General features: G+C 39.3%; 3 protein-coding genes across 17 annotated transcripts; 2 read left to right on the top strand and 1 right to left on the bottom strand.

Moving 5' to 3' along the window:
* Nucleotides 1-83209: 83209 nt before the first annotated feature.
* On the top strand, nt 83210-459724 carry CACNB2 (calcium voltage-gated channel auxiliary subunit beta 2). 11 transcript variants are annotated; one of them, XM_026015848.2, is made up of 14 exons: nt 83210-83396; nt 92686-92778; nt 337540-337659; nt 417112-417234; nt 419416-419552; nt 423543-423619; nt 429719-429780; nt 433069-433149; nt 433626-433684; nt 442527-442636; nt 452323-452474; nt 454100-454195; nt 455271-455456; nt 456340-459724. In XM_026015848.2, exons 1-14 carry the CDS (start codon nt 83274-83276, stop codon nt 456826-456828), a joined length of 1908 nt encoding a protein of 635 aa, XP_025871633.1. In that variant the 5' UTR covers nt 83210-83273; the 3' UTR covers nt 456829-459724. The 11 variants fall into 11 exon arrangements, with proteins under 11 accessions (XP_025871633.1, XP_025871611.1, XP_025871607.1 ...); XM_026015826.2 differs by lacking the exon at nt 429719-429780 and adding an exon at nt 429237-429256; XM_026015822.2 differs by lacking the exon at nt 429719-429780 and adding an exon at nt 428958-429091.
* Nucleotides 459725-462114: 2390 nt separating this feature from the next.
* On the bottom strand, nt 462115-511011 carry NSUN6 (NOP2/Sun RNA methyltransferase 6). 5 transcript variants are annotated; one of them, XM_072749421.1, is made up of 12 exons: nt 510406-510950; nt 507720-507929; nt 507006-507161; nt 503680-503759; nt 492272-492381; nt 490336-490489; nt 483051-483132; nt 479232-479351; nt 473490-473634; nt 467323-467471; nt 464210-464335; nt 462115-462730 (listed from the first exon to the last, which is right to left on the bottom strand). In XM_072749421.1, the coding sequence occupies exons 6-12, from the start codon at nt 490485-490487 to the stop codon at nt 462518-462520; spliced, it is 987 nt and encodes a 328-aa protein (XP_072605522.1). In that variant the 5' UTR covers nt 490488-490489; nt 492272-492381; nt 503680-503759; nt 507006-507161; nt 507720-507929; nt 510406-510950; the 3' UTR covers nt 462115-462517. The 5 variants fall into 5 exon arrangements, with proteins under 5 accessions (XP_072605522.1, XP_025871584.1, XP_072605523.1 ...); XM_026015799.2 differs by lacking the exon at nt 507720-507929 and having other exon boundaries at nt 510406-511011; XM_072749422.1 differs by lacking the exon at nt 507720-507929 and having other exon boundaries at nt 510771-510964.
* Nucleotides 511012-516893: 5882 nt separating this feature from the next.
* ARL5B (ARF like GTPase 5B) lies at nt 516894-546948 on the top strand. The gene is made up of 6 exons (XM_026015787.2): nt 516894-517280; nt 531856-531916; nt 533703-533850; nt 537005-537088; nt 538871-539022; nt 540499-546948. Exons 1-6 carry the CDS (start codon nt 517232-517234, stop codon nt 540545-540547), a joined length of 543 nt encoding a protein of 180 aa, XP_025871572.1. The 5' UTR covers nt 516894-517231; the 3' UTR covers nt 540548-546948.
* Nucleotides 546949-554927: the final 7979 nt, after the last annotated feature.

The raw sequence follows: 554927 nt of genomic DNA, 5'->3' as shown, positions 1-554927 counted from the left end.
CCTCTTTCTTACCAGTAGGCAGATACTCTTTGGCATGTCCCACCCAAGCACAGTCTTTTTCAACCACCTTTATTTGATTTCAAAATGAGGCTGGTTTCTTCTTCAGTTGTCTTTAGAGCTTGATTTAATAAGGGGGCCTCATGACACAGTGCAGTTGTTCACAGATGTTGGCAAACATTAGGCTCAACTAGAGGATTTATTCAAACACAGAATGTTCACCTCCATCTTGGGAGTTTCTGATTCTGTAAGTCTGGGTAGGCTTTGAGACTTTGGTTTTGGACGACCTCCAGGTGGTACCGATGCTGCTGGTTGGGCCCCCCGCTTTGAGCTACACTCGTGTGGTGGAATCCAGGCACACAAAGCTGTTGCCCAAGAGCTGGTGATTCTGATTAAACTGATTAACACGGCAAAGCTCAAACCAGACCAGTGCTCCTGGGTTGAAACTCATTCCCCTTTATGTCCTTGCCTGGGAGCACTGACCAATCAGAGGAGTCACTGGAGGAGGAGTCCACAGAGAGGCACTTTTCTTTATGTTTGCCTTAAAGGTAAGCAGACCTGACACATTGAGTTTTGCCCTTCTTCTGTTAAAGAATATAGTAATTTGTAGTTGAACAAAAAAATGCCTTTGTATGGGTCAACACAGCACAGAGGTTGCATATAAGAAGCACCTGGCATCCACTGTGTTTTGATTTCTATGACCAAGTTCTGATTTTGACATTAAGCCTTAATTTATGCCAATTTAATTAGAAAAGCTCTGATAGATGACTTTATTCCAAGGTCAAGTTTAGAGTGGTTTGGGGCCAACTAAATTAAAATGTTTGATGTGAGCTACTCCATAACCTTCAAGTTAGAGTGAGTGTCACCTGACCTCTAGGATGAGGATGTGGGCATTGGTGTTTGCAGGGAGTCATGTGTTGGAATGATTGGAGGGACATCCTCCATGAGCATTTTGCAAGCCTACAACTAAGGCCTTGATTGTAAGCAGAGTCCCAGCCATCATAGGCCACCTGTAGAGGTAACCCTAAGAATAGCATGATGTAATGGCTTCTGAGGGCACCTTTCTAGGCTCACGACTACTTCCTTCTTCTACCTTAGCTGGCTGTTTGCTAATCCACTGAGTAACCCAATAGTCTGAGATGGAGCTCCAGCCACAATCTTAGAATTGCTAGAAATTCTCTTGTTCCTCAAAATTGAGCGATAATGATAAACCTATTAGACCAACTATTTGCCTTCTAAATATGCACAGAGCCTAAATTTGGGATGGCTGAATTTTGTCATCCCGGTAAGTCATTTAAATTATGTGTTACTCACTGAGATTTGGCGTAATTGGTGTGTTCCTTGAAGCCAGATTTCTCAATAATGTTAGAGTATTTCTGTTTGCCAGGCCTAAATTTAGGATTCCAGTGTATTTCTACTTGGTGATTGATTTGTTTTGTAGTCACTGAGCTAGAAATGGTCCACAAAAAAAATCAAGGGGCAAATCACACAGAAATCCTACTTGAACATCTGTCACCCACTGACAGCCATGTTTAGGGGAAGGGGAATTGGCTTCACGTCACTGTGATGCTAAGTGCAGGGCCTGGGAAGATGGTTTTAGTGCTGTAAGCTTACCAGTATGAGACTGTTATATGTATGCACTTAGAAATTGTGGCCAATACCACTCCTCCCAGAACTCATATTTTGGAGGTGAGACTGTGCCTCTTTCTAAGACGCCTGTCAGGATACTGCACACTTACCTGTTCCTTTCTCTTCAAAGCTGGAGGGTTTGAGGCTGCTACTCACCAGGTAGACTGGAATGCTACTCACCAGGTAGACTGGACTACTCAGTTTGGGGCTCTTGTGTGATCGTTAAAAAAAAAAAAAAATCAGGTTTTAAACTGGAATCTTGGTTCAAATCCCAGTGCTGCCATTTAGTGGCCTTAAAATTTCTTTGTACAACTATGTCTTCTCATGTAAAATAAAACTAACAATGGAACCTAACTCATAGGATTGTGGTGAGGTCCATATGAGATACCTACTGCTCACAAAGCACTTAGCACAGTACCTGGAAAATAGAAATGGCTCCAGAAAGATGAAATTACCCATTGTCATCAGTTTCACAGTTTACTTCTCAGAGCTATATTTTGGGTCAAGGAAATGTCTTGTCTTGTTGGAGAAAGGAGATCAAGGCTTTTTAATGTAATGTCTGAGATCCTCTGGTGATGCCTACAAGCCAGCCCCCTGAGCTGTGCGCAGGTACTTTCACCTTTACTCACTTCCAGATCCAGAGAGATGGGGCCCCCTTGGGCTGACCCTCCTCCGCCCATCTCCCTGAGAAGCCTTCATCCACATGTCATAAGGCTTGCACTCAGTGTGAGCCCCTCTCTCCTTCCCTTTCTCTCTCATAATAGATGAAAACCTGTTATGTTCTACTCCACTCATACTTCTAAGGATGTAGAGGTCGAATCATGGAGCCCTGAGGTTATGGTTACTGTTATGATTCAATCTCAACTCCGGGAGAGCAAAAAGTAGCTCAGTAGATTGCCCATGTTGCCAGAGCACCTGCTGTCTAAACAGTGAGGCCTGGCCTATCTAAACAGCCTGACCTGCCCCCTGGCTGGCAGCACACATAGCCTCCACTGGACCCCAAGGACACCATGGACAGTGGTGCTCATCTCCCCCTGATGCTGTGCACACCCCAAGTGCCATAGCTCTCTTCAATGTTGGGGGACAAGCCCCACATTCTCATACTTTACTTATATAGGCACCTCTCAAAACCCAACTGAAACTGTAGGGAGCTTGAGAGGCTAAAGAGACATTACCAAATCCAAAGGGATACCCCGCCCCATTGCTCCTTGAAGGGCCTACCTATGGAATGTATTTGTACAACCTGACTGTACCCACGCACCCACCCACCCTGCCCTGCCTCCGCCACAATATCCACATCTCAGAGCAGGATGTTTGTCATATAGATCTTCCCCTGCACACTCCTCCATGCCCCACACCCAGTTTTGCAAAGTCTCTTGCATCTCAGAAGCTTCTCTTATATAACTCCCTCCACGTCCCTAATCATACTTAACAACATCAAAAAATTTCCCTCTTCCCCTGCTCACAGAGAGGGATGCTTTACCTGTGCTCCCACCAATTCCCATCAGTACCCTTGGCTTCACTCAAAATTTTGGAAAATATCTAGGATTTCTGTTTTCGAGGTATGTTGTCTCATGGTCTCAGCATTCCCTTAAACATCAAGCAAGGCCGAGTGCCCATTGACAGCCTACTGGATCACATAATGCTGGTGCGGGAACCGAAGTCAACCATTTAATTCAACTCTTTGATTTTATAGTCGTGTCATTACAGCAAACGTATTTATAGCACTCTGTGCCAGACACTATTAAAAGTGCTTTATGAGAGTCATTAAATTCTCTTAAGAACCCTGAGAATGTAGGCCTTATACCATTTTCACGCTCCCTTTTACAAATAAACAAACTGAGGCCCAGAGAGGTCAGTTAACTTGCCCAAGTTACAGAGCCAAGGCAGGCTGGCTCCAGAATCTGCGATCTTAATCCGTATATCACATGGCCTCTATAGAGGGGAAACTGAGGTTCAGAGAGTCTAAATGATTTCCTAAGCTCTTATCCCTGGAAAGGAATTGACATAGGACTTCATTCAGATCTCTGGCTCTAGTCTAGCCATCTTAACAGTCTCCAGGCCTTGCTGGTCTTGCCCAGTCAAACTCTTCACCTGCAAGATCTTGGTCATTTGAGGTTACTTTTAAAAAAAAAAAATTATTTATTTATTTATTTATTTATTTATTTAGAGGTTGCTTTTACTACCCAATTCATGTTAATTTCTCCCCATGAGGATGTAGAGTCTAAGCAGCAAGATTTTTTTTAAATTGAAATATAACTGACATATAACATATTTCAGATATACAATAAGATGGTATTTGTATGTCATGAAATGTTTACCACAGTAAGTCTATCTGGTTACAATCTATCACCGCACATAGTTACAAATTTCTTTTCTTGTGTCGAGAAGTTTTAAGATCTACTCTCAGCAGCTTTCAAATGTACAACACAGTATATCAACTATAGTCACCATTCCATGTTACATCTCATGACTTATTGATTTTATAAATAGAAGTATATATCTTTTGACCACCATCATGCGTGTCTCCCACCCCCATATCTCTGCTTCTGGCAACAACCAATCTGTTCTCTAAACCTCTATGTTTCCTTGGGGGTGTTTTTTGTTTTAAGATGCCACTTATCAGTGAGATCATACAGTATTTATTTGTCTCTGTCTCACTTATTTCATTTAATGTACTCAAGATCTATCCGTGTTGTCAAAAATGGCAGGATTTTCTTCTATTTGTGGCTGTATAATATTCCATTGTGTTGAGTTTATATAATGAAATACTAATATATATGTAGAATATATATTATATATGTAAAGGAATATTGATATATATGTGTGTGGTGATATATACAACTCATCACCACATAATATTTGTATGCCATCATACATATATATGTGGATATATATCCACATACATATATGGATATGTGGATATATATATCCAAATATATATCACCATATATATGTATAAATATAAATCTCAAATTTTCTTTATCCATTCATCCATTGATGGACACAGGTTTCCATATCTGGGCTATTATAAATAATGCTGCAACAAAAATAGGGGTGCAGGTTTCCTTTTGAGTTGTTTTCATGTCCTTCAGATAAATACCCAGAAGTGGAATTGCTGATCATAAGGTAATTCTATTTTAACTTTTTGAGGAATCTCCATACTACTTTCCCTAGTGGCCTCCCCAATTACATTCCCACCAGCAGGACACAAGGATTCCTTTTTCTCTGAAGGGTTTTCTTTCTCTGAAGAAAGGAAGGTTGGTTTCTCACCAACACTTGTTATTTCTTGTCTTTTTCATATTAGCCATTCTGACATATATGAGGTGATAGTTCATTGCAGTTTTGATTTGTATTTCCTTGATGATTAGAGATTTTGAGCATTTTTCATATACCTATTGGCCATTTGGAAGTCCTACTTGGAAAAATGTCTATTCAGGTGCTCTGCCCATTACTTAATTGGATTTTTTACGGGTGTTTGTTTCACTTTTTTTAAAGATTTTATTTATTTATTCATGAAAGAGAGAGAGAGAGAGAGAGGCAGAGACACAGGCAGAGGGAGAAGCAGGCTCCATGCAGGGAGCCCAATGTGGGACCCGATCCTGGGTCTCCAGGTTTAGGCCCTGGGCCGAGGCAGACCCTAAACTGCTGAGCCACCCAGGGATTCCCTGTTTGTTTCACTTTTGAGTTGTAAGAGTTCATCTACTTTGGATATTAACCTCTTAACAGACATCTGATTTGCACATATTTTTCCCATTTGGTAGGCTCCTTTTCATTTTGCTGATGGTTTCCTTTACTGTCCAGAGCTTCTTAGTTTTATAAAGTCCCACTTGTTCATTTTTTGCTATTTTTATTTGGGCTTTTGGTGTCAAATCTAAAAAGCCATTACCAAGATTGATGTCAGGGAGCTTACCACCTATGTTTTCATCTAAGAGTTTTAACATTTCAGATCTTATAATCAAGTTTTTAGTCCATTTCAAGTTGGTTTTTGTATATAGTATGAGGCAGTGGTCCAGGTTCATTCTTCTGCATGTAGCTGTCCAGTTTTCTCAACACTTTATTTAAGAGATCTATCTTTTTCCCATTGCGTATTCTTGCCTCCTTTGTCATAAATTAATTGGCCATATGTGCATGGGTATATTTCTGGCCTTCTATTCTATTGATCTATTGATCTGTTTTCATGCCAGTACTAATCTGTTTTGATTATTCTACCGTTATAAAAGGGTTTGAAATCAGGGAGCATAATGCTTCCAGCTTGGTTCTTCTTAAGGATGGCTTTGGCTATTTGGGTTCTTTGTGGTTTCATACAAATTTTAGGACTATTCTATTCTTGTGAAAAATGCCATTGGATTTTGCATGGGGAAATCATTGAGTCTGTAGGTTGCTCTGAGTTTTATGGACATTTAACAATATTACTTCTTCTAATCCATGAACATGGAATATCTTTCAACTTATTTGTGTCTTCAATTTCTTTCATCAATGTCCTGATAGTTTTCAGTCTACAGGCATTTTGCCTCTTTGGTGAAATTCATTCCTAAGTGTTTTATTATTTTTGATGTAATAGAAATGGATTGTTTTCTTAGTTTATCTTTCTGGTAGTTCATTACTAGTATAGAAATGCAACAGATTTCTGTATATTGTATTGCTGTGTATTTCTCTGTTTAGGGCTGTTAATATTTGGTTTATATATTTATGTGCTGCTATGTTGAGTGGCTAAATATTTGCAAATGTTATGTGCTCTTATTGGACTGATCCCTTTTTCATTCTCTAATGGTCTTCTTTGTCTCTTGTTACCATTTTTGTCTTGAAGTCTGTTTTGTCTGTTGCAGGTACAGCAATCTTAGTTTTCTTTTGGTTTCCATCTGCATGGAATATCTTTTTCCATCACTTTACTTTCAGTTTGTGTATGTCCTTCCTTCGTAAGTGAGCCTCTTGTAGGCAACATATGAATGGGAATTTTTTTTTTTACCCATTCAGCCATCCTATGTCTACTGATTGGAACATTTAGTCTATTTACATTTAAAATAATTACTGATAGGTACACACTAACTGCCATTTTGTTAATTGTTTTCTGGCTGTTTTGTAATTCTTTTTTGCTTTCTTCTCTTGTTCTCTTTCTTGATGATTTTATGGCTTTCTGTAGGGATCTTAGATTACTTTCTCTTGCTCTTATTTGTATCTAACATAGATTTTTGCTTTCTGTTAGCATGATGCTTACATTAAAAAAAAAAACAAAACCTTACATTTATAACAATCTATTTTAAGTTAGTAACAAGTGAAGTCTGAATGTATCCAAATCTCTACATTTTTATAATCCCTCTCAGTATTTTATTTTTATATCACAATTTACATCTTTTTATCTCATATATCCATTAACAAATTATTGTAGTTTTAGTAATTTTTACTACATTTGTTTTTGACTTTCCATGTGAAAGTGATTAATCCATCACCTTTACATTAGATTATTCTAATTTTACCATTCATTTACCTTTACCAGTGAAAATTATACTTCCACATATTTCCCCTTCACTAATTAGCAGCATTTTGTTTCAGCCTAAAGGAGTCCCTTGAATATTTCTTGTAACGTCTGTCAGGTGATAATAAGCTTCTTCAGTTTTTATTTGTCTAGAACTCTTTATCTGTCTTCCAATTCTGAAAGAAAATTTTGCCAGGTAGAATATTTTTAGTTGGTAGTTTTTTTCTTTCAGCACTTTGAATATATCATGCCACTTTCTTCTGACCTGCAAAATTTCTGCTGAAAAATCTGCTCATATTAAATGGGGATTCCCTGTACTTAATAACTTATTTTTCTCTTGCAGCTTTGAAAATTTTCTCCTTGTCTTTGAATTTGACACTTTAATTAAAATGTGTCTCAATATAGGTTTCTTTTGGTTTCTCTTCTTTGGATCTCTCTGGGATTCCTGAATCTGTATGTATGTGTCATTCCCCAGATTAGGTAAGTTTTTAGCCATGATTTCTTCAAATAAATCTTCTGACCATTTTATTTTCTCTTCTCCTTGGAACCCTATAATGCAAATGTTGGTTTGCTTGATGGTGTCCCATAAGTCCATTAAGCTATATTCATTATTTTTCCTTTTTGATTTTTTAAAAAGATTTATTTATTTATTTATTTGAGAGAGAGAGATCATGAGCATGAACGTGAGCAGGGCGAGGAGGCCAAGGGAGAGGGAGATGCAAACTCCTTGCTGAATAGAGAACCCCATGTGGGGCTTGATCCCAGGATCTTGAGATCATGACCTGAACCAAAAGCAGACACTTAAGTGACTAAGCCACTCAGGTGCCCTCTTTTTTCTTTTTGATGTTTTAAGTGAGTTGGTTCCACTGTCCTATAGTTGAGTTCACAGATCCTTTCTTCTGCTTCACCTAATCTTCATCTGAAGAGGATTATGGTCAACCCTTATGTGTGTGTTTAATTGGAAACCTGTCCCTCAGGCCACAGCTATGAAGACAAGTTGATGGGTTTCTTGAACAGAAAGACTGGTTACCTCAGTCTGTTGCCTCTCTGCTATGCTTTGTGGATTGGATGGTTAAGAACTCTTTCTCTCTTTGCTACAGTTTTTTGGGATGCACTAGCAGAAGCCTCACTGGCCACCAGAGCCAGGCAATCTAGAGATTTGTCTTGGGCAGCAGCTGTAAAAATCAGGGTGCCAGATAAATATAGAAGATCCTTTTTGGGAGAAACTGGCACTGAAATGAGGCAGAGGGAGAGCACTAATATGGTGCCTGCCAGCCTCTGTCTTTGAAGAGTATTTCACTAGGCCTTTAGCTGTGTGTTAAATTGGATGCCTGCCTCTCAGGCTGATGCTTTAGAATAAGCAAATAAGTCTCTTTCACAAAAAGTTTGGGCACTTTTCATTCAACTTCCTCTGCCCTGGCATGGGCTCTGTGTAAGCTATTTAAGAACTGTTTCTTAGCTCACCGTAGGTTTGTGTGCCTAGTGGGGGCAAGCCTCACTAAACTGAAAAAAGTTTTGGGGGCTCATCTCTCAGGTAGAGCTCTTAGAGTTGGGATGCCAGATATTTGAGTCAAACCTTTCATTCCTCAGGAAAAAGGTCGGGATTGAGTTCTCTCTCAACTTGTTATCATGCTAGGGGTAAGGTTTATGGTAAAATTGTGTCTCAGCCTCTCCACCCCACCTCAATATGGGTTTTTTTTTTTTTCTGATTTGCCCCATATGGAGGAGTCACTCAGCTAGTTTTGGGACTTTCTTTTCAGAAGAAATTATTCCTTATGCAGTTGTAGATTTGTCTGTGGGAAGAGGTGAGTTCAGGATTCTTTTACATCCACATCTTGAATGAGAAGCTATTTATTTATCTTGTGATTTGGAGCAATATAGTAAGCAATTACAAAATGTTAGGTGTGTAAGGTCACATAATGTGTTTATTATGGCTTAAAAAACTGGTCTCTGAGTGACTCAGTTGGTTAAGCGCCTGCCTTTGGCTCAAATCATAATCTCAGGGTCCTGGGATCGAGCCCCAGATTGGGGTCCTTAATAAGCGTGGAGTCTGCTTTTCTCTCTTCCCCTGCCCCTCCACCCTGCTTGTGCTCTCTTACTTGCTCACTCTCTCTCAAATAAGTTTTAAAAATCTTTTTTAAAAAAATCCTCTAAATCTCATTTAGAGTTTTCAATGCATTGCCCTTAAAAAAAATGCAGAGAGAAATACCTGGCTATCAGGCCAACCTGGAAAAGATAGATGACCCTGCGGATACTAAGTTACCCAGATCATCAGTCACAATAAAAGAATAGATAGGAATAGATGACAAAAATTGTGTAAATATTTTTTTCTGCTCGAGAGTTTCCTGTGATAGTGTTATGTGTGATGAACCCAAGTAATTAATAAGTGCAATGCTGAGACCAACATTTAGAGAGAGTTCATGGAGATAAGTTTTGCTTTATTTTTTAATGAAGTAAGAGCAGAGGGTATATCCAGAATTATACTTTAATAATAATTGTAATGGCTATTACTCATTGAACTTCTTTATACAAGGCATGGCTTATTACTTTACCTATACTATTTCTCTTGTCATTTAAGTCCCATATTAAGCCATTTTGGAGATGAGGGGCTTGAGTCAAAAAGCTTAAGTAACTTACTAAAGGTTACACAGCTCATAAATGGCAGAGCTACTGTGTTTCCATGGTCTTGGGTCTTTCCACTGCCTCAAACAAGGAACTCAAAAGGCAGCACTAGAAGAGGTCCTTCTGAAGTGCTGTGTGGGAATCCCCTTTCTTACACACCAACTTCCAACAATGGAGCAAGATGCCTTGGAATGAGGGGGTTCCCCAGTTGGGAAAGGCTTTTAATAAGGAGATGTGGAGCTAGATGACCTCTAAGCACCCTCAACCACCATCACCTCCACCACCACCACCAAGCTAGATGCCGACAGTCATACAAAGGCATTTTGTTGGAGGGAATGGAAATTGACAACACATTTGTGTTCTAAAGACTCAAACTTCATACTACATACAATTTAGGGGAGAGAAACACTTTCCCATCCATTTTTGGAGCTATTTTAGGTTTGCCAACTATATCTGAGGGTTCTTTTTTCAAATATCCAGGTTGCTATCATAGCACTCACTGAAAACTTTGAAGTTAACTCTTTCCTTGTCTGTGTTTTCCATTACACTTTTAGTTCTTCCAGGGTAAAATGATCTCTCTTATTCACATTTATACTCTTAGAACCTAGCATATCACCCACAAGGTGCTAAATAAAAATTTGTTAAAATGAACTGTCTAAAAACAAGTCAGAGCATGTCATTCCCTTAATCAAAATATTTTGTTTCTCCCTGTTGCCTTCAGGAAGAAGTCCAAGTTACTTAACATGGAATATCTTCACAAATCCATGATTTGTCCTCTTTCTACTTCTCCTGTGGGATTTTCATTCCTTCTTTGTGTTTTATGTTACAATAAAATTAGAATGCTTGTGTATTTTCTTTGAGGTATTGTTGTTTCTCATAGCCATGTGTTTGCAAAGTGGTTTCCTTTCTCTGGCATGCCTTGGGTATGACTTCCTCTAGAAGTTCTCTTCATTCTTCCTCCTAGATCTTACAAAACCCAGTGGGATTCTATCACCATCTTTTCTCCTTCCATTAACTCTCTATCATGGTACCCATGGTTCTGGCATATCACTGTTTAGACAGCACTTTTTCCCACCAGAAGGCAATCTTCTTGAGAACAGATGCTACATTTTGTTTATCCTGATATTTACAGAATCATGATCTTTACCTGGCCCACTGATGGCATTCAGTAACTATCTGATGAATAACTGAATGAATCAATTAAAGTGCTTTGGCAATTGAATTGGAAATAAAACCAATATTTAAGTTTCTAAGATATTTTCAAAGTCTATTTGAAAACAAACAGAAAACCTCATAGAGATGCCAAATTGCTTTTTCTTCACAGATAAAAAGCAGATCTAATTTACTTAAATGGCGGGGATCCCTGGGTGGCGCAGCAGTTTAGCGCCTGCCTTTGGCCTAGGGCGCAATCCGGGAGACCCGGGGTGGAGTCCCACGTTGGGCTCCCGGTGCATGAAGCCTGCTTCTCCCTCTGCCTATCTCTGCCTCTCTCTCTCTCTCTCTCTCTCTCACTGTGTGCCTATCATGAATAAATAAAATAAAATAAAATAAAATAAAATAAAATAAAATAAAATAAAATAATAATTTACCTAAATGGCACTGTTAATCCCTGGTGGAGTTGTGCAAATCTTTAGGCTACAAAGAATTACTTATGAGGTTGTTGTTGTTTTTTTTAAATAATGGTATACAATTCTTTTTTCAGTGTTGTTTTAATGCAAGTATTTGAGGAGGCTTTGAATATCAAGAGATTACAATTATCTATTAAATTCTTCTCCTGGAATGAAGATTATAAACCACTCTCCATATCTGAAACCCATTGAGTACAAAAGATGAGAGCAATCTAATGAAATTCCAGCCTAATCTTTTGGATTGGGATCACAAGTAGGATATTCAAAGTATTTACCTGTAGTTGTGCAAGTATTAGTCTGATGTTTTTATAAATCATTATTATTTTTAAAGATTTATTTACGAGAGAGAGAGAGCGAGAGAGAGAGAGAGAGAGAGAGAGAGAGAGAGAGAGAAAGAATATGAGTGGAAGGGGCAGAGGGAGACAGAATTCCAAGCAGACTCTGCACTAAGCATGGAACCTGATGTGGGGTTTGGCCTCATGACTGTGATCATGACCTGAGCCAAAACCAAGACTTAGATACTTGACCAATTGCACTACCCAGGTGCCTCCTTTTTTGTTTTGTTTTTGTAAATCATTTTTAAAAAATCTTTTAGTTATTATTCCAATAGTGTCATGAGGTGGATAAAACAGCCTTGTGCTATTGACCAAATTTTGTTTGTATATCCCCAAAATTCATTTGTTGAAATTCTAACTCCCAAGGAGAATTTTTGTAGATGTGGCCATTGGGAGTTGATTAGGTCGTGAGAGTGGAGCACTCATGAATGGGATTAGTGTCCCTATAAAATGGAGTCCATTTTATAAGGACACTTAGAAGAAAGCCTACCTCACCCTCACCATGTCAGTACACAATAAGAAAACAGCCTCTATTAACCCGAAAACATGCCTTCACCAGACACTAAATCTGTCCAGGACTTGATTTAGGATTTCACAGCCTCCAGAACTGTGAGAAATAAAATTCTTGTATGTATAAGCTACCCAGTTTACAGTATTTTGTTATAGCAGCCCAAACTGACTAAGACACTTTGGTTTTCAGGAAAGGTGATGCTAGTGAGTCACCAATAGATTCTTTTGTCAAACTCAGAGGCTACAGCTAGCTCTGGAACTCAAGAGTTGGTGTACCATTGTTCAGAAGTTTCCTTTCTGACCAACATGAAAAAAGATAGGTAAAACATGCGACAGGATCTCTGTTTAGATACCTTTTTTTAGAAGATAGTGATTTTAGAGATGAGAGGGGAGCATTCCACATCTTCATCATATGACATAATGACAATAACCCTCACACCACTGCCAGTGCCACGACCACTGGATAAGCACTGACTATATACCAGGCACTGTTCCAGGTGCTGTAAGTATCATCTCCATTAACCTTAGTACAATTTTAAGATAGTTATTCTTTTTTTTTTTTGAGATAGTTATTCTTACATGAGTATACTGATGTTTGTAAGAAATTGGTGCCAGTTAACATCTATCTTCTAGGATTAGTATAAGAAGTACAGGAGAAAGTGCATTTGAGAGTATTTGCAAACAGTAAATACCTAAACGAATAGTAGATTATTTTATTCTGCACAATTTATTTAAAGAGGAGACACTCAGATTGAAGCGCATGTAATAATATTTGTCTGGTTGTCCAATTATGTTCTGCATCAAGACTATTGTTGATCTGATAAGTCAGTACATTAAAAGTTAAACAGAATTCTTCTCTGAAATAGATATATGATATGATTATATCCAACTTCATGTATAGAATCGGAGAATGCTTGGTCTGGAAGGAAACTTTGAAAATTTCCAGCTCAATCCTTTATTTTACAAAGGTGGAACTTAAAATACTAGAAGGCTAGTACAATGCAGTGTGATCAGAAGTATGTTGGGGAAATATAGGTTCAGGATGACAAAATGTTAGCAGCAAGGGAAAGAGAACTACAGAAAGAGGTTTGGAGAAACTGATTTGGCATTGGAGACAAGGAGTTGGGAGTGGGAGAGAAAGCTGCCCAGACACAATATTGGAAGGGGTGCCATAGCCTCAATCCTAAATCCAGAAGCCTTCTTTCCATTTAGAATCAAAGAATCCAGACAGCAGTCAGATGGGCTGGGGTTTGAGGCTCTGACCAGGATGATGGATGAGTCACTGCATCTCAGGATTTAGACGGGTGTCTCTGAATTTCAACACCACCTCCAAGTCTCACTCTACTACTATTGGCTCATCAGAGGATTCGGGAATCCAGGAAATGGAGGTTGGGGAGTCACACTGACCTTGGCCAAGGTGTTGCAGTTGGTGAGTTGCAGAGCTGAGCCCAGAACCCAGCTCCCCTGACTCATCCTCTGTCTTCCACACTGTCTGTTTTGAGTCTACGTTCTGCTATGGTCTTCTTTCTGGAACTTCCATCATCTCTTTCTTCAACAAGAACTTTTCTTGCAAAAGGATTAGCGATATTACTTATCTAACCCTGTAACTGAAAGAATGAGAGGTTTGAGGGATCATTCTACATCTACATCATATCACATCATGGGAATAGCTGCCCCCTCATACCACTGCCAACCCTAGGGCCACTACCTTCATTTGTGAAGCACCAATGTGTACTGGGCACTATGAGAGTATCTACTACTTGGAGGTACTTATTTTTACATGAGTTCACTGATGTTTAGAGAACATACATAGCCACATATGGGTATCATTCAACAGTTCAAATGAATTTACTTCTTTCTGTGGTCTGTTCAGGGATCATGAAATTTGTTTATTAGTTCTGGCTTCCATAGCCTGGCATATTAAAAGAGCATGGGCTATGAAGCCTGCCTCTGATACTTATTTGTTGTGTTAACTTAAACAAATTCCTTAACCATTCTGAATCTCAGTTCCCATCTGAGGCCAGTGTAATACTTTCTGCCTTTCAGGGCAACATAACATAGTTCCTAGCATATAACAAGCAGTCCATAAATGATAGCTATAATGTCACTTCTGTTAATAATATTTTGATCAGCCCAGGTATAAGAAAATGAGTAAAGATTAAATTGAGTTCAAAAGCAATAGTAATACTAACATTAGCAACATTTGCCAAGCATTTTCTATATTCTGGGCACTGTTTTATAAATAATTACCTGTATCATCTTATTTAATCCTCACAGCGACCTTTACTACCTAAAGTTCATTATGAGAATCAAGGAGTAAATACTTGTAAATAGCTAGCATAGCAACTGGCATATAATAAGCTGTGTGTTTATTAATACAAAAAATAGAAATACTATTATTTTCCTCATTTATCAGGGATATTGACTCACAAGAGTATGTGACTTGGCCAAAGTCACACAGCTAGCAAGAGGTGAAGCTAAGACCCAAATCCTGGTAAGCCAAATCCTACATTCCTCACATGGAAGTGTCACAGCAAATAGTCCTGGTAATTCCCACAGAGTAGAAGGTTGTGTACCCTGTGTTGGAGATGAGGGTTATCTTCCATGAACTGGTTGACTTGTCTTCCATGTTACCTCTTTCTCTCATTTCCTTAGATAATGATTTCTTCCAATCCCCTAATATCTAGTTCTTTCTCTCTCTCCATCTGCTTGAGTGGTCCTTTGTCTCTCAGAAAACAACTCAACCATACAGATCCCTTTACTCTTTCTGCTCACATGGAGACCATGAAAAGTTACCACTCCCTCAAGAGATTTATAGCTTTAAAACAGCACCTTTTCATCCATACCACACCCTGCAGGTCAACCCAGATCAGAAATCTATGTGCCTTTTGGTCCCCTTCTCTGAATCTTTCCAGAGTGTTCCTAAGTCCCCTTTGGGCCAAATCTCTATATCCTTTGCCCAAGGTCTTAGGTAACACATTCCTAAAAACGTGCATTTGTGTTACAGGAGAAGTGTGGAGACATGTTACCGCCTAGCTGCCTGGGTGCAGAATGTCTGCTCATTGTTAGTACAATCCTTTCTAACTCTTCTGCTGTGTAACCTATATTGCATATGTTTGCACAGAAAGCCTCGTTTGTATTCCAAGTCTGTTATTTTGATCTGCACGATAAGACAATCACTGTCATTTGAATCCATAGCTTGCGGGGCCTCCTCTGCTTTTCAAGTACGATAAGTTCTTAAACACAAGTGAGATGAAAAACATATTGCGCTTCCCTCAGGGACTATTTAAAATGTAAAATATAAATATTTCTCCTTTGAATGTACTTAACTTAGCAAGCCTGTATCTGGTTTGTGTCCTTTCAGTCATCACACTGACACTGTGTTTGCTATTCCTTCATTTAGCTGAGTCGAAATGAGCTGGAGAAGCGAAAATCAGCACTTCAGCCCTTTCTGCGGAGCAGAGCGCAGGAAAGCTTGCCAAATCTTCCTTGATCACATAATGCCTTTCAGATAAGGTTAACTCTGCAGTAGGCCCTGCCTCGTGTTAGTGTTTTATGGTGACAGATCTGCTGGCTTAGGGTCTCCTGTTGCAATGAATCCAGTGTGAGGAAAAGCTAGCAAGACAGTTGGCCATTGGGAGGGCCATGCTCATCTCACTGGGCTCTCTGTACCCCGGGGCTTGTGGTCTTTGTGGGGTGGGGGCCACCTCACAACCACCGCCTCCCTTCCACGCCTGCCCCAACCAGGGCGTCCTGGAGAATTACTGAACATGGAGAAACTAACAGAGTGGCAACCTCTTCCTTCCAGCACCCTTGTACTTTGCCAACCCAGCTGCTGTCATTCAGGTCAGAGGGAGGACAGTGCTTTTGTGCCACCCAGTTTTTAGAAATCTAGCGCCGGCTCAGGACAGGTAAGGAGACTGGGAAATGGAGTGTGGGCTCTCTCAATTCCATTCTGCAGGTAGAGTATGAGATTTTGATGCCTATGGCTCCCAGCAGATGAGATTTTCTATATATTCTCTTCACAGGCCTTTCTTTTGTTATAAGAAAAATAATGAAAGAAACTTTATCAGGTGAAGGAATAAAATGTCTTTGTTAAGAGAGGGGACACTTAGCACTCCAGGGGCAGCACCCAGGGCGGGGAGCGACTTCTCAGTCTCCCAGCCCCTGAATTGTTTCCTCAAACATGATCTCATGAGTAAGCCCCCATGAGGATGAGAATCTGGGGGGAAAGAGGCATGAAATATATTTAATGTAAAATTTACCACTTTAACCATTTTTAGGCATACAATGCAGAGGCATAATGTCATTCACAGTATGTGCTACTGTCATCACTTACATGTCACACTCCTTCTACCACCAGAAACTCTGTGGTCATCAGGCAATGACTCCCCATACCTGCCACTGCCTGAGTAAACTCCAGCATATGTTTCCAAGGTTCATCCAAGTTATAGCAGGTGTAAGAACCTCCGTCCTTTTTTTGAAAAATGGAAATATAATTAACATGCAATGTGATATTAGTTTCATGTGTACAATATAATGATTCCATGACTATGCATATCTCAGTGCTCATCATGGTAAGTGTACTCTTAACTGCCTTTTCTCTCTTGTCTCATCTATTTCTTTTTATGATTAAATAATATTCCAGTGTATGGATATACCATACTTTGTTTATCTGCTCACCTGCTGATGGACCCTTGGCTTGCTTCCACATTTTACCTATTATATGAAATGCCACAATCATACAAGCATCTGTTGGTGTCCCTACTTTCTTTCGTTTGGGGTATACACCTAGGAGTGGAATTGCTGGGTCATTTGGGCATTCTGTGTTTACCTTTCTTGAAGAACCACTAAACTGTTTTCCACAGCAGTTTACATTCCCAACAGCAATGGGAGGGTTTGGGTTTCTCCACATCTTTGGTAAGTGGCCAACATTTACCATTTTCCATTTGATTATCATTATCATCATCATCATTATTATTATTGCCATCCTAGAGGGTATAAATCTCATCGTGATTTTCATTCACCTTAATGACTAAGGATGCTGAGCATCTTTTCATGCACTCGTTGGTTATTTGTGTATCTTCTTTGTAGAAATTTCTATTCAAGTCTTTCGCCTTTTCAAAATTGCGTTATGTTTTTGTTGTTGAGGTTTAGGATCTCTTTATGTATTCTGGAAATATAATCAGGTATATACCAGATATATATACTTTGCAGGGTTTTTCTCCCATTCTGTAGGTTGATGCACAAAAGTTTTTAATTTTGCTGAAGTCCAATTAATCTACTCCATCTTTAGCTGCTTGGGTTTTCGGTGTCATATCTCAGTATCCATGGCCAAATCCATGATTATGAAGATTTACTCCATGTTGTCTTGAACTATGTTTAAAGACATTACTTCTCAGGCATGTCTCATATATAATCTTATTAATCTTTGTAGCAAACCTATATGGTATTATTGTGTCTTTTTGATTAATGAAGACATTTAAGCTTAAAATAATAATTTGTCCAAGAATGTGCAACTAGTAAAATGATAGAGCAGGAATTTGAACAGTGCTTCCAAATTCCTAATAGATATTAATTTGGGGGTTCAGGAATGACATATCGTAATTTACAAGATTTCTTAGGAATTCCCCCAAATTATAAGTAATTCTTAAAATACTTCCAGCATTTTTTATGCACTTCACTCATTATTATTGGAAAAAGCCAGCAAACAGCATTGGCTAGTATTCAAATAAGGTAATATTTACATCTTCCAGCAAGATTAAAGAAATGCAAATATTCTTGTATAGAAATTGCCAATTTAAGGATTCATTTGCCTCTAAGACTTGTTATTTCTTAAAACATCATCCACAGGATTTAAATGAAGCATGCAATGTGTATAAACTTATTAATATTTCTTTTATGTGCCAAAATGACTCGCTATTAGCAGCAGGTAGAGCCAGAAGCACACCATTATAGCAACATCTACAAGACTGACTGATTAGATCATAAATATTCCCTTTCTATATTGATTGCTAAGCTTTCATTTTTGCTAGAGAATTATATTTTCCCCTTTCCCCAGTTTCTCAACTGACTTTTCTCAGGATGTAGAAAAACATATAAATTTTCTGAGAAATGACCAAAAAAAAAAAAGAATTCTTAAACACTAATTAGAACCAGATCTGGATTTTCCCCTCAAAACCCCATATTTTCCCTGTGGCTATCTCTGGCAGCCTCCCAAGAGAGGCTAAGAAGGAAGGGGCAAAGGAAAAGACCACTGGGTATTATGACCATGAGTTCTTCCATATAACATGTCGAGAGTGTTTATTGCATATATTTGTTTTCAATTATTGTTGCTGCAAGTTACCACAAACGTAGTGCCTTAAATCAAGGCAAACTTATTTCCTTACATTTCTGGAGGTCAGAACTCCAGAATCCATCACTGGGTTCAGTCAAGGTGTCAGCAGGCTGGTTCCCTCCGAAGGCTCTGATGATTTCTTGCATTTTTCAGCTTCTAGAAGCCACTTATATTCCTTGGCTTGTGGCCCTTTCCTGATCATCAAGGCATATCACTCCAGTCTGTTTTCATGTGAGGTCACCTTCTCTTCCTACTCTAACTCCTTCATCATTGCTCTTTAAGGACTGTTATGATTATATTGGGCCCTTTGGGTAATCCGGAATAATCTCCCTTTTCTAAAGATCTTTAAATTAGTCACCTCTGCAAAGTCCCTTTTTCTGTATGAGGCAACATTCATAGGTCTCAGGAAGAAGGTGGAGGACTCAGCTCAGGGACCACTATTCAGCCTCCTGTAATGGGCATTGTGGTCTATTCTTCAAGTCAGAATACAAGGAAGATAGGGATGGCCAGGACCTGACAAGAGGTGAGCTACCTACCGCAGGGTACCAAATGTGCCCAGGTGCCAGTAGGGCTTCATTGTACCAGCGCAAATTCAAGGTCTAACAAGTACTCAACAAGCTGCTATCCTGATCAAAGTCAAGAGCTCATGAGAGGTCTTAGCTGAATTACAAAGGGTTATCATGCAAAGAATGGATCCAGGAATCCAGATGGCTGATGCTCTGAAGTTTAAGTGAACGGCCATCGACGGGAATCTCAAGAGAACCAGAGCTCCTGTTTAGGCTCAGATTTACAGGATCTAGTCTCTTGGAAGGAAAACAGAAGAATCAAGTCTGTCTGCAGGATTTACAGGGTAACCAGGAGAGCCAGTTTATGCCTGTACCGGGAATTCAGAATGTGGAAAAATGCAAAAGCATAGTTCTTTTGGCCTGAGTGTGTTAAGAGAGTGTAGGTGTTAGAAATCGCATTATCTCAGCCTGGCATGGTAAGTTTTGTGTGGGGTAGGTGAGCTGGGACTCAAGATAAATACGAGGTTCTCTATGATTATAGCTAGGAATAGGCTCAGGCAAATCAGATTTGTAGAAACAAAGCTTTTTTTCATTCTTAAGGCTACTGAACATTTATATGTGGCATGAGTGTGTGTGTGCACACACAGGGGTATACGAACTTTAGAAAGTATATATATTTTATTTATCCGCTCTCCCAAATGATACATAGCAAGATTCCCTGTAACTTCCTGATACCAAAACCAATATTGCAATAATTATCCTCAAATCCTTCTGCTTATGGACCCAGGCAAGGATTTCTTTGATAGTATACCTGGAACAAGATTCCTGATTATAGGGTAGGTATATATGCTACCTCCAGAATGACAGCACCAGCTTACACTTCCCCCGGCAGTGCATGAGGATTCAGATATCCCCACACATCCCTGCCAACATTTGTCATTTCCCAGCTATCTAATTTTGCCAATTTATTGTGTGATATGTCCTGTCTCCGATCATTATCACATCATTGTTTCTTATGCTTTAGAGTCATGTGACTTCCCTCTGTTATAAATTGCCTCGGTGTATCCTTTGTTGACTTTCCTATTAGAATTGTTACCTTTTTCTTTGTTGATACGAAAGTGTCTCTTGTATTCTCAGATATTAATCTTCTGTTGATTTTAGCCATTACAGATCATTTTTCCATTCTGCGAGTCTATTAATTTGTCCACAATGTTCTTCACTGCACAGCCATTTTTCAGTTTGATGTAATCGAACTCATCAAGTTTGAGCTTTATTGTTTGAAGTTTCATTTAAGAACTTACCCCATTAAGAGTCGCAAAAATACTCCTCTACATTTTCTAATAACTTTAGGTCTTTAATCCATTTGTAGTCCATCTGGCTGGTGCTAGCTAGCAATTCAGGTTTACTTGCTTCCGATAGTAATACAGTTTCCTAAACTAGCTACTAAATAATCTATTCTTTCTCCACAGGTTTGTGGTGCCAATGGACTATTAAATTCCCTGATACACATGGATCTGTCTCTAACCTCTGTTTTCTGTTTTATTGGTCATACTTTGATGCCAGACAGCACTATTTTTATTACTGTGATTATGGTAAGTCTTAATAATTGATACATGTCCTGCTCATAGATTTTCTTTTAAGAGTAACTTAACTCTCAAAGACTTTCATTCTTTTTTTTTAATTGAGATATAATTCACCTATGGTAAAATGTACCCTCTTAAGGTGTATAATCCAGTGGTTTTAGTGTGTTTGTAATCATCACTATACTCTAATAAGAACGTTTTTTCTCACCCTGAAAAGAAACTTTGTACCCACTAGCATTGACTCCCCATACCCCCTTCCCCAAGCCCCTGGCAATTTCTAACCTATTTTCCATCTCTATGGATTTACCTATTATGAACATTTTACTTAAATGGAATCATACAATACGTGACCTTTTGTGACTAGCTTCTCTCACTTTGTATAGCATTTTCAAGGTTCATCCAGGTAGTATGTATTAGTAGTATTGAGTATTTTTATTGCTGAGTAATATTCCACTGTATGGATATACCACACTTTGCTTATCCATTCATCAGCTGATGGATATTTGAGTTGTTTCTGCTTTTTTACTATCATACATTATGTTGCTATGAACATTCATGTACATATTTTTGAGTGAACATAGTTTTCAACTCCTTGGCTGTATACCAAAGGGGTTCTATTGCGGTCATATGGCAACTCTGTATGTAACTTTTTGAGGAACTCCCAAACTTTTCCAAAGTGGCTGCACAATTTTCCATTCCCACCAACAATGTATGGGGGTTCTATTTCTTCACATCCTTGATTACTGTCAATCTTTTTTATTGTAGCCATTCTACTGAGTATGAAATGTTACCTCATTTTGTTTTGATTTCATGTTTCTAATCCCTCATGATGTTGAGCATCTTTCCATGCACTTATTGGCCATTTGTGTAACTTCTCTGAAAAATGTCTATTCAAATACTTTGCCCATTTTTTAACTGTGTTACTTGTCTTTTTATTGATGAATTATAAGAGTTCTTTATATATTCTGGGTATTACACCATTATTAGATCTAAGTTGTGAATATTCTTTTCCACTCCATGTTTTGTGTTTTTACTTTCTTCATGGGTCCTTTGAAATTTTCCCATGTCTGTCAGAGGCTACTATATGCTTTCATTGTTCAGTCCAAAAAATTTAGCATCATTCTTGCCTCTTCTCCTGCTCTTTTAACCTACATCCAATCTTTCAGGAAGTCCTATTGCTCTGCCTTTGACGTGTGAACAGACTCTGACCCCCTCTTCACCTCATCCGCTCTTACCTCCAGCAGCATTCCTGTATTTATCTGGATCATTTGGTAGGGTCCTAGCTCCTTTTCCTGCTTCTGCACCAACTTTCAAATTTTGTCTTCTCAGTACAGTACTAGAATGATACAGTTACAGTCTAACTCAGATTATATCACTCCTGTGATCAAATTCTCAAATTACTAAAAGTCAAACTCCTTGCAGTGCCTTAGGACACCTGCAAGTCCTGCCACAGCCCATGCACACTTTCCCTGCCATTCACCCCTCACCCCTCACTCAACTCTGCCCTGGCCACACTGACTCCTTGTGGTCTCTCACCTCTGGGCCTTTCCACTTGCTGCTCCTCTTACCTCAATACAGTTCCACAGATGACCCCAAGATTCTGATTTTTCAGATGTTTGCTTAAATGCCATCCTTCAGTGAGGACATCCCTGTTCACTTTATTTAAAAATCACAACTTATCCTCATCATCCATGCCATGGCTCTTCCTTTCTTGTTTCTGGTTAAGTTTTCTCCATAGTGCTCTTCTCCTTCTAATCACTGTATGTGGGGCTTGTTTTTTTTTTTTTAATAATAAATTTATTTTTTATTGGTGTTCAATTTGCCAACATACAGAATAACACCCAGTGCTCATCCCGTCAAGTGCCCCCCTCAGTGCCCACCACCCAGTCACCCCCACCCCCCTCTCGCCTCTCCTTCCACCACCCCTAGTTCGTGTCCCAGAGTTAGGAGTCTTCCATGTTCTGTCTCCCTTTCTGATATTTCCTACCCACTTCTTCTCCCTTCCCTTCTATTCCCTTTCACTACTATTTATATTCCCCAAATGAATGAGAACATATAATGTTTGTCCTTCTCCTATTGACTTACTTCACTCAGCATAATACCCTCCAGCTCCATCCACGTTGAAGCAAATGGTGGGTATTTGTCGTTTCTAATGGCTGAGGAATATTCCATTGTATACATAAACCACATCTTCTTTATCCATTCATCTTTCGATGGACACCGAGGCTCCTTCCACAGTTTGGCTATTGTGGACATTGCTGCTATAAACATCAGGGTGCAGGTGTCCCAGCGTTTCATTGCATCCGTATCTTTGGGGTAAATCCCCAACAGTGCAATTGCTAGGTCGTAGGGCAGGTCTATTTTTAACTCTTTGAGGAACCTCCACACAGTTTTCCAGAGTGGCTGCACCATTTCACATTCCCACCAACAGTGTAAGAGGGTTCCCTTTTCTCCGCATCCTCTCCAACATTTGTGGTTTCCTGCTTTGTTAATATTCCCCATTCTCACTGGTGGGAGGTGGTATCTCATTGTGGTTTTGATTTGTATTTCCCTGATGGCAAGTGATGCAGAGCATTTTCTCATGTGCTTGTTGGCCATGTCTATGTCTTCCTCTGTGAGATTTCTGTTCATGTCTTTTGCCCATTTCATGATTGGATTGTTTGTTTCTTTGGTGTTGAGTTTAAGAAGTTCTTTATAGATCTTGGAAACTAGCCCTTTATCTGATATGTCATTTGCAAATATCTTCTCCCATTCTGTAGGTTGTCTTTTAATTTTGTTGACTGTATCCTTTGCTGTGCAAAACCTTCTTATCTTGATGAAGTCTGTGGGGCTTGTTTTTGTTTTGTTTTTGTTGGTCTCTTGCTGCCCCCTTCACCCCCGCCCCCTTTAGAAAGTAAGTTCCAGGAAGGCAGGGATTCAAAAGACATTAAGGTGCACAAGAACTCCTCCAGGACTTTTTGGAGCTTTTCTGTTAGGAAATCAATATGGCAGCAGTTCAAAGTGTTCGTCTTTCCTGCTTAGCATGGATTTGAGTGTGGTCCTTCCCGTTCTTCCGTGCAGGGCTGCTTCCAGCCCAGCACTGTGACTGCCACAAGGGTGAGTGCATGGTTAATTTGTTTTTGTTTGTTTGCTTTTTAAAATAAAAAAGTGAGTATGTATTTTGAATAAGAAATGGAGTCATTGAGTCCTTAGAAATCAGTTCCTTCTCTCCTTTTTCTTTGTAGGCTATTTTTAAGAAATATTTTATTTATGGGATCCCTGGGTGGCGCAGCGGTTTGGCGCCTGCCTTTGGCCCAGGGCGCGATCCTGGAGACCCGGGATCGAATCCCACGTCAGGCTCCCGGTGCATGGAGCCTGCTTCTCCCTCTGCCTGTGTCTCTGCCTCTCTCTCTCTCTCTCTCTGTGACTATCATAAATAAATAAAAATTTAAAAAAAATATTTTATTTATTTATTCATAAAAGACATAGAGAGGCAGAGACATAGGCAGAGGGAGAAGCAGACTCCCTGCATGGAGCCGGTTCAGGACTCGATTCCAGGACCCAGGATCCTGATCTGAGGTCAAGGTAGGCGCTCAACCACTTAGCCACCCAGGCATCCCTTCTACAGGCAATTTCTGATGAAGTCTGTCCTCCCTTCCCCATTTAGAAGGCTCAGCTGCTCCTTAGCAGTTCTCACACTCATTGGAACCTACAGTGAGGGGCTCTAGAGCATTAGCTTCAGGATAAATTGCCTTCTGCTACCCCGCAATTCTGCTTCCTGTATCAAGACCTTTCCTTCACACTCACTCTCTGTAATTAGTATCTTTTAAATTTTATTAGTGTAGCATACATACTGAAAGCACACAAATCGTCAGTGAATGCATCAGCCAGCACTCAAATCAAGAAATCAGACACTACCCAGAAGACCCTGATGGATTTTTGCAGTTTTAGCTGATGAAAGAGACCAGGACAAGAAAACAAACAAAGAAACCATTGAATAGCACATTTTGTAGCTTTAAAACAAGACCATACCTTTTCAAAAATGAGCTCCCACTGAATGTGCCTGATATTACTGAATTTCTGAAATAAGCACATTTGATCTCCATGCATGTTTTTGGTATACAATTTATACTAGCATTTTAGCTTTTCTCTCATTTTAAAAATAAACTGAATGTTTTATTTAGGGGGAGCTAATTTTGAATGTATGTGGTCAGCTTGTCTTTTGATATTGCAAGTGGATGGCTCCCAGGACAAGAAGTGCAGCAAGGCGCCGTCCCACTTTACTCTAAGATAACAACACTCCCAAAACCTTGTCACCCTAGTCCTCAAGCTTTGCCTGGGATTCAGACTCTCTCTACAGTAAGCAAAGTAGACAAGTATCAATGCCCCAGAAGTGCTAAGACAGCCTCAAGCTCAAAATATCTCACTGAGTCATTGAATTCAGCTTCCCTTAGCTTTAGGTTCATTATCTACAACCTAGTACCAGAGTCTTGAGGCTCTGTAAAATGGAAATAATCATAGTAATAATGCAGTGGAAATTAAATAATATGTTTGTAGTAGGCAGAATAATGCCCACGCCCCCCACCACCACCACAAAGATGCCCACACCCTGATCCCAGGAATCTGTGAATATGTTGCCTTTTAGGTCAGGAGGGAATTTGTTGTTGATTATAGTTAAGGACCTTGGGATGGGACAGTGGCAATGGGGAATTAAGGTTCCAGGTGAAATTAAGGGTATAAGTCAGCTGACTTAAAATAGGGATATTATCCTGAATTATCTGTGTGGATCCAAGTGTTGTCATAAGGACACTTAAAAGTAGGAGAGGGAGGGGGCGCTCCTCCATGGCTCAATGGTTGACCGTCTGCCTTTGGCTCAGGCCATGATCCCGGAGTCCTGGGATCACGTCCCAGGAGAGACTTTCTTCTCCCTCTGCCTATGTCTCTGCCTCTCTATCTCTGAGTCTCTCATGAATACATAAATAAAATCTTTAAAAAAGAAAAAAAAGGAAGGAAGGAAGGAAGAAAAGGAGAAGCCTTTGATAAAAAAAAGATACTAAACCCATTCTTGGGCTCAAACAATGTCAAATGGATGCACTCTATGTTATTGGTTACTAGGATACAAGTGCAGACCCATTACCTGTCACACTGATGGTTTTGACAGCCTACCAACAAGTATTCTGAACATCGGTGGCTATTGCCTTCCAATCTGCTTCCATGTATCTTTATGGAGATTCTTAAAAATAAAGATCTGGTCATGTCATCTCTGGTGTATTTAGTGACTTCCCATAAGTTTTACCAAAGTCCTAAGCTCATCAATGATTTTCAAAGGACTTTACAATCTGTTTCCATCCCCTTGCCTTTCTAGAAAACTTTAGCTCTCACAGCTTGCCCACTTGAGCTTTGTGCTCTGGCCTGCTAAGATAACTAAACATGAACTGCACCTTCTTACCTCATTACTTTTGTCATACTGTTCCCTCTCCTGCAAATATCATTCTCTACTATTTTGGCAAGTGTAACTTTTATCCAACATTATCTAAAGCCTTGGCAGTTGAGCCCATCTACAAGTAGCCTCCCCTCTGAATTCACAGAGTATGTCATAGTGCTCTCCTGTTGCCTTCTAAAACAGTGATTTTCATACTGCCTTAACTTCTCTAGAACATATAAAACTTGTAGGGAAAAAGCATGGGAGTTGGGGGTACAGTAACTTACATACTGATAAATTTCACAAAGTAGCCAGAATTATGTCTTCCTCTCCAGTACCCAGGGCCACATATGGCCATTCAGATTTAAATTAGTCATATTTAACAAATTAAAGTTTCATAGTCATCCTAGCCACATTGCAACTGTTCAATAGCCATGTGTGGTTAGTGGCTACCATACTGGAGAGTATGGATAGACAACCTTTCCATTATCAGAGAGTGTTCTAATGGCCAGTGATGACCTAGAACACAGTAAATGATCATGAAATACCCAAGGAGAAAGAAGGAAAGAAATAATAATGAGAAAGAAGAAGGGAGAGAGGTAGGGAAGATAAATAAGATTCCAAAAGGAAGTCAGGAGAAGTGGTCCAAACTTAAAGGTGGGAAAAAGCTTACCAAGCATCCTTTCAGCAAAGGACTGGCAAGTCCTTTGGAGATTTTCTGATTCTGCAGCACTGTGTACTTCTGATTGACTTTTTATTATCTAGGCACTTCTACATCTCTGCAAGAGAAGAATTTAGCTTTCTGAAAATTAATAGCAACACAAATGATTCTTGCCCACAATGATGCAAAAAAATATGTTGTCATACTTAGAAACAACTCACTTCCTCCTGGTATAAAAGATCATATCAAGCATTATATCTGATTGCCCCATAAGATATGAACACATTTTACTTCTATTAACAGCTTTATTTCAGCATTGGTAACTGATTATGTACCGCTCTGTTCTTCAGTCTCTTGAAATAGCCTTAGTATCTTACTGGTTTCTTCATTAATTGTGGAGTTGGTTAAAATCTTGAACATGTTCTTTTTTTAAGATTTTATTTTAAAAAAATGTTTTTTATCTCAACACCCATTGTGGGGCTCAAACTCACAACCCTGAGATCACAAATCATATCCTTCACAGATGGAGCCAGCCAGGCATCCCATGTTCATTTTTGATACATGCATGAGATATATGTTTTCAACATTTAAAAAAAACTGTATCTTAAGAATTTTGGAGGCTGCAGTGCCATGCCTTAGTGGGCTCCAAATAGAAGCCTGGTAAAATGAACCACTTGAGAAGCCCCTTAAGAGCTGTGTAAGCCCAGCCTTGTCTTTTCTTGGCTCCCAGAGTGAATAGCACAAAAGCAGGAGCCCTTTAACTTTGCAGACTCTCTGTTCTTTAGGTTCTTTCATCCTCTCTGATGCTTTTGGTTTTTGGAATGTGTCTATGTTGTTCTTGATCCTAGTTCATGTGCGGCCACTATGTCATTTCCCATTGGTTGCAGCAATGATGAGGGATTTACTTTTATGGGCTATTTGATGATTCTTACCAGATGGATGATGAAGAGGAATGAGAGCCTCATTCATCTTCAAAATGAGAGTTTTGAAATTTTTGAAAATTATACTCTAGCAGGGCAAAGTGAGTGACAAGTAAAGAGAAGCTCCTTTGCTAGAGGTCCTTTTTGAGATACTGGTCCCCATACATGTTATTCAAGATCAGAGGTGGCTCAGGTGGTTAAGTGTCTGACTCTTGATTTCAGCTCAGGTCATGATCTCAGGGTCGTGAGACTGAGCCCTGTGTCAGGCTCTGTGCTAAACAGGGAGCCTGCTGGAGATTCTCTGTCCCTCTCCTCTCTCTCCTTCTCTCTCCTTCCCTCTCCACCCCTCCCCCTCCTCATGTGTACTCACACACACTCTCTCTCTCAAATAAATAAATTTACATAAAAAAAAAAAGAAGAAGAAGAAATAAAGAAAATCAGAACCTAGTAGCAAAGTGGGAAAAGAGATTTTATTCAAGAATGATTGCAATAGGACTGGGCTCAGTTCTGAAGACAGTATGCGCAAGTGGAGATTTATAGCCCAGGAACATGGTGAGGGTCAGTGGATGGAACATTACTAAGGAATCATTGGGATAAAGGGGGTTCTGGCTAACTCAAGTTGACAGAATTTTGCTGAAGACAGGATGTGTAGTTAGACATCACTTGGGGGGAGTTGGGAGACCAAGAATTTGATCAGACATTAAAGTGATCTGTTATCGAGAGTGCGCGAATTCTTCTACCCTGACTTAGCAGGGGTTTTGCTAAAATTAGATAGGCAATGCACAGATGGATGCAGAATTCCAAAGGTTGAGGCCTAATTGAGAAGAGGGTCCAGAGCAGCCTGGTTCAAGTTTGTTCAAGGAGAGAGTTTTCATAACCTGAACAAAGATGAGAGTTTGGGGTGGCTAAAGGCAGGGGCTAAAAAGTGGAAACCTTTTGAGTTTATTTTTTGGTTTGAGATGTTAACAGGAAGGAAGAGCCTTTCAAAAGAACCCCATGTGGTCAAGATAGAAGTTTGCTATTTTTATTGTATTTTTTTGTTACTTTTCTATTTTGAAATGTTATAAGAGGCGAGAAGCGATAAGAAATAAAGGGAATATAGCCAGAACAGAGATTTCTTTGATGGGTTTAAAGAGAAATAGGAATAAATACAGTGGTGTCAGGGAGGAAAGTCTAACCCCTTCTGCCTTACATTGAGACCCAGGGATGCTGCCTATTAGACTAAGAAAAAAACAGATTTGCAAGAGACAAGGTGCACAATTTTTATTAATATTTAATGCATGGGAGTTCACAAAAAGAAGTAAAACTCCAAGAAGTGGTTAGACTCAGGGGTTATATACACTTTTAACAAAAAGCAGGAAAGACTGGGCTTCAAGATATGAGACGTATTGGGGAAGTAACTAGGAAATATGTAGGAGAACAAATGGAAGAGAAAGTTATTTTAGTAAGATCTGTTTATGCAAATTAATCTTGATGTTGACTCCCCTGTCTCTGTGATCTAAGATGTTGCTCTTCTCTTTCTGGGCTGGGTAGGGAAGAGAAAGGGGAGAGGGAGGGGAATCTTCACCAAGGGAAACGTATGCCCTGCTTTTAGGCAGAGAAGTGGGGGCAGAGAACTCTTCCTGCATCTGTTGATTCTTCAGCTCAAAATAATCCTTATGCCAAAGTGGCATATTTCGGGATGACATATTCTGATTCCCTTCGATGGCTTTCTAAATCTATTAGGTTTAGATGTGTGAAGTTTAATACAAATTGAAGAAAACAATTATCCATTCATTTATTCATCCAGGGCAACTGCTGTGCCAAGCACTTGGCCAGGAGCTAAAAATAGAAGGATGCTATTCTTTGCTCTTTAAGGCTTTCACACAAGCAGGGGACAGATAGGGAAGAAAATTAAGTGAACAACACTGACATACATGCTGCAATATAGGGACATGATAGAAAAGGAATACAATAGGATAAGTGGTCTATTTTGGTCTGAGGAAAGCATGTAAAACAATACAGGAAAATCTGAATATTGCAGTTATTTTCCATAGTTTTTGACAAGCCCTGAGTGCAATCTGAAATCAGTCACTCTGTGACTCACTAATGACTACTGTCAAGCGGCAGACTTAGCTAGCAAATTAGAACTCACCGGAAGCCATGTTCAATAAACAATTCATTTTGTGATGTTACTTTGGTTGAAAACGCGTGTCTTTGAAAGGTTTACTAGTTGCTTCTTTTCTTCAAAGGGAAGTGAACCAACAAAATGGTAGTTAGTTATATTCATATACAGTCATATAGTCCCATAAAAATATATAAAACTGGGGGCTTTGGGGATCCAGTGGCATCTCCAAAGTCCACTTCAGACTGTCTGTTCCACCAGTGTCTATACTGAATACCTGTATCTGACTTCTAGCCCAGTCTGGGAGAACTTTGGATAAAATGCTTTGGATTGAATTTTATGTAGCGACATCTGTTCCCTGTGTGAAAATGCATTAGCCAGATCTGTTTACGTATTTCTATGCCTCCAGTTAATCTTTTTCTTAGAAGTTACCAATAGCTCACATGCAAATTCTCTCAAGAACTCAAACTTCCATAATAGGCTCTTCTCTCAGCTGGCTAAACTTCTCTGAAATCTGTTGTTTTCTTAACTGCTTGCTATCTCCCCGCATACCTATTATAACCCATTCTCAAATCTATTACAAGTAAACTTTACCTTTTTTCAGCTGTCAATCCACAGACAGGATCTCTTTGAATTAAATCAGTTGCCCTGAGCAACCCTGAAGTGCTACATATTTCGAGGAAATCTGCGTGACTCTTTGAAGTAAAAAGGGATAATTTTCCATTCTTTTTGCTGGTACAAAAAGCAAGCCTCGGTGTGACAATAATATCAAATGTGTTGATCTTCAATCATAATCCAACTCAACGGCTACTCAAGCCAGCAGAAAGGTTCTTTTGTATGAAAATTCTGTGTCTTTGACCATACTGGTGTTGGGGGGTGTGGGGCAGTCCAGGAGGCCATGTAGGAGGCCCTATTAGGAGATGACAGCTGTAAATGGCCACTTTTTTAGAAAGCCAAGCTGCTCACTCCTGTTTGCAGAGAATGCAGCAAGTATTTGAAATTACTTCTCAAAATCTTATCTCTGACTTCAGGTTTTTCTCTTTGAAAGGCTAAGTTCATTGTAGCCTGTAGAATTTACAAAAGGGTTTCCAGAATTAATTTTTGTCTGACACCATTTTCTCTCAGTGGGTGTTTGTGTCAGGCTGCTCTATGATTCTTTTCGAGCATGGTGTCCTCTCTCTCCCACACCCGCCATTTTACAGACCAGGAAACAAATCCTGGGGATTTCAAGTTTCCAGAATTGGCAGACTTGAGAAGAGGGCCCAGGGGTTCTAATTACAAATCCCACTCGAAGTGGGCCTAAATATCTCTTCTAGAGAGTTCTGTTTAATCAGCTGCACTCCGAAACTTGTTACCACATTACACAGCTCTAAAGAGGATCCCTGAAGCCTAAATATATATGTGGGTTTGACACTTAGGAACACCTTTCCCTTCTCTCTCAAGCCTCCACCTCCAGTGAGCTATGAGGAGACAGTGAACCTTCCTTCCTTCCTCAAAATCCTCCCATCCCTTCCCTTGACTTCCTTCAGCCTGTGCACCTTCCTCCTGAGCTGTTGGAATGGCCAGTGAGGTAGAGCTGCCTTGTTTTCCCCCTCACCCAACCAGGTCACCCTACTCAGAGCCAACCAAGACATAGCCTAGCTATATTCACTCTTGGGCTCCCCATCCCTGACACTGGTCTCCGTGGTCTTGGGGGCGTTTGGTGACACCTCCTCAGGGATCCCTTACTTTCTCAACATTGAATAATGTGTCATTATGCTGATAAGATCAAAAATTGAAATAAGTATTGAATCATCTGGGCGCCTCTAACCTAGGGTTGACAATTATACCATGTTTGTCTCTGTGTTTATTTGTCCCTTACAGGGCTGGCCAATAAAAAATTAGTGTAATTTTTCTTAAACTTGGGGTTAGAACTGTAAGGGACTTTAGGCCAAATGAATTTAAAAAGCAGGATTTTTAGAAAGTCCATTTAGACATGAAATGGACACAATTTTCAAAACTCGGTACATTTTACCAATTTTTCAAGGATTGAATACAATCCTGCTCAGTAGTAAATGATTCTTTTGAAATTGTCTCCACCATTAAAAGCATCAGTCGGATGGGCCTTTGTCCTATTTGCCCTTCATAGTACAACATGGATCTAATGTGCTTTCTCCCATTAGTTGGTTTTCTGGCTTTCTGGCTGCAGAGGCTGCGAGTTTCAGGGCTTTGTGCTCAGCGCCTCAGGGCTGCAGAATTTTATGATATGTTTCCCCACTGCTGAGCCTCAGCCCAGCCTCCCACACTATTGTCTGTTCTTAGAGTCTGGTGACTACGTTTTTTGAACCGTCAGGTGCACTTTTCAGTAGAGCAATCACTTATTTGCTGGCTTCTCATGGCTGGTCCAGCTCCAGATCACTGTGTTTCTTCTCTCACTTCTTTCTGGTTTCAGGATACCTGATGCTTTTGTGTCTTCCTTCCTGGGAGCTCTGCAAAGTTTGGCTTGATGGAGAGGGCAGGGGCAGGGAGCATGTTTGGTTCTTTGGGGAGGAATTATTTTCTGTAGTTGGAAAAGTCTTCTCCTTTGTGATTTCTCATAATCTTCCGTCTTGCCTTTGCCTACCTTCTAATACCTCCTCTCCTGTCTCTGTCACATGCATGTGTGTGTTTGTAGCGTCTGATAAATCATGTAAATTACTTTTGACTTCTAATTCCTCTCCTACATAACAACACCTTGGAAAAAATTAAAGCAATTGTTACAGCATGTGAACTGGGTCAAGTCCTCTGCTATTAACTTTCATACACTATGTCTGTGACACTTTTAAGAAATCCAACCCTGCCATCCAGGGAAAAGAGGGGGTATCTTGGCTCCTATCTATACACCAGCTCCATTTCTCTCAAAAAAATATCCCTTTTGCATTTTATAGCCCAGGGTTTCAGCCGTGGGAGGGAGACTAACCATACTCATTCTTCTCATTGTTTTTTTTTTTTTTTCATTTAAATTCAATTTGCCAGCATATAGTATAACACCCAGTGCTCATCTCATCATGAGCCCTTTTTAATGCCATCACTCAGTCACCCCATCCTTCTGCGTCCCCTCCCTTCTACAACTCTTTATTTCCCAGAGTTACAAGTCTCTCCTGGTTTGTCTTCCTCTCTAATTTTTCCCCACTCAGTTTTCCTCTTGTCCTGATGGTCCCTTTCACTGTTTCTTATATTCCACATATGAGTGAGGCCATATGATAATTGTCTTTCTCCAACTGACTTATTTCACTCAGCATAATACCCTCCAGTTCCATCCATGTCGAAGTAAATGGTAGGTATCATCCTTTCTGATAGCTGAGTAATATTCCATCGTGTATATAGACCACATCTCCTTTATCTATTTATCTGTCAGAGGGCATCGTGGCTCCTTCCACAGTTTGGCCATCATGGGCATTGCTACTGTGAACATTGCAACCATACTCATTCTGATTGGAGTGCAAAATGAGATAGCAGGTTGGCTTCACCTGGCCAGGTGCCCACCCTGGAACCAATCCACTGGATCCCAAGACAGGCATGTTTTTTTAATGTGGCAGCTCCTGTATGGCCTCAGGGTAGGACATGCAGGGGGAGAAAGGAAGGAGGGGCTACTAAGCAAATCATCGTAGGGATCCATTTCATATATGGCAGAGTATATCAAAATCTCAGTGATCACAAGAAATCAGTATTGATATTCCTGTTTTACAAATCATGAAAGGTCCTTGGAGAAGTTAAGCCACATAGGTGATAAATGGTTGGTCAGACTGACTTCTGCATCAAAATTTATCCCATTTCTGCTATTCTGTGACACACAATAATATTTCGTTGGAGATGAACATGGAATTGCTTTGTAAATTAAAGGAATTCTTAACCAATTGTTATCCAGTATCACTCACTGAAATTCACTAAAAGTCAGCATTTTCTTAGTTGCCAGTTACTTTTATGAATCTAAATAATATGACATTAGAGCCACAAGAGACCATGATCCTCTCTGCTGAAAACACTGCTGGAATTCCCACTGCCGTCAAACTCCATGTAAGCACCCTTACTTCCTGTGCTCCCATCGCCCAGTTCTTGGGCCCCCTGAGCTCCAGTAACCTCCTCCTTCTCTCACTCTCCACTCTCCTCATCAGACTCCAGATATTATACCCCACAAACTGGCTCCTTTGTAAAATCTTAAATCCAAACCTTGCACTCTATCTTCCCCTCATTCTAGCCCTCTCAGGCATTCCCACTACACCAGCCAGTGTCTCAATGAGGTATCCAATCTACCCCCAATTTCCCTACAGTCTTTATCTCCTCCTGCCTCCCCTTACCTTCCCATCCAGCCAGAACAAATGTTTCTTCATGTCAACTAGTCTTTACCAATCTCCTCTAGACATGGTCACATCTTGCTGTGGACCCATTCCCCAAACAACTCCACCCATTTGTACTCTTCAGAAATAAAATCACCAAAAGCACAGAATGGCACCACTAAGAACTAATCCCTGGACACCACTGTCCCATTCTCCACAGTGGCTATTTCAAGACTCCATTGCTTTTCTCAATTCTTCTACCCTATAGCACCCTCCTTGTGTTTAGCAGGTGACCTCAACTGCTGCTTCAGAGGGGAAATTGAAGCCTTTTTAATGATAATTCTCTCACCTTCCAACCTGGGAATATTCCAATATTCTCTAGTAAATGTTTTATCATAAAGTAAAACCTGACCCTCTCTTTCTCTCTGACCTCTGGGGGCCGGCTCCCCTTCTTCTCAGACAGCAGTTTATAGATTTTCTTCCTGCTTTCCTAAATCTTCAATATCTTTCTATCTATAGCTCATTTTCCTCAGAAATAAAAAACACTTAGACCCATCAAAACAAAACAAAAAATATAACTTCCTTCTTTAGACTGTTGCTGGTGTCTTACCAGTAGGATACAAGCTCCTTGAAAAGAAAGAGGATCTTTCCTAAGCATAGTCCCTGCTCTTATTAGAAATATTTATTAATATGGGGCACTGGTTGGTTAAGCATCTGATTTTGGCTCAGGTCATGATCTAGGGGTCTTGGGATCAAGCCCAGAGTCAAGCTCCTTGCTCAGCAGGGAGTCTGCTTGTCTCTCTGTCCCTCCCCATGCTCATGTTCTCTCTCTCTCTCTCTCTTTCTCTCTCTGTCTCTCAAATAAATAAATAATATCTTAAAAAAGAAATATTTATTAGTAAATGTTAGATAAAATTAATAAATGGGTGTACTAGTTCAAATGCTCAATTGATAGATAAAGAAACTGAGGTCAGATTATTGCCCAGGCGTATATAATGCCCAACTAGGTTTTATGAGATCTTTGTAAATGATAGGTATTCAGTATCTCCAACACTTCGGCCGATTGACATAAGAATAGATATTCAAGTACAATATATAACATGATTTATACTAGTCTGGAATGCTTTTGAGATACTCATTCTGGAGCTGCTGAAGAATGACATCATAATGTATATAGTAAGCTGATTTTGGATTCACTAGGGTAAAGCAACTGCTTACAAGCAGTAGTTATTAAGGAAAGACTACTGTCAACATGGCAGCCAGAACTTTTAAAAATCTATTTCAGATTATGACCTTCCTCTGCTTAAAACCCTCTATCACTTCCCACCTCACTCAGAATAAAAACCCAGGGGCACCTAGGTGGTTCAAGGGTTGAATGTCTACCTTTGGCTCAGGTCATGATCCCAGGGTCCTGGGATAGAGGCCCACATGGGGCTCCCTGCAGGGAGCCTGTTTCTCCCTCTGCCTCTCTCTATGTGTCTTTCATGAATAAATAAATAAAATCTTAAAAACAAACAAACAAAAAAAACAGAACAACCGAGCCCTGACCACCCCCTCCAGGGCTCTCCAAGATCTGACCTTTCTTCTCCAGCCCTATCTCTTCATTCCTCACCCCCTCGGAACCTGCTGGGCTTGCTCCCTCCAGAACCTCTACCTTCCTTCCTTTGCTTGAAAAGCCCTTACCCAAGGGATCCACAGAGTCCCTCCTTCACCTTGCTTTGCTCAAAAGTTGCCTTCTCAATGCCTTTAGGGGGCTCTGTATAAGTCAACAAAATTTAAAGAATGAAGTTTTCTGCTTAGAGAAAACCATCTGGGAGGACATCTTGCTGTGTTATGGGAGAAGATGACAGCTACCAGGGGCTGAGGAAAATTTGAGACAGGCCTCCTAGAATGGCTAATTTCCCTTTTGCCTCTGAATGCGCCCCCTTATCTCCCTTCCCAGGAGAAAGGAAGCCGGTGTGCTGATGCTTCCCTTGGACTCCTCAAACCCTCAGCACTCCCTCCCAGACATTCTATTTCCCCAAGAGCCTTTCCATTTTGCTCTTTCCTGCCCCCACCCTCCCATCAAAACCTCCTTTTCCTCAGAGCAACTGAATTTGTGGAATGTTCTAAATCTGTGGATGTTATAGGTAAAAAGTTTGTTATGTTTATTTCCCACACAGGTTATTTGCATCTTAAAAGCTGAGCTTATTAATTCAAACAAATAGTGAATGAGTAGATGATATAAGGAAGCTATTTTGGACTAGGAACAATCCTGTGGGGACCTGGGCCTCCTTTGGGATACAGTCCAACACTGTAACAAAATAGCAGCAGTGAGTGGATGCCTCACTTTCTGGAGTTGATCAAACGCTGATATGAGAGGAATTGTTTTTAAAGGTTCCTAAAGAAGTAAGTAATTGATAAACTGAGATTTTATTAGCAAGATGCCCTAACTAATATTATTCAATTTGGCATTTCACATATATATTTTTTCCAAGTTGTCTTCTTTTTCTTTTTCATTTTTTTTTGGGGGGGGGGGGAGGAGGTAAAGCCAATACTACAGCATTTGAGCAGGGACCCCAGTCCTGCATTATTTTTGGCTGAAACTGCTCATTAATTTCACAGAGAAGTACTTGGTGATCATGACCTTAAGGATGTGTTCTGTTTTTAAAGGAAATGTTTGACCATGGAACAGGACAACTTATCACAGGCACTTAATTTAACATGGAAACCCAGCTGTTACTTTCTCTGGAAGTCTTAGTAACTATTAAGGAAGGTAAAGTGGGAGAATTGGAACCTGAGCTCTGGTTCATGGGCCAAAACTATTTTCAGAAGAAAGGCCTCCAATTGGCCAAAAAGAGAGCTCAACACACGGCGGACACCCCCAGAATGAGAAGCCAGAATTTTCAGAGCACTTCAGAGGAACACAGCCCAGCCTCCTCGAGCTGGCTCTAGCGGGCAAGGAGCCAAAAGAAGATATGCGAAACTCCTGGGAAGCGCGCCCAACACAGAGTTCAAAGCTCCCTTTTTGAACAGATTCCGAGTACCAGTAGATAAAAGGCTGTCATCATTTTAGAAAAGACTAGGGTGCTTTGCTTTGTGGCCTGGTCTCCAAGTATTTCAGAATGTGCTGGGTCTCCCTGTACCTAGTACTCCTATTTGCCTTTAATCAGCAGCTTTACCCAGGCTGTATTTTGGGGGTAGGTTTAACAAAATATCATAGCTTTAGAAATTACAGAGTACTTAGAACAAAGGCTTTATGTAGAAAGGAGCAGTTGTATATAAATTCCCATAATGTAATTTCCCCCCAAATGATAGGATTCCAACTTGCGGCAGATGCAGATTTCGGATTGGATTACGGGGTTTGATGTGTTGGGAGGGGGCCGACTAGAATGCCTTCCCTCAAATTTTAAGCTTGATAGCTTCAGAGATTCCCTTACCTTGCCATCATTCTTTAAAGATAAACACAATATACTAATTGTCTATTACCACTAAGTGTTTGGCTTTAAATATATGAGCTCCTTTGGGGTAATAGTTGAGGGGATCTGAATGATTCTTTGTATATCAATGAGATTTAAGGACAATAATAAGACGATTGAAAAATATGTCCTTCAAAGATATTGTGTTAGCTCCTTGAGGGAAATTGCTATGTCTTATTGAATGGTTTCCCCAGAGCCTAGCACAGTGCCTGACAGGTTGCAGGTGCTCAGTGAGTGTGTGTTGAATGAATGAATGAATGAATGAACAAATGGATGAATTAATGAATAGGAATATTTTAAGAAAGTCTTGGAAAGTCTATATGTTGAGAAAGTTCGGCTAAGTTACTTATGGAGAATCTGGTAAACCTCTGAGCAGTTAGATCGTTGGCTGTGCATCGCGGAGAGATGGAACACAATATAGCTGAATCAAAGCCCACTTAGTTCACCCAAGAAATGGATGTTGGATAGATTTGGGACCAGTCATGTGGGATCTTCTGACAGTTGGGAAAATATTGGGAGTTCCTAAGTAAAGGCAACTGGGACATAGTTTTACCAACTGCCCCTGCCAAACACGCATGGAAATGTGCACAAGGGACTAGGTCAACACTTTTTTGAGTTTCAAGGTCCTGGCTAAGGGTTCCCCTTGAAAGCCTGGGAAATAAGCCCAGGCAGGTTTGCAATTTGCCTCCTCTCCTGCTCTTTTCAAATGCTGACTGTCTGAACTGGCAACATCACCTCTTTGAGCTCTTCTAGGAAGATCTTAAAACCCAGGTGGCCTAGGAAGGGTCTCCACCCAGTAGGTGCTTGAGTGCTGTCCAAATATCCCATCTGCCACTTTGGGCGAGTCTCTACTGGAATCAGTGACAAACAAGCTCTGCTCTACACACTTCATTTATCATCTGTTGTTTACTGTAAGTGTGACTGACTCAGCCCCATCATCAGGCAGGCTTAGTGAATTGGTGGCTCCTGGGGTTTACTGAGCTCTGCCATCAGAGGGAAGATAACGGACCTGATAAGGTATGCATTGCCAGGCCCTACCCAGCCCTTGGGAGAGGGAAATGTGAGGAGGACAGTGGGGCTGGGAGGGTGCAGAGGAACTCCAAAGAGCCTCTGAGTAACTCTTGTGAGAAGCAGTATCATAAAGGGGAAGATGTTTATGACTGAGATGTTTTATTCTGATGTCCTTGAGATGCGGTCTGAGACTCCCAAATCATTTTCATATATTGTTCATCTCAGATACTGTTGCATTTGACCAACACTGGCAGCACCCTTTAAATTTCTTTTCCTCCCATGTATCCCTCACACAAGGCACTTATTTCCTTTTCAGAGCCTTTTGGTCATCTGTTACAATTCTGACATTAATGAATGAGCTCATCGGCCTGTAGTGGTTTCCTGCTGTGAGGTCAGCACTGCACTGGCTCCTGTGCAGACCCTGCTACATGGCCAGCCTTGAGCCTCATTCACTTCAAAGAGATTATCACCTGAGTGAAGAAATAGAACTAACATAGCAGAACCCAAAGCACACAGGAAATCAGGGAAGAGGGGCATCTGTGAGGGCTGGGCCAGCCCGAGGAGGCTTCATGGGGAGCTGGAGCTTGGGCCCTGGGAGAATGAGGAGTTGGAATGGGAGCAAAAACAGCACCTTGGGAAGGATAGCCCAGTGATTGGAGGCCAGTGGTGTGTGCCTGTTGGTGGGGCATGAAGGCTTGAGCCATGTTGGTGGAGTCACAGAGTCCAGGGACAAGTTGCTATACCAATTCAGGCATGTGGTTATGAGGACTTGGGCCAGGGTGTTAACAATGAGAATGGAGGGTAGCTCGTGTCATTGAAATACATGAAAGGAAACTAAATAGGAAATCCTTTATATTGACTAAATGTAAGAACTGCTCATTATTTCTTGTTTTTCCTTCTCCCTACAATTTTATGCTCCAAATATTCTTAAACATAATGTTTTCTGAATTCCTGAGTACATTGAAGATTACATCCTACTTAACCAACCTTCTAGCTGCAACATGTAATAGAAAATAGAATGAGGGTATAACAGTGTTGAATCACAGGAGCCTATCTATGTTCCAGGCTGGGCTCTGAGTGTGACCTTGGGCAAGCTAGTGAACTTTTCAGCATCTCCAAATTGAGGATAAGAATGTTCTCTGAGACAGTTGTGAGGATTAAAGGTAGGTGAGGATTCCTAGCATATAGGATCCCTTTCCTTTAGAAAGCTCATGAAAATCTGGAGAACACCTGGCATGTTTGGTCCCAAGTTGTAGACCATGGATTTGCCAAATACCGGGCATAGACTTCACAGGACACACTTGCCCTTCACCTTGCGATGCCATCACCCCAGTGCTTACACAGTATCCTCTCTGGAGCCCCGCTTTACACAATTTTTTTTGCCTTTCCCTCTACCACAATAGATACTAGAGCTTGCAACTTAAAAAAGTGAAAAATGAAGGCACACAGTTTTGTAACCTAGAAGCAAATATCATCTTTGCCTCCCAGAGGGTCTTCTTACCGGGCCTTGGTTTGGCCTTCCCTATCAAGAATATCTCTGTATTTTCTGCAACTATCTTGTAAATGAACTCATCTTTCCCTAAGTGGGTGCCTTTTTTTAAAATACAAAAATAGAAAGCATAACTTCTGCAATAACAGAGTTGAGTGTTAAGCTTATTACATTCTGGAAATACACCAAATAGCAATGATGTAAAGAACAAGAAGCAAACATTGCATTTGAATCATTTTTTTAGCCTTCTGATTATTTCAAATTATCAGCCGGGTTTCATGTGTAACCCTTACCCACCCACAGGCTAGGTGGGGCAGACAGGCTGCTGAAAGGGTATTTGAGATGTGAGGAGATATGTTTTCTTACAATCATCAAGAGTAAGTTCTCCTCGCTAAGAATAATGTACCCTCTATAAAACTTTGAGTCACGAGCCAGATCAGATTTTGTTGGGCAAAGCTGAATATCATGAGCTTTCTGAGGAAGGTTTCTGAGTTCAGTGTCAATTCTTTGAATTCAGTTTGCCCCTAAATTGTAAAAGAACAGGCTTTTATTGCAGACTCACTGTGTGCTAAGTGTTGAAAATTCCAGGGATGTTCCCGAAGAGCCTAAGTGGTTGTGTAAGCAGAAGAAAAAATGCGCTTATTGTCAAAGCTGGCAGAGTTTTGGACAGACTGCCCTAGAAGGACAGAGCAAGGCTTAAGGGAAAGATGGTCTTTATATGGGAAAACACCTAACAGGCTATTAGATTCCTCAAATAAATTTCAGAGCTAGTCCAAATGAGAGAAGGGGAGAGGCTGGCCTCCTAATAGGTAAGACAGGAAAGATACTTGGATAGAGAGAAGAGCGGAGGTTGGTGGGGATGCCCTTTCTCTGAGGAGGAGGATGGCCCCCAAGAACGTCTCTCTGCTACAAATGACATGAGGAGTAACAGTGACACCCAGTCTTCAATTCCAAGCTATCCTCTGCTTTTCTGTGTTGTGTTGCTGTCCAGGACTGGCCCAGTTTTTACTAATCCTAAAATACAATAAATAGATGTTTAAAATAACTTTCTTTTGGGGCACCTGGGGGGCTCAGTGGTTGAGCATCTGCCTTCGGCTCAGGATCCATGGGGTCCTGGGATCGAGTCCTGCATCGGGCTCCCCAGAGGGAGAAACAGGCTCCGTCTGCCTCTCTCTGTGTGTCTCTTGTGAATAAATATATAAATAAAATCTTAAAAGAAAAAAGAAGATAGGGGCCACACTATGAGAAAGTCTGTATAGACTGTGTACAATAGAGAAACGTAAATAAGCAAGGATTGAGAAAATATGAGAAGATGCCTGGCTTGCTCAGTTGAATCACAGGAGCCTATGTGACTTTTGATCTCAAGGTTGTGAGTTCAACTCCCACTTTGGGTGCAGAGATTACTAAAAAAGTAAGTAAAAAAGAAAAAATTGTTTTAAAAAAAGAATATAGCAGGAGTTAGAATTCATAAGAAAAGACCACAAAATAACCGTCTTTCATGCAGAGGTTCCATAGAATTCTTGAGAGTATATGTTAGAATTTTCACAAAGGGCTGTGCCTTAAGATAGTTATTTGAATATTAGAATAGGATAAAGCATAATCCCAGAAAGGTAGAAGACCTGGATGCTACCATAAAACACAGGTAAACGGGTAATTATAACACAGTCTGATAATTGTCAAATTGGAAGCATTTATAAATTTCATGAAATCATAGCAAGGACCCCTAAATCTGCCGATTATGTCATTCAAGTTTTTATTTAGAGTTCTGCTAGTGTTTGAAAGTAATCAAATTTTCAGAAAAAAAATATTAATAATTATTTACATCTTTCTATTCATTTACCTGTATATCCATCCATCCATCCATCTATACATCTTCCAATTTTTCTTTGGGGACTCTTCTTATCAGAATAAGTCCCACCATAGATAGATGGACAGACCACTAATTGCTTTTGAGGAAGAATTCAACATTGTCAGAGTAACTGAGAATCCTTCACTTGTCTGATATGAAAAGTGCCTCTTTAAAAAGATTTATTTATTCATTTGAGAGAGAGAATGTGTGTGTGTGTGAGCAGGAAGTGAGGCAGAGGGAGAGGGAGAGGAAATCCCAGACTCCATGTTGAGCCAGAAGCCTGACCTGGGGCTCCATCCCATGACCCTGAGATCATGACCTGAGCCAAAACTGAGAGTTGGATGCCCAACCAACTGAGCCACCAAGACACCCTTGAAGTTTCTTTTTGAAATCAATTAACAATGTCATGCCTCTGGGAGGAAAGGGAGGAAAGATGTCCAGAAAGGAGGGCTAGGGTGGTGTGGTTCTCCAAGGAGCCGCAGTGTTCTAAGGAGTCTCAGTGAGGACGGGGCTAGAGGAGTAGAGGTTAGGATGTTGTTCTGCACAGAAAAACCTCCGGGTTTTGTCTGAGACTCTTCAGTACCCTTTCTTTTTCTTTGTGCAGCCCTCACTCCAGCCTCCCTGGGAATTATCACCTCAAATTGGCTTTGCCCTAAGGGTAAATATATAAAGCCCTTATGAGAAGAATCTCAGCCATGAATATCAAAATCAGAGGTGCCCTTGTAACCAGATAAAAATAATAAACACAAGGTCACATGGACTGGACTTTTCATCCTAGCTCAGTGTTCCCCAAAACGTAGTAAATTCTTAACCTCCCTCGAGATTCCTCATATATGAAATGCTGAGATAACAATGCTAAACTTAGAGGTTATCGATTGGTAGATAGGCAGGTAAACAAAGATAATTCCTAGAACTTGGCATATGGTGGGTGTTCAGTGTGATTTTCTCTTTCCCTTATACAGCCAGCTCCGGAGAATGCACTAGATCTGAGAGGCTACAAAAAGATTTCAGAAAAAGGAAAGATGAGATTTCCAAACAATTTTTTTTTTTTTGGAGACATAATGAAGATTTGTGGCTTGGGTTTTTCCGTCTTTCTTTAACTAGGTTTGTACCTGTCCACGGACAGATGAGTGGTCAGTTCTCAGGGGCATTCGATTTGGTTCCTTGGTTCTCTAACCTCTTTTGGCCTTATTGCAGTGATAAAAGAATCCTGACCCAGGGCAGGCCAGGTGGCTCAGTGGTTTAGTGCTGCCTTCAGCCCAGGGCCTGATCCTGGAGTCTCGGGATCAAGTCCCACATCGGGCTCCCTATATGGAACCTGCTTCTCCCTCTGCCTGTGTCTCTGCCTCTTTCTCTCTCTCTCTCTCTCTCTCTCTCTCTCTCTCTCTCTAGAATAAATAAATAAAATCTTTGAAAAAAAAATTCTGATCCATCAGTAGTCTGTCCTCCATTGGCTATTGACCAGCGCTCTGGCAAATATACTGGGCTGCTGGAATTGTAACCTTTCAACATGCATGTGAAAGAATCACAAGTGAAGGACGAGCAAGTGCTGTCTTTTGTACTCATTCTTCAATGCCAGTACATTCTAGATTTGTTTGTGGCAGGTAGACTCAGCCCCAAGACTCTTATCACCCCCACAACTAGTCATCTGGTTGACTCCTACCCACAAAACTGCCTCTAGCTGGGAATAATGCCTCCTCCTAATCAGTGAGGATGACTCAGTCTGAGCTTTTTGTCTCCGATGATTTTCCTGTAATTTTGACTTATATAGTATAATGCCATGGCCCTGGTAACATTCCTTTTATCTTCACAGTACTATCTGTAAACACATTGCTATTTCAGAGAGTGGCATCAAAGCCAAGGCGAGGAAAAGAATTTCCAGAATGTTCAATCAGAAGGTCACATTTTAAAAGGATTTTCAGGCCTGGCCAAGAGCACTCAGTATTTCAGTTCCATTCATCCTTCACTTCAACACTTCTTGCAAGGTCACTCTAATTCCTGATTTGGGAGGTTATAAAGCAACTCAGCCTGCTGGAGCTGTGAGGACTCTGATCGTTGATACTTCGAACACTGTGAAATAGTGATATTATTGGACTCTGTGTAGGGTTCATTCATCTAAGGATAAATGAGTGATTTGTGGTCTTGGGAATATGCTGAATAGGGTTGTCTTAAAAAGAAGAAAGAAAAGGGAATGTTGAGTAAGGTTTTTGTGAGAGGAGTCACAAGGTAAGTCAAAGCCCAAGACTGAGTGCTTTCTGGCTATGGAAGGCAGGTGACAAAAGATACTCTGGCCCTGTTTAAAGAGCTGGCCAGCTTTTGTCCATGCCCTGCTGATAACATTTCATATTGCTCAGATTTAAAGTTTCTCTAGGCAACATATTTCTTAAATTATTAAACTCTGGAGGGAGGTAAAGATTGCAGAAAATCACATCATTGCTCTCCTTTGCAAAATAGGAATACTGTCCTCATATCTGCTTTAAAGAAATGTTAAAAGCTTTTTTGTAGAATACTTTGAGTTCTGCAGAAAGAGAAGCTCTGGATGTAAATTGTAATTTAACATGTTAGTAAAATATTCTTTCTATTAAACAGTACTTGCACATGTGGATTTTCTCAGATTTTCAGGCCTTATTCTCTTGGTTCTGATCAATTCCCTTGAAGTGAATTTTCACAAATTAGTTTGTGAAAATCAAAACCAAGCCACAAATAAGATTACTCTTATACTACAAGTAACAAATGAAAACAGATACGGTCCTTGTATCCACTAGAACATGTTCCATGAACTCAGGTAAGTCCCCTGTATTTCTCACAGGTTTCTTAGTTCAGTTCTTAGAGGCCTAGGGAACCACACCTTCTTTCTTGAATCAATAGCATTTCTGTTATAATAACTAAGCAAATCCCCAGAGCGCAAAGCACATTCAAACATACTCTTTTGCCTCATCCTTTATGTTCTACCAAAATTCTATTTGAAAGTGCTCAGGGTCCTTTAGAGAAGAGAATATGAACAGGATCTCACACTTCATGGATCGTCAGAAGTATGAAGATTAACCATTGTGTGCTTCTTTCAGAAGCAATTAAGTTTGCTTAGTTTTATCCCCACATATTTACATGGGTTCAATAGGAATATTTCCTCCGCCAGATAGGGAATCCCTGTTATTTTTCTTGATACTTAGTTGTCAAAACTTCTAGGTACTCTTGTGATAAATCATTATAATTGTATATTACAATAATAGTAATAATATTAGTAACTACTGTATTGAGAAGTTGGCAGCACCACGAGAAAGACTTCACATGGTATTATTTCCTTTAACCCTGACAATCACCTGTGATGCAAGTATTATTTCCATTTTACAGCTTAGAGAGAGAAAATAACTTGCCCAGGACACACATCCAGAAAGTGGCAGACAGCTTTTGCAGACAGTTTTCATGCAAATAATTAGGGGTTGGTAGGGTATTTTGTTTTTCTTTTTGTTTTTTCCGTTTTTAGTGATCCCATAGAGTAAAATGTCTGCAGGTTTTCTGTACATGGTGCCTCTGATCAGCCAGGGGACCACAAATTAAGTCAAGAATGTCACCAAGCGTTTGTCTTCTGTTACCCTGTTCCATTGATACACAAAGGTCTAATGGACCTGGTGATACATCCATTAGTTGATTCAACAATTGTTTCTAGTATGAGTCTTCTGATTTTATTTATCCTCAAGCTCCTGCTCCAATCTTCCTCCTCCACAAAGCCTTCCTCAGTTTACCTTTATTGGTTCTTATATCCACTTGTTTATTATCTCTTTATTCCTAAAATGTGATATGTGGACCGCTGAGGAGATCTGAGATGGTTCTAAGTGATGTACAGACAAAATTTTTAAGTTTTCATTTTATGTTGCTTATTAGAGAAAATCTAACTAGCACATTAAATCTGTTATTTCACAGATATTACCATTTATGACAAAGCAAAATTTCTTTGTCAACTAAAGACACTAAATAAAGGACAGTAGCATTGGAAAAATAGCATGTGACTTCTGATGTTAAGGAGATGTTGGAGAATACAATATACAATGACAGGTTATTATATTTTATAATGTCTAGTTTTCACTATATTTAAGTTCTATTTTGTAAGCATGACTGTTATCTTCATTAATACTTCTGAATACTTGCTACATGTCCATTCCTGCACTAAACACATGGATATATTACTTCAATTCTTTCTTATGATGACACTGTAAGGTATGTAGTCTTATAAACCCATATTATAAAAGAGGAAACCGAGGGTCATAGACATGAAGAAATCTGCTCAAGTGCACACAATAAACAATAGAGTTAAGATCCAGTTCTATCTAATGCCAGGACTTATCACCACCTATATGGCCTCCTTTATGTTTACATATTCCTCAAGTTCAGAAATTGTTGGTGAGTATTCTAGTGTCTGAAATTATTGCTAAAGTACTTTGACTTTTCAAGAAAAGTTTAGAAAGCTACAACACCTCAGAAAAAGGGATACAATTTTTTTAAATAATAAAGATTTTTCTCTTTTAGAAGAACATAAAATATCCTTTCCAGTAATAAGCAGAGTGAGCATAAGTGCTAAGATAATTCTGTGTCTTTAGTGATTCTTTAGAGACACTGCTGATTGAAAAGGAAAAGAAAAGCCTAATACCTTTGCTTCAATATATACACACTCATATACTCACATGCACACACTACACAGATGCGCACACACACACAAGTACACACACAATCCTTTCTTAAATGTCAAGCCAAATTTCTGTTTGAAGCAACCTGATGTGGGGCATAGAACTGACTTGGGAGTTGGGGCATAGTCACTCTGGGAACATAAGCAAATTTTGTGGAATACATTCACTCTGTCCATTTTCCTATTCCATTGCTTGAACTAGGATTACCAATCCTCTCTATACTAAACAGAAGGTAAGAACATCAACCGGTTAAAATCTGTGTTGGTCTAAAAACCAGAATGAAACAAAACTGCTAAAGCCAGATTGACTTCCTTTCAAATCCTTTTAGTGGTTAATAGAGAAAAATCTCCTTTATGTTTTATTGATGAACCCTGGAGATAGATTTGGGTTTTTGGTACATGGCATTCTCAATTATTAAAATAGGTTCATTATGGTGCTTATGAGAAGAAAACTTCATCCTATTTTCCCCAAGTCATTACCTTGATCAATTTTCATCTGACATTGGAATGCTTAGTTCCTTAGGTAGGTAGAAAATGGGCTGATCCCTCCAGTCTTGGCCTAGGTATATGTATTAATCAGGATCCTCCAGAGAAACAGAACCAATAGCCTGTATGTATATTTGCATGCATAGAGAGACACGGTATTTATCATAAAGAATTGGCTGATGTGATTATGGAGACGGTAAGTCCCAAGATCTATCTGCAAAGTGAGTTAGCAAGCTGGAAACCTAGAAAAGTCAGTAGTGTAATTCTAGTTCAAAAGTCAGCAAGGTTAAGACTCAGCGCTCACATTTCAGTGTAAACCCAAAGACAGGGGAAAAAATGATATCCTAGCTGAAAGGCAGTCAGGCAGGAGAAGTTCCCTTTTATGTAGGGGAGAGTCAGCCTTTTTGTTCTATTCAAGCCTTCAACTGATTTGACAAGGCCCACCCACATTAGGGAGGGCAATCTTCTTTACTCAGTCCACAGATTCAAACGTTAATCTCCTTCAGAAACAGTTTCACAGACACACCTAGAATAACATTTGACCAAATCCACATGACCCAGTCGAGTTGACATATAAAATTCACTGTTACTGTTTACTCACCACACTACGTGGAACGTCTCTAGGCAGTACTTCTAATTCTAAGCCCCCAACTTTGCAGAATTTCCCTAAGCCTGGACAAGTTCCAAGCTGCTTCTATGAGCTTCCCAATGTTAGACCTTTAGTAAGGAATCAGTAAATATTGCTGAAATTGTTTTTTTTTTTTTTTAAGTGTCAGGGATGATCAAAGCTTGAGAGAGGGAGAAGGTGACAATGGACTCCATCAGCTAAACTTCTCTTTGCTGTACACTCAATCTAGGTATTAGGAAAATAGAATTCCTTGAAGACAGTAACAAATGAAACTAGCTGAGTGCGTCACACACTGTAGATAAGAAATAAATGTTTATGGTATTGAGGGTGTTAAGGAGCGTTCTGAAAGGTACATTGTCTCCAACAAACCATATTTTTAACATTTGCATAATTATTAAAATGAGATTTCAGAATTATTAAAATGTTGCTTTCAGAATGACCTGTGGTACTTAGTTCCAAAAAGAATGGTCAAAATACTTCCACACGTTCTAGAAAATGAATGAGCATGCAGAGTTTGAGGATGAACTATGACAATGATTTGCATTTTCTTCCTCATTGCCAAAAATAATGTTAGTGCCTCCTGGTGTTCGCGGCAGGCAAAATAAATGCCCTTTGTCTTTCCCCTTGTCAGAAACACACTAAATCATTCAGGATTGTTTGAAGTAACTTCTTCTATTTTTGGTCCTGTTTTCACGAGCGTGAAATCTCCCTTTAGAATCTGGGGAATGCTTTCTGTTAAAATGCCATATTACAATATGTTGATCCATGATGGCTATTTGACTGTGCATCCCATGGTCTTGAGGGAACCAAGTCACTTTGGGAAAGTGATGCCCTCCGCTTGACTTGGGCATTCAGCCAGAAACCAGGGGTTCGTTTGTTCCTTTCCTGAACATCTACCGGTCACACAAAAGCTTAATAGCACCCGGTGTCAAACTAGCTTTAAAGAAAAATGAGGGATGATAGCATTCTGCACCAGACAAATGACAGAAACTTGAAGGTTTCAGACACCAACAACCTCTTCTCTCAGGGTCTTTGATCCTCACATCCTCCATGAATCTAGTCCCATCGTTTGTCACACTGCCCTCTGCTGGCCTGGTCTCTACTTGCTGATACAGAAAATCAAAATCAAGATTTTTAGAAGGGAATCTGCCAAAACCTTCTCTGGCTCTAAGTGCTGATTCTAGCTCTCCCAATGTAATCCATAAGCCCATCCGAAAAATGCTATTGATAGAAGACTCAAGGATCGCCTACTCTTTGCCAGGCAATACAAACACTGAGAATATAACAATGAACAAATTGCAGACCCTGCTCTAAAGATTAAACTAGTAATTATGACAAGAGGTGAAAATGTCCCCATGTGGGTCATGATGGTGTTGGTGGTCTTCCTGATTGTGACTATCGATCATATTCATTCTGTTGGGATAAGAAGACCATATCCTGGTCTTGATGTACTTACCACAAATATTTGACATTGTAGATTTGCGACACTCCATATTGCCTTTGGATGTGGGCCTGTTCATTGTGTTTCTGGAATATTAATACTTAACGATGCCTGTCCAGCAATTTGGACATTTAGATAAAATGCGGGGAATAGCCAGGCCCAATGTTGTAGTTCAGTGACAGAGACATTCTAAATCATTGAGCTGCATCTAGAACAGCAATCCAATTTCTAATACATGTGGTGTTCTGTACCTTCTGACCAATATTCCTCAGCGAACAAACCACACAAGAAATACAATTTGATTGGTTAAAGTTTAGAGAACAACAAACTAGTCATTTGCAATTATATCAAAAGTATGACCATAACTTAGTTCAGAGGTTTTTGGGTTAAATCGAAGGATACAGGTGATTAATGTGAGGTTGGAACAAGAGTTGTGACTATAAAAGTAAACAAAGACCTTAGATGGTGACTGAGAGAGGAGCCTTCATCTTTATTATGCTTTGCAGGTCTGGAGCTGCAAGATCATTATCCCAGGGGGCTGGTTATTTCACCTTTCTGAAGTTACAGTAACCACTATTTGGATCTTGGTCCAAAGGCATCCAAGTCAAAGAAATTCCACAATTTTCCACTCAACTGGACATGTTCCATGATAGTAGAATTCAATTAAAAAATATTTTCCAGGGCACCAGAGTGGCTGTGTTGGTTGAGTGCCCAACTCTTGATTTTGGTTCAGGTCGTGATCTCAGGGTCTTAGGATTGAGCCCTGCATTGGGCTCCACGCTCAGCAGGGAATCTGCTTGTCTCCCTCTCCTTTTCCCCCTGCTATCTTAAAGAAATAAATCTTTAAAAAATTTTTTTCAATTAATAAACTATTTCTAAAACGATTTAAGGCAAGCCTGAAAGAATGTAGTTGCTTAGGTATCTTTTCTCACTAATAACCAGCTTGCGGGGATCCCTGGGTGGCTCAGCAGTTTAGCACCTACCTTTGGCCCAGGGCGTGATCCTGGAGTCCCGGGATCAAGTCCTGCGTTGGGCTCCCTGCATGGAACCTGCTTCTTCCTCTGCCTCTCTCTGTGTCTCTGTGTCTATCATGAATGAATAAATAAATAAAATATTTTTTTAAAAAATAACCAGCTTGCATTAACCATGGCTTAGTTCAACCTAGTTTTCTTTTATACTTGAGTGGAATACGCCCACCTAACTCACCCTGGTCTTTTGTTTTTGTTCAGTCTGTTTTAGCATGTCCATGGCTTCAAGAACTCTATAGCTATCTCTTCATAAGCATTTTACATTGGAATTTTTCCTCTTGTTCTGGATTTTACTTAAGTTAAAAACCCAATAGCTCCCAACTTAATGAGAGAAGCTACTAATGTGCCTACTTAACACTCATAATTAGTCCTCCAAGTTCTAAAATTTTCTGTCATGTTCTTGTGACATCCACTTTCGTCCTCCCTACTCTAGAAAATAAGTAATGGAAACTATCAGGGAAAGCATGAATTGTAGAAAAAAATACACTTGGGGTAAACTAAAGGATTCATTTTATTATTTAGTTTTCTTATTAGAGAAAGGTTTCCACTGGGATATAGTAGCACTCCTTTTGCTGTTTCTCAGCAGTCGAGCTTAGATACTGGGGGGAATCTACCATTGCAGGGGAGGCTGAGATAAGGCTTGATCTGTGTGGAGAAATTGTGCTTGGGTAGAGGTCTACCAGCAACCAACTCAAACTTATAACTGACGTCTAGCAATGTACTTAGGGTACAGCGAGTGAATGAATGTTTGTCGAAGGAATGATGAAATGAATGAAATCTCTTTCTGGGCCTTGTTTAATTAAGGGCTATTCCTAGTCCAAGGTCATACAACGACTTATGGAACAAGCCCAGAAACGAAGCCCAATTTCTTGGCTTCCAGCAAATGTGCCCCCTATTCCACTACCCCCTGCATTGACAAGGACCAGATGTCACTTCACTCAGCCCTCCTCTTATCTGCTTTCATAGTCAGAGTTGACTGATCGAGTGCAAGGGTGGAGGAGTGGCATCTTCTCCATCCTTTCTTTGGATTTTTCAAAGTGAATCTTTCAAAGTTGTTATCTTCTATGGTTTTGTAAGACAGTAAAGAGTGGAAAAGGTAGAAGTTCAGAGACTCAGACATTGAAAATTAGCCAACCTAAATCTATTTCTTAGATAGGTTTATATTTGACAAGAAACTGAAATATTATCATACCATATTTTCTACACCATAAAAAGTCGAGCCGTTTTTAGACATCTTGTGATCTGGAAAATAGAGGATTTTATAATTACTGGTCTTCCCACCACTCACAGTGTTTCACCCCATCAGGATGGTGATATTCAGTAACAAATTTAGTGTATTTAAGGATACCCATAAATCCACAATTCAATTTAGTCTTGAAAGGTAAAACCTTATAAATAGAGTGCAGGTTGGGTCCTGAAAAAAAAAAATCTCAGAATCTTTAATAACAAATGAAGTTAAATTGCTCTTAATTTATTTAAGCTGAAAAATGTTCTTCTAAAAACAGACTTAGATCATGGGACCCGTAAAGAGCGTATCTGAAGATTCCGCGATCAGAAATAGCCAGCATAACACAGGAAATGTGATCCTTTTTTGGGCATGTAGTGAAGGCGTAAGTGCAGGTACTTTGACATTCTCTGATAAAGTAAAATGACTAAACATTTATCTGGATTAGGAGTTTAACAAGGGGAAGAGTGGAAGCCGTGCGGTCAGAAATGATCTACGGGATAGGAATGAAGACCAGCTTTCTTTTGTGAGTGCTTTTCAAATGTTTGTATTTCTATGTCTCTAATAAAATAAATAAATATTCCCCAACACTTGGGATTATTTATATCACTATGACCCCTTCCTAATCTGCCCATGTTTTAAAATCTTTTTCATTATACTCAGGTTTCTACTTAATTGCCGGCATTGCCTTCTTCTACCACTGTGGATTTCAAAATTTCGTTTTAGTTCTTTTAGCTTTCTTACAAAAAATAATAATAATAATTCAGTGCAACTCTTCATTGTTTTCATCTACTGGAATACTCAAAATGTAGCAACTCACTGAGGTGGAATGCAAAACAGGGACCTCATATGTTCTGTTCAGATTTAAGTCCCAGCTTGGCCACTTGCTCAGATCTTTGATCTTTGGACATGATTTAAGTATTTGTGCCAACACTTTTGCATATTTAACAGAAATTTTAAAGCTCACATGGAGTTGTCATGAGGATTAGGGGAGATAATCTATGGCAAATCTTAGTTCAGTAATAGGTCCTTAACAAAGGTTGGCTTTTATTGTTATTATTTCCTTGTTCCTGCTAAGGATCTAGTACTCTGGAGTTAGCTAAAATGTTAAGAAGGCATTGTGTGAGGAGGTGAAAGTGGGCAGTGCTTCCTCTCAGCCGTTCACAGCTTAGACTCTGGACCTCTTTTGATCATAAAAGGAGGGGAGGGTGAGTGTGTGTGTGTGTGTGTGTGTGTGTGTGTGTGTGTTTAAGAGGCAGAGACAGAAATAATCTTGAAACTTCTCTTTTGTTTCCATGGCACTATTTCTGGGTATCCTTTAGTTTTTACACTGCTCTTTTTTCTTGCTCCATTTTTTTCTGCCCACCCCTTTCAATCAATTCTTGGATCTCTTGTTTCTCTCTCCACACTGTCCCTAGATGACCACATCGATGCTCATGGTTTCAAGTCTCTCATGTCTGGTGAGGGAACCAAACTCTCTACTTCCAGCTCTCCTGAGTGTTAGATTTGCATTCCAATGGCTCACTGGGCATCTCCCTCAAATACCCCTTAGCATTTTCAAACTCAACATCTTTAAGTGTTGTCACATTATTTTAAGCCCCTCTCTCAGCTGCCAACATACTCCTTTTGAGTTCTCTTCTTATCCAGTAGTGTCATCATCTACCCAAACTTTCTTGCTTAATAACCTCAGAATTGTTCTGAACTTCATCTTCTAAGTCAGCTCAGCTGCCAAGTCTACCTCCAAATCAACTATTGTTTCTTCATAAGAATGCTTAGGAATGTTTTAATGAAAACCAACACAAATTAACTCCAAAAAGCATGGGTGCCATGTTGTTCTTTACTGAAATTTTCTGGTGAAGAAAGGAAACACTGCACAACTCAGAGAAATATTTCCTTTCTAAAGTTCCAGTCTTCATGGCAGCTGCTCAAAGTTTCACCAGCTCCTCCCTCTTCCTCTTTTTGGCTCTATCTCTACCATCACCTCCAGCCTCATCCACCTTCCTGGATCATTCCCTCTGGGTGACTTCCTGGTCTTCTATAGTAAATTTTGGCCTCTCTATACTTCTTCAATTAAGGAATTATAGTTTTAAACAGTCAATACATTAGAGTTCAATGTTTAAGCAGAAAAAAACACACAAAAACAAAGAAAATGATAGTGGGGGAAGTAAAAGTAATAAATAAAGATAACAGAAGCTATACATTCTTTAGCTTCATTTTCTGGCCTCTCTCATACCAATATACCTTATAAATTCATGCGTGCTGAATTCTCTACTTTAAGTGCTCTTCCCTTTCTCTGGGCTTCCAGTCCAACTTTTCAGCTTTACCTATTCGTACCTTGAGATTTAGCTCAAAGACACTTTTTGCATTTTTCTGAAGTGCTCACCAACCCCCCCCCCACACACACACACGCACACAACTTACACAGTAAATGACTCTTTTTTCTGGATTCTCAAGTAACTGAACACACTTAATTGCGCCTGTACATTCTCTCCCACTAGCACATAAGCTCCTCACAAATGGGAATCTCAAATTCAGCGAATGATGATTGAGCTTCTCTACATGCCAGGCTGTGTTCAAAGTGCTTTGGAGCCATCAGTGATTAAAATAGAAAGTTCTACCCATTAGGGAGCTTGGATCCTGGGTAAAATACAAACAATAAGCAATAACATTCTAAATGAGTAAATCAGACTATGTAAGAAGGTTGTGATTTACAGAAAACTGGAGATGTAGAGGGATCTAGAGTATTCGGAGGTGCAGATTGCAATTTTAGTTTGCGTAAACAAGACTGAGAGGGTGAGAATCAAGGAAAAATGGAAAGAGATGTAGGAGACAACCCTAGATAGACCTAGGAGAAGAGCATACAGAAAGATGACACTATTACATAGTGGTAAAGGCCCCAAGGCTGTACCTCCCTAGAATTTTGGAAGGAGAACAAGAAGGTTGGTTTGGCTAAAGAGCAGAAAGTAAGGGAGGAGTAAGTAGCCAGAGAGAAAGTTGCAGAAGTTATGGGAACCATATCACATAGTGTCTGGAAGTCAACGAGGTTTTGGCTCTTACTCACATGAAATGTGAAGCAACTTCAGCACCAGACTGACACCATCTGACTTACATTTTGGAAGGATTGCTCAGGCTGCTCTGTGGAGCATTGACTGTAAGGGTACAAAGATAAGGATCAGGGAAGCCTCTTAGGAGGCTATTATGGTAATTGAGATGGAATGAATGATGGCTGCAAGGACCAAATAGTAGGATTTCATAATTGAGGGAATTCAAAGTAAGCAGGAATTTGAGAAAGGACTGTTAGGATTTTGGTCTGACCAACCAGAAGGGCAAACTTTCTATGAACTGATATAAGGAATAATTTGGATGGAGTAAATGTGAGTTTATTAGTATCTCAGTTTGGGACACTCAACTTGTCTACAACAAGTAGACATTTGGACATTTGAATCAGTATGGGAGAAAAGTCTAAGTTGGAAAAAAATCGGGCATCTTTAGTACTTAGATGAGACAGCCATGTAACTGGAGTGGGTATAAAGAGGGTAAAGGAGAGGACCTGAAACCACCTCCATTAATTGGTCCAAACACAAGGACAAATGAGCAGGGGATACTGATGAGCCACCAGCAAGGTATGGAGAAACCTAAGAGAGCATCCTGGAAGTCAAGTGAAGTGATTAACTGCATTAGAAACTGATCATAAGATGAAGACTGACTCACAAGAGTAATTTCTGTAGAACGGAGGGAGAAGAGGCTTGATTGAAATGGACTGAAGAGAGAGTGGAAGGAGAGGAATTGACAACAATGAATGTCAACAGACCTTTGAGGAAAGTTTACTAAAGGGAGCAGAGAAATTGGAAGCTGGTATTGGAGGAAGTAGGTTGAGAGGAATTTGTTGGTTTTGTTTGTGTCTTTGTTTTAAGATGAAAGGATATTCGTATGCTGATGGGAATGCTCAAAAGGAAGGCTGGAGGTGGATGAAACAGGAGAGAAATGGGAAGATTCCTGAATAGCCATCTTTGAGAAGGGGAGAGGATATAGACTCTAACATGTACACACCAGCTTTATTAGTTCATCCATATTAACAGGATTGAAATTGAGCTTTGTTTTCCTGAACTAGTGCCATGTTTTACCCATAGTCAATATCTAATGAATATGTATATAATTGTTCACAAATGTAGCGAAGGAAAAAACTGCACACTGTCTTATATCTTCTTCCCTCTTCTATCTATACTGTATTATATATATTACACTATATATATTACGGTCCATCCCATTAGTTCATCCAACATTTTCATAAGGAAAGAAGAGAGATAGCAGTGGTGGTGGGTAGGAAAGGGTAGCGGCAAGTGGGGCAGGCAAGGAGGGACAGAGACAGAGACCTGTGGAACTTTGTGGAATATTATTCTTCAGTTACCTGACAAATGAAAGCCAAGCAGTGAAGGGAACGCTATGTTGCCCATCCCTGCCTTACATGTAGCAGAGTAGTTTTTAGGGTAACCTCGTTGTGAATCAACCCAAGTCCTCTGTCTGGTGGCTCTGTTGCTAATGGAGGGGGCTGTTTTCCAGCCTACTTCTTCTCCCTCTCTTCTGATGCTGCAGTGTTTTCCTCTCTTTGGCTCTGTCCCTACATTCCCAACTGTCTTTCCACCCCCACACACACAGGGACTGATTTCCTCTGTGGGACAAACTTTTTATTTTCCTTATAAAACTCGAATGTACTTTGTGTTGCTAAATTAGTTCCCTTTCTGTTCCATGTCTAACAAGCCTGTTCTAAACACTGGTGAGAACTAACTTTGTGTAGAGAGGCACTCTCAACTACTCTCCTAACATTTTCTAGTAATTAAGTATCTTCATGATCAAAATTTAAAAAAAAAATCAATCTCTGACAATAAGGCAAATCATATCATCACTAAACTACCATAAGAATAATTTAGTAATAACTGGTATGTCTCACCTGTTATCAATATGTTTGATGACTCTGGGCTCAGTAATAAATGGCACGCACTGTAAATCTGACTATTCTGGGAAAAGCCGTCATTCCTCCTGGTCCCTCCATTTCAGGAATACAGGATTAGCCATGGATTTTGCAGAAGAGTTGATCCAGAGCTATTTTAAGATTTCCCTAATTCAGAGATTCTGAGGCCAGCAATTGACTCAGAGAATACAAGCTAATGCCAAATGTCTATGGATCTGGTATTTTCTCTTACAGATTTATAAGTAATGGATTCTTGCCATACCTTTACCTAATGTATGCAATGAGGCTTGCAGGGGCTGTATTTCAGTCCCTGAACTTTCACCCAGAAGCTGAGGTTCTCTTTTGAATTAACTTTTTTCTTTTTTGGACACTATGTATATATTAGAAATGGCAGACAGAGAACCTGTTGAAGAAGTAGGCAGTAGTGTTGTGCCCTGAGGCACCCTGCTAAATCTGGCGTAGAGATCTTACACAGGACAGTCATTTCATATGTTGATCAGTGATTTATAATGGGGTCTGGTACAAAAGGACAAGATGAGCCAATCCCTATCCTACTGGGAAAACTAATTAGGCAGTTAGTTTTACTAGCTACTAATGTGAGAAAAATCTGAAGTCATGATGAAGGCAAGAATGGTCAGAGAAGCCATCATGGGCATGAGAGCTGAGTTCATGAGGAAGCGTGAGTAATGCTTCACAAACCCTGGGTAATCGGAGGATACTAGCTGGTAGAAAGAAGACTTTTAACCCACAAAAGAGAAACATTGCTGCCTAGGAGATAAAAGGGTTAAATGGCAACTGGAGGCAGATCTAGGTATTCAGGGCCTGCTGTTTACACAATTCTAATTGTCTGATATAAGTAAAGGGATATGCAATTACAAAGATAAAAACACTAGCTACTCTCCCAGATTTGTGGTGAAGATCCAAGCTAGTCAAAGGTCCTGAAGAAAATGACTTGAATATGCAGTTTTTAAAAGAGAATATACAAATGTCCAAAAACTATGAAAAAGGTGTTCATCTTCATTATCAGTGAAGCATACGTCAAAACCATAATGCACTACCACTGCCCCTGAAAATAATTCTCCATTAGTCTCCCATGTGTATGCATGTCTTGCAAGCAGAGGTAAGTAACACTTTTCCTTGAGAGTCTGTATTTTGTTCCAGACTACCTTTTCAAAGACGTCTGCATAGTGTACAGACTGGGAAGATGGAAATAGTGTTTGTCTTTGGAGCAATACTGGACTGCTTACTGCCCATTATAAAAGATTTAGGTTCCTTAACACAGGATGCCTCTCCTGTAATGCAACTCACACCTCAGGTGGGTGCCATCTGGCTTTCTTTGCATTGTTCTGCAGGATCTGGGGCTCAGAGAATCCATGCAGAAATGTGGATATTCTGGTTACTATAATTGCTGTGAAATAAACTGTCCTTCATCTCTGACCCAGGAATATTGAGTCTCTTTCCAAGGTTCATGAAGGTGGAGTAAACGAACTACTTTGAGTATAGGATAAAAATCTCAGATGTTTACAGTCCTTGACACTTGACACTGTACACATCCTCTAGAATGGTTAAAAATAAAAAAGATTAACGATGGAAAGGATGTGAAGCAGTTAGAACTTTCCCTGTTGTTGAGAATATAAATTGGCACTCCACTTCGGAAAACTGTTTGACAGTATCTACTAAAGCTGAATGTCATATCCTATGACTCAGTAAATTCATCTTCTAGGTATATACCCAATAGAAATATGTCCACGTGTTTACAAAAGACGTGCAAAGAACATTCGTAGACACACTCCTTAAAATTACCTCAAAACAAAACAACCCAAAAGTCCATCAATGATAGAAAGGACGGATAAATTGTTGTATATTCATACAATTAAATGCTATACAGAAATGAAAATGAACAGACTACAAATACAGCAACCTAGAGGAAGCTTTCAAGTGTAACATCAAGTGAAGGAAGGAAGATACAAAAAAGACATATCATGTTATATTCAGAAAGAAGAAAACCAATATAGAGTGTCAAGAATCATGAGAGGGTTTTGTTTTGTTTTGTTTTTAATGGTGGTTTCCAAAAAGTCACGAATGATTCTGGGATTCTTCTAAGGTGCTAATAGTGTTTTCTTGATCTGAGTAGTGATTATGCAAATGTGTTCATTATGTGAAAATGCATGGAGCTATATATACTCATGATTTGTGCACTATCCTCTATGTATGCTGTATTTCAGTAAAAAGACTAAGAAAATCACAGCTCTAAGGTCTTTTACTTAGCCTCCCATGTTACCTCAAGGTAATAATTCTAGCTAATGATAATCTCATTGAAGATTAAACTAAGCATAATTTAGAGTTCAGTGGGGTTAAAAGGCATGGTTCAAAACTCCATCAAGAAAACAATCATAGTAGGGCACCTGGGTGGCTCAGTCCATTGAGCATCTGACTCATGATCTCAGTTCAGGTCTTGATCTTAGGGTTGTAAGTTCAAGCCCCACATTGGGCTCCATGCAGGGCATGGAGCTTACTTTAAAAAAAGAAAAGAAAAGAAAACAATCACAGCACTAAAATTACTTTAAAATGCAGTGCGTTGATGTTTGTATGTCTTCTGACATGCTCTATAATTTTTATTTTTTGAAATGTTGCCATTCGTTATAGAATTATACTGATTCAGATTATGTTCATTAAGATAAAAAATGAGAAATTTGCTTAATTTCAGATTGTCTAGAACTAAACTTCACAAACCCTGGGATACCTTTAATAATAATAAAATCATAGTAATAATAACTAACTTTTACTGATGGCTCATTGTGTCCAAAGCAATCTTAGTTCTTGATGGATGTGGTTCTATGGAATCTTCTCAACACCATGTTGAGAAAAATTTATAGTCCTTGAACCCTGCATATGGCCCCTACCCCAGTGTTGCATGTGGGTCATTTCCTTACTTTAAAGAGCATTACAGATTACTTTATCAACCATCAATCCGCCAAAATAAACATAGTAAATGTAATTTGCAAGGTGACAACAAACTACGTTAAGAAGAAGGTAGGGAATAATTTTTAAGTAAAAAAAAAAAGTTATTGAAAATAACCACCATTCTCCCAAAACCTGCTCTGCAAAACTTAAAAAAAGATTGATTACTCATACTACTTGCCCACTTGTGTTCTGACTCACTTGCCATTTAATATTACATTAAGTAAAGGTAAAAATGCAGAAAACTAACCCGGAACCTTGTCAAAGTACATCGTACAGAATTGTCTATAACAAATTTTAAAGAAGCTCATATTAATGGACTCTGTTTAAAAATCCTTATTTGTTGAGGCTAAAATTCATCACTATATTACATAATACCAAAGAAACAGAAAGATTTATATCTTATAACACCGTTTTGATGTGCTGCTTTAAAGTTCTCTGCTATGGGCCTTTGGTGGAAGCCGAGGAGGGAGATTTTTCATACATGGTTCTAATTCTCTCTTTTTTTTTTAAAGAGTTAGAGAGAATTTTAAGATAAAAATTAAATATTTTTCCATTTAAATGTGCAAATTCTTATGTAAAAAGGGTAGTCTTGGGATAATTTTTACTAGGCTACATATTAAATCAAGAGATGGATAATTTATGAGAGGTAATAAAAACAATTTTTTTTAAAGTTCGCTTTGGAATTGATATGAGATGCCCAGAATAGGCCTATCCAGCATTACGTAATCTTTAAAAATTGTCCTTGAAAAACCAGTGTTCCACATACTATACAAATGCAAGCAATCTGTGTTAAGGACTTTTTTTTTTTTTTAAGATTTTATTTATTTATTAGAGCAGAGCACAAGCAGGGAGGAGGGTCAGAGGCAGAGGGAGAAGCAGACTCCCCGCTGAGCAGGGAGCTCGACACAGGGCTCAGTCTCAGGACCCCGGGGATCATGACCTGAGCCGAAGGCAGATGCTTAACTGACTGAGCCACTCAGGCACCTCTGTGCTAAGTACTTTAATCATGAATCAGATCTGCCATGGTAGGAACAGACAAATTTCTGAGGTCTCTGAGACCCCATCCCATGTCCTTCATAGGGTTCAATTTGTTCTTGAGAAAGTTTGATGGACTTACTTATTTTGGTTTACTTGTCTCAGGGATTGATTATCAATAATAACAGATACTTCTAAAGTATATAGAAGTAACTATATAAGTAACACATTTAAATTCTATGCATCTACTTTCGTAATTCCCTGGAAAATAGAACATCATTTTCTAGGGTGACAAAATCATGTACCTCTCCCAAACCTTTGTAAGTCATCGTATTATTGCCCTCCAAATTCACACTTAAGAAGTAAAACCATGGACCCATGAATATATGGGAGTTGACTGTGTGTGGGGTTTGCTTTCACGTCCTGAGAATGAGGTCGAAGACTTTTTCTCTTTCAATTCGGATGGTCTGAACGATGGGCTAATTTGTTGGTTCATGCACCCATCCATATGTGTGACTCTAGATGGTGGATATAAAGTTGGACACAAATAAGCAGAAAGGAGGGTGTGAGCAGAGTAAAGGTTCCAAGGCTGGGGGGCAGAAGAGTGTGGGGAGAAAGAGAAGAGGGGAGCCAAGAGCCTCTACTGGGACCGGCAGGGTCTGACACAGCAGCAGGGCCTTAGCCCAGAGAACTGGGTAGAAAGTTTTCTGCATACCAGAGATGCTTGTCACAGGCAGTGTTTTGCTTTTTAAATGAATCTGCTGGCAGTGTTTAGACGTGAATGGAGAGAGCGAGGCTTCTGGACCACCGCGCTGCAGCGGTTTCCAGATGTCAAGTGAGAAATTGAGATTTGGTATTGCTGACTGGGATGATGACAGCAGAAGAGAAAGACATTTGTAAGGGAGGAATTAATGTAATGTCCTATCTGATTGGAGGGAGAGACAAAGAAGAAAGATACCACGGAAGGTTCCAGCCAAGGCAATCAGGAGAACAGAATTTCTATTGTAGAAGAGGAAATTGAGAGATTTGGTAACAAGATCTTTTAGATATGTTCGGGTTTTTTTTTTTTTTTTTGCTTTGTTTTGTTTTTATTACACAAATGTCAGAGCTGCAGTTGTTCATCAGCAAGAAGATTTTGAAATGTGATATTTTATGTTCTGCATCTCTAGCGCCTGTGAAAATATTTTAATTCAAATGAATGTTATCGTTTCATGAGTATTTGGTGGTTGGTTTAGGATCATAGCTGTGAGGCCCATAAAAAAAAGCTGAAGAGTATCGGTCCCCTATGTTTTAGGAATCCCCTTTTTCCCTTGTTTTCTCATTCCTCAGGATTGAGTGTGAGTGGTGAGTGTGTGGTATATGGGAATGTGTGCATGTGTGTGTGAGAGAGAGAGGGAGAGACAGAGGGCTAGAGAGATGCAGAGAGCCGTGGGTCACCACATTCATCACTTGGCACACAGGAAGGGGCAGTGAGTGCCCTGACCCTACAGACACCTGCAGATAGGCCTCAGAATCACTCTATAAAGAACCCAGCATTTGAAGGATTCCCAGCAACCAGCTAATGCTTTCTGAGAAGATGCTAAGGGAAGTAATCACAACAGAATTAGCAGCATGAGCTTCTCAGTTATGAGATTCTTTTCCATCCACTGCCTCTTTACTGTCGCCATATATAAGTGGAAGTTAACCAAGCCCAGAGGAATCACTCAACTCTTTCTCTTCCAATAGAAAAAAGAAGGATTAATATTTATGGACTGGTGACCATTCGTTAAACCTCCTTATGCTTATTACTACATTTTTACTACATTTAGTAGCCACAACTTTGAGAATATGGATCAGAAGCCTTCTCCCTAGAGGTAGAAGAATTTCTCCAAGGCCCCACAGAGCAGGATGGTATTTGAGGGTATTTGGACCGAGCCCCTGTGGCATGAAGCCATTTTGCACACTGTTGTTTGATTCAGATGAGAGGACCCGGACTCCCTGGCCTATTCCAAGCCAGACTTGATGATGAAGTTCATTATATAACAGACTTGATCCAAAAAGATTTCAGCAGATTATTCTCTCTCCTTTCCCCCTTCCTTCCTTCCTTCCTTCCTTCCTTCCTTCCTTCCTTTCTTCCTTCTGCCCTCCTTTCCTCTTTCTTTCCTTTTAGAACATTACCTTTATTTCATGGATTAAAATACAAGTACAATGAAGGACGGTGACAAAATTTCACTATAAAATGGACAAAATTATCCATTTTATAATTAGATGATTCCAAGACAGATCTCTAATACCAATAGTAGAATGATTATATTCCAATCAATATATATACATATATGTAATACATCTATACCTATACACATACATGTATGTACATATAAAATCAATTATATGATTGAGGCCTGCTCAGGCGAGATTTTTCTCCTTGCTAAGCATCTTTTTCCTCTTTATAAAGTGGAGATCATAATGGGACCTATCTCACAGAATTGTTGGGAGGATTAATGTGGGAAGCACTTGTATAGCACCTGGTACATATTAAACACATAGTATATGTAAAAAATTCAAATTGTGCATACATCTCATTGAAATATCACACTTCTGTTGCTTAGGGTTTAACTTACCTACTCATTTTTGTTAACTATGATGTCTTAGCATCCCAGGCCCATTTTTACCTGCTTATTGAGGAATGTGTTACTGCAGTCAAGCAAGCAATACGTCCAAATTGTTATCCTGTTGATGTGTGGGATCAAAGGCACACTTCTGATCTCTTTACATGGGGCTGTGCTTAAGTGTACTCATTTACCCTTACAAAACCCTTTGAGGTCTTTTAGGATGAAAGAAAGGTGCTTTTTATCCTACCATTACCATAAGGCATTTTGTATCTGTTTTATGTCTATGGTTTATGTGACAACAGTATGACATACTCCCTAAGTCTTCCACAGACAGTATAGAATCTATTTGCCAAAATATCGTGAGGCTTCATTAATTTATAAAGTGCTTTGGGACGCTTGAATTTAGTGTACTGTAATTGGTAGAAAATACCATTATTAGTACTTTATTTATAAAGCCCTTTTAGATGCCTCTTCATGTATGATTGGGACATTTTCCGTAAATACATGATTCAGAGAGCTAGGAATTCTGGTATCAAGATGGCTTATTAGAAGAGCATAAAATACTAATAAATGTGCTGAGGTTCACTCATTATGTAGTAAGAGAAATTAGGCTCAAGAAAATGTTACATTCTCAGGTCCATCAGTATGTACTTCGTTACTGAATGTGGCAATGCAGGTTTTAGATTCTCTTCACTACTTTATTTGGAATACCATATAAAGAGATATTGAATCATCTGGAATCTTTTTGAGAAATTCCATGTTTCCTTTGGAGGAGTTATCTCCAAACCAGACAAAAAGTAGAAGAGAGGTAACTATGAGACAGTAATTCACTTGCTTTCAATTTGTCTTCCTCAAATCTTAGGATTTCAGAGCTGAGAAGAATCTCGAAAAGTAATAAAAATGTACTCTAACTTCCCTTTTTAAATGAAGGAAATTAAAGTTAGGCAGCAGAGGTCATTAGTATTTATATCTGGAACTTGTTCTTACATTATTTGAACCACAATATCAATACTATTGTGTTAAAAATACTCTCCAGGTTACCATGGGAAGCTGCCTGTCACACGTTATGATTTAGACATCTCATTTTTCAGCCTCCAGGACCTAGACATTTCAGCTAACTGGAAATAGTTTCCCACATGTTTAGGAAAAGGCAGAAAAGAGTGGGAAGTGAGAGAATCAATTCAGTACATTTATTTAAAATAACAAAAATACAGGGGCACTAGGGTGACACAGTCGGTTAAGTGTCCGACTCTTGGTTTTGGCTATGTCGTGATCCCAGGGTCCTGAGATCAAGCCCTGCACCGGGCTCCATGCTCAGGGGGGAGTCTGCTTAGGACTCTCTCTCTCTCTCTCTTTCTCTGCCCCTCCACCCTGCACGCACATACTGTCTCTCAAATAAATACATCTTTAAACACATTTTTTTAAATAACATAAATACAGAAAATTATCTAGATTTAGCCTGGATTTACTGTGATAATTGTTCATGCTGATACTCTCTAAGACTTCATGGTCATAAAATATTTGCCTAAATTAAAATATTTTGAAAGATTCTTCAATAAGTCTCCTCAGTTTTTCTCTGAATTCAATAAGCCAGAATATAATTTACCCTAAAATGTCTGGGTTACTAGAGGTTTTTGATAATGACATTTTAAATTTTTTAAAAATTTCACATCTTAATTTTGAAAAAAAATATATTTATTTTTATAAATATATAAAAATAAATAAAAAATAATTTTTTTATTTTTTTGCAAGGTGCAAAACACCTTGCAGTGTTGCCCACTGAAGACTGTTCAACAATCCTAACTCAACTATTTTCACTTTTCTTAAATGATTGTAAATAATTTCACCTTTCTGTGAAATTATAAACATAGGCCACATAAACACAGGCCACATCACCACAGGCCACATCAATCTGGCAATAGATTCTTAGATGTGACACCAAAAGCATAAACAAGCATAAAATAGGTAAATTGAACATCATCAAAAATTAAAAATGTGTGTGCATCCAAGGACGCTATCAGGAGTGTGAAAAGACAACCCACAGAATGGGAAAAAATATTTATATCCAAAATATATAAAGAACTCTCACAAATCAACAAAAAGACAAAAAGCTCAAATAAAAATGAGCATATGACTTAAAGAGACATTTCCCCCAAGAAGATCTATAAATAGCCAGCATACAGGTCGCAAATGTTAAGCATCACTAGTCATGAGAGAAACGCAAATGAAAACCACAGTGAGATACCACCTCACAGCTACAGGGCAGCTATCATCAAAACAATAGAATATAGCACATGTTGGTAGGGATGTGGAGAAATTGGGGTCCTTATACATTGCTGTTGGGTAAGGAAAATAATGCAGCTACTGTGGAAAACATTTGGGTAATTCTGCAGAAAGTGAAATAGAACTACCATAGGACCCAGCAATCCACCCCAAGTAAAGAATTGAAAAGAATTCTCTACCCTCAAGAGTTTAAAATAATTATTCAAAATAAAATAAAATAAAGTAATTATTCAAAAAAATAAAAATAAATAAAAATAAATAAAAAATAAAATGATTATTCAGACAAAAACTGAATGTTCACAGAAGCACTAATCATACTAGTCATAAAGTAGAAACAATTCAAATGTCCATAATGGATGGATAGATAAACAACATGTGATATATACATGCAATGGATAAACATAAAAATGAATGAAGTTCTGGGGCACCTTGGTGGCTCAGTCAGTTAAGGGTGTGCCTTTGTCTCAGTCATGATCTCAGGGTCTTGGGATCGAGCCCCCTGTGTCGTGTTCCCTGCTCAGTGAGGAGTCTGCTTCTCCCTCTTGTTGTGCTCCCCCACCCCCAGCTTGGGCTCTCTCTCTCTTTCTCTGAAATGAATAAATGAAATCTTTTTTTAAAAAAAGAAATGAAGTTCTGACCTGTGATACGATATGATTGAACTGGGAAGCATCATACTAAGTGAAATAAGTCAGATAAAAAAGGATGAATAGTGTATGATTCCACTTATATCAAAATATCTAAAATAAGCAAATTCATAGAGATAGAAAGTAGATTAGTGGCTAACAGGGGCCAAAGGGCAGGAGAGATGGCAAGTTACCATGCACTGGTGCAGAGTTTCCATTTCAAATATTGAAAATGTTTCAGAACTAAAGGATGTGAATGTACTATCTGCCACTGAATTGTACCCTTTAAAACACTTACTTTTGTGTTACATGGATTTTATCTTAATGTAAAAGAGGAAATGAAAATATCAAATTATGTGCTAGCTTGAAATAAAAAAGGGAGGTTTCACAACATGTCACAAAATACTGTAGGGATTTCTGGAAAACTTTCATTCTAACTATGCGTTAGAGATTTAGAATTTAGAAAATTCTAAAGTAAGAGTGTGGTCTCACATCCTTTGATAAAGATGAAGCTTTAGGTAAGTGAAGACTAATCAAGTGAAAGTACTAGAACAGCAGTAATTGAAAGTACAAACATAACAGAAAAACGCAGACTGTTACTCTGACAGCTGGAGTGGCATTTTACTGCGTATCTGCTTGCCAACGGAAATGTGGGAACAGTTAAAAATAGAGCCAATGAAGGAATCAGAGCAAATGCTAGGGGCACGTCTCTAATAAGATTGAGGTTGAATCATAAAGATAAATTCTTTTCATTGTTCACAATAGTGTTTATTCCAGCCCCATTGAAGCAGGGATTCATATTTTGCTTAATTTTACATGAATAACATTTCCTGGTTATTCACAAAGAATTGGAGACAATGTGTATTGGCTGAGTGATGAATCTGAGCTTGTGGAGGGCTCAGATCCTGCATCACTTAAGTTCTCTGAGCCTCAGTTTTCTCAGCTGTAAGATGAAGATGAGAGTGCCCTCCTCTCAGCGTGTGGGGAGTGTAAGGAGACCATTTATTTAAAGTAGACAGCTTGGCACAGAGAAAGCAATTATTAAACATTAGTTCCCCCATTTCAAGGAAAACCTTCCATATCTAAAGCTGTTTCAGTGAGGCTTTTGTTTAATATTTGGACAATTTCAGGTTTTTTTTAAGGGAGGGGTGAGAGGAGAACTTGCTAAATTTTTTTAAATAAAAATCTTTTTTTTTTTAAAGATGTTATTTGTTTATTGTGGAGAGAGGGCAAAGGGAGAGAATCTGAAGGGGATTCTTCAGGCTTCAAGCACAGAGCTGGAGGTGGGGCTCAATCCCACAACTTGGAGACCATGACCTGAGCTGAAAGTAAGAGTCAAAAGCTTAACCAACTGAATCCCTCACCCCTAAATGAGTCTTTTAACTAAGAATGCTATAGAGCTTTCAAGCTCAACCTGAAGCTTTTCTATGCTTTAAGAAGTGGGCTACTCCATATAAAATTCTTTATCCAGTTTAAGATGATCATAAAGGGTCAACTCTGAATAAGCACATTTCTATTGCTATTCCTCATAGATATTATTTTCTTACTATGCAATCATCTAAGATTATCCGGTACTGAAGCTGGGAATACAAGACTTGAACCCTTACCTTATATCATAAACAAAATTAACTCAAAGTGAATCAAAGACCTAAAGGTAAGACCTAAGAGTACAAAACTCTTAGAAGAAAACAGGGGAAGTACATCACAGCTTTAGCTTTGGAAACAGGCATTAAAAGAAAAAATAATCTGGACTCCCTCAAAATTAAAACTTTGGTGCATCAAAGGAAACCAGCCACAGAGTGAAAAAACAACCCATGGAATTAGAGAAAATATTTACAAATCATCTACCTGGTAAGGGATTAATATACCAAATACATAAAGAATTCCCATAACTCATGACAACAAAAAGCAACTCAATTAAAAAATGGACAAAATAAAAAAATGGGCAAAAGTCTTGAATAGACATTTCTCTAAGAGGCTGGACAGATAATCTCTGAGCACATGAAAAGATCATCAACATCACTAATTATTAGAGAATTACAAATGAAATCACAATAAGACAGCATTTCAAATTCATTAGGGTGGTACTAAAAACAAAATAAAACATAAAGTAACAAATGTTTCTGAGAATGTGGAGAAATTAAAGCCTTCACACACTGTTGGTAAGAATGTATAATGGTTACAGCCACTATGGTAAACAGTATGACAGTTTCCCCAAATAATTAAAAATAGAATTACCATGTGATCCAGCCACTTCAATTCTGGATATATATAAACCTAAGCATTGAAAGCAAGGACTCATACAGTTTGTTTGCAGCAGCATTTATTCACAGTAGCGACAAGGCGAAAGCAGTCTAAGTGTTCATCAATGGATACATGGATAAATACAATGTGGTATGTAAACACAATAGAGTTTTATTCAGCATTAAAAAAGAAAGGTAATTCAGACACATGCTATGACATGGATGAGCCTTGAAGACATTATCCTAAGTGAAATAAGCCAGTCACAAAAGGACAAATACTGTGTGACTCCCCTTACACAAGTTGCCTGGGGTAGTCAACACTCTTTCTTCATAAAGACAGAAGGTAGAATGGTGGTTGCCAAGCAGTAGGGAGAAATGGTGAGTTAGTGTTTAATGAGTATGGAGTTTCAGTTTGGGAGGATGAAAAGAGTTCTGAAGATAGATGGTGGTAAGGATTGCACAAGTGTGAATTACTTCATGCCACTGAACTGTACTTCAAAATAGTTAAAATGGTAAACTTTATGGTATGGATATTTCGGCATATTTTTTTAAAGCAATGAATCTATACATTAACAGATTCATCACAATGTCAAAAAACAACAGCAATAGACTATGAGTTAGAGTTCAAATATATTTGCTTTTGTTAGGGGATCCAAGCAGGCAATCCATGATCCTCTTGAACAGCACTGTCCCACAGACATATAGTACAAGCCACATATGTAATGATGTAAGTGATTTAAAAATTTTTAGTAGCCATGTCTTAAAAGTAAAAAACAGGTGAAATCAATTTTAATAATTTGAATCATTTAAATAGCATTTTATTTGACCCCACGTATTCAAAATATATAATTTCAACATGTAGTCAATGTACATTATTAATTTTTTAGTATGTTGCTTTGGTTTAAAAATGCTTAAATGTGGTAATAGTTACCTTTCAAGTACTCAGTAGGCTAGTGGCTACTGAGTTGGGTACCAGAGCTCTATTGTGTTTGTTTTTCCCCCAGAGCCATTAATCTGCTGAACCACAGGGCAGACACAATTTAAACTCTTCTAGTTCATCACTGTGGAAAAACTTCCTTTGAATGACCTTCCTCCGTTTGATGGTATCACAAACTAGTGATGTTAAAACTGGCTACTAAGTGCAGAGATCCAGAGAGTACCTGTTTATGGGCCAAAAGGGAAACTAGAGAAAAAGTCTGGTTTGCTTTTTGAGATGTTTTATTTCTGGCTGGGGAGGCATAGAGTGATCAAGGAGAAGGTGGAGAGAGAAGAGAAATATCACAGTAGCAGGGGAGGCAGGGAAGGTAGTGGTGAGAGAGAAATTGACAAAGAGGCATCTGTGTTTGGAAGAAAAAGATGATTTTATCTTGGAACTTTTTTCATAATTCTTTAAAAGATTTTATTTATTTATTCATGAGAGACATACATACACACAGAGAGACAGAGACACAGGAAGAGGAAGAAGCAGGTTCCCTGCAAGGAGCCCAATGTGGGACTCGATCCTGGACCCCAGGATCATGCCCTGAGCCAAAGGCAATGCTCAACCCTGAGCCACCCAGGCATCCCTGTCTTGGATGGGGGCATCCCTGTCTTTTTTTTTAAAAAAGGTTTTATTGGGGATCCCTGGGTGGCGCAGCGGTTTAGCGCCTGCCTTTGGCCCAGGGCGCGATCCTGGAGACCTGGGATTGAATCCCACGTCGGGCTCCCAGTGCATGGAGCCTGCTTCTCCCTCTGCCTATGTCTCTGCCTCTCTCTCTCTCTCACTGTGTGCCTATCATAAATAAATAAATAAATAAATAAATAAATAAATAAATAAATAAATAAACTATCTCACTGCAACTTTTCAAAAAAAAAAGGTTTTATTTATTTGAGAGAGAGAGGGAGCAAGCAGGAGAGACAGAGGGAGAGAGAGAGAGAATCTCAAGCAGACTAGGCCCTGAGCACAGAGCCCAACATGGGGAGGAGGGGCTCGATCTCACAACCCTGAGATCATGACCTGGGCTGAAATCAAGAATTGGGTGCTTAAACAACTGAACTACCCAGATACCGCTTTCTTGGAACTTTTTATCTTTACATCACCATATCCTAAGGCTGGATGATTTTCTTTTCCTCAGCAAGGATATCAGAAGTTGAACATTATATATACCAAGGGCAAAAGGGCTGTCTATATAGTCCTTCTAATTAGCCTAAGGGATTACTATCCAGAATATATAAACAACTCCACTGTTGAGCACAGTACCCTAAAGATTAAATCATATGCTCTATGTAAATAAAGCAAAGAATTAAAATCAAATACTGACTTCATTTATAGTGTGGTACTATAATAGTAAAAAGGTGGATCAGTCTGAAATGATGACTGTTTGTAGTTGCTTCTAAACAGTTATATTCACAAAAATTTGCTTTAGTTTAGTAAACCCTTGGTGAGTGTGGCACAGGGTAGCTGGGAGTATTAAAATGAACAGAAGAGGTGCCCTGCCTAGCAGCTTAGTGCAGAAGAGAGAAGATTGTCATTTTCATTCCAGTTTATAGTTGCAAAAAATAATATAAATAGCAAAAAAAAAAAAAAAAAAAGGCGGCACGCCATCCTATACTCAGGTGGTGAGGATAAGCTTCCTGGGACAGAGTGTGAAAACAAATTGGAAGTAGCCAAATGAAGAAAGGCATGCCCTCCAGAAAGAGGACAGAATGACCAAGCATGAAACAGGAGAAGTAACTCTCCATCTGTGAACAAGAACTTAGAAGATCTGCCTTGTTAATTGAGAAGCACCATCTGCTTACTACCTGATTGATTTTTAGGAGATTATTTCTCTGAGCCTTAGTTTACTCTTTCATCAAATGGGTACAGTAGTAGTAACAACTCAGAATTGTTATGTGAAATAAATAAAACCTTTTATGTGAAGTGCTTAGTATAGTGCTTGGTACAGATTAAGCATTTGATAAAAGGCAGCTTCTATTAACAAACTTGGGTAAATATGCGTTGTTTAAAGATTCATCTTTTTTTAATTGAGAGAGAGAGAGAACATGTACACAGTGGGGGGAGAGGCAGAGGGAGAGAATCCTCAAGCAGACTGCCCGCTGAACACACAGCCCGATGCAAGGCTCAATCCCATGACCCTTGAGATCATGACCTGAGACAAGACCAAGTCAGACACTCAACCAACTGAGCCACCCAAGCACCTCTAAATATGTGTTCTAAATGCAGAACTGAGGGGATCCCTGGGTGGCGCAGTGGATTAGCGCCTGCCTTTGGCCCGGGGCGCGATCCTGGAGACCCGGGATCGAGTCCCACATCAGGCTCCCGGTGCGTGGAGCCTGCTTCTCCCTCTGCCTATGTCTCTGCCCCTCTCTCTCTCTGTGTGTGACTATCATAAATAAATAAAAAATAAAAAAAATGTATAAATGCAGAACTGATGCTATCATGTTCATACAGGATTTCAAAAATTGAATATATTATATTCTTCTAGGAGTAAAGAAAAGGGAAACAAATACATCAACCTGTATATGAAGTTCTATTTCTCAGCCCAATTTGCTAGATGCACTACACAAAACTTTATGAAAATTACACAGTAAGATTATAACACAAAGATAACTATGATATCATTAGGTTGGGGAAGGATCTTTTTTCTGGTCCCATTTCTCAATTTCCATGATGGCTCCTGAGAAAATATCAGGCTGCTCCCAAATATGAGAATAAAAATAGTCTTCCTGAAGTCTTACTTGATTGGAGTTTTTTTGGATTAGTTATTGCAGATCATCATAAAGGTAAACATCAAGGAAACATGCATATGCCTGCTTGTCCGCAAAATATATGAGAGTTAAATGATGAAAATTACCATTTTAAAAAAATAAAAGTTCACTTCAAATAGAATACTTCAATCTCTTACTAAATGATTGTGCCCCCATTTTATGAAGTTCTTGGGAGTCTAATTGCACTCTTTGTTGCTTTGCTGATTCTCATTGTGGCTTATTTTCTGGTGTGTTTTTAATTTTGGAATTTGAATTCATGCTTATCAAGGCTTTATGACAGAAGTTTCATATGCTTCTGCTAGTGTCCATGGTAATATAGCCACAGGACTACCAGAGCCACTTTATACTTGGAGGTGAGAACACCCTGCCCATGGGATTCTGCACCCAGCCCTGGCACAGCACAATCTGAAACATCTAGTCTCATGACTAACACCATTCACATCTCCCCAAAAGACTTAACCCCCCATCTTATGTTCTATATCTTTCAAATAAGAAATATTAAGCCCAATGCCACTACTAATGCTGGAGATGGGCACCACTTCAAAGGGTATGTGGGATTTGAGTAGTGAAAGCAAATTCATGAAGAAATCGAAATGAAAAAAATCTGAGTAGACCTAGAACTAGTTAGGAGATTGAGTAAGGAATCAAAAATCTCCCAGCGATAAAAAATCCTGGATCTGGTGATGGCTTCACTGGCCAATTCTACCAATCATTTAAAGAAGGGTTAACACCAATCCTTTTCATTTTTTTTTAAATTGAAGAAGAGGGAATATTTCCAAACTCATTCTATGAACTCAGCATTATACTAATATCAAAGCCAGATAAAGGTACTACAAGAAAATAACAGACTAATACCCTTACTAAACATTGATGCAAAAATACTCAACAGAATACGAGCCCACTGAATTCAACAGCATATTAAAAGGATCAAATAGGACTTATTTCTGAAATGCAAGGATATTTCAACATATGAAAATTAATCAATGTAATGTACACATTAACAGACTAAGGAAAAAAACTTATCTGATCATCTCAATGCAGAAAAAACATTTGATGAAATTAGCACCTTTCATGATGAAAAAACATTCAATAAATTATATTAATATAATAAATCCATATATGAAAAACCAACAGCAAACATCACATCCAATGGTAAAGGACAGAAAGTTTTTCCTCTAAGACAAGGAACAAAGTAATGATGCTTGCCTTCACCACTTTTATTTACCATAGGACTGGAAGTCTTAGGGCAATTAGACAAGAAAAAAAAGCATACAAATTGGAAAGGAAGAAGTAAAATTATCCCTATTCTCAGATGTTATCATCTTAAATGTAGAAAACCCTAAAGATTCCATAGGAAGACATTAGAAAAAAATAAATAAATTCAGTAAGGAATCAGGATAAAAAGCCAACACAGAAAACAATTACATTTATATACACTAACAGCAAACATTCTGGAGAGGAAATTAAGAAAACAACCCCATTTATACCAGCATCAAAAAAATAAAATACTTAAGAATTAACCTTATACATAAGTCATCTTAACTTAATAAGGACCTGAAGAGGAAATTTGTAGGTTTCCTCTTAAATTCCTTCCAGTAGCACTCACAGAACTGAAAACTTAAAAGCCACTTCTTGATGGTCTTCTACACATCCCAAACTCCTGAGGACCATAAAAAAAAAAAAAATACTGACTCCTAAACTACTGTACCCTGTGAGATCCAGGGGAAATTTTTCTTAGCTTGGGCGTTCCATGGAGAGTCAATATTAAATATATATGTATATATATATTAAGAGTTTATTTATTTATTCATGAGAGACACAGAAAGAGGCAGAGACGTAGACAGAGGGAGAAGCAGTCTCTTTGCAGGAAGCCCGATGAGGGACTTGATCCCAGGACCCCGGGATTATGCCCTGAGATGCTCAACCACTGAGCCTCCCAGGTATCCCCAATATTCTCTATTTTAAGATGTACCTAGAAGTGAAATGGATTTACTTCTCAGGATATTTTTGTTTCATAATTATGGATATAAAAAATAGAGTTCAGAAAATGAATGAAATAGGATTGAAAGGAGAAGCCTTGATAAGGAAAACAGAGTTAAAGTAATGAAAGACTTATACAATGAAGACTATAAAACATTATTATAAGAAATTAAAGAAAACACAAAAAAAGCAAAAGTATCCCATGTTCATGGAATGAAAGACTAATATTGTTTAAATGAAAATATTACCCAAAGTGATTTATTAATTCAATGAAATCCCTATCAAAATCTCAATGATGTTTTTTCAGGAATAGAAAAATCTATCCTAAAATTTATATAGAATCTCAAGTGACCCCCAAGTATCTAAAACAATCTTGAAAAAGAACAGAGGTGAAAGACTCAGACTTCCTGACTTCAAGACTTACTCTAAAATTACAGTAATCAGAACAGTATGAGACTAGCATAAACATAGACATAGACTAATAGAATAAAATAGAAAGCTCAGAAATGAACCATTGCATATATTCAAATGATTTTCAACAAGGCACCAAGACCATCTAATGGAGAAAGGGTGGTTTTTTCAACAAATGGTGCCAGGAAAACTGGATAGTCACATGGAAAAGAAGGAAATTATATCCTTACCTAATACCATATGTGAAAATCAACTCAAAGTGGATCAAAGACCTAAACATAACATTGGATTTGGCTCTAATTTATTGGCTATGACACCAAAGACATAGGCAACAAAAGAAAAATAGGCAAACTAGAATTTATGAAAATTAAATATTTCTATGGATCAAAGGACATTATCAACAGAGTGAAAAGGCAACTTACAGAATTTGAGAAAATAGTTTCATATAGTTGACAGCTCTCTTCTGGGTAGCAGACTGCCAACTTCTTGCTGTATTCTCACATGGCAGAGGAGCAAGCAAGCCCTCTTTCACAATAGCACAAATCCACTCATGAGAGCTCTGCCCTGATGACCTAAGGCCCTGCCTCCTAATACCATTACATTGGTCATTAGGATTTCAACGTACAGATTTTGAGGAGGCACATTCAGACCATAGCAATTACCCCTCAAAATTGAAAGCAGGGTCCTGAATTTGTATATCCATGTTCATGCAGCATTATTCACAATAGCTAAAATATGGAAACAACCCCATAATCCACTGACAGACGGATGAACAAAATATAGTAGATATATACTATGGAATACTATTCAGCTTTAAAAGGAAAGGAAATCCTGACATATGATACAATGTGGATGAACCCTGAAGGCATTATGTTAAGTGAAATAAGTCAACAACAAAAAGACAAATCCTGCATGACTTCACATCTGTGGAAGCACCTAGAGTAGTCAATTCATAGGGACAAAGGTAGAAGAGTGGTTGCTGGGGGAGGGGTATGGGGGAGAATGAGGAGTGATTGTTTCATGGACATAGGATTTTAATTTGGGAAGATGAAGAAAGTTCTGAAGATGGATGGTGGTGATGGTTGTATAACAGTGTGAATACACCTAATGTCACTGAACTGTACACTTAAAACTGGTTAGGATGGTAAATTTCATAATATATATTTCATCACAATAAAAAATTGAAAAGGAAAAAAACCTAAAAAATCCCAAATTATATTTATAGACTCTACCACTCCTTTCTCATTAACTGATAGAATAAGTAGACCAAGAAAATAAAATTAGTACACATATTGAAGACTTGAAAAACACTACAAGCAACTTAATCTATAGTTATCTAACATTCCACCCAACAACAGCAGAATACAAATTATTTTCGAGTAGGCACAAAAAATTCAAGGTAGATGATTTCCTGAACCATAAACATAAAGCAAATCCCATCAAATTTTAAATGATTGGAAGTATACAAAGTATATTCTCTGATTACAATGGAATCAAACTAAAAATCAAAAGCATAAAAATATCTGGAAAACGTCCCATGTACTTGGAACTTCAAGAACTCCCTTTTATATAACCTTAGGGTGAAATAGGAAATCACAAAGAAAATTAGCAAATATTTTGGATTACATGAAAAGAAAATCAAGCCAGAATCTGTGGATGCAGCTAACTAGGTACTTAAAGGAAAATGTATAAATCAAATGTTTATACTACATATGTATATATGTATAAATGTTAAATGAAAAAATCTAAACTTTCACCTTAAGAGGCCAGGAAAAAAAAAAAAAAGAGAGAGAAAACAACCCCGAAGCAAGAAGAAGAAACTACATACAAGGTGCCTGGGTGGTACAGTCAGTTAAACATCCAACTCTTGGTTTTGCTCAGTTTGTGATCTCAAGGTCATAGGCTCGAGCCCCATATCCAGCTTCACGCTCAGTGGGGAGTCTGCTTGAGAGTCTCTCTCTCTGCCTCTCCTACTTGTGTGCTCTCACTCTCAAATAATAATTTTTTTTTAAAAAAAGGAGAAAATAGGGAACCCTGGGTGGCGCAGCGGTTTGGCGCCTGCCTTTGGCCCAGGGCGCGATCCTGGAGACCCGGGATCAGATCCCACGTCGGGCTCCCGGTGCATGGAGCCTGCTTCTCCCTCTGCCTGTGTCTCTGCCTCTCTCTCTGTCTCTCTCTCTGTGTGACTATCATAAATAAATAAATAAATAAATAAATAAAAATAAAAAAGGAAGAAAATAATAAACATAGGAGCAGAAACTTAAAAAATAGAAAAAAAGAAAATCAATAAAACATAAAGCTTACTTGAGAAGATTGATAAAATTGACAAGCCCTTAGCCAGTTTAATGAAGAGGAAAGGAGAGAATGCAAATTATTAATATTGGGTACAAAAAGGGAAATGTCATTGTAGAAACTATAGACATTCAAAAGATAATAAGAAAGTATTTATAACATCTTTATGCCAATAAAGCTGACAAAATAAGATGAAATGGATGAATTTTTTGAAAAATGTGAACTGTCAAGGATCAAGAAGAAATAGATAACCTGAATAGCTCAGTAAATGAAATGAATTAATATTAAAAACACGGAAAACTCCAGATCCCCTAGTAAATTCATTCAAATATGTATAAAAGCAGTATCCCTAATCTAGATAAATTCTTCCAGAATATAGAATAGGAAGAAATATTTCCCAACACTGGCCCTCACTTTAGGAGGCCGGCATTCCCCCAATATATAAACCAAGATAAGGTAAATTGTACCATAAGAAAGTTAATTTTAAAAGAAAAAAAAATGTTTTGTGTAATGAAAGGATCACTAGGCTTGTTAGGTTCAGTATGATTTATCGGAAGACCTAAACAGAAGTTTAAGCAATCTAAATGCTTATTTCTGCCTCACTTACAAGAAGTCTGAAAGTAAGCAATTCGGAGCTGGTATTGTGGCTTTGTGGTGCCATCAAGGACCCAAGCACCTTTTCTTCCTCCTGCTCATTGAACTTCAGCGTGTGGCTTTTATGTGGTTTCATTGTCTGAAATGTCCACTCGTAGCTTAGCTAGTACATCCACAATCTGGTCAGCTAGAAGGAAGAAGAGGAATAAAAGCCTTTCTCTCCCTTTTATGGATACTTCTCAGAAGTACTTCACCACACTTTGCTTACGGGCTGCAGAATATAGCCACAGAGCTGCATCTAGAGACAACAGAGACCGGGAAATATAGAGACTTTTATTCTAGCTACCAGTGTGCCCTGCTCAAAACACAGGTTCCACAAAAAAAAAGAGGCATAGGCAGCTAGGAATCTCAGCTACGAATAAACTGGCTGCTTTGAATATGGAAATTCAGATGTGTTTTTTGATAATACAGGTCTCATTAATCCATGGTCCTTTGACACATGAGTGTACATGTATGTGCATGTGAATCTCCCATAAAAGAGTTACAATGACTTGGAAAGAAGAAGTATGAAGGCCCAAAGGCTTGGCCTATAAATGGGACATTCCTAGCAAAAGAATGAGCCCATAGGAGAGAAAACAGTGCAGTAAGTTGGTATTTTTCATTATTAATTGTCTGCCCACCCCATCACCCTCCAACTGTACCTTCTAGCTGTACCGACTTTCTTCATATCCTCATATTCCATCCTCGTATTTTTGTTTGTTTTGCCTGGGATATTTTCCCCTGACCTTTTTTTTTTTTAAATATATATTTTTTTAATTTTTATTTATTTATGATAGAGAGAGAGAGAGGCAGAGACACAGGCAGATGGAGAAGCAGGCTCCATGCACCGGGAGCCCGACGTGGGACTCGATCCCGGGTCTCCAGAATCGCGCCCCGGGCCAAAGGCAGGCGCCAAACCGCTGCGCCACCCAGGGATCCCTCCCCTGACCTTTTAAATTCCCTCCCATAATATTTCTCACTCAGACTCATCATATTTTATCTGTGTCTTGCCCACTCCACTACAGTCCAGAAGTACAGGAGCTTTATCTTGTTCAATGCTATTACCCCTATTGCTCTGGATTATAGCAAGTGCTTGTGTACACACACACACACACACACACACACACACACACCTGGAGTGATAACACTTTTGCTATTCATAGCTATTGGTGAAATCAAGTTTACTTCTAGTAAGTACGCTGTTAGAGTTATCATAATGTACAAGCAAAAGAAATGCATAAATCTGTTTCTCTAACCAAAAATCCAGTCTTAACCTGTGTGGTAAAGCTCTTTGAAGTACACCAGACAACTGTGTTGAGCTACAACTAAGTCTCGGAGTTGGGGGTTCAGAGTCTCGTGGTGAAGTCTTGCTACTCATGAACTATTTCCGCTAGCTGGTACTCAAGATCCTTTCTCCCTTTCTTCCAAAGCCAACACCACTGGACTGTGTTTCTCAACTTGTCTTATAGATTTTTCATATGACAAGAGTTCTGGCCAATAACATATAAATGGAAGAGAGGTAGGACACCTTTGAGGTTGGCCAGTAAAAACTTGTGAGCTCCACTACATATCCTCCACCGTCAGTTTTCTTCTTTCTGACCCCACTCAACAACTACAGTGACATTGGAAGCCACATTTTGAATATGATGGATAGTCACTCAAGACTTGGTTTCTAAATGTCAGCATGAAGCAGAACTCCCTCTGATGGTGAACGACCATCCTGGTATCAAAGGAATACATGTCCTGTTCTCTAAATATTTAAGATGTACTTGTTATAGCAATTGGACTTATTCTAGTGAACACAGGGAACAGTAATACCTTAATTCACAGATGAGGTATATAAATCCTTAGCACAAAGCCTAGCACCTTGTATGTAAGCAAAAGTACCAGTTGTTATAACAGGGTTTGGTGAGAAATAAATAACAAATGAATGTGCTTTATAAACTAAAGTAGTGCTATAGGATATTAGATACTCCAGAGTTCTGTCTCCTAGGTACTTTTAAGAACTCATGAAACTTTATTCTATGAAGCCTTTTCTTTGGAAATGCAATTAAGACTTCCCTGACCTCTTGCACATTTCAGTTGTAACCTTTCACTACACACACACACACACACACACACACACTCGATTTGCTTGCATCTTTATATGCTTTTAAATAACAATCTGTAATTCATGACATTCATTTTATAGTGTAGGTTTACAAAAAGCAATGTTAACTTAGTGCAATGTATCATACCAAGTTAGGTCAGTGGCTGATACAGGTATGTTCTTGTGAAAATGCTATTAATAAAATGGAAAAAAAAAGAGAAAGATAATACTGTTAATAATGACAGTGCAGACTGTAATGAGATAAAAAATGATTTACTAAGTAAAATGAGAAAATCACACAGGTTGCATATCTGCCCCAGGGAGCTCTTATTGCAAGGCCTTTTTTTTTTTTTAAGATTTATTTATTCATAAGAGACACAGAGATTTTAAGATTTTATTTATTTATTCATGAGAGACACATAAGAGACACAGAGACATAGGAAGAGGGAGAAGCAGGCTCCATGCAGGGAGCCCAATGCAGGACTTGATCCTGGGACTCTGGGATCACCCCCTGAGCAGAAGGCAGATGCTCAACCGCTGAGCCACCCAGGCATCCCTTGCTCCAAGGTCTTAAACATAGTCACAAATCTGCAAGCGAGGGAGAAGTAATTCTAATCATTGTTTTTCCCACTTGGAGAAGAAAAAAAACCCAACTCTTTTCAACTTCTGGCTTTCTTGGCCAATGTTTCTTAGACCCGTTCTCATTTCAGAGTATTAGTAATGCCCATAATATGCCTGCCCATTACAAGGACTAATGAGCACGCTGAAGTTTACATACAGCTTGAACAAATTAGTCATCTGCATTTGAATGCCTCCACAGACAACTGCACATCCATTATTGCTAGAGTGCATCTGCATAACTTTTAACACTGAAAAGAACTAGGTTTTACTTATTAAATTTTAGCATTTTTCTATCTGTATTTATTCTAACACTGTTTCCTTTTTAAGGTAAGGGTAACATTGCCTTAACATTTTATTTGAAACCTTTAAAAAGTAGACAAGAGTCAGAGTGGGTACATTGTATTGTGTTACTGTTCAATACACTAATTAAATTTAAATTAAATTAGCATAGGTTATAAAGAAAGGATATAATGCTTTCATAGGAATCATGATTTGTCTTATGTCAGAACTTGCCAAGCTGTATGCTATGTCTTAAGACATATGAAGACAGATCATTCATTTATGCAACTTGTGTTTTCAGGCTCCATCTAAGTTCCAGACATCATGCTCAATGCTGGGGACACTAAAATGAGTAAGACACAACTGGTCGTTCTCAAGAAACTATGTAGTGGGGGAGAGAAACCTAAAAACAGAGTTCGGTATGATAAATTATACATTGGTTCACACATGAACATTTAATTCAAACTTTACTTGCCCTTTGGCTATAAGTATTATTTAAAATTATTTTCAAGATTGTTTTGCTGTTTGTGATCTCTTAAAAAATGTGATGGAAGATAAAATTCTGTTTCCCAGATGGTCATAATTGAAAGTGAATGCACAGATAATTAAGTATACTATAAGTAATCACACAGATGTCTTGGGAAAACACTAAGCTTCATCAAACTGGGTGTTTTTAAACACCATTTTAGAATCCTTCCTTCCTTCCCTCTTTCCTTCCTTCCTTCCTTCCTTCCTTCCTTCCTTCCTTCCTTCCTCCCTCCCCACCTCCTTACTTCCTTTCTCCCCCTCCTCCTCCCTCCCTTCCTACCCTCTTCCCTTCCCTCCTCCCTCCTTTCCTTCCTTCCTTCCTTCCTTCCTTCCTTCCTTCCTCCCTCCCTCCTTTCCCTCCTCCCTTCCTCCTTTTCTCCTTCCTTCCTTCCTTCCTTCCTTCCTTCCTTCCCTCCTTCCTTTCCTCCCTCCCTCCCTCCCTTCCTTTCACCACAATATGTATTGATTGGTTTCTAAGCGCTTACTAACTAGACTTTAAGCCCCAATAGACCTGGTTTCTGTTGTCTGTATTCTCCCAGTGGCACACAGTAGAGTCACACTTCATGGGCTGACTATTGAGAGAACATAGGGCAACTTGCCAGATGCTAAAGGTACCTTGATGAATATGAGTGGCTCCTACCCACACACAGCTTCCAGTCTAACAGAAAACTAGACTTCACGTTATCCCTGAACTTTGAACACTCTCTCAAGATAACTGAACAGTTTTGTTAAATGAGTAGACCTAGGAGGGTGGATACCTTACCAGATGATGAAGCTACAATGGACAGACAGCAAGTCCAAAACTTTGCATACAATTTCTTTTGTATTACCTTTTGCATATACATGCCTGCATATACACATGAGCACATATAAAAACGCTGCTGCAGGGATCCCTGGGTGGCGCAGCGGTTTGGCGCCTGCCTTTGGCCCGGGGCGCGATCCTGGAGACCCGGGATCGAATCCCACATCGGGCTCCCGGTGCATGGGGCCTGCTTCTCCCTCTGCCTGTGTCTCTGCCTCTCTCTCTCTCTGTGACTATCATAAATAAATAAAAAAGGAAAAAAAAAATTAAAAAAAAACGCTGCTGCATTCTCCCCCTCCAAATCTTAGCCGGGGTTTGGGGAAGGCTTCCAGCCACGGCTGCAAAACAGAGGGTGCCCTCTCCTTCCACTCAACCAAATCCTAACCAACAGCCTCCCTGCTTCCCAGTCTGTCCTTTTTCAAAACGTCACATTATTATTATTTACCAATATTTCAGTGCTTCTGACATTCACTAGCAATTTAAATAAAAGTGACCATTTGAACAACAACGATTTAGAAAATCAGTGACACTGTGGATCTGCCTAAAATTTTTTAACGTACCCCAACCTGTTCTTTCAGCCTAAAATCAGTGTATGACGGGGATAGGCTTACACTATGTCCATCTTTGAGAGGAGCGAGTACAGTGTCCCACAATAATTTAATATACCAAGTCAAAGGCAGCCCCAGTGGCTTGGCGGCTTAGCGCCGCCTTCAGCCCAGGGCCTGATCCTGGAGATCCGGGATCGAGTCCCACGTCGGGCTCCCTGCATGGAGCCTGCTTCTCCCTCTGCCTGTGACTCTGCCTCTCTCTCTCTCTCTCTCCTCTCTGTGTTTCTCATGAATAAATAAATAAAATCTTAAAAAAAAAAACTATATACCATGGCAAAATAGAAAAGGGAGGTGAGACCTAGAGGAGTAAACTTGTGTATGCACATTTCAGCACCCAACCCCGCAGAGGCTGTACTGTTACAGAACAATACCGACGCCTGGAAGGCTCGCGCATCCTCCCTCGGCCGGCAACGAGCCTCGCCGGAGTATCCACGCGGAGTGCTGTCCCGGCGACGAGTTGTTGCTACATGCACTACACCCTCTTTACCAGGAATTCAAGGGGGTAAAGAGGTGCTTATTTGGTCCCAAACGTGATAGCAAGACTCGTCTACTTTGCAGGGAAAAAAAAAAAAAAAAGTAGAGGGAAGCAGGGCTGCTTGGCAGAGAGGAAGACACACGGGGGTCGGGAAGGGAACCTCGGGGCTGGGGCTGGCGGTGGAGGCGGCTGCGGGCTCGGGCGGGACCGCGCCCCCCGGGTCGCCGGGGTCGCCGGGGCCGCCGGGGTCGCCGGGGCCGGGTGTGCGGGGCCGCCCGCCGCCGCCCGAGGCCTCCGCCGCAGCCCGGGAGCCTGCGCCATCCGCGCTCGGGGCCGCGAGGTGGCCGGGGCAGCAGGGAGGCGGCTTCCCGGGCGCAAGGCCTCGCTCTCGCGGCTTTGAAAAGTTTCCAGCGCGCGTGCCACGGCGACGGGCGGCGGCTGGGCCGGAGCCCACGCGGCCCGCGCCCCCCGCCCCCCGCCCCCGCGGGGAACTTCGCGGCGCTCGGCCGCCCTGTCACTCTCGCTTTCCGACGCGCCTCCCCCCGGGCTCGCGCGCCCCGAGCTCCCGCCCCCGCCCCCCGCCCCCGCCCCTCCCGCGGGGGCCTTCCCGGGCGCCCGCCGCTCGCGTCCCCGCCGCCCCGCGCTCCGCCCGCCCCGCCCCCCGGCCCCCGCGCCCGCCCCGCGCCCGCGCCCGCGCCCGCGCCCCGCGCCCCGCGCCTCGCCTCCCAAGCCCGCCCGGCGGCGTCCCGCGCCCTGAGAGCGGCCCCCGGAGCGGGCGGCGGGGCGCGGGGGGGGAGCGGAGCGGAGGAGGGGACCCGCCGCCAGGGGCCGGCTGCTAGCTTCCAGCCGACTTTTCGCCAATGGTCCAGAGCGACATGTCCAAGTCGCCTCCCACAGCGGCGGCGGCGGCGGCGGCGCAGGAGATCCCGATGGAGCTGCTGGAGAGCGCGGCGCCCGCGGGGGCGCTCGGAGCGGCCGCACAGGTAGCCGGGGCCGCGCCTGCTCCTTCTTTGTGAGCCGCGGGGGCGCCGACCCCCGCCCCTCCCCTCCCCGCCCCTCCCCCTCCCCCTCCCCCTCCCCTCGCCCTCCGCCGCGATCCCTCGCCTCGCCTCGCCTCGCCTCGCCGGGGTCCCCCCGACCCCGCCTCGCCCGCGGCCGCCCACTCTCCTCTCCCCGCGCCGGGGACCCTGCCCCTCGTCGCCGGTCCCCCGCTCTCCTGCGGCTTCCATCTTTCTCCGCTTCCGAAAAGCCAGTGGGAAGGGGCGGGGGAGACCCGCCGGGGCTCAGAGGCGGCCCCCGGGAGGGCGCCCGCTCAGCCCCCCCCCCCCCCCCGCCCCTTCCCGGGAGAGGCACATGGAGAGACATGAACCAGGCGAGCGGACTGGACCTGCTCAGGATCGTGAGTCGGGGCGGGCGGGAGGGGCTCGGCTCGGACGCCCACCCCGGGGGCGAGCTGGGAGCCGCGCTGGGCGGGGGGCGCCACCCTGCGCCGCGGCCCGCACCCGCGCCCTCCGCCCCGCGCGCCCCGCCGCCTGGACGCCGCGCCGCCCTCGCCCCGCGCCGCCCTCGCCCCGCGCTGCCCGCGCCCCGCGCCCCTCGCCCCTCGCCCTGCAGCCCGCGAGCCGGGGGCGCCAAAGTTTTTCCGTGGCCCCCCCCCCCCCCCCCGGAGCGCTGGCCAGGTCCAGACCGCCCGGGACCACCTTGCCCGGCGACGGGTGCTAGCGGGTTCGCGGCTCCTTGTGAAACAGGAGATGCCGGGCTAGGCGTTGGGCGACGATAAGGTGGCGGCTTTTACGTAAGGCTTTGGCAGGTACAGTTTGGATTACAGACGCCTGCAGGGCTCCGCCGTGAGGAGCCTCTCAACTTTTATCCTGGCAGGGCAGGGACTCCAGGCTCCCGGCTGCGGGGCTGCGGGGCTGCGGGGCTGCGGGGCCGCGGGGCTGCGGGGCTGCGGGGCGACGGCTGGGAAGAAAGAGGTTAGGGCTCTATTGCAAGCATCATTTTGGAAAAAAAAAACCAAAACTCTCTCCTTTGCGATATGGGCTTGTTGATTTCAAGCCTGCATTTGCTGGATAGTAAATGGGGGTGGTTACGTATTTCTGTATTTACCAAAAAAAAAAAAAAAAAAAAAAAAAAACAAAAAACAACCCAAAAAACTTATAAATGTGTTATTTTATATTCATATATGCTCAACAGATAGCGGAGTATTTGCTGTAGCAATGGGTGCGGGAGTAGGATTCCCTAATGAAGGTTGCCCGTATTTTGTTGCCTTTCTTGTTTTGGTAGGGGATGGAAATGGACTGCTCCAGATATTTTGATACTGTTAATAATAATGGTCATTCCAGCGGCATAATCATGGAGCTTTAGTGAGTTTTTATTTTTTTTTTTTTGACCACTGGGAAATAACCTTGCTAACTTAAAATACATAATTCGCTTTGATTTGAGATGGAGGAAAAATGTAGAAACCAACAAGTTGTGTAATCAGAAACCCATTTCTTTCATAGGGGTAGGACAGTTAGATTTTAGTCGGCCTTGGGCTGTTTGGCTGCTGAGACAGAGGGAGGACATGTAACTAACCACCTACATTTCCATCTAGTTTCTGCCAGGGGACCTGAATTCTTACCAGCACATGTCACGTTTGTTCTAGACTCCTGATTTTATCTAGACACTTAATCAGGTTAGATGAGAGGAGAAATGTACTTAGAGAACTCAGTTATTTCAGGATGAAGGTCTTGACTTTTGATAGAAGAAAAGACGTTTAGACCCTATTTTCCCCCCTTTGATCTTCCTTCCTTTGGAGATTTTTTTGTTTTTTTTTTTAATTTTTATTCTTCTGATAAAAACAGTTCCTGAATTCCTGGTGATCAAAGTTAAGCTGACAGAAAGTGTGACTGCAATTAGATAAGAAATACTTCATTCACGTAGTGATTTATGTCATTAAATGCAAACCAACAAATATTTGTTGTTAACTGCAGTGTGGAAATGATTCAGATGTGAGGAGACAGCACTGCTGCCTTCAAAGAACTGATATTCCGGTGGCTACAAGTGTGACAGACAAATGACAGTTGTGTGGTAGAGGACTATAGGGGAAGTACTGGTTTCTGGGGAGTAAAGATCACAGGCATTCTATACGGAGTAATCTCTAAGGGCTTCGTGGAAGAGGGGGCTTTCGAGAAAAGATTCCAGGGATGGGTGAGATTTGATCCGAGATTGTCAGAATGATGGTGGAAGCCATATAGGAAGCAAAGTCATGGAAGTTGTAAGTCTTCTATTTATCACGTGTAGCTTGAAGAGGGTGTGGAAAGGTACCGATAGGGCATAGTTAGATGTAAGACCGACAAGGCAATTTGAGGCCACATCTTGGAGGCGTTGGAACCTGCGGTGTAATGAATGATCGGGAACCACGAAAGGGGTTCAACCAAAGAGTTATGTAACAGCTCATTCAGAAGATTCACCTGGGAATGTTCTGGAAGGTATTTTAGAGTTTCAGGAGTGCAGAGGTGGAGCTGCCAGACGGGAGACTGGTATAGCAGTTTGGACAAGAGATAACAAGGCCTAAACTAAAGGGAGAGGCAAGATAATGGATATGACAGGCCCGTGCATGGGACACTTCAAAGACTCAATGGACGGGAACTGGCAAGTGAGTGCATAAATACACGAGAGACAGGAAAAGGGGAGGAAAGGCTATTATAAGCAGGTTAGAGGTATAAATATTCAGCTGCACCCGCATCCATCTCCTTGCTTGCTCTACCTTCCAAAAATGAAAGCAGTTTTCCTTGAATTGTGTTTATATCACTTTGATTATTTGAGGGGAACGTTGCTGTGTTTATTTTATATCTAATAAATCATGGCATCATAGGGCTGTGAGAGCTTGGCAAAGGCATCTATTCCATCTCTCTGGGCAGGACAGGATAGCAGTGACAGGACAGCAGTAAAACCGCCTGAAAAGTGGGGCCGTCTCAGGAAAACCGCCTGAAAAGTGGGGCCGTCTCAGGAACATCCCCCCCCCTTTTTTTGTGATACTGAGTAATAGTAAATCTACTTAGAAATGACATTTTTCCCTTGCAAATGCTGTCTCTGAGCAATCGTTGGTTTTAAGAATCTGCTCTGTTTTACCTCTGGATTTGATTACTAGTTCTGTTTGAACAAAGCAAACGATGTAGAGTCACAGACGGCTCATTTTCCTTTTTGAGGTTACTAATCCTGCCTAGAGATAGGGCACCCTCCTACATTTCAGCGCCTTCCCTCCAGCACATGGTCATAAACAACATGAATATATTTCCTACGTGAGAGGCGAGTTGGCAACCTAACCACAGATTCTTGTAAGTTCTGATTTAAGCAGATTACATTGCTTTTTAGGTAACCTGCTGATCAGCTTCAGGGCAAACTTGGACACAGTCTCCCGCCAAAGTCAGGCCGCTAGTTTAATATTCCACCTCCAAAGCTTCAAATCTGCATCGTCCACTAGTATAGCCACTAGCCACATGTCGCCTGAACGGAGATGTGCTGTGTGTGTAAAAAACACACCGAATTTCGAAGATTCGATGTGAAATAATGAGAATACACGACATGCCTTTGATGATTCTTATACTGAGGACAGGTTGCCGTGATAACATTTTGGACACGTTGGTTTAAATCCAATATAGGCTTGCGATTAGTTTCACTTGTTGCTGTTTCCCTCTGTAATGTGGCTAAGAGAACATTTCAGGGACATGTGGCCTGCATTATATTTCTGTTGGACTCGTTAGTCTGAATTATGGCCCTGGGAAATCTCTGGGGAGCCGAATTGACGGTGATCAGAGGCCGGGTGGATGGGAGGCAGGTGGAAGGGATGGAGAATAAGGATGGAGATGCAGGAGGAGATGGGCAAGACACAACAGCAGTATCTCAGCACGTTAGGCCTCCAAGAGATTGTAACCAGCACCTCTAACCACACCTGAAAATGAACAGACAGTAACCAGAGGTCCTGTTTGTTTTGCTCCTAGCAACAGAACCCAGCTGGTTCCACCCCAGCTGAATTTGCCAGATGCTTTTCAAGCATGTCGTAGTAATACAGCCTGGTAATGGCAGCAACATCCTGAATCCCTGTAGCAAAGGAGCTTTATCTAAAAAGAGCAGCAGCGGTTCTCCTGTGACTACTGAGCCACATCAGTACGGTTTTCCAGAAACACTTGTAGGTCAGAGGGCCAGCTCAGTCGTTTGCAGTCTCCAGCTATGCTCATCATAGGTCTTGTGTTTTGTTCAAACCTTCACCCCACCACCTTGCTCTTGAACGGTATTTTTGTTCTGGTGTCGCATGGGAGAATTCTGAAAGCATGCCAGTCAGAATTTCCGAGTGGGTTTTCAAATGCGAAGTGTACTATCTGATTGAGTGATGTGAGGTTTGGTTGGTCTTGTAGGCTTGATGTCTCTTTTCTTTTTGTCTTTTCCTATAGCATCAAGATCTAGCCTACCTGTTTGCTGGATTTAATTCCATTGAATTATACAGCTATGTAGCTGTGGTCCTTTCAAGAAAAGCTGAGCAAAATGCATTAACCCTGGAGGGGGTGGTGGCACTCTTTAATTTGTGATTGCGGCCCATATCCATATGGTGCAGATAATACATAGCAGACACTTACTTGCAGTTACGAGGAGTTAGAATTAGTTACGACACCACCACAAGTAACTAAGTCTGTCTTAGAGTTCTTTCCAGGCCTGTCTGGAGGTAGCTTATGAAGAAGGCAAGGTTGGTCCTTCCTTCTCTACCCCTAGGCCTGCACAAGAGTTCTATTTATGCTACCTCTGGATTCCTTTCTGCTTTTGTGTAAACTGATCCATATTGAAAAGAACTCATGTCCTACCCCCCTTTTCCTGGGGAGGTACTCTCAATTACTTCACTCCAAGTAACGGATTTGACAACCCCCCATTCAGACTGAGCTATCAGTAAATGAGATTTAATGTCTGATTTCTCTATGGGTCATTCTGGCTTCGTTTGTCTGGAATTCAAAGGGATAAATATCAATGAATGCTAATCGAGAGGGATGGAAACTAATTTCAAGTATCAGCATTATGCTCACCGAGAGCAGTTTGTAGGGAGAACTGTCGCCCTATCTATCAACCACAGAAGTGGCATCGTTCTTGAAGCTGTCCCCAGGGTCTGCCAAGCCAACTCTGTGTGCAGGGCTGGGCTCAAATCTCCAGTTGACTGACAACTTCTAAAATTAATTACTGTTGTCAATTTCAATCATATAGAAATTAGATTTCAATTACCTGTGAAATCTGAACACTTGTTTGCTGATTTGAAAACTACAGTCCAATTTCAAGTTACTCAGTATCAAGGAAGACATTCATTTACACGAAGCTGATATTTAACATCACAAGGCAAGTTGGATATCATTTTAATAAGTCACTTGTGTATCTGTGGAAATTTCTTAAAAATTTTTTTCTAGCTTCTGAAACCTGACTTAGCTTTGTCGATGTTTTAGGAGAGGTAAAAGACTTTCGGTTTACAGTTTTCTTTTTCTCGTTTTTGCTACAGTGGCATAATTTGTTTTCATGAAGCTTTATATAACTAATAGGAAATAAATAGAAATTAGTGGCTTTTCAGACTGTGCTCCAAGGGCTTAGGGGTCTGCATGTATCCAGCAGAGTATCATGGGTTATGCTTTGCACTCTGGCCAAACCCAAACTCTCTTTCTCCTCTGCCTTTTACTAACTTGAAATCTGGATGACTCTGATTGTGAACCGTTTCATATATTGGGTGTTCATATAATTAGTGTTGCTAAAAGAAATAGAAAAACCACTGGTCCCAAAAGAAGCTGCATTTGAAGTAGCCCCTGAACTAAGAAAACTATATTTCGTTTCCAAATTGAGTCAAGTAAATATTTGAATAATTAATCTTTCCTGTCTTTTTCCATTTTGGGGAAGATTTGACCTTTATTTTTTCTTTCTTTCTTTCTTTCTTTCTTTCTTTCTTTCTTTCATTTCTTCCTTTCTTCCTTTCTTTTAAATTCCTGCAGATGAAACACTCTAGTTCTCATTTTCAAGGATTTAGAATAACTAAAGAACAGTAATTCCAGCAAGATGGACTTAATTTTAAATATGCATTGGATCAAAGGAAACTTTGTTTTGTAATGGTAGTATAAATTTTCACTAACATTTTTTAAAGTACATTGAAGTGGACTGTATTAGCTTTCCAAAAGATGCTTTAGTTTTTTCCCCTTGATCTTGCATATCATTATAAAAAACATTAAAAATTTAAAAAGGAGACTATAGAAGAGGAATGACTGCTGAAATGAATAAGAAAACAGAATAGAGGTGTAATTAAGCCTATCTATTTATTTTAGCTTTTAATAAATAATGAATAAGGATTTGCTACAACACTATTAAGACATGAACAAGTTAATACTTTGAGTAAAGCATTCCCCATAAATTTAAGTGATTAAAGGAGAGTATATTTTTTTCCAAAATTATCACCAGTTGGCATGGGATTCAGCCATAGTTTTTTTTCTTTTATTTTTCAGCGTGCAAACTGTACCTTAATATAGTTGAAAACTGTGATAATCTAACATATTATATATGTTATATAGTATATACCTATATATGTAGGTGTATGTTGCACAGGTAGCTAAGTGCACCTGAAGTAATGTTTATGAATAGTATTCCTAAGGGCCTGGAAAAATTAACATATATTTAAAACTAAACACTTTTAAATGTGTCTAATTTCTTGCCGAGAACAGTCTCCTCCTCTGGGACTGAATGTCTTAAATATTGTGTGGTTTACACAGTGCCTATTGTGCGTTTGTGAGCAGCCATGAGAAAACTTACACACCAAAGCAACTGAATAGTAAAACATTTTTTGTCATGAAAAATCTGAAGCAAATGACAAGGATAGAATTTCAGAGTATATTTCCACTCATTTTGAAATGGTACTAGGAGGACACATCATGATGGAGTAAGATTATATTTTGTCTTTGTTCTCAAAGATAATTTATGCTCTAATTTATGAAGAAAAATGGTATTTTTTTTAAAGAAAAATAGTGTGTTTAACAAAGGTTTGCCCCCCCCTTCCCTAAGAAACATGTTAGGCCTTAAAAAATGCTTTCAAGCGTAATAAGTCTTTATCCGTGTGCAGTAATATAAACAATGTTTTTAATTTTAAAGAACTTATCATGCTTTATTTTCGTGTTCTTAGGCTTTGGAAGACACTTCTGTCCAAACCTTTATATAATAATTGGAAAAGGAAGAACGCTCTTGAAAGAATGTTATTTTTCAACAGTTTACTGAATAATGTTTACATAAGTAAGAAGAATAAGCTGCTAAGTGAGGAGAACCTTGTATAATACACTGTGAAAGCCCAGCCTAGGTTGTCTTTCCTTTTATGAAGTTGAGAGTTAATTAAATGCCATGGAAACACATTTGTATTCTATAAATCCCGTAGATACTTGAAAGAGAACAAACATGGTCAAGAAAAATTTTTGCTTTAAGATTATACCAGCCTCTCACTGATTGCAAAGTCATCTAAGTTACTCATAACACAAATGTTTGTAATAGATCTTCGTTTGCCTAAGTGCTACATATACTATGGTTTATAAGATATTTCTTTTTTTGAAATGAAAACCATATGTGTATATCAATATAACAAAGTAGTATTTTCAAAACCTGAACAGAGTGATTTAAAAAAAGCAAACTTTCATAAATGCTGATAATCGAATGAAATCCCTTTGAGCTTAATCATTCTAAATGTGTTACATACTTCACCCCAATTTGCCCCACTCTTCCAATCTCCCCACTCTTCCAACGTGGATATTACTTTAAAAAATATTATTCTGAGCCCTTATCATATGCTAGGTCTTATACCGAAGGCTATAAATCTGTTATTTCATTTAATCCTTAACCCTGTGAGGTAAGCAGTAATATCCCCATTTTAAGGATGAGAAGACTAGTGTTTGGAACCGTTAAAGCATTTGCCCGTGGTCTGCTGTAGCAGGGTTCCAACCCGTGGACATTGAACTGTAAAGCTCAGTGTCGAGCTATTTTTCAATCATATGTTAATGTTAAATATTTGCAACAACTCTGTCTATGCCTGGAATTAAACAGAGATTGATGCGTTGTTTGTTCATTGTGCTCTGAATGTAAACCGTAGATATAATAGAAAAAGCAAGTTCATTTGCATATATGTTCATGCTTGGCTCAGTCCTGTTATTGAAGCAGATTGTCTTACTTTAAACATCTTTTCTTGAATGCTTGTCTCAATTATTGTTATTATTCTATCAGATTTATTTTTCTTGCATTCTAAGCAAAATCACTAAGTGGTTAAAAAGCCAGATTCTCATATCACGTTCAAACAGTACAACAGTGGGCCAGAGATTTTTACGAGGTGTTGTAATTTCATTGCATTCACTGCTACTTACATAGCTCTTTCACCACTTCTGAGAGCAATCTCTAGATTCATGCGATCATATGAGGAATTGGCACGCTTCATACATGTTCCATCTAGACCTATGTATACATGTATATATACATATACCTAGGTCTATGTATACAAATATATATATATATTTCAAGGTAATCAGAATTCATACTATACAATGTTCTTCAGCTACCATATGCAGTTCTTACAAGTACCTATGGGATTACAAATTAGAACATGAAAAAAAAAGCAGTGTGCCCTGGTGGCTCAGTTGGTTAAGCATCTGCCTTTAACTCAGGTCATGATCCCCAGGGTCCTGAGATCGAGCCCTGAATTGGGCTCCCTGCTCAGCGAGGAGTCTGCTTCTCCCTCTCCCTCTCCTCCCCTCTGCTCATGTTCCCTCTTTCACTCAAATAAATAAAATATTTGAAAACAACGACGGCATGGAAATAAAAAAAGCAAATACGAAGGCCCGGCGGCACTGGGAACAGCATTTCATTACACACGAATCTGTTGCATTCATGCTATCCAAGAAGCTTTGACACATTACCTTTTCTCTCACCTTACCACTGCAGCTCTGGTCTCTCCTGCACTGAAATGCTTGCTTTTAAATGTTTTATCTTTAGTGGCTTTGCCTCTTGATGACCGATAGGCTAACAGATAGCAGAAGTTGTTTTAATTCATGAGTTATTAACTCCTTTGTTTAGAAACCTTTTCTCCCCTATAAACTCGCTATTCTGACATAAATATTTGTGATTCCAGTAATAATAATTTTCATACAACGTCCCTAAGATGGCAATTTATGTTTTGGTTTTTGACCAAAACTCCTTCTAGAAGTGGGCCTAGATTTCTCATTTGTCTTTTTTCTTTCTTTTTTGTAGTCATATGGAAAAGGAGCCAGAAGGAAAAACAGATTTAAAGGATCTGATGGGAGCACTTCCTCTGACACTACCTCAAATAGTTTTGTTCGTCAGGTAAGAAAGAGAGCTTTTCAATTTCTGGTTTGGAGAAGTATATTCAAATGATTTTAGTTTTCTTTTTTTTTTTTAAGGTGATTTTATACCATTATCCTGCAGATTCATGTGGCATTATTGTACCTACTTGTAGTTGAAGTGAATAGTGTGCAGTTTCATGGGATAATTAAAATATTTGAATCTTAAGTAAGACCGTGTAATAATTGCACCCTTTTCTGGCAAGTGGGGACTGCCAGGAGAAAGGATTTCTTTATAACAGAATGAGTGAGCTCCAGCAAAAATGATTACAGATTTGGGGTTTTTTTCTGGCTGGGAGAGAGGGCTTCTCAATGGGTATCCATATCTCCAGCTATGAAGTTGAAATACTGGTGTTCTTCTCACTTGAGCTTTCTTCTTCTCTCTTGGGGTGTGGATTGCAAAAGAGGAAATCGCTCTGGGTCTTGGAATGACTGAGGCTACTCAGGTTAAATAAAGCACGTGATATCTTTGAGGAATAATTTAAACTGCCTTTGGGGACGTAGCCTTTATTCCGGGTAGTATGTGGTGTGTTCCTATCCGGCAGTTTGCACCTGTCCCCCAAACAGTCAGCGTGAGCATCTTCAACATATAAACACTTGAAGGGATTTGGTCAGAGCAAGAACACAGGCAACTGATTCCTGAAGACAGTAGGTTATGTGTCTAAAGTCTTGTCAAGGATAGGGGTGTATCTTCATCTAACCCTTCTCAGTGGAGGAGATACTGGGCAGGACAGTGGTAGACAGAACCTACTTCCACGGCTGAGGGACTCCCAGTTTCTGACTCCTAGGCCCAGAAGTAGGGTGTTGGTGGCAGTTCCTTCCCCCAAGCAATGGTGGTCAACCAGAAAAGCTGCTCCATTTCTCTTAGTTGCCACTTCCATTGTTCCTTGCATCCCTGCCTCCACACCTTACCTCACCGCAGTTCCTTAGTAGCAGTTGAGCTTGAATTTGTTCACCTGCTCTGCCAGGGGGGCTTCTGGTCTTTGCTGGTTGCTGCCTCCTTACACTTTCCTGACACCAACAAAGGATGATCCCTCTCTAGCTGCCAGCAATCACCTTGCAATGTCAAGTATGCCAAAGGTATGTCTGAGTAACATAAGGCAACTGGAAAAATGTTGCCTCTGGTCTGTGCCAATTAAAGAATTGTTTCAGTCGCAGGAAGTTAGGAAAGGAGTCGGTGAAGAAAGAATGGAACTATTTTACTAAGAACCATTTAGAAAGAGAAAAGAAGATGGAGCCAAGCAAGGCCCAGCCCTAGAGCTGTGTTTTTGTGGTGTCAGAAGGAGCTGGGAAGGGTAGAAGAGGAGCCAAAGGTGTGTGCGTTGGCCTGATGTCATCGTGGGCAGAATTTGGACGTCATGGTCCTGAGAATGAATGGTCTTGAGAAATAGTCCCTTAGCCTCAGTGAGTCAGTTAAAGGAAAGTTACCCAGAGCCTTTTCCATCTCAAGCATCCGTATTTATTCTGCCTCTGGGATGAGGAGATTGAACCAGAGGAGTGAGAATCCACAACCGTGAGTCACCATCCCAGTGCTGCATAGTGGAGGACCTGAAGCAGAAAAGAGTAAGCTTCTTAGGACGTGTAGTAGTTGCAGCAAAACCACACGAAATGACAGGCAGCTTGTGGAGATTACATGGAAAAAAAAACTGATGTTTCAAGTGAGCAAGGTATTGTGAATAGAAGTTAGTAGTACAAAGCCCATTATTGCCCATTTTTCGCTCTGTAAAAATGTCATTTCAAGACAATCGCTGGACTTCATTTTCCAGTTGTCTCAGGCTTGTGAATCCCCCTTTCACAGTGTCTTGGGAACTTAATTCATTAAATTCATTCATTATGGAGTGATTGCTGCACTGCATATACCTTCCCTGGAATTTGCTTTTGGTCATGATCACTTCCTTTTGACTCTGTTCCTGGTGATGTGTGTGAGATTCTGTGCTTGAAACACAATTATAAATGATAAAGAGAGGGGCGCCTCGGTGGCTCAGTTGGTTAAGCATCTGCCTTTGGCTCAGGTCCTGATCCTGGGGTCTTGGGATGGAGCCCCACGTCATCTTCAGCCTCCCTGCTCAGAGGGGAGTCTGCTTCTCCCTCTCCCTCTGCCCTTCCCCTCTGCTCATGCTCTCTCACTCTCTCTCAAATGAATAAATTTTTAAAAATCTTTAATAAAAAAATAATAAAGAGAACTGTTAAACTACTTAATGTAAATTTAGATATATATTGCCAAAACATATGTGAACATTTCAGAAGCCAAAAAGAATCTATCCTAAAGGTCCATCTCCTTGGAATAAAGCCCATCTTCTTTGAATCTTGGCAGAATGGGGCGCCCGCTAAGGCATGGATTTGGAATAACGATTACACAGGCATCAAGAACCCTCAAGTGCCAGCTTCCTTCTATCACAGAAGGAAAACCAGAGTCTTCGGCAAGAATGCTGAGTTCAAAACTATAGTTTTCCTTTGAGAATTTAATCTGTTTTGTTTAAAGCAGCATTCCTATTTTGCTGCTATTTGAAAATAAGCAAAAGCTACCTTGACATAGTTCGACATTAAATAGAAATGGTATCATCAGAGTGTTTTAAGAAATGCATGGTGGATAGTAGCAATAAGCATATGTTAGATTTTTAAATAATCTGGAAGAACATGTTTTAAGTATTTTCTTTTTATCATAAGTAGACGTTTTGTTAAACAAGTGACTTGTGTCAGTATATGTTACTTACTTGCCTGGGGCATATGTAAAGTTGGTATTGGAAAAATAGTCACTGTGAGTGGGATCTATTTAAAAATATCTTATAGTTAGATTATATTCCTGCCCTTGAATTAAAAATTCCATATAACTTTGAAACCTTAGAATTTTATTTTTACAAATATATTATTTGTAAAGACTTTTTGAAAAAGAGTTTATTTATTTATTCATGAGAGACACAGAGAGAGAAAGGCAGAGACACAGGCAGAGGGAGAAGCAGGCTCCATCCAGGGAGCAGACTTGATCCTGGGACCCCGGGATCCCAACCTGAGCCAAAGGCAGACATTCAACCACTGAGCTACCCAGGCATCCTTATTTGTAAAGACCGTTAAAACTATTTGGGAACTACTAGATACTTTAGAAAGCTTCTGAGATTGAAAATGTGAAAATTTCATGTAAAAAAAGTAATTAAGAATTTCAAAAATAAATAACAGAATATCATAAGAATTTCTTATGAACGAGTTGTATCTCCCACAAATTCCTGTGTTGATTGTATTTGGAGGGTCTACATGGAGGAAACAAGGTTAAATGAGCCCCTATAAGGACTGGTATCCTTTTAAGAGAGAGGTTTGAAGACTGTGCATGTACAATAAAATAGCCATGCGAGGACATAGTGAGAAAGATAACTATCTGCAAGCCAAGGAGAGAGGGTTCACCAGAAACCAACCCTGCTAGCGCTATGATCATGAACTTCCAGCCTCCAGAGCTGTGAGAAAATAAATTTCTGTTGGGTAAGCCACCCAATCTGTGGTGATATTATGGCAGCTGTAATAGACTAATACAAGTGTATATATAATTGGACTTGGAAAATAGACATTTCTTTCTTTCTTTATTTATAAAGTAAACATTCTTATTGATATGTAACATATATGCCTCAAAATACACAAGTCATAAGTGTTCAGTCTGGTAAGATTTCACAAAGTAAGCACCCATGTTACTACCATTCAGATCAAGAAATCAGTATCACCAGCAGACTGAACTCCCCCTTTTGACTCTTCTCAACCATTTTTTCTTCTCATACCATAAATTCATTTGGCCTGTATTTGGGGTTTTAAAAAAATGGAATCATTTTGTGCCAGAATTCTTTCATTCTACCTTATGATCATTTTATTCATGCATGTTGATGTTGTATGTTGTAATAGTTGGTAAATCTTTGCTGTACAGCATTCTATGGTATGAATACACCACAACCGTTTATCTACTTTACTGTTGCTAAACATTGGGTTATTTCCAGTTGAGGTTATTCAGAGTAATGCTGCCTGCATATTCCTGCATCTTCCTTTGGTATGTATTTTTGGTATGGTTTTATGCATTTTTGTTCTGTGAATAGAGTGGAATGCTGGGCCCTATGTATGCATATGTTTAACTTAACTAAACATTGCAGGCCAGTTTTTCAGAGTGGTTGAACCAGTATGCACTCTCACAAGTAGTGGGAACAGTCATATCATATTCACATTCATATCATATTCATATCTTTGCCATCACTTGGCATTGTTAATGTTTTTCATTTCAGTCATTCTTGTGACGTGTAGTAGTAGTTCATTGTGGTATTAATATCCATTTCCCTGGTAACTAAGTCACAATTTATCTGTTCTGGATTTTAGACCTATGGCTAGTTGATGAAAATTATAACCATTTGTTGGAAAATGTTGAAACATACTGGAATACATAGCTGGAGCTATGTGAAGACAATAAAGTAAAAGGGTGAGAGGCATTTTTTTCCCATGGTTTTGTTTTTTTCCAAACTTTCTGTGGTATATTTATTTTAGCCATCATTTGTCTGTGTTCTAACTGAAGTTATTTTGTAAGAAGAATCATTAGTCTTAAGGAAACATTGCTTATAGATATGCTTCTGCTTTAAGTCCTGAAGCAGGATAACAGATGCCATGAAAGAATTTTTAGAGTCATAGATCAAGATTCCATTTTATTAGTTGATCAGTTCACCCTAAGTTAACCAAGTGAACAATCTTCTGGTCCTTCATGTCATTAACCTATTTGATGTCATGATATTTCAAAGTGGAGTTTGGAGAGAAAGAATGAATACTTACCATATACATTGATGTGGATGGAACTGGCAGGTTTTATCCTGAGCAAAATAAGTCAATGAGAGAAAGATAATTATTGTATGGTCTCACTCATATGTAATATAAGAAACAGCACAGAGGATCACAGGGGAAGGGAGGGAAAACTGAATGGGAAGTCATCAGAGAGGGAGACAAAGCATAAGAGACTCTTGACTATAGAAAACAAACTAAGGGTTGCTGGAGGGGAGGGGGTAGGGGGAATGGAGCAACTGGGTGATGTGCATCAAGGAGGGCATGTGACCTCTGAGTTTTATATGCAACTGATGAATTATTGAACTCTACAGCTGAAACTAATGGTTGTACTACATATTGGGTAATTGAATTTAAATTAAAAAAGTAGGGATTGGAGGATGTCTTCCCACCTGAGTGTGGTTAATTTCCCACAGGACATCACTTTTATGCTGGGGCTCAGGAGAGGACCAGAGCCCTGGTCAGAGGTCTCCCATCCACAGGGGTTGTTGGCTATGTGTGACATATTATTGGTGCAGCTTTCCAGGGGCTGTGGGAAACGAGGTTCTTGTGGCTTCTACCCTAAAGGAGCTTGTTGTCAAGGGATGACCTAGCTCACCTTATGTATCAAGCATTTCAATGAAGAACTTGTCCTTCCTAATGTTTCCTAAAACCATTAATTGGAGGGAAAGTTAAATGTGGCATTTTTAAAAAGTCTTATTGCTTTGTGTTGCAGTTGAAATGTTAACCTATATGCAATACATGTTTTCAACAAACTGAACCTAAAATTTCCGTAGTTCTCTTTTGTGTGAATTATGATGTTGGGAGACTTATTTAAAATGGTTTCTTTTCAAGAAGGAGGTTAGTGGTTAGGGCTCATGCTTATGGGACTAGACTCTGAGGCAGATCTGAATTCTGGCTCTGCTACTGACTAGTTAGCCTTTGGATAAGTAGCTTAATCTTTCTATACCCCAGTGTTTTTCTTTGGGAACTAGTGCCTACCTCTGAAGTTAGTTGAAAGGATTACGTGAGTTCAAACTTGTAAATTGCTTAGAACTGTACCTGGCATCTAGGAAGCACTATTGAAGAGTTTATTATTATTACTTATAAATGTTATTACCCATTAAGAACATTGGTTAAAACCCAAATAAGGGGCATCTGGGTGACTCAGTCAGTTAAGTGTCCAACTCTTGATTTTTGGCTCAGGTCATGATCTCAGAGTCATGAGATTGAGTCCCATGTTGGGCCCAGCACTCAGCAAGAAATCTGCTTGAGATTCTCTTTCTCCCTCTCCCTCTGCCCTTCCCTCTCCCCTTCTCTCTCTCTCTCAAAAACAAAACAAAACAAAACCTGAATAAGAGATAGACAACAGTGGAGGAAATAATAATATTAAAATAAAATATTAAAATATAATATATAATATAATATAATATAATAATATAATAATATAATATAATATATATAATATAATAATATAATAAAATAATAAAAATATTGAGTGTTTATTACTGTATATTCTCTGCATCTCCATTTTACAGATAAGAAAAATTGAGGCACAGAGACGTCAAGTAACTTGTTCACAGTCACATTGTAAGTAGGGTTGGAGTTATAATTTGAATCCAGGTGGCTGACCCCAGATTCTCACTTTTATTGGATATGCTACATCTCCTTGTAACAAAAGCTGCAAACATGGAACATCAACAAGTGTTTTATTCTTTCAGCTAACATGTAGAAAGATTTCTACTAGTGTTTTTAGGATGAACGCATACAAAGTCAATATTCTTTTAACTTCCTTCCCCATTGGAAGGCGAGGATATCTTCAGCATTGTAAACATACCCCAGGCACCATGATTTAAAAAACAAAAACACAAACCAGTATTATTCCCTTACTTCTTTCATCAAAGGTCACTCCAGGTCTAGTTTGTGCTATCATTCCGCACACTCCACCTCCCATATCAGCAGCGACAAGTAGAGAAGGAGCAATGCAAAAGTTTCTTTTCCCCTTCCTCCCACTGAAGTCACAGGAGCACACACTTAGAATCCTGGAAGTCCCCTTTTTCTTTTTAATAAACTTGGACATGGACTCAAGTCCAAATCACCTGCAATGTCACACTGGTCCTTTTTGAGGCCTAGCAGAGGCTCACTCAGAGGCTGGCCCGTGAATCATTCTTGTTGTGAATCTGGGTAACACTAGGTGTGTACACAGCACCTGGTTTACAGTAGGCCCGTTAGAAATGCTTTTTTAGTTCTTCGGGGCTGTTGCTTTATAAATAGGCATTTCAGTTTTAATTTAGTAAGAGGCAGAAAGTGTTAAACGTGACTTCTCAGCACCCTCGTTAGAATTAATGAAGATTATTGTTCAAATTGTTTATGTACCAAACAGTATTTAGTACATAAAGTTGTCCTGGATTTATTAAGATAATTAAGATACCGAGGTTGTCTTCAACTCAGGGAAAAACTCTTTGTACTCTGGCTCTGTGTCGTGAACAGATACATCGATAAAAGAACTTCATTTATCATCATCCTAATGCTGGAAAACCTACCATTCTTAAAATATTTTGCATGTAGTGCCTTGTCTATAGTCTATTACCATAATTAAGTTTTCAGATAATGTAGCTCTTGCCTCCCAACTTCATCACCAAAAAAAAAAAAAAAGAAAGAAAGAAAGAAAGAAAGTAAGAAAGATTGATCCCAGAGGTCTGTTGTGGAAGGAGGAGAAAAGGAGAAGAATGGTAGTTTATCTGAGCACCAGAACCTAAGCGAGGAAATTAATTTACTGGAAGAAAAATAGGTGGAAAGGATTAACAAGGCCTGCCTGGCATAGAAGGCTAGAATATTTGTGCTGTTCTTTTCAAGAGATTGTGCAAGAACTGCTAACTGTATAAATTCCTTGATCCTGCCAAGGTCGGGAGAAGCTATGTACGTCTGCAAGGGAGCGCTGGTCTTCAAAGTTAGAGCAGCTCATGGGGGGTGGAGAGGGCAGTGTTAGTAACCACTTCTTAGCCCACTCAGCTCTCTTCTGTTCTCTCTCTCTCTCTCTCTTTTAAATTTCTTCATTTTCTCAAAGACATGTGTCCTCCCTGGCTACATTTATGTACCTGGCAGGATTCCTGAGATGAACACCAAATGCTAAGCGGATGCCTGCCAGTTTGCTTTATTTGGGCGACTCCACAGCATGGCAACTTTCATTGAGACTCCACCGTCGTCGGAGCCCTGCTACATGCTCTGCTGTCCATGGCCAGCCTCGCACACTGTTGCCACTGACAGTTTTCACAGGTCACCTTGTCGTGCCAACTGGTGTCTTTTCGGCAGAGACTTCCACCTTAGAAATCAGCGACTCTTTTTGGGAATTTCCAAGTGCCATTATTCTTTGGGGGCTCACAGAGAGAACTCTGCAACTGATCCGGGATTGTGCTTGCCAACATATGTTGTGGTTGTAACGAAATAATCCTGTAGCTTCTAAGAGCTTCCAGAATACAAATCAGGATGACAAAATGGAATGAACCAAATATTTAACAGAAGGTTGCATGACACTTTCAGAACATGGTATTCCAAACAAATTCCATCCTCTACCAGTCCCATGTTCTCGGTGCTGCTTTTTGGATCTTTTATTAGTTCAGATTGGCTTTAAATATGAACGATTAATCACAGAGACACACAGTCTATTTTTTAGTTTTGTTTTGCAAAGACAGATTAAATTGTGATAATGATTACAGACTCCAGGCCTGCATAGACTGATATGTTTAAGGTTGGATAAATCTTTCAGCCCTTAAATACTGGCTTGTTGCCTTGTTATGCTGTATTCGTCACAAACACAACTATAAATAATAATGCGGTAGATTTATTGCCACTGTGACTTCCTGTAAATGGCCTTCTGTCCTGTTAGACATTCACCTGGGTTTTGTGAATGGCAGGACCTGTTCGGAGACCGCTTAAGAACTCTTCTTAAATACCTCAACAGAAAAATATTGAGCTTTTCAGTAAAGAATTCCCTTGTTCTTTCTGTAGTGTAAATCTCTGTGCTGCCATGAATGTTTTATTTCTTCTTTCAGGAGACATATATATTTTAGAAAGTATTAAAACTTAAGTTAAATATTTGTACTTGGTGTAATTAGCTTTAAAATGGCCTTTTTAACATAGTTTTTTGTGGGAGAACGGGTATGACGAGATATGAAATCTGCCTCATTCTCAGTCTGTCTTCGTGTATTTGGAACGCCTCCTCTGTGAACGAGGTTCAATTAAGATCTCTCGTTATTTTGTGGATTGAGGCAGTTTTGTCTTTGCATGTCTGTTTTCCCTTCTTGATATAAATATGTAATTTGGAAACCCAGAATTATTTCTGCAGGTGTTTTCAGTTTCTTTGACTCCCAGATGTTTCAAATTACAATATACTTTCCACTTACACCCCATTTTTGGCTATTATTATTCATCTTCTGCTTGGCCAGTCTATGCATACTTAGAAGTCATAGACCAAAGTTGCCTCGCGAGATTGAGAATTTACAAGTGATCTTATAGGGAGTAGCTGGTATAACTAAGCAAATGGAGTTTCATTAAATACTGAATATACCAAAAGTACATGTTTCCGTGGACCCCCAAACTTTGAGACGTACCACCGAAGATCACTTATTAGTTTAAAGTTAATTATTCATGAGTCTTAGGTCTTCACAGGCATCATACCCAAAATAGTAGTCTGGTCCAAACAAGGAATCGTCTTTTATAGATGGAAATATTGTCAGCTTCTCTCCTTATTGATTTGTTTCTGGAAATCTTCATGTCTGATGACTATCAGATGCTAAGGAAGTTCTTTCTGAGATTTTGGCTTATGTCTCAAAAATATTTGCTATGGTCCAGTTCAACAAGCAAGTATTCCAATTCTATCTCATTATTATTCCACATTCGTGACCAGGCGTGTGTGTTTCTTACAAAGACCTGAGGTGGAGAAAGTAACCCAGCCCCCCTGCCCCTACCTCATGTCTTACCATGCTTCCTTTCATCATCTGTTTGTTTTAGAGTTTGACCATATAGAAGGGGGGGAAAAACAGAAGAATGGTCACGGGAGGAGGGGAGAACCTTTCTTGAGGCTTCCATGGATGCATAATTAGGAAAATGTAGCTGAAGCCCCACAGGAAGTCCCTGTCCCCTACCACCATCTCACTTTCTGTGTCGTCCCTCCAAAACTGTCAAGTTTTAAAGAATTATCTTGGCTCAGGGCCTCACATCTCCCTTTGAGATTTCCTTATGTGGTTGGTGTCTGTAGGGAAGTTCTAACACCCATTCCTTCTGCTGTATTCCTGGAGACCTGTAGCCCGGGGGACAGCGTGATTGTTCAGGCTTCTGATGAAGATATTTCGCCTTAACTCTGCTTTCTTTCGTTATTTTGTGGATTGAGGCAGTTTTGTCTTTGCATGTCTGTTTTCCCTTCTTGATATAAATATGTAATTTGGAAACCCAGAATTATTTCTGCAGGTGTAGAAAAGCTTTCTCTTCTACATCCTGTCTGAGAGTCTGGGTATTGTGACCCTACCTAGAGCCCTGCATTGGGCTCCCTGCTCAGCTGAGTCTGCTTCTCCCTCTCCTTCTCCCCTCCCCCAATCTTGTGTGTGCATGCTCTCTCTCTCTCAAATAAATAAATAAAATCTTTAAAAAAACATAAAAAGTAAAAACAGAGCTATATTTTAAAATGTAATCATATAGCCTAAATTAGTATCCCTCATATGTATCAAGGTTTGAGCTACTGAAAAATAATTTTTATACATACATTTCTCACAGTGAATGATTAACTCTGTTGAGTTTTTGCAGTTATGACTTCTAGCTTATAGACATTTAATACCAAGAAGAATGAGGAATTAAGTTCCTCACTTAATCTTTCTCTCAGACAATTCCAAGGAGAGCTGTAGCAATGAGAAAAACCACATGGTGGGTCAGAATGCCCTGTCATGTATTAGCTACTTATGAGGAAAAAAATCAAAGATCTGATGTCTTCTCTTGCTGATTTATTTGATGATACTTACTGGTTCACCAAGGTGAGGAACATGCTAAAGAACATTATTTACTCTTCAAGGTCTTATTTCAAGTAATTTTCCTTCACTAAGCAGAATGTGTTTAAGAAGCCCAGTCTAGAAATCTCTATTAAAGATTTCATGATCAAGTATGTTGTTTGCATCAGAGCACTAGGTATGTGCATTTTGGAAACAATTCCCAAGGGATTCTAATGCTTGCTCATGATTAAGCACTATTACCTGGAAGGGATCAAGGGATGAGAAAGGGTCAGAAAGAAAAAAATTAGGTAGGCAGCAGCCACCAGGAAAGAAGCAAACCGATGCATGACTTACTGACACAGATATAGCCATTTGTGAACTTCGAGGATGTGTGCATTAGAGTAGAGGAGCAAAAGAGGGTCCTGCCATGAGCCCTGAGGAAATATGTTATTCTGAATAGTAAGAATAAAAAGTATTTGAGCATTTATGCCAAGAATAATTTATATTCAAATTTTTAATTACAATTTAAAATTTAATTTGAAATAAAAAAACAAATTAATTTTTAAAATTAAATTAAGAATAATTTAAAATGTTAAGCACACAGTGTATTTGGGGGATGTAAGTACTCATATTTGCGAAATCTGGATGAATGGAGAGATGAATGGGGAACGAGCTGGGGGGGATGTCGGAGGCACCAGATCACAGGGCTTCTGTGCCAGGAGTTATGCTGCAACGTCTGGGGTAAGAGAAGGTTTAAAAGAACGCACTGATGGGTCAGCTCATTGGAAACTAATCCCGTCAAAGAACTTATTTGAATGAAGACGATAGTAATAGCTAACTTTTATTGAATACTGATGGTGTGCCAGCCACTCTGGTAAATGCTCTATTTAATCATTAACACAACTCACTGAGGCGGGTGCTATCAGCATTCCCGTTTAACAGGTGATGAATCGAGGCCTTAAGTTAATTAATTTGCCCAAGTTCATACACTTACAAGTACATAGTAATTATTAAATCAAATTAATATACTCTTGGGGATGTTTAGATGTTTGCTTGGGCAATGAGAGACTTTAGGTCATACTGATGCTGAAAATCTGGAAGAAAGTCTGGGTCATCAGGCCAGAGCCAGCAATTATGTGACCATGTGTGGAAGGCTAGAGGTCCAGCCACATGAGCCACGTCACGGCTCTGCCAAGAGCAGGTCATCCTCTTGGGTCCTAAGAGCTGAGCTGGCCCCAAGAGCTCCAGCTCCATCCAGGAATTAGGAGGGTCCACCTCTTAAGTATTGAATATATATGAAAGAAGAGAGCTGTTAAAAGGTAGTGAGTCTAAGCAGAGGCTACATTAACTGTACCATGCCTTTAATTTTTTTTTTTATGGTTTTGTACAATTTCAAAATAGTTGAGGGCAGGGGAAGCAGTGGGATAGGAGGGAGAGGGCGGAGTGCTGAGTGGGCTAAAGGCAGAAGCTCTGTGAGAGCCCAGGACCCCAGGGCAGGGATGACAAAGCTGTGTCTGCTGAACCAAAGCCCACAGAGGAGTGATTTCCCTCTCAGAGATTCCCTCCACAGCGTCCTGCCTGCCTGCCTCTTCAGAAGATGTTTCTGGGGTCAAAGTGCCTAATAAAAGCAGAGCTGGGAGGCAAAGGTTGATGTTTTCAACTGGTAATTTTATTCTAGAATTTGGCATTAAAAAACTCTCTTAAGACTCTCTATTTTTTAAGGCTTTTCCAACAGATAAAACCATGTACAACTACAATACAAATAGGTTTTCCTCACAGATGTCAAGTTGACAAAGGCTAGAGCGTTTATAGTCCTGAGCAGCTGCTTCTCTTAATATTACCTTGTGGCTCTTTCAGTGAATTTGGGCAAACCCCTTTGAGCCAGGGTGCTGACGAACAGCCATTCTCCCCTGAGGGGGAGTAGTCATTAGTGGTCATATAAGTTGAAAATCAGCCATTCTCTTTCTGCCTCAGGCCATTTGTTTGTGGGAGAGCAGTTGTTTGAGAAAATTAGATTATTCGGTTACCAAGAGACACTGCCCTTTACCCTCTCTAATTACCCTCTTTTGGAAGAAGAATTGCTTAGTATTTGTTAGACAGCCCTGCGTGCTAATGGTCTTTGGGGAGATGTTTACAGTCTTCCTATAAAACAGATCAAAACAGTTTTACTGTCGTTTTCCATGGTTTCCCTCTAGTGCAGTTCATATAAGAGGCATCAGCATCCTGAAGACGTGATAAGTACTACGAATGTAATACACTGTGTTTTAGTGGTTTACAAAAAAAGAAAAAGATTGCATGCAGCCTGATTTTCAAACACAGTTGTTTAAGACGGGACCAGACATAAGTGTTTAGTCCTATTTTTTCAAAGCAGAAAAGTGACTCTGGGTTCAGCATTTGAAGGTGTCTGTACTTTCTTGTGAAACGGTGTCTCTGAGCTTTTGTTCGTGTCAGTGTAAAACGTACACTGGAAACAGGCCGGGTGTGCATGTACTTTCTGACTCTGCTCGGCTTTATTTGTACTACTTTCTCTTTACCCGTCCTCACTTACTTGTGTACGTATTTGAAGACAAATTCACTGAATTCACTTGAACTTCCACCCTGTTCAAGCAGAGCTCCAGCTCCATCCAGGAATTAGGAGGGTCCACCTCTTAAGTATTGAATATACAGGAAGAAAGAGAGGTGTTCAAAGGTAGTGAATCTAAGCAGAGGCTACATTAACTGTACCATGCTTTTACATTTTTTTTATGGTTTTGTATAATTTCAAAATAGTTCAGGGCAGGAAGAAGCAGTGGGATTTGCTTATTCACAACCCATGTGGAGGGTCTTTGCCAAGCACTGGGCCAGATAGAAACTAAAATAACTAAGTTCTTTCCAAATAATAAATAAATGAGTCCTGGGGATGTACCATACTACACAGTGACCACAATAATACTGTATTGTATGTTTGAAAGTTGCTGAAAGAGTAAACATCCTCCTCACAAGGGGGTGGGGGGAGCCAGCGAAGTGATGGATGTTAATTAACTCAGTTTATTGTGGTGATCTTTGATACGTATATCAAATCATGATGTTGTACACCTAAAACAAATACAGTATTATATGTCCATTATATCTCAATAGAAATAGCAAGGATTCTAGATGAAAACATTAAAGTATTAAATGTATGAGAGCTTTAATGTCCATTGTTATAAATTCTGTAATAGAAGTGAGTTCAAAATGTGGCAGGTAACACAGGGAAGGGACTGATCAATTCTCCCAGGGGGAAATGAAGAGAATGTCACAGAGGAGGTCACAGAGGACGTCACAGAGGAGGCTGGATATTGAAGGATGAGGCCAATTGTCCTTGGAGAGGAAACTGGGAAGGGACGTGGCAGGCTGAGAGAGCTCATCCTGTGCCAAGGCAGAAAGAGAGGGAGAAGATGGCATATTCCATCTGCCATGGCTGGGGGCTGAGTGGGTGGGAGATGAGGCCAAGTGAGTATAGGTGTCTGCGACAAGGAGAATGCCATCACTGCACCTGTGTCCCCCATGTAGTGCACCTGTGGTATCCCCTGGCTTTTCTCGTCAGGACCACTTCTACAGCAGGGGAGATGTTTACATATCTTTCCAATGCCTTACTCACATACATCGGTCAGAATAAACTGCTCAGGACCGACTGTCTGAACAAACACCATACTCAGAGCTGTCTGTTAGTATGGGGCATTTTATTTTATTTTATTTTTTAAAGATTTTTTATTTATTCATGAGAGACATAGAGAGAGAGAGAGAGGCAGAGAAGCAGCCTCCATGCAGGGAGCCCAACGTGGGACTCGATCCTGGGTCTCCAGGATCATGCCCCGGGCTGAAGGTGGCGCTAAACCACTGAGCCACCTGGGCTGCCCAGCGTGGGGCATTTTAAAGGGTAGTATATTTAATAACAAAAGCTATATACTTTCTTATTTCCCTTCAAACTGACATTAGATTGACCATAGAGGGGATCCCTGGATGGCTCAGCGGTTTAGTGCCTGCCTTTGGCCCAGGGCATGATCCTGGAGTCCGGGGATCGAGTCCCACATCAGGCCCCCTGCATGGAGCCTGCTTCTCCCTCTGCCTGTGTCTCTGCCTCTCTCTCTCTCTCTCCCTCTCTCTCTCTCTCTCTCTCCCTCCTTCTCTCTGTCTCATGAATAAATAAATAAAATCTTTTAAAAAAAAAAAAAAAGATTGACCGTAGATGTTTATATTTCTGTGGTTCATGGAATTGTAGGTTTCTGGGTCAGAAATGTTGTGCTTTATTGTAGATTTTAGGCCGAAAGGGGTCTATTGAAAAACATATAATTTAAAAAGCAAGCTTTAAATAGCAAGCTTTAAATACAAATTGATCCTATACCCACAATAGGTATGACTATGTACAAATGTAGGTACATTTCTTTTGACAGGTGATTTTAGATCATTAATCATGATTGCATGATTAATGTCACCTACTGGTATTATTAAGGTTATAAGTATTTCCATTATAAATGAACATGACAAATCTTAAAAATCGAGGCAGTTCAAATCTGAATTAATTGATACCACACGTATTTAGGAGTTCCTTGGTTTGTTTGTTTATTTATTTATTTATTTATTTATTTATTTATTTTTAAATTATTTTTGGAGAGAGAGAGCATCCACACAAGTGAGGAGGGAGAGCAGAGAGAGAGAGAGGGAGAGAGAGAATCTTAAGCAGGCTCCATGCTCAGCATGGAGCCCAGCTCGGGGGCTCTGTCTCATGACCCTGAGATCATGACCTGAGCCAAAATCAAGAGTCTGATGCTTAGGCGATTAAACCCCCCAGGTGCCCCAGAAGTTCCTTTATTTTATGTCCAAACTTATAAATCTTCCTGGATATATGTTTGAGAGATTATAAACACTTTTATTATTTGGGGGCTAGTTTATTTGTGCACTAATTCTTTTGGTTTATGAAGTGTAGTTCAGGCTGACGATAAGGGGAAAAAGGTGTATTGTGGGTCCTCAGATCTCTCCAGAGTAGGGGAGAGAAAAGAAATGAGCAGAGCTTGGGAAGTACTTTGAGGTCTCTAAAACTTATAGATCCCAACTCCTCCTGTTTTCCTTCGCGGTTATTGAGAATGAACCTGGGAAGTCTCTAGAGCCTGTGGCCACCACTCCACCCTCCCCGCACTCCACCCCCCACCTCCCCAGCCAGGTCACTTCCACCCTGTTCATAAAGGTCAAGCTGTTTAGAATAGTTCTCAGCTTCTTAAGGGAATATTGGTGCAGATTAGGTGGGGGTGTTGGGGTGTCTGAGGGGGAAGCACACCCATCATTTTCCTTCTTATTAGGTCATTCAGCCCTGCAGCTCATCTCAGAAATGCTTGAGCTGCCTATGGAAAAGAGTTTACTTTATTTGAGGCTCTGCTACCCAGTACCTGTGTGACCTGATAGTTACCTGAGCCCTCAGCTCCTCTGGAAAGTAAGGATAATAATACAGAATGGCACAGAGGGATGGACAACTGCTGAGGGGAGCACTCCAGCTTGTGCATAATCTCCATCATCATCACAATCTCCAATCCAAGGGAGAACAGCCCATTCTCTAGGTGAGTGCAGCTTTAAGACAAGCGTCATATCAAACAGATGTATGACACGAGTGAAAGCTACGTGCGTACCCAACAAATGCATCTTCTCGGCAAGGTTCCCCAGGCCACCTGCCACCCCCATTCTGGCACTTTACCTCTAGAATTGGCCTCTAAACCCCTTTGGGTTGGAAATGCTGGAGGAACTATTGTGGTATTTCCACATCTAAAAATAACCATGCAGACGTTTCATGCAGGTGGATTGTCGTTGTTGTTGTTTATTTAGATTTGTTTTTACTTCTTTTGCAAAGGAAATCTGGGGAGGTGATCGAGGCTGAAAGGTACTGCTGCTGAATAATTGAACTGTGAGAAGAATCTTTAATCGACAGATGATTAACTAGTTTTTTCCCCTAGAAATTGATTTTGAGCAGTGTCTTCCACGAAAGGACCTTCATTCAGTAAAAATGTGATTTCTTGATATCTTAGTCTAGATTTGAGTCCTTCCCACCCACCTGTTTTTTTGTTTATTTCCTGAAGTTATATTTTGGATACATCAATCACTTTATACTGCTCTTTTTTTTTTCTTTTTCTGACCTCAGGAGCTAAAAGATCCATTTTGTCTATTCAGCTTTCCAACCTCACTCAAATATTTGAATACAACCTCCAGGTTCTTTTTTATCAGTATGCTTCTGGTGCTATGTGACAGTGTAAGATGACCTAGGTGATTTAGTGGGCAATACTGTAGAAATCCATTTTGAAAAGCAAACGTGTATTATTTTCCCCAGATAGAAACTCGTGGTGAATGATTTACATAGACCAATGATGTTAATTGTGTTTCTCTGCAAAGACCTTATGAAACATGCTTGATCTGGAGACCCCTTTCTTTTCTGCAGTCTATTCACAGCTAACAAATTGGAAATACAACTATTTTCTTCTGTTCATTCATAATTCCCATCTTAACTATACATAATAAATGGTGACTAGGTACCCAAACTAGCCTAAGTAACACGATTATACCAATCGTACCTACAATAGCCTTTGAATAGAAATTCAAAGAAAATCAGTAGGGATAATACTGTTGCCTTTGTGGTAATTTAAAAGAAACTGATTCTTCCTGTTTGATGTATCCAACATGGATTAGAAAAAGAAATAAGTTTGATTTTTTAAAAGATTTTATTTATTTATTCATGAGACACACACAGAGAGAGAGAGAGGCAGAGACACAGGCATAGGGAGGAGCAGGCTCTATCCAGTCAGCCCGATGCAGGACTCGATCCTCAGACCCTGGGATCACAACCTGAGCCAAAGGCAGAGGCTCAACCACTGAGCCACCCAGGTGTTCCAAAGTAAGTTTGATTTAAAGATGGTCTGGAGTAGATCGTGTGAATGGTGGATTGGTCCAGCTAGAAAAATCTTATATGCAATGAGTAGTTCTTATGTACAGGAGGACATCTGATGTTTACTGGGTAGTTCCACTTAAAATATCTACTACTTTTATCCCTGTTTGATGCTTAAGTAGGGTTTTTTTCTGATCATAAAATTAATATATGCTCACTTAAAGATTATTCATGAAAAAAAAGATTATTCATGATTCCTCTACTCACATCTATTTACATTTTGAAGTACAATGTAAAGAATTAGGATAAAAGCATAATTGTATAGTAAAAATACTATCTTCTGAATAAAATTCTCTAATTGAGTTCAACGTCAGAGTATTTTGCTCAATCTTGGGTTTTTGTCCAAATGTTTATGTAACATAAGGTGGATATTTTATACTAGGAAGTACAGATTAACTTTTTTATAGGAAAATTCTACTTGAGTGATGGTATGTGCCTCCTTGCCGATCACATATTTTTGGCACCATTGTTTTTTTACTTGTTCATATCCTTCCTCCAATTTTCTAGGGGTGATCTGAAAAACCACCATGACAAGAGGGTGCGTCAGTTAGGATTGTCCATTTCAGGATGCTGTAAAAATGACGAAGGATGGCTTAGCAAAAAGGAAATTCAGGGGCCCACTTAACTGTGAAGCCCAGGTGTCAGTGACTAGAGTGGCTCCTGTGTCATTAGGCACTTGATTTCTTTCCATCTCTTGTCTTTACTTTCTCCCATGTTTGCTTCATTCTCTGCTCTAGGTGGTGGCAAGATGGTTCCTAATGGCTTTGGGTCTACATCCTTCCAAGTTGAGTAGTATCTCATTGACTCTGATTGAATGTGCAGCCATGAGCTCATCACTCAAGTGGCCCATGGTCTCCTGATGGCCCAGACCTAAGCTATGTGCTCTCTCTGAAGGTGGGAGGGGAGTCAACTTGACAAGGCCCACCGACTAAGAGAGAGAAAAGTGGTGACTTTCTAGGAGAAATATCAGAAGGCTGTTTGTTACCGGGTGGAAGATGGTGGAAAAGAGAATGAGATCCTCTTTAAGGGGTGAATGAAGCCTGTTGACCTGGGAATGTGTATGTAAATATATTCATATAGGAATATGTGTTGATGGCCATATGTGCTGCCTGTATGTTTTTAAATGATCAAATCATAGTCTTTATGTGAAGCCACCACAGGTTGCCAGTATAAAACTAGAATGTTTCAGTGTTGTCCGTGTGTTATATGTGTTTTCTGAAAAAAGCCTTGTGGGGACAAGAAGACTAGCTAAATCTAACTATTACGGCCTTCCTAACATTTGAGCAGCACCAAAGTGCTAGAGGCAGAGCAGAGTTACACCAATTTTAGAAACTGGTAACTTGTATTCTTTTTTTCCCAATGAGTTAAGCATACAGTGATTTTTATAAACAGTAAGTCATGTCCTTGATTATTTTTGGCTTGAATGTAGTAGTGTCAGGTTTTACCACAACACTAGAAACCTTCAGGGAACTTAATGAGCTGTTTGAGAATCTTACTAATTGGGGGAAATTAACATATTAAGATTTAGGTTGCATTTTTCAAGTAATAATGATAACTTTTGCTTGGAATCTGAATTCAACGGGAAGATTCATTTGCCATTTGTGAGATGTCCGACATTGCATATGTTATATTCAGTCACACTGGCTTTGTCATTGAAAGTAGGCTTGGCACACATCCCAACAAAATTGTTGTTCTTGTTTTCAGACCGTTGTAGCAGTAACTGCCCTTTATGCTTAACAGCACAGGGGATTTTGCAAGTGGAATTGGCTAGACCTGTTAAGGACATATAGTCTTATCTTCTGCTGAGGATTTGGGTTTCGTCTGGTGTATGCTTCACTCAGTTTCTCCAGGAAATGTAAGAGCTGATTTAGAAAGGGAATTGTGACAAGTTAGGATTTTTTTGGTTGTGAGAGTCAGAATCCCAACTCAAACTTGCATAAACAAAAGAGGATTTGTTGCCACCCATAAATATAAAAGGCGTGGATATTATTGGAGATGACAAGATGCTGGTAGGACTGTGTCTTCCTGCATCGGTGTTGGATTCTCTTTTGCCAGACAAGATTTCCTCACGTAGGCAGAGACATGGCAACTGGAAGTTTCAGGCTCCCTTCTTGCCAACCCTGATAACAGAGGAATAAAAGGCTGCTTCTTTCTTTTCACTCTTTCTAATTCCAGTTCAGTGAACCCTAGAATTCCAGTTCAGTGAGCCTCGGAACCTCAGAACTTGACTTGGTTGGGTCATGTTCCATCTTTTGGGCCATTCTCTGTGGACAAGGATGAAGGACTATGAAGAATCAGCTTGGTCAAATGTGTGTGAGCCAGGGCATGCAGATGGCATGGGCATGGTCAGAGCCAGGGACATGCGAGTCAGCTAAAGCAGGTGGGTGGCGGATGTTATCAGATGAAGTTGAAAAGGATGCTGGGCAAGTCAGCTATCAGTGGAAATCCTTGACTTCCATTGTTGTGATGCTTATACAAGTGTCTCTTTGTCCCCTACACAATGCACAGAAGGAAGAAGATACTTCATAGACATCTTATATCCTTTATCATACCCTCTGTTTTTCCCATGAAGTGATGGGTCCTCTAAGAGACCCTCAAGAAAGATACAGCAAGATGGGAAGGTAAAAGAATTACAAGTAACATCTTTTCTTAAAAAAAAAAAAAAGGAGAAGAAGAAAAGAAAAAAGAGTGACATCTTTCAAGATGTGAAGACCAAGCATGTCCCTCTGAGTGGTTGAGCAAAAATACTTTTATCTTGATTTTTCACTGTTCCCCTTAGACTTCATTTGCACCATGTTTTCTAGTTTTTCATGCGTTTTTTCCCATACATCATTTCTTTCCAATGACACAGTATCTTCTGAGGGAATGGAGACAGAAATTCACAGAAATTAGGCCCAAGGTTCCGCAGCTAGGAGAGAGCAGATACAGGATTTTAACCCCGGTATCTTGTGCCTACTACACCACACGGGGCCGTCTTTGTTATCGCAGTTTTTTATCTTACTATTAGTGTCATCAGTGTTCACTGCTAAAAGCCTACAAATATTTATTTTACCTTCAATGTATGTCTTATGTAGTTGGCAAGTATGAGACTGGCATGTCGATGTTGGTCACTAGTGGCATAGATGCTGCAAGCCCGGACTCTGCAGTCAGACTGCCTGAGTTTGCCTCTGTGCTCCCCAACCCCCCACCCTCACCCTAGTTATCTGATTTTGGGCAAGTTACTTAACCCTTCTGAGTTCTAGTTTATCTTCAAATGAGGGAAAACAATAGGGCCTTTCTTTTAAAGCTATTTTAAGAAATGAAAAAAAAAAAAAGCATGTAGTGAAGGAAAGGTATTTCATCAAATCCTATGGTTTACATTAGCACCCTGCCTGGTGCTTGGTAAACTCTGTAAGTATTGGCTCAAAGGGTGTTAATAAAACATTCAGGACAGTGGCTGATTTTAGGACAATGTGTTTATCCCTACAGGAGACCCACAGGTAAGAGACGTATTCATGATTGCAAGATTCTGGAACATGTTAAGGAAGAAGTGCCTACAAGCTGCAGGCCATAGGAACCTTGAGTTTGGTTTTAACTTAACTTTTTTGGGTGGGTTGAGGGTTCCTTACAATATCAAGTTTATTGTTTAATGTTTTCTCTTTGCAATTAGCATTATATAATGAGTAATTAGGGCTTTGAATATGGGGAAGCATACTTTTTGACTTGAATATCACGTGTTTTCTTGACTGGGAAAGCAAGGACATTGTATGTTTTGTTGATGCTTAGAAGTTTGTATCCAGTGGTGAGGCTGTGTCTTGTTATATTTTTGTAGGTTTTGAAAATGCTTGGCAATTCACTGAGACTTTTAAATGTTTAGATTTTACATTTCTATAAAAGTACCACAAATATACTTGCAAATTAGTAAGCTCAGGGGAAGTGGTGGTAGCAGAAGTAGTTTGCCAAAAGAAAGCTGTAGTTGGTGAGTCTCAAATGGCCTTTATTAAATGAGCACTTTTATTAGTAAAAATCTAGTAATAGAAACTTCTGGAGAGTAAAAAAGAGACTCTAGTCTATAATAGTAACTGAACAGAAACTCTGTTCTATAAGTTTACCTTTCTTTTTTTTTACAAAAAAGTTTTATTTATTTATTTGAGAGAGAGAGAGAGAAAATGAGCTGGGGGAGGGGCAGAGGGAAAAGCACACCCCCCACTGAGCTGAGCAGGGAGCCCAACCTAACCTGGGGCTTGATCCCAGGTCCCTGGGATCAGTGACCTGAGCTGAGGGCAGATGCTTAACCAACTGAACTACCGAGGGGCCCCTCTCACAGTTTACCTTTTGAATACTTTGAAAATTTGTTTAATCTTACTGCTCAAGACAAGTAAAGACTGAATATCTTTGAAGGTGGGAATTTGAGATACCTTCAGTTCTGACTTCAGGTTTGCTTTATCGCTTTTCATGATTCAGTCTAGTACTATGGAGGAGTAGTAAGTACACCAGCTATCTGTTCTTTCTAAAATTGGTTCATATTTAAATAACAATTTAGATTTGTTGAATATGACCTTTAAGCTTTTCCTTTAACTAATACAAATGTTTTAAAAAGCAAATTCATTTTAAAGAATTGAGACTTTTTATTTTGGTTTCAAGACTTAAAAAAATAAAGATCTAAATTAAGACACAGATCAAAGTGAAGAGTGTTACAGCATCAGTGAAATAACAATTATTTACAAATAAAATATTAACATATATAAATGAAATTACTTTTAAACCTGTTGTATTAACTACCTTCAACTAGAGATTGGTAACATCATTTCCTCTGCTTGATGTGACTTTAGGTCATTCTAGGGCCTTATTTTTAAATCCTTTTAAATAAATCTATAGAATATTACATTTTCTGAGTTTCTTAATATTAAATACAATGTAATTATGTTGGTCAATGTCAAAATTTATGGAGTATTATTTGAAGTACAGATAGTCACTGTTGGTATTAAGTTCACATTGACCTTAGTTTGATACTAGAGCATCTCCTTTGACTCATGGCCTCAAAGTAGCAGCAATTTGAAAGTTCTGGGCTCTCAAACATATAGTTGATTACCTTTACTCTATCGGTTTACTTTGTTGCGTATTAGATAAATAAGATGGATACAAGTCAAATGATGTGCAGGTAGGGTCAGAATTAGACTGTTGTGTGTGTATGGAGGAAAGGTTAGAATTATTGAAATATTAAATCAACATTAGGAACAAAATGTTTTATGAGAAGCATTCATTCTATTAAAGTTAACAGGTTTCTTACTCATTATGTCTTCAGAAATCTCTTCCTCCACACACATGTGCACACTCAGACACACTCCCAGAGGCACTACCAGGAGACAGGGGGGCTCCAGCATTCCCTTTTTAAAAGCAAAATTACCATCCCCTTCACTGGGTGGTTATGATGTCCAGTAGGAAAAAAAAGCACCCTGTATGCTTTTAGAGTAGAAACCTGCATGGGGGCGGGGTGGGGGAAGGGGTCGGTTCTTGCTGCCACACTTACAGCAGACACTGTCAGAAATTTGAGACTGCACCGAATGCTGAGTTCAGCATATTGTAGATGAGAACACCTTTTACGTCTTTATCAGTCATTTTTAGTATGCCAAGGAAAATTGTGCACTCCAGTCGTGATCACGTAGTGTTTACTAAACAATCATATGAGCGTATGTGTATTTGCCTTACAGACAGGGTAAGGAAGGAAAAAGCATCAATTATTGTTGCACGGGGACGAGGTTACTGACAATAAATGCACACTGATACACATCCCAGGTTCTCCCTCTCCTTTTATTGGTGGTTGTCACTGAGGACGTTGGAGTTGAATTTGGGGGATGTAGAGATGTTGTTACTGTACTGTATTTGTTATCTCTTTTAAATAGTAAGTCTGTAGGGACTGAGGACTTCACCTTCATAATTCCAGTGCGTGTGGTCCTTGGTGGGTGTATGTGTGATATTTATTGTCAGTGATCTTCATAGTGGGTTTTAAATCATTTGAAATGGTACTTTAAGCATTACCTATACCTTACTAGTCTTTGTTAGAGTTCAGAGAGTAAGGAAACTTCTCAGATTCATTCTTATTCAGGAAACATTTATTAAATATCTGATTTGTGCATCTCTGTCATCATTCAAACACATGACAGATGCTGGAAGTCATAGAGATCAATCAGACAGGGGTCACGTCTTCAAGGATCTGACTGCCCAACACAATCTCTTCTTTTTTGACTCATTTTATTCTTCTTTATTTCTTCGGGGTAGTATAAGGTCACCAGAAAAGTGGGTGTTTTGGTAGGAGTTCTTTTTCCTTTTTCTTGTTTCATTTAGCGTGGATGATAGAAACAGCTTTGGCTGGAAGTAAGAATGTTGGGTGTGTGAGGATGCATATACACTTGAGATGTAAGTGCTAGTGAACATTCAGTGAAATCTGAATCACCCTTTCTGCTTCTGCTGCATTCTGCTCTGAAGTTTGTAAGGTCTGGCCTTGGTGTTGCCATGGGGATAGGGACCTAGATGGAGCTACCATTAGGCAGGCTGTTTGAAACCGAGACCCATTGAGCCCCAGGGAAATGGCCCTGGAATAAGCTTGGTCCTGGAGCCCTAGGAGAATCCTTGGATATTTCAGCCACCAAACCCTGCAGGGATGAGAGTGGGGGAATGGCCAAAATAGAGAGCAGCAGGGAGCTCTTCAACTCTGTCATTTTAAAAAGAGAGAACAGAGAGAAAGAGACAGACTGAGAGACCTGGCAACACAGTGTTCCAGTTGACACATGCACATAACCAAAGCATGGCTTTCTAGGCTTTATTGTAGAATGGGTTTTTGTTGTTGTTTGTTTTGCTTTTGGTTTTGTTTTTGGTTTTTGACCAGTTGGGGAGCTACAAACATTTCCATCGCAATGTAAACAATACTATGAAATAAATATCAGTAACTCTTTCCACTTCCTTTCAGGAGAATATTTGAAAATATGATGATCATATTGTGAGTTTGGAGAGAGACGTTCTGAGCGTGTATGTAGCTGCACCAGCGGCCCTTACTATCTTGTGAATTGTTATAGAGAGTTGATACTTATCCCATGATTATTAATAAGGGTTCTCCATGCCCCTGGATAAAAGGGAGGGTGACCAAATTAGCTCATCAACAGTTGAACTGGTGGCACTGGTCTTCCTTCCAACCCTGCACCCCCCACCCGACCCCCCACCCCACAGCACCTTCTTTCCACTTAATCTATAACATACTTGGTCATTGTTGTTAAATAAAACTTGGATATGGATGGTAGATACAGGTTTTTGTCATCTAGTTACTCTGTGCTGTAGTAAGATATGCATACTTACCTCTTTTAAAAAAAATTTAAGGATCTTTGGGTAAAGATAAGCTCAACTCAGATTTGAAAGCTAGAACTCAAGGCTTTTTTCAAAATATTTTAGTTTATCAGCTTGGGTTTTAGTTTGGTATTAAAATTTTTGTGTATGCCTTATTGAATACTGGTTGTTTTCTCTTGCTTATTAGTAAACACAGGCATGCGTGTGTTTACTATGTACTTCACCATGAAAAAATGACATTAAAATTCTCTTAGCTCAGATAAGTCACCCAAACCCAGTTTTTCCCTAAGGAGTCTCACTTGTGAATTTTACCTTTCTCTGACTTGCATAATTTCGTGAAAGACTTTCAACTCATTGTTGACAAAGATGTTGTTTCTTGATGGAATTCTCCTTGTGTATAGATAGATGAGACTTTAAGATTCCTGAAGAATCCATTCTTATGCTTATATGTACAAGTTGGCATGACTACCGGATCCGCTTCCTCTGCTGGCTGGAACCGGGGCTATTTATAGTTTCTTTTCTTGGCTTCCGAGTTAGCGTATCAGCGTGTATTTATGCGAGGAAGAACTCTGAGGCCATATAAGACTGTAGTTTAGAAACCTAGTAGCCTCATTTGCCTTTTGCTTTCTGGAAGGAGAAGAATGATATTGTATTTTGCCAACATAGAAATGTAACAGGATGGAGTGACAAGACACATCATTCTGGCTTCTCTGCAACCACAGGGGACACAGGCAAGGCTTTAGAAAGCTGCACATGGAGAAGAGTTGTCCCAAGAATGAGTGACAGGGGCATCTTCCTGGATGAGGGAGCTGCTGCCCGTTGCACTAGATTAAATCTTCACTTCCTTTCACATAGGGGGGCAATACCTCAGATTTCCTCTGATTGCCAGAGGCATTGATATTTTTCACTGAAGTCAGTGATTCCCGATTACAGTGCCAGGGCAGGAAGGGTTATGAAATGCCAAGGACTTGGGCGACAGAAGACCAAGTTTTCATCTTGGGTCCTGCAATCAGTCACATACAAGTTGGGTGATGTTATGAAGGTCAGCCTCCCTAGTCTCCAAGCTCCTCATCTGTGAGATGGGAAAATCATATCCTTCCTTCAGAGGGCACTTTTGAGGAGTAGGGATAATGTAAACCACAAGTAAACATCTGGGCCGTGAGCAGGTGCCAATCAAATCCTGAAACCTCAGGGAAAGAAATAAAAGTAAATGGAGCATGGGCCATCTTTCCCTCAAGGATCCGCATTAAGACTTTTAGCCCAGATGGGGAAAAAAAAAGAGAGAGAGAGAGAGAGATCAGACATATCTTTGGGATCCATTTCTCATTTCTGCTTTCTCTGCTCTTGGCATCCATTGACTCAGGGTCATGATGCCCTCCAGAACTCTCCATCTGAGTAAATGCCTGGACCCAAATGACCTCACCTGAGTCCCTTCCTTTCTCCCGTAGAACTTCCCTCCTGGCAAAAGCAAAGCTGAGAATTTGAGACATTCTTACAATCAGTAAACTTAATCTTACAGTGAGTACAGGTGAGCCACAGCTTTGGTTAAACCTCTTCCCCTTTTTGGCACTTGGTAACCTTTGCATAAGCAAAGAGCACTCTGCAGGGGTTTAGCCTTCAGAGAAAATAGCCTATTTGTAGCACTCTTTGAACTTTTAAAATTTATTTTATTTTATTTTTTTAAGGTTTTATTTATTTATTCATGAGAGACAGAGGCAGAGAGGCAGAGGGAGAAGCAGGCTTCCTACAGGGAGCCCAGTGCAGGACTTGATCCCAGGACCCCATGGTCCTGGGATCATGGTCCAGGATCATACCCTGAGCTGAATGTAGACGCTCAACTGAGCCACCCAGGTGCCCCTCTTATGACGTTTTTTTTTTTTAAAGATTGTATTCATTTATGAGAGAGAGAAAGAAAAAGCACCCAAGCAGGGCAGAGGGAGAAGCAGACTCCCCCTGAGCAGGAAGCCCAAACTGCGGCTGGATCCCAGGACCCCAGGACCATGACCTGAGCTGAAGGCAGACACTTAACTGACTGAGCCACCCAGGCACCTCTCTCTTGCCTTTTTTTTTAATGGCTGGTAGTCAGAGTTTTGAAATTTGAGGTTGACTTTAAACAGCAGCCAGATGAATCCTAAGACTCTTAAGAACCCAGTGACACCTGTGGCCATGCTCAAAGCCCTCTGCTGCTGCGTTGGGCTGGCTGATTTTAGTATCAAAGAGCAGCTATGTGGGAAATTGGCAAAAGGCATAAAATTGATAGGGGTCCCCTGGGTGATGAGGAGGAACAGCCTCCCCTTCGGCCTGCTTTACCATTTTTGAAAAGTAGGTGGAAGAGGTAAAAGTATTGAAAAGTAAAAAAATCAGATAACGTTTTACGGCAACAGAATTTTTTTTTTTAATTTTTTTTTTTTTTTTACGGCAACAGAATTTAAACTTGCAGTGAGTTCAGTCATGATTTGCTATGCTGCTTTTCCCTAAACATAAAGGGTACACGTGCTTGTAAGAGAAAATGTGGAAAAGGTTGAAACAAATTTTAAGGGGAAGATAAAGATCACTCATAATTCCCTCCACCCAAAGTGGTAACCATTATTAATATCCTGGGGTCTTTCTGCCCAAATCCTTTCAGCTCATCTCTCACACTCACATTTATGTAATCACCACACATATTTGTATTAGTTGAAAAAACGGTATCCAGATTGAATTTTAATGACCTTGTATTGTTTTCATTAGTAAGAGACAGAGGAGCAGGGGCACCTGGGTGGCTCAGTGGTTGAGCATCTGCCTTTGGCTCACGTCGTGATCCTGGGGTCCTGGGATCGAGTCTTGCATCAGGATCCCCTCAGGGAGCCTGCTTCTCCCTCTGCCTGTGCCTCTGCCTCTCTCTCATGAATAAATAAATAAAATCTTAAAAAAGAGGAGCAGTGTGGTTAAGAGATCGTGCATTTGGGTAGCCTTTGTTCAAGTCCTGGCTTTGCAAAAGGATTTGATGGTGGAAGTAACTTGAGGTGCCCCTTTCCTCCACTGTGAGATGCAGATAGGAGATGTATCATGAGATGATGGCATGTTTCATCCCATACACCGTGGAGCTGTGAGGAATCAGGAATATCGTATCTGTAAAGTGAGTAGGGTGATGCCAGCATTGGGTCCCCCGTTCGCCAACCTGTACCCAAGCCAACAGCTGTATAAGCAGGCTCTCCTGCACCTGTAGCATCGTCTGTCCTCTCCCTGGACCCATCCTTCTACCCCTTTTTAAAAATCCTACAGACCATCTAGGTACAACTCTAATGTTGCCCCATCTGTGCAGACTTCCCATCTGTGCAAACTCCCCATCTGTGCAAATTCCACTGAACTCCCCAGGTCAAGGCCGGCTCTGTCATTCACTAGCTCAGCATTCGTGGGAGAGTTATTTCATTCCTCTAGAGCATCAAGTGCTCCTCTGTGGAAAAGCATGAGGACAGCACTTACCTCATAGGGCTGTCCATAGGGTGGGAAGGGTTATCTCATGACAAATGCTGAAAATAGTTTTCAGCACAGAGTATCTGCATTGGGGTTAGTGGCTTAGGTGTTGCATTTTTCATATTAGGAAAACATGGATTTTATCTTACCCATCTTTAGGTTCACTGTAAACCTACCACACTGCAGGCCTAGAGCAGGTGTTCAGTTTATACTTCTTCAGCATAATTGCATTGGTTTGACTTCCTAAGATGATGGCACACCTAAGATTTTATTGCTGAAGCTTCTGGGCTATTGGGAGTAGTAAGCACTTAAGTTTAAAAGACTAGAGGAGGGACACCTGGGTGGCTCAGTGGTTGAGTGTCTGCCTTTGGATCAGGGCATGGTCCCGGAGTCCCGGGATCGAGTCACACATGGGGCTCCCTGCGTGGAGCCTGGTTCTCCCTCTGCCTGTGTCTCTGCCTCTCTCACTGTGTCTCTCATGAATAAATAAATAAAAATTTTAAAAAAGATTAGAGGGAACTAAAATTTTCTTCTTTATTAACTTTGAATTTTAAGACAGTTTTCAAGGTACATAATTACTGCAAGTCAGGTCCAGAGAGTTCCCATGTGGCCAACACTACTTCACTGGTTTGTTAGTACGGTATACTGGTTACAAGTAATGAGCCAATACCAACTGTGTCCCTACTTCATTCAGATTTTCTCTGTTTTTCCTTAATGTTCTTCGTCTGTACCAGCATCCCGTCCAGGGTACCTTATTGTATTAGTCCTTATATTGCCTTGGGCTCATCTTGGTTCTGATAGTTTCTTAGACTTTCCTTGTTTCTGATTACCTTGACAGTTTTGAGGAACACTGATCATGTACTTTGTAGAACGTTCCTCAAGTGGGATTTTTAATTAAGATATCATTCACATACCACAAAATTCACCCTTTTAAAAATGTGTACAGCAAACTAAATTTAAAATCATTCTTTGGTAGCTTGGTTTCGCTAAACCAAGATTTATTAATAAAACCAGATTTCTTAAATTGTATATAAAGTGCCTCCAGATAGGAAGTGTGTTATTTAAATTCCATTTATAGGGTGAGCTCAGCTGCTTCTGGTGAGCATTGATTTGAGCAGGGTTATAATGCATTTTGGCAAAAGGGAACCAAAAGGTCATCTTGGGTTCGCTGTTGCCCTGGAAATGTTGAAAGGAATGAATTTGTTCTGGCATCTTGGACTGTTTTGGACACAGTTTCTAGCAGGGTACTTGTTTTTATATACTAACTGAAATAGTACTGATGTCAGAGTAGCTTGCATTTGGAAAACAGAAAGGAAAATGGAAATACAGCTTTTACCTTGACAAGAAGCTAGCAACAGATGGGCAGAGATTATCAGAAAGTAGAAATTAGGGTGTGGGAGTGGGATTCCTGTTTGTGCATCTTACCCTGCATACCCCAGCCCCTTCATTCATTTATTCATTCATTCAACAAATCTTTATGTAGTCCCTATCATGTGCACTTGAGATACAGCAAAGAACAAAGCAGACAAAGCCATGCTCTCATGGAGCTTTCATACTGGCAATGTAGACAGACAGTAAACAGACAAATGTATGTCAGGGAGGTGATAAGTAGTTTGAAAAGGCATATTCAGGTGATACAGAATGGTAGATGGGAGCTTCCAGAAAGACCTCTTTGAGTGGACATTTAAGCAGAGACACAGATACATATTTGATTAAAAGTGTGTCTGCAATATGGAAATTCTCTTTGGGATGAAGTTCATTCAATCAAAATCACACACACAAAAAAATAATGAAGTAGCTTTCTACCCACTGTTGCCATGCTATGTTCCGATTGAATGATCGGTAAATACCTGGTCCCTGCTTCCAAGAAACTCCCTGCCTTGAGTGGGAACAGGGTTAATCAATTAAAAATAAGTCCTTAGTGACAAGGCTTTTTGCTGTAAGAAGTACCAGGAAGGAAGGCACAGGAGGCTGTGAGCCGTGAGAGGGAGGAGAGGGAGCCAGTCTCATCTGGGTGGTCAGAGAAGGCTTCCTTGAAGAAGGACACTTGACCTGAAAGCCAACAGAGGAGGTGGAATGAACAGAAGTGATTAGGACTCGGGAGGAAGGCCAGAGAGCTTGGGCACCAGGAGCCAGGGGGAATTGTGGGTAAAACGTGATGGGGCCAGTACCTAGAACGTCAGTCACGAACTGTGGAGAGGAAGTTCTCGATCATTTGGTGCCATCACTTTCTCGAAAATGGATATTCTTATTATCATTGTAAGTATCTGGTAAATGGTACTAAATGAGAATAAGTTGATCTGAAAAAGGCCATCCAGTTGACTTGCTTTGACATTTTTTGGAATTTATTTATTTATTTATCTTTAAAAGGATTGTGTTTTTTTTTTATTTGAGAGAGCAAGCACGAACGGGGGAGGAGCAGAGGGAGAGACGGACTCCCCACTGAGCAGGGAGCCAACTTGAGACTGGGGCATGATCCTAGGACCAGAGCTTGATCCCAGAACCCTGGGAAATGGACCCGAGCCAAAGGCAAATGCTTAACGCACTGAGCCACCCAGGTGCCCTGACATTTTTGGAATGTAGAGTGTACCTCAGATGTTGCAAAATCAGCTAGAATGTGCTATGATGCATCACCTTTCTGCTCCTTTGTTCGAAGAGCCAAAAATTAGAAGAAATAGGTTGCATGACAGTGTTTTCAAAATGATTGTGTTAATAAGAAAAAAGAACAGATCCTTTTCAGGAAGACCATTTTTAAATTCAAGATGTTGAGGCTCCTAATATTTTTCTTGTTGTTTCTTTTAAAATATCATTAAGTGATATTTTAGAGACAGTTAATTGTATTATGCGGTAAGTGTGGTTCTTAGAGGCAAAACAGCCCTCGGGGAAGGTTTTTTAATCTAAGAAAATGAATTATCTTTGTTTAAAGCTTTTCCTCTAGTACATTCAGTTACTTAATGCTGTGCATCATCTTTTAAGAGTGTTTTGATATGACATGCCCGGAGCCCAATGACTTTATAAAGACTGAACAATGCTTTTGCTAAGGATGCAAAAATGCCTAATCTCTGGCTTTTAAAAATGTTTCTGCCTTTTTAGGAAAATCAAGATGTGCATGTGGAGTAGTATGAAATGAAGGGCTTACTACAGTGGTGGTGGTGAATGATGCTGGCATGATGGTGGTGGTGTAGGTGTCCTGGTCTGTTGCAATTATGTTTGGATTTTGACCCTTCCAGACAGCAGATCCTGTTTGTTGACAACTGCATCCCAGATTTTGAATTTCTGTTAGTCAAAGGCAGGAATAAACAGCACCCCAAACTCCAATGGTCATTTAAATTATTTCCACAGCTTCAAAATTTTGATCAAACTTTGAAACTTGGGACCAATTTGTTTGTGTATTTCTAATGTTTTTTTTTTAATTATTATTATGAAAGTAGTGTAGGCTTTATTTGGAAAATTTGGGAAATACAGCAAAGTAGGAGACATTTAATCTCATCACTAATCATCTCTTTATAACATATGAAAGTGATATTTTAAAAACAAGTAGTTTTTTATGATTATAGAAATAATATATACATGCTTTAGAAAGGAAGACAATATGGAATAAGATAACCATATATATATATATATATACACATAATGATATATATATATATATAAAATGAGATATATATAATGAGATATATATGTTTAATGAGATAACTCTTGGGATTTGGGCTATTTCTGCTGCGTGTATGTATTAAGTGTGTGTGTGTGTGTTGTGTGTTTCATATTCTAAAACTTGAATTCAGATTAGTTTCAGAAAGGGTTAAGAGAGGTACCTTAAAAGATTATCTGTTAGAAAAATTTCTTTAGAGTAGCTTCTTCTTGAAAATCTTGGGCTTTCACATTTTGATATTATTCTGACATTTTGAAATATTTTTCAGTATTTTCAAATATTCAGATATTATCAGCCATATTTTCTGATGGCTAATTTCATAATTTCAATTGTAACTTTGAGGGCCTTATTTTGACTGTGAACTTAAATGTTTATGAATTGGCCATTAAAAATAGTCATTTAGCCAATAATTCATATTAATTGGATAAGGATGCAAAAATAAATATAGCAAAAATGGGAGGTTAACATTTATTAAATAACTTCCTAGATATTGTACTTCTGTATCCTTCCATTCTTTTTTGGGTGTGCACAGATCTGCATGTGTGTATGTGTGTTTACACAAAATTATTTCATATCATTTGCATTATTCTGTGGCTTATTCTCATTACGTTGAATAATATGAACATTTTTCTATTTTACTAAACAGAATTTTCTATTAGTATTTTCAGTGGCTGTATAGTATGTGATTTTTATAAGTAGTATCATAGTTGAAACAGTTTTTTATTATAAATCATTTGGGTTGTCTCCATTTTTTTTCCATTGTTAAAACAGCACAATTGTGAACAGTGGTATTAAAGTATCACCTAAAGATGGATTTTGAGAAGTAGAATTTTTCAGTGTTGATAATATGACTTTTTAAAAGTTTTACTATATATTGCCAGCTTATCTTTCTGGACCACCATATTTTTTTTCATATCTTTATCAACAATGAATACTCATTCTTTTAAATTCTTGCCTACCTACTAAGTGAAGAAAAGTATCTAGGCATTACTTTCCCTATATCCTGGTCTCCTCCATATCATATTTTTTAGACAATTCAGTTCACAGTGTTCATAGAAAACTTGTAGGCATATTCTGTTAAACATCAGCACTCAGATGCTGACCTCAAGCACTTGTGGCAAACAAGATGGCAGTTGAGTTCAGATTTTGGTACTAGACAATGGGAAAAGAAGTTTTGGAAATTCAGAACTTCATTGGAATTCATATTTACTTCCATATCATGATTGGTATATATGCCCCTCAATTGGAAATTGATTCTTTGTGAGAATGTGTTCCCATCACACACAACAAACAAACAAACGATTCAGTTTCTAAACTTATATTCCATATAGATTGAGTAGTGATTACCTGACTATTGAGAGATTCTATGATTTGCCCAAAACAATTCAAGTTTAGTATTTTGTAAATTTTTTCAATTTCCAAAATTTAATTTCTGCTAATATTTAAGAAACATGGGATCCTCTAACTAGAGGAGCTTTAGGATATCTTGTCCGTATTCACATATTTGGAATCTAAGACACAAAAAGGTAAAATGACTTGCTTGAAGTGTGTGTGAACCCCAGGAGAGGTGTGTCTAGTGCCTTGTCTTTACCTCTTGTAGCTGAACATGTAAACCCGCAAAGAAGGATGTCCATTCCTCCCCTACACGATACAAATGTGCCCAAGACATGCACAATCTTTAGGTCAATACAGTTGAACAAGCTGAAAAAAAATTCTTAGGTGAATATGGAGTTAGGGTTGGGGAGTGGGGTGTGAAGAAGACCCTTATGAAAATATTCTTTATTGATACCATCACATTTTAAATATAGTTTGCTCTTCTTAGGGTTTTCCTCCTCACTTTTTCCCCTAGGAATTACATTTTTATATGTGCATAATTCTTAGAAGTCAGAGACTACATTCATTTTTTCCCCTCCCTGCCTCTTTGTGTGTGGAAGTAATAGCCCTGACCTAGTACCTGTTAGACATGTGTGTCTCCCTGTGGGAGGAGATGGTTGGAGAAGAGCCGACCTTCTGTGAATGGGGTTTCCATTTCTGTTCCTTGAATAAGGCTTTTATTTATGTGAAATTAATGATTCACATGGGTTCTGAATCTTTGGCTTTCTAGTACTGGGTAGGGTTCTCTTCCCAGATAAGCTGATGAGATGATGAAATGGGGTCATTTTAGTGTCGTAGATTGGGTTCTTTGGGAGGTAGATTCTGAAGCAGGTAGCAGCCAGGAATCCTTATGATTTAAGGGTGTAGGTATAGGAAAGGAAGTGGGCTATGTAGAGAGAGAAGTGGGGATGGAATGCAGGACACAGGGAACTCTAGAGCTAAAATGACTAGTCAGATGTGTCTCAGGTTGGGCTGAAATGACTGGATTTTATTTTATTTTTTATTCTTTCTTTGTTTCTGTACCTTGGATTTTATTTTTATTTACTTTTTAAAATTTTAATTTATACTCCAGTTAACATACAGTGTAATATTAGTTCCAGGTGTTCAATAGAGTAGGTCAACACTTCCGTCCAACACCTGGTGCACATCACAATAAGTGCTCTCCTTAATCCCCATCACTGGTTTCACCCCCACCCACCTCTCTTCTGGTACTCATCTAAAAGTCTGTTTCTTGATTTGTATCTATCTCTCTTTTTTCCCCCTTTGCTCATTTGTTTTGTTTATTAAATGCACATATGAGATAAATCATATGGTATTTGTCTTTCTCTGACTTATTTCACTTAGCATAATAGCCTCTAGCTCAATCCATGTTGTTGCAGATGACAGGATTTCATTCTTTCTTATGACTGAGTAATATTCCATTGTGTGTGTGTGTGTGTGTGTGTGTGTGTGTGTGTGTGTGTGTATACATTTATTCATTCATCAGTCGATGGACACTTGGGCTGTTTCCATGATTTGGCTATTATAGATGCTGCTGCTCTAAACATTGGGTTGCATGTATCCCTTTGAATTAGTATTTTTGTGTTCTTTGGCTGAATACCCAGTAGTGCAATTGCTGATAATCGGGTAGTTCTATTTTTAATTTTTTGAGGAACCTCTATACTGTTTTCCAGAGTGGCTGCATCAGTTTGCATTCTCACCCTTGCAAGAGGGTTCCCCTTTCTCCACATTCTCACCAACACTTGTTGTTCCTTGTGTTGTTGATTTGAGCTATTCTGACAGGTGTGAGATGATATCTCATTGTAGTTTTGATTTGCATTTCCCTGATGATCAGTGATGTTGAGCATCTTTTCATGTTGCCTTACCCTTATAGATAAGTCATCAGGTGGGGGGGACCACCCAAGAAGGGCTGAATCTTGGTAGAGGCACTTTCCATCAATGGGGAAGCAAGCGACCACATATTCTAGGGCCCACTGTAGTTAGCATCAGTCATCTTTGGATAAGTACTCCCATGACCTGTGTAAATGAAGTAAAGACCATTGACCCTAGATATGGAGATAATGAGTTTTATCTCATTGCTTAAACCCCAAGAATTGACATTTGTTGAGCAGAGGCAGAATACATCCCTAATGTAAAATACAAAACAAATAAAAAAAAGACAGAAGGAGTTGCAGGTTTAACATTGAGCCTATGTCTCCAGCGATTAGAAGTCTCTAAAGGGAGGTGGTTTCTTACAGGTATTTAAAACACTTCATCCCTTGGGGGTGATGAGGTCTGACTCTTCCCTCTACTGTGGGTTGAAAATCTTGAGCACCATATATTATCTCTCTTCATCTGGGATTTGGGGTCGGTGGCCATAGGTGAAAAAAGGACGGGGGTCAGACGGGCCCGATGAGGCTTGTCTACTGCACATGGGTGTGCTGTTGGTGAGAGCTGGATCTTACAAGGCACCTGCAAAGGTCCTACAAGTGGGACTTGAAATTTGGCCTGTGCCTCATCTGGCTGGAGTTTAGAAGAAGGGTTGCCTTTACTAATTAGTCCATTTAGAGGCAGTCAACTTTGTTCATTTTCAGAAAGCCTTTGTATATGCTGACCATACACCTGTTGAGAAACCCTTGTTAAAGAGGATTTTAAGTGTGTGTGGTGTGTGTGTGTATGTATATTGAGAGTGCTTTTATGTGCCTATGAATATGTGTATGTAGGTGTGCACACCTCCATGTAAGGCTCTCAGAAAGGTCAGGCCAATGGGAGGATGTGGTAACTCACACACGGAGAAGCTCTGGGCCAAGTTCCTTACCATCTAAGTCCCTTAATTGTTGGAGCTCCTTGGGGATCCAACCTGTTTCACTCATATTTGTATCCTTTGCATTCCTTAGAGTTGTAGCCTCTCAACAAACAGTTCTTGGAAAGGGACATTCACACTGATTTGTACACATGGCCCCAGAGCAGGAAGATCCATGTGATAGTATAGACATACTCATATAGCCTTTCTCCAATACAGAGGGTCCAAGAATATGATGGTGTGGAACTATCCCTCAAGAATATTCCCTCAGGCTATCCTTGCAATAAGAGAGAATGCAGTCACCTACCTGCCATGTTTTTCCTAACTGCCCCTGAGATCTAACCCATCCCAGTGATCCTCCCAAGTAGTAAGGATACTTAATCCAATCTTGAGGGGTGTTATGGAAGACTCCCTAGAAGAAGCAATGTTTTATTGAAATCTTATGATAGAATTTGCTAGAACTTACCCAGGAAAAGCGTTTAAGGAAGTTGTAGTAGTGGGAATGGAGGGAATCTGAGGGAAGTTGAGAAATGGGGAAACTATTTCAGGCACCATGGTGTGTTTGAGAAACTAAAAATAAGGTGTTAATGACAGAAGAGCAGGAAGGATCAGATGGGGTTGTCTCCAAACAGGTCTTGAAGCCATGTTAAGGAGTTTGCTCTGAGGGTGGTGGGGTGCTCTTGCAGGGTTTCAGGCAGGGAGGTGGACTTATTAGATTTGGTTTTGAGAGATCATGTGCTAGCAGAATAGAGAATGCATGGGAGGAGTGCAAACTGGGAGTAGCCATAGCCTTCCTCAGCTGGTGAGGGCAAACCAGGTGCAGGATGATGATGATAACATCCTGAAGTGAGTTAGGGGAAGGGAACAGGCAAAGGAATCTACAGATTTGCAGAATAGGAGGAGGGAGGATGACAGGTGTTTGCAAAGGACTAACATTCCTTTTTCTCACTTGATAGTTGAAATAATGCAGTAGATAAAGATAAGTAGGATTATGAGAATTCTTAGCTTTTTCTCGTGAATGAAGAAACGGAGGTTCTGAGAAGTTAACAGAATCATCCAATGACACAGAGCTGGTAAAGGAACCTGAGCTGGAGACCCGATGTGCCACTGAATGGCTTCTTCTATGATCTTATGCTTGTTCCAGTGGTAGAGGAAGGTCAGGGGAAATTAAATACCTCCAAATCTAGTTTTCTTGATCTCCACTGCAATGCAAAGGAGTAAAGTATTCTCTGATAGAAATCCAAGGTACAAGGGAAATAGAGTGTTGAGGCTTAAGTCTAGGATGAACACCTGAATGCTGGGCAGCCACCTCTGCCATCCACAGATCACTTCCTCTGACCTCCACTGAGTACACACAGAGGTGAAGTCAGCAAGGCCAAAGGCACACTATATTACTTAGTTGGCTTTGAACCCAAACCTCAGTGGTTTGACAACTCGAACTTTTAAGGATTCTTTGTCTACACCTAGTAGACACAAGTGGCTTCTTTTAAAATTTTTTTTGCTTAAAATAGTAAGTCTTTGACGTGAAATTCACATAACATAAAATTAACCATTTAGAGGGAGCAACTCAGTAGCATCTATCACATTCACGGTGTTGTACAACCACCGTGGTTAGTTCCAACATGTTTCTGTCACTCCAAAGTGAAGAAACTACTTCTGTCTTGAGTTGTTTCTCCCTGTCTGTCCTCTCCTCCCCCCTTGCCCCTGGCAACCACCACCAGTCTGATGGTTCTGTCTGGCATTCTGTCTCTCGAGGTGTATCTGTTCTGCGCAGTTCATGTGAATGGAATGATACAGTGTGTAACCTTTTGTGTCTGGCTTCTTTCATTTGGCATCATGTTTTCCAGGGCCCTCCAGGCTGTAGGGTATATTGGTACCTCATTCTTTTTCATGGTTGAATGATATATTCCAGTGTGTGAGTGGTATCACAATTTGTGTATCCATTCATCTGTTGATGGACATTTAGACTATTGTTTCCACCTTTTGGCTGTTATGGGTAGTGTTGCTAAGAACATGCAAGCACCTGTACTTTTTCAGGTACCTGTTTTCAATTCTTTTGGGTATATACCTAGAAATAAAATTTTGGGGTCAGATAGTGACTTTATGTGCAACTTTTGAGGAACTATCAAGTTATTTTTTCAGGTTGAGGAACCGTTACACATTTCTACCAGCAAGTACAAGTATACAAGGGTGTCATTTTCTTCCCATCCATGCCAAAACTTAAAGTTTTCTGTTTTATTTTTTATTATAGCTATCCTAGTGGATGTGAAGCATGAATGACTTCTTTTTATTAGACCATTCCTGGTTTCCACTAGAGGAAAAAGTCGCTTTAAAGTAGAAGGGAAACAGACCAACCTTATTGGTTGTCTGTCTGTGTTAGATGGCCAACCTTATTGGCCATCTATCATGGAAGGAAAGGAAATCTCCAAGGAGATGATTCCCAGAAGGGCCCCTCAAGAGGGGATGTCCCTCTGGAACTCAAGTCTTTAATCCCTTGACCTGGCTCTGTGATCTTCCCACTCTAGCATTGAGGATTGATAGATACTTTACCTTGGAGGGAGGGACTCATTCCTGTCCTCCTTTTTGAAGGTGGGATGAGCCAACAAGCTACGGAGGAGGGTTTGTGGGAAGGAAGCCAAAGCTTTTTGGACAGATAAAATCGTAGATTCATTCATATATTGAGTAAATATTTATGAGGTATCTTTTATGTGCTGGGCACTCTTCTGGATGCCCGTGATATGTCAGTAACTGAAACAGATAAAGTCTTTGCTTTCATGAGCTTTCACTCTGATGGGGGCAGATAGAAATTGAACAACAAACATCACAAATAAATTATACAGTATGTTGGAAAGGTGGCAAGTGCTATGCATGATAGGAAGGTTCTGGGGTGCTGGGATGGGACCGTGTGAAGTATTACATGGGATAATGGGTGGATATTTTGGGAAAGCTGGGAATTGAGCTCAGCCTCAGAAGACTTGGGCATAGAGGGATTCTCTGAATCAAAAAGCTTTACCCAGACAACCCAAGATCCCAAGGCAATGCTGACGTCACAACTGTGGTTCGCATCCTGTCCTCCTAGTCCTCACTTCAGGTGTTCATTTTCTTGATTGTCTTTGATATTTATCTGTCTACTTCACTTTGCTCAGTACACAAGCAGGCCTTTCCAGTTATGACTGGCTGGTGAGTGACAGTGAAAATGAGGTGCCTTCAGGCCTTGGGCAAGTCTGGGCCCCCCGGGACACAGAAGCCAGATGCGAATGACCTAAATCTCCCCCAATGTAGCTGAGGTAGAGACTCAAGATTGTAGAGACTTGGAGGCCTAGTTAGGTGTGCTAGGGTTCTGTTTCTTTATTTTTAGTCTCACCTTTAGAAGGAACTCCTAGAAGATTTGGGACATCCTTATAGGTTAGAGTTCAGAAAATGTGTCATTCTCAGATACCCCCTGCGCTTCCGGTGTTTTGTCCTAAGGGCACCCAAGAAAGGCTCTGAGCTGGCCAGGTTCCTCCTGCAATTTCCTCCTTACAAGAGACCAAAGCAAGGCGTGGGCAAGTGTGAGGGAGCTAGACTTGTTTAGTGTCTCCATCAGGAGGCTTGCATTTGGAGGAGGAGAGTCAGAATCACTTGGACTCTGAGACCATGTTTATATTCGATCTTGTTTTCACAGACCTTTCACTGTTCTGTGCTGATATTTCTGTTTTATGAAGCGAACATACCTATAATCATGCTCTCAGCAGACCCAGTCATGTAAAGTAGGAGAATACACTGTAGACAGCATGATGTGTGTTCACTTTATAGTGACTGCTGGTTTTGAGTTTCTCAGGAGATGATTTGTTTCAGAAATAAAATTTGCTACCGATTTTAAACTAGAATTTGAGCTCTAGATTCAACATTTAGAGAACCATACATAGACTAGTTATTAGTAAATTTAGAGTCTCTTGAATTTTATTTTTTTTTCTTTGAATTTACAAATATGTGACGAAGTGTAGTTAAGATAAGACGTTGCTTTAAATATCCAGGTATTGCAGAGGAGAGTTCAGGATCTCTGGAATACTTTTCCAAAATGAAATGGGGTTTGCTTTTTTTCACTTCAGTTATTTTAGGCAGTCATTAAACAGTTGTTCACCAGTTTAGTAAGTTTATATAAAACTGCATATTTTGAGGCTTTAAATGCCACAGAAGTTCCAGTGTAAACAGAGGAGAACAGAATTAGTGCTTTACACGGAAGCGCCCAGCACTCTACCTCATTCCAATTGAGGAAATGCTTACAAGTAGAAGGCCAGACACAGGTTGACTCACCCCAGCAGTTAAAGAAGTTCTGGGGTATCAATCTCTCCCAGTTAGCGAGATGGGACCCAGAGGCCAGATCCCAGGGCTAGCTCCATGTGAGTCAGTACTCACTTTGTATTGCAGTTACCTATTGTGTCTCAGACCCTGATAAATGTCTCATAAATGCATTCCATTCTTCAAGAGCATGTGGATTATGAGCTGCTGGCTCTTTGCCAGAGGGATGCTCAGCCACCCTCCAACAGGCACACCAAGAATGTTCTCCATTTGGACTGTCAGTGCCGAGTGTGGCAAAGACACCTCTTGCTCAGAGTGGCACCTGCCTGTGTTGGTAAGCTTTGGCACTCACGGCTACATATGGTGACTGGCTCTGATGCCGGCCAGTTGCTGTTGAGAAAGGGAAAATGGAGTAGAAGCTGCTGTTGAATTCCAGGTAACATCTTTGAACTTGAATTTATCATGAGAGTTGGTCCTTTGGTACAGAGCATCTTATTCACTGTTTCATTAATCAAAATGCAGGGATGCCTGGATGGCTCTATGGGTGAGCGTCTGCCTTCGGCTCAGGGCATGGTCCTGGAGTCCCAGGATCGAGTCCCACATCGGGCTCCGTGCAGGGAGCCTGCTTCTCCCACTGCCTGTGTATCTGCCTCTCTGCCTTTGTCTCTCATGAATAAAAAATAAAATCTTTTAAAAAAATCAAAATGCATTTGTACTCTTAAGAAGCTTTAATCTGGGCATCTGCAATGCCTTTTAAAAATTTCCAATTTCTAGCTCCTCTCATTTACAGTGTATCAGTAGCAGTGGTGATGGTAGTTACAGCTAACAGCCCTTACTGTGTGTTCCAGGTTTTGTTTTGCACATTTTACATATACTAACTCACTTCATCTTCAAAGTAACCCTATCAAAAGGAAGCTATTCTTAGGATGGCTGTACCTGAACCCCTTATATGAAGCTGTTTAACACAGCAAAAGCAAAACAACACATTTTTGAGTGTGCCCTATGGGTCAATCATTTATTAAACAAGTCTTTACTTTTATTATGTCATTTAACCTCATTGGTGTCTAAAACAAACTCCTTTCTAACAGAGAGATACCTTATCTTTTTTTTTTAAATGCCAACACCATGGATGAAATGCCTTTGTATGTGTGTCTCACTTGATTCTAAAAATAATCTAGGAAGACTTTGAAACCATTGTCTTCCAGGCAACAAAGCTTACATGTTCAATTTCTTTATTTTCCTGATTTCTCTAGTATAGTGTCTTTAGATTCCATCTAATCCTGAGCTTTTCTTGCTATTCCCAAATTTAGGATGCTCTTATGCTTCTCTTTAGCCCCTCTGCCCTCCCTCCCTTCCTCCCTCTCGCTCTGTTTCTCTCTGTCTCTCTGTCTCTGTCTCTCTTCATTCTCTATAGGACACTCCATTATGCCTCTTAGCTATGCGGGCATTGCTTAGTTATAATGATCATGACTTCAGCCAACAATTTCACAGCTCTTTGATTGCAGGAACTGTGCCTTATTCATCTTCTTGTTCTTCTAACACCTAGCACTGGGGCCTGGCACATAGGGAGCACTCAGTAAATGTTTACTGAATGAGCAAATCTCTTCCTTCCCATTCCTTCTTTTCTTCTGCCAATAACCTACTCCAGACACTCATTATTATTTCATGCCTAAGGTATATCAGAATGTTTTTGCCTGCACGTAACAGCAAAGACAACTCAACCTGGCTTAAGCCATAAGGAATTTTACTGGCTGACAGAACTGGAAGTCCAGAGATAAAGCAGGCCTCAAGATGGACTTAATCCAAGCACTCCAGTGTTTCTTTGTGATTCTCTTGGCCCTGTCCTCTTTTGGCTAACAGTGTGGTGGTTACAGGAGTTCAGATCCTCAGATTTGGCCACAGTGACATCTAACCTGTACCTTAAGAGTGCACTTGTCCTGGAAATTTCTAGGAGATATCACTTTGTATTTCACTGGCTTGATTTGGGTCACATATCTGTTCTTGAACCAGTTCTTATAGCCTGAGGATTGTCATATTCTGATTAGCTTACAGCTGGATTTGTGAAGTAGGCTGTGACATGAAAGAAGGAATTACTTTGAAATAAAAATAGAATTGGGTCAACTTCTTCAAGCATATGGCCTCTTATGGAGGGTGGGCTGAAAGCTGACTAAAATTTAAGATACTGTTGGGAAGGGTAGCTGGACTAGGTGGATGCTTCTTCCTTCCATATACAGAGCTCCTCTTTGAAACATGATGTTTGTGATACAACACTAATGAAAAAATGTTAACCGACTCTTTGTTGCCTATTGAAAAATAGTCTGACATTCAAGCTGCTATTTAAGAGAGTCCCATTTTATTCTTGCAGATTCACCTTCTAGTTCTCTTCCATACTGAAATTGGTATTATTGACTGAAAGTTTGTCTGACACACAAATTCATATGTTGAAATCCTAACTGCCAATGTGACGGGATTAGGAGGTGGGGGCTTTGGGAGATGATTAGGCCATGAGGGTGGAGCCCTTGTGAATGGGATTAGTGCCATTATAAAAGGGACCCCAGAGAGATCTTTAGTCTTTTTCCTGCCATGTGACAATACAAAGAAAAGGTGCCCATCTGTTTTCTGCAAGTAGGTCCTCACCAGTTCCCAACCAACTGATCTCAGGCTTTCATCCTCCAGAAGTATGAGAAATAAATCTCTATTATTTGTAGGCTACTCAGTCTATGACAGTTTGTTACAGCAGCCTGAATGGATCAAGATAGCTGGGCTTTGGCCAAATTGACTTACTAATCATTCTCTGATAATGTAGGTTTATACCTTTGCTTTGTGTGTTTTCATTTCCTCCACCTAGAACAACTGCTTTCCTTCTCTGTCAATAACAAAGTCCTAACCTTGATTTCAAGATCCACCAAGAGAGAAAGAGAAAGGAAGAGAAAGTATATTTAAAGCAATATGACTGAAAACTTCCCAAACCTGGAGAGAGATAGACATTTAGATCTCTGAGGCCCAGAGGATCCCAAATAGATTGAACTTGAATAGGGATACACTGAGACACATTCTAATTGAATTGTCAGAAATCAAAGACAAAGAATTTTAAGAACAGCAAGTGAAAAGAGAGAAGTCACATACAAGGGACCTCCTATAAGACTATCTGTCAGTTTCTCAACAGAAATGTTTCAGGCCAGGAGAAAATGAGATGACATATTCAACACATTGAAAGAAAACTTTCTTTCTCTTTTTTTTAGATTTTATTTATTTACTCATGAGACACACACACACACACACACACAGAGGCAGAGACACAGGCAGAGGGAGAAGCAGACTCCATGCAGGGACCCCGACGTGGGACTTGATCCAGGGTCTCTAAGATCATGCCCTGGGCCGAAGGTGGCGCTAAACTGCTGACCCACCAGGGCTGCCCCAACCAATCATTCTATACCCAGCAAGGCTGACCTTCAGAAACAAAGGAGGGAAAGACTTTTTTAAACAAACAGAAGCTAAAGGAGTTCACTACTAACAGATCTGCCTTATAAGAAGTGCTAAAGGAAGTTATTGAAATGGAAATCAAAGAACACTAATTACCATCATAAAAGCACAAAGAAATAGGGTAAATCTCATTGATAATAGTGAGTATATAGTCACAGAGTATACAATATGGTAATAGTAATGCATAATTCACTTACAACTTTAGTTTAAAAGTTGGGGAAAAAATGAATGTAAAAATAACCATAGCTAAAATATCTGTTATTAGTTCCACAATATAAAAAACAAACAAACATGTAAATTATAATAGCAGTAATCTAAGACATGAGGGGGAAGAGAAGTTAAAATGTAAAGTTTATCATTTTTTATTGAAGTTAAGTCATTATCAGTTTAAATTGGGTGCTATAAGTTTAAGATATTTTATGTAAGCCTCATGATAACTACAGGGAATAATCTTGTAGTAATTACACACAGGAACATGACAAAGAAGTCAAAGCATACCAAAACAAGTCAAAACAAGAAAAGACAGCAGTATAAGAAACAAGGAACAATGAATCTATAAAACAACCAGAAAACAACACAAATGGCAATAGTAAGTCTTTACCTATCAATGATTACTTTAAACATAAATGTATTAAATTCTTCAGTGAAAAGACAGAATGAATGAATTTTAAAAACTAAAAACAAGCACAAGATACAACCATATGTGGTCTATAAGGGACTCATGTTAGTCTTAAAGACACACAGAGACTGAGACTGAAGGGATGGAAAAAGACATTTCAAGCAAATGGTAAGCACAGAAAAGCAGAGGTAGCTATACTTACATCACACAAAATAGACTTTAAACTAAAAATGGTAAAAAGAAACAAAGAATGTAATTATATAATGATAAAGGGATCATATATCAAGAAGATAGAACAACTGTAAATATTTAGGTGGCCCATTATTGAGGCACCTAAATATTAAAAAAAAAACTAACAGAGCTAAAAGGGGAAGTGAATTGTAACACAGTATTAGTTGGGGACTTTAATACTCCACTCTCAACAATAGATAAATCACCCAGACAGAGAATCAGTAAGGAAATAGCAGATTTGAACAACATCACAGGCCAAATGGACATTTACAGAACATTCTATCCAGTAACAGCAGAATATAGTTTTCTCAACTGCATGTGGGACATTTTCTAGGACAGACCATATGTTAGGCCACAACACAAGCTTTAGCAATATCAAGAAAATTGAAACCATACTAAGTATCCTCTCTGACCACAATGGCTTAAAACTGGAAATCAATACCCAGAGGAAAACTAGAAAATTCAAAAACCTATCAAAATAAACAACACTGTCCTGAGAAGCCAGTGGATCAAAAAAGAAATTAAAAGGGGAATTGAAAAGTTTCCTGGAAAATGAACATAGAACATACCAGAACTTGTGGGATGTAGTAAGAGTAGTTCTAAGAGGGAAGTTCATAGCAATAAACACCTACATTAAAAAATAAGAAATATCCTAAATAAACAACTTAACTCTGCCTTAAGGAATTAGGGGAAAAAGTAACAAATTGAGCCCAAATTTAGCAGAGGAAAAGGAAATTGTAAAGATTAGAGCAGAAATAAATGAAAAAGCAGAAAAAAGACAATAGAAAAGATTAAACAAATTCAGAGTTGGTTCTCTGAAAAGATAAAACTCACCAGCTAGAATGGCTAAAATTAACAAGTCAGGGAAACAACAAATGTTGACAAGGATACAGGTAAAGGGAAACCCTCTTAACTGCTGGTGGGAATGCAAGCTGGTACAGCTACTCTGAAAAATAGTATGGAGTTTCCTCAAAAAGTTAAAAATAGAGCTACCCAGTGACCCAGCATTGTACTACTAGGTATTTACCCAAAGAATACAAACATTGTGATCTGAAAGGGCACTGGCACCCCAATGTTTATAGCAGCAAGGTCCACAGTAGGAGTATAGAAAGAGTCCAGATGTCTATCAACAGATAAATGGATAAAGAAGATGTGATACACACACACGCACACACAAGAATATTACTCAGTTATCAAAAAAATGAAATCTTACCATTTACAGTGATGTGGCAGATACTAGAGGGTATTATGCTAAGCGAAATAAGTTAATCAGAGAAAGAAAATTATATGATTTCCCTCATGTGAAATTTAAGAAACAACATAGAGGATCATAGGGGAGGGGAGAGAAAAATAAAGTAAGATGAAATCAGAAAGAGAGACAAACCGTAAGATACTCTTAACTATAGGAAATAAACTGAGGGCTGCTGGAGGGAGAGTTAGGGTAACTGGGTGGTGGCCGTTAAGGAGGGCATGTGATGCAATGAGTATTGGGTGTTTTATGCAACTGACGAATCACTAAACTCTGTCTCTGAAACTAATAATACACTATGTATTAGTTGAGTTAAAATAAAATTTTAAAAAGGAAAAGATAAAACAGATAAACCCTCACCTCAACTAACCAAGGAAAAAGGATCCAAATCAACAAACTTGTAAATGAAAAAAGAGGCATCAAAATGGATATCACATGTAAAAGAATGAAACTGGACCCATAGCTTATATGCCACTCACAAAAATTAATTAAAAATGGATCAAAGGCTTAAATATAAGACCTGAAACCAGTAAACTCATAGAAGCAAACATAGGAGCAAAGCTCCTTGACATGAGCCTCAGTCATGATTTTTTGGATCTGACACCTGACACACAAGCAACAAAATAAAAAATGAACAGTGGAATGACATTTAACTTAAAAATTTCTGCAAAGGAGCACCTGGGTGGCTCAATTGGTAAGCATCTAACTTCAGCTCAGGTCATGAGCCAGAGGTCCTGGGATCGAGCCCCACATCAGGCTCTCTGTTTCTCCCTTTCCATCTGCCCCTCCTCCCCACTTATATTCTCCCTCTCTCTCTCAAATAAATAAATGAAATCTTTATTTTAAAAAAGCACAGCTAAAGAAACCACCAACACAGTGTAAAGAAAACCTACAGAATGGGAAAAATATTTGCAAACTGTATGTCTGATAAAGAGTTAATATCCAAAACATATAAAGAACCCATATGACTTAATAGCAGAAACACAAATAACCCAGTTAGATGATGGGCAAAGGACCTGAATAGGCATTTCTCCAAAGAAAATCTGTGAAAAGCCAAGTGGTACATGAAAAGATGCAAATTAAAACCACAGTGAGGAATCACCCCACAGCTGATGGAATGGCTGCCATCAAAAAGGCAAGAGATAACAAATGCTGTTGTGGATGTGGAGAAAGGGGAACATTGATTCAAAGTAGAGTCAGAATGTGCACTGTTGGTGGAATTGTAAATGGATACATTTACATCCATTTGGATGTAATGAAAATGTCCTTATGGAAAACAGTGTGGAGGATCTTCAAAAAATTAGAATTAGAACTACTATATGACCCATCCACTTCTGGAAATATATCCCGAAGAAACAAAAACACTAACTCAAAAAGATATATGCACCCCCATGTTTATGGCAGCATTATGTGCCATAGCAAGACATGGAAACAACCTAAATATCCATCCATGAAGATATAGAATAGAATATTGTTCAGCCATAAACAGCAAAGGAACCCTGCCCTACTTGGCAATGTGGGCGGACCTTGTAGGCATCAGCTGAGTGAAGCGAGTCAGACCAAGAAGGATAAATACTGTATGATCTCACTTATATGTGGAATCTAAACAAACAGACTCCTAGAAAAAGAGGTCAGAGGTGGTTACAAGAAGTGGAGGGTGGGGGGAGGCGAATTAGATGAAGGTGGTAAAAGTGTGCAAACTTCCAGTTATGAGATATATGAGTACTAGGGGTACAGTCTACATCATGATGATTATAGCTAACACCACTATATGATATATAGGCAAGTTGTTAAGAGAGTAAGTCCTGAGAGTTCTCATTCCAAGGAAAACCTTTTTTATTTTTCTTTTTTCCTCTTTTCTTCTCTTTTTACTGAATCTATATGAGAAGATGGACGTTAGCTGAACCTATCATGGTAATCATTTCATGGTATGTGTAAACCAAATCATCACGGTGTGTAACCTTACGCTTACACAGTGATGTGTGTCAGTCAATCCTCAATAAAACCTGTGTAAAAAGGTTGTTCTCTCTGAAGCATTTCATTCTGACTCTACTTTGAATCAATGTCCCTCTAAATTCTATAGCATTTATTAAAATAGCATGGCTCAACATATGTTGCTTTACAATCATGTTGGATAATTTTTCATTTAACTTAAATTTATCTTTTTCTTGTCTCCCTAGCGGTAAAATTAAAGATGTATATGCATTCGTGATTCTCCTCATATCTAAGTTACTTTCCTGTAGTGGGTAGATGCTCAGTACATAGCTTAGTATGCCCACTGAGAGTGGTAGCAAAGAAATATAGTTGAAGCACTGAAAATGGGAAGGTTCGACCCAGCTTTTTGAAAATTAGTGGTACAAATACTTGCTGATAACCTACTATCAGGCACCATTCAAGGTTCTGGAACTCACAGCAACGAATAATCAAATCCCTTCCCTCAGGTTATATTTCTGGTAGAGAGATACACAAGCAAATTAGTATGTGGTAAAATGTCAGATAAGGCCAACTGCTAAAGACAGGAAAATAAGAGTATATTGTGAAGGTAAACAGGAAAGGCTTCTGACTAAGGTCCTGAATGGAGCACCAAGATATGATATGGGACAGAGGGAACCCCCTGGGCACAAGCTTTGAGGAGAAAGCCTGCTTGGCATACTTGAGAGCAGGTGAGAAGGCTGATGGAGCAGGAGTGATGGGGGGCCAGGAAGGTCAAGGGAGCCAGGGTTTGCATAATGTGCAATAGTGTAGACTATACCAGAAGTTCGATTTTAAGTGACCCAGAATACCTTCGAAGGACTTTGATCAGGATAGTGGCGTGTCCTGATACACATTTTGAGAAAATTACTTTGTCTCCTGTGTGGAGAAGAGATATTTGAAGAAGATGACAGAAGGTGTTGTGGAAGTAGAGGTGAAGAATGATGTGGCCGGGTCTGGAATGTCGGTGATAGAGTTGGGGCAAAGTGGTTGGAGTCTCTCTGTCGTTGAAGATGGGAGCAGCGGGATTTGCTGATGGAATGGCTATGTGATGTGTTTGTGTGTGATTATAAACAAAGTGGGTAAAACTTAAAAAATTAAGTAGTGAAAAAAATTAAGTAGTGTAATAGTGGCTTTCAAATAGAATATTTAATCTAGTTTGCATTTTAAAAAAATCGCAGAGGTATCTTTCAACAGTGGACATTTAAAACTATTGCTCCTAAGAAGTGCTAAAGAGTTCCAAGATTATTTAAAAGTACTAAATAAATGACAAAATAATAAGATCAAAAGGCGCTTGGAGTGATCACTTGCATTTATGACATTACCATTCTATGTTTAAAACATACATCTTGGATCCCTGGGTGGCGCAGCGGTTTGGCGCCTGCCTTTGGCCCAGGGCGCGATCCTGGAGACCCAGGATCGAATCCCACATCGGGCTCCCGGTGCATGGAGCCTGCTTCTCCCTCTGCCTGTGTCTCTGCCTCTCTCTCTCTCTCTCTGTGTGACTATCATAAATAAATAAAAATTAAAAAAAAAATAAAACATACATCTTTTTGTAGACATGGCATTAATTATATTTTAAAATTTTTGCTGTCTTGAAAAACTTTGTTGTGGGAGACATGATTCACTTGAGAATATTTTGATTTCTGTAACCTGTATCTTGTACTCACTTTTAAAATAGACCCAGTTTGGTATAATCTTTGGTATCTCTTGTGACTTGCCTGAAATTTGAATACATCTCCTTTCTGATAAAAGGAAAGGGAATTTGCTAAAATAAGTGTGTAAGAACTAGCATTAATACTTAAATAATAAAATTTAAAATAATTAAAATAATACTTTGTTTTAAAAACTATTAGGCATGTTTCCTGTAGTAGTTGGTTATTCATTGTTTTATCTTTTTTAGTGAATTGGTTGATTTTTTTCCTTGATGCAATACTGCTTACAAATGGCATTTAGTATATCTTATACCATATTTTTCTGAGAAACTCAGAACTTCATCAAATACATTAATTTTTACAATAATTTTTATAATTGTGAGGTGGTAATTATTTGTCCCCATTTCTTAAAGTCGAGACAATTTAAGAGATAGGAAAATGAGTATCTGCCTCTAGAAATTGTTTTCTAATGCCTCCATGACTGAAGTAACCTCTATGTAGAACACTTTGCTTCGGGATCCCTGGGTGGCGCAGCGGTTTGGCGCCTGCCTTTGGCCCAGGGCGCGATCCTGGAGACCCGGGATCGAATCCCACGTCAGGCTCCCGGTGTATGGAGCCTGCTTCTCCCTCTGCCTGTGTCTCTGCCTCTCTCTCTCTCTCTCTCTCTCTCTCTCTCTCTGTATGACTATCATAAATAAATAATAATAAAAAAAAAATTCAATAAAAAAAAAAAAAAAAAGAACACTTTGCTTCTAGAAACAGCAGGTTTTTGACTCTTTATGTTTTTTTGTTCTGAAATTCACCTCCCTGACATTCATACTGACTCCACAACAGGGTAAGAGTTTGATTTTGGTAGGGTTATAGGGCCGATGTTGGCATGGATGGATGTTATGGTCAAACTAAATTTGTTGGATGATAATTTTTTAATGACCCTCAAGGAAAGTTATTATTTGTTTATTACTTAATAATGTGCTATTTGGAGCAATTTGTGTATGAATTTCTATTTTATTCATTCTTTCAGTAGGAATATATTGAGCGCTATTTTTTTCTAGTCATTGTGGTTGTTTACTCACTAGAAATTTCAAAACAAATCTTGTTAGATTTTGTACCTACTCTCTTATAAGAGGGTGCAGTATAATTTTTAAACCTCTTATACAGGCAGAGGGCCAAGTACAACGAAACAGATAGAATTTATTGCTTCCCTCCTCTGTATCTTCTTATCTGCTTTGTCGGATATTCTTTAATTACATAACAAAACTTTTCATTGTATAGCTAAATAGAAAATGATGATTTTTTTTTTTTTTAAGAGAGAGCACGTGCACACGTGAGTGGGAGGAAAGAGCAGAGGGAGAGGAAGAGAGTGAATCTCAAACAGGCTTCATGCTAGGATGTTGGGTTCAATCTCGTGTCCCTGAGATCATGACCTTGAGCTGAAATCACAAGTCGGACGCTTAAGCATCCCAGAAATGAGCCACCCAGATGCCCCAAAAATGATTGAAATACTGATTTTGATCACAAGGCTCTTTGACCAAAATTTTACCAGTGCAGTGCTCATAGACAGTTCCCTATTTTAGTTAGATCAGGGAAGGGACAGCACATGCTTTAGACTCCTGAAACAGAAGGTGAAATTGACTTTGTTAGGTGAAGGATCAGTGAAAAAGTTACCTGACAAGACAAGGTAGTAGCGTTGCCTGGGATAACCCTTTGATTCCTTTGGGTAAGGTGAAACAGAACCCGTGAGGAAGGTCATCCTGCATGATTTGGAAGACAAGTGTTTACAAGACAGGTTTTTTTTCCCCCTGGCTCTGATTGAATACATATAACTATCTTCTCTGGGCCTCAGTTTTTCTAGTTCTCAAATGAAGCATCAGATATGGTCCAGAGACATCTCCATAAAATTCTTATGTTGAAATCCTCTTCCCCAAAAGTGATGGCATTAGTAAGTGGGCCTTTATGAGGTGATTGGGTCATGAGGGTAAGAGCCCTCATCAGTAGAATAAGTGCTCTTATAAAGTACACCCAACAGAGTTCCCTTGCCCCTTTCACTCTGTGAGGACACAGTGATAAGATGTGTCTAGGAACCAGAAAGAGGGCCCTCACCCGGCCATACTGGCACCCTGATCTTGGACTTCCCAACCTCCAGAACCATGAGAAATAAATGTCTGCTGTTTATATGCCACTCAGCCTGGTATTTTGTGACAGCCTGAACACACTAAGACAGCACCAAACTTTATTTTATTTATTTTAGCACCAAACTTTATAATGTTGAGAGTCTCTTTCGAATCTGAGAGACGTGGGTTCCAAAAATCAGCTCTGCCATTGACTTTACATTATTTCTTAACTCCTCTTAGTCTTCATCTCATCTGTACAGTGATGATAATGATACACAATCTCTAAGGACTTGGGAAAATTTGAGATAAGAGATTCAGGATTTAGCATAGTGCCTGCTCCAATAATGGCAGCCAAATAGAATGAATTGGGAAGGTTGCAACAAGGTCCATGTTTCCAGAATCACTCTCAGGTGCTATTTTGGGCTTGTTTATCCATTCTGTGTTGTGCCTGTGGGGTAACCTCCATCTGAAATGTTGTAGCTCTTAGAAACAGCAAATTCTTTGCTCTTGTTCTCTTTGTCTCAGGAAGAATTCACTTTGTAATCTGATGTTTTTACATTGGAGCTTGCTTTCTCAACATATATACTAACACTGTGGAATTAGGTTGGTTTCCTATTGTCTCTGTTACTAAATTGGACTAAATTGTTATTGTTTAGTAAACTCTTGTTAACAGGGTCCTCAGTAACTGAGCCCTCAGTGAACATTGCCTTGACTGATGCTTTAAGCTTCTGACCCTCCTCCTTTGAAAATGCCAGACTGTTTAGCTCTGGAGCAAGTAATATCCTGTGGTGTAAAGGAGGCACAAGAGAATGAGTGTATGTTCTCCTGCCACAGCATCCAGATCCAATCCTCAGTGAAAACTTGCTTCCTTCTGTGTTCTACTCAACCACACAGAAGCAGGACATCATCAGGCTGGCACCAGGGAGAGAAGGATCCTAATACAGTGGCACCCCAGAGTTGAACAGTGGGCAAGCTGTGGCAGAGGGGCGGTATCTTCACAAGCCAGGCCAACTGGTGTGGATGGTATGAATTGTGAACCCCTGACAGTAAAAGGGGCTTGCACCGAGGCTGGTAATTTGCCAGGTTTCCTTTCTAGAGATGAGTGGACATATAGCACTGTGTGAGTCTAAAGTGTACAGCCTATTGATTTGATACATTTATTTTGCAGTATGATTGCCATTAAAGCCCTAGCTGACACGTCTTTTGCATCACGTAGCTGTCATTTCTTCTGGTGTTAGGAACAAGTAAGATTTAGTCTCTTAGCATGTTTAATGTGCATAATACAATTTTGTTGTCTATAATTGCTGTGTATTAAATCTACTAGTTGCAAGTATATACCCTTAAAGGGCATCTCCCCAGGCCCCCTACCTCCCCAGCCCCTGGTAACTACCATTCCACTCAATAGTTTTTCAAGTTTGCTTCTTTTAGAGTCCCTCTATGACGTATCATACAGTATTTGTCTTTCTCTGACTTATCTCACTTAGCGTAATGTTCTCAAGGTCCATCCATGTTCACAATAGCTATTTTTCCTTGTTTGACATCTATGACTTTTTTTTTCCTGCATGTATCCTTTAGGTGAAACAGTTTGACTTCATGCAGGAAAGCTTTTATCATAAAGGTAGTGATTTTATTCAAAATTAAAATGTTTTGTTATTTTTGTATATTCCATATATTTCATTTCCTGTATTCCTCAACTAGTACCTTTAAAAAAAGATGATTTAATGAAGGAGAAAGTTTAGATAAATAAACCAACACCCACTCATGTATGCATCTACATAATGCATGTGTACATATGGATATGTATATATAAAGACAGAAATTTAAGAGTTACATGTGAATGTTGATTATATAGAAGGGGCTGGAGAGTGAGCAACACAATTACACGTATGGTAATGAAGGAAGAACAATGACTGTGCTGTAATTTCCCTACTCTGCTTATTTTGCTGCTGGCAGCTATTATGAAAAGCAGGTTGTTGGAATACAAAACACTAAATAAACAAAGAACTGTCATTTTATAAGAGCATTTTATAGAATATGTCTTTTGAAATACAATAAAAATGTTCACAATCCATGTTTCTCTGCTTATGCCAATTACCCATTGTGTTTACACTTATTCATTTATGCATGGAAGTTTCAGTAGGAAAATACAGTCATTTTTGTAAATGTTAGATTTATAAGCCTCTGTAAAAACAGGCTCATTCAAACAAAAAAAAAGCAATCAGATTGCAAAATGGCAAATAAAAGGGGAGCCTATCCTTATAGAAGAAAATATTAAATTTTAACATTATGTTGAAATAGACAAAGGGACCTACTGCAGACTTTTCAAGTGCTCATTTTGCTTCCACCACTATGGTTCGGCTTACAGATGGTCCATGCGATAGTTGCCATAGAAACCAAACCTTTTTCATCAATCTCTCTCCGTTGCTATGGTTTGTTTGGGGTTGCTGCATGTAAACTTTTGTATTAAGTGTCATTTATGTTTTTCATGACTGACCTTATAATGAAGCATATCGATTACGCATTAACCAACAAAGTATAGCATAAACTGATGCATTACTGCTAACCATCAGTTACTAAGTAGAATGGACAGACCTGAGATTATTTGTAGACATGTTCTGTGCATTTGTTAACCAGGCTATTTGAAGCATTAATGTGATAGATAAATTAAAAAAAAAAAACTTGTTTGAATCGACAGAAGTAGAACCTTTTTTTCTTGAAAGTGATCCTTTTTCTTGTAAGATTGGAGATCTCCTCAGAGTTAATCTGTAACAGGATTTAGAAATCCTGTGTTGTGATTTTTGCTCTGACATTTGATGTGTGGCTTTAGGCAAATCATCAACCTCTGGAATTAACCTCTGAATTCATTATCATGAGACAATGAAACAGTGGCATGATAGAGTTATGGTAAGCCCCTTGAGTATTGATTGGTACACACATGTTTTGTTCACTCTTATGTATTCAGAGCCTGGTTTCAGTGCCTAGAAAAGGAGCCTGGAACGTAGGAAACATTCAGTGGTACTTGCTGATTGAATGAATGCACATGTTGTTTATGATCACGCAAGCATCTCATATTTTAGTTTCTGTGGTAAGTCAGTTTCAAGAGTAGGCTTCATTTCATTTTAATTCAACACATTTTCATAGAATTCCTAGTAGTGGTAAAATGCTTCACTTCTTGTTTGATTCCTTACATTTTACCAAAAAAATTGGCTTTCATTCTTGGGATCCTCTATTCTGAATTCTCTAATTTTTACTAATCTGTGGATCTCAAGTGTTTTGTTGTCATTGTTGTTGTTCACAGCTTAAGATATGCATCCTTGAATATAAATTTTCTGATCATTCCTTTCAAGGTACATTATTAACAAGGCACTTGTCTATCCAGTGCTTAGAAGCACGAGCCTTTGATGCAGGCCGACTGAACAATAAACAGACTACCTCTGCCCCATTGAGAAAGCTACGTCCCATGCTTCATATCTAATCTGCATGACCTCCAAGCCAGACTCCTGAGTCTTGCAATTGAATGGGGCCTGGTATGTTCATCAGTCCTTCCTTCTACTGCAGCAACTTGGACTTGGAGGTAGGCAGGGGATGGTTTTGACTCTTCCCCACTCCTCATCAAACCTAACTCGTCTGGTGCTGCAGCTCAGATGAGAACTGATGGCAGCAAGGATTCCATACAACCTGTCAGAGATGGCAATATGTCTTTGTTCTTGCTCTGGTTCCCTCTGTTGCTGTCTGTGGGTGGGTCCCGGAGAGAGGGTACACCTGTTTATAGTTTCCGCAGCTCCCTCTCCCCCAAGAGAAATCTCCAAAAGGATAACCATCTTTCCTTGGACTCTTGACATCATCCTCTCCCTAACTTCCTTCCTACATGGAACATCTCCTTTCTTGGGCTACTGTGGGGGCACCCCCAGCAGCCATTGCCTTGGAGCCACAGATACCGTGACTCCCTGCAGCCCCATTCTTCTGTTCCCCTACCCCCATGCTATGCCCTATGCCAGTCTTCCCTCTTCCCTGTCGGCTACTGTGGCTCCAGCAAGCCTTCTTCCTCCTTTTGGAAGGATTTACTTAAGGAAATGTAGATACAAGGCACAGCTGTATTCATGCACTTCCCCCAGACTCCTGGAGGCATCCAGACTCTCCCAGGCACCCCCCAGCATGCTCTGACCTTCTCCAAAGGGAGTGCTCAGTGAGGCAGAGGTGTTTCCTGCTGGTGCTAAGAAAGGACAAGCAAAGGCCAGATGGAGATGCCATCTCGTTGGTAGGTAAAGTAGGATATCCTCACATATACAGATACATCAAATTTTTAAATACTCTAGGGAGCATGGACTGCTTTATCTTAGATCCTAGAGCATTATCTCATATGTAGTTATCATTTACCAAAAATTAAAGTTTATACCATATATAGAAGCCATATGGTACTTACATCTGTAAGTAAGCACCTGTATACCGAGTTTATTTTTTTTATTTTTTAAAGATTTATTTATTTATTTATTTATTTATTTATTTATTTATTTATTTATTTATGATAGACACACACACACACACACACACAGAGAGAGAGAGAGAGAGAAAGAGAGAGATACAGGCAGAGGGAGAAGCAGGCTCCATGCTGGGAGCCCGAAGCGGGACTCGATCCCAGGACTCCAGGATCGCGCTCTGGGCCAAAGGCAGGTGCCAAACCACTGAGCCACCCAGGGATCCCCTACCCTAAAGTTTAAACAATCATTTGCACACATTCATTTACTGTTTGATCCTTCATTGTTCTCTCTTTTCAAATATATCTGGCATGTATATTCTAATAAATATGGGGTATTATGTTGAGTGTCATACAAAAGGAACTTCCTTTGCTACTCAAAAACAGTTACTCTGAAACATATTTGTCATTGTACCAGCAGGACTGAAAAGAAAATCTAGTAGAGTGTTGATGTGGAATTCTGCATTGTACAGGTTGACACATGCATATTTTGTTTGTACAGCCTTTTTTTTTTTTTTTTTAGTCTCAGGGTTCTTTTTTAAATCCCTGAATTTTAAAAAAGATATAGATATGATGTGCATCTTTCTAGTCAGAAGGACTGTAAAATAATAGTGAAACACAAATACTTGAGAGCCAAGCGTATAAACACATCCCTGGGCTGACCAGCCCTTTTCTTAACCACTATGACAAGCTCCAAAAAGGCATGATCACCTTATCTGTTAAATTTACATTAGCAGTCTGGCACTCAGCCTGAAGGATGTCTGAAGTCCTTCCCTACAGTCAGCTCACCTACTGGAAAGGCAGCTCTTAAACTTAATATTTTATTTATTTATGTAAAAGATCTAAAAATAATAATAAAAATAAAAGATCCTATTTATTTGTTAGAGAGAGAGAGCACTGGTTGTGGGGCAGGAGAGGAGGGAGAAGCAGACTCCTCACCGAGCAGGGAGTCCGATGTGGGTCATGATGGCCAGGAAGATGCAGGACTCGATCCCAGGACCCTGGCATCATGACCTGAGCTGAAGGCAGACGCTTAACCAACAGAGCCACCCATGTGCCCCTTAAACTTAATATTTTAGAGAAGCTCTAAGCCACAGAAAATACCATGTTTAGAGAAAGAAAACTCTCAAGCAAAAATGAATTCTAAAGAATCCTAAGTAAATGCTCAACCAACATCTGTATAATAACGCAGGGTGAGACTGAGCTTCTCCTGTGGGATTCCGTGTTGTGTGGCACTCCCTTGCTTGATGGTGGTGAGAACACTGAATCTTAGCTTGGAGAATGCTCATATGTAAATGAAAACTAAATCTAATCAACACAAAAAAAATATAATCTTTTCCAGATTAGCTGCCATTCCATATTACCTGTCTTCCTCTGCTGTGGGTCATGGGTTTGAGTACGCGTGAAAAATCATGTAAATAGAATGCCTTATTAGTGCTTGGAGGAAGATCTGCCTTCAAAATAACTTTTCATCACACACACAAAAATGTGGCTTTTTTTTTTTTTTTTCAAATCATGTGCCTTAGGCAAGAAACAGTTTAATGGCAAGATCAACCTCACGGAGCACTAAAAATTTTCTTTGCTAGATGGATGTGTTTCTCCAGGGGCTTTCTGCTTTAACTTACAAATGGTTATTACATTTTCAAGGAAAGTCTTCTTGTAACTCTCAATGTCAACCTATTTTTGACTTTTACAGCAGGAAACTGAAGTGAGGATGTGCTTTTCCAGATGTTTCCATCTTGCTTTTCATTATTAACTGAGTGGTTTTATAAGTCGTTACCTAATTTTGATCTATATGGGTACTCACAGATCTATTTGCAAAGGTGTAAAAACGTTGCAGTCTTTTTACTTATATATGCTTTATTGAGCTGGGAGGAATTGCTATATATTCACTGTTGACATATATTTATATATAGCATATCAAACTTGATGTTTTGAACATTTTATCATTATAATTAGTGCCAACAACTTTGTTTTAAGGGAAACATGTCTCTTTTGAATTTAGGAATTAGTATTTCCAAAATTATTGATTTTCTTGAGGTATAGACAAGAGTCCTGCCTTGAGATCCACACTGGGTATAGAGCCTGCCAAAGATTCTCTCCCTCTCTCTCTGTTCCTCCCCATGTGACCCCTCCCCCACACTTGTGCATGCACGGTCTCTCTCTAAAAATAAAAATAAAAAATGGATAGAAGCAAAAAAAAAGGAAAAGAATGTTTTTCTTCATACCATCAGACACTTGAAGCGAATTTCTCAGAGAAGCTTTGCCGAAGTTGAGAAAAGATCCCTTGTAGGTTTATGGAAGGAGAGAATGTTCTATTCCTCAGTTCAAAAGTGAACTGTTCTCACTATGGCCATGTTTCTGGTGATTCCATTTGGGAGCATGACAGAGTTGGGATCCACCAGGCAAATGCTCAGACTTTTAGACTGTATTGAAATGTATTCAAGTTGGTGAGTGTAGTCAATTTTAAGCCAGTGTAAATATGTCAAAGGGATAATGCAGCCATAGAATAGAAAGAGAGATAAGCACACACATATGCAATCCTTATAGAATCCTCTTTGATAAAAGGTGATAATTTGTTTCCCCATAGACCTTGAGAGTTGGCAGGGTTTGGGAGTGACTCTGTAGAGCCAATAAATGGAAGTCATCGCCATTAAGAACCTGGGCTTTTGGATTCTAGAGAAGACCTGGGTTTGAGTGTTTGTCGTGCTGCTCGCCAACTCTGTAAGTCTGGGTTATGCTTACTTACCCTTTCTAATCTCCATGCCCTTGTCTGAAAATTGATTATTATAAAGAATTCTCCCTTCTAGAGTTGTTCGCATCAAATGTAACATTAATGTATTGTTGTTACAGATCCAAAATTTAACCTAAGTTTTTCCCTCAGCCTACCTAGCTCATCCTAATTGAAGAACTTAAATTATTTTAAAGTAAAATAGAAAATATTTGTGATTTTTGCATGCCTATTATGGAACGTGGAATAACAGAGTTGATAGTAGTATGGCATTTAGACTCAGCATGTGGGTTGGGATCAGGGGTCCTCTATCTTCCTTCTGTGTCCATGGACATGTTTCTCAGCCTTCTTAAATTCCTCTTTCCCCACCTGTAAAGAGGCATCATTGTAGTCACTGCTTTGCAGAATGGGTGTGAAGATTCAATGAGATAGCATCTGAAGCACTGAGCATGGAACCTGGCTTATGGTAAGGCTTCCATAAATGTGAGCTATTCTTACCATTGGGGATGTTTTCAAGAGATTGGGAGAAGTGTCTAGTAAATTAATTTGAAGCTGAGAGATAGGATAGGAGAACCAGAAGAGCAGAGAAAGAGGAAGATAGAAAACAAGGCTGCAGACAGATTGGGACTGGCAGGCAGGGGACTGAATTGATTTTGAATGGATGAGTAGACATCCATTTGACTTTCTACTTAGATGTTCCTACCATCTCTGAAACTCTTGCCTTTGGAATGCATAATTCTCTATTCTTTATATAAACATTTATTAGCTAATAATTTGGCTGGTTCTATTTTTAAAAATGTGTCATGCAACTTGAGGGGTGCCTGAATGACTCAGTAGGTTTAGCATCGGACTCTTGGTTTCAGCTCAGGTTATGATCTCAGGGTCATGAGATTGAGCCCCACAATGGGCTCTGTGCTCAGCATGTAGCCTGCTTAAGATTCTCTCCCACCCCCTCTGCCCCTCCCCCTGCTGTAATTCTCCCACTCTCTCTCTCTAAAAAAAAAAAAAAAAAATATATATATATATATATATATACACACACATATACACACACACACACACACACACATCAAAATATATAACTTGAAAGAGATACAAAAAGGGACAAAGAATAATAAAATAAAATATTGGGGATCCCTGGGTGGCTCAGAAGTTTAGCGCCTGCCTTTGGCCCAGGGCATGATCCTGGAGTCCAGGGATCAAGTCCCACATCAGGCTCCAGTCCCACATCAGGCTCCCTGCATGGAGCCTGCTTCTCCCTCTACAGGGAGAAGAGAGTCTCTGACTCTCTCTCTCTGTGTCTCTCATGAATAAATAAAATAAAATCTTAAATAAAATAAAATATTAACTGGGTTAATTTTTATAGCCAAACACTTGTTGCCCTTTATGTAGCACTCCCTTGTTCTCCCACTGGCAGAAACCATCACCTCAATCCTTAAATCAGCTCCATGAATTTTTCATATTTTCATTATGTATGAATATGTCTTTAAGCAGTGTACTGAATATTCTTATGTGCCTTCCTGTAAGTTGTATTTACGTGTTTCAGCTTCATATTAAGAACAGAATACTAGAGTATGCTCCTAACACTTTTTGTCTGCTAAACATATGGTTGTAATTCATCCATAATGTTACACATAAGGATGGTTCACTCATTTTCATGCAGCAAAATACTCTATTGTGTGAATGTAGTACAGTTCATTTACTGCTTTCTGTTAGTGCATATTTAGTTTAGGTAATTTCCTTTTTTGGCAGGGGAGGGACTAGGGCCTACAATGATGCTTTGGATACTCAGGTGCATGAGTCCTGCTACAAATGTGCAGGAGTTTTTCTGAGCAATGCTTTTGTGATCCTTTCTGAGTTATAGTGCATATAGAAATTAGTACTTTTGCAGGCTATTCACAGCTGTAGCAACTGGGTACCTTCACCCCCCCACACACACCTCTCTCCAGGCCTCAGCTGCTCCTAAAGCTGAGTGGATTGATACCTCAGCCACTATTGGAACTCATTTGCTTCAGTGACCTGGTTGAGAAGCTCGTCCTAAGGTATACCTTGGAATGGAATACCCCAGGTGTCGACTGTGCATATTTTTGCCTTTATTATTGTCAAATTGTTATCCAAAATAGCTGTGTCATTTCTACATCCCCAGCATCAGGATATAAGAGTTCTTATTCTTCCACAGCTTTATCAACCCTTGGAAATATTGAACTTTTTCACATTTTTGTCTGTCTGACCCTCTTTTGCTTTTATACCTTGCCCTTATATCTTTTGCCATGTATCTGTTGTGCTGCTACCTTTTTATACTGGGCTGTATAAGACATTTATATATTCTCTATAGCAACTCTTTGTCAGTTACAAGTGTTGCAAGTATCTACTCCCAGTCTATAAATTGTTTTCCCACTTGCTTTTGGTTTTTTGATGAGTATTAGTTCTAAATTAGAAGTTGCTGCTGTCAACTTCAACAATTTTTTTTTTATGTTTTACATTCCTTATCTTGTAAGAAATCCTGCCCTGGTAACCAGGGCATAAAAATTATTTTTTATGTTTACTTCTAAATTTTCTAAATTCTTGATTATTTCTTTGTATGATATAAGGTAGGGATCTAATTTTATTTTTTTGTTTGGATAATAAATTGTTCCAGGGCCACTTATTAAATGGCCTTTCCCCCTAACACACAGATTGGAAGGGACAGCCTTGTCAAAATACCAGGTGCCTGTTCTGATTTTAAGTTTGATGTGTTTTTATTTTGAGAATACAACTTTAGGAATAAACTATACTTCATCCTTTTGAAATTAAAATTGCTAGATTGGAAATAAGATTTGGGTTCTGATTCAGATAGCAAAAGCCCCAGGACTAGGGCATTGCTGGGTGGCTCAGCGGTTTAGCGCCTGCCTTCAGCCCAGGGTGTGATCCTGGAGTCCCGGAATCAAGTCCCACCTGGAGCTCCCTGCATGGAGCCTGCTTCTCCCTCTGCATGTGTCTCTGCCTCTCTCTCTGTGTCTCTCATGAATGAATAAATAAAAATCTTTTTTTTTTAAATAAAAATCTTTAAAAAAAAATTTTTAAAAGCCCCAGTACTAGCCAATAAGATAAACAGTATATATGATCCGAGTTGAAATTATTAGAGTTTTTTGGTTTTGAATACAAGTTCAAGTTCTCCTACTTTGGAAGTTTGTGGTAAAGCACATGAGGAAGAAAGGGAATAAAAGACCCTACCTCTGTAAATGATTACCCCATGCAGCTAGAATATCAGTTGTGGGAGCAACGTGGTCAAACCTCATTCCGAGTTTGTTCACCCATGGCCCTCCATAGCTGGTCACATGACTGACAGCCTGGGTATAGAGGGAACCCGCTGGGGCTACTTTCCTCATAAGAGGAGGTAGCTTGTGGTGGACCCTTCGGGGTAGCAGGGACTGAGCTCAGTAAAGTGAGCCCTTAACCTCTTTGATCTTGGCTTTCCCACCTATCTTTTTTTAAATTTTTTTTTATTTATTTATGATAGTCATCACACACACACAGAGAGAGAGAGAGAGAGAGAGAGGCAGAGACACAGGCAGAGGGAGAAGCAGGCTCCATGCACTGGGAGCCCGACGTGGGATTTGATCCCGGATCTCCAGGATCGTGCCCTGGACCAAAGACAGGCGCCAAACTGCTGCGCCACCCAGGGATCCTGGTTTTCCCACCTATTAAACAAGGAATATGGAGCAGGTGATTTCTCATGCTTTCAGTTTTTGGCAGTATGTGGTATGTAACCATGCATAACTATAAAACAGTCACTGTAGAACTAAAGAGCTGGCCAGTGGCTTTCAGAATCAGTTAGATGGCCTTATCTTTGTTCCTTCAAAGATGCATGATGTTTCATTTTATAATGCCGGAATATCATATTTGAAATAAATACCAACTTAATTTTGGAAAGTGCAGAAATACTGTTTTTTTAAATAATTTCCTCACTTCATTCCATAACATAAATTATCCTACAAATAAAAGTACTTTATTAAAATTCTCCACTGGAATGTCAATTTTATTGATGTGTTTTCAGTGACATACATCAAATTTTGAGAGCCCCTTTATGTGTGAAATTGCTATAGACTCCATATGGGGTAGGAAATTATTCTTTGATCTCCAGCACTGTGGTCATACACACCAAAAAGTACCTCTTTTAGGCTGCTTGCAAAGAAATATAATATAAGGGCTAAGAGAACCATCTCTAGAGTTAGATCGGAGTTCCAGTGGTCAAGATTTAGGAAGATGACCCTGAAGACATTAATCAGCTTCTCTAAGCCTTGAATTATTTTTTCTCCTGTGAAATGCAGAGAGTAGGAGTAATTAATTCACATGACCTTGAATTTTTAATGAGATAATGCATGCCACATGCTGTTAGTTCACATAGCTGAAGAATGTGCACTACCTACTAATATTAGTATTGATGTCTTTCTAAATTTTTAAAATTTTATTTATGAAAAATCATTGTACAGCTCCAACTTAGGCTGAATTCTTTACCCTCTAACTATAGACTTTTCCCAATTTGGTTCCCAAAACTTTAAATTTCTGTACACAGAGTTGACATTATTTGCCTAATGCACTTCTATGATCTGGATCAGACTTTGTACTTAAATAGTGATTCATCTTTTTATCATTTACATGTCGTGAAAAACTGGAAAGATAAAAAAGTTTAGAAAAATCGTTTTCTACTATTTATCTACTTTTGTGTGTAATATAATCCAAAAATAGTTTTGGAAGGTCAGTGTCCAAAAGACAGATTTTTAACTTTTGTGCTATAAAGGAAGTTCCATGTCTTATCTTACAGAGAAAAAAAATGTTATAGAATCCTTTGTTATGCTTCTCACAGCCCTGACTCCTCTGTTCCAGGTAACAGGGTCAACAGGTAAGAATCTTCACAGGCATCTGGGAAAGGCTCTGGTGACCATATAGGAAAAGAAGGTAGCTCTCTCTTTTTTTTTTAAGATGTTATTTATTTATTCATGAGAGACACACACACACACACAGAGAGAGAGAGAGAGAGAGAGAGAGAGAGAGAGAGAGAGGCAGAGACACAGGCAGAGGGAGAAGCAGGCTGCATGCAGGGAGTCCGAAGCATGACTTGATCCTGGGTCTCCAGGATCATGACCTGGGCTGAAGATGGCACTAAACCGCTGAACCACCTGGGCTGCCCAAGAAGATAGCTCTTAAATTCAGCTTATGCAGCCCCAATAAAACAAAACAAAAAGCCAAGAAAAAAAAATCTATTACATGATATTTCTTGATTTTCAGCCTACATTAGTAGAATGACTGCCATGTAGGTCAACTCCAAGTCATTTGCATATGCAAACAATCTTAGCAGTTAAATATTTCATACTTTACAAAACAGTAAATTTTGTATTAGATTTATCTGGCAAGTGAATATAAATTATTTGCCGTGAAAGTTGCATCATTTTTCCCATGCACTCATCCTTATGCTAAATTCTTTTTTAAATTACATTTTTATAAGGAATTCCTCCCAGTACTATGCCCCAAAACACATAAAAATAGCCGACTAAATATTTGTAGATAAAAGGTTAATTCCTGATCGTTTCCTCAGGGTATCATAAATGTTCTTTTCTGAACAAGAAATATTCTCTGAATTTCTATGAATCACAATATAATTCCCACACATGCGGTAGAACCTATGCTCTTCCATTATTCATATAATATCCTTCTTCGATTGGAGGCTGGCAAGCTGGGAACACATACAAGACTTAATGAATGATGAAGTGGGTTACTTTCCCAGCTCCACATTGAACTTGAAGATACATGTGAAATATCATGAAATATCATTGGTACTTTTTATTTTTCCTGGTATGTATTTGTACTTGCATTGCAATTTGCCCCCCTTCCTTTTATTCCAAGTGTGTAGGGATAAGTTCAAATTGGAAATTATTCATTCTGTTTTCAGAAAAATGAAGTAAAATTGTATGTACGTATAAATGCCCTTATAGATATTTGGCTGCCTACATCTTTTGATGCTTAAAACTTTAAAATGGGTGAACCACCGAAATCAGTGACTTATAGGACTGGACCCAGCTGAGAGATTGTCTCTCTACCCTTCTTAGTTAAACATCTGCCTTTGGCTCAGGTCATGATCCCGGGGTCCTGGGATTTAGCCCCACATCTGGCTCCCTGCTCAGCAGGAAGTTTGCTCCTCTCTCTCCCTCTGCCTCTGCCCCCCACTCATCCTCACTTGCTCGCTCTGTCTCTTTCAAATAAATAAAATCTTTTTAAAAAATTGCAGAGGATCCTGGAACTGACTTGAAAACAAGTGTTTCTGCCTGGATTTGCCTAAAACCAGAGGACCTCTGCTTTTGCATCCATGTTACCTTCCACAGGGATGATATAAAAATATTTAACTCTAAAAAATATATATTTAACAACTGTAAAGAGCAGCAGTAGCCTGTCTGGGAGATCACCCACCATAATCTTGCAGAGACGGCTTGTAAACCTTGTGACTGTTAGATCCTGGGGAAGTTTGGGACAGTGATGGGCTTTTGCGGGCTTGGAGCAGTGACTATGGACCATTAAGCAAGTGTTCCAGGATTGCAACAACTGGTATGGCTGTGCTTGTGTATGTCAACTCAGTGTCTCCCTTGTCATTCACTCCAGTGTTCTTTGCCCAGACTGTGATAGGAGTCTGATACTTATGATCACAATTAAAGGAATACTTATTGCTTAAAAAGCTTGAGTTTTTAGAGAAAAAAATTGGTGAAAAATTTTTGGCCTTATTGACTGTGAAATGCTAACTTTACAGTGCCAAAATTATGACAACGGAAGTCAAAAATATATTGAGTGTTCCTTCACTTTACTTTCCAGCTCCCAGGATGGCATTTCATGGGAGCAGTGACATCTAGTGTTCCCTCCCAAGACAGCAGTGACTCTGAGCTAAGTAATTGTGTTTACTTCAGAAGTAGCCTACAAACTTGATTACTTCTTCCAGGGCCCGACTTTCACCATTTTTGAAGCATGTCACATTAATCTAAGTCAAGGCCTGGTTTGTTCCAGATTTTCATAAGCACTCAGGCAGGTCTGACTGGGAGGCCAGACATTTTCTTGCATTCTGGCTCAGCTCCACACAGTGCTCAGCTCATGGGCCTCCTGGGAATAAGGCATTTCTGGGACCAATCTGTGGCTTTGCAACAAATTTTAAGTGAGTATAAAACTTCTTTTAATAAAAAGAGGGCACAAACGCAAACATAGCCTTTTCTCCTAATGCATTTTGACCAAAATGGTCATTTTGAATTAGATGTTATTGGGAAGGTCTTGAGAAATAAAAATGGAAACTCACCAAAATCTTTTAGGGTTATACATTTTCTCACTTTTGCTGTTCTCTCTCTCTCTTTAATGCTTAGGATTTCATGAATATATATTTATACTTCTTGATGAACACAGCAGTAAGGAATTGAGTTTGAGAAAGGAAAAAAAAAATCATTAACCTTGCATTGCCCACTGAGGGCACCAGGTTGATATTTAAGAGCAGCCTGTGGTTTCTGGTTTGTTTGTTTGTCTAATGGTAGTAAGTAGGTGCTTTTATTGTTTCTTATTTAAATCAATTCTCAGTCCTTTTCTTGCTAGACTGCAAACAGTTAGGCTTGTGGTGATGTGTACCTTTGAAATTTCCAGTTATTACCGTTCTATAATTCTCCTTTTATTTTAGTATAAAATGAGTTTTTGTCTTTCTTGAAATTCTTGAGTATGAACCTCTTCTCTAGAGTCTATTAGAAGACCGTTTTCATAGGCCCCTCCAGCCCTTTCAATTTTAAGCAAAAACAAAAAAATACATGGTTCTTTTTATTACTAGTAGGCGTGTCCTAGGATTACAACTTTGTGCGCCACTATTAGCACCTGACTTGGTGAGTGATGTCCATAAGTCAGTGCTAGACTGTTCCTATCTCAGTGGTTTAAGAGCATTCAGTTATTGTAGAGTAGACAAATTTTTTTTTTTTTTTTTTTTTTTAACTGAAGCCTTTTGCAGATTAACACAAATGCTACCCTTGCTGGGAACGGGGAAGAAAGCTGAAGCGCCATCTGCTGGTACCTTCCCTTTTCTCACCAAGTGCAAAGTACTTGTGCTTCAAGACAATCTAGTAGGGGAAACTTGGCCATTCCTTAATCTCTCCACATTCCCAAACCAAGGTCTCATGAAAAGTGTCTTAAAAGCAAGCATAAATAAATGCATTGGGTTATAGGTTGCTGCTGGACAATGGGCCAGTGAAAATACAGATGTACCACCTGGTCAGGATAGAGGTACTCTAAATGCATTTTTTTAACCAGTCCATTTTTTGGGGCCATGCTAACCAGATAACCCAGATATCCTTCCTGGACCATAAATGGAAGCTTCATATTCATTCATCTCTTTATATGTTTATTGAACAAATATTTACTTAGTCTGTACTATGAGCCAGGCATGTGGGATGTATCAATGAACAAATATTTCTTATTATCTTATATCCACTCCAGGACATTCCTGCCTACATGGGTTTACATTTTATGGGGCAAATGCCTAAAAGACACCTACTAGATAAGCCTATTGTTTAGTATGACAGAAGCTTATAAATATTATAGGAAAAAAAAGAAACTGGAAATCAGGATAAGGGAGGATGGAAGTGTGTGTTTCCACCTTCCATAGAGAGGTCAGGACAGTCCTCACTGATAGGGTGTCATTTGAGCAAAACTAGATGGAAGAGATAGGTTACATGGATATCTAGGAGGAGAACATTCCAGACAGAGGGAAGTGCAACGGCAGCTGCCTCGGGAGGAAGTATGTCCAGTATGTTCAGAAACACCCGGGACACCAGAGTGATTGGGGCAGAGAGAAGGAGGGGAGATGGCGTGCAGGACAGGAAGGGAAAGGGAGAACCAGGCCAGCACATATGCCAAAACATGTCTTGCTACCTTATGTGCTCCCTAGGAAATGCCTGCCTCTGCATCACCTTTTTTTTTTAAGATTTTATTTATTTATTCATGATAGACATAGAGAAGCAGAGACATAGGCACAGGGAGAAGCAGGCTCTATGCTGGGAGCCCGACATGGGACTTGATCCCAGGACCCCAGGATCATGCCCTGAAGGCAGGCACTGAACCACTGAGCCACCCAGGGATCCCCTGCATCACCTTTAATAGTCTTTCCTCCCTGGAGAGAGATGTGTGTATTCCAGCTTTTTGGTCAGAATCTCACATGATTACCAAGAGCCCCTTGTATCTCTGGTATCATTCTACATCATGATTGATGTGCCATTTTATCCTTGTATTACATTTTGGAGGACGTTCTAAAGGTTTGAGGGAGAACTGAATTCTCACACCCTGCATACTGGGGCTGTGATGGGAAAGGTAGGAGGTTGCCTTCTTTTGTCTAATATGGCATCACCATTTTAACAGAAATATTTCCTGTTGGACTAATCCGTAACAAATGGAAATCCATGGTTAAAGTTTGTCTTACTAACCTCTGAAGTTATTTTTGCCATTAATGGGATGATAATATGCCATTTTGACTAATCAGTTCAACTAAACAACCCATCGATGGAGTCACAGAGACAATTTGATTTGCATTGCCATTGCATTAATCCCTCTTGACTCTAATTCAGTTCAATGAATTTGAAATGATAAAAGTATAGATTCTTTAAATTTTAGATCCCAAGGAACAATAAATATTCTCTTGTGTCACTTTTTCATCCCCTAGGTGAGAAAATAGAGGGCCAGAGAAATTTTCCTGAGGTGCAGCACAGCTCTTCCATCAGCTGTATGTCTCAAATTTATCTCTTTTTGAAAATCCCTCTACTTCCAGAGTTCAGAGTGGTATTTTTCCGCTCTTGTTCTTACAAGAAGACAAGTAAATTTCAGAGATTTGCTGATTATAACTTGCTCCTTTTTTTTTTTTTTTTTTTTTGCCTCAAATATAAAATGACTCAGTGGTCATTGTTCTCTGAGGGTGGAGAAATACATGATTTGAGCTGGTGGTGAAAAATAGGAGATCATGTGACATGATAATTCATTTTCCAGGTGCTGTCGGCAGAGACATTTGACCTTCTCAGAAAGGCCTGCCTCTGAGCACTAGACATGGTTAACTTTAAATATAGTTACTAGAGAATGCTTTCCCTAATCCTTTTGCCTTGTCTTCTTAATGTATACAGCCCTAAAATAAATTGTCAAGGACAAGTGGACTAGAACAGAAGACTTATTAGAAATTCTGGCTGGCTCTATAAGTCACTTATGGATTAAATAGCCAGTTGGGGCATCCTTTGGCCTATGAAAACTTGAGGAAATTCACTTTTTACATTTCCATTTCCCTAAAGCTTAGTAGCTTCTATGATTCATCTTATCTCTGACAAATTTTACTTTGAATCTTAGCCCGTCTTCTTAATTAACTACTTATTGGATACCATTATCTGTATTTCAATAGTCTAGAAGACCCTAAGGGATGAAGTTTGCATTGCCCCTTTATAGGAAAATACAGTCTCCTTTGTGATGCAGAGAAATTAATCTGGAGGAGGATGAAACAGTTTTGCCTGACTGGCTGCTTTGTTCTAGTGAGAGAGGTGCTCAGCTGAGGAGTATCGGAGGGGAGAGAGAGAGAGAAAGAAAAAGAGAGAAAGAGGGAGACAGAGACAGAGAGAGGAGGGGACACCAGGCAACTTTCTAGAGGTCTTAGTCTTTTATCCTCAAGTCTCAAGAATGTTCAGAACTTGATGCCTGCTTATATTCCAGGGCAAGTACATAAACTCATTCTAAGGCCAAGCAGCAATAATATTGATTATGTCATGGAGCCATATGGAAATTTAGAACGTACTATTTCTTATGCCATATGCACATCTGCTAATGCCTGGAACTATTGCTTATTTCCATCAGAATTCATTAGATATCTCATAGGGTTCAGTTAAAGAAGAGTATTTGCTGTGAACAAATACAGCCATTTAAAAAGACTTTCATATACCCATTAAAGAGAAGTAACATATTTGAAAAGAATATCTCTTTGTCACCTAGTACAATTTTCCTTTCAGTCATTGAAGCAAGCCAACCCAGAATCTCAGAATGCGTTTTGTATTGTATCTTCATCAAAAACTGCAATGATTACTTTTTAAAGGTAGGATGGACTAAATTATTATTGAGGCAGAGTTTCTTTTTATAGAAGCATTCCAGCTAATAAATGAAGGACGTGAGCAGCCCCGGTGGCTCAGCGGTTTAGTGCCGCCTTCAGCCCAGGGCGTGATCCTGGAGACCCGGGATCGAGTCCCACATTGGGCTCCCTGCATGGAGCCTGCTTCTCCCTCTGCCTGTGTCTCTGCCTCTCTCTCTCTCTCTCTCTCATGAATATATGAATAAAATATTTTTAAAAAATAAATAAATGAAGAAGGACTCCAAATATTATAGTTTCGCCATTCTGCAATCTTTATGAACCATTGCCTGTAGGCAGTGATATCATAGTTGCTAATTCCATAAAGAAGAACCTGGCATATGCTCCTCCTAGGGGGAGTAACAATACACCTATAAAGTGTCCTTGCCACACTCAGATAGAAATCTGATCATACCTCTAGATTTAACTAGCAATCTACACTGGAACATGTTCAATGACAATACAGGAATTCAAAATCCAGACTGTGCAAAATGTCTACCAGACAAGTGACCAGTTTTCTTTGACAACCCAATTGCAAAGGGAACAGTGGAAAGGGGTGATGGAGGACCCTCTGCAGATTAATGAAAGTTGAGACCCAACCACCAGTTGCAATGTATAGTCCTTACTTAGATCCTGATTTAAGCAAAAGGTAAAAAAAAAACAAAACAAAACAAAACAAAAAAAAACTCTAGGACAATAGGGGAACTGTTAAATAGACTAGATATTTACTAATGTTACAGAATTACTGTTAATTTGGTAGTTCACAATCATTTCTTATTAGGTTCTTTTAAAATAGTACTAATCTTTTAGCGATACATGCTATAGCATTCAAGGATGAAATGAAAAAAATAGTATTGAAATTAAAAAACACATCGATAAATGTCACATCGATAAACTTGTCACAAAATTATGCTTTCATTCCCCTGTTAACTTACTTTTTATTGTTCTCTGCGTTACATAAATGACCCATAAATCCCTTCTGACACAACCTGAGAACACTTGATGTTTGCTCTCATTCACATACATTTGTTACAGGCATGACACACAGAAAAATGACACCATTTACATAGGATTTTGAGAATTACTAATTTTGCTTTAGAAAGAATTCTTTGATTTTGATAGTTTTTGCTTAACCCTTACATATATGGTCTTCAAATATGAACTGTGGTTTAAATCATATACCCAAACCTTTTACTTCTGATGCCAACTATTGATTATTGATGTAAATCATCACAACTCCACAGCATTGTACAATATTATATCATTTAAAATGCTAGCCAGAGGGCACCTGGGTGGTTCAGCTGGTTAAGCCTCTGCCTTCAGCTCAGGTTATGATCCCAGTGTCCTGGGATGGAGCCCCGTCTTGGACTCCCTGGTCAGCTAGGAGCCTGCTTCTCCTTCTCCTTCTGCCTGCCACTCTACCTGCTTTTGCACGAGCTCTCTCTCTCTCTGTCAAATAAGTAAATAAAATCTTTTTAAAAAATAAAATAAAAAGTTAGCCAGCAACAGGTGTGCAGCCAATATTTGTTGAATGAATAAGTGAAATTTCATTTCATATGTTAGTTTCTTTGCAAAAAGAAAAGAATCTTATACCCTTAATTCATTCCTCTTGTTCAGTAATTACTGTCAATATATTTTACAAGGCTTTAAGGGTAATCATTTTAATAAAACTACACTAATTTTTATACTCATGCAGAAAAGCACATAAAACAGAAATACTCCCATATTTCTTTCTTTTTTTTTTCTTTTTTCTTTTCTTTTCTTTCTTTCTTTTTTTTTTTTTTTTTTTTTTTTTGCTTTAAGGAACTTCCTTTTATTTTCAAAAGAATTTTTTCTTTATAAATTGTTACATAATCACTAATGAAAACTTTGGAAGTACAAAAGAAGTTTTTATTTCACCACCAGACACAACCACTGTGAACATTTTTATTTCTATTTAGTCTTTTTAAAAATAAAGCTATAATCATATTAAGAAATATTCTTGCCTTTGGTTTTAGAGGCAGAATTGCACTGCATAAATGTTTTCCTTCACATTTCCTCTTGGTATTATTATTTTCTTTAATAAAACAGGAACTTCTCAGCTTTTTAGAAAATGGGAACTCTTCTATCCAGTGCCATATGTAGAAAAATAGAAAATAAGCACAGTCAACACTTTCCAGTAACATATCACTACATCTTAAAAGGGGGGGGGTATTTTAAAATTTTTAAATCTTTATATTTATTTATTTGCCCTGAGAACAACAGGCCTACTTTAATTTCTAGAAATAGTGAGGTTTCATTTGGTGACTACTGTTTTTAGATGGACCTGGAGATTAGTAACAAAACAAATTATACCAAAATACAAAATAAAGAAATAAAATATTGCAGCTTTGCAATACTTTCCTTCCCTCACTGCTCTGATCAATGCCACTGTTGTATTTTGTCTCTGCAAGGTGGACAAGTAATAATCTATCTTTTACTTTAAACACAGCTAAACTTTTGAACTCTATATCCTGTTGGCCTGAAGCATGGTGAAGACCTACTTTCTTTATGCCCTTTTCCTTTTTTCTTCCCTCCTTCTACCAATTTCTCCTTTCAAAAGAAATCTCTAGTTCCTTTCTAGGCTCACAGCTCTGCAAATGAGTAGGAATCAGGTTTGCACAACTAAGAGAAGACACCAATTGTGAGAAGTGAGTTGTCTTTAAATTAAAGACATTCCATTCCATTTGATAAGATTGCTTGACCCCTTGCAGTCCCTCATCTTGGAGCTGCTTTACATTTTCCAAAGGCTTTCTTCCTCTAACCTATGGGGAATGGAGCAGATGTTAATCTTATTTTAGTGAGACCTAGGGAGTTGGCACGAGAGAGATCAGCCTAAAGAGCCTGTGTTGGCCAGAGCTGGAAAGAGCCAGGCCGTGACCCACAGTTTTCTTGCATCATAGAGTTGGAGGTTATGCCTGGGGACTGGAGGCATATGTCCCACAACCATGACCGACTGCTGTTTCTTGGAGTTCATTGTTGGCTCACTGTTGGCTCACTCTTCCAAGGTATAAACTTCATAACAGCCTTCTATGGTCTACAGAGCCAAATTGAAGTCAAGCCAAGTCCCTGATTATAGGAGCAGAAATCAGTTAAATGGCTTGACCTTGGCCATCTGCATCTTGACCCGAATGTTTATCTATACCCCAGCCTCTCATTGCCTTTATCCAGATTGGCTTAGCATGGGCACCAAAAACGTTTGCACATTTCTCTCGTCTTCTCTGAGGTAATTGTTCTTCTGTCAGCTAGGCCTTCTTTTTGTTCAAGGTCAAGGGCACTTGATTACTTAACAGACATTTCATTTCCTTCGTTATAAATGACTACTGCTCCTCAGTTTTTGGCTTTCTATAAAAAACTTCTAAGACATGTAATCCATTGTATTCTTCCGTGTTGGGAGGAGTCAGTGGGACCTTTTAGTACTGGATATTATAAATTCCCCTCCAGGGTGAGGGTAAAGAAAGTAGAGACATGGCTAAGTAGCTTCACAACACTTCCATTGTGTTAAATCTCTCACTGCAAACATGTATATGTCATCTCAAAATATTACAGTAGTCTCTCACAATAAATATGTCCCTCATTTTACAGAACAGGAAACCAGGGTTCTAAGAAATATGACTGGAGTCAGGATGGAACATGGATTTGTGGACACGATAAGCAGGCTATCCTCTGATTGTCATTCAAATAATGTTCAAATATGCCTAGCATTTTCTTAGTGGGGGAGCGGGCTGGCAGTGGTGCTGAGGGATGCTTTTTATATTTCTATTCACTGGTATTGGCCACTTTAGCAGGAGTTGGGCCCATTTTGTCAACTTTGTAAGAATTACCAAGAGATCTGATATCTTTTCCCGGAGCATTCTAGCAATGTTTTAGTGCCCCTTATAGACCAGTTGACTCTCTGCTTTCCACTCCTTAATTTGCTGTGGTGCCAGCCTACATGGCCAGTGTGGGGTAGAGAAGGGGTTTCAAATCTCATCTTTCAGGCAGCCCGGTGGCTCAGCAGTTTAGTGCTGCCTTCAGTCCAGAGCGTGATCCTGGAGACCAGGGCTCGAGTCCCATGTCAGGCTCCCCGCGTGGAGCCTGCTTCTCCCTCTGCCTGTGTCTCTGTGTGTGTGTGTGTGTATGTGTGTGTGTGTGTCTCATGAGTAAATAAAATATTTTAAAAAGTAAATAAATAAAATCTTATCTTTCTGTGTCCTTTGCTCTACTTTCTGCACCTGAGATTCATGAGTATGTTGCAGCAAATGATCATTAATGAATTACTGTAACTTTGATTGAGTGGCTATTCTATGTCTTACATTCTGTGCATGGCTTTACAGTCTACCAAAGGTTTTTTACAGCTATTATCTCATTTAAATCTTACCCAGAAACTGATGAAAGAGGTAGGTCAGGGGACATCATAACTAAGCTACTTCACATGCACAACAGGGCCTTAATAGGCCAGATGCTCTGTCTTTTAACTCCAAGTTTTATGAATTCTGTGTAGCTCTCGTGTTACTGGTCTTATTATTTTTCATTTCATGGGTTTTCATTTGCTGCTGCTCTTCAGCCTGGAAATAAGAAAAAAGGAGGGTAGGAAGAAAGGATTACTTAGTAGCTGCAATTTTGAAGCAAGAAGAATGGCCACTTAAATGAAGCTTCTCCGGTAGCTTCTAAGGATGGCATTAGCCCAGGTTAGCAGCTGTAAAGGAAACCTTCCGTATGAAAAGACTATAGTGATAATGCATTTCCTGGCATTAGAGTGTAAGAATTTTATTTTAAATCACATAATGGGATCATTGAGGCCTCATGGAGGTGAGGCCATTGGAAATGGGTCTTGGTGAGTGAGTCAGAATTCATCCAAAGCCAAAGGCAAGACTTTCCTTACTGAGAGAAAGAAGAGGAACACATACCCAGAGGTAGGACAGAGAATGGAAGGTTCAGGAATGGTGAGTCCTGGCTGGGCTGGAAGGAAGCACACGATGTAAACTGGGAAGTGGCTGAAGCCCATGGGAAGTTCCCTGCCAGAGATTATAGAATCAAAGAGGTGTCTGAGAATAAGGACCCTGTTGGGAGGGTGAGCTAGTCAAGGAGGAACCCCAGAGATGAGATGCTAACATTCTTTCAATTCAGTACTTATCTCCATCACAGCAAATGTGTTTATTGAAAGAGTGAGAAGGAACAAGTGGGACCTTCAGTATATCGTCGGAAAAGAGAAAAAGTAACAGTTACCATTTTTATATTCTTTTGACAGAAAGACACCCCTACACTGAGTATAATTTTGTATACCAATGAAAACCTCACAATCAAAACGTTTGATTATTGGGTGACTTGTTTAAAAAATAATGCACTGTTTTCAGGCAGAGATGGAAAACATCTCCTTCATCCTGCAACACAACATAGAGCAGTAGAGATGGGTGTGGACCCTAAAGACACAAACCCTGCTCTCCGTGTCCTTGATGTGTGATCTTGGGTCCATTACACAGGGTGGGCACAACACTTGGAAGAGGGTATGGGGACAGAGATTGGTCTGTGAATGTAGTTAAATCCTATGCCAGCTGTGCCTTAAGTCGAGTGCCAACCTTTCATCCTTTTTCCTGCCTTCTTTCTTCACTTAGTGGATTTCTTTGCAGTTTTAAAAAGCATTTTTACAGTGAATATACGTATAGAAGATAAAATATCTCAATTGTGGTTCTGATGGTGTCATGTAAGGAATGTGAGTGTAATCAGCATGGGCAATTAGTATTGCTAATATCATTTGTATGGGTAATATTGGCATGTTAACAAAGAAAAGAAGACCAGTGGGTTGCCAGTCTGAAGACTAGATCCACAATTTCAGTTACATGATTTTATTTATTTATTCTTAGAAAACAAGAATGATTATTCCCATATTCAGGGGTTGAGGCAGAAGTTCAAAACTTGAGTTGTATTTCTGCTTGGGAAAATAGCAGAGATCTAAAATTAGTCTTATAAGACCACAGATATGTACCCAGCCAAATTTAATGTGGGATTTTAAAGTTCATGGAGTTAAATAGTTGAAAGTAGCACTGTACAAAGCAAATAGAAAATGTATTTTCAAACATTTTTTCAGTTTTATTTGGTAAGATACCAAAATCATTTAAGGAATGTATTTATATTTTTATGGTGATGATACTTAAAATATTTGGCATCATGAAAAATATATTAAATATTAAAATATTAACAAAATGAGAGTTTTTCTTTAAAGGGATTTCTTTAGTAGGTATCATATCTGTTACATCAACAGAGGTAGAAGTTTCTATTCTTAGCAGTACGTCTCATCATTTGTAATTTAGTTTGTACTTACCTGTGGCAACGACTAACAGCAAAACTAACAATATTAGAGCACTTTTTGAAAGGATGTTTAGAATTGAGTTCTTTCATTCTTATGTAGTTGAATAAATTTGAATTAAGGCTTGGTAAAATCAAATTAGATATAGTATTTGTCCTACCATTTAGAAAAGTGAATTATGGCATGTAGTTTGTATTAAAACCAGGGACCCACTTTCAAAGCCAAAACAAACAAACCAGCAATAATAGCAACAAAAATGAAACAACAACAACAACAAGGAAAAAAAAAAACGAGAGAAAAAGAAGAATCTTGAGATTGACTCCTCTGTCATTCAGCCTCGCATCTTCCTGGACTATGTGAATTCAGGCGACAGCAGTTATTTTAATATGAACCACTCAGTGACCAATGTTTAGTTCTCTGGTCATGTTCCAGGAATATTCATTGTGATACCTAGAACAGGAAATTACTGGCATGATACTTTACACAGCAGGTTCAAAGGGGCTAACTTCTTATTAGAGGGTAGACAGGAGAGAGACACAGCATCCCCAACTCCTTCATTCCCTGACACAGTACCCTCAAAAATGGAATGGTTAGGGGAAAAATAATTGAGCTGTCAAAAACATCTCAAATCAACAATATAGGTTGCAATTTGTGTAAATTGCCATTAGAGAATAAAAGCAAAAGGAATGAGCTCCATCTTGTGGAGGGACCATCCTTTGTCACACTGACTTGTTGCCCCCATCTTGGTTTTCACGTGACTATTCAACAAACAAATGAACATAATATGCAGAAAGTTTATCAACTATGGTATGATAGCAACTATTCCCAATAGATAGAGAAACCCAATAATATTAGTGCCTACTATATGGTTTCATAGGCTAGTTTCTTGAGATACAGAAACATTTCTCACATGGGGCACCTGGGTGGCTAAGTTGGTTGAGCATCTGACTCTTGGTTTTGGCTCAGGTCATGATCTCAGGGTCGTGAGATCAAGCCCTGTGTTAGGTTCCACACTCATCAGGGAGTCTGCTTGTGATTCTCTCTCTCCCTCTCCCTCTGCCCCTCCCTCTGACTCTCCCCCTACTCACGCAAGAGCTCTCTTTCTCTCTCTCAAAGAAACACATCTTTAAAAAAAATTTTTACCTGAAACTAATGTAACATTGTGTGTCAGCTGTACTCAAAATTTTAAAAATGTAAAATTAAATTAAATAAGTAAATAATGTTTAAAAAAACTGTCAAGATGTATAGAGTGCTAAACAGTGATTAGAGACAGAGAATGCAATGGGGGGAAAACTGGTTTTGTCTTAGAAAAATCTACAGAAGATGTCTGAAGCAAAACCTGTCATTCTTAAAGAATCACCAACATTTTGGGGCACCTGGAAGGTTCAGTTGGTTCAATGTCTGCCTTCAGCTCAGGTCACAATCCTGTGGTCCTGGGATCTAGCCCTATATCGGGCTCCCTGCTCAGCAGACTCCCCTTACTCTCTGTCTCTCAAATAAATAAATAAGATCTTTTAAGAAAAAAATCACTGACATTCGGAAGGAGCCTTGAAGATTTTTTAGTCAAACCTCTTAATCTTACCAGATGAGGAAATACCTTTTATTTCCTTAATTAAAACAATAAATTCTTTCAAGGCCCATGTGAACTGGAATTGAACCTTAGGAAGGGGGTCCAGGGTTGGGACAAGTTGCATTATATTTTTGTAACTTTGAGTCAACCATTCTGTACACAAAAGGGATTAGAATGAACCATAAATTCTTTAAGAAAAAAATGAGATTATCCAATGGTAGTACACATAGTCTGCAGCCTGGGGCGATAAGGGAAGGAGAAGGGAGAAGGTTAGCATGGTGAAATAAAAGGATACTTCTCAGAACTTCAGTTTTTGTTTATTTTAGCAGCATTTATGGAAGTAGCTCTGACTAGGAGTGGTCTAAATGCAAACTAAATGAAAAAAATACTGCCCCAAATCCTAGGTGTTTGGTTGCCATAATGCATGACTCATAGTGTATGCAATCATACAACAATTTTGTTTTGTGTATCCCTTGTGTATTTGAATTCTCTCCTCAACTAGACTGCCATCGTTTTAAGAGCACATGCCACATACTGTAGTCTGTGATTCGTCCACCTTACTGGTGCCTTTTGTGACACTTCACAAAAACTTGATGGTACATTTAGCTGCTGATTGATAACTGTACCTTTAAAATAGAAACTTTATGTGTGTGTTGGCCATGTCTATGTCTTCCTCTGTGAGATTTCTGTTCATGTCTTTTGCCCATTTCATGATTGGATTGTTTGTTTCTTTGGTGTTGAGTTGAATAAGTTCTTTATAGATCTCGGAAACTAGCCCTTTATCTGATACGTCATTTGCAAATATCTTCTCCCATTCTGTGGGTTGTCTTTGAGTTTTGTTGACTGTATCCTTTGCTGTGCAAAAGCTTCTTATCTTGATGAAGTCCCCATAGTTCATTTTTGCTTTTGTTTCTTTTGCCTTCGTGGATGTATCTTGCAAGAAGTTACTGTGGCCAAGTTCAAAAAGGGTGTTGCCTGTGTTCTCCTCTAGGATTTTGATGGACTCTTGTCTCACATTTAGATCTCTCATCCATTTTGAGTTTATCTTTGTGTATGGTGAAAGAGAGTGGTCTAGTTTCATTCTTCTGCATGTGGATGTCCAATTTTCCCAGCACCATTTATTGAAGAGACTGTCTTTCTTCCAGTGGATAGTCTTTCCTCCTTGATCGAATATTAGTTGACCATAAAGTTGAGGGTCCACTTCTGGGTTCTCTATTCTGTTCCATTGATCTATGTGTCTGTTTTTGTGCCAGTACCACACTGTCTTGATGACCACAGCTTTGTAGTACAACCTGAAATCTGGCATTGTGATGCCCCCAGCTATGGTTTTCTTTTTTAAAATTCCCCTGGCTATTCGGGGTCTTTTCTGATTCCACACAAATCTTAAAATAATCTGTTCTAACTTTCTGAAGAAAGTCCATGGTATTTTGATAGGGATTGCATTAAACGTGTAAATTGCCCTGGGTAACATTGACATTTTCACAATATTAATTCTGCCAATCCATGAGCATGGAATGTTTTTCCATCTCTTTGTGTCTTCCTCAATTTCTTTCAGAAGGGTTCTGTAGTTTTGAGGGTATAGATCCTTTACCTCTTTGGTTAGGTTTATTCCTAGGTATCTTATGCTTTTGGGTGCAATTGTAAATGGGATTGACTCCTTAATTTCTCTTTCTTCAGTCTCATTGTCAGTGTATAGAAATGCCACTGACTTCTGGGCTTTGATTTTGTATCTTCCCACGCTACCAAATTGCTGTATGAGTTCTAGCAATCTTGGGGTGGACGCCATCAGGGAAATACAAATCAAAACCACAATGAGATACCACCTCACACCAGTGAGAATGGGGAAAATTAACAAGGCAGGAAACCACAAATGTTGGAGAGGATGCAGAGAAAAGGGAACCCTCTTACACTGTTGGTGGGAATGTGAACTGGTGCAGCCACTCTGGAAAACTGTGTGGAGGTTCCTCAAAGAGTTAAAAATAGACCTGCCCTAGGACCCAGCAATTGCACTGTTGGGGATTTACCCCAAAGATACAGATGCAATGAAACGCCGGGACACCTGCACCCTGATGTTTATAGCAGCAATGTCCATTATAGCCAATGTCCAATAGCTGTGGAAGGAGCCTCGGTGTCCATCGAAAGATGAATGGATAAAGAAGATGTGGTCTATGTATACAATGGAATATTCCTCAGCCATTAGAAATGACAAATACCCACCATTTGCTTCAACGTGGATGGAACTGGAGGGTATTATGCTGAGTGAAATAAGTCAATCGGAGAAGGACGAGCATTATATGTTCTCATTCATTTGGGGAATATAAATAATAGTGAAAGGGAATAGAAGGGAAGGGAGAAGAAGTGGGTAGGAAATATCAGAAAGGGAGACAGAACATAAAGACTCCTAACTCTGGGAAACGAACTAGGGGTGGTGGAAGGGGAGGAGGGCGGGGGGTGGGGGTGAATGGGTGACGGGCACTGAGGGGGGCACTTGACGGGATGAGCACTGGGTGTTATTCTGTATGTTGGCAAACTGAACACCAATAAAAAATAAATTTATTATTAAAAATAAATAAATAAATAAATAAATAAATAAATAAATAAATAGAAACTTTATGTTTCTTTATCTACAGGAATTCAAATGCTAAGAATGATAAAGAAACATACCTTTCAAAATCAAATACTCTCCTTCTTTTTTCTCCATATTCTCTCTGAGAGTTCTGATAACTTTCTATGTCTTTTATTCAAGATTTAAACTTGGAGTACAGCCCTCCATGGTTCCCTAGCCTAAGCTTCCTTGTAAGCAACAAGATATATTTCTTTTCTTTTGTACAAGTCTTAGCAAAAATAGTGATAATATCTGCATAAATACATATTTGGAATGGACCAAACCCCCATATAAAATATTCTAATGTCTTATTTTGGAAGTTTTCCTCTACTGGTTTTATTTTATTTTCCTTCTCCAAGAACATAAAAAAGACCACAAAGGTATTTATACAAAACATTTGGAGCTTTCTTTTGAAGATAACAATATGTGATGATTTTATTTTCTTTTGGATTTAATAATAAAAGCCTAGCGAGAAGAATTTGCCTCCAGAGAAGATAGAATGCTATCACTACCCATGGCACTTTATATGTCATCACTCCTTGAATTCTGATGACCAGTCCATGTATCTGATTATATCATCACCTTTCTCATTTTGTAGAGACTTTGGAAAAGAAAGATCTCGAGTAACCTCTCCGTGGTTACTCAGCATAGATCTGAGCCCATACCTGCCTCTACATCACTACCTGCTTAACCACGTACTACAGGGCAGCCTCTTGCATGTAGGAAAAATAAAAGGACAAGTATAGTTGAAATCTCTGGGGCACCTGGGTGGCTCAGTACTTGAGTGTCTGTCTTCAGCTCAGGTCATGATCCCAGGGTCCTGGGATCGAGTCCTGCATCAAGCTCCCCATAGGGAGCCTGCTTCTCCGTCTGCCTATGTCTCCACCTCTCTCTCTGTGTCTCTCCTGAATAAATAAATAAAATCTTAAAAAAAAAAAAAAAAAAGGATAGTTGAAATGTCAGATTCATGGTGTGTCATGTTTTTGTTTTAGTGAGGAAGAGCAGTTTATGGAATTATCTGTGAATCTTTCAGAGTATCCTTTTTGGGGGTCAGAATTATACTCACTTGTTGTTGGCCTCATAGTTATTTTGTGTCTTCAGATGGCAAGGCTGAGCCTTGTTGTCAGCTTTGTCTATTTGCACTGCTCTCCCTCTGTAGAGCTATTGCAATTTTTGGAAACTTAAAAAAAAATTTCTTTTGTGGACTCATTAAAAGCATAAGGCTAAGTTTCCCAGTATCTTAAATAGTTTGTAGAGCTTGGGAAAACACAAAGATATGTTCCTCACACGTGCTTTTGACATGAGATTGGCAAGAGTCTGGCCTGGAAGCTATGCGTGGGCATCATACTAGCATGGACTCTCAAGTTCCAAAAATGACCATCATTCCAGAGAACACTGAAGTAGCCCAAGCAACTTCCTGTAATGCAGTTTACGCTGGGGGACAGAGCACTTGGGCCATCTCTCAATTTATTAGTGATGCTGCTACTTTTATGTGTTTAATGACCTTAGCTTGTCATTTTTGTGTGTTGCTTCAGAAACTTGTAAGTCCTTGAGTCTTGGGAGCTACTCTCTAGTGGAAACATCTGTTTGTTTCTATTACTACGACTAGCTAGGTTTCTTGTTTTTAGGTTAAAAAAAGGGATGATGTCCCAAAAAAGAAGGAAAGAAGGCAGTGCACTGGGAGTTGAGGATTGAGGTTTGATCTCAGGCTCTGCCAAAACAGTGACTCTGAGGAAGGAAAGGCAGCTCTCTGGGTGTCATTGTTAAAGGAGCCAACCAGTTGTTGAGCACTAATTGTTGAGAGCTAAGTTCTTGTACGTATTGTCCTTCAACAGCAGGCATCTTTTGAGTTCCCTCTATTTATGAAAGAAGTACTACCCTAGATTCTCTGGGGGCTCAGAAATAAAAGGAGGCCCCTCTTCCAAGAGCTTATGCATGAATACATGGGGCCACCTGTAATATCTTATTTGAAAGTTCATCTTACTAATAACTTTGATTAATTGTGTCCCCTCCCCTGTCTCCACCCCTGTGTGATACATAGCAAGCAAGCAGGGGCACCTGGGTGGCTCAGTAGGTTAAGCATCTGACTCTTGATTTCAGCTCAGGTCATCATCTCCAAGTCCTAAGCTAGAGCCCGTGTTGTACTCCTCACTCAGCACAGAGTCTGCTTGTCCCTCTGCCTCTGCCCCTCCCCCTGCTGTTCTCTCTCTCTCTCAAATAAATAAATAAATAAATAAATAAATAAATAAATAAATCTTAAAAAAAAATCCAACCCAAAGCAAAAACAAAGCAAGCAAGTGCCTTGTTGGTGGCTGAGCTTAGCAGAATCAGCCAGTGTCTGTGTCCTTTGAGAGGACTGCTGTCATGAGTGCTCACTGATCAGGAGCAGACTGGCTGAAATCCCCCAAATCCCCCAAAACAAATGTGTTCCTGCTCAGAGCTTAGGAGGCCCCTGCTAATGTGAGTGTAAGACCACAGTGCACAAGGAGAGAATGGTAATTCCTGTTTGCCGGTGCTAGATCACATCAAGGACCCGAGGCAGAACGTGGCCGTGGTGCTTAGGCTGCAATGTCCAATCCTGCCCTCAGAGGCCAGTTCAGGACCAAGACCCATTATCTAAGAGACACACATGCTCTTCCACGGTTGGAGTCTTGGGTTCAGATATGCTTTGCACTGAATGGAGGTGTCTGGGTCACTTCTTTTCTTCAGTGTATCTTAAAATGAGGATAAAGAATGCAGCCTCGATGAGATTGTAAGATGGTGCAGTCACTGTGGAAAACAGCATGGAGGTTCCTCAAAACATTAAACCATATTAAACCATATGACCCAACAATGCCACCTCCGATATACTCACAAAAGTATGCAAGTGTGGGCTTGAAGAAAGATTCACAGCCATGTTCGCAGCACCAGCGTTCTCAGTAGCCAAAGCATGAAAGCAAGCCAAGAGTCCATCAATGGATGAATGTGGAAACAAATTGTGGTGGGTCTGTACCTAAGGCCTTAAAGGAAAGAAATTCTCACAACTGCTACAACATGGATGAACCCTGTGAACATTCTGCTGAGTGAAATAAGTCACTCACAAAAGGACAAATACTGTGTGCTTCCACTTATGTGAGGTACCTACAGCCACCAAACTCAAGGAGAAAGGAAATCAAATGGTAGACGGCCAGGGACTGAAGAGAGATGAGAGGAGGGAGCTAGTGTTTACCGAGTACAGAATTTCCAGCTGGGGTAGTTAGAAATGTTCTGGAGAAGGATGGTGGTGCACACAACAACCTGAATGGACTTGATACCACAAAATTGTACCCTTAAACATGGTCAACATGGTAAATATTATTTTGCGTATATTGTACCACAATATTTTTTTAAATGCAGACTCCTCTTCCAGAAGGAAGGAGGTATCTATCTGATGAAACTAGAAGGACATAATAATACAAAACAGTTGACATGGGACTTCTGTTCACGTGAAGGGATTGCTGCTTCTGGATGTGTGGACAAGTTGAAGGCAAGTCAGCTGCAGCAGGTGGTCCTGCTCGGCTCTGACCTGGAGCTGCCCCAGGCCTCCGGTTGTCCTGCTGTGATTCAGACAGGCAAGAGGGGTGACGAGATTTTGGCTGGTTAGATAAGAGTCTGCTGGGGTTTCTGATCCTGTGGTTCCAGATTGGCCACAGCCTGAACTCAGGACTCTAAGCCTGTGTCATGCCATCCAAGCCTGGTTCCAAGTTGGGTTGCTGAAGCACCCCCAAGTCTCTGAAATGGGGGGAGAGAGTATGACCATGAGTCATAGACACTTTTGTATCACGAATCTGTGAGGAAGAGATGAGGCACAAAGAAGGAGAAGGTGGGCTCTGCAGGTGCATCAGAGCTGCCCACGTCACTCCTTGGACAGTCTTTCCTCCTATCTCTACTTCCAGAACCATCTCACCAGGTATCCCCAAGAGCAAGGGGCCACCTTCTGCAGAAGCTTGTAGGGCAAGCATCCATGTCAGTCAAAGTGGATGAAAAGAATGAAATGTACTAGCTCTGGATCAAGCTGTTACAGAAAACCATATTCTCTGGGGAGACCTGCATTTGTGTCATAAAATAACAACTGGGACCCCCAGAGCAGCAGGTTCGGTTCCCAGCCTACCCACGCTCCACCTCTCCCTGCTACTCTTTTTTTTTTTTAAGATTTTATTTATTTATTCATGAGAGACACAGAGAGTGAGAAAGGCAGAAACACAAGCAGAGGGAGAAGCAGGCTCCATGCAGGGAGCCTGACGTGGGACTCGATCCCGGGTCTCCAGGATCACGCCACGGGCCGAAGGCAGGTGCCAAACCACTGAGCCACCCAGGGATCCCCTCCCTGCTACTCTTTAAAGCCGTCAGCACCCTTGGAAATAATGTCTTTAGTGATCCAGAGGTTTGAGCCCCTCCCCCACTCTGTTCTTGTGCCCGAGCCTCCCTTCAGCCAGGCCCTCCTCTGGGAGATTGTTTCCATCTGACTTTGTTAGCTTATCTATAGGGAAAGTGCCAGCGAGCTGGGTAGAGTCCAGAGCCAAATTGCAGAGAATTATACTCATTCACGGGCCCAGAATACTATGCTCCAGGCAAAGGGCCAAGCAAGGCAGACACAGAGATGGACAAATGGAAAGGAAGGAGGCCCTCACTCACCTGAGGTCCGACAGGCTGACAAGTGCGTGCAAAGCACCTGCATCCAGGGTGGTTAGTGCTGTTACAGAGCCACAAATAAAGGCTAAAGGCAAAGAGGTAGCAACTAACTCTTGGGGAGAGGAGGTGGGGGGAGCAGGAAGGGGGCGGGTCAACTGTGTGCCCCAAAAAAGTATGCCGGAGTCTTAAGCCCCAGTATCTGGGATTGTAACACTATTTGGAAATAGCATCTTTGCTAGATGTAATCAAGATAAGGTCCTACTCAACTAGGGGGAGCCTAATCCAACACGACTGTGTCCTTAAAAGAAGAGAAACTGAGGTACAGACGCACACACACACAGATGACCACGTGAAGATGCAGGCAGGAAATAGATTGAGGCACGTACAGGCCAAGGAATGCCAGGGACTGCTGGTAATGCCAGAAGCTCAGAGAAAGGCATGGAACAGATCCTTCCCTACAGCCTTTGGAAGGCATAGTTCTGCGAGTGGAGAAGCAAAAACAAGAAGTGATGGCGCAGAAGAAAAACAAGGCCATTCAGTAAGGGGGCCCCCCCGGGATACTGGGATGCTAGGGCACGCTGGTGCACCCCAGTATAGCAAACCAGAGTAGGGTTGTGACAGGGACCGATGGCAGAAAGACGGGGGTCAGCCCAGACAGGGCACTTCTGCTATGCTAAGGAGTCTAGACTGTTCTCTGAGGATTCGTGGCTGATGGATTGTAAAAAGGCACTTGCAGCCTCATGCACTCTACTCTCTCTAGCGGAGAGCATATCCTAGTTTGGACCTGATCTTGGGCCAGATGTAGACGGACTTTAGGACTGGAAATATGGAGACTGTTTTTATGAAATATCTTTCCTCGTTGAGTTTGGTTTTATATAGCTCCCCATATCCCTCCCAGACACAACGTTATGATTGGCATATAGTGTGCGTGGATCCAAACCACGATTAAAGTCTGTTTTGTTTTTCAGATTCTTGGCACCATTTCATGAAACTCTTCCAATTCGAGTCTGGTCCTCTCTTAACAAAACCAAAACTTTTGATAGCTAGTATTCCAAGATTGCCCCCCACATATGTGCTCTTATTCTGCACTGTTGAAAGCCAGAGTTTTCGTCTACCTTGGTTGAGATTTTCAGTTCCTATTTTCTTATCACAGACCCACTTCAGTCTTCTCATTTTTCTCATTATCAGATAAATGATATTTCTAAGCCTTCTGACTAATATGTTTTCTACCTAAGGGGAACAGGTAAAATCTGAATTAAACATAAAAAACTACTTGCTGTACTTTCTTAAAAGACCTTTTTAGATCCTTTGCATGCATTTCTGAGTTGCTTTACATAGTGTAGCATGAGTGAATTGGCTGCCGAAGGGTATGGGATTGTAGTGATTCAAAATTTCCCCGTGGTCTTCTCTAAGAATGACTTCATACTCGCCAGAATAGCTTCATTCAGATGATAGTAACTGTTGCAGTGCTCTAATTCTAAAAACAGAGTGGAAAAGTACTTAAAGGAAGGTGCCAGACGCCTGAGTTTGAGTCCCATTCCCGCCATTAACCAATGCAACAGAAAACTTCAATTATTTTTGGCCCCAGAGTTACAGACAATGAAAAGGGACCCAGTTAGATTGCTTCTAAAGTCCACAGTTGTGTGATCGCTAGTTTCTTCTTTAACTACAGAAGCAACGTGAACTTTGAGGAAGTATTTTAACATTTAATGGCAGCTATCGCCCAAATACTTTTGATACTCGAATCTCCTAGAAAGCTTTTCAGTGAAGGCAGTATTCTTTAGCAAAGTTTGCCACCTAGTGGCCACAACGACTGAAACAGTGTTTTGCTTTAAGCAGTAGAACAAAAGCTCCTTGATGAAGTTTTCATTGGCGTCTGAATGCAATTATTGTACTAAGTTTTTAAAAATCAAGTCCACCTTAAAAGTAGGAAATTGTTCTGAATACCAGTTAGTCTGGGGTCTGAATTGTTTCAGATTTTGTTTTGTTTCTAGACCCTCCAGCACCCACCCCCCCCTTTCCCCTAAATCTTATATAAAGCACTTAAATGCTTTTATTTGTCTCAAAAAAGAGCCCTAAATCTTACATCAGTGACATTGTCTTAGCTTTGTGGATTCCTCTGGAGTCTTATGTACACAGCCGCCTTATCAGCTGCAGCAACTTCACATGACCTTTGAATAACCTTATATTTTAAAAAAATATTTGAAAATCTTAAGCGTGAGAGGTTAAGTATTATCTTCATAAAAATATTGAATGACTGGAATGATAGAAATAGGTCATGCTCTGAACTAGCAAAACAAAAACTGTGAGTATTCTATTGACATTAGACAAATGCCTAAAAACATATTCTACTTGACATTTTGCTTGGTTCCACTTGGACCTTCTCTTGGATAGTATTAATCTACAGTCCAAAAAAACATGTTGCAAAAGATTTGCTGTGCCTGGGATAACTCAACATCTTTGCTAGCCTTTGTAAAACTTAACCAAAAATTTGATTAAGGTCTTTACTCAAAAGGAGTACCACACTGCTGCATTTTGGTAGTTTGCCCACAGTGAGATAATGAGATAGTGGAGGGTATAACCAGGTAATTCATTATTAATCTTTTATCTGGGGAACAAATCCAGCTGCTTTTTTGACATATCCTCATAGTCTTTTCAAAGGCACCTCATACTCAGTGTGTCCAAAACTGAACTTGTGATCTTGCCCACCTCCTCACCATGCTCCCCAGACATGACTCATTTCCAGTCTTGTTTCCCTCTCCTTGGGACCTAGTAACCAGTCTATCACGAATTCCTTTTTAAAAAATTGATGTATAGTTGATACACACTGTTATATTAGTTTCAGGTACACAACATAGTGATTCAACAACTCTCTATGTTATGCTATGATCACCACGAGTGTAGCATCTTTACCATATGACACTATTACAATACCCTTGACTATATTCCCTATGTTGTGCCTTCCCTACCTGTGACTTGTTTCCATAACTTGGAAGCCTGTACTTCCTACTGCCCTTCATCCATTTTGCCCATCCCTTTACCTTCTCTCTCCTCTACCAGTTTGTTCTCTGTATTTATAGGTCTTATAGGTTTCTGCTTTTTGTTGTTTAGTTTTATTTTGTTAGATACCATATAAGTGAAATCACCTGGTATTTGTCTTTGTCTGACTTAATTCATTTAGCACAATACCCTCTAGCTCAATTTTTGTTGTTGCAAGTGGAAAGGTTTCTTTTTTATAGCTGAGTAATATTCCAAGTGTATCTGTACCACATCTTCTTTATCTATTCATCTATCGATGAATGCTTAGGTTGCACCCATATTTTGCTATTCTAAATAATTCTGCAGTAAACATAGCATATATCTTTTTCAAATTAGTATTTTTGTTTTCTTTGGATAAATACTCAGTAGTGGAATTAGTGGATCATATGATAATTCTATTTCTAATTTTTGAGGGAATCTCCCTACTGTTTTCCACAATGGCTGCATTAATTTATATTCCCACCAACCATACACGAAGGTTCTTCACATCCTCGCCAACACTTGTTATTTCTTGTCTTTTTGATACTAACAATTTTGACAGGTGTCCAGTGATATGTCACTGTAGTTTTGCCTTGCATTTCTCTGACAATGAGTGATGTTGAGCATCTTTTCAAGTATCTGTTGACCATCTGCATGTTTTTGGAAAATTTCTATTCAGGTCCTCTGCCTATTTGCAAATTGGATTATTTGTTTTTTTGGTGTTAACTTGTATAAGTTCTTTATGTATTTTGGATATTACCCTGTTCTCAGATATATCATTTGCAAGTATCTTCCCATTAGTATATTGTCTTTTTGTTTTGTTGATTTTTTTCCGGTGTGCAAAATCCCTTTATTTCAGTGTAGTTCTAATTGTTTATTTTGCTGTTGTTTCCTTTGCCTGAGGAGATATATCTAGAAAAATGCTGATAAAGCCAATGCCAATTGATCTATTTTTGTGCCAGTATCATACTCTTTTGATTATTATAGTTTTTAGTATATCTTAAAATCTGGGTTACCTCCAACTTTATTCTTCCTCAGGACTGCTTTGGATATTTGGGGTCTTTTGCAGTCCTATATAATTTTTAGAAGTATTTGTTCTAGTTCTGTGAAAAAAAAAACTCTTGGTATTTTGATAGGAATTGCATTGAATCTATAAATTGCTTTGGGTAGTATGGGCATTTCAACAATATTCATTCTTCCAATTCATGAGCATGGTATGTATTTCTATATGTGTTGTCTTTAATTTCTTTCACCGATGTTTTATAGTTTCCAGAGTACAGTTCTTTCACCTCCTTGGTTAAGTTTATTCCTAGGTGCTTTACTCGTGTGATGCAATTGTAAATGGATTATTTGCTTAACTTCCGTTTCTGCTATTTCTATGTCTATTATTAATCTAATATTAATGCTATTGTGATGTCTATTATTAATGTATAGACACACAACAGATTTCTATAAATTAATTTCGTATCCTGCAACTTTACTGAATTGAGTTATTACTTCTAATATCACCAATTCTTTTGGTTTCACCATGCAAGTATCCTGAACAAATCCTTTCATCTCCTCCCCCTCCTCTGCCAAACTTAGTCTCTACATCTTCTACCTGGACCACTGCAGTGGTCAGCTGACCTCCACATTGTCCTCCCTCCAGCTCATTTCCCGTGCTGCATGTCACCTAGCCAATGGGATCTTTTCTAAGTGAAAGTCAACTCACATATCCCTCTTGATAAAACACCTCATTGACTTCCCATCATTTTTATGACAAATAAAAAACCCCTAAAACTACCTGCAGGCCTTGCATAGCCTGACATGGCTTTGCTGTCCAGCCTCAGGAGAACTATATTCCCCTTTGCTGTCTCCACACTGGCAGTGCTTCCTCCTACAGGACCCTCTCCCTGGTTGCTATTGCTTTCTCCCTTTCACCTACTGAACATTATCATCTTTCAGATCTCAGATTTTGCCTCATTTTCTCAGGGAAATCTTGGACTAGATGAAATAGGAACTCTGTAGTCAGCTCTTACAGCACCTAATTTTTTTCTTTGAGCCATTTGCTGTAGTTGTGATTTTACAGTAAGCATATTGATGATGAACTCTGTCTGCATCTACTCCCCAGTGAATCTCCAGCTCCTTGTTTCATGCCAGGCTCATACTGAATGCTCCAGAGACTCATGAAGCAGATAAATGTGTAAGAACGTCCTCTTACCACAGTTTGCTAAACTCAAAATGTTAATATAATCCTAACCAAATAGAAATTTGCAAAACTCTTGAAAAAGTCCTAATTTGCTTGAGGAACATTTTACTGTTGGACTATTTTGACCAACAGTTGGATACATTTTGTCTGTAGCAAACATCAGCAGAGCAGATACACTGGGCACACTCCCATAATGATGCTAACCAGTGTGTAGGTTGAATAAAATGTTGGGATAGTTCCCCTATAGCTACAAATCTGTTGCCCCTCTCTCACAAATTCACTATAGAATTATACATTTGGAATATTCTGGTTTAGAAAACATTTTGAACAAAAACAGAACATATCAGAATTCATGGTGCAAATTAAAGTAGAACGCTGAAGTTTCTAAGGAATGAGATTAATACAGGTATTACATTGTGTTTTAGCAAGTGTGAAAGTTCATCCTTATGACAGGTGTTGAGCCACTTTATTCTGACCTATAATCTTAATGAGTTAAAAGTAGTGATTTTTTTTTACATTTCTACTGGAAATGGATTAATCATCCTTATATTTAATATTAACTTTAAAATTCATGACAATAGAACAAAACACAAATTATAAATAAAAATCAATACTGAAAAGAAATGAATGATCCAGCCTTAAAAAAAAAAAAGAAATGAATGATCCAGTCATAGAAAACTAAATAAAAAAAAAACACACACACATCAAGTAAAAGGCATTTAGAATAAAACATATTTCAACAAAGGTAGATATAAGAAATAATACATAAGATACCGCTGTAATGGTGTTTTATTTTTTTAAGATTTTATTTATTTATTCATGATAGACACAGAGAGTCGAAGCATAGGCAGAGGGAGAAGCAGGCTCCCTGTGGGGAGCCTGATGTAGGACTCCATCCCAGGACCCCAGGATCATGCCCTGAGCAGAAGGCAGATGCTCAACCACTGAGCCACCCAGGAGTCCCTGTAATGGAGTTTTAAAATTGCATAGAAGAGACTACTTTTAGTGTAATAACAGAAAATGTATACTTTTTTAATGTGTTCTCTACTTTGTTCCATTAAATATACAAGTGGCCTGTAAAATAGGTATCTGGAAAACAAATTAAAAATTACTTAACAGGGGCGCCTGGGTGGCTCAGTGGTTGAGCATCTGCCTTCGGCTCGGTTTGTGATCCTGGGGTCCTGGGATCGAGTCCCACATCAGGCTCCTTGTGGGGAGCCTGCTTCTCACTCTGCCTATGTCTATGTCTCTGCTTCTCTCTGTGTCTCTCAAGAATAAATAAATAAAATCTTAAAACAAAATAACTTAACAATAGGCATAAAAATGAGGCAAGGGAAAAATAAAGGTAAAAAATCAAGATGTACTTGAAATTCCCAAGGATAAACCTAAAGAGAAATATGTATAATGTATTTAAGCTAGAAGATAAGCATGAAGTCCACCTCTCCAGGATAGATGAATATAAGGCTTTGAGGGAGAAAGGGAACATATATATTACAGGTAAGATTGACTGAATCGAACTCATTGGACACAAAAGTGTTGACTGTAATACATGGCTTGCCCTAGAATAAACAAAGGTGCCTTTTCAGCTGCTGTTTATGTAAGGAAAATGAATAGACTCTAATGGGAACTAAGATGGTGAATAATTAAAACTGCATCACCAAAGATCACTTGCCTAATGCCTAGAGAAACAAGCAAATGGTCATTAAAAAGGCAAACAATTTTTTATCTACAGCATCCAAATAAAGAAAGGGGCATTATCTAAAGGAATCATTTCCAAAAGCTGGCATCTAAGGAAACAGAAGATTGTGGGGTAGAGGCATGTCCCACAGTTCAATTCTAATGAGTTAGCAATCTTGAGAATTCCTACACATACCTTTATACTTTTCTTCTAAAAGTAAGGAGTCATGGAAACTAGTAAAAATGATGAAACATAAAGTTTATTTTTTTTAATATTTTTAAATTTTCTTATTTATTTATTTATTTATTTATTTATTTATTTTTTTATTTTTTTTTTATTTATTTATGATAGTCACAGAGAGAGAGAGAGGCAGAGACACAGACAGAGGGAGAAGCAGGCTCCATGCACCAGGAGCCCGACATGGGATTCGATCCCAGGTCTCCAGGATCGCACCCTGGGCCAAAGGCAGGCGCCACACTGCTGCGCCACCCAGGGATCCCTGAAACGTAAAGTTTAAACAGCAGGACCAACACTTTGTGCTGAAATGAAAACTTCATTGAAACTAATGGAAGAGATTTTCCAAAGGAAAAGGGTCACTGCATCATTTGACAATTAACAAAATCTCAGAAGAGAGAATAGAGCCCAGGTATTGTAACAGAGACTTCCTGCTACTTAGCGGAATCCTTTGTTCTCACACCTCGATCCCACCATACACAGATATACACACTCACATGCTCACATTTCATACAAATAGATAGAATATGAGAAATGTACCCCTTGAACTGTAACTCAGAGATGGAAACAAATTGATCTGGAAAATCATGGAAAAAAATCTACTCACCCTATAACAATCAAAATGACAGGGCAGAGCTGCCGAAGCATGAACCAAGACCAAAAACAAAAGACCAAATAAAATGCTACATCATAATCCACTTAAGAAGGAGCATCAATGCAAAAAAACAAAACCAAAACAAAACAAAACAAAAAACAAAAAACCCACACCCAAAGAAACACCAAGGTGCAGAAAGAAATTTCTCATAATTGCTATATACATGGTATGATTGATAAGAACATGGATTTAATAAAATAACACTCATGGAAAACATGGACAAAAAAATCACAGGAGAATTTAAAGAGGGAGAGAGCAGTTATAAGGAAATAGAGGCTCAAAACAGAATCATTTCCAAACTACTGTATCAATCAGAAACAGCAAGAAAAAGGTTATAAACCATAAATAGCTGAAATACTGACCCCGAGGAGAGGCTTGGGCTAATCATAATTACTACAAATAAAAAAGGCTAATATTAAAAGCAATTAGAAAAAAAACTAATAGATATAGAAAGCAGACAAAGATGAGCCAACATAAGGATAATTAATATTTAGCAGGGAAGGAGGAGAAACTCAGTAAGATAAAAGAGGTATTCTTTGAAATGAAGAAAAAATAAGGAGATTGCTAGAACTCACCACATTCCATAAAAATACTATACAAAACAGCTATCAAACCGGAAGGATTTTTTTTTAAAAAAAAGAATTATTCAGATAAGGGAGAAATCAAATTTCTTCCACTTTCTCCATATACCTCTTAATTCTGGAGAACAATGAAATATTTTCTACAAAGTTCTCAGGGACAGAGTGTGTGATCTAAGGATATTGTTCTCATCTGAAATATCCATTGAATATAATGGCAAACATGAGAAACCTTAAAGAATATTTAATCCATGAGCCTGTTTTGAGAACCCTCCTTTCCAACAAAATCCAGCCCTTGAATGCTCAGATCAAAAGAGAGAAAGAGCTCAAGGAAAAAGGTACTATAGGAAAGATCTATAACTGAATCCATTTTAATATAGAACTGATACTGAATAGAAGTATATTACATAACAGAAAGCATGTTTCTGAACATTAGGATATAAAAATAATAATATAAAAAAACAAGAAATGAAGAATGGAAAATGAAGAATGGGAAACTGGGAGTATGGGAATGCTAATAGGCACAAGTGGTATGGCAAGGAGATTGTCTCTGCACTTTGCAAGTGAGACCTATAGTTACCAAAAAGAACCAAAAGCAATAGTAATAACTCAAATGTCTGACTTTTCTCCTATTCCCCATCTCTCTCTTTTTTAAATTAATTTATTCATGAGAGACACAAAGAGAGGCAGAGACATAGGCAGAAGGAGAAGCAGGCTCCCTGCAGGAGCCCAATGTGGGACTCAATCTCAGGACCTGGGATCACGCCCTGAGCCAAAGGCAATGCTCAACCACTGAGCCACCCAGGTGCCCCCTCGTTTTTTAAAAATCGATTTTTTTTTAAATTTTGAGAGAGGGAGGCACCAAGGGAGGGGGAGACAGAATCTTAAGCAGACTCCGCATCAAGCATGAGCCCAAGTTGAAGCTCCATCTCACTATCTTGAGATCATGACCTGAGCCAAAACCAAGAGTCATTCACTTAGCCGACTGAGCCACCCAGGTGCCCCTCTCTTATTCCCCTTCTTAACTCTAGAGGCATCATTTAGAAAATACTGCCTGTTGTGTAAAACAATCGTTATTTGAGGTTCAACAGCTTGTTTGTTGATACTTCTTTTTTTCTCAATATACAGAAACAAGTAAAATTTAATTTAAAATTTTATATTAAAATAGTTTTGAAAGGTTTATTCTATTTTTATTCAAGCATTTTTATCAATATAGTTGTAAGAAAAGTTTCTAAAATGATTGTTATAGTCATTTATGGGTGCTGTTGTTTAGAGTGGTTTTAAAAATCTCATCTTTGGAGCACCTGGGTGGCTCAGTTGTTTGAGCAGTCAGCTCTTCTTTCAACTCAGGTCATGATGTCAGGGTTGTGGGATCAAGCTCCATGTTGGGCTCCACACTCAGACCGGAGTCTACTTGAGGATTCTTTCTCTCTGTCCCTCTGCCCCTTTCCCCACTCACATGCTCTCTCTCTCTCTCTAAAATAAATAAATAAATAAATATATATTTAAGATTTTATTTATTTATTCATGAGAGACACAGAGAGAGAGGCAGAAGGAGAAGCAGGCTCCCTGAAGGGAGCCTGATATGGGACTCAATCCCAGGACCCCGGGATCACACCCTGAGCCGAAGGCACACGCTTAACCACTGAGCCACCCAGGTGCCCCTAAAATAAATAAATCTTAAAAAATAAATAAAAATCCATCATCTTTATGCTTGTCTGTACTTTAAAATTGTTATTTAACGTCGATATCACTTTTACTAAAACAACAGAGTTAATTCTACTTTTTAAAAAAAGATTGGAAGTAGATATGCCAAGGTGTTATCAGATGCTTAAGTGGGTAATGGAATTATGGACAATTGCTACCTGATTCTTTTTATTTAATTATAAAAGTAAAATACTTTTAAGTGTATTGCAATACTTACATGTAGTCTTAGATAAATTGAGAAATATTATATTATAAGAACCTAGATGACACTACTAAAGACACCATATTTCATCCAAGTAGAATCATAGATTTAGATTTTTATCTATGATAGGTTTCTCCCCACCAAAATCACAAAAGTATTCATAAAGTAAAAAAAGTAATCTTTAAACATTAAAATGTTTAAGCAGAATGAGAATTTAAATGGGATGGAGTAGGAAATGACTCATATATGCTTTCTAATTTGTTTAATCACTTAATTAGTAGGCAAAATTTTCCTCGCCATGGTACATAAGCCTCTCTGGTCTTGAGCCGTGGAGCTCTGTGAAGTTAGACAGGCAGTACAGGTTTTGCAACATAACAGCACATGAATTAGAGGAATGTTCCAAGTATTTGGCAGTGGAGATCCTTTTCTCTAGCTAAAACACAAAGGGTAATGTGTCCCACATGCTACCTGGTACATTTCTGTAGCAAACTAGATTTTGCAGTTAACCTGAGCAATTTAAGTGATGTCTTGTTTCTATCTGTAGCAACTTTTACTGAATTTAAACTTTAATGTTTTACTGAAAAGTCAAAGAAATGATTTTTGAAATGTTTATTTTTTTTTAAAAATGTTTTTTAAGATTTTATTTATTTATTCATGAGAGACGTAGAGAGAGAGAGGCAGAGACACAGGCAGAGGGAGGAGAAGCAGGCTCCATGCAAGGAGCCCAACATGGGACTTGATCCCAGGATTTGGGATCAGGCCCTGAGATCCCAGGATTTGGGATCAGGCCCTGAGCCAAAGGCAGACACTCAACCGCTGAGCCACCCAGGCGTCCCTGAAATGTTTATATGAATAGTGATTATCACTATAATAAGCTTCAGTATTTGTAATATTTTGAAAGAGGAAAGTGGTGAGCAAGCAGATTAATTTTTTTGTTATCATAGTATATTCAAGAAACAATCAACAAAAAAAGAGATGCATTCAAAAAATAATATGCCAACAGAGCATTCAAGAAAACTCCCAGCTGCCCTTCAATTTATGCAATATATATTTAAAAACCACAGCAAAATAATAAAGTAAGAATATGTAACGAATGATATTAAAAACTGTATTGGGATAAGTAGTTAGCTACTTTAAAAAATTAGAAGCACACCTTACTGTCAAAACCAGTTAAGGAGTTAAATAGAACATGTCCTTGAGTAAAGAGTTTAATATAAAACAAATCACAGAATAAAAGATTGTTGCTTTAACAGGACAAGGAGTAAGTAAAAAAAAAAAAAGTATTGGTTTTGATGTGATAGAAAAAAGCTTACAAAGAACAATGTACTGTTATTTTAAAATATTAAAATGCATAACAAGAAAACAAATAAAATGAAAGGCAAGCCAGGAAAATATTTGAAGCAAAGTACCGCATAGTTCTACAAGTTGCTAAGGCTGCAGCAATAAGGAAATTAAGTTTAAAAGTATCTGTTTCATTAATGCAATTAAGTAAAAATAGCTAAATTTTTAAAGAAATTATGCAAACCCCCCCTCAAATTCACACATTGAGATAAAAACTAATCACTTTCCAACTGCCAGTATTGTTATGCTTTCAATTAAATTAGAACAAATGCATCAACATTCCAGTAGAAAGGAAACTATTTCAGAACTCCCAGGACCCCCTAAGACAAAAATCTCTCATTTCAACAGTAATCTTGACTCAACTGTTGTATTAAATATGACAAAAAATGAGCAGAAAGTTCCTATTAAGACATTTATTGAAGTTAAGAAACAAATGGTGATTCAGAAGATTCCTGCATAGCTGGGTGGGAAAATTTTTGTTTAAGGGTAGGATCATTCCTGGGATCATCCTGGACCATGTTGGGAACAGGAAGAAAGTTGAAAGAGACAGGCTGGCAAAGTTGGAAGCACAGGGGTTTTGGGGGCTAAGGCTTTGAACTGGAATCCCTGCTCTAGCATTCACCAGCATGTGTCCCTGGCTGTCATCCTGGGAACCCTGTTTCCTCAGTTGTGAAACTGAGCTACTACTCACTGACACTCCATTTCTGGGGAGAGTTACACGATGTTGTGAATACAAGGGAGAAGGTGCTGGCTCTTGTCATGGACTTTTGAAAAGCACTCACTTAGCAGGAGCCAACTGGCCTCTCCCTAGTACAGTGTCCTTGCTGTCTGCTGCAATGACCTTGGCTGCAAGACTATTACCTCATCAAAACCCCATTACAAAAGAGTCTGTTTGGAACCACAGATGTCTGGTTTCTTTGCCGAGATCCATATAGAATAAGATCACTGAGCTCAGCAATGAATTTCTGACATCAAAATTTAACCTTTGAACTAAAACCATTTAAAAACGAAAAGTAGGATGATTCAACCATTTCCCAACCCCCATATACCTATGATGATGGAGGTCCCTGTAGAGTATGACGTTTTCTAATGTGCAAGCTGATCTCTCTTTTTTTTTTAAATTGCTAATGCATATCAGGTGAAACATAACACCGATTCTTGCCCACAGCAGAGACATCTGTTAAGTGCACCTTGGAAATTGTGCCTGGGAGTTTGAATTTCAGTTGTGAATTTCAAATTTCTAAACAGTCTTCCGGATTCTTTTGTTGACCTTATGGAGGAGGACTAGAGGCATGTTGGGGTTCTATGGTGAAGCATCCTTGGAGGATCCTGGGTGTGTGCTCCCTACGCAGCACGCACAGGCATGGGGGCTGACAAATGATCCCCCCAAAAGAATTGTGTCCTAAACCCTGGAACCCATGAATATATAACCTGACATGGTGAAAGAGACTTTGCAGATGTGATTTCATTAAGGATCTTGAGCTGGGAAGATTATCCTGGATTATCCCAGTAGGCCCAGTGTAATCGCCAGGGTCCTTACAAGAGAAGGAGACAAGAGAATCAGCATCGGAGGAGGAGATGGTGACCACAGAAGCAGAGGTCAGAGGGATGTGACTGCTGGCTTTGAAGATGGAAAAGGGACCAGGAGCCAAGGAACATGGCAACTTATAGAAGCTGAAAAGGGCAAGGAAACAGGCTCTCCCCTCAAGTCCCCCAAAGGAACTTAGCCCTGCCGCCACCTTTTTCTCCCTGTGACACTCATTTTGGAACCTCTGACCTCCAGAACTGTAAGATAATAAATCTGGATTGTTTGAAGCCACTGCATTTGTGTTAATTCGTGACAGTGGCCATGGGACCCAAACATAATAAGCACATGGTATGTAAAATTGCCCCCAGAGTGCCTGCGGTGGTGGTTGAGGTAAAGTGGGGAGGAACTGCAATGCTGTCACCTGTGCTCATTTTTATTTTTGCCAAAACAATGCAGAATATGTTTCATCTTATGGGTTAGCCGTGTGATTACCTGTGGTCCACCAAGAAGTGAGAGGGTCAACTGCTGCTAGGCATTATCTTCTCCAGCGGGGTGCCTTCTAAAGCAGAGCAGAGAATTTTCATTTTAAGAGAAAGAGAAAATCCTGGGGAGGTGAAGGTATGGGGTTGGAGGTGTTCCTGCTTTCCTTTATACAGCAGGAACTTTCATTTATTTTTATTCTGACCTTGCTTTCAGCTATACGTAGTTCTCATGTTAATCAGGAGCTGGGAAGCGGTCCCTGGGCATCATGGGGTCGGTGCTGGGGAGGAGATGTAAGGAGCGAACATAGACTCTGGCGCTAGGAGGAAATGTTCAGAAGGCACCCTCTGTTGGCTATTCCATTCCGAGAGTCCAGAGAGCAGCTCTAGGTCAGAAACCACAGTGCCTCCCTGAGTCCCTGGGGGACAAAAGCTTTAGTGGAAAGGCTGGATGCTCTAGTGGTCAAACACCACCTCCTCCGTCCTCTTTCTGACCCCCTAGAACTGAAGCTCTGTGAGTTTTTAAGCCAGGGAGGTAACCTCTCTATGCTCAGTTTTCCCATGTAAATGGGTACAAAAATATTAGCTTAAAAAAACCGATGTGAAAATTAAAAGAAAAAATATAAAGAGCTTAGCACAGAAGAAGCGCTCCATAAATGTTAAGCTATCGTTATATTTACTATAACCTTAGGGAACATCAGAATTTTTAAAGGGGGAATCAAAAGACCAAATTAATCTCTTTCTTTAATTTTTTATTTTTTTTAACAATATTATGCCTGCCTCTCTGTTACATAAATGAGCCAAAGGTGGCCTCTGTGTAGTGGCCTATGGGTTATTTATTTCTCCAGAGGGCTGAAACCTGTGAGCTCAAGAGCCAGCTGGGGCCAAATGCAAATTCTGACATATCCAATTGTTTTAAACACAGCCCCAAAGCAGATTTTTAGTCTTTTAGAGCCTGCCTGCTTTGCTCAACCCCCAAATTTTACCTACGCGTACTACCCAAAAAGCCCCAACCTGCTCTAGACCTTTGGAGATCTCTGACCCAGAGGCTCCCAACCATGCTGTGGAGTGACATCACTTAAGCCCCTCTTGCATTCCCCTGGCTCCCTTGTCCTCCTCCCCTTCTGAGTAGCACCTCCTGAGTGCCATAGCCTCCGGACAGACTCCTACCCTGAGGAACCACCCCCAACCCCAATACAAATCTGTCAGTCACTCAATAAAACTTCTGTGTCATTGCCACCTCAGAGTCTTATCTTTTTCCTTGATCATCCCCCAGATCCCTCAGACCCCCACATTCTCTTTTCCAACTAACACCAACTCCCAGTAAAGGAACATTCCAGCACATCTTTGCTTCTCCCCCTCATAATAAGCTAAATAGAATCAAGGGACAGAAATGTAAATGTCTTAATTTTCCATACAGTTGCCCAATTTGGGACATGAAGCGTTGGATAGAGGAAGATTGTCAGGAATGCCAAATATCTCAAATTCTTACATTCTTTCCATCACACCTTAAAAAAAAAAAATCACACTAAGATTTTAGGCACATCTGTTGGTACTTTCCAAAATAAATCTACCAAACGAGAAAAATGAAATTCAAATATATAAACCTAAGCTTAGAAATTCAGTAGGACAGCCTCACTTCGCCAGAGCCAATTAAGTTGAGTTAGGACCCAAATGAACTGTTCCTTGTGAAGGAGGAAAAATGTTTATATCAAGTATAATAAGTTGGATCTTTCAAAAAGGGAAAATTCATAGTTCAATTATTTCCCTTGGAATCTATCTGGTTCACAAGTGAGAATATTAAAATACTTCTGTGGTCTGTAATTTAAAAAATGGGCATACTATTTTTGAGATGTTGTTTATCCCTATACCAGATGACTCTCCCCATGTTCCACTCTTTTGGTCTTCCCTTTGAGAAGATGTTTTTTTCTGTTGCATCTATCATTCTTGTAGCATTTTCAACGAATTAAACCAAATGGAAAGAAAAATTGAGATTATCTTGTCTATTTCTTTGCTTCATTTTCCTCCACTGCTAGTGCAATATTATAAGGAGGTGAACTTCTTTTGAAGACACCTTAGGAAACAATACAATGTCTGTGATCTCATTTGACATTGTCTGATACTACCCTCCGAAAGCTCTTCTTGTTATTCTATAATTTTGTATCTTTGTAGCCCACATCTTTTTTTTAAAGATCTTATTTATTAAAGAGAGAGAGTGGGAGCTAGGGAAGGGGCAGAAGGAGAAAGAGAATCTGTGCTGAGCATGGAGACCTACTTGAGGCTTCATCTCAGGACCCTGAGATCATGACATGAGCTGAAATCAAGAGTAGGATGCTCAACTGAGCCATCTCGGTGCCCCAGTAGCCAACATCTTTTCATAGTCCATGGTACCACCTTCCCTGTATCCTCATTTTCCTCTCTAAGGTTCCATGATCTGTGTATACATTCTCATCTCTGCTTCCTTCTCCCTCTGTCCGGTACTCTTGGGAAATCCCAAGCCATGCAAACCCCAACTCTCACTGACTCTGCTGTTGAATTTGAGCACGTAGACATGGCAAGGAAGAACCACGACTGTTTTTCTTTGAGTTCATGACCACAACTGTCAATCTGTCCTCAGTACTGCCTATTAGTCCTATTTGCTTGATCATGCCACTCAACCACTTCTGAGATAATTCTTTCACTCCTTCTTCCTTGCCCTCACTCTGCAGCATTTCTCCCCTTCTTACTCTCAGTCAGTGACCTTTCTTCTTATTTCTTCTGAGAGAATAGCAACTGTCCACAAAGACCCTTGTTCTACTACCTCCATTAAATCTATCCACTGGTCCTCAAATCCTCTACCCTCCTCTCTGTTACAGCAGGTGGACCAACTGAGAGTCCACCTCAGCTCTGCTTGTGCATGGGGTCCCATCTCTTTGGGGAAACCAAGGATTTGGCTCCTACAATTATCCAGGGTTGCTCTTGAAACTCCTTTCCCCCCACTCCTTACCTTTAACACCTTCCTTTCAAGGAGAAACTTGCCTTATTCCCATATCCTATCTCAGCTGTGTTTTCACTTTCCTACTCTTTGCTACAGAAAAACCTCCTTGAAAAAGTTTTCTCTATTCACTGTATCAAATTGTTTGTCTCCCTCTCTTGATGAAATTTCTTTCTTTTTTTTTTTTTAAAGATTTTATTTATTTATTCATGAGAGAGACAGAGAGAGAGAGACAGGTTCCATGCAGGGAGCCTGATGTGGGACTTGATCCCTGGACTCCAGGATCACACCCTGGGCTGAAGACGGCTAAACTGCTGAGCCACCCGGGCTGCCCTGAAATTTATTTCATTCAGACTTTCGACCCAGTCCCTCCATTGAATTCACTCTAGTCACAATCATCAGTGGCCTCCATCTCATCACATCTGATGATCCCTTCTCTGTCTGCATCTGGCTTGGCCTTGCCCTGGCATTGGACCAGTTGAATCCCTTCCTCTGTCGTGTGGAATGCCACACTCTCAGTTTCCTCACAGAGTCACTCCTCTACTTCCCACCTCTACATGGTGCAAGCCCGAGGAATCCATTTCCAAACCTTGTTTCTGTCCGTATATCTCTAGGGAATTTCGCTAAAACTCATGGTTCTAAAGATCATCTCTTTCTATATATGCTGAGTTACAAGTTAATATCTCAACCCAGTCTTCTCTGAACTTTGGAATCATATGCTAGATTGCCTAATGACATCTCTACATCCATGGCCTATAAGCATCTCAAAATTAATATCCCCTCAAAAGTACTTTTTGCTTTCTCCTCCAAACCTGCCTCTCCTTACGTTTTCCTCTTTTCAGTAACTGGCTTGACCATTCACACAAATCTCAGCCCTTGTCTGCCCCTCTTCCCAAATTGAACTCTCTCCTGGATCTTTTTTCTTTCTTTTTTTTCAACACAACATCTATCAATTTTGTCACCTCTACCTTTAAAACATACCCAAAATTGAAACACTTCTCAAGATTTTCTCCCACTAGTGCCTTAGAGCAAGATCTTTTCTCTTAAAAGGACTGTTGCAGTAGTCTCAAAAATAATTTCTCAAAAAAAAAAAATAATAATAATTTCTCTGCACCCACACTAACTCCTTGCATTTTCCACACAGCAGACAGTGCCACTTTGAACATGTAAATCAAATTGTCCTTTACAAAATACTCCAGTGACCTCCCTTTACAATTAGAATAGACCTAAAGACCCTAAACGATCAAGCCCCTGGCTACTCGCTATGCTCCAACACAGGTGGCTTCTTCCCCTTCTTACCCTGAGCTGAATGTGTTCCCTCTCTCTTCATTTGCCTGGATTTTTCTTCCCCCAGATGGTCACTGGTTTCCCCCCACCCTTTATTCTGCCTAGAGTTCATCTTTCTAAGAGGCTGACCAATTTATATGTAACAGAAACTTATTTCTAACTTGATGGGATGAGCACTGGGAATTATACTATATGTTGGCAAATTGAATTTAAATAAAAAAAAGTACCAAAAATTTTTTTTAAGAATCTAAAAAAAAAATGGAAAGAGAAAGAAACTTACCTCTATATTCACTCCTACCTCCCCCACCACCACTTCACTCAATGCAGAAAAATTGCATGTTGATACTTTTAAGATTTGTTTCCATTTCCATTGTTAATTAATATTTTATAATAAATGTGTATTCTTATATTTATACATTTTAATGTTAATTTATATACATTTTACTCAGAATTAGACAAATATTTAACAAATATCTTAGTGGATATGGCTTTTCCTTTTTTTTTTCTTTACTGACATATCAATTTTTTTAAAAAAATTCTCATTACCAAGTCATTTCTGCCCATTCTCTATTTTTAAATGTAAACACTATTCTTTCCTTTTCTTCTTCATCTTTTTTGCATTTTTTTTTCTCTGGGATTCTTATCTCACTGTATTTGTTTTGTATATTATTCTTGATGCTTAGACTTTGGCCTGCTGTTTTCAATGTCAAGGGAGATTTAAGGGTATTTATTAAATACCAAAACTGCCAACATTGAAACCTTATTATGTAAAATAATTTTTATGTAAAAAATTATTATGTAAAAAATTATTATGTAAAAAATTATTATTATGTAAAAAAATTATTATGTAAAAAAATTATTATGTAAAAAAGCAGTAGTAAAAACATCAGTTTGTTTTCAGACTTGAGCTTAGTGGGTAACAGAAAGTTTGATGATCTAGGAGGATATTTCCATGAAAGTCTCAACAGATACTTAACAGAATTTACACATTTGGCTCAAGTGATATTTTCTTACTTTCTAACTGGGAAATTTTAGGTTTGGTGGAAATTTCTAAAGTCTTCTTTCAAGAATATACACAGAGTCTTTGCTCTCCTGTTGGCCACTTTCATCTCCTCTTGGCTGACATCCATTACAGTGCCCCATCCATAGGAGGTACCCACTAATCGTCTTGAATTGAACAGGGCCTACCAGAGCACTCCTTTCATCTTCTGAGGTAATTAAGTTAATCTGGAAACACTCAGCTTCATATTAGGATAGAAAACACTGTGTGCTTTCCTTTGAGGATAGGATAAAACTAAAAAAGCTCATTAAAACTATAAAATCTAAAATGAACACAAGGTGATATCAATACCTAATCTAGTCTATTTTTAGAGAGTTTGCAAAGTGATTTTGAGCATCTCTTCTAATACAGAGATTGAGTCATTTTTGATGTAAGTCCATTTCTCCTGAAATGCATAGATGCTTTGCTGTCCCTTTGGCCACTTCTGCTCCTAATCCTCCCCAAAGCAAGATGAAAATGAGCAATTCAGTGCGTGCCCCAAGGAAGTTAGTGTTTGACTATTTTGAGAGTCTTTTCTAATGAGTTCTTGTGCGGTGTCCTCATTGGAGGAGGGAGTATACCAAATGTGGGTGTTCCCATTGGGGAGGGGAAGCCGGCAGGGGGCAGGAGTGGGGGGGCGGTGACCAGTGGAAGAATTCACCCCAGGTAGAACAAAAGAAATGAAAGTGTATCTGACACACCACAGGGGATCAATGGGCAGAACAGCACAGGAGAGACTCTGCTGGGAGGAGGTGGTGAGGGGCCACAGTTACAGGGCAGAGGGTGGGAGTCTGCAAATGCCTAGAATTTTCCCTTTTTGGTAATCTTAGGAACTCCGCCTGGTCATCCCTGTTCAGTGGTTGTTTCAAGGTGGCTTGCTAGCAGCTCAATTGATGAGCCTGGTGACATTGCCTGTTTGCAATCACCTGGGTGGTGGCCCCTGTGGGCCCTTTCACCTTTTCAGGTTTCCACTGGCCAAGCTTGTCACCTAAAAGGGCCTCTACGGTGCATCAGGCTAGTGGGCCTCCCCTATGGTGATCTCCTTTTTTTTTTTTTTTTTTTTGGAAGTTGTCCATTCTAAAATATGAAGGCTCTTCAGCAAGCCACGATGAAGTAAGAAAGTTTTTTTTTTTTTACTTCTGGACAAATTTCAGATTTAAGGTTTAAGATCTGCAGATATTCATCATGACCCCCGGACAATCACACTGTAGTATAGGGTAGAACAAAACAAAAACAGAAACAACCCAAATTGCTTTTGAGCTGGACACCCTTTATCTTTGGCTTCCTCTGTGAACACCTGCCTACCTCTGCTGGCTGGAAACCCAGTACCATTCAGCCTTCAGCCTCAGTGCCTCCCAGGTCTGCCCTTGGCTATTCACGTGAGCTCTCTACCTCCTCTTCCTGTTCTCTGCTATGTCTCCATGCTAGTGAGGTATTGGCAAGAAAAGCCATCTTCTGTGCTACAAGATGAGGGGAGGGGGCTGTCCTATTCTCTCCTCTCATTGTACTTCCAGCCTGATGACTGGATCTGGGTTGAAGTGGCCACACCAAAAAAAAAAAAAAAAAATCAGTCTTAAGGTCACAATCATCTAAATATTTATCAGAAGCGCATCAATGAGAAACAATGTTCCAGTGGAATTATCTGAAGGACACAGAGTCCATCACTATGTAAAGCTCTGCAGTTTTAGTGGTTGGGAGCAGGAGCTTTGGAGTTCAACAGATCTAGGTTCAAATCCTGTTATGGCTGCTTACACATTGTGTGTGCACCCTGCACCCAGTTGGCAAAGTCTGAAGTCTGTTGCCTCATTGGTCACCCAGGGATAATCAGAGCTGGTATGAGGATTTATTTATCTTTATTTTTAATTTTTTTAAGATTTTATTTATTCATGAGAGACACAGAGAGAGGCAGAGACACAGGCAGAGGGAGAAGCAGGTTCCCTCCGGGGAACCTGATGCGGGACTTGATCCCAGGACCCCAGTATCACGACCTGAGCCAAAGGCAGATGCTCAACCACTGAGTCATTCGAGTGACCCTGGTAGGAGGATTTCATAAGGAATAGTGTTTACTCAGTGTTTGTGCCAGTAAGCATTAGGTCTTTGTCACTGCCACTGTCCCTATTACTCTGTGTCAGGCCATGTCCGTGGGGAGTCTGGTGTGTTGTCTCGTCGCCTGCACTGTGTTACTGAACGTGCTATGGCTGGAGACTTGCACTTGCCAGTGAAGGTCAGGCTGAGGGTGCAGCTCTTTAAAACCCACTGTGGCCATTTACCATAAGGATGCTGTCAAGAGTGCTGTTTATCACCTTACACAATGTTCCTTTTTATGGGGACCTCCAGGAGAATTCCGTGTCCGGCATTAGTGCCAGGCAGAGTTGTTCTTCTGAGCATTGGGTTATTTTTAAGCTTATGGACAGTAAATTATATAACTGACCAAGTTTCCCTTCTTGAGTTGGCTGCTAGAAAGCTTAGAGCCAAATGTATGCCTCATTTGTAGGAAGTGCATTGATTATAATGGGGTGCATTTCTGCTTCCCGTTTTCTGTTCTCATTTTTTAAAAATTTTATTTACATATTCATGAGAGACCCAGAGAGAGGCAGAGAGTGAGAGGCAGAGACAGAAGAAGCAGGCTTCATGCAAGGTGCCCGATGTGGGACTCGATCCCGGGACTCCAGGATTATGCCCTGAGCTGAAGGCAGATGCTCAACCGCTGAGCCACCCAGGTGTCCCATGTGCTCATTTTATGATTCTTTTTTTCCTTTTATTTCATGATACCTAAATGTTATTTGAAAATGTATTTTAGTAAATTAACTTAAATTATTTTTGAAGCAAGATTTGTGATAGATAGGTAAAATAGTTTTAAATAAATTAACCCAGGTGAATGACTTACAAGTTTAATATCTAAGAGAAGTTTAATCTTTATAAGGAGATACTTGTTATGGAAGATGAATTTTCCAATTAGTAAAATTCCAGACATTGCAAGAATGAGAAAGGAATAGGTTCAAGGGTGCGGCTGTCTTGCGGAAAAATAAGGATGATTTGGAAAACCAGTAGAAGGGGACCATTGCACTCAAAAAGTGTCTGTTGTGTGATTGATTTAATTAATTGAATCATTGTGTTCTACCACTGGGTCAGCTTATAAAAATAATTTTGGCCTTTGATAGAGAGCAGAGGAAGACTAAAGGGCTCAGGGGTCAGAATCCCTTGATAGAAACCCTGGTTCTAAAAAATAAAAAAAAGGAACCCTGGTTCTGTCATTTTCTTGGGTAATTTATTTAACTCCATTGTGCCTCCATTTCTTTGTTTGTAAAGTGACTATAAAACAGTACTTCCCACATAGGGTTCACAGGAGAATCAGAGGGTAATCTGTGTGAGGGTTTAAAACAGGGACTGGCACTTAGTAGAAGTCAGTGCCTCTCCTGTTCCTCTTTACCTTTTGCACTTGAGCCCATGAACTTTGAAAAATATGCCAATGGTCAGTTTTGTAATGAATTGCTTCATAGGGTTAGTCACACAGTAGCTGGGCTGGATGCTGGTGCAATCTTCATGACAAGTAAGGATTCTAATTTTTTTAAAAAAGTGGTTTATATGTACATCACAGAATTATTTTTAGGAAAAAAAATGTGTATTTCTTTTTCTTGGTCTTTCCAAATCAAAATAGCTGCTGTGAATTATCTTATCCTATTATCATCATGAAATGATGATATGTTACACTATGAATGTTCTCATGAAATGTTACACTATGATTAGTGCACTTTGCCTTTTATCACCAAAGTGTCAGTGTTTTCTTTCTTATATACGTGTTGCGTTTCCTTGTAGCTATAATGAATGAAATGAACTGATCAAATCTTTTCTTTGGAAAAATTAGTGTCTCATGGAAAAATTTTAAACACATAAATGCCCTTGGCTTTTCCCCCTCCTTCTTCGCTTTCTTTGCCCACCGTGATAAATGCCTATTTATTTTTTCTTCTTCCATCAGCTCTTCTTCTGTGCTCCCTCCTTGTGATACAAGACCTAATGTCTGGGTAGAGAGAGAGAGAGAGAGTGCTGGGGGTGTAGAACAGAAGGGGTAGGGTTTCTGTTTGCTAGCTCTCTTTGTTCAGAATCTGAGTAATGGGCAACGTGGGGAAAATTAAAGAAAATTTAAAAACAACAGAAATTATTTTTATTTTTTTTAAGATTTTATTTATTTATTCATAAGAGACACAGAGAGAGGCAGAGACATAGGGAGAGGGAGAAGCAAGCTCCCCCACAGGGAGCCTGATACAGGATTTGATTCGGGACGCCAGGATTACGCCCTGAGCTGAAGGCAGACACTCAACCACTGAGCCATCCAGGTGTCCCAAAAAACAACAGAAATTAAGCAAATGTACCAAATATAAGGCTGAAGGTGTATATTGATGGAGAGAATATCAGGAGACTGAATGCCTGGGAGAGGAGTTTCTTAATGTTTTTGTTTGTGTTGAAAGGTGAGGACGGCCTTACAAGTGGCTTTCAGGTTAGAGAGAATTAGGAAGAGGGGTGCTTGGGTGGCTCAGTCTGTTGAGCATCCAACTCTTGATTGTTGCTCAGGTCATGATCTCAGGGTCATGAGATCGAGCCCCACGTTGGGCTCCATGCTCAGTGCAGGGTCTGCTTGAGGTTCTTTCTTGCTCCCTCTCCTCCTGCTCCTCCCTCTGCTCATGTTCTTTCTCTAAATAAATAAATAAAATCTGTTTCTTTTAAAAGAGAGAATTAGGGAGAAAAGGAAATTTGGGGGAAGTGTTGCTGTGAGTTGGAGGATTCTTTGTTGTGTTCTTTGAGCTATACGTAATTAAAAGATTTTGTTGTGGGATTGCATTTTTTTCAACTAGGCCGTGGGGATTTACTGGAGTTGCACGGTTTTCTCGTGATTTTGAATGTAACCTGTATTCATTTTTTTAAGATTATTTATTCGGTGAGAGACACGGAGAGAGAGGCAGAGACATAGACAGAGAAAGAAGCAGGCTCTGTATGGGGAGCCTGATGTGGGACTCGATCCCAGGACCCCAGGATCACAACCTGAGCCAAAGGCAGACACTCAACCACTGAGCCACTCAGGCGCCCCTGAATGTAACTTGTATTCTAACTCTAGAACACCAGATATGTCCTAGACTTAGTGAAGTCTAGTACACATTTCCTGGTTATTATTCATTTGCAAGTATGACTTCTTCCCCCCAATCACATTGCATGGAACTGTTTTGTTTACTTCTGCTGCTCTCTGTATGTAAGTGGAAGATAAACAAGTGATGCCACTCGCATCACTGAGAAGAAATGCCTGGTTGTTGGTCTGAAAAACAAAACAACCAGTGGATAAAAAAAGAATCTGGACAACCTGATGAGGGAGAAAAAAAAAAAAAAAACAGAGAAAGAGAGAAGATGTTCAAAAGCTGGAATAGAATAGAGTGGTGCTTTTGGGGGACTAGATAAGTAGAGCTGAATGGAAGAGACAGAGAGCCAACAAGAGATCCTGATCAGGATTCTAAGAGAAATGAGGATATTGACCAAGCATAGAAGTAAAGTGGAACTAATATGAAAATAAAGATTTATCATGGGATGTGCTACTGGAGACCGAGCTTCACTAGTGGATCGAAATATCTAGAACTGAGAGAATTTGGGAACATGTATCTTTTACATTGGATTTCTTTTTCTGTTTTCTGTACTTGTGCTTATCCACTTTTATATCCTAAATACCTCATGGATTTATCCATGTCTCTTCCCTCCACCTTCTTAGCATAAGAAGCCATCGCAGCAGCTTCTGAGCTGGTCTCACTGCCTCCTCTCTGGCCATCTCCCACTCTGCTTCAGCTCCACTACCAACATGTGTTTTAGATGATACAAATTTGATCACGCCTCTTAACTGTATGAATGGAATCCCACTGCTGTCAGTGTAAAGATGAAAGTCCCCAGCATGGTCCTTGTGATCTGGAAGTTATCTACTTTTCTATCCTATTCTTGTACCACTCTTCCTCTTCCTTTATCCTTCAACTGCTTCCACTCAGCATCCTCTTTTCTACCACAGAGACCTTTGTAAATAATGTTCCTCCATCCGGAATATGGCTACCATAGTCCCTCTCCCCACCTCCTCTTCCTTACATTTGGTTAACTCCTCACCTCAATGGCACTGCCTCAGGGGAGCCTTTTCTGACACCCCTAATTCTAGAAGTTGTCTACTGCTACATACGGTCTCAATAGTCTATACTTCCCTTTGAAGAACCAGGCAGTTTGCAATGATATGTTTATGTGATTGATTTTCCTTGTCTTATCCCCTGGGTTTTAGTCTCTCTGCAGTCAAGGACCTTGGTTATTGAACTTATTCTTTTATCCCTAGTGTGTAGCAGGTATGCATACATAGGAGGTAGCACTCAATTGATATTGTTGATGGATGATCTTGTTTACAAATATAGGCATTTGGTCCTTTTGCTTTGTTTTGTTTTTACTGAAATCAGTGAAGAACTTTTTGGTGCATTTAAGAACACAAGGCTCTGAACAATTGCCTTTACAACATACTGTGAAAGAAGACTTCAGTTGGATATATGGGCTTTAGTGTCTGCAAGGGGAGGGAAACCATAGCCACAAAAAAAGCCATAAACACTCAAGCCAGAGTCAGCCTTGACAAGGAGCCTTCAGCTCCCCTACAGAAGGCTTCTCTAGATCTGGTTTTATCAAAGAGTCTTCTCAAAACAAGCATTTAATCTGCGTTTTACATCCACTGCGTACTTTATTCCTCCTAAGTAATAGTAATGTAGAAAGGGAATAGTAAATAAACATGAATTCTCAAATTTTATAAAGACTCCCAGATATAAGTCTCTTGGGCTGTTAAAAAAAAACACCTGGCCACGACATCATTTATCCGCAATTATTTTTAACTCGTTGCTTTTGTCATTCTGCCTCTCATCGTCACCTTTTAATATTTTACTTGAATACATCTAGCATGATAAAAAATAGCTAATCTTGTAATTCATTACATTTGTGATTTAGCTACGTGATCCAAACAGCTAGTTTTAGTAACAGCTAGTTTTATTGATCTGATTTGATTTTTTAGTAGATAGACATTTATTGTAGATAACCACACAAGTTCAAAAGCTTCAGATTTCTTATTTATCTTGAACTATTGACTAGTTTTTTTTTTTAAATTTTTTATTTATTTATGATAGTCACAGAGAGAGAGAGAGAGAGGCAGAAACACAGGCGGAGGGAGAAGCAGGCTCCATGCACCGGGAGCCTGATGTGGGATTCGATCCCGGGTCTCCAGGATCGCGCCCTGGGCCAAAGGCAGGCGCCAAACCGCTGCGCCACCCAGGGATCCCTATTGACTAGTTTTTAAAACAAAACAGTCTGGAGATTTTCCCCCCTAATTTTTTTTTTTAATTTTTTTTTTTTATTTGTTTCTGATAGTCAGAGAGAGCGAGAGAGAGGCAGAGACACAGGCAGAGGGAGAAGCAGGCTCCATGCACCAGGACCCCGACGTGGGATTCGATCCCGGGTCTCCAGGATCGCGCCCTGGGCCAAAGGCAGGCGCGAAACCACTGCGCCACCCAGGGATCCTTCCCCCCTAATTTTTAAATAAAACAACAGATACCTTCACATACAAAGACTTCACTAATTCATAAAGTCTAAAATCTTTGCTGTGGTGTTCAAAGCACTTCACAGTCTAGTCTTATCCTGCTCTCCAGACCCTCCCCTACTCCCTTCCTCCTCCTCAGTCCTAGATTCTGTGAATTCATCATTCATTCCAGAAACATTTTGGGGTACTTTAAAAATACACAGTTGGTGGCCTGCCTGGGTTAGCTAAGCCTCTGACTCTTGATTTCTGTGCAAGTCATGAACTCATGGTCGTGGGATGGAGCACTGTGCTGGGCGTGAAGCCTGTTTAAGACTCTCTCTCGCCCTCTGCCCCCACCCCTGCTCCTGCACACACCCTCTCTTTCTCTCTCTCTCAAACAAACAAAACAAAACAAAACAAAACAAAACAAAACAAAAAATCCACCCTCAGCTTTTATAACTGAGATCGAATTAAAAGTGACCTCAGTAACATAGGAGTGTCTCTTTCATGTTATAGTGTGAATGTAAGCAACAGAGGGACTGAGAAGCTTTCTGTCTTGTTGCTCTGTTCTCCCAAACATTCAGCTTCCTCCTCAACTTAAATGGCTTTTCGATGGTTCTAGCTGTCAGCACCATGTCTACAGTCAGGACAGCAAGAAAGGGAAAAGAGAACAGGAAAGGTATGCTCCATTCCCTCTAAGGGCAGGACTAAGACATTGGCACCTGTCATTTCCTCCTTTCCTGTGGAACAGAATCTGGTCACGTGACCTTTCCAGGTAGCAAGGGAGGCCGAGATATCTCCTTGCCCAGCAGCCACATGTCCATTTCCATCACTCTTAATGAGGCAAAGGGAACTCACAAAGAGAGTCTTTGTCACACTTGCTATGTGTCCATCACTGCACTAAATGATACAGAAATGAGTGAGGCCTGGATTTAGGGGAGAACCCAGGTTAGTTTGAGGGACTTTGGGTATATCCCTGTTCTCTGAGTATATCACAAATATTTAATCTATTTACATTTTCTTCACATTCAATATAAACCAAATTTATTTTGTATATATATTTATATATTTGGCATATAATTTTCTGTGCTTTTGCCTCTATTGTCACATTGCCTGGAATGCTTTCGAACCTCATTTTTACACTGGGTGCAATTCTACATACTCATTCTGCAAAGAGCAACCCATATTCCCAAGTTAGTAGTCCTTCTAGGGATAGGTAGGAGCTGTATCAGTGGTATTCCCAGAGCACTCAAATTCTGTGTTCTCTTTCCTTTGTTTTGCATTCCTTTTTTTTTTAATTTTTTTTTTATTTTTATTTACTTATGATAGTCACAGAGAGAGAGAGAGAGGCAGAGACACAGGCAGAGGGAGAAGCAGGCTCCGTGCACCGGGAGCCCGTTGAGGGATTCAATCCCGGGTCTCCAGGATCACGCCCTGTGCCAAAGGCAGGCGCCAAACTGCTGTGCCACCCAGGGATCCCTTTCCTTTGTTTTGTTTTAGGTCCCTAGAGACAGGTAGGGACTATATTTTATTCATTTCCTATTTCGAGCGCCCAACACAGTGGTGAGCAAATAGAAGGTGCTCGATAAATGCTTGCTGAATCAAATTGGTGCTTGGCATCCTTTCATAGATTCTTGAATGGCAAGGTGGGTGGAATCTCTAATGAACTGTGGATGTCTCTCATTTTGTGTTTAATAATATCAGCGTTAATAAAAAGTTATTAACTGATTCTGTTAATAATCAGTTAACAGCTGATTGTTAATAATCAGTCTGATTTTTGAGAATCAGAATCAGAGAATCAAAAACAGAATCATGGAAGAAATCATATCTCCAACATTTTCCTCTTATTCTAACTTAGAGTTAATGTTAATTCTTTATTTTTATTCAGTTATTCTAGTAAATGTGTTCTAGATGAGACAGATGAAGGGTCTTCAAGAAAAGGTCTAAATTTGAATTATATTCTCAATCTATCACTAACTATGTTTCTCACTAAAGTTTCTTCAAGAAATCAAATTGATTTCTTACCTACTGGGAATGTATCCTGGATGGTCCAGGAGGTATTGAGATTTTGTTCGTTTGCTTTTCCCAATGCCTCTTTTACAAGCACATTTGCAATGTAGTTCAGAAATTTTATTTTATTCTAGGCTTCTGATATAATCCCAAAGGTAACCTAATTGTCTATCTATAGTTTATTCATTATTTCCCTTTTGAACCTTCCAATACATGGAGGATTAATTAGTCTATGAGAATTTTCACAGACTAGATAAATTACCAGGCATAGTAATACTTTTGCTTACGTTACTCATAGACAAAACACTTGACCATGTGGGGCCTTAGTTACTTTATTAGTGAAATGAGAACATTGAAATGAGGCAGGGGTTTTGTTTTGTTTTGTTTTGTTTTTAATCTCTAACAGGCTCCTGGACTATTAATAATAATAAAGATTTGTTACTATAAATCATAGGTTTTAAGGAAATATTGGCGAAGTGTTGGCCTCCTCGTAGGCTGGCACTGTCTAAGGCCCTAATGAACATAACATGATGGTGAGTGATCTTCATCCATGACTTGAAATAGTTAACCTGCCTCCTCAAGTGGCACCAGTATCTAAAGGGACCTGGGCATGGGGGCACGTGTGCATCCATAGCCGTGGCACACTAACGGGCCATATGAATCATTGCTAATTAGAACGGTTGATATCATTACAAATCAGTAGTTTTATCCCCCAGATGCCTGTTAATAATTCATCTCTTCAGGTGTGACACGCACAAAGGCCTTTTAGGAAGAACGATAGGATCAGCTCAGCCCCTGCAAACCGTGTCTTTAGAGAAGGACGTAAATTATAGCTTGCGAGGACCATTCATTTGTAAGAACTGGTGCTTTACAGGCAGCCTTATTCAGCTCCTCGTATCTAAATCATAGGTGAGATATCATCTAATTAATTATATTATCTGACTCCTTACGTCTGACTCTGATCGGATCTGCTTACCGGGGTTGTGTGTAGTGAGTGTGCCTTCATGTAGGAAGTGAGTCCTTGGCCGTGAGCGAAAAGAGAAAAAGGAACCTGTTTGGCTGCAGTGGCTGAGTGATGGGGTCCTGAGGCCACTTCCTCCGGTTGGTGGGGAACACGTACTGCAGGACAAAGCGTCTGACAGTGTGGAGGGTGGCTCTGTAGTCCTAGGCATCCGGAGTGAATTAGAGTCTGGACTCTGTGATTTTTCAGGAGACAGGGAGGAGGGAGGAGCTGCAGATCAGATATGCCCGGAGCGTTCGCGGGGTGACCGCGAAGCAGGGACGCTGCTGCCACTCCGAGCTCTGGGAAGGAGGCGGTGATGGCAGCGCAGCCGCGGGGGCAGCGGCGCGGGGGGCAGGAGCAGGAGCGGCATCAGGGGTAGGCCTCCCCTCGCAGCCCGCGGGGGGCTGCGGCCTTGCAAGGGGCCAGAGGCTCCCCGATGCTGGCCAGTGCCCCGAGCTGAGAATGGCTACAGTGACCATGTGGCCCAGAAACTCTCCTGATCCGGACGGTCGCACGCGTGTGCCCGTAAGAGTTATTTCAGGAAAATAAATTCTCCTCTGGGTAGATGTCTGGTGGGTAGACAACTCCCTGCAGAAGATCCCAGATTCCCCGAGAAAGGGAAAACAAAGTTTTGGCATGCGTGCCGGACCGGCGGGTGTTTTTAGGAGCTACCTGGGAGGCAGAAGCTGAGTGCCCATCGGCCCCGTGCCTCTTACCTGGGAGGACAAGGGGGGAAGCAATGGACAGTGGCTCTGATGAGCCCAGAAGGCACAGCGCAGCTCGGTGAAGCCACACGCTGACTGCGTTCGGCACCGCTCTTCATGCAGTGCTGTGGGCTGGTGCATCGGCGGCGAGTCCGGGTGTCCTATGTAAGTTGCTGTTGCTGTGCAATTGCAGCCGGGGCTGCAGATCCGATTCGTGTCTGTCTGGTGCATGTTGCCTCTTTCCGATGCCTTGAATCCCTGTGCTCAGGATCGGCCAGAGAATCAATCATTTGTACTACGAGTTTCCGAGGCACCTGAGGTCTAGGAGATTCTGAGATGCCCCCCCCCCCCCGAGATTTTTTTTTTTTTTTTAATAGATCTCCGGTGCCGTGTTACTTTGCTAAGATGGGCAATAACTTGCGCGGGGGACCGTGTGGCCAGTCCATTGTCTCCAAGCTCTGTGTCCGTGCAGACCAGTTGATAGCCTCTTTTACCTAAAGGAGTCCTGTTCTCATCTTTGAATGACGGCAGGAGGAGAATCTCTTTTAGAGAGAAATGCTATGGAGTTGGTGAAATTAAAGATAGCCACAGAGGCTACTATTAAATCCCATTCGGAACGGCTGCAGGGAAACAGTAGATGATAATCACTTGACGGATGACACAGCTGTTGCAGCAACGCCGGCGTTTGCAGCAGCTTTATCGTTCTGTGACTGTTTCACTGAAATAGCCCTTATTTCACGGACCTGCTGTGTTTTGCAAAATGGCTGTCTGAGTATTAAATCCTACAAGGCAGGCTTGCACACACACTCAAGTATCACTACTTAATAGTGATGGGATGCTAATTGAAATGTGCCGTGCAGCACGCTAGCCGCCAAGCTCGCAGGAGGCGCTGGCTTTATTTGCTACTCCTCGTGCATGTGGCTGCTTCATTTTCAGGGACTGATGTGAAAGAGGATGAGAGGTTTACGCAGGCTGGCCAAACTGCAGTGCTGAAACGCCTGACACTGGTTTGAGATTCCTGGCTGCAGAACACGTGGAAATTCCACAAAGGCAGCTAATCACTCCTTCCGGGTGTAACGTAAAGAAACCTGTGACCTTGGAAAATTGGCCCCTGGAAAAGACCTGTGTGATGCTGCCAGGACTAACAAGGTCAAAATCTGATAGGATCTAAATAATAAAGTTGAGGACTGGGAGTTGGAGGGAGAGGGAGGGAGAGCTCTATTCCCATCAGGTGGTAAGAGGTAATGTTCAGCTTCGTTAAATAGGGAGAAGCGTATGTAAGAAGCCCCCCCGTAATTTTAAAGAGTTTTTTAATTGTTATGTATTTGGTGCTGTTTGTCTTTTGAATGCAACAGTTGACACGTAAGGAGTAGATGTAGTACTGAGATAGCCGGCAAGGATTTTTAAAGACGACATCTGCAGAGATTGATGTGGGTTCTTTTCCCAATAGAAAAATTAATGGCTTTTTAATAGGATTTGCGGGAGTTGGGGGGTGGGAAAGTGTTAGAAAGTTTTTAAAGTGTTAAAATTATCCACATAAAGAAAATCTGATAAGTAATTTGAGATTAAAACCCCTTATTTTTATGGAATAACGAAGGCTGACAGTTCCCTAGCTTTATGTATTTGTTTACCCTTATATACTGAATTAGAAGGAATCTGTGGTTATATGGCCTCTTGAATAGAGGAAGTTTGAAATAAGGCCTCAAACAAAGTTATCCTCTTGGCCCTACTTATTTTTGTCCTTTTCCTGACATTGAACATGTAAATAAATGGAAGAGACAGCTTGATGGGTATGTTTTTGGACTATTAACTTTAAGTTTAGGAGATTTGAATCATTGCTCTCTCTCAAACTTTTTCCCCCCAGCATTTTGGTTAAGGGATGATGAAACACACAGCACAACAATATTTTAAAGATAAAAGAAATATACACTTTGGTGGCTAGAAATGAATTTTCCTTTCTTTTAGAACATGTATCTCTTGGGAACCCTAACCTGTAACCCACCTGCTGCTGCTTTAGCCTCTTAGCGTTGGCTGTTTAGAGAGAGCCCGCCTGAAGCTAGAGGCATGTAAAATCTGAAACATATTTCATTTCCTTGGAGGAAGGAGCAGAACCCTCTACGAATATATCTGCCTGTGAGCTCTCATTTGCCTATAAAGCAGATGTCATGTGGAGTCTGGAAGCTGCCCACTGAATGGTCAGGGGCATAACGGGGCAGAGGGCAGGCCAAACCTGGATATAGTAGCAGTGGCTGGGGCCTTGTCCATTAAATGTCCTTTAGGTGGACTGTCCTGGTGTCCTTTCTCCAGTCATTGTCCATTTCAGAGGATGATGGCTTAGACCGGGCCAGTACTGAATTCTACCTGAAACTTGGGAATTTAAAGTGTGTATGAATAAAAAATATATTTATTAGCTGTAACATACAAATTGATGTGTTTTGTGTGTGTGTGTGTGTGTGAGTCCTCCACTAGTTCTTACCGTCCTTTTTTTTTTTTTTTTTTTTTTGAGGATGACAGCTTTCTTAAGAATGCCTCCTACTCTAACGTTGTCTCAGGAAGAGTATGAAAGTTACGTGGGTTTTGAATAAAGTTATGTACATATGCCATAGTTCCTCATTTCTAGGTTTTTATCTTCCACGGCTGTCCCCTTTATTAGAGCCTCTCCCCTGATTTGCATCACGCTGCCTCTATACTCAAAAATATTCTGTGAGTGGCACCTGCCCTGCAGGCTGTGGCCCCTTTCTTTCTCTATGAGACTCAACGCATAAGCCTCTCCTTGGCATTCGCCTGTGAATTCAAGATCTAGTCTTCGTTATTTGGTTTACACCGAATGATCATTCTTTTTGAACCCCGCTTCATTTGTCAGGAAAAATTCCTATTTTTATCTGAACTGTCTTGCTATTTTTTATCATATTGAATGACATGAAAACCTGTCAGCTGAATAAATAGCTTAAAAGGATGTATAAGCATAGTAAGCCCTGTGTGCACCCCTGTGAAACACTTCTAAAATACTGACATTTGCATGCATTGGGAGCAGAGATTGATACTCTTTTCGCTAAACTTGCTATTGAAGTACAGCTTCTCCACAGAGGAGGGCAAAAATCTTAAGCATCGATCTTTTTTTTAAAATTTTTTTTAAGATTTATTTATTATTTTGAGAGAGAGCGTGAGAGACAGAGGGAGAGAAACTCAAATAGACTCTCCACTGAGTCCTATTCATGGCTTGATCTCACCTTGAGCCACCCTGAGGTCAAGACAAGCAAAAATCAAGAGTCAGATGCTTGGGGCACCCGGGTGGCTCAGTGGTTGAGCATCTGCCTTTGGCTCAGGTCATGACTCCAGGGTCCTGGGATCAAGTCCCACATCAGGCTCCCTGCAGAAAGCCTGCTTCTCCCTCTGTCTGTGTCTCTGCCTCTCTTTGTGTGTCTCATGAATAAATAAATAAAATCTTAAAAAAAAACAAAAAAGTCAGACATGTAACTGACCAAGCCACCCAGGTGTGCCCCATAAGTGTCGATCTTGACCAAAGCTCACAGGGTGACCAAGCCCGTGTAACCAGCACTAAAACCAAGAAACCAAACGATATCAAGACCCTCATCCTCCCTTCTACTCCAACTGACCACCTCCCCCCACCCTGGGTATCTACGAATCTGGCTTCTAACATCATGGATTAGTTGTTCCTATTTCTGAATTATATACAAATGGACTTACACAATATATACTGTTTTTGTTCAGTTTGTGCTGTTCATTATTATATTTATGAGATTAGTCCATGTGGCCACCAGCCCATTCATTCTCATTGCTGTATAGTATTCCATCACATAGCTATACCATAATTTAATTATCCATCTGACTGTTGATAGGCATTAGGTTGTTTCCAGTTTAGGGCTTTTATAAATACTGTTTATTTTAAAGATTTTTTAATTTTTTATTTATTCATGATAGACAGAGAGAGAGAGAGAGGGAGAGGGAGGGAGGGAGAGATACAGGCAGAGGGAGAAGCAGGCTCCATGCTGGGAGCCCGATGTGGGACTCATTCCTGGACCCTGGGATCACGACCTGAACTGATGGCAGATGCTCAACTGATGAGCCACCCAGGGATCCCCCAAATACTGTTTCTATAAACATTTGTGACATGCCATTTTGTGGATATTTACGTATTATGTATGCATTTCTATTGAATATGAAACTAGTGATGAAATTGCCAAGTTGTGGAGTGAATACACACACACACACACACACACACACACACATATTCAGCCTAAGGTGATACTGGTAAACCACTTCCCAGAGTAGTTCAATCAATTTGCACTCCTGCTAAGAGTGCCTCACCAAAACTTGGTGCCATCTCTCACATTTTAGCCAGCCTGCCTGGTGAATGTGTACAAGCACGCCATTATGGTGTTACTTGGCAATTCTCTGATGACTAATGAAATCAAGCACCTTCTTATATATTTATTGACCATTTGGACATTCTCTTTCGTGAGGTATTTGTTCAAGTCTTTACCTCTTTTTCTACGAGAGTATTAGTTTTTTGAGGCTTTTTTTGTTCAGAAAAGAACAGCAGAGCAGCTGGCTGGCTCAGTGAGTGGAGTGTGCAACTCTTGATCTTGGAGTTAGTTGTGGGTTTGAGCCCCACACTGGGTGCAGAGATTACTTTTTAAAATGATCTTAAAAAAAAAACAGGAGGAAGAAAAGCAACTGGTGATTAGAATAACAAAATGATTAGAGGCAAAGTGGTATATATAGACACCATTAGAATGTGGATTCAGGCTAACCTGAGTGTGAGTCTTGATATTGTCATTTATTTACTTTGTGATAGTTGGAGATTCTTTTCTTTCTGACCCCCACTTTACCCATCTATATAATTGGGAAAATAGAAAAAGTTTGTAGGGTTATTTTGGGAGTTGAAATTTTTGTCAGCACCTGGTATATTGCCTGATAAATAGTTATTTTTTCCAAAACTGAAGCCACTGTGAAATGAGATCATGAGGCAGTGGTGGTAGGGGATGGTAGGGAAAACATGGTGGGCAACTGCTCTTAACTGGCTGCTTACTGCCTGGGTTAGTTACTAAAGGTCTTGAAAAGCTTTGACAAATGGGTTAGGTGGTGGAGAATGACTTAGTCTATTACCAATCTCTTCTAAGAGCACTCTGTCCTTGGTATATGATCACTTCTGAACTTTAAGAGCACGTCAGTGGGGTGACATCACCAAATGATGTTACTTTTGTATAAATATTTGACCCTTGAGTGACACAGGTTTGATCTGAGTGGGTCCACTTTCAATAAATACAGATTTTTTCAATGAATACAGTATTGTGAATATGTTTTCTGTTGACTTTCTCATAACGTTTTCTTTTCTCTAGCTTACTTTATTGTTAATATGCAATATATAATACCTATAGCATACAAAATATGTGTTAATCGACTGCTTAAATTATCAGTAAGGCTTCCAGTCAACAGAAGGCTATTAGTAGTTAGGTTTGGGGGGAATCAGAAGTTATACATGGATTTTCAACAACCTTGTGGGAGGGAGCGTGGTTCAGTATCCCAACCCCCATATTGTTCAGGGATTAGTGGTATTACATAACTTATGAGCAACTCAGTACTCCAGATAAATTCTGATTGTTACTATTACCTGATGCATAATCATATAGTCTTTTATGGAGTTTACAAAATACTTTTATGGCCATCATTTCATTTGATGTTAAATCAACCTTCAAGGCAAGCCAAGTGACAATCTCACTATCCTTTAGATCAAGAAACTTCAAATGAGAGGAATAAACTATTGCCACCAGAATCCAGTAGGGACCAACCTGAGATTTAAAGTAAAATGTATTCTTATCCATATACTACTGTGTTTTTTGTGTCTTGTTTGGGATATATTTCTAAGTTTAAATAATGGGATTAAAATCAAATTTATTTAATGCTAACATTTTGTAGTGCTTTGGAGTATAAAAATCAATTATTGAACTTAAGAAATGCTGAAGTACCTATTAATGAGATTTCTTGCTACTAGCATTGTAGGTGATATACGTTTTGACTTAGAGTTTTCTGTCACAGTGTATACTTGATCTACTGATCAGAATTATCTTCACTAGTTAAAGTAAGTTCAAAGTATGCATTTATTATAATATGCCTTGGAAAAATATGTTTTTCATGGAAAATAACATTTTAAAGAGTTTTTGGTGGCATCAATTCTGTCCTTTCACACATAAAAGAATAAGATTCATATGTATAGTATATATATGTATATATGTATGTTTGTGTATGTGTATATATATATATTTACATGCCTTAAATCACTTGGAGCTTTTCCAACTATGTCTTAAGATGTTCCTTTTTTTAAGATTTATTTACTTATTTGAGAGAGAGAGCATGGTGGGAAGAGGAGCAGAGGAAGAGAGTCTTAAACAGACTCGACACTTAGCGGGGAGCCTGACACAGGATTCAGTCTCACAACCCTGAGTTCATGACCAGAGCCAAAGCCAGAGCCAGATGCTTAACTGTCTGTGCCACCTAGGTTTCCTTGTCATATTTAAGATGTTCTTGAAGAATAATATTTGGTGCTTAACACCTGTGTGTCTTCTAAAGTCAAATTTATATATATTTTCCCTAGCCTATTCTTAAAGGTATTTTCTCAAGAGATTGCTGACTTTTCGGGTTTGGGACTGCATGTTTTTAATAGCTTTTAGTTTCATCCATTTTATTTTTATTTTTATTTTTTTTAAAATATATATATTTTTTTAATTTTTATTTATGATAGTCACACAGAGAGAGAGAGAGAGGCAGAGACATAGGCAGAGGGAGAAGCAGGCTCCATGCACCAGGAGCCCGACGTGGGATTCGATCCCGGGTCTCCAGGATCGCGCCCTGGGCCAAAGGCAGGCGCCAAACCGCTGCGCCACCCAGGGATCCCAGTTTCATCCATTTTAAAATCCTTAATTTGACCCTTCAAATTTTTTAAGGTGCCATTAAACCTAAAAAAAAAAAAAATTTAAACTAACGTTCATCTCTCTGGGATGTGAAAATACCCTTCAGTAGATATATATTTGCATCAGAGCAGTAGACCCCAGCTTCAGAAATGGCAACCACAAATGTTTGAAGTGTTTCACAATAAAAAATACTACTGGATGATTTAATTTTTTAGAGCTTTAAGTTTTGCCTTATTTATAAGCTTCAGTACATCAGGACTTTTTTTTTTTAAAGATCTTATTTATTTTAGTGAGCGCATGTGTGCACGGGAGCAGGGGGAGGGGCAGAGAGAGTGAGAGAATCTCAAGCAGACTCCGTGTGGAGTGGGGAGCCCTACTAGATCTCACAACCCCGAGATCATGATTTGAGCCGAAACCAAGAGCCAAGTGCTTAACTGACTGAGCCACCCAGGTGCCCGAGGACATCTTATTAATAGAAAACGAGATAGAAGAACATACTTATGAATGTGAAGGAGCACAGGGGAGAAGATGAAATTAAGTTAGCAGTTTGTATCCTCCAGGTAGGTATAGGGAATGAGCTTGTTGATGAAATGTCAGAGGCACAGGGCCTCCAGTTGCTTTAAAGCCTTCTTAGCACATTTCTGGTTTTGTCGCTCACTGTTTTCCCTTCCTATTGGAGAGGCAATTTGTTTTCGTTTGTTTATTTTTAGGAAGATCATATTTTTTTCAGCTCTATTGAGGTATAATTGACAAAATTGTAAGATATTTAAAGTGTACGTCATGATGATTTGACCTATGTATACAACATTGTGAAAAGGTTTCTCCCATCTAGTTCATTAACACGTCCATCACCTTACATATATATCGCATGTGTGTGAGAGAGAGCATTTAAATTCCATCGTCTTAACAGATTTCAATTATACAATACAGTGTTATTGGCTGTAGTCACCATGTCCTACATTAGGTCCTCAGACCTTATTTATCTTATTGCTGAAAGTTTGTATCCTATGATCAACCTCTTTCTATTTTCCCTACTCCCCAGCTCCTGCCAACCACTTTTCTACTTTATTTTTCTATGGCTTTCTTTTTCTTTCTTTCTTTCTTTCTTTCTTTCTTTCTTTCTTTCTTTCTTCTTTCTTTTTCTTTCTTTTTTTAGTTTCCACATATAAGTGATACCACGTATCTGTCTTTGTCAGGCTTTGATCACTTAGCATAATGTTTTCAAATTCCATCTATGTTGTCACAAGTGGCAGGACTTCTTTTTTTCATAGCTGAGTGATATTCCATTGTATGTGTGTATCTCACATCTTTATTCCATTGTGTAAGTGTATATGTGTGTGTGTGTGCATGTGTGTCACATCTTTATCCCGTCCTCTGATGAGGGATGATTACGTAGTTCTAATATCCTGGCCACTGCAAATAATGACATAATGAACATGGAGTGTGGAAAAGCAATTTATTTTTCTTATTATTGTTATTCCTTTTTTTTTTTTTAGAGAGGGAGAGAGAGAGGGATAGGTGAAAGGGGGAGAGAGAGATAATCTTAAGCAGACTCCATGCCCAGTGCAGAGCCCTACATGGGGCTCCATCTGACCACTCTGAGGTCATGACATGAGCTGAAATCAAGAGTCAGACACTTAACCAACTGAACTACCTTGGGGCCCCAAGAGACAATTTAATATGTGAATGACAGACTCTGGAGCAGAGGCCTAAAATTTGTGCACTGTAAATCCTTGGGCAAGCCAGTCCATCACTCTGCACCTCAATTTCCCTTTCTGTTAAGTGAAGAATAATGATGGAAGCTTTCTGGTAGGTTTGCTGTGAACATTACATGTGTTCAACTCTGAAAATAATTGGCACATAGCAAGTACTCAATTAAGTCTGAACTGTCTTAGTTAATGTAATCTCTACCTTCCTTTGCATCTGAGCACCACTTCTCCTGTGATAAGAAAGTTGCTGAGAAAGGGCTGTCACTTTCAGAAGAATGAATTCACTGTTTTAAAGAAAGGTTTTGTAAAGTTTAGTTATGGAGAGCTGCAGCAGTTGTCATCCACCTGTTCATTCATGAAGGGATTACTCAGCACCTGCTCCTTGCCCACAGCTATCCTGAAAGCTCAAAGTACGGAGAGGAAGTGAACCCTTTCATCCCTGCCTTTAGGAGGGCCTGACTTACTGGTGGATGATACTCTTTTGGAACATTAAAATGTTTGAGCTAACTGGAATATCCAACAATAGGAGAAAACAAATGGTCCACCACCTATAGCAGAGAATACCAAACAAGCATTAAAGAGAAGAAATTGGGCTTGTACAGAACTGACATGGAAGGAGGTCTATGTTCCGAAAGTATGTTACACACAAAAAAAGTCAGAGAGCAATGTATATGTATGTGAGTATGGTCACATTTACTCTGCATGCATTTATATCTATATTAGCGTCTGCATAAGAAGAGGTCTACAAGGCTATACCAATGTGTGCCAAGTCGCCGAAGTAGGATTATAGAGAGACAGGTGGGATTTTACTTTTTGTATCATGTGACATTTTGCAATGAGCACACTTAATTTTTGTAATAGATAATAAGATAAATATTTTTTTAAAGATCTCATTTGTTTATTTCGGAGAGAGAGAGAGCACAAGCAGGGGGAGGGGCAGAGGGAGAAGGAGAAGCAGACTCCCCACTGAGCAGAGAGCTTGACTCCGGGTTCCATTCCAGGACCCTGAAGATCATGACCTAAGAGGAAGGCAGATGCTTAACCCTCTGAGCCACAGGTGCCCCAAGATAAATACCTTTAAATTAATTGACCCTTCACCTTCTTCCAGAAAGGCTTATAAAATATAAATTAATGTATGTAATACATATTTTAGCTCTTCAGAAAACACTCCACTTGAAATGCATCGAGTGAAAACAATCCAGAAATTGAGAAATCTGTTCACCAAGAAATTGTCATAGGTACTCACAGAATTATTTTGAAATAAGAATGGGATGGGATGTGTAGATGTGCTCAGTTGTGACCAGGGTCGAGTCTTTCCCATTGCATGCTGAGAACCTGTTACACAAGGGTAGTCAAATCTTATTAAATTTATTTGCACTCTGACATGTCTTTATTGTTGGCACATTCCCTAAACCAATAAGATCAGAAGGAAGGCACATATGAGATCTAAGCAGAGGAACGTAGATCACTTAAGAGCTATTTTCATTGGTTGATGCTGGCCTAGTGAGTCTTCCTCACTAAGGCAGCACACCAGTCAGGATGGTCAGATAGTTTGAGCATTGGCCATGGTTCTGTCCCACTGTTCCAAAACACCTTCGCTCTCATGAGACCTCATGCACCTGTTCCCGTTCTTCTCTTCCCGTGCCTCTCACACGCCTGCTATATCTTTCTTTCCTCATTTATATTGGTATTCCTTCAGGCAGTCATACATCTGTATTCAATTCTCAGAGAAGCTGATGAATACCAATATGCATTTGGAAAAGGCTTAAAAGAAGGAAAACCTAAAAAAAAAAAAAATTAAAAATAGACTGATGAAGAAATGGCCAAAACAATGGAAGGAAAACTCTTCTTTGTATATGCTGATGGTGACTAAATCTCTAGGCCCCACTGAGATCCTCCCCCCGCCCCTCAAATTTCACCTCCTTATAAACATCCAACAGCCTCCAGACATCTGTATTTGGGAACTCCACAGGCGCTGCAAACACAGCCTGTGCAAAAGTGACCCTATGGTCTCCACCCTGCTCCTACTCACTGCTGAGCCTCCTTCCACTCTTCCGCCAACACCTGCATCTCCTTGCACCTCATGAGTCAGATTGGAAGACACTGGGATCCTTTCCGTTTGTCCAAGCTAGAAGTGAACCATTTTCCCTTCACTATCTGACCCAATCAGCCATCACATACAATCACTTCTACCTCAAGGGCTCTAGAATCTTCTCTCCTCTGTCCCATCTCTCTCAACCCTAGTACACCCCTCCCAGATTACTGCAGCAACCTACGGACTGGTCTTCCTGTCTTAGTTGTAATTCTTGAACAACCTTTCCAGCACATTGTAATAGCCATTGTGATTCTTCTCAAATGCAATCATGTTATTTCCTTGCCCAAAACCCCCAGTGAATTCCTATTCTCTGAAAATGTAAGAATAGTCGGGTTTTTTTTTTTTAAGATTTTTATTTATTTATTTGAGAGAGAGAGAGAGAGCACAAACAGGGGGAGCAGCAGAGGAAGAGGGAGAAGCAGACTCCCCACTGAGCAGGCTCCTGGATGTAGGGCGCAATCCCAGGACCCCAGGATCATGACCTGAGCCAAAGGCAGACGCTTAACCAACTAAGCCACCCAGGCAACCCTGAATATGTAAGTATAGTCTGATCAGCATTTATTATTATTATCAGCAGTCTTATCAGGCCTTTCCTGATAAGGCTGTGTTTGCCCCGAGGGCCCTAGCCCTATACACTGTCCCACTCCAGTCGCAGTGGCATTGAATGCCTGTCATTGTTCCCAGTGCCCAGTGTTCTGTGTTGCCTCTGCTCCTCAGTAGACTCTGTTCCCAAATGTGGGGTAGGTGTCCTTGCTCTTTCCTGCAACAGCACTTACTATACCATATCATAATTACTCCTCTAATTGTGCCTCTTTGAACTTAAGTTCCCTTTTCATGATTGTATCCTGATTTTCCAGCAAGAATATCTTGCCTGTGGCAGATGATCAAGACCTATTTGTTGAATGAGTAAATAGTGCTGGGCAAATATGATTAAATTTTTATTTTGGGTTCCTATTGGTCATTATAACATGCAATTTTTTTATATTTATATAAATTCATTATGTACATGGGTATATGTGTGTGCAAACACACACAGCTTTGTGATGATACACAGTTAAATTCCTTGGTCTTTTCAGTATTTATAAAGTAGAAGATAAATTTTGTTGCTAGACTTTGAAACTATGTAATTATTTACACTTTAGGCCTCTTTTCCTTGTTTAGATTATATTCTGTTCATTTCTTTTAGGGATCTGTAAACAAGAACCAGCTATTTACCCATGGCAAGGACCTGCTCTGAGTGCAGAGCTTGATTTAAATAATGAAATTAACCAAAATCCATAAACTAATTTAATTTTAAAACAGTGGTTACAAAATAGGTAAATGTTTTTTTAAAGTATCTTTAATCGCAGCCATTTAAAAATGAAAACACCACCGGATTAGTCTTTTGAGGTCTTGAAATAAAGGCTTTAACAGCCATGTGTATTAAAAGCTGCCCCATCTTTCCCATATTAAACGAGCGGCTCCTATTTTAGATGTGTCATTCCTCCCCACTTCCCCCCATCGGAGCTCAGGCAGGTAGCACTGCTCTGACGCAGCCTTTTGTGTTGTTGGCTTAGAGGCCTTCTATTGCCAGATGACCTTTCTGCTGAATAGATCTGCTTCCCATTGAGCCAGACTACTCTGTTTGTTCTCTTTCTTGGTATTACATTGAGATAACAGCCAATTCTCTTCTGTTTGAATCATCAGAAGTGGCTCCATTTATTGTTTACTGGGCTTTCTTTTCCCCTTGCACTTTTGTGATGAGCATATTACTGTTCTCCTCCCCATCACCAAAGGAATAAATAATTTATATAACCCACTCTGATTTCCAAACAGCAACACAGAAGAAAGGGAGTTGGGGGCAAAGTGGCTTCTCTCAGCGCGGTGACTAAGGCACTGGGTGTGTTGGAGTTTATGTATTTCTTGTCTCACCATTTTGGGGGGTTTAGGGGGCTGTGAAGCTTCCCGACAGGAGTCATTGAGTTCTCTTTGGTCATTTCATTATTGGGAAAATCAGCTTGCTCCTTGGGGTAGATATTAGACTATGAAACATCATTGCATATGTTTCATTGCATATGTTGCAACCTTTTTTTCAACATAAATTGTTGGGACACACTCAATTTCCAGGGCATGTAGCTGAAGGAGAACAGAACAGGGTGGAGGGCAAGGGGAAGTTAAAAAAAATCCACTTGAAAGATCTGAAATCTCTGTTACCCTCTCTCCCCAAGGTACATACCTCTCTATCAGTCATCACTGCAAAGATTTATAAAGGGTGGATAAAATAATTTGGGAGTACACAGTAGAAATCCCCTCTTTCTAATTTAACACATGGAATTCATGGGTTGTTTATGGCAGTGTTTCTCAATGTGTTCATTGGGTCACTAGCATGAGAATTTTTAGGAGTGTTTGTGAAAAGAAGTGCCCATCCCTGGGAACAATGCCAGATCCATAGAATCTGCATCTCAGGGATGGATCTTCATCATTTAATTTTCCATAACCTCTCCGTGATTTTTTGTGCACACTGTTGCTTGGAGAGATCTCAGAGAATCAAAGGAAATATGAAAGTCAGGCTGGGAGTGTCAGGAATTGTGAGAATCTGGGTGGCAGGAATTGTGGCCAGGCTCCTCATTGTCCTTCTAAGGCGAGGCAGCTCACCTCAAGTCAACTTGTGTCAGGTTAGTCAAGGTTCGAATTCTTCAGAGAAAGGATCTGAGTGGACCAGCCTGATCTTCTTCAGGCCAGGAGAGGGGAGGACTACTTGACTGACAATGAAGGAGAAGAATTTCCCAAAGGAAACACCAAGCGTTGTTTCTAGAAAAAAAAAAAAAAGTAATAGGTCCTGCACAGCAGAAATTACAGATGATCTTTGCACAGACATAGAACATAATGATAGGAATTTTTAAATGAGCCATGCTCTCGCATGGTTAAAGCTTGGGAAATGAAGCATTAGCATCTTTAAGCTTAGCAGGGCTGAGGTTCCTTGGTTACATAAATGCGGATTATGGAAGATGAAGTTTGTAGGAAAAATCCAGAATTGCCTTTCCAGTAGAATTATGCCTGGTAAAAACTTGATGAGAACAAAGACTTAATTTTTGAGTCGATTTGAGTAATTAATAATGACAGTAAAGGTTTTATTCAGATGTTCTGTAACTATTGGCAACCTGCTGAATTATAATATTGAATTGTAACTGAAGTCTATAAAATCAGCTAAGGAACACTACGAAGAGTCTATCAAGAAAAGCTCAAGTAAAATATCATATATCTTTTACTCCTTGCAAGGTACGACTTTTGTTACCAGATCTAATTCATGTCATTTATTTCTCTTTGAGCAACACTGACCTTCTGGGAACCATGGGATGGAGCAGACACAGTCCTGATAAATGTCTAACATGAAAGATGCACTGTGGATTTCATATTTCTAGAAAGTTCTACTCCTTGGCAGTCTTAACTAACCTCTAACCGTTAAATCATTGTGGATGCCACGGAAAGAAATAGTATATCCCATGTGTGATGGCATGTGATAGGCCACACTGGTAAAATCTATTGGCAGCTTTCCTTACAGCAAGATTAATTTGGCGGAAATAAATTGACTTGTCTCCTTATTTTAATGAACTAAATTTCAGTTCCAGAAAAATAGCAAAGGGAAAGAAGGCACCTAAAGTAGAAAGGATAAAGAAGAGATTTTACAAACTTGTTTCAAAATATCATCACTCAGGCAGCCCCGGTGGTCCAGCGGTTTAGCGTTGCCTTCAGCCCAGGGCGTGATCCTGGAGACCCGGGATCGAGTCCCACGTCGGGCTCCATGCATGGAGCCTGCTTCTCCCTCTGCCTGTGTCTCTGCCTCTCTCTCTTTCTCTCTGTGCCTCTCATGAAAAAATAAATAAAATCTTAAATATATATATATCAGCACCTCAGTACCTTTTTTTTTCCCCTAAGAGCACTGAAAATGCCTTTAAAAGTGATTTAATTAGGGGCACCTGGGTGGCTCAGCGGTTGAACATCTGCCTCCGCTCAGGTCATGATCCCAGGGTCCTGGGATCGAGTCCCACATCAGGCTTCCGGTAGGGAGCCTGCTTCTCCCTCTGCCTGTGTCTCTGCTGCTCTCTGTGTCTCTCGTGAATAAATAAGTAAGATCCTTTTTTTTAAAAAAAGTGATTTTTAATTACTTCAGAAAGTTTCTTCAACCAGCTCCCAAATGCGAATCCCTCAAATTTGAGTAAAGCAATACAGACCCTAGAACTTGTAATCTTATATTTAAGGGCTCTTGGCAGGGTTTGACTGTTCATTTTTGTCTGATGGGAAGGGAGGAGACATCAGAGCTTCTGCTCATCCCATCTTCTCTTCCTTTGGGGTCACAAATACTTTAAAAGAGAAATCTGTGTATTTTTTTTTTTCATGCAGTTGCAGACCTCTACTTTAGTTAAATTCTTCTGGTTTTAAAAATTTATTCATTTTCAAAACTTGCTCAACCCCTCTTGAAACAATCAATTTCATAGATTTTCATTTCTGAACCATAATTATAGTGTGCTCATTACTGTTTAAAATAATAGAATTCTTATTTCTACAGACCAAAGAGCACTTTAAGTTTTGAAATGAATCCCGACTTCAAAGGGAAAAGCCATCACTGCTAGAAAGTACTTTTCTGATTTTTCATTTTTTCCCTATATGAGTCCTTATTGCACTGTTTCTTTCATTGAGCTTGACTCTTGAACTATGATTGACAGTACAATCAGGTTAAAGAATACTTTTAAAAGACACTGATTTGTGTTCTTTTCACTCTACAGCTCCATGAAAAATGAGATGACAATCTGACTTTTTTTCTGTTGATTGGATGTTCCTTGTTTACCTTCTTAAACCTTTGATGAGACATGCACTTCTCTATGGCATTTTTTAAAGTTGTTAAGGCAGTGAGGATTTCTCTCTGACAACTCTGCTCCATTACTCTCTGGAGAAAATGGCAATCACTTGGAGCTTTACAGTTTCATCTATGATTAGATTTCAGACTGTAGGCTTTAGTTAACTGCTAGATCTCCAGTGGGTCTGATATAAGTACTGATATGCTGTCCTTAGTACGAGCTATCAGAATTCATTTCCCCAATATTATCTTGTTAATGCTAGTACTTCTTCATACAGGGGAAAGCTTAGCCTCCTAATAAAAAGATGCAAGAGACTGCAGACACATGTATTTTTTTTTAAAGATTTATTTATTTATTTCAGAGAAAGAGAGAGAGCACTCGTGGCATAGGGGGTAGAGAGGAGAAGAAGCAGAGTGAGAAGCAGATTTTCTACTGAGCTTGATCTCAAGACCTGAGATCATGATCTGAGTCAAAATCCAGAGTCAGAGGCTTAACCAACTGAACCGCCCCGGTGCCCCTAGACAGCTTCTAGGATCTGATGGAAGGGTATACACCCAGAATTATTCTCATTTTAAATGAATTGGCACATGAAGAAAATAAAGTCCATTCTTATTCTTCATGCAAGAAGAATGGTTTTTAAGGGACACCTGGGTGGCTCAGTGGTTGAGTGCCTTCAGCTCAGGACGTGATACCAGGGTCCTGGGATCGAGTCCCACATTGGGCTCCTTGTAGGGAGCCTACTTCTGCCTATGTCTCTGTCTCTGTCTCTCTCTGTGTGTGTCTCATGAATAAATAAATAAAATCTTTAAAAAAAAAGAATGGTTTTTAAAGTTTATTTTAAATAATGGTTCTGCTTTTTGTAAAGCACACACTAATACACTAAATGTTTTTACTGTATGACTTCTAAATTACCATGTAGTCTAACTAAGCTCAAGATTTGAATTTCAGAGTAAATCTTCACCTTCAGTTTTTATTAGTAATGTGAACCTATTTCTCTGGTTTCAAACTCTGTGACTTCATTGCAACCAGAATGCTGAAACTTTGTTTAGATTAAATAAGAACTCATGATCCAACTTTTCTTCATTCTTTCCCAGCCTTTCATAAGTTGCCATGAAAGTATTAAAATATACCTTATAGGGATCCCTGGGTGGCGCAGCAGTTTAGCGCCTGCCTTTGGCCCAGGGCGCGATCCTGGAGACCCGGGATCAAATCCCACGTCAGGTTCCCGGTGCATGGAGCCTGCTTCTCCCTCTGCCTGTGTCTCTGCCTCTCTCTCTCTGTGTGTGTGACTATCATAAATAAATAAAAATTTAAAAAAAATATATACCTTATAGCGGTTTTAAATAATAACTAATCAATCCACTCAGAATATCAGTGTACCATGCGTTGTTTTCAGCTTCAATAGTCTAAGAGATTAGAACTGCTGCAAACTTTGGTTGAAAAGCAAAGTGATCTCAGTTTCATGATAAATTAACTTTAGAAAAAAAGAGTGAAATTGATAGAAGCAGTAATAAAAAGAAATGAATAATTATGCCAACCTTATTAGAAATGCCAGTCATGTCCTTGCCAGCCTGTAGCCTTGTGTTACGTGAAATTGCTGAACGCATCCTACTGCAAAGGGCAGCCCTACGTGGGTTACACAGACTGCACTGCCCTGCATCCCTCCAGGCAGCCAAAATGTGTTCGATCAGGGGAAGCGCTTTGACTCAGGAATTTAAATGAGGGATTCACAGAATCATTTAGCTCCGGAAGCAGGAGCCAAAAACTGGTCATGGATGAGGGGTCGAGTCAGAGGGAGTCACAGGAGGCCCAAAATTTGAGTGAAAATATGTAAGGAAGCAGAAGCTGTGTATATGTCAGAAAAGGTGAGACTCACCCAAGTGGCTGGGGGTGCAGGAAATAGCATGGCCCCTGAAGACAGTGCTCAGGAGGGCAGGTTCTGTTGATGGCACAGCAGGAGAGTGGAGATCTAAAACGGGTCCTGGCCTTTCTGAAGTCCGATTATTCACTTTTTCTGAGGTCCTGCAAATGCGTATCTTTAAAATAAGGCCCTGCCACTTGTGGGAATTATTTATTTGTTATTTATTTATTTATTTATTTATTTATTTATTTATTTATTTATTCATGATAGACAGAGAGAGAGAGAGAGGCAGAGACACAGGCAGAGGGAGAAGCAGGCTCCATGCAGGGAGCCCGACGCGGGACTCGATCCCAGGACCTCAGGATTGCGCCGTGGGCCAAAGGCAGGCACTAAATTGCTGAGCCATCCAGGGATCCCCGATCTCTGTCCTTTTGAACCAAGTGGTCCAGACTCCAATAAAGAAAGGAAAAATCACATTCACCGGAGGAGACGAATGAATACCAAGTGTGAGCATAGACTCAAATAATATATATACAGGACACATCAGTGTAAGGTAGAGGTGAAGGGTAGACACACAGCTTCATAAAACAAGAATGACTTCTCATACTCTTTAAAGGGAAACATATTTGATTCTTAGCTTGATGTTTAGGTTTATTCATTAATTCAATAAGTATTTGGTGCCTGGCACATTTTAGATACTCTCTTATTCTAGAGGGACATAACGATGAGTCAAATAGTCCCTTCCCTCCAGGAACTTATAGTATGTGCCTAGACTAAAACAATATCTTTCATTTTTAAAACAGCAGACTGCTTTTGAATTCTCAAACTGTTATCCTCACTTAGGCAGATTAATCTATGGGAGCTTGTCTGGGAACCAGTTCCCTGCAACCAGTTATACCAGTTACCACATCAGTTATAATGTGGCTATTTGCTTGTAAATCTCAGGTCAGATCTTAGATTTAAATGAGTAGCCTTCATACCATCCAGAAATGGATCTTTTATCAATGACATAAAATTTTGTGTACCAGTATATCTCATTAGAAGGAAATGACTACTACTTTGTTTTTATTTATTTTTATTTTTTTAAGATTTTATTTTTTTATTTGAGAGAGAGAGAGCCAGCACCAACAGGGGGGAGAGGGAGAAGCAGACTCCCCGCTGAGCAGGGAGCCCAACTCAATCCCGGGACCTTGGGATCCTGGGATCCTGACCTGAACTGAAGGCAGACACTTATCAACTGAGCCACACAAGCACCCTACTCCTTTGTTTTTAAAGATTTATTTATTTGTTTGTTTATTTATTTATTTATTTATTTATTTATTTATTTAAGGGATAGAGAGAGAAAGAACCAGTGCCTGTGAGCCAGGGAATGGGCAGAGGAAGAGGGAGAAGCAGGCTCCCTACTGAGCATGGAGCCCCACCCAATCTTCTGACCCTGAGATCATGACCTGAACCAAAATCAAGAGTCAGACCTTTAACTGAGCCACCCAGCACCCCAGGAAATGACTACTCCTAGTAGTATTGTTACTATATAGTTGGAATTTAAGGCTAATCACACAAAGGCTATACATGCATTACAACCAAAGAAGTACAGGATTTGTATTGAGATTTGATGTGGTGAGAAATAAGAAGCCAGCATATTTGTGATCATAAATCTACATGGATGTGAGTAGGGACATGGAAGGAAGACCCTTGGCATCTTAGGCAGTTGGACACCAATGAAGAAGCTCAGGGACCACACTGTCCTGTATTCTCCAGATGAGGTGATAAAAGGATGAGAATCTCAGCGATGGGGGCCATTGAGAGACAGAAAAGACAATGGAATATAAATATGGTGATTCTAATTTTTCCTATTTTTATTCATAAAATATTATTTATTTAGACCAAAATTGTATTTATCCCAAGAGTGTTAGAGCTAGAAAATGGCTAAGATGACCAAAGATAGTCATTCTGCTTTTCCTAACATATTTTGGGTCAGTCACTCCCCCCCCACCAAAATAGTTGTCTGTTTTTTAATCTCTAGTAAGTTTTGGTTAAAATTCAGGATACTTGCAAATCTTCACCCTTTTCTTATCAAGGACATTTTCATTTAGCTGGTTGGCCAAATTAATGAAATCTGAATGTCTTTGGCTGTGTTTTTGAAAGCTGTCCCAGAACTGGTAAAACACACACACACACACACACAAATCTTTCTATTCTTTCTGGAAGAAGTTCAGATAGTCCCCTCCCTCCCTGCTGCCATGACCTCCCTCATTTCCCTCTCTCCTCTCCTCTCCCCATGTTCAGTAAGAAAGAACCAGAGAATGGCTTTGTGACTATTATTCAGTAACAAGTCATTGTCAATGACTCCCTCCAAGGGACAGGATGCTGTGGTTAGACCCTTGCTTAAGAAGTCATTGTTTTATGACTTTTTCCATGTCCTTGTCCTCTCTGGGTTAGATTACTGCAGCGTGCTCTACTGGGATGTATCTTTGAAGTTCACTTGGCAAACACTTATATTATCACTTCAGCCAACATTTTTTTGTGTATAATATGTCATAGTAGTATATATTAAAATGATGAATGTGGTTCTTGCCCTTGAAGAATTGTTAATCCAACAAGGATCAGCATTTAGTTGATAGCCTATCGTAAGATGATAAATTGTCATAGGAAGTATCGTGACTTATTGACAGAATTTTGGGAAATCTGTTAGAAATATTTGTGTTGGAAAGGCATAGTCCCTGGCACAAAAATATGCTTAATATATGCTGGGCGAATAAATAAATAATTCTGGGTGGATTTTGTTTTTTTCCCAAGTGATGTTGTCCTGATATCCGCAATATGAATGCTATTGAGATTCTTGTGTAATAGTTAGGTATTTATTTGAAAGTGACAGACCTCAATTTAAAGAAGAGAGTAAAAAATGGAAGAAAAAATATTCGGATTGATCTAAACTAAGTACAGAGCTCTTCAAAGTCACAGCTTCTAATAGTGCTGGCTTGAGCTAAACAATTTCCTGTTCAAGAGAACAAATTCTGACAGCCATTTCAAATCATCAGAGCTAAGTTTTTATTAACTGTATTTTTCAGTAGGCCATCAATTTATCCATTATATTCATCAAAAATTAAGAAAAACAAATTTATACATTGCTAATTGGCCTCCCTCATTTGAAAGCATGTGTACACACAGTTTAGTTTTGAACAGACCTAAATTCTATTTTGAATGATTAATACTGCATGTCATTTCTCCACAATTGGCACGTCTTCATCTGGATTATGAGTTACATTTAGAGAATAAGAATAATAATCATTAACAATGAGCATTTATTGAGTCCATACTATGTGCTCGGCACTCTTCTAATTGCTTTGTAAGGCTCATTGAAACCTTATAAACTAGGAACTCTATAAAATCCTTTTCTTTTTAGAGGAACAAATTGAGACACAGAGGGACTGTGGCCAGAATTGGACAGCTAGTAAATGCCAGAACCAGGATTTGAATCGGAGTCTACTCTTTTATTCATTACATTTTAGGTCTGTGCTAGTCATCATGGCCATTCTGTGCATATTAGAAAAAAGACTGTCTTTGAGTGGACAAATTAGAAAAATGCCACCCCTGTTGGGCAGATATAGCCTCTGTTGATTTCACTCCTAACTTGGCCTTTGGCCAGGGCATTTGTGCAGTGCACAGAACGTACAACACTGCATGGCAGCCTCATCTTCACTTCTTCCACTACCTATCAGTACTTTTGCAAATCTCAAGTAACTTTCATGCATGATTTATTTGATTTTGGCTCTGGCCATATTACATAAACATAAAAGTTAATTATCCTTCCTTTACAAAAGAGAAATTGGAGACTCACACAGGCTCATACATTGATCACACAATAAGCACCTCATGAAGACCAAGCAGGAATCCAGGAGCAGGGAGATCCCAGGTACTGAGCCACTACATGCTTTACAATCTACATGCTATATACATGATTTCATACAATGTTCACAAAAGCTCTTGTGGGCTAGTTGTCACTGGAGTCTTTATGTGGATGAGGAAACAGGCCCAACAAAGCTAATTCCCTTGCCCTAGTTTCCATATTTTGTACATGGAGGCATCAGAGTTCAATTTTGGTCCATTTGACTCCAAATCTGTGCCCTTTCTGCCGTGCCTACTCCATCTCTACTAGAGTGTATCTGATCAGTAGGTGTAGATGTATACACACACACACACACACACACACACACACACACACACACACACACAAGATTCATTGGTGTTGAGTACTTGGAGTTTAGGATAAAGCATTGCTTAGACAAAATAGCCTACAGAGGATACACCAGGGAAGCTACTGCTTGCAATTTTAATAGGTTAGGGCCTAAAGATGTAATACTTTCAAGAGGGAGAACCACTTACTTCATCAGGATGCACTAATTGAGCACCTGTTAAATACCAGGCAGCTATTTAGTTGTAATGTGAGCTATAAGGCTGAAAATGGAAGCACTTATCCTCCAGGGGATCACAGTCTAGTTAGTGAGATAACTAAAGTGCCTAGATGTGAAAACTCTAGCTACTCAAAAATCCCCAAAGCCCTCTTTCAGTAGGGGCTCACTTAGTGGATTCACAAAAGAAACACTCACAGATTTGGAACCTCATGGACTTGCAACTCCATTCTCTCCACTGAACAGAGTGGATGCATCTAATAATAGTAGACATTTTTTCCCAAAAGCAGAGCCTGAGACAAGGACTCAGTGTAGGGAGTTTATTGGGCTGGTGATGTCTGGGGGACAGAGATTGAAAAAGCCAATATAAAAGAATGTTATCAAGGTTGTGGGCAAGGGGGCTAGAGTGGACCAGGTTTCCTGAGAAGTGTACCAAAACCTCCCAGAATTGTCCACTCTGAGGATAGCAGGCAGGAGCATTTGTGTCCTATTCTGTCTCCTATTCATTGGGAGTCAATGCTAGGGACAGAGACTCCCCCACTCTTCTGGGTTTGCTGCTAGACTGAGTGGATGTTTACAGGATCTAAGGCTCTGTGGCAGAGTGGAATGTTGCATGGCATGGCTTAAAGACCCAGAGTAAACTGTTGCTGTGGCTGAGATTGGGGGTGGTTCAGAAGATGGGAACCTGTTCTAGTCTTTTCCATGAGTGGCAGCACTGGTCAGCTGTTCTTATTATAACTGGAAAGATAGACCAACCAAGAGGGCAGATGTAGGCATCAGACTCTAGGGAGTCAAAGCTGCATGTTGCCCTGGGCACTTAAAGCTCTCTGGGTCTCTTCAGTTGCCCCTAACTCCTCATCATGAGCTGCATGCCTAGTGCTCATGCATTTAGATAGTATTCATTCCCTCTGAATCTGGGCTGGTCCTCTGGTGCTATTAGTCACTTTTGACAAGTAGAGCATGGTGGAAGTAATGGTGTGTGATTTTCAAGGTTAGGTAAGAATCTTTGCAGCTCCCCATAGGGTTTCTTGGACTGCTTGCTCTTGGAATACTGTCTCTCAGAATGTAGGTGGCATACTGAGAGGGGCTCCAACCACATGGAGAGGTCATGTGTTGTGCTGTGGTCACCAGGCCCAGCTGACCTCCCAGCTGACCTCCCAGCTGACAGCCTGTATAACTGCCAGCCATGTGAGTGGCATCTTGGGTGTCCAATGTAGGCAGGCCTCCAGATGACTCAGCCCCAGCATCTATATGACCATAACCACATCAGGGTCCTCAAATGGAAACTACCCAGCTGAGCCCAGGGAACCCACAGAGCCATGAGATGTAATAAATTATGGTTTTAAGCCATTAAGCTTTGGGACAATTTGTTGCAGATCAGTAGTTAAGCGGCATAGGATATAAATCAGTTATTTCTTAAATATCAGCAAGGTTTTACTTTGGTACCCAGTTGCTATATGACATTTTAAAGACTCAATTTTTTTACTTTTTACTTACCATAAAGTCGAGCCTTTGAAATAGTTTTGTGGAATAATATTGCTGCTTATCAGTTTTCTCATGATAGCTTTATAGATGAAATTCTTAGATTTATTGTGCCATGAATCCTTTTGTAGTCTGGTAAAGCCCGAAGGAGTTTTTCTTGGAACAATATTTTTGAGTGCATAATATGAAATTTGTAGAATTAGAGAGGAAACTGATCATATGATGACATAGTTTTCAAAATATGTTAGAAGCCAAATCTGTGATATAATACACTTTTTATTAGTGTGGTAAATAACAATACTAACAATCTTGAGACTTAGAACACCCAACTCATCCCTAGATTTTTCCCATTAACATTTGATACACTTTCTTTTTTTTAATATACTGTGTCACATCTGTCCATCTAAACATCTATCCATCCATCTATGCATCATCAAACCATCCTAATGTCTTTATGCATGTCAATGTAAATTGCAAAGCAAATTGCAGGTTTCCTCTAAATAATTCAGCATGTATATCATAAACTAGAAGATGGACATATTTCAAGATACCTGAAACAATTATTATCTGATGAACATATGTGTGATTTCTATTGCTGACATCTGTAACTGAGAGAAATGCTAAATTTCAATCAGAAGTTATCGAAAATAAGATGCAGTCTTTTTCCATTCAAGTTCATGAACTCCCTAGATTTTATTCATAGGCTCCTTGGATTCCAAGAGTCCCACATTAAGAGGTCTAATATGTGAAATGTGCAGTGAGTCCATGAATTAATTTAAAATTTAAGTCAAATGTATACAATAATCTAGGCATATTTTATTTTTTTAAATGACTTAATGTGTGGTTTTATTTCATATTACACACTTATTAACTAAACAGTAATCAGATGCCATAGGCATATTTTAAAACTCAAGTTTTTAAAATAAATTCTGATGCTTCTACCTTTTGGGTGCTGTAGTGAAACTAAGGAAAGAAGTTTAGAATCCTCCAAAGAGTCATTGAAAAGAAAAAGAAAGGAAGAATTATTGAATTGACATTGGTATGAGTTTGGTAGGCCTGCTGTAAGTACCCTAACCTGAGTGGCTTAAAGCTACAGAAATATATTGCCTTATAGTCTGGATGCTGGAGCCCAAAATTGATATATTATTAGCAGGGCCATGCTCACTTTGATAGCTCTAGGAGAGAATCCTTTTTTGCCTCTTCTAGCTTCCAGTGGTCACTGGCAATCCTTGGCTTTTTTTCCTTGGCTGACAGATGCAGCCTTCCGGTCACATGGCCATCTTCTTGGGTATGTCCACACATCTTCTTCCTTCTGTGCATGTCTGTCTCTAGGTTCACAATTTCCCCTTGTAAGGACACCAGTCATACTGGATTCCGGCCCAACCTAATGATCTCCTTTTAACTCGATTACCTCTGTAAAGACCTTGTTTCCAAATAAAGTCACATTTCCAAATAAAGTACTACTGGGGGTTAAAAGTTAAACATAGCTTTTGTGGGGGGACATAATTAAAGTGATGAAAACAGCAGACCATTATTATGCAAAAGAACAAAGGTTTAGTCGTACTCTGAAACCAAATATTTCTAGAAGGATCTGAGATTAAATATGACTTGGACTTACATGGTCTGGTCTTCTTTTTATACAACTCTCTTCTAGAGCTTTAAACTTATGCTGGATATCTCTTCATGATTTTTAGAAAACTTGAAGTATAAAAATACAAATCGAAGTGATCGCTGGGATTCATGTGTTAGTCAAAATGTCAGGTTCCAAATTACTTCATCTATTTTTCAACAGTATTACACTGCAGCAAATTTTAACAGAAAATTATGTTCAAAGCACCATTTTAAAATTCATAATGGAACTGTACCTGGTTAGTCAACAATGGTTATTGAGCAACCGTGACTACAGTATTCCCAGAAGAGAAAAAAAATATGCTAGACGAGGGCCATGTCCTTAAGGGGTTTATAGCATAATGAGGCATATGAGATTTACTCATACACAGACTCAAAGGATACTCAAAGGATTTTTTTTTATTTTAAAAATCCCTTTTTATCTCTACTTTCATGTGTATCTAAAAAATTTTCTGATTTTTGAATTGGTTGAAAATTCAGGTCACATTTGTAATTTTAAATGTAGTATTGGGTTTTTCTTTTCTTAAATTCAATATTGGAGGCACGTGAGTGGCTCAGTAGTTGAGCACCTGCCTTTGGCTCAGATCATGATCCGGGGGTCCTGGGATCAAGTCCTGTATAGGGCTTCCCGCAGGGAGCCTGCTTCTCCCTCTGCCTGTGTCTCTGCCTCTTTCTCTGTGTCTCTCATGAATAAATAAATAAAATCTTTTTTAAAAAATTCAATATTGATTAATACTGCCTATACAAAAATCATCCAAAATCATTAGAGATCAATTTCACTAATTGTTGTTGCTTTAAGTAAGATAAAAATGGGAAATATTTACCACATAGAACATTTTAATAAATGTTGGCTATTATTATGAACTGTATCTGTTGAGTGGATAGCACAAAGTCATCAGTCATTTAGGCCCCTTGTCTATAGCACTGGTATTTATGTGGCTAACTGTTGTCCCATCTTAGCTGCTTTATACTTCACAAAAATGCAATTCAAAATACAGTTGACCTTTGAACAACATGAGGGTTAGGGGAGCCAACCATCCATACAGTCGGAAATCCACATGTAACTTTTGACTCCCCCAAAACTTAAATGCTAATCATGTACAGGCTTTCGAAGTAACATAATCAGCTAGCATGTATTTTGTATGTTCAATATATTAGAGACTGTATTAATAATTATAATATTATAATAAGTTATAATAAAACAAGTGAGAGAAAAATATTAAGAAAATCATAAGGAAGAGAAATGGCATTTATAGGACTGTACCGTGTTTACTAAAATAAATCCACATATATTAGGGTGTCTGGGTGGCTCAATCAGTTAAGTGTCTGCCTTCAGCTCGGGTCATGATCCTGGAGTCCTGGGATGGAGCCCTGCATCTGGCTCCCTGCTCTAAGCCGGGAGCCTGCTTCTCCCTCTCCTTCTGGCCCTTCTCCTGCTTGTGCTCTCTCATGCTCTCAAATAGACAAAAATTTTTAAAAATCCATCTGTAAGTGAACTTCATCAGTTTAAAACCATGTTGTTCAAGGGACAACTGTATTTCTTCTGAGGAGCTGTGGAACATTATTATTTTCAAAATAAGTAGGAACCATAATTTCACAGAATTATTAGACACTTAAGGGAAACATCTGGTCTTTTATATATATATTTATAAATATATATATATACATATAAATATATATATATATGTATATATATGTATTCTTTGAGATTGGAAACAACCCAAGGAAAAAAAGCCAGATGTCATATGATTTCAGAGAGAGAGGAGTCTAGAAAGCATGGCTTTGGCTCAGTAAGTCTTCATTGAAAGGTATTGAATATCTCTAAATCTTAATTCTTCATCTTTAAGGTGTTGATATTAATACCTACTTCCAGGATTGCTTGGACCTGAGTATATGTAAATTCCCTTACGTCATGCTGGGCGTGTAGTAAATGCTCAGGAAAAGTGGCTTCCGATTCCCAACCCCTTTTGTAGTCTCCCATGACCTCAGTCTCTTGGTCAACGTGGTCACCCAGCCAGGGAAAAAAATTTTTGATGCAATGGAAAAATGCTATGCATTTCTTTTCTAGGGATCTAACTTTCAATCTGAGAGAGCATTAGAATTTGAAAGAAATGGTTTGCTCCCCCTCTATTTGTATCTGTGCTGGATTCCCCTTGCTAGCAGATTCCCTCCTGCAGAACCTTCCAGAAGGCTTCCGTCTGATGACAAGAAGGACAACAGCATGGAGTTGTTCCAATCGCGTGGTGTTGGTTGCTGAGGGGGAAGGCAGAGGTCCGCCTGTATAATCCGATTTCATCAACTCACACTAATCACTACTGATAGTAGCAAAATTTAGCCTGGATCTGCTTAGTTAATCTAGATTGACAGGAGGTAAAAGAAAAGGGACACAAGGACACAGAAACAAAGGGAGGAGAGCCAACACTGATTTCCAGCCTTGCTCTTCCATCTGGGCCTCCTAAATTGCTCCCCTCTGGGGCTTCTATTTTTCTTACCTTATAAACAAATGTCCCTGGTTGTTAGGAGACCAGCCTTTTCACGGAGCAGTCTCATCAACAACAGGTGCACTGTGAGTCTGGGAGACCGCAGAGAGAGCACACCTACGTGAGGCTGCGCAGAAGGTACTTACAGGTACACATTGTACCTGAGACTATGTATTATTTATTGAAACTGAGCTCTGCTTTCTCTTGATCCTCTGGGCAGCCCTGGAGCCAGGCGCCTCCTAAAATGGTTGCCACCAGCTGCTAACCTGCAAGGTCTCCTCAGTGCTTTGCTTTCACCATTCCTCTTCCTAAGTGATTGTGAGCTCCCGCCAGCGAGCTTTTCATTAAAGCTTGGGGAGCAACTGGGACTTGCACTTTAGTAGCCGAGGGAGGAATTCCCCTGGGATTTTGGACATGTTTGCACATGGATTCAAGTTTTCTTTTTGAAGGGAAGACTCCACTCTGGATTCTGCGGATCTAGAGAAGAGAAGACACACATGTTGCAGCTTCTGCCTCCATAGACGGAGTGGTTGAAGTAGTGATCTGTTATGTGTGTGTTCACATGCTCAGTGCTGAGAAGAAAAATGGGTTATCTGAAGGTGATCTTCATTGTTACTTATGACAGCTGTGTCTGGCAAACCAGGGCACTTTTTGCATTTGGGTAACAAAGACATTTGGAATATACTCCAGTGGATTTTCCATGTTGGTGAAACTGTTGTTGGCCACCGCAGTACTGCTGGTTGCCATGCTAAAAACACCTAAGGGTAAAAATGTCTCCTGGGTAAGTAGATAATGATTTTATACCTCTTAAAAAAATTTTTTTTCAAGAAGAAACACATAATTGGAGAGCTTAAAGACATCTAGTGGTTTCATGATAGAAGTGTTGGGGAGACTTGCAGAAAGGATTTGCCTGAGAAAAGCATAGAAATGTCTGTATTAGTAGTGTTAGAGATTCTTTGGCAAAAGCCTGGTGGTGTGCTTGCTAAAATATGAGCTATAAGACATATGAATTCTAGGCTTCTGTTGCCGCTTTGAAGTGGCTTCCCTTTTTACATCTCATTTAACATGTTTCAAAATGAAAATCAAGGTTTTGATTTTAAGGTGTTTTTAATTGTTTGTGTTCAGCAAAGATAGTGTCGATTTCCTTGGGGAGTATTAAGTCAGATTTGACCAGTACGATGTGCAGAGTTTTCATGATTTGGGTATCTCGTTCCCCCCGTTTTGTTTTTCTTAGAAGCAAGATAGCAATAGGTATTTTTCGATTTTACCCATCTAATTAAATTCTGTCAATCAATAATAGACATGCACAGTGGAAGTTACACATTCCAGGAACAACAAGGACATGTTAATCCTAATTAAGTTTCACTCATTTATGTTTTAAGTTAGTTTACTACCAAAAATACAAAATATACTAGATTGAGCTCAAAATAATGGGAACAATCTGTAAACCCTTAAAGGAACAGGTGGCTTTAGTTCCCTGCTATCATGTTTGGGACATTAAAATTAATAGGCAAATGGATTCCCTTCTCCTCTCCATATAAAGTTGGGTCTTAGACACCAATGTGTTCAGCCAACACCAGCACATACAACCCAACCATACTCGATGCAGAATTTATTAGATTTATGATTGTGGTCTTCTTAATATAACTCAGGAGAAAGAAAGGATTCTATTTTCTACTACCTTAGTTCGAAATTTACTAATTAGGTTATTCTTTGTATGAAATAGCACAATACATATTTGAAATGGCGACTGATCTTTTTCTGTTATTGATGGTTGTTCTTCATAAAAAGAGATGTATCTTAGTTTAAACACAATTCCCAATTCCCAGAATTATTTCAAGCAACTGACAAAATTTTCTTTCAAGTTATTCATCGTCAAAACTTACATCGATTTCTTTGGTCATGACATTATTATTGTTACTGTTGATTTTTTCGCCTCGTCCCAGTATAACCAAGGGGTATGATCCACAGACCTCTGGCCTATCCAGTGAATTTCATTCTCTCTCGGTACGGGTGGCTCCAGCAGCTAATTGTGATTCCCAGTTGGGTCTCTGCCACTTTCTCCCAGTATATAAACACCAAAGAAAAGAGTAGTTCTGAAAGTATATCCCCTCCTTCATCCGATTAATCCCTTCTAAAAGATTAATTCTCCCAAAGCAGTGTCTGCCTAATGGAGTGTTTCTGCCATGAGGGCAAAACTTGAAACATTTTATAAGCTCAGACCACCACTGGGTTTGGTTTACTTCAGACTCAGTTGTGCCAATATTTTTGTAAAAGTTCAAGTTGTTGGCTAAAAATTTAGGAACGGTTATTTTAATAGAGTCAGAATGCTTGTATTTTCTTAGGTTATAATTTTCACTGTATATTCCACTGTATAAATCTATAAATGTCTCTGTACCAGGGCTTGTCAAAAGCAAAGTTTATAAGTTTAATTACTATTACATCATAGAGAAGATAGTAATTTTGTTGGTGTGCGCTGATTGTGCAACAAACCAATAGTGACTATTCGTTAGTATTAGAAAATGTCTTATTTTGAAATACACGGCACAGACAGGCACTTTCAAATGTTGACCAATGCTTCGAATTTAATCAGTTGTGGTCGTTTTATTCATTGAATGACATTTGCCTGAGTTTTTTGGCTATGTGGGCTGAAATGTATCTGGTAGTCCTGCCTTTGCCGTTGGCCAGTTTCCATTTGAGCATTTATGTAAACTTGAATTTAAAGGGAGAATAAAATGATTCATCTCATCTCAGACCACACAGCGAGTCTCTCAGTGGAGAGAGGGGGTCTTCTATCTCTCTATCCCTGGTTCATCTCGAGTGTTCCTTAGATATGCTTTGCCCATATGATAAACACAAACGTGTTGCTGAATATCACAATCCAGGGTGAAACGCCACTTTCTTTTTGTGATGCACACTCTGTGGCAGCGTGGTGTCTGGACTCCTGTTTATATCACGCCTGAGAGTTTCTCAGGCTGGAAAATGAATGAGTATAGCAATTACCTGCTTCTCTGAGATGTGAGGATTAGCAAGTCATCTCAATGGTAAGGGTTCAACCATCATTCAACAAATGCTTATTAAATGCCTTTTCTATGATAGTCCCAGCCCTGAGGAAACAGCAGTGAATAAGATATTTGAAAATCCCCAACTGCATCGAGCTCACATTTTAGTGAAAGGAGACAGACAAAAAGCAAACACATAAGTAGTGTGTAATATGCTGAATGAAATAAAGCAGGGGATGGGTTAGAAGGTGTCAGGAATTGGGAGGGAGTGTTGCAAATTGGTTGATCCAACTATTTGAGCAAATACTTCAAGAAGACAACAGAACCAGCCATGTGGAAATGTAGGAGTCAAGCATTGCCAGCAAAGGAATGTTGAGGTGCAAAGGTCCTGAGGCAGGAGCGTGCTGAGGTACATGAGACTAGCGTGGCTGGACCACAGGGACATTCTTAAAATGTCTTTGTGTCTCCTGAATGCACTTGCACATCTTTGGTAATTATTTCATTAGGGATTCCAAGGCAGATCTAAAGGTCTCTATTCAAATCTCTGAGACTGTGGTGCATAGGGGCTCCTAGGACAGTGCACACCACACTTGTCAGATAAGGGTTACAGATGGCACAAAGGAAGGGGAGAGAACTGATTATCATGACACATTCATGCTTTATAGAAAGTGTTATGGCCCTTCAGAGTTGAGAAGTTTGTGTATTTTGACGATGTCTCAATGTTGTTGAGTCATTGTTACAAATAAGCATAATGATGTTTTTGGAGTAACCGAAATTAGAATAAATTTTAAAGTAACGTTAAAGATGGTATTGGGAAAGAATACTTAGGGATAAAAATCCAGATATATGAAACACAACTTTCCCAATAGCAGTTTTTACTTTTTGTTAGGATGTGGCTATGTACATAACGCAGACTTTATTATGGCATCTCCACATATTCTTTGACTATAAAATCTCTTCCAGAAGTCTGTGTTTTGAGACATAGTCATATGGAAATTGTTCATTAAAGCTGTATGGACCCCTTAAGGCTATAGATCTGACTTTATGCCAGACTGACCTACTTTGTGGAAAAGTCACTCCACCCTGAGGAATACAGAAATAAAAGATCCCACTTAAGATCCCGTTGCTGAGCAAACTGCTGTGCTGTTCTTTTAATTCTCAAGAGCTGATATGAATCAGACTGAAGTTTCTGGATATTCCAAACCTGTGGTCCTCTTTAAAATTATTATTTCTGTATGGTACATAGCATATTTCATTAGCTGCTTTCTTGGTACCATAAAAAGCTAATAAAATTTATATAAGAAAATGAAGGCAGGCTATAAAGGACATAAATGAATTACATTCTCCTAACAGAGTGCTCGTGATTAAGAACTCAGAAGTTTGGAATCTACCTTCTATTTCTTGTTTTTGTTTTTGTTTTTGTTTTTGTTTTTTAGGATTTTTACCTTCTTTTTCTTAATAGAGATGCTCCTAGCAAATGCATTAAGTAGGCACATGTTATTGTATTATAAAATACATGTTACTAGAAATTAGCTAAAAGACTAACATGAAAATAGAACACACTAGGTACAGGATGGGGCATTAATAGGTTTCTGGAGTGGAAAAGCTCTACTCCAGTGAAAGACTCTATCACTTCTCCTTGGTCACCGTCTGTTTCATCTTATTTCCATATAAATGTCTTACTCAGATTGTCAAGTATTCACTCATCTCCTGAGGTCTTGTTTTTTTAACTTCTCTGATAGATATTTGTGTCTGTCTTGATGAATTTAAAGCCGAATGGTTTTAAGTTATCACTTTGTCAGAGATTTGCCTTTTGTTGGCTTTGTTTCATGAGGTAATGTAAGTTTCACAGCAGTATCGAGATTACTGGTCTTTCCGTCAATAACAGTCTCTGAAAATATCCAGTTTTATATTTCTCTTTTTTATGCTCTGAACATATGCTACTGTCATCAGAAATATGTCCCTATTGGTGCCTGGCTGGCTCTGTTGGTTAAGCGTGGGCTCTTGATTTCAGCTCAGGTCATGATCTCAGGGTCGTGGGATTGAGCCCTGCATCGGGTTCCACCCTGAGTGCAGAGTTCACTTGAGGTTCTCTCTCTCCTTCTCCCTCTGCCCCTCCTAACCCTGCTCACTGAAAAAAAAAAAAATATATATATATATATGTGTGTGTGTGTGTGTGTGTGTATGTGTATGTATTTTTTGTATTTATTTATTTTGTATATTAATAATACATATATTTATGTATTATTTTGAGATATATATATATATATATATATATATATACACACACACACATATATCCCTATTGTTCTTCTTTTCTCCCTCTTGTTTCCTGTTGGATATATTAAGTTTATTATACTTATTTCAAACACCTGTGCAGGTTTTCCTTTTTTCAGTTTCACTCGATTGACAGGCTATCAAAGTGTGCCTCATGATACAGATAAATAGGTAAATTATTTATTTTTGCTCACAGCTTCTAAGATTCTTTCAAAAACTCACACATGGAGATCATTTTTTTCCTTCTTCCAACATTTTTAAAAAAATTTTTTACTTTTTCAGTAAATAGTAAATTTAGTAAATAGCTTATTTAGATAAGCTCCATAACTAGCCTTGGAAATCTGAGAGAGTATACCAGGTGGCTTTAGTCAATATGCAGTTATATAGCTTTTTATAGCCTGCCATAAAGCATTAAGAAATATGTACATGTATGAAGGCAGCTTTATTAATTATGTTTTTATTTTTTTTTTATTTTTTTATTTTTTTTTTTAATTATGTTTTTAAATATTAAAACGTGCACCTTTTAAAAAAATCATAGTTCTAACTTACAGGGTAGTTATATATTTAAAGGGGAGTGAATCATCATGTCCCATCTCCAAACGAATGCTTTTCCCCTGCTTTCCTGTTTCCTATTTCTCTCGCTGGTGACATTATCCTCTCTTTTACTCAAACCCAAAGCATCATTGACAGTGCTTTGAAATGGGGAATATATGGACTATAATGGGGGATATATGAACTTTAGAAGCAAATTCTGAGTTTAAAGCTTGGTTCTTCCACCAGGTGTAGGACCTTGACATTACTAACCTTTGAGGTTTAGTTTATTTATCTGTATAATGGGGATAATAAAACTTTTCCTGTAGAAATACTTTTTTAAATGATGTATATGGATTGCTTATCAGAGTGCTAGCACTCAGAAGCAGTTTGTTACATTCCAGTGTGTTCCTTTTGTCTTTTCCTTTCCAATGCCATGGCCATAGCACTGATTCGGGGATCTCTTGTTTTGTAGCTACTGGACTCTGTAGCAGCCTCTGTACTGAGTGCTAATTCCAAACTGTGGAGTGGAAAACTTCATTCCAAATATTTCTACTCTTCAGTAAATTCCTTTAAACCCAGATCTTCATCAGTTCTCCAGTAGACTAAATCCTTTAACAGGTTCCTCATCATCCATAGATAAATGTTCTTGAACCCAACTGTTTATCTTCACAGAGAAAGTCTAGAATTGGAGGTAGGCTGAGAGCCAAAGGCCCTCTGTTCTCCCCTCCAGCTTCTTTCTCTTGGGTTTGAGCCATAGTCTTAGACCACGGAGCTTCCAGTTAGTGGAATTTCTCTTCCAGGGGTTCTTACTGAGCACAGGTCTGAGAGAGAGAGAGTCAACTCCTCTGCATGCAGATGCTCCCCATAGGCTTCCCCTTGGGGCTAGCTTTCTGCCTGAATGATCTTGAGATGGAAGATCATGGCCTGCAGACCAATGGAATGTGGGTAAGGAAGGAGAGGGAAGATCTAAAATTATCCCCAAATCACTTACTGGTCTGCTGAACTAACTTTCTTTCTTTCTTTCTTTCTTTCTTTCTTTCTTTTTTTTTTTTTTTTTTTTTTTTTGTATTTGGAGAAGGTTTAAAAAAAGAGACACTTCAAACAGGTACATGAAAGATATCATTTAAAATCTACACTTAAGGGCGCCTGTTGGCTCAGTTGGTTAAGCATCTGCTTTCAGCTCAGGTCATGATCCCAGGGTCTTGGGATCCAGCCCAGCTTCGGTCTCCCTGCTCAGTGGGGAGTGTGCTTTGACCTCTGCCCCTCCCCTCAGTTCATGCTCTTAATCTTTCTGTCACATGCACAAAAATATATAAATAAAATCTTTAAAAAATATCTAAATCCAGACTAAATAAAAAATGTGACATTTCTAAGAGAAGGTATTGACCTATGTCACAGTTCATCTTACCACATCTGAGGCATTTAGAGCCTCATTGGTCCACATCGTTGGAGCAATTATGACTTGTTCCCTAAAATCAAGAGGTGATCCCATTTGCAGTGGTTTACCAAATCATGATGTGTTCAGAGGAATCTGAATCTGTGCCCAGTTGAGGATTTTGTTCCTACCGTGTTAAGTGACAGCCCCAGCAGACATTAGCTGCCTTGATCAGCAGGGTCAACAAATCTTTCCGGGAAAACACACCTCAGCCCTGCAATTCCACTGCTTGGTGAGCAGGGCAGGTGTGACAGCCTTCCTTATATAGAGACAGAAGGTAAAGCAGAAGTAAAATAAGGATGAGTTGGTTACTTCCAACCTGAGAAAACCACTGTGTAGTCTGTATGGGGTGGGGGGTGTCCCCCTTTCAGTAATTAAATGGTGATGTATTCAAGGATGCTGGCTTTGGGGAGAAGGTTGGAGAGTTTCCCCCGTGAACAATCTCAAATTAAGTTACTAGATGCATGTTAACCGTGTTTCAGGGATTCAGCCAAACGAGGGTGACCAGAAGTCCCATACTGTGCCTGTTGCCCCCAACAATTATTGATAGTGGCTGTCAGTCTCAAAGGTGTTCTGGTTTGGATGGTAAATCCCGTGGTCACTCTCGATGTGCAATAGAGTATGAATGAATGATGAAAGTGGAGAGCAGTGGGGAGAAGGACTGGGAAAGTCTGAGCTATCCCCAGAAAAGGCTCTACTCTGAGGACTCTGACACTCAAGGAGAAAGGGAGGGTGCACACATCCGTGGCACTGGCAAGGAGGCATCAGCTTTGTGATTTTGGGAATGTTAATTGATCTCCTCAAGGATCCCTTTCTTTACCTGGAAAATGGGGATCATTATACCCACCTTTATATGGTGGTTGTGTGGATTAAGCGTAAGTATCCAAGAAACATAGGTCTTGGAGACAAGATATGTCATAAGAACAGTGAGACAAGCCATGCTATTGAAAATGGCCTCTGAGAAATCTGGATTTCTCAGCCCGACCTGAAAGAGTGTCAACATCTAGCCTCAGTCAAGGTTCTGGCCTGGTTCCCTACCATTTCCACAGTTAGAACCTCTGCTCTCTGAGGGGCACCTGGGTGGCTCAGTTGCTTAAGCGTCTGCATTAGGCTCAGGTCATGATCTTGGAGTGCCAGGATCCAGCCCTTGCATTGGGCTCTCTGATTAGTGGGGAGTCTGCTTCTCCCTCTCTCTCTCTTCCCCTCACCCTGCTCCTGCCCTCTCTCTCTCTCTCATGTTCACTCTTTCTCTCAAATAAATAAATAAAATCTTAAAAAAAAAAAAACTCTCTACCTCTCTGAACACATGCTCATCCGTGCCCCTGTGCTTCTGTTCCCATTGCATGGCTAACGAGTTGACACCCACACCCCTGAAATTTAATTGCTGCTACTTCTGAGCCAAGTTCAAAGCTAAGTCTTATTAGCAAAGGTCATATGAAAGAAAAGAGATCATTAGAATTACCCTCACCACATATACCTGTAGGCCTGGTGCAAAAATAAGTTTGCATTTATGTTATTAAAACTAAAGCACATACTGCAATAAATGTCAAAGTTCTAGGTGTTTAGTATGTCTTTGATAACTAATACGTTGAAAATGCAACCAAGGGGCACTTGGGTGGCTCAGTCGCTTGAGCATCTGCATTCAGTTCAGGTCATGATCTCAGGGTCCTAGGATCGAGCCCCACATCTGGCTCCCTGCTCCACAGAGAGTCTGCTTCTCCCTCTTCTTTTACCCCTCCTCCTCCCCCACTCATGCTCTGTCTTGGGAGCTCTCTCCCCCTCAAATAAATAAATAAATAAAATCTTTAAAAATAAATAGAATGAGTCAAAATATGTTAGTTTTTATCATCAAAATGACACACTGACTTCTGGGAGGAAAACTCAGGATATTCAGTATACTTGGCAGAGGAAAGAAAGACAGGGTTTTTCTCCTAAGGACTAATGCTAACCCAAGCAAATAAGACAATATAAGTCAGGAAAGAGCGCTATTTTAATTTGCACTCTACCAAAAAATGATGGTGAGAGGGAAACTGTCAAAATGTGAAGGAAGCCTCCACTACTTTCAAAAACAGAGACTCACATGCAGGAGTGCAAGCATATCAGTATTCCGCTCACCATGGAGGTTTGATATTTTTATCTTGGCACAGTTTGCTAGTTCTTAGGTCTTGAATTTATGATCTTATTAACTTCCCAAGTCAAACCAGGAGAGTGAAATGAGCTGACTTAGCTGTCTTTGGTAGCATGAAGGAAAGCACCCGGCGGTGGTTTGTCCATCTATCCCACCTGGTTGAACAAACTTCACAGGGCAAATTCACTGTGCCTTCTCCTAATGTATAAGAAGGATGTGAAAACCTCCCACATCCTGGAGCCCCCCCCAAAAAAAACCCAAGTTAAGCATTCTATTTAAATTAGCCTACCCCTAAGAAAGGCTGGGAGTGAAAATGATATCAACCTATCAAAACAGAAGGAAGAAATAGTATTGCCATAGGTTTCTCGAAAGTGCCATCATCAGGCATCCTGGCAGCCGTCTGAGGAGCTGGGTAGGGCTGCAGCCATCTCAGCTGCTGGCACCTGGGAACAGCAGCAGTGACAGCACATATTTTAAAATGTGAGTGACAGGCAGGTGGGGGGTGGACTCTTCTAGACTTGCAGGCAGACTGCAGCCTTGTGCAGTCTGGGCTCAGCATGTTCTTTGTAGAGCTCTCTTCCAGAATCATACCTGTAAGCAGGTGTCCTCTAAACTTGGAAGTTTTGTGGGGTCTCTTTGGGGTCATTAGTCCCAAAAGGGAATTCACAGTGAAGGGATTCGGCTTAGAGCCTTGTTGGCTACCGGTGTTGCCTCCGGAAATAAAGGATTGGAGAGAGTTTATTTTTGTTTTTGTTGTGTCGTGAAGTCTGGGCAGGGGCACAGCCAGAAAAGCAGGGATGTGAGAAATGTTTGAGGGAGGGAGAAGAAAAAGAAGAAATACATCTCCGTGCCACGTGTCTCCGATGACACACTTGCTCCTTTGCAGAAGTCAACACTGAAGTCTTAGATGCCATGACAACTCACATGACTGTCTTCTTTCTGCCACTTTCTCAATAATCTTGCAGAAACCCTGCACAGATGTCAGAGTACCAGCTGTCGAGGCCGGCTCTCCATGTAGGGCGCATCCCAACTCTGCCCTGGACCAGCTCTGGCACTAGTCCCTTGTCTTCGTGAAGACAGTTTTTGCACATGACCAAGGGGGAGAGTTGTATCTGGCCTCACCCCCAACAGTAGAGAGCAAAATGATCTCTGTGAGTCTTCCACTGTAAAACATTACACACGTGTGATTTTTTTTTAAATGAGATTGAAATTCATTCGATTTCTAGAAAAACTATCAGCATTCTAAAACCAGAATTGCAAGTCATGGTAACAGTGGACCAGTGCGTTTCTCAGTACGCAACGGGCAGGTGCTGTCCCTCCAACCAGGACATGAAAAACTCCCACTTCCATCTAAGAGAGTGGAGCATAACAAAGGGTTCAATACATTTGTTTCAAATACGGAGTTGAAAAGATTGCTTGTTTCCCCCAATTTCCAGGTGAAGGATAAATCTGTGCTCATTTTCGCTGCACTTTTTTTCCCCCATGTAACCTAAACCTGTTAATATCTATATTCAGCAAAGCTGACATGGTTGCCTGGCAACCTGGCTTAGTGAGCTAGCAAGACACCAAAGCAAGAAATGAAATGCGGCTAACAAAACCGTGGTTTATGCTGCCGTTGCACAGAAATTCATTCCCCATGTGTTGTGTATGGATTTTTATTTTCAAAATATAAATAAATCTTTCCAAATGTTACCTCAAGGCGATTTGGAGTTTAAAAATTATGGTATATTAGGTACCATTTCAAGGAAGTTGAATAAGTGTGGAGGAGAAATCTCTCTCTGCTCTTTAATTTAAACAGGGGGTACTCATTTTCCCCCCATAAGTCATCATCTCCTCTTCACTCTCGCTTTTCATTTACTCTGCAGGAAGATGTATACATTATTCCTGGGATAGGATGTCATGGAAACTCAAGTGTTGACACCAGGACATAGAAGTTTAGGATTAATTATGGCCAAACACATATTTTTGCATCATGTATAAAGGAGTACAGAGAAAAATGAATTAAATTGACTCTACTTATGTAGCTTTCTCTACCTTTCCACCTTTATATGCTTTCTTTTCTTATATTCTTCCCCATGGAAACTTTATCACCTCTAAAATTGAGAACAGGGAAAGCCTTTGGATTAAAGAAAATAAATATCATCCACTTCATACGCAATGTAGAAGATGTAACTGCAGGCAAAATTTGGAAGCTACAGTTTCCATTGTCTGTTGTTTTATTATCTCACTTGTTTCAGAGTTCAGGTTTTATTAAGTAAGTTTGATAGTCAAAGGAAAGTAAATGAACAGACTCTGAATCAAATCCTTTTTGAAATAAGGTTGGAGAATAATGTAGGATAAAACATATAACTGAGATTCGAAAGTTGAAGATGTGGGTAAGTCTGACAAGAGTGAGAACAGAAGACTGAGCTTAGTAATATCTGTGGTTATCAGCATGAATTCTCAAAATCTGCCTGAAAATATCCCCTGATATTTCCTACATGATGGAGGAAGCCAGTCTTTTATTATTACTTTGCCATCAAGTAGTCAATTACATCAATCTGATGTTCTTCTTTCTCTTATCCTTCTGTAGATGGTATGAATTATGCATTTTCAAGACAAACTGGCAGTCCAGATCTTATGTAAAATCTCCTAATTTTTAAGTGTTGACTTCAGTAAAAACAAACAATCTCGATACCTTGTAGGCCAGACTGAACATACCGGAAACCAGAATATGCTTGCGGTTGCCATTTGTGACTCTGGATGCAGGGGGAGGGGGATGAGGGTTGGTGGGAGAATCCTAAGGAATTCTCACCTGTGCAGATGCTGCAAATAAAAGTGAGAATTATCAGGGTGTAAGACAAGAGATGGGATCCTGCTTGACACCATAGTAACTAGAGATGCAGAGGAAGGATTTCAGGAGGAAGAGAAGGGGTATCCACTGGTCAAAAGTGACTTTAGCGAAAGGGCCTTTTTTTTATCTCAGAAGAGGAATTTTCAAGGGGTTGGTGACAGTCAAGCAAATGCAGTGAGTTACAAGGAGTGTGTGGGTGATGAAAGTAAAAACCAGCAAAATATAGCCTACATTGTCCAGAAGGTGGAAGTATGCCACAGTCACTTGGAAGAAGCAAGTTGAGAGAAGATGTGCACAGATTTGTAGACAGAGCACAAATTTCTGGAACAAGTGGCAGAAGATAAGACCAAATACAGAGGTCTAGAGTTAACTTCTGAGAGAATTAAGAATTTATAAAGGGAACAACACAAAGACGAATATGTGAAGGTTTTGTGAGTGTGGATCATGACATAAATTCTGAATTGACATTTCAGTTGACATGTCTTGTTTAGTTGACAGTAGAGGGGAGGCGCTTAGAGAATGAGAAAGGCAGAGTGAGATAGGAGGGAAAAGGCAAAAGGTCTGTTATGAAATCATTGTAAGCGGCGTTGAGAGTCATGATGAAATTGGGTAAAGTGATATGTGTTGAGAACCTCCAGCAATTTGCAGTAACCCTGGAGAAAATGACTAAAATTCTCTTTCTAGTGAAGAAGTAGAAACGGAAGATGGTTAGGGAGGGAGGACTCATGGGTTGCTAAAGACTGTACTGTTGCAGCCCTCAAGCCTGACATTGGACCTTGGGAAGTGGGTCAGGGAGAAAAGCAAACAATTCCTGGAGGAAATTAGTAGCCCAAAGATAGGGACGCTTGGGTGGCTCAGTGGTTGAGCATCTGCTTTCAGCTCAGGGCGTAATCCTCCATCCAGGGATCAAGTCCTACATCGGGCTCCCTGCATGGAGCCTGCTTCTCCCTCTGCCTATGTCGCTGCCTCTCGCTCTCTCATGAATAAATAAATAAAACCTTTTTAAAATAAAAGTAACCCAAAGATACTGCAGAGGTATTAAAGGACCCAAGGTCATGGGAAAGGCTAATTTCAGGTTTATTGTAAGAGAAGGAGTGGATGAGGTAAAAATAATATTGTGATCAGAGAAAAGTTTCATGATTTGAAGCCCCTTAGTTAAAACAATTCAGGGGTCCCCAGTTGGCTCAGTCAGTAGAGCCTGCGGCTCTTGATCTCAGGGTGGTGAATTCGAGCCCCACGTTGGGTGTAGAGATGACATAATTAAAACACACACACACACACACAACATACACACAATTAGAAGTAGAGACCAGAAGAGGTAAGAGTTATGTGTGTGGGTTCCTAGGGAGAAAACTAAAGTGCTTCTGGTTAAGGAGACCCAGAGACCTAAGGGGAAGGACAGAATTTGACATGTGATATCACAGATGATGGCAAAGGCTATAGTAGAGAGAAAAATCAAACCAGGTGAAAAAGTGTTTCAGATACCCGGGGTAAACCTCAAAAGTCGGTAAATAGACACACTTACTTTTATATTACAACCTTTATCATAATTTACAATTAGATACCCATTATTCTTGATACCTTACTTCCCTTCCTACTAAGTTAAAGACAAAGATCATATTTTAACTATTTTTTTTGCCACTGAATATAATACCTAGTTCCCAGCACAGTGATGGCCCAGAGCCAGCATAGTCAATAAATATGTCACATAAATTAAAAGATAGCAAGGGGGGGTGGGAAGGGGTCCTGGAATTTGACTTCATAGATTTAAAAAACCTTGAGACCCCTGACTGAAAGGAGAGGGAAATATTTTGGATGTGGCAGGAAGAAGTTGTCTCTTGATACAATCTAAAAGTTAATCACTTCCAAATTGTAACAAGAGAGAAGTCATTCAAACATTTGTTATCCTGCAGGAGACAAAGAAGGTGGATTACTCCTTGAGTCAGAAGTGTTGTACGTTTTTACCCCGTGCAGTTGTATAAAACCAAAATTAGATGTGTTTAAGACTAAAGAATCTACACCAAAATTTTATGCCTTTGTTTTTCTTGAAAGATCATTATAAAGCAGCAAATGTATTTTAAATTTGTAACCCCATAGAAGCATTCACAGTGATTTCCCAGTTACCATTCAGTTTTCCCACAAGGTCACTTTCCGTAGTTCACGCGATCTGGCTTTTGGGGTCATGATGAATAGTAAGTTGGATATGCATCTGCCTGCCAAAAACAACCCTGAGAGTGCCAAGAATGGGAGCCAGCAAAGTTACGGAAGGCATAAGGTATGCCTGACACCTTGGGCTCCTGGCAAAATGAGTCAAGCGTATGACTTGACAACTTTTTTGGGTGAACAAGTTGTCCCTTTTGTATAAAATGTCATCAACTCATTGATGTGTATTTGCTGATGTCAGCCAGAAAATGAGGCTCTTTCAAAAATGTAATTTTAAAACAGAGTAATATTTGAATATAAACTTACTCTGGTTCTCATTTTTGTATGGAAGCATTACAGAATAGTGTTTTGTTTTGTTTTGTTTTGTTTTTAAATGGGTGGCTCAGTCGGTTAAGCATCCAACTCTTGATTTCAGCTCAGTTCTCCATCTCAGGGTCTTGAGTTCAAGCCTCACTTTGGGCTCCATGCTGTGTGTGGAGCCTACATTAAAAACAAAAATCATGCCCTCCAAGTGACAGGATTGTATTTTTTCCCTCATTGTCACTACTTTTTTTTTTTCTGCAAAAACTAACATTTTCAGTATTGAAATAAGGTAAAACTGTTGTCTGCCACATTCCCCAAATTTTAAAAAAATCAGATGATAACTTTCTGGACTAAATCTGTTATTTATGCTTCAAGTTGTGTAAAAGGGAGAAGTAAGATTTACTCTTGGATTTTGTGAAATGGGGAAAAACAGGGGAATATCCAGAAGGAGAGAAGACAGAGTCAGAACATCTCCAGCAGTTATATTAATACCAGGCTGTGAAGAATCTCTATATTGAAACCAGAACTTGACTAGGAAATAAGTGTTCTCCCCCAAGATCGGGAAGACAGGGCTTCTGGGTCAGAGCCACATTGGTGCTATCTTCATCCATCCATTCATTCCAAGACTATGAGTATAGTAGATCCTTAAGAAGATGTTGATTATATTTGATCCATGAATTGCTATTGTTTCAGAATGAATGTCCGAATAAGTAGTTCAGTGAGAATGAGGCAGGCATGTATTTTTAAGCATGCATATAATAAATGGCTTATTGATTGACAATTAGAATCAAGATAGGAAAAAAAACTAACAATCAACATTAGATTTTCCAGTTTTAAAAAATTAAAACGTGAAGATATCTTTGAGACCAGTTATTACATGAAGAAATATTATAGGATCATTTATTTTATCCATTCAACTAGTAACTATTGAGTATCTACTATCTGTACTGAGGAATCAATGATAAAGTCCTGGCGTTCTATGAATTTACCTTCTAGCCAGGAGGTGGGGAAGGCACAAAATCAACCAACAAATAAATATACAATATGGCAGGTGTGGAAAAAAAAAATTGAAGCCGGGAAAGAAGAAAAATGACAGGTCAGGGCATGGGATGCATTTCTCTGAAGGGTAGTCAGAGAGGCCACTCTTGTTAAGGTGATGCTCATTCCAAGAAACTAGAATTTGATGCATCATTTCATACTATTCCAGAATGATGGCAGTGCTACCAATTCCAAACCTATTTTTATGTATTTGGTTATACAGTTTCTCATATTTGCTTTATTTTCAAATAGTTTATTCCCAAATTTGAGTAGTACAGCTTTTCCTTTTTCTTTTCTGTTGTCTTTTCAGAAATGTTTTAAAGCTCCGTCTTTGAAATTCTAGAATTTGCCAATTATGTTTGGATTGTGTGGTTCTTAAACAATGTTTTTTTATCCTCTCTAAAGTCTACTTTGATGGCAATAATTAGGTTTCCTGTAATTGTAAACCAGGAAAAGCTTGCACTAGAAAAAAATAATTTTTTAAAAGATTTTATTTATTTTTTGAGAAAGACTAAAAGAATGCAGGAGCAGGGAGAGGGGTAAAATGAGAGGGAGAGAGAGAATCCCTCCCAAGGCGACCTCATGCCAAGTGCAGAGCCTGACTTGGGGCTCGATCCCATAACCCCGAGAACATGACTTAAGCCAAAACCTAGAATCGGTAGCCTAACTGACTGAGCCACCCAGGCGCCTCTGTACTATGATTTTAAAAATTGGAAATAAGCAACATTTGCAATATCATGATTATGAAAATGTCATTTTCATATTGGATCCACAGAGAAGGAAATGAGCTCTAATACAATAAAAAGTTGCCGGTCAGGGGTGACTCTCCATTCTCTGCCAGCCAGTAGACTCTTCTGTTTTTTTGTTTTTTGTTTTGTTTTGTTTTGTTTTTTAAGTTTCCATCTGCTGCTTTTCAGTTTTATTCAACTGATATTGTACTGATATCCCAGGAAGAGCTTGTTCTTGGGTTATTTTTTGTTTTGTTAGAAAATCTTTAGTAATTAAATATATGTGTGTGTGTAATATACATGTTTAAAAATCTCTTGGTTGTGTTTCTTCAATCTTGCAAGATTGCTGATGAGAAACCAACTATTAACATGATTCTTTTGTTTTGCAAATAATTTGTTTTCCTCTCTAGAGCTTTTCATATTTTCTCTTTATCCCTGCATTTCAAGTCTTCATCATGACACATCTAGGTGTGAGTCTTTTTCTCCATCATTCTGTTTAGCTTTGGGTCAAACTGTCAATCTGCATACATCTATGTTTCTTACGTTTTCTCCATTCTCATCAGACCAATGTTGAAACACTAAGGATCTATTTGAATTTCTTAAGCTCTTATATTTGCTATCATTTTTCCCCTTTGTTTTTATAGACCTCCACTTTGGTCTTCAAATGTGTCTATTTTATTAATCTTACTGGCCATTGAATTTTTGGGGGGCTGGCAAGTGTATTTTAATTTCAAAGAGCATCCTCATTGCCCCATTACTGCTCTTTCATAGCTTCTTGTTCTTGTTTTATAACAGCAATAATCTCTTAACTCTCTGAAGATACTAATTTGGATTTTTTTTTAATTTGCTTATATTCTTTACTTTGTTTCTGTTTCCTTGGGGAAATGTTGGATCTTCTCTTTTATATTGCTCTAATATAGAGCAATTTGTTTGAAATTGCTTGTTTTTCAAATGTATGGTTTTCCTTATTTACTCATTCATAGTTGGGCATGAATGACTACATTGGTTCCTATAGATTGGAGGCATGGCGTCCTCAAAGGTTTTAGTACTGTTTCCCCCATAGACCCGTCGTACCTGAGTGGGAGGGAGAGCTGCAGTTGTGTAGCTGAGTAGGACAGATGGTAGTTAGCCTTCCCTGTGGGGTGTGTCATCAGGGAACCTCCAAGCAGGAACCCCACAATCACCTTGTTTAGGGAAGCCTTAACCTTAGGGGTGGAATACTACAGTTCACTGCTGGGAAAACCTACTTTTCCTTCTCCTGCAAGAACGCCTTCCATGATTTTGAGGTATTTTTAACCTCAAAGTTTTTTTTTCTTTCAGTCCCAAAACCTTTTAAAGTGCATTTATATGTTTAGTACTCCTTCTCTTTTTTTTAAGTTCTCTGACAAAAACAAAAAAACAAAACAAAACAAAAACCTCTCCAAGTCAATAAACCTTAGGGAATAAATTAAAATTATTAGTATGGTCAAATTTAAAGTCTTCTAAATATTCAATATAGTACATAAACTTAGTGAGTTTTCAACTGAAAATCCCAAGTCTAAACCAATTACTCAGTTATATATTTTAAGTTGGAATTAAAAAGCCCATCTGTTTCTACGGGGCCAAATTCTCTTAAATGTTAAAAATACATAAAATACAAAGTATGCAAGAGTCCTTTGCATAAAAATTCAAGTTTATTTTATTTGTTTAATCATTTGAGACATTGCTGTTGTAATTCTAAATTTTTCTAGGCATACCCTCCAAGGAAATAATTTGTGTGATCCTATCTCTGCCAGTTAAGATTATATAATGACCAGAAATGTTGGCCTAGACTCTGAATGAATCCTTGTCAACACCAGAAGACGTGCCTGGCACTTTATCAATGTCCTTTAAACGTATTTATTTAGGGAGATGAGGCTGTGGGAGGGGGCGGGTCATCCAAAGCCCTCCTCTGCTCCTTGGTCTACCTCCTCCTGGCTTGTATACTTTGCCTTTCTTCAGTTTTTAAGATTTGTATATGCCTTTTCTGCCTAACTGTAAAAGTAACTGATAAACCTAGCCTCCTTTTTATGTATTTTCAAACACTTAGGACGACACAGCTCTCTTGGAGGGTATTCAAAGGATATCCAACTGAGTTCTAGAGAACACTGTTGACTGACTTTTTTGTCACAGTGTTCAAGGTCACACCACTGACATTTACTGACTGAGAGACAGAGCAAGTGACTGCTGACCTCTAGAGGATGCTTGATGCTATAAATGATAATTTTTCTGTACTAACAACAGCACTTCCATCAAATGGTTGTAATGAATTTGGATTGGGATAATTCAAATATAGCGCATAGCCCAGGGCCTGACACATAGGAAGAGCTCAGTATCTATTATCTTTTATTATGGCTACATCTGGTAAATAACTATCAATAAAAAATAATAATCTTATTATTAAAAAATAATAATCTTATTATGAGAAACTTCTAAGCATGTATTAAGCTGATTGGTGTTGTGCATCCGCCCTACCTTCCCTTTGTTTTGAGCAATATTTTATTGACCTAGTATTAACAATAACAAGTTAGCTTTAGAGCAGAGTTTCTCTACCTTGGCACAGTTGACATTTTAAGCTGGATAATTCTTTGTCGTGGAAAGTTGTCCTGTGCACTGTAGGAGGTTTAGCAGCATCCCTGATCCCTACCCACGAAGCATGAGTAGCAACCTCTCTGCAGTTGTGACAACCAAAAATGTCTCCAGACTTTGGCACATGTCTTCTGGAGAAGGCAAAATCATCCCTAGTGGGAACCACTGTTTTATAGTGATGTCAATTTGCACATTTTTTAAAAATTATTTTTGTCTTTGCTTCTCTGAACTCTGTTCCTATCTTTGGAGCTTTCTATCTTTCGCCCTAACAGCCACATAGACTATGTCATCACCTCCTTTTTCTCCCAAGCTCAGGATCTAAAGATGGGGACATAATTGAGATTAAATTCAAAGCTTTATTGAAATTAATAATCAACCTGTTAGGGGAAAGAATGTTTCCCATAACCCATAAGATAGCACATCTTGTGAGCCTGACTTTTGCTGGTTAAGAGAATTACAGATGTATTCCATTGAGAAAAGTGGTATGTTCCCACAGTAGTGCACAACATTGTATTCTTCTAGTTAATAAGTTTCAAAAGAGCTGTTTCTATTTGTGGTTCCTACAAAAATAATGGCTTGCAAGTCATCTATTTATGATAAAGTTAATTCCTCTCCATTAAAATATTATAGGCTTTTGATGAAAGTAATCCATTTACTAGAGGCTTCTGGACAATCAATAAATATTTTAACCTGAATTGTAAAATACCAAATGATTACATAGTAACCATAGAGTGTTATTAGCTTTATACATTCAGTAAATATTGATTATTGAGTGGATGATTGAGCATAACATACACTGAATTTTATCACATGGAAACTCTATATAATTATCATACTACCAGTATTGAAATTAATAGTTTTCTAGAAGAGAGAGTTGTTATAAAAACATCATGTACCACTATTAAGAGTTGGAATTTGGAGGTAAGAAAAAAATTTTAATTGACCAACCTATCAAAAAAATAATCCTGGGTGGTTCAGTCTATTAAGCGGCCAACTCTTGGTTTCAGCTCACATCATGATCTCAGGGCTGTGGGATCCAACCCTGCATCAGGCTCTGCACTCAGTGGGGAGTCTGCTTTGGAGTCTTGCTTCCTCTCTTTCTGCCCCTCCCCACTCGTGCTCTTTCTCTCTAAAATGAATACATAAAATTAAAAAAAAATCCTAAGGAATATTTCTCTTGTTAGTGAATTTGAATATTAATTACATTTTCCATTTTGGATAAGAATACTATACAAAGATGCTCCACTACGTTATTCAATAAATTGTTATAGCAGTAAAAATCATAGGGTCTTTTTTCCCTCTGTTTTTCCTTTTTGTGTAAGTCTGAAAAATTACTTGCAGAGAGGTGAAACCATATTTAGACAATTGCAGTTCCACAACCCATCTTCTCACATTCGTGGAAAAAAAGTTAGCCTCTAAACATTTAACCACAATAACTGAACCAATCTATTACCATTGCCCTCAGTTACTTCTCAAGTAGAGCAAAACATCTCTCAATGCACATCAACCCTGCAGTGGCATGCTGCAACAAACACAACAAACTTCTATATCATAGAAAGCTTTCCAACTTCCAATGGAAAATATATTTGTTTAATACAGTAAGTAATAATTCTAGTGCAACAAAAGAATTTGACTTCATCTTAGAAACTTCTTAAAATTTGTACCCAAAGATTAAAAACCATACAGTAAAACCTTATTATCTCAGAACAACTCATGGGAAAGACTACTAAAATTCTAGTGATCTTTGTTTTGGAAGAAACTCACATATTGACTCTAACCCAATAAGTTAAAGACATGCATAAAGCAACTTCTGATTCATAGATAGGAACAGTGGTATGTTGGAACAGTGGTATGTTGGTAAATGTTTAATATAAAGCACTTTATATTAATCTTTTTTATCCAGAAAGAAGGAAAGGAAGAAAGAAAGAAACCTTCTGATTTGTAGCATTTGCCAATTTCCATGGTTGAAAATTCTTCCCATTATGGCCAATTTCAAGCTTCAATGTGACATCACTGAATTGGTTCTGGAAAGAGATGCTCACCAGTACACCATTACATAATGTTTGCATTGTACAGGTATAACAGATTAAATGACCCCAAGAGTATAGCTAGTAGTGAAGTACAGTAAAATAATAAGGAAATTGAGTTTTCAGTACTTATTACCTTTGGTTTTAAGCATAATTTGTTTAGTTGTAAGTTTTATCATTTAACTTTTAGTAATGGTTGTATCTGAGAACTGGCTCTCAAACTTCTTGAAATTTTAACAGTCAGCTGGCCAGTTCCAAGAGCACAGCACTAGTATTTTTTCATTTATATGTAAATTTTCTAGAAGATAAATAGGTACTCGCAACATCTGTTTCCCAAGTGTTTTCAAAGTAATTTCCTTGCAGTATTAATGTATATTTATTTGCTTATAGATCTAGTGCCTAAAACAGAGGCTGACATGTACTGAGTTCTCAATAAATGTTGGGTACCTGGTGATCTTAAAAACATGAAACAAGCCTGGTAAACCAAAGGGAAGATCAGTTAGCGCCTGTTGTTATTACTTCAAATTACCTCTGAATTAAATATCGATATGAATAAATAGAAAATGGCTTCAATTTGCATACAGATCCTAAGAGAATAAATGAAAGGCTCCTCTGCAGATTATAGTCCTCTTCCTTACTGGGATCATGCAAAGTCTGAGGGTACCCTTGGCCCCAGCCGACCTTTCCAGCATCATCTTTCTGTGTCATTGTTTAAAATAATTTTCACTAACTTTCACTAAGGTGTCATTAGGAGAGTGAAGAAGAGCAAAGGTCAGAAGGAGCTGATGTTCCTTTACACTTTTACCACCTGCTTCATCTGGTTTGAGTGGAAGGAAAGTGGAAGTGGAAGGAAACACATCGCTACCTCCCCTGTGCTCTTAACCCCACAGCACTTTGCTTTTTATTCCCATCCACATGACAACCCACTTCACTAAAACTGCCCTCTCAGAGGTCTTCAAGGACCTTCTCCTGACTTATTGCAGTGCCCTCTTTGCACCCCTCATCCTACCAAACTTCTTTCTAGTGTTTGACTTCAATGGACACTCATTATTTCCTGGAAACTTCCTACTTTTACTCATCCATTCAGTAAATACTTATTGAGTTCTCAGACTGAGGCCAAATGAGTTCTCATTTTGGGCATTGGGAAATCAGTCATGAATAAGATGGTTGAGATCTTTGTCTCTGAAACGTTCTGTTTTAACTGTGAAAGGCAGCAGATAGATAAAACAAAACAACAAATTATGGAGAATGGTGGGTGTTTGTGATGGAGTGAAGTCTTTTCTAAGGAGGTGACCTTTGAGCAGAGACCAAAAAGACAAGGAAAAGCTACTCTGTGATCCAAGGTGTAGAGCATTTCAGGCAGAGGGAGGTGCAAAGGCCCTGAGAAGTGAGTCATATATTATTCAGGAACAGACAGGCCAGCATAGCTGGAGTAGAAGGCCAATGGTGGAGATGGCAGCGCATAACGTCAGACAGATCGCCAGGGGCAGGTTCATTGTTGTGTTCTTATAGTCCCGCTCTTCTTCCAAGGGTACTTTCCACTAATACATTCTCTTTGGTCAGCCCTTGATCCTTCTCTTTATACTCTCCCACCTCCAGAACCTATTAGTTCCTCCATCAATTGGTTACTCCTCAGTGAGAATTAATTTCTTCCTCTCTGATCCTTCTACAAAACTCTTGCCCTTTTTATATCCAGCCCATATTCTCCTCCATTTTTCTATCAAACAGAAGCTTCATAGCATAAGGAGCTTATCTTACTTACCTTCAGCAAGGGCAAAGGCTTTCTTACTGCTTTTGTTTCATTTGGTTTGGGTTTTGGTTCTTGACACATATGTACAAGATAAATGTTTTTGTTTTATTGAATAGGTGAATACCTAGTGTTTCCAATATAGCTTGTAAAATCAAAGACATGATCATCAGTGGTAGTAATATGGAATGTTTGAGAACATGAAGTCTGGATCTAGACTTCTGGAACAGAATCCCAGCCCAACTAGGTACTAACTGTGACCTTGCACAAGTTAATCTATCATGCTTTTGTTTTCTCATCTGTAAATGGGGATAGTTGTTTGTATCCCATAGGGTTATTTTTTAGGTTGAATGAATTAAGGCATGTGAAACACTAGAAAATAGCAGTCAGAACTCCATGACTATTGTCTACTCTTCATGTATCTGTTGGCTGAAAATCTTTGTAGGAGATATTATAGTTGATTGTTATAGTGTTATAACATGTTATAGTTGGGATCCCTGGGTGGCGCAGCGGTTTGGCGCCTGCCTTTGGCCCAGGGCGCGATCCTGGAGACCCGGGATCGAATCCCACATCGGGCTCCCGGTGCATGGAGCCTGCTTCTCCCTCTGCCTGTGTCTCTGCCTCTCTGTCTCTCTCTGTGTGACTATCATGAATAAATAAATAAAATCTTAAAAAAAATTTTTTTTTTAAAATAACATGTTATAGTTGATTTTCACTTAGGTGTTGAGTAACTCTTATTTGATTTTTCACAAATTTTGGAATACCTGCAAAAGTAATTTCATTACAAGTAGAATAACCATAGCCAAGAAACAAGGATTTTTTTTTTTTTAAGATTTAATTTATTTATTCATGGGAGACACAGAACGGGAGGCAGAAACATAGGCATAGGGAGAAGCAGGCTCCTTACGGAGAGCCTGATGCAGGATACCATCCCAAGATCCTGGGATCATAACCTGAGCCAAAGGCAGGCGGTCAACCACTGAGCCACCCAGGTGTCCCAAAACCAAGGATTTGACTAAAAGAATGATTGCCATACTTAATTTACTTGATTTCTAGCTAGAATTACTGTTGACAACACTGAAGGAGATCAAAGAGCCCACATTTTTCCTTCTTAGGAGACTATTAGTAAGCTCTTTGCTCCACATACTGTGAACTGCAGTATTCCTAAAGAGCAAACCAGTAGAAAAATATGTCTCTTAGACACAGAGGGAATTGGGAAAGCAAGAATAGTCCTTCATAGATAAAGCTCAGGAGCTCTGATGCATCCAGAAGCTTTGGGACGTTTTTTCAGCTAAGTGAGAAGTTGATTCTGAGCCTCTACACACTGGGAAACCCTCCCTACCCAACCATAACCAATCACATTCATTGATTAGATCAAGTTGCAATATAAATATGACAGTATAACTAGACTTTGAGAGATTGCTTTAGCATCTGTTTTAGTTCTTTGCATGCTTTCAGGAATACCACTGTACCTTGAGGATTTAATCAACTTCTTCCATAAGCTACCAGGAGAATATGGCAAATTAGTGCTTAGAAGACAGTTGTTTTTGTGTGTGTGTTTTAATAGCCTCAGTAGTCCAATAGTTGACATCCACAGGAGGCACTTCATATGTGTTGTGGCCTGCAGAATGAAGCCATCTTTTGCTCTCTGCCCATGTTTGTAAATTTGGGGAGGAGCTGGGGTTGTCAATAATGAGGAATCTCCCAGGATGCTTAAGTCCCTTGGGTACACTAAACACTGATTCCCAAGAGAGTATAGCTAATGGCAGGAATCATTAAAATGAACTAAATGACACCCAAAAAGAATGCAACTCATCTTTCAGGGATGAAACCTCATGACTATAATAAGCAGGCAGTGAGCAGATTATTTGTGGTTAGTATTCATTGATTGTTAAAGATCTTTGCTGTTCTGACTCAGTGTTTTGTTGTTTGTTTTATTTGTAAATTTTGTCCAGTTTCTTTGTTCAATGTAAACAACCTATGTTTCTATAATTTTACAAAATGATCTTGGATGAAATGAAATAAGATTAGAAATAATGATTTGAGGGCTATGAAATATCTCTAACTACATGATTTCATTTCTTCTAAAGAAATTGGGGGCACCTGGGTAGCTCAGTGGTTGAGCATCTGCCTTTGGCTCAGGGTGTGATCTCAGGGTCCTAGGATCAAGTCCCACATCACCTTCCCTGCAGGGAGCCTGCTTCTCCCTCTGCCTCTTTCTGTGTCTCTCATGAATAAATAAAATCTTAAAAAAGAAAAGAAAATGAAAATGAAATGGTGGGGGCACCTGGGTGGCTCAGTTGGTTAAGTGTCCAACTCTTGATTTCAGCTCAGGTCATGATCTCAGGGTCACCAGATGGAGCCCTGCATTGGCTCTGTGCTGAGCGTCGGGTGGAGCCTGCTTAAATCTCTCTCTCTCTCCCTCTCCCTCCATGCCTTCCTCTTCTTTATTTATGTGCATGTGTACTCTCTCTCTCTAAACAAATAAAAATATAATAAAGAAAATAGAGTGGTATTTTATGTTATATTAATTTTTTATTTCAAAATGAATGAATGTAAAAGAGACAATAACTGTATTTGTGAGCCTAAAGCCCCAAGTAGATAATAAATTGCCAAAACAACATTAAAGGAATAAAACGTCTTCATTTTGGATTAGAGATCAAAGCTTGCTAAGTCACTTTGGATTAATAGACTTTTAATGTTTTTATATGCACAGCAATCAGAAATACATCAAATATAAAAATTGTACTTTCTGCCTGAAAATATCTAGGACTTTTTTTTAAGATAAAAAAAAAAGTTTAGAAACTAAATGCATATAAAAAAAATGCAACCAAAACCCACCACCTTATCTATAAGCAAATGACAGCAAGCAAATGCCCATATAACCCCTCCAAAAAATGTCTATAAAATAGAACATTTCCCAACATCTCCCAGAAACATCCCTCTGCCTCCTTATCCTTTCTACTCACCACTTTTGCCTAAAGGTAACCACTGTCCTGCCTTCTTGACTTTTATGGTGATAAACTCCTTGGTTTTCTTTATAATTTTATCTTTCTCACTCCTGTACATTTCCCTGAGCTCTGTAGAGTTGTTTTGCCTAATTTTGCATTATGAAACCCTACTCTTTGTATATATGCTTTGGAGGCTTGCTTTTTTTTTCCCTCACTAAATACAGCATTTCTAACATTGTTCTATAATGTTTATGTAATCTATTAGAGACTATATCATAATTTACATGTCCACTCTACTGTCGATGAACATTTTTGGGCTGTTTCTAGTTTTTGAAGACTAATAGAACTATAGTGCAGTGATTATGGACCTGAATCATCAAGAAAAGGTACACTGGGATTCCATACATTCGATGATAAAATACATGGAATAAGAGATGATTTATATCAGAATGCACCTAAATGTGTTATATTTGCACACTTAAGGAAATGAGTTTTATTTATTTATTTATTTGAAGATTTTATTTATTTATTCATGATAGACACAAAGAGGCAGAGACATAGAGGGAGAAGCAGCTCCCTGTGGGGAGCCCAATGCAGCACTTGATCCCAGGACCCTGGGATCACGACCTGAGCCAAAGGCAGACACTCAACCACTGAGCCACCCAGGTGCCCTGGAAATGAGTTTTATTACCAGAAAACTCACTCACTTGGAATGTCCTCATGGAAAAACAGAATCACGTTCAGTATTTATTAGACACCTTCCGTGTGTTTGATCACAGTGATGCTAAGACAAGCACACACAATTTTTTGCTTGTGAGATGCTACAGACTTAGGGGAAGAGAGAGATATTAGGTGACTATTTGCATATACAGAGTGATTGCGCTACATTATAGCAGAAATTTTGCTGTCGTTGCCATCACATATAATAAATGGATGGTCATGATACAGAAATTATTCAAAGAGAAATAAACCAGTTGGGAAGTGAGTAATGTGGAGTACAGAGCGAGGGAAAGAATACTTTAAAAATAGTTAACCTTTATTGGGAACTTACATGTGCCAGACGCTAGGCTTCACCTTTTGCATATGTTATCTCCTGTGTTCCTCATACTGACCCTTCGAAAATATACAGATAGTGTTTCCAGGCATGACGACGTGTGACACAGTCATAGTGATATAGTGACCTGTACTTGGAAGGGCCCTAACTTTGGGTTAATGCTTTGCCAGTGCCATCTTGAAATTCTTAATAATTTTGGACAAAGGGCACTCCATTTCCACCTTGCACTACACCCTACAAATTATGTGGCTAGAGTGTCTGCACTGTTAGTTCCAAAAACTGGGGTCTATGGAGGAGAGTCACTTGCCCTAGGTCACATAGCTCTTAAGAGGAAGAGTCAAGACCCCAGCCTAATTCTTTGGGATGCTGATTCCTCCTGTCCTAACTCCTGTGCTGGTCTCTTTACCTTCTATTTTCAAGATAAATAACAGATAAATAGAAACTACAATTTACCTGAGTTAGTATACTGAAATGGAAAAGAAGTCAGGAGAGGAAAAGAAAAAATGGATCGGATGGTTGGTTTAGAATTTAATGAAACATGATCTTATCATCATGGCCACCTTGAGTTAAATGGGGGAATCCAAAATAAATAATTAGTAATGGAAAGCCCTTCCCCAAAGTAAGCAGAGCTTTGAATTTGAAATCATGTTCCCAGGCACCTGGGTGACTCAGTGGTTGAGCATCTGCCTTCAGCTCAGGTTGTGATCTTGGGGTCTAGGGATCGAGTCCCACATCGGGCTCCCCACAGGGAGACTGCTTCTCCCTCTGCCTATGTCTCTGCCTCTCTCTGTGTGTCTGTCATGAATAAATAAATAAAATCTTTTTTTTAGTCATATTCTAAGGTGACTGCTGAGTCTTGGTTATCCAAAGTGCAATTTGATGTTGACCCAACCATGTTCTTTCTTGGTAGTTTATGCAAGAAAAGCCAAGAGCAGAACATTTGTGGTGTTAAAGTTCAGCAAAAGAAGCAGATGGAGGAAAACATGCAACTCCTCCTTCCTCAGACTCCATCAGTAGGGCTATGCCCTCTGACTGCATTAGATTAAAGATTGAAAATAAACAAGATCCATTTGATCTTAATAAGCATAGTTAACTTAGGGGACCTTCTACTTTAAGATAGCCTCACTTTTCTTTGGAATATGGCAGTTTACTCCTCCAACTATGTAGGATATGCATCCAATTTTTATTAATGCTTCCCATTAATTCAGTAAGTAGAAAGTAATGATTTTTAAAAGCACTTCCTTGGACAACCCTTCCTTGAAGACTAATTAAGTCCAACTTCCATGAAATTCCAAAACAACATTCTAGAACATTTGTGCTTTGTTCATTTGGTTTTGGATAAAGCCTTGAAATATGTTCTTATCTTATTCCGAAGCACCTGTGGATTTCAGGGTTCAAGACAAGTCAACCACAAAAGAACATGCCTATGATATGAAGAACATGTTTTTTTTGTAAATGTATTCATTACGCGTTCATAATAAAAAAACAACATAATTCTCTTTTGATTCATTTCTTCAGCCTCCAAAAATATCAGATGTACTTAAATGCTATCTTGTGGAAATATGCACATCTGGAAATACTAAATTGTGCCAGCAGTGTTTTTAATGACCACAATCATGCCCATACTCTGCAAAGGGCAGAAGTTTAAGACTGTATCTGACTAACTTCCTCTCCTGAATGGACAGAGCTCAGCACGCTGGGGGTTCTGGAGCCGGAGCTGAGTGGGGCACAGGGCTGATTTCAGACTCTGGGGCAAAGGGAGCTGGTGTTAAAGGCAAATTCTAATTGAAGACAGGTCAGAAGTGTCAAATGCTGGAAGCAGATTGAAAGTTAGGAGTGGATATGAGAAAAAACTGCCCGTGAAGTAGGTAGACTCTGCCGCCAGTTCTGGAAGGATCCAAGATTCTGGGAGACACAGGGTGTATCATGGCAACATCAAGGACTCGGTTTCAGGGGATGCATTCAAGAGCTGCGAGAATTCAAGGCTCAAAGACTCAGCAGGGAACAGTGATGAAACCTGCTGAGAAAAGAGGAGAATCAGCCATGGCCCTAACACGATAGTTTTCTATCTTGGCTGCACATTAGAATCACCTGGGGAGCTTTTAAAACTCCACATGCCCAAGCCTCGTCCCAGACCAATTAAGTCAGAATCTCAGGGGGTAGGATTCAGGCATTGGAAGAACTTAAAGCTCCCCAGTGATTCCACTTTGCAGCAAGGCTGAGAACCCCCAGTTTCAAGCAAGTGATGGTGTTTACCTGATTTATGTATCGTATATATCATAATTCACAGATTAACCACATTATACCTAAATATCCTTATACCGAAGGCGAACTTATTTATTTTTTCAAAGATTATTTATTTGTTCATTTGAGAGAGAGAGAGAGAGAGAGAGAGAGAGAGAGAGAATGAGCAGGGAGGAAGAGAGAGGAGAGTAGACTCCCCACTGAGCAGGGAGCCAGTCAAAGGGCTTGATCCCCAGACCCTGAGATCATGACTTGAGCTGAAAACAGAAGTTTAACCAACTGAGCCACCCAGAGCCCTGTAAGGTGCACGTGTATAGTCGATCTACACATACACTTATGCAGTTCTGCTTACCAGATGGTAGTGCTCATCATCAAAGACGCTCGTCCTCTGTCATCCTCAAAGACCAGTGTGGAATATATTGCAAGACATTTATCCTGAAGAACCTACTTACAGTGATTGACATTTGGGACTCAATGACATGAATCACAATCGGGGATGAAACGAGCCTCAGGGCTCATTTGGAGATTTGTAGTATACGATTTCATTGGATAGAGAATAAAGACACAGTTTTAAAATGTCACATTTATTTTTGGGATATCTCCAGTTTTTCATCTGATACTCAGAGAATTAGTTTTGACCTCGAAGATCTTCTGAAATGGTCTCTGGGTCCTCAGACCACACCTTGAGAACCACCAACCTAAGGAATGCACACAGTAAAAGTAGTTCGGATTGCAAATCCACAGATGTATTTCCCACGTTCTCTTGGGCTAGAACTACCCACTCTGTCCTTCACTTGTGAGAATTTTATTTTTATGTCTGTTTCCCTAATCCTTTCTTCACTTATCTGTGGTACACAAATCATTCAGCTTGTGCATGTTCTGGGCCAGGTAGGAATAAACATTCTTGATGTGGATTCACAACCATACTGCAAAAAAAAAAAGAATAATAAACCCTCAGAAAGTTTCCCCTAAATAAAATGCTAAGCAGGTTTTAATCTCATTTGAAAACATGAATAAGGGTTCCACTTGTCATATATTCCAAAATTCCTCAAAAAAATTATTCTCATAAAAGCAAATGATGAAACATGCCTCCATTGTTTTAAAAAATATGGTTTTGAATATATGGTTTTCTTAGGATTGGTACTCCTCAATCATTCCATAATAAAAATAGGGGCATGGGGGAGATATATGCTTTAAAAATGGGTCCGTGTTGGGATCCCTGGGTGGCCCAGTGGTTTAATGCCTGCCTTCGGCCCGGGGTGTGGTCCTGGAGTCCCAGGATCGAATCCAATGTCAGGCTCCCTGCGTGGAGCCTACTTCTCCCTCTGCCTGTGTCTCTGCCTCTCTCTCTCTCTCTCTCTCTCTCTCTCTCTCTCTCTCTTTCTTCTTTCATGAATAAATAAAATCGTTTAAAAAATAAATAAAAAAGTAAAATAAAAATGGGTCCGTGTTTGTAGTAAAAATCAAGGAGTAAACATTTACATCTTTGAGATTTAGACTAAATTTACATCTAGAAAAATCGATTCATTTCGCTGCTTCATCAGAGGAATTAGTAAAACTAAATCACATAGTAAGAGCCATTACATTTGAGCTCATGATCTTATTTTTAGCAGTCCTGTATGCTTTTCTGTATCCCTAATTCAGTTTCCCTCCTATTATTAATCTATTTTTTATCTACTTAAGTTTATTCTATTGTACTGATTTATAAATTCATGTTTTTAAAACTGAGACATTCATTGTAGGTTAGGAAAATGGTTGCTAGGGCTAGATGGTGGGGGAAAATGGGGGAACATGGTAAAAGGGTACAGAGTTAGCTATAGGATAAGTAAGCTCCTGGTGACTACAGCTGACAACATGAGGTGTTCCCACACACACTACAAGGTAGCACGTGAGATGATGAATGTGTTAATTAACCAACTAGATGGCAGGGATCCTTTCACTATGTACATGTATATATCAAACCACCACAATGTATGCTTTAGATACCTTACAATTTTATATGTCAGTTATATCTGACTAAAGCTGGAATCTTAAAAAGAAGACGAATAAGTCCTAAAAATCATACTCATTATTTAATACTTAGAATGTCTGGCAGAAAAAAAAAAAAGGAAAAAAAAAGAATGTCTGGCAGACTTTATTTAGGTATATATTATATGTGAGCAATTTGCAAATGCATCAAGATATCAGATATAGTCCTAGGACTCACTATATCAACAAGCTTTAGTTTGACGAAGAATGGGGTGAAAATTTGATTAACCAAGCAAGTGCCAATTATTTTGATCAATTTTTTTTAACCTAAATCAGTTGTGAATCTCCTAGAGATGGTAAGTGGAAGCTCTAACTGGTTGAGACTATTGTATAAAGTCCCTTCCTCCAGCATGTCTAATGGAATAGCAATCTTAGAACTGTTAGTGGGAGGTCTAGACTAAGTCCTTAGCCTCTCTTTAGAGTAACAGTTGAACAACCTCTCTTCACTTTGGAAGCTTCGGAGGCTTCAGGCAAATCCAGTAACTCAGCCAGTTAGTTAATGGCAGCAGAGTTGGAACTAACTCAGTTCTACTGTCTCTGGGTCTAGTGTACTTTCCACTTTATTGAATGTACTTCCAGGTTTTACTAGATCGTGGACCAGACCGTATTCCTCCAAAAGCAATAAGAGAGCCATGTTCATGGCAGTCACATTACAGCTGAAACTAGCTTGGTGGACAAGCCACAGGTCCTGTGCTCATTCTAATGGCAAGGCAAATATGATCTAGAAATCGATACACTGGGTGTATCTTCAACTATTGCTATAAGCTGTAGAGAAAATCCAACCAGGTCATGTGACAGAGAGTAGTTCCACCTTGGTCCTAGAGCTCAGGGCTTCTTTGAGGAGATGAGTTTACTAAATAATGTCAGAAGGTGGCAGCCCTGTATGTGTCCACGGAGAAAGCATTCCAACTGGATAGAAGAGCAGATGCAGATCCCTGACACCAGAATGTGTGCGGTGCAGTCTGGGGACATCAGGAAGGCCACTGTGGCTTCAGCTGTGGCGCCGATGGGCAGAGTGAGGGGAGATGAGGTTGGAAACATGGCCAGGAGCCAGTTCTCACCAGCCCTGCACATGGCTTATTTCAGCTGCAGTGAGAAACAATTAGAAGATTTTAAGCAGTGGAACGATTGAAATGAATTCATCCTTTAAAAAAGACTACTTTGGGTGTGCCTGGGTGGCTTAGTTGGTTAAGCATCCAACTCTTGGTTTTGGCTCAGGTCATGATCTCAGGGTTGTGGCATCAAGCCCCACGGCAGACTCCATGCTCAGTGCAGAGTCTGCTTGTCCCTCTCCCTCTGCTCCTCCCCACCGCTCGTGAGCTCTTGCACTCTCTCTTGCTCTCTCTCTCTCTCTCTCAAATAAATAAATGAATAAAATCTTTAAAAAGAAAAGAAAACTTTGGCTGTCTATGGAGATGGGACAGCAGCCATGACAACTAGAAGCTATTGCTGGGCCCGGGTGGCTCAGTGGTTTAGCACTGCCTTCAGCCCAGGGTGTGGTCCTGGAGACCCGGGATCGAGTCCCACATCGGGCTCCCATGTGGAGCCTGCTTCTCCCTCTGCCTGTGTCTCTGCGTCTCTCTATGTGTCTCTCATGAATAAGTAAAATATTTTTTCTCTTTTTAAAGTGTTAATTTTTATTTATTTATTTATGATAGTCACACACACACAGAGAGAGAGAGAGAGAGAGAGGCAGAGACACAGGCAGAGGGAGAAGCAGGCTCCATGCATCGGGAGCCCGATGTGGGATTCGATCCCGGGTCTCCAGGATCGTGCCCTGGGCCAAAGACAGGCGCTAAACCGCTGCGCCACCCAGGAATCCCAGTAAAATATTTTTTTAAAAAATAGAGGCTATTGCTAAGCAGGTCATAAGGGAGGTGACAAAGGTTGGCTCGAGTGGACAGGACCTGCCAAAGAGTATTTGGTCTGGTCACAGGAGGACAGTGGTGCTATGCGCTACAGTGTATAAGACTGGGCTGGGGGGCAGGCCGGAGAATCAATAGTTCCTTTGGAAGCAGATACGTTTGAGAATCTTATTGGAAGTTCATGGGGAGGTGTCAAGTTGGAGTTACATGCAAGAGCCTAGAACCCAAAGACCTGGGATATTTAAGACCACCTCACAGAAACCTCAACACAGGTGAGAAGTGAAAATTTCAGGAGGAAAACCCTGAAGATGGCAGATAGAGCAGGGCTGGGAGAAGAGGATTAAGAAATGGGGTGTGTGTGTCAGAGGCGAGAGTATCTCAAAAACACAATGCAAACCCAGCACTTGATGTACCCCCCTTAATCCTCAGCACACACCTCATATTGCATAATTCAGTGGCAGCTGTTTTAAAGGGAAATATTGAACCATTAAAGAGGGCACATTGAGTTACACAGGTTCCTTCAATTACTGTAGAAAGTAATCAGCAATTTTTCTTATAGATTGCTCTGGAAAGACATTTAATGATAAGGAAAGAGAGGTTTATTATGTTAAATGCAGGTTGCAAGTACCAAAAAATTATAAACTATGGCTCTTGGGGTCAGGGTTACAATAGAACAGATCCATGGGGGAACAAAGAGGCCACAGGAGCCCCACAAAGCAACCTCTTCTCCTTTTATTTCTCCTAGAATAGTCTGAAGTAGCAGCTTTGAGGTAGGTTAAATTTACCGTGACTCTTTATTAATAACAATACTCAAGGATATTTTCAAGTATATCTTAGCCAATAATGTGGAAAAGCAAGCAGTGGGGAAGAGAGTCCCTTTCGGTTCTTGTAGTTGGTCAGTTGTGATATGTTTGGAAATTAGGACATTGTCTCCAAAAGGAAGTTGTTTGACCAATGTAAGTCTCTAACTAATGGTAAAGTGCATAATATGTTGTGTTTTTTTTTTTTAAGATTTTATTCATTTACTCATGAGAGAGACAGAGACACAGGCAGAGGGAGAAGCAGGCTCCATGCAGGAAGCCCGACGCAGGACTAGATCCAGGGACTCCAGGATCATGCCCTGAGCCAAAGGCAGCTGCTTAACCGCTGAGCCACCCAGGCATCCCTGTTGTGTGTTTTTTTTTTTTTTAAGGACAGTTTTTATCAAGGAGGGAAGAAGGGCAAAAAGCTAGCTGAGTTCCATCCACTGCTAAATTTTTCATGAAATAAAAAGAAGGGAGCTTCCTTTATTTGAGTGGCTCTGATTTAAATGAAGATCCTCCCCTCATCTGTAGCTGGATGAATTAGGGCCAGAGTTGATAACAGACTCTTTATGGGAATAAAACGTGAGGAAAGAGATTTAACAGTATAACCATTTGGGTCAAATAGTACATATGCAGGAAAAAATTGCTTTGTTTTTTTTCTCATATTCTTCTGAATCAATAATCAGTAGAAATTTGTTGGAATTTGTTGTCACATGAAATTTTTAAAAAATGAATTCAGGGATCCCTGGGTGGCACGGCGGTTTGGCGCCTGCCTTTGGCCCAGGGCGCGATCCTGGAGACCCAGGATCGAATCCCACATCGGGCTCCCGGTGCATGGAGCCTGCTTCTCCCTCTGCCTATGTCTCTGCCTCTCTCTCTCTCTCTCTCTGTGACTATCATAAATAAATTTAAAAAATTTAAAAAAAATATTTAAAAAAATGAATTCATTAGTGAAAACAATATTAGGTGGAAAGAAAATACAATTATAAATGTGACTATTTTCATTATGTGTTTTGTTTTTTCTATGACATTTGGAATTGTTTGCTATTTTTATTTCTTGAGAAAAACAATGTGTTTGGCTGTTATTTACCAAAAACACATGTGAGGCTTAGAGTGTACACACACGTTAGAGTTTTGTTTTGTTATCATGATTCACTGTCTGGCTAATGCACGCCATAATTATCCATATTTGTACACATATCGTGGCCTTTTATAATCAAAGACGACACTATTGATGACACGAGCTCTAAATTGGGGTGTGATCAAGGGAGTTTTTTTCACAATCCTTGCCCATTAGATAAACAGTCTGGCCTTTGAAGTCTGGAGTGGCCACTCAAAATATGTGATCTCCAAAATTTTGCCTTTTTTTTTTTTTGGTCTCCTGGCAACACAACATTATTTATACTTTGGCCACCACCATCCAGAAAGGTCTGCTGCTGTTTTAAAGTTTAAAACAACAAATGGAAACGTTGTCTCAGATTGAGGATTCAGTACTGCCGAAGCTGTCTTCCCTGCCTTCTGTTTATGTAGACAGATAATAACAATTCTGAATACAAATATAGCAAAATAAAGAGAACCCTTCTCTCGGCAGATTGGTGAGCATGCTTCTTTAGTTATAAAAATAGCACTCGAGGAGTTCTCTGGTTCTAATGGCAATTTCATTAAGCGTTTTTCACAGTTTAGCAAAGACAACTTGGGGGATGGTAAGGGGTGTGTAGATGGGAATTGGGAACAAGCTAAAGCAAAAGTTTAGTGGTGTGAATGCCAGTAGGGACTGCAGAAACCTCTGGTCCTTCCATCCGAAATCTGATGCCAAGCTAGGTCGTGGTCTCTCTGGGCTTCTCCTATAGAAAATCACAGAATAACCAGGCACTTGGCTGAGCTCCCAGGGGCTGCCTCTGAGCCGTTCCCAATTCACAGCAGGTTGGCTTCTCCTGTCCCTGCGCTTTGCCTCTTCAACCCTCTATCCCACTTTGAGGCAACCTAGAGTAGATCTAGATGTGGTTTGAATTTCACAGGCAGTCATCTTGGTTTATAATTTAAAGTACTTCACATTGATAGCACCGCTATAAAGGGCACCTTCAGGTTTCTCAACCTCAGCACTATGGACATATTGAGCTGGAAAATTCTTTCTGGTGGGAGATGGGGGCTGTGCATTATAGGATATTTAGCAGCGTCCTTGGCTTCTACCCACAGGATGCCAGTAAACCACCCATCCATCCCAATGTGGCAATCAAAAATGTCCCTAGACGTTGCTAAATGTCCCCTCAGGGTGAAATCATTCCCAGCTGAGAACCACCCAGTTATAGCAAAGAAAATTAACATTTATTTGTCATCTCTGATGTGCCAGATGTGTGCTAGATGTTTCATGCAATCCTGACAATTCTCTTGAAGTCATCTCCCCTTTTCACAGATTAGGAACCTGAGGGATAGCAAAGATAAGTGTTGCTATTTGTTTTGTTTTGTTCTAGTTTTTTTTTTTCCAATGCTTAATAATGAAAATACATTATAAAGCCAGGGAAATTATATTATATGTAGAAAAAAACAGAAAATGTCATTTTTAACATTTTTATTCTAGACTATGAGTGTATTTTAGACATGCTCTAAATTATAAACACTTGGCTTGAAAATTTGCCAAATGTATGAAAAACCAAAAATTCACTACTGGAGGGGCTCTTGGGTGGCTCATTTGGTTAAGCATCCTGCTCTTGGTTTCAGCTCAGGATCATGGGATTGAGCCCCACGTAGTACTGTGCACTCAGCGAGGAGTCTGCTTGAATATTCTGTCCCTCAGCTTCTCCCCCACTTGCTCTCTCTGTTTCTCTCAAATAAATAAGTTTTTTAAAAAGAATCATGGCACACCTGGGTGGCTCAGTTTGTTGGACTCTTCGTTTTGCCTTAGGTCATGATCTTGGGGTCGTGGGATCAAGCCCTGTGTTGAGCTCCACACTCATTGTAGAGTCTGCTTGAGATTCTCTCTCGCGCGCTCTGCTGCTACCACCACACTCATTCATGCTCTCTCTCTTTCTCTGTAGAATAAACAAATAAAATCTTTGGGGGGAAAAAATTATCACTACTGGATACTGACTTACCCACCTGAGTTAAGATTGCCTTCCCTTTTCTACCTTTTAACACTGGAAAGTGACCAAGTTGTCTTGGATTTGTTATTTCTTGTGGTTTCTGGCATGATACACTGATCTAAAATCCTGCATGGATTTCTGTTATCACCTTCCTTGCTTATACTCTCAATAGTCTATTTGTCTGTGATACCTACACCTCTTATATCTTCTCTCTTTTTCTCTTTGTCTTCCCAGAGTCATCAGGAAAATATTCCTCAGTCCCATTTGAAGGGAAGAAAAAAATCCTATTTAATGTGTGAAAAAAATGCTATCCCAGGAACATACTGTTGTTTAGTGTTAAAGAATATATAGGACCTTGGAAAGGCACTGAAATTGCCTTATAGAATTTCCGTTCTCCTCCTCCTCCTTTTCAAACCCTAGTTGATTTTTTCCTTACCTGAAACCAGCATTAATTTCTGACATTTTTCTATTGTAAGTATATTTTAGTGGCATCATATATTAATATGAGCTAGACTTGGAAAGCTCACAATCATATATGTCATTGTCAGAAACCTTGAAAACTGATGGTCAAGTATAATTTTTCAAAAATTTCAGAACATTTATCTTAAATGTACAATGAATATGTGTCAAAGATTTTTTTCTAATTCATCAAGAAAACTAGCAAGATGGTAAAACTAGTTTAAAAGATTAAGGAAGGGATGCATGGGTGGCTCAGTGGTTGAGCATCTGCCTTTGGCTCAAGTTGTGATCCCAGGGTTCTGAGATCAAGTCTTGCAGCCAGCTCCCCATGGGGAGCCTGCTTCTCCCTCTACCTATGTCTCTGCCTCTTTCTCTGTATCTCTCATGAATAAATAAATAAAATCTAAAAAAAAAAGATTATGGAAGAGGAGTGCCTGGGTGGTTCGATTGGTTAAGCATCTGCTTTTGGCTTGGGTCATGATCCCAGGGTCCTGGGATCAAGCCCAGCATCAGGCTCCCTGCTCAGTGGGAGCCTGCTTCTCCTTCTCTCTCTGCCTGCTTCTTCTCCCCCTGCTTGTGCTCTCTCTCTCTCTCTATGTCAAATGAAAAAATAAAATCTTTAAAGAAAAAGATTACAGGAGAGATGTATTTATTTATAGTCATTGAAAGGAAGATACCGGGCTAAGATTTCTTACAAACATACAGAACTGGTTACTGTTGTACAGGACAATAAAACAGTCATTTGGGGGTTATCTTTTATACAGATGGAAATCATTAGCATTTTTACTGGATGAATTTGTTTCTACTGGTCAAATTCACTGGCATTTCTATCAACTTTCTACAAGTTAGTATTTACTCTCAAAATATATAAAATATCCTAATCCAAAGTAAATAGTGAGTTAAACGAAGGTTTCTAATTTCCCTAGAAAATTAGATAATCCTTGGTTGTCAGTTAGACATTTAAAACTTTTGGGGGGTTGAAAAAATAATATAAACCTACCATAAAAAGTTTGAAAATACTAATCTTTTTATGTTTTGTTTTCTTAAGAGAGAGAGAGAGAGAGAGCACAAGCTAGGGGAGGGGCAGAGAAAGAAAGAGAAAATCTTAAGCGGAGCCTGATGTGGGACTTGATCTGAGGACCCAAAGATCATAACCTGAACCAAAATTAAAAGTCAGATGCTCAACTGAGTGAGCCATCCAGGCACTCCAAAATACTGAATTTTTTAAAAGAACAAAAAAAACCCTACCCTTAACCCACTACCCAAATGCAACCATGATAATTAGAATTCATGTTTCCTTACAAGTTTTTAACCGTGGAGTCATTATTATGAAAAGAAAAAAAATTGATAGGCTATTCTTTTTCTTTGACTTACTCTCATATATGATATGTATTTTGTTATATAATGAAAGTGTCCTATAAACATTTTAGTGTCTATACAGTGATTTGGCATTTTTGTATTCCATTTTCCACTATTTTTTCTAATTCTAAAATTATTTCTTTTATGAATAAATAATGCACTTATATGAAGTTTTCAGAGTTACAGAAAATACATAAAAAATAATATAGTGGCCAATGGTGGAGGTGCAGCTGAGTTTAAGAAATAAAATATCACTAACAGAGTTACCCCACCCTCCATTAATTCTTCCAGATGTATTCCTATCCAGATGTAACCACTCTCCTGCATTTAGTACTTTTTCATATTTATTTGTATTCTTTTACTACCTACAGGAAGTGTATAGCATTTTTGCCTATTTTCAAACTTCATACAAATCATATTATAGGTTCTTAAGGTATAAAGGTTTTACAACTTGCTTTTTTCTATGGACATATTTGTGGGGATTTAATCCATGTAGTTACTTAGAGACCATTCACTCTCCTTGCTGTAGTGTCTCAAACCTTGTTGAGCCACTCTCCTGTTGATACACATTGAATTTGTTACCAGGCTTTTACTAAAATCCCCAGTGTTGCTAGGGACATTCTGTGCATACGCCTCCCTGTGTGCTTGTGTGAGGGATGATGGCAATCCGAGAGCATGGTCATTAACAACTTCACTGCCTTCGCCTTTTGCAAAATCTCTAACTTGGCTGTACCAATTTACACTCCCACTAACAACGTCTGAAAGTCTGGCCGCTTTCCATCAGGGGTTGGCAAACCTTTTCTGTAAAAGACCAGATCAGAAATATTTAAGCCTTGCTAAGCGACGTGATCTATCTCATAACTACTCAACCCTGTGACTTTAATGCAAAAACAGCCATAACCCATATGTATATGAATGAACGTGACTGTGTTTGCTTAAACCTTTGCTTGGGGACACTGAAATTTGAATTTCATCTAATTTTCAGTGTCACAAGATACAGTCTTCTTGATTTTTTTTCCAGTCATTTTAAAATGTACCATTCTTAGCTTGCAGGTGATGGGTAATGGGTAGCTGGTTAGTTTTGGCCTTCAGCCAGAGTGTGCCAACCCTTGCTTGACATCCTCACCAAAATCTGGTATTTCAAATACATTAAAATATTTTGACCCTAATGGCTGTGAAATGGTAAACTGTGATTTTCATTTGTATTCCTGACCAGTAGTGAAGTCAAGTATTTTTCATGTGTCTTGGCTGCTAGCATTTTCTCTTCTGTGGTTTTATTTATTCATTTTTATTTGCCATATTCTTTTATGTTGTGGGACTTTTATTTATTGGCTTTTGGGAGTCCTTTCTGTCTTCGGGATAGTAATCCTTTGTTACATGCTTTGCAAACATGTTCTTAGAGTATCGTGGGTTTTGCTCCATTTTTTAAAATTGTCTTTTGATGAAAAGACGTTTTCAGTTGAAATGAAATTGAATTTCTCCAAGCGATATTTATGTGGCTGTGTGGAGAAAAAAAAAATGTATTTCTCATGCACTTGGAGAATGTGAAAGGTGACCACAAAAGAAAGATATCACTTTCTTGTATGCGAAGGAGGAAATATTTCTTCATCGGATGTGAGCGAAAGAATGTTCTCACTTTTGTTCCAGGCTTTTTTTTCTTTTTCCCCCAGTCTGATCGTTTTCTTGAACCCCTGACAGCTTGGCCAGTTGTGCAATCTGTGGTCCTATAGTAGAGAGAGTATCCTTAGCGCGGCCGCAGCCAGTGCCGCCTGGAAGGCCTGCATCTGACATTGATGAAATGTTGCTGGGCTTTCACAAGTGTGCGGGCTTTGCTCCTGCAAAGCCAGCTGACGTAACTGGCAGTAGAAAAAGCCCCTCCCACTTGTGTTTGTTAATTGACTTTGATGAGCTTGTCTGCGAGGCCTAAGTGGTTCCAGAACCGTTATAATCGGAAGAACTTTGAGAAAGTCACACTGGCTGGCTAAGACTGCACACCTCGAGCCAGCCAAGGACGAGGAAGGCAGTTGCTATGCTGGTCAGCAAAGCAAGACTTGGCTGCCTTGAGCTGTTTTATTGAGTTCTTGCCCCCGTGAAGCACATTCCTGCTCTCTGGAGAGCTGGGTCCACTTGGAATTGGGCTGGCATGCTGGACAGACGCCTCATGTCTCCTCAGACTAAGTGCATCATTCCTGGGGTAAGCGCGCGGGCAGGGAGGCAGGCCAGATGCACCGGTGTGGTCTCCAGAAGACGGGCATGTCCTTTATTGTGAGTGAGCTCAAGCGAAATCGCGTCAGTTGCTTCTCTTCTTCTTCTTCTTCTTCTTCTTCTTCTTCTTCTTCTTCTTTTTTTGCAAGTTTTCCTTATCTTGCCAGAAATGTCATTTGCAGTGTTATGATGTCAGTGCTCAGGTGGTTTGAGCAGGGAAAGCTCTAACTCTGGTTTGAAACTGGTATGTGATTGAGAACAGTTTAGTAGCTTGGGGGGGAGGGGGGGAGAGACTGGGAGACACTGGAGAGTGGAAATGCTTTTTCCAGCTGTAGACAGTCACTTGTTGCATTTGCACATCGTACTGACAGCCTAGCCACTGAGCTGCTTTATTCCAACCCCCCAGGCCTTTCTATGTAAATCAAGATGATTTGACTTCCTGCACGGCTGCAAATCCAGATTTCATTGCTTGTTTGTCACCTCAAAAATTTGTGAGTTTAATGAAATACAGGAATGAAAGGCTAATGTTTAAAATACTTGATCAACAGTGCTCTACCTCACAAAGATGGGATGTTTGGGTCTTTAGATAGCGAATGGAACTTTGAAAGTAGAGATCCCCTCATTATTGGTGCCCTCCTAGGGAAGGCTTCAGAACAAATAATTGTTCTAGAACTCATAGATGAAACTAAATAAAAATAAAATCTAAAAAAAAAAAAGCCTAAAGTAAAAATCCTAAGGTTACAAATATCTGTGCTAATAGGACACGAAAATACCTTTTTAAAATCAGTAAAATACAGCTTGCCTAGAAATGTTTTCCAAGGTACCTCTTCTGTTTCCAGTTCCAAGCCTCACTAAGTTCATCTAATGAACAAGGAAAAAATAATTCTTGCTGAGAAATACCTGCGTGTGGTAATCATCTATTCCGTGTTTTATGCGACAAAACTGTGAGATGTGTCTCTTAATCTATGTGATCCTTCATGATCTGTTGTTGTATCTCATCTAAAATTTTCTAAGCACACCCTTTCCCTTGCTCACCTTTGTCTGCTTTAAAGTTTATATTTCTATTTCTATAGGCTCTGATGTGGCTGGCAATATGCAAACTAATTCTAAATGATTTCTAGGTAGTTGATAGTTCACGCAAGTATCTGAGCTTTTCAGATGCCACTCACATTTAATTTCGAAATTATTCAATACCTGTTTGTTCTGAGGGATATCTGGAATCATCCTTTCCTGTAAACCTGCCTGCTTTCTAAGAATGTAATCACACACAAAATAGCTGTTATGGTTGTTTCTGCAGAGGAATTCTTTCGTGAATTAGGAAAATGTATAATCCTGAACCCAAATTGCTAAATATCCCAAACTGCCAGATACATTCCAGTGGTCATTTTAAATTTTTCAGCAGTGAAATTGGGCTGAAAAATGTCCCAGTTATTTAATGGGGATGTCTATCTAGATGACTTCAAAATGGTTGAATGATTATAGTACAGTTAATTTCAGTTCTACGAAAGATTATGGGGAATCTGCATGGGGACATTTTATCCTTTTAAACTACTTCCTCTCCTCCGATCCTAGATTTTTGTTTCCTGTGACCTAATCACTTCTCATTTGAACTTATACCAGTGTTTGAATTAGGCTGATAAATACATGGATTTTTGGCCTTAAGAGTTAAAGTTTAAAATAAGTATTTATAAAGACAATTCTCTTTCCATTTAACACCATCCAGTCATCCTCAAAATTCCCCAATGATGGCAGAAACTATTATTTCAATTTGGACAATAATATAAATGGAGATAATTTTTTAAATCCATATATGTGTAGATAATTTTAAAAATACATGAGTATGTGTATGTATATGTGTTATGGAGTAACTTTTTAGGATACTGAATAAGCTATATGACCCTGATTTTTGTCCTAATCAAGTATGATTTCAGCTCTTACAGCAGTTATACTTTATTTTTTTTTGTGTGTGTGTGTTAATATACTTTAAAGTCACTGCAGATCCCCAATGTGTAAAAACCCATGTAGAAACCATACATTTGTTTCCTGTCCTGAATTAAAATGAAATTAATAAACCAGTAAAATCTGATATTGATAATTACTTTTTCACTGGCAAGGTCAAAAAAATGTCTCTGACTAGTGTTAAGTGCATTAGTTTTCTTTTTATGAATTTTGCTGTTGCATTGTTAAGCTTCTTGAATATTCTTTATGACTGAAACTACGTGCTATAATTCTTAGACCAAGGTAGGGACTCCCTCTATGTCCTTGCCTCCCTTCCTTACAACAAAAATGATCTCTCAGACTTGTGCAGGCTTTTCTGTTTCTTTAGCACATTACCCACAATTTCAGTGTTTTCTTTTTTTTTTTTTTTAAGATTATATTTATTTATTCATAGAGACAGAGAAAGGCAGAGAGAGAAGCAGGCATCATACAGAGAGCCCAACATGGGATTCGATCCAGGGCCTCCAGGATCACGCCCTGGGCTGCAGGCGGCGCTAAACCGCTTTGCCACCGGGGCTGCCCAATTTCAGTATTTTCTGACTGTGGTTTAGAGCAAGCATTTGGATATAGTCACACTTAACTTTGAATATTAGCCCATTCCCTTCATGATAGCTGTGTGATTGGCAGATTTGGATCATCTCTGAATTGTAACGTTAAGAAGAGTAATATCTGCATTTCAAGTGTTTGTGAGAATTTTTCTTAACAATCCCAGTGCATATAGACTGCTTAGTGCAGACCCTTTGGTTATTAAGGGAATGCACATTCCTGTCTACAGTTTCTGCAGTGGCTAATAATGCAAGAACTTGGCTCTGGGACCCCAAACCGTGATATCTAGGAGAGACAGCAAGGGGAATTTATGAGCTGTTTATGATTTGCATACTGGAAGAAAGAGAGATTAAAATAAATAACAGTCCTGTGAAGTGGGACTCCTAATTGGATATCTGTGGACCCAGGATCAGAGGGCTGGGAGAAGGCAAGTGGAAACCCTCTGGAAATGATATGCAAATATTTGAGTCTGTATACAGTCTCATTTTCTAGCTTTAGTATATTCTCACTGTGGCCCTCAACTCCCAAATGGCGAAGCACCAGAGCTCCTGAATGACAATAAGCCCGAAAGAACAAAAAAGTTGGAGGTTAAATATTCTAAGAAATTTAATGATCTTTGAAGTATTATTTTCTTTCTCTTCACCTTTATGTTGCTAAAGCAGTTTAGAAAGGGAAAAACAAGAGAAGTTGATATGTGTCTGTGTGTTCTGTAGGGGAGGAGAACTTTCCCTTTCTTCCCTTCTGGGTTCTTTGGCTGGTCTCATAATTAAATTGACATGAAACAGATGAACAGGAAAGAAAAAAAACAAATTTAATTTTGTACATACGGGAACCCATAAAAATATGAGACTCAAAGAAATGACCAAAGCAGGCAGCCTTTATGCCTTTTAGAAAAAGAAACAATACAGTTGTGAGGAATTGACAAAACAGGGGTTTGGGATTAAAGTAGCAAATTAGTGAAGAAGTAACAAGGTTTTGTTCATACAGCATTTTTGGCTTTGAATCCCCCCCTCTGGTGGTGAGGATGCTTTCTACCCTCCTGGCGCAAGGAGGGTGTCTTCAGATGGGAGATTTATTTCCTGCTCTCAGGGGAAAAAGGAGGTTCAGAGTGTCCTTCTTGTACCAGCTGTTTCTTGAGTAACTTTAATTCAAAATAATTAATATGCCAAAGTGGCATATTTTGGGGTGGGGTGTTTTTTCTGCTCTACAGGCCCACCTTTAAAATCTCCAGGAAGGGATCCCTGGGTGGCGCAGCGGTTTAGTGCCTGCCTTTGGCCCAGGGCGCGATCCTGGAGATCCAGGATCAAATCCCACATCGGGCTCCCGGTGCATGGAGCCTGCTTCTCCCTCTGCCTGTGTCTCTGCCTCTCTCTCTCTCTCTCTCTCTCTCTCTCTCTCTCTCTCTCTGTGTGTGTGTGTGACTACCATAGATAAATAAAATAAAAATTTAAAAAAATTTTTAAAAAATAAATAAATAAAATAAAATCTCCAGGAAGTTTCACAATTCAGAAGTTGCATTGGTAGATTGCTCCAGTATCTTACTGAATTAGTCTTACTCTTGAAAATAAATCAGTTAAAAAAATTTTAATGCAAGTATAGATGACATACAATATTATGTTAGTTTTAAGAATTCAATATCGTGGTTTGACATCTATATACACTGTGAAATGTTCACCATAGTAAGTCTAGTTACCCCTGTCACCATACGAAGTTGTTATAATGTTATTGACCATACTCCCAATGCTATACTTCACATCTCCATGACTTCTTTATTTTACAACTGGAATTTTGATTCTCTTAATCCTCATCATCTATTTTGACCGTCGTCCCACCCCTCTCCTCTGGCAACCACCAGTTTGTTCTCTGTATCAATGAGTCTATCTCTGGTTTTGTTTGTTTATTTATTTTGTTTTTTAGAATCCACATATAAGTGAAATCTTATGGTATTTGTCTTTCTCTATTTGACTTATTTCACTTAGCATAATACTCCATTCATCTATTGATAGGCATTTAGATTACCATATCTTGGCTATTGTAAATAAGACTGCATGAACATAGGGGCAGATATATCCTTTTGAATTAGTGTTTTCATTTTCCTTGGATAAATATTACCCAGAAATAGAATTGCTGGATTGTATGGTATTTCTATTTTCCATTTTTTGAGGACCTCCACACTGTTTTCCATAGTGAATGTACCAATTTACATTCCTACCAGCAGTGCACAAGGTTTCTATTTTCCCCACATCCTTGCCAATACTTGTTATTTCTTGTCTTTTTAATACTAGCCATATTGACCAGTATGTGAGGTGATATCTCATTGTAGTTTTCATTTGCATTTACCTGATAGGAGTGATGTTGAGCATCTTTTCATGTATCTATTGTCTGTCTGCATGTCTACTCTGAAAAATATCTATTCAGGTCCTCTGTCCATTTTTGAATGAGATTGTTTTATGGTGTTGAGTTGTATGATTTAAAAAATATATATTTTGGTTACTAACCCCTTATCAGATATATCATTTGCAAGTATCTTCCTATTCAGTAAGTGACCCTTTCATTTTGTTGATGATTTCACAATTAGGTAGTTGATAGGAGGCATTTCTAATGGAAACAAAATAAAAATAAGGGTTAATGATTAGAGCAAATTATAAATCCAGTCTAAATTCTGCAGGCCATTGGTCAGGATCTCTAGATTGAACTCAAAGCATTTTCAGATAAAATGAGGGCAAGTAGTAGCAATCTAACAGATTTCTTGGCTTGCAGTATGAATGTCTCTGGTGATCTTCGTGAGTAGCCTCACAGCAATGGGCACAAAGATTGTTGACACATGAGCTGTGGTGGTGATTTCCCTGAAGTGCATATCAAGTTGTCTAACATTAGTTTGCATGGCTTTGGAAAAAGAGTTTTCATTCTTAGTGATTTCAAGTCAGACAGTGGGAGAAAATTGGAAATTTTGGAAAATTGAAAATTGCTTATTTTGGAACATTAGAACAAATATTAAAGAAAATTGGAATAATTCAGCTCCAGTTAGTTTACAGGTAGAAAACATAAGATTCAAAAGCAATTAACAGGACTGGAATCTAGTAATCCCAAAGGGTTTATTTATAGTTTTCCAATGAAACAAAATTTTTTTCTGAGACTAATTTGTTTGCAAAATAAGTCTAGTCCCATTAAACTTGTCCTGATTATTTATATAAGTGCAACAAGAGTAGTAATTGACCACATGGACTTTTCAAAGTTTGTTTGCTGAAACATTTTATTTATTTGTTTGTTTATTTATTTGAGGGAGAGCATGAGCAGGGGGAGGGGCAGAAGGGATAGGAAGAGAGAATCCACAGGGAGATCAGGTAGGGAGAAAGAGTAATTGTTTCATATTTGTTAATAGGTAGACTTTACCAAATTGCTCTAGGTCATAGGTGGGGGGGGAGGGGAGGGGGGAGCTTTAAAGTCTTAAAGCTTGAGAAATAAAACATCAAAGAACCAGCAGTATTTCAAACAAAAAGTCATGAAAATTGTAATCATCTTCATCAGTTCATTTAGTCCCATGTAATTAATTCTTGTTCTGCTTGAATTCAGTTTTTCCGTTAGTTCTAGAAATTCTTACCTAGTTCAGTGATATGATCTTAAAGTTATCAGAAACCTCTGTTCTAGGGTATTTGTCAGAGTCCTTTCCCTGAATCTCTCTGAAGATGAAACATATTTGCAAAACCATCAGAGTTAAGTAATAACTTGTGTAAATGACAAAAGACTTAAAAATGATGATGGTTAAAGATCTGATGAGAGTTCATTATAATGCAATTGACAAGGGAATTTGGTTTTTTCTGTAACATATATTTTAAAATAATTACTAGAATTATGACTGATAGCATTATACCAGGACACATCAGATTTTTAGGAATTTCATAGAATTTCTAGAAAACTTATATTAATAATTTCAACATATATATTTCCTAAATAAAGTTTAGCATCACTTCTTATTTGACAATTTAACATATCAAATAAGCTTAATTAGTATAATATCTTTTTATAAGGGGTGGGGAATCAATCTTCTGAGATATTCTAGGGAACCTCTAGAAAATCCCAAATTTAGTTTGAGGTCAAAAAGACTTCATTTAGAATTTGATTTGGGAAGCTTGTTCAAAAATGTCAAAAGGTGGACAGCCTGGGTGGCTCAGCTGTTCAGCGCCACCTTCAGCCCAGGTCGTGATCCTAGAGTCCTGGGATCGAGTCCCATGTCAGGCTCCCTGATGGAGCCTGCTTCTCCCTCTGCCTGTGTCTCTGCCTCTCTGTCTCTCTCTGCATCTCTCATGAATAAATAGATAAAATCTTTTAAAAAATGTCAAAAGGTTTTGGGCACTTAACTAATTAGGGTTATGGAACATTACAAAATTTAAGACTTAATTAGCTATTGACAATAAAAGATTATAAAACAAATACAGAAGGTTACACAGTTGTGAGCAACACTTAGCTTATTTAATATTGAGAAGATTCAGTGTTCTTAAGTAATCAAAAACCTGATTAAAACAAAATGGAGATCAGGAAATTATTTTGTAAGACACAAAATCTTTGCTTTCTAAGAAGATTACTTAAAAGGGTAAAGAAAAATCTTTCACAGTCTCTTATAATAAGCAGCAGACCAGTCGTCCAACAAAACTTTGTCCCTTTTGCAAATGAAAGAAAATTAAGGTTTAGTTTTACATAAGCACCCTATTAAAGCTTATTTTTAAAACCTCTGTTAAGAAATAAATAAATAAAATCTCTATATTAATAATTCAACTTTAGCCACTTGATTACACAAACTAAAATTCTTTCTCTCTCTCCTTCTTTCTCTTTCCAGCTGCCTATTTCCATTTAGTTTCTTCTTTGTTTCCCTTTTTCTCATTCTGAAATAACCAATCGTATTTTAGGACAAAATTGTTGTCTTCCCTCTTAACAAAAATGCATGTGTATACTTGATACTTTTTCTTGCCCCAAGGTATTTTGCACTTTTCTTGCATAAAGATTTGTTTTCTTTATTATTTCTACTCTATTTACTCTATTTCTATTTTAATTATACTTATTAGAATTCATTCTTAACTCTTGGAAACCATAATTTCTAAAAAAAAAAAACTAAGAAATAAGCAATTGCTAACTGTATGTCATATCAGCTTACTTTAGATTGACAAACTAATGAATACATTTTATAATTCCTAGAGATATAGGCTTCCTCATATTTTAATTTTTCATTGTGGTACAAGACATGTTTACTAATAGACTCAAATATCTTTAGTTCTTTATCTAAATATCTTTAAGCCAAAATTAGGTAAAACTTAGGTTTGGGTAATTAATGTTTCAGTGTTCTGTCTTATTTAGAAATAATCTTGCAAATACAGTAAGTCAATTGTTTAGGATGAGAGCTCACTAAAAGCAATTCTTTTCCCCAAATATAGACATTTTTCCAAATCAGAGATCCTTCATGTGGCCATTGATCAGTAGGATCTTATATTAATCTCAATAGTGACACAAACCAATAAGCCATAAGGCTTAACCACGGATACAGGGGGTGTCCCAACAGAGAATGCAAAAGGTACAGCCCTTAAAGACCCAGAAAATTCACGCCCAGTGTTAGCCTAAGAAAGCAGAGACCCTCGTTATCATAGGCGGTAACAATGATGTAGTGAATACGGTGCCTCTACTTTTCCCTGTCCCCAGTCAGAGACGTGCTCATCTGTGTCACCAGGCAGGTGCTACTGGGATGGGACTTTTCTAGCACTAACAAGTCCATGAAGGTAGTAATGACAAAGCCCCTTTAAGGACTGGGACCCTTAATGACAAATTCCCCTGAGAGCTTGCATGGAAGACAAAGAGAATGGTGCTTGTGATGACTTCACATCTCAGAATCCCATTCTGTTTGACTGGCACCCAAGGTGCACGTTGGTACATGTACCTTGTGGCTGATGGGGACCAGAGAGGATATCCTCAGTGGTTATAGCCCAAGCTCTCAGGCCCTAGAACAAGACAAAAGGAAAACCTCATCCAGTTTTTACCTAGGGGACCCATAGCAAAGTTGGCCTAGACAGACGCTGGTCTGGTGAGAACCATGAGCTTACCAGTTGGTAACGCCAGCTCAAACAACAGGCTTATAAGATCTAGGCCTGCCTTCTCCCCTCTGCTTTTCTTCCTTATTACAGATGCCATAAAAGACAGAGACAAAAGAAAATCATGACCATTTCTGGGAGGAATCCATAGAAAATAAGGATACTTATAATAAACCTTTCCAGAAAGGAACTAGGGACCTTTCATTTTCTCCTGCTAATCTAAACTTAGAAAAAGAAAAGGACTCTCACTACTTTTGTTCCCAAGAGACCCGGTAGGCCGTGACCTGGGAGAGTGACATGGTTAGAGTTCTTACCTTCCACTGGCTCTTGCAGGGGTTCTAGGGTCTGGCCGCTGCAGAAACCCTGGAGCGAGCAGTGTCCAGCCAGGGGATAACCCCCACTTTGGACCCCAAAACGATATTGGAGAAGAATTTCCATTATTGCCTTCTAGGTTCTTCGGCTGGTCTAATAAATAAATTGAACTAAGATAGATGAACAAGAGAAAAGCAAATTCAATTTCCTACGTATGGGAGCCCATAAAAATAGGAGACTCATCATGACCAAAGCAGACAGGTTTTATGCCTTTTATGCCAAGAAGCAATAAATTTGTGAAAAAATTGGCAAAACAGTGCATCCTGGGTTGCTCAGCGGTTTAGCGCCACCTTCAGCCCAGGGCCTGATCCTAGAGACCAGGGATCGAGTCCCACATCGGGCTCCCTGCATGGAGCCTGCCTCTCCCTCTGCCTGTGTCTCTGCATCTGTGTGTGTGTGTGTGTGTGTGTGTGTGTGTGTGTGTGTGTGTTGTGAGTAAATAAAATAAAATCTTTAAAAAAATTTTAAAAAGAATTGGCAAAACAAAGAAGTTTGGGCAAATCAGTGAAGAAGTAGCAAGGCCTCCAATTCCCTACCTCTGGCCATAAGGATGCCTTCTACCCTCCTGGTAAACTGAGAGCGTCTTCATGTGGGAGACTTATTACCTGCCTTCTGGGAGACAGAGGAGCATCAGAGTGTCCTTCCTGCACAAGCTATTCCTTAAGTAACTTCAATTCAAAATAAGCATTATTCTGAAGTGCCATACTTTGGGGTGGCATATTCTGCTCTCCTTCAATTCCTATATATCATAAAACAAATAATGGTCTAAAGCTACAGGTGCTGCTGCATCATTTTTCAGGTATAACTCGTACTTAAATGGAATTCTAATGTTAAAAAGCCCGGGTGGCTAATATGCGTATTTTAAAGGGGGTTCTTTAAAGGATGATCACAGGGATGCTGGCTTTATCCCCAGGACATGTCAGAATGTTTGATTTCACCTTGCCCCATAAAACAGTCGGTTCATAAAAAAGACAATTTTGCACAACCCAACAAGAGTTGCCAAAATATTTTTATTGTTAAAATGGAAAAAACTCGAAAGAGAGCTTTACACATCAAGTAATTAATGAAAAGTGATTAGCATTAACTATATAAAAAATATAACAATATAAATTATAAATATATATAAATATTATAACAATATATTATGATGCTCCTGGGTGACTCGGTTGGGCATCCTACTCTTGATTTTGGCTCAGGTTGTAATCTCGGGGTCCTGAGATCAAGCCCTAGGTGGGGCTCCATGCTCAGCGGGGAGTCAGCTCAAGATTCTCTCTCTCCCTCTCCCTACCTCACACTCTCTCCCTAAAATAAATAAAAATATAAGAAATATTAAAGGAAATGTGTGTATAGGAACACCACTGCCTCATCTCTTTGGGTCAAATATTTTTGTTCTGGCAAATTATATCCCAGTCCTTTTCTGTAAGCTTACATGGTCTTATGGCTGCAACTATCACATACAGACTATTCTGGAGTCTGTCTTTTTCTTTCAGCTGTATTTTGAGATCACTTTGAAATCATAGCATGATATAGTATTGTGCAGATTTCCCATAGTTTGTCTAAATAAGATGGTCATTTATTTGTTGGAATTTTCATGCATTTTATAATTTTGTTTTTATAGATAAATCTGTAATAACACTTTTGAGCATATGGTTTTGGCTCTGTTAAATAACATCCTTGAGATAAAATCTCAGATGTGGAATTATTTGCACAGTGAGTGGGTTTGAATGTTCTTACGTCTCTGGCTTTGCTTTCCATACGTCTTTTCAAAATGATTATACCAGTTGCCACTGCCAACATAAGATGAATACCATACTAATTTCATAACAATGCACCCCACATTAGGTATTAATAATTTCTTTAAAATGTAAAAAATTACACAATAATGCTTTAATTTCTATTCAGTAGACTATTAGCAAAGGTGAGTTTTAACTGAATGTTTTTTATATTGTTTGGATCTCTGTGTAAATATGTTAATAGGTTTCCCAGGGATTAGATTCTTTTTTTTGGTTTTAAATATTTTTATTTATTTATTTAACAGAGAGATAGAGAGATCCAGAGACCACAAGCAGGAGGAGCATCAGACAGAGAGAGAGAGAGAAAGAGAAGCAGGCTTCCTGCCAAGTAGGGAGCCTGATGCAGGGCATAATTAATCCCGGGACCCTGGGAACATGACCTGAGCCAGAGGCAGATGCTTAACTGACTGAGCCACCCAGGTGCCCCCAGGGATTAGATTCTAGTGTTATTTTTATTTGTTAGATATTAACAGAATTACAAAATAAACTATTGGATAGTGTTTTCCCTTGTCCAGTCCCAGCCATCAAAATATTTCCTTTTAAATTTAGATTGTAGCACCCTGCTGATTTCACTAAAGGGTAGTCTAGTGTGAGACAATAGCACATTGGGTTTGATTAAAATCAACACTAAACTAGTCAAAAGATTAAGTCTTAATTTTGGAAAGTAAAACAAAAAGCTTCGACTTTGTTTAGATATCTAACTTACTGTGTGCAGAGAGCTAATGGCTCTCCACAAAATAAGAAAAAGACCACATCTGACTCAAGCTGTAGTTAATACGAGCAGCATATGGTCTCACCTTTAGATTCATAGATTTTGCACTGCTGAAGACAGCACAAGCCACTAAGTCATCAGGTTGTTGATTCCGGGCTGTCAGAGCTCAGAAAGGACTTCCCATGGGGCTTCCCATTCAGTGGTTGTTCGGGGTTAGGGGGGGACTTGTCTGCCTAATTCTTCCCATAGAGTTGGAGAAGTAGAACTTCCTATACTCTTTCTTGGCAAAGGACCTGCTATAATTTTGACTTTAACATTTGGTAACTTTACAAACAATACTTACTTGTCTTTCAACCTTGGTCCAATGATACAACCAATTATTTTGGTGAGTGGCATTGTAGGTGTCAGAAAAGAGAAAAATCTGACCCCTATATCATACCTGAGATCCTTGTCTGTGCTGCCAACACATAAACTAGATCTACTACAATCCTGAAGGTTCCACAGCCTCTGCCACAGACGCCTTTTATACAAAGTCTGGTTTATACCGTCCTGGGCCTCCTTGTCTTCTTAGTCACAGACAACAGAAAATGGCCTTGATTGGAGAATATGATAGGATTTGAGAACATGGTAAGACGGACAGAGCTCACTGAACTGAAAGAAGAACGAGATTTTTTTTCTTGGTTCTACCTCTTGCGTCTTCATTTGGAAGCAAATCAGTTAACATCTTTAGGTTTGTTTTATCACCTATAAAATGAAAGTAATAATTCTTATCTCTGCATTCCTCCATGTGGGAGGCTGTAAAGGCCCAGGGGGGTGATGCAAAGTACTTAAAGCATCTCAGAATAGCTGTTTCTAGTTTTGTCTTCCTTTTGAAGCCCTAATAATTGCTTGAAGAATGTACCTTCAATATGAGTGTGTATAAAAGCAAGTAATCTCACCTCACATCATTTTCCCCTATTTTTTCTTCTTTTCCTTTTTCTTTCTTTTCTCTTTTGAGTCTCTCTTGGCTTGGCCTCAGCACATATATTATTGTTGCATGAAACCTGATGAGCCTGTGGTCCTCCCCCTGCTGGGTCCAGGTTTATGACCATTTTCATGACTTTGTTTAATAAGGTTTAGTGTTCAATAAAAACACATGCTTGGAAATCTTTCAAGGCCAAGTGCCACATCAGCGGGTTTTGTGAATCATTCACAGCTCTGCTTCCAAAGCTTTTACAGTGGGCTTTCATGGTAGACTGTGAATAATTAATGCTAATTGATGTTTGGGTGGTTTTTTTTTTTTTTTTTAAAAAAAGCCTCTGTACATGCACTCAAATAGAACCATATGAAAAAGAAGTCACGCTATTGCCAAAATATTAATCACCTACATATGACATGTATTGAGTGCTACCCAGGGGAAATTAAATGAGACATCTATTGTTGAGGATATTACCATTGATTCAGATAACGTTAACAAGATAAAAAATATGTGTATGCACCTGTGCAAATACTGTAACATAAAGAGCCACGAATCTCTCTGTTATAGACAAAATAAATATTTAGAGAATTCTCAGGGTAAAAGATCTGTTGAAAGTGCGGAAGTTGTGAAATTGAATCAAATTTCACAAATTACAAATTTGATCCAATTTCACAACAGGCAAAGGATGAGTTTCTGAACAGTCTCCTTAATATGATTGAGTCAGTGTACCTATGTTTTCTCCTGTGGAGATCCGAGATAGTTATGGGGCTGAATTGGAGCTCAGTAAATGTTTATATTTTAAAGAGCTTGCCAACCTGTCTTCTCTTCTTTCTGTTTCGCATGGAAGATAGGAGTTCAAAGCCTATTGTAGAAGTTGTGATAGGACATGGGGTTCCCATGAGAACTGGCACGTGAATGCTTCGGTCTAACCCTAGAGAGATGTGATGTTGCAGCGAGGGCAGCTAATTGGTGGAGATGTTGAAAGTTGTTTAAAGAGAGTCCAAAAAACAGTTATTCCTGAGCTCCAGACTAATAAAACTACTTTAGTTAATAAGAGATAGTTTGTGTGAATAATAAAGGGTCCCCACTGCTGATGTAGTATCTGTTTTGGGGTTGAAAATATACGTATTTGTCTAATTTCTACAGCTGAGTGAGACCACCTGCCTTCTCTGGGACTGTGTTTCCTTCTCACGGTGCAAACCTAGCATTCGTCTTGGCATTAAAACCAAAGGCATTAGGCTAAGTGAAATGAGCCAGCCAGGAGATGGCAAATGCTGTATGTTTTACTTATATGAGATACCTGGAGCAGGTAAACTCATAGAGCCAGAAGGTAAAACTATGGTTGCTGGGAGCTGAGGGGAGTGGAGGGAAAAAGGGGGGCATGCTTAATGGGGCAGGGTTGTAGTCTGAGAGGATGGAAAGTTCTGGAGATAGAAAAAGGTGATGGTTGCACAACAATGTGAAGATAATTAATGCCATTGAACTGGCCACTTCAAAATGGCTAAAATGGTAAATTTTATGCTGTATTCATTTTACCACAATTTTTAAAATGCAAGTAAAAGGGCGCCTGGGTGGCCCAGTCAGTTGGGTTTCTGCCTAGGTCATAATCTCAGGGTCAGGAGATCAAGCCCCACCTCTGGCTCCCCGCTTGTATGGCAGAGTCTGCTTGGGAATACTTTCTCTCTCTTCCTCTGCCCCTCCCCCTGCTCAAGTGCTCACTTGCTCTCTCTCTCTCTCTCTCTCTCTCTCTGTCTCTAAAACAATAAATTAAAGTAAAATAAAATAAAGAAAATAAAATGGGGGCACCTGGGTGGCTCAGTGGTTGAGCATCTGTCTTCGGCTCAGGTCATGATCCTGGGGTCCTGGGATCGAGTCCCGCATCAGGATCAGTCCCACATCAGTTCTGCAAGGGGCCTGCTTCTCCCTCTGCCTGTGTCTCTGCCTCTCTCTCTCTCTGTGTCTCTCATGAATAAACAGATAAAATGTTTTAAAAATAAATTAAAATAAATGCAGTTTTGTTTGTTTTTTAAAAGCTTATGGTAAGCCTACATATTGAACGAGGCCCAGTGCTTTGTATTGTCTTACTTAGTCCTTCCAGCAACCCAGTGAAGTGGACACAGGATCATCTCTACAGATGAGGCATCTGGGCACATTCGTCTCAAGTCAAGGGCTACGCAGGTGCCAGTGGCAGAGGCAGGGAGTGCAGGTCAGGGAGCAGCTTCTCACGGGCCAACGCAAACCTACCTGCACACAGCTTCCTTTTTCTTTTTTTTCCTTTTGTTTACTGTGGTCTTACTGGCCTGGCCACTACTGCTATTGAATCTCCTTAAGGAATGGGGACCTGAGTTCAGGAGGCTCCTCCTGGACCCCTGAGTCCTGGATGTGTAACAGCAGCAGGTGAGGCCACCTCCAGGAGCCAACCCTGCTCTCCTCTCTTAGAGTTCATGAAAATCACCCGGCAGGCCTGCAACCTCATGCTCTGAAAATCTTCTTAATCCTCTCTAAATGAACCACTTTCATTCACATTTTTTTTTAAATCTTCCAGAACGGTCCATTAGAAATAAAAAACGAGCTGTTTTTCCTTTATTATGTCCCAGCTACTTCTCAGAAAAACAAGAGCAGACTCATTCCCACAGGGAATGTATGTAAAAGCCAAATAAAGATATTTTCATAAAGACTGTGTTTATACCATTTTTTTTCTTTTACTCTTTCTTCTTGCTGAAATCTGTGTTTATAATCAGATTTCGCTAAGATTTTTATTGTTGTTTGTTTAAGGTTTGTTATTTTGTTTAGTTTTCATGTTTGTTTCGTACTTATAGGCTTTGGACCCAGTATATTCTATATTCCATCATCCTGGTGAATTGCAGATTAGAAGACAATTCTGGGATAACTTATTTTATAAAACAAGGAAGAAGGTGTTTTGGGAACTGGGCTAAGACTTCTTTTTCTGATTCTGGTGATCATTGCCTCTTTCCATCCTTTTACCTCTGTTTTCAACTGGGTGAAATGATGAACCTAAAGATACTTACTACATTCAAAAATTTCAGTATCCTTCAAAATCTTGTTGGGAACACATGCTATTCCAATGTTCCCGGTTTCTACCTTTTTCTTTTTACCATGGGAAACCAGCTGGTCTGTACCAACTGAGAGAAATTATTTCCACCCCAGGACATTTGCATAACTTCCTCCCTGCCCTTAATCTGGAACAAAGGAAACAAAATAAGAGGCCAACACAATGAATTAAATCAAGTTCTTAATTATGGAATTAGGAAACTTTGCAACATAATTTAAGATCCCATGCTTGTGTTTCTTTTCAAAGTTGTGGAGTCTATTCAGAGCTTTCTCCTGATTAGTTCATCAGTTCAGTAAGTCGAAATGCTGGCGGTTTTTGCAAAGCTAAGAAAAATAATTATGACACTTAAAATACAAATATAGACGTGCAGAATTTCAAATCCTCCATCGTCTTGCTGCTTTCTCCAGGCCACTTCAGTTTTTCCTAATAAGGACGTTTGACTAGCTTGCAGGGCTCCTGACAGATGATGTTTCTACAGGACTTTTTTCTGTGCATCACTGCAGTGCCTGCGCGGAGCAAGCTAGGTGGGCCTTATTCACCAAAGGCCTGTTCCACCTAAGAGTACATTTTCGCACCCAAGTCAGCCTCATTATAGTTCACTCTTACCCTTCAGAAAGATAATGTCTCCTTATTTGGTATTCAAGTTTTCTTTCACATTGCATGAATTGAGATGACTTTTACATATCATGTCTCATTACCAGGCTCCTCTGTGAAGCAGGGGGAAAACATGGCATCTGGTGCTGTTAATTCTTACAACACCAGAGAACATAATTGCTTTATCGTGAGGGGCTACGCAGATAGCACATGTCACCACTCTATGAATGTCCTTAGGCTATGGAATTTGGTCAGTGACTCACGTTATCATGCGAATGTACTGAAGCAGAGAGCAGTAGGATTGATAACTTGTGAAAGAGAAAAGTAGCCAGAAGAGTAGACCGATAAGCTAGGACATTGCCTAAAAGCATTCCAAGAGTTCCAGTTATAAGAACTCCTATTCACTTTGTTTTACTATCTGCTTGTTGCTTTGGAAGAGCTTCTCTCAATTAGACTTGTCATTTTTTAATAATATATACTTAATTGTTATATGAACGACAAGAGGATATGTGGGTTTAGCTGCAGAACTGCGTTTGAAGTGATTCTGAAAAGAGCCATTCCTTCATAGCATTTCATAGTTGTTTCTAGGGGAGAATGTTTTACATAGAATATTCAGGACAATGTGAAACTATTAGTCTATTGGATGCTCACATCTTCTGAGCAAATGTAATGAATATATACATTTATATCAATAGAATCTATGAATAGTCTATAGGGGCATATTTTGGATCTCAAACACACAGTATCTGTAGTAAAATTATAAATTGTAGTCATATTTTAGTAAGGGTATTTTTCTGCTTCATGAAATGTTGTATTTGGGAGCAGGGAAATGTGATTTGTTCCATAGAAGGATAATAAAAGATAAAAATCTTATCATTTTTCTAAGAGATGGGGTTCTTAAAAATAGGGCTTAAATTTTAGTTCTAGATGATCTTAAGTTTTCAAAATAGAATTGGAATTTTTAAATGTACGATTCAGGGCACCTGGGTGGCTCAGTGGTTGAGCATCTGCCTTTGGCTCAGGGCATAATCCTGGGGTCCCGGGATCGAGTCTCACGTTGGGCTCGCTGTGGGGAGCCTGATTCTCCCTCTGCCCATGTCTCTGACTATCCCTGTGTGTCTCTCATAAATACATACATACATACATACATACATACATGCATACATAAATAAAATCTTTAAAAAAATAATGTATGATTCTGTATGAAATCTATTATTTTATGTCCTTGGAAAAATCTTTGTTAAGGGCATGACTCTTCTCAACTGCTTTTAGCTCAGTAATTTGGTGATATAAACTAAGTGTGTAAGAATTTTCTTTACAATGGACTGATCTGTGTTGATTTAGTGTAAGGTACACATCAAAGTAAAATGACCTGCGAAGACATCTGAAACTAATTGAAGGGGAAAAGAAAGAATGTAATGCTTCAGGGATTATGAACTATTGACGTTTCTTATTTATTGGCATCTAGTTTGAGAGTATGAATTTAGATTTCCAGCTTTATTTTTCTTGAAAAAAAATCCATATGCTGCTCTCTGGCAGTTGAGATATTTGTATTAATCATATTTATCCTAAAATATCTGTTTAGTCTATTAACTCTGACAATATCCATTATCTATGTCTTTGCCCAAAGACATTATAATGAAATATTATGAACAAAGTCTTATTTCTAGTACAAACAATAAATCTTTCTAGACATTGGTCAGACTCTAAGTATTCTGGTTCATGTTTTGAAAACTCTTGGTATTTATCAATACCAGCAAGTGGCTGACAGCCTGATGAGAACTTGATGAGCATTAAGATGGAATTGATGTTTCTTTAAAAAGCTCGACTAGGCTTTAATTAGAGGAGTGACATAGAACACATCATCCAGTATCTCTGAGAGTCCATTTCCTTATTTTTACAATTGAATAATAGTGATATGAGCCCTATAGACCTCGAGGATCAAATATAATATGTATGTAAATCTTGAAAATAGTAAAGCACTATATGAAAATAAGGGATTAATTGTTTGACAAGCATTTGTTAAGGACTGACATGTCTTTTTCATCCTGATTTCAGCCCCTTAAACCACTTGCCTGGCCTCCCACCACTCTTGGGAACAGTCTCCCTGGTAGGATCCCATGAGAACTTTTCATTCAGCCTGGTCCCAACCTCCAATGCCCCTTCCATCCCTTCTACTCCTTCACGACCTTGATTTGCCCTTGAAAAGCTTCAGAGGCTGCCAGAAGAGTCCTGGGGAGAGACAACTGGAAGCCCAGGCCTAAACAGTGGTGGCAGTGCTGGTCGGCAGGGGAGCTGAGTGACCTAACAGAGTGATCAGTTGTGTCAGGGGCAGCTGAGGATAAAGACTGAAAAGAAAGCCAGAGTTACTGTGTTTATTTCTATCTTGTTGTTTTTGCTTATGGTTTGTTTTGCAAAATGTGTCTCAAGACACAGGGCAGCCAAAGGTCTAATAGCAGAGGAATGGGGGACTTAGGAGAAGCAAGAGAAAACAGGAAGAGATAGCTTTTCTGAATCCATTTCATTATCTCCTTATCCTACATGTGGGATTGGCAGGATCTAGAGAATTAAAATACAACACACCTGCTGGAACACCACGTGGTTTCTTTCTTGAGGAGTCCCTTCTGATTTGAAGATGTGCTTTAATACTGCTGACACCTCTTTGTTGTTTGAGCTTTCTAGATTTTCAGATTCTAGATAAAGAACCTATCTTTTGTAGATCTCACCTGTAGCTGTTCCTTTCTAGGTATGAACCTATGTTAGAAAAGCTGTATTTAAAAAAAAAAAGTTGTTAAAAACTGGGGTTACCATCCATAACTAGTCATTTGGTGTTGGTTTTACCCATGATTTATTCTCAAGCTAATTAACAATACCACACAAATGGTTAGAACTCTTGAATGTATCTAGCCTTTATTTGATTTCTTTTTATGCTACAGCAGAGCTCCTGCTAAAGCCGAGAGCTCCACTTAACAGTCAAAGAAGTATCTGGGAGGAGCCCAGCTGCTTAGACTCCCTGTGTCTGACCTCACACTTTCTTTTAGTATCTGAAGGAACTAGCTCACAGGTAAAATATGAAAAACAACAACAACAACAACAACAACGCCTCTCTAGAAGGTTTGCACAGGTATGCTCCTGGTGCACCAGGGCTGTAGATCCTAGGAGGTCAGATCTCTCAGTCCATGCAAGCCTCTGGTGCTTCTTACACATCTCCTCCACTTCATAGGCCAGAGCTCCGGGAACCCCATTGGTGCCACCATAGCCTGGCCCTCTACCCAGCTTTTCCCCACCACACTGACACCTGATTCATCCATATAACCCAGCCAGTCCACATCTGCTCTGCATCCTGCTCGTTTCCGCCACCACCACCAAGCCCATCATCACCCGCAGTATCATGTCCCTTTGACTTGCTGTACTTCATCATCATTGATTTTTTTTTTGTCCAATTTCTCCAACAAGCCAAGTCCTTTCCAACCTCACAGCCTCTGTGCTTGCTGTCCTCTTTCTTGGAAATGTTCTTTCTGTCCCTTCCTCTTATTTGTAAGTGTTCAGTTAAACCATAATTCTTCAGAAAGGTTTTCAACAACTGCCCTCTCTCAGGCGGTTCCTCCCATTTGTCTCTGTCACAGAACTGAGTTTATTTGCTTCCTACCAATGCGATTATTTGACCTCCTTGTTGTCTGGGACGGCAGGTCACGTTTCTAGCAGACTCAGTTTCTTTTACAAATACTTCAGCGTGTCTCCTTTATGATCTGGAAATCAAAGTCCTGCTTAAATGTGAACAACTAATGCAGAATGTAAAAAACCTCACTAAGTCATTTGTGTATTCTTCGGTCACGTGTATTTCACTGTGTGACGGCGCAGGAATGACCACACTGGGAGGTGCAGTGGTCATGAAGTAGTCACCTCTCTGCCCTGTCTGTCGGTCGTGTGGACGGGGCAGCTGTAAACAGGTTGACAGGTGCGTGGCTCAGGAGGGTTGCTACTGGAGACTGTACTCAAAGATTCTTGGTAAAGTGCAAAGTACGGTCTTCGATTGATTGATACACTACTTTCATTTGTAGAGAATTCAGTACATTTGACATCCATACAAAAGTGCTTTGCTCTTGTATGCATAAGAGGGTTAGATTCTGGGTTTGGATCATTTTATAAACAGATTTTTCACCTGCGTGAGTTTCAGCAGGACCAAGAGCATGGGGGGTGCACACCCATTTTATTGTTACGTGAGACTGTTGCACACGATGCAGGACATTTATATCCCTGGCCTCTGCCCACAGACAGCCTGTAATGTCCCTCAGTTGTTGAGACAACCAGAAATGCTACAACAGATTTCTGGAACACCTTTTTGGAACAACCAGTCTAGGCTACAGCTCCAACTGAGTATAGGACCCATGTTTGCCTTATCTACCCTGGAAGCCTTGATGTCTAGCAAATTATCTCTATTCTAGCAGTGCACAAATATTTAAGGTATGAATGAATGAATGAATGAATGGGAATACATGGAAACAAGGAAACGTGTTTATCCATTCAGCTACAAAATGTGTACTGAGCTACTACCATAGGTGCCAGGTGCTGTAGGACCCAGGAACACAGCAGTTAATGAGACAAATAGTTCGTTCTAATTTTTTTTAATTTATTTGAGAGAGAAAGAGTGAAAGAGAGAGAGAAGGAGCAGGGGGAGAGGGAGAAACAGACTCCCTACTCAGCAGGGAGCCCAACATGGGGCTCAGTCCTAGGACTGAGATCATGACCTGAGCCAAAGTCAGACACTTAATCAACAGAGCCATCCAGGTGCCCTTTTTGGGGATCTTAATAGCCACTGAAACACTGGCTGCCATTTCCTTGTTTTCAATTCCAAATTATTTTTCAGGCACAGCCTTAAACTATAACTGCCAGTGCCCTCTGAGATGCCTGCCCCCCTGCTGAAAAAGTAGATGGAGGTTCAAACAATGTTTGTAATTTACAAGTGATGTTCTTCTAAATCTGGCATGTTTTTGGCCACAACTCTTGAATTCTAAATGTTATTCTTTGAATTTTTCTGATGTTAAGGTTGACTTTTATGCTTTCTACTGTGGTGAGTGATACTGAAAACCCCTGGGTTGTAAATTGGAGTCTTGAGCACAAACTGCAAACTGTTCTGTATCCAACATATGCCATAAATATAGGACCACGGTCTTATATGGGTGTGTGTGGGGGAGCCTTGACGGGTTCCAAAGTAATGCAGAGTTAGGCACTCAGGAAAGATCTATTACGTTAATAAATTGATGGTGAGTCAACATTGTAAGAATAGGGGAATGAAAATTGGAGTTCCTTTGACATCAGTTACTCAACCGCAGAAATAAATGGTAATTTTTTTCTCTACTATAGAGAAGGGAACTAAAGCTCAAAGTATTTGAGTTTTGAACTAAAATTTACTTTGTGTTTATAATAACTCGTTATCTCTCATGGAAGTCATGGGAAATAGGTTGGTATTTCCATTTTATAGGTAAGGACACTGAGATGCAGAACTTTTAAGTGAAGGCTTTGAAACGGGGCTAAGTTATTGTGGTGACAGGGCACAAGACTCTAGGAAGCTGGACCCCTGAAACAAGGGGCTCTTGCTGTGGATTAGGGACCTGCCGAATACACAGCAGGCAGGTCACAGAGCAAATTTGTCTGATTTCAAAGCCTGTGTCCTTTTCACCATCCTCTGCCACAAACCCAGTGAATTCCTTAATGGAAGAAGGGAACATGATTTCAGCCTTCCTCTCCATCAAAGCCAAGAACTGTCCACAATCCTAATGCCTTTTGACTTTTTTTTTTTTGTACATTTCTCATCCCTCCTTCATCACATTCTGTTTGTCCTTTCCTCCTCCTTCTCTGAGCACAACGTCTCAGTCTTGGCTGATTGTATTTCCTCCCCATTTACTAAATGTGTGTTCCCCAGGGTTTGGTTTGGTTTGGTTTTCTGAAACTCTCTTTTCTATTACTACTGTGAGAACCTGGCTTTTGAAGTTCTCATCTACTCCCTAAACTCAGCCATCACCTGTACGTCACGTAGCCATCCCTAAGTAGATCTGAGAAGAAAAAGCCAGGTAGACAGATACAGTTGCTTGTTATGCTTTTGTCCGTGCTTGCTTGACCGCTGTTACCATGCCTAAGGTGAGATTTTTAACTGCACTTCTAACTTCTGTGTTACTACTACTACATATTTCCCCAAATCTAGGTCTGTTTGACAGCTAACTATGGGTTCATCTCATGGTGATTCACCTAATGCTTTAAGCCTCATTTACATCTTGTTCCCGTATACGTCCATGTGTCTTGTTCTTTTTAGTCATCTTTCTGACTTTTAAGGACTTGTTAAACATGCTTCTTAAAACACATTTTCAACTTAATTTGTGTTTCAGAAAACTAATTTATCAAATTAGCACTCTGGATATATTTCTTTATGTTATAACTACTTAAGAGACATTTATCTAAAGACTTTCTTCTGAATGTTTTATTAGTAGCAGTTTACCAGTTTTATCTAATTTTTTTTCATTGTGTGATTACTACATCCTCTTTGTTTCATTTTGCTTTTGCTAAGCGTTAATATGAGTATTATAGGTAGTCATTTTAGAGATTTAACACAGAAGTAGCCTTAGGTGAATTGATTTAAAATTATTTTTAAAAAAATTGTGGGGCAGCCCAGGTGGCTGAGCGGTTTAGCGCCACCTTTGGCCCAGGGCCTGATCCTGGAGACCCGGAATCAAGTCCCACTGTCGGGCTCCTTGCATGGAGCCTGCTTCTCCCTCTGCCTGTGTCTCTGCCTCTCTCTCTCTCTCTCTCTCTCTCTGTCTCATGAATAAATAAATAAAATCTTAAAAAATAAATAAAAATAAATTTTAAAAATTGTGATATAATTGACATGTAACATTATATTAGTGTCAGGTGTACAAGTGAATAATCTATAGTACAAAATGATTATAGTAAGTCTAGTTAATATCCATCACCACACATAGTTACATTTTTTTTTCTTATGATGAGAAACTTTAAGATCTACTCTCTCTTAAATAGGTGAAGAAATGGATGAAGAGGGGTCAAAGGGTACAAACTTCTAGTTACAAAATAAATAAGTCCTGGGATTTAATATACAACATAGTGACTATAGTTAATAATACTATATTATAGGGGCACCCTGGTGGCTCAGTTGGTTGAATGTTGGGCTCTTGACTTCAGCTTGGGTTATGGTCTCGGGATTGTGAGCTCAAGACCCAAGTGGGGTGTCAGGCTCTGTACTCAGCAGAGTCTGCTGGAGATTTTCTCCCTCTTCCTCTGCCCCCTACGCTTACTCCCCCCTAAAATAAATAAATAAATCTTTAAAAAAATAATATTGTTATGTATTCAAAAGTTTCCAGAAGGAAAGAACTTAAAGTTCTTCAAAATTTTATGTATGTATGTATGTAATCGCTGCACCCAACATGCGGCTTGAACTCATGACCTCAAGATGAAGAGTCACACACTCTTCAAACTGAGCCAGCTATGCACCCGTAAAGTTCTTTAAATTAAAAAACCCATAAAACTAAAAGTAATAGAAGTCATTGATTATAAAGTCCATCAAAATAAGATCCATTAGGGAATACTGCTGTAGGAAATGGGACTAGAATCTGAAACAAACTCTTCATTAAGCGAGTTCATAAACTATGTGCTAATTGGTTTTGCCAGTGAGAAAGGCTGCTTGCCTGCGTTGGCTTCCTTTGATCCACCTTCTCCTGTGTTCTTCATATTCACATAGTTCTCTCTGCCACCTCCCCTCTGCTTCATAGGCCATTCTTCCTAGAAAAGCAGACTAGATTTCCTAAGTAGAGGTGTTAACATCTCACCCCCCCTGTTTTATGATCTTCGGTGCTCCTTACTATTTATAGGATAAATTTCAAACTCAACCTGGCATTAGGGCTCTCACCCAGATGGGTAGCTCAGGAGTGTCTTTTCAGACATAATACCGGTACAAACTTCAATCGATCAATTGATTGATTGGTTACTGTCTGTCCTCGCTTGAGAATGTCTTGGACTTAGTCACGTCACCTTTCTTTTCAGGCCTGTTCAAATCCTATTCCTTTCGAGGGGTCTTCTGTGTTGCCATGGAGGCCCATCCTCTGATTGTGTATGCTCTGAAGGCTAGGAATGAGCTTATGAGTTTCTCATTTTCCCTTCTGTCCCTGGTCTAGTAGGTTACTAATCATATAGTGTTTAATAGCATCCTTTTTTTTTTTTTAAGGATATGACTGGACAGGCAGTGTGATATGGTTGAGAAAAGAGAGCGTTTGAACTAGAGGGTCTGAATTCACATCCTTGTCTTTTGCATGCCTTTGATCCACCTTCTTTGGCCACAGTACCTAACATTGGTACCTAACCACAGTACCTAACACCCACCTGACTTTGGCCACAGTACCTAACATTTCTGAATATAAATTTTGTTTTCTTGTAAAATAGTAAGGGTAATAATACCAATCAAATAGGTTTGATTTAAGAAGAAACTAATTTGCAGGAAGTACATTCTATGTCATAAACTACTATATGAGTGTTAGTATGGCAGTTATTTTTGTGAATGCCTTTTAAAAGAATGTGGCCTTCCATGCAGTTCATTCTTCTGGTCTACCCTTGTCTTTTTTTTTTTTTTTTTCAACATCTTCAAGGCTGTTCTTTCTTCCCTTACCTTTTCTCATACTGTTACCTAGGACCTGCATCTTTCTCCCATGTGTCTCTACATAATTTGCTCTACTTGCTCTGTATCTCATCTTCCTATTTCCCTCTCTGTGCCAAAGCTCCATTTCCCATGCAATATTGCTTTTTTCATGATTCTTTAACTTTCTTTCTCCTTGGTGTGTATAATAGGGCTCAACACTGACAGGAGACTGAGAAGTTCTCATAAAATCCAGAAGTCTTTACAAATTTCTTTGTCTTTTTTTTTTTTTTTAATGGTAGCATTTTAGGTAAAGGCTGTCTTACTTGTATGCACAGTTTTGGAAAGGTAGAGGTAAAAAGTAAAGGTGGAAATTCATCTAATCCAGTCCACTTTGTTTAAGGATGAAAGCAAATGTCCAGAGGACTTAAGTGACTTGCCCTGGATCTCAAGGTTAATTACTGACGGAGTTGATAATTAAGATTGTTTCCGGAGTTCAGCCCACTCTTGTTTCTTTGTACTTTTGCTGTCCACTGTATTGTGTGTCCTGTCCTAGAGTTTAGCTGAGGACATTATCTAGAGGTTAGTTTGTTCCCAGCAGGCAATCTAGCTGATTGACGTTGGGTAAGTTATTTAACCTCTCTGGCCTTGAGATTCTCATCAGAATAGGAGAGGACCAGCTACTCTGCAAGGCATCTGTACAGTACTCCATCTTCCTTCATTTGACAAACTCTTTGATGACCAACTATTTACAAGTATGAGGTGAGTTGGATTCTCGCCCATGGTTTGCCTTTGTGGTTCGTTTGTTTGTTTTTCCCCAAACGACACTCAGGGTTGAGTTTCTTCTGCCTCATTACTGTATTTTGATCTACACAACCAATTAAGCATGTCCAGTATTTGGTTAAATTATTTCTAATTAAAACATCACGGCTTCCTTGGCAGAAATCCTGTCCTTGTACTACAAGGATGTTTGGCAAGATTTTTGTTATCATTTTTTAAAAGACTGGGAAAATGAAACATTTTGTTGAAATATTTTCTTTGAATCATAATGTGACATTCCTTTATACGCCACCTGAAAGTTGACAAAGGAGACACATTGGGATCCCTGGGTGGCTCAGTGGTTTAGTGCCTGCCTTCAGCTCAGGGCATGATCCTGGAGACCCGAGATCGAGTCCCACGTCAGGCTCCCTGCATGGAGCCTGCTTCTCCCTCTGCCTGTGTCTCTGCCTCTCTCTCTCTCTCTCTCTCTCTCTCTCTCTGTATGTCTCTCATGAATAAATAAATAAAATCTTTAAAAAAAAGAGAGAGACATTATTTTTCATTTAAGGACCAGCATAGTATTAATCATTCATGGCTTTCTTTGTATACCTTCTTACACAAATTATTCACAATTTGAAACAAATGCACACCAAGGAAGAAATGTATACAAGTGTCTTGTTGAAAGACTAGGTTAGCTCATTTGGCTTGTGGATGATTCAAAATCGAGTAAATTACAAAGTCTTTTAATTTTACACAAACTAACACTCAAATTCCCTTTAAATTCCTAGAAAATCTTTCTACTTACTTAAATAAATGGAAATTAATCACAAGCAGTATGTTTTTTCCCTGCCTAAAGGGTTCCTCTAATGGTTGCTAGCCCTCCATTGAAAATTAGGAACCTGGGATTTCCGGGTGGCTCCGCGGTTAAGCGCCTGCCTTTGGCCTGGGGTGTGATCCTAGAGTTCCAGGATCAAGTCCCACATCAGGCTCCCTGCATGGAGCCTGCCTCTCTCTCTCTCTCTCTCTCTCTCTGTGTGTGTGTGTGTGTGTGTGTGTGTGTGTCTCATAAATAAATAAAAATCTTTAAAAAAAAGAAAAAGAAAACTAGGAACCTTTCCGTGTCTAGGTGTAGGTCATGTGATAAAGCCACTTACCACAAGAGTGAATGAATATCCCCTGGCCCAACACTTTCTTGGGTCTGTTTTGCTTTTAGTAATTAATTAATAATATTACATCAAAAACTTATTTTGTTTGGTTGTGGAATTTTCATTCAGTCTGCCAGATCATCATTTCCTGAATCACTTGCAAATAGTCTTTTTTTTTTTTTTTTTTTTTTTGTCTTTTGGTGTCTGAGAGCCTATTTTAAGAGCATTGCCAAGCGTGGGAAACTAATAGTTACTATATCCCAGCTGTGGAAACACTATCACTATGATAATGCACTTTAGCTTCCTGCAAAAGGACTTCTTGATGGCCACACTGACAATCTAGTTTGAGGCATCGAAGGAACATGTACGATGATGGCAGTGAACATTCTGAAGTGGTAAGAAACTCTTTTTAGTCATTGGTGTCTAGCATTCTTAATCAGTTTTTTAAGCCATTTCAGTTTGTTTTTAAACTTTCCTCTCAAGTCCCTGGCATCACTAACAGAGATGTAAAACAAATAGCTCATTTCTGAAGGACTGGCACAAATGCTGAAATACTTCAGAACAAAATTTGAAATCAAACATGTTTTGTAATTTTATTATGTGTTGTATTTGAGATTTTTTTTGTGCTTGAACTTGGATTTGAAATGGTTATCAGTATCTTATAACATCCTTATAAATGTAACAATGGCAATTAAGGTTCTTTACCAAAAAAACTCTTGATTTACCAGTGAAAGCATATCTGTTAAATGTAATTGAAAGTAATTGAACTGAGAATTTTTATGTCATAAAACAATCTTCAGATCATTTGTAAGTAGTAAACCATTAGTAAAATCTCAGTCTTTCCTTCCACATTAAGTGCATTTCTTAAACATTAAAAAAATATTCAAATTAAGAGTATATAAAGAGTACCATCTTGTTTTCCATCCATAAATTATGTAAAAATTCACATTAATCCATACATTGTGCATTATGAACAAGTTAGTGTTTCTTATATGCAAATAAAAAATTAAGTTAAACTTCAAGAATTATAGACACAGATTTGAAAGTGTCAAAAGGTATTTTAAACCATATGTTCCTTTGAAATACTGTAGTTAGATTCAAATTCAGTAATTACGTGTCTGATTCCTTCTTATCTGGATGAATTAAGATGATAATTTGATCTGATTTTAGGAAGATTTATAAACTCTATGTTCAGTAAATAACAAGTTTAACTGTTAAGAAATAAACCTGCATTAAATAATGAATTTGAGTTTTCTGGTCATATTCCACTAAAAACCAAATTCCCTTTTTAGGTGTGTGTAGGCACCATAGAATGAGATGATTTCATTTCTTGTAATACAGCCAGAAGGAAAGAATTTTCCCGAAAAGCAACTGAAATTTCTACTTTAAACATAGCAAGTTAAAATCACACAGTTTTCTATTTAATTTGATTTGTTTATTCCAGCCATTGGCATAAGATCACTATGATAGATACAATTCCAGAATGAGAGTTGAAGGTTTTTGTCATAAATTTCAAAATGATCTTCTCTAATATAATCAATGTTTTTTATGACCTACTTTATGTATTAATCTGTCACTGTCAAGTTAAGAAAAAAACATTTTAAAGAACAGGAAAGGATTACATTCAGATGTTCCTAGGAATTTCAAGTTGCAAAATTGGTTTTCAGAATAAGACACTTAAAACTCCTACTGAGTAAATAGAGTGGAAATGCATGCAACATTTAAGTCTTACTGTCCCTTGTTACAGTCTGCATTGCATGCGGCTCATACAGAATTTTCAAACTATTTAAGAGTTGAACTCAAGTGTAAGCTGTCAAAGAGGAAAAAGTATTTTGAGGAATGATATTAACATTTTAAGAAAGCATTCCTGAAAATGATTTTCAGGTTCCTGTTACTTTTTAATAAAGAGTGTAAGTGAACACAAATTATTTCTTAGAATACACCCCAAAGAGTATTTTAGGAATACAAGCACTCATTAATTAGCTCTCGTGTGTTTAAAATACACACCTGTTGGATATGGTTATGCACAGAAGCCAGTTTTTTCATGAATAATTTCTATCATTTTTTGCATAATTTAAGGAACCATATGTTCTATAATGAGAAAATATTTAAAGTCTGCAATCATGTTAAACAGTTACAGTATGAGTCACTATATATAATATGTATATTATATACTCTTTTAAAGTTGCTGCCCTAAGTGTGACAGCAGGAACTTAAAGGTTTTGAAGGATGCTAGTAATTTAAAATCACTATAAATTTATTAATTTAGGCCATTTTGGTTATTGAGACCAAATTTGGAAACTTTTTGTATTTAAGTATTAAAATGATTTTTTTTTAAATCCAAGGGGTGCCTGAGTGGCTCAGTCAGTTAAGCATCCAACTCTTTTTTTGGGGGGGGGGGGGTTAAGATTTTATTTATTTATGAGAGGCATGGGGAGAGGCAGAGACAAAGGGAGAACCAGGTTCCCTGTGGGAAGCCTGATATGGGACTTGATCCCAGGATACCAGGATCACAACCTGAGCTAAAGACAGATGTTCAACCACTGGGCCACCCAGGCATCCCTTAAGCATTCAACTCTTGATTTTGCTCAGGTTGTGATCTCATGGTATGAAATGGAGCCCCGAGTCAGCCTCCACGCTGACCATGGAGCCTGCTTAAGATTCTCTCTTTCCCTCTCCCTCTCCCTTTCTCTCTCCCCTGCTCTAAAACAAAAAGAGAAAAAGAGAAAAGTCTGAAAACTAGATTGAAATACTTTTTGAAAACTTAGATTTGTATTTTTTTAATAAAAGGAAGTCTGCATAACTTTAAAAAAACTGACTTTGGTAATTCTTCTAGGTCTTATAACTAGCCAGACTAGTTAATTTTCCTGATATCATAAAACAGTTATATGCACTTAAAAAAATAATTTTCCATTTATTTTAGCTCCAAAGCCCCTTTTCTGTTTTTATCCCTGTGAGTCAAATATTCTATTTGCATTACTAGTATTTTTTGTAGCTTTGTCATTATTATTGAATATTTGAAATGTCATTTACTTTGCTATAGTATAGGTAGCAGTAGTCTAAATTTGGTATTTCTAATACGTCCATATCCAAATTTTAATTTTTGTAGGAAGGTAAGAATCATCATTGATGTGGTCTTATTTTTAATAAGAAACATATGTCAATAAGAAACATATAAAAGCATGCTACATTTGAGAGGACTACCTTACTTAAGGTGTATTTCCTTATCGTGTCTTGTTAGGAGTGTGGAATGGAGGCAGTAGTAGAAGTTGTAAGAAGGAAGAATGTATGTGTCTTTTCAGTTTAGGCATTAATAAGTGAACTCACTAGGCAATGGGCCACCAACCATCTAGTCTTAGAAGTAGCTCTCCTGCTTTTGGCACACTCTAGCCAGAAGAACTTTTTCTGATGACTGAAATACTCTGTATCTATGTTGTCCAATATCAATATGGTAGCCACTGGTGGCTACTGAGCACTTGAAATGTGGCAACCAAAGAATTGAATTTGTAATTAAATTTAAATAGTCGTATGGTAGCTTCTGCAGGACTCCTTTCTACCTAAAAGACCAGCAGTTCCAGGATCACCTCGGAGCTTGTTAGGAATGCAGAAATTGCAGGCCCCACATCACACCTGGTGAAAGAGAACCCATGTTTTGGCAAGCTCTCCAGGTGGATCACGTGTTCGTCATTTAGCAGAGCTGGGCTAATAGGCATTCTTACACAGACTAGATGGTTGGATGAGAGGAGTGAGCCTATAATTGTTTTATTTTGGAGAAATTAATTATTTAAGATTCATAAAGAGGTAAGGGGCATCCACTTTGAGGTAAGTTGACAGGTAGAAATGGAGCTTTGCCGTGTATTGGCGGTGAGCTAGTTTGGGCCTAGTGTTGTACCTACGGCGCAGGACCCCCTCTGTAAGGGAGGGATATGAATGAAATAGGTCCTATCCCAGTGTTGTGAAGTTGAACTGACATAACATAAGCAAAGTGTTTACACACACAGTAAACCCTCGAGAGGATTGGTTTAACTCATTTTACAGAATAATGTGCCTCTCAAATGAGACAGACTACACTTAGCAGACTATGTCTTTCTTCTAAATCTCAATGGGCTTTGCAACGTCTCAAATGATGGTTGCTTGTCTTAAAGAGGGTCTGAGTCCAATGGTATGATTTTTGTCATGTGTTATTTATTTATTTAAACAGTGATTTATTTATTGTTTTTTAAAGATTTTATTTATTTATTTGATATATATATTGAAAGAGAGAGAGCGCACAAGCTGGGGGAGCAGCAGGCAGGGGGAGAGGGAGAAGCAGGCTCCCCGCTGAGCAGAGAGCTCAACATGGGACTCCATTCCAGGACCCTGGAATCATGACCTCAGCTGAAGGCAGTTGCTTAACGGATTGAGCCACCCAGACGCCCCACATTTTTAGGACGGAGGACTAAAATGAGAAGCAGGGGAAGCCCGGGTGGCTCAGCAGTTTAACACGGCCTTTGACCCAGGGCCTGATCCTGGGTCCTGGATCAAGTCCCAGGTCAGACTCCCTGCACAGAGCCCACTTCTCTCTCTACCTGTGTCTCTGCCTCTCTCTCTCTCTCTCTCTCTCTCTCTCTCTCTCTGTGTGTGTGTGTGTCTCATGAATAAATAAATACAATCTTTAAAAAAAAAAAAAAAGGGGGGGAAGCAGTGACCCAGCCTCTAAACCGTGGAAGAGTCCTTAAATTGCAGAACTGAGAGCATAGCTATAGCTTCTTGCTGCTTTTACTTTTAAGTTCTCATTTCCCTTCCTCTCCCAGATCCTGTAAAATATCTTGAAAATTCTGCCTCTCTCTGTATCCTAGTTGGGGCCACAGCAAAGTGAAGTTCGGCCCTCCTGATTACAAGATGTGGAGAAATGTGTTGGTAGGCCTTCTTTGGAATACATCCAGAATTTCCTTTTCAGCAAATCCTATGTTTTAAAAAGAATGAACCTTGGGTGAGCTCAAACTATTAGTCACAAGTTTTCCTCTTTATTAATGGTGCTTCATCAGGAAACTAATCCAAGTGGGGGGGGGGAGCCGTCTCCTAGTTAAAAATAAAAGCACACAGTCACTTAAAATTCCCATCATTCTTTTGACACTAAAAAAGTAATACATGCTTACAGAATATAATTTTCTTTTTTTAAAAAAATATTTTATTTTTTTATTCATGAGAGACACGGAGAGAGAGAGAGAGAGACATCGGCAGAGGGAGAAGCAGGCTCCCCACGGGGACCCCAGGATCACAACCTGAGCCAAAGGCAGACGCTCAACCACTGAGCCACCCAGGCATCCCCTGAATATAATTTTCTTTTTTTTTTTTCCCTGAATATAATTTTCAAAGTACTTCTTATAATTTAGCCATTCTTCCATTGTTGGATATTTAGATTGCTTATACATCTACATGTGTATATATACACACTTACATATATTATGTATGTGTATGTGTGTATCATCCCATGTGAACATTCTTGTACATATTTCTTTGCATCTTTATTTCCCTTCACATAGATTCTGGAAAAGAGAATTCCTGAATATATACTTTTAAGAGAGTAATATGCCTTTCCAAGTTGCTTTTCAGAGGAGTTGTATTAATTTAGATATCAGCAGTGTTTGAATTCATCTCACTGTGATATTGACTTTATTTTTTAAATGGTTAATTTGATGGGATGGACTATTATTCAGCCATAGAAGGGAAGTCCTGCCATTTGCAAACAACATGGATGGACCTAGAGAGTATTATGCTAAGTGAAATAAGTCTGACAGAGAAAGACAAATACTCAGTAATCTTACTTATATGTGGGAGGTGGGCGAAATGGATGCAGTTGGTCAAAAGCTACTAACTTCCAATCATAAGATAAATAAGTCCTGGGGATGGAATGTATGGCATGGTGGTTGTCGTTAGCAATACTCTATTGTATATTTTAAAGTTTCTAACAGAGTGGATCTTAAAAGTTCTCATCACAAGAAAAAAAAAATCTAACCATGTGTGGTGATGGATGTGAACTAGATTTATTGTGATGACCATTTGATATGTGCAGTGCATGTGTATATCAAACCATTACTTACATACCTAAAACTAATAATACATTGTTATATGCCAATTATATCTCAATTTAAAAAATAAATAAAAATAGAACATTTAAAAATCATTCAATAGGCAAAAATATCTTATTTTTAAACATTTGCATATTTTTTATTATAGTGAGGTTACCTTTTTTTTTTTTCATATTTTTTAGCTATAGCTGTTTCTTCCTTACTCATGTGTCCTTGAATCAGTTACTCAACTCTGTACCTTGTTTTGTTTTGTTTTTCTAATCTCAAGTCACTTTGTAAAGTCAGTGCTAAGACCACATTCATATGTTTCATGTACCTGGAATAGTAGGTGTGGTATAAATGTTGGTTATTAGTCCGTGGTGAATGTTTGATGCATTTTGTACATTTTTTTTTTTTCTGTTGAGATCCCAGGATATAGAGCTTTATGGGGCATTGACTTTTCTCACTTCTTTGCATGAAGTGGGACAGGTGGAACTTTCCGATGGATCTGATAACTGTTATTTCTGAGGATGCTAGGAGCAAAGTGATGGAATGCTCCTCAGTATTAAAGTTGAATCCTCACCATATGTTTGTAGTCTGATGTTATTATCACCCTTTTATAGATTAAAAAAAAAAAACCACACACACAAAGGTTTTGGAAGTTTTAGTAGCTTGTCCAGAGTATGACCTACTTCTCATCCCCTGCTGCCTACTTGCTGCTGGGGACTGTGGTCACTCACCCCTCTGAATTGTACGTTAGGTTGATACCTTGCTATAAGGTAGCAAGGATGGTGGTTGACTCTGGAGCCACATGGCCCGAGTGCAGACCCTGGCTCTGTCAGTAGCTGTGCCATGTTGCAGGCACACTCACTTCATCTGTAAAATAGGGATGGTAGCAGGGTTTCCCTTATGGATTATTGTGAGGAGTAAGGTAGGTAGTTAATCTATCACCTAGAACAGTACTTTTGTACACGACAGGTGTTACATGCCAGCAGTAGTGATCACAGTCCCCATCTTCCGGGGCATGAAAAGGCCTCCCTGACTTTTAAGGACCTTTTTATTGACAGCACACCACTTTGGGGACAAAGTTGAGGGGCTCTTAGTGGACTGAGCACTTATGCTTTTGCTCACCCTATGTCACAAGGAACCAAAAAGGAATTCTGTTCAGTGAAAACTATACCAATTCTGATTTGATTTTGTGCAATTGGCAGATCAGAAATCCAGAGCCCTTGCTATAATTCCTGAGTGGAGGAGCTCACCAGTAAGGCCACCTTCACCCTCTTCTGTTACTTTGGGGGGCAGGGGGTTGGGGGAAGAGCTCTGAATGCCTTCACAAGGCCAAAGGTGGCTGAACATCAACTCATTGGGGTGGCTCCTGTCCACACATGTGCACCTCTCCCTGGAGATTTTCACTGTTGGTAGTGCAGGAAGCTCCCTAGATCCAGTGGTTTCAGGGGGAATAAAAGAGAACAAAATTTTGCTATGAAGCAAAACTGCATTTTCCCCACTGACTGGCCAGCCTCACCGCAGCCTGGACTGCGGGGGGATCATAAAGAATCCTCTTTGCAAAGGTTCTCATGGTCTGTGATGGAGGCAAGACCTTGCTCCCTCCCCATTTGTTCATTCAGCAGGCATTTACTGAAGCCTTACTATGCTTCCTGCCACCCTAAGCCTAGGTTGATTTGCATCTGATTCTACTTTTGTATCCTAATCTCTATTTCTCTTTCTCCCAAACAAGCTGGATTGGCTTCCTTAAAGGATAGTGGCCAGCTGTGCAAGGCTGATGAGGTGGAAGAGGATGAAGATAATAGCTATTATTTATTGGAGACTTATGTTGGGCACTAGATCAAATGATTTATATATAGTAATTACTCAAAATACTTTTTTTTACCACCCACAATTTATAGATAAGGAAACTGAGATTCAGGGAGTTTTGATTTTTTAATTTTTTAAAACGATGATACTTACTTTAGAGAGAGAGAGAGAAAAAAGCAGGAAGGAGCAGAGGAAGAGGAAGAAGAAGACTCCTCACTGAGCAGGGAGCCCATTGCAGGTCTCAATCCCAGGACCCTGGAATCATGACCTGAGCTAAAGGGAGACTCCTAACCAACTGAGCCACCCAGGGGCCTGGAAATTCAGGGAGTTTTTAAAATGTGCCCAAGATCACAGAACTAATAAGAAATCGAAGCAGGATTTCAGCTTTGGCTAACCCAGCTGCAGAATCCAAGCCTTTCATTGGCCTGTGTGGCTCCTCTCATGAGGTCAGCCTCATGGTCAGCCTCCATTTGCTTTCTTGAGCCTGTGGGCTAACGTGTATGTTCCTTCAGATTTTTCATCACAGTGCTTTGTTTTGTTTTTGTTTAGTGAATAAGGCGTTAGAATTGTCAACCCAATCAGTATGGGATTTGCTTTTGGGAAAGTATGTATCCAGTAGATGTCTCCGGAAGTCCATGTGTCATTGGGACACATTTGTACTGGTTCTCCCTCCAAGATGATGCCGGTGTGCAGCCTTGAGAGGATCACATTTCCAAACTAAAGTTAAGATATAGAGACAAAGAACAAAGTATGAGAGAAAATCCTGAAGACTTGTGTAGAAAATAGAAGTGAAGGTAAGAATAAACTAACTTAGGACGCCTGGATGGTTCAGCGGTTGAGCATCTGCCTTTGGCCCAGGGCGTGATCCCAGTTCCGGGATCAAGTCCCACATCTGGCTCCCTGTGAGAGCTTGCTTCTCCCTCTGCCTGTGCCTCTCCCTCTCTCTCTGTGTGTGTCTCTCATGAATAAATAAATAAAATCTTAAAAAAAACAAAAGAATAAACTAGCTTCCTTTCCCACCCTCATTTGCATTGTAGTGACTGTACTGATGTAGAGAAAAATGAGTAATTACAGGCAAATCAGGGTGAGATAGTGACCAAAGGTAGACAGAATGTCAGGGGAAAATGCAATTGTAGAGATTCATGACATACAGTGATGTTTGGCTGAGGTTGGGACGACTGCTGAGGTCACCAGAGGGAGCAGGATGTAGGTGAGTGAGATGAGGCATTCCCTCAGGTTTCCAGGAAGGTAGAGGGGGCTGGGGGAGGGGGGTCACAGTGGCTGGAGGGGCGCCAGGTAGAACTGGCAGGATGGGGAATAGAATTGCAAGATCGCGTTGAGGGGTTAATCCTGAACTAGTAAGAAAGGAAATGTGTCCTCGGGTTTATAGTAAAGGCGAACAGGTGCCTTCAGAATGAAGCAGAGGCAAGATAAAATTAGTCAAAGTTCATGAGTTGCTGAATAATTTGTTGATGTCCTTTGTCACCGAGGTAGGTTTTCTTTATAAAGCATTTAGCGTCCTAAATGATTTATTTAGCCTTTCGTATCCTGTGCACCAGCAGAACCACAAAGTCACAATAAATGGTGCTTTCCCACGCACTTTCACAGCTTTGCAAGAATCACTCATATCACAACAGCTTTATGCACCAGGTGCTATCTCCTTCCCATTTTCCAGATAAACTCAGCCTTTGTGATGTTCTATAACTTGTCCAAGGTCATCCAACTAAGAAGTGTCAGATTTGGTATTTGTTACTCTGCCTCCCAGAGAAAGAGTCCTTTAAGTCAAAGCAAAAGGCTGGGCCAAGACGTAGCCCCAGGAGCGATTCCTGTTTTCTCTGGTGTTACAGATTGAAAGTGAGCATGAGCTGAGTGCTTTGACGTGTCCTGTTCTCCTTTATTTTGTCCTGTGATTTCACCCTCCCTATCCTGTATCCATGCCATAAGGAAGGAAGTACATGTATCTTTATTAAGATAAAGGTAATCTCAATGTGCAAATAGGGATGAAGTCCATTATTAAGTTAATCATTTTGTAAGTCCTCTGAGAGGTAGTATTTATTTTTTGAATCGAGCTTTCGGAGCTATGCATTGGAGAAAAGTGGAGGCAATCTAAACTAGGAAAAGCAACTTGGAATTGATGAAGACCTTTAATTTATTTTCCCAAACTCATCTAGTTCCTTGAAATGGGGAAATGTAAGGCAGTATTTGTCACAAAATAAGACTAGCAAACAAGTGAAAATTCAGGTCTCCTTGACCGTTCCTGGGAAGGGTGCAGGACCAGGCTCCAAGCAATGAACTTGGTGTTTGTAAGACTGAGCACAACTATCAGTAGATGTGAAGGCCAGATAGTAAACAGCTGAATAAGCCCAGGTTTGAAAGATAGTTTAATTTTCCTGGTTTGTTGATATGCTGAAAATCACCATGAAAGTGCCTCTAAATGCCAGCCACACAGATTTGGAGGAGAAAAAGATTTTCCCATCAGATGAGGTTAAAAGCCAACTGTACTAAGATATCACCTAAATATAAATAATTTCAGTTAGCTTATCATTAGGAGAGGAAATACCTTTCTTTAGAAGATTTTATTTATTTATTTATTTGTCTGTTTATTTGTTTATTTATTTATATGAGAGAGAATGAGCACACGAGCAGAGAGGGAGGGAGAAGCAGACTCCCCACTGAGCATGGAGCCCAATGCGGGGCTCAACCCCAGGACCCCAAGATCATGACCTGAGCTGAAGAACAGATGCTTAACTGACTGAGCCACCCAGCCACCCCAGGAGAGGAATTATCTTGTGCTACATAGATAAGTTCCAAAATAAAATCCATCAATTGCTTTTATAAAAAAGAGGAATTGGAGTAAGGAATAATTGGACTAATTAGTAATCAATATTATGCAAGCGATGTGATTTAAACCTGAGAATAGAGGAATTGACAAAGTTTTTCTGTAAGAGCCAGATAGTAAATGGTTTTGACTTTGAGGCCGTACATTGTCTGTCACCATCACTGAGATCTGTTGTAATCCCAAAGTAGCCAGTTGCTCAAGAGACACAAAAAGAGACAGCAGGCTGGCATCCCCCACTCCCCCCGCCCCACCCCCGCGTGCGCGCGCGCACACACACACACACACACAGAGCAGTGGTGGGCCAGTCCCTGCTATCACCCGTGTGGTTAGAGCCCTGAAGGTATTTTTATACTAGCAAGAGCCTGTAGAAAATCTGAGAATGCACTATAGATGCCCCTCCATAGAAAGCTATTTTATTTGAGGTTTTTGAAAATTATCCTCAGCCAACTCAAACATTAACCTCTGCTCCTTCATTCAGGTGTTCTATTCAGATTTCTTCCCAGACCTGGGAACTGACTGAAAATAATTATTATGAAAGACATGGGGCCCTTGAGCCTTTTCCTGTGGCTGTTTTGAAGGGTCATTGTCTTTTTGCTAATTAGGATCCAGACACATCACGCATCAGTGGCTTATGGGAGGTATGATCCTTAGAGGAATGGTCTAGGCAGGAGTTTGTACGGGGGTGCAGGGACCAGCGACAGAGAAAACCCAGCCAGTAATTAGAGTAAGTTGCTGAATACAAATTCTCAAATGTGTCACTTTTCACATTTGAATCCCAGTGCATTATACTCAACCAACGACAGCATGCTTGGTGATATGTCAACATTTTAATTCTGAATGAGTGTTAATTGGATATTTTAGTGCTGAAATTATTTGTTACCTAAAACACTGACACAACCTGAAGTTCTCTGATTTTTATAATTATATAGCACATACAGAATTTCTTTCTCTAGCTTTGATTGCTTTTACAAAATGTATTTAAGGCACCCGCTTTAGATCAATTAATAATTCAGAACTGTAATTATTAGACTCCATGGTGACTTGGTGGTAAGTCTTTCTGAATCAGCTCGTTCACAAATCGGGGCTGGTTAGAATTGTGAACTTCAACTGGAAAAAAAAAAAAAAGGAAAACACTTCCCCTCGATGCAATAACGTACACCATGAATGTAGATAATACTGCTGGATGGTACATTTGGAAGTTGTTAAGCAAGTAAATCCTGACAGTTCACATCTCCAGGAAGAAAAAAACTTAAAAAAAATTTTTTTTTTTGGTATCTATATGAGATGATGGTTGTCAACCAAACTATCTGTGGGGGAATCATTTTGTAATACATGTAAGTCAGGTCATTATGCTGCTTACCTTAGACGTACACAGTGCTAAATGGCAACCATAACTCATTGATGCTGGGGAAATGATCAGTACCTCTCTGTCCTCCCTTTCCTACCCCACTGCCTAGAACAAACATGTTGAGTGACTGCCCAGGCCAGCACAGTGCTAGGAGCTTGGGCACAGTAGAAACCAATGAGCCAGCAGCTTTCTTTCTTTCTTTTTTTTTTTTTTAAGATTTATTTATTCATTTATGAAAGAGAGGCAGAGACATAGGTAGAGAGAGAAGCAGGCTCCTCACAGGGGAGCCTGATGTGGGACTCGATCCCCAGACACGGGATCATGCCCTGAGCCAAAGGCAGATCCTCAACCGCTTTTGCTTTCTTGAGGCTATTTCCTAGAATGTGTTTGTTTGCCTAATAGAATTTCCTGCTCGCTCGCTCGCTCTCTCTCTCTCTGTCATTTCTTTTTTTCTTTTTCCTCTTTTGTTTTTTGACTTTGGAAGCTAATTCTGATTTCTCTAGCAGAAACCATGTGGGTTTTTTTTTTTAATGTTTATGGTGGTAAAATATCCATAACAATATTTGCCGTTTTAACTGTTTTTAAGTGTACAGATCTGTTTGTTTTGTTGGTTGGTTGGTTGGTTGGTTAGTCTTTTTGAGAGAGAGAAAAAGACAAAGTGAGTGAATGGAGGGGGTTGGAGGAGGGGCAGAGGGAGAGAGAATCTTAGGTAGGCTCCATGTCCACTGTGGAGCCCCAGTGCAGGACTCCATGTGGGGCTTGATCTCATGACCATGAGACCATGACCAAAATCAAGAGTTGATCGCCCAATTAACTGAGCCACTTAGGTGCCCCTAAGTGCACGTTTTAAATTAATTCCCTGTCCCCTCTGCCCACCCTGTCCCGTGGCAACCACCATTCTTTCTGTCTCTAAGGATATGACTACTCAGTGGAATGATACAGTATTTTTCTTGTTTTGATTTGCTTATTTCACTCAACACAGTATCTTAAAGGTTCATAAGAAACTGTAATTTTTTTAAATGTTTAATTTTCTTCAACTTAAATTTTTAATGTTAATTCTATCAAGTTAAAGTTTTTTTTAATCTCAAGAACAACAGTGTTCTTAATTGCTTTGACAAAATATTGTTTTTAATGTTGACTGATGCACCAAGCAATATTTTCATTTTGTTTTTGCTTTAGTCAAAAATAAAAAATGTGATTGGTTGAAAACCCTTGAGTATCGCAGTCTAACTGTGAGAACCACAGTGCACTCTTTGTGTGGGAGTAAGGAACTATTTTGAGGACAGTCCTGCTTTAAAATACTTTCTAAAATAAATGTGAAATTATTAATTAGGAGAACTCATTTTGTAGGTTATTTTTAGAGAAAGATGCAGCAGAGTTTTAACTATTTTGAAAAGAAAATGTGAATAGGAAAACAAATACATACTGTCCCAACCGGGGAATCCTACTTTTTCGAAAATGTGTACACTTTTCTCCATGGAATCCCAATTTTATATTAATTAGCACATTTCCCCCTGTGTAAGGAAAACTGTAATGCCCTCCTTTTCACCATGGGCTGCCTTGCTGGTAAGTACCCCCCAGGAGCCACTGGGAAGAATGTGAGCAGGAGTGTTTTCTGAAAGTAGAAAGAAGTGAGATCAACAGAGTTGTTAATCCTACTGCTGAGACCGAGGCTTCAGACACAGTGCCAGCTGGGGAAATTATACTCCTGGCTGCCATCCTTTGATTCTATTGTCAGAAATAACAGGTAGGAGCCCCCACCTCTCCTACCTAATAGAAGGTTCATTTCACTGTGATTTAATTACCGAGAGAGATTGGAATGTGGAGGGCTGGAATTGTATTAGTGAGCCCTGCATTCATGAAATACATCCTTCACACGGACCAAATAGGGTCCTGAAAAATACCAGTTCCTAATGATGTATATTCATGGTCTCCCCAGAGCTCTGAAATCCTGCCATAGCCTGATAGGGTCCACCCATTCCAGGCACCTTCTGGACTCTATCTACATGGAAATATTCTTTTAATTAATTCTTTATGGAAATCACAAAAGGATACCTTGAAAAGGATTGAACATCCATTATGCAATGAGCCTTTCATATGTTTTTACCATATGAGCCTAATTTCAAGAAAATTAGTATAATTATAAATGATATACATTGGGATTCTGGTATTGTGTTTTTCAACTTACTGAAGTAGACTAAAACTCTTGAGTATAGCAAAAAAAAAAAAAAAAAGAGAAAGAGAGAGAGAAAAGAAAAGAAAAAGACTATGGTATCCATCTCTTGTCGTCTACCCTTGTCCAGATTTTGCCTGGCTTTTCAGTCTCTTCTGATAAGCTTTTTTTGCAAATGCTTATCACCCCCAGGCACGGTTTTTCTATTTACCACTGTTTTATCTTTCTCTGTCCTGAAGCTTCTCCTTGTTGAGTTTGCTTGGAGTCTTTCCTCTGCGTTTCTGAGATGAAGGGATGATGCAGGTGCTGTTTTATTCATGCTCAGATGCCCCACTGGTAGGAAATAGAGATGCTATATTATTTGCTAAACAATCCACGGAATACTCTGAGGCTACTGAAGTTGTCTTTTTACCTCCTTAACACCAAAGATCACCCCAAGTTTGATATGATAGATATATTTTTTTTCACTTACCCCAAAATTCTTACTGGGCAACTACTATGCAGTAGGGTGGGTGCCATGTAATCAGCGAGGAGCAAAAGATCTGATATTAACAAGATAAAGCTCCTGACATGATGGAAAACCCCCTTCTTGGTTTGAGGGCAAGAGGACCAAAGGAGGACCAAATAATACATGCCTTTATGATTGTGAAGACCAGTTTGAATTTACAGTTATCTTGGGAAGTGCTGCCTGGAAATCTAGCTGTGGAGAGACAGCCAGCATACAAACCTGTCCCATTAAAGGTCCTTGAGGGGCCTTTGCATGTGAGTGGAGTACCTCATACTCTCAAGCTCCTGCTCACCACTGCCTACCTGTCTCATCATACAACTGCCCTTAGCCACAACTAGGTCTAGAAATGTGCACACTGGTAGGGAAGTGTATCCTGAGAAGTATGAACTTGGGAAGACAGCCCAAGCAGGCCTAATTAGGCTCATGGCCATTTGATCAGCAAATTCTAGGGTCTCCGGTACCCAGACCATCTAGAGCTGCCCTGTATAATAGGGCAGCCCTTGCCAGGTAGGGCTATTAAGATGCCAATTAATTAAAATTAAATAAAATTTTAATATTAACTCCTTAGTTGCACTAGCTATATTTCAAGCCACATGCTGTCTAGATGTTATCATATAGGAGAGCTAGGATATAAAGCAAATATATATATTACATATGTAGCTACAGGACAAATATAGATGTTACTGCAGAAAGTTCTGTTGAACAGTGCCGAGTTAGAAGGAAAGGCTTGGGCAGCAAGTGTATACAGGGACCACTTCCCCAAATCTAAGAGCTGTGCTGTGCTTTCAGAGCTTGCATTCTAATTGGGGGATGAGGAGAGTGGGGCAGACAGTTAAAGAGTAAACAATGATTCAGGGCCTGGGGTGGCTCAGTTGGTTAAGCCTCAGACTCTTGATTTCAGCTCAGGTCATGATCTCAGGGTCCTGAGATCCAGCCCTGTATTGGTCTCCACTTAATTTCAGCTTAGGATTCTCTCTCTCTCTCTCCCTTTCTCCTTGACCCCTACCTCCCTCTCTCTCTCTCTCTCCATCTCTCTCTCTCCCCATCTCTAAAGAAAAAAAAAAAGTAAACGATGCCTAAACAATTCTTTCCATAATCTGAGAGAATCTGCAAAGAAGGTAAGCTGGGTGATGCGATAGGGAACTGTAGCAAGAGAGAAAGAAGAGCTGCAAGCAGTTGGAGGAACAGAAATAGAAGTTCAAAATCAAAAATAGTTTGGTTTCTACAAAAACAAAAAACACAAAAACCCCAAAAGTGATGCTTATGGCTGGAAGGAAGGTGGTGAAGGAAAAGCAGCGCAAGATGTGTTTGAGATGCAGGTAAAGGGCAAAGTGTACAGGCAAGAAGTGGATTTTATTTTAAGTGGAATGAGAAGAAACAACTTTTTTCAACAGTGGAGCAGTTGTGATCTGTGCGTGTTTGAAGATTCATCAGATCTTATGTGTGGAAAGGCTGGGGGCGAGGTGGAAGCAGAGACTTGGCAGAAAGCTCCGGTTGGGGGTCAGCACCGGGTGGGGGGTACAGTGGAAAGAGGTGGATGATGACATTTGCATGGAGCTGAACAACAGAGCAGCTGAACATGATGGTAGACCCACTTCTTCTGGGTCTGAGGGCAAGAGGACCAAAGGAGGCCCAAATAATGCTTGCCTTTATGACTTTGAACCCGAACAACAGAGCAGCTTCACTTGCAGCCAGCAAATGTTTATTGAGGTGCCTTCTGTGTACCAGGCTCTGTGCTAGATACTGGGGACTCGACAGTGAACAGAAGTGCCACAAACCTCTGCTTTCGTGGAGCTTAGGTGTTAGTACAGAGTAGAACCGTGAATACATATGCAAGTCCCCATATTCCAGAAGGTGGGAAGAGACAGAAACAAAGCAGAGAATGGGGAATCGTAAGTAGCTGATGGATTGCCATTTTAAATGCTAGTTATTTTTGTCAAATGTGTGACCTTTGACTTTGGAGATTTACAAAGACGTTTTGCTAAAAAAAGAACAAAGTGTGTCCAAAAGTAGAGTTAACAGGGCCAAAGAGGCATGAGGGTCACCAGGGGTCCTGTACTCCTCCATGGAGTCACCCCCCACATACAGAAAATTAATAGGCTCAGCTTCCTGCCTCTGGGTCATATTGCCCACATAAGTGGTCACATTTTTTGTTTTTGGTTGTTTTTGTTTTTTTTTTTTTAATTCCAGTGTAGTTAACATACAGTGTTATGTTAGTTTCAGGTGTACAATGTAGTGATTCAACAGTTCTGTATACTATTCAGTGCTCATCACAATAAATGTACTCTTTGTCCCCATCACCTACTTCACCCATCCCCCACCTACCTCCCCTCTGGGAACCATCTGTTTCTCTACAGTTAAAGAGTCTGTTTTTTGGTTTGTCTCTCTTTTTCTTTGTTTGTTTTGTTTCCTAAATTCCACATATGAGTGGAATCATATGGTATTTGTTTTTGTCTGACTAATTTCACTTCATTATACCTTGTAGATCTATCCATGTTGTTGCAAGTGGCAAGATTTCAGTCTTTTTTTATGGCTGAGTAATATTCTGTTGTAGACATATATCATGTCTTCCTTGTCCATTCATCTGTTGATGGACACTTGGATTGTTTCCATAATTTGGCTATAGCAAATAATGTTGCAGTAAACATAAGGGTACATATACCTTTTCAAATTAGTGTTTTCATATTCTTTGGGTAAATACCCAGCAGTGGAATTACTGGATCATATGGTAATTGTGTTTTTAGTTTTTTGAGGAACCTCCATATTGTTTTCAAAAGTGGGTGCATCAGTTTACATTCCGACCAACAGTGCATGAGGGTTCTTTTCCTTTCACTCCACATCCATGCCAATACTTATTTCTTGTGTTTTTGGTTTTAGCCATTGTGATAGGTACAAGACAATATCTCATCGTGGTTCTGATTTACATTTCCCTGAAGATGAGTGATATTGAGCATCTTTTCATGTGTCTGTTTGCCATCTGTATATCTTCTTTGAAAAAATGTCTATTCGTGTCTTCTGCCCATTTTTAATCGAATTATTCTTTTGCATGTAGCTGTCCAGTTTTCCAAAAACTGTTTGTTGAAGAGACTTTTTCCCATTTGTGTATTTTGCCTCTTTTATCAAAAATTAATTGACCGTATAATTGTGGGTTTGAATCTGGGCCTTCTGTTCTGTTCCAGTCATCTATGTGTCTATTTTTGTGCCAGTACTATACTGTTTTGATGACTACAGCTTTCTAATATAACTAGAAATCTCCAGTTTTGTTTTTCTTTTTCAAGATTGCTTTGACTATTTGGGGTCCTCTGTGCTTCCTCTTCTCCTTCTTCTGCTTCTTCTTTTTAGATTTTTTTTTAATGTATTTATTTAGAGAGACAGAGAGAGTGAACCAGAGCATGATCAGGTGGGGTGGGGCAGAAGGAGCTGGAGAAGCAGACTCCTTGTTGAGTGGAGAGCCCATGCCAGGGCTTGATCCCAGAACCTTTAGATCATAGACCTGAGCTGAAGGCAGCCCCTAAACTGACTGAGCACCCCCCAGTGCCTCTTCTTTTCTGATTCTATACAAAGTCTTATATTACTAATTCTAGTTCTATGAAAAATGTTGTTGGTATTTTGATAGATATTGCGTTAAATCTGTAGATTGAAAAAAAATCTGTAGATTGCTTTGGGTAGAATGGAAATTTTAACAATATTTATTCTTCCAATAAATGGAATACTATGGATTATCTTTTGATTTGTCTTTGTTGTCTTCAATTTCTTTCATCAGTGTTTTATAGTTTTCAGGGTATAGTTTTCACCTCCTTGGTTAAGTTTATTCCTAGCTATTTTATTATTTTTGGTGTAATTGTAAGTGGGATTGTTTTCTTAATTTTTCTTTTGGCTGCTTTATTATTAGTATACAGAAATACAGCAGATTTCTTTGTATTTATTTTATATCCATGACTTTACCAAATTCATTTATCAATTCTAGTAACTTTTTGATGGAGTCATTAGGATTTTCTGTATATAGTATCATGTCATCTGCAAATCGTAGAAGTTTTACTTCTTACTAGTGGTCACATTTTGAATGTAACTTCAGTATGTCTCATCATAAAAATAAAATCTACCTTTTTATCACTGAAAACAAAATTCTAAGTCATGGCCGTTTATATGAAATATTTACCACAAAAAATGAGAAAAGGGGAAGCAATTATAAATATCTGATACAATAGGATCTAGGAATTTTGTTTTTAAATGTCTCTTGTTAAGGTATTATGATCATGGTTTTAAAAAAAAATAGGAGTTCCTGGGTGGCTCAGTTGGTTAAACATCCCACTTGGCTCAGATCATGGTCTCAGGGTTCTGGGATGGAGCCCCATGTCAGGCTCCTCATTTAGCAGAGAGTCTGCTTGAGGATTCTCTCCCTCTCCCTCTGCCCTCCTCCATCATCACTCTCTAAAATAAATAAATACAACTTTAAAATATAAAATATTTTTAACAATACAATTTCAATTTCAAGCATTATAGAAGGTTTCACAGTGAAAAGTAAGTCCCTGCCATCCCAGCCCTGGATGCCTCAGATTTCTTCCTTGGAGGCCATCACTGTTGGGTGTCCTGGAATAGAGGTCTCGGCTCTCAGTGGACAACAGAACCACATGCAGAGCTTTAAAATAACACTGATGCCTGGTCCTGTCTCTCAAAGTTTCTGGTTGAATTTGTCAGGGATACAGCCCAAGTATAGGGATTTTTAATATCCTCTCCAGATTACTTCATGTGCAGCCACTTAAATGTTCTAGAATATAGCCTAAATACTAAGATATGTATCCATTCTTTTAAAAAATGTATGCAGATAATAGCAAAAGAGTATCCACTATTTTTCCTTTTTCTTTTTTAATCTTTTTTACCTGTAACATATATCTTGGAAATTGTTCCATGTTAATATATATAGCTGTGTATACCTTATTATTTTTAATGTCTCAATACTATGCCATCATATGGATGCATCATAATTTATTTAACCAGTCTCCTAGTGATGGACAGTTATGGTACTTAAACTATTAACACAAATAATGTCATAATGAAAATTCTTGTATATACATCCATTGTATATAATTGTATATACTTCTGAGACTAAAATCCTAGAATCAGGACATAGGGTAAGTGAATTTTCAATCTTGATAAATGCAACCAGATTTTATCCTTCGGGGACAAAGATGAGAGTAGCACACTTTTCATCTTTTTATACTTTTCTGTGAATATCTTCCTTTTTTTTTTTTTTGCCCAATTTTCCACAGTAGGGGATCCCTGGGTGGCTCAGCAGTTTGGCACCTGCCTTTGGCCCAGGGCGCGATCCTGGAGTCCCGGGATCGAGACCTGCGTTGGGGTCCTGGCATGTAGGCTCCTGTGTCTCTGCTTCTCTCTCGCTCTCTATCATAAATAAATAAATAAATCTTAAAAAAAATTTTTTTCCACAGTTGTATTGGTCTTTTTCTTACTAATTTCCATGCTCTATTAATATATGAAAGAAATGAACCTTTTGCCATTGGTAGATTTTTTCCTAATGTTATTACTGGGTTTTTTACTTATAATTTTTATATTTTATGTAATCAAATGTATAATTTTTATGTTTTGAAATTTTAAAATATTAATTGGTAATTGATCCAGGTCCTATAAGCTCCTTGAGGGCAGGGAATGTATCTTATCTATTCTTGTCTCAATGTCTGGCACATGGTGGGGACTTGTTGAAAGAATGGTTGGATATAATCATGATGATGATGAAGGATCATTCGAGCTGATTGCATCTATCAATCTCGGAGAAGTTAAGGAACTAATGGTATTACCATAATTTAGTTCCCTTGGTAATTGAATGTATCAACTTACACCTGAAGTACTAAGTGTCAAAAGGCATATCCAAATGAGTTCTCTCAAAAGGTTTTCTCTTGCTGTCTTGCTCATTAAGCTCCAGCCTCTTAAACATGATGACAGAATTCTCCTCTTCAAATTGGTGCTACTGCCTTGGAACATTTTTCCCTTATGTCTTTCTATAACTTGTTGCCTTTCTACTTCAAACCCAGCCTAAATATGCTTTTCCTTCTAGAACCTTCTACTTTGTCTCCTTTCTACATTCCCTCATAGTGTCTGTGCCTCTGCTTTATAGCAATTACCAAAGCTGTCATAAAAAAATGTTTAGGTTATTACCTCTGTAATGTCTGTTTCCTTCACTAGACAGTAAACCCCAACCATATCTTCTTCCCAGGTGTACATTCTCCCGAGGGATACAGAGATGAAAAAAGCACCAATTTTCTGCCATCATCATGGACAGGAAAATAGAATTGTACATTCTAATATATGTATACATTGGGGAGAGATAATAACAAATTTAGTTGTACACAATATTAAATGATTGTTATTTAAATGAAATGAAGACCTAGTAGGGTTATCTTTGGCTTGGAGTGCTCAAGTTTGGCATTTGTTTTAACAGTAGAAGCATCTGGCATATAATATGTGCGTGCTCTGGCCGATTATGAAGCAGGAGTCACCAGGCCATAGTGCAAGAGTCAACAGGCATAGTCAGCCGCCAGGTCTTTTCTAATCTTTACCAAACTGTCTTCTTATCAAACTGTCAAGCCATCTTTGCCTTGCTTGGTTGAAGTTTTACCAACATTGAAGTTCATTATACTTTTAAACTTAGAGCATATATTTCTATGTCTTACTCCATTTGAATTATTATTATAAAAGGTAATACCATATTTATTTCTCACAGTTTGGGAAGCTGGGAAGTCCAGGATCAAGGCACTGACAGATTCAATGTCTAGTGAGAACCTGCTTCCTGGTTCAAGGACCTCTCTTTTTGCTATGACCTCACGTGGTCAAAGGAACAGGGGGTCTCTTTTACAAGGGCGTTAATCTCATTTGTGAGGGCTCCACTGTGATGACATAATCACAGTAGGAGTCCCAAACCCCCACCTCCTAACACCATCACCTTAGAGATTAGGTTTCAACATATGAATCTTGGCGGGGACACAAGCATTTGGTCAATGGGCCCATGTATTGAATATTTGCAATAAAAATGCTTTCTTATTTGTGAGACAGGAAATATCATATGAATTGCTTTTTACTAACTGTGTCTAGTGTTTTTTTTTCTTTTTTTTAATAAATTAATTTTTATTGGTGTTCAATTTACCAACATTGTGTCTAGTGTTTTATTAAATGTTCTTAATATAGTCTAGATTTTCTACCATTAATAACATTAGCAATATTAAATAACCAACGACACATCTCCAGCTACACAATCTAAAATTTGCAGCATATTTCTAAACATAGATTTGTTTAAACCAGATCGTCTCTGGTTCTTAAATCACCTCCTGAAGGTAGGTTAGCTGCTTAATGGATGCATTAACTATTTTAGGTCAGTAGGGTACTTTGCAGCGCTTTATTACTAAATGCTCCATACCACTGGCACTTTTCCAGCCAAATCCCCGATCGTGTAGCCTATTTTTAATATTAAATCTCTCTGAACCAAAGTCATATCTTTCTGGAAGGTTAGACTTTCAGAGCAGTATATTAATAATCTACTACCAAATTACTGAGTCATTTGGCCTGCTTAAGTATCTAACCCAGTAGCAAAAAATTATTTAAGCAGTCATATGAGAAAATCCCAATGTTTCAGTGGAAACTTAACATAATCATTTTAACACATTTTCTACAGAGAAATGTAATGTGTAATACTTTAAAATGTTAACATTTCAGGTTCTAGTACTTTTCTTTTAATTCTTATTTCTTACCTGATGTAATTCGTGCATCAACATCTACTTGCTTGCTTTTTTTTTAATGTGCATAAAAGTCTTTCAAAAGACCCAGAGCTTGCCTCCTTCTCCACATGCCAAAAAGCTATCAAGGTTAAATCAACAAATTAGGGAAAATATGCATCTGCAAATCCTCTTTTTGCTACACCAAAAATATTTTCAGGATATTTTGTTAGATATTTCAGTTGCATTAATAGCTTCTTACTTTTACTCAAAAACGGTAACAATACAGAAAAAAAATTTAACTCCTTGAATTAAAAACAGTCAATCCAACCTTATATCTTCTGTTCATTTTGTGTCCTCCCAGTATTTTTACATACGTGAATATATGTATTTATAGAAATGATAAAAGTTTTTTAGATTTTATCTTTTTAAACAAATATAATCATTAACATTTGCCGATAGTGCTCTATAGGCTTTGTAACTATTATTAAGGTTAATCTAAGTGTCGTATGGAACATAATTTTAGAATTTTCTTAAGACAAGTCCCACAAGTGATACCATTAGTCTAAATATGTGTTAGTCTGGATATGTATCTAGATACAAACAGAAAGAACATTGCTTTCCCAGAGGGTTTAATGAAAGTCAAAAAACTATCAACAAGATGTGGAAGCATCAGTTTTAACGTATCCTCACAACATTGTGAACTGGTACTTTGCAAAGAGAGCTCATTTAACGAGGAAATGGTACTGTGTTTAATTTTGCAGGCTGAACACTTTCTCCAGATGCTTGCGATGAGTTGATTTTTTTGTTAATTTGTATTCCTAACCTTTGTCTACATATATCTACTCATCTCTTACTGTTTTCTTGTCACTATAACTTCTATATATGCAAAGAACATTTTATTTTTTTAAAGATTTTATTTATTTATTCATGAGAGACATGGAGAGAGAGGCAGAGATATAGGCAGAGAGAGAAGCAGGTTCCCTGTGGGGAGCCTGATGTGGGACTCGATCCCCAGACCCTGGGATCACAACGTGAGCCAAAGGCAGACACTCAACGTGAGCCAAAGGCAGACACTCAACCACTGAGTCACCCAGGTGCCCCTGCAAAGAACATTTTAGAAAGTAAAATCTTTGAGGACTGGAGCCATATCCCTCTTGACAGCTGTGTGCTTCCCTGGAGGACACATATGATGACTCTCCTATAATGTCTAGGGATTGATTGTTCATTGCCACCTAGGAGCGTTCACCCCAGAAGGCAGGAGCCAAGATTTATTTTTGGATTGTTCAGCCACTCAAGGGAAAGCTCGCCACTGGACATGTCATCATTTGATGTGACCTTTATTTAGTAGTGGAGAGCCCAGTAAGTAAGATGTTCCAAAGTTTTATATGTGTCCAGTTAGTCAATTGCATTCCTTTTAAATATATTACCCAGAATCGCTTGAAGAAATATCTTCCTTCTGTGCTGGCTTGATTTTTTTAAACACTCCATCTTGCTAGACATGATATGTATTGTCACGTTTTCTGCTGTGAATTTAAACTCTATCCCTATAGGAATGGCAGGGCTAGTGCATGAGAAGGAGTAGTCAGTAAACAGTCATACAGCATGTCATGTTTACAGTGTTTTTTTCCAACCATCTGTAAGAAAATTTTTAAGAATATCCTTTCTAGTAGCACTGTTTAGTTTTTTGTTTTTGTTTTTGTTTTTAGACTCGTTTTGAGAGGGTGCAATTAGTGTGAGGGAATATTTACGTGACCTGCCTATGGCTACATAATGGGTCGTTAGCAATTTTAGGATTGGGACTTTAAATCCCTGGAAAGAAGAAGTACAATTAATGAGAAAAGGATCTCCATAGAAAATAAGCTTTAATCATATTTTCAAAATATAAACTCTTTCCTACATTTGCTGGAAGAAGGTTGCAATATAAATTTTAACTATAATGACTTATTTTAAGTGGCTTCTCTGCTATGGAACATGTTTATTTAATCTACTGATCATAGTTGACATTTACACTAGTTAATGAAGTTGGTATTTATGGTGGGTCATGATAAAACACCAAGTATATCTTCGGGCTGAAGTCTTAGTTTTATTCTCTTACTCACTATAGCAAGTATTTATTAGTCATTCACAGCCTGGGTCAGAATTCTGAGTTTTTTGTTGTTGTTGTTTGTTTGTTTGTTTGTTTTTGTTTTTGTTTTTTGTAAGGAGGAGACATAGCAATGTTTAGGGATATTTAGAAATGTTTAAGAATGCTGAGGAGGACCCTGTAATGGAAGAGCTTCAAGATATGGGATGTGAGGGGGATCCCTGGGTGGCTCAGAGGTTTAGCTCCTGCCTTCGGCCCAGGGCATGATCCTAGAATCCCAGGATCAAGTCCCACATCAGGCTCCTTGCATGGAGCCTGCTTCTCCCTCTGCCTGTGTCTCTGCCTCTGCCTCTGTGTGTGTGTGTGTGTGTGTGTGTCTGTGTGTGTGTGTTTCTCATAAATAAATAAATAAAAGCTTAAAAAAAGATATGAGATGTGAGGGAGAACAAGCTCTGTCTGGTAACCCTTATTCATTCATCCATTCATATTTAGAGAGCATGTATGCTGTGCCAGGTACTATTCTGGGCACTCGGGGGTAAATGAGTGAATGAAACAGAAACAAAAAAAATCTCTGCCCTCATGGTTGTTATATTCTATTGGAGGGAGCTAGACCTTGAATGATAAACATAATAAGTAAATTACATTGTATGTTTGAAGGTAAAAGCACCATTTAAAAAATTAGTAGAGTTGGGTAAGTGGAACTAGAGATACTGGAGGGCCCTAGGGATTACGGTTTTTTTTTGTTTTTTAGGATTTTATTTATTTATTCATGAGAGACACAGAGAGAGAGGCAGAGACACAGACAGAGGGAGAAAGAGATTTCTCTCAAGGACCCCAGTGTGGGACTCGATCCCCAAACCAGGGATCACGCCCTGAGTGTGAAGGTAGACACTCAACCGCTGAGCCACCCAGGTGTCCCTGGGGATTACAGTTTTAACTAGGAGGGTGATGGAGCAGAAAGAGGGAGGCTGTGTGTGGGAAGGAGGCTGCAGCAGATGGGTGGAAGAGCACATAACCAGCAAATGAGACTTAGAAGGAGCAGCCAATAGGTAAGAGAAAAGACCAAGAGAGAGTGGTTTCTGGAAACCATGTTGAGAAAGTGAATAAAGGATGGGGAGTGATACTGAACAACCAGGCTAAATGCTCCTGATAGGTTAAGAAGGAATCACACCAAGAACTGCCCTTTGAACTTAGCCATGTATTCACTGATGACCCCTAATCAGCAGTGATGGTGGCCTGCAGGGAGAGAGTAGGTTTCAGAGAAAACGAGAAGAGAATGGAAGGGAGTATAGGCAACGTCTTTGGGGCATTTTTTTCTACAGAGGGGAGCAAAGAAATGGAATGGGAGCTGGCAGAGAAAAAATGGAATCGAAGGAAGGTTTTCTTAGGCAGAGAGGAGTGAGAGCATGTGTGTGTGCTGATTAGAATGACTCAGTGGGAAGACTGAAGGTAGTGAGGTCCACGCAGAGTTTCTGACAGTATCTATACTCACCATGAGTTCCCATGCCAAAAATGTCCTACATCTGATTCATTCACTCCTTTTCCCTCATTTAATTTAAAAATTTTCAGCAATATTTTAAGAAAAGTTAACTCTCCCAGGCTGCAGTTTTTCTGCTTCTTGCCTACTCACTTCCATTTTCATGGCTGAAAGGTAAAGTTTTAGGTAAGAAATTATATAGCATGAAACATATTTGTCATCTATCACCGTTAGTAAGTAGATATGAAAGGCCTAAAAACCTCCCTCAGCACACACCCACCCCACAATGTCGTAATTATGAAGGGGAATTATTTATCCTGTGCCTAAAATCCCAAACTCAAATAACATTTAAATTGGCCATTTAATTTTAACTTTTTCAAAATGCAAATTTTGTACAGGGGTTCTTCTACAAAAAATAAACAGCCATCATGCCCTTCCTTTAAGGAATAATTTGGTGGTTAACAGTGTTTTAATACATTACTCTTCTTTTTGAAAAATACCACTCTTAAAGATAGGTAAGTTAGTCATGGCTCTGATTTATACTTTTTAATAACTTCAGCTTCAGTGCTCAACACTAGCAACTGTTCCTATCGAACACACACTCAGAAGATGCTTGAATTCCAGCCAGCTTCAGGCAAGATTAGCTGCCAAAATGGCTACTGAAGGCCAGCTTGCCAAAGTTATGTTCATTTTCAGGGAAAAGAGAGAAATTTAAATAGCCGGTTTCTTGACTCCCATTGTTTTCCTCTCCTACTTATCTACTTTCAATTGTAGATAAGTAATGAAAAGAAGGCTTTACGATTTTGCAATACTCTGAAGGAAGGAAATTTTCAGGGTAGCAGCTAACTCTGAATCCTTCTTTGCACAAAACAGCATTACGCTAATGAATGAGAAATTAGCTATTTCATTGGACTTTCATTGTGTCTTTTGGGAAGATAAAATTTGAGGTTCTGTAAAGGGTGTGTGTGTGTGTGTGTGTGTGTGTGTGTGTGTGTGTGTGTGTATGAATGAGAGAGAGATAATGTGTGCACACATGGTTAGGTTTTGCAAAGACAGCAAAGAGACTGGAAGTCATCTTGGCATTTTATAACCATCAGAAATAGCTATAGGTGTGCCTGGCAGGCAGAAAAAGATGTTTTCAGTCAACAGAGACATTAGTTGCAGGTAGGGGTTTGTTCTGGCTTTTATTTTCATGAACTGATGCATGCCTAGAACTTGAATTCAGATTTGAATTCAATTCAAAAGCCGCCTCCCACCTCTGTTGATTATTAGCTTGGTCACCTCCATGCTGTCACTGAACTTCTCTGTCCCTCAGTTATTTCATCAATGACAATGGAGGTAAAGATTAAATATTACGTTATGTAGCATTGGTGAATCTGCCCAGTGCCTAGCACAGTGTTAGAGCATTCATGAAAAATTAGCAATTATTATTATCATCAATCATATACATAGCCTGATCTTAATAAATTGATTGCTCTATTAATGTAATATACCACAATCTCAAAAACAGACTACCTTTAGCTTTTATGAGATAGTGCTGGATTTAGAAGGAAGAAAATCCGAGAACTCTGTTTAAATCTCAGAAGACATGATTTCCCCCATAATGCAGAATTTACTGACAACTTAAATGCCACTTCTACTTAAGAAACTCAAACTGAGATAAGGAGTTTTTCCTGTGAGGTGATGCCACAAAAATGAGAAGGATTCACAAAATCCTGTATTGCAGGTTTGCTTGAGTGTGTATCTACCCACAGGGCGAGAAAGAGGAGAGAATAAAGAAGGAGAGGCTGAAATAAATACTCTGGAAAAAAAGGAGCATGTTAGCTACACTAATCTTTTTCACTTCCTCAAACTGTTGAGTATTCCTTGTCCTCAGGCCGTAGCAGATGCTATTCCCTCTTCTTTAACATTTTTCTCAACACATCCCAAAGCTAACTTGTTTTTTCTTTCTCTTGTGGGGGATATTTTAGCTTAAATAGTGTCTCAGAGTGTTGTCTCATCACCCTAACTAAAATAGCTTCTGCTCACCATTATTTTATTTCTCAGTGTGTTTTGTGTTTTCTCATTGTGATTATTTTTCTGATTATTTTTTTAAAAACTGGTCTCCTTTTCAACTAGATTATCAGGTTCCATGATGGTGATTTAGCTTTCATCTTTATCACTATCCTATTTCCCAGCATTTAACTTACAGTCAGAGCACATACTCTTTTGCAAAGTCGTTAATTAAGTACTCAGTAAATGCATGTGGTTGGGTTTTTGTTTTGCTTTTGGTGACATTTAGTCTTTTCCTCAGTACATAGGGTAGTTAACAAAGTTTCTAAATTTCCCTGTGCTCTTGAGAAAATTGAAGCTAATATTTTAGCTTTTACATAATCATCAGAGTTACCACACAGAGATGAATTTGCATGGATTTATTACCATCACCTTGGTTAACATTTTCACATTAAGCCAAATGGCAGGCCAATCACATTTGAGAATTTCATTAACTGAATGGGTATGAATGATAATTGCATGACATTTGCAAACTACAGTATACAGTATTCATGTAAATGTGCTTCATCTCAATAGTCTCTCATTTTTTTGAATTTTTTGAGTCAGGGATTGTCATTGTTAGTAAACAGTGTATGGTTTTGTTGTAACCTCAACAATGTAGGGGTTAGTAATTCATTTTCTTAGAGATTCAGACCTCTTCACATTATTATTATTATTTTTTAAGATTTTATTTATTTATGAGAGACATACAGAGAGAGAGAGGCAGAGACACAGGCAGAGGGAGAAGCAGGCTCCATGCAGGGAGCCCGATGTGGGACTCGATCCCAGGTCTCCAGGATCAGGCCTTGGGCTGAAGGTGGCGCTAAACCGCTGAGCCACCCAAGGCTGCCCAGACCTCTTCACCTTAAAAAAAAAAAAAAAAAAAAAATCATGTTTCTGAACTGTGAAAAAAGGTGACAATATGAGAAATGAAAGAATTATCTCTACCCACTAATGCAAGCAGACAGTACAAGGTAAAACTCTTTTCCATTGGTCCTTGGCCTCAGAAGTCTGGGCCATTTTGTTTTTTTCTAAAAGTGCAGGCCTGGGGAGTATGGCAGCGGGATGTCTGTCTATCCCATGGCAGGTCAGGAGGAAACCACTGAAATCAAACTTGCCATTGGCTTAGCATACATGAGGAGGGTCATTTGAAGTCTTGAGGGTTTTATATGGAACATAGATTTATCTAGAAACAGGGTAGCCTTGGGATACTATGAGAAACTGATTTTGCCCAAGAGTATTGGGGTAGTCTTCATATGAAGATTTCCTACAGAAATAGATGACCACTTTGGGATCTAAGATGCCACTCCTGAATAAGCTTATGACTCTTACCCTTTTGGCTTTAAAAGAGAAAATACAAGAACAAGAACACTCAAGAAAAATGATGCTGGAAATATATATGATTGAAATGGTAGAGTACAGTATCAAAAAAGCAAACTTTATAAATATAAACAAATGTGTTCTAGAAAAAGGGTGAAATTTTTATGCAAATATTTGGCATAAATTGGAAAAAGACAAAAACTGAAGAGTAGATAAAGAGCATGAGTTAGGGCGGCTGGGTGGCTCAGTCCAATTCTTGATTTGATTTGATTTGATTTTTAGGATTTTATTTATTCATGAGAGACACATACAGAGAGAGAGAGGCAGAGACACAGGCAGAAGGAGAAGCAGGCTCCCTGCAAGGAGCCCAATGCAGGACTCGATCCCGGATTCCGGGATCACGCCCTGAGCCAAAGGTAGACACAAAACGGTTGAGCCACCCAGGCATCCCTGGATTCTTGATTTTAGCTCAGATCATGATCTCATGGTTTTGAGATCGAGCCCTGCATTGTGCTCCATGCTGGGCATTGAGTCTGATCAAGATTTTCTCTCTCTTGGGAGACCGGATGGCTCAGTGGTTGAGCATCTGCCTTCAGTTTAGGGTATGATCCCAGGGTCCTGGGATCGAGTTCCGCTTTGGGCTCCCTGCAGGGAGCCTGCTTCTCCCTCTGCCTGTGTCTCTGCCTCTCTGTGTGTGTCTCTCAAGAATAAATGAATAAAATCTTAAAAAAAAAAAAAAAAAGATTATTTGCCCCTTCCCACCATCCTCTCTTGTTCTCTGTCCGTCTCTTAAAAAAATAATAATAAAATTTTTTTAAAAGCACGAGTTAATCCAATTGACTTATTTTCCTATAAGCAAAGCACAGATGTTTGGAATAAGAGTTCTGAGTAAAAAAAGTGAATGATCCTGGATGAGTTTTGGTAGACATCAGATTGCAAGTTACATTGTGGAACTGTACAATGAGGAATGAGATATATTATGATGCAGAAAAGGAAATATTTGTAGCTGAACCTGTGAAGTACCCACAAGGACAAAACTACAAAAGACTAGCTAATCACATGGTAGCAACCCAAGAGATCAAGGGTACATCTTGTAATGAACCTATTCTGGAGTTATGGATCTGACTGCCAGCTGTTCCTGAGTGAAGGCTACTTGAGGCAGAATGACCCAGAAAGTCCATATGGTACCAAAGGCAAAGGCTTAATTAGATACATTACTTCTAACTGCATAAATCCACACACTCCCAGAAGGAAGCAGATTAATTGTAATGCACATGTTGGGAGGGTGACTTTCAAAAATGCAGGAATTATGGAGGTCGAAACATGCTGCTTTTTAATAGTGGTTATCTTTCGGGTGGGAAAATTTAAAGTGATGGTTAGTTATTTGTATGTCTCTGTGCAATGGGTTCATGTAAGTTCCCTAAGGAAAATATTTTGCCATTTTACTATTATTAATACAGATACAAAGAATGTTGAAAGTAAGTGGCGCCTACTATAAGCAACATTTAACCTCAGTTGGGAGTCATATCTCATATTGTAAAAAAAAGCCAGAAATTAATATGTTGTTGCAAATATTAAGAGGATCTTTGCCAAAAGTCACTGTAGAGTTTGGGTTTTTTTTTTTAATGCTTTATTATTTAAACCTAGAAAGAGGTCTCAACACGACTGTGCAATTAAAAGCTACATCTGATTATTAACAAAGGGTTTTTTTATGGTTTTTTTTTAAGGATTTTATTTATTTATTCATGAGAGGCATAGGCAGAGGGAGAAGCAGGCTCCCTATGGGGAGCCTGATGTGGGACTCTATCCCAGGACCCCAGGATCACCACCCAGCCAAAGGCAGATGCTCAACCACTGAGCCACCCAGGTGCCCCAGCAAAGGACTTTTTAAATCTTATTTTGTTCAAAAACAAAAGGGGATAGCGCACAATTATGTGTATGTTAGGCTCTTCTCCTTATGGGAGGGAGGGGTTCTTAAAGGATATATATATATTTTTTTTAAATTTTATTTATTTATTTATGAGAGAGAGAGGCAGAGGGAGAAGCAGGCTCCATGCAGGGACTCGATCCCAGGTTTCCAGGATCACATCCTGGGCCAAATCAGGCACTAAACCACTGAGCAACCCAGGGATTCCCAGGGGCAGAGGGGTTCTTAATGACAGAAACTCTGTATCCTCACTGAAATGTGAACTGAACCTTTTGCCAGATGATTGGGTTTAAAATGCCTACACTTGTGACACTAGGGCCTGAGGCCCTTTGTGGAATAAAGTTGTTCTTCCGGGTAATTCTCTACTGTGCTACTCTCGCTATGAGAAACCCCACTGGGAAGAAATTAGGAATCCCCTAGCATGTGTGTTGATGGAGAAGAATGCCAGTGTCCCTTGTGAATTTTATTGGAATAAAAAATTGCAATGCACTTTCTATCTCCCATGCATTATACATTCACGTCCTAAGAATATAACTTGTTTATTGATTTATGATACCACAATTAAGGTGCATTCAATCAGTAACTGTTATTCTAAAGCCCCTATTCTACTGTATTTTCTAACATTTACATAATGAAGATTGGTCTTAGTCCCCAGATGAAAGGAATTGGGGGAGGAAGGAGGAATGAAGGGAGAAGTAATTACAAAGATTTTCTTAAAAACCTCTTTCGTTTGCATGAGACTTGACAAAATAACCCCCCCCCCCGCCCCCCGCCACGCAAACAAAGCTGTAGTTAGGAATGCGGTGATGGAATTTCATGTTTACTGTAAGAAATCTAGGAGTGTGCATTTCTTCAGAAAACTTTAAAAACGTAAGCCCATTAGTAGCAAAAATGAATAAGTATCATCCCAAGTTTCAGTCACTTTATTTACTTGGACTAAATTATTCTGTAAACTCTTAACTCGAGCTAATAATAAATCAACCAAGCTTTGCAATCTCTTCATAATTGTGGTCCTGACCATTCACACTGTTATTTATTCTAAGGACTTTCTTTCAAACGGTGGTTTCTCAGTTGGAGAAGCAGTTCAAAGTCATTTTGAGCTCGGTTAAACTCGTGGCTTAGAGCTGTGATTACTTTCGTGTCCTAATTAAATGGGCAGCTCTGTCTCCTGCATCTTGTTAAGGGAAGTCACAAGCAGTCAAGAGCAGGTTGATGCTACGACTGATGAGCATCACTCACTCATGGATTCCTACCGTCCAATGCTGTGTGCATAATATTGCTTATCTTTGAATTGCCTCCTGGCATAGGATACGCTCCCTGCAGCAGGACTAATGGAAAGGGATCATTAAATGAAAAGACTTCATGCTTTGTCTTTGAGAGACTGTTTCGACCGAAACCGAAACATGACAAACCTACCATGCGCCTGTTACTATATAACCGAAAAGCCCTTTCCAGCTGTTTACACTTCGGATGCAAAATGGCAATTTGACATAGATTAACAGTGTGATGTAGGCATCTGCGTAAAAAGGCTACAGAGGGAGCATGCCCAGTGCAGTGAGTGCGTCCTCCGCCCTCCCCCTCCAGATCTCCGAAGATAAGGCTTGAACTTTGCACTTGCAAATGTCACTGCATACGTTTTGCACTAGGTTTTTTTTAAAAACAGGGTCTCTTACAACTAATTTCCTGTCACAATCCAAGCGCAGAGAGGAGACTCTTCGGAGTAATAAGATGCATCAAGTTTAGAACGACTTGCTGCCTGTCTTTGGATGCACTTGAAGTGTTCCTTATTTTTAAAGCAATATAGAAGGCATCCGAGTGTCTGTTTTCCACTCCCCCCTCCCTGGGATGGGAAACTAAGAACCTCCGTGGATTGGAAGTCCTCCGGGGTAGGGAGTGAAAGCCCCGGAGGCAGGAAGGGACCGAGACGAGGGGCTTGCCCGGAGCATGGATAGGAAAGGAGCCGGGGCGCTCCAGGGCTCAGCGCGCACTGAGGATCTGTGCCCGGGGCTGCAGCTGCGGATGAGAAAGGCGCGGTCTGGCTAATGAAGGCCACCTGGATCCGGCTTCTGAAAAGAGCCAAGGGAGGAAGGCTGAAGAATTCGGATATCTGTGTAAGCTCAGGGGCTTTGGTCCAGGGGAGACTCTGTACTGTCGTTGCTCCTGCTCCTCGTTGCAGTGAGTGCTGCCAAGGGGCTCCTGTGATTTAGTAATAGGATCCTGATTGCGAGAGAGGGGGAGCTGGGGAGAGTCCTAGGATTTTCCGAGCTCCTTTTCCTATGTTGTGATTTATCGCCAGACACGCTATCCTGGGCAGGTGTTTTCTTGAGACAGCTCTGATGAAACGGCTGCCGAAAGCCATTGACAAAAATGTGTGGCTTAAGGATGGAGGGACGCTGGCTGCTGTTCCCTTCCAGTCTTGTCGGTGAAGGAAGCAGGTGAATGGCAAGGTACCGAAGGATGCTGAGGGTTAAAACGGGAGTCGTGGTGGAGGATTCAAGTTGAGAACTCGTTAGATGTTCTTTTCTGGGTTTAATTAATTAATTGATTGATTTTTTTTTATTAGACGTATCTTCTCTGCAGTTGTAAATACGGACCATGGCAGGTAGTCTGTTCTTGAAGTCATCCTTGAAACCCCCCTGTGCCCTTCAAGCCGGGCACTGCACCACCGAGCTGCTCCAATGCCAGGGGAACTTGTTCTGGCTTCCAGAAAGGATGGTAATCCGAACCTAAGACTGAGGAAGGAATGGTAACTCGGTAGGCACCACTATGCTAGGGAAGGGTCTGCAAACGAGAGCAGGGTTTTTCTAGATGGCCTGCCACAAAATGGATTATTTTCTCCTCTTTTCAGGAATTTATAGCATAATCCAGGAAGCTAACTGCGGTGTCAATGAGACTTTTCCAAGGCAAACCTCATAGATGGAATCTGTTTTAAAATGCAAATTTTTCTCTCCAGGGTTCGGCAGACTCCTACACCAGCCGTCCATCCGATTCAGATGTTTCTTTGGAGGAAGATCGGGAGGCAGTGCGCAGAGAAGCAGAGCGACAGGCCCAGGCCCAGTTGGAAAAGGCAAAGGTAAAACCATTTCTCCCCTGCCAAGCTCTTTCATTGCCAATTCTGCTGGGTCTGTGATGGGCCACCTGTGGAAGTTTCTTTTAAAGCCTATGTTTGGTCTCTTACAGTATTTCATTGTCTGATTTTTAAAGAACTACAAGAAATGGAGTGCATTTGATTTCCTTGATAGAAAAAGGAAGTGTGATATATTAGAGTGGTCTTGGCTCTTAGGTTGTTTTATAATCCAACCAGCTCGTTTCTGTGGGTGGACAGTGTAGACACCCAAAAAAGGATCCCCAAATATACAAAGAGGAAGAACCTGCTTCCAGTAAACCATTTCTCTGTTTAGAAAAACAACTTTCTTCAAGGTAATGTGTGTTTTCTTAGGCTTGAGCAATCATTCCCCCAAATTTTACTCCATAGGTGTTGTGTAGTAATATTTTCTTCTGTTAAAAAAAAAAAAAAAAAAGGATTGCGTTATGCTCTTCAAAAATTAAGCAGTAAAGGATTTTATTAGTTAAAAATGTTCCTCCCTGGGGATCCCTGGGTGGCTCAGTGGTTTGGCATCTGCCTTTGGCCCAGGGCATGATCCCGGAGACCGGGGATCAAATCCCACATTGGACTCCCTGCATAAAGCCTGCTTCTCCCTCTGCCTGTGTCTCTGCCCCTGCCCCCGCCCCCCATGTCTATCATGAATAGATAAATAAAATCTTAAAAAAGGTTTCTTCCCTTGGAACATGTTCTTTTCCATCCTATAATAAAGTGTGTATATATGGAAAGGGGACTGGAAATCAGATATAAAATCTCTAAGTACAATATTTAGCCAAGACGGTGGTTCATTTCACTGATTGTGAAGGTTCAAATTCTTTTTCCCATGCAGCCATTCAGGTGGCAGCTATTTCTAAAAGCATAGATTGTTGGTCAGGGTTACAGTACCTTGGTTTGTGTGATACTGGGTAACTTTGAAATGAACATTTCACACAGTCGTTGGTTTTCTTTTGAACAAATTATTGCTTTGGAAAAAGAATAAGTACTGTGTTGATCTTGCTAAAAAAAAAAAAAAATCGGGTGGCATTAGGCACTTTTGCTGGCTGCTTCATCTCTGAGATGAGTAAAATCTCTGTGTGTTGCTATGGGAATTGTGGCTTGGAGATTCTGGCTTGAATGCATGGACAGCCCTTATGTAATATTCATGGCCTCTAGCACAGCTGCCATAGTAGTTTACAGAGGAACTGCCAGGAGGCCTTGACTTTTAAAAAGCAGTCTTTCCATACATCAAAACAGTGTTCTCACCTCAGCTGGCAGGGAAATCATTTCCAGATCTGACACAGTCTTGACTGCAAGACAAGTCATAAACAGCGGGAACAGGGTGCTGATAAAGCAAGGTGTGGCCTGATTGCCATCAACTAATCTGCTTTACCAGCTTCGCCATTTAAAACATTATGATGAGACACTATGGAGGAAGCTGGAGGACATTGTGCTAAGTGAAATAAGCCAACCAGAGAGGGATGAATCCCGTGTGATTCCACTTATATGAGGCATCGGAAGCAGTCAAACTCCTAGAAGCAGAGAGGAATGGTGGTTGCCAGGGGCTGGGAGGAGGAGGAAATGGGGAGTTGCTAATCAACAGATATAAAGTTGCAGTTATGCAAGATGAATACATTCTAGAAATCTGTCCTGTGACATCATGGCCTAGAGTTAATAGTACTGTACTTTGGACTTAATATGTTAAAAGGGTAGATCTCTTGGTAAATGTTCTTACACAATAAAATATATATATATAAAATTAAGTAATGGAGGAGATTGAACAAAGGATGTATGACTAGTAGAGTTCATTGCCACGAGTTTGCAGCGTAGCTAATATATGTTGAGATCGAGAATCTGAATTCTTCTATATTTTGCACTGGGGTGCAAAGAAGAGTCTGGAAAAAAAGAAATAACAGTCTGTGTTCCAGAAATAAGAGTGTTTTATTTGCACTCATTTATTCATGTGATTTTTTTCACATGCCAAAATTAACCAGTTTCTCAGATTCATATCACATCGTCATACAAACCCACTGCCTTATAGGTTTGGTTTTCAGAATCTTTAGTTATCCAACGGGAGGATTTTGTCCATAACTCAGTGTTGTAAGTCCTCAGAAGTGACATAGCTGCATAGAAATTTTGAATATCTTTTAACCAGCATGGACCAAAATGTTGATCCCAAATCAAGCCAGGTTCATGTTCCTTTCACACAGACTGAAAAGTTTATCATTACAAATAACCTAGAAGAGAAGAGAAAAATGAAGAGAATTTAAAACAGTCAAAGAACTGTTTCCTCTGTTTAATGAAAATGTTTTTTATATCCATTTTTCCCCTTAAAATTAGGTTGATATCTTTTTTTGTTTTAAAGATTTATTTATTTATATGAGAAACAGAGCACAAGCAGGAGAGGTGGAGGGTGAGGGAGAGAGAGAATCTCAAGCCGACTCCACGCTCAGAGAGGAGCCCGACATAGGGTTCCATCTCATGACCCTGAGATCACAACCTAGGCTGAAACCAGGAGTCAGATGCTTAACCAACTACACCACCCAGGTGCCCATTAGGTCCGTATCTTAAACCCTGGATGTATTCAAATGAGTTACACTAGGATAAGTGAGAATTTGAATATATTCTGAAAGACCATGGAAGGACTAGGATTTAAGTGTACTTTATGTGAAAATCATGGCTTGGTAGGTCTGGTTTATTAATTCCAGGACTCCCGGAGAAGGAATGCAAAAGGAGATTTAGAGATGTCTTATTTTTTTAAAAAGATTTTATTCTTGAATAAACCCCAGCTTGGGGCTTGAACTCATGACCCTAAGATCAAGAGTCAGCATGCTCTTCCAACTGAGCCAGCCAGGTGCCCCTCATTAGCTTATTTTATCTCTTCCCCATCCACCATGGCTTTATGTCAGTATGACTTTGTCGGCCCTATTTTAAAATGAAGCTTTTAAAGTTTAAAAATATACGAATTCATCGTTTAATTTTAGATAGTTTAAAACATTTAGCACGTCCATTTTGGAAGAATCAAAAGTTTTCCACATTTCTGTTGTAACCATCATAGATAGCATCCCTCCAACAGGAAGGCTTTCTCAGTGGGTGCTGTATCTCACTGCCCCCACAGATCACATGCAGTAAAATCACTGTGCGAATGCCTGGAATAAACCTCAGCAGTACTTTCAGATCCTGGCCCTCTTTACATATGAACTACATTACCCATTAATTGCCCTTAAGAATAGGTTCGTGAAATAAAGTGATTGGCAAGTAGTGAAACTAGAGACGCTGCCTTTTTAAATTAAGTGACCTACAAAAGGTTCTATATCCAGGCACTCTGTGCTTCTAGTAAAAGCCAGTACTTTTCATTTGCACTTTGTTATGGTTTTTCTTAAACTAGTAAACTCTGCAGTGAGCAAATTATGTATTAATTTTCAGGCAAAGAAAAATCCGCTGACATGACCCCCTTTTTTTTTTCCTTTTGACTTGGTGTTTTCATCCTAAATGCATGTTTTGTTCCTTTTCAGTTTAGCCATGCTTTGCAAATCTTGCCTTACTTAAGGCAATGCTCTTTGAATTTATTTATTTTTTTTGCCTTCAAGATAAGTAATACATGGATTTAATTTTTTCCCATATTGATCTTTTTTAAAAGACAGCTTTATTGAGGTATAATTCACTCATTGAAAGTATATTATGTGGTGGTGTTGGGCATATTCACAAAGGTGCGCAACCGTCGTTGCTATCGATTTTAGAATATTTTCATTGCCCCTTAAAGAAATCCCATGTTCCAAGTTAGCACTCACTCCTCTTTCTTCCCAAACTCCCTCAGTCCTAGGCAACCACTCTCCAACCTTCTGTCTGTAGATCTATCTGCTCCTGGTATTGCATATAAATGGAATCATGCAGGAGGTGGTCTGTTGCAACTGGCTACCTTCACTCAGTGATGAGTGTTCATCTCGTCGTGCTGCAGCATATGCCAGTATCGTTTTTATTGCCCAATAATATTCCATTGTATGTATATATCGCATTTTATTTATCCATTATCATTCGGTGGACATCTGGGTGGTTTCCACTTTTAGCACTGTGAATAATGCTGTTAGGAACATTCGAGTACAAGTTTTTGCATGAACATATGTTTTCATTTCTCGTACGTATATATCTAGGAGTGAAATTGCTGGGTCATCTGACCATTCTTTTTTTAATTGAAAGAATAACTTTTTTCCTCTTTGCTCTTCTTCTCCAGAACTGATCCCTTCTGCTCAGTATGCAGAGAGACTGAGTTAGAAAGTCCGGATGAGGAAGGGATTTGGAACAGACATGAAGTAGGCTCAATGCAGTATTCTTAGTAGAATGGATTGATGTGAAATTTTAAATTGACTGTTCTCTCCTCAGTGAATGTCTGCTTATTAAAGAAAATGTATCAGGCACAGTTGGTGAGTACATGGGCTATAAGACCAGAGCCATAAAGAAGAAATAGGCAGCCTGCAGAAAGCGTCTATTGTTAGTTTTGGGAGAAAAGTCTTGGCCTTAAATCATGATGATAGGTAGAGCAGAAGTACCATATGGGACTCAGGAGCATCAGGGTGGGAAGACTGCACCCTGCTGGTAGGAACAGAAAGTCCTTACAGAATGGAGGTGGAGTTTAGCCTATAAATGGAAAGTGGCAAGAGGCCTAATAAGTAATGTAAGCTAATGCCAACATAAGGAAATGCTTGGCAGTAAGAAAACATGGAACCTTCCGAGGAAGTTACTTTTTTGAGATCTTACCAACTTGAAAATATCTTTATTCTAGCTTCACATTTAATTAATAGTTTGGCTAGGTATAATATTCAGGTATGATGAAGATTCTTCTTTGAAATTTTAAAGATATTATTTTGTTGTTTTTGCAATCCAGCACTGTTGATATGCTCACCAGTGTCATTTGGGTTTTGTTTTTTTTAATTTTCTGCAATATATCAAGGACTGCTCTGCATTTGGTATTTGGAAATTTTGCCTTGGCGAGGCTCTCATTTATTGTGCCCAGCTTCTCATATGAACATTATTATGAAGGGCCAGTCATTTCTGTTCTAGAAAATGACTGATTTTTATTTTGATAATTTTCCCCACTGTGTATTCCTCTTTCTGGGTCTCTAGTTTGTCAGATATTTGATTAGAGCTTCCGATTTCTTTCTGAGAAGAAAGAAATCTTTCTTTGTTTAACTGAGTCTTTTCCACTTCCGTCCAAACTCTTCTATTGAAATTTTTATATTTGAAAATCTCTGCCTCCCAAGAGCTTTCTTTTCATCTCTACTTTTATAGTTTCCTGTTATTCCATGGCTGTAATATTTTCACTTACATCTAAGCCATGAGCTATTCATTTTAATTTGTCCGTACTGTCACTCTTGAAACTTCTAAAATTTGGAATTATTTTTGCATCCTGGAGACTTTCTTCAAAGATGTGCTTTTTGACTGTCTGTATATAATTAAGAGCAAGACATTGTAAAGCCCACTGGAAGCTCTAAGTGCAATGGCAAAGCTTCTTGGCCTCTGGTCTTTTATAGATGGACGGCAGGGGTACAAAGCATGTCTTTCCTTTTGTTTGGTCTGTGTACCCAGACAGGAATCTCCAGACTCTTGGTACTTTATATTCTCACTTTCTACTCTGTTAAGTGCCACTGTCATCTTCTGTCATCTACATTTTTGTCAACTCTCCTCTCATTTCCTGTTCTTTTTATCTGTGGGTTTATACTTTCTCAAAAAAAATGTATTTTTAGGAAGAAGCATATGTTCAGTTGACCATGTTTTATTCCCCCATATTCATCAGTAAACATATTGTATAAAAGAAAAAAAAAAAGTTCTCCTATTGTCTTAGCCATGAAAGCTGTAGACTTTGGAAGAATCTGACCAAATTAGAGATAGTCCCTGAACCAGCCTTTTCAGAAGAAAGAAGAAACAGGAGGATGTGTATTCACCTTCAATCTGAAGATGACCTTTTAATTCCAAAAATGTTAAACATGTTTTTAAAAATGTGTCTGATTGAGTAAATTCTGTGGGAGATAGGAGTGAAGTATATGTATATGCCTATATTGCATACTTTCTTAAACCTACAAGATAGATTATTGGAGAGAATCCAGAAAACATGCGACAGGTATTAAACTAGAAAGCTATTCATAGGAAAAAACTGTGTTTTATCGGTGAAAATCCAGCAAGAGAGCTCATCATAGAAAACACAAATATGGTAGACATTCTTAGGACAATATTTCAGGATAAAATTAATTTCCCATCATTGATCTCAAGGCTGTCTTTTAATTTTTTGCATTGAAAAATTGTCAACTCTCCTTTGCTTATAGCAATTACCTTCCAAATAGAGCTAGAAAACTGGCTAAGTATGTCTAATCTCCGGCAGCCTGGGTTAATTTAAATACACATTAGCTTCGATTGCCTTTTTTCCTACCTGTAAGAAATGAAAAAGTGTGTGCAAGCCCCCTGAAACTGTTAGGCTTCCATGTTAACTCGAGGGTGTGACTGGGTATGTAGGTACAGCCGTGTATATTTGTGCTGTAATCCTGCTCATCTCAAGGGGTAAGTGACAATAATAACAATAATGACAACATTTATTGCGGGATCATAGCTCATGATAGGCACTTGGAAAGGTAGAAAAGGAAAATGCAAAGCTAGATGTCTTCAGAGCCTTCTGAAATACTTTTGAGCATTTATGACTCTGAAGTACCCACAGCATTGGATTGGTTCCTGGACTGCCTTTAATGTCAGAAAAATCTTCCTTTGTTCTCAGTTAGCTTTTGCCATGGAACAAACTGCTCTCGTCAGCCTAAAGTCCCCACCATTTTCCTGTAGGTCCCAAATCTCTTCTGTGCATCACTGGCCAGTTGGCAAGTTGCCTGGTGACCAGGTGATCTAGGATAGCCACCTGCAGGTGTGCGGGTTAGCAGCTGTCAGCTTGGGTGGGGGGCTCCCTCTCCTCTTCTAGGTGGTCTTTCATCCCTCAGCAGGCTGGTTGGCTCATTGTCATGCTGGTCTCAGGACTACAAGCCCACTGGGAGAGAATGAGCCTCAGTGGAGGATCTCTTTGTGTCATGTTTGCCAAGACCCCCTTGGTGACAGCAGGCCATGTGGCTAAGCCTGGAGTCAGTCTGTGTGAGAGGGGACTACCCAGGACCTGGACTCACCTGGAGAATGGCTGCAGCCTTTTTCTGCAGAGTCGACCATCTTTTTTCTCCCTTCCCTTTTTGGAAAAAGAAATGCCTCCTTGCCTTTTAAAACGAACACCTGTCTGCCCTCCTATCCCATCTTTCTCTTCCTGTAAATCCCAACCTGGATCACACCAGGTTTCATGCCCCTGCTTCCATTTCTTCCCTACCTCTCTGAAACTCCTGTCTCTGTCTCTACTGATCGTTATGGAAACTCAATCCCAGGGCCCCAGGATCACGCCCTGAGCCAAAGGCAGATGGTCAACCACTAAGCTATCCAGGTGCCCTATTTTTATTTTTTAAGATTTCTTTATTTATTTTAAAGAGAGAGTGTGTACGTGGGGGAAGGGAGAGAATCCTGAAGCAGACTCCCTGCTGACCACAGAGCCCCACTCAGGGCTCGATCCCAGGACCCCGAGATCACAACCTGAGCCGAATTCAAGAGTCAGCTGCTTTACCCCCTGGCCCCCCAGGTGCCCCTCCACGACAATTTTTAAACCACAGCTATCTTGCCCCTCTCTGTCTTTCATTCACCAGGACTTCCACTTTCCATCTGCGGCTCTGCCCTAGCCTCGTTCCCTAGTGTCCAGAATGTCACGTCTCCTCTTTGTCATCCCCAGTGAGTAGTGCCTACCCCCCCACCCCCATTTAAAATTGAACTCCCCATTTTTTCTTTCAAATCCTCTCTCTTCTGCATTTTCCAACTTCTGCCAATGTTGACTTCATCCTCCTGAGTTTGAGCCTTAGTCCAAGGGTTGAAAAGTTTTTTGTTTTTTTTTGGGGGGGGGGTCAAGGGTCAGATAGGGATATATTTTAGGTGCTGTGGGTCTTTGTGGTCTCTGTCACAGCCTCCCAGCTCAGGGAAACCTGGATTGGGAGCCTGGCCCTGCCGTGGGCTGGCTGCCTGACCTTTTGGTAAGTTATGTGCGAAGCTTAAGTGGAGTTCCAGGGCTAATTGCATGGACCGTACATGTCCGGCCCAGGGTTCCCAGTTGGGACTGGGATGGGCACAGGTAACTGGACACCTGGCTCCTGCCATCAAGCTCAGTGGCCAGTGGGGAGTCTGTATTAGAAGTTATAAAACCATTCTTTGCATCTCTCTTTAGTTGTGCATGGTGACTGTCATGTTCAAGTTACTCGGTTACTCATTTCTAACTGGGTGGTGAGTGCTGTGTGGCCGATCTGCAGGCCCAGCGGCTATGGGAGCCCTGAATGGGGAGTGATGGGCATTTCCTCCATCACTTGATCTTTACAGCAGCTCACTGCATCAGGCCACATGGTGTCCCATCCATCCCCATGACTGACGCCCACATCCTATCTCCTGAACTAGACTTTGAGCCCCTTGAGACTGAAGGTGTTGTTTGTGGGTCATCTCACTGGTACAGATCCCTGCCTTCATTATCAAGAGCGGGTTAACATGCCTTCTTGCTCTTTTCATGTCTTCTCTTCTGAGTGACACCTGTTTTAGGAATAAAATTACATATTGGTCTGTATTTCTTTATGGTTATATTTATCTTGGCGATCTCCCTATGGGTATGGGTAAGAGTTACACATTTTAAAGAGAGCCTGAGGGCAGCCCCGGTGGCTCAGCAGTTTAGCGCCACCTTCAGCCCAGGGCCTGATCCTGGAAACCCGGGATCAAGTCCCACATCCGGCCCCCTGCACGGAGCCTGCTTCTCCCTCTGCCTGTGTCTCTGCCTCTCTCTCTCTCTCCTTCTCTATCTGTGTCTCTCATGAGTGGATAAATAAAATCTTTAAAAAAAAAAAAATCCAGAGAGCCTGATACTCTAATTCAGCACTCTCACAGTGGATTTATGGGTTTTTTTCATGGAAGTTCTAGAGGGCTGAAGTTTGCCCATGTTTAAAATTGCACTCTTGTGCAAGAACCCTTATAAGGACTGTGAACATAATACAGATACAGACTTCTGGCTATTTCAAAGCCATAAATGGATTGGGAAGGATTATTATAAACTTTGCAGCTCAAGCTTTTTTTTTTTTTTTCTTAGAGAGCTGTAACTGAACATCTTTGTTGTATCATTATAAACACAGCTATAAATACATGATTCTTCTCCTTTTTCTTTATCCGATTTGAATGCAGAACAATGCAAAGACCTTTATGCACTGCTTAAAGTTGTCCTCTCTTTCTCGAGTTTTGCTCCAACAGCAAAATGAAAGATGATAGAAACTGTGAAACAATGTTTTCAGTTAGTGAACATTTGATAAGTGATTATGCTATTGAGTTAGGAGCTAGAAGGGAAATCAGAGATGTGTTAGATATGGTTTTTCCCCTCAAGAAACCCATGGTCTGGGGCACCTTGTTTGCTCAGTGGTTGAGCATCTGCCTTGGCTCAGGTCATGATCCTGGGATCGAGTCCCTATAGGGAGCCTACGTCTCCCTCTGCCTGTGTCTCTGCCTCTCTCTTTCTCTCATAAATAAATAAATAAATAAATAAAAGCTTAAATAAACCCATGGTCTAATGATGATACCAGACATGTGTCACTGCCTGCCCTGTGTTATATGGTTATATGTTAAACTAACAGCAGTGTGAGTCAGGTGCTGTGAGGGTGATGAGCAGGTGAATTTTAGTGGTGGAAGACCCAGAGGAGGGCATTTGGGATGATAGATACTCCATTATGTGGATGTGTCTTTGGGGACAGAGCCTTGGTTAACCTGCAGCATGCATTTCTAAGGTTAGCAAGATTGATTGCTAATGGAGGAATCTAACAAAAGCTGTTATTTTGGTTTAATTTTGTTTACATCCTACTTAATTCCAATTTACCTTGAACTAACCACACTAAAGTATCTTTTTTAAACTTCTTAACCATTTTGAAGTGTTCAGTAGCATTAGCTATGTTCACATTGTTGCATAACAGATCTCTAGAACTTTTTCATTTTGCAAAACACTTCTGTACCTCGCGGACAACAGTTCCTTATTCTCCCTCCCCCCAGCCCTTGACAACCACCATTTTACTCTGTTTCCATGACTTGGACTACTCTAGGTACATCATATAAATGGAATCCTACAATAGTTGTCCTTTTGTGACTGGCTTATTTTGAGGATTCAGCATGATGTCCTCAAGGTTCATCCATGTGGTAGCATATGAGAGAATTTCCTTTTTTTTTTTTTTTTTTTTAAGACTGGATGGCATCCCATTGTATAGATATGCCATATTTTCTTTATCCATTCATCTGTCAATAGACATTTGGGCTGCTTCTGTCTCTTGGCTATTGTGAATAGTGCTGTGTGTTTGTTTGTTTGTTTGTTTTTTAATCTTGTTAAGCTATTCTATCAGCAAGTAGTAATTAAAGCTCATTGTAAACTGTCTCGGTGTGGAGCTTTCCAGTATATTTTACTTTGCTTGGTCCTTTGCCACTACTGAGTGTGGAAGCGAAGGCAGATAGAGTTACCCATTTTATGAATGAGGAAATCGATGTGGATATAGAAAGCTCTTGCCCAAGGTCATTGAACTCTTAAGTGGCAGAATGAGGACAAGGACCTAGGCTTTTGGTAGGATTCTCTTACTTTCTTTCACCTAATCAGTGAGAAAGATGTAAACCTGAGAGTGCACTAATGTTGCCTCTTTGTTTGATGTTCTAGAGGGATTAAAGGATTAACACATTTTTTTCTTTAATAATAGAACCCCCACCAAAAAAAACTATTACAACAACTATGACAACAATTTTAAAAGTAAAAACACCACCTCTGCTTTTTTTTTTTTTTTTGCTGTTGAGTTAGCACAATTGGAGTTCACAAAGAAAATACTCATCTTCATTCCCACCTTTTAAGTTTTTGCTTATGGTCCTTATGTCACTGATTTGGAATGAGTACAATTTTACATTTGAACATCATGTAAACAAAAATCTTGAGTTAAAATTTCTCAAATCTACTCAGTTGAGAAGGGAGGAGCTCTCGGGATGTATGCTTGTACTCTATTCTTCGATGGAATATGCTTGAAAATATTTAAATAGGATCTTCCTATAGAGAAACAGAAAAATAATCAAATATCTAGGAAATATGTTGTAAAGAGAATGTTGAGGAAATAGTTTAAATAGGCTAGGGGAGAAAAGACTGGACTTACAATGAAACTATTTGAAAAAAGATTTTGAAAGTGTCGTCTATCCCTACCAAGAAAAAGAAAAAGAAAAAGAAAAAGAAAAAGAAAAAGAAAGAAAGAAAGAAAGAAAGAAAGAAAAAACAGTCTAAAAATCATAGCAGCCAAAAATGTAAAGTTAAATGTTATAATTGCCTAGAGAGAGTTGAGAATATGTTGTCAATAAAGACTAGGAAACTGCCTTAGTGATGGTCTAAAAGAAATTTTTGTGACTTAAAAGAGTTGTCTTTCTAAAAACTCAGTTTTCTAAAACTCGGTGTTTCTAAAAACTTGGTAGAGCATCCAACTCTTGATCTCAAGGTCCTGAGTTTGAGTCCCTTGTTGAATGGAGAGATAACTTTAAAAAAGTAATAAGAAGGAAATAAGATAAAAAAAAATAAACTCTGTCTTTAGGAAGGGAGATGAAGGGTGCAATTAGCTGTCAATTATTTATGTACTAGTGATTCCCTGCTAATAGTTCTTTGTACTGACACTTGCAAAAATACCCATTGCTTTAAAAAAAAAAAAAAAAAAGGTGTCAGTTCTTGAAGATTTGAGGCTAACACCATGCTTCCCTAGTCTCTCAAGACTGGGCCAGGAAGAGAATTTGGCAGGAACTGGGCAAAAATGTAGGCAGTCAAGTCTTCCGGACTTTTATGCTTTCTGGTTCCATTCCCTGGATCTTAAACAAGTTAACTCTCCCTTTTGTCTTCTTAAAGGAACGTTAGTCATCCTTGAATGAATTCGTTATTGGACCAATTTTAATCTTACATTGGAGTCAGCCTACATTCCTTATGGATGAAAGTCATATATTATAAGTTTGTTTACAAGGCAACACAGTGTCATACATTTGGCCAGAACTAAAGCCGATCTTTGGCATGTGCCACTTGCTGAATTTTGCCAGTTGAAGTAGTTTGAAGTGCGTAGTAGGCCCTATAATGTTTGCACACGGTGAGTATAGAAATCGTTTGCATAGGTGATAATGTTCACATGTTGCATTACTACATTATTCATATAAAACTCACATGTTTGATCACCTCCCTCATGGTGAGTATGATGCCAAAAGATAGGAAATGAGTGAACTCAGTCTAAGGAGACGTTCAAATTATAACTATATGGTAATGTACCATATCACCTCATTCATCTCCTCGCTTTGAAATGAGAGAGGGAAATTGAGCAGACTGAGGGTCAGGTTTCACGGCTACCATGTACACTAAGGTTTATGAACTGCTATATATTTCGTGCCCATTTGACCATATGCCTCAGAGATGGCATTTCACAGGTGGCAAGGTGTCAGCATCCTTTTATCCAAGCAATCAGAAGTCTGCTAAAGGGAAATAGCCCAACCTTAAATATTTCATTTAAGCCAAACATATTAATAAATGTATACTCTGGCACTCATCTTTTGCTACAAAGCCAAGGTGTGTTCTTCGAATATGAGTCTGATGGATGTTTCACCTGTACCCATACAACCATCTCCAGTATAGTACACTTTGACATTCAAGTTTGACCCTATCCAGAGGAGTTTGGGTTCAGAAAATACAAGAAGAAATGAAAAAGGGTTACTTTAAAAACTTACTTCTACCTGAAGATGATACTCAAAATTTCTCCTAAATATCTTAGTTCTATAAAACATGAACCATTTTTTTAAAGATTTTATTTATTTATTCATGAGAGACACAGAGAGAGAGAGAGAGAGAAGCAGAGACACAGGCAGAGGGAGAAGCAGGCTCCATGCAGCGAGCCTGATGTGGGACTTGATCCCAGGACTCCAGGATCACGCCCTGGGCTGAAGGCAGGTGCTTAACCACTGAGCCACCCAGGGATACCCAGCATGAACCATTTGTATAAGGCTAGAGTCTTACACTTTTGCTAAATGTCTTGCTAAAATAAAAAGGCAAGGGATCCCTGGGTGGCGCAGCGGTTTGGCGCCTGCCTTTGGCCCAGGGCGCGATCCTGGAGACCCGGGATCGAATCCCACGTCAGGCTCCCGGTGCATGGAGCCTGCTTCGCCCTCTGCCTATGTCTCTGCCTCTCTTTCTCTCTGTGACTATCATAAATAAATAAAAAATTAAAAAAAAAATAAAATAAAATAAAAAGGCAAGATTTTGGTAAAATGTAGCATCTTTATAATGAAAGAGAGGAGTTTGAATGATCTTTCTCTTTTCCTAAAAGTGTGTATGTGTGTGTGTGTGTGTGTGTGTGTGTGTGTAAAATGTTTTGATCTTCGTAAGGGTCAACTATTGTTAAACTCCAGCCCAAGAAAATCTGAATTCAAGTTAAATTAAGAACAACAAGGAACCTTATAATATTGACACTTGAAATATTTTTTTATACTTCCCTGAAATATGTATGCTGTTTCTTTGGCTGAAAAAATGTTCATCATAACATCACCAATATGGAACCCTTTTTTAAAAGATTGTGGGGTTTGTTTTTTGTTTTTGTTTTTGTTTTTAAAAAAACAGCATTTCTTCACCTTTTCTGGATCACAAATGCCTTTCAATATATGATAAAGTCTGTGAGTCTTCTTCAGAGAAGTAGTTTCCACCATACAGCCCAGCTTATAATTTGCAGGTCTTCATGGACCCCTGAAATAAATGCATATATCCTAAAGGTTTACAAAGTATAAGAACCTTTGTTGAAAACCCAGTGTTCCTCCGATTGGAATGGTGGATGCCTCCCAAACCATGGGATATTGCCCTAAGGATGTGGCATGTTTTCCTCTGCTCTAGATCCTTGAGATTTCCACATACGTTCGTCTTGGAATTCTCTTAGCTATAGTGTTTAGTCTAGTGGGGAAGCAGAGGTTGGGCAAATATACAATACTCTAAATACTTTCATGTGCTATATAACTGTTAAGGGTGTCCTAGTTTAAACAATTGTCAGTGGCTAGCCATTTCAGGGGTTTGGTTTGTTTTCAGCTTTTTTTTTTTCAATGACCTGTATGAAAATGAACAAAACTGAAAGATGTTTTCAAGTTGAGCAGATAGTGAGGAGCTAATTTTTCTGTGGTTGATCCTGGCCACGTGCCTGTGTTGGCTTACTGGTCTGTGAGCTTCTGAGCTGCTTTATCTTGTGATAACTCCCATAAAATACAATCTGCATATTTGCCCTGTTTATTCTTGCCTGGAGGATCTGTTTGATTTGGACACTGACGAGCTGTTGGGAGGGGAGCCTGCCTGCAGGTTACAGAACAGTAAAGCTAAATGCAGCCTAATTGTCTTTTGCCCCTAGATGAGACAGATGCCAAGATGCCATCCTTCTGGCCTCTTGGAATAATAATTGAAATATTAAATGTTCCCAGGAGCAGGACTTTCTCATGCCCAGAGGTTTAGGATTCCATGGAGAGGTTCACTGTGTTCGGCAGCCAGAGGTTTGCTGGATTCAGCAGCTCTGGTCACCTCATGCCCTAAACAGCTCGTTTGTGGGTTTGTGCTTCTGGCAGCCCCATCTGTCCCATTGGGTTTTGTTTCTCTTCCCAAACGTGTAAACTGGGAGCAAACAACTTGAACTATGACTGTCCTGTTGACATTTACCATCTATCTCCTTTGCGGAAGTGTAGCAAGTATTTGTGGCCTGAATGAATCGATGATGATGAAGTGATAAGGGAATGTGTGAAGGGAGCTCTAAACCCTTCATTTTGCCATCTGTGTCTTGTCAATGAACTATTTTAGGTGGTTGTGTCTTGTCCCCAAAGTCATCCGTAGCCTTGGAGATGGGACCCATGGTGGACAGTTTGTTTCTCCTGATGCAGTGAGTGATCGCATAATGACTTTTGGTTTCTTTGTGCGTTTTTTTAGTGAGAAATGAAAATGGAAAAGTTTTTGGTGGAGATCACTGAAGAAGTCTTCTCAGAAACTGTGTTTGGTAGAGTGGGGCCTCTGCAAGAAAAAGGGGTGCCCCTCCATGTGGCCAGATTTCTGACTAGCAGTAGCCAAGGCTTTCCATTCTTCATCACAGGCAAGCATCCTTTCTGCCTGTTTTTTTTTTTTCCTTAAGATTTTATTTATTTATTCATGAGAGACACAGAGAGAGGCAGAGACATAGGCAGGGGGAGAAGCAGGCTACTTGTGGGGAGCCCGATGCGGGACTTGATCCTGGGACCCCGGGATCACGACCTGAGCCAAAGGCAGAGGCTCAACCACTGAGCTACCCAGGCATCCCATCCAACCCAGTTTCTGAGGTACTGTTCCATTATGGAAAGATGAGATTTTTAAATTGGGATATCTTTTAGATAAATGAAGGTCTATATGTAAAACCCACCTGGTATGTATTCTACAAACATATTTCCAGAATTCCTGATCTCTTTCAGGTTTAATCACTGTCTTTTTTGGAATAATTAGTGAAGAAGAGAGGTAATAATGTAAAGGACTCAAACATAAGACCTAAATTGGCTAATGGGTTCCTATGTGTAGACTGTCCTATCATTCAATTTGCTTTTTTTTTTTTTTTTTCCAATTTGCTTTTAACATGGGAATATAGTTTAAGAAAAGTCATGATGGGGGATCCCTGGGTGGCGCAGCGGTTTGGCGCCTGTCTTTGGCCCAGGGCGTGATCCTGGAGACCCGGGATCGAATCCCACATCAGGCTCCCGGTGCATGGAGCCTGCTTCTCCCTCTGCCTGTGTCTCTGCCTCTCTCTCTCTCTCTCTCTGTGACTATCATAAAAAAAAAAAAAAAAAAAAAAGAAAAGTCATGATGACATGACTTCATCATCATTGGAAAGAGTTTGTCTTCCTGTGTACTGATGAATATGCTATAATTGAAGACTAATAAGTAATAGTGGCATTTTTCTACAGGTGTTGACTATAAAGACATTATCATATAATAAGTTTATTAAAAATAGGATGTCAGCTTCTCAATTATATTTTTAAGAAATTAAATACTACTTATAAAAGACTATTTATGACAGATGGAAACCTGTGCCCCCACAGTCCTGATTGAAGATAGAGAACATTGCTAATAGCTTTAAAGGTTCCCCTGTTGTCTTTGTACAGGCCACTGTCCCTATCAGAGTTATTGCTACCCGGAATCTGGTGTTCCTCATCTTTTCCTTTTCATTCTATTTTGTCTTATCATATGTTTATATTTCATATAAAATATTGCTTTGTTTTTGTGTTTTGAACCATTATTTAAATGACAGCATTTAAATGAATGTTATTAAATGATATTAAGAGATGTTCTTTTGTAACTTGCTTTTCTTGCATTTTATTTGGGAAATTCATCCACATTGACTTTTGTTACAGTAATTTTGTCACAGTTCACTTTTTATCAGTCTGTGGTACTGCAGCATAAGACTCGGCAAGGTTGATCTACCCTCTTGACAGTGGACAGTTGAGTTAGTACACCCAGTCCTGCTGTGGAGATTTTTGTACTTGTTTCTTGGAATGCGTGTGCAAAAACTTCTCTAGGTTATGTATAACCAGCAGTGGAATTGTTGGGTCATAAGGTATGTGTGTTTTTACTTTTACTAGATAATGGCATCTGGTTTGGAAAGTGGTTGTCTTGGAGTGTATGGGTGACTTAGCTGCTTGGCATCTGATTCTTGATTTTGGCTCAGGTCGTGATCTCAGGGTATTGAGATTGAGCCCCACCTTGGGCTCTGCCCTAGACATGGAGCCTGCTTGGGATTCTCTCTCCCTCTACCCTTGCTTGTACGTTCTCGCTCACTCTCTCTCTCAAAAATAAAAATAAAATAAGGCAAAGTGCATGTCTTAATTTATCCATCATGCCATCATGGGAGGAAAGTTCCCTTTACGCTGTGTTCTCTTTAACATTTAATACTGTCAGACTTAAATTGGGGGAGGGACATCCTAGCAGGTGTAGGATTTAACATCTCATTGTACTATGATTTGTATTTCAGTGATTACTTAGGAAATTGAGCAATTTCATGTATTTATTGAACTTTGTTTTCTTGTATGCATGGCTTTGGATTAATTTTTAAATTCTTTTTCTATTAATTTGTAGGAGTACTTTATATATTTTGTACCCAGTTATTTTGTTGGTTATTTGTATTATTGAAAGCTTTTAATCTGTAGCTGTTCTTTTCACATTTTTGTAGCTGCCTTAATTTTAATCAAGTAGGTTTTTTTCTTCTCTCCTCTGTTTGTGCTTCTGGAATCTTGTTTAAGAAATTCTTCCCCATATAAATAATAGTGAAAGGGAATATAAGGGAAGGGAGAAGAAATGTGTGGGAAATATCAGAAAGGGAGACAGAACATAAAGACTCCTAACTCTGGGAAACGAACTAGGGGTGGTGGAAGGGGAGGAGGGCGGGGGGTGGGGGTGAATGGGTGACGGGCACTGAGGGGGGCACTTGACGGGATGAGCACTGGGTGTTATTCCGTATGTTGGTAAATTGAACACCAATAAAAAATAAATTTATTATAAAAAAAAAATTCTTCCCCACTCTCAGCTCATAACAAATTCCATATCTATTTCTAATAGTTTTAAAATTTTGTCTTTCATATTTAATTCCTTAATCTCTCTGGATTTGATTTTGTATATAGAGTGAGATAGAGATCTAATTTTATTTAAGAAATAGCATATTCTCTCCCCAGTGGTCTGAAATGCCTACTCACTCAGAAATCAATTTTTTTATATAATGAGTAAGGTCTGTTTCTAGGCCTCTTTTTCTGTGTCAATGTCATACTACTTAATTATAGTTTTAAAATAAATATTGGGCATGTCAACCCACTGTATTCTTCAGGAAAAGATTGGCTATGCTTAGACCTTTGTCCTTCATATAAATTTTAGATAACACTTGTGAAATTCATAACACACACATACACACACACAATGAAAACATACCAAAAAGAACCCCACAAAAAGACACAAACATACCCAGCTGAGATTTGGGGTTACATTTAAGTCTATAAATCAACTTAGGAGAAAATGCCTTGAGTCATCTTATCCATGAATATGAAATATCTTTTAATATTACCTATAATATCTATTATTTTATAGTCTCTCTGTCTCATCTTCTCTCAAGTTATAATTTGTTTGCTGATATATGAAAATTTGGTTGATTTTGTATGAAAATCCTTACATTCATCTTTTTACATGCTTACTAAATGCTAATAAATTTTCTGTAGATCCTTGAGTTTTCTATCAAATGCAAATTGGACAGTCATACCATGTGAATAATGAAAATTCTATTTCTTCCTCCCTAATCCATTTAATTTTTCAGGCAGATTGGACAGTCATACCATGTGAATAATGAAAATTCTATTTCTTCCTCCCTAATCCGTTTAATTTTTCAGTATGTTCTCATCTAAGTGCGCTAGTTAGACCCTCCATGGAAATCTTGGGTATTAACAGTTACAGTGGGCATCTTTGTCTCTGAGTTTTTAGAGAGAATGCTTTTATTTCTTACTATTTTATTTTACTTTATAAAACTGATAGGGGTTTTCTATAGATACTCTTTATCATGTTAAAGAAGTTTTCTTCTATTCCTAGTTTGCCAGGTTTAAGGAAAAAATCATGTATGGAATCTTATTAAATATCTCTTTTTACATCTTTTTAAAGATGATCTTATGATTTTTTTCTTTAAATTCCTTATTGTAGTAAACTGTAGTAATATGTTTTCTATGTTAAACTGACTGCATCCTTGGATAAGGAACATTTTCACAATAATATATCCTTTTTAATATGTGGCTGGATTCGACTTTGTAAGGTTTAAAAAACATTTTCTTTTTTGGATGAGTTGTGTGTGTCATAATGGGAGAAACTGGCCTTTAATTTCTCTAATTTGCACTATTTCCATGTGGTCTAAGATCGAAGTTTGCTGTGCCCATAAAACTGGTATTTTTATTTGTTCATTTTGGCCCCCCCCCCTCCCCCCAGAAGAGTTTCTGTTATGTTCTAATTACTTATTCCTTGAAGAATTTCTAGAACTCCCTGGGCAAAACTCCTGTACATATTGTGGTTTTATTCTCTGACAGAAAGACTCTTAATTGATTGCTCTGATTATCATAGAACTCTTCAGGATTTTCACTTCCCTGTCATTTTGGTATCCTAGCTCCCTAGTTCTTTTTGATTTTCACCTGTATTTTTAGAAAAGTTAGTCTAGTTTTATTTATACTTTATCTTTTTAAAAACCCGTTGTATCTATCTCACAGATACCTATTTGATTATATTTTCAAATAAAATTTGTAATTTTCTCTACTTCCTATTTCATTAATTTTTCTTCCTTTATTTTTTTTTAAGATTTTATTTACTTTAGAGATTGAAAGAATGAGCAGGGAGAGGAGCAGATGGGGAGAGAGACAATCTCCAGCAGACCATGCCTTGAGTACAGATACCCACTTGGAGTTTGATCTCATGATCCTGAGATTATGACCTGAGCAGAAACCAAGAGTCAGGTGCTTAGCCAACTGAGTCACCTAGATGCCTCCTTTATTTTCTTTTCATTTCTTTTTTTCTTGTTCATTTGAGAACAAGAAGTATACTCATACTTTCTCATACTCTTCTCTTTTAATCATACACACTTTTTACATGTGTTTCTGTATCTCACATATATCAATGTGTGGCATTTCATTGTTGTTCAGTGCTAAGTGTCTTCATTTTGATTTTTTTCTTTTTAAGAGAGCCCACACATGGGAACCTGAGGGGGAAGAGAGAGAGAGAGAGAGAGAGAGAGAGAGAAAGAGAGAGAGAACACGAACCTCAAGCAGGCTCTACACCCAGCACAGAAATCAAGTGTTGGGCACTCTACCAACCAAGCCACCCTGGTGCCCCACTTAATCTGCTTTTAACACCCATGGTAGTAGTAGTAGTAGTAGTAGTAGTAATAATAATATTTTTAATGATTTTTTTCATTTCATTTCTACTGTCTTTGCTCACCATTTTTTTCAGGTGTCAGGGATTCCTTCTGATATCATTGTTACCATTGAGATTTATCATTTATAAGTGTCTTTCATGAGAACATTTTTGATGGGGAAGTTTCTTTATTTGTCTGGAAGAGAAACCTCATTTATGAGAGAGAGTTTTGCTTTAAAACAATTTTAGGTTGATAGCTATTTTTTCCTAGTGCTTGGAAGATGATATTTTACCATCTTTTGGCTTTTGAGGAGTCTGTTTTCAGGATAGCTATCAATTCTTTGTATGCACTTATTTTCTTGGGTAATCTAAGATCTTCTCTCTGTCTTTGGTATTCTGCAGTATCAGTACAATCTGTCAGGGTACAGATTTCTTTTCTTCTATAATCCTCATCAGAATCCAATTGCATCTCCTGAATCAAGGATTTGAATATTTTATCAACTCTGGAAAATTCTCAACTATTATCTAAAAAATTAAAAAAAAAAAAAGAAATAACTCATTTAGCATTGTTAGGTCTGGTGAAATGTTTGTCCAAAATGTCAAATCTGCCTCTTTGTCAGAATTGGAAGATACATTAATAAAAAGTTAAAGGGTCATAATACCCAAAACAATAGAGAAAAAGAATATTTTCTAAGTAGGACAGGGGTAATGTCAACAGACATCAAGGCTTTTCTCAAATGCTAATTCTCATTCTGACTAAATACACAAATGTGTCTTAGAACTAGAGTTGTCACACAGAATGTTTATAGTTTGTATTTTTGTCATGTATGGAGGGAGAGGAAGAAAGAAGATACTTATTTGTATCCTCCTTAAAGTTACATATAGGGATTTTTTTTTCTTTTTAGAGATTTCTGGTCAGCTTCTAAAGTATCTCATTAGAGTTCAGTATCTCAACAAAGGACTAGGTAGGTAGTATGAAATGTTCTGACCTATGATTTGTGTTGTTGAAGCATGTTTCCAAAAAGAAAAGACTAAGAGTTGATTCTGATATATAAATGAGCTGGAGGATCGTGATAAGCACATATGTACTCAATTCTTATTCACCCACATGAGAAGCACTTACACGTTTGCATTTGATGTGTCAACCAAATCGATAATTTGAAGAGATTATCTCTTAATAATTTATATTTGGATTTGGTCAGATGCTTTTGTATTTTTATTTATATATAGATGTCTCTTTTCTGAGATTTTATAATACTTCAAACAAATCCACAGTAAATGTCAGTTTGTTTACCTTCTCCATTTGTCTACATTTGGCTGTGGGAATAAAATAAATCTGCTTTTCTCCTGATGCCTAAAGTAGGTCTTAAGCTCTTTTTATAAATTTCTCAACATTGCCTGTGAAACCTATTTTGCCTTTTCCTGTGGTTATTGCTTACAAGAGCAAACATATTCTATTTCAATCAACACTGTACTTAAGTGTACTTTAGTGAAAATGTCGACTTAAACAGAGGGTTTATTCCTAATAATCTGTGATATGAAAAAGGAAGAACTGACCACATTTTTCTCTTTGTTTAAAAGCTTTACAAATACATAGCAATATTTATTCCTTGAAAACCCAGAAAAGCAAGGAAATTAACTGACACAAAACTACTTCGACTCATCTGATAAATGTCAAGAAATATAATGGATAAGCCCGAGGATAGTTTGTTGACTCCATAATTGCCTCCTTCCTCTGGTCATGTATCTGTCACAAGACTATTACTTATCTCTTTAAGAAAGAATAAATTAACTTTAGAAATAGAGATGTGTGATTGCAAGCCTTATGGATAAAACCGAAAACTCTTTTTAATAATCTAAAATGTCAAGCTACTCACTAAGATTTTCCCTTGAGTCTGAAACTAGCCAAAGTTTGAACAAAAATACCACATATTTTCTATTCGAAGTAAGATTTACAATCTTAAAATGGCAACATAATTGTCACCCCCAAAATGCTTTTTTGTCATCCTTCCTTCTTGCTCTTCTGACATCCTGATAGGTTTGTTACCTTGACTGTGATAGTTACGCGGTTATGTAACTTAAAACTTAACCAAATTGTACACTGTGTGTGTTTGTATGTGTTTCATTGTATGCCACTTATACCTCAATACAAGTGTTTGAAGACAAAAATATTAAAAAATTTCAAAACATTTCCTGAATATTAGGAAGAAGAAATTCACTTGCTTTGTATTTCAAAAGCAACAAGCAATATAGCCGAAATAAATGTTTCCACACCATTGAGATAAGAGACAGATGACCTATGTCAGTCTTTTTTTTTATTATTACTGCCCAAGTATCTCTTCCCTTTGTGCTTCATGTTGCCATGTTTGATATTTTTTTACCTCATTCCAGTGTAACTGTTTAGATAATACTGTTGATTGGTTTAAATAAACACATACATGTACATATGTATGTGTATAGTTATATATGTGTATGTATCAATATTCATTTATTTGAGAGCCTGTTAGTTACTAGGCAGTTGGCTAGAGCAGTGGGTGGATACAGAGATGATCAATATGGGATGTTTCATGCAAGGGGACAGGTGTGCTCCCAAGAGCAGAAGAGAGAACAAGATTTGCTTTAGGAACAGCAAGCAGTTAAATATCACTGCAGTAGAGACCCAAGTAATCAGATTGTCTTTTGTAAAGTTAGGCTATTTGATATCTCAGTATTACTCATAACATAGATTTTGTGGAAACCAGGTAATGGATTAGGTAAGCATCAATCAAGGTCTGCAGGGTGCAGACCACTTTTGGCTGTAGTGTTGAGGTGATCAAGACCAAGCATGGGAGAAAAACCGCTGTTGTTTCTACAGCTCAGCAGCTTTGTGTGATTTGCACTCATTCATCATACAGTGGGTCAGAGAGTGGTGAGAATGTCTAACAGTTTGTATATGCTGTTGCTGGCTAGTATCGATAAGCAAATAAAAGCCTCTTCTTGTGCAAATGATAGGTGTGATCAGATGATGGGTCAGTTAAAATTTTAGAATTCTATAAATGCCAACCCCCCGCCCCCGACAAAATAAATTTACTATTGCAAATTTGAAACTTCCTAGCCTCAATATTTTTCCCCCACAATCAAAACTATTGTCTTTGATCATGTTTGTTATTTTAGTCTCATGGAACTTCCTGGAGTACCATTATTGTGTGAGAACAAACTGTTTTACAGTATTCATATCCATTTCAACAAGAACTGTGGTGGAGTTGCAGGGAATGCTGTAGCAGTTAATTTTGAGCTCACTCTGAAAGGCATATGGCATATTTTATAGAGAATAACTGTTTCAAATGTAGAGCACAGATTTTGTTTGGCCATCGCCTTGAATGGAAAATGGTTTGGGGCACCTGGGTGACTCAGTTGGTTGGGTGACTCAGTTGGTTAAGCGTCCAACTCTTGGTTTTAGTTTATGCCATGATCTCAAGATCATGAGATCAAGCCCACATCAGGCTCCACACTAACATAGAATATGCTTGAGATTCTCTCCTTCTCCCTCTGCCCCTCTTGCTCATTCTCTTTCTCTCTCTGAAATAAAGAAATGAATCTTAGAAAAGAAAAGAAAATGGTTTGATGGTAGTCAAAGTCAAGTATGACTCTTAGTCATACTTGAGGGTAGAGGGGGGGGAGTAGGGAAGAGATTTCCCACATGGTATGATTTTAAAGATTTATTAAAAACAAATTTATAGTATCTTGTATTGAGCATCACTTCCAAGTCTCTCATGGTTTCTTCAAGAAAACAGAACTTTAAATAATTCATGGAGGAAGGAATTTAACATAGGGAATTAGAAGCTTACAAAACCTCAAAGGGGGCAGCCCTGGTGGCTCAGTGGTTTAGCACCGCCTTCAGCCCAGAGCCTGATCCTGGAGACCCGGGATGGAGTACCGCATCAGGCTCTCTGCATGGAGCCTGCTTCTCTCTCTGCCTCTCTCTCTCTCTTTCTCTCTCTGCATCTCTAATAAATAAATAAATAAAATCTTTAAAAAAAAAAAAAAAACTCAAAGGGATTCAGGTTGGCCAGTAGCTTTGGGAGTGAATCAGGAAGTTGCCAGAACTAAAGAAAGTCACCACTGTTAATTACAGCTACCTGAAGCACTGGTTGGAGGATTCTCAGAACATAGCCAAGAATACAACTTCAAAAACTTTTTGGTTTCAGGAACACTTGATGTTCCTAAAAATTGTTAGACGCCTCAAAGAGCTTTTGTTTATATAGGTGACATCTATTGATATTTATTGCATTTGAAATGAAAACAAAATTTAGAACACAAGAATATAGAAGCCCGTGTTCCCATAGCAGAGCCAAAACGTCATCATAGGTCATGTGGCTTTGGTAAAATTCCACTGTACGATCATGGGAGAATGAAAGTATAAGAGGCAAATAATGTCTTAGTGTTATCATAAGAATAGTTTTGATATGGTGAACTCCTTAAGAGAGCCTCGGGGACTTCTGGAGATTCCTGAAAGCATACTTTGAAAACTGCTGGCCTGATAGAACTGGAAAGAAAGCCTCTTGTGTGTTGGTGGTGTAACAGTGTGTCTTCTTCTCTGCCTTCCGTATGTCTCACACAAGTGCCCTTCACTGGGGGAATCCAACCTGCTTCCCTAGTGGCAGAAATTCTGTAAATAGAAGTAATTACCAGGTAGCCATGCCCTTAGATACATGGGAGGGTCCTGGGTGGGATGAGGATGTTAGTGCCAAACTGGCAACAGATGATCCAGTGCAACATTTCATTTAAAAACCTGACTTGACAATATATATAGCATACACGTAAACAGTAAATTTTCTGTGAAGGAAGGGTCCTGGCTATTCCTTAAACGTCCCTAAGCCCTTCGCAGTTATCATCCCTTTGCCTCTGTCTTTGATGGAAATAAAGCTGTGAAGTCACTGCCAAATAGATCTTTGACTACCTTCCCCCAATTTTCAAGAGTTATCTCTTCTGAAATTTAGTTTGTGTGGGTGCATGCACACATGTACAGACACACATCACAATTGTTGAGATCTTCTTAGAGCTTGACAAATGCTAGTCCTAGTTGGAGAACCCAGTGAGCCCAGCACTTTAGCATGTTGTCATGTAGATCAGACCTTGAGTGCAGTATGACTTGCTTTTTATTTTTTTTATTTTTTTTAAAGGTTTTATTTATTTAATCGAGAGAGAGAGACAGAGACAGAGGCAGAGACACAGGCAGAGGGAGAAGCAGGCTCCATGCAGGGAGCCCGACATGGGACTGGATCCCGGGTCTCCAGGATCACGCCCTGAGCTGTAGGCGGCGCTAAACCGTTGAGCCACCCAGGCTGCCCATGACTTGTTTTTTAAAGATTTTTTTTTTTTTTTTTTTTTTTTTGAGTTTTCTCTATACCCAACATGGGCCTCAAACTCACAGCTCCAAGATCTAGAGTCGCATGCTATACCAACTGAGCCAACCGGGCACCCCTTGAGAGTGGGACTACTTTTCAGGCACTATAAAAATCCAGTAGGTGTTTTTAGATAATTTAGAGATTTAATAAAGTTAATTTTCTAAAAAGACCATCAGGATAAAAATGAACATTATACCTTCTTTGAAGAATGTTTCGAAAAAGGAGTTAACTTAGGAAAATTCTCAAGACAGGTGCAGTGAAAGAGTAAAACACAAGTAGTGAACTAATAAAATTTTTGTTCATCAGTAATCTACCGATAAAAGCTTTCTTCTTTTTGGAGGAGAAGTTTAGAAACATCTGTTTAATTTCAAATTTGAGTAGAATCTTAGAAACCATTTCAAGTATACTTGGCTAAACCAGGAACTTTGGCAGCATGCTACACATTTGAACCTTCTGGAATAATTTATTCATTGTGAACAATGCAGAGACCAACAATAAATAATACTAATCACCCAATCAAAACAATGCCATTTCCTTTCTATTAATCATTGCCACATTTCTCTTGCCTGCTTTCCATCAGTAAATAAAAATTAGGAAAGGGCTTATAGGCAAAAATTGGTCCTTCAGAATTCTACTTAGACCATACACATATGTGGATTAATTCTCCTTGACATATATGGCTTTATATTCAGAAGCACTGTTGCTTGTGAAGCATATTTGTTATTTTTTTTAAACACAAAAGCACCTGAAAAAATAATCAGATTTTTATACATACAAAATGTTACTAGGTTCCCGTTCCATGTGAATGCCAAAAGCAAATGAGCTTATACAACCGAGCAAAAATAAATCATGTTTATTTTTTCCATATGCACTTAGAAAGAGAATATGTAAAAATAAATGCTCAGAAATATAAATTTGCCAAAGATTACCACATATGCCTGAGCATAAGATGGGCCTTTTCCCAAAAAATCATTCTTCAAAAAGGAGTGAGTCACCTTCTATTTGATCCCTCACAGAAACTCTCCTGGTGCAGGAAGCACATTTCTCTCTTACTTTATTTTGAATAACAATGCTGTTTGCTGAAGATGCATCAGCCTGAATAATATCAATCAATCTTATTTTGGGGAGTTTACATAAGTCACTTGATAAATTTGCCTTAAACATTTAAATAGTGACCTAATGTTTATTTGTGGGAGTGTGACCTCACAGTTGTAAATATGGGATGCTGTGGTAAACTCAAGGATGTAAAAAGTATTGTTTCCAACAACTTTGATGAGTTTCCTCTGGAAAGGAGCTAGATGATTCTGTTTCTACTAATATGCATGAGATAGATGTATAGTTCTGAAGAAGGTTGTTTTATGAAATCTGAATAAAAGTTGGGAAAGAGGGACATTTCTAAATTCATATATATTTATATACTGTGACACTTAAATAGTATTATGTGTGACTAAATTTTAAGTAAACATTTGTACTGGGACAAGTAACGCTACCTGCTGTAACACACAATACTAGGTATCTCATTGGTGTACCAGTGAAGAGTTCCTTATGTATGTCACAGTTCAGTGCCCATAGAGTGGCTCCCTTCTACACAGTGGCATGGGGACGAAGACTCTGTTCTGCATGACTGCCCTCTGTAATGTGTAGCTTCCAGACCTGCTACCAGAAAAGATAAAGGACATGATTCTTTTCCTACCAGGCTGGGAAATGCCAGGCATCAATTCTGCTCACATTCTGCTGGCCCAAACTCCATCACCTAGGCCTAATCTAACTACAAGGAAGGCTAAAAATGTACTTATCTACACTCTGAGGAAGCAAGTGGGATTAGCAAGCCTCTAGAATAACTGCCACAGCATTTGACTGTCTTCTCTGATCCTAAGAGTTGGCCCAAAGAAAGTTGAAATTTGTCATTTGTGAAATGTGAGGTCAATCCTGACAGTATCTTCCTGGAGATAGCCTGAGATCACACAGATTAAGGGCTCAGTTCCGTGAGAATGCGTACCCACTGTCCTCATCAGATGCCAGTCACAAGTCTAGTTTGTCACCTGTGCTTCTGACCCATCAGCTATAGATTGGAGGGCGTTCTCATGTTGCTTTCCTTGGGTTTGGTTCATTTGCTAGACCAGCTCATGGAACTCAACAAAAGTTTATGTATTAAATTAGTGGTTTATTATAGAAGGATATAACTCAGGAGCAGCCAGATGGAAGAGATGTGTAGATCAAGGTATGAGGAGAAGGGCCTGGAACTTCCATGCTGTCTGGGTGCACCACTGTCCCCAAATCTCTGTGTTCATAAACCTAGAAGCTCTCTGAACCCTGTCCTTTGAGGTTTTTTATGGAAGTTTCATTACGTAGATGCAATTGATTAAATCATTGACCGTTGGTGATTGAGTCAACCTCCAGGCTCCCTCTCCAACCTTCCCATAGGTCAGAGGGTGGAATTGAAAGTTCCAACTCTAATCTCTGGGTTGATTCCCCTGGGAACCAGCCCCCATCCTCAGGTTACCCAGGACTTTCCAAAAGTTGCTTCATTAACATAACAAGCACACCTTTATTGCTGTCCACACTTAGAAATTCCAAGGATTTTAACCTAACTACAGAGTGCTCTGGTGCCAGAAACTGGGAGGGAAAAACCAAATATAGATTTCTTATTATCAGTCGCAGGCATATCCAGTAGTTGCCTCAAAACTCCAAAGTCCTAGAGAATTGTTATTAGATTTTTTTTTTTTAAGATTTATTTATTCATGATAGACACAGAAAGAGAGAGAGGCAGAGACACAGGCAGAGGGAGAAGCAGGCTCCGTGCACTGGGAGCCCGACGTGGGATTCGATCCCGGGTCTCCAGGATCGCGCCCTGGGCCAAAGGCAGGCACCAAACCGCTGCGCCACCCAGGGATCCCCTGTTATTAGATTTTTAAATGAGTTTATGGAATCAAAAGAAATTGGCATCAAAATAAAGTAGGAATTCATTAAAACTGACTTTTTCATCAATGTAGTTGCATTGCATTAAACGATAGAGTACCTTACCCACTTAATTATTTTAAGTTCCATTTTCAAAGCCTGAGTGTCTAAATTCCATATTCTTTTAAAACTGCTAGCTAGTAAATGACATCAAATAATAGAATTTCAGAAGTAAAAGTTTGTTTTTTTTTTTAACTCTTCTGAATAGAACACTATTTTTTTCCTACCGAGTGAAATCATCTGTCAAACCTCAGTTGGTGAACCAGATTACATGACTACACTGGTAGGCTCAGAGGACCTAGAGCCTGTCCCAGATTCCACTAAAGCATCCTTGAGCCTCTGAACCTCGGGCCCTGATGAACTGAGTTTGCCAACCACTGATTTAATCTACCTTACTTGAATGATGAGGGCCCAGATGAACAGATTGGTCAGTTGGCAGTCAGGGCCCCCCAGGTAGCAGGTAAGAGCTGAGACCGTGCAGTCCCAGACCACCTGTGCACTGCTTGTGTTTACACTGTGTCCCACCAGTAGTGATCCAGGCCACTTATCCATCTGCTCTCCTGTGCCACATCCCTCCAAAAGGCCATCTTATCTCCTCTTGGCTGGCAGCCAGTGTCTTCTGCCAATAGCTCTTTCAGAGCCTGTTGATTTATATACAATGCAAGTCTGCCTTGCTTCAACATCAACTCTTGGATCCTAATTCTATCCCCTCGGGTGCTTGTGGAGTATATAATCACCTCCTTCTCTTCTAGACTTTTTCTTTTCCAGGCTAAAAATCCTTGAGTCCTCATGTGACATGTTGTTATGCCTCTTTACCAATTCCTCCTGTCTGAATGTGCTATAAATACAACACTTACAAAGTAGGGCTCACGTTGAATTAAATGCTTTAGTGTGATCTGGCCAAGCACTAAATAGGATGGATGAGGAAGGCATGGGGATCCGTGGTGAGGTGAAGGTTGTTGGGAGGAAAGACTTTTCCTCTGCACTTTCTGGTTTATTCTCCTGGACCTGCGAATAAAACCAACAAGGGACAAATTAACAGGAGAGAAGGCATATAGTGTTACTCATATTTTTATGATTCTAGGATTTCACATAGAAGATGTGAAACTCAAAGTAGTTGTTAGACTCAGCGAATTATATGCACTTTTAGCAGAAAGAGTTTGGCCTTCAAGAGATGATGAACTAGGGGAAGTGATTGGGAAATATATAGGTGAAACAAATGGAAGCGAAGGGTTATGTTAGTAAGATTTGTCTGTGCAGACCCATGTCGGAACTGGGAGAACTTTCCTCCATCTCAGGTAATAAGAGTTGTTCTCCTGTTCCTGGTTCTGGTGAGGGAGACACCTTGACAAGGGAAATTGATGCCCAGCTTTGAGCTGGTAAAGAGAGGGCAGAGAAGTCTTGCTGTGTCTGTTGATTCCAACCTCAAAATAATCCTTATGCCAAAGCAGCATGCTTTACAGAATCATATTGTGTGTCCCTTCCAGAATACCCGATCCCTCCTCTTTGATATCAGTTATTCTATACTGTTTTCCTCAAGGGCTTTAATTAGGTCCCCTACCAGTATCTCACCACTACCTTCAAGATCATGCTCTAAAAGTCTCTTCACACTATCACACACACCATGAATTAGGATCCTTGAGGTCTTGTTTTTTATGGTTATAAACCAGCTTCATTATTCTGTCGTTCAGCTCCTATCACAAGGATAAGAAGTCTTGTCTGATAATTGGATGAAACCTAGATTCCTTCCATCCTCCCGTCCTCCCTTCCTTCTGTGCATGCCAAGCCCTGTCCCAGCCACAGGGAACAGAAGTAAACAAAATCCCTGCCCTCAGGGGGGATCGTGGTCTCTTTGGGGGAAGCAGACCATACCCCAGTATAGAAATATGTAACTTGTGGTGTTAAGTGCTGATCAACCAAACTAAGAAGAGCAAGAGAATGAGGAGTTAGAGACCGAGCAGAAATGGCTTCTCCAAAGAGGTGGTGTTTGAACAGAGACTTGAACTTTATTCAGATCTCACTTTATGAGAGCACGTGCATGTAGATATTTGGAGGATAGACTATTTTCCAGGCAATGGCAACTACAACTGCAAAGGTTCTGAGCACATCCTAGGAGCAGCCCAGAGACACATGTGTCTAAGTGCAGGGAAGCCAAAGATCCTATGGGGAATTTGGAGGCTCTGGGGAAACTTTCTTGGGAGTATTGGGGGATCCAGTAAAGGTGTTGAGCAGAAGAGTGATGTGATTTGTTTAAATCTTAGATTTTAAGGCACTAAAAGGAAAGGAAGAAACAAGGAAAAAAGCAAAGCAGAGCACTGGCTCTTTTGTGGAGGAAAAGCTGTGGAATTAGGAAAAAGTGTGGAACCAGGAAAACCAGTCAGGCAACTAATGGTCCAGAGATACTAGGTTTACCTCATTCTTTGATTCAGTAATTTAATAATCATCAAAAAAAAAAAAAAAAAAGAAGAATGGTTCCCTAATGCTGTTTGTTTTGCATCAACATTTTCTGCCTCCTAGTGATTCTGATTTTGTTTTCTAAGTACTTTTAAGTTAGATCCTTTGTAAGTTCTTCTAGAACATTCTACGATTGGGGAACTAGTCCTCTGATAAGGCAGGCATACAATGTGAAGTAGCAGAAAGGGCTTACCCTTGTTAGTGGACACTCCTGATTTGAATTTGGCCCTTAGCTCTGGTAAAATAATCTGAGGCCCTGTTCCCTGTGTAGAAATGAGAGTGTTAATGTTTCTCTTAAAGACCCGAAGAATGTATGGTTCCTGCAACTTAGGAGCTCAGCAAATCTAAGTTCTTTTTCTACCCTTTTTTTACTTTAGCCTCCCTTTAACCTGATTGTGTGGTCTATATGAGCATGAAATAGGTTTTATTTATGTTTATGTCGCCTGTGGAGTGCCTGAGTCATAACAGATGCCAAATTTAGAGTGAATCAATGAGTCTGTGCAATCCTTGGCAAGTTAGCAAACATCCCAATGTCCTAACAGAAGGAAGAAGCTACTTCCAGGTGAGAGGCACAGTGAGGGCAGCGGTCAGCAGTTTCCCCAGGGTCCCTGAGGCTCATTGTCAGGTTGACTAGGTGACCCCTGAGGCTTCTGACAAACGGGGAGTCACGTGCGAGGCAGGGGGAGCACCAAGGATGCTACTTAGCACTTTGTACTTCTCTGCTTGGTTTGTGCCACTGTTTATTGTCATTTTATTTTGTACTGTTTCCTGAACATCTAAGGGGAGGTAGTGACCCAATTACTACTTCAAGGTAGCCTTGAAGGGCATCCACTTTCTTGCGCAAATATTGTTCTCATGGGAATGGAGATCCTTTGTATCCTTTCTGGATGATCCAGTATAGCATTAGAAGAAAATGTTAGGTCTCTCATCTGGGTGTAGTGAACTATCTAGATGATTCTACTCACAGACGCACTGTATTAGCTCAGACCCTGGAAAATGGTTCCTATTCATTACTCTGAGTACCCTTGATGATCTCACTTCTCTACCCCATGGCTCTCAAACCTGCTCTTGGGATGTACATACACGAGAGCGGAGAGCAGCAGGGTTTGGACCCACGGATGGGATGGGCCCGTGAAAGGGTATTCTTATGAAATATGTTTATTTTAAAAACCAATGCGAATTTTACCTTTACTCCAAAATACGATTTAAGAGAAAAATCTTTTAGATTGCTTAGCAGCTAAATTACTTAAAGCATTTTGCTAATAAATCTTTCAGTAGAAGGGATAGAACTGGGAGAGAATGACTCATATTTATCTCTTTAGAGGCCTCATATACCTATAGCATATATTATGGGCTGACTGGTCCCCACCCCCACACACACAAATTCGTATGTTGAAGCCCTAATCTCAAAATGTACCCCAGAATGTGACAGTATTTGGAGATAGGACCATTAAAAGAAATTATTAAGGGGTGCCTGGGTGGCTCAGTTGATTAAGCATCTGACTCTTGGTTTCTGCTCAGGTCTTGATCTCAGGTTCATGAGATTGTGCCCCCAGGTGGGCTTGGGCTCTGTGCTCCCCTACTCTCCTCTCCTCCCCTACTCTTGTGCTCACACGTGCCTGCTTTCTCTCCCTAAAATAAATAAATCTTTTAAAAAAATTAAATAAAATAAATAATTAAGATTTAGTCCTTAGAGTAGGCCCTAATCCAGTGTGACTGGTGTCTTTACAAAAAGGACACATATGCTCCAACGCTGAGAGGCAACCATGTGAGGACACAGTGAGAAGGTGGCCTTCTGCAAACCAAGGAGAGAGGCCTCCAAGGAAAGCAAGCTTGCTGATGCCTTGATGTTGGCCTTCCAGCCTCCAGAAATATTGGAAAATATGTTTGTTATTCAAGCTCCCAAGCCTGTGGAATTTTGTTGTGGAGGCCCAAGCCCACTCATAAAACCCTGACCACAACGTGTGTTGAAAAGCACAGCCTAACACAGTTGCCTCTGAGAACTGGCACAAAGGTTCCTGCGAGGAGTACTGTTTGCCATGGCTCCCAAAGGTACCACTGTCTGGCTGGCTCCTGCTGAAGCCTGTGAGGGAGGGATGTGTTCCAGGCCTCTCACCCTGGCTTGTAGATGGCCACACTCTTCCTGTCTTTCCACACATCAGTTTCTCTCCATGTGTGTGTGTCTGTCTGAATTTCCCCCTTTTCTAAGGACAACAGTCATTGGATGAAGGCCCACCCTCATGACCTCATTTTAACTTGATTCCTTCTGGGAAGACCCTGTCTCCAAAGAAGGTCACATTCTGGGGGTACCAGCAGTTAGGACTTCAACATATCGTTTTTCTGTCCATAGCAAGCATCTTCTTGGAAGATGGGGACTGTGGTCTCCTGTTTCCCCTCAGTTTGTTTGTTTGTTTGTTTGTTTTTAAAGATTTTATTTATTCATGAGAGAGACAGAGAGTGAGACAGACTCAGGCAGAGGGAGAAGCCTGATGCAGGACTCGATCCCAGGATCTTGGGATCACGACCTGAGCCAAAGGCAGACACTCAACCACTGAGCCACCCAGGTGCACCCCTCCACACCCACCCCAGTTTATTTCTAAGCAGGACCTTCCACTGAGGCCAGTGCGGTGAGAACAGCTGGAAAGGCCTAGATTACAACAGAGACTGCCATCTGTGCTGCTGGGTGTCCTCAAGCAAGTTATTGCATCAGTTGTGTTTTGTTTATTTGTAAAGTATTTGTATAAAGAGCTCAGGATTGGGGCAGCCCGGGTGGCTCAGCAGTTTGGCACCACCTTCAGCCCAGGATGTGATCCTGAAGACCCGGGATCAAGTCCCACATCGGGCTTCCTGCATGGAGCCTGCTTCTCCTTCTGCCTGTGTCTCTGCCTCTCTCTCTCTCTCTCTCTCTCTCTCTCTGTGTGTGTGTGTGTGTGTGTGTCTCATGAGTAAATAAGTAAAATCTTAAAAAAAAAAAAAAAAAAAAAAAAAAGCTCAGGATTGCCAGGCATTGTTCAGAGTACTTTGGAGGTATTACCTCATCTAATACTTGTAAAAACTACAGGAAATAGATGCTATAAGTGTTCCAGTTCTATGGAGGGGGCGGGGAGCTGGTGAGTAACTTGCACAAGGTCCCACAGATAGTACATCAGCAGGATTTGAACCCATGCATGTAGTCTGAGAGTAGGACACTCACTGGCTCTGCTGCGCTGGTGTGGATTTCTGGGATTTGTTGCATAACAGCCGCTTGGGCCACGTCATTCCTTTCTGCTTTGCATTTCATCGTCTTGTGTGCACGTGTGTATGGTGAGAGCGTAAAATGCCAAATACCCTGGCTGAAATATTAGTGAAAGCGTGTGGCATTGGGGATCATAAACCGAGGCAGCAGAGAAATCGGGAGAAATGGAAAAGTGCAGGCTTGGTTGAACTTGGGTCCCGAGGTTCTGCTAAGCTCCGTTGGTTTTACCCTTTGTGTTTTTGGAACGATTAACCGGTGATTCCAAGTGGTTGGTTTTGTTTTTTTACCGAGGTATTTCTGGCTCACTTAACCATTATATAACAGATGGAACTCATCCCAGTTTTTCCTTCTCCGAAGTGTCTAATGTAGTGAGGACGGTGGTGAGGATCGGTCATTGTATTTTGCTTCTGCCCCTGGTGTTTTGGGTCATAACAAAGACATCAACCTTATTTGGTTATCTCTGAGTTCAGGATTGAAGTATGATTGGGAAAGTGAGCGCTCGATTCCTCTCAGACACAGGAGAGGACCCTGTCCAGCCGCTGGTCCTCCGGAACTGGTACAAATCACTAGGTCTTCAAGAGTATCTTGAACTGTGATGTTTATAGCTACCAACAGAGCCTCGATTTAACACAATTGCCACACTCAGTATGTAAAAGCAGCTTGGACTTTAAGGAAGAACGTCGAGAGTTTTCTTCTCCTTCACACATGTACTAACCACATTCTGCTAAAGGAGTTTCCGATGTCATGGGGGTCTGAATTTAAAAGCATCAGTTTCCTTTTCTATGTGCAGGTTGATGTAAATTTGATCCTTATTTATTATCCAGGTGATTTCCAGAGCTTTCTCAGCCAGGCACTGTGTTAGGTTCAGCTGGAGAGGAAAATCTATAAGAGAGGCAGTTTATGTCCTGAAGACAGAAGGCCGGATAGAACAAGTGCAATGAGATAATGCCTGGGATTTTATTTTTTTTTATTTTTTTTTAAAGATTTATTTATTTATGATAGACATAGAGAGAGAGAGAGGCAGAGGCACAGGAGGAGGGAGAAGCAGGCTCCATGCCGGGAGCCCGACGCGGGACTCTATCCCGGGACTCCAGGATCATGCCCTGGGCCAAAGGCAGGTGCTAAACTGCTGAGCCACCCAGGGATCCCCTGTGCCTGGGATTTTAAAAGGAACAGTGACAGTTTCTGACTGGGGCATCAGGAAGTTTCCCAGAAGTGGTGGTATTGTAGCTCAGCTGTGGGAGGTAGGTAATCTTTGAGAAGCTATGGTGTCACTGGAGGGTTTTTCATGATAAAGCAAGAGAATAGCACGAGCCAGAGCATGGATGTGAGGACTAGGAGGGTCAGGGGTCCATTTTAGATGAAACAGAGGGTTCAGAAGGTTGAAGACAGGGCAAGGGATGGTACACAGGGGTTAATCTGGGTTAGGAAGGACCTTGGATATTACTTTCTGTACGATGACATTTATTCCTTAGTCTAGTGGGGATTGAAATGTCCTGAGCAGGATTTTGAGCAAAGTAATCCAGTCTCAAACTAAGCATTGACAGTTCAAGAGAAGGAAAGTGCGATGGTGAGTTGCAAAGTGGGGTAAGAAGAAACAGGGCCTGAAGTGTGGGGAACAGACCAGAGGACTGGAAATAAGATGCCCACAAAGAGAAGTCAGCCAGACTGGACAATCAGAGGTGAGAGGCAGAGGTGAGATGCTCGATAAAGGTCACGTCCTAATGTGTATTGGTAGATGTTCTGAATGACACTGCTTAGTCTTACCAAAGAAACTGAGACCTTGCCCAAATCAATTTGCAATAGCATGCATCGTCATTTTTTCTGTGCAGGATTTCTCAGAGATTCTAATAGGCTAATAAATACTGTGAATCTCCCAGAAGATGATGTTGTTCCACTTCCCAAACTCCTTGTCCATAGACACTTTATTTTTATTTTTATTTTTTCCAAAAAAAGAATTTCTAAATCATCTAGCATTTTCTGGAACATCATTTTCGGACATGCTGTACTACATTTGAAGAAAGATGAGGTAATTAATAAAAGCTGGGCAATTGAAATTAGCATTTAGTTTGGGTTAGAGACCATAACTTGATATGGGGATATACTAAGTTTGAGGAGCCATGGACCGTGCACTTACCAGCACCTAACAGGATTTATGTTCTGCGGAACCACAGCTTTGATGGAAGGTTTGGATAGGAAGAAGAATTTAGAGTTACTGTCTAGAGGTGGTAATTGAATCCATAAGGTGAGATCAGTAGGAAAGAGAATTTTAGTGACGTTAACCAGAGAACTCTGGGAAGCATTTGTCTGAGATAGAAGGAAGAGAACTGACAAAGGAGACTGAGAAAGGATAATACCAGAGCAGGAGAACTGGGATCTTGCTCTTTTAGGAAATTAGGATGGGACTTTGAAGACCAAGGAAGTCTTTGGCAGAGGGATTGAGGAGGAGGAGAACTTTATAGGTTGGAAAATAAGTTATCACTGGCCTTGGAAAGAATAGCTTTAACATAATATGGTGATAGAGATGGGAGACTTGTTTAAGGAGTCTTGGAGTGTTTTTAAGAGAAAGTGTGAACAGAAAGTACATCTTATTCCTTGTTTAGAGAATGTTATCAATGAAATGAAACAATAATTTAATGAAACTATGTAAGAGGAGCAGGATTCAGACTTTTTTTCCTTTAAGAATATGGGATGAACATGGTCAAGTAGAAACATGATTAAGTGGAAGCAAAAAAGAAGAGTAATGAGCACGGGGCTTATTGCTTTACTGAATTCCTGGAATTACAGTTCTTAAATGTTGGCCTGCATTAGACGCTCTGGGGGTCTTGTTTAAACACAGGCTGTCAGCTTCAGCCCCAGATTTCCTGGATCAGCAGATCCTAGGGTGAAACCCAAGACTTGGCATTTCCAACAAGAATGCGGGCAGACCTGATGCTGTTAACATGGGGACCACGATCGGAGAACCTGTGCTCTAGAGGAGGGATAACATGGAACTCAGGTCGCAGGTGAAAGAGGTGAGCTTTGGGAGAGAGAAGAGACCTGTCTATGTCAGAGAGCGACCAGAAGTGAGAGAACAAATAGTGGATGATCACACATAAAATCTTGAAGTGGGGATAAAATAGAGATGGCAGCCACTGGAATTGAAGAATTAGGAATTCGAACCCCAAAGGTCATCCTTGTGGATATTGAGGTTATGACAAGGAAGAAGGGACAGGGTACATACAGAGAATGCTGTGAGCCTCGTGCTGAAACCATCAAGAAAGGCACTGTAGGGGAAGAAAATGATTTTTCTTCTACTTTCCTAAGTTCTCTGGCTGGGGCTGTGTAAATGAGAATGACCAACAACAGATTAATGAGAGACCATTTACCAACACAAGTGGCGCACATCACATGGAAAAAACATCTGTGGGGAGCAACTCAGAGAGGCCATTAGAACTTGGGCTCACATAGCATCTTCACAAAAGAAAAATTCATTTTCAAACACGTGACAAGGCAAAAGAGAAGAAATTTGAGTTTTTGATAGGGCAAATTGTGGGAAGGTAAATATATGGGGGAACTAACGGAGTAAGGTTTCTTTGTGGAGGTCCATTGGGCACCAGATTTCTTCCATCCTCTTCACAGCCACAGACTAACCCAGGAAGAAGGGATGTATGTATGGCCCTGCCCATTTTTCAAAAATTTCAACTTAAAATTCACTTAAAGGAAGCTCTGGGAAGGTGTGTTTCTGCATCTGTGGATTCTCATTTGTCTCTAGTTCAAAAGAATACTTATGCCAAAGTGGCATATTTGGGGGAGGCATATTCTGGTCCCCTACAGTGGCCGTAAGTGGAAGGAATGTGCCTTATATGAAATGGGCCATGATTGTTGGGGCCCTGCGGTCTGGAAATGCTACCCAGGCACCAGAGGCCATAGCAAACTTCTTCAGTTAAAAAGACAACAAACAATAACAACAACAAAACAAAACAAAAAAACCCCCAAAAAACAACTTAGGAGAGCACAAGGGCTCCATTGCAGAAGGTCCTGAGGACATTGATGTGGTCAGTCTGAACTACTGCCTCAGCTGAGGCTGAGCCACGGGGGAGAGGGGGGTCTGGTGAGAACAGCAAGCTCTTCCCTAGAGCTTTACATCTACTAACTGCTTTCATCTGCTCAAGGAGAAGGTGCGGTTGGTACCATGACCCGTTTCACAGGTAAAGACATGAAGTCGGGGGAAGTCAAGTCATTTGCCAAGTTCACACAGTTGATAAATGATGAAATGTGGGCCCGCATCCAGTCTTTGGGGAGCCGGATAGAATCTCACTGTGCGTATTTGGCACATTTGACTTTCTGTCTCCCTTTTGCCCCGTCCCTTCTCTAGGCCTCGGGGCCTGATGGCAATGCCAGCCCCGGGGGTTTGCCTGGGGGCCTGCCTCCCAGAGGCTGTACTCCAGCTTGTGGGATTGTTCTAGAGCTGCTGTCACCGGATCACAGGCCAGTTGGCGTGGAGATGGAGAACCTCAGAAGTGTCACACTTCAGTTTTGGGGTTTGGAACAAGAGCTGGGCGAGCCAGGATGGTTTAGAGTGCAGAGCCAGAGCACGTGACAGAGCCTGTTCGCTCCAGAATGGAGGGTGCAGGGTGGGCAGGTGTCAAAAGGCAGGAGAGCATTTCAGCAGGCTCAGCCACCCCAATTCTGTGGGTCATACACAGAATGGTTTCCTCTTCCTTGGGTCTCCTATAATTCTCAAATTAAGAAGTCTTCTGTAAAGCCCCAAACTGTCCTATTAATGGGCATAGTTCCAACAATCTTAAGGAATGAATGATTTGTAAAATAGCCATGTGCTGCATCTCTCTTTACGCCCGTCCTTTACAAAATGAAAGTACATCATTACTGAAAACGCAAGATCTGACCGGAGGAAACCCTTCCTACTGCCCCATCCCATAAACCCATAACACAGGAAGAAAAGCATCCTTTAGCTGGAATGATTTTCACTTTCCCTTGCTAGATATTTATGTGATAAACCCATCACATAAAAACCAATGCCATTAGGAGTGCCTAGATGGATCCGTCGGCTGAGTGTCTGACTCTTGATCTCAGCTCAGGTCTTGATCTCAGGGTCATAAGTTCAAGCCCTGCAATGGGGTCTTTGCTGGGTGTGGAGCCTATTCAAACAAAATCCCACCAATACTCTTAGTAATTGAGAAAGAATAAGTGAAGAATGTGGTAAATAATGTGGTGAGGTAGCTCGCCAGGGGTAGCAGCTGAAGATAGAATGTAGGTAGTGATGGAACCCCAAGATCTGGATGTTCCTTCTTGCTTCCTCTTAAGAAAGCACCTCAGTGCACAGGGAAACAATGCAGGAATTTGTGTTCTAGTGTATACTTTTTAAATGAAATAAGAATCACTATTGGTATTTCAACATATTACCTAGAACACATTTCTGATGATCAGGGAATCGATGGCAGATTTTGTTGTCTTAACCACACATATGATAAAACCTGTTTGGGTGAAGAGATCATGGGTATCTTGGATTAGATCTGGGGGGAAATTCTTGCAGCTCTGGGATTTGAAGGATGCATGGGACTTGGAAATATCTGCGCATTTCCTCTATGGTTCTTGAATTTTGCCTTGCTCCTTGGCCATTCCATGTGAGAAAAGCAACCTGCTTAATGGGGGCATCAGAAATCAAGAAGCAGCCATCTGGGTGGTTTCATCTAATAATTTTCAGTTGTAATTTCTAAAAGGGTCTAGAATCATTTGAGGAGGTCAAGCATCACTGGACCAAGAGAGTCCCATAGGCTCCCACCTGTCCCAGGCTTTGTTTCAAATTTGGTTCATAGACCCCACAGGCATGAGGGCAGTGTCTCTGTCATCAAGCTATGTCCAATCTGTTGTGTTGATTTAGCACTGTTTTAAACTGGATTGTGACAGAAGTTGTTCAATGTGAAGTTTTCTTGATTCGGTGTAGTTTAAGAAACAAAGTGACTTTAGAACCATTTTCGGCCACTAAAACACATTTTCTCCCATACCAAAAATGTATGGCTGTTTTCTGCTACTCTTGTCCCACAAAAGAGGGAGGAGGCTTTTCACAAGTAGGAACTCTCTACCCCAGGGTCCCCTACACCAATGTATTCTCCTGGGCCATAGCTCTGTTGGGGAAACACTTTTGCTCCTCCAAGCACTGGTGGTCATCTAGTTCATTATCAGCACTATAGATACAGACCCACCAATGAAACCTACATTTTACTGCATTTAACTTTGAAGGCATGTATCTATATCAAACAGAATGCTGGTCGTGTTGTAGTCTACATATAGAGAGGGCTCCGCTTGCTACACCTCTATGTATTCTTAGTAATCTATTGCGGCTTTAATTTCAGCATTTTAAGAGCTATGTAAATTCAGATCACCAAGGTGGTCTAAAGGGGTGGTCCAACTTCATATCTGGCTTTATTCCACACAGCCCCCCAACCATCTTTCTTTTCCCAGTGCTCCAGTTCCAACCTGTGTCTTGGTCCATACAGCTACCTGAACAGAATCCCATAGTTTAGACTCATAAACAACAAAAATGTATTTTTTACAGTTCTGGAGGCTGGAAATCTTAGATCAGGGTGTCAGCATGGTCTGGTTCCAGTGAGGACCCTCTTTGGGGTTGCAGATGGCCATTTTCTTGTATCCTTGTGTGGTAGAGAGACAGCTGTGTGGGGTTTCTTTCATAAAGACACTAATTCATGAGGACTCCATCCTCCCAGACGCCCCACCTCCTAATTACCATCAACATGGGGGTTAGAATTTCAACACGCAAATTTGAGGGGGATGAAAATGAAGTCCCTAACCCCTTATACAAATTTTTATCTTACTGGATTGTTCCTATCTTAGTAAATTAACTTACATTCTTTCAGAACAAGCCAGCATATGCATAAATAAAAATAAGCAGAGCCATAGCAGCACATTAAAAAAAAGAAGAAGAATCTAGCCAATGATCCTGTTGAAAAACTGCTTTCCTTCCACTGATCTCTGCAATGATGGAGGTTATTAAGGTTGGCTTTACAAATAGAAGTACTCTCGACCTAGTATAATTTTTTCAAAGATCTTATTTATTTATTCCAGAGAAAGAGAGCAGGGGGTGGAGCAGAGTGAAAGGGACAAGCAGACTCCACAGTAAGCGTGGAGCCCAATGTAGGTCTCGATCCCAGGACTCTGAGATCGTGACCTCAGTCAAAACCAAGAGTTGGACACCTAACCGACTGAGCCACCCACACACCCCTACCTAGTATGATTTTTATATTTCTGTTCACCGAAAGGGTTCCCTTTCATGAACCAACAGTGCCCTGGCTGTTCTGGGAACTATAGTCATTCCTTAACGAGTATATCGGATAGAGCCCTACCAGTGTACAAATGACTTAGTGCAGACGAAGGTTATCTTGTCCTATTTCTTCCTGGGATCAGGCTTGGGTGAAAGGGCCATGAAAAGCAATCAGAGACCGTTAGACAAATTTATTTTCTCCACAACTTGATTAGAATCAGGCCTTGATGTTACAGAAATTCATACTTTGTGGAAAAACCCATCCTATCCTTTCATGAAACAAAGATAATCTCAAGAAAAAGAAGAAATCATCCTTTTTCCCTCCTCGCTTTCTTTATTGTAAACCACTATTAAAAATTGTTTCTGAAGGGACACCTGGCTCAGTGGTTGAACATGAGCATCTCCCTTCCACTCCAGACGTGATCCTGGGGTCCTGGGATCGAGTCCCACATCAGGCTCCCCCCACAGGAAGCCTGCTTCTCCCTCTGCCTATGTCTCTGCCTCTGTGTATGTGTGTGTCTCTCATGAATAAAAATATAAAATCTTTAAAAATTTTTTTTAAATCATTTCTGAAAAAGTAGTAACTATATGGGTCTTGCGTGGGTATTGGGAGCTTTTTGTCCAAACAATCTATAATGCTGACATTTACTTTTCTTTCATTATTCTCTTCTATGTCACATTGAAAGAGTGGTTTAGGGGATGTTTATCCTCAATATTTGGTCCAGTGTGGTGTTCCCCTAAGTCACAGGGCTCCCAGATCAGTAGTATCAGTATTAATTATTCTAAATGTAAATTTTCCCCACATCTACTAAATCTGGAGCACAGTGCAGCCGGGAAGCCCACCCTGTTTGTTTCAACACACCCTACAGGGGATTTTAATCTACTATCAGGGTTGAGAGCCACTGTTCCAATGAAATAACCGGTCCTGTGTTTCTTCTGGGCCTCCTCATCTTTACTGTGTGTGTGACTTTGGGCTTCTCAAAAAAATTCAATCTTAACTTCACCACCTCGGCCGATCAGATTTTCAAATTTCAAAATATTTTATTTTCTCACTTCTTGCCTTTGAGGTCGACTCATACAAGTTTAGTAGATGCCTTATTTCCCTGGTAAATTGGGAAGGAATTTAAATTAATAGTTGGAGGGAGATGTTGAGATTTTTCTGCCAATATTTAGTGTACTTACTATGCTGTATTTTAAATGATCCCAACCATTTCCTACACAAATTTCTAGTGATACCATTTAAAGACACTAAGTTTAACAGAATTTCCTTGTCAGAAAGTGCCTAGTATAAAGATAATAGAAGCTTCCCAGAATAAGAATGACTATTTATGTGGTAGGTCACTGTGAGAATATTACCTAACAGGATCAGGGAAATTAAAATTTACATTTAATCAGGGAAATTAAAATTTACATTTAGAATCTACTTTCAGATCATTAGAGAATCAGATACTTTTGCTTACCCTTTTTTAGAATTCAGAATTAGGAAGAAGATGACTCTAGTACCATACAGGGTGAAAAACGTAACTTTAGATCAGTAAGAGGGGCACCTGGGTGGCTCAGTGGTTGAGTGTCTGCCTTCAGCTCAGGGCATGATCCCAGGGTCCTGGGATTGAGTCCCATATTGGGCTCCCTGTGGGAGCCTATCTCTCTGCCTATCTCCCTGTGGGAGCCTATCTCTCTGCCTCTCTCTGTGTCTCTCATGAATAAATAATAAAATCTTTTTTAAAAAGACCAGTAAGAAATTAAGAATTCATCCAGTAAATTCTCTCACTTAGGGTTGAAAAGAATGCTATCATACTCATTCAGTTAGCTTTCATTAATGATCCAAATATAAATAAGTCCCTGCTTTGGAGGAGCTCAGAGGCTGGGGGAGAAGCCCAAAACACTTACAGGATGGGACCAAACCTACTCCATTAAGAGCCATTGTCTGAGACTCAGTTTTACCATAAATACCTCAGTGGTTGGCTTCTCTGGGGAAGAAAGATTGGTGATGACCAGGAGCCCAAGGTGAGGTTATACAGTCTTGGGTTTAAACTGGCTGTGGCCCTGACCAGCTAGTTGTAGGATTTTAGACACATTGTTTTTAGATCCTCAGTTTCCTTATTTTTAATGTAGGAAAAATAGTATCTGTCTTTAGATACTATGAAGCTGACTTTATGTAACCCTTCGTTTATTCAAAAAATTGGTATTAAACGCTAGCTGTGGTGTCAGGCAATGTGCTAGGGATGGAGAAAACCAAGATAAGATCCCATTTTGACAGATGTCACCACCATCCACTTATTTGCTTCAGCTCCACCCATCCTCCATTTCTCTCTCTGTCCCTCTCTGCAGCTCAGATTATTTGTATGTGTCCATGTTTCTCCATCTCTGCTGCTGCCACACTAGCTTGTCTCACCTGGACTGTGAAGACTAGAGTAGCCTTCCCAACTGTCTCTTTCTTCCACTGTAGCCTCTCTTGATCTCTCCCCATGACAGCTAGGGTGATTTTCTTAACACTTAAATTGGATCCTGTCTCTTTCTGCCTAAAAACCAACCGTGGCTTTTCACAGTTGTAAGATAAATCAAGACTTCTTACTGTTGTTTTAAAAAATAGGGCACAAACTGGCTTCCAGTTTGACTTTCTGGTGTCATTACCTGCCACACCACCCTTCTCACCTCTCACAGCCCTTGGCGGTCCCTCCATGGCCTCCACCATTCTGTCCTCCAGAGTCTTTACTGTTGGTCCGTTAGGCTTGGAATCTCTTCTATCCATTGCATGACTGATTCTTATCTTCCAGGTGCCAACTAGTTGTCACCTCTTCAGAGATTTCTTTTTGACCACTGTCTTCCCAACCACCTACCTGATTCCCAGCATTCTTATTTTATTTTTTCCCCCCCACTGGACTTCCAGGGCTGGCCGCAATGCCTTTCTCACAATAGAACAAATGTTGAATGAAGACAGTGTCTCTTCTCTTGAAGTAAGCAGTGCAGTGAAGGGATTAAGTCCAATGGCCATTGTGGCATGATGGCAATGGTAGGAGGAGGATTCCTCTCTTAGGAGCATTCAGGGTAAGTATTACTGAAAAGTTGGGAATAAGAGAAAGCATGCCAGAGAAGATGAATCTAGAGAGTTTAAGGATCTCTAATAACTATATTGGATGTTACAATATTAACATTTAACTTCTTCCAATTTTGACATCAAAGCAGTATTTTTTAAAGATTATATTTATTCATTTGAGAGTAGAGGGAGGACAAGTGGGGGGAGCGGCAGAGGGAGAGAGAGAGAGAGACAGAAGCACACTTCCCACTAAGCAGGGAGCCTGATGTGGGACTCGATCCCAGACCTGAGCCCAAAGGAGATACTTAACTGACTGAGCCATCCAGGGGCCCCAAAAGCAGTGGTTTTCAATCTTTTTGTTGTTGTTGTTATCACCTCCTTAAGCAGGAACCTTTCTAGGCATCCTAATCATCATCCTCTCCTCTCCTCCCAATAACATTATATACCACAAATATACTGTGCATCTGATTATGTACTCTGTGTACATCTATGCTTTATACAAAGAAAAATTTTTTTTAACTTTCTAAGAGCAAATTTTTGCCCCCCGCCCCCCAGGATATAGTTGCCCTCATTGAAAATGCATGTATGAAAGCGTTTAATATAAAGATCATGGGACCAAGTTTTGAAGAAAAAGCAATTGATATGCCTTTGTAGTACTTGCTCTTTAAACGTTAAGTAGACTGTGTACTGTTATAAAAAAATTGTTTTTTTTCCATTGGGGGAGAAGAGATGAAATTGTTGGTTTTTTTTTTTTTTTTAATGTGATATACATGGTCATTGAAGTGAAAAGTCCCCATCAGAAGCGCAACAAAATTTCACACAATTATGTGTGCCAGTATATAATGGGGCACCTGCCTCTATGAAGAACATTAAAAGGTATATTAGAGGAACTTGTATTTTTAGGGAAAAAAATGTGACAGACAAATGCACAGTTATTGCACAGTTCGGGAAGGAACATGTGGGGGCTGCATGATTCTGAGTACTTGATGGTGTATTAAGGAAGATGACCTAGCAAGATGGTGTTGCCTGTGAGGTGATTTAGAAATAGCAATGAGGTTATTAGGTGAGTGAGTGCTGATAAAGTTACCTGGAAGAAAATTAGGGCTGAGGGATCTGGGTTGAAGGTTCAGGGAGGGAAGAAAACATTTTCGGAGAGTCTGTAATCTGGCTTCCGTCCGGATCTCACTCTTGCTGGAGGTGAGTGCTGATTGGAAGAGGTTCACTAACCCAGGTAGATACCAAGTGGCTATTTTTTGGACAGTGGAGGGCCTAGAGTTGGTGTGGGGAATGCTGGTAGAGGAGTTTTTAAGTCGTGAAAGGTAGCCCGAGGGCAAATCATGTATCACTCAACGGTTCCACTTGCTTATCTTTCAGGAATTTTAAGAAGGTTAAAGCACTAAGTTGGTTAAATGGCTTAACTCTATAGGCTCCATTTATCTTCTTGCTGTTATTTGGCCCTGACACTTGGACTCCACTTCGGTATTATACTAAGAAGGGCATCACCCAGAAAATGGTGGGCTTCAAATTCTCTACTCTTAGCAGAATTTGTTTTCATTAGCCAAGCAGAATTGAGCTTTGCTGCTGTGCGGTGAAATGAGGCGTGACTTAGCTTGATGGTCCATGAAGGATGCTCTGGGAGGGTGACATTTAGATCCTTTGAAGCTGACTCTTCTATTTATACCAAGGATAGTTTTTGCAGTAACACAAGAGACAAGATATTTCCTAGTTTTATGGACAGATACATCCTTTTCTTTCATTTCCCGCTTAACCAGCCTCCTTGTTGCCAATTATTATTCTTTCTCGTCTATTTAATGTAGTCTTCACTCTCTTGACAGATTAATGTAAATCATCACTTTCATAATGCATCTCCCTTCAGAAACCTCCTGCCAACCCGTACCGCCTGCAGACTGCTGAATTTTATTAACTGGCCAACCCACACTGCCCTTTTTTTCCCCACCATTCTTCCTAAGACTCCAAGGTTTAATCTGTTTCTTTTCCTTAAGGCCTGTTCCCTTCAGCAGCTTCTCAAGCCCTCTGCCTTCTCATGCTTACAGCCTGCCTTCTGTTCTTTCTTGTAGCACCCCTAACTTCTACCTTCTGTTATTGGGCACAAGGTACCCACGGATCATGGCTTATATCCATGATGGTTCCTTTCATACTAACTTCAAACCCACCCGAGTTCTAGCAGTGTTTGGATATATAGTGGTCACTCCAGTTTGCTCTTCACTTGATATTATATAAATTAATCTTGGGCATTCCTTTAAGACCTCCTATGTCTTTTTATGCAACCAGCGTTCAACCCCGGAGATGGCTTGCTGCCGTCTATTTTTATACACTACGTACATGTACTGAACTAAATAAATGGCTATTACATGAATTTTGTTATTTGAGCACTGAACAAATGAGAAAGGATATTGAATTATTGTTTGGATGAACGGATAGCACAGATTTTGCCCTACGGGAATGTTTTCCTATTCTGTACAAGTTCCTGGATTATTACTATGATATTGACCTCCAAGAGTTTATTTTTTCATTTCTACACAATACTGGAGTTTCTGTGCAGTTTTTGTTGTGATAAAAAAATACATAAAATTTATCATTTTAAAGTATACCGTTCAGTGCCCATTAAGGATTTTCATTCACATTGCTGAGCAACCATCATGACTGTCCATCTTCAAAACTTTTTCATGTTCTCCAGCTGAAACTCTATGCACATTAACCCCAATTGCCCATCCCTCTCCCCCCAGCTCCTGACAACTACCATTCTACTTTCTCTCTCTATGAATTTGACTAGTCCAGGCATAGTACTACCTCACAGAAGTGGGATGATATAGCCACTTGTCCTTTTGCAATCAGCTTATTTCACTTAGCATGAGGTCTTCAAGGTTTATCCACATTGTAGTTGTTGTGCCCAAGATTGTGAATCCGAGAAACCACCAAGGAGCTGACACCGATGCAAACACACGAGGGTTTATTTACAAGCTCGAGCTTGGGTCCAAGTATACCCGACACAGCAGAGCAGGGACTTGGACCCCGAAGTGGGTTACAGCTGGGTTTTTTATAGGCTGATCTAGGGGATTTTCAGAAGGGGTGGAGGAATTTCTCAAGTTCTGTTTACATTCTGATATGGGGCTTAAGGGCATTGAGCTCTGTTCTCATTCTAATATGGGCCTTTCTACCACGGGCTGGGCTCTGGTGTCTTTCTGATATGGGTTTCTCTGCCCAGGGCAATTCTGAGCTCTGTTGTCTTTCTGATATGGGATTACCTGCTGAGGACATTGAGGACATTCTGCAGTTTTTCCCATAAAGTTCAGCTCTTATTCACAGGGGCCTAAGATGGCTGTACTTGTGCTAATGCTAAACTTTAGGTGGGATGGCCTTAATCTTTTTGGCCCCCACATAGTAGGTGTCAGAATTCTGTTCCTTTTCAAAGCTGAGTAATATTCTGTTGCATGTGTACACCAAATCTTGTTTATACATTCATCCATCCATGGCCTCATGGGTTATTTCTAGCTTTTGGCTGTTGAGAATGATGCCGCTGTTAACCTGGGTGTACAAACAGACCTCCAAGAACTTTCTAAGGAAACTATTATGTTCAGACAGCTTATGCTGTTACCTTAGACTATATGGCATGAATTGAGTTCCTCCTATACAATATAATCCCTAATTTTAAAATGCTGCTGGGTAAAAGTACTTTTAAATTTAAATATGTACCATCTCTTCCAGTTCAAATAGTGATATTTTTCAGCAACTTTTTTTTTATAGTACAAGAAAATTAGGAAAAATATCTGGAGTACTAAATATGAAAATCAGCTTATTTTTAGAATATGTTTGTTCTCAACCTGGCTAATTGTTAGATATAATTACCAATCTTGGACTACAAGTATTGTAAGCTATGCAAACATTAAAGTTTGAAAAATACAGAACATCTCTTAAGGGTTTGTTTGCAGGTGAATTTATATCCTTCTATGCAGTAGCAATTCAAGATAAAAATATTGAGGTCCTAGTTGGAAAACAAATTTGGCAAATCAAATATTGTATAAGCCTAGAAAACATGTGAAAATATTATCCTAACTCAATTTCATGTTTCACTATCGGTTTGCATGTGGTAAATTTCTACTTGTATTGATTCTAAGAGTTTTTGTACACTCCATGAAGATGGAGGTTTTATCTGTTTATTGCACACAGTAGGAAGTCATTAGATATTGGATGCACCTAAATGAATAATTACAACAGTATCATTTGGAAAGTCCTCTATAGATTCCTTCATGCTTTCAAGTGAAATTAATAGACAGAAAATAGAGCCTGCCTCCCCCCAAAACCCCACAAAGGACATAAATAATAATATCAAGTCGAGTTTTTTCACAGTTTATTCTAATTTTAATCACCAGCTAATTCAAGGCCTATGCATGCTAGTAAAAAGAAAGTAAAGAAGGTGAATTTCTAAAAAGCTTTTTCAAAAATTTTGCTCTTGATCGTACCTCAACATTGATTTACTTTCTGAGACATTTTTGTGATACTTAAAAAAATATATAGTTTGGGCTTTTCTAAAAAAGAAATCTAAAAAGGAATAAATAAAATATATGTAAAAAAAGAAAAAGGTCTTATTGCTGCTTTAAATTCACACTTGAAGTTGTGAATATTATAATGTCATGCAGTAATGGCAGCAGGAGAATTGGATCCATTGTCCTTTGAGTCTCCGGGCCACCTTTGCTACGTTTATTCTGCAGAAATGTCACTGTCCTCTGGAACTGTTCTGGAGGAAGGAGGTGGCCAAGGCCATCTGACTGCACATGTGCTTTTCTGGGCTAGGACCATCCTACTAGAGCTCCATGGTGGTCACCTACAGTGCATAGATTACTTCTGTGCTGTGGTGCACCAAATCCTTCAGGCTTCAGAGAGCCAAGCAATAGTGCATCCAGTCAGGAACTAAAAATGTATTTACCTGAGTGGTGTTCCATGGCATGTCCAGTGGTGAAGAGAAATTCACCAAACATGGCAAATAATCTTTTCTCCCTTTTATATTGTTATCCATATTGTTGCTAATTTAAAATATTCATAATATTCTAGACACAGTGTAATCAGTTGGACAGTTCTTACCACCATTCTGTGAAGGTAGAGTGCTAACATATTTGGGGTTTCTTTTAAGAAAGTCATATTTTAGGGGCACCTGGCTGGCTCAGTTGGTGGAGCATGTGACTCTTGATCTCAGAGTTGTGAGTTCGAGCCCCGCACTGAGTGTGGAGATTACTTAAATATTTTTTTAAAGAAAGAAAATCATATATTATTGTTTTTTTATGTACACACACACACACACACCTTTTCAAATGATAAATGAAATAATGGAATTCCATAATGAGACATGGAAGAAGGGCATGGAAGAAAAAAGAGGTGTTGTTCCAATTCATATTTTACCTCCATCCTTGTGGGTTTTGTTAGATTAATTTAGAGCAGTTTAGGAAGAACCAGAGCTAGTCTTCTGGCCTCATGTGTCGGACATTTGTTTCCATATTTATAGTCCTTCTGTCAAAGGTGAGCTCTCAAAGGTTGAGTAGGAATGAGTCCTGATGGAAGGCGTCCCAAATTCATTTTTTTTATAGGATTTATGCAGTCATGGCTCTGATGGTTAAGTAGGATTTTTTTTAATGTATATCTGTAGGAATATTTCAAATTATTCACCCTTTTTTCCTGTAGGAGTTCTGATATATACAGATGTGGAGGTTGAGTTCATCAATTGTTTTGGGAGAATTTTCTTTTTAGCAAATTATAATCTATTTGGAAACCTCTCCTAAAAAAGGGAGGGAGGGACTCTCCTTATTGTCTATTTCTCTATCCCAGTTCCTTCTTCAATTACCCTTGGTTCCAGAGAGCACTAGCCTCCCAGTATGCAGCTTGTCTAGCCATGTCTTCTCACCTTTGTCCAGAGTAACACTGTCATTGTAGACATATTCCTCCCTGGAGTGACCCGACTCTGGGTTTCGCTCTCGTTTGGTAGCTCTCTCCCCCGCTGGTTCCCTCAGAATCCAGTATCCATGATTTTTCCCTTGATTCTCCTTACATAAATTTATGTTATCAGACTATATATCCTTTGTTTTTAGCATTTTGATAAAATGTATTTTTTTGGCCATTGTACTTTTACCCAAGTCTGGATCTCCTCGGGATGGTTGGAAAATGCCAGTGGCTTCCAATCTGGACTCTGTCACCCCAGGAGGGAGTTCGTCCGCTAACTGGTAAGACACAGCTGCCTCAGACTAGTGAAATCTTTCTGGCGCTCTGGAGAGAGAGCTGAGGTGTCATTTTTTTCCCCTTTTGGATTTTCACTTTTTCCAAAACCAGATACTGCTCCACTCTCACAGTCCACAACTGATCCAGTTCTGGGGAATGGATACTCCATCTTGGCCACTTGCCTACACAGAAGCTAGTAGCATGTGATCTCCAGCAGCCATGACTGCACAGTCTTTCTCCAGAACCCTGTAAAATGTCCAAGGTTCCTGGACAGAAGAGTCACAATAAAAATTTATGAAAATGTCTAAAAATAGAAATAGTTTCTCATACTGCCCATAAGACAGCAAATAAAAGCTATTTATGAAGCAATCATGGATAGTATTTATTTTCATGTAATCTGAGATGGATTTCCTACCTTCTCTTCTCTCTTCAAACTAATTATTCTTTCACTTTTAAGTTTTTTATTTTTTAAATAAAAAATTCCCCCACTAAAAAAAAGAAAAAATCCCTCACTTCGTATAAAGAAAACAGAAGTTTGCAGATGGTAACACACTCATGCAGCCACCAGTCTATAAACCTGTTTTCATCTATGTTCCAGATTTCCTTCTTCCCTCCTCCTAGAACAGAGGAGGCACCTCCCTTGCTGTCAGATTTCTCTTGTTCTGTGTCTCACCTACCCAGAATTTCCTACCTTCATTCATCTTCTCTTTCCTATAGCATCCAGGTTTTCTCTCTGTACTGGATGTTTCCATCAGCATGACATGCCATGGAGGTGCCCATCCTGCAAGCCTTATTTCCTAGCTCCTTCAGCTACAGCTTCATCTCTCTTTTCCCCTTCCAGGCCAGAGTTTCTCAATTGAACGGTTGCTGCAACTTAACTTCTCTCCTCTCCAGTCCCAAGTCCATCCCTTCAATTCCAACTCCACCAAATTGTTCCCAGCAAGGTTGGCAATCTGTGCTGTCAAATAAGCCAAAAGCTTTGGTTTTTGTCTTCCTCAAGCTGTCAGCATTCAGAGTGGTTGACCATTCTTTCCAACTTGAAATGTTATCTGCTCTTGGCTTCTGTGATACCATGTTCTTTAGCCATTCCTGGCCAATTTTTACCTTCCTATCTACCCTCCTACCTTCCTTCCTTCCTTCCTTCCTTCCTTCCTTCCTTCCTTCCTTCCTTCCTTCCTCTCTGTCTCTGTCTCTGTCTCTGTCTCTGTCTTTTTCTTTCTTTTTGGGTTGGGAAGACCAGGCTCATCCCTCTATACTTAACCTTTCAAAGTAGGATTTTTCAATACTCAGAACATGGCTCTCATCTTTTCTTTACTCTCCACTCTGAATTCCAATTTATATTTATAGCCTATATAGCAGCTCCACTTACATGTTCATTCAGACCATCTCCAGAATGTTTCCATCTCCAAAATGTACCCAGCTTTACCACTGCAACACTAGTCCACGCCACCATTATCTCTCATCCGGGCTCTACTTCTTCTCTTTCTCTTTTCCAACTTGTTAAATAAAATTAGAGAAAATTGACATCATGCCAATTTAAGCATGGGGCAAGTAGAAATGGGAAAGGAGAAGATATATTGAAAAACTATATATATTTAGCAAGTAGATAGACTTTGTGAGCCAGTGGGAAATGGGAAGGCGCTAAAAGGAAGGAGTCCAGGCTAAGTGCTATTAAAGAAAATGGGGGAAAATATGAAAGTTTGGACTAGGTGACTTAATTCTTGGACATGTTGAGCTGTGGATTGTCTGCTGGATATTCTTGGAGGCAGTTGGATATAGAACCAAGTCTTCAGGGCTAAATATATAGACCTAGAACCAATCATTTTAGGTTATACCTGAAGCCATGGAAGTGAGTGTAGTCACTTGAGAAAACTGTATAGGTGACTAAATAAGAGTGTCAATCCTGCTTCTCAGCCCCTATTGACTTCTTACATTTTCCTTCTGATCCAGATCTGCATCCCTCCTATCTTCATAGCTGCACATCACCTACAATTACCACTGCTTATTCCCTTCCTAGGATACATACGGAGTGAAGCACAGTGTTCCATGAACCTTTTCAGTCTTGTTATTTACAAAGATAAGCACGTAGGTCTACTTTCTTTATAAAGTTTTTGGCACTAAATAATCTTAATTATCTAGACCAAGAAGGAGAGTGACAACACTTGACAAACAAGTACAGTCACACCCTCTCCCACCCCACCAGGGATGGATTATCTGACATTCCAGTGACAGTGCGTGAAGCCAAGAATCTCAAAGCAGCAAACAAAACCTTTCTGTCCTTAAAGCAATTATAACATCTAGGCGATGAAACTGAAGTCTGTTTTCATCCATTTTACCTACACTTCTGATGAGCTTGGTTTTCTGACTGTGGCTGTTAATTTTGAATTGTATGAAAATCCTAATGGAAGTTTCTATCCTTGTGTTTCACCAGAAGGAAGAAAATCAGATTCCTTTCTAGTCAGTTCATTTGATCATACGTTATGGATACTAGCAATTGCTGAAGGACCAAGAAACTCTCAAGACTTCACAATCTTTGTCTAAAAATTCTGCCTCTGTGGGCCTAGGACAGGTTCTAGACCAATGACTATTAGAAACATGTATTAACAAACAGAACCTTAGAGTGAACCTTAGATTGAAACAATTCTAAACAAAATGTGGAATTTAAATAACGTCCAGATAATGTTGAAATAATGTTTTAAGCGGAATAGAATGAAACAGAAAGGCATTCTGATTTCTTCAAGAGTATGCAGTAATCCTTCTAAAGTCATTCAGTTGAAGTGATAAATTGGCATCACAATCTCCTTTTGTCACAAACATCAAAAATTCACTGATCGTGGCTAGTGCTAGAGTTAAACTTCACTTTGAGATGCTTCACACTTGAAGACCCATCTGTATTCTCAGGGAATGTGCCCAGTATATGCCAGGCCCTGGGGAAATAATGATGAATAAGAGGTAATTCCTACCTCGACAGACTTACAGCTTGGTGAATTTACAGTCTAGTTAGACAAGACCTGCTTAAAAGATACAGAGCATTCCGGAGTGGTAGATGTCAGGTGCCTGGGGAGTAGCATATACATTAAGTGCTTCGGGATGTTACAGGGGGAGAGTCTTGTAGGCTGCAGTAGAGTGACAGGAGAATTTCCTGCTGTCTGTACAGCAGGAGTGTCCAGGAACCTGGGAGCCCAATGTCTTTGACATTTCAACCCAATTCAAATGGCTTCGCTCTGTGTAGCTTTTCTGTCAACCTGCTCCTCTTCTAAACCCCTCCGAAGCATGGTTGATCCATCCCTCCTCTGCCTCGATCACACTTCCGCTCTTTATTCTCCACTGAAATACCTGGGGTGTGTTGCGGTTGCTGGCAGGTCTCTTTCTCTTTGAGATCACATCTCAAGATGGGAGATTTGTCTTGTCCGTCTTTGAATCTCTACTGCCTAACTGCCTAATACTGTACCTAGACTATTAGTGCTCCTCAAAAAGTGTTCTAACATGAGGGAATAAAGAATTGAATGGTTTCACAAGATGCGAGTTGGCCCTGAAGGAAGTTTGCAACTTTGCACACAAAGGCCTTTACACAGGCACAGGGTAATCAGAAATAAAGTAAATTAAATAGACTCTAATTAAGGGTTCTCAAACTTCAATGTGTCTGTGTTAGTTAAGACTATTAAATATGCAGACTATTAAAAATAATAGGGACCCCCCACTTCAGACTTAGTAAGTTTGAATCTCAAAGCATCTGAATTTTTTTTAAAAGCTCTGTAGGTAACGGTTATTGCCAAGGTGGAGGATCATTGAAAATCTCATGTCATTGACTTTTTTGGGAATGAGGCGTTCCATATTGGTTTTCTGGATAACTGGCCCTGGCTGCTGTGAACAAGCAAATATTTTAAATTTGACGGAAGTGTATGTAAAATACTCTCCTGCCTTCTTAAACAAAAGCCTCATATATGGTCTGCTATTGCCTTTGGGAGGACATGGCCCCTGGGTGATGTGGTTTTTCTTGTTCTTTCTTTAGTGGATCTATCAGTTAGTTATGCCATCTCCTGACAACCAGCTGTTCTCTTGCTGATATATATTTTTTTAATTTTATTTATTCATGAGAGAGAGAGAGAGAGAGAGGCAGAGACACAGGCAGAGGGAGAAGCAGGCTCCATGCAGGGAGCCTGACATGGGACTCGATCCCAGGTCTCCAGGATCATGTCCTGGGCTGAAGGTGGTGCTAAACCACTGGGCCACCCAGGCTGCCCTCTTGCTGACATTTCTGCCTCTCTTGTGCCATTGGCCTGTTGCTTTTAATATGCCATTGTCTAGGCCAACAGATAGCCCAACTTTTTAGCAGCTGTATTTTGAATGAAAAACTAAGCTTATGGACTTGAGGAACTTTATGAAAAGCTATTTTAGGTGCCCCAAAAGGTACTTTTGTTTACTTCTGGCAAATTTCTAAAACATACCTGACCCCAGAAGTCTGACCTCTAACTGGAGTGTTCATAGAATTACTTTAGAAGAATTATAGATACCTTTGGTTCTAAGTACCTTATTTTACACTTAAGCAGACTGAGGCTTAGAGATTTAATGACTTTCCTGAGTTGGGAGATATTATTAATAAACCAGGTTCAGGGACACCGGGATGGCTAAGTCAGTCAAATGTCCAACTCTTAATTTTGGCTCGGGTCAGATCTCAGGATCATGAGATCAAGCCCCACATTAGGCTCTGTGCTGAACATGGGGTTCTGCTTGAGATTCTGTCTCCATCCCTCTGTCCCTGCCCCAATCCCTTACCCGTCCAACCCCTACTCACATGCTCACTCTTAAAAATATAAACATACAAACAAACCAGGTTAGATTTGCATGATTTTATAGCGATTTTCTAAAATCTAAATTACATCCGTGGCAAAGATATTTGGCTCCGAGTAAGAATAAAGGTTGGTACAGTTTCTCTAATTTCCCCATGCTTTCTTTCCAAACCTATTTAATCACATCTGTATTTATGTTCAGTCTTTTCCACCCAGACAAATCATTGGTACCTGGTTCTATTTAGTTTTGTATGTAACCCAACAACTTAAACATAGAATATTTTCACTGTTCTTTTTTCTTTCTTTGTTGTGTTCCAAATCCATTTTTCAATCAAGAGTGTATATGACTTAATAATGAACATTTTACATAAAGTTTCTATCTTAGGAATTGCTACCTGTAAATATGTGTATGAAATGCCTTCTATTCAAGGAAGTCCGATGTTTGTACGAGGCAAAAGAAATCCAGGTTTTTGTTTTCTTAAAATGTATGCAGGAGAAAAACTTTAGAATTTTATGAATGCCCGTAGCGTAAATACAAAATGTAGCTTAAGGTTTTCAGTGAAAGATAGCATCTTTTGAGGGTAAAATGCCAATGATACACTGAGGAAGCCAAGTATTGATGTGAATGAATATACTACTTACTGGGTTTTTAAAAATGTTCAATACTTTTGTTTCATGTGCTTAAAAATGTTTAAAATGTTGCCATCCCTGCCTGTGTATGTGTATATTGTATATGTATGTATGTACACAAATATGTGTTTCATCCACTAATACAAACTTTTCAAATATGGCAAAGGCTGTAATAATATGGTTTAGAATTATCTTTGGCTTTTCTCCTTCTCTGGGTCTGCTTCAGTGTATTCACCGGAATTTTACAGTTCAGCAGATTCTGTGACACTGTGGCTCTTCACTCCTTTAGACTCACTTTCATAAGCAGCTAGCTTGGTGTCTTCATTGTCTGGCACACACAGTATGCAGACCAGCATGCGAAGGCTATAGTGACTAAATAAAAAGACGAAGGGAACACCCCCTTCCCTTAAATCTGGTCGAGAAGACAGACACTTGAGATGGAAAGGGTATGAATGTATGAGGCAAGCATGAGAGATTCCATTCTACTGGCTCTAAGGACTTTCAGTGGCATGGGGGACATCACTTCAATTCCTGCACATGGAGCACGGCCAAGTAGAGGGTATGGAATATAAGGATTGGAAGGTTTGTCAAATGAGTATTTCTCATAACCTTAAAATTAAGGAATTATGATAAATTATTATTAAAAAATTAACTGTCTTTTCCTCACAAAGTGTTATTAAAATATTTATTTTAACATCTTAATGACTCATTCTTGTGACTGCTGTGTTCTCCAAGATAGGAAACCGTGATCCTGCTGCCACTTGATTTGTTAAACTGCCCTTATTGTAAGCCTTTGGATTTTCCACTTCCTCTGGAGCACTTGTTAGTAGAAGCCTACAATTGGAGCAGAAATTATGGTGCAGTGGAGTTGGAATTATGGGTTAGAGTCCAGTGTCTACCACATATAACCATGTGGTTTGGAGCCTGCCATCTGATTTTCCTCATATGCAAATAGAAGTGATAATACTTAATTTATCTAAAAAGCATTTGACATTAGACTCAAAAGAGATCTTAAAATTTTCAATTTACGGTTGAGATGAAGTAATGATGACTAGGTAAAGGATGTACATAGTTAATGATGAACTGTCTGTAAAGATGTCTTATGAATTATAAGTCCCTCTACAGACATCATGTACCAATCATCAACATCATGATGTCACCACATATTTGTTTTTTTGCTTAACAGCTTTTAGAGTACCTACGTATAAAGTAACAAGTATGTCCCACCCCAGAGCTGTTCTCAACCTACCTAGTCCTCTCTCTCTCTTTCTCCTTCACAGCCATGATTTCTCCATCTGCTCTTCTATCTCTGATGTACCTTTGAGATTTAGGTTCCTCCATTTTCTTTTGGTGGAACATACCTTCCCAGCTTTGCTTCCTTTTCTATCTTCTTAAACCTTACAATTGACTGGCTGAACTATTTTTGGATAAGGAGTCGCAATTTATTTGAATTCAGCTCAACCTTCCACTCTACCTGCCTACTTTGGTTCCATGATGAAAGTCAACCTCTTTAACCTAATGTTAACACCCAGAGTGAGAGTGTGGCAAGTTGATAGAAGAGCTTCAGTGATCTTAATTTAAATCAGATCTGGCTTAAAATTGAGTCTGACATATCTATATCTCTTTAATAAACTTCTTGGGTTACTGTTTTCAGTTCAATTTTTAGAAAACAAGTGGCCTTTTAGGAAATCTTCTGGAAAGTTTTAGTCTTCAAACTCTGTGTGCTTCTGAATATTCTTCATAGCTTTGTTAAAAATGCAGTGTTTTAGGTTGGGGGTGAGACTTGCCATTTATATTTTTAACAGGCTCCACCCCCAGTGTTGGACTATGATGCAAAACAAAGTTTGAGCATCACTGTTCTAGAATACATTCTCTCTTCAAATGGAGATTTCCATTCTCCAAGAACACGGGGAGGTGTGAAAGTGCAGCAGAATTTGCATTGATGTTCTGTGCTATGGATGGTTCTTAATTGAAGACATACTTGAGAGTCAACCATGTGGTGCTTTTTTAAAGGCCATCAGTAAAAAAATATTCATGTTTTGGCTCCACCCACTGGCAATTCGGTGCAAGACTTTTCGGATGGAGTTCATACTTTTTTTTTTTTTTTTTTAAGTATCACAGGTAATTCTGTTTGGTTTACTATGATATGATACATTCACCAAGGAAACAAATGCATACTTTGGGTAGTAGTGTTTTGATTTAAGCTATATGTTAATTACCATGAAGCCAATATTGGGGTTGTTACTCCAAAAATTTACAAAAGTAATATGTAAGTCTATAGATTTACCATCAGTCCTTTAAAAAAAAAAAAATTTGCCTCTACCCAAGCCTTGAAAACAATATATGTTATGCTTTCTCCTCCCTCAATGAAATCACATTTAAATTCAGAATCACCAGTGCTAGTTTACATTCAATTCAAGACAGCAAGCCCTAAAATAGCCTTTGTGACTCATGCAAAGCATTTTCCTAGGAACAGACTCTGGACTTATTAGTGTCTGAAGCCATCAGCCAATACTCCCCTGGTGCCCTGGTGTGCTGGGAAGTGGTGCCAGAAATGTGTGCCTTCTCCTATCTGTTACACAGTCACACCGAGAATTAACGTAACTTGCTTTAAATAGCCAAAGTGGAGAGGGAGATTGGCTTTTCAGTTGTTCTTGCTTCTTAAAAATACTTCTCTTTTCCTGGCTGTAAAATAGCAACTGAAAACTACCATGTAAAGTTAAAAATAATTTCCTGAGGTTTCAATTGTGTTTTCCATGTATCAGAAGCAGGGCCAGGGTGTAATTGGATGCGGAGCACAGAGTCCAGATGCAGTTCCCTGCCACGCTACTATCTGTGACCTTGAAGGAGACCCCAAATTGCTGGGCTTCATCTTTTCATTTTTAAAATGAGAAGGCTGGATTCACTTGTGAAGGGCTCTTTTAGCTCTCAACGTCAAGATGATGAAACGTTAGGCTTCCAGATATCTCCCTGAAATTTCTCACGGAGAAAAAGAGCCTTTTAGAACTAGACGATGAGACATTTTGTAGGAAGGAGCTCTCCCGGTTGGGTAAGGGAGCGCTGCACATGTGACCTTTGCCTCAGCTCCCAGGATGCTAACATGTTAGACTGAAGGGCACCTGCAGACTTGCTATCTCCCATGCGTCGAGGCGAGGGACAGCGAGACAGGTGACTTTCAGGGCTTGTGGACTCAGGTTCTGGAGTCACTGTCTGGCAGCAAGCCAGGTGCTTAGTCAAGCTCATGAACTAAGGTGCCATTAGTCAATCAGCATGGATTGCTTGGCTGTATGAAGGTGAGGATGTCAACTCACCAACTGTTTTCCTCATTCGTGCCCTCTTCCTCAGCAACAGTGTCTGGAGGGATAGCCTGGGTAGGTGAGCACCTCCAACTTGCCTTTTGAAAGATCAGACTCAATTTTGGCTTCCTTAGCTTGGTGATGCCTGCACAATGTTGGGGTGTGTGCTCATCCGTGGAACACACTCTATGAGTATGGCTGTAATTATTGCTCTCTGGATCAAGAGGGGCCTTACTGATAGTCCCCTGACCACCACCACCCTCTGCCCCATAAGCAAATCTTAGTATTTATCCATTAGTACCAGATTAGCAGAACTCAAGATTGGTTAGGAAAGGTCCTCTTTCACTCCCTGTTTTGATGGGCACCATTTTTGCCTGTGTCCCTGTGCCAGGCTCTGTGCTGAGAGTGATGTGTGTTCTAACTTGCTTCTGAGTTGGAACCTTCTTTAAGATAGGGAAACCAGGCTTGGAAAGCTTTCCGTGCACCGGGTTACACAACCAGTTCATGGCCAGGGCTGCTCTACCCAGATCTCCTCAATAATGCAGTGACTGCATCCTGTCCTATTTTTTCACAGAACCCCCAGGGGAACCCACTGATTTCTATTTAACCACAGCTCAGAATCTTGACTTTTGCAGAACAGTGTCCAATTGTGATGTTCTCTAGGACTTGTTAAAGAGATTTAAAATGTATATGGTGAAAACTCTGTGGCATGTTGGCATAACCAGTCAATCTCGAGCATGAAATGCATAAGTAGTAAGCTTCTTTAGGCTGTTAAAACACAGCAGAGGATGTCAGTTGGGAGCCCAGCCGAGAGTGGTATTGGGGTTTTTATCCACGTCTAACCCAGTTGGGAAGCTTGTCTTTCCACCAGCGTATGGATGCAAATCTGGCTATTCTTCAGCTTGAGGCAGACAGACCTCAGAATAGAGGAACACAGGAGGCAAAGAGCGAAAGGGCCACATGACAGAAAGAAAAGACATTTTGCAATTTCTGAGGAATTAACATCAGGAAGATTTGTGGGATGGTGACAGGGGGGTTGATTCCTTTTGCTTTGTTTTATTTTGTTTTTGAGAGAACACAGGAAAGAAACACTTTTTTTTTTTGTATAAGTTTGCTAGTGTGAGTTCAGAGTGAAGTTCAGGCCACACAAGTAGGCGGCTGTTAGTAAGAAGGGTCCTCATACACAAAAGCTACCATCCTGGGTGGAAATGTACCAGTAGAGCCCTGACATGTGAGCCGTGTACTGGATCAGGATAGAGGAGTTCTGAGCCACCCAACCGTAGAAGGAATAAAGGGCAATTAATATAAAACTCTGCAACAAACCATTAACTGTGTACTTAAATGTAATCATGTTTATGTTGCAGCAACCTTTGCAGGGCACATTTTTCATTCTATAAGGGAGTTTCATTTTTCTTAATTATTGTGTTGTCTATAGAAAGTTCCAGATTAAAAGTTCCCTCTGGATTGTCAGTAGTGGAGCTCAGAGAGGGCCTGCCCATTAGGGACAGCCATTAGGGGGTAGAGAGAATGAGGGAGAAGTTGGTAAAAGGATGCAAACTTTCACTTATAAGATAAATTAGGTCTGAGGATTTAATGTATAACATGGTAACTACAGCTGGTAACACTATATTGTGTAATTGAAATTTGCTAAGAGAGAACTTAAATGTTCTCAAATACGTAAATATGGAGGGACAGTTATAGATTTGTTAATTAACTTGGGGGGAAATCCTTTCACAGTGTGTATATATATCAAATCATCATGTAGTACACTTTTTTTTAAAAAAAAAGTTTATTTATTTGTTCATGAGAGACAGAGATAGAGAGAGGCAGAGACACAGGCAGAGAGAGAAGCAGACTCCTGCAGGGAGCCCGACGCGGGACTTGATCCCGGGACCCCGGGACCACAACCCGAGCCGAAGGCAGACGCTCAACCACTGAGCCACCCAGATGCCCCATGTAGTACACTTTAAATGTCTTACAAATTTATACTTCGGTAAAGCTGGAGATTAAAAAAAAAAAAAAAACCATTTAGAAACAACAAAAAACAACTCCCTGCAAGACTTTTGCTTCTCTGGGGGCATTACAAATTACTTAGCAGCTGAAGCAATTATAGGAAACTTAGCATACCTCCATTGAAATAAAATGAGCAAAATGCACAAAAGGAAAAAATCAAAAGTAAATCAATTTCTTTGTTACTACTTCTCCCCAGTTCTTCTACTGCACACTGGAGGAGGGAAAACCCTATAAATCTGTGACTATTTGGGTGCTCAAAATTGTGGTTACTATTTAGCACTTCTTTTTAAAAGTAGAAATGCTTGATTTTGTGGGGTATATAGAAACATATATAGATATATTACTGAAACCCTTTCTTTGATTTTCTTTTTTCCTGCCAGGAGTAAACACAAATAACCCAAAGCTTATGATCTGGTCTCTTGACAGGCCTGTGCTAAGAAATTTCTGCAGGCGTACCTGGAGTTCTTAATAAAAATCCCAAGAAGGTAGCTGGCTTATGGGAAGCATAAAAAATTAAGAAAACTTTGGGGAACCATGGTAGGGACTAGCTTTCTTTCAAAAGGTGTTGACAAATTTCTAGGACTGTCCTCTGAGGCAATGCATGAAGTACAGAAAGAAGACAGCTCATTACTTTTACAGTCAAGCAATGTTTGTAATGTAAAAAATTTATGTCCCAGGTTGACCATTATCCATTAAACTTGGCTTTGAATGATTCCAGGCTGTTTTGGCAAAACTAACCTGTCCTCTGAGGAAGTGAGTTATCAATACAAAGGGCATTCAAAAGATCCTATTTTTTATTTGACACTTTCAAACAGGGACTTTAAATAATTTTCAAACAATGGAAGCAACTCTGGAATAAATGTACATTTTTTTTTCCAAGAATACCTTCTTTGAAGAGGCCAGCACTAAACTCAGACAAGTGGATAAATGCTTGATATTTTAAATATCACTCAAATGATCTGAGAATCACTATTCTTAATTTGTTTTTAAAATATTAGAGGTGGTTTTTGTTGTTTTTTTTTTCTTCTCTGGGTTGCCAAAAGGCTGCTGCTTCCTGACGTCTAGAATAAGGCAAGTCCCTCTATCTAAGGGCTGCGGTAAGTGTCGTCACATACAGTGCATCCCTTTTGTAAAACTTAACACAACTGCAGTGAATAATGTTGTTGTGTCCGTATCTCTCTGTCGCTGGGATAGCCATCTCGCAGAGCAAAAACCATATTTTTTCCTGTTGATCTCTGTGTTCCCCTAAAGAGAGAACCTTGCACGTAGAGGAACAGAATACTTGATGAAATAAAGAGGACATGATTTGATTACTGAGCTAATTCTACTGAGTGTAAGTAGTTAAACTGTATAATTAGAATTCAGAGCTTTTCTCCAGCTTATCATCTTGAGACTTAGGATTTATAGCTGGGGATAGGAGAACTTAGCTACTTTTTCCCCTGTCAGGAAGCAAGAGAATGAGCACATCTCTCTGGAGGGAAATTTGGTGATCTGTATCACACCTTTTTGGGTATAAACACCTTTTGATCTGAGAATTTGTCAGAGGAAATAATTAAGGATAACATGTTTCAGATGTGTGTCATGAGCTGAATGTCTGTGTCCCTCCTAGAATTGGCTCTGTTGAAATCCTAATCCCCCAGTGTGAGTTTATCGAGAAGGAAGGGCCTTTGGGAGGTGATTAAATCATGAGAGAGAAGCCCTCATGAATGGGAATACGGTCCTTATAGAAGGGACTCCAGAAGCTCTCTTACCCTCTTTTCTACCACATTGAGGATAAAATGACAAGAGAGAAGGTGGCGGGGGCACTTGGGTGGCTCAGTGGTTGAGCGTCTGCCTTTAGGTCAGGTCGTGATCCTGGGGTCCTGGGATCAAGTCCCGCATTGGGCTCCACACAGGGAGCCTGCTTCTCCCTCTGCCTGTGTCTCTGCCTCTCTCTGTCTCTCATGAATAAATAAATAATGTCTTGAAAAAAAAAATACAAGAGAAGGTGGCAATCAACCACTAGAAGAGGGCTGTCACCAGACTGACCATGCTGGCACCTTCCTCTCAGATGTCCAGCTTCCAGTAGAGTAAGAGAGAAGAAAAATTTCTGTTGTTTATGAATCACTCAGTTGATGGCCCTTTGTACAGCAGCCTGAATTGGCTAAGATAATATGTATTTTAAATAGTAAAAAAAAAAAAAAAAGTCGATACCTCTTACACACCCCTGAGATGCTCCCAGCCTTACCTGCCTCTTGCTGGACCCGTCTCCAAGGTAGTCCATCCGCATGGTCTCGTTTCCTGGTCACCTCACCCCACTCCAGGCCTTGCCTGTTGATGGTGACCATGCTTATCCCAGAGTACACAGAAGCCCAGAAGAGTCACACCAAAGCCAGCACACCTTTGATCAGGGAAGAGGTTACGTAACATCCTCCTCCTGACAGGTTGTCCTGAGACATGGCTCGTGTGGCTTCTCAGGAGATGGTCCAGGAGGATTAAGGCAATACCTAGTGGCCACCAGGTCATCAGTGTGCCCTCGTAGTTTCTCCCTCCTCCTTCTTTGCTTTACTGTGTCTCACTTCTGTTCCCTGGATGTACTCCTCTGTACACACTCTGCCTCGGCTTCTGCTTCTGGGGGAACTGAGAGGTGATCTAACTGGTTGGTTGAATAAGACCTATTATTTAGTCAGTGGGTGTAGACAGGTATGAGCGTTAAAAACGACAAGGAAGGATCTCTTTCTCTTGCCACAGATATGCCCAAGGAAGTCAGCGCCCCTGCTTCTTATGTTCCCACTCCGTAGCCAACTGCTTTCTCTGAAACTTTGACTCACAGAAGGCCACAAGGAAGTGGAAATACCCCTGACTTGACTGAAGATGTTTGAGCAGATACTAGAAATGCCTTTGGTAAAGGTCTTTAGACTTATCACAAGGGTTAAAGTAACTAAGCAGAGAGGCCATTTGACTGCAGTGACTAATAACTTGGTAAACCTATGAGAGCACCCCAAAACCAAGATAGAGCTGATTCCTATAAATGCACTTTATCCAGGAGACCAGCCCATCACCGCTAGCCAGCTAGGCTTCAGCTGCAGCCAGTCCCTTCCCTTGCCTCACTCCTGGTCTTCACCATACAAGCTTCTCCCTCAGCTCCTGTTGGTGGCATGCTCCCAACCACTGGTGGTTTTGGTGCTGCCTCATTTGACTCGGAGTTTGGTCAAACACAATCTTGAAGATTCTCTTACACCTCAGTTTATCTTTTAACACAAGTGACTGTGAGAGTTTAATTGTAGATGTGCAAATGGTAACCTCGTATCTAAAAATCTAAAGATATGACCCAGTCAGTGTTCAGCATTAGTCAGTTATTACAGAATTTTTTTCATACAGCAGAGCTGATTTCTGCTTTCCTCCTTTGGACCCTGTCTGCCCTTTCTAGCGTGGGGCCAGTTGGCCACAAAACCTACCTCTGGATGGTGGTCCAGCAGTGGAGGGTCAGACAGGGTCTCCCGTTCGGAACCTGACACCCACAGCTTTCTGTGTTAATTTATTCCCTGCCAAAATTGGTCAGGGAATTTGGTTTTGGTCGCAGAGATAGTTCGCTCCGTTTTTTTGGGAAAAACAAAGCACTCGGTGTGAAATAAACAATAACACACGCAAACTTGCATAACTTCTGATCACTAGAACTGAGGGATCTAATTAGCGGAGACGGAAGACCACAGCTGTTGGAGAAGGAAGTGAAGATTACAGAATTAAAACCAAAAAATACTGTCCTTCACTCCCCCCGCTCCCCCAACCCCGGCCTTTGTCAGTCTGTACTTTGTCAAGGCTTCCCCTTGCATTTGTTTAGAATGCTTTTGGGGAAGTTTTTCATAGGGGATCATTTTCTAAGTATGGAACAGACATTTTTATGACCACTTAAATGCAAAGCAGTACTTTAGGAGTGATACCATTGCTGGTTTGTCTTATTTTTTTCATTCCTTTTCTTGCAATGGAATACAGGTACTTAGCAGAACCTTGATGGCAACATATTAGACCACTTGTGTGATAGGTTCTAGATGTTTCCAGGCCGCACTTTGTCATCTGAGGCCCTTCGGAGAATGTTGGGCCTGGTCCCTGTGACCCTACATCACCACACTTTGTATTTGTTTTTTATTTTAATTTTTGCACTTTAAGAAAAATGGAAATGCCGTAATTTGGAGAAAACCAGCTAAGATATGGGACAGCTAGGTAGGTTCAGTATAGGATGCAAACAAACAGAAAGAATGGAAATAGAACATGATTATTCAGGACCTGGAAGAGCAACTATATGAAAGGTACAGCCAACCAACAGCAGGAGAAAGTGAGTATGTTTGAACCTACAACCCAGGAACCCAGACTTTTCAACTGCCCTTGCTAGAAGCCCTTTGGTCTGGGGTAAGCACCAGCTCCCCAGCTGGGGTCTCTATAGGCTTGAAGAAGGAGATCCCATGTCCTGCACCATCCTGTCTTTTCACCTACACAGTGTTGGATTTTAAATGAAGTAGAGTGGGGTACCTCGGTGGCTCAGTTGGTTAAGCACCTGCCTTCGGCTCCGGTCCAAGGATTGAGCCCCACGTGGGGCTTCCTGCTCAGCAGGGAGTCTGCTTCTTCCTCTCCCTCTGGCCCTCCCCTCCTCTCGTGCTGTCTCTCTCTCTCAAATAAATAAATAAAATCTTAAAGTAGATTTTTTTTTTTAGAGGCATATAATGGCTTCTTTTTAAAGATTTTATTTATTCATGAGAGACACACAGAGAGAGGCAGAGACACAGGCAGAGGGAGAAGCAGGCGCCCTGTGGGGAGCCCGATGCAGGACTTGATCCCAGGATCATGCCCTGAGCCAAAGTAGATGCTGAACCATTGAGCCACTCAGATATCCCAACAAAGTAGATGCTAAGTAAATGTGTGTTGAAATGTGTATGTGTATTTGACTTGACATTTCCCAGATTTTCTCCGAATTTTGGGTAAAGAAACTCTTTGGTTACGAATAACTTTTATGTCAAAATAATATAGGTTAATGTTGTGCTTTTTGCTAGAAATATAAACAACCATGATATGGATATGGTTAAAGCAACGGATTTGGTTAAAGCTAGTCTGCTTTAGCTACCATAACAGAGTGTTATACATGATGAGGCTTCAACAACAGAAATGGATTTCCTCATAGTTCTGGGGGCTCTAAGTTTTCAGTCATGGTCCAGTAAAGTCTGTTTCTGGCAAGGATGCTCTCCTTGGTTTGCAACCCCTTCTCACTATGTCCTCCCTCTGCTTTCTTTCTTCTGTATGCACCCTGAGTGTTGTGTGGTATCTCCTCCCCCTATCAGGATGACACCAGTTCCATGGCTTTAGAGCCTTGACTTCTATAAAGACCCTACCTCCAAGTGCAGTTATACTGGAAGCTGGGGCTTCAGTGTCTGAATCCTGGGGACACATTCAGTCCATAATAGCAACTGAAGAAAAGACAAGTCTTTCAGGTTGTGTGTGTGTGTGTGTGTGTGTGTGTGTGTGTGTTTTAAGGTAGTGAACATAAAGTAAAAATTGTTTCTGAATTATACCATTAACTTCCAAATAACTTGAGAAATACTGTTATCATGCTTGGTAAAACTAAACAGTAGTAAAATTAAAGACTTCTTTTCTTTTGAAGATGCTGGCTTAGTGGAACATGACTTCTAAGCAGTCTCCCTTCTAAGGTGAGGAAGGAGATCTGCAGAATAAATAAAATCCAGCACTTTCTCATGCTGGCTCCTTGCCTAGCGACTTGGAAGAGTTGTTATGCATTTTGAAGATACTGTTCTAGGGAGAGGCAGCCTCAGTAGGGGAAAAGAAGCCAGAATGTTCTTACTGAAAGAGAGTACATGCTGCAGAGGACAATGGAATTCACTGAAATTTCTGATACGGCCTCTGTTTTTCATATGAGACTTCTTGATACATCTCTCCATGGGTGTTTGCTAATCATATATCTTAATGGAAGGCCTCAGATCCAATGTGATCAAAGTCTTGATATGCAGAAAGATGTGTGCTACGGTTCTCTGTGTGTGTGCCCATGCATGCGTGTTAACCATATAAAACAAAATCCTGATCAGGTAACTTTGCTCCCATAATGACTTAGCCATTTTAGCCCTGAGCTCAATGGTAGCAGAACCTTGCATTGAGTAGGTAATGCATAAACACCTAATAATTGATTTCTCTATCAGAAAGGGAGACAGAACATATCAGAAAGGGAGACAGAACATATCAGAAAGGGAGACAGAACATGAGAGACTCCTAACTCTGGGAAACGAACTAGGGGTGGTGGAAGGGGAGGAGGGCGGGGGGTAGGGGTGAATGGGTGACAGGCGCTGAGGGGTGCACTTGACGGGATGAGCACTGGGTGTTATTCTGTATGTTGGCAAATTGAACACCAATTAAAAATAAATTTATTATTTAAAAAAATTTTTTAAATAATTGATTTCTCTAACAAAAAAATCAATCCCTTAATTGAGCCCTTTAACAATTATTTATGTATATACCTGCTGCTGTGGTAAATGCTTGGAGTCCCAGGAGTGCAACCGCTGGATCATATGGTAGTTCTATTCTTAAATTTTTGAGGAAACTCCGTACTGTTTTCCACAGTGGCCGCACCAATTTACCCTCCCCGCAACAGTGCACGAGGGTTCCCTTTTCTCTATAGTCTTTACCAATACTTGTTATTTCTTGTCTCTTTTTAAAAAATATTTTATTTATTTATTTGAGAGAGAGAATACAAGCAAGGAGAGGGGCAGAGGGAGAGGGAGAAGCAGACTCCCCACTGAGCAGAGAGCCCCATGCAAGGCTTGATCCCAGGACCCTTAGGTCATGACCTGAGTATATAAAGACACAACTGACTGAGCCACCCAGGTGTCCCTCTTGTCTTTTTGATACCAGCCATTCTGACAAGTATGAGGTGATATCTCATTGTAGTTTTGATTTGTATTTCCCTGATGATGAGAACACCTTTTCACATGTCTGTTGGCCATCTGGATGTCTTCTTTGGAAAAATGTCTGTTCAGGTGTTCTGCCCATTTTTTAAATTAGATTGTTTTTATTTTATTTTATTGCTCTTGAGTTGGAGTTCTTTATAAATTTTGGATATTAATTTTAAGTTTTGTGTATGGTAGGAGACAGTGGTCCAGTTTCATTCTTTTGCATGTGGCTGTCCAGTTTTCCCAACACCATTTATTGAAGAGACTGCCCTCTCCTCATTGAATATTCTTGGCTCCTTTGTCATAAATTAATTGACCATGTATGTATGCATGGATCTATTTCTGGACTATTGTGTTCCACTGATTTATGTGTCTATTTTTATGCCAATACAGTACTATACTTTTAATACCGTTTTATAATATAGTTTGAAATCATAATGCTTCCAGCTTTGTTCTTTTTTTCTCCAGATTGCTTTGGCTAATCAGGGTCTTTGATGGTTTTATATAAATTTTAAGATTTATAAATATAATTTATAGATTAGGTATAGAAATCTAAATCACATTTCTACTGTGAAAAATACCAGTGGAATTTTAATAGGGACTGCATTGAATCTATAGATTGCTTTAGGTAATATGGACATTTTAACAATATTCCTCCACAGCGGAAGCATGGGATATCTTTCCATTTATTTGTGTCTTCTTCAATTTCTTTCATCAGTGGCTTATAGTTTTTAGCATTTGGGTCATTTACCTCCTTGGTTAAATTTATTCCTAGGTATTTTATTCTTTTTGATACATTTGTAAAGTTGTTAATCTCTCTTTCTGATAGTTCTTAGCACATAGAACTACCACAGATTTTTTGTAGATTGGTTTCGTATGCTGCAACTTTATTGAATTTATCAATTCTAACAGTTTTCTGGGGGGAGTCTTTGGGGTTCTTTCTATATAATGTGTCCTCTGCCAGTCGTGACAATCTTACTTCTTTTCTTCCTTTCCAGTTTGGATGCCTTTTATTTCTTTTTTTTTTTTTTTTTTTTTTTTTTTTACGATTTTATTTATTCATGAGAGAGAGAGAGGCAGAGACACAAGCAGAAAGAGAAGCAGGCTCCAAGCAGGCCCGATGCGGGACTCCAGGATTACACCCTGGGCCAAAGGCAGACACTCAACCACTGAGCCACCCAGGTGTCCCTTATTTCTTTTTCCTGCCTAATTGTTCTGGCTCCCAAAGTCACTTTTCAGTTAACAGCCACCATAGTACTTTGAACATGTCAGACCGCATCACTGCTGCTGAAAACCCTCTAGTGACTTACTTCATTTAGAGTAAAAGCTGAACATCTCAATTGTGACCTGAAAAGCCACATAAAACCTAACTGCTTTGACCTCACCTTTTGTTCTCTTCCTTGCTTCCCTCCATTCAGCCAGACTGTCTTCCTTGGACATATCTGGCCTGTTTCCACATTAGGGCCATGGGGGCAATTTCCTTTACCTGGAGTTCACATACCTCCATTTGCTCACCCACTTCATGCTTCTGTTCAAATGCCACCTGCCTGTCACCTTGTACCCTGGCTTTCCTTACCTTGTTTTGGATTTTTCTTTTTACACAGCATTCCTTCGAACACATACATTGCCCATGATGTCTGTTATGTATGCTTTGTCTCTCCTCTCTGGAACTTAAGCTCCTAGAGGGCATGAGAATCTTAGTTTCTACTGTTCAATTCCAGAATGGTGCCTGATACACAAATAATAATGGATGAGAACTCTGAAGAGCTTTATCCTAACCACCCCATTTCATGTTGACTGTTCACCCTTCATCCCCTTCATCCCCCTCTACTCACACAACTTTTTTTTTTCTACTTTGTTATTTGATATCCCCTCTACTAGAATACAAAATAAGCCATGTGAGGGGTGACGGCAGGGACTCAAGATAGTAAACATGTTCTTATAAATATTCATTAAGGGAATCAATTCTAGGGAAGAATTTTGAAATTTCTCAAATCTGCATATGTAAATTTTATCTTGAAGCAAATCTGAGGATATGTTTATTCAGTCCAAGTCAGTATATTCAGCGATCAGAATACATAATTAGGTTACTTTTTTTTTTTTATCACTATGGCTTGATATATTTTGCTATTAAAGAACTCCCAGAGGTGCCTGGGTAGCTCAGTTGATTTAGGATCTGCCTTTGGCTCAGGTCATGATCTTAGAGGTCCTGGGATCTGGGATTGAGCCCTGTGTTGGGCTCCTGGCTCAATGGGGAGTCTGCTTCTCTGTCCACTCGTGCATGCTCTCTCTCAAATAAGTAAATAAAACATTAAAAAAAAAATTCCCAGCCTACCCTTGGTAGTTTGTAATAAATTAAGCAAGTATTTTTTTAAAGTTCAATGATTGGTAAGACTCAAGACAAGATTATTTTTTACAATATGCTGTACAATCTTTCGCCTGTATATATAGGGAATCAAAGTTGAAGATTTTCATTCTGTATGTGAAGGATTTTTTATTGTCACTGAAAGTCACAAAAACAATACTGAGAAGTTCTACAGGAAAGGATAACTGGACACTGAAGTATTAATATGTAAAAAACAAAACTGCTGTGATGTTATTCTGGAAAGTACATTACTATCTCTTCAGTTCCTGAGTATTTCCTGTGTACGACTCATTGGTGATCCTCCCATTTGAGTCATTTTTAATTATGGAAGAGTATAGCAGGTTTTATAGGAAATGATAATGTACCACAAGAAAATAGATAAAAAATCCAATTTGATTTTTAAGCTCTTTTCTATAGTCTCATAATAGATATCTGGGTCATACTTTTCTTTAAGTTTCTTTTAAAAATATTGCAAGTGGAGAGTAGTTAATATTTAGACGAATCCATTATAGACATTAAAACATAAACTATGGATTTTTTATGTTATTAGATATCAACAGTTTCAAAATGAAAATGGGGAATAAAAAAACCCTACCTTGCTATTGAGCATAGTAAAATGGATCTTTATATTAAGAAGAAGAAATCATGGGTGCCTGGGTGGCTCAGTGGTTGAGCGTCTGTCTGCCTGTGGCTCAGATTGTGACTCCAGGGTCCTGGGATCAAGTGCCTCATCGGGCTCCCTGCAGGGAGCCTGCTTCTCCCTCTGCCTGTGTCTCTGCCTCTCTCTGTGTGTCTCTCATGAATAAATAAATAAAATCTTAAAAAAAGAAGAAGAAGAAATCAATGCATGAAAAATCAAGTAACTCTGTTAATCATGATCAGAAGTTTGGGGTGAATTTTATTCTGCTTTTTAACAGTAGGTATTCTGCTAGCACGTTTTTAATTGACATTTTGTTGTATTCATTAACAGGATTGGTTTCATTATTAACGTCATTAGGTTGTTGTTTAGGAAGAAAATTAGAAATGGTACCATAAACTTGCTGTCATCTGTTTTATTACAGTTACTTTATGACCAAAAAGTTTTTGTTTTGCTTTGTTTTTTTGAGATTCTTTGTTTTTGTGAGATGTGGGATCATATGTTATCTTTGCTGTCTGACTTACCTCACATAGGATAATGCTCTCAAGGTCCATCCATGTTGTCACAAAATGGCAGGATTTCCTCCTTTTTATGGCTGAATAATACTCCATGTATCCGTTCATGGACACTTACATTGTTTCCCTGGCTTGGCTCTTGTAAATAATTCTGCTACGAACATGGGAGTGCAGATACCTTTTCAACATAGTGTTTTTGTCTACTTTGGACATATTCCCAGAAGTGGACTGAAACACATTTTTTAAGTTAATTATATTCTACTTACACTAATCGTGTCCTGGTAGCCTTAGGTCTAGTGATTCCAGAAGGTTGTGAAAAATATAAAAATTGGCTCCTGTGCTAAACTTCAAACATATACTCTGACAGGAAGCTGTGGCTTCGCACAGGCCCAGCATCTGGAGCACTAACACAGCTTTCTTTGGTTGTGTGAAAAAGCAAGTCCTGTGGCCCCTGAGCTGTCCGTGAACACCCCCCTGCACCTGCTAGATGGGCTCTTGTACATGCCTGTGCATAAGTGGACTCTGGCATCCATCTCTCGGCGCAGTACAGCATATGACGGCATGGTGACTGCTCAGGGATGCTAGAGGCCATGAGTCAGAACGGGAGCATCAAGGAGGAGGAGAAGGAACATTTGGAAAGGTTGAGATGTTGCTGGGGTCATCCTTTTTGGGTCAATAAGCCGGACTTTAGTGGTGCTGGCTTGGGCCTAGGGCAGGCGATGGTGAAACCAAGTGGTTTGGATCTTCAGCATTCAGCTGTACTTATAACTACGTGTGGTCGTCGTCAGGGGAGTTCCACCCAGAGACTTTAAACTGACAGAAAGCTCCCCGCCCTGCCATGATCGAAGCCAAAGAATCCTTGGTGATACAGCAGCAGGTGCCATGAGAAAGGGACACAGAAAAGGAATCTTTCCAAAAATAATAAACTTGCAAAGTTAGAATGCTTCCAAATTAACTGTAAGGCCAGTGAAAATCCTTAAAGTTAGGCCAGGAAACATTTTATCATAAGGAATTTTGCATGACTTTTTCTTAGCCCTTTCAAATACAGTAAATATATTATAACTTCCTTATGTATATATTCTTTATAGTATATTCCTCACATATATAACACATTGTATGATGATACAGTAGCTGTGGTCTCTCGATCCTCCCTGTGCACAGTCCTTTGTGGCACTTTTGGAAGTCATGAAGCCACATGTATTTTTTTTTTTTTTTAAGATTTTACTTATTCATTCATGAGAGACACAGAGAAAGAGAGAGGGAGAGAGAGAGAGAGAGAGAGAGAGACAGGCAGAGGGAGAAGCAGGCTCCACGCAGGGAGACCGATGTGAGACTCGATCCTGGGACCCCAGGATCACACCCTGAGCCGAAGGCAGATGCTCAGTCGCTGAGCCACCCAGGCATCCCTCTCAATTCTCTTTGCATGAAATAGAGCTTTGTATGTCATGGGAAATAGAAGAAAGAAAAGCCGTATATAAATAAACAAAAATCATGATTTGACAGCGTTATTGATTTATTGGACCACAAATTGATTCAAGAGCAGAAATATATGACCTTTACAGTAAATTCCTGTAGTTTTTTTTTTTTTAAGATTTTATTTATTTGCGAGAAAAGAGAGTCTAAGCAGGGAGAGGGGTGGAGAGCGAAGCAAACTCCCTGCTGAGCAGAGACCTGAAATCATGACCTGAGCCACCCAGGCGCCTCATAGTTCTAGCCCATGAATCTGCTCAGGGTTATCGGTTTTTTAAAAATGGACTCAATGACACTACAAGGCAGACTTTGGCCTGATTTTTTTTTTTTTTTACCTCTTTCTGTCCCAACCAACGTGTGAGCATTTTGTAAAGTACAATTTTCAAGTGTTTGGAATTTCTACACAGACATTTGAGTGCTCTAAAATTGCCGTCAATGTACCGCTTTGAATGAAAAGCAGCCTAGGGCTGCAGAAAGCTCAGGCTTTAGACTGAGATCGTTGGGTTTGAATATCACCTCCATTATTTGTGGCCTAGGAGGACTTTTTTAAGCCTCATCTGGGAGAACCAGTTGTTGCTGGCGTTAAATGAAGTGTGCCAGCCTGCATAATACACAACACACCGCTCAGACATCCCACAGTGGTAGCTCTTATAATTTGATTATAAGTCATGCTGTGCACAAGATGAAGAAGGACTTGGAAGAGAAGAATAGGAATTGCTTCACATTTGTATTATTTATTCATCCCCCTTTTCAAACATTTGAAAACAGATCAGAGATACGGTGGTGAAGTGGCACAATCTTTTAAAAGCAGTTTTGCATAAACTGGAGGATGAAATGCTCTACTCTTGTACAAATTGGTACTTGCTAAGTGAAGAATCTGTTGATCTTTAGCTCACAAGCTGAAGTGGAGCAGACTTTTGATTCTGTGTGCCAAAAAGGGGACCACAAAATAAGAGGGGTTCATCAACCTCTTTGGCACACTATGGAGCATATGCCAGATAGAAGGTACCAACAAAGGCAAAAGAATCCATCAGCCTTGTTACCTGGGTGTAGGAGAGTGAGAAGCAGAGTCTTGTAGGACCTCATGTGACCTCCACAGCCTCATGTGCCTTCCAACTCATGTGACCTCCAAAAAACAAGTTAGCCAGGAACCCAGGTATAAGGAGACAGCAACGATAGACTCCAACTATGGCACTGCCCTGAGAAATAAAGTTCTTAGGCTATTAATGAGGTCAAAAGAAAGTGGAATTCAGTTGATTGGGAGACCATGTGATCCTTATTATCCCAGTGATACTGTGGAGGAGGGTGATTCCAAATCTTCTTCTTAGTTGGGATTTAAGTCCCATTCCACGGTATTCCCGCTAGTACCCTACCTAGGGCTGTGGACTGCCTTTAGATGTGTGCTTTCTGCCCTGCTTCCCTACCTTCCTCTCTGGCTATGAATCTCTCAGGCAGATCTGTAAGGCCCTGGGGTTGGAGAGTGGGCAAAGGACCCACAGCAAAGCCCACTCCCCATAACGCACCATTACTTTTGCTTCTGAGACCTGTCCCAGCCTTGCCTCCCTCAGGGGCCCAGCATGTGTGACAGCTCTGGCTCATCGGTCACCAGTCTCCTCTGTCCTGGTGTCCCCAGGACTTTTCCGTCTGCCTGTCGCCGAAACACAACGTGTCAGCTCCCCAGGACTTTTCAGGACTTGGCCTTACCTTAAGAAGGGAGCAAAAAAAAAAAAAAAAAAAAAAAAAGAATAAACAGTGGCTGGCCTCCAAACATAAATGCCCCAACACTCAGTACAGCCACAGATTCTTATCCCGGGTCTCATGGGTGTGAAGTGGAGATCCACTGAAGCACGTCCCAGAGCCCTGATTACAGAAGTGACGTTGGAAAAACCATAAAAACATGGCAGGCTTCCAGGCCGAAAGTGCATGCGTGAGTGGGAACAAGGCTGAGAGGCTCAAATGAGGAAAGAAGGAAGTCCTGTGAGGACCCTATCGCCAGCAGGCCAGAAATGCAGGTGTCAGCAGAAAACAGGGTATGTTTGATAAGAAAATAGTTTCATGTGATAGACATTCAAAGATTCCTTAAGTCCCATGTTCCCTTGAGACTTCAAGTTGGTTAAAAAAATAAAAGCCTTTGGGACTGAGGACTGGAAGAAAATCAGAATCTAAAAGATAGGACAGTGGAAGCAAAACAGGCATGGGGAAGCCGTTACCATTTTCTCATGGCCAAGACCATATGAAAGAATCTGCGCTGGAGAAAAACATCTTGAATGTAATAGTTACGTTACACTGTGTCATATGGCAGGTACTCAACTATCTTAACTCATTTGGTCTGAGGAGCGTGACATTGGAAGAGCAAACAGGAAAATGTTTGGGACCTGAAAAGATGAGTGAATTGGGGCATTCATTTAGGTATGGTATTTATTATGGTATATAGCAAGTGCCCATTTCTTTCTTTTTTTTTTTTTTTAAGATTTTATTTATTTATTTGAGAGAGAGAGAGCAGGAGGGAGAAACAGAGGGAGAGGGAAAGAATCTCAAGCAGACTCCATGCTGAGCACAGAACCTGACACAGGGCTCAGTCCCATGACCCTGACACAGTGACCTGAGCTAAATCCGAGAGTCAGATACTTGACTAACTGAGCCACCCAGGCACCTTGCCATTTATTGAGCACCCTCTATTCCAGACACTGGTCTGGCCTTCTGCATACTTTTTTTTCAAGTTTGGGTTTTTGGGGGGAGGTGGGACAGTGGTGGTTAGCTTCCACATATAAGTGAAATCATATGGGATTTGCCTTTGTCTAACTTATTTCACTTAGCATAATGCCCTTGAGGTCCATGCACACTGTCCAGAATGGCAGGACTCCCTGTAACTAGGTGACATGCATTTTCTGAAATCTCATAATCATGCTGCCATGTTGCTGTTATTACTCTCACTTTAACCACAAGGAAACGTTGCTCAGAGGAGGTGAAAAAAAATGCCCAGGCCACTCACTTGGTAAATGGCAGAATCAGAATTCAAGTCCTGGACCATTTAAAATGCCCTGTTCTTAGGTCCATATGAATGGAATTGATGCGGAAAATGTCCTCCACGTAATAGACCCACTGCTTGAGTTAGAGGTGAGGTGGGTTCAGGAACCAGAGGTGACACCGTCATTTGGCCCCTTTGGTTCACATCCACGGTCTTTCTCTCTAGTGGGTAGGCTCTCTTATCTTCATAAAACCCCTTTTTCTCCTCTTCACTTTCACTGTTGTCCATTCTAATTTTAGAAATATGGTTCCTTGAGTAGAGACACTGAGGGACCAGATTCTGCAGTTCTTTCCTCTCTCTGTGTTGTACACCGCTGATTCTGGGTACAGCTCCACGTCTGATGCTGGCATTATTGGTCACAGGATGTGAGTCAAGGAAGGAGGAATGAGGGATCCCTGGGTGGCTCCGCAGTTTGGCACCACCTTCGGCCCAGGGCGTGATCCTGGAGACCCCGGGATCGAGTCCCACATCGGGCTTCCTGCATGGAGCCTGCTTCTCCCTCTACCTGTGTCTCTGCCTCTCTGTGTGTGTGTCTCTCATGAATAAATAAATAAAATCTTTAAAAAAAAATTTTTTTAAATGAAGGAGGAACGTTCTATATTGATGTCTTAGACTGTTAGAACATAAAATTATTACCTGTGGCCCCTATTACTCCACACTAGCCTTCACCACACCTTCAGCTTTTTTGTTTTTTCAGTGTTGCCTCTTGCTGCAACTCTAGTCTTTGAAAAGTCAATGCATAAAAGACATGAGATTTTTCATAGGATCCTCTGTAGAGTTGTACATTCAAAATGTAGGTCTTCCAGTGACGAAAACACATATGCCACACTTAAACTCTATTTCCTTCAAGGAATAAAAGACCTTAAGGGAAATGAGAGACCATGCTAACATTAAAAAAGAAAAAAAAAATCTCGGATCTACATTTTGGTGATCAGAAACTGTCCTGAATAATGGAAAGCTCTATTCAGGAAAATCCTATTTCTAGCAGTAAAACCAAGTCTGATTAAGACTACGTCTTCTTTTAAAGGGCACCATCATATACTGCTGGTTGCCGTTTATAATGGTGCAGCCCATTTGGACAGTAGTTTGGAATAGAATTTAAAAAGGTCTTGATAACTCATGGCTTACTCATGTTACCTCTGGGAATCTGTCCCAAGGAAAGAAGTCTAAATAGAAAGAGGCTTTTCGTATAAAGATTTTTCAAAGTAGAATTTTTATCATCGTGAAAAAAATTATAAACCTACATAGCAAAAAAGGTGAATGAGTGGAATAATTTTTAAGTGGTATATTTAAAAAGCATATCACAAGAAGAAATAGTATATTACTTTAAAAACTGGATAAAAAATGAAATATGATTATAGCTGTGGGAGTAAAATCTATTATATTTAAAGAAATTTTGAGAAATAAATGGAAGCACCATCCCTCTATCAAAGATCATGTGTATTTCAGTGATGGAACTACGGGCAACTCTTTTTTTCTTTCTTTTATTTTTTTTAAAGAATTTATTTATTTATTCACGAGAGACACAGAGAGAGACAAAGACATAGGCAGAGGGAGAAGCATCCTCCCTGCAGGGAGCCTGATGTGGGATTCAATCCCAGGACCCTGGGATCACAACCTGAGCCAAAGGCAGAGGCTCAACTATGGAGCTACCCAAGTGCCCCTTTTTCTTTTTTTAAAGTCCCTATTTCCATTTGAGGAAGAGGACCTTTTATGTCACGAAAGGTCATAGTGGATACCAAGAACTGGATTTCATATACTTATGTCCATTTTATGTCTACTGTGCCCTCATCCAGAATGTGGTAGCCTTTCTCAGTCTGCATATTGTGGATAGATCTGAGTAACTTCATGGCTCTTAGCTCACTCCTCAACCCAGACAACAATCTTATAGAACAGATTAACTGTGGAAAATTTGGAAATAAAGATTGGCTCTTGGGAAGCCTGGGTGGTTCAGCAGTTTAGTGCCACCTTCGGCCCAGGGTGTGATCCTGGAGTCCCTGGGATCAAGTCCCACGTCAGGCTCCCTGCATGGAGCCTGCTTCTCCCTCTGCCTATGTCTCTGCCTCTCTCTCTCTCTCTCTCTCTCTCTCTCTTTCTCATAAATAAAATCTTAAAAAAAAAAAAAAGATGGGCTCTTATTCCAAATCGCTGTTTTTCCTCCCTGACAAGCCAGGTCAAAGAAGTGCTCCGTTAGTAGGGAGAAACTGCTCAGAAAAGGTCCACATACCCACAATGTGAAGAAACACAATGCCGGTTAAGATAATACCTCTTTTTATCATGTCTCTGCTTATCTGTTTTTTCACCTTGTAGATAAATAGGAATTGCCTAGATAGAGGACAAATAACCTGTAAATTTGCAAAGCATCAAATAATGAAGGATGGCTCAACTCATAATGTCATGTTCAATGGCTGACCAAACTCAACGATGAAAAATAATAGAATTAAAGATCATTGATGGGGCTCCAGCGTGGCTCATTTGGTTAAGCTTCTAACTCTTGGTTTCAGCTCAGGTCATGATCTCAGAGTCATGAGATTGAGCCCTGTATCAGGCTCCATGCTCAGTGTGGCGTCTGCTTGAAACTCTCTCTCCCTCTCGCTGTCCCCTCCCCCCTGTGCACGCACTCTTTCTAAAATAGATAAATCTTTAAAAAGAATTGAAGGCCATTGATTTCATAATGCCCTGCAGCCATGAATTAGATATATTCTCTGGCTTTTTTCACTCCAAACACTGTACTTCCTAGAATTATGTTATTAATTATTCATTAAAGTAGCTGTTTGGGGGTGGTGGTGGTGGTTACTAAGTCTTTTTCACTGAGACTGAAGAAAAACAGGGCATTTTATGCCTCTGTGTGTGTGTCCTGATTTCTAGTTGTTACAAGCTGTTATGTCTTAAACTCAAGTTCCCGTACTTCATCTTCACCTTCATTATTTGTAGTGCTTTCAAAAAGAACAGTGGCCTTTTCCTAGTTCACAAATGGGTGGCATGTGGCTCAGAGTGTGAAGATTTCACATGTCATAATAATAAGCTGTTTTGTGATAAAGAACACAGGTGGAAGAACAAAAATGATGACAATAGATACTTGGCTCCTGTTGGCATCATGGAGAGGAAAGGGAGGAACTCTGTTGTTTCTTGTTTTTTAACTTTTGTTTTTCCCTTTCTTTTCCCTCTTCAGACAAAGCCCGTTGCATTTGCTGTTCGGACAAATGTTAGTTATAGTGCAGCCCATGAAGATGACGTCCCAGTGCCAGGCATGGCCATCTCCTTCGAAGCAAAAGATTTTCTGCATGTTAAGGAAGTAAGGAAAAGCATTTTAATTTCTACCTGCATGAGTTTTCACCTTGAAACATCATTTCTTCTCTCTCATTGCCATGAAATAGCCTTGCGTATAGCTGCACTTGTATAACACGCACGAATGCAGTGCCTCTCAACCTTTTCTAATATAAATATAACCCTTTTAAAGAAGAAAGAAGTCACAGGCCTCTTGCAGTAACTTCAGGTCTCCCCTGGGCTCTGTGACCCAGAAATTGGGAATTACTGGAGTAGATGATCCTTTTTTGTGCGTAACCTGTACTTTTTCTTTGTATTTTTAACCTTGGCTCTGTGTTGTTTTCCCACGTCTCACATTTAACCATCTGGGAAAGGTTAATAATAATACCTAGAATTCATGATCTCTCCTCTCTGCTGACAATGCCTGAACGCAGACCACCCAAATGCCCTGGGCCTCGTTCAGTGGTAAATGTCTGCAGTGGAAGGAGAATGGTAGGAATTGGGGCCACTGAGGCAGGAAGCAGATAGCAGGACACTTCCTTTCTCTCAATGCCAGAAGTCTCCACCTGTCAGTTAACGATGACTCTTATCCATACCTTGGAAAAATTCACCCTTAATTAAGGTTTATTTTGAGTCAACATCAAATCCCTGCTGTGCAGAACATCATATGAAAAGAACGGAAATTCCCCATGAATAACGTTCTCAGTGTGTGAGTATGAGAATTCCTTGGACCTGCAGGAATGACAAGTGGACTGACTTGCATCTGGGGGATGATATGTCATGAGGCACACATATAAATTTCATGCTTACTGTGTGATATGGGCTGTAGGTGAAGGAGGTGATGACTGCCAATTAAAAGAGCCTGACTAGACACAAATAATAAAAATGTATTTAAAAAAATAAATCCACACTCTAAAACTCCATTTATTAAAGAGGTAGACAGGTATACTTTTAGCCTCAACTCAAACATGTTTTTATACATGTAAGAAAAAAAAGAGCCTAGAGAATTTAGAGCCTACCATTTTGTTAACTTTTAGAAAGAGATATGAAATATTGGCTGGGAAGAAAAGATAGAAGTTCTCAGAAATGATGGCATGCCTGGAATCTGACTTTACAATACAAAGTTGGGTTAACCCAAGGTCCCCTCATGATGGCTGATGCTTAAGGAGAGATCTTTTTTCTACCATGGAAGGAAAAGAAAAATAAAATGGATAGTCTTCTTTGAAATGTTCAAGAACAGACTGAAAAGATACTAGTCAATTGGGAGAAGTAAAACTAAATCATAAAGATTTAGGAGAAATATTCTACCTGCAAGAGAGAAATTATCAGCATCACATGAGTGGAGAAATCCTGTGAACAGCGTACCATGGTAATTATAAACTTGTTCATACAAAGGGACATTTTGCTCTAGCACAAGATATTTCAGGTAGATTTCAGTATTTCTGTCTCTTAATATTTTTTTATAAATTTATTTTTTATTGGTGTTCAATTTGCCAACATATAGAATAACACCCAGTGCTCATCACGTCAAGTGCCCAACTCAATGCCCGTCACCCAGTCACCCCCACCCCCCGCCCACCTCCCCTTCCACCACCCCTAGTTCGTTTCCCCGAGTTAGGAGTCTTTCATGTTCTGTCTCCCTTTCTGATATTTCCCACTTATTTTTTCTCCTTTCCCCTTTATTCCCTTTCACTATTTTTTATATTCCCCAAACGAATGAGACCATATAATGTTTGTCCTCCTCCGATGGACTTATTTCACTCAGCATAATGCCCTCCAGTTCCATCCACGTCGAAGCAAATGGTGGGTACTGTCTCTTAATATTTTTTAAGTAATCTGATTATAGAAGAGGACTCTGTAACACTCCCTGGTTCCTAATGGCCTCTTGATAGGAAGGGCTGTGCATCTTTGAACAAGGGGAGTTGATCCTACAGAAGCTGCATTGGAAATCAGGCTACTCTCAAAGCAAGTAGCAGGAAACAGAAAGAAAATGGATTGCCGGTGGATTGCTGACCCCGTTGACAGTACTTCACTCTTACATGGTCAACCACGAAACCCTTAGAGTTTCTCCAGTCGTGATGTTGAGGCATAGTTAACTGTAACTGCTATAATATTTCTTTCCATTGAAAATAGTTAATGTAGAAGAAAAACAATCTGAAGACATGACCTTCTGTGCACTGACCACAAACAAATTTGATTTTGTGTTTAGAAATTTAACAATGACTGGTGGATAGGGCGATTGGTGAAAGAAGGCTGTGAAATCGGATTCATTCCAAGCCCAGTGAAACTAGAAAATATGAGGCTACAGCATGAACAGAGAGCCAAGCAAGGGAAATTCTACTCCAGGTAGGAGAATATTGAGTATTTGTATCAAAGTCCAGATTATACCATCATTCATGTCTTCTTGTTTTCTGTGTTCCACCGTCTTTATTATTTGTTGAAAAGCAGACTGGCGATACAGTTTAGTGATGGCATCACAAATCGTGCATTTTAAAAACTTCATCCCAGCATCTCATTTTCATCTTATTTGGGAGGACATCATATTAACTGTTCTCATTAATAATAAAGTATTAAATTGGGGCAACAATGCAGAGGAAATTCTCAGGTCCTAATCTCTTACTGAAAACATTCTTGCACTGAGCAACCTTGGTGACTAATCCCAGTGTCGGTAGCTGCCTGGCGAGGCAGGGAGGCATTTTAGAAATGATGGTCTTAGACATCACCAGGCAAAAAGCAAGTCTCATGATCCGTTAGTTTCATCTTCACTTGGGAAACTCAATTTTCAATTCTACCCACTGCTAAGCCCTTAAAGGGAAACCCAGGATGAAACCAGTTAAAACTGCCTTCACAGATAGCAATTAAATGAATTATGCAATAATCTGGGGCTGGATAAGCCATCCTAGGATTCTTAAAGTTGTGGGCCCCCCTCATAAGAGAATCACTGGAAGAGCTACTCCGACCTGGAGTGAATCTGAAATCGAACAGGCCAGTGCCAGAACATGGCCTGCTTTGCCCTGTGGGGAGGGATGTGATTTGGGCAAATCTTTTCGCTAATGTGAATAGCTGGGCTTCTATTTTTTCTAGCTTAGATTTTATTTGTTTCTATAGTGCTGCAAAATCCTTTGTCAATGGTAAAATTTTAGCATTAGAAGAATTTTTGTGTGTGTCAAGCACCTGCAAACAAGTAAAACAGACGATCCTTTTTGGTTTGGAACACCCATCTTCTTTAGTATTTTGTAACTGTCAGGCTCTCTTAGTTCAGATGGAATTCTTCCCTTTTTGGTGACCTCTATCCATATTTGGCTTTTGTTAATTCCTGGCTGATGGGCTGATCTCAGATTGTGAGATGCGTTCAGTCATATAGAAGTAGATGCGAGGAGACCAACAAAGCTTGCACATCTTACTTGTAAGATGTTGAAGATCTGATTCTATTCATACAATTTCCAGTATTCTACTGGCTTTAGTGTGTATTCTTCTATTCTCTGGATTGATACTGGTATCTTAATATTAGCTAACAAAATTTTATAATGTGGAAAATTTTTATAGGGTATAGTTATTGCTGGTTTCAGTTTGGTGATATATATAGTTCATTGAGGTTTGAGGTTATCTCAGATAGGGGGCATTTGTATTGACTTCATTTGTTGGGGATAATTCAGCATTTTCAAGAGTTTTCGTGGTCAAATAAGTTTAGGACAGTACTAGGTAATAGGAAATTAATTACCTTAAAGATTTTTCTGAGCCTTTAATATGTTAATGTATCCTATGAATCTAGGTTAGTGGGATGGGGATATTTTTCATGTATATACGAAAATTATCTTAAATTTTTCTTGTTTCATGTCTTTTGCAATAGTGTTTTATAGAATGGATTATGGAAAATTTGGGATGGGTTTTTGCAGAGATAAACTTGTACATCTTTCTCTGCTTATTCATGTACAAACCAAGAAAGGAAAACTATTTCTCAAAGAGTAGGAAGGGAAACTTTTAGCCAAAATTGTTAAGGAAGCCCATGGTCCTCTGCCTCCCGAGTGGGCATCCCTGGTCTGATGTGAATCATCAGCTCAGCTTTATAAGGATCTGCGGAAACAATAAGTATCAGAGCCTCCACCTCATAGATGAGGCAACAAAAGGTAGGGAACTTGACCAAGTTTGCACTACTACTAGGCAGTAGAACCCTGATGAAAACTCGATAGATGTGACTGTAGCCTGACCTCAGACAGACTACAGCGTTACCCTGTACATCATATAGTGAGGGCCTGGGACAGTAAGGACAAAACATATTAATATTGCCATTGCTATTATTTACTATATTAGATTGTTCTGCTATTTCTTTTTTTTTCCCCCTTAAAAGGCTAATACTTTGGGGAGTAGCATCTCATAACTTATTCTAGGGAGCTAGGTTGCCTTTCCTACAACTATATATTCTTCTCTTTTGATTTTCTTGATTTTATTTTGTCCTTTTTACCTAAGCTTTTGCTTCAGTACATGAAGGTATTTTTACTTGTTTTCAGAGATTTTTACATTTGTCTTCTAGCATTCGAAATACAGTTTTGAGTACATAACTAGAATTCAGAGTACGTAAGAACTCTGATTTTTTTTAAGGTTTTTTTTTTAAATTTTTATTTATTTATGATAGTCACAGAGAGAGAGAGAGAGAGAGAGAGAGAGAGAGAGGCAGAGACATAGGCAAAGGGAGAAGCAGGCTCCATGCACCAGGAGCCCGACGTGGGATTCGATCCCAGGTCTCCAGGATCGCACCCTGGGCCAAAGGCAGTCGCTAAACTGCTGTGCCAGCCAGGGATCCCAAGAACTCTGATTTTTAAATTATAAAAATTGACAGAAATCAAAGGCAATAATTTGGGGCAGAGCTCAGGAATGTGGCATTTGTCTAGAATTAAAAGTTAAGGGCAAATTTGCATTTTGAACATTTTGACTATTTGCGGTGTTCCTTGAAATTTTTACACAATTCAAATAATACTTTGACTTTTATTAAAATTCAAAGAGAATGTAAAACAGAGCCATGCTTGAACTGAAGTTAGACTTGGTACTGTGAAAGAAGTAAAAATAAAAACCAAACACACAAAGAACTTCTGGAAGAAAATGTGTAGGTCCTGGTAATGGATATTCTTATAAAACAATCAGAAGTTGCTTCTGTAAATACCACTTTTTATTAATTTTACATACTGTCTGGTATCCTTGTTAAATGTACTGGAGTATCTCTTAAGAACTTCAAAAAGATACAGAGGCCTCCTTCTAGCTGCTGTAAGTTTTTGATGTTGGTCTGTTTTACACATTAAAATGCCAGAATAGTAGCAATACAATTCAGCCTGGTTACTGGTGTTTTCGTGGAATTTATTTTTTCATATTAATATTTATGTAACTTAAACATTGCCCTTTGGTGCATAGACACTGTAGCAGATTCAGTTGGACCCAGGGTTGGTTCTGATAATAAAAATGTTAGACAGTAAGACTGTCTTGCCAAAATTGCCTGTCACTCGCTACTTCTTTCCATTGTCCTCATCTGTGAAGGGGGGCCTTTTAGTCATAGTACATTTAGCGTGCCAGGATGCTGGTAAAAGCATAAATGCTCTGGTTCTGATGTTAAGTCTAAAGTTTCTAAAACACTGGCATATTACATATCAAATTTTAGGATTTACTGGTCCCAATGTACACGCTCTTCAAATTGTACCTCAATGAACAAAGTTGAATCCTCCATGTTGGTCATGCTTGAGACATGTTCCAAATGCTAAATGCTGTCAGAGGGTTAAATCATGTCACACTGTCATGTTCCTTTGTGTATCTTGTAAAGATTAGCAAGTTTAGTATTGCTGTGTTTTTCTTTTATAGGCTGCTCAAAAAGCTTCAGTACTTTCAGTCTTAACACATTAGAAGTAACCAAGCTAAGACAAAGAAGAGAACCAAAAAAAAAAAAAGAAGAAGAGAACCAAACAAGAAAAAAACCATAAGTCTTGTCATTAACCTTAAGGTTCTCTGCATTATTTCAGAGGGTCTCTGACCTAAGAAGCAAAGGAAATCTCTGCTGCTGTCTCTCTGTGATGCTGGTAGAGAATGTGAGGGCTGCAGAAATCACCCTAGTTCTCTTCCATTCTCCCAGGGCCTTTTAAAATTAAACCTTGAATTTGAAACAGAGACTATTACATGGCTGTTTCAAGTACTCCAGGAATCTCCACTGGGAGATTACTATTTGTCTCCTTGTAGGAAAGGCAAATTTAAAATTCAGTAAAAAACACAATGACTAATCATGTTTATTGAGCAATACAAATGTTTTAATATCTGAAATAAGTGTCAAGTGTAATATAAATTTTTGCTTTACTCCAGTAAATCAGGAGGAAATTCATCATCCAGTTTGGGTGACATAGTACCTAGCTCCAGAAAATCTACACCGCCATCATCCGGTAAGTAGGAAATGAGTGCAGAATGGCACATTCTGCATTTCATGCTTTCCTCAATCTCACCTAGTTGTGTGAATCTACATAGACAGGTTCAGTGTGTGAACCCTAGAAGGATCAAAAGCGATCAGAAATAGGAATGCCTACGTGGAGTAAGAAACAACACGGGGATTTTTTTTTTCAGGGCTTTGAAAAAAGGAAGTACGTCTGTGTGTTCCCTGTAAGTTGTTTAGATGACCAAAGTGATGAGTGTATTTAACTTTTTATGCCTACACACCTCCCACTCTGGTGCCCAGCACAGTGTCAAGCCTCAAAGTTAAATAAAGACAGAAGAAAGATAAAAGTTTTTGAAAGGTAGGAAAAGGAGAATAAAGTGATGATGGAGTGACTGGCCTAACCTGAGTTTTACCCCAAAGACTCTGTGGAGGGTGTCAGAGATGAGTAGAAGTATTGAAAAAAGAGAATCCCTTGTAGGAAGAGGGACTCCTGTTTTCTTTCCAAGGCAGTGGAGAAGGGCACTATGGTAAGCAAAATTTGAATTTCAGATAAAGAATGAATAATTTTTTTCATATAAGTACTGTATGAGAAATATTTACAGTAGGAAAAAAACATCTGAAACTCAAACTTGGCTATATTTTTCTTTGTTAAATCTGGCAACTCTACCAATCTGTGTAGAACTTGGAGTTGTATATAAATTGGAGATTAATTGATAGAATTGCAGAAAGCCCATGATCACCAGAATCTTAGTTTGCTAAGAGAAGCGGTTGAGTCAGAATAAGATTGCAAGGACTCCCCATCAGAGTACTAGAGCAAAATGATTCTTTGTGTGATTTTGAGAAAGCTGGAATTGGGTAGAGTGTGTGTCTGTGGACAAGTTAGGGGAGTAGTTGCACCCTAACTAATTGTCTTAAAAACAGGATTCTCCTATTACTCTTGATGATGCCTCATTCCTGAATGTTGGCAGCTTTTAGAGACCAATTGAAGGCTTCTTAATAAAAATGATAGAACTTTTTAAGTGCAAGATCTGAGCACAATAAGAAATAAATCATTTTAGGATGCATATTGATTCCAAAAACCATGTATGTACAGCTTGCAGTAATTCTGAGTTGCCCCAAATTAAGTAAAATAGTATGTTTGAAATGGAGATGGAAGCCCTTTTAGGGCTTATGTCTTATGTGAGGCGTATGTCTTCCCTCCACCAGGGGGAGGGGAGCTGTTTAGTGAATGCACAGGCTTATCTCCGCTCCTCCTCAAACATGTGAAGTTACAGAGATTATGATCTAAAGCTGTACCCTTTGTATGTATCTTAAAAACTGCCTCAGAAACTCGAGAGGACTGTCACCAGGTTCCTGAAATGGGGAAATGTTACATCATATAGTGAGAGAACCGCGGCTCCATCCACAGATGTCAGCGCCACTCCTGTAGACCAGGAAAATTCTTCGATTTCTTTAAACCATACTGTAGCCGTCTCATGGTTTTGGTAATATCAGGAGAGCAGGCCACATGCATTCTGAAGAGTAAGTTAGTGTGTTTGTAAAAATAATATTTCATTTTTTTAGACAGATGTTTGTCACTACTAAAACTAAAGTTTAATTTACTACAATAAAGTAAGGATGATTTAAAACTTGATGCAAGTGTTATATAGATACAGGACTTTGGAATAACTTTTCTGATACCAAGAACAGAAAATACTTGTCACTTAATGACTGGAGACATTTGCCAGCTACAAAATTTGCAGTAGGCACATTGGGAACCTGCTATAATTTTCATATTAATACCTCAACTTCTCTAAAGGAAAAATCTAGAAAATTTCTACAGAGAAGTTTCCCCCACCCCACCTTCCAGGGTAAACTGCCTAACCAATCCAGTGTGGATTGGCCTAGAGATGTAACTTTCACCTGTATCCCCCAGAGGCCCCATCTACATTCACCTCACCCATTGCTGGACCGAAGAATATAAGTGTTTGCCTAAAGCAAATATACTTGGAAGTTCTCAAGGATTTGGAAAAGGAGAAATTTCCACCTCGCATCTGGGTAATGGGGTAGTAGCCGGTTACACAACACATTCCCCGTACCTACATGTGCGTACCCACACAGGTCACCCCAGCATGCCACTCAACTGGACCTAAGTGTCCAAGATGAAGTTACAATTTAGGTCTCAAAAAATGTTTCCAAAAAAAAAAAAATGTTTCCAAGGCTCTCCACCAAAAAAAATAAATAAAATAAAATAAAAAATTAAAAATTAAAAAAAAAAAAGGAAAGAAAGTAAAGAAACATCATTCTGTTGAGGACTAAGAAAATAAACTATTTTAATATTTATGAAAGTAGTTTTTACCAAGTAAATACTAATATTTGCCAAGGTCTGCAGATACAAGTATGAAACAAAAAAGGGGTAACCATCTGAGTCTAATAAAGTATATGGAACTATGAAAAAGAGTTGAACATGCTTCTTAACTGTCTTAGTAAATTTCTTTAATGTGTTTTGAAAGTGGCCAAATGTTTTAGAATTCCCTATGTTTGGGAATAAGCCCAGATGCTTTTAAATTTAAGTTAACCAGAAGTCAGAACTAATAAACTAGAAAGTTCTCAATTTGGGATTTTGAGCCCTTGCATCCAAATATAGGTAAATTTCAAACCTGACTTGGGCTCTCAGGCTACGTGTGGGTTGCCAAACATCTGGGCAATATTACAGCTAAACTTTGTATGCATTTCCACTTTTACTTAGAAAAAATATTTCAAAAATCCACCCACTGGTCACAGCAGACCAGACTGAATGGCCAGATCATAAAATCTCATGCATGAACTTTGCCAGCGTCCTGTCAACTAACACGCCTGCAGGAATCCTGTTTCGGAGAGGCTTTCAGGAAGTTACCATCCCTTGAAGGCCTTTATAAGCCCAAGAAAAGAGGAGAAAGGTAAAAGTAGATGGGAATTTACCACCAGAAGAGAAACCGATCTGACTTGGTTAAGGTAGATCTAGAGATAGTGAGAAAACTGACCTGGATCCTCTCCATAGTATCCAGGCAGACACTAACAGCATTCTTCCCAAGTTAGGATTTAGGGAAGAGCATTACAGGGTTATGTAAAAGTCAGCCTCAACTTACAGTGTTTCTGTCGCACACCACGTACTGAGCCTTGCAGTGCATCGATATGTGTGGGCGGTATAAGGAGAAAGACTTATTTACTAGGTAAGTCTCACTAAATACCTGGAATTAACTCGGTCTGTTACTCCTTTCACTGGAGAGGGAGTCCTCCCTGCTTGCTCTGCAAGCGGCCCTTCATACGTGCAATGTGGTGCAAACGGTGCTGGGGAGTCCCACTCCATCACGCATCGTCGACCTCATCAGATGAACCAAAGGAACAATTGAACGAGAGATCCTAGTTTTCAAAAAGGCTGAGTCACCCAATATCCATAATAATTTCCAAACTGGAAAAAAAAATGTGATGGCTGTCAGGTGATCTGCCACGATTGGAAGAGGTTAGCAGCGGCTGCCTGTGTGTGAACCCCCATGTTCCCCTGTGGGTGGCAGGAATGCTAGCTGCTTAGTGACACCAAACCGTTCCTTCCAGATGCTCCTTATCTGAATGTGCTGTGGGGTTTTTTTGTTAGATTGAGTAGACTCTCTTTTCCAGGACTCATCTAAACCATAGAATAATTCTCTCCGGAGCTCACCTCTGGTCCCTTCCTGAATCCCAAAAGTGAGGACCCCCACCTGGAAAGCCCCGGGGAGCTGAGGAACAGAGGGTGCCTGCATTGAGAGCGCCCCCCCCCCCAATAGGCAGCAGGGTGCAGGCATGGGCCAGGGGCGCGCAGACCCAGAGCCTCGCCTCTGAGTCCTGGCTCTGCCAAGTCCCTTAAACTCTTTAAGAGTCTTATCATCTCAGTCTTTTAAAAATAAGAGGGTTGAAAGTGATCCTCAAAATACTTTCCAGTTCCGATTCTGCAGCTGATGAAATTCTGTAGTCATTGCACGTGGAAGCATTTTATCAACTTCGGAATGAGATGCTGGATCTTTTTGTTGTTGTTGTTTTTTCATTTAACACTGAATCTTTCAGTGCTCCAGTTTTCCAGACAAAAGATTTTAAAAGTGAAAGCATGTTGAACCACAGGCCTAAACCTCTCATTCTCCAGACGAGGGGACCCGTGCCATGCTCCCTCTGTGTCCTTCCACTCTGTCTCTCATGTTAAATGCATTTCTAGAAGTGCTTTATGGAAATCGTCAGAATTCTCTTATCAGGTCATTTTATAAGACTCATTTCATTTGGAGATCATGAGGTCCAGTGCTCTATAATTAGTTTTCAGTCAGGCCTGCCAGACAGGGTACATACCATCTTGAAATCATTTTATTTTTTTAAGATTTTATTTATTTAAGAGAGAGAAAGCACACAGAGGGAGAGGGGGAAGCAGACTCCCTGCTGAGCAGGAACCTGATGCAAGGCTCCCTTGATCCCAGGACCCTGGGATCATGACCTGAGCTGAAGGCAGATGCTTAAGCAACTGAGCCACCCAGGTGCCCTTTGGAATTGTTTTAATCTGGCCCATCCTGGAAGCCTCCCTGAATCCTTTGCCTTGTGTAGGACACCTTTAGGTTGCCTGAATTTAAGATTTTTCTTTTTTTTTTTTAAGATTTTTAAAATGTATTCATTCACAAGACACACAGAGAAAGAGGCAAAGACACAGGCAGAGGGAGATGCAGGCTCAATGCAGGAAGCCTGATTCAGGACTCGATCCCAGGACCCCAGGATCACGCCCTGAGCCGAAGGCAGATGCTCAACCGCTGAGCCACCCAGGCATCCCTGAATTTAAGATTTTTCTATTCTCGCTTTTCCTCAAATGCCTGTTGTGTTTTTCGTGAAGCTTTTCACATTGCCCTTATTTTCACACAAAAACAAGCAAAATAAGAAATCTGAGGCATGTTGTTATAAGGTTTCCAATGTAGTTGCTTATTATTGAAAAGGTGACTGACGATCCCATAAGGCGCAAAGCCGGATGTTCTGAACCATACTTATCTACAGGTGACGTGGAAAAATACCAGTACTGTATTTGAAACTACACATTAAAAAATGTTTCTCTAAAATATTATCCAGGAGGTCTAGCAGGCAGCTCATTTGTGCAAGCAAGCAGTTACCCTGAGGGGAAATCTTTGGGTTTTGTTAGGTTTGATGACGTTGCGTTCTTAACGTGTCTTACTTTACATTTTACTTTGTTGATGATGCTCAGCACTCATGATAGATCTTTTACTATGGTTAGTTTTGTTTGCTTTCGTTTTATTTTATTTTTTTTTATAACCTGTTTTTCCTCTCCTGTCTACCTGATGATTTTTGAATTGTTTGTCTGTATATAGCTATAGACATAGATGCTACTGGCTTAGATGCAGAAGAAAATGATATTCCAGCAAACCACCGCTCCCCTAAACCCAGTGCAAACAGTGTAACGTCACCCCACTCCAAAGAGAAAAGAATACCCTTCTTTAAGAAGGTAACAATAACTTCCAAACTCCCATCTGTCCACCTGCTCACCTGCACTGCGTCACATTTCTGGTCCTGTTGACTGTCTGCGTCCTTTGATAAGCCAATAACGTGCATGCTGTGTTATTCTTTGTTTCTTTTCCATGCTGCTGTAGCTAAGCAGAAGCAGAAATCGGTAAGTTTACATTGACATAAGCTGTGTTTATCCTGCCACTGGCATCATTAGCATTAAATCCCACAGTTTCATTTAAATGCAGTCATTCCTATCCCAAGAAGAGAACCTCTCAAACAGCTAATTGAGTCCATGCCTTTCAAACCGACTAAATTCAGTGAGTGACCTTGTTAAAGCAAGATTACAGTACTTATCCTTTTTGATGGAATAAATATCTACCACCAAGGGAATCTGTTCCAACATTCTGAGATGTCAAACGCTGACAGCTCCAAATAATGCACCTCTACTGTGCATGCTTATTCTGTCTGTCTTTGTCTCTTTCTTTTTTTTCCAGAAATTTAACTTATATCAAGCATATTAAAACCATTATTAGATTCTGATTTATGCTATCCAGATACATAGCTTGTACTAAAAGAAATTATTCAATTTTTAATTTAGTCAGTATTTAAACTTCTAATCCACTAGGTGCAAAATCTGCCGATGAGCAAGACCATTGGAAAACTGCAGGCTTGTTTTGGCGGTTTACTGTGAGTTTCTCCTCTTGTCCTCTATAAGTACTCTCCCCCTGTTCTTGCCTTCTCCATCAGTCAGGTTGCAGGACCTCACCTGTCAGATAACGGGGCAGTGGCCACGCGTAGAGCCTTTGCCACTGGCCAGGCAAGATGCTACACGGTGATGCTCCTTGTCCCCGGACTGCAAACCAGAGTATTCCAGAGCTCCCTTTACTCCAGACAAAATCTGTTTCTTTTCACATGTTTTGTAGCTTGAAAGCATTATTTTTTAAGGACATCACCTCTTCCCCCCCGCCCCAACACACACACACACACGCACACACACACACACAATTTCCATTCCTTTCTTTTGACACACCACTTTGCACAGCCAACTGTGCTGTCTTCTGGAATCCTACTTCCTACTATTGAGCCATGTGTCCTGCACAAACCATGCGGACATCTCGTGACGTGTGTGGAGGAAAGCCGCCTCTGTCCCAAACTCCGTGTCCTTGGTTCTCTTCCCCTGCACACAAGCATTTGCCACATGGAGGAACTCTGAAATTATCCATGAGATGTCAGAGACTGCACTATAAAGTTTGTTTTGTTTTGTTTTGTTTTGTTTTTAAATAAATGAGGATTACTTTTATAATGGAAGGCCTTGGCGCTCCAGGCAAAAATGAAAACCCGGATTTTTTTTTGTGTGTGTTAACACAGACAGCCCCTGCTTGATGCAAACCCGCACCAGTGGGCCCTTCTCTCTGGTCCTACCTTCTCGGCGCAGCTAAACCTTGCAGCCAAGTGACAGACAGTCTTCCTAGTGCGGATGCCTAGAAAATCAGCATCCCTCAGACACTGAATTTTATAGAGCAGTGACATGAACTGAAACCATGTTAGTCGAGATATATTTTCAAAGTTTGCTTAGTCTTAAATTCTCAACCTTGAAAAATGTTGATTGTGATTTTTCAGCTAAAGAATTGGAACAAAATAAGGCTAGCAGGAAAGAGTAGGTAAAAATGATGGTGTCGGTATCCATAGGGCATAAAGTACCAATATTCCATCAAATAAGGTAATTTCTGTAGCTACCCTATTGAATAAGAAGCTGATTGATGACCAGCATGGGTAATGCTTCGCTAGTTGGCAGCCAGAGATCGAAGGAACCAAAGACCTCCAAAATACTGGGCCACTTAATACTTACAGACTCAAAATAAAATTTCTTGGTAGCTGTGCAATTCATATTCCCAATTCCAACAATGGAAAAGGTATTCTTATACTGAATAGCTATAAGGACTTGGCTTCTAAACATTCTCAGTATGATCCCAGACGGAATCACTGTCATGACAAATATGCTTATGATGCCTTCGGCACTGGTATTCATTCTTCTGTTATTGATTATGTGGTGAACTTTGATGTAGAGCTCAAAACCAACAAGATAACCTGAGATTCACGGATGAGGCTCTTTTCCATGTTTTAGGCTGCTTTTAGACTGGTGCTTGTGGCCTCTGTGCTGTTACTGTATTATGTTTGTCTTGTTTTGTTTTGTTTTTTTTTTCCCTGTTTGAAAATGTATTTTACCTTTCTTGTGTCTATTAAAATTAAGTTTGAACACTAGGTAAAATCTGAAGGACTAAAATTTGACAGCACGGTCACAGCATTATTTTCACCCCCCATAAATATATTTGTCTGCTACTCTAGACGAAATCTCAACATGGAAACTATTGAGCTGAAATGCTTTTTAACTCCCCGCCCCGAAGCAAGTTAAATTTGATCAAAGTCATAAAGTTTGTAATGGGCAATTTTTTAAAAAGATTTATTTATTGATTTGAGAGAGTGAGAGAGAGCGAGCAAGCACAAGCAGCAGGGAGGGGCAGAGGGAGAGAGAGAGAGAATCTCAAGCTGATTCAGCGCTGAGCACAGACCCCCAGGCAGGGCTCTCAGTCTCCTCACCCTGAGATCATGACCTGAGTCAAAACCAAGAGTCAGAAGCTCAGCTGACTGAGCCTCCCAGGTGCCCTGTAATGGGCCATTTTAAGCAACAGTAGAATGTTCTTGGGCAACAGGCTGATGCAGAAGTTCACATTCGCACGTTAGTTTTGCAATTTCTTAAAATAGTTTAAAAAAATTTTTTGTCTCTGTGATTCTAAAAATATATCTTTTTTGGACACTCCTTAATGCCGAAAGATTCACATGACACTGATTTGTTTACCTCCGAGTTTAAGGCCTCTCTCTCTCCTCTGCAATAAAAAAAAGTCATTTTGAGTCCCTGTAGCATTTTCTGCTTTGGAAATAGCTGGTTTTGATGTAATCAAGCAGATTAGCTGTTGTTACCCGATTTTTTTGAAAAAAAAAAAAAAAAACTTGACCATTTTATGTGAAGCAGCTAAGCTGAAAATTTTGCGAAATTTTAGAAATTGCTGCAAAATTTAGCTCCTCCCTCTGCTCTTCCAAAAAGGAGAGGAATTATCCTGGAAAGGCATGAATTAGTTATATAACAGAGACATTACCTAAACCACTCTAGGGAAGCATATTAGATGTGCAAGTTGATAGCAAACCTTGTGAGGCCCCTGTAGCGTGCTTGAATATGCTAGCACACATTAACCACCTTCCTTCCAAGACACATAAACCTTATATTTCAAGTTTCCACGTTTCAAGGTCTAGAGACCAGAAATTCAAAAACATGAATCACTAACCTGTGCTAGTGACCTTAATTACTGCTTGCTGGAACAAGCATGCCTGTTAGCCTTAAACTCTCACAGTAATGCAGGGCTTTTCAAGTATTTGGTAATGAACTTTATAATGTTTCAAAATTAGGCTTTATCCAGGTAAGACAAACCTCTAAGATGCAAAGCTAGCTAAGACCTTTCTTTTCTCCGTACTTAACCGCGATAGGCCTGATCGTTCAAGTCTTCAGAAAACTCTCAAATGCATTTGAAAGCTGTGTTAACTTCCAGTAAAGCCTAAAGCATCTATTCTGCATGAGGCATGTTTCTGTTCTTTCACCTAGTTTTTGTTCAAAAGCAGCACTTCCTGCTTTAGGAACTAATATGTCAGTAGTATTTCTTGAGGAGAGCAAGAAAACTGTAAACAATTCGGTAACTTGAGAACTTTAGGAAAATAAGCCCACCAATCTTTGTTTCAGTTTATTGAAGAAAGAGGCAAGTAATAAAAAATGTATATAAAAATCAAAAAAAAAAAAAAAAAAAAAGGAAAGGTCTGGAAAGCCAGTGCCTCCTATTACAGAGTTCAGAAAGAATAATTTATACTTAAAATATTTAAGTTCCCCTGCCTGTCAACCATCTGAAGTCCTCCCCTCTCTTTCTGCAGACAGAGCACACTCCTCCTTATGATGTGGTACCTTCCATGCGGCCAGTGGTCTTGGTGGGCCCTTCTCTGAAGGGGTACGAGGTAAGTGCCCTCTGGAGCCCCCTATATTTGACTTTCGCTTGCTGAACTGCTCTGTGACCCCCACCTGCCTCTTGAATTTAGAGCTTAAAGAACTTATAGCAGGGAAGCATGTTGTTTTCCAGGTTGTGGTATATATCTCTTCCTGTTGTGTTCTGTTTTTATAGCTGTTGCTTTGGAGGTTTTGCTGGCTTCTGCTTACTCAGTCTGGGGAAATGGTATCAAATGGAGAGTGCCTGAAAACACTTGCAGAGTCAGTGTATCGTCACTAAAACATCAGGATAAATTTGGGGAACTTGGCCTTTTTAATTGTCATTGTATCAGAACTCTGCAGCAGAAAAATGTGAAAAAAAAAAAAATCTTACACGTGCAGTGCTGTCCAAATGGGAAGCCCAGGTTTTTAAACAATCTTAGGAATATAATTGTTGTAATTAGTACTATTTTCATTTTATCTTAATGTATTGCTTGCTCAATTGCAGGTCACAGATATGATGCAGAAAGCGTTGTTTGATTTTTTAAAACACAGATTTGAAGGGCGGTGAGTATTTCAGAATACTGGTTTTGTGGATTTTTCTTGAAGATGACAAAAGCTGGGTGGGACAGGCAGGTGATCACAGAGAAAACTACTCTCCAAAGTCTGTATGGTGATGGGCAGTAAGTATCATTCAGCTCAATCTGATTCAGTAAATATTTGTCGTTTTTGCTCAGCACATCCTCAGTCCTAGATAAGCAGCTCTCTGTTCCCGCACCTGCCTCTGTGAGGGGAACCTGGCCACATCCTCACTGACCTGTATCATCCTAAATTTATCATTAGCTGGCTCTTAGTGCTGCCCAGAAATAATATTTAATATCTCTCTTCTATTCACTTTTCTACTCTTCAAGACTTCTGTACCATTTCCTTTCTCACCAAGCCCCAAAACCCCATCTCCTCTCCCTCTTCAATGAACTTGCTTCCATAGACACAGTAGAAGCAAACAGAGGAGAACTTTCAAAAGATTGTCCCACCACCACACCGAGCCCAACTTGCGTGTTTGCCTGGATGCTCTGCTTCTACTCTGTTCCGAGCGATGGCCATCCCACCCACTTGGGCACTAGATCCCATTCCCCATCTCAACACAACTGTAAAACCCTTGCCTTTCTCCTCATCGCTACTTCTCATTCTAATGGAATCTCCCTCAGCACCTAAAAATGTAGTTATTTCTCCCTTCTCAATGAAGTTTGAACCATATTCCCCTCTGCTATCCCATTTTCTCCTTTTCTTTACAGCAGAACTCCCTCAAAATGTGGTACCTACTTGTTCTCCTTGTACCGATGTGGTCTCCAGTTACTCATCCATCACTCAACCAAAACTAGTCCTGTTAGATGAGCAGTGACCTTCCCATTACCAAATCCATGGGCGAATCCTCAGTCCTCCTCTTAATTGACGTGTTGGACTACTTCATCCTCTTTTAAATACTTTATGTATGTGATCTCTGCAAGTACGCTTTCCTGGTTTTTCTTTGATCTCATTTTGTCTCCTTTTTCTCCTTGGCTGGTTCTTCCTCTTCAACTAGACATCTTGGAGCGGCCACGGCTAAGTCCTTTGGTCTTCTCTCTTCAAGTTACACTCATTCCATGAGTGGTTTCATTTGATGTTAGACTTGTAAATAGCATTCCTTTGTAGGTCTGTCCTCTGAACTCCAGATCCATATATCCAACTGCCTATTCAGTATCACTGCCAAGGTGTCTAATAGACTTCTCAGACTTCCCAACTTCTCCCAAAAACCTCCTTTCATAATATCCCACACCTCAAGTACACCTGCTTTGTCTTTCAGACCCAAGACCCAACTGCCCCAGATCACTGAATCATTCTTTTTTTTTTTTAATTTTTAAAAATTTTATTTATTTATGAGAGACAGAGAGGCAGAGACATAGGCAGAGGGAGAAGCAGATTCCCCTTGGGGAACCCAATGTAGGACTCGATCCCAGGACCCTGGAATCATACCCTGAGTCAAAGGCAGATGCTCAACCACTGAGCCACCCAGGTATCCCTCACTGAATCATTCTTAACTGTCTTTTTCTCTTGTATCCTGCATCCAAATGCCGTTGTCTGTATCTTCAAAATCTATCAAGAATCTGATGACTTCTCACACATCTTCTGCGATCCTTTTGGCCTAAGACACAGGCACCCCTCCCTGGTTTATCATCATAAATAGCTTCCTAACTTGTATCTTTGCTTCTGTTATTGCTTCCTTAACCTCTCTTCTCAATTCAGCCAGAACAACTCTTGTTAAACTGTGAGTGGGTCTTATACCTGCTTTGTTCAGATCCATCCAGTAGCTTCTCTTTTCACTGAGTAAAAATCAAAGTCCTCATAGTGGCCTTTAAGACCCTCTCTGGTCTGACCATCCACAATCCCACCCCGCTCCTTACTTTTGACACCATCTCTTACATTCTCATTCTGCTCCTGCTACACTGACTTCCTTGTTCCATGAGTGTTCTAGACATCCAGATACATGCCCACCTCAGGGCCTTTGCACTTACATTTTCCTTTGCTAAGAACACTTTTCCCTCAAATACTCTCCTTGGTATATGTGCACACTACACACACACACACTCTCTCTCGCTCTTTCTCTCTCTCTCTCTCTCCTTTCCTTGACTTTTCCCATAATTCTTTTGTACATTTTATTTATTAATTTTGTTTGCTGCCATTCTCCTATAGTTAGACTATCAACCCATGAGGGCAGATTTTTGGCTTTTTGTTTGTTTGTTGAATCTATTCTGTGAACTGTTGTGTTCTCAATGCCTGGGACCGAACTCAGTGTAAAGGGCACATGGGTGAATGTTGAATGAATGTTTTCCATATATGCCCTGCTAGAGAAATGCAGAGATGTTGAAGCCACTCACTGTCTTTGTAGACCTTAGATGTCAACCATAATCTGAAGCCTTGAGCAGTAAAATACGAAATAGATGAAGGGGCAGCTCAGCATGTGCATGTCCGAGGTATACGGATTATAAGGGGAGGGAGGGATTGATGCAGACAGGAATGTTCAACATCTAGGAAAGGGTTTTTAAATGGTAACTAAGATTTCACTAACTCAAATTAGAAAGAGAAAGGCCTGTCCAGTAGAGGGTGTTAAGTGGGTGAAAGCACCAAGGTGTGCCACAGCATCATGTGGAAGGCAAGCTTCCTAGAGGTCTTCAACTCAAGTCTCTAGACAAGGAGTGACTGGTAACAGAGCCAGGGCCGTATCTGGTGTACCATGTTCATCGTCTTGGACGTAATCTTTGTCCTCTCTTCCCTTCCCCACTCAGTCTGCTTCAACAAATTTTATTGAACATACTCTGTGTGCTGGACATTGTGAGGAACAAAGTCAGATGAGGGCTTGGGCTTCATGGAGCTCACTTCTAGTTAGCTGGAAGGAAGACTTGAGTCAAAGAATCTGTGGTCAGAGTTAAGCCAGTTCCCGAAGCATCAATGACACAACAGGAGTCTAAAATGGAAACTGAAATTTAAGCAAAGAGTAGATTTCAGGGGACCTAGGAACATACAGGGCTAGTTTACATTTCTGTATTTTTTTAAAAGATTATATTTATTTATTTGAGAGAGAGAGAGGGAACACACACATAAGCAGGCAGAGAAGTAGAAGGGAAGGAGAGGCGGGGCTCGATCCAGGACCCTGAGATCACAACCTGAGCGGAAGGTAGACACTTAACTGACTGAGCCACCCAGGCATCCCTGTATTTTTGTATTTTTAACAAGACAAATCTGGTGCCTCTCTTCTATGTCCCTGTCCTTCTTACAATAGATAGTATCTGTGGGTTTGTGTTCTTTTAAGTTTCTTAGTATACCCCTTGCTTCCTTGACTGCACCTGCTCTTACGGTCATTTGTAATTGATACTGACTTTCAGCAGGGGAGTCAGGGACAGGAGGACAAGCAAAGGACTGAAAGAGACAGAAAAGGAATTAGAAACTATAATCAAGGTCCACCTTATCAAATGTTCCTAATTCAATTTTGTTTTTCATAACTTGAAATATTTTTTAGTTTGTGCCAGGAAAACACCACCTTTGGTGTGGTCCAAGGCAGTCTGGCACTGGCCAAGTTAAAAAAAAAAAAAATCCCCCTCAATCAGGCTTATTTACCTTTCAGTTCTCTATGCTTGGCTCTGTCACTTATCCTAATTTGGGATTGTCTTCTTGAGCATGCACACCCAGGAAATTGCTAGACAAAGCACTGTGCTTTCCATGACTGACTTAACCCACTGCCTGTTCCAAAATGCCAAAGATGGAAAAATGCGATGGCATTTCCTTACTCTTTAAACCTAGTAAGTTCTGAATTTGGAAGAGAGATTCCAGCCATAGGGCATTGCTTGAACCTGTGCTCTAATGTATTAGCCCATTCAGATTGATTTCATTTAAGAAACAATGAGCAAAATATTTGAATGTTGTATCAGTCTGTTCTTTCTGGCCAGAAGTAATTTTCACATGGCTTTATTAATGGAGCAGTCTTGGCTCATTTGACTCATAGAGCTCAAGTTCAACATTCTAGGCTTGGGAATCACCAATTAAAGATCTTTAAAGGAATGAAGAGGGTCTCTAACAAACACTTGGAAAAATCCATGTAAAATTTAATTTTTTAACCTCTGGCAAGACATCTAGAGTACCTGGGTCATTAAATGTCTTTAGTTTTGGTAGCAGTAGGGGGGAGAAAACTTGTCGAAAGTATCAGGTACCTCCATGCACTTGTAATTTTAAAATGGAAAAATAAATTACTCCTTAATTATCTATTAAATAAGCTAAATTTATTTTTTAAAAACTTGAAGCCCATGGGGGGAAAGATATATGAAAGGAAGTGCTGGTGATGGAAAGATTCTTGATAGGAATTCTTTTCTGTTCTCAAACCTAGTTAAGTTCATTTGTTGAAGCCCTGGAGAGTTGTCAGAATTGTGATCTTGGCTGTTAAATAGCATTTAAGTGTGTCAGGTCAAAGAATAGATGATAAATCATTATCCTCTTTCTGTTGTGTGCCATAGAGTAGCCCATTTAAAATCCGATCCATCCTAACCAACTGTGTCATGTAAACAAAGCAATCTGCGGATTCATCCTTGTAGGACATTGACAGGTAAATTAACAAGGAAATAGAGGACAAAGAGGAAAGCTACCACCAGTGATGAATTGGGTTTTCCTCCCCAGTGACTTTGAAAATGTCAGCTGTCAGCACTGAAGTGTCTGGAATGCGAACTGAATTGTAGGGATGTATACACTGGTGAATCTTCTGCAAAGGAATCTTACTGGAAATCAATAATCCTGGGCAACTGTACATCACTTAGTTTTGTTGTGTAGATAATTTGCTTAGATGTGAGACGACTTCTTCTAAACTGGTGGTTATCTAGCCTGGCTGCATACTAAAATCATCTGCAGCACGTTAAAAATAAAATACCAACCAAATAAGGGCTTATGTTCCACCTGTGGCCAACTGAAACCAAATCCCTAAGGGAGGACCTAATGTACCTTTAGAAGGTTACATGGTGGCAATTTTGGTATCCCGTGAAGGCTAAGAACCACTACTCTGAACTGTCCCCCGAATTTTGCCCTTATAGTTTTCAAGGTCTCCTTTTTGGCAGAACCCCAAGTAGTGACAATTCCCAAAGCATAACTTTAGGAGTTGAAATAGGATAGTGACCCAACTTCACACAGCCTACGAAGCTAACCACAGAAGCAGGTCAGTGGATTCTCAGCTGAGCAGTACCATGTGCAGAAAGGCCCAAGCAGGTGGGAGAGGGAGGATGTATTATTATAGAAAATCCTGTCCTGCTGCTGGGTCAGTTCCCCATGTAGAAGGACACACCTACACTGTGGTCATCAGGAGAACCTGGGCCCCACATAGCTCTACTAGTGTAATGCCCGGCACTTCAGGTGCTCACTCTGCCCTCTGCCTAGAACACCATGCCCACACTACCCATATGGCTCATCCCCTCACTTCCCTCACCTCTGACCACAGGTCAACTTTTCTGAAAGGTGTTCCTTGAACACCAAGCATGTACCCTCTGCCTCACCCCATCTGTGTCCTCATTACCCTGCATTATTTTTTTAATGGTATTTATGACCACCTGACATCAGACATCTGTCTACTTCCTTCTACTCATTCTCTCTTCCATGAGAATTTGGGTTCCATAATAGCACCCCAATGATTAGCACATAGTAGGCACTCGATAAATCAGTGTTGAATGAATGTCTCCCTCCATGGCGCCACAGTTGCTCCATGTGAAGGGAGTACTGTTACCTCCTTTATAGCTGGAGCTTCCCAGATGGTACCACCCTAACTGCTAGACCCACCCCCAAATAAATAACTTTTTTTAAAAAAAGATGGAGAGGGAGAGGTGAAGAGAGAGAGAGAAACCCAAGTGGTCTCCATGCAGAACCCGATGCAGAACTTTATCTCAGGACCCCAAGATCTCAACCTGAGCTGATACCAACAGACGCTTAACCACTGAGACACCCAGGTGCCCTTAAATACAAACATCTTGAACAATGACCAAGCATTGTGTGTTTCACCTCTAGCCTGATTTCACTTGTGAATGCATTTTGAAATAATAATGAAAATGTTTAAATCAGTGTTTTAGTGTCTCCTTGCTTTTAACACATTGAATAAAATTTTCATCTAAGAAAAAAAAAATTTTTCATCTAAGTACAAAAAGCTCAAAAATCATATGCTTATTTTTTTAAAAAACAGCAGCCCCACTGGCAGTAAGAAGAAATGGAAACATACAACAATACAGATGAATCTCACATCCATTATGGAAAGTGAAAGAAGCTCCATTCAAAAGGCTGCAGTAATATTTGGGGAAAGGGAAAGCTTTAGGGACCAAAAAAAAAAAAAACCAGTTCTCTGGGTGCCAGGGGTAGGGAAGAGGGGCAGACTGACAACTAAGAGGGCAGCGCAAGGGAATTTTGTGGGTCGGGGGTATGGAACTATTTTCTATCATGACTGTGATTACAGATAGAGAATTCTATTAACTGGTCCAAGTTCTGGAAAGAATGAATTCTATGGGGTATAGAGGAACACAGATTTCTCTGTAAATGCCAATGTCCCTTCCCACACTTACTAAATGCCCTGCTCTTCAGACGGCAGCCACTCTGAACTGTTTTAGCTCTATCTTTTGGTTATTTACTCCTTGCTTCCCAATAACATGCCTGATTTGCTACTTGAGTTATCGGTGTTAGGCGGTGGCTACTGGCTTCCTACCTCACAGGATATTTAGCTCTCACGCATCATCTTCCTGTCTGTCCCGGCAGACATCTGCACACATCTCAGCCTGCACTCCCAACAGCTAAATCCTCCTTTCAGCTGGCTCCAGTTTTTAGTATGTATTATGACCATGTGGATAATGGTCAAAGGAGCCACACTATATACTATAATCACTTTTTCTTCTGTGTTTTCTGTGAGTCAAGTAATTTTACTTTTTATCTTCCTTAACTTCCTGTGTATTTGGCACTGATTCAGTCCTGGACTCCCCAGTTGTCTGGACCTCCTCACAGTATATGGAAATGCATCCTGCAGCCACTCAGCTTCGTCTTCTTGAACCTCTGGGAGCATGCTGCCGTGTGCAATCTGGACGGTTCTCTCTTTGCTGGGCGTACATTTGTGATTTTGGGACATCCTTCACCATTACTCAGGAGATTCCTTTAGCTTTCCTCTTGGGTTGGAGCCCCCTTTCCTTAGATCTGTTGATCTAGGGTTTTCCCTATCACTTCAATTAACAACATCCTCTGGTTGTTTCCCCAGAAAAGTACATAATTTTGTGAGACCCTGAATGTCTAAAAGTATCTCTCATCAACCCTTCCATGTAATTGAGCGTTAAAATGGCTACAGAATTCTGATGGGAATAATTTCCCCTTAGAATTTTGGAAACTTTTGGGATGCCTGAGTGGCTCAGTCCGTTAAGCATCTGCTTTTGGCTCAGGTCATGATCCCAGGGTCCTGGGATCGAGTTCCACGTCAGGTTCTCTGCTCAGTAAGAAGTCTGATTTTCCCTTTCTCCCTCTGTGCTCTTTCAAATAAATAAATAAAATCTTTAAAAAAAATTTTTGAGAGCTTTCTGCCACATTATCTTCTGGCTTCCATTGTTGAGAAGCACAGAACACTTCCATTTCTGATCTTTAGTGTAGGATCTTTTTTCCTTTGTCCCCCATGTCACGAAATTTATAAGACTATGTCCCAGTAATAGAACTCTCAACCTCTGTGCTGAACCTTGGAAAATCAAGACTCTTAATTCTGGCTTTTTTTTTTTTTTTCCTTGAGTTCTTCTTATGTAGAAGGTGAGCCTCCTGGGTGGTTCTCTCATTTGTATAATTTTTCTCTCTGTGCCTTTTTTTTTCTTTTTTTTAACCCTTTAGGTTACCCTTGTTTGGGGATCCCTGGGTGGCGCAGCGGTTTGGCGCCTGCCTTTGGCCCAGGGCGCGATCCTGGGATCAGGATCAATCGTGGGATTGAATCCCACGTTGGGCTCCCTGCATGGAGCCTGCTTCTCCCTCTGCCTATGTCTCTGCCTCTCTCTCTCTCTCTCTCTGTGTGTGACTATCATAAATAAAAAATAAAAATAAATTAGATTACCCTTGTTTGTTTTACCCTTTAGATTTTCTTAATATTCCAGCTCTCTTCTTTTGAATTTTTCTTTCTGTCATTTTTATTTTACAAAAACTCATTCTGAGTTTCGAAACAGAAATTTGTTATAGTTTCATGGATATAATAATCTCTTAGCTTTCAACTTCACATACAGGTGTCCCTTGAACAACAGGGCTTTGAACTGTGTGGCTCCACTTCTAGGAGGATTTTTTTCAGTAAATATACTGGAAAATGGGGGTGGGGAGAGACAATTTGAAAATTACTTTTCTGATTCATTCCCATCTCTTCCACTAACTAGACTCTTAGCTCTCTGAAGGAAGACCATGTTTGTCTTGTTTTTACTTATTCTTGGTGCCTTTCACAGCACCACACTTTGGGAGGTGTGAGAGTGCAGGGGCTAAAAATACAAGTTTTTGGGAGTCTGGGTTCAAACCCCAGCTCCACTGTTTAAAAATATATAGCCTTGGATAACTAACCTGCTTTGGCTCATTTCTTCATCAGCAAAAGTGGGATTATAAGAAACCTCTCTGCTAAAGTTTTGCAGGATGATTTAGTGAGATAATCCAACTAAAATGCTTAGTACTTAGTAAGCACTGATAAATGTCAGCTAAGGTGTGAGATAAGCAAAAATGAATGATTAAGTGCCCTAACATCTTTTCATTTGAAAATACCATTCACTATGTATTTCATACTTAGGTGAGTTTGGGAATGTACTTCTGTCCCCTTGTATTCCACTAATAACCTCAGGGTCTTCTGTTACTTTTCCGCCACCAGGATATCCATCACAAGGGTCACGGCTGACATCTCACTCGCCAAGCGCTCAGTGTTAAACAATCCCAGCAAGCACGCGATAATAGAAAGATCCAACACGAGGTCGAGCTTAGGTAAGTCTGTGCTATGCTGGTGGGTTTAGGCTATTTAAACATTTCTCTCCCGAGGCTGCCAATGAGAAGGTCTAACTAGATGACAATTCCATGTGTCATAAAGCAGAGAAGAAATAGACCCATGTTGCCAGTGGCTAGTGCTACAGTCTTAGTGATTTCATGCTATGGAAAGATTTGTTATGATAGTTTTGAGTTAAATATTCCACTGGCTGTCAGCATTAATGTTTTGGTTTTGGTTTTGGTTTTTCTGTGTGTTTGTTTTTTCCACTACTGTGAGCTTTGCTGTATCTAAAAACTCTTGGCTTTCTATTGGTGTTACTATGAGCAAGCTCACTGACCTTTTTAATGCCTAGTTTCCTCATTTAAGTAAAAACAAAATAGATATTAACTACCCTGTAGAATTATTGTAAGGATTAAACATAGTATGTTCTCCATCAAGGGTGGCTATCATCCAAAGACTCTCAGTAACTGAATTATATCAATGATTATATGTGTCATATTCAGGATTATATGTATAAGGGGAGTGTGGGGGAGTGTTGAGATAAATGAAATCAATTCCTGGCCATTTTTAATTGATACCAATATTTTTATTTGCAAATACAGTATATAAAGATTTTATTTATTTGACACAGAAAGAACACAAGCAGAGGGAGCAGAAGGCAGAGGGACAGGGAGAAGCAGGAGGCTCCCACTGAGCAGAGAGCCCGACATGGGGCTTGATTCCAAGACCCTGGGATCATGATCTGAGCTGAAGGCAGACACATAAAGAACTGAGCCACCCAGGTGCCCCAGGATAGAGACTTTAGTTAACATGTTTACAGGGTTGTGTTGGGATACTGTTTATTAATGTATTCAAATGAGATCCTTTGGCAACTGTTTCTTCTCTGTGGCATGTGCTTGGAATTTTAGGTTAATCACTCTTACATGGTAACTCACTGGGTTGTTAGGTTTGTTATAATTTTCTGAGAGTTGTTCGAGATCTTTGATCTTCATTTTTTTTTCCTGTTCATATGTTTTTTTTTAAGATTTTATTTATTTATTTTACAGAGAGAGGGAGAGAAAGTAGGGGCGCTGCAGGGAGAGGGAGAAGCAGACTCCCCACTGAGCAGGGAGCTTGAGGCAGGGCTTGATCTCAGAACCCTGAGATCATGACCTGAGCTGAAGGCAGATGCTTAACTAACTGAGCCATCCAGGCACCCTTAAAAACATAGAAGTTTTTAGTTTATTCTGGAGCATATTACATAAATCAAAGAGAAACTATTAAAAATAAACTTTATCTGTTATCTGTGTAGAAGATCTTCTAAAACTCAGTTTTGTTCCTCATCTAACAAACCCTCACTGACTACACTTGAGTAAAACACCTTTAGAAATACTTTAGAGGAAAAATGTGATGATACATTTTGCTTACAGTAATTTCTTTTCATATTCTTATCATCTGTGACTCTTCTGTATAGTTCTGATGTTCACAGAGATTGTCACAAAATGCTCTTTCATTGATTCACCTCATTGACAGTATCAGTTGTGCTTAGACTTGTAAGTTACATCAGTGGCATAACAGATTTGTTTAGATTGGCAGGGCTATTTGTAACTACCAACTGTATGTTATTTTTAAACGACTGTTTCACTTCATATACTTTATTGGACATATACTAGACCCCAAGTGTCATGTTAAGCCTGGGAATAAAAAGATGAATTAGATGAAGGCATTGCCCTCAAGGAACTTGGTGTAACAGCAAGGCAAAGAAGTTAACAGCCCATTGAAATATAAAGTGGTGAGCACAGTGAGCCTGCCTTGAACTGGTTGCCAGAGAGCTAATGCTGCAGGACAGTGTAGGCCACTGAGAAAGGCTTTTCCTAGGAGCTAATGGAAAGCACAATAGGGTTTAGGCAAGACAAAAGGGAAAGAGGTGGAGAGGGTGATGAGGACTTAAAACCAAGAGTAACAAGAGGCTTCTGGAAAACATAGGTTTCACCTTAGCTGTGAGTGTATGGTTTAGAACAGAGGGTGAAAGGAGAAGACACCAGAGAAGCAGAGGAGGGATATTAAGGAATTTGGAGCTTATCCCAAGGCATTATAGAACTATGTATAAATTTTAGGCATTTATTCACCCACTTAACAAATACTTGAGTCCCAACCATGTGCTAGGGATTATCATAAGTGCTAGGGACACAGAAGTAAAGGAGACCAAGTCCTCACTCTCTTAGAGTTTTTGTTTCATAGGGAACACATGGACAGAAGCTAAGAGATGTAGCACTCAGTGGTTGAAGAGTCTAGGAAGAAAAAGGCCAAAGGGTAGAGAGTAAACTGAGAAAAGTATGTGATTTTACATGGGGAAGACAGGACCCTCTTTGAGGAAGTGATATTTTAGCAGAATGATTTGTTGTAAATTCTTTAGCCTTATAGCTACCTGTGAAGACTGTTTTGGGCAGAGAGAGCTGAAGATGCAAAGGCCCTGTGGCAGGAGTATGTGTGATATGTTTCAGGGATACTGAGGAAGCCAGCATAACAGATATGAAATGACTAGAAGGGGGAGACAGGAGATTAGAGAGACTGTGCCTGATAGTATAATACTTTTATTATGGTAGAAAGGTACAGGAAGGCAGACAATGTGACACAGTGTGACTTGTGGTTTAGAAGGATCACTGACAGCATTGTGGAAAAGAGAGTGGAAAGGAGCTAGAGCCAAGTCAGGAAAAAATTCAGATTCTGTTGAAGCAGGTTCGGCAGAAATAATCTACTCTGGGCAGACACTAATAAAATTGGTGCCTTTAGAAGAATCCCTCCCTGTAGCAGCAGGGTGGAGATGGGGCAAGAATTGGACAGGGAGGTCATTTCAAAGGCTGTTGTCATCACTCAAGTTAGAGATTAAGAGAGGATTGCAATAAGACAGTAACACAGGTAATCAGTAGAATGAAAGGAATCCAGAGATACGAGAGTCAGGTATTGGCAATCTGTGGAACACAGAAAAGCCAACTCCAGCATGATCTCAGGTTTTTGCTCCAGGAACTGGGCCATTGGTGGTGTCATTCTGGGGAGAAGGGATTTTAGGATGAGGATCTGGAGGGAGTGGACTGGCTAGGGGAATAAGGAAGATGGTGGCGGCATGTGGGCACATGTTGAATTTGCAGTGTTATGTAGCATCCAGATACCCAGCAGGGCATCACCTGTACATACAGATCTGGAACCTAGCACAGAGGGCAGGCCTTAGTACGCAGTCACTTTTGGATATTCAGTAGTTATGTGCTATAAAGTCTCCATGAACACTGTTAGCAAATACTGAGTCTTTGTTCCCAGAGAAACACAGGGGTAGGTTCCTCTGTATGAGGATTTTTATTTTTTATGGTAGCACTGGGAAATAGGTCATTATAACAGGCAGGATGGTCAGGTGATACCCCTTTTGTGCCAGTACAACACGTTAAATAACAAGTTATGTGTGCTGTGTGGACTCTATTATATAGGAAACATGTATATAACAGTACAGAATTGATACTTTAACACTCCAAGGATGTAAGTATATGAGTATATGCTATGCCTTAAGATTATTCTGTATTTAGTAGAGGTTAAATTTGAGAAGATCTACCTCAAATCTATAGATGAGATGAATTTCAGCAGTTATTTCTGTTAGAAAAGGGTGAAAGATCCAGTACAATGAAGATATAATTTGATAGGTAAAAAATTTGCTTTATGCACATGTTTTTAGAAAACTTTTGTTACATAAACAAAAGTATAGTTATGTTGCCTTTGGAGTTCATTACACTGATGTGTATGATATGAAGGACAAGAAAACCCTGAAAAATTTGAAGCTTTAAGTACATCTTTTATACTGTTTTGGGGGTGGTACAGGACTCCTCTGCATGGACAGATGGCTTTATTTGTACTCATAAGACTCGTACAAGTTCTAACCTTTTTTCTCCGTTGTAATACTGCTCAAGCATCACAGTTTAAGATATGTACATTAGCTATTCAGACTTAGGGAATGCAAATGAAGAACATTACACTCTTAGAAATAAAAATACTACTTGAATGTAAGTAGTGATGGGTGTGGGTTACCCAGTTATTTGCCAATTCCAAGGGCAGATTTATTTTTAAAAATAATACATTCCTGAAGTGTGGTCTCCAAATCTGTGGTTTGGTTTGACCCCAAGCATCTTCCAAGAGGCAAATCAATTTAGGGAATATGGTACATCTTTGTGCACACTTGTACACAGGTATGTGAGTGTAGTGCTTAAAAAGTACCACATGACTGTGAAAACTATGTGCTGAAGGTGGGAAAATACTGGGCAAATATGAGTTTAGGAAGCAAAGGTAGATTTAGCTGTGCAGGTGGAAACAGTTATAACTGACAGCATGCAGGGAATGAGGAAAGGCACTTACTTTGTGTAGTGGCAACACAGGTGGTTAGCTAACAGTGTTTACAACCTGGTAAATAGTGTTAATCCAACTGAAGAGCTAGCTTCGATCATTTATTTTGTCACTTATTCCTTGTGATGGAACTGTTCTCTTAACTCTAGTGCTGGTTACATAAACCAACACATAGGATGAAATTCTATACATCTAAATATACATACAGAGAGTACAAGAAAACCAGAGAAACATAATAGGATTGGTGAATCATTTATATTCCGGTTGTGATAATCACATTGTAGTTTTGCAAGATGTTTCTTTCCACTGGGAAAAACTGGGTAGATGGTACAAGGGATCTCTGTATTTTTCTTACAACTGCATGTGAATTTATAATTATCTCAGTAAAAGTTTCAACTAAAGCAGAGTTCATCATTTTTATCTTCTGTTTATAGCACCAGGGACTTTAGAACTGGGATGACAGACCTGAGAAAAGCATTCAGTTCAGTGGTTCCTGAAGTGTGGTCTCCAAATCGGCAGTGTCAGCATCACGGGGCGTTAGTTAGGAATGACAGTTCTTAGGCCCTGTCCTGACCTACTGAATCAGAAAATCTAGAGGTGGGTGGGGCCCTACAGTCTGTTTTAACAGGCCCGCCAGGTGATTCTACTGTCTGCCAGAACGACTCCCAACCTTGTTCAAGCTCAGCACCGTGTAGGGAAGAATCTGAAAACAACAGGAAATGAATGGTTCTGTATGTAGTTAAGCTTTATACTAAGATAAAATGAAGACTAGACACTGAGGGTCTTGACTAGCAGTCCAGATTTTTTTCCATTGAGCAGTGCCATCTGGCAGTGATGCTGATTGCATTTACTTGACCATCTGCCTTCTCTTAGGAAGAAAGGAGAACGAAGGGCTGATGATAGAAGGCTATAAAATTAGCCTTGCAAATGAACCTGAAATTTATGTGACTAGTTGATCTTTTGAATCTAATTTCTTTCCTCCTTTTGACCTATTACCAGTGTAGCTGTCTTGAGAAATTAGCACACTCTTTGTTACACCAGACTGCACTGATGGCCCAGCTATAGCAATCTTTCTCTACCCAAAGGGAGTGGTTCACTTTGTCTAAATATATTTTGGTAGTCATATTCATTATTTAGTTGACTCATTCTTTCAACAGAATTTGAGTGCCAACTTGTACCAGGCACTGTACTGAGGGAAGAAATAGGGCTAATTATGTATTGTTCTATCAGTTCACTGCCTATTGGAAACATTTTCAGTCCTATCATTGAAATTCTGTAGGGGAAGGGGGCACCTGGGTGGCTCAGTGGTTGAGTATCTGCCTTTGGCTCAGGTCGTGATCCCAGGGTCCTGGGATTGGGTCCCACGTTGGGCTCTGCACAAGGAGCGTGCTTCTCCCTCTGCCTATGTCTCTGTCTCTCTCTGTGTCTCTCATGAATAAATAAAACCTAAAAAAAAAAATTCAGTGGGCAAACTGTCCATCCATAGAGGTAGGTACAAGCAACACATTTGATCCTTAAATGATGGGGGTGAGAGGAACCAATCCCCATGTTAAAAATCCAGGTGTAACTTTTGACTCCCCCCAAACTTAACTACTAATAGCCTACTGCTGACCATAAGCCTTATAGATAACATGAACAGTTGATTAGCACATATTTTGTATTCTAATACAAAATACGAATTTTCTGAGAATAAAGTAAGCTAGAGTAAAAAAAAAAAAGAAAATCCTAAGAGGAAATACATTGACAGCATGGTACTGTACTTACTGAAAACATCTGTGTATAAGGCAACCCCACATTTCAAATCCATGTAGCTCAATGTCAAGTGTACTTGACATGTATTATTTACTATGGGACAGACATTGTAATAGATGATTCGCATGTTGGTTCATTTAATTCCCATTCTCATTTTCCAGAAAAAAATATTTAGGCTCCAAGAGGTTAAGCATGCTACCCAAGGATCACAGAGCTCTATGAAGTGATGAAGCCTATTTCTGCCCCAAGCCATTTTGGTGCCAGGAAAAATGCCTATTCAGACCCTCTGCCCATTTAAAAAAAAAATCAGACTATTTTCTTGCTATTTGGTTGTATAAGTTCTATATTTTGAATATTAGCCCCTTATCAGACATGTGATTTGCAAATATTTTCTCCTATTCAATAGGCTGCCTTTTCATTTTGTTGATAGCTTCTTTTACTGTGCAGAAGCTTTTTAGTTTAACATAGTCTCATTTGTTGATTTTGGTTTTAGTTGTGTTTGCTTTTGATGCCAAATCCAAAAAAAAAAAAAAAATTCAACAAAGCTGATGTCAAGAAGTTTATCACCTATGTTTTTTTCTACAAGTTTTATGGTGTTAGGTTTTTTATTTGTCTTTAATCCATTTGGGGTTGCTTTTTGTATATGGTATAAGATAATGGTTCCATTTCATTCTTTTGCATGTGGCTGTCCAGTTTTCCCAATACCATTTATTAAAGAGACTGTACTTTCCCCAATGTGTGTTCTTGGCTCCTTGGTCATAAATTGACCACTTATGCATGGGTTTATTTCTAGGCTCTCTCTTTTGTTCCACTGATTTGTGTGTCTGTTTTTATGCCAATACCAGACAGTTTTACTCTAGTATTGTAATATAGTTGAAATCAGGAAGTGTGATGCCTCCAGCTTTGTGCTTCTCTCTCAAGAGTGAGTTGGCTTGTCAGGGTCTTTTGTAGTTCCATACAAATATTAGGATTGTTCTAAGAAAAAGCCACTTGAATTTTGACAGGGATTGCACTGAATCTGTAGATTGCTTTGGGTAGTAGGGACATTTTAACAATATTTTTCAAGCCCATTAACACGGAATATCTCTCCATTTATTTGTATGATAGTTAATTTCTTTCATTATTGTCTTGTTTTCGGTGTTTCATCTCCTTGGTTACATTTAATCCTAGGTATGTTCTTTTTGACACAGCTGTAAATGGGATGGTTTCTTACTCATATTCTGATAGTTTAGTTTGTAGAAACACAACATATTTTTGTATACTGATTTTGTGTCCTGCAACTTTACTGATTTATTCTAACAGTTTTGTGGGGTTCAGGGTTTACAATATGTCATCTGCAAATAGTGATGGTTTTACTTCTTCCTTTCCAATTTGGATGCCTTTTGTTTTTTGCCTAATTGGCCTAGCTAGGACTTCTAATAATACGTTGAATAAAAGTGGCAAGAGTGGACATCCTTATTTCATTTCTAATCTTCGAGAAAAAGCTTTTCAGCCTTACTGTTGAGTATGATGTTAGCTGTGGGCTGATCAAATTTCATAATGCCTACAATAATATTTAGATTGGAACTTGATTGTTGGGGGTCAGTGGGCATGAAAACATTGGTAGAACACAAAGCCGCAGCAAGGTTATAGAATTGGAATAACAATTTAAACAATATTAGCAAGGTTTTAGAACACCATTATAAAAAAGTCAAAATATACCATTTTTATTTTAAAAACTCTTCTTAAAAGAAATTCAAACATATAGAGAAGTAAAAAGTATGAGTAACCTCAGGTATTCATCACCCACTTTCAACATTCTGGCCAGTCTTGTTTCATTTCCAGTCTTCCCTTTTCTCCCCCAGCTGTCTCTGGATTATTTTGAAGCAAATCCCAGACATCATATGGCTTTATCTGCAAATATTTCAATATGTATTTCTGAAAATTAGGGACTCTATTTAAACCACAATGCCATTATCATATCTTAACAGTACATCCCTAGTATCATTAGATTTCTATTCAGCCATATATCATTTCCCAGTTGTCATATATATTTTTAGATATACATTTTACTTATGTATTATAAGTATATATAAATTAACATTTGCTTTAATGAGGATACAAAGTCCATAGTGGATTGGTTCATAGGTCTGTAAGTTTCTTAATCTGTAGTTTGACAAAAGTCTTTTTTTTTTTTTTTTTTTTTTTTTTTTGCCCTTATAGTTTTTTTGCTTGAAGACACTGGGTCACTTATCCATAGGGTTTCTGTAGTCTGAAGTTTTCTAACTGCCTTATACTGGTGTAGTTTATGTAATTGTCTATTCTTTGTTTCTTGTAAACCAGTAGACCCAGAAGCTAAACCAACTTGTTTTTGGTTTTTCTTTCTGCAAGACTGCCATGAGCAGCATGTAACCAAATAGTGTTTTAAAGCTAGTATCACAAATGGTTTTAGCCCATTTGTCTTGATGTTAAAGACATCAAGGTAAATAAAAGGACTCTAGTCATAGCGTATTGTGAGGCACAGGATTAGTGACTTGTCTTTTCTGCAATAAAATACTAGTTGAAATGATCTTCAGCCATCTTCTGCAGGGATCTAAATGCGTAATAGGAATTAAAAGGTATTCTGTAGGTCTAGGAGTCTTATAGAATCTGCCCTTCATGACTGTAGAGGACACTTACAAGCTAACGTTAGGCCCTTATAGATCTGTACTGCCTAGGTACAGTAGCTTCTGGCTATTTAACTTTTATTTACGTTTAAAAATTGAGCTTCTCATTCACACACTAATGACATTTCAAGTGCTCAACAGCCACCTGTGCCTAGCAGCTCTCATACTGGACATTGATACAGACTATTTCCATCATCACAGAACATTTTAATGGACAGTCCTGTTTTAGGTTTTAGAGAGGTCAGAATAGAGAGGCTGGAATTTTCTTGGTGTTCAAGCATATTTTTAGTAAGTTTTCTATAAATCTTACAGAAAGATATGGATTTCAGTAGTGCTACCTCTAATGGATAACTACCCTTTTAAAATATGAATACTGCAGGATCATTCGTCTGTTGGCAGAAACTATGAGAAGTGTGTTTTTGGACAGGTTTGTTATAGATACTATTAATGTTTCTTCCATTTTATGTTGGATTTCAGCTTGCTGATAACATATTTAGATTATCATATCCAGAAAGCACACTAATAGGTGACAGTATAAACACAGATTAAGGTGATGGAGTGAAAATAAATGAGTGATAGTTGCTATGGTAATGTGGTCAGAAACAGACATGTTAAAGATATCCTTAAGTTTCTATTTTCTAACATTTTTACAAAATGATTTCAGAGGGAAGTTTTATAGCACAAAGAGACAGAGTTATACTGGAAGCAAATTTTATAGCTGTTTGAAAGAAGAATTCCCTCAATTCTAAAGGTTCTGTGGAGAAACAGCTCTTTCCAAGGCATACCTTTATCACCTCGATTGCCTGTAAACATTTACCTGTAGGCTGCCCTACTTCCCTTCCTGTTGAAACAGTGTACCGTTTTACTTTATTTCAGTTTGGTCTGAAGTTACCTTAAGTAATCAAATTCTGCTTAACCTTTTACAGCGGAAGTTCAGAGTGAAATTGAAAGGATTTTTGAACTTGCAAGAACACTGCAACTGGTAGTCCTTGATGCGGATACTATTAATCATCCAGCTCAACTCAGTAAAACTTCTTTGGCCCCTATTATAGTATATGTAAAGATTTCTTCTCCTAAGGTAAGTAGGGTTGTTATTGTTTGCTCTCTAATCAAACTTCACAATGATTATGTTCTGCTTTACAGTTACACAAGCTACATCTTTATCCATCATAAAGAGTTTGATGAGACATGCAGGCAAAGTGTGATAATTAGTTTCATGGCTTAGAACAGCGATTCTCAAAATGTAGTCCACGGTTTCCCAGGGGAAGGTTCTGAGAAACTTCTTGTGAGTCCCTGAGGTCAAAATTATTTCCATAACACTAAGACTTGTTCTGCTTTTTCACTGTTTTGACATTTGCCCTGAGGGTGCAAAAGCACTGGTGGGTAAAACTGCTGGTGTCCATGAATCAAGAATGTAGTACCAGACAATGCTCACAGTTGAAAAAAAAACAACCATCACCCAGTTTCACTGAAGCATGTCCTGACAAAGTAGTAAAATTTATTAATGGTACTAAATTTTGACTCTTAAAGATTCTTTCAGTATTTTCAGTATTCTGTGTAATGAAACAAAGTACACTTAATAGGTGAAGCCCTTATTTTTACCAGTTACCATGAGGACATACAGTGATTATTCAAGTTATAAACTGAAGTAGCCTCATTTTTTCACAGAACACCATTTTTATTTGAAGGAACAACTGACCTACTAGGTTTATCGAGATTTAGTTATTTGGCAGGTATTTTCCCACTTGTCATCAGTAATAAAACTCAAACTTTCACACAAAAATTAAAATTTCATAAAACTTTTATCCATCTAAGAGTTTATTAGCAGCTTCTCAAAAGATAGAGTTTTCTGATAAGATCAGTGGTAACAGCAAATATGTTTTAATATTGTATAAGAAATGTGTCAACATTGGGAAGACCTGAAGCATTTACTTCAGGTGAACCATTATTTTCCAAATGATCAAGGAATGAAGTTACAAATCATGTACAGTTAAAGATCCATTCAAATTTAACAGTAAGAAAAGTTCATTGATAGGGTTTCAGCTTTCACATGGCAACTAGTCTTTAAGAAATGCCCACTTGTTGAGTTTCATGTAATACCAAAGAACAGTGTAGCCACAATTATCTGAAAGGGCTACTAAATATTCCTCCTTTGCTGAATTACCTGATTCTGACTTTTACACTTTATTTCAGCCAAAACAATATGCTGTAGCAGGTTAAAAGTAAATGTAGCTAGGAGACTTGGTTTTCTTCTATGAAGCCAAGTATGTTAGAGAAATTTGCAAAAAATGTGGATATTTTTTACAAAAATAATTTGCTAAAATGTAACAGGCTTCATTTTTAAATGAGTGTTTTAAAACTATTTCAGTTGTAGTTTCTACTGTGGTAAACACTGTACTTCACATAAAAGCTCTTGGGGTTCTCAGGTTTTTTCAACGTAAAGCACTCATGAGACAAGAAGTTTCTTTGAATAAAGGTAAGACTCAGAAATAATAAGCTCTATGCCAGTTACCTTTTTTAAAGCATTTTTTAAAACTTGCAACTGATAATTTGTTAACATGTTAATTTTGCAGATAAGCTTACACATTTTATAGATTATAAACCATATGCATTATATATATGTAAAAAGGCCCTAGAGTAAATAACAAAACTTGTTCTTCACCTGAGTGCAGATACTCTTCTGTTAAATCTTATCTTTCACAGGTTTTACAAAGGTTAATAAAATCTCGAGGGAAATCTCAAGCTAAACACCTCAATGTCCAGATGGTAGCAGCTGATAAACTGGCTCAGTGTCCTCCAGTAAGTTATCTCTATATACAGTATAATCCACTTGAAGACCTCAGAAAGATTTCTATATTTAGAAAGCAAGCAAACAAAAACCAGACAGGTAAACAGTGTCAGGGGAGAAAATTACCTCCATTTAGCCCTGGTCTTCATTTTTAAGAAGTGAACTGTCCCTACTTCCTCCCATGAGCACTTGTCTAGATGATGGATTACAAAAAGCTACAATGCATTCAGTGGTGACCTCACTTTGTTAATATCTAATTAGTATCCTACATGGAATGTGATTTTAAAAATTTGGTTTAAAAAATGGATCTCTTTGGGACTTATTATTCACTTCTAATAATAGGGAGCAAGTTGCCAGCTCTTAATGACTGAGAAATTGTTTAGAAATGTGTTTTTACATAGCTTCAAATCAATTAGTTACATGGCTTCTGGCACCTAAACACCTTCCTTTTCCTAATCCCTGCTCTAAATATCATGCTTCGGGACGAGAGATCACCTCTAAGTTTTTGTTTTGTTTTGACATGCAGGTATATCAGAAGCTAGAATTATGATTATATTTTTTATTGCCTGGAATATTTTGAAGTTTGGGCCCTGTCAAATCATCAGTGGTTTCAGCTTTCTTCTGCCAAATTTCATGTCCTACTCTTGCCTAAAGTAAGAGTAGGACAAAATTTCCAAAATGAAATTTTTCATAATCTCGAGGTCAAAACCAGACCTCTTCCTATACTGTTCAGATTATATATATATATATATATATATATATATATATATATATATATATATTTTTTTTTTTTTTTTTTAACCTCTCTTTTCTATCATGTCCTAACCAACTATCGTTACACCTTTCACTTTCTGGTCATTGCTATTGGTTAAGCATCTAGGGTTGTGAATGATAATCTGAGGAGGTAGCTGTACAGACACAATCTGACTCAACAGGACATTTCAGCCAGTTTGTAAAGGAGAAAGCAGGTACACACAAGCAAATATAAAGTGGTGCAGCTCATGAGCCACTTCCCATGAGTGTGTGTGCAACTCACTCAATGCTGGACTGCTAGAAGTGTATCATCTGAAATGTTTGCCTGTGCAGGAGCTGTTTGATGTGATCCTGGACGAGAACCAGCTCGAGGATGCTTGTGAGCACCTTGCCGACTATCTGGAGGCCTACTGGAAGGCTACCCACCCTCCCAGCAGCCATCTCCCCAACCCTCTCCTTAGCCGTACTTTAGCCACTTCAACTCTGCCCAGTAGCCCCACTCAAGCCTCTAATTCACAGGTAAGAGACTCTTTTCGTAAGAAAATGCTCTAGAAACTAGGCTGCCTTAGGTCACGTGGCTGGGATCCAAGCCCAGTTACCCAGCACAGCGTGTGTTCCAGTAGAGCAGCTCTATCCACACTGAGACAAACACTGAGTCATTTACTATCTTTAGTGTGAGTTGTGTACCCATAAGAACTATGTCAACAATATACTCAAACATATATAAAGTTTAAAAATCCCTAGCTACATGTTCTGTAAGACAAGGCTAGCTTTTTCTACACTGCCAGCAGCACAACCATGGAATCAGACTGCCTTGGTCCAAATCCACTCTACCTTTTAGTGAGTGGGTCAGGTTGGAGAAGCTCCTTACCTGCCCCTTGCCTCAGGAAGACAAATGGCAACCTGTCTCATAGGGCTGCAGCATTATTCATGTGATACAGAAGATTGTCGTAGGACAGTACTTTCCTCATGCTGAGTGGTATGTAAGCATGTGGCATGGTATTTCTTCTCCTTAATCCTTAAGCCAAAGCCAACATCTTAAGCAATTTTAATCTTCCCACTTGTATAAAAGTAGAGGTAGTGAAATGTACACTTGTGTGTTGAGAAATCTTAGGGACCTGTATCTGAGCCCCAGGAGAAGACATAAAATGATGCCCCCCCTCATTTAGTCATCAAGGGGGAACAAAAAGTTACTCTGTACACTATTGTAGGCACTTACAAATCAAAGTCTGATATAGTATAGTACAAACCTTGTAAATGCCATCAGATGTTAACAAAAGAAGTAACTGAGCTAGGTTAGATTCATTTTAGAAACTCACAAGGGCATCAACATGAATGGACGGACCTGTTTTTGCAACATCTGACCTTGGTTGATGCCTGTGCTTGCTCCCTTCCCCACCAGGGTTCTCAAGATCAGAGGACTGAGCGCTCTGCTCCTGCCCGGTCTGTGTCCCAAGCTGAAGAAGAAGCCTGTCCGGAACCCGTCAAGAAAACCCAGCACCGTTCCTCATCTGCCCAGCACCACGGCCATCGCAGTGGGACGAGTCGAGGCCTCTCCAGGCAGGAGACGTTTGACTCAGAGACCCAGGAGAGTCGAGACTCTGCCTACGTGGAGCCGAAGGAAGATTACTCCCACGAACACGTGGACCACTATGCCCCCCACCGTGACCATAACCACAGAGATGAGCCCCATGGGAGCAGTGAGCACAGACACAGGGAGTCTCGGCACCGGTCCAGGGACCTGGATCGAGAGCAGGACCACAACGAGTGCAACAAACAACGCAACCGGCATAAATCCAAGGATCGCTATTGTGACAAGGATGGGGAAGGCATCTCCAAAAAACGGAACGAGGCTGGGGAATGGAACAGGGATGTTTATATCCGCCAGTGACTTTTGCCCTTTTGTGTTTCTTTTCTTTTTTTTTTTTTAAGTCTTGTATACCACCACCCTCAGACTCCATCTTTGGGGTCTACGTTGCAGTCATATGTGATCTGTCTTGTACACTTTGTATTGCTGTTGCTTGAATAGCAATAGCATGATAGAGTATTAATATACTTTTTTTTCTTTTGTAAGTGCTATATAAATTTGCCTGGTATGGCTGCAGTCCTCCGGTTGTATACTGGACTTTTCAAAAACTGTTTGGGATAGCTGCCACTTGAACAAAATCTGTTGCCATCCAGGTGGCATTAGTATTTTAAGAAACATAGTTGATGTTTTCAAAACTGTAGTTGATGTATCCAGCAAGCCACAATTGGCCCAGATAAAAAGTGGAATTTCTTGATTCTCCAGATTTTTAATATGTAGGCACCTAATTTGCATATTCATTTATCCATGGACCACTGTTTCTTGCTTGTACCTCTGGCTGACTAAATTTGGGGACAGATTCAGTCTTGCCTTACACAAAGGGGATCATAAAGTTAGAATCTATTTTCTATGTACTAGTACTGTGTACTGTATAGTTTGTAAATGTTATTTCTGCAAACACCTTCTTATGATAATTATATATAATATATATATATATATACATATATATATATCAGTTGGATCACACTATTTTAGAGTCTTAATGCCAAGTCAGCAGATTTGCTTTATGAATTACAGGGACTAGAAATGCCCACCTTCAGGAAATTTGTAATATTGTCTAGACACCTTTCCCCATTCTAGTAGAAAGTCTGTACATACTGTAAATATGTGATTGCCTGACTTGAAAAGGTTTGATTTCTGAATGTTTTACCATCCTTGTAAGTTTATAATTTTGACCATAAATTATGGTAAATATAACCAAACTCCAAAGGTTGTTCTAATCCATGCAGTTCACACTGATTGTGACACATTCTTATTAGTAGCTAGTGTCTTATGTCACTGCACTGGAGTATATGAGCCGGACCTCTGTGTGCAAGTGTGTCTGTGTGTAAGAGTGTGCACGAGTGACTGGGTTGGAGCTGAGTGCTGAAGACTTGAGACTAATACCTAGAATTCTACCCACATGGTTTTGTATTTAATTGTGCTACGTGTTGCTTTGAGAATACATTGAGCAGTCAGGTATTGTGAGGAAGCTTGCTGCCAAAGGTGACTAGGAAAGCATTTATCTGCTGGCTCCTTGTTTTTGCTCCTAGAGGGTAAAAATACAAGCAACTTTTAACTGTGAGTGTTTCACTGGAAATGTACAATCTTTGTGTGTTTGAGTATTTGTTTTAGTAAGAAATGTTTACACAGCTTGTAGAATTATTTCGTGGGAAAATAAATTTTTCTAACTCCCCCCACCTCCTTTTCTACCCTTGCCTATCGTTCCTGTTGTTTCTCTCCCTGAAATTTCCCCTTCATTCCTTCCCTGCCACCAACTCCCAACAGTTTCGCTGTCCGTCAAAACCTAGAAGTGCTTCTTATAACCAAAGTTTCTGCTCTTCAGAAGTAATCAGGGCAAAATGAGGTGACTTGAAGTGAACAAAACGTTAAGAATATCTTCCTCCATTAGACATCGACTCTGAAGGGGAACCCAGAAGATCCTATTCTCCATGCCTCAATGATATAGCGCTGTAAGCAGCTCACAGTGTGGTTGTCACGCTAAGGCTGAAACCTTCTGTGTCGTTTCTGTGTACACTTTTGTCCAGTTATGCCTGGACAGGTAAGACAGTATTAGGTGTGCAGGTACCTAGCACCTAGAGCTTGGCCCTGAAAAATGCCTATCTATAATTGCCTAACTTCCGACTGTACATTATGGAATGATTATTTTGTTAAATAAGTTAATCTATTTTTGTTTTGCTTCTTTGATTATTCCAGGTTCTTGCCAAATATTCTGGGACCTTTCTAAGTGAAGTTGTTTCACGTTGAACTCCTTATTTCCCTTCCCCTTCAACAAAACTCAGTTTTAAAAATGAGTTATATTACCTGATAAAAAAACCCTTTAAATGTAAGAAACATTTTCCTCAGAATTAATCTTTTTGTTAATTAGCTCTGAACTGTTGACAAATTTATTTATTGAATATAAAAATGGTAGTCATAATATATACATTTTTTATGTAAACTATTCATATCATTGGGAAACCATATTCCAGGTAGTTACTTGTATAAAATATTTCTGAAACTTTCATCCCGTTTAATGACTTTGGGATATTTAGAACTCTTGAAGTATAACTGGTATTTATCTTACTTGCTGCTACCACTTATCCCTTTCAAAGAGTCATGCTAACAGATTCCAGTTTTAAAACTTCATACCTGGATTCTTAATTTTTCACTTTACTGTGAAACATACTAGTCCAAATCAGAGTATTCCTCAAAGAACTATATTGCAGGATTTGACATGAGCATCTATATGTGAAAACTGTATAGCAGGCATATGTGTAAATGTGTGTACTCAATTTGTAAATGCAGAAATAATCCCAAGGGCAATGGGAGATTTTACTGACTTGTGGAATGTAAAATTAGTCTTTTCACTCAGCAAAGGCTTAACCTTAACCTACTCAGTTGTAGAATCATGATCTTTGTAGTCAACCTAGAAAATGCTGGAAATGGAAATGTTTTTGATAGTTCTGTGTTTTATTGTCAACCCCATTTCAGTTTTTCCTGTGCTCTTTCTCTCCTGCTCATTTAAGTTACTGTTACAAAAAGGTGCTGCTAAATGTAGGATGTCTTAGTCATATTGTACTTTGGGACAATGCCACATTTTTAACATGGTCTGCTGTGCATTCCTGTTAAACATTCACTGTCAGCGACACTGAACTGTTCAACAAATCTGGTTTAAATTCATTCATATAAAACAAATAAAGAGCTGGCTTTCTGCACTGTTTATTAGTAGTAGTATTAATTGCAATTTTAGGAATGTTTCTCATAGTTGAGCCTATGTCAGATTTCCAACACCACCTCCCACTGTGGAGGATCTTTCCTAAGGGCAAAGCTAATCACTGATGTTACTTTCGTGAGTAAAATTAAACTGGTAAAATGACAGCTTACCGGAGGTAGAGATCTTCTAAAATAGGAGCACAGCAGAGTCCTCTTTAAGTCTACCTGTGTGGCAATTCTTGATTCAGATTTTTTTATTCTTCCTTCATTTTTAAAATGAAGATCTATCTTGATGACAAATTTAAATCCTCACCCTTATCGCCCCTTCACTCAGAGCAGTGATACAGTGCTGCCTAGTCGTGGATACTTTCATCCTAGGAATATGTCAAGAGTCACACAGTTAGGGAAGATAGCTAGGTAGATGATGAATTAGATGATTCCAATTATTCAATTCTGGCTATATTATATTTGTATTTCACTTTACTATTTAAAGTAAAATGTAGTTTTTACTCAGTGTTAAAAGTTTTTTTTTGTTTCACAGAAATATGTATGTTAACCCCAAATATGTTGAGAGAATATATTTTCCTCCACTTTTCCCAGATTTTTTCCCTCTTCATTTTACTTTTTCTTAAATTTGGGTCCCTTAAAATTGAATGTGTTTATTTTCCAATTTGCCCTATTTTTTGAAGGAAAGAAAACACTGAAAAGGTCTATGTCAAAGCCAACATTTTTAACAATGTTCTTTGTCCTACTGTTTTTAGTATGCAAATATTTTTCTTTTGTTTTGACTGCATTGCTTGTATTTGATATTTGTCAGCATTAATCAACAGTTTACACATCTACTGCTGGTCTCCCTGTCTACGATTTTCATCCCAGCTGAGCACGTAAGGCTTGGCAGACAGCATGAGAAGACATGGATTTTTTAAAACATAAAGTCTGGAGAAATGTGCTGAGCCCTAGAAACGGATGACACAGGTAAACAGTGCTTCTCTTTAGTCCAATGACATCTGCTGGATAAAAGGCAGAATGAGGGATATAAAGAAGTCAGTCACACAGCTGAATCTGATGATAGAGCTTAAAATATCTTGTTCCTCATTCAATAGGCATGTACTGATGATCTGCTCTAAAGCAGTGACAGGGTTCCTGCCCCCAAGACTTTCCTGAGCCTGGGAGGAGGGGGAGGAGTAAGGAACATGCCTATTGAACTAAGAGTGTGTTAAGGGCCGTGACAGTGGCAGAAGTGGGTGCTAGGGGTATATGGAAAGACAGAAATGCCTAAGTCAACCTCAGAGAAGGATGTTCAAGAAAGGCTTCTTCAAAGAAGAGGCCTGCTAAAGATCTTACCTGATGCAAGAGACCTTGCAATCTGATGGGCAAAATACTTAGGAGAAATTCCTAACAGAAACCTAGGAGGGGGGAAAAAAAACTATTAGGCAATTGTTCCCAACTGTCCACCTTAAGTGCCTGAGGCTGAGAAACTCTGGGGTGATTCAAATGGCAGTTATGTTTAAATATTTAACACTATATGAGACAGGCTTTAAACTGGGTTGAGTATTGAATATTTCAATATATATTATCTAAAAAGCAGTAGGATGAAGCAAGCCTGAGTTATAATTAATTTTTAATAAAAGCAGTCACCTATTGGCCACAAACAATAGGGTATTTAGTCACTTTTGCAGTTAAGGGGATGTTCGTGTTTTTGTCTGATTCCAGATCTGATTAAGAAGTTGCCTTTTTTGCCTTGATCTACCATACTCATAGTTGCTTTGTCTGATGTTGGTGTTCTGTGAATTTATGTTCAAGAGTAGAACACCAAGGTGTAGCTCTAAGTGCCAAGCCAGTTCCGAGCTACCAGAAGCTGGTTTTGTTCTGTCTCCACAGTCATATCACATTAACTTGTAGAACAGGTGTTCCAATGGATGATAAAAGGTACCCAAATTGTGGAATATCCTCATAATTTTAATGTTATAAAGAAAATAGTTTAGGTTTTAGTTTAAAAGCATGAAAAAAAGGTAAACATGGTAAAGGCACACTACCATTAGGAGAGATGTAGTCTTCCTTTGAAAGTTGATTTAGGGGCACCTGGGTGGCTCAGTTGGCGTCCAACTTTTGGTTTCGGCTTCGGTCGTGATCTCAGGGTCATGAGATTGAGCCCTACATTGGGCTCTGCACTCAGCACGGAGTCTGCTGGAGATTGTCTCTCCCCCTCCCTTTCCCTCTCCCCCTCCTACTCGTGCCCTCTGCCTCTCAAATAAATATATTTTTTAAAAACGGACTTATCAAATAGTCAACAGAAAAACTGATAAAATGCCCAGCTCAGTTATAGGCACATGAAAAATGTCAGTTGCCATGCCCTGAATTCTTAGGGAACTCTTGAAGGAACTCAAGAACAAAACATTTTTTACCAAATTAAATATTGCTCATTTTATTCCTTTTGTCACAATCACAAATTTTACCATCAAGAAGGACTTGTATTCTTTACACATTAAAACACACAACCCCAAATGAAAATATGCTCCAAATATCTGTAGGCATCTCCTTTTCTTTATACTATGCTAAATCCTTAAAAAAATTATTTAAAAAACACAAAGTATAATCTCATACCACCCCCAACTACTATATCCTCCATGAAGTAGAGTCTCTTGATTATTGATCCCTGGTGCAACCACTGGCAGCCTTTTCTGTTTCCTTAGCAACTATGCCATCAATCACCCAGCCTGACCCATTTTTTTTGGGGGGGGGTAAAAAAAAAAGAAAACTATACAGAGAATGTTTGGCATTTTGATTTCTAAGGATCCTCCTATGTGCTTTTGCGTTTTATGAATTTTGCAATAAAAAACCCTATACAATCCTTATTTGCCAGCCCAATCATGTCTTCTATTCTGGCATCTCTGAGAGAATCAATGTCGGTGTCCCATGATGGCACAACGGATGGATCAAACCGCTGCAGCTGTTTCAGCTGTTCAAATGAAAGGCCAGCACCCATCATTCCTTCTCCTCCAATCTGTGGGTCCTATTTGGAGAAAACAAGAAACCACGAACATCCTGTAACTGGTAAGTGTGCCCGTGTACAATTTAAGTGAAAAGACAAACCTGAGGAGTAAGTACCACCAATTCCAGAAACACAAATGCTGTCCCTGCAATGTTCATGAGGTATCCTGGCAGCACCGGAAGGTAATCTCATGAATTCATGAGGTGCCACAGTTTTGCCACATTTTAACTGTGGATCTTAAATGAGGAACTTTACCTGTTTCCTTATCTATAAAACTAAAGGTGGTATCCTGCCTGGCATCTAGAGGCCACTCAGTAAGTGGGACATCATCAGTAACAGTAATATATGAAGATTCAGCTTTCTTACACTACCCAAAGCTGACAGGAGTCCTTAGGTAACTTGAAGTGCCTTTCTCTGACCCACACCAACTGGATGATAAAAGTTTTCTACTGCTGTTTTTGAATGTACTAGAACAAGGCTGTGTTAACTCATTTGGAATACAAGAATCATAAGGAATTGATGTGTGAACAACTGCACAAGATCCATAATCCTAAGCGAAGTCACTACTGCACAAATGTTATGTTTACTGTTTTGGTATTATTAAAAACCTATTGCTTATTAACCCATTGGGGGGAAATTTCCATCTTTTCTAGGTATATATTGAGGATATATGCATGTATTGAGTGTATATGCATATCTCCACACACACATGATAAAATTCAAGTGAATTCTGAAGACTTCCTTTCCTCTATATGACGCAGTTACCTTAATTTCTGAGACTAGAAACCATCTGTGGGTTGCTTTTTATTCATATATTCCAATTACCCACTAGAATTCTGTATAGGTGGGTACTGAAGTTAGATGTTCAATGCATCTAATTAGATGTGAGCATTATTACAGATTTAAACTTAACCTCAAACAGCATGGGTTAAAAATACTGTCCTAATATGGTTTTGATAAAAACCAAAACGGGTGAAATAAAAGATAAGAAAGCTTTTTAAATGTTACATATTTTAATGTCAGAAACCATAAAGCAACAATAAACCTGAACCATTTTCTCCCCTTGGCTAGTCTGCTGATACTCCAGCCTTGATGTGACTTGAGGAAAAAATGCGCCGCACATTCCATACCAACAAAATCTAGGACAAGGAGGGGAAGAGAAGAAACAACTTTCTAGGAAAAAAAAAAAAAAAAAAAAGTTCTGAGTAACGGTAAACAAGAGCCACAAGTGAAAGAAGCAGGTAATACAAGCACAGATGAGCTCTGTGGCATTTGAACACAATGGCAAGGAATGAAGACAGGGAAAACTTTGGTTAGGATGTGGAAATTGTCTACAGGCTGACTAAAATTGATCTCATTAGAGAAGCATTCTTGTTTATTGCAGGATTTGTTTCAGTAGTTTTGCTAGATATTTCTTCATGTAACACCCTTGTGTTTCTCACCACCATCAAGTTGTTGTAATTTGTCAGATTACACAGAGAAAACTGAAATTGTTCTGACCTGGGGCTGAAGCTGAAGGCAAGGAAATGTTCTGAGGGCCCATGCAACCTGTTCTTCATTTTCTGCCAGCGTGATCGTGCATGTGCTATAAACCAGCACGCCCCCCGGCTTCAGTAGTTGAACTGCCTAAAGAAACATGATCAGACTCTGTGTACCACAAGGCCAAATAAACATTTTGCAGGATTTCAGATCTAAAAGATTCCTTAATTAGAGTGTTCTAGACTAGGTGCATTTCACTTAGAGCCATTATAGTTCACTTCAACCAAGACTTTCCTAAATATAATCATTCAGTTTTACTGCTTTAGATACTACTTTTTGTGCCCAGAACTCACACATGTACAATTTTTAAGTCATATTCCTTTCTGAACTCTATGCTCATATATTCACTTATCTTTTCCATATGTCTACTATCAAATTCGACAGGTCCCAAACTGAACAACTATCTTCCCTCTGAGACCTATTAGAGACATGCTGTTTTCAGGCCCCAAACCTGTATTATCTTGCATGCTCTTCTCTCACACTCCCCATCCATTAGCAAAATCCATTGGCTCTACCTTTAAAATATCCCAAGAATTTGGCTACTTCCACAGTTATCATTCTGGTCTGAGCCCCACTGTCTTTGTTTGGTCCAGATGACTGCAACAGACTCTGCCTCAGTCTGCCAGCTTCCTTGTCTGCCCTCCTACAACTACTTCTCCAGCTGCCGAAGCAGTGTTTTTTAAAACTTGTCCCTTCGCTGCTCAAACTCCTTCAAATGTCCTGACTTATCACACGAAATCAAAGCCCAAGTCCTTACAGTGGCTTTCCAGACCTTACACAGAGCAGGCCTCTGGCTGCCCTTCTGACCTCACTTCACACACCTCACTTGCTCTGCTTAGCCACACTGGCCTCTGCTGTTCCAGAACACACAGGGCACACTGCCACCTCAGGATCAGGGCACAAGCTTGGAAACTCTTCTAATTCTCTGTACTGCCTGTACTGCTTCTTCATAATCTTCTTATCTTTGTGTATATGTCACCCTTCTAGCACCTGACCATTGTAGGTAACACTGCACTATTCATATCCAATACTCCCACCCTCCCTTTAGTCTGCTCCACAGGATTACGGTTCTGTGACTATACTTAATAGCTTACTCATCTGTTTCCTTATTTTCCTCAATTAGACACTTCATGAATTAGGCAGGGATTCTTATTTTTTCACTACTATATCGATAGCACCCACAATAGTATATATTACATTGTGGTTAGGTGCTCAATGAATATATGTCCAATAAATAAATGAATCAGGAAATAGGTATTATAACAAAATGAATTTTTCCCAAATAACTACAAGTTTATTTTTTCAAACTCCCAGATGTTTAAAAACATCACCTCCAATGAGGTGAACCTATTAGATAGATTTGTAATCCCCAGTTCTCATATATGGAAATCAATGTACCTAAAGTCACTTATGTGGAAGAAGCACAGCTCTAAACAAGATGAGTCTGATTATAAAGTCCACGTTCTCAATCAACACCTCTCAATGCTAAATGGCGAACCTACTATATTCTTAACTCTCTCCTGTATACAATCAGCTGTTTTTCTTCATTGCAAATACTGCAACTACTCTTAAGTAGCCTCTTAACATTTTCTTTCTGCTAGGACCTAAAAAGAACAAAAATCCCAGTCTTTTAAAACAGTGTCCTGGGTTGCCTGGCTAACAGTTAAACATCTGACTCTTGGTTTTAGCTCAGTGGTGATCTCAAGGTTGTGAGATTGGGCCCTATGTCTGGCTCTGTGCTCAGCATGGATTTTGCTTCAGTTTCTTTCTCCTTCTGCCTCAACTCCTACTACCTGCTCCTCTCTCTAAATCAATCTCTCAATTAATCAATCAATATTTAATAAAACAATTTCCTAATTTTACCCTCAAGTCAAAGTTTCAGCTATAAGTCAAGTTTCCTTTTTGCTGTTTGCTGTTTTCACTTCCAGGATGTGTTCTCTGAAGACAGCACAGAAGAAGAAAAAGTAAAATAATCTACTCCCAGCACCACCTTTGTGTATAAAAGGAGATACTAGACAGATGAGCAGAGGTGTACTCAAAGACAACTTTAGAGATTGAATAATTACAGTGTGCATCCATTACTGCTGTAGTTTATGTACTTATAATTACAGGGCTGGGAGGAAATGATGAAATCATCTTTGGTCAAATGCTCTCTACATTCTGTGAAATCTGATGAATCATTTTTCTAAGCCTCGAATGTTCTATTTGGACATCTCCTGAAATGTGCTAGAGACCAGTTAAATTGGCAAAGTTTTTCCGGTTCTTATAAATCCTACACTGAATAGTCCCTTCTCATTTTTTATCAATGTGTTTCCCTCCACTGGACTTCCTGCTTCTCATATGCTTAGATGATCCAGAAACCCTATTAAAAAAGAGTAATTTATTTTATATCCCATTCCTTACACATCAGTTCTTAACTATGATGTTTTGAGCTCGGTGATTCTTTAAGATATATCAGAATGTTGGAAATTCTGCTACTGCCTTTAAATCAAAGAGTGAGCAACATAAATGAAAACTGCTTGTATTTAAAACTAGGTTTTCTCTGTTCTTTGTGTGCTAAAATAAACATAAAATTTGTCACTTTCACTATTGTAAGTGTACAGTTCAGTGGCATTAGGTACTTTCACATGCAACCGTCACTACTATCCATCTCTAGAACTTCTCATCTTCCCAAACTCAACTCTGTACCCAATAAACACTAATTCCCCATTCTCCCGTCCCTCCAGCCCCTGTTAACCTCATTCCACTTTGTCTCTACAAACGTTCCTGTTCTAGTTACCTCATATAAACAGAAAGACACTATTTGTCACTCTGGGTCTGGCTTTTATCACTTAGCAGAATCTTTCCAAAGTTCGTTCGTGTTGTACTACAATTTCATTCCTGTGTCAGACTGAATAATATTCTATTCTATGTGTACACCACATTTTGCTTATCCATTCACTTGTTGGCCTCTTGATGGGTTGTTTCCACATTCTGGATATTGTGAAAAATGCTGCTATGAACTCTGCTCTCCCTCTCTGAAACATCAAACTATGAAGGTCAACTTTCTTTCATATCAAAGGAACATCACATACCACAGTGAAGAGTTTTCTCTGTAATGGTTGATATGATGTCACTTCTTTCAAAGTCCAAGAACAAGCCATGTTTGGTCTCTGTCCCATTCCGCTGCATGGTGCATCAAGAAGAATTCGGTCAAAGGATTCTGGTAAGAATGGAGGGTTTCCTATGAAGAGAATTATAAATATATTTGCTATCTGCCTAGTGGTCTAAAATAGAAAACTCCTGAGATAGAAACAATTATTAGGAATTTAAAAATCATAATCTAGACTACAAAGAAAGACAATTTTTCCTTCCAAGTAGCTGGTAAAATTCATTCCAACATGTGTCAAATGATTAAAAATGTGACTATTACAATTGAGAGTTATCTGTTGACACCATGCAAATCAAGGCCTAATCAAATAAGATGCTGTATCCCCAATGTCTGGAGCCACGGTTCATCAGAGCTAGGACCTGGAATTAATTCTAGTCCTACTGGGATCCCTGGGTGGCGCAGCGGTTTGGCACCTGCCTTTGGCCCAGGGCACGATCCTGGAGACCTGGGATCGAGTCCCACATCGGGCTCCCGGTACATGGAGCCTGCTTCTCCCTCTGCCTGTGTCTCTGCCTCTCTTTCTCTCTCTGTGACTATCATAAATAAATAAATTGAAAAAAATTAAAAATAATTCTAGTCCTACTGAGAGCTTTCTCTTGGCAATCCCTACGGCAGACCACCCCAGAAAGGAAGAGCACCTGTTAGGTTCTAGTCAAATCTACTGGTTCTGAGGTTCCTCACTCTCCTTCCTCCTGTGGCCATCAGCAAGACTATGCTCTAGAGTTAGTCAGATTCTCTCTGCATCCAATCTTCCACAGGTTTCCTTCTGCATTCACTCGAATAACTTTCCATTGACTTCTGAGCTATTTAAGTGTTACTGGAGAAAGTCATGGAACCAAATAGTCTGCTTACATATTTATGCCATCTAACTGCAAGCGAGACATTGCTGCCGACTGCTTTCATAAGAAGCCAGTCTACAGTAACCTCAGCAATGTTCTGAATATCATACCAAGATAACCTACTTTTCTCTGACTGCAAACTGTCAGATATGAATGCTTATCAATTTAACTCATCTCAGTCTATAACCGTCCTTGCTTTCTTACCTACTGTCTCAGAGTATCTTCTCAAAGTAAACAAGTATTTTTACGGCTTTTGATACATGCTGAAAAAATGCTCTAGAAAGACTATGCCAATTTAGTTCCATTATGATTATACTTACTCTTTCAAAATCTTCACCCAAGAATTATTTTTATTGTTGTTACTATTTTATTGGCCATTTGTACTTTTTAGATAGTCACATTCTTTGTTTTGTCCTTTTCCTACTGAGACTGTCGTCTTTCTCTTTTTAAAAATACTTTATTTATTTGAGAGAACGAGAACACAAGCAGTGGGAAGGGAAGAGGGAGAGGCAGACTCCCCACAGAGCAGGGAGCCCAATGCAAGGCTCGATCCCAGGACCCTGAGATCATGACCTGAGCCGAAAGACAGACACTTAACCAAATGAGCCATCCAGGTGCCCTGTTATCATTCTCTTATTGATTAAAGGAGCTAGAAGGGTAGTAGCTGCTTTCTGCAGTGATTAGCTCTAAGATACCCCAATGATCTTTTGCTTTTCCAGTTCAACATCTATTTAACAGATTCCTTACACTAAGTATTTATACTAAATTTTCTCTCCTTAGTATAAATTTATACTGAGTTCTTTCTGTTGAAAAACCTTGTTGCTTTTTTTTAAATCCAAATTCCCCCAAGCACAGGTCTCAACAAGTTATTCATTTTCCTGACCAAGTAAAACAAAACCAAAAACTATTCCCGCAGCTACCTAAATCTCTGGAATAGACTTCTGAAACTAACAAATACAGACCATTAATAATGAACAATCTGGCCTCCTCCAGATTGTTCTCCAGCCACATTTCTTAGGACTCCTGCATATTCACCTATGTTAAAAACAAACATGCATCACCCACTGTTACCCAAAAATGTCATGAGCTTTCTTATTTCCATGCTTCTACTAATTCTATTTACTAGAGATGCCCCCTGCACTCATTTCCATTTGTCAAAATGCTGACCATCCTTTCAAGGCCTAACAAATGCCACCCCCTCATCTAAACACTTTTCCAAAAAATAAATAAATAAATAAATAAAAATAAACACTTTTTCCATTGTCCCTCTAAGAAATAGTCCTTCGCTCTGAGTTCGTGTAACACTTGGTATCCTTTTGGATGCATAGTCTTTTTTTTTTTAATTTATTTATTTGGGCGGGGGGGGGGGGGGCGGAAGAGGCAGAGGGAGAGAGAATCCTGAGCAGACTTCATGGAATTTATTCTAGGGATGTAAGGATGGTTCAATATTCACATACCAATGTGATACATTACATTAACAAGAAGGATGAAAACCATATGACAATGTCAACAGACGCAGAAAAACTATCTGACAAAATACAATATCCATTCATGATATAAACTCTCAACAAAGTGGGTTGATTTTTTTTTTTAAGATTTTATTTATTTATTCATGAGAGACACAGAGAGAGTGGGGCAGAGACACAGGCAGAGGGACATGCCAGCTCCGTGCAGAGAGCCTGACACAGGACTAGATCCGGGACTCCAGGATCATGTCCTGGGCTCAAGGAAAGCACTAAACCACTGAGACACCCAGGGATCCCCAACAAAGTGGGTTTAAGGGAAACATACCTCAACATAATAAAGGCCATTTCTGAAACAACGATCACACTCAATAGTGGAAAAGCTTTCAGCTAAGATCAGGAATAAGACAAGAATGTCCACTCTTACCACTTTTTTTCAACACAATACTAGAAGTCCTAGCACAGCAATCAGACAAGAAATAAAAGGTATCCAAATTGGTAAGGAGGAAATAAAACTGTTACTATTTACAGATGTCATGATAATATATACAGAAAACCCTAAAAACCATAAAAAACCTATTAGAATAAATGAATTAAGTTACAAAATGTAAAATTAATATACAGAAATCTGCTGTGTTTCTGTACACTAATAGTGAAGTAGAAGAGAAATTAAGAAAACAATCCCATTTACAAATGCACAAAAAAAGAAAAAACACCTAGGAATAAATTTAACCAAGGAGGGGAAGATCTGTTCTCTGAAAATTGTAAGACATCAAGGAAAGAAACTGAAGACAATACAAACATATGAAAGGATATGCCATGCTCATGGATGGGAAGAATACTGTTAAAATGTCCAGACTCCCCAAAGCAATTTAAAGATTTATTGCAATCACAATCAAAATAACAACAGTGCTTTTCACAGAACTAGAACACATAGTACTAAAATTTCTATGAAACCACAAAAGACCTCAAATAATCAGAGCAATATTGAAAAAGAAGAACAAAGCTGGAAGCATTACAATCTCAGATTCCAATATATACTACCAATCTATAATAACTGAAAGAACATGGTACTGGTGGAAAAACAGATCAATGGAATGAGTGCTTAGGAATAAAGCCATGCTTTTACATTCAACTAATCTGTGAAATAGGAAGCAAGAATATACATACAATGGGGAAAAGACAGTCTCTTCCATAAATGGTGCTGGGAAAATTGGGTAGTTATATGCCAAAGAATAAAACTGGACCACTTTCTCACACCATACATAAAAATAAACTCAGAATGGATTAAAAACCTAAATATGAGACCTAAAACCATAAAAATTCCTAAAAGAAAACAGGCAGTAATCTCTCTGACATCAGCCTTAGCAACATATTTATGGATCCATCTTTTCAGTAAAGGGAAACAGAAGCAAAAATAAACTATTGGAACTAAACCAAAATAAAAGGCTTATGCAGAGAGTGAAGGAAACCATCAGAAAAATGAAAAGGCAATCCGACTGAATGGAAGATTTTGCAAATGATGTATCTGTAAGGCGTTAATATCCAAAATACATACAGAACTTATACAAAGCAGCACCAAAAACACCCAGATAATCTAATTAAAAATGGGTGGAGCATCTGAGAAGACATTCTTCCAAAGAAGACATACAGATGGCCAACAGACGCATGAAAAAATGCTCAACATCACTAACCATCAGGGAAATGCAAATCAAAACCACAATAGGATGTCACCTCACACCAGTGAGAATGACTAATATCAAAAAGATAAGAAATACCAAATGTTGCAAGGAGGTGGAGAAGAGAGAAATCTTGCGCACTCTTGATGGGAATGTAAATTGGTGCAACCACTATGGAAAACAGTATAGAGATTCCTCAAAAAATTAACAATAGAAATACTATATGATCCAGTATTTAATTCTACTAGATAATTACCCAAGGAAAATGAAAACATCAATTCAAAAAGATATATGCGCCCCTACATTTATTGCAGCATTATTTATAGTAAGCAATATTTTTTTAAGATTTTTTTTTTATTTATTCATAAGAGACACACAGAGAGAGAGAGAGAGGCAGAGACACGGATACAGGCAGAGGGAGAAGCAGGCTCCATGCACGGAGCTCAACGTGGGATTCAATCCCAGGTCTCCAGGATCACACACTGGGCCGAAGGCAGTGCTAAACCGCTGTGCCATCCGGGATGCCCAGCAATATATTTTTTAAGTTACCTCTATACCCAACCTGGAGCTCAAACTTACGACCTCAAGATCAAGAGTTATATGCTCTACTGACTGAAACAGCCAGGCACCCTTTTACACAGCCAATATATTGAAGCAATCCCAAGTGTCTACTGATAGCTGAGATAAATAAGATGTGTGTATACACACACACACACAAACACATAATATTAGCCATAAAAATGTATGGCACCTTGCCATTCATGACAACATGGATGGATCTATCATGCTAAGTAAAAATAAGTCAGGCAGAGAAAGACAAATACTGTACAATTTCACTTATATGTGGACTCCAAATGTCAACACAAATGAACAAACAGAAGCAGACTCATAAATACAGACAACAAAATGGTAGTCGCCAGAGGGAAGGTGGGTGAGGGGAAGGGCAAAATAAGTGAAGGAAATTGAGAGGTACAAACCTGTAGCTATGAAATAAATAAGCCACAGAGATAAAAAGCACAGAGTAGGGCATATAGTCAAAAATATAGTAACATTTTATGGTGATAGAGGATGACTTAGTTGTGGTGGGCACTGAAAACTCAGAACTGTAGAATTGTTATGTTGTACACTTGAAACTAATAACACTATGTCAACTATCCTAAAATAATAATAACTTAAAATATCTTATAAATAATTTTTAACAATCATCATCACCACTTTCAATAACACAAAGCCTTTGTCAGACTGCTAATTGTTCTTTCCAATATCCATTATCCCCTTTTCAATCTCATTTTGAACTGGGCACATAACAACACAGCTTAAGACTACATTTTCCAGCTCCCCCTTGCAGTTAAATTGGTCAAATAACTAACCTGGACAGTGGCATGTGCATTCCTAAGGGTTTTGATACTCTTTCCCTTCCCCTTAAAAGAACTAGAACACTGCCTTGACCCAGAGATCAAATTACCAGCATTGAGGGCACCTGGGTGACTCAATGGTTGAGTGCCTTCTGCTTAGGTCATGATCCCAGGTGGGATCGAATCCTGCATTGGGCTCCCCACAGGGAAGACTGTTTTCCCTCTGCTATGTCTCTGCCTCTCTTTCTGTGTATCTCACAAATAAATAAATAAAATCTTAAAAAAATAATAAATTACCAGTATTGGACACCCACTTCCATTAAGTGAGATGAAAATAAAAAACAAAGAAATGAAAAATGTTTCTATCTTTTCTAAGTCACTGAATTTAGGGTCTCTCAGATACATCCTATTATCCTATATACACTAATATAAATCTCCTGCAAACTCCTGGCTCTTTTGGGTTAACAATCAACTGACCATGAAGTGCTGTTCACATGTGATCAGGCAATTAAGATGAAATTAAGACAAATACACGAAGACCAAAGAGTTTGACCAAGTTTTGGGGGTTTGATTCTATATTATTAAAATCTGACATTTAGGGATGATATGAAAAGCAGAATGATACCTATTATGGCAAAATATCCACACCAATTTCAACGTTTTGTGGATATTTTAGGACTAGAACAGTAACAGCAAAATCTATTTGTTTCTAAAAGTCGATTATAGAAGCCTGAAAAGATGAAATTTAACTCACCTTCAGCTTTTTCAACCATATCGAATTTAAGAGCCTTTGTTCCATCGAAGCAAAATGCCTTGATGGAATTCAGCCCTAACAATAAAGCATTCTGTTTTATTTTTTCCACTTTGTTGGATATTTTATCCAGTGCTATTACTTCTCCCTATAAAACAAACACGCATAAAAATAAAGCATAAATCCAAAGCTGTCATAAAAACTATTATTGAGGAAAACTGATGAAAAATTATGGTTGTCCCTACTTTCCTTCCAACCCCAGTTTTAAAGCTGAATTCATTAACCAAATGTGTATCAAATTTACATTAAAATATTTAAGTCTCATCCTTTAAAAAAAAAATTCTTAGACTCCTAACTATAGAGAACTGATGGTTACCAGAGGGGAGATGGACAGAGAGGATAGGTGAAGGGGATGTGGATTAAGGAGGGCACCTGTGCTGAGCACCAGTGTTGTATGGAAGTGTTCAATCACTATATTGTACACCTGAGACTAATATTACACTGGATGCTAACTGAAATTTAAATAAAAACTTTAAAAATAATAAATACGAAACAGAAAAGCACATTCTTGACAGGTAAATTTTCTTATACTGCATAGCTATTTTTACTTAACAAAACTCAAAACCATAAACAGTGTTTGCCATCTAAGAAACTTGAAAATATCTACTGGAGATAAAAATTACCAATCCGATGTACTTTGTTCATATCTGGAAGAATATGAACTAATGTTCTGAGACATCTGCCTTCTAGTGCTTTGGGATACAGATGAATGTTCCTTGTAAAATCAATCCTCATCTCAATATTTTCTGAGTTATATGTAAATAAAATTCATGTCAATTCTGACAACTATAACATAAAAACATTGACCTGTATATTGCAGCAAAATGCTCTGGACTGGCTATAACAAGTAGTTCAAAAATAATTTTATAACAGGGGACATCTGGGTAGCTTAGTCAGTTAAGCATCTGCCTTCAGCTCAGGTCATGAAATCAAGCCCTGAGTCTGGCTCCCTGCTCAGCAGATAATCTGCTTCTCCCTTCCTCTTTCCCTCTGCCTCTCCCACTGCTTGTGCTCACACTTTCTCTCTCAAATAAATAAATAGGGATCCCTGGGTGGCGCAGCGGTTTGGCGCCTGCCTTTGGCCCAGGGTGCGATCCTGGAGACCTGGGATCGAATCCCACGTCGGGCTCCCAGGGCATGGAGCCTGCTTCTCCCTCTGCCTGTGTCTCTGCCTCTATCTCTCTGTGACTATCATAAATAAATTAAAAAAAAAATCAAATAAATAAATAAAAGTCTTTTAAAAAATAGTAATTTTATATGGCAACACTTTCGTTAAGTCAGAGTCAACAAAGATGAGGCCAAACTTTCACGAATGCATTGTGATATTCATTTCATTTTTTAAATATACTATGAAATGATATTGCAGAGATGGCAAGATTAACTCTTCAGCTTTTGTTCCTTTTAATACACCATCCTTTTATGACATATGCATCACTTGCATAGATTATGACACTGCTACACTTTCTGTGGTCATTTTTACATAGTACTATAAAACCAAACAACAGAACATGGACACACTTAAAGTATCCAGACTCTCTTTGGTGAGACTTCTTACTAGAGACAATAAAATATCTGTAGATAAATACTTCTAAGCAAACACAGTACCATATATCAAAAAGTAAGGGGCGATTATTATTACTTTTTCAAAACATATAATCTTTACAATTAAGATTTCAGGTAAACTGAAAACTGATTTGCATTAAACATCACAACTCTATAAAATGAATTCTGTTTTGTGTTCTGTATTTTATGCACTGGTGGTATTTACTCCATTTTTCCTTAAAGTTTTTACTGTTACCTTAAAGACCTTTGGGACAAAAAAAAAAAAAAAGAATATAAGTAAACAAGCAAGTGTATCTCTGCTAATGAACCAAGAGTATTAATTCCCCAATATTTTAACAACAAATATATTTTCCTTTCTTCATTACTTTAATAGGCCACTTTCTGAAGTTATACTACTGGTACCACAAGTATGTATCTGTGTGTACAGGGCACATACAGACTACATGTACCCATAAACACACATAGAACAAATACAGAGTACCTATATACAGTATGTATAGATATATATACAGTGCAGAGATAAGATTTTAACCCTTCAATAAATTTACTGAAAATATAAAATTTATTTATATATGTGTATATGTATATTATATGTATATATGTATAATATATTATATATATGTATGCATATATATGTATATTATATACGTATATATATGTAGCATGTTCATTATCGCCCTGCTTATGACATAGTGAATGTTTCAGAAATTATAACGTTATCAAACACTAATATGCAAGTAATGTCAATTTTCATCAGAAGTCTTTGGATAAAGTGATTTGCACTAATGAAAGTGCAATTTCATCCTGACACAATAAATGTTCCTATTATTTTCTGTGCAAGATTGCTTGTAAATCACTTGACTATCCTAAAAAATATCAAATATAGTTCAAAAATGATCACCTGGTAAAGTCCAGCATCTGGCACTTCGGGGAGTGGGCACACAGATATTACATCTTCTATCAAGTTAATCAGAGCAGAAGAGCTCTACTAAGCCTTAAGGAAGTGTATTTCTATGCCAGAAGGTCTTACACCTCAAGTATGCAATTTTTTCTTATTTATGAATGAGGACCATGAAAAAAAATTGCTGAGTTTCCTAAGTGCCTAAGAATTCCTATCCCTGTATAAATCTGAGCTAACTTAGAAAAATAAGAATAGATCCACTGCCCTCAGTCTTTTACTGTCCTTGCTATGCTCTTTACCTGGCTTAGATTCCATGTTACATCAAATTACTCTCTTATATATATGCTTCTGCATCTTAGCTAAAAGCATGACAAAATGCCGCCGTGGTTAAATCCAATTCTTCACCAACTTCATGTCTACCTCCAAGCAGTTAAAAAAAAAAAAAAAAAAAAAAAAAAAAAAAAAAAAAGCCCACCACTATCCCAACAAATCTTCCTTTAAATTCATAACCACTTTATTCAAAGAGACTACAGTGCAAACTGAAATTCCTAGGACGTGTCCATGGCCCACTCTCACTTCTATTTTCCTAGATAAACATTTCATACCTCCTAGCTCTTACCGCCTCCTTCCCCATCCCCACTCTCATCTGATGATCTTGCTTCTTATTTCACTGAGAAAATTCAACCAACCAGAAGAGACCTTCCTGTGTCTTACCACATTGACCAGGCCACCAACATCTGGACCCATGCATGTATCCCATCTCCCCTCCTACTTCCATGGATAAACTGTTGCAAGCTACCACCTAAAGCCACTTGTCCATCAAATTCTGTCCCATCTTACCTCCTCAAAGATACTGTTCCAGCAATTTTCCCTGCTCCCTCTGGTGTTAGCAATTTCCTCTTTTAATGTATGTCTCATTAGCATACAAACATGATCATTTCTCTCATCTTAAAAAAGAGTACTTCCTGAGTTTATCTACAAATACTGCCCCGTTTCACTGTATTCCTGTACGATAACTCCCCACCACCACCACCACCATCAAAGGAGTTTTCTTGGTTCACTTTTTATTCCTCTCATTCTCAATCCAAGTAAGCATTTCCACTCACCAAAACTGTTCATAAGGTTGCTCATAATCTACATGGAGCTAAGTTCTACTGGAAATGCTCAATCCTCACTTTATGTGGCCAGGCAACATCTGACACAGCTGATCTCCCCATGGTCTTTCAATCCCTTTCTTCACATAGTCTCCAGGGTTTCATACCCCTCTGGTTTTCCTCTGACATCACTGGCCATCCCTTCTCTTTCGCCAACCTGTGAATGTGGGCATACAGTACCCATGAGGCTCAGTCTTTCAGCCTTGTCTACTCTCTATTGCCATCCATATCAGTTTTATGACTCTTAGTCTTACCTATATGCTAATGACTTATAAATTTCTATTTTATATATATTTACATTTCCAAGCCAAATTTTTATTTCCAGCCCAGACCTCTCCCCCTGAACCCTAGGTTCAAATGTCCAATTCCCTGCTCAATCATCCCTTGCAAATCAGACACTTCACTTTAATATCTCCAAACCTGATTCTCTGACTGCCCTACAGAACTTGCTCCTCTCATAGTCACCCTTGCCCAGCAACTCTCCAGTACCTCAGGCCAAAATCTGCAGGAGTCACCCTGGATTACTCTCTCATTTCCATAACCCACATCCAGTGCATCAGCAAACCCTTACCACTCCATCTTAAACACATCTCCAGAACTTCTTGCTGCCTCCACAACACTTCTCTGAATTACTATCCCTGAACCAGTCACCTTTGCCCTCTTTCAGCCTGTTTTCATGCAGCAAAGGATAGTTTAAATACTAAAGAGCCTTACATCACTGTTCTGTTCAAAATCTCTGACTTCCCAGACTTCCCATCACTGGAGCGCAACTCAAGTCCTGTCAAATCGTGCCCACTGCTAGACCCAAACATCCTCTCCTGGGGCCCTCCCCTCTCTCTGGTCTCCTTTCCTTCTCCTGTCCTCCCCACTTTGTATCTCAGCAAACTGCAGAGCTTTCTCAAACAAGTCAGGTGCCCTCTGGCCTCAGGGCAAGCACACTTGCTTTTTCTCTAGCAAAAACATGGGTTCCACAGACCTCCATATTGTTCACATCTTCAAGGCTTGCCTCAAAAACCACCTTCGCAGGGTGCATCCCTCAGTACCCTCCTAAAAACTGCATGCTCACTAGCCTCAGTCCTCTCAATGCCCCCTCCCCTTCCTCTCTTGTTCACCACAGCCCTTGCCACAATCCTACATGCCATAACTTGTATTCATTTAGTTTATTATAGGTCTCCTCTTAACTGGAAGGGAAGCTACATGATGAAGACAATTTTGGTTCCAATGGTCTGGTGCTCCATCCCCAGTACTTGGCAGATGTAAGTACTAACTAAATGTTTGTCTAATCAACCAATCAATTAATTGAAATCTGCCTCCAGATCAAAGGTAGGTGAAGATACTAGTGTGTCTAAGCATTTCAGGAACCACGTAATTTTGTGGAATTTCAAACAAGAAGACAGCATCAAGTGCCCGTATCTGTCCTGAGCTGAAGACTCTCAGTTGCAGTATAGAATGGTTACAAGGTCACATTGAGTTTTGAACACAGACTAACCCATAATGAAAGGAAACATGCTGTCAAATACATATACATAGGAAAAAGCAATAAAATCCGAAATAAAGTTATCAAGGCTTACTATATTTTGTGACAATGAAATAGGCTTTATAATTAAGTCAGCTCATAAGGTTTTTATGAATCTCAAGAAAATGTGATTGATGTGTACATATTATAACGTAAATATATATCAGTGTATATTTTGATACTTCAGTAACATGCTATCAAATCAAGTTTTAGTGGCAGAATTTAGTAGTTTAAAAAGTGTCAAGTCTTATAACTAGGAACATAAAATTTCTTAAATGTTGCATTTAAATGTAATTTTATGAAGAGGACTTCTACAAATGTATTAGTAAATTTGGGATTTAAGATCTACAGACAGTCTTCACAAATGATAATTATCTACTGAACTCAACATGCGATGAATGCCATCATTGAACAGTCTTCACTCTGGCTGAATCTGAAATAATTCAGATCATAAATGTCTACATAATGTTTCTTATGTTGTGTGTAGTTCCACCTTCAACACTGAAATCTGTACTGTGTGGACAGTAGTTTTTCTGTGAAGACAGTCTCACCTGATCCCGCATTAATGCTGCAATGTGTGTTGTTTTGCCTCCAGGTGCTGCACACAAATCTAGAATCTTTTCTCCAGGTTGAGGATCCAGAACATGAGTTACTACAGCAGATGGCAAATTCTATAAAGAAAAAAAAATCAATTGTCAATGATTCTAAACCCTTTTAAAATTCAGAATCAGAGAACATAAAGAAATCTTTGGAGGTAATCCAGTACAGCATTCTCTGCCAAGAATATGCTTTTTGTAAACAGGCTACTGTCAGGAAATTCAGTTTCCTAGAGTAACCTATGATCTCATAGCGCATTCACACACAAGACACAAACGTGCACATGCATGATGCATTTCCCCTATCAGTTTAGCAAGAAAAGCATATTTTTCCCTCAATTCAGTAGCTCTCAATATTTTGAAAGTCAAAGCCTTTTTAGAAATATAATAAAACTCTGAATATTTTTCAAAGAAAATGTACAAAATTTTGCAATGTTTCAGATGTTTCACTACCTAGCACCCACTTAAGAATTCTAGTTTTATGGTACTAACGCCACTCAGAGACATCTGGGTTCCTATCTCCCTACCACTACCACATTTCTGTAGGAGAAAAGTAAAATGTAAACCAATCTTACTATTTCTGATTGGCACCTAGAAATATGAGACTGGATAACTCAAATATATTTACAGTAGTAAGTTATACAGCAATAGGCTATACTATACCATTAATTCATTATTAGTCTTGATCACATAAGGACTAATACTTGAGGATAACAGTTTGCCTTAAATAGAGATAGAATGATATCCCAAAGTAATGCATTTATTTTAAAGATTTTGTTTATTTTAGAGAAAAAGAGAGCACACAGTGGGGAGAGTGGGAGAGAGAGAGAGGGAGAAGCAGACTCCCTGCTGAGCAGGGAGCCCCAACACAGGGCTCAGGGCTTGATCCTAGGATCCCAGGACCCCAGGATCATGACTTGAGCCAAAGGCAGATGCTTAGCTGACTAAGCCACACAGGTGCACCAGTAATGCATTTTTTAAAGTAATATATTTTAAAATTTACTTGGCAAGAAAAACAATAGAGGCTAACAAGTACAGTTATTTATTTTTAAAGTTTAAAGGTTTTAATTCATTTTCCCACCAGAACACTTACATCCATTAGTACATTCTCAAGAACTGTGAGAAGGTTACAATGCTCTCAAGTGAATCCAAGATTACCATTTGAAAACAGAGAATCAATGGTGATAAAGGACATAAATTAACAAGTATCCCCCCTCCTTATGGGTATATGAAGCATTAAAATCAGTGCAAATCATTTAGGCCCCTAAAGAACAGTGCCTCCACAATGAACACTAAAAATGAGCTTACCATGTTACACTTATTTTCTCTTAATGGTCTTATTCCAAAAATATTTAAAAATTGAACTCCAATATGAAAACACTGAAACATACACGTGGCTACTGAAGATTTCGTGATTATCTAAAGACAACTGTTTTTGCTTCACTTCTAATAGTAACATTAACATACTGGTCAAAGATGACAGAAATTTGCAATCAAACATAATACATTAAGAACCTTCTAGTCATGCAACAAATTGAAATTATGAAATAGTTCAAGTGAAGAGGCTTCATTAATTATTGAAATGACAAAGTTTTCTTTGTCATCAAAGTTTTCTAGTTACACAAGAAAATCACCTCGTGGGTTTTAAAAACATGTCTAGTCCTGATCTAGAGTAGTTAAATCAGAATTTCTGGCAATAGGGCCTAGGCGTCAGTATTTTTCAAAATCTCCCCAGGTGATTCTAACATGCACCTAGATGTAACCCATAGGTATACTACAGTGATTCTCCATCTCAATTTTAACTGCACATGAGAATTACCTGGGAGAGCTTTCAATCTTTCTGACCAAGGCACCACCCCAGCCAGACCAACTAAAACCAATTCTGGCGCTAGTGCCCAGACAATAGTATTTATTTAAATATTTGTTAGATTGTCTAATCTCATCTGGCTCTTAAATCAATTATTTACAAGAAACCAGGCAATGAGAAAATTAAGTTTCAGGCACTATTTTTTATTCTAGTTAAGTTAAAATGTAATTAGAACTGAAAGCAATTCTTACAAGTATTTAATTGTTAAACATTTAAATGACAATTACTTCTAATGTGAAGGACATCTAAGGTTATTTTGTGATTCTACAGACTGTATTTAAGCGATACAGAAGTTTCCTTTTGATTTTGAAAAATCAAATGGTATTACACAATTGTAACTTTAGTGATTGTACACAACACCCCCATTAAGTCTAAAAAATATATGCTAGTGTAACTTCAGGTGCTAAAATGAAAAATAATCAGTTGTCAGTAGACCTTTATACATACACATGCCGCAGCCAAAAAAAAAAAATAGAAGAAGAAGAAGAAGAAGAAAAATAGTCTACAATGCAAAGCTTTTTTTTTTTTTAAGCTATTTGAAGCAACAAAGAATACAGAATTAAGTGGGGATAATGGCAAGGCAAGAGGCATCAAAGGAAAAAACAAAACAAAACAAAAATTTCCCCAGGGACTTTTCCAACAGTTATATAATTCCACCTGTAAAGTAACTTCAAAATGTAGAATGGACAAAGGTTACTAGTTGTCCAACTCTTGTGCCTATAAAATATGATTTCTTCAAGGTAAAATTTCTTTAGCCAGTCATCCTATGAACTATCTTAATCTTCACAAGTTAAATAATTATTGAACATCATTCAAGAAATGGTAACAGTTGTCTAAGTTGTAAGCCAAAGAATGCTTGTGATAATATATTCAAAGCACACAGCACAATACCAAACTAAAAAAAAGGGCAGGGGACTGGCCCAGATTACTGAAGAAGAATCAGTATAATAATATATAACTAGTATATAACTATATATTATATATCCTATGTGTTATGTTATCACTGATGTGGAATCAAAGAATAAACATCAATCTGTTTTTCTATTTGTTTACACCAGAAATAATCTTTGGATTTATGTCTTTTTATTTAAAGTACTGGGCAGAGCAGAAAGTGGCATCTCCACTGAGGTCAGATTTCAGACACTATTAATTACTAATTGTATATGACCTCACTCAAGAACCCTACAGATCGGATCATTGGTATCTTCATCATATATCAGTAATAATAATACCACCTAACCAGTGAACTATAACAAATCAAGTGAGTTACTGCACATGGAAATATGCAATAAACTGGACAAGGCAAACAGATTGTTGTATCACAGCAATTGATAACCACCTGACAAAAATGTGTTAGGAGTTGGGAATCCCTGGGTGGCTCAGCTGTTTAGTGCCTGCCTTCAGCCCAGGGCGTGATCCTGGAGTCCCGGGATCGAGTCCCACATGAGGCTCCCTGCATGGAGCCTGCTTCTCCCTCTGCCTATGTCTCTGCCTCTCTCTCTCTCTCTCTCTCTCTCTGTCTTTCATGAATAAATAAATAAAATCTTAAAATCTGTTAGGAGTAAAACATTTGCATCTTACTCAAGGTCACAAATGAAACATATGTATATCAATGTATGCATTATTTAGAAATTAATATTCTTAGATGGAAAGCAATTACAGTAAACTGTACCAAAGCCCTTTTGAGCAACAAAGGATTAAAAAAAGTTTAAAATCAGTTGAGAAAAGGAAAAGAAGTCGTACAAAGTTTTGTTTCTGTTTTTGTTTTTTTTATTGCTTAACCAAAGGGAGATCAGAAAAGTAAACCACAAAAAATATAACAGGAAAAAAAAAACAGATTTGAAATAACTCACTGAAGTTATGTTTCAATGTCATTAAACATTTTACTCTGACAAATACTTACTTACCTGTAAAAATAAGTAGCGGGGCAGTACGTTGTCAAATGAGGGGCTGAGATATACGGGTTCTGTCATTCGTATGCCTCTACCTCTGAGAAGCAGAAAGATCTAACATTAGTCTGTACATATTCCACTGTCCACGCAAACTCCGTTCCTAGGAAGAGGCCCAAGTAGCAGAACAAATATAAGACATTCTGCCTATTAAGACCCCTGTACTCGGGGATCCCTGGGTGGCTCAGCGGTTTGGCACCTGCCTTTGGCCCAGGGCGTGATCCTGGAGTCCTGGGATCGAATCCCACATCGGGCTCCCAGCATGGAGCCTGCTTCTCCCTTCTCCTGTGTCTCTGCCCCTCTCTCTCTCTCTATATATATATATATAATCATAAGTAAATAAATAAATAAATCTTAAAAAAAAAAAGACCTCTGTACTCAACACAACAATCCTTAGGATATTCCTGTGAATTGCCTAGGACTTATCCCTCACAGTAGAAGGCCATCAGGAAAACTAAAGAGGATAAATTTTTCATTTAGGCACAGAGGAGTTTCTTCAGAGATTTGAACAAACTGAAAAAGGCCAAGAATAGGAGTCTTTTTTTTTAACAGAGATACTTGATCAAAAATGTTATTTATGTTGGCATATAATGGGTCTGTTATTTTATTTTTTTAATCCCAGTATATAGTGTTATATTAGTTTTAGGTGTACAATATAGTGATCCAACATTTCTAGGTATAACTCAGTGCTTATGAGATTTAAGTGTACTTTTTAAAAAAAGATTAAGGAAAAAAAAAGAAAATATTTATTTACAGAGAGTGAGCACATGCGGGCACCAGAGTATGGTGAAGGGAAGGGGGTGTGGAAGGGGAGGGCCTAGTACTGATCAATCCTCCAGATGAGCTTTTCTACCTTTATCCCATGTAATAAGTGGCAGTGGAAATGATCAGAGCAGGAGAACATAGAAGACGATGATTCACTAGGACAAACACTGCAATCTGAGAGAGGCTGTCAGAGACCATCAAAGGCAAGAAAAAGCACATAAATGCTGCCAGAGAAAGCCAGAGATTAGAGGGGTACAGAAAAAGTACACTCTAATAAAGACAAGGTTAAGATTATGGATTTAAACTAGATACAGGAGGGATCCTTGGGTGGCTCAGTTGTTGAGCATCTGCCTTTGGTTCACGTTGTGATCCTGGGGTCCAGGATCGAGTCCCACATTGGTCTCCCTGCGAGCCTGCTTCTCCCTCTGCCTATGTTTCTGCCTTTCTTTCTCTCTCTCTCTTTCATGAATAAGTAAATAAAATTTTTAAAAATAAATAAATAAACTAGATATAGGAGTAAAAGCAAAGAACGAGAGTCTAAGCAGGGAGGAAAAGAACCAAGTCCTCAGTACAGTATGCTGACAAGCTCAGAGCTTCTGAACTAATCTTGGTAGGGATGCATCTATTTGGATGGTGTGTGCTCTGCTTGACGTAGGTAGGTGGGCTCACTTTACACAATGCTCCCGACCCCAAATGTGTGGGGTTTTCTCTTGTACCAGCTGGATGTCCCACACTCCAGTTCAGTTCTGTCACAACCTGCCCAGGGTTATTGTGAGACTCCACAGGCTCAGTGGTTGGATCCAACAAGACCAGTGTCACTCCAGATGCCAACTGGGCATCCTGGGTTGACAGCTGTAATTCTGACCAACTGGCTGTAAATTTGGGGGTTTCCACACTGCCCTCCTCAGATTTGAAAACTCACTAGAACTATTCACAGAATTCCAAACATTTACTAGTACTGGTTTACTATGGAGGATACAATTTAGAAAAGCCAAAGGAAAGAGATGCCCAAGAGAAGGCAAGGGAGAAGGATATGGATCACCACCTTCCCTGTACCTAGATGTGTTCACCGACCTGGAAGCTTTCTGAACCCCACCATCTAGGAGTCATCATGGAGGTTTCATTACATAGGCCCGATTGATTAAATCACTGACCATTAAATATTAACTGAATTTCCAATCCCTCTCCCCTCCCTGGAAGGCCTAGGGTAGAGCTAAAAGTTCTAACCTTCTGACCACAAGGTCAGTTCCTCTGGCAAGTGCCATCCAGAAGCTATCTAAGGCAGATGCTTAACTGATTGAGTGACCCAGGTGCCCCTAACACGTTTCTTTTAAAACTGTTTTTTATAAAATGTATCCCTATATAATAACAAAAAGCACGAGATCTCATATGATAGTCTGTTAGTAAATTAATCTACCTCTATGAAGTCTATGACTGAACTCCACTGTAATTCAACAAACCAAAGGGTACAAATTTATTAGTTGAATAACAAAATACCACTAGGAGACATAGTTCTAAAATTTTATAAGAAGAAACACGATATATGTAGCATCTGTTATAGAACCATGCTTTTCCCCATATGGGCAGAGAAAGAAATCCTAACAGCATAAGTGAATGCTAAGTTTAAAAATTCAGTTAAAAAAAATCAATAGTTTTTTGAAAGATGGTTGTCTGCTACTCCCACCAACAAACATTACTCAGAAAAGTCTGTCAGCAAAGTTACTAAAACTACTACATTGAATAATATAAGAGAATGAAGAGTAGAAGAGAGTTACAGATGGCAGAATAATAAGATCCTGAGCTCACCGCCTCCCAGAAACACATTAAATGTTTAGCATTCCTTCTGAAGGGGACCTAGAAACTCAATGAACAGAGCCCACACAAGGGACAGCCCCAAGATGAATTGAAGACGCAAAGATACAGCCTTGCTAAAGGATTAAACCACACCCCCGGCACAATGTTCCATGGTCAGAACAGACATCAAAGGAGTATTACCTTCCCAAGGAGAGATTCTAGCTCCACATTCAATAACCCAACCCTTAGATAATGAATGCATGGAGATGAGTTTCCAAAACAGCTGGCCTTAAAAACCAACAGGGATTATGTCCAGGAAAACTACAAAACTGTAAGGAAGGGAAACCCTATTCATAAAGGGCTTGCACACAGACTCAACCCAGAAACCAGTACAAATGGTTTCAGATCAGATTAAAAAAAAAAATCACATCCAAAAGATCAGGAAAGATCAAAAGCCAGATCAAAAAGCACATAGAGAAAAAAAAAAAAGAGAGAGAGAGAAAAAAAGCACATAGACCATAGGCGAATTAGATCTACTTACTAATCTTGGAGCACCTCCTGAAGAGGATGGGTGGGGGCAGGGGTTCTCCATGAGGAATAAGACACTGGTAGCAGCCATCTTTGCTATATTGTTCTGCCCTGCTGATGGCTGGAACTACCAGACACTATTTTGAAATCCTCCTCCTAGAATGCTAATGGCAGGGTGCATACCCCACTGAGAGCCCCTTATAATCCTGTCCCTCAACAGGGCCTTGCAGTCTACAGGACTCCACCCACCAGCATACTGGTAGCCATCAGGAATAGGGTTCCAGCTAACCCAGCAGGGCAAGGAAGGCAACCTCACCCAAGAATGTACTACAGCTGTCAAGGGGCTTCCATGAGGAAGATACACATAGCCCACTCAGGGAACACCCCTGAAGCACCTGTGTCTGGGTGCCAGAGTGAGAGAATGGCACTTCTGAGCCCTACAGGATATCTCTTACGTAGGCCACTCCTTCAAGACCAGGAGATATAGATGAACCTAATACATAGAAAGCACACACACAGAATTAGGCATAATGAGGAGACAGAAGATTATGTTCCAAACAAAAGAATAACGCAAAACGTCAGTAAAAAAACTAAATGAAATGGAAATAAACAATCTACCTAATAAAAACTCCAAAGTGATGACCAATAAAACTGCTCATCAAACTTGGGAGAAAAGTAGATAAACACAGTGAGAACTTCAACAAAAATAAAATATAAAACATTCCAATCAGAGCTGAAGAATAATAGAAATGAAAATATACTGCAGGGAATAAACAGATTAGTAATACAGAAGAACGGAGCAGTGATCTGGAAAACAAGGCAGTAAAACTCACCCAAAATGAACAGGAAAAAGAAAAAAGAAATTTTACAAATGAGGATAGTTTAAAGGACTGTGATCTAACATTAGGTGCACTAACTTACAGAAGTCCTCAAAGGAAGAGAGAGAGAAAGGGGCAGAAAACTTACTTGAGAAATAATAGATGAAAATCTACCTCACTTGGCAAGGAAATAGACATCCAGATCTAGGAAAAAGAGAATTCCCAAAACAATGAACCCAAAGAGATCCATGCCAAGATCCATTATAATTAAAATGTCAAAAATTAAAAACTTAAAGACAGAATCTTAAAATCAGTAGGAAAACAATTAGTTACATATAAGGGAACCCCCCATAACGCTATCAGCTGATTCCTCAACATCAACTTTCAGGTCAGAAGGGAGTGAGTGGCACAATACATTCAGAGTGCTTACAATCAAGAATACTCAGCAAGGTTATCGTTCACAATTGAAGAGGAAATAAAGAGTTTCCCCAGAGAAGCAAAAGTTAAAAGAGTTCATCACCACTGAACTAGTTTTGTAATATTTAAGGGACTTCCATAAGCAAAAAGGAAAAGGCCATAACTACAAGTAAAATATATGAAAGAAAAAAATCTCACTGGTAAAGGCAAATATGTAGTAAAGGTAGTGGATCAATCACCTACATAGTCCGAAGGTTAAAAGATAAAAGTGGTAAAATCAACTATATAATAATCAGTTAAGGAATACATAAAAAGATGTAAAATATGATGGAATAAACATAAAATGCTGCAGAGAGGGGAACAATGTCATGGAATGTGTTCAAACTTAAGCAACCACCAACTTAAAATAGACTGCTATATATACATAGGTCATCATATATGAATCTCATGGTTACCACAAACTGAAAATCTGTAACAGGCATACAAAAAATAAGGAGGAAATAATTCAAGCATAACACATAAAGTAATCAAATTCCAAGAGAAAAACAATTACAAAAAAACAAGCAGAAAACAAATAACAAAACAGCAATAAGTACACATATATCAATAATTACTTTAAATGAAAATGGACTAAATAATCCAAGCAAAACATACAGCATAAATGAATGGGTAAAAAACAAGACCCATGTATTTGCTGACAATAAGAGATTCACTTCAGACCCAAAGACAAATAGAGACTGAAGGTACAGGGCTACAAAGAAATATTCCATGCAAGTGAAAACAGAAAGAAAGCAGGGGGAGCAATCCATATAGGACACAAAACAGAATTTTAAACAAAGCCTGTAACAAGAGACAAAGAAGGGCATTACATAATCATAAAGAGAATCGTTAATAAAGTAATAATATCAGAGGACTTTAACATCACACAACAGTGGATAGATCATACAGACATAAATTAATGTAATAACAGTTGAAAACAACACATCAAAACCACATGAACTTGATTGATACATACAGAGTATTCCATCCCCAAACAGCAGAATACACATTTTTCTCAAGTGTACATGTAATATTTTCCTGGACAGATCACGTTAGGCCACAAAACAAATCTCAATAAATTTCACAAGGCTGAAATCATATCAAGTTTTCTTCCTAGCACAACAGTATGAAACCAAAAATCAATTACAAGGAAGTAGAAATCCATCACAAGAAGTGTCCACCAATAATGGAATGGATTAAGAAAATGTGATGTGTACACACACACACACACACACACACACACACGAATATTACTCAGTCATAAAAAAGAATAAAATCTTGCCATTCGTGACAACATGGATGGCCCCAGAGGGTATTATGCTAAGTGAAATAAGCCACACAAAGACAAATACTGTATGATTTCACTTCTGTGTGTAATCTAAAAAACAAATGAACAAATGAATAAACAAAATAGAGAATCATAGATACAGAGAACTGATGGATGCTACAAATAAGGGGGTAGAGGTAATAAAATAGGTGAAAAGGATAAACTTTCCAGTTATAAATGAGTTACAAGGATTAAATAAATTATAAATAAGATTAAATAATCAATAAAACATGAGTATTAATGTACACCCTAGGGAACATAGTTAATACTATTATAACAACTTTGTATAACCTCAGATGGTAATGTCTTGTGACCATTTCTTTTTTTTTCTTGTGACCATTCCTTAATGCGTATGAATACTGAATCACTGTGTTGTGCACATGAAACACAATATTATATATCAATTATAATTCGGTTAAAAAAATGAAGCCAGTCACAAAAATAAGAGGATGAAGAGTTACCAAATAAGATTCTAATAATAGAACCAAAGGAGAAAGTCAAAATATCAATTCTATGTTATAGACCCGAAGATAAACACAACATATATACATGCTTTACCCTCATATTCATAAAATCTTCCACGGAGAATAAAATCTTTACTCTTGGCCATTTGGAAAGTGCTGTTATCTACACTTAGTTAATCCAATAATCTGTGTCTTCAGAAGAATTAATTTCAACTATAAACCCAAATTGCTGCAACATGAAAACTGTTCCAGGAAATCAGGAATGTGATCCAGTTCTACATGGATAAATTCAGTTTTCAACATGTCTACATCAGCTGTCAACTATGGAGTAATGGAGCGGTCTACAGAACTCCTTACACAGGCTGAAATTATGAAGCAAAATGAGACTCTGGATTGTCCACAGATTTAATTTATTTAGAGCCAGTAGCAACCCAAGCAGATTTAAAACTGTTTTTAAATTTGGTTTGAATAAATCCAAATGTTATTTCTTTTTTTTTTCCTAAGATTTATTTATTTGAGAGAGAGAGATCATGACCTGAACTGAAATCAAGAGTAGGACGCTCAACCGGCTGAGCTAACCAAACACCTGAGATCCAAATCTTAATTCTTGACCACAAGTAGCCATGTAATTGCTGGCTTTTTGGTTAAAAAAAAAAAAAAGAAAGAAAAAGAAAATTTAATAAAAACTATTCTTAAGTTATATTAAAATCAAACTTTTCCTTTCATAAAATCAGATTGTTTAAACAGTTCTAGATAAATCACATACTTCATCCTTCATCAAGAGGAGTACTGTTCTCCAAAACACGCAAAAATTTTCAAATCAATAAAATTCAAAAGGAAAAACTGACACTGACAATTGCAATGTGACTACTTGTTTACCTAGGTGGGCCCTCTAATCTCAGCATTTACTCTTTTACCTAAAAGCAGGTTTTCAAAAAACCATGGAAATATGCATTGAACAATTATCTTCCAGTCGAATTTATACCAAGAAAATTTTACAATACAACTAGATATATTTTTTTACATTGTTTTTTTTTTAACTTGAACCACCAAAAAGAATGCAGATTTCCCCCAAACACTTGATAACATACTTCAGTTCAGGTACCCCACTGAAGATTTCTTTGCGGCTTAGTTCAGAAATCCCATTTCCAAGAAATACTTTTGTTCCATCAAATTCTTTGGCTCCTTTCTTACATTTGCCTTTAATATCAGAGTATACGGAAGTAACATCTCCAGCTTTCATAACTAAGAAAGAAGAAAATCAGATTATACTAATTAGGCTATATTTTGGTAGAATAGTGAAAATTCTTTAAGCTAGACCAGGACATATAAGGGCATGGATAATGGGCATGAAGAGGTCTAAACTGGCTCATTAACTCTATCCTTATAGAAAATCTGACTTTTTACTTTTAAATGTTCCATAATAATATATCTAACTGAAGACTTTTTTTTCTAGGAAAAAAAAAAAACCAAGTCTTCAAAAACATTCTATCTAAACTGGAACTCTTTAAGCAGAAAATGAAGGATATCTATTTATTTTTTCCAAACTGAACATTCCCTAAACAACTTCATATAAGTTTTGGTATCTTTGGCTCAATTCTCAAAGTTCCAAGTTTCCTTTAAGAGGATTCATCAAAAATGTACACTAAAGTCCCTCAAAGAAATGTTTCTAAATCCCATTATCCTGTTATTTCTTTGCAGGTTTCCTATTATAGCAATTAAGGCAGAGATTTTCATGATAAGTACATATATTTATTCATATATATGTATTTGCATGTATGTATACATATATACACACAACTATGTATATATACGTATATACTCAGAACACCTTGAAACTACACAGCATACAGCATGGATTCATATGGCTGATTAAGTCTAGGTTTTGTAGTCATTTTGTTAAATTATTTTCAGTAACCAATCCCAGTGACTTTAAAAATGGGAAATTAAAAAAAAAATGGGAAATTATATCCCACTTCCATGGTTTATTTATTTATTCATGAGAGACACAGAGAGAGTGAGGCAGAGACACAGGCAGAGGGAGAAGCAGGATCCATGCAGGGAGCCCGATGTGGGACTCGATCCCAGGACTCCAGGATCACACCCTGAGCCGAAGGCAGATACTCAACCACTGAGCCACCCAGGTATCCCCCACTCCCATGTTCTTAGACCTAGCCTGTCATGTATTTGTCTAACCCATTAACTTGATAGCAATAGTGAGTAGTCTATCAACTAGAGCTAGAAGGACTGTTCAAATCACATAGATCAAAGGTCAGTGAACTTTTTCTATAAAAGGCAAGTGAACACCTTAGGCTTTATGAGCCACATAAGTTTTCTGGGCATGTTCTTCTTTGTATTGTTTTAAAATAATCTTTTAAAAATGGAAAAATCATTTTTAGCTGTGAGCCATGCAAAAACAGCCACAGGCCAGCGGGCAGGTTAGCACACTCTGGTGTTGGTCAAATCATCTCTTTCACAGATAACATAACTAAAATCCATAGACTGAATAACTTCCCAGTAGATCAAAACCCATGTGTCTTGATTTCAAACCCAAAAAGCCTGAACCACAGTTATTAAGCATATGTCATCAATTGAGTGAGTAAATTAAGAATATTGGCTTTTATTCCAATATTAAGATCCCAAGTTCTAACGGTTACCTTCACAAATGACAACAAAAGTCTGAGGGCAATGGAGTTAAGAAACAAAATAAAATTCCACTGACATCTTACACTCTATTGATCAATAACGATCCTCTAAACATCATCTCACACACTCTTTTATGGAAAGGAAAAGAAAACTGGCAAAAAAAAAATATATGGATGCTCAATTTGTTAGACCATATCTGATAAATCTCTTGCTGGCTATCCCTAATGTAAAACTTGGAAAATATCTGATAAAAGTAAATTTGAAATACATCTGAATGGTAGTTTTTTTTTGAATGGCAGTTTAATAAATTTTCCATTTGATAACGTACATAGATTTTAAAGAATCTTTTAGTGTACAGAAAGGCTTAAACATTAGACTTACATTTTGAAGTTGACACAATTCCGGGAACATAGACATGGGCTCCTCTTAGTACTGCATTGCCACACTGTGCTCCAACAATTGCTTCACAACGTTGCCTTTTTATATTCTTCCTAGGGATGTAAGATGAAGAATTTTAAGTGTAATACATCTCTAACCCCTACCAAACTTTTTAATGTTTCAATATAAATCCTAAATAACTTTTTTACTCTTGACTGTCCCAACATGACACCACTAATGAATAAGTAAGAAAAAGCAAGCTGAAAAAAGGGATAAATATACAGAAAGTAGTTTAAAGAGGGGGATGAGACACACTAGAGAAAAGATAAAACAGAGAGAGGTCCATCTGGTGGAAGGCAATAAAGTGGCACCAAAAACAGTTTAATCATTTAAAGAGCACTGCTGTTTTCATAATAGCATCAGAAGGGAAGAAAAATAAAGGCCTTGTCTTCAAAGACTAAAACAGACAACTTATAAGGAATTCAAAAATATTTCTAAAATGGTATATTGCTGCATGGTAAACCATTCACATTTTATATCAGACAAAGATGCCTTTGATTCTTCCTTTACTGTCCAACTTTTTTTAGTGTTTTCCAATTTCTCACCTTCCATTCATTCCTTAGACCACTAACATCTGAGTATCACTTCTAATAGAAAGACTTTTTCAGAAATCAGGGAGTGTCCTATGTGATCAGCCCCAAATAAAGACTTCAAGCGCCGAGTTTCCCATGTGTGTCAATGGTTGACATCTCATGTGCGCTGTCACAATTCCCTGCTGCAGGAACAAAGTGTGCCCTATCTTCCTTCTGTGATCTCCAGATGATAAAATCTCACTGAGCTCTTCAGCTTTATGCCACTCTTTTGTCTCTCACATTCTCACTGCTTGTTCCCTGTCTTCTTCTTAAAGAGGTCCATTTCCTCATGTTCCAAAACATGCTGTTTCTCTTCTCATTGCATTCTACCCTTGGCAATCTCAGGATTTCAATCATCACTAACAATAACGACCTGTGGGGATCCCTGGGTGGTGCAGCGGTTTAGCGCCTGCCTTTGGCCCAGGGGGCGATCCTGGAGACCCGGGATCGAATCCCACGTCGGGCTCCCGGTTCATGGAGCCTGGTGCATGGAGCCTGCTTCTCCCTCTGCCTGTGTCTCTGCCTCTCTCTCTCTATCTCTGTGACTATCATTAAAAAAAAAAAAAAATGCCCTGTGTATTCTCACGTTTGGCTCTTCTAGACTCTGAACTGGGATTTGTAATCACCTGCACATAGCTGTATGTTTCTCACAGTTACTTCAAACTCAACAAGTCCTAAACAATGTTACTTTACCCTGATCCCCCTCATCCTTGGCACACCCCAAATCTTTCATCCTTCTGTTGACAATCTTGAACTAAGTGTTGTCATCTGCCTCGATAACCAAACTGGAAGTATCAACATCATTTTAAATCCCTTCTTCCTAAAACCTCAAATTCAACATTTTTGGTGTTACCAAACCATGCCACCTCTAATTCTCTGACAGGTCTTCTGGAACCATCCTCCAACACTGGACACATATCAGCTCTTACCTTGATTACTGATATAGCTCCTTGCCTTTTTTACCTTTAACTGTTTTCATATCTTCTTTATGTCTTTGGTACTCTCCAGTTTCATTTTGAAGTAGGCGTGGAACTATTTTTACTTTTGGCTTTAGACTCCTTGTCCTTTGATTTTTTTAAAGATTTTATTTATTTTAGAGGGGGTAGAGAAAGGCAGAGGAGAGGTAAAGAGTGAGTCCCAATCAGATTCCATGCTGAGTGTGGAGTGTGATGTGGGTCTTAATCCCACCACCCTGAGATCACGATCTGAGCTGAAAATAAGAGTTGGACTCTCAACAGACTGCACTACCCAGGCACCCCCAGACTCACTGTACTTCTTAAATCTGTCAACAATTCTGAAAACTTCTAAATCATTACATTTTTGAATATTGTTTCTCCCATTATTTCTAGTCTCTACATTTGCAACTCACTCAAATTACGAAGTGTCTTTTCATACTATTTTCGACTTGACTCAACCTCACATTTTTAATTCATCAATTTCAGCTGCATTCCAGATAATCTCCTACGAGTCTTCTACTTCAATAAATCTCCATCAGACGGATCTAATGTACCATTTAACTCACTGAACAGGCTTTTTATTTTAATGATGATCTTTTCATTTCTAGACATTTTTCAATTCTACTCTTTTCCTCTTAGGATCTTTTATACTTTTGGGATGCTTGGTGGCTCAGTGGTTTAGCGCCTGCCTTCAGCCCAGGGCGTGATCCTGGAGTCCCCAGATCGAGTCCCATATCAAGCTTCCTGCATGGATCCTGCTTCTCCCTCTGCCTATGTCTCTGTGTGTCTCTCATGAATAAACAAAATCTTAAAAAAAAAAAAAAAAAGATCTTTTATAATTTAGATTCTGCTTTGTTTTTAATTATTTTAAGAAAATTGATTTTAAAGTCTCTACCAGAAAGCTCTAATCTGCTAAAGTTTGGGGGGGAAACCTGATCCTTCCCTTTGTGGTATACGCTGTTCTCAAGATAGTATGAATCCTAATGTAGCTCTTAACCATGAGAATGGCCTGGATTAAGCATGTGCCTCTCAAGGAAGATTTTGCCTGGCTTTCCCCAAACCTCTCAGGAATTGGTTTGAGATCAAATTTTTATATTAATTTCCAAGATTATGGGTTTCATGCTACTTGGGCAGCATGATTTTGAATTCCAAACTTTTACAAGGTAGAGAACCAAAGCTCCACATTCACAGATTTGTTGTCTTCAACGTAGACTCTAAGTAAGAAAGATCCAGGGGCACCTGGGTGGCTCAGTCAGTTAAGCAGGTGCCTTCACCTTGGGTCATGATCTCGGGAAACTGGGATGGAGCCCAGTGTCAGGCTCTTTGCTCATCAGGGAATCTGCTTCTCCCCCTCCCTGTGCTTACCCGCACTTGTGCATGCTCACTCTCTCAAATAAATAAATAAAATTTAAAAAGACAAGAGAGATCGAACTCTTTAATTATTGCCTTGTGCTGACTGCTAGGTGATATTTCTCACCTCCTGCTGTTCACACCCTGTTATTAGAAGGAAAGCCCCTACATTTAGGAGACCAACCACCTCTTCTCCCACATCTTCCAACCCCCAAAATTTAGCTCACGTGTGTACTGTTGTTTTAAGTTATTCTCCATTCTAACCCCTGAATATCTCACTTACATTCTCACTCAGTTGTGCATTTTATGGCCTATTTTTTATTTAGTATTTCTAGGTGTATATGACAGAAACAATTTCAGATTATCTAGGTTACCATATTGTTGGAAATAAAACACTTTGAAATAGCTTCCTAATTTGTTTCCAGTCTTATAATTATCTTCTTCTAAAATGTTTTTCAAACTTTTTTGACTGTAACCCAGTTAGAAATGCACTTAGTATTACAACTCGGTACACTTGTATGTATATGTGTATACACATTTATACATACATATTTATATCAAATGTTTCATGAACACCTTCAGTATGGGCAGTGCAATATCATACATTATGAAATATCCCATTTCTTTCTAAAATGTTAAGAAAAAGACATTGAATTGATTTTGTAACATACTAATGGATCACGATCTCCATGCAGTTTGAAAACAGATTTATGCTTACTAGTATTCTTTGTCTCCTATGTTCTTAGCAAAAAAAACCTAAACATTTCTTAGTTAAAAGAAAAAAATCTTTTACACTTCACAGCTGGCCTCTTCCAATTTCTTCAACCTTCCTCATCTTTCACTACCCTCTCTGAAAAAGCAACTAAGTAGCCAAACTTGATCACTTTGTCATGAAGCACCTTACATTTTCTTGCCTCCATAATTTTGCTTTCTCTCCACCTCACTCTTAATCATCTTACCTCATCAGCCTAATGCCTACTCACCTTCAAGGTTCAACTGAAATAATTACTACTTGAAAAAAATCCTTACCAACTTCCTTTCACACAGTACCTCTTATTGTGTGCTCTGATGGTACTTCATTCATACTTTCACTGTAGCACTTTTGAGTCTGAGTCAGACCAAAGTTTCCCATTTTTAAACGAACCAACTGCATTTCATTCATCTTTGTAACACCCTTAGGTCTTACACATAACACCAATTCAAAAAAATGTCTTGAGAAATGGAACCTTATAATTTTAATCAGGATGTTTTTATGGGAATAACCATTTTTATGAAGAGGACAGTAAGACAGACTATAGAAAAAAAGAGTTAATATAGCAGTCCTGAATTACTATCCTTTCCTTGGATAGCATGGTTACAAGGCTGGCCCTTGGGTGCCACCTGGGAACTTAGATTTCAGGAGGATACCTACTATTAACTGATAAGAATAGCTCACTCTGCTTAAATCATCTGTGCAAATAATACAGTTTATGGTCAACAATGACTTTCCTTCTGAGAAGCCAGAAAGTAGGCATGTGCCAGGCAGGGAGTGCCTACATGACCGGATCCAAATAAAAATCCTGGACACTGAGCCACTAATGAATTTCCCTGGCTAGCAACATCTTACATGTTGTCAAACCTGTTCCTGAAGGAATTGTTTCCTCTGTGACCCCAGTGGAAGAGAATTCTTTTAAGTTTTCAACTGGTTTTCCCTGTACTTTTTCCCATGTACCCCCTCCCTTTGCTGATTCAGCTTTAGATCACTTCACTGTAATAAATCATAATCACAAGTACTACTATATGCTGAATCCTTTGAGTCATCCTAGCATTCAGCATAAAATGATGACTCTCTCTGAGTCACCCTGGAGAGTCCTCAAGCCAGGGAGTGGTCCTGGGGATCCCTCAACACTAGGACCAATTGTATAAAAACATAAGATGCCATATATGCAAGTATCAAGGTATAATTCAGCTTTGCTGAAAGCGAGAGTTTGAGGCAGCAAAGATAAAAGGAAATATAAGAGTTGATGCAGGGCCATAAAACATGCTAAAAGCTTGTTTTTTTATTACAATACTTATGAATAATAAAGAAGTGAATCAACAACATTAAAGAAAGGATTTTTCTGATAGTACAGTGATATAGATAGGAGAAAAAATAGTATGAAGGTACTCAGATAAAGAAAAAACTGACAAAATAGCTTTAAAAATAAGATGTCTATGAATTAAAGAACTGGATTATGAGAATGTCCCACCAAGATATATAAATACAAACTTACACATCTGGCATTTTTTAACTGCACATATTCACAATTCCACACCAAAAAGGAGATGATGAGTATAATTTTAAGATGTTGTATATTATTGCATGCCAACAAATATTTCTTTTCAGCAGGACTGCCATCTGTACTTAATCATAAATTTTTGTGAAATTCTTGAATATTCTATTTACCGTATTATTTCACATACATAAGCAGTAATTGAAATATTAAAGTGCTAATACTAGCAAAACATCTAAGAAGATGGAAATCAAGCAGGCTGAGAGAAGTGAATCCAGCCTCATTTGGATCTCAAGAGAATTATGCTACTACATTAATTATTCAGTTGTGAAAGAAAACCTACTAAAAATATTTTGAGATTTTTGTCAAAAAGTGCTCTAATAAAAAAATGTAGATATCCTTGAACATTGACCTAAAAAATTCTACTAATCTAAATGCAGTCTTTACAAAATGCTGTTTGGGATAGAACATTAAAAAAACTCCTATTGAAAGGAGCCTGGCAACTCAGGAAGCTTTCCTCTTCCGACCTATATCAGCGCCTGTCAACTAAGAATTAACTTAAGGTCCCTGAAGTCAACAAAACAAAATTTACATAAGACAAAAATCAAGTCATCAGTTTGAATTTAAATAATTTGTTTTATTAGATATGAAGATTTAGTGATCTACATGTTTTATTCCACATACCTAGAAAGAACAACACCTGGTGTGTAGTAGGAGCTCAATAAATTTTTGTCCAAAAAAAAAGGAGCCTGGCATTCAATTTTCTAAGTTTTTCAATACAGTTGATATTGATACCATCTACAATCTTATTTTCAATCTCATTATATTATCAATGATAAAACCTTAAACATTAAAATATATTTGATTAGTATATTAAATATCATATTAAGTAAACTGAGGGAACCAGAATTTATGGTGAGAAATTACTTCTAAAATTGTTCACTATCTAAAATAAGGTTTAATCTATGTTTTGATATTTTAAATAGTAATAGGATATTGAGCTTCAGTAAAAGATCAGTTTAAGAGCGTATTTCTTTATGTGAAGTCTGTAGAAATGGAGGAAAAAAAACAACAATCTGAGAAGAACATGCCATTTGTTAAAAAAAAAAAAAAAACTAAGAAACAGCTATATTCCCATTGAGGAGGAATAATTGCCTCACACAGAGAAATTTGGATCAAACCTAATTTTTCAACAGAGTATGAATGCTTCTGAAAAGGAAAGGCTCCTGAAGCTTAATCAAGTATTTATTACTTAGAACCCAGACCTGGGGTTCAGGTTGAGAAACGAGAATCTGAGAAGGTCTTGCCAGTGACCCATTCATTGCAGAGAAAGCTGAATGAGAAACAGGACTGTCAGCATTGGCAAAGCAGGCATTTGTGTTTTCTCTGACAAATCTTGATAAACTGCCTAGAAGTAGCTAAGGGAAGGGAAACAGCAGCCAAGTTTGGTGCTCCTCACAAGAGTTAACTAAGCAGAAATAAAAGTTAAAGCTCCGTACAAAAAAAAAAGCTGTGAGCTGAAACTGCTCACAAAGAGCCTCGGTCTATCGGCTCTGCTCACCAGGATTAAAAAGGTGCCACTAGGAAAAACTTGGTGAAGATGTTTCTGAAGAACACATCTGTTTAGTTGTCTAAGCACACATTTTACTCATTCTATAACATTTTTGAGCAAACTGCAAACTATATGAAGCTATGTGAATGCAACTGTTTTCCATTCTGTGAGTAGTAAGCAGAAAAGACTCATCCAATATGGGACCTGTATATAGTTAGTAGCAAAAAAATAAAATAAAATAAAATAAAGTAAAATAAAATAAAATAAAAACCCAAGGAAAAAATTTTCAAATAGGTCTTTATATTTTCAAAAATAACTATAAGGCAGGGATCCCTGGGTGGCGCAGCGGTTTGGCGCCTGCCTTTGGCCCAAGGCACGGTCCTGGAGACCCAGGATCGAATCCCATGTTGGGCTCCCGGTGCATGGAGCCTGCTTCTCCCTCTGCCTGTGTCTCTGCCTCTCTCTCACTGTGTGCCTATCATAAATAAATATTTAAAAAAAAAAAAAAAGGGTACTGTGACAAAGTGCCCTAAAAAAAAAATAAATAAATAACTATAAGGCAAACTCAAAAATGAGATACAAGAAAAACAAGATAAAAAACCCAGAAAACATTGAACTGGAAAATAAATGAGAAGAAAGCCTCTGAAATAAGAGAGAACAAAACAGGCTTGCGACTGCTATTTTTAGAAAGGCCTGCTTGCAAGGTCAACCCTGGGCTGGAATCTGGAAACGTGACTGGGAAACAGTTCCCACCATGGATTAAAAACCTCCCCTAATGATAAGAGTGGATTATTGTTCCTAAACTGTTTGTACAACAACGTGCTTTGTTCTGAACACCTGTTTTCCTGTTGGGAGCCTGCAATTTTGGTACATGCTGGGCAGAGGGTGCCCACATGACCAGTGCCCGATAAAAACCTTCGCCACTGAGTCTCTAATAAGCAGCCCTCCTAGACAACTATTTTACTCTTGTCACAATGTGTTGCTGAAGGAATTAAGCATGTTGTATTAACTCCGTTGGGGAGAGGTCTCTTGGAAGCTTGTGCCTTGGCTTCCTCTGGACTTCGCCCCATGCACCCTTCCTTTTGCAGATTTGTTTTTGTGTCGTTTCGGGTAATAAATCTTCACCATGAGCACAACTACATGCTGAGTCCTGTGAGTCTTTCTAGGCAATCACCAAACGTGGGGGTTGTCTTGGGATGCCCCAACACAGGGAGTATGTGCACTGGAAATCCAACCTACAGAGTCCTAGGTTTTTGTTTTTTGGTTTATAAAATTTCTATTTATTTATCCATGAGACACAGAGAGAGAGAGGGGTAAAGGCTCCCTATGGGGAGCCTGATGCGGAACTTGATCCCAGGATCACGACCTGAGCCAAAGGCAGACGTTCAACCACTGAGCCACGCAGATGCCCCGTTTTTTGTTTTGTTTTTTTTTTTTAAGATTTTATTTATTCACTTGAGAGAGTGTGAGTGAGCATGAGTAGGAGCAGAGGGAGGGGTAGAGGGGGAGGGAGAAGCAGACTCTCCACTGAGTGCCAAGCCAGAAGTGAAACTCTATCCCATGACCTTGAGATCATGACCTGAGCTGAAGGCAGACACTTAACCAACTGAGCCACCCAGGCGGCCCCTAGTGTTTCATAATAGAGAATATATAAAAATATTCACAGAACTACTGGCCAACTTATAACTAAAAAGTTACACTGTTTTTATTTAAAAAGAGAATAATAAAAATCAAGCTATATCCTAACACAGTTTCCTAAGTTCAGTGATGAAGAATTTGTAGATGTCCAAGCAAAACCTAAGATGCTGTTGGTGGGGGAGGGAGAGGATTTTTATTTTTTTTATTTTTTTGGCCTCTGATGTTTTCACAGCAACACTTATGCCACAATGTTGTGAAAGCAATGTCGACAAAGTGCTAAGGGAAATAACCTGGGACCTGAAACTACTATAATCAGCCAACCTATTGTTTAAATATAAAGGCAACAGGCAATTCTCAAGCAAAAAAGTAAATACAGTGGAGATGAGAATACTTACTTTGGAGACGGGAAACAACTGCTGCAGACCTGATAAATGACTGTACTCACCAACCATGGAAATAATCAAGACAAAGAACTCAGGAATGACCTAGTCAGACTAAAAGCAAGCACAGCATCCATTTGAATTGTGCTTCTAGAACAACATTATAAACCTGTACAATGCTAAAGAACTAACACAGTAAACAAAAAATTGGTGGAGGTTAATAAAATTGGTGGAGGTTAGGGGGGAGATAAAACTTAAGTATAAGAATTTCCTCATTTTTCATACTGGAAAGTCATAAAATAATAATGATAATGAGTTTTAAAAACAAAAAAAAAAGAATTGATTTGTTCCCTTTAGAAGTGAAACATAAGTATGTGAATTTATAATTCTAAATGATTTTTGAGTACTTTTCTATCGTAACCCATCATTTGTATTTTATAACATATTTAACATTCTAATGAGTAGCCTGGATCACTACAAAGAAAAGGATGAAATGGTATTAAATTCAGAAAATAATTAAAGTTAAGTCATCCAAATATTTTAAATGAGCTAGCATGACCAGTATTAGCAGGAATGGAAGATTGAGGGGCACCCAAGTGGCTCAGATGATTAAGCATCTGCCTTGGGCTCAGGTCTTGATCCCCTATTGGGCTCACTACTGTTCCCCTGCTTGTGCTCTATCTCTGTGTCAAATACATAAAATCTTAAAAAAAAAAAAAAAAAAAAAAGGAATGGAAGATTAAGAATCTCTCATTTAGGGATCCCTGGGTGGCGCAGCGGTTTAGCGCCTGCCTTTGGCCCAGGGCGCGATCCTGGAGATCTGGGATCGAATCCCATGTCGGGCTCCCAGTGCATGGAGCCTGCTTCTCCCCTCTGCCTGTGTCTCTGCCTCTCTCTCTCTGTGTGTGACTATCATAAATAAATAAAAATTTTAAAAAAAAAAGAATCTCTTATATAGTGCTAGGAACATTAACTGGTAAAACTTTTGAGAAGGTAATACGTCTCACACTAAAATATGCCTAGACCAATGAACAAGTGATTACATGTGGTACCAATTTATCCTGTAGACATGCTTATGTAAGTCCACAAAGAAACATCCTAAGAATATTTATTGTTGGTAATAATGAAAAACAATTAAAAACTAAATGTTCATCAACAGATGGATGAAAACAATGTTTAAAAAGTATGCAGGTAAGGGCACCTGGGTGGCTCAGGTCGTGATCCCAGGATCCTGGGATGGAGTCCTGCATGGGGTTCCCTGCAGGGAGCCTGCTTCTCCTTCTACCTATGCCTCTGCCTCTGCCTCTCTCTTTGTGTCTCTCATGAATAAATAAGATCTTTCAAAAAAAAAAAGTATGCAGCTATTAAAAAGAATGAAATACATTACACAGAATCAGGAAGAATTATGGACATTTATCTTAATTGGGGTGGGTCTTGGATGCACAGCTGTACAAATTTGGGAAAACTTAGCAAACTGTACACTTAGTTAAGATCTCTCCATTTCACTGTCTGCAAATTTTACCTTAAGAAACAGAATAAGGAACTCACAAAATCCTTTTTTTAAACTGCAAAAGGAATAATGCTTATAGTAAAAACAACACAGAAATGTTACACTTGAAAATCTCCTCTTACTCCTTTTCCCCCAATCCAACCTCTTCTGAGTTAACCACTCAAAATTAACCTTTATTAAACAGCTGGCTTTTATATATATATAAAATGTATATACCCACATATTTATATATAAAAATTTATTTATACATTTCTATAAATTTATATATATAAACTACATATATATGTAGTTTTTTGTAATTACAAAAAAAATGTAATTATCCTATACATGGCAACCTCCTTTGGATACTTAATTACCTCTTATTGGTAAATTTCCCCCATTTAAAAAAAAAAAATTTTTTTTAAATTTCTCCCATCAAAGCCCATATAATATTCCACCGCACAAATAAATCATAATTTACTGAACCACTGCTTTACTACTGACCACTAAATTACTTTCAAGCTTTACAAAATGAGCATTTTTCTACTTAATATAATTCATAGGGGTATAAAAATATTAAACCATAATCAGGGAATTATAACATAAAAATGTTCATATAACATAAAAATGTTCCTTGGGAATTGAACTCCCATTATAATACGAGAGCCTTTTTCCCATTTTCAAATATATGCTTTCCAAATACATAAATGAGAATAAAGCCTGTTCTACTCATAGTACATAATAATTTAACATAACTGTGAATTAATGAATAAAATTTTATAAACACATAAGCTATGAAAGTAGGAAATATGTTGCTTTGTGGTGTTGTGGCAGCTCAAAAAAAGAAGTTTTAAATTAGCAGTGGAATTTCTTAATACATATAAATAAAGAAAAGAAGTTTCTTAGAAAGTAGGAGAAAAAACAACCAATCATTACACCAAATAGACCTAAAGTGCATTACTTTCAAGGTATCTGGGCCCATTCCTGGTTTTTTGTAGTATCTTCCATGATAGAATATGAAGTCAGCATTTATGAATTTGTGAACTTTTGTCTTTACGAAGTTACTAATAATAGAGAAACTTAGTATTATTACCAAACAGTAAGAAAAAACCAGTGATAAATTTTTAGAAGAATTTAATTTGAAAATGAAATCATTACAAACCTGGGTCCAATAACAGGAATGAGCAAGACATCCTGAAGGTCTGGATGTTGAAGAATAGGAACACTTAATCCATTAAACTGCTGTTAAAAATAAATAGAATTATGAAGCCACCAATATAATTGATTAAATTTCAATTTACAGGTCTTTGCAGTATCATTACCTAGCAGAGCATGAAGCTTGGTTTAGGATATTCTCACTTTATTCCACATAAGGCTATAAAAAACAAAGACTACAAAAACAACTATGTTTTCTCTGTATTTTATTCTGAAGTATCTCGATTTTTTTTTTTTTAATAAGGTCCAATTTTCTTTACAGGTTGGCTTTATAAAAACCCATATTTACCTTAGGTGAATTACTTTGAAAATACAAATCCAATATAGTTGCATATAGTATTTCCTCTTCTATATAGTATTATATAGTATATTATTTTATATTTCCTTATATAGTATTTCCTCTTTTAACAAAATATTCTAACTAGGACATTAAAGGTTGAGATTATTAAATACTATTTATTGGGGATCCCTGGGTGGCTCAGCAGTTTGGCGCCTGCCTTTGACCCAGGGCATGATCCTGGAGTCCCCGGATCAAGTCCCACCCACATCAGGCTCCCTGTAGGGAGCTTGCTTCTCCCTCTGCCTGTGTCTCTGCCTCTCCCTCTGTCTCTCATGAATAAATAAAATCTTTATAAATAAATAGATGCTATTTATTATATACCATCAATACTGAATGCCATGTCGGTTTTGATGAGGGAAATAAATGCTTATTTGATTAGTGCAATCTCCTTGATCAGTTCCCTTTCCTTCACTAATTGTTTGATGACCTTACAGCATCCAGACTGTGGCAAACAGATCGTTCCAAAAAGCAGGATAATGGATTTATGTCCTTTATTTTTGTTTTGTTTTAGAAGTACTATTTGCTTTACATTAGAAAAATATTTTATGGAGAGATCAGTCCTTCTCAAGCTAAGGCTTTCCTTCTCTTCTATTAGACGTTAAAATGATACTGAATTAAAACTCAAAAACGTGGCACAGTGGTTGAGTGGCCTTCCGCTCAGGTCATGATCCCAGGGTCCTGGATTCAAATCCCACATCAGGCTCCCCAAAGGGAGTCCTCTTCTCCCTCTGCCTACGTCTCTGCCTCTCTTTCTGTATCTCTCATGAATAAATAATTTTTAAAAACTTTCAAAAACCACCCACATGCATAACTTTTATTTTTTTGCATAACTTTTATAAAACATAGTTTTTTTTAGTTTAAAAACTCAGTGCATCACCTGCTTAGTATTTCTGCCCCACGCTTTGTTTAAAACTGCCTCATTGAAGTGTCATTTACACACCATAAAATGCACCCATTCAACCATTTCTACTAAGTTTAAAGAATGGTGTGACCATCGCCACAATTCAGTTTTAGACCATTTTCAGTGCAGTTCCCTGTTCCCAGCTCCAATCCCAGGAAAACTTACTTTCTCTATAAATCTGCTTTTCTAGATACTTCAAACAAATGGAATCATACAATATGGAGCATCTCATGTCTAGCTTCCTTCACTTACTATAATACTGTTTTTGAAGTTCACCAATGTTGTAGCATGTTCATTACTTTTATTGCTGAACAATATTCCACTGTATGAATATACTACATTTTATTTTTCCATTCACCAGTTGACATTTGAATAGTGTCTCCCTTTTGGTTATTTTAAATACTGATACGAAGAATCATGTTCAAGCATTTGTGGGGACTTAGGTTTTCATTTCTCTTGAAATGAAAGAGGTTTCATACCTAGGAGTGGAATTTCTGGGTTGTACAATAAGTTTAACTTTTTAAGAGACTACAAAACCATCATCCAAAGCCAAACCATTTGACATTCCCACCTGGAATATATGAAGGTTCTAGTTTCCCTCCATCCTCATCCAGCCATATGAAATTTTAAATTATTAAATTTTAATATGTGGCTCAGAGAAATCTGGAGACAAAGCATTCACCCCTCCATCATCCCATTAGGACACACATGAATTTTGGACTATGGAAGGAGGAAGAAAATATATGCTCTAAAACTACCTCCAAGATCCTGTCCTAATAGAAACAGGTATTGCTCTACCACCAGTTTCCTATCTAGTGCTTGGGACCCAACCTTCTCTGTCTACTCTTTTAAGGGACTCAAAGTCCATCCAGAGTGATTCTGTCTGCCTTATTCTAGATACTAGTCCATAAGATCTTATAGGCCCATTAGACTGGAATAGATTATCTGGATTGTAGGAATAATTTTTTAGAAAAGAAAATAAAATAATCTGGATCTGCAAGAGTTATGGACACTTTGATGGGCCTCAGAACACTTTCCTTTTTACTAGCTGAAAACATACGTGTGACCACACAAAAGTAATTAATTTTGGTTGCTTGGAGGAACTACTTACATTTTATGCCTTATGACATTACTCTCAAAAAAAATTATCACTATCAATAATTCAAATGCAGATTAGTGTTCCTCCAAGTCTTCTCATTATACTAAGTTTGAGTGTCACACACTCAGATACCACAGCTGATTGTTCTTATACCATGGTCATCTACTTAAAACCTGAAATTTATAAAACTGTTCTCACAGACAGTACGACAAACATTCTAGAAATAAGATTAGAGGCAACCCCATTCATTTGGTTGACTGTCCACCTCTTGATTTTGGCTAAGGTCAGGATCTCAGAATTGTGAGATCAAGCCCTGCCACTAAGTGTGGAGCCTGCTTCTCCTTCTGTGCAAGCACACAGGCACACTCACTCTCTCTTATAAATAAAATCTTTAAACAAAAATAAATTAAATAAATGTAATGAGATTAGAAAAAAATTAATCAAAACCAGTGATGATTCTCTAAAGATTTAATATTATATCTACAGTACACTAATAATACAGCCTATTATATACAAACAGAAGCCCTTTAACCACGCTTGCCTCTTGCTTTTAAGTTAGATCCTAACTAGCTAACATTACAAATACAGGCTTTGAAGGTTAGAATGTTTTCTACATATTTTCATACGTCTTCCATGAATTTTCATATGGATTCTATGTATTTTCATATGTATGATAATGATGAAGTAACAGGCCCAGAAGGATTGAGTAACCTATTTAGTCACTGTAATAAATTCAGAATCAGAAGTGCTACATTCAAGTTCTAACATTACCTCTAACATCAGCACTTGAACAACTTAACATTCATGATATTCAATCTCCTTATTTATAAAATTGGATCAATATTTTAAATTTATAGTATTTTAGTGGGGAGTAATATGACATAAATTGTAGAAATGCAATTATGGACATAATGACAGAAAATTTGCACATACCTTCTGAAGTTCATGAAACAACAGATCTTTCACCTGTTGCACTGAGGCTAGATGTGTATTTACTCTGACAGTTGTGAATGATGGAGGATGCGATAAGTGATTTAACAGAGCTTCAAATTTCCTTTCTGCTTCTTGTTTACCTAAAGCAGATATAACCTGAAAAGAGGAAAACAAGTTAATGTTTCAATGTCACTATACAAATTAACTAAAAATATTAAGCAGATTATGCACACACATTTGTTCTAATGAAATATCTTTCAGCAATTGTTCAGGTCCATTTCATTTTGCTGTATTGTTTGTGTGTTAATAACACTAACAATGTGGGCAGCCCCGGTGGTGCAGCGGTTTAGCGCCGCCTGCAGCCCAGGGCGCGATCCTGGAGACCCGGGATCGAGTCCCACATTGGGCTCCCTGCATGGAGCCTGCTTCTCCCTCTGCCTGTGTCTCTGCCTCTCTCTCAGTGTCTCTATGAATAAATAAATAAAAAAAATTAAAAAAAAAAAATAACACTAACAATGTAATATTTCACAGGGTTTTTGGCTTAATTGTAATAATAAACGCTTAACGAAAAGGGCTTGGAAAACACATTGTCTCAAGTTTAAAGCATCACTAACATTTTGAACATATTAATGTCTGCTACACTTATTCATATAAATTCATGATCATTCTATTTATAATGTATTAAATGCTATGTCATTTTGTAGAGCTATTTACCTGCTAACCTCAGGTCTAGATTAGCAACCTTTTAAAACACCAATATTTGGGGCAGCCGGGGTGGCTCAGCGGTTTAGTGCCCTCTTCAACCAGGGTATGATCCTGGAGACCCGGGATCGAGTCCCACGTTGGGCTCCCTGCGTGGAGCCTGCTTCTCCCTCTGCCTGTGTCTCTGCCTCTCTGTATCTCTCATAAATAAATAAATAAAATCTTTAAAAAAAAAAAAACACCAATATTGGAATAATATTCAACAGATAGTCCATGTCCTCCAAAGGTCATCCACATTAGCTTTTTCACATGGTATTTTTAAGGGTAACAATCGTCCAAAAAAGACAAGTAGCAAAGATAACCTGTCAGAAACGGGGGCTTAAAGACTCAAAAAACCAAGTCCCCCTGTGATTAACTGAAGCTTCATGAGACATGTATTTTCCCATTTTTGTCACCTTTGACTGTACCCTGCCTCATGGCATATTCATAAACCACCTGCCAACCTACTAATCCTCCAGCTTCCAAAGTATTAGTACTTTCTCTAGTTTGTTTTTATTTAAACTAAAAAAATAAATAAATAAATAAATAAATAAATAAATAAACTGAATATACCTTTACCTCCAATACTCTCACAAAGGAGTGGCTTTTCTTTTTGTTTTTTTGTTTTTTTGTTTTTTTTAAGATTTATTTATTTATTTATTTATGATAGACAGAGAGAGAGAGAGGCAGAGACACAGGAGGAGGGAGAAGCAGGCTCCACACCGGGAGCCGATGGGGGACTCGATCCCGGGACTCCAGGATCGCGCCCTGGGCCAAAGGCAGGCGCTAAACCGCTAAACCGCTGAGCCACCTAGGGATCCCCTCTTTTTGTAAAATCATTTACAGTTAGTGGGTTTGAGGCAGAGATAGCATCAAAGACAGACACTTGGATCTTTTATAATACAATATTTACCATTTTAAAAATTGTTGGGAAAAATTGCTGAATGACTATTTCTCTTAATATGCTCCTTATATTTTTAGTTCTTTGAAATCGATATTTTCTCTTCCCACACAATCTAATCCCCTAATATAATCTTTGGAAATAAAATGCAGAAAAAAAAGTCATAGCTTTAGGAATACCTTCATACACGAATAATATTTAAATGTTAGGCTTTACTGTGAGTAGAAAAGCAAAGATTTAGAAAATACAAAGTTGCCTAGAGGCAGGATAGTAAAATGTAAAGAGCACAAACTTGGCAATCAAAGAGAACATTTAGGGAGGACTTCTGTACTAGGCACTGTCAATAGGCCAGGGAATGAATATTTTTTGAGGACTTATGTGCCAGATGCCAGTTGCTTTCACTTATGTTTAGTTTTTTTTTTTTAATTTTTATTTATTTATGATAGTCACACGGGGAGAGAGAGAGAGAGAGAGAGAGAGAGAGAGGCAGAGACATAGGCAAAGGGAGAAGCAGGCTCAATGCACTGGGAGCCCGACGTGGGATTCGATCCCTGGTCTCCAGGATCGCGCAAAGGCAGGCGCTAAACTGCTGCGCCACCCAGGGATCCCATTCACTTATGTTTAATGTTTCAAAACACTCTTGTAAGTATTTTTTTTAACACCCCAGTTTCCGGGGATCCCTGGGTGGAGCAGCGGTTTGGCGCCTGCCTTTGGCCCAGGGCGCGATCCTGGAGACCCGGGATCGAATCCCACGTCGGGCTCCCGGTGCATGGAGCCTGCTTCTCCCTCTGCCAATGTCTCTGCCTCTCTCTCTCTCTCTCTATCATAAAAAAAAAAAAAAAAAAAAAAAACCTCAGTTTCCACAGAAAAAGAAAGTTAAACAGTATTAAATAATTTACTCAAAGCCCAGGGACACAAATCAAGGACTTGGGATTCCAAATCTGTATTTTTTTTTTTTTTCCATTGGACCTGAGCTCTTCTGCTTCAGATTTTAGCCCTATTACTTGATAGCAGTGTCAATTTGGGTCAGCTATAGTACTCACTCCTGGGATGCTCAGTTCTCTCCCCAATTAAAATGGAAAATAAGGGGCACCTGGGCGGCTCAGTGGTTGAGCATCTGCTTTCAGCTCAGGTCGTGATCCCGGGGTCCTGGGATGGAGTCCCCATCAGGTTCCCCGCAGGGCGCCTGCTTCTGTCTCTGCCTCTCTGTGTCTCTCATGAATAAATAAAATCTTTTAAAAATAAATAAATAAAATGGAGAAGAAATCCCTACTAGAAAAAAAGGATTGCTAGTATTAAGATGCAAAGGTCTGCCAATCACCTAGCACAACTAGCGGCATTGAAGAGGCATTAAATTACAGTATCCCCTTCCCTGGAGTCCCATAGCAAGCGCTCTAGGAGCACAGGTGTTAACGTCTCCCCTGGACTTAAATTCTCCACAGGAGGAATCGGTTTTTCGCTCGTTCTTGTAACCCCTTGGATCCCATGCCTACTGCCACGCACATGACCACTTTCTTTCCCTTCCCTTCTTCCACTTTCCTAAATGATGAATCTGTAGGCCTCCTTCACCTCTTATATCGAAAGCATTAAATACCCGCGGGAAGATACTGGCAGTTCTTTACATTCGAAAAAAAAATTGCAAGAAACAACGGTGTAAAAGACGAGGTCTCCCTTTAGGTTTTTTTTTTTTTTTTCCTTTCTCCAGAGTGCGTAAATATTTGAATTTTTGCAAATATCTCACAGGCTTCTTTGACCTACCTCCTTATTCAGAAAACCCTCTTTAAGATACTTTTCAACCTCAAGTCTCAAGGATATTTTAGGGAAAACAGACATCTTTCCCTATTGCTTTGTTCTCCTCCAAGAAAAGTGCTGGAAAACGGTGATTTTTTGCTGTTTTTTTGTTTTTTCTCTTTCCGAATTAACAGTGAGCAGCGTCTTGACAAGTAACCACCCACACGTGCCGGGACCACCAGACGGCCAGGAAAATCGCGCCGCTCTTTCCAAGACCCATTCGGGACTCCGGGGGTACCTCCGCGCTTCCCCAGCGTAGCCAGTTAGAGCCGCGGCCTCGCCTCCACTACACCCATCCTTGGTCCTCCTTTAGGGACGTTCGCGGAAATTACCCTGAGGCCAGGTCTCTCACGTCGCAGAAAATACACGGGGGGGGGGGGGGGGCAAAAGAATAAAAGAAAAAAAAAGTGACAAGCTAATCCATTGTGAACAGGCCTGGAAGAAAGATGGGCTTCGCTCGAGCAGCATTCAGCCTTCGGACCTCATTTCCAAAACCGCGCCCCCAGGTTCCCAGCGGAAAGCCGCTTCCGGCTTGCGTCACTTCCGGCGACGCGGCCCACCCTCCCTGGTTCCTGCCACCCCCGCCCCCCCCCGCCCTCCCCCCCCCCCCCCCCCCATGCGCAGCCGCAAAGTACCGGGACGTCACAGCTCCGGAGTTTCCGAGCTCCGCCCGCCGCGCCTCCAGGGGCAGGTGGTTTGCCCCGCCTCCGAGGCGGGAAGGGGCGGCGGCAGCCCGGGTGAGCCCCCGGATCTAGGGCCTAGGGTGGATGCCAGGGTTAGTAAGGAAATGGGGAGGCTTTGCAGGCCTATGTCAGCCTAGAAGTCCAGTTAGTGACCTCCAAGGGAGGAAGCAGCTACAGTTGATTTGAACCTCTAAGCCACCCTGTGAGCTCGGAAGTTACTTTCTCTCCCAGAGGCATGCTAATCTGACCTCAGCTGTGAATGAACGAACGCCGTTATTCAAGTTTTCGAAAGCTGGGTTAATGGTGTGTTAATATTCATGAATGATCAGCTAAAACTTAGAAACCCATATACGGTATTTACAATGAGCTGAATGAAGCCAGCGGTTACCTGTATCATAGGTGAGTTATACTTTAAGGCTCCCAGACCCTTGGCACAACTTATGTGTTACCCGTGAAGCAAAAGGTTCAAAAGGAGAAGGTGCCTAATGAAAGCCTGACATTTTATGATTGAATAGGAAACTAAAAATAATTGCCTCCTTGCCGTAGATACTTGTTTTTGCAGCTCACTGTGGCCATTTACACATAACCGTAGGAAAAGTTTTTAAAGTCTTTTTCTAAATCTCACACAGATGTTTAAAAAGTGTTTAATAGGGACGCCTGGGTGGCTCAGTGGTTGAGCGTCTGCCTTCAGCCCAGGGCGTGATCCTGGAGACCCGGGATCGAGTCCCACATTGGGCTCCCGGCACGGAGCCTGCTTCTCACTCTGCCTGTGTCTCTGCCTCTGTGTGTGTCTCTCATGAATAAATGTAAGAAATAAATGAATAAATTGTAAAAAATGTTTAATGATTATAATAGACTGGCCTGGTTCCGTATAAAGTATTTTAATTTACAGCCACACAGTAACTCTGTAATATGGTTGTAAAACAAGGCTCCCAGAGTTGAAATAAGTCAGTGGCATCACAGTAAGAAAGAATAAAGACTCCAGCTACCTGTCTTCTAAATACCAATTCTTTTCACCATGGCATACTTCTTCAGTAAGTTCTTGTGATGCTTCTATAGCTAAATCATCTACAAGTGATTAGGAAAATGTCAAGGGGTGCCTGGGGGGGTGTAGTCTGTTAAGCCTCAGACTCGGTTTTAGCTCAAGTCCTGATCTCAAGGTCCTGAAATTGAGCTCTGTATTGGGCTCTGCCCTCAGCCAGAGTCTGCCTAAGACTCCCTTTCCCTATTTGCCTGCCCCTCCTCAATGTGCACCCATGCACTTTTTCAATCCCACTCTAAAAGAAATAAATCTTTAAAAAAAAGAAAGAAAGAAAGAAAATGTCTAGATCGGGCATGTCCAAAGAAATCTTTGCAGCCTCATAATTGTGACCGTGGCACCAATAACGGTTGGAATCTGTATTTAGGAAATAAGGGAGAGGTAGGAACAAGTTGGACTAGATTGTAAATTCCAAGAGGATAGAGGCTTTATCTTATCACTGCATATCCACTGCCTTAACATGTAATAGGCACGTAAAGGTTGAATGACTAAATGAATAGATGGATGGGCATCTATGTGAACTAGAGAAAAGAAAATGCTGATAAAGCATGTATTTCCTGGAAATTAGTTCACTAGTTAAGCACATATGAAGAGTGCTGAGCACATATAGACTATCCTGTGTAGACACTATTGTAGTGATAATTATGTTGAGGAAGAGGCCTATTGGTTGGGTTCCAGGATTGAGTCCAAGAGAACCATATTACAAATCTGAAGTTGGCATAGCACATATTGTCTAAGCAAAGGAAGACCCCCTGTAAGAATATACCCATATAATAATCATTTAGGTTGTATTTTCTCAGTAGGGCAATATGGCTCTCAATGTAGGGGAGCAAAAAAAATCTTAGATATAATATTAAATCTCAGTTCGTGGTGCTCCAAAGCTTAACCTTACCAGAAAACAAACATATACCAAAACATTGACTTTCATGAAGCAGATATGAGAGAATTGGGGGGAAAAGTGTAGGAAAGCTGAAAATCTATCAAATTCAGCTCATCTTTGACTAAAGTCGAAGTGGACATAATCTTAAATGTGTAGGAAAGTTGTTTCTAAAGAGTAAATTTCATTTCTAGTCGGCAGAACATGCTTTCCCTGGACTCTTGATTCAAGCCATGCATGCAATTTATCTTAGCTAACAGTAATAAATTGAATTCAATTCCTGCTATAGCCAGTTCTAAGTATTATCTGAAGTTAGTTTATAATTAGTTCCTTCTAAGGAATAGCTATAGTTTGTTTTTAACTCCCTAGTGGTGCAATGTTGAATTTTTCCTTGAAATTTTAATTTGGGGACGCCTGGATGGCTCAGTGGTTGAGCGTCTGCCTTTGGCTCAGGGCGTGATCCTGGAGTCCTGGGATCGAGTCCCACATCAGGCTCCCTGCATGGAGCCTGCTTCTCCCTCTGCCTGTGTCTCTGCCTTTCTGTGTCTCTCATGAATAAATAAATTTTTTTTAAAAGAAATTTTAACTTGTTTTGCTCTAAGTACAGCACTTTTATCTTTTTCTTAAAAATCTGTTGGAGAGGGATCCCTGGGTGGCGCAGCGGTTTGGCGCTTGTCTTTGGCCCAGGGCGCGATCCTGGAGACCCGGGATCGAATCCCACATCAGGCTCCCGGTGCATGGAGCCTGCTTCTCCCTCTGCCTGTGTCTCTGCCTCTCTCTCTCTCTCTCTGTGACTATCATAAATAAATAAAAAAAAAAAATTAAAAAAAAAATCTGTTGGAGAGAAAGATTACTGGCATTACATTTTAATTAAAGGCATTATTTCCAATTAACTCTTCAGAAAATAAGTCATGATCCTAACAATGGTATTATGCTCTTTTTTAATGGCTTTTTTATTTCATGAACTCAAAATATATCCATATTCAAATAGTAACATTTCATAGAACAGCATTACCTTCTTTGGATCAAAGCCTACACTGAAATTAGTTTTAAAAACTTTTAAAGGAGGACCACCTGAGTGGCTCAGTGTCTACCTTTAGCTCAGGTCATGATCCTGGAGTTCTGGGATCAAGTCCCACATCAGGCTCCCTGCAAGGAGCCTGCTTCTCCCTCTGCCTATGTCTCTGTGTCTCTCATGAATACATGAATAAAATATTTTTTAAATAATAAAAAGCTTTTAAAGGAATGTTTTCATAAAAAATGAATAAAGGTGTTATTTTTTAAATATTTTATTGATTTATTCATGAAAGACACAGAGAAGAGAGAGGCAGAGACATAGGCAGAGGAAGAAGCAGGCTCCATGCAGGGACTTGATCCCAGGTCTCCAGGATCATGCCCTGGGCTGAAGGCAGGTGCTAAATCACTGAGCCACCCAGGGATCCCCAAGGTGTTATGTTTTAAGTGCTATATTTAAAAAGAAAAAAGTATATTACTCAAAATTCCTTAATTTGATTAAATTCTTGACAAGTATTCCTACTATAATTTATATAGTACAAATGTACAATATGAACTAAAGTGTTTCTTTTCTAAAACATAATTATGTTAACATTTGTTTCTAAAACATAATTATGTTAACATTTCTGTTTATATAATTCACAGCTGTTTTGTTTTTAATTATATCTGTTTTTTAGTTGTGACTATTTTTCTTTCCTTCCAGTTTGTAAAAATTTCAAATTCCTAAATCTGCAAATAACAGTATCTAATGTGAAAAAAATATTTTTAAAATACTACAGCAGTCCTGTTGTCAGGTAAATTGTAGAAAAGATGGTAAAAATCAGAACAGTTCTTCAACATAAAAGTCTGAAACATTTTGGAGCACCTGGCGGGTACAGCTGGTAGAGCATACAACTCTGGACCTTAGGATTGTGAGTTAGAGCCCCACGTTGGGTGTAGAGATTACTTTAAAAAAAAAGTTTCAGACATTTTGAGTAGAATCAATAGAAATATAAACAGTCCTGTTCAAATATATTCATTCCACTTAAGTGAAAAATAATTCAAATTTACTTTCTAAAGTATCATTAAACTAGCATAAAAAAGTTAAGAAATGTGTAATTTTTGCCTTCAAAGCTCTAAAAAAAACCACACACCTTTTTTCCAGAAACTATTCATTAGAAATCTGAAAGCCAGAAAAAAATAGAATGTAATTTATGTATATAGCTAACAATTGAAGAACCGAAGTTACAGAATCTAAAGGTTTATTATTATTATTATTATTATTATTGAAACTAGGACTAGAATATCCCAAGCCTCTGTTTACACAAACACATAATCATCTATATTTGCGCCAATTCATGGTCCTGAAAGATGCACTAACTTACACGGGCTCAGTACGTATATTTTCCTCTATGTGGGAGGTTATAACTTGTCTTTAAGGTTAGAACACTGGGGCACGTTATCCCGTATGTCTTATAGGGTCTTTGGTAACACTGGGAGGATTTCATAAGTCATAGGCTTCACTTCTCTGTATAGGTAACCAAATAGTTTGGCATGTTAAAAGGCCATTCTAGGGAGAATCCCTGGGTGGCTCAGCAGCTTGGCGCCTGCCTTTGGCCCAGGGCGCGATCCTGGAGTCCCGGGATCGAGTCCCGCGTCGGGCTCCCTGCATGGAGCCTGCTCCTCCCTCTGCCTGTGTCTCTCAGAAGTAAATGTATAAAAACTTAAAAAAAAAAAAAAAAAGACATTCTATGGGGCGCCGGGGTGGCTCAGTGGTTGAGTGCCTTTGGCTCAAGGCGAGATCCGGCTCCCCCCCACCCCGCCACTGCCCCCCTGCAGGGACCCTGCTTCTCTGTGTCTCTCATGAATAAAATAAAAAACAAATCATACTAGCCGGGTAAAAATGTGCCACCTGACCAAAGTCCATAGTTTTTCAATTAAGTTCTCCCCTTAACTGGGAATTAGGTGTCATTCCAGGCTGTGAAGCTTTTAAATTTGTTGGAACCCAGCATGGAGAAGAAAGCGGGATGGTGTAACACCGCTGTACTGTGACAGATGTACTGTCCACACTTGCGAGCATGGTGTCAGGCAGAGAGAGGTTGGCTCGCCACGTTGTACACCTGAAACCAATGTAACGTGCCAACTATCCTCAAAGAAAAAAACTAAAAACTCAGAAAAGAAAGTGGAATGAAAACACTTCGGGAGAGGCTTAGCTTTTGGACTTAAAAGGTTAACCGAGTAATCAATTGAATTCAATTCCAGCTGCAGCCAATTCTTGCAGGTGTTAAGTTCATAACAAATCCTTATAAGGGATCTTAGATTTTCTTTTTTTTAAATTCCCGAATTCGATCTTTACTCTTGAGACTTCACTTTCTTTGCTCGAGGTACAGCACGCTTTCCCCTCTATTTTTGCTGAACTGGAGAGATTACTGGCATTTCATTTCAATTAAAGGAAGCTTTTTCTTTTTTTCTTCGTGTATTTGGGCTCCGTGAAAATTCCCAAGGCGCGGCAAAACCCGGAGGGGTCGCCGCGACCACGTAAGCGAACCCTGGGGCCGCCGGCATCCCGAGGACCGCCTCCCACCCAGTTCTACTTCGCCCGCCCGGGGTGACGGTCACAGGGCACCAAACCGAACTGCACAGCTGCCGCACAGCTGGGACGACAGGGGCGCACCTGCGCAACAACCGAATCAGGTGCCGGGACAGCCAGCGCCAGCGCTCACTCGGGGAAACTCCCCAACTCCCACGCACCCAAAGGCTCCCGCACAGTGGGGCCCTTTGGAGCCCGCCCACCGGAAGTGAAGTGGGAGGAAACGCCACGTCGGAAGCGTGTGCTTACGCCAGCGCGCCGACGTCAGGGCCCGTCCTTCCGGCGATGGGCCGGGAATCCGGAGGGGAGGCGGAGCGGAGGCGGGGCTGGGGGCTGGTGGAAGCTCTGGTCGGTAGGTGGGTTCAGACCGAGGGGACTACGGGTCGGCGTAGGGCTCAGTGGGCTCGAAACAAAGGGCTGTCCGGCGGCGACTGGGCGCCGTGCCTTCGGACCGGTAGCTGAGCGGCCCATCGCGGCGGGTCGGCCCGCCAGTGCCCTCGCCGCGCGGTCTCCGTACTCTCCTCCACGGTTCGCTCCGGCCAGCGCCGTGCTGGGGGGCCCGGCACAGCGGCACCTGCTGCTGAGGGACCCCGCGGCCCGCCCAGGTGCTCATGATGGGGCTCATCTTCGCCAAACTGTGGAGCCTCTTCTGTAACCAAGGTGAGGAGCACGGGGCTGCGCAGCGGCTCGACTCGGGGGCGGAGGGTCCGGGCGCCTCCGGGGCCAAGCCGGAGGCAGCGCTGCGAGCGCCCGCTAACGTTCTGCGTCGCTGAGAAGTGATTTCTCCAGGCGGCGGGTAGAATCTCGGTATTTGCGGGCGGGGGGGTGGGAGGGGGTGGCGCGAGAAGGTGCCGGAGAGGCTGGATGGGTGCGAGAAACGAGGAGTGAGAACCGGAGGCATTTGGGATCCCAGGGTCCAGACTAAGAATTTCTGGGTTTGGGCGAAGCAGAGCGGAAAGCACCTGGTGATACCTGGAGGCGTTTCGAGGGCCTGCTCCATATCCAGTTAAGCATCCTGTGGCTTGCCCCGTGATAACTGCCCGCCCAGAAACCTATCAACTTTTTTTTTTTTTTTTAAGTTATTAGTGCTCCCCCTCCCCCCCAGCCCTGCTCTTGGAGCCCCTGCGCCTTGGCGCTGTCTCTGATTTCGCCCTGCGTCCTCGAACTCGGCAACGAGTGGTGTGAGATGCACGGGGTTCCGCAGATCCGCATCCTAAACCCTGTATTTCTTTCTTAGGTGTTAGCGAACTGTACGCCTTTGGTGGTTCTGTCTAGGAGATTACGTGTCCGTAATTAGTCTGGAACAGGTTATGAGACATTTAGGAGTTGGAAGTCCAAAGGGCCAAAGCAAGAAGTTGTAAAACCTGTTCTGAGTCAGAGGATGAGATGGGATGTTTTCTGAAGAGGGAAAATATTCAGACCAAAAAATAAGTAAATAAATGAATAAGGGGGGGGGGAGGGCTGCCAGCAGATAGTTTTAGGCATTCTTTGAACGGAATGCTTTCTTAGTGATTGTATCTACTTTTTAAATTCAGTTTCATTTTCCATTTGATACCCCGACGTAATACAAGCCCGGGTTTTACAGTGATAACCAAGTTGTTACTGCCAACGTCCTGTTTCCGTACCTAGATTTGAGAAGTCGTGAACAAAGTGAAATGGCTTTAGTTAATTTGTTCCGCAGTTAACACGAAAATAGACTTTTCCAAACTCGTGAATAATGCGGGTGTATGTATACACCTCTACAAATACGTGTATGTGTGTATATGTGCAGTTATGTGTATATATGCAATGACCACGGATGCCGCACTTCAGGTGATTTCTAAGGGTCGAAGCTTTTTTTTCTTTAAGATTTTATTTATTTATTCATGAGAGACAGAGAGAGAGAGAGGCAGAGACACAGGCAGAGGGAGAAGCAGGCTCCACGCAGGGAGCCCAACGTGGGACTCGATCCCGGGTGTCCAGGGTCAGGCCCTGGGCTGAAGGCGGCGCTAAACCGCTCAGCCACGCAGGCTGCCCGAGTGGTCGGAGCTTACCTCCTTAAGGATATTATCTATATATTTAATACATGATTTTTTTCCAGCAGTTTATATTTTCTAGTCCTTGTTACATGAGTTCACTACTATATGTAAAAGAGCATTTTAAGACATCCTGAAAAGTATAAAGATCAAGAGTTTTCATCTGCTTATCTTTTCCCATAGTTTAAGAGACAAACATTGTCAAAGTCTTTGTTTCTACCTGTGTTACCCAACCAATTCCTCTTTCTCTACCCTATTTTTATTACTGATGTCTTATTATTTGTAGTAAGCCTTCTTTAATTTCATTAATCAGACTAGAAGGGAACAGAGGATGTAAAGGGAAAATTTAGGAGATGAAAAACATTCACGGGCTGCTTAAAGTCACATAATTGTTCAGGCCTCCTAAATCCCCACCACTCTTTAGAATTTTTCTTTTCTTTAAACTTTCCTGTTGAAAATTTAGAGCGAAAGGTTATTGCGTCATTTTTATCCTTACTTGTTCATGCAGCTAATATTTAGTTAGTTGGGCCCTTGCATGGACAGTCTCCTTTAAGGCATAGGAGATACAAAGGTAAAACAAACAAACAAACAAAAAAAGAAAAACAAAGAGAAAAGATAACATAGTTCCTTGCTCACAAAGTACTCAAAAGATCGGCAAATGAGACCCATGGGGGGAAAAATGTGGTGTGGTAAATTCTTTTAAGGGATACGTATAGAAGTGTGATGATCACCAAGAGCTAAGTGGTTAATTTTTCTCAAGTGGTTCCTGGAAGACTTTACCGAAAAAGGTATACTTGTCCTTTCCTGTTAATGGGAGTTTACAGGCGTGCTAAGCAGAGTTAGTAGAAGGGGTGTATTATTCTAGGTTGAAGGACTAATGATATGTAAATGGAGAGGAATTGAATACTTGGGCACCTTGAGGGAAGCTGAAAATAGTTTAGTTTGGCTGTATGTTAGTTGGCCTGTGGAGGAGTTAGAGGAGTTGAGGTTGGAGAGGTAGCCCCTGGAAGCGGATCACAGAGGGCCTTGTGTGTCAACCCACTGAGACGTTAAGCTGTACAGAGCTGTGGAAGGGATGGCTCGCTATGTTATTTTTTTAAGCAGGGGAATAATGTCATTGGACTGATAATTTTGTATTTTTTACTCATATCAACGAAATTAACTGACAGTCTCAGTTTCCCATTTTCACTACTACTGTAGTGCGACTAATCCGAAATTCTCAAATCACTCCATCTTGATTGCATATTAGGATAATAAGCCCACAGCCCTATCTCAGACCAATTAGATCAGAATGGGGCAGAGTGGCCTGGGTGTAACTGCCTAGATGATTTACATTTGCCTCCAGCATTGAGAACTAGGTATCTGATTTTAAATACTCCTTTCCCTTATCTGGTTTTCAGTATTTGCCTCCCATCTGTTTTTTCCTGTACCTTTTTTTTTTTTTTTAAGATTCTGTTTATTTATTCATGAGAGACAGAGAGAGAGAGAGAGGCAGAGAACACAGGTAGAGGGAGAAGCAGTCTTCCTGCAGGGAGCCCAATGTGGGACTCAATCCCGGGTCTCCAGGATGAGGCCCTGGGCTGAAGGCGGCGCTGAACCGCTGAGCCACCCAGGGATTGCTTTCCTGTACCATTTTACAGCACAAGGCACCTTCTCATAAATTTGATACCTTTCTGGGAATACGTATGCTTATGTGTAGTTGTCTATATAAAACTATGACAAAGTACACAGTCTCCGGAATTTTGTATTGCTTAATTATAAGCTCAAAGATGTTACTTGGATGTAATGATCAATGCAGGAGATAATTTCAAATCTGATTATCTTTATAGATTTATGAACATACCTGTTCCAGTACATACTTCCATATTTTTTAATAGTATGCATATGTGGAAATTTCAATCCTATCCTTTGTCTTTTGAGATATCATTGTCATAGAACGTATTAGTTTCAGGTGTACTAATCATTTGTTTTAGAAGAGAAATTAGTACTTTATGCCCTTTTCCCTTCTCATCCCAACATAGTGTTTTGATTTATAATACACACTGCCTTTTCATTATTGTGACTGTAAAATTTAGTTAACGCCTGAGCCACAGTGTGCTATAATTATGTTCCCCTTCTTCCTACAACCTTTTCCCCATAGAGTAAATAATTATATCTCATCACCTTAGTTTTCTTTGTATATTTGACTGAGTCCTTTCATTCTAACCCAAAACTCCGTACAAAGTTTTTCTATATCACACTTAATCAGATGAGATACCCTTCCTCCCCACTCCCACAGTATTCCTTTCTGCTCCAAACTGAGCTTGCTTCCCTCTGCCTGCTACGCAGCTGTGCTGGACTTGTCTTTGCAGTCATTCCAGGAATTTCCTTTGCTTTTCTGTTTTATTCGAACTTATGTCTTTTTTTTTTCTTGCTTTCCTCTTTCTTTTTTTTTTTTTTTATGAAGTACATCCTACAGAAATTATTTGCAAAGGTGTCCAAAGCAGTAATTTTTCTTGTGATTACAAATGCCTGAAAATGTTTTGGTCTGTCTTTGCTTTTTTTTTTTTTTTTTAATTTTTTATTTATTTATGATAGTCACAGAGAGACAGAGAGAGGGAGGCAGAGACACAGGCGGAGGGAGAAGCAGGCTCCATGCACCGGGAGCCTGATGTGGGATTCGATCCCGGGTCTCCAGGATCGCGCCCTGGGCCAAAGGCAGGCGCCAAACCGCTGCGCCACCCAGGGATCCCTGTCTTTGCTTTTGATTTATAACTGGGCTGAATGTAAAATTCTGAGTTGGAAAAACATCTTTCAGAGGAGGTTTGAAGGTATTATCATTGTCTTTTAGCTCTCCGGTGTTGTTGTTGGTTTTTTTTTTTTTTTCCTCCGGTGTTGTTAAAAACACCAGTATCATTCTTATTCTGATTTTTTTTTTCTCTTTCTAGTAGAGTTTAGAATTTTCCATTTATCCTTGGTATTTTTAAATTTCAGAGACATGTGCCTTGTTATGTATCTTTTTTGGTTCATTGTGCTAGGCCTCCTGGACCTTCTGGACCTTTTCAACATAAAGTTGGACGTTTTCAGTTCTAAATATTTTTTAATTATGTTTCTGTTAGAATGTTTTCCTCTACTTTTTGGAAATCTTATTGGTTGTATTGTGCCTACTGGATTATGTAGTCTTCTTTTCCATTATACTGTCTTTTTTTCCCTCAGTTTTACTTTCTGGGATATATCCTTTGTCTTTCGATCTTCCTATTGAATATTTTGATTCTGCTATCATTTTTAATTTATGAAAACCTTTTATTTGTGAAATGTTATATTTTTTATTGTTCTTGTGGCATTGTTCCATAACCTTCTAAGTTTCTTTGAAGTTTTCTTCTATTCTCTAGTTTTCTGTTTATTTTTATATTAGCCTTTCAGATTAGAGGCTTTACCCATGGAGCTGTTGTAGTTCCATAGAATGACTATGCCACAGTTGGTTTATTCATTTGCATCATGACAAGTTGTAATATGTGAATACTCTTATGAGTTTTGGTATTCATGTTTTCATTTCTCCAGATGAATATTTGGAAGTGCAATTTTTAGATCCTAGGCTAGATATATGATGAGTTTAATAAGAAACTATTAGATTGTTTTGTAAAGTGTTAAACTGTTCTTATACTCTCATCAGCAGTGTTTGAGACATCTACTTTTTTAAGATTTATTTTTTTACATTACAGAGCGTGTGCATGCACACACAGAAATGGGGGTGGGAACTTGACAGAGAGAGAGAAGCAGACCCCATGAGTGTGGAGCCCAACACTGGGCTCTATCCCCATGATCATTGAGATCATGACCTGGGCCAAAACCAAGAGCTGACCATTTAACCAACTGAGCCACCCAGGCATTTCTGAGACTTATGCTTTTAACATCCTTACCAACATTTGATGTCATCAGTCTTTTTATTTTTAGTTATTCAGTTAGATGAGTAGTGATAACTCATTTTGGTTTTAATTTGCATTTTTCTAATGGCTTTTGGGTGTTAAGCATTTTTTCACGTGCTGATGAGCCATACATATTTCTTATGCAGAATGTTCAAATCCTTTTCTTGTTAAAATTGTTTTTGTTTACAAAATTATATATATAATTATATTTTATGGAACTGGATCCTTTGCCAGATGTATGTTTTATGAATATTTCTCCAGTCTGTGGCTTCCTTATTCATTTTCTATTAATGCAGGTTTTGCTGAGTGGAAATTTTAAATTTGGGTGAAGTCTGATTTTTCAACTTTTTAATTTTTTATTTATTTTTTTAATGGCTCTTGCTTTTTGTGTCCTGTTCCTTTCATCTACAAGCTTTGGCTTTTATACTTAAGTCTATGAGGCATCTCAGATTATTTTGCAGTTATCAGATGAGTAAAGGGGTTGGGATTCATTACTTATAAATTTTTTTACTTGGACATTTGCTTGTTCTAGCATAATTTACTGAAGACTTTCCTTTCATAATGGACACTGTAGAGTCTTTGGTGAAAGATTGAGTCTTATCTCTGGACTTTTCTCTTGCATTGATCTATATGTCCATCCCAATACCATACACCATCTTGGTTATTGTACTACTTCACAGTAGATTTTGAAGTCCAGTGTCAGTCCTCCAACATGTTTGTTAATCTTTTCAAAGATTTTAGTTTTTTCTGTTTTCTGCTTTCTCATTTTACCAATTTCTGTTGTTTATTTCCTTCCATCTACTTTGAGTTTACTTTGTGCCCCCGCAATCTTCTTAAAATAGGGTGTGTGTCATAGTTTTTGTCTCTTATTCCATTCATATGTCACATTTTAAAGCTTTAAGTGTCCTTCCTAAGAATTGTGTTAGCATCATTCCACAAATTTTAATTTGTCGTATGTCTTTCAGTTTGAAATGTTTTAATATTGTTATTTCTATTTTGACCTGTGGATTATTTATAAGTGTTTAGTTTTCAAATATTTATTTTTCTAGATAGCTTATTATTGGTTCGTTATTTAATTCCATTGTGTTCAGAACTATGCTCTGTAAGATTTCCATTTTTTTTGGTCAGATTTATTGAGGCTTTTTTATAGTCCATCCAAATGTTTGGTGCATGTAACTTTTGTGCTTGAAAAAAATGTGTAATCTGGAATTGTAAAATACTCTGTAAACTCTGTAGGTTATGGTAGTTGTTAGCGTTTTTGTTTTTTTTTTTTTTTAAGATTTTATTTATTTATTCAGAGAGAGAGAGAGAGAGAGAGAGGGGCAGAGACACACACAGGCAGAGGGAGAAGCAGGCTCCATGCAGGGAGCCCGATGTGGGAGTTGATCCCCAGGGACTCCAGGATCACACCCTGGGCCTAACAAAGGCAGGCACTAAACCACTGAGCCACCCAGGCATCCCAAGTAGTTGTTAGTGTTATTCAGACATTCTGTATCCTAATGTGTATCTCTGCTAGAGGACATTCATTGTGATCTTCTGCTTTTTGATCTAGTGTGAAATTTTCTTTTAATTATAATGTTTAGCCAAATTTATTGATGTGGTTCAATTTATGATACAGATATTAAAGTATGCTATTTTATTATTCCCTATTGTCCCATCTGCATTCGTTTTGTTTTGTTGTTTCTCTGTTCTTCCTTTCCCACTTTGCTCTGGGTTAATTGTTTTTGTTTTCTTACAATTCCATTTTATTTTATTTACTGGCTTCTTTATAGTGATCCTTTTTACATTATTTTTATAATCACTAGGGATTGCAACATACATTGTTACCTTTCCTCAATCTACTTAAGAGTCAGTAATGTAACACTTATAAAGTGTAAGAACTTTGATACTTTATGCCATAAGTATTGTACCTACATTAGTTACAAACTGTACGGTGATGTTACAGTTTTTTGCTAACAGTTATATATTCCTAAATATTTTAAGAAAGGGCAAAATTTTCTCTTATGTTTACTTATATTATTATTTTTGATGCTTTGAATTTCCATCTAGTATAATTTCCCTTCAAGCCAAAGAATTTCAGCATTTTTGTAGGGTAGCCCTTTTGGCGATGAATGGTGTTAGTTTTCTTTTATCTGAAAGTGTATTTTTTTGCCTTCATTCTTGAAGTATATTTTTGCTGAATATAGAATCTTAGGTCACTTTTTTTTCTCCCTTTAGTGCTTTAAAGTTATCATTCCACTGTCTTCAGGCCTCCTATTTTTTTCCTTGTAAAAAATCAACCAACATTCATATCTTTAGTTCCCTTTTAATAACCTGATTTTCTCTTGCTGCCCTCAAGATTCTCCCATTATCTTTGGTTTTCAGAAGATTGACCATGACATTCCTAGCTTTGCTTTTCTTTGTATTTATCCTGTTTGGAGTTTGCTGAGCTTCTTGAATTTGAAAATTTTGTATATATTTGCACTCACCCAGTTTACTTGTATTTCTCAAATACAACTTTTTCCCAAATTATCCAATATAATCCATTAGTAAGTTATGAAGTCAATTTAGTGAGGACCAGCATTAAAACAAAGAATGAACATTCTAAAATAGAAACTATTACAGTGTCCCTCAGTTAGTAAAGATATAGTGTTGTGAAACTTTTGTTTGAGTTGTGTGTGTCCTGAGTCATAATGCAAAATATATTTATAGTGTATATAACCAACTGTGGTCATGTGCCATGATCACAATTTGAAAACCATGCATTGTCTTTGCCCCTTAACATTTGCCTTTCTGATTGTAACCTTCCCTTGGGCAACATTTGAATTCTCCAGAGAACTGTATGAGTTATATCAATTTCAATATTTCCTGCTTAATCTTTTCTAATCATTGCCTTTGTTCAGTGAGTTGGGGATGAGGGGCAATCTTTGGTCTTTTAGGCACTTCACTCTGGCCTGAAATCTTAGTGTCTTCTACTTTCTTAGAATCTCTAATCTTTTTTTTAAAATCTGTATTTAGTCCTCTTAGCTACCAGAAAAGTGTTTTTGGTCTATCCAGTAAGCTATTCTTATTTATTATTGTAAGATTGTAAGACTCCGTTTTGTCATAGAAATGTCTCTCTCACACTGGGAGACCAGTAGCCAAACTTCTCAGCATGTTCAACTTAAGATTGACTCCGTGGGGGGATCCCTGGGTGGCGCAGCGGTTTGGCGCCTGCCTTTGGCCCAGGGCACGGTCCTGGAGACCCGGGATCGAATCCCACGTTCGGCTCCCGGTGCATGGAGTCTGCTGCTTCTCCCTCTGCCTATGTCTCTGCCTCTCTCTCTCTCTCTCTCTCTCTCTCTGTGTGTGTGTGTGTGTGTGTGACTATCATAAATAAATAAAAATAAATAAAAAATTAAAAAAAAAAAAGATTGACTCCGTGGTTTCCTCATCAGTAAAATGAAGAATGCCACCACTTTCCCATGAAATGATTGTGAGGATTAACTTGCACATTGCACATAAAACACTCAGACTGAAACTCTGTAATACTCTTTTTTGCTCTTGACATTTATCTCCTTACGTGAGAGCTAGGTTCTAGATCTGTTATTCTTGAGAATATGACCATGTGATATGTCCATATCTATTGCTTTATACTAAAGATGCTGTGCTGTAAGTGCTTATTTACATACCCACCTTTAAGATTTTGAAGGGTAGAGAATCCTTGCTTTGTTCGTCTTAATCACAAATATTAAAGTCAGGTGTAAAACGAACTCAAGAAATGTTGAATTGTTGAATCATTAGATTTACATAGCTACTCTTAACAAAATGTAGGCATCTGGGAATATGGGAGCTGAGGTGGGAGTAGAGGGAGACTGAATAATTTGGAAGGGGAGTTAATACTTTATAGCAAAAAAGGAAAACAAATGCTGGCTCTCACCAATGTTTACTAGAATAAATAACTTCATAGAACTTTAATTTCTTATCTGTAACCTAAGCAAGAAGGCTCAGGTCAGTAGTTACGTCTTTTTGGAGACCTTGGTTCCTCAGAAATGCCTTTATAGGTGAGCCATTTGTAGTTGAAGAGGTGGAAGAAAGGGAATAGATCTCCAGTTCTGCAGTCTGTTTTATGATTCTATGAGCAATGTAAGGTTATTATATTTTTTTTATTATCTTTTTTTTTTTCCAAAAGCCATATTTCCTTGGGTGCTCCTCATTGCTGTACAGGCCATCTGGCCTTCAGGTCTCACATTGTGACAGCATATCTTCTGACTTTTTTTTTTAATATAGATTTTTTTTTTAAGATTTTATTTATTTATTCATAGAGACAGAGAGAGAGAGAGGCAGAGACACAGGCAGAGGGAGAAGCAGGCATCATACAGAGAGCCTGACGCTGGACTTGATCCAGGGTCTCCAGGATCACGCCCTGGGCTGCAGGCGGCGCTAAACCGCTGCGCCACCGGGGCTGCCCTCTTCTGACTTTTTAATACCTACTCTTTGTAACAATGCAGATTCATTTTCTGTATATTCGATATCCTAAATTTGCTGAATCACCATATTTGGCAAAGGGCATTTTTATTTGTTTAGTTATGAAGTTGTTTGCATACTCTGTGCTCATATAAGGCTTTCATAATATATCTAGAAGGTAGCAATCCCTATTTCATCCTATCTTCTGGGCTTGCATATACTTAAGATTAAAAGTTGATCATTTTATCACATTTCAGCAATACCCAGTTTTAACATGATAACAAATGTTAACATACTGTTTTCTGCTTTATTAGCACTGCCAATATTTAGTGATTCTCTAATTTTTTTCTTACGTTTGTCTATTTGAATTATTTGGTGTTCTATATAATAACTACAGGGATGCCTGGGTGGCTCAGTGGTTGAGTGCCTGCTTTTGGCTCAGGACATGATCCCGGGATCCAGGATCGAGTCCCACATCGGGCTCTCTGCATGGAACCTGCTTCTCCCTCTGCCTTGTCTCTGCCTCTCTCTCTGTGTCTGTCTCTCATGAATACATAAATAAAACTTAAAAAAAAAACTACAATTTTTCATTTGGTATCTATACTAAAACTAGAAATTGAATTTAGTAAATCATTTTCATTTGGTAAAGGGAAAAAGGTTTTCTTTGACTTTTTCTTCCTTATTTTTTTGAAGTTCCTTTTTCCATCATTTTTCTTTTTAGCCATCTTTTATCTGTGTTTGTCTACAAGCAAGTGCTCTTACTAATTTTCTTTTGAAGCCTCATTCTGTATAGGCTTTACATCTTTATGCCTTGCTTACAAAATAGTATGAGCCAACTTTTAAGGACATCCAAGAGAACAAATACCATAGCCAAGCATGCAGGGAAACTTTTGTGTAAACATTTGATCAAAATTAAACAAAAGATCTGCAATTGGACCTTCATTTAGTTTAAATAAACATGATTTGTGTTGACTCTGGAGATGCATGGATTAGCTAAGTAATACTGGAAGTGTGCTTCTCTCAGACCTCTGTTGTGGGAAGAGCTACAACTTGGTCTCTTGGAAGAGAATTCTGGTGAAATATGATGGCAAGGTGACTGTCACACATTTGAAAACATTTGGATGCAGGGCACCCAGCTGGCACAGTCAGTAGAGCCTATGACTCTTGATCTCAGGGTTGTGAGGTCCAACCCCACACTGGATGTAGAGATTACTTAAAAACAAAATCTTTAAACAAACAAACCAACTATTTGGACTCATTGGAACTCTCGATAGTTGTGGTAGTGTCTTAACTCAAACTTACTTGGCTATCAAAGTTTTTAAGTTGTCCATACTGCACCTCCAACCTACACATTTCTAGCCCCAAACGTAGGCAGCTTCTACTCTGTGACAACATACTGATTTTAATAATGCCACTGAAAAACAGTAAAGAAGGTAAAGTTCTATAATTACATTTGCAGAATTTGTTCTAAGTAAGGAATTTTATAATTATATCCATGTTCATAGTTTTCCCTGTTTAAGGTTACATAAGAATTGACTGTCTCAGTCTACCAACTAAATATTTCATTTTTGTAGAGAGTAGTTGGAGGAGTTAGAAGAACATATAGCTTACATACATACATGTTAAAGATGAGTTGAAGTTGTAAAAATATGCAGTTGTATAGTTTTCTCCTCACAACTTCAGACATTTCAGTGTCTGTAAGGAAAAGTGATGTTAAATGACTAATGTTCATCTGATTGGCAGCAGTGCAAAGTCTGACCTTTAGGCTAGATTCTTTCTCACCTTAACTGAGACTGAATTGAACTATAATATATTTTGGAAGGTTTGTTTTTTTTTTGAACCAACTAGGTAAACATAAAGATTATTGTTGGGCAATAAGAAATGGTACAAATTTACAAGCATCCTTTTATATCTACTTTTGTTAGCTATGACGGGAAGGAAACTATTTTATCATGACTACAGGTAATCACTAACAGTTATATAGTTTAGTTGATATTTTTCTGTTTCAATACATAAACTAAGATTTGCATGTGGCCTGTTGATTACACCCAACCAAAAGGACAGCAGTACAGAACAGGCACTGTGAGTCGCGTGTTTAATACCAAGCAGTGTCCTATACCACCACATGAATTTATACCTTATTAATCTGGATACCACTTGTGGACATTTAAAGCAACACGTTAATTTCCTTTTCTGCCTACAACAAGAGTATGTGTCATTGTCCATGTTTTTCTCATTTGTCCCTTGAAGAGGTAAAAACTTCACTGACTGGCATTTGGGAACTCAAGTTTTGGGTCATCAGCACACTCCAGGGGCAGCTGGGACTAGAGGGATTCGAAGGAGGACAGGCATTACCATTATGCTGCAGAGTACAAACAGCTTTAATTTTGTACTTGCTTTTTTAGTAAATTCCCTTTGATTTTGATTTCCCTCTTGTACAAATGATGTTAGAGATTCTTTCCCCCAAGGAAAAAATTTAAAATAAACTTTGTTACTTCATGCTTTTAAAAAGCATTTAGCTCTTTTCTGTTGATGACGCTTTGTTATACAGACTCAGGTTGTTGTTGATCATATCAGAAGATAGGCCTCGGCTTAATGGAAGGATTGATGCTAACACCTTCATTGTAATACAGAGTTGAAATTGTGTGTTTGGTTTTAGTTGCTAGAATTCCCTATCCCTGAGAGGAAAAAGGAATCTGCAAAAGACCTTAAGTTAATCACACAGTTGAAACTGTAATGAAACACATACTGTGTCCGCCTTTAGGGTTTGTCACCCCTGGCTTAGTTTGAACTAAGCACCAGGCTTTCAAAACGATGCATTATTTATGAGTTTTGCCATCATATGCTGCTGATAGTGTTGATCATCCTCATAATACAAAATGTGAAGCAGGGAGCAGGACTTTTAGAAAATGGCCCTGGGTGTTGGTTCACTTCATTTTCCTCAATGGTGAGCCACCTGGTACTACCTTCTGTTCCCCTCTCCTGGCAGAAGTATCTGCCCCCCAAGGTTAGCTTACTTCCAGACTAGTGGCTTTCTTTTCACTCCTGCAGGGACCCCGTGGTCTCCAGATGCTGACAGGTGGTTTCCAGCTGTCACCAAAATTTAGAATGCTTAGTCTTGCACTGATAATAGGGTTCTCATTCTTGAACCTTAAGAGTGAAAGATTGGGCGACGCAAAGATTGCCTCTGTTAGAAGTTAGGGGGTATGAGCCGAAAGAGTCAAAAAAGAAGGATTATAGTGAGTTATATAATAAGGAAACAAGTTTTGCCTTGTTTTGTTTTTTACAAAGCTGCTTCTGCCATAGTGAAAAAAGGCTGTTCAGAGCCTCATGTCATTTGTACAGCAATATTATAGGCACTATTTACAGTGTTCAAGTCATTATAAGGTGCAAACATGGTTTGTCACTTAACACCTTGTCTGAATTATGGCCCCCCTTTTTGACTCATGCAGTATTAACACTTTAGAATAGGAATACGAGATTATTTGATTAGATGTATAATCACAATTTTGACATTCACAGGTTAACAAGAGAAGCAGGGTTCTGATATGAAGTAACGTAAATTGCTGACTAAAAACAAATTGTGTTGTGGTTCTTTTGGAGGTTCACTAGCTTTTTAAGCATTCTGTCCTGAGGAAGAGAGGTATCTTTAATATATCCTGTAAAGGTTAAAATCTAGAAAAGATTCTAGAGTGTTTTCTCCTCTGTTCAAAGGAGGTTTCATAGTTTGTACCACTTAACAGAATAACTCGGTGGGCTTTCAGATCTGTGAAGCAAGTGATTTATTCTGTGCATAGCACCAGAAAGAGAAGACTGAAGAAGTTTTTGTTGTATAAAGAGTAGAAACCATATCTGCTCTAAAGAATTGTAAAATCCAGGGGCCCCTGGGTGGGTCAGCTGGTTAAGCATCTGCCTTCAGCTCAGGTCATGATTTCAGGGTCTTGGAATCGAGTCCCTTGTGGGGCTCCTTGCTCAGTGGGAATTCTGCTTCTCCATCTGCACTCCCCCCATCATGCTCTTATGTGTGTGTGTGCACACCCTTTCTCCCTCCCTCCCTCTCTCTCTCTCTCTCTCTCAAATAAAATCTTAAGAAAGAGACTTGTGAAATCCAGATTGAAAAAGTATTGTGGACTAAGTAATTGCTTATGTATCTATAAATTAGTGGAAGGGATGAGAGACAGTATGTGTGTCTTGTTGGTGACAGGGAAACCTTTTCAATTTTATGTTTTTAATTGGATTTCTTCATGAAAGGAAGAAAAGAATCTTGGTTATATGTATGTGGGAGTACTTCCAGGTGTAAAAACAACTTGATAAAAAGCTAATTTGATTAGAAGAGATGACAAACAGATGTGTAAAACTATTTTTAAAAAGATTTTACTGATTTATTTGGAGGGGATAGCTGCAGAGGAGCAGAGGGAAAGGGAAAAGCAGACTCTGCTCTGAGCATGGAGCCCAGTGCAGGACTGGATCTCACTACCCTGAGATCAAGACCTGAAGCCCAAATCAAGAGGCAGAGAGGCTTAACTGACTCAACTACCCAGTGCCCCAAAACAGTTTTTTTAAACTTGCATTTTAGGTCATAATGCCTTGTCAGGATCAGAATTGGTGCTTTTCGTATTATAAGTGAGCCAGTTCTATTGTACTTCCCTCCTACCCAAAGCTCACATTCTTGTATAAGACAGCCAGGTGAAGAACATCATACCAGAATGCCTCATTTAATACAGATGGTCTTGACACCATGAAGTTCTTTTTACTCTGTGTTTTAACATTCCAGTAATAAGTATCCAGTGAATGGTTCTCATTAGAAAGCTAACTAATAATCAGTGTTGAAAGCATGTAATTGCAGTACGCAGTAGTGGTAAATGTTTATGGTTTGTTTTCTTTTTGTAGAACACAAAGTAATTATAGTGGGACTGGATAATGCAGGGAAAACCACCATTCTTTACCAATTGTAAGTATATTTCTTTTCTTAAACAGTTTTCATCATTTTAGTTATTGGAATGAGTTTTGTGTAATTATTAAGGTACCATAATGGAAAAGCTTCAGCATATGGTTTTGTATTTTATCAAACACAAAATTTGTTTAAAAAGTGAATAAAACTGCTGTATGTTTGCTAAAGCCTTCGCAAACACTCATCTTTTTCTGGCCTTGAAAGAATTAATAGTAAGCTAAAATAAATAAACCACATATAATGGTGCTGGAGTGAGGTGATAAAGTGCGTTTCACTTCATTCTTCCCGCTCTGTGCTTCATTCACGTCAATAGATGGATATCTCTAGGAAGCCTGTTGCTACTCATGACCAATAGCTCTGAATTGTTGTTTTTTTTTAATGACGTTTTTATCTTTTTTTTTTTTTTAATTTTTATTTATTTATGATAGTCACAGAGAGAGAGATCGGCAGAGACACAGGCAGAGGGAGAAGCAGGCTCCATGCACTGGGAGCCTGACATGGGATTCGATCTCGGGTCTTCAAGATCGTGCCCTGGGCCAAAGGCAGGCGCTAAACCGCTGCGCCACCCAGGGATCCCTGAATTGTTGAACATAAGCCAGACTTGTCAAATCAAAAGAAATGAAGATCACCCCTGAAAGTACTGCTTTTTTAGCTTCCAGCAGGGAAAGGTTTGAGACTTCCAGAGAACTACATTAATACTTGAGGAAATTTTAACAGCCCATCAATCCACTTGTCAAAGTAGCTCCCATTATCCTTTCAGTGTTTATGAAACGATCCACATTACGCAGAGGAAATGGATCTGTGTCCCAAGCATTTTAACAAGTAGTTATTAGATACAGTGCACAGTTGTATGGCTCTTATCTCTTTCCACCTCATCCTAAGTGTATCAGCTGACAGCTCTCCAGAAATACTTTACTTATGCAATGTCTAATGTATTTTTCAGCTACTTTGCTAAACTCCTAACTGTGGCTTGTTGTTTTAGAGGCGAATAACTACTTGTTTTACTTTAAAACATTCATTCATTGGCTGTTATGTATTTTCCTAAGACTTCACCTTTAAACATCAGATGTAAACATTTCAGAAACCTATCAGTTGTCAAAATAATTTTCCACAGTTTCAAAAATATACATAAAACCCAAGAGACGGTACAATTGTAGGCTTCTTCCAACACAGTACCGGCTTAGTATAGGCAAATATGTATTTATTGAATGAATTAATTAATGTATTTTAACCAATAATTCTGATTATGTAGTTATGAGCATTGGTGTTCTAAATACATTTATAGTTATTTTCATTTGCCTATAGCCCTATCTTTTTAAGGGTGTAGTTTAGGTTGATAGGCCTGAGTCTCAATTTTCTCACGTAGTCAGTCTTAAAAATTATACATAGTCTTCTCTTCAGTGGTTTCTACTTGCACATATTGATGTCACAGTCACCTGGAAACTTGCTCTTTCAAGAGGGAGCACTGGTTCTGCTCTGATAAGAGGGCATGTTGGGATTGGAATTTTGGCCACAGAAATACAAACTCACACCACGGTGTTCCCTTCTCTCCAGATCAAGCTTTCAGTTTATTCCACTGAAAGAAAAACACAAAGTCTTCCTTCAGGAGTTGTCCTTTATCTAGGTATTTGTTTGCACAAGTGTTCTCTAAGGTTCTACTTTTGATGCTAATGATTACCATCATTGATGCAAATAAGGAAGGGTGATTGATACTAAAAATATAGGGATGAAACTTCCTTCAGATTCTCAAGATTTACAAAAAATTTTTTATGGTGTCTTTTGACAGCTTAATGAATGAAGTAGTTCATACATCTCCAACCATAGGAAGCAATGTTGAAGAAATAGTTGTGAAGAACACTCATTTTCTGATGTGGGATATTGGTGGTCAAGAATCACTGCGGTCATCCTGGAACACGTATTACTCAAACACTGAGGTATACTAAGCTGTCTTCTGAATTTTATTTTATTTTATTTATTTTTTTTTTTTTAAAGATTTTATTTATTTATTCATGATAGTCAGAGAGAGAGAGGCAGAGACACAGGCAGAGGGAGAAGCAGGCTCCATGCACCGGGAGCCTGACGTGGGATTCGATCCCGGGTCGTCCAGGATCGCGCCCTGGGCCAAAGGCAGGCGCCAAACTGCTGCGCCACCCAGGGATCCCTGTCTTCTGAATTTTAATAAAAAGAACCAAAGAATAAACCCAGAAAATAGATAGGCTGTACATAAAGATGTATTGACAGTTGCTTTTCAATAAGATCATTTTCTGTAAGGAATTTGAGGTTCTTAAATAGAAGAGAAAAGGCGAGTAGAAAGAGTGATGCCCAGTATTTGCTGTATGCTTATTATATATAGGGCAGATTCTCAGTTCATCATCACGGTAATATTGTAACATGTCTACTGTGGAATCAGTTAGATAACCTGTTCCAAGATCTCACAACTTTATGAGGCTCTGGTTAGGGGAGAAATAAAATATTTTAAGCATAATTTAATATAAGATTTCCAAAATTCAAATTTTTGGTGAGATCATATTTGTTTTTTAAAAATGGATTTATAGCCCCCACCCTCAGCCAAATTCTCTGTCAGTTATTTCATTATTTTACTACTTTAGAGCCATCCTGGGAAACAGTCTAGATGAGCTTCTGTTTTTGTTTTATATCTTGTTAGAGGCAGATTTTTTTTTTTTTAAACCAGTGCAGTACTATTAAGGGATTTATCTTTGAGTATACTAATATACAATTGCATACATAATTTCTCTTTACAAACAGGTACATCTAACCTATTATTTTTTCTAAAATGAAGCCTATTAAAAATTGGGTGTTTTTTAAGGGAGTGTGGGGAGATGCAAGGAAGTTTTGGTGAATAGGTTTGTTTTTTAGTATAAATCCTTGGGATTTATGTTGCAATTACATGAGTATCTACATAGATATATGCAGTTCAGTTTATGACTGTCAAAACCAAATGGCGTATCATAGATCTTTAGCAGTTGTGGTAGCACTTAATTATTTTTTTATTTGCAGGGGAAGATAAGTTGGTAAGCAAATATAATTATAGGTTAGCTTCATACGTACTTCTATCATAAAAAAAATTCTGAAACTAAAACTAGAAAGTCTTTTAGCATGACTACAGTTGCTCCTTGAACAATGCAAGGGTTAGGGACAGTGACCCCCGCCCCTCTTTCACAGTCCAAAGTCCACATAAAACTTGACTTCCTCAAAAACTTGACTGATGGCCTCCTGTTGACCAGAAGCCCTACTGATGACATAAAATGTGGATTAATATATATTTCATATGTTGTATGGGTTATATACTGTAGTCTGACAATAAAGTAAGCTAGAGAAAAGAATGTTACTAAGAAAATCATAAAGGGAAAATACATTTACAGCACTGACTGCATAGTTTAAAAAATCACATTTAAGGGGACCTGCTCAGCTCAAAGCAGAGCTGATCACCTGTATTTAAACAGCACAGCTGTCGGTGCCTTTGCAAAGCTCACCATCAGTTCTAATGAGTAGGTTAGAGTTGATTCTCACTGATCAACATATTTATAGCGTTGCAAAATGGTAGTGAGGTTGCAGAAACTCAAGAAGACTTAGCATGGGTCCAGAAAGAAATATGTTATTAATGACCCCATTTGCATGAACTTTTTCTTTTTTTAATAAGCTCTTTTATAAGAATTTCAAAATTGCTACAAAGACCCTTTGGCCTTTACTGCAGGATCCCAGCACAGCACCTGGCATCTGCAAATCTTAGTGCCACATAGGGAATCTGGTCTCTGTGGTATTTCCCTGACGGTTTTTGCACCCTCATCAGCTTCTTAAATTCCTTATCCTGACTAGTCCTCCAGAAGCCTAAGGTCTCCATTGTAATGCAGGGAGTTGAGCTGCTGGTGAATTCCTGACACACTCCTCTCATCAGAGTCACTTCCCTTTATTCTGTCCCTGATACTTTGACAGTTTCTTCCATTTCTTTCTTCCAGTCTCTTCTCTTTTATCCCCTTTGAACAAGCCCTGCCCAGTTTATATGCAGATCACTCTAGTTATCTCTTTGTCTAGTTGTAAGGTCTTCTGAACAATCTGCTGTCACCCTCCCTCTCTCTATTGATTCTTTTTTTTTTTTTTTAAGACTTTATTTATTTATTCATGAGAGACACACACACAGAGAGGGCGGCAGAGACACAGGCAGAGGGAGAAGCAGGCTCCATGCAGGGAGCCCCGATGTGGGACTTGATTCCGATGTGGGACTTGATTCCGGGTCTCCAGGATCACACCCTGGGCTGAAGGCGGCGCTAAACCACGGAGCCACCAGAGCTGCCCTCACTATTGATTCTTCATCACTGTTATAACGTTCAGCATCTCTTAATCTCACTTTTTCTTCTAAAATACTAATGTAGGGGCCCTTTGCACTGTATCTTCTTACTTTCCTTACCAAAGATCTTTTTATTTTTAATGTATAAGACCCATCTTTTACATACACACCTTTATCAACAGCTTCCTCTAATCCTGTTGCTGGCTCTGCTTTAACTCCCATCTGCATCCCCTCTAGTGCATTAATTCCTAAGTAGGCATGTTTCTATTTAGCACATTTTATCTAGGGCTTTTATTGTTGATTTTGTTATGTTAAAATGTCTTGTTCATTAGTTGGGTTTTTTTTTTTTTAATGTGTTTCTCTTTTTCAGGCTAACTTGTGTGCTCCTTTTTATTAGGCAAGAGACTTTGAAACATAAATAATTACTGATTGCTTACGTGAGCAATTATAGAGTACTTTCAAGTTTTAGTGAAAGTTACTTAAATTACTGTGACTTTCTCTTCGAAAATTATTACCTGTGTTTAAAAATAAATCTTAGTGTACAGAGTATTATGTATGAAGACATAACCTTTTTAAAATAAACTATGGGCATAATTTTTATCTGTTGAAATTATGAGTCATTAACATTTGGATTTTACAGTATAATGTAAACTATGATTAAAAAGCAGTAGACCATTTTATGGTAATGATGTCATGTAAAGAAAGTATTCTCACTTTCTTTGAGAGTAGTTTTACAGAAAACTTCAAGATTTCATTCAATTTTCTTTTTAATTTTCTTCTAGTTCATCATTCTTGTTGTTGATAGCATTGACAGGGAACGACTAGCCATTACAAAAGAAGAATTGTACAGAATGTTGGCTCATGAGGTAAATTTTTAAAGCAAACATAAACCATGGAGTAAGGTATTTGTATAATGGTTGTGATTTTTTACAAAGATTATGGGCTTTGCTGTTGGTTATTTCATCATTAACAAAATTTTATATTTTGATGAAAGTCTTAAAGTTTCATTACATTTTCAAACTTGAAGAAGCTCAACACATTAATTTGTAGACTATTACTGTTATTGGCACGACTTTTCAAAGTTAAAACCACTGATTCATGCCTTAAAGAGTCTGATAAAGCAAGAAAAAGGAAAACTTAAGTTTTCAGTTTATTTTAACTGAAAATTCTTTATTTTTTAAAATTTTTAAAAGATTTTATTTATTTATTAGAGACAGAGAGAGAGAGGCAGAGACACAGGCAGAGGGAGAAGCAGGGGGAGCCCGATATGGGCAATCCCGGGTCTCCAGGATCATGCCCTGGGCTGAAGGTGGCACTAAACTTCTGAGCCACCCAGGCTGCCCCTATAACTGAAAATTCTTCAGTGAATGATCTAAGATCACTTAATTCTATTTCAGATGCACAAAAGAATTAGATAATAAAACACACTTGTCCACTCACCATTCAGTGTAAGATATTAAATATCCTCTGTGACCTTCCCAATCCCATTTCCTTCCTTTCTTTCAAAGAATTCTGAAAGAATTACATTATCCTAAAAGTGTTGATTACCAAACCTATGTATATTTTTGATACTTTCCCTACATTTTTGTCAGTTGGACAAAATATTATGTTCATAAACTCTTATATAATGATACAGATTTTTTTTTTTCCGGTAACTCAGTTTTGGTGTTTTTTGTGTTTTGTTTTGTTTTGTTTTGCATACATTATGATTATCCACGTCAGTACATACAACTTTAGTTCATTCCTTTAAAAAAACCATCTAGTGTTCTATTGTATGAATATACCACAGTTGATTTGTTCTTTTTTTTTTAATCTGTTCTTTTATTAATGGACATTTAGGTTATTTCTAGTATTTTGATCATATGAACAGTTCTACGGTGAACATCAATGAATGCTGTTAGTTTACACCAATATTAATGAGTAAAATAAATATTCCTCATCCTCACCCTCAGTCCTCTTTTTTAAATTTGGAGAAATTCTGTAGTATTTGGTAACATATTACCATATTTCCCCATCAGAGTATTGCTCGTATAGTTTTAAATCAGTGTTTAAGATGCATGTTTATTTTAGTTTGACCCCTTTGGCCCAAAAGTATAAAAAAAACTTTTGATAATCTGGCTTATGTTAGTAAGGCCATTTTGTTAGAGTTAATCATGAAGTCATTATTATTTGAGAAAATTTATTTTCATTTCAATATAATTTTTATTATTTTTATAGATTTTATTTGAGAGAGAAAACAAGTGGGGAGGAGAGGCAAAGGGAGGAGAAGAAAGCAGACTCTCCACTGAGCAGGGAGCCCCACATGGGGCTCAGTCCTAGGACCCCAGGATCATGACTTGAGCCGAAAGCAGACATTTAACCAATTGAGCCATCAAGGAACCCCCCCCCCCTTTTTTTTTTAATATGCTCTAGGCTCAACATGGGGCTTGAACTCAGAACCCTGCGATCAAAAGTTGTGTATTCTACCAACTGAGCCAGCCAGGCATCTCTCAAAAAATTTTTTTAACTAAATATTACTGCCTAATCATTTTAAAGTAGAGGGATTTCAGTGTAACTGTCCAGTTGAGCATATCTGACCTTTTTTGCTTGATTAGTTTAATTTGGGTTGTGATATTTCATGTATTAGAAATATTTCATATTGATTGCAGGATTTACGGAAGGCTGCAGTCCTAATCTTTGCAAATAAACAGGATATGAAAGGGTGCATGACAGCAGCTGAAATCTCTAAATACCTCACCCTTAGTTCAATTAAGGATCATCCGTGGCACATTCAGTCCTGCTGTGCTTTAACAGGAGAAGGGTAAGTGCTACATGATATGAGGGGAAGTATGACTTCAAATTTCTGTCAACTTTTCTTTGATCCTGTTCCCTTTTTTGCTCTTAAAGAGAGTTTTTTTGTATTTCAGTTTTATAAGGTAGAAATAATTTTAGTCTGTTACTGTTAAATTACAGCTCAGCAGAGTAACACACATTTTTTTGGTAACTTTTAATGTAAACAAAATGTTTTACCAGAAAAAAATCAATAACAAATGTTTGGATTAAGTTGTCACAATTTTATTTATTTATTTATTTATTTATTTATTTATTTATTTATTTATGAATGATTGTACTTATTCGTTCACAAGAGACACAGGCAGAGGGAGGAGAAGCAGGCTCTATGCAAGGAGCCCCATGTGGGACTCAATACTGGGAATCCAGGATCACACCCTGAGCCAAAGGCAGACGCTCAACCGCTGAGCTACCCAGGCATCCCACAATCCAGATTTTTAGTTGCTGTTCATTTCTTGCTTTTGTCATTACTAACTGGGGGAAAAACTATAATGTTGCCTGAATTAAAGTGGATGCTTCAAAGAAATTTCACATTTTCGGTAAAGGCTTAATTAAGCATGAGCTTTCAACTTTTCACAAGAGTACATCTCCTCTCTTATCAAGAGTCCTTTCACGGGATATACTTTTTGAGAGTCAACATTTGAGACAAATGCTTCCTTTTTTTTTTTTTTTTTTTAAAGATTTTATTTATTTATTCATGAGAGACGCAGAGAGAGAGGCAGAGACCTAGGGAAGCAGGCTCCATGCAAGGAGCCCAATGCGGGACTTGATCCCGGGACTCTAGGATCAGGCCCTGGGCCAAAGGCAGGCATTAAACCACTGAGCCATCCAGGGATCCTGAGACAAATGCTTCCTAATAGTGTATTCTTCTTTCCTAAAAACTTAAGTTTGGATAGAGTAGGCTAAAGAGAACCTCGTGTGTTATATCTGACTTATCTAGTCGATTTCCAGGAGTTTATTTATCCTCTAATCAACTTGACCTTCTTAGTTATGCTCCTATTAGAAATAGCTTATTAGTAATAGCCTATTAGTAATATAATGGCTGGATGTAGATTTTTTTTTTTTAACCTATCCTTTAAGGATTCCATTCTGTAGAATTTCAGAGGGTATGAAGTTCCTATTGCCTTTCTATACTGGCTTCAGTTTTAACCTTAAAGGAAGGTGGAAGGGAAGTATTTGCAATCTTGCTGGTAAAACTGCCAAAGTGGTTATCTTCAAGATGAGACTGAAACCATTGCCCAATTACTCAGCTAATCTGATTCACATCTCTTGTCTAAGTGAATCATCCTCTTCAAAATTCCACTTCTTGTAGCATTACCTACATATTTCACTTACCTGTATAAATAATTATCGTAATACCGACTTTTGGGTAAGACTTAAAAAATAGTAAGTATGCTTTCAATGATAAATACTTCCATTTTGAAAGTACTTCTATCTTTTGTTTCAGATTATGCCAAGGTCTAGAGTGGATGACCTCCCGAATTGGTGTGAGATAACTTTTTGCTTGAAAAGAGACTGCTCTATTTATTCTGTGACATGAACATTTTCCTAGTACCTTTGGCTGCTAAGGCAGCAGCATGTTTAATTTATAACAACACAAACCTCTATGAGCAACACTTGAATCAAGTGCAGCTGAACTGGAACATAAAAGATTTTTTTCTTAACTTTTTTTTAATGCACTAATCTTCAGTTGGATGAACATAATGTATAACTATGTTTTCAGCAACATAATTCTTCTGACTGCTGATCTAATTATTCAATGACTGCCTTGTAAGAAATGTTTGTCATATGTTTAATGTTTTCTGAAGTATTGTAATAACTTTAATGACCAACTTCTTTTATTTCTTGACCACCCCCTTTCCCTACCAGATAATTACTGGTTTGACAGAGTAGTAGTGGAAATCATCGGGTACTGCTTGCAAACTTAACCAGCACTAAATATTTGCTCCCTCTTCAGACCACTTGTCTTTTGGATAGAACTTATAAAGAAAAAAATCTGCCCAAAATATATATATATATAAGGAAGATTAACCATCTATGAGAACTGCCCTTAAGTTAATTTCTCCCCTATTATTACAGTCATGAAATAATTTTAAGTCACTATTAGCATGGAAATTAAGTAGGCTGTTTTATCTTAAAGAATTAAATTCATGTTTCTGCCTCCAACATGAGATTAGTTTTGACCAAATACTAACCAAGGAAAAATATTTGAAAGCCCAACTTCAATAGTAATATTTTGGATAAATCTGATAAATCTGATATTTTTAAAATGTCACATTATTCAACACATACATTAACTATCAGAAATTATCAAAGCATACCAGCACTAATATCAAAACAAGACACTCAGTATATATTTTACTATCAATTATAAGCAACTTTATTATCAGCAAAAATTTCAGCTATTCCATTTGCAAAGGAGAGCACATCTGCTTTCAGGAATAGCTGAAGCAGAAGTATAAACATTTCATTTCTTAAAATTTTGAAATTGTGTCTGAATTTGAATAGTGTTTCTACCACCAGCAGTATATTACTTAGAAAACCATATGGCTTTCCTTAAATCTATCTGAGGTTATAGTGTGATAAATTTAAAACAGTTGCCATCTTTATAGAACATGATGTTCTAAAGTCTTTTGCTGGGTTATAGGACACTGCTGAGTTTTAATCCAAGCTTTTACAGTATTACTAGGAGACTGAATGTTAACACTAACATCTTGAAAAATAAGAAAAAGTCATAATCTATCAAAAGTTTATTACATATCATTAAAAGTTTTCAAGGCAGTTGTCTAATATGAACAGTACTCTAGTGCATTGTTAAGAGGGAGGACAAGTATTATATTTTTGATCCTCTATTTCAAGTGTGATTTTGCCATAACGAAAGGTATAAAATGCATAGAGAATAATACTTCATTTTTGCAGTATTTTTTAAAATTTGGGTCAAAAATAGGAATCAGTGTTCATAAGAATATCTAAAATACCTGTTCAGAAGTGGTATTTTAATTTTAATATTTTTTATTGTAAATTGGTTTTACTTTTGCTCTGTTTTCAAGTATACTTGATTTATTATATTTAGTCTAATTTAGTTGAATGTGGTAATATTTTCTTTCTATTTAGTGGTAGCACACCCTAGAACTGAAAAATGGCCAGAGAAAAGCTTTCTGGACTTTGGGAACTAGTGGTTTATTAACCTTGTTTTGAACCTTTTTTTTAGTGATTCCGTACCAGGTAGAGGGTAAATTTTGTTTTTAATAAAATCCATAGTCTAGAACATGAGAGAAGAGCAAACGTAAATCAATATGGATGCTTTGTGGTATGTGTTTGGGGACCGGGCAGGAGGAATTATTTACCTAAAGCACACTTTGCCAGATTTCTATCTTGGTCATAGAGTTTAGCCATAAATACTGAGAATAATTCTCTTCATCCTGAGAAAATATACTTAATACTCCTGTATCCATTCTTATTATGAAATGTATCTTTTATCTAATAAGATTGGCTGGCTCAATTTTCTTCTATCAAATTATGCGGTTATTTTTTATATTACCACATCAGCATTATATTAAAAGTGTTTTTAATAGTTGATTGTATTTTGTCAGACAACTATTAGTATAGATTCAAGTTTGCTATTTAATTTTTTAAAATACAATTTATTTTCTAAATTTTTTTAAAAGGCATTTTGTTAGTTTGGAATTAGAAATGGTTTATGTTAGTGGTGTTGAAAATGAAATCGACATCCCACTAGTTTTTGTGGCAATAATTGGGAAAGTTCAAATAGGAAATTCATGTTAAGACTTTTAAAAAGTGTTTTTATAGGTTTTCATTAGTGTTTTCCTGTTACAGTGATATGAAAACTGATTATCCTTTACTCCAAGAGAATGTTTTATTTGACCCAAGCAAGTATGTAATACTAAAGGATTGATTCTGACATTCATTGTCAGTCAACTGTAAGATACTGTCTGGTGAAAAATGTAAATTTGTAATTAGTGCCTTTCTACACATTTTGAGATGAGTTCTCAATTTTGTACTATACCTGTTCTATAGAGGTCAGATTAGCAGCTGAGTAACAAGACAATGAAATAATTCGAAATTCACCCTCCCCACCACCCTTTCAGTTGCCTAGCAAAGTTTCTAGTAAGTAGTGGAAAGCAAGGGACCCACCTACATTACTTTTTGGAGATTATTTTAGATTTTACTTTTATTTGGAGGATGAAGAAAGTTTAACAAATCTTTTAATATTTTATTAGAACTGAAATGTAACTGCCACCCAAACATGGCATTTTTCTTCATTTTGAGCATGTTGAATTCTTCATATTTAAACCCACTGTTCTTATTGCAGCCCATTTGGGAATTCTTAGAATTAACAGGCTCTTTTACATGGAAATATACTATATAATTTGTACTGTTAGTGTAATTTAACTCCTTAAAATCTGAAATAATATATGTATAATCTATTTGGAAAACTGATAGTTAAATATATAATTTTGCTTTTAGGTTCTGTTAGGTGTGCTTAAAGGTATAATTTTATTCTATATTAGGGAAAGAGAATAAATTCAAGTTTTATTGTTAAAAATGATTTTTAAATGGGCACTATCCTTTGAGCCAAAGTCATTTTGATTAAGCATAAATTAACTTTTATTTTCTATAGCATAAAGAGAAGATATTTTCCTATGGAAACAGTGAGTGATGCAGGCAGTGCTGTAAAAATTCTCTGAAGAACTATGGGGAATCAACAAAGCAAAGTAAATTTTAAAGAAAACAATAAATCTTTATATTTTTAAAAATCTTTTTGGTGTATTTTAGGACAAATTAGAAATGGAATTGTTTGTGACTATATCACCCATTTAATTCTTGACTATGTAAAACTATATCAGTAGAAAATGTAGTGGTATTATGCCTTTGGATAGGTAAATTCCATTGACATTCATCTTTGAAGACCAACTTCATGAGTCTAAACTTTTCGTCTATGGCTTTGGATCCAAAATCTTTCATTTCCAGTTTAATTCTAAACTATCTTTTCATATTTTGTTGGGATAAAGTCACTTCGAAATGCAGTCTGGTAACTTGTATTTGGTAGAACATTGTGCTGGCTGTCTTAAAGAAGTGGATTTGAATCTTAATATGGCCATTACTTATCTAGTTGACCCTAGACAGTTACTGTTCCTTAGACAGTTACTGTTCATGGCCTTTGTTTTTCCCCATACTGAGGAACTTAGGCCAGCCAGAGAGCTCCATCATATCTTGGTTTTAAAATTCTGAACACTACATTAAATCAAGAAAAGCTAAAAATACTAGGAAAGGACATGTAATATGAAATTAAATTCACTTTTATCTGTTCTTTGATACCCATTTCATTATCATTTTGGTTAGTTGATGAATACAATCAAATAAGGAAACAAAGTATCAACTAGTAACTGCTACTTAGCTTCAATTGAGCTAAGAGCTAATGACAATGCAGAAGAGAAAATAAGCCATATTACTAAGAAAATGATTGAAAGCTGCTGAAAAAACACCAGTGTTGTGTTTAAAATACTCTTTTCTAGAGAATATCTTGTTTCCTGGCTTTTACAAATTAGAAGTGGTCAGTTTGTTCATAGTATATTGGCTTTATTATTATTATTTTTTTAATAAATTTATTTTTTATTGGTGTTCAATTTGAGTATATCGGCTTTAGATGCTACCCCAAACTCCAATTCTGTTCGACTTTCCAGTATTGAAATGACAGCGCAGCCAGGCTGTCACTATTTTACAAATGTCTAATTCTGAGAATAGTTTACATTCAAGGTTAGTTCCTTCAGTAATATTTCATCCTTACTCATTTAGCATTATTGTGAAGGCTGAAATCCAAGTCAGGTTCCCCAAAAGCATTTTTTTTTAAGAGTTCTAGGTGGCCAAAATTAAATAGAAAAGGTCTATTAAAAAAAAACATCAACTCCATTTTAAAGTAGAAAAGATATTGTGTTCAGCACATCCAAAATCAGTTTTAAATGCATATGATTGGGTAAAATTTGGGAGGAAGGTTAATTTCGAGGTATAGAGTCCTACTAGAAATGAATGTCAAAACAGTTGATTTAGTAAAGATAAACATGACGTAGAAAAATCTTCAAAAGGATATGAAGTAATAGAACATGTGAATGGAAACAGTGAGTATCCTCAATAAAGGCACTTAAAGTTACTAAGAAGAAAGTACAGTCTTACTGTAGTAGATATCTTACTTTTAAAGTGGCCAAAGGACCAAAGACTGATCAGGTTTTTTAGAATTTGTTAGTGTTGTCAGTCACATCTTTTTAATTAAATTGGTCATCTACATTGTCTCCTAGAAATGGAGAAATAAAATGTGCAATGCATATCTTTTGGAATAGATAACAAAGTTCTAGAAGAGTGGCAATGATCTCTTGCACAAACTTGTAAAATTTCAATTAAAATGTTACCTCATTTTTCAATCCATAAGGTGCTTTGCTCAAGCTTGTGGGATTTGCATCCATAAATACCCCCTTCACCCAAACTGTATTTGAAATATGCAAAATTCGCAACCAAGGGATAGCATTCCTTGGAGATTCTGTTTCATTTTATTCTTGTTTGCCACCAGCAGGACTAACCTGGTATAGCAGATTCACATACTGTCTTCATTAAAGCACACAGGCAAGTGCTCAGTCAGTACTTACTTAGTTTCATTAAAACCAAATCAGGGCAAGAGAAAACCCCAAAATTTGATTGATTATATTAACTGTGACTATATTTCATTCCGTGTTGGGAAGATATCAAATGTTTCTCATTTGATCTTGGTTGTGTATGATTTATTTGCATATGTTGGCCCTATTTATAAGAGACTCTTAAACACTTTAATTCTTCTTATATTTTCCCTCAGGAAGTTCAGGGACTGGACAAGCCCCTCTTTTATTCTCTTGGAGTAAACTGTTCAGTGTAGTTACGAAATTTTTAATTTCAATTAAAAAAAGTTTAGCTGCTATTTCATTAAAACTGTGCATTTATAAAATGATGGTTATGATTTTTTCTGATTGTGTAATAGTTTAAAATTTTACCCTCTTTATTGCACAGAGCATGGTTTAAAAAAAAAAAAAAAAGACTAAAAGCAATTACAGCCTTGTCCCTGGATTTCTCCTAATCAGAATATAATGATTATAATCACACATTGCCATCTTCGTATGAATTGGTGCTTTAGAGCATTAAAGAGGAAACAGCAGGCCCTGTAAAATATACTTCCTGCCTCAAAATATAAAACTAAGTGTATTTATATTTATGTTCATTTCTTAAGGTTTAAATACAAACTCTTGTTATCCATCAAGCTTCAGGCTTTCTACAAAAACCATAACAATATCTTAGCTAATCAGCTTCGTCAAAATAGATGGTGTCAATACGGGCAAAATTAGGAATTGGATCTCTCTGTGGGTCCCATGGTATTGCATAGAGGGGGGGAAAAAAAGAATGTCTTTCACTCTACAAACTGCTTCTTAACCCCAACCAAGCAACTGAGATGTGTGCTATTGGTCTAATATATAGCATTAATAAAAGAGCAAACCAATAACTTAATGTGTTTACATCATCACTTCTTGAAAATGGATCAAAGCATGTTCTACTAAGGGTGGGACTGTTTAAAGATGTGTTTTAAATTTAATAGCTTCATTACTGTCATAAAATGCTTCTTTTATATGTTAAGTTTAGGTTGCTGGTACTCACAATTTTTTTATTTCTGCAATTATGTTTTAATGAGTTGCTTGCATGCCCACTCACCCAAGTGAAAAAGGATGCTGTTTGCTCTGGAATGTTCATCTTTTAGACAAGATTTGGCTCATTTACAATCATGGTGCAATACAGTGTAACATTCATTTGTTTTCAGTCAACAGTTTTATTTTTGTCATAATAAATAATTACTTTTCCAATATGACATGAACCCAGTGATTTCTTTTAAAGATAAAGGTCTGTTTTAACAGTCTTTTTGTTGCAAGTGATAGAAACCTACCTAAGCTAACAAAGCAATGGGAATTCATTACAGGGGTAAGGTCAAGTTGTGGGTGCTTAGGGAACCCAAGGTCAGCGATACAACTGGGTTTTTGGAATAGACCAGGACCAGAGACCCAGGCTCAGGGATAGCAAGGAGGAATCAGAAAGTTCTTTTTCTTACCCATCTCTTTTTCACCTGTTTCCTAGGAAGTCCACAGGGCAGATAATGTCCAAATCAAATAGCTCCTATAGTTTTATCTTTGTGCAAGTAAGAAGTCAGATCATCATTAGGTCCTAAGTTATGTTGTTGAAAACTGACCTCTGAGCTTTGGAGTCAAAAAACACGAAGACAGAGTTTGGGACAAAGAGGAACAATAGTGATATAGGAAAAGGTGTCGGGGTTTGAAACCAATGGCCAACAAAGAATTCTTGAGATGTCTTTGGTGCAAAAAGATGGTTTTATTAAAAAGCCTGGGGATAAGACCCAGGGCAGAAAGAGCTGCCCTTGGGGCATGAGGAGCGGCCCATTATATACTTTCAAGCTGGGAGTGGGGGTTAGAGATAGTGTAAGCCTCCCAGGTAGTTTGGAAACAAGGTTTCCAGGCTCCAGAGGGGGCTAGCTATCTTGAGGAAAATGCTTCTAGTACTGTTTAGTAAAAACAGTCATGAGACCCTTGAGACATATATCGGTAGATGATATGCTTGGGGAGTGATTGCCCACATGTATCGTGGGGAAATAAAGGAAGTCTCCAGGGGAACGTTTATATGTTAAAGTAGACTCCAAGGAGAGATCAAGCTAATAAGGTGGCCTCTTGATCTTAGCAAAGTATCAACATCGAGGCAGCTGTGTCCCTAGAAGAATGTCACTCTGCATGTCTCAAGGACTTGTCAAAGGAAACCTGCCGGTTCCCCACATCAAATAGCTTTATTGCTTCCCTGGGCAGAGGAGGCCTGCCAGAAGGAAGGGTCTGGGGGCTGTTAGAGGGAAATACAGGATCCAGCCAGTTTCAGTTTCCGCAGGAGTTGTGTCCCTGTTGCCAGGCTTGTTTATCATGTGTTCAGGGCGGCGTGGGGTTCCTGAAACAAAAGACCCAGAGAGGAGGAGGGGAGGTGTGCAGAAGAGGGAAAAGTTACTTAGTTGAAAATCGAGCCTTGCAAAGGCATCAATACATTTTGTTGTTCAGCTTTCTGCTTTTAATTGGTTTCAATTACAGTTTCATATTCCCCACTTACATTGTTCTTTTCCCTGCCATGGGTCAGTTTCTCTTTCCGGTCCGAACAACTGTGGCCCTGCAGAAGGTCCACTGACCAGAGAAGGGGAATCCCTGGGCTGTAGGACAGCAATCCAAGAGGCTGTGTGTGGTATGAAAAGAAAGATATCTGGTCTTTGAACCCTGGTCCTGAGACAAAGCTCCTCAAACCCTTGGAATTTCCTGAATGATTTGAGTGTTTTTTGTCATTCATGAGAAAGCTCTTTTGAGCTTACAGTAAATGAGGTGACTCAGGGTGGACCTATATATAGGCTCAGAGTGGAACCGGTCACCAGGAATACCAAATGGTTAGAAGATGGGAGCTTTCAGCTCTGCTTACCAGCCTCTGGAAGAGGAAGATGGAGGGGTGCTGCTGACGAAGCTCTATGAAAGCTTTTTTTTTTTTTCTTTTTTTAAAGATTTTTCTTTTTAAAGTAATCTCTACCTTGAGCATGGGCTCAAACTCACAACCCTGAGATCAAGTGTGGCGTGCTCCACCAGCTGAGCCAGCCAGGCTCCCCTCTGAAAATTCTTGAACAAGATTGATAAGATTCACAATTAGTGAAAATATCTATATGCTGGGATGGTGATACACCCTAGTTCCATGGGAGCCCTTTCAGACCGTCCCCTCTGTACCTCTTCATCTGGTTGTTCTACATCCTTCATAGTAAACTGGTAAATATAAATAAATGTGGAGTTCTGTGGGCCACTCTAGCAGATTAATCAAACCCAAGAAAGGGATTGCAGGAACCTTCCATCTAGAGCCAGTCATAGATGAGGTGACAGTCCGGACATGGCATCTAAAGCAGGAGGGAAAAGTGCAGCTTTTTTTTTTTAACTATTTTTTTTAAATTTTTATTTATTTATGATAGTCACACACACAGAGGCAGAGACATAGACAGAGGGATAAGCAAGCTCCATTGCACCGGGAGCCCGACATGGGATTCGATCCCGGCTCTCCAGGATCGCGCTCTGGGCCAAAGGCAGGTGCCAAACCGCTGCACCACCCAGGGATCCCGAAAAGTGCAGTTTTGTGAGTGAGCCTCTCATCTGTGGGGCCTGCCCCGTTCTCCAAGTGCATAGTGTCAGAATTGAGCAAAGTTGTCGAACACCTAGTCTATGTATGCTGAGAATTGGAGAATTGGTAGTATTGGAAAAACACACTGGAGTATCTCCTCCACTGTGAGGTGTATCTGAGATCTTCTACACATTGTGTATTCTTAAATGGTGTTCTTACTTAAAAAAAAAAAAAAAAGACATAAAATCTAATATTGGATAAGATCATAAATTTTCATTATATTAATTAGATTCCTCAAAAGTAGTGACTTAACTCCCTCCAATTCTCAAAGACCTCTTTGAGAATGTGATAAAAGATATCTACACAACAATTACACAGATACTGATGGGAAATCTTGGGATCTGGGAGCAAATGGCCAAGAAAGAATTTTTGAGATGTCTTCAATGCAAAAAGTTTTTTTTTTTTTTAAAGTGTTAATTTTTATTTATTTATTTATGATAGTCACACACAGAGAGAGAGAGAGAGAGAGAGGCAGAGACACAGGCAGAGGGAGAAGCAGGCTCCATGCACCGGGAGCCCGATGTGGGATTCGATCCCGGGTCTCCAGGATCGCGCCCTGGGCCAAAGGCAGGCGCTAAACCGCTGCACCACCCAGGGATCCCTGCAAAAAGTTTTATTAAAGCATGGTGACATGGGGATCCCTGGGTGGCGCAGCGGTTTGCGCCTGCCTTTGGCCCAGGGCGCGATCCTGGAGACCCGGGATCGAATCCCACATCGGGCTCCCGGTGCATGGAGCCTGCTTCTCCCTCTGCCTATGTCTCTGCCTCTCTCTCTTTCTCTCTCTGTGACTATCATAAATAAATAAAAATTTAAAAAAAATAAATAAATAAAGCATGGGGACAGGACCCTTGGGCAGAAAGAGCTGCACTGGGGTTGTGAGGAGTGACCAATTCTATACTTTCAAGTTGGTGGGGGGTGGTTACGGGTAGCATACATAAGTCTCTAAGGAATTTAGAAGCCAGGTTTGCAGGATCTTGAGGCGTTATTTACTACTGTCTAGTAAAACTTTAGTCATGAGACCCTTCAGATGTACATCAGTGTGCCATATGCTTGGAGGATGATTGCCAACATAGATGGTGGGGAGAGGGGAGGTAGAGATAAAGGAAATTTCCAAAGGGATTTTTTCTATGTTAAAGAAGACAGCATCCTGGAGGTCAGGCTAATGTCAAGCTAAGGTTGCCTTTTGCCTTTAGCAAAGTATTAGCATAGAACCAGTTGAGTTCCTGGAGGTAGGTCACCCTGCCTATCTTAAATACTTGTCAATGTGCTGCAAAGGAAATTTAATTTTTCTTTTGCCTTTGTTCTCCACACACAAAGTTACAAATTTTTGTATAGGTTGGGAATGTCTAGTGCCTCAGTTTAAGTAAGAGTTCATTCACTATAACTCCCTGTTAGGGGACATTTGCGTTGCTTCTAGTCTTTAGCTACAACAAATGAAGCTGTAAGACTGCTAGAACATTCATGTATAAGTCTCTGTGGAAACACTTGTTTTCATCTCTCTTTGGTAAGCCACAAAAACGAAGAATGGACTGGCAGGATCATATGGTAAGTGTACATTGAACTTTTCAGGAAACTGGCACATTTTTTTCAAAGTGATCCTCGCTTTGGTTACATTCCCACTCTTGGTATATGAGAGTCACAGTTCATTCATGCCAACAGTCGACCTGGTCACTGACTTTAGGCATTCTAAGTGTCTCACTGTGAGTTTAATTTGCATTTCCCTAATGACTACTGTTGAACATCGTTTCGTGTACGTGTTTGCCATCCTTATATCTTGGCGAAGTGTTTGTTCAAATCTTCAATTTTTAATTGGATTTTCTTATGATTGAGTTTCAAGAGTTGTTTAACTTGCCTATAAGCCATTTATTAGATACGTTATTTAAAGTTGTCTCCCGGGCGCGGTGGCGCAGCGGTTTAGCGCCGCCTGCAGCCCAGGGCGTGATCCTGGAGACCCTGAATCGAGTCCCACATCAGGCTTTCCCTCCCTCTGCCTATGTCTCTGCCTCTCTCTCTCTCTCTCTCTCTGTGTGTCTCTATGAATAAATAAATAAAAATCTTTAAAAAAATAAAGTTGTCTCCCGGTCTGTGGCTTGCCTTTTCATCCTCTTAACAGTGCCTTTTTAAAAAACATTCTGTTTTTAATGCTATTCCTCATTTATAGATGGCCAAATACAGGGGCATGGATAAGAGAGTTCCGGCTAACCAGATGGTTAAATTGACTCACAATCCTCTGTAGCCTCCACATTTTAAGTGTAGTTCTCTTAATATCTCATCCCTAACCTAAGCTTGCTTGGAACATGCTTCATGGGGGTGGTGTTTTTTGTTTTTTTTGTTTTCTAAACCAAAATGTTGCCAAAGTGTATTTTTTCAAGTATAAATCTCTCATATAACTATATAGTGAGCACTTGTCAAAGATTTAAGTCAGTAATTAAGGAAACAGAAGGCTACAAATCCGATTCAAGGGGTACACATCAGAAAAACTTACATTGTCTACATGTTTCCAGCTAACGTTATAGAGAGTCTGGGTCCTAACTGATAGTAAATAGTAGACCAAACAGCTGCATCATCTTGTACAAAGTCATATTGTCCTTTGGCGGACTTGGTACACAATGCCCTGGTAAGACTTTGAAAGGGCGTAGTAATCTTTCTGCCTTATTTCCAAGTTTTGGATACATTTTTCAAGGCAGAAAATATGTTATTTTTCATTTCATCAAAACCTTGGCCTATTGAAATATGGAATACAAAGTGGACTGCAGGGAGGGAAATTGGCCAACCAAGTGACAGATTTTTTTTTTTTTTTTTTTTTTTTTGGTGAAAAAGGGTGAAATCCAATATAAATATCCAACTAGTGCAAAACAGGCTCTCTGACTTGCCATCTCAAAACCAAGGATGGTTCAAATCAGACTAATTATGCAGTCTCCTGCAGCCAGTAACTACTGGGAAAGCAAACTAGAATGCTCTCTGGGCAGTGGTTTGATAGCTACCCAGAACTTGCCCCATATGACCGTTGACTCATAGCATGGCCACGTGCCAGCACAAGAGATTGTTTTGGTCTAAGACACCTTTAGCTCAGGAAAGGCAGAGGAAAAGATTGTCCTCAGAAGCCTTTACTAAGAATGCAGCCCTGTTGGCATCTTGATTTTAGACTATAGTTCCAGAATACATTTTTGTTATTTTAAGCCACTAAATCTGTGATAATTTATTACAGCAGCAGAAGGAAATTATTAGAGGATCATATGTGTTTTCCCAACTATAAAAGATCAGTGAAAAATCTGCTAGAGAAAATCTAGCAGAGCCTTTTACTTGGGAGAAGCAGTCAATTTGTGTTTTTTTTTGTGTGTGTGTGTGTGGTTCTTCCAGACAGAAAAAAACTATTTAGGTATTAAATGAATTGAGCTTTATATGTTTTAAAACCTAATTTTTCCATACATTTTTGAGGCCAACTTTTTTTTTGTTTCAAGTTTATTGAGACATAATTGACACACAGCACTGTGTAAGTTGAAGGTATACAATCTAGTGGCCTGACTCACATTCGTTGCAAAATGATTACCATGATGCATTTAGTTAACGTCTGTCATCTCATACAGATATCAAAAAAAAGGGGGGGGATTTTTTTTCTTATGATAAGAACTTTTAGGATTTACTCTCTTAGCAGCTTTCAAATATACTGTTCAGCAGTTTAATTAACTATGGAAATCATGTTGTACATTAAATCCCTAGTACTTATTTATCTTGTACCTGGAAGTTTGTACCTTTTGAATTGCCTTCATAAATTCAATTTATAATCTTAAATTCAATGTATAAGTAGCTATTAAATTTTTAATAGTTTTAAGAGTTGGTTTCAAGAAAACGGTTATTTAGTCCATTATTAAATGTAGTTAATTAGAGGTGCCTGGGTGGCTCAGTCGGTTAAGCGGCTGACTTCTGCTCAGGTCATAATTCCAAGGTCCTGGGATGGAGCCCCTCCTGGCATCAGGCTCCCTGCTCAGTGGAGAGCCTGTTTCTCTCTCTCTCTCTCTCTCTCTCTCTCTCTCCCCCATCCCCCCCACCCCTCCTGCTTTCTCTTTCTCTTTCAAATAAATATAAATAAATAAAATCTTTAAAAACATAGTTAATTAAATCATCTTAAACAATTTTAGTGTATCTAAAGATATAATTGAATATTCTAAATACCTAAAATCTAACTAAACCTTCCTCTATACTTAAATAATTCTAGTAAATCTAATAAATGTATTAAATGTAATAGATCTTCTCTTTCTTAAATATTCACACATAGCAAATTTTCCTATAACTTTTTAATTTAAAACCAAGTCTAAAATCAACTGTTTATTCATGTATTTTAAATTAGAACATAAGTTAGTGTGTTAGATTCTTTAATATGATGAATCTTAAATATTACACATATCCTACATACTAAGTAGGCATAGGTTATTCTTAAACCTCACACAAAAGTGTTCTATTATGAGTTTGACTTACTTAACCTCCATATATTGATTCTTGGTTTAAAAGATCCTTCTTTGTTTAAAAAGGACCTTTCCCACTGAGAAAAACAATTGTGTAGTCCTAAGCAAAGTTGACTTCTCTTCTTAGTGGGGGTGAGATTTTTCAGGAGATTTTGCGACTTGATGTTGTCATTATTCAAGAGGATTCTTCTGGCACAGAAATACGATGTGAATTCTGTGATAGAGAATCCATCCTCCCAAATGAGGTTGATTATTCTGCATTTCTTTCTAATTAATGAGCTTATTTTTTTGGTAGATGACATTGTATGTAACGTTAAGTCAGGAAATGTTATACTTGATAAGAATTATCTAATCTCTTTATTGCTTGATTCTATTCTGAATTATTTTCATATTCTATTAAAATTACAGCTGATTGAATTCTGCCCATTTAAAGAAAAAAAAATTGGGATTACTTCTGGCACTGAATCCAGTTGCTCAACCAACAGGAAATGGGAAGCCAATAGACAGTTACTGGGGAATTGGTAGATAGATGAGATATAAACCTCAGTATTTAAGAACCTGTTTGAGAGGATTAGATAACTGTCATGAGTTAAAATAATATCTACCATTTTGTGCATTCCACATGCCACGCCCTTTGCTAATCACTCTATTATTTTAGCTCATTTTGCTATAACAACCTTATGAAGGCAAAAGTATTTTATTCATATTACACAGTTAGGAAGCAGACTCTGAGGGGTAAGGTGACTTGTCCAAAGTCATAAGGTTAGTAAGTGGCACAACCAGGATTCAAAACAGGTATTTGTTATTCTAATGCTGTTAACCATCATGGAGAAAGTTCTAGAAGCTTCTGTACTGGCTTTGTTTCCTCCTACTAACAGGATGAAAGGAAAATGGAAAAGTTCCCTACAAATATGCTTTTCCCGATAAGGAAGCACAGGCATAATGGAAGTCCCTTTATGGGGACTCTGGATTCTGAATAGAGTTTGGATTCTGAATGGAGGTCCTGTGCTTGGAAGAGGCAGACAGGGCTGGGAGAAGGATTCTCAATCTTAACTATATGCCTGACTGGACTACAGAAAGACTCTTCAAATTCCTCTGCTTAAAAATAAAACAAGTAAAGGTAAAGAAA

The sequence above is a fragment of the Vulpes vulpes genome, chromosome 2 (genome assembly GCF_048418805.1).
Source record: "Vulpes vulpes isolate BD-2025 chromosome 2, VulVul3, whole genome shotgun sequence".
Classification (NCBI taxonomy): domain Eukaryota; kingdom Metazoa; phylum Chordata; class Mammalia; order Carnivora; family Canidae; genus Vulpes; species Vulpes vulpes.
This window is presented reverse-complemented; position numbering and strand designations above follow the sequence as displayed.

Excerpts from the sequence above, each read along its gene's own strand:
- CACNB2 (XM_026015822.2), top strand. The coding sequence starts at position 83,274 with ATGGTCCAGAGCGACATGTCCAAGTCGCCTCCCACAGCGGCGGCGGCG. Across the intron at positions 429,092-433,068 it reads GAATACCCTTCTTTAAGAAG|ACAGAGCACACTCCTCCTTA; the intron begins GTAACAATAACT and ends CTCTTTCTGCAG. Across the intron at positions 433,150-433,625 it reads CTTCTCTGAAGGGGTACGAG|GTCACAGATATGATGCAGAA; the intron begins GTAAGTGCCCTC and ends GCTCAATTGCAG.
- NSUN6 (XM_026015794.2), bottom strand. The coding sequence starts at position 510,480 with ATGTCTGTTTTCCCTAAAATATCCTTGAGACTTGAGGTTGAAAAGTAT. Across the intron at positions 479,352-483,050 it reads CCCGCTACTTATTTTTACAG|AATTTGCCATCTGCTGTAGT; the intron begins GTAAGTAAGTAT and ends TTTTCTTTATAG. Across the intron at positions 467,472-473,489 it reads TATGGTTGAAAAAGCTGAAG|GAAACCCTCCATTCTTACCA; the intron begins GTGAGTTAAATT and ends TTCTCTTCATAG.
- ARL5B (XM_026015787.2), top strand. The coding sequence starts at position 517,232 with ATGATGGGGCTCATCTTCGCCAAACTGTGGAGCCTCTTCTGTAACCAA. Across the intron at positions 533,851-537,004 it reads CGTATTACTCAAACACTGAG|TTCATCATTCTTGTTGTTGA; the intron begins GTATACTAAGCT and ends ATTTTCTTCTAG. Across the intron at positions 537,089-538,870 it reads ACAGAATGTTGGCTCATGAG|GATTTACGGAAGGCTGCAGT; the intron begins GTAAATTTTTAA and ends TATTGATTGCAG.